General features: G+C 40.5%; 3 protein-coding genes and 1 pseudogene across 7 annotated transcripts; 3 read left to right on the top strand and 1 right to left on the bottom strand.

The window, feature by feature from the left end:
* Positions 1–32,203: 32,203 nt before the first annotated feature.
* LOC130884368 (60S ribosomal protein L22-like) lies at positions 32,204–52,095 on the top strand (annotated as a pseudogene).
* A 24,582-nt stretch (positions 52,096–76,677) lies between these two features.
* Snapc3 (small nuclear RNA activating complex polypeptide 3) lies at positions 76,678–104,389 on the top strand. The gene is made up of 10 exons (XM_057784095.1): positions 76,678–76,993; positions 77,663–77,740; positions 85,398–85,482; positions 93,530–93,634; positions 94,441–94,590; positions 99,292–99,374; positions 100,373–100,537; positions 102,045–102,152; positions 103,323–103,780; positions 104,259–104,389. Exons 1-9 carry the CDS (start codon positions 76,692–76,694, stop codon positions 103,468–103,470), a joined length of 1,224 nt encoding a protein of 407 aa, XP_057640078.1. The 5' UTR covers positions 76,678–76,691; the 3' UTR covers positions 103,471–103,780; positions 104,259–104,389.
* A 687-nt stretch (positions 104,390–105,076) lies between these two features.
* Positions 105,077–146,344, bottom strand: Psip1 (PC4 and SRSF1 interacting protein 1). 4 transcript variants are annotated; one of them, XM_057784090.1, is made up of 16 exons: positions 146,178–146,344; positions 145,623–145,832; positions 143,171–143,247; positions 129,581–129,719; positions 126,695–126,799; positions 125,198–125,260; positions 118,932–119,028; positions 117,836–117,911; positions 115,833–116,058; positions 114,399–114,517; positions 111,835–111,890; positions 111,082–111,152; positions 110,768–110,869; positions 110,451–110,664; positions 108,919–109,030; positions 105,077–107,331 (listed from the first exon to the last, which is right to left on the bottom strand). In XM_057784090.1, the coding sequence occupies exons 2-16, from the start codon at positions 145,692–145,694 to the stop codon at positions 107,271–107,273; spliced, it is 1,590 nt and encodes a 529-aa protein (XP_057640073.1). In that variant the 5' UTR covers positions 145,695–145,832; positions 146,178–146,344; the 3' UTR covers positions 105,077–107,270. The 4 variants fall into 4 exon arrangements, with proteins under 4 accessions (XP_057640073.1, XP_057640075.1, XP_057640076.1 ...); XM_057784092.1 differs by lacking the exons at positions 105,077–107,331; positions 108,919–109,030; positions 110,451–110,664; ... (1 more) ...; positions 111,082–111,152; positions 111,835–111,890 and adding an exon at positions 111,950–114,311 and having other exon boundaries at positions 146,178–146,340; XM_057784093.1 differs by lacking the exons at positions 105,077–107,331; positions 108,919–109,030; positions 110,451–110,664; ... (1 more) ...; positions 111,082–111,152; positions 111,835–111,890 and adding an exon at positions 111,957–113,296 and having other exon boundaries at positions 146,178–146,340.
* A 63,694-nt stretch (positions 146,345–210,038) lies between these two features.
* Ccdc171 (coiled-coil domain containing 171) lies at positions 210,039–549,126 on the top strand. Of its 2 annotated transcripts, none has more exons than XM_057784865.1 (25): positions 210,039–210,085; positions 216,861–216,996; positions 219,637–219,811; positions 229,860–230,050; positions 233,963–234,094; positions 249,503–249,649; positions 266,452–266,544; positions 268,627–268,787; positions 278,848–278,986; positions 306,502–306,604; positions 320,992–321,098; positions 322,973–323,038; positions 323,959–324,159; positions 327,231–327,398; positions 328,828–329,016; positions 344,693–345,197; positions 346,540–346,656; positions 357,429–357,655; positions 357,921–358,103; positions 360,900–361,085; positions 411,944–412,089; positions 414,508–414,562; positions 451,541–451,672; positions 485,499–485,651; positions 548,905–549,126. In XM_057784865.1, the coding sequence occupies exons 1-25, from the start codon at positions 210,039–210,041 to the stop codon at positions 549,124–549,126; spliced, it is 3,981 nt and encodes a 1,326-aa protein (XP_057640848.1). The 2 variants fall into 2 exon arrangements, with proteins under 2 accessions (XP_057640848.1, XP_057640847.1); XM_057784864.1 differs by having other exon boundaries at positions 322,949–323,038.
* The last annotated feature ends 27,590 nt before the right edge of the window (positions 549,127–576,716 follow it).

Below are 576,716 nucleotides of genomic sequence, written 5' to 3'. Positions count from 1 at the left end.
AATAGTCAAAAATTATGGTGAAAAGGAAAATGGGCACAGAAACATTACCCTGCTATCATAGTCAAAAAAGTTCACACGAAAAGAAAAAAAACCAAGCTCATACCTTCTGACTGAAGGGGGTGTGGAGGTTTGCACGGCCCCCACAAGCTTAGTCCCAGTCGGTGAACTGTTTACGAAGGATGAGGGGGTGTGGCCTTCATGGGGGAGGTGTGTCTCCAAGGTGGGGGATGCTACAGTTAAGGTTTCAAAAGCCTTGTACCAACCCCTGGGCACTCTCTGCCTCCTGCTTACTGTTTGCAGATGTGAGCTCTCAGCTGTTCCTGCCTCCATGGACTCTGACCCTCTAAAACTGTAAGCCCAATTAAACACTTTCTCTTACACATTGCCTTGCCGTGGGTGTGTCAGTAGAAAAATGGGTGTGTCAGTAGAAAAATGATTTCTTCAGGGAGGGATACAATTTGCCCTCCACCTTCATAAACTTGTAGCTGAGATACAGTCCTATAATAAAGGGCTATTGACTGATGAGAGAAAGGCATCAAGGTTATTCACATGCCCAGGAGAAAAGGCACTGAAGGCAGTGACCTGGAAGGCTGTCTTACATGGCGTGCATTCCAACAAAGGAGACACATTAGAGAAGTGACAGGACCCAGGAAGAGTCGTCCCAGACTTCAGAGGTGGGACACTGTGGAAAGGCAATCAATAAAGCTGTCGGCAGATCATCTGGTGCCCTTCTGTCTGAGCTGATGAGCAAACACCACAAAGCAAGATCTAGGTCTAGGCTTCAGGTAGGAAAAAGAAGGAGGAAGAGACAACAAGGCTCTTGGATATTGTGAGTCCTTGTCTTGTTTTTAGGCAAACAGGGAGAAGAGTTCTGCTTTTCTTTTATTATCTTCAGTTCAGCAATCCCTTATGTAGAAAATAAATATTTTTATTTTTAATGGTTATAAGTGCAAAAGCCTCTTCATAAAATACTAGCAAAGCAAGGCCAGCAACAAACTGAGATTGGTTCCATGAATACAAGGATGTTCAATCTATATGACACGAACACACTAGTAAGAACTGAGGTAAAACACATACCTGATTATCTCAATTAATACAGGAAAAATAATTATCAAAATCCAAGCCCTTTTTAAGATATAAAAATAAAACATCCACTAAACTATGAGTAGAAAAAAAACCATATTAAACAGTATCAAGGCCATATATGAAAAGACAATTATTAGAATTGCGACTGAAGCTTTTAGGGTACAAGTCTGAACTTTGGTTATCCCAACAAACTCATCATAAACTCGACAATTAAAAAGACACATACATAAATAATAGTGAAAAACAGAGAAAAGAGATTTACTCAATGTGGCCATATTAGAAAAAGGAACAAATAAAGAACTCCCATGACAGCCCCATGACATGTCCATCATCAGAACACTGGTGTGAGGTCTGGGTTTAAGTAGAAGAGCAGAGGCGTCCCCAGCTGGGCAGTTCTGGACACATGTGTTCCACCCACCATCTACTGACCATTGTCTCGGCTCCAATAAGCTGTCAGGAACGTGTGACGTCTGTCAGGGAGGAGAGTCCCTCCTTGGACTGGCACCAGGACTTCAGCATTTTCTTTTCCCCAGATGAGATTCCCGGAGAAAATTCAAGGCTTTGGGATCCAGTGCTTCATTGATCTAATGTCCTAAGTGTCTCTTTTAAACTATCTTCTTGCCTGCAGGCAGGGACATTACCAACCTTAATGTCAAAAGACTGAAATGCTTTCTCCTAAAGTCTAGAACAAGACAGGATGCTCTCTTTTACCATCTCTGCTCAATATTGTGCTAGAAATCCTAGCCAGGGCAATAAAAGAAAACATCATGGCACACAAATCAGAAAAGAACCATAGATGGCACATCAGACATGGAGGAAACCAAAGAAACCACCAAAGATCTAGACAGCTAGTAATCAAATTCAGTAAAATTATAAGATGTAAGATCAACACAGAAAAATGAGGTTTTCAAAAAACTGTGTTGTGTGTGTATTGCCTGCATGCATATATGTCTGTGTGCTGTGTGTGTGTCCAATGCCTGAGGAGGCTAGAAGAGGGTGTTAGACCCTTTGGGGCTGGAATTAAGAATTGTTATGTGGGAGGAGGGGAGGCCCTTGATGAACTGATAAGCATTTAAGACTTTGAGCCAGGTGGTGGTGGCGCAGGCCTTTAATCCCAGCACTCTGAAGGCAGAGACAGGGTGGTGACTATGAGTTGAAGGCCAGCCTTTTCTATAAAGCAGATCCAGGACGGTCAGCACTAATCAATGAAACCCTATCTCAAAAAAACAAACATCAACAAACAAAAAAGGTTATGAGTTTTGAAATACACCTATGGGAAAAGCTTGTAAAATGAAGGAACGGCTGTGGGAGCTGAACCCGAGTCTCCTGCTCTTAACTGCTAAGCTACCTCTCTAGCTAAAAAGCGGCTGTATCTTTATATGTTAGGAATGACCAATCAGAAAGGAAGTTATGAAAATAATTCTATTGTAACAACCGAAAAGGAAAAGCTACTTATATAACAAAATTAACAAGAAGGTGGAAGATTTGTACCCTAAAAACTACAAAAAGTTAGTGAAATTAATCTTTAAAGCTCTACATAAATGGAAAGGCAATCTTGTTTTTTATGATTTAGAAGACTCAACACATTAAGGTCTTAGATCTCCTGCACAGTAATTTACAGATTTAGCATAATCCCTACAAAAATCTCAATTATTTCTTTTGTAGAGCTGGAAAAGCTGACTAAAGTTCATATTCAATCATAAAGAAACCTGAACAACCAAAACAAATATTTGTTAAAAAGTTGGAGGATTTACATTTTTGGCTTTTTATATATATATTTGAGAGAGAGAGAGAGAGAGAGAGAGAGAGAGAGAGAGAGAGAGAGAGAGAGAGCTAGAGCCTCCAGTTTAAAAGTGGGAAGAGATTTGAATTGATAATTCTCCAAACATGCTATATAAGTAGCTAACAAGAATATGAGGGGAAGCCGGGCGGTGGTGGCGCACGCCTTTAATCCCAGCACTCGGGAGGCAGAAGCAGGCGGATCTCTGGGAGTTCGAGGCCAGCCTGGTCTACAAGAGCTAGTTCCAGGACAGGAACCAAAGCTACAGAGAAACCCTGTCTCAAAAAACCAAAAAAAAAAAAAAGAAATGAAATATTAGTCATTAGAGAAATTAAAGCTACAATAAAGTAGCATTTCACAACCACAAGAACCACTAAGTTTAGCTAAAAGGGAAGAAAGCATTGGTAATGGCACAGAAAAATTGTTGGTAGGAATGCAAAACCGTGTAGGCGCTGTGGGAAACAGGTGGGCAGTCCTTCAACAAGCTAAGCACAGGCTTTCTGTGAGTCGGTAACTTCCTCCTAGGCAGAGAACCCAAAGAACTGAAGCCAGGCGCTCAAGCAAACACAAATGTTCTCAGCAGCCCTGTTCAAAACTGTGGAACCAAGCCAATGTACTTCAGTGGCTGAGTGGATTAAAAATGTAATATATTCATACAATAGAAAATTATTCATTAACTTCAAAACATTAATGCACGCTACAGTATGCATGATCCCTGAAATAGTTACAGGGGGAAAGGCTTCCCAGGTGTGACCTGTGGGGAGGAGCATCCACACCCCTTTAAATAACCCCTCACCTAGGCTCTATAAGGAAGCCCAATAAACTCATTGGTTCCCAAGACGAACCGCGGTGGGATCATGCAGTGGTTTGTAATTGGGACCTTAAGAGATGGTCTTAAGGCATTGCTCATGTCTCTCCCTGAGAAGGAACTTTAGAGATAAATGTAGTCCTGTATTTCCAGAAAGACAACTGTTTACTGTTCATATTCAGTCATACTTACATGGGTGCCTAGTGGGGACTCTGCTTTCAAAACGCACTTGCTAACAGCTGAAAAGAGAGGGCTTAGTTCATTAGCAGTGTTAGGAGGAACTGACCCTCAGTTCAAGTCACAGCTATGGATGTGTTGATATCCATGAGTATTTCCAATTGCCAGGCGTCAAGCTGGTGCTTTTTCTTTTTATTATTTATTTATTTACTTACTTACTTACTCACTTATTTTCAAAATAAGGTTTCTCTGTGTAGCCCTGGCTGTCCTAGAATTCTCTCTGTAGACCAGACTGGCCTCAAAGTCAGATATCTGCCTGCCTCTGCCTCCCAAGTGCTGGGATTAAAGGCATGCACTACCACCACGGCCCAGCTCATGCTAATTCTTAAATACTCATGTTTTGTTTTGAGTATTTGATTGGCTTTCTGAGCACAGGCTGGCATGTTGACCCCTAGTGCTGGGATTTTAGACATCTCCAGTCAGTTTTCTCAGAGCTACTTTAGATCATCCTTGGCACTCTGTGCCAAATGTTCTGAGCACTGGGGACATAGCAATGCACAAATCGGAGAAAACGCTCAGTCCTCACAAAGTTTACACGCCACTGTGGGAGAAAGAAAAGCCAGGTAAGGCTGTAACTGAACATTTAGGAGGCTGAGACGGGGGGGGGGGGGGGGGGGGGGGATCAGAAGTTCAAGGTCAGAATGGGCTGCTTAGGGAGACCCAATCAGAAAATAAAACAACAAACCATTACTGATAATATGGTAGACCCAGATAGGCGCCAAGGAAAAGAGAGCAGGCTAAAGGTGTGGGCACTGTGTTGCCGGTCATACCTAAGGCCATCATGGGAGACAGGTCTTCCCGCAGCTCCCAGCTGCAGACTTAGGACTAGAAGGAAAGGAGGTGAGGGAAGCGAGCACCTGAAGTCACCATAAATGACCCCCCCAAAAGGAAGTCCTACAGTGAGTGAGTAGGGGCTTTTAGCTTGAAATCGGGTCCAACACAAGAACTTCACTAGTTCACAGAAACCAGAGTCCAGAGTGACCATGGCAGGTGGAGACTGGAGATAAGTCTAGAAAAGGGTAAAGGTAATAAGGGGGTGGAATCTGGCACCAGCCTCTGGTTCATCCCAGCCACGTGAGGCCAACTCCCAGCTGCTTAGCCGAGGTTGAAAGAAGCAAACTGCTGGAGAGCAGGGCAAAGAGCAGTTACTGTGAGTCCGGCCAAGTCAGCTAGTTAACTTCTGTTTTAATTGCATGCTCTTCCGAGAATGTGAAAAAGTCAGATCAAAGTCCTCAGAGGCTGTCTTCCTACCCACCGCCCGTGGGTTCCTCACACCCTGTTCTCTCTTCCCTCTTTGTTAAGTGGGAAACGGAAAACGAGATAGCATCTCTGAGACAAACAGTTGGCATCGAGAATCAAAAATAACATTGCATCTGCCTTTGACCCAATAATACCGCTTTGAAATCTCGCCTCTTAGAGATAAGCAAATACACAAGCAAACATACAAGTAAGAAATACAGGGCGAGGCTTGGTATGGTGACACAGGCCTGCAATCTCAGCTCAGGAGGCAAAGGCAGGGAAATCTGTTGTTTTACCAGTTACAGGGGACGAATTTTAAACCCCTAGTGGCCTGGCAGTCGTGGCCGTAGCCTGGAGGCAATTCTGTCCCCCAGACAGTGGCTCTGCTGCTGTCACTAAAGGTAATTTTAACTAAATCTCTGTAGTTCTAATAAAACTCAAGATTCAGCCTGGTCTACAAGAGCTAGTTCCAGGACAGGCTCCAAAACCACAGAGAAACCCTGTCTCGGGGAAAAAAAAAAAAAAAAAAACAAATAAAACTCAAGATTCAAAGGGTAGGGTGAAAACCTACAAGCTTAGAGAGTTAGCATGTGGCTAACTTTCTCTCTTTGCTGACTTCCTGGAAGCCACTCCCTTCCACATCCCCCAATTAAAAAAACCTACACTAAGCTTCTCTCTGGTACTTCCTGTCAACCAGTTGCTAACCCCGCCTCTCTGAACCCAGCTTAATTTTATTTAATTAATGCAAATGCAACACATCTTTTACATAGTTAACACACGCAGCACGAACAAATGTCACACATCTTTGCCTGGTTAAATAAATAGTCCACAGCAAGTTCCAGGCCAGCCAAGGTACATGGTGAGGCCCTGATCCCTCCTCTGTCCCACCCTCCAGTATGTCTGTGGCAGGGACGTTTTCCTGCTCCATCTGCTCATCCTAGCAGGTAAAGAAGAGAGAAACAAACAGACATTTGCAACAATGTGCCCTATATAAACAAGACAACACTCAATGGTGGGCAACTCAAAGGGTTGGTGAGGACCTGGGTTTAGACATCGTGTTAAGGAAAGAATGAGAGTTTATTGATACTCAAGTAATGGAGATCAAAGCCAGGGCCTTACACAGGCTAAGCTGACACATTAGAACTGAGTGCATCAACAGCTCCAAAACAGATAAATTTTTATTTATTTATTTAAGATTGTATTTATTTTTTTTTTAATATATACAGTGTTCTACTTGCATGTCCAACTACACGCCAGAAGACAGCATTACAGATGGTTGTGAGCCAACATGTGGGAGCTGGGAATTGAACTCAGGACCTCTGGAAGAGCAGCCAGTGCTCTTAACCTCTGAGCCATCCCTCTAGCCCCTATTTTTATTTACTTTGAGACAGTGCCTCTCTGTATAGACCAATGTAATTGAACCTTTTCTGTTCTACTGCCAGTTCCCCAAATAACTACATGAATCCTTCTGATTCATTATGAAAACCTGATAGATAGCTTAGGCTTGTTTCTAACTAGTTCTTATAACTTAAATTAACCCATATCTTTTAATCTACATTGTTTATGTGGCTCGATTACCTTTACTTTGTAAAGCCTATGATGCTTGCTCTATGTCCTTGGCATCACCTCGAGACTCCACCCTTCTTCTTCCTAGCATCCTCTGTGTCTGGAAATCCTGCCTAACTATTGGCCATTCAGCTCTTCATTAAATCAAAATGAGTGACACATCTTTGTAGGGGCCAAAGGCCCACCACCATTGTCTGGTGGTCAGAGAATCTGAGTGACTTTTTTTTTTTTTTTTTTTTTTTTTGGTTTTTCGAGACAGGGTTTCTCTGTGGTTTTGGAGCCTGTCCTGGAACTAGCTCTTGTAGACCAGGCTGGTCTCGAACTCGCAGAGATCCGCCTGCCTCTGCCTCCCAAGTGCTGGGATTAAAGGCGTGCGCCACCACCTCCCGGCCTGAGTGACTTATAAGGCGCAATTTGCACCTTCCACACAGGAGGGGATCGCCTGGCTTGAAGCAAAGCCGCCTTAACAGGTGCCAGGCTATGCTAATGTAGTTCTGCTCCTTCTATTGTAAATTATGAGGTCACCTAGGGAAGATAATAAAAGCTGTTTGAAAAATAAAGGCGGGTGATTTCAGGATTTAAATGATCACTGAAACTCCCTCCCCATACTGTCATGTGAATTGTGTCTTTATTCCCACACTTCCACGCTGGTATGAGAAATGTTTTATGTTGGGGCTGGATCCTGACACATCTTCACAGTGTACAAAAAGATTGTTGCACAACAGACCAGGCTGGGCCCCACTTCTCAGAGACATGCCCATATCTGCCTCCCTCTGCTGGACTCACCACCATGTGTCACCATGCTTGGGCTGTGATAGATAATCAAAGAAGTGACAAGGCAAAGACTGAACATCTAGGGAAACCGGTGTACTCTAAGAGCTATGTAACACAGTTTGTGCCAGCTCTGGGCTGAGGGTCTGCTTTGTCTCCAGCATTTACTCTCTGCCCTTCCTGGGTGAAGGTTGGAGGGGGAGGGGGCTTGATAAGTCTATGTCTTGAGGGAGAGTGAAAAATGTTTCTGATTTCTGCTTGTTTTCAGTTTTCCTCAGTTCCAAAGTGGTGTGCTTAGAGTGGAAACCTGCCACGCCTCAAAAGTTCCTTTACAGTGCCGTTTTTTTTGTTTTGTTTTGTTTTGTTTTTTTTGGTTTTTCGAGACAGGGTTTCTCTGTGGTTTTGGAGCCTGTCCTGGAACTAGCTCTGTAGACCAGGCTGGTCTCGAACTCACAAAGATCCACCTGCCTCTGCCTCCCAAGTGCTGGGATTAAAGGCGTGCGCCACCACCGCCCGGCTACAGTGCCGTTTTTAAAATGTTTCAGAATTGTCAGACAAGCAATGATTTAAAAATCTAATAAATTGCTCTGTTAAGGGGCTAGAGAGATGATTCAGTGGTTAAGAGTGATTGCTGTTCTGTTCTTGTCCAAGACCCGAGTTCAGTTCCCAGCACATGTTGGATGGCTCAATAACTCTGGTTCCAGGCAAGCTAGCGCCCTCTCTGGCCTCCACAGGCACCTACACTCACATGTACATGCCCACATACAGACATACACAAATACACATAATTTAAAACAAAGTTAAATTTTTTTTTTTTTTTTTTTTTTTTTTTTTTTTTGGTTTTTCGAGGCAGGGTTTCTCAGTAGCTTTGGAGCCTGTCCTGGAACTAGCTCTTGTAGACCAGGCTGGCCTCGAACTCACAGAGATCCGCCTTCCTCTGCCTCCCAAGTGCTGGGATTAAAGGTGTGCGCCACCACTGCCCGGCAAGTTAAATTTTCTTAAATGCTTTGTTGAAAGAGTTGTTATTGTTATTGAGGTCTGCACTGTTACAGCCTTATTGAGGGCAGCAATCTACCCAAATCACAAACTTTTAGAACACCACATCTGGGAATTCAGCCTATAAATATTCTTACATGTAGATGACATTGGACGTGGGCACTTGTGTCTCCCTTATGCTTCTTTGAACCAGCATTGCTATCTTGCTGGTTCCTGTATTAGTTTTTTTTATTTTAATTTATTTATTCCTTGTTTTTATATGTGCGAGTGTGTGCTTACATGAGTTCACATGAACTATGCACATGCCTAGTGCCCATGGAGGCCAGAAGAAGGTGTTAGATCCTCTGGAACTGGAATTACAGACAGTGTGAGCCACCATGTGGGTGCTGGGACCCAAACTCAGCTCCTCTGTAACAACAGCAAGTGCTCTTAACTGCTGAGCCATCTCTCTACACCCTTCTTTATTAGTTACATTTTAAGCATTCATTTACAACATGTTTACCCTGGAATCGTGTTCTAATTAACTGATTAAATTTCTGAAAACTGTGAAATTATAATTTACATAAAGAAATAATATGCTTGCCATTGAATCTTTCTGAATTGGTTACTCTCTTCATCTGTGTGGCAGAATAGCCAACGCACACAGCAACGTAAGGGGCAGAGTGATTTTCTGTGGGTCGTGTTTGTGGAGCTGTTAGTCCATACCCGTGGGCTCTGTTGGTTCTGGGCCCGTGGTGAGCCAGAACATCCCAGCAGCAGAGCCAGGTGGAGGAGGAGGCTGTTTACCTTAGGCTAGAGAGGAAGAAAGGAGGGAGGAGGGGCTGGGAATAATCCTCAAAGGAACACTCCCTCCCGACCCACTTCTCCACCTGGGTCTCATCCCCCCCCAAAGTCCCCACAAATGTCACCACTAGCTAGGGACCAGTCATTCAGCACATGAGTCTGTATAGAACATCTCATGTTCAGACTAGAGCATTTTACATGTATGTAAAACTATGTGTGTGCTTACAGAGGTCAAAAGAAGCATTTGAAATAATTTTTACCAAAATAGTAACAGTTGGTTGCTCCAAACAGTGGTTTTTAGAGTGGATTTTACTTTCTTCTTTGTGAATTCCTCTACAGTCTACATTATTTTATAATGAATATCATTTTTAAAATTAAAAAGCTAGAAAAAATAGAGCATTTACCTAACATGTACAAAAGGTCCAAGATTGATCTCCAGTGCAAAAAAGAAAATTGCTATGTAAAGTTTATCTTAGCCATAGCATTCTGCTGCTTACTGGGGCTGGAACATGGCCCTGTTGTTCAGTTGTCTTCAACAGCTTTGTCTCCTTCCCTGACCAAGCTTGACTGTACTGAAACTTGCTCTGTAGGCTATGCTGGCCTCAAATTCAGAGATTCCCTCAGCCTCTGCCTTCCAGAGCTGGGATTAGGGCCATGCACCACCACACCCAGCTCTAAGCTTTTCTTTAATTCCTTTTCACAAATTGGAAATTTAGCTGGGTGGGATCATGAGGTCATCATTCCCTCCATTCCATTTTCTTAATCTGTTTAACTCTTTGAATATAGAATCTAGTTCCATTCTACTTTCTGGTGCTCTTTTTCTCTTCAAATATTTTTCCTTGCTCAGCTTGCTCCTTTTCATTATATAGCTTCAGTAGAGTTAACATTAGTAATCACAAAACAGAGTCTATACTAGTCTGTTTTGAGATTTCTTTCTCTCTGCCAATGGAATTAATCCAAGACTCTTCACTTTAGCCTCAAGCAGACTCTTCAGACAAAGGCAAAAAAACAAAAACAAAAAACCAACCATTTTCTTCACCAAAGTATCACAAGGATGATCTTTAGGCAAAATACTAAAATTATTCTCTGTAACCTCTTGAGTAGGTGCCCCACAGTTCAAATAACTCTTGGCACCTCTGTCTTCCATGCTCCTACTAGTACAGCCCATTAAGCAGAGTTTAAAGCATTCAACTGCTTCCATAACCCAAAGTACCAAAGCCCAAATTCCTTTAAAGAAAAACTTGGTCAGGACTGTCACAGCAATATCCCAGTCCTTGGTACCAACTTCTATCTTAGTTAAAGTTTTTAAGAGACACCATGACAACAGCAACTTTTTCTTTTTTTCAAGACAGGGTTTCTCTGTGGCTTTGGAGCCTGTCCTGGAACTAGTTCTTGTAGACCAGGCTGGCCTTGAACTCACAGAGATCCACCTGCCTCTGCCTCCCAAGTGCTGGGATTAAAGGCATGCGCCACCACCACCCGGCTGTAACATTTTTTTAAAAAAAGAAAAACATTTAATTGGGGTGGTTCACTTAAGTTTCAGAGGTTCACTCTATTACCATCATAATAGGTCACGTGGCAATGTGCAGGCAGATGTGGTTCCTTTCTTCACTGATGCCCAATGGCGAGCTAAATACTTACAGTGTATGGGTTTGGGTTTTTGGTTCCTGAAATAGTGTCTCAGTATATATCCTCAGCTGTCGTACACCTGCTGTATGTCATCCTTGCCTCGTGCTCCTTCGCTCTCAGCCCAGATAAAACAGCGGAGTCACACCTACAGATATCTGGCTGATCAAACCGTTAATATGGTAGACAGTAGGCTCTGGTGTGGCTATAGAGGAAGGAGATGGAAATGTTGACCAAATGATGTAAAATTCCAGTCAGGAATAGGCAAGGGACATGTTGACCATAGTTAACAGTATACCTACTCCTGAAAAATGCCAAGAATACCTTAAGTGTTCTCATTCTCACCATGCAAATAACTATGTAAAGCAATGCATAGGTCAATTAGCTACACTTGGTTATTTACATGGTTCAAAATGTCACGTACAAGCCGAGCGACAGTAGCACACGCATTTAATCCCAGCACTTGGAAGGTGGAGGCAGGCAGATCTCTGAGTTCAAGGACAGCCTGGTCTACAGAGTGAGTTCTAGGATAGCCAGGGCTAAATCCTATCTCAAAAAAAAAAAAAAAAAATGTCATGTCCAGAACAATGACACTTCCACTTCTTTAAATACAGAAAAGGCTAAGGAGGTGGCTCAGTGGCACATCACTTGCACAGCCTTGCCTGAGACCTGGGTACATCCCCAACACCACACATACTCGCAGGGAAAGGACGGAACGGATGGTTCGTTGTTCTTGATACCAGTTACAGAAGAGAAGTTCTCTCTCTCTCTCTCTCTCTCTCTCTCTCTCTCTCTCTCACACACACACACACACACACACACACACATACACACAAGCACATACACACACACTTTGATTCACTTGCTCTAGCTCTCTCATTCTGCAGGAAGCTAGCTGCCATGTTGCTAGATCACTCAGCCCACAGAGATGCTAACTAACGGTGAAAACGGCTCCCAGCCAGCACCAGTGGAAACTGAAGCTGCCTGCCAACAGCTACACCAGCGACCCGCCAGGCCTGAAGATGTCAAGGACTGGAGCCAAAAGCTTAACAACAAGCTCGTGAGAGAACCATTTCTGAGCCAGACTCATAATTGCAGAAACTTTAAAAAAATCGGAGGGCTTTGTTGGTATTATTTTAAACCAAAAATAATGGTTCTAGAGGGGCAATGTTCAACTTCAGAGACTAAACAGGAAGAAAATTGAGTTTAAAGAAATTTTATTTGTTGCTTTTCTACCTCCTGAAAACAGATGGACAGACTCTTTAGACTCCTCTAGTAAGAGACTCGTTCTGAAGCAGACACCCAGAGTTACGCGCTCACCACACAGAACTCCCAGGTGCTGGAGAATCAAACTAGAGCCTTGTACACACTTAGCTAACACCCCACCCATGAGCTGCATGCCCAGCCCTGTGGGGACTCTCACATGTATGTGCATGTATGCACCTCAGGCCAGAAGAGAGCATGGAAATTATAAATTTAATAGCAAATTCACTCCAATCTTCTTTTCTATGAATGTCTGACACATCCTTTTGTAGCCCACAGCAGTCAGGTCCATGCTAAAATATTTTATAGATTTAGCTTTTACTTCTTGGCAGATATGTATGGTTCTGTGAGTATGCATGCTATGGCTTTATGGGTGCCCAAAGAGGCCAGAAAAGGGTGCTGGGTCCCCTGGTGCTGGAGTGAAAGGCAGTTGTGAGCTGCCCACCATGAGTGCAGGGAGCCAGCTCATCCTTTGGAAGAGCATCAAACACTCCTAACCACCGATGCAACCATCTCTCCAGCCATTCTCTTTGTGAAGCTTCTGCTATATTATATTATTGAAAGCTCTGTGTCTACCATGTCTGATCTCCCTACCCTGACTACATTGAAAACCCTGAAAAGTTTCTCTTGGGTCTGTCTTCCTGGTTTTAGCCAGCCGTTCTTCAACCCTCTAATGTAGCTGTGAGCATAACTCCATGCTGGACCTACTGACATAAGGATGGACAAGATACTGGGGTGGAGCTTAGAAAAGTCATAAAAATTGGCACACATGGGCCAGAGAGTCTGCTGAGCAGGTAAAGGTACTTGCTACCAAGCCGAATGACCTGCGTTCAGTCTCCAGGGACCCAGGGGTGAAACAGAGAACTGACTCCACACGTTGTTCTCTGATTTCCACGGGTGTTCCTGGCACATACATGCCCTCACACATACACACATATGCAACGATAGTGATATTTTATTCATATTTTATGAATAAAGCTTGCCTGAAAACCAGATGGTAAAACTAAGTCACTAGAGGCCAGGCAATGGTGTCACACACCTTTAATCCCAGGGTTTTAGAAGGCAGATGAATCTCAAGGCCACTCTGGGCTACACAGGATCAACACAGAAACAGATCCAGGTAGTGGTGGCTCACACCTTTAATCCCAGCACTAGGGAGCCACATGCCTTTAATCCCAGCACTAGAGGGGAATATAAAGTGGGTTGAGACAGGAACTCGCTCTTTTTCAACCCGAGGATTTCTTAGAGGTAAGAGCTCTCCAGTGACTTGACTGCTTTGCTTTTCTGATCTTCAGGTTGAACCCTAGTATCTGTCTTTGGGTTTTTATTATTTGTGCTACATACAAAGACAAACAAAATGTAATAAAAATGGAACACATGAGGCAGAGGCATTCTTTGTATCTTACAGTTTAAGAAGTGTTCCTTAAGGAAAAGAAAAATTAGGAATAAAACATTGAGAGTGACAAAGAATACTTAGAACATAAGTCACTACAGAGACTTGGCAGGGTGAAGACCCTTCCTGGCTTCTCCTCAGGCAGCTGGCAGAGAGGCATTATCATAAATGCACACTGCTTACAAGCTCTCCCCAGCCCCTGCCCCAGGCCATGGTTCCTACAATTCTCAGCACCTACCAGAGGCCTGATCAACTGAAGGTACCAGGCTATTTAAATGCTATTATTAGCTCTCTGTTGCTATGTCAAATACCTGTGTGTTGTGGAATATTAACTGGGCAAAGATGTGTTAGCATTTGTTTAAGCTTCAGAATATTACTTTAGCCGTGTAAAGGTGTGTTACATTTGTTTATGCTGCATTTATTTAATGATATAAGGCCATGTTGCATTTGTTTCACCTTGCTTGCCTAAGGTACCTGATTGGTCTAATAAAAAGCTGAACAGCCAATAGGTAGGCAGGAGAGAGATAAGCAGGATGGGTAGACAGAATAAATAGAAAGAGAAATCTGGGCCTGAAAAAAGAACATCTGAGAAGAGAGAGAAGAAAGAGCCAATGAGGAGAAAGAGGAGGACATGCCTGGGACAAAAATCCAGGCACCCACCAGCCAGCCAGTGATGCTAAGCTAGGCTGAGCATTCAAGACTAATAATAAGCCGGGCGATGGTGGCGCACGCCTTTAATCCCAGCACTTGGGAGGCAGAGGCAGGCGGATCTCTGTGAGTTCGAGACCAGCCTGGTCTACAGAGCTAGTTCCAGGACAGGCTCCAAAGCCACAGAGAAACCCTGTCTCGAAAGACCAAAAAAAAAAAAAAAAAAAAAAAAAAGACTAATAATAAGTTTCCTTGTCAGGATTTGGAAGCTGACTGGTGGCTTGAAGAAGAGGTGTGGTCCGCGTGAGAGAAGCAATTTAGGGAAGAGAAATTGTCAGCCCGTAGTCACTGACTCAATGGTAGAGTGCATGGGCTCTGCTCTCAGTCCCTGGTGCTCAAATAAGAAAAGATTTAAATAGTCACAAACTAGACTATGTCGCCTTTCTCTGTCAGTGGGGTTTCCCAGTCTACATAAAAACAAGTCTAAGAAGGCAGAGTCATTACTAGGTGCAGCTCCGGAAGAACCAAAACTGCCTGCCTCATTTTAGCCGTGAGGCAGAAAAGCAGAGCCAGGAAGGGACTGAGGACAAAACACAGCCCCCAAGGTCATGCCCTCAGCCACCTGCTCTGTTCACCCAGGTCTCACCTCCCAGTAACCCATCAAATTATAAAGCCACCATAAGTGAACACATCGACAAGGTGAGAGACGCTTTCAGTGCCCTTTTCAAAGCCACTTCTGGTTCTTGCTACATCCAGGAATTTCAAATCCAATCTGTAACACTTACTGACAGATTAACGCTAGCAGATGGAGGGCACTTGAAAGGCACGGCTTTGATTTAGTTAAGCCAGACTTCCCAGAGCAGTTAGCAGTGAGCGCTGGAGTTGGATAAAAGCTGCCATTGTACATAGTGAGAAGCAAGAGCCGAGACCATCCAGCTGCCGACATAAGCCCGTGTTCCTACGCACATCAGTTGAAATGTGTCTGTGTATCTCTTTCTGTCAAGTGCTGCCTGCCCCTGTTGCTAGGTGGTGCTCTCTGGTTCTGGGAGACACATGGCCTGTGAGTTCCCCTTTGCTCAAATAAAACTGCCGAATTTAATTTGTCTAAAGCGGTTTTGTTTTTGGTTCTGGGAATTAACCTAAGCACATGCTAAGCACACCCCTAATTCCAAAGGTCGTTTGGGTTGGTGTTTTTGTCTTATTTTGCTAAAGATGAAACCCAGGGTCTTGCTGCAGGCTAGTTAAGCATTCCACCACCGGGCTACATGGCCAGCCCTAAGGATTTAACATTAACAAGGTAAAACAAGAAAAAGGAAGTTGAGCCGGGCGGTGGTGGCGCACGCCTTTAATCCCAGCACTTGGGAGGCAGAGGCAGGCGGATCTCTGTGAGTTCGAGACCAGCCTGGTCTACAAGAGCTAGTTCCAGGACAGGCTCCAAAACCACAGAGAAACCCTGTCTCGAAAAAACCAAAAATAAAAAATAAAAAAAAAATAAAAAAAAAAAAAAAAAAAGAAAAAGGAAGTTGGGCTTTTTGTCCAGGTGGTAGCTCTGAACCCTCAGGATCCTCCCAGCCCTGGCTCTGAAGCAGTCACTCAACTGTCGTCTCCCTCCTGGTGACACGTTTTCTCTAATGTTTTACATTCACCTTTTCCAACACCTTTAATCTTTTCATCTTAATATCCTGTTTTCCTCTTATGAAAATGCTCTCTCGTGGCTTTTTCTCATTTTAGCCCTCTTTCCTATATATCCAAATATTTCCTCACTTCCATTTTGTTTTCTCTTGTCCACTGAACTACATCCCCAGCTCTTTGATGCCTATTTTTAAAGACCTTGCAGGAGCAGGCTCATCCATCAGATTCTGGATCATCAGACTCATCCATCCCACAGACTGCCAAAGGCAAACCCCGTTAGACTTGCCATAAACTGCAGGCATGACCACTCACTCGCGTAGAGAAAGTTGTTGTCTCTGAAGACTTCATCGCCATGGAGACAGAAGTTATGCTGCACTCTGTCCTGGACTTATTCCTCTTGTTCTTCCTCCCTCTAAACCTTCTCCAACCCCGCCCCCCCGCCCCTCCAAGTAGCCTTGAGCCTTTTCTCATTCTGTGTCATTTTCTCCCTGACTGATCTTGTCCACTACCCTGGTGAAAGACCCCCAGTGCTGGGGAGACCCTCACTCAAGTCTCGGGATAACACGACCCCCCCCCAGTAACTCACGAGAGACCATCCTTGTTGCAATCACACGAGGCTTTAATGATGAGATGAGATGGGAACCAGTGCACTGGGGCCGAGACTCATAACCCACGCAGGGGAAGAGTTCAACCCCGAGTGACCCGGAGAAGGAGTTTTTAAGGGAAGAAACCACAGCCCAGTAATCCAAAAGGGTTGCAGAAAAATCCAGTGATGGTCACAAGGAGGCAACTCCCTGCCTCTCAGGACCACTCCCAAGGTCATAATCAGCTAGTTCCTAAAACACAGTACAATGATAATCACAAGGGGGAAACTCTCTGTTTCTCAAGATTATTCTCAAGATTACAACCTAACTTTATCTTCAGCTAGTTCCTGAAACACAGTCACTGAACCAGCTAATGCTAGATGTTTGATTCTTCTCTTCCTGCTTTGGGGGGGGGGGTCTGGATTTATTCAGGTCTTTCACTGGCACACAGTCAATCTTTGCATAGACTTCTCAAGGTGACAGCTCCAACCAGCGACACGCCCTAACTGCTAATCTGTGTTCCCGTCTTCCAGACATTCAGCTACATTTAGCTTGGTGCTCACACCTCTCCCCATCCAACTGCAAGGAAACCTGGAGTCGTGATCACACCCACATTTGATCAATCACTGAACCCCGTGATCTCACCTGTAACACCTCTGTTCTCCATCTGTCCACGGTCTTTCTAGTACCACTACATACTGCTTTGTTTAGGTTGTTGGCAAGGGAATGGAGGCTGTTGGGTTTAGTTTGGTTTGGTTTTGACACATAGTCTCACCCTGTAGCCCTGGCTGGCCTGAAATTCTCTTTGTAGGTCAGACTGAACTCAGACTCATAGAAATCAGCCCACTTCTGCCTTTTGAGTGCTAGAATTGATGCTAGTGACACCACATCTGGCCAGCACATCTTTTTTCACTGGGATTTTAGCTGGCTTACTGACTCCAGGTCAATGCTTCACAAGGTATACTTCTCATTAAGGTACAATATAGCAGAAAGAAAGTAGCTAGGTTCTATTTTTTTTTTTTTTTTTTTTTTTTTTTTTTTTTTTTTTGGTTTTTCGAGACAGGGTTTCCCTGTGGTTTTGGAGCCTGTCCTGGAACTAGCTCTTGTAGACCAGGCTGGTCTCAAACTCACAGAGATCCGCCTGCCTCTGCCTCCCGAGTGCTAGGATTAAAGGCGTGCACCACCACCGCCCGGCAAGTAGCTAGGTTCTAATGTGAGTTCAAACAGAGCTTCAGCTCCCCTTCCTCATGAATTCTAGCAAATCATTTAAGATGACTAAATTTTAATGGCTTCCTGCAGACAATAGGGGTAATCACGACATAAGAGATGTGGTAAAAAGGGAAGTCAAGTGATCTATTTGGAATATCTGCCCATAATATTGCTGGGTAGGGCTCTCTTAACTTCTTCTGGTGAAACATGGCTCATGAATTCCCCTTTATACAATGGTATATATAAGTGCTTTGTACATTTATCTGTTATCATAGCTCTTACCAGAATTCTGTTCTAAAACTATAAGCTTTAGTCAGGCATGGTAACACAGACCTGAATCTTAGCTGTTGGGAAGCTAGTGTAGAATAATTGCTTAAGACCAGGACTTTGAGACTGGTCAAAGCAAAGTAACAAGACTCTGTCCCCAAAATAAAATGCAAAACACATATAGGGCAGGAAGATTGCTCTGTGAGGAAAGACAACAAGCCTCAGGAATGAGTTCAGTCTGCAGGCTCTGCATAGAAGGACAGAGTGGTTTGCCACAAGTTGTTCTCTGATCTCTATGAGCCCAAAATTAGACACACAATCATCAATCAATCTACCAATTAAAAGTAAGCATAAAAACATTTGTCCCTATGCTCTAACATTAGAATACGCTGTCCTCTTATACTTCGGGCTTATGGAAGACTTTATTTCCTAGCCAGCTTCCATTAAAGAGAGATGCAGATGAGTTCATTTCTCCCTCTTGATGATCAAGAAGGCCGTGTGTTCCAGATGGTATTTCTACAAGACAATGGAGGTCTTGGGTCCTTCTGAGTGGTCCTTGAGCAGAGTCCCACACCAAGTGTCAAGGGGCAGGTGTAAACAACTCAGATTCTAAAGTTGTTTTTAAATCCTTTCCTGCTTGTCAAACCTGGTGATGTGTTGTTGGCAGTTAGAATGAAAATGGCCCCATAGGCTCGTTGGGAGTGGTGCTATTAGGAGGCATGTTCTTGTTAAGGGAAGTATGTCACTTGGGGGTGGGCTTTGAGGTTTGAGAAGCTCAAACCAGGCCCAGAGTTGTTCTCTCTTCCTGTTACCTGCAGATCCAGATGTAGAATTCTCAGCAACATCTCTAGCACCATGTCTGCCTACATGCCATCATGCATCCCAGCATGAAAATAATAGACTAAGTCTCTGAATGCTTTCCTTTATAAGAAAGAGTTACTGGGACTGGAAAGATGGCTCAGATGTTAAGAGCACTGACTGCTCTTCCAGAGGTACTGAGTTCAAATCCCTGCAACCACATGGTGGGCTCACAACCATCTGTAATGAGATCTGGTGCCCTCTTGTGACCTGCAGGCATACATGGAGGCTGAACACTGTGTATATAATAAATAAACAAATCTTTAAAAAAAAAAAAAAGAAAGAGTTACTGTGGTCATTGTGTCTCTTCACAGCAATAGAACTCTAACTAAGACATGTTGTACACATGTAAAACCAAAAATAGACCAGCAGATCAAAAATTTCAAGTTGTAGCCGGGCAGTGGTGGCACACGCCTTTAATCCCAGCACTTGGGAGGCAGAGGCAGGCGGATCTCTGGGAGTTCGAGGCCAGCCTGGTCTACAAGAGCTAGTTCCAGGACAGGCACCAAAGCTACAGAGAAACCCTGTCTCGAAAAACCAAAAAAAAAAAAAAAAAAAAAAAAAAAATTTCAAGTTGTTTGGGGATCGAAGAAATGTCTATAATTTTGATTTGATTTTTAATACTATTACCTCAGTCTGTATTCCCTTACTAGTGATAAATACTCAAATAAGGCTAGCTTAAACAAGAGGAAAATTGATTAACCTCCATAAATTAAAAGTTTGAAGGTAGAACAAACCTTGGGCATGCTAGATGTAACAGTGTACGCTGAATATGAGGAGATCATCATTGCAATGGTTGATGTTTACAACCTGACAAACTCTAGAACTGTGTGGGCTATGGTTCTGGAGGGGCCTCTGGACACGCCTTTGGAGACTTATCTCGATTGTTCTGGTTGATGTGGAAAGACCCATCTTCCTGCAAGGCAGAACTCTTCCTTAAGCAAAGGATTCTAGACTGCACAAAGTGGAGAAGTTGAGCTGAGTGGTCGCATTCCTGCATCTGTTGAGCTGAACGGTCGCATTGCTGCATCTGGTGCTCTCTTCTGCTGCAGCCACAACATGACCAGCTGGTTCGAGCTCTTGCCTTGGCTTCCCTATGATGGACTATGCTTTGATCATCGAGCTAAAATAAGCCTTTTGACCCTTACATTGCGTTTTTTGAGGGGTGAGTATTTTATTGCAGCACCAGGGAAAGAAATTAAGGCATTCATATTATCAAGTGTGAGGGAAGTCTAAAAGGAAACAGATATAATGGTGATATGTCTGGTTTCCTTCTCTCATTGGAGAGAGAGAGTATGTGTGTGTATGTGTGTGTGTGTGTGTGTGTGTGTGTGTAGTGATATGAGCGGCAGGCCGCTTCCCGTCACCCGGTTCCTACATCGCTAGCTTTACCCAAAATAATTACACGGAACTGTATTCTTTTAAACACACTGCTTGGACCATTAGCTCTAGCCTCTTACTGGCTAATTCTCACATCTTGCTTAACTCATTTCTAATAATCTGTGTAGCACCACGACTTGGTGGCTTACCAGGAAGGATCTTAACCTGCTTCCATCTCAGAGAGGAGAGGCATGGCAACTGCCCTCACTGCCTTCTTCCCAGCATCCTGTTCTGGTTACTCCGCCTACCTAATTTTCTGTCCTATTAAAAGGCTAAGGCAGTTTCTTTATTTAACCAATGAAATCAACACAAAGCAGATGACTCTCCTCCATCATGTGTATGTGTGTGTGTGTAAGAGAGAGAGAGAGACAGACAGACAGAGAAAGAGAAAGAGACAGAGATAGAGACAGAGAATACACGTGCGTGCATGCACACACAAGAGCGCAAGTCTCTTTTGGTTTTGTTTACCTGTTTGCCTCATTTATCAAAGCCTTGGAGACCTGCTATGCTCTAGGATGGGGTAAAACTCTCACATTCACCAAGTGAATGATCCTCTTAAGAGTCTGACTTTGGCAGCCCCAGTGAAGCAGCAATGGCACAAAGATATGTATTGGGAGAGTCAACCCCTAGATATTTGTTCTGCCTCTTACTATGCACTTGAACTTCAGGAGAGGTGAATAGCAAGAGAAACCAAAACACAACCCTGTGCTTGGGCCCCTTCAGGACCCAAATGAAGGCATTTATAGATGGAATCAGTTCCCTGCTCTGGCTTGTGAGCTCCTCCGGGATTCAGAACTGTGTCATGATGTCCATGTTCACAGCCACACTGCATGGCGTGGAGTTAGAAGAGGAATCCACCTGTGTTTAGTTGCCCTAGCGGAGATAAGAAACTGGCATACAAGCGATGCAAAACCGATAACTTATTAATGAACACTCGCAGCACCAACCAAGAGCTTGAGATCTCAGAAGGAAAAGATCTTTACCAAGGAGGTAGCTTTCAGAGAAGAGCTGGACAGAGCTGGGGATAGGAATGAAAGGCAAAAGAAAGCTATGGACACAAGGCAAATCAGGATCCTTCCACTGGGATGGGTGAGTCAAGGAAAAGATGCTAAGCATAGTCAAATCTGGGGCCACACACCCTCTGTCTTACACTATCATACATTAGACATTTGTAGGTATGGTGTGGTAGTTTGAATGTAATTGGCCCCATAATTTCACAGAGAGTGGTACTATTAGGAGATGCGGTTTGTTGGAGTGGGTATAGCCATGCTGGAGAAATCGTGTCCCTGTGAGGGCAGACTTAGAGGTTTCCTATGCTCAGGATACTGCCTGGTGTCTCAGTTGATTGCCTGCAAGGACTCTCAGTTACTACTCCAGCACCATGTCTGCCTGCATGCCGCCATGTTCTCCATCATGGTGATAATGGGCAGAACCTCTGAAACTGTAAGTGAGCCAGCCCAGTCTTATATTTCCTTTATAAGAATTGCCATGGTCACAGCGTCTTTCACGGCAATAGAAATCTAACAAAGACAAAGGAGTTCAGAGAAGGTGGAAATTTGTAATTCTTTTTTTTTTTTTTTTTTTGGTTTTTGGAGACAGGGTTTCTCTGTGGCTTTGTAGCCCATCCTGGAACTAGCTCTGTAGACCAGGCTGGTCTCAAACTCACAGAGATCCGCCTGCCTCTGCCTCCCGAGTGCTGGGATTAAAGGCATGCGCCACCATCGCCCGGCCGAAATTTGTAATTCTTGATATTTCCAAAATGCTAAATGATTAGCATTCTCACTAGTCATTTGGAGGACTGATTTCTTTCCCTCGGCCTGATTTCTCTGTAGTTCCTGCTTGTACCACTGGTGTCTTCAGATCGCTCTTCATTTTGCTTTCACGGCTTCTGTCTTGTATGTGTGTGCATGCTAGGAGCTTCACTAGGTGCTGACAGGTGCCGTGGTGGCAGCTTATTCACAGACACTTGGGGACATGACAAAGGCTATACCCCTGGGGAAAGTCTCCTGGTCCCCTAGTAAACATTAACTGCTTTGTGAGCATCTTCCCCCTTGATAACAGAATGACAAAGGGCCCAAGGTTCCTGTAGGTCTTGGGTAGGTAACTGCAGCTGCTCTGAGTTTGAGGCTGCAATGTCTTTGTGATGCCCGGAAGCCAGTGTTCCTCAATACTCCATTGGTGTGGAATATTAGCTTAAGATGTATCATATTCATTTATGCTGTGGAATATTTGTTTAATGACGCAAAGATGTGTTGCATTCCTTTATGTTATGTTTGTTCAACTCTGTAAAGCAGTGTTACTTTGCCTGTCTAAAACACCTGATTGGTCTAATAAAGAGCTGAATGGCCAATAGCTAGGCAGAAGAGAGAAAAAGGTGGGGTGCCAGGCAGAGAGAATAAATAGGAGGAGAAATCTAGGGAGAGGGGCAAGGAGCGAGAAAGGGAGAAGGAGAGGAAGATGCTAGGGGCCAGTCACCCAGCTACATAGTCAGCCATGGAGTAAGAAGGAAAGAAAGATATATAGAATAAAAAAAAAAAAAAAAAAACTAAAAAACCCAGAGGCAAAATGCAGTCAAAGAGAAATGGGATAATTTAAGTTAGAAAAGATGACCAGAAGCAAGCCAAGGTAAGGCCGGACAATCTTAAGTAAGAAAAAGTCTCCATGTATTTATTTGGGAGTTGGGTGGCAGGTTCCCAAGAGTTAAAAAAAAGAACTAACTATACTGCATCCTTTCCACAGGTTCTGACACGCTTTCCATACGTCATCCTTGATGTTCCTGTGTCCTGGATGGAATAATACAGGTGTTTCATTCATGACTAAGCATTCAACAACAACTTGTCTTCAGAACTTAAATCAGTTACGCGTTCTTCATTTGCTAACACTCACTACCCAAAAAGCTTCTCTGATCAAATATGATAGCACCACTAACCTATGAACATAAACATAATTTGTAACAAAGTAGTTTGATAAACATTTCATGTTCATTTAGCAGTACATATCATGTACATTTAATAGTAACTCTCCCACTAAGACCTATGGTCTTTCCAGCCACGGACTATCGACCAAGCTCACAGAACCAGACACGAATTCCCTCCCGTGCAGCAGGCTTTAAGATTTATCTATTTATTTATATGTGTATGAGTGTTTTACCCACATTTGCATACGAGCACCATATGCAAACCTTGTTCTCTGCAGAGACCAGAAGAAGGTGTTGGATCTCCTGGAACTGGAGGCACTGAGAGTCATGAGCTGCCACATAGGTGCTGAGAACCAAATCCAGGTCCTCTGCAAAAGCAGCCAGTGCTCTGAACAACTGAGTCATCTCTCCAGGCCCTGCAGCAAGCTTTAATTCATTTTTGAAAGCAGCTGCTTCCTCCCGTAATCGTCATGTCTGAATGACGTTGCACCACCGGGTATATATCAGCAATAGATGAGCAACGCAACACTGTTGAAGACAACTCTCTTCCAGTTGCCTGTGTAGCATCTTCTGACATTATGAAAGCAAGCCAGCTTAGTGTACTTTAATTTCTCTATGCCCTGCAATGAAAGTATTTGGAGCCTTCAGCAACAGGGTCTTACGGTTCTGCTGACATGTATTGCTTTGTGGGCCACAGGAGTCTCCTTGGCTAACAACTCACGGGGAACCCTGAACTGGGATTTTCATGTAAATAAACGTGTGCCTTCTGGGAAGAACTTGATCCACCCATACAGAGTATCTCCATCCCGACTTCTATTGCTGCTGTGGTGTGTGTGTACAGCATAGCATGAGCACATGGATGCCAGAGGAGTCAGGAGTCGGGATCTTCTCACTTTTGCCTTGTTTCTTTGGGGCAAAGCCTCTTTGCTGAACCTGGATCTTGCATGTTCTCTCTCTCTTTTTGTTTTTTTTTTTTTGATTTTTCGAGACAGGGTTTCTCTGTGGCTTTGGAGCCTGTCCTGGAACTAGCTCTTGTAGACCAGGCTGGTCTCGAACTCACAGAGATTCACCTGCCTCTGCCTCCCAAGTGCTGGGATTAAAGGCGTGCGCCACCACCACCCGGCTGCATGTTCTCTTAAACTGGCAGTTTGGATGAGCCAATCCCCCTTCTGTTTCCACCTGCCTCAGCTCTGCGGCTGCAGAGTGTGCAGGTGCCCTGCTTGTTACTCAGGCTCTGGCATCTGACCTCTGCTACTCTTGCTTGGGCAGCAAGGGCTCTTACCCACCGAGCCATTCCTCCAGTCTGGCTTTTTTTGTTCCTGTACAAGCTCTATGCTAAGCTAATTCACCTCATGCCCTCCTACTCATTTTTTTCTTGTTCCTCCCCCTCCGATTGGTTTCCCTGTCTCTGTAGACAGCCTTACTTCTACCTTCAAGACATATTTTGTGTGTCTATATAAAACCTAAAAGCTGGGAGGCACAGTGGGAGAGAACGTGCAATTTTCTCTCTGCAGTTGGCTTTCTTTACTCACATGATTGTTCTCAGTTGCATCCACTTTTCTGCAAATGACATGGCTTCATTGTTCTTTAAGGCAAAAATGCATTGTGTGGGTGTAACACGTTTTCCTTAGCACGCCTTTGTTGTTGAATACTAAGGTTGCTTCCATAACTTAACAATTGTGTACCATGCTGCAATAAATATTGATGCATCATTGTCTCTGTGATGTGTCACTTTGAAGTCCTCTGAGAGATTATTAAGGAGTGACATAGCTGGGTCATATTGAAATCTATTGTTATTGTTAATGTTTTAAGAAACTTCCATCCTGACTTCCATAGTGGCTGGACTAGTTGACACTGCCTTGAACAGTGTATGATGATTTTCTTTTGTCCACATTTTTTTTTAAAGATTTTATTTATTATGCATACCGTGTTCTGTCTGCATGTACACCTGCAGGTCAGAAGAGGGCACCAGATCTCATGGATGGTTGTGAGCCACCATGTGGTTGCTGGGACTTGAACTCATGACCTCTGGAAGAGCAGTCACTGCTCTTAACCTCTGAGCCATCTCTCCAGCCCTTTTGTCCACATTTTTATCAGCATCTTCTGTTGTTTTCTTAATTATTGTCATTCGGACTGAAGTAAGACAGAATCTCAATACAGTTTTTATTTACATTTCTCTGATAGCTTTTTTCATATTTATGGTCATCTGTAGCTTATCTTTTTTTAATAGTTTAGTTTTATTTTTATGTGCATTGGTGTTTGCCTGTGTATATGTCTATGTGAAGGTGTCAGATTCCCTGAACCTGGAGTTACAGATAGTTGAGAGCTGTGGTGGTCGTTCTTATTCAAACCACCGCACAGAATTTAGGACAGTTTCTCCTGTCCTTCCTAGTGTTGGCCACACTGGAACAAAACCCCCTCCTGTTTCAACACCATTCTTTTATGCTGTCTGGATTCCTGTGGGCAAGTGGCCAAACTTGGTCTTCTAGGACAACTGGGCCTAGGAGTCTGGCTTAGGACACTTGTTGGTATGAAAAAATTAAAAATGCTGCAGAATCCCCGGCGGCAGTAGGCAGCAGAAATGCTGTAGGTCCCCAAGTGGTGGTAGCAGGCCATGTGGCGGCAGACAGCAGGCCCTGAGAGCAGCCAGTCCCAGGCAGAGATGGCTACCTGTCCCCAAGTGGTGGCTGGTCCCAGGCAGGGAGACACGTGGCGGGTGGGCAAGAGACAGAGACATGGATAGGCACGCCATGAAGAGTGAGGTTGAATATTTATTCAGGGGGTTATGGGGGGGAAGGGAGAAGAGGAGGGGTGGGAGAGGAGAGAGAGACAGAAGCGGGGAAGCAGAGAAGTGGGGAGAGAGGCAGAAGCAAAGCTGCCTCTCTGAGAGGAAGCTGGGAAAGAGAGCAAGCTCAGGCTGGAAGCTGAAGATCAGCCTGCCTCAGTGCATGGGGGAGGGAGTGGGCATGGCTTGTTTCTTAAAGAGATGGAACAATCATTACACTTGTAACAAAACTGGTTTTCCAAGAAAATCTCCCTTGACCTTCCTTAGCTTGGTTAAGACTATTCAATGGTTTTTCATAGCATCCTGTTCTTCCACGGTGTTTATCATAGATCATAGGTATATATTTATTTGTAGTTTTATTTGATTTATGAAACTATAAAAGCTTCATGAGGTAGAGACTAAACTTGTTTTGCTAAATAACCATATTTTGAATAATCAAGTCAACTTACTTAGTTAGCTCATCAGAATGCACTTACTAAACACACACAAGTCTTCTCAGAAGAACAAAAATTCAGAGAGCAAGAATCAGTGAGAAGCCAGGCATAGTGTTCCACGCTTTAATCCCAGCACTAAGGTGGAGCCAGGCAGATCTCTGTGAGTCCAGGCCAGCCTGGTCTACAGAGTAAGTTCCAATTAGCCAAGGCTACACAGTAAAACTTTGTCTCCAAAGAAAAAATGTATTTTCAGAAAATATATCTATATATGAAGAAAGAAAAACAAGAACAAAAGATTCTTAGTATGAGAAATTCTTTTCCTACCAACAGTTTAAATGACTGCATGCCTGCTGATTACTAAAGGATTGTATTACTAAAGGAGAAAATGCCTAAGGGCTGGATCTCAAGGCTGCATTTCTTCAGCTGAGGCTCCTCCCTCTGATGACTCTAGCTTGTGTCAAGTTGACACCCAAAACCACCCACTACAGCCTTACATAGACCAAGCTAGTCTTGAGCTTGCTGTGTGGCTAAAGGCTAGCCTTGGATTTCTGATCCTCTTGCTTCAGCCTCCTAATCATAAATTCAGGCATTTGCTACCACACCCAACTTCGGGGAATGAAGTTTTAAATTCTGTATTTGTGTGTGTGTGTGTGTGTGTGTGTGTGTGTGTGTGTGTGGTTTGGAGGGCAGGAGACTTAGGAGACTTGAAGGAATCAAGACTCTTTTTTTTTTTTTTTTGGTTTTTCGAGACAGGGTTTCTCTGTGGCTTTGGAGCCTGTCCTGGAACTAGCTCTGTAGACCAGGCTGGTCTCGAACTCACAGAGATTCACCTGCCTCTGCCTCCCAAGTGCTGGGATTAAAGGCGTGCGCCACCATCGCCCGACTGGAATCAAGACTCTTCTTCAACGTTGTGGATCCCAGGGATCAAGTTGGGTGACAAGTAACTTTACCCACCAACTCATCTCACCAGACCCAAAATGGAATTTTTAAAAGAAACTTCTTCCTTATATTTTCAATCTGTCTTTCCCTTGTCCTCAGGAGAGCTCTTATCTACCCCAAGTAGGTCAAAACAATACTTATATGCTGTGCTGTATAATCTCATCAGGTGTAAGGGTATCTTCTACCAATTCAATTACTTTTTAATTACTAATCGGTTAGAACACAGGAACTCTAAAACAAGAGACCCAAAGGACTCTAACAGCTCCCGGAATCCTGCACAGTGACAGGGAGGAGCCGAAGGAGATTCTTCATCTGTCTCTAACAGCTTCACTAACAGTGCAGTCTCCTGGCTTTCGTTTTGTCTTCCCTATAAAACTGTGACCTTCCCATGTGAAAGCTGGAAGGAAACATTGCCGGCCTCCTGGATCCATTTTCCTTCGCCAGCTTCTGTATCCTAACTTCTCTGGAGGGTAGGGTAACTGAGATGGCAAGCGCATGGACCTAAGCCTGGTAACAGCCATAGTTGTGGTGGAGGCCCACACAGTGAGAGGCAAACTTTATGAGACAGAGGGGCTCTAGCAGATGGCAATGATTTAGACTGGCGTGGAAACCAGCTTTGTAAAGTGCTGAAGCCATCAAGAGAGGCTGACAAAAAGACAAATCAAAGGAGTCTGTTTGGGTGTCTTAAGGGGAAATACAGCAGGATTTGTGTCAAGTCAGTCTCTAGGGGGAAACAGACAGAAGGACAAACCCTACGCTAGTGAGATCCTCAGAGGCATTGAAACCTGAGCAACAGTTCCCAGAAAACACCGATGATAAAGTGATGTAGGAGGAAAAGTGAGTCTGTCCTGGAGTGGGCAGGTATACCTCCAGAGTATGCAGGGTACACAGCAAGAAAGTAAACTAGGGGTGAAGATTGCTCAGCCATCCTGGAGACCTTCCGACATCCAGGTGTGGCCCCCGGACAGGGAAAGGCCGTGTTGCTGGCCTGGAATCTGTCAAAAGGTTCTGATATGGCTCCACAGTAAGCTAGACCAGGGCCCTGCTCTCCGTTAGGCCTGAGCTTGGTCTGTGTGATGTGGCCCCACTGGAACCAATGGGTGTGAAGAAGCTCACATCAACTCCATGGAGACAGCACCCTAGGATGAAGAAGCTAGACAGTGCACGGAAAATGACTGAAGTGTAAAGAGTCATAGTGGGTAGGGTGTTGCCCCCTGTACACACCATGGTACCCAACATTGTGCTTTGATGGCCACTGACAACGTGATGGGAAGTCTTCACTGAGTGCCAACCTTGCTAACATTTATTCTTAGCATCTCCTTAGTCAACTGGAAGTAACTTGGAGTAGACTGTCAGAGAGCTAGTGTGTGTTGTATTAGAAGGTTTCTTTGTATAATGCTAACCTTTGAGTGTCTTAATGATTGGTAAAAGCGTCAGGAAGAACCAAGCAAGCAGGAGGTGGAATGAAGGCCCCCCTCATGGGTGGGAAAGTACACTCCCTGGAGCCATGGGGTTGTTTGGGAGCCCAGGGAAGATGGTTTCCCTTTGAGTTGTTGGCCAGACATGCCCCTGAGCATGCACAAACCAAAAAAGTTTTGCCACTACTGTTAACTGCAAGGCAGAAGTAAATGGTAACTCCTCACTGCAGAAGGCCTTGCATACTCTAGTTACAGAACGTAAGAGTTCAGGTTGGAACTACGCTGGCAGCTCTCTTCTTGCTGACTGGACTTTAATGCTGGAAGGCACCACGTAGGCTTCTGGGGAAGAACTGGCTCCAGTGGGCTTAGCAGCATGCCAGGCCAGATGTGCCCACAAGTGGAATAGTGGTATGACTATTACGGTTTTACCAATGACTTTTGGATTCAATTTAAATCTGAACCCCATGAAGTAACACGTGATTATTGAAATTACCTGGAGCAAGTGAGAAGGAAACACAGAACACGCAACAAACCCGCTTAGGAGTTTATTAGAGAGGGAGTGTACAGGCCTGGGAAGTCAGTGTGCAGAGAGAGAGAGAGAGAGAGAGAGAGAGAGAGAGAGAGAGAGAGGAAGATGGAGCGTCCAGCTTTCAAAAGCTGCCTAGCGCATGTGCAAAGGGGGTTGACGTGACTACGTCATACACAGATGATGGGGCTTACACATGCGCGCAAGGGCTTAGCTGAGTCAAACGTGGATCACGTGGGGGGAGGGGCTTTAACATCCCCAGGGGCCACCACGAGGCACTTCTGCCCGGGGGTCCTGTCTGCACCTGCATGACCCCTAGAACCTGGAAGTATCTGTCTTATGTGGCTGAAATCATTACAATTATAGCACAAATTCTATTTGGTATTAATAATAAAAACCCAGAGTCAGATAAAGGGGTTAATTCTGAAGTTCAGAGAAGCAAAGTGCCCAGTCACTGGAGTTTTGTTGTTTTTTTTTTTTTTTACCTCTATCAATGCTCAGATCAAAGAAGCAATGCTGTCCTCAGATTGTCTCCTCAAACTTCATTCTCAGACTGCAACTGTCTCCACCAAACCTCATTCTGCACTGAGCTGCACTCCTTCTGCCTTATATTTCTCTATCTACCCAGCCTTATCACTCCTGTCTCCACCTCCCTAGTGCTGGACTCACCCTTGTGTGAGCTGTGTTTCTCTTTTTGACAGATTCAATCTTGTGTAGCCCAGGGTGGCCTTGAACTAACAGAGATCCATCTGCTTCTGTCTCCCCAAATTCTGGGATTAAAGGTGTGTGCCACCACTCCCTGGCCTCTAGTGGCTTACCTCTGCACTCTGATCTTCAGGCAAACTTATTTGTTAAAACACAAACAAAGCATCACTCCACATGATTGATACTATAGTAAAAATGTCAGGGGAGATCACAGTGTTGATGGACGTGTTGGAGAGTCGCTCCTAAGTACCACATGCTGTTGAGGACCAGCTTCAACAAAAGTACTTCTTACCAGGGTAGGGGCAAGGGAAGTGAATAAGTACAAGTGAAGAATATGAAGACACAAAAAATTAATAAGACAGAAACCATAGAAAGTGTCGGGAGGGCATTCCAGTGACTGAAACTCTGAATCCTGAAGTCACCTGGTTTTATTTTTCCACAGCTTTTATACCCAACATAAATGAGCGGGTGTGTGTGTGTGTGTGTGTGTGTGTGTGTGTGTGAAGGGAGAAGGTAACAAAGACTTTATTAACATGATAGAAAGGATAACTCACACAGTCAATCTTTTATCACCCTGAGACATCAAATCATTAGCATTCTGCTGTCTAGGTAGCAAAGCTGCTCTAGATCACACATCCTGAAGGCCACCCCTCCCCAGGTGACTTCATAGTTACCAAAGAAGGAGCAGTACATTTGCATATCCTGACCACCTGTCAGGATGGCATGGAGCTATCTTAATTTCAAAAAACAAAAAACAAAAAAAAAACAAGCAATCACATCTTGAGTTGGGACATCTACACTTATCAATCTCCAAACTCTCTGACTGTCAGACACGACAGAAATGCACCTGCATTTTTCGGCCTCCACAATATGCTGCCAGGGAAATCAGGTTTCCCTGCTTAGTCTCAGTTAAGAACTGACTCAGAAAGAAGCTTGAGAACAATTTTATTAGAGTTTTTTAAAAGCCCACAGGAAAGCTACAAATCCACAGTTGTCCAAATAAAAGAGATGAAGAAAAGGAAGAGAAAAGGCCATGTTATTGGAATTAAGCCAGGATGGTGGTCAACCACATAGGGAGTAGAGAGGATTCTGAGAAAATAAAAAAAGCCAGAGAAAGCATCCTTGGGCTCTAGCCAACCTATGAAAGAGACAGAAATGAAGGAGAAGGGCAAGTTAAGCTTTTCTGAGTAGTTCATGAGAGCAGGCAGGCTTAACTGCAAGGTGGCAGTTCCATTAACAGCTCCTCTGTGGGCATGGTTTCTGGGAAAGAAAGAACCTCTCTGAGCATGACTTAAAGTTAATCAGTCTTTCTGAGGGTGATGTAATGGATTATTAAAGATTGCTGCGGATCCCCGAGTAGCTTGCTGTGGGATCCCCAGTGGCAGCAGGCAGTGGGCAGGGGGTCCCTAGAGCAGCCAGTCCCATGCAGGGACAGTGCAAGAGACCACCACACTGCAGGTCTCTGAAGGTGGTTGGCCCCCAGCGGAGAGCCATGTGGCGTCAGCAGGTGAGAGGTGAGAGACAGACTGTTAGGTACACCATACAAAGTGAGGTTGGATATTTATTAGTGGTTATGGAAGGAAAGGGAGAAGGGGAGAAGAACAGAGAGGAAAAGAGAGAGAGAAAGAGAGAGAGAGGGAGAGAGAGAGAGAGAGGAAAAGAGAGAGACAGGAGGAGAGAGGGGGGAGAAAGAGGGAGAGAGAGAGAGAGAGAGAGAGAGAGAGAGAGAGAGAGAAAGGAGAGACCTAAGCTGCCTCTCTGAGAGAGAGAGAGACAGAAAAGAGAAAGAGGCTAAGGTTGGAAGCTGAAGATCAGCTTGCCTCAGTGGATGGGGGAGGGAGTGGGTGTGTGTTATCTCTTATAGAGACAGATCATTACAGGTGGGCTCTTGGCCAGGTGATTACCCTACCCAACTGTATTAACTCTTTAGGGAGGAGACATGGCATGTCTCTGAAGTATATTTATTCTTTTGAGAGGGAAATGGCTTTCCCTTAATGGGCCTCCAATACCACTGTAACAATAGGCCCTGTGGGGAAGTGGCACTATTCTCTTGTTAGATTGATATGGTATGCTTGTTAAATTGCTTTCTAAACATTTGTGTGTGTGTTTGTGTTTATAGATTATTGCTCTTGTTATCTTCTGTTGGTCATGACAGGGAAACTTCTTTCTTGCAATGAAAAATACACTACAAAGAGTCATAACTGCTCAGCATCCTAACAGAGACTATTGCTCTGCCACAGTGGCCCAGTACTCAGCCATGAATGAAATAACCAGACATCTATAGCAATAGCTCAGAGAACATTGTAGGAGACGTAAAGAATATAAGAGCCAGAGGAGCTCCCTTTCTGCCTCCTCTGCCGCCATGGCGCCCGTGAAAAAGCTTGTGGCGAAGGGGGGCAAAAAAAAGAAGCAGGTTTTGAAGTTCACCCTTGATTGCACCCACCCTGTAGAAGATGGGATCATGGATGCTGCTAATTTCGAGCAGTTCCTCCAGGAGAAAATCAAGGTGAATGGGCAAAGCTGGGAATCTTGGCGGAGGGGTTGTGACCATCGAACGGAGCAATAGCAAGATCACTGTCACTTCCGAGGTGCCTTTCTCCAAAAGGTATTTGAAATATCTCACCAAAAAATATTTGAAGAAGAACAATCTCCGAGACTGGTTGCGTGTTGTCGCCAACAGCAAAGAGAGCTATGAGCTGCGTTACTTCCAGATTAACCAGGATGAAGAGGAGGAGGAGGAGGAGGAGGAGGAGGAGGAGGAGGAGGAGGAGGATTAAGACACATTGGTCTGGAATGTTTTGTATTAATTCATAAATAAAATTTAGGATCAACAACAAAAAAAGAGCCAGAGGAAAGGATAGCACTGTGTAGGTATTTCCTCTGAAACATTCCCTACCAAAGGGAAACTCATACAACATACAAGGCCCAGAGAAGTCCTGAAACTTACATGACTCACAAGGTCCTTCTCCAACGTTATAAAAGCATTAAGTCATTGCTGAAGACTTTCTGGTCTGTCAACCTGCCTGCAAGTTGTGTAGGAGGTGCCAGGGAAGCAGCTGTTGTGAGTCACTCATTCTGGGGTGGGCTTTTCGGTGGGGCAGCCACCTTTGAGTCACCCATACTCCAGTAAGCAACTGCTCACCCACACTGCTGTTATTAGCCATAGTGAACTTACTATTTCTTTAAGCTAGACTTGGGTGAAATATGTGTTTTCAGTCTGTTGTTGGTGCAATAACCAAGGTGAACAGACGTTTGTTCAAATCTCCTCAGAAAAAGTCACACAACAAGAAGCCTCAGTTTCCCTTCCCTGTGACTTCTTCTCAGGGATCCCTGAGTAGCCTCGCAGGGCAGTTAGCTTTTTACTGAGCAAAAGATCTAAGAGAATGCAGAAGCAGGTGCCCTTTATTATCTGCCCTCAGACATCACACTATCTTCTCTACCTTGTTCTAGCCCATCATCTAGGATTACCTCTGACTATATATGGGTGGGGATCACCAAAGACGTGAAGTATGGGAGCCAGCCATGATAAGCTAAGTATGGGCAGGTCACCCAAAGGAAGTTCTTTACTTCCAACCATTATCACCTGCCAAAGTAGGACTCAGCCATCAATAAATTTAAATAGAGGCCTGAGTCTCAGTAGTTTACCCTGAAGCAATACCTGGCTGCAGGAAGAACCACAAACTGAGATTACACAAGCACCACCCAAAAATAGATCATCCAAAGGAAATGCCTAGCATTCCAACCACTGTAGATTGGACCACCTGCCAGAACTCACTCACCAGGACACCCCTAGACAAATGTCAGCCAATCAGGGGTCCTGAACCTCAGAAACCCCTCACCCCCACCTTTACTACTATAAAAACCCAATTCTAACTGAGCTCGGGACTCTCCATTTATTCCAATATGTTGGACATGCAGAAAGACAGAGTTTGCAAATTTGCATAAAATAAAGGTTCTTTGCTTTTACATACAGGACTTGGTCTCCTTGTTGGCTTTTGCGGGAACTTCGCGGATTTGGGCATAACATGAAGCATAAGAATCCTCTTAGAACTGGCTACTGGGTTCAATGTTTAAAAATTAAAAATAACTTGAAAGACAAATGAAATTTATTAAATGCAGATGCTCATAAGAGTGAATTTTTAAGCTGGGCATGGTATCATATACCTTTAATTTTAGCACTCAGGAAGTAGAGGTAGCCAGATCTCAATAAGGCCAAGGGGAGTTTGAGGTCTCCATGCTAATTTCTAAACCAGACAAGGCTACATAGTGAGACCATGTCTCCAAAAAAAAGAGGTAAATTATTATTATTATTATTATTATTAATTTAAATAGAAAACTTGAAATTTTCAATAAATGACTCAGTTGTAAAAAAATAGCCTACTTCCAACTAACCTACAAAACATCAATTGCTTAAGTAAAGCACATTTATAACTGACCATGAGAAAAATATTTTCATGCATCTTTTTTCTTCATACATGTCTTAACAATAAAACATAGTCAAAGATATTAGGAGGTTCCTTCATTATGAAAACATCATGGTGTACATGAACAGGATAAGACGGCCAGAGTATCTTATGTGACATGACTTTAAGGGACCACCATCATGTATGTGATCTGTTCCTAACTGGGAAGTCATCATGTGGTCATATATCCTTCCTCTGACTGCCTTCAAGTCTTGGAGCACATTTGCCTTCAGGGCTCAACGTTCTGAAAGCATCCTTGTGTGGCTGAATCAAGAAATCTATAGAAATAAGGTTTTACAGACTACAGAATGATGGTGCTGTGTGGTTTTCCTTCTTTACGTGAGGCAAGGCTGACATCAGTTAGGGGGAGGACGCTAGCTTTTGGAAGTCTTAGACTCTAATATTGCATACTAATACTGCTAAAGCCCCAGGCAGAGATTTTAGTCTTCCCAACTCTACTCGGCCAATTTAAAGCTAATACCATTGATTTCACCTGTGAGTTGCTGTAGCTGTGGTGTATCTGTGCTGGGCAAAATGCCAGAGAAAATGCCCCTTACTTATGGGAGCTGCCATTCTTTTTTTTTTTTTTTTTTTTTTTTTGGTTTTTTTCGACACAGGGTTTCTCTGTGGCTTTGGAGCCTGTCCTGGACTAGCTCTTGTAGACCAGGCTGGTCTCGAACTCACAGAGATTCACCTGCCTCTGCCTCCCAAGTGCTGGGATTAAAGGCATGTGCCACCACCGCCCGGCTGGGGGCTGCCATTCTTGTCAGCATAGACATGCCTCTTTCAGAACTTAGCAATAAGCCAGGCGGTGGTGGCGCACGCCTTTAATCCCAGCACTCGGGAGGCAGAGGCAGGCGGATCTCTGTGAGTTCGAGACCAGCCTGGTCTACAAGAGCTAGTTCCAGGACAGGCTCCAAAACCACAGAGAAACCCTGTCTCGAAAAACAAACAAACAAACAAAAACAAAAAAAGAACTTAGCAATACCACACCCCCATTTCTTACACTACCCCACCCATGCCCCACTCTCCCCCACATCTAGCATTACTTGGCTGAGCTCAGCATCTCCCTTTCACTTCCTTCTCTCTCTTCCCCCAGGAGCAAAATATCAAAAGCCTCTAGATTACACTTAGCTACCTATTTCTAAGGCAAGAGGCCTCTTCTCAAACACTATAACTTTGCTATTCTCTTAGTTCTCTACAAATTTAATACCCATGTAACACTTACTTAACTCTCAGTTACACAACCTACAAATTCACTTCCAAGACTATTTTGTGTACCAATAGGAAAGACTGTATCAAACCTAGCTGAGGACAATGCAGCAGAAACACAGTGCACCTGATCATTACAGGAACCATCCCTGAAGGAATCAGACATAAATAAGTCTATCCACTTGGTTTTAGATTTAAAAAAAAAATATTTTTTGAGACAGAGTTTCATGTAGCCCAAGACGGCCTTAAACTCCCTAGGTAGCTGAAGATATCCTTGTATTTCTGATTCTTCTGCCTTCACCTTTCAAGTGTTGGGATTACAAGTATGTGTCACCTTGCCAGTGGGGGGGGTGAATAAAATTGTGAACAGTGTTTATAATGTTTATCATTACTCCAATATATATTTAGGTATTGAATGAACATGATATTTCTAAAGGAATGATGTCATTTACCATCTTTTTAATCTTATTTATTATTAAAATACTTTTATGCATATATTTTTATGATCCTGTACATGCCTGGTGCCCATGGATGCTAGAAGAGTGTTTGGGATCCCCTGAGACTGGAGTTACGGAAGTTAGAAGCCACTATGAAGGTACTGAAAATTTAACTCAAATCCTCTGGAAGAGCAACAGTGTTCCCATCTACTGGGACATTGATGACCCATTTTGCCTCAGTCTTTGAAAAACAGCAACCAATACTTTGTTTTAAAAATGTTGCTGTGAACATCTTGCAACCCTACCTTTATTTCAAAAGGTTATTATAAACACCTGTTGTTATAGCTACCTTGTTGTTATGACTACCTTGTTATGTTCTGCTTCTAGAACCCCACTTATTTATCAATTCCCACATTTGAAAACCCCTATACTTCAGCTACAAAAACCCTTAACTCAGCCGGGCGGTGGTGGGGCACGCCTTTAATCCCAGCACTAGGGAGGCAGAGGCAGGCGGATCTCTGTGAGTTCGAGGCCAGCCTCGTCTACAAGAGCTAGTTCCAGGACAGGAACCAAAAAGCTACAGAGAAACCCTGTCTCGAAAAATCAAAAAAAAAAAAAAAACCTTAACTCCCTCATGTCCAATACTGACCCCTTGAGCCCTTCCTTAGGGAGAGACAGTCCATGTACACGAATAAAAAAAGCTGGCTTTAATAATTTGACCTTGATGCTTTGAATTGGCAATTTTTCTCCTTGGATCTTTGGGATTAACACCATCTCTCCAACCTCTTATTTATTTATTTATTTTGTAAATATTTATTTTAATGACGTGTATATGTGGAGGAGGGTATGTCCATGTATGAGTGTAGATGCTCTCAGAGTCCAGAAGAGGGTATCAGATACCCTGGAGTTGGGGTTGTGGGTGGTTAGGAGCTATCCCATGTGGGTACTAGGAACTGAGATGCAGTCCTCTAGAAGAGGAGATTGTAATCTTAATCACCAATGAAAGAGGTTTTTTTGGTGAAGAAGTATCTTGGCAACTGGGGCTAAGGAATGCCACAAAAATCACACCACACAACAGACCTGATACAAGAGATTATTGCGGGGGGGGGGGAGGATGCAAAATGGCGGCCTCTGAGCAGGCATGAAGACAGCAGCAGACAAGGTGGAGGAGGGCTGTGAGCATGTACATAGGGAAAACCAGGCAATGCAATGGTGGCAACATTGGTCGAAGCATGTCCCATTGGCAGGTGGTAATGGTGCCCAATGACGCTGAGTGGGGGGTGGGAAAGCACCTGGTTCAGGAATGTGTGTGGTTCTTAGTTGATTAACAACTAGGTCATCTTTCACCCACCCACCCCCAGTTTGTTTTTTTAACATGACACAACCTTCCTTTGTAGCCCGGATTGGCCTTGAACTCTTGGTAATCCTCTTGTCCCAGTCTCCCAAATGCTGGGATACTAAATGTACACTACCACTCTCTGCTCAAATCTACCCAGCTAGAATAGCTTCTTTGAGTGTTTTGAACCTTCCACTGACAACACAGTTGAGGCATATTTAAAGTATATTCACGAAATCTTAACCAAGAAACAGAATGCCACACATACAGAGCCCACACACATTTCTGTTCTCATCACATAGTGTGGTAGGGAGGGTTTAGAAAACAAAAAGCAGAACTATTACCATGCAGGGGTAGGAGACTGTTAGCTGACTCAGACTTAGTCACCCTCTGGGAATAATGACATCTCTGCTCATTTCATTGCAAGAGAAACTGTTTTCACAGTAAATTCAAGTCCTCAGTCATGATCACACACCACGGACCGTCTGTGGTGGCAGACGAGAGCGTGAAGCTGGATCCCTAATCCCACAGCTCTTACCAGCAAGAAGCAGAATGAAAGGGAGAGCCCCGCAGACCTTCTAACTCTGTCCTAGAGAACATTGCAAACCCAAAAAAAAAAAAAAAAAAAAGAGAGAGAGAGAGAGGAAGGAAGGAAGGAAGGAAAAAGAAAGACAGACAGACAGACAGACAGACAGACAGACAGACAGAAAGAAAGAAAGAAAGAAAGAAAGAAAGAAAGAAAGAAAGAAAGAAAGAAAGAAAGAAAGAAGATAAATTTCTGAGACATCTCCATACAGATATCCGAAGGGGCTGTATCAGCTTGCACTCCCACCAGCAATGCAGAAGTGTTCTCTTTACCCCACAACCTCTTCAGCATAAGTTGTCATCAGTGTTTTTGATCTTGGCCATTCTTAACAGGTGTAAGATGATATATCAGAGTTGTTTCGATTTGCATTTCTCTGATAACTAAGGATGTTGAGCATTTCCTTAAGTGTCTTTCAGCCATTTTAGATTCCTCTGTTGAGAGTTTTCTGTTTAGGTCTGTACTCCATTTTTTTATCGGGTTATTTCTTCTTTTGATGACCAATTTCTTGAGTTCTTTGTATATTTTGGAGATCAGCCCTCTGTCCTCCGATGTGGGGTTGGTGAAGATCTTTTCCCATTCTGTAGGCTGCCGTTTCATCTTGTTGAACATGTCCTTCATTTGTGGTAGATCTAGCTGTCTAGCGATAACTTCTTATTGCTTGGGTACTGACTACATGGGAAGAACCAGCCTGCCTCCAACTTATTGTAAAGACAAACCAGGTTTATTCCTGTGTGTGATTAAATTTCTGTTTCTCAGTGATTGGGCTATGCCCTGCCTATATCCTGTTAAGTTTCAAACCCAGAACAAAGGCTTGGTGCCTATTGAACATATCAAAGTGGACCTGACCACCAGGTTCTCCCAGCATCCCTCAGTCCCTACCCATTATAGGAAATTGATTACAGCATACCCCTTCCTCTGCACTGAACTCTCAGCCCAGGGGCTGTGCTGCCCCTCCCCACATAGCCCAGCTCCATCTGGTAATCTAGTCACGCTCACTCCAGACTCTCCCATAAATCCCTGCCTCTGACTGTGCTCTCACATATGTACAATAAACTTTCTTGGTGTGGGAGAATTGTCTGTATTCTGTCAATCATGTTTTAAATAAATGCTGATTGGCCAGGCAGGAAGTATAGGCAGGAAAACCAGACAGGAAGTAGAAATGATGCAATGAAAACAGGAGAATTCTGGGAAGGAGGAAGTTGATTCCTCCCACTCCTGCCCAGACCACCGAGGAAGCAGGATGTGACCTGTCAGCTGAAAAAGGTAATATAAGTCATAAGAGCTAATAAGTAGCCTGAGCTAATGGGCCAATCAGCTTATAACTTATGGAGACCTCTGTGTGATTTTCTTTGGGGCTTGCCGGCTGTGGGGTACCAGGCGGGACAGAAACCCCAATAAGCAGGCCCGGCCCTCATGTTACACTTTCTCCTCCACTGTATCTAGAAGCAGCCATGGCCTTTGCTTTTTATTTCTGTTTTTTGAGGACTCACACCCAAGGCTGACCTCTAAAACCCTACCTTAGCGGGAGGCAGCCTGTGTGCATGAATAAAAAGCTTGTTTTAATCATTAATTTTGGCCATGATGCTTTGAGTTGGTGGTTTTTCTCCTCTCATGTGTGGGATTAACACAGGCTCTACTGCATTTCCATGGCCCATCCTCATGGTCACTGTTTAACATGCCCTGACCATTCTACATTTTTATTCCTTTTGTAGCCATACTAGAAATTGGCTCAAATAATCTTTAGACAGAGGAGAATAAACATATAATTTAAAATAATCCTGTCAGGCCAAGCATAGTGGTGCATGCCTTTGATTCGAGTAAGATAGAGGCATATTGGGGGAGGCCGCTTGTTTGTTCCCAATTGCCCAGATGCTAAATAATCACTCAGAAACTATACTATTTGTAATACTGTTTGACCAATAGCTTAAACATTTTTCTAGCTTGCTCTTATATCCTAAACTAACCCATCTCCATTAATCTGTGCATCATCACAAGGTCATGGCCTACTGGCAAAGTTTCAGCATGTCTGTCTCCGGTGACAGCTACATGGCTTCTTCCTGACTCCGCCTACTCTCTATATATCTCTTTCAGCCTGGCTTTACTCTATTAAGCCATTAGCCAAAAGCAGCTTCTTTATTAGCCAATGGAAATAAAACAATGTTTACAGCATACATTACTTCCCACATCACCGGCAGGTGGATCTTTGTGTGTTTGAAACTAGCCTGGTCTACATAATGAGTTTCAGGCCAGCTAGGGTTACACAATAAGAGTCTGTCCCAAATAAATAAGCTAACAAACAGTGATTCTATGGTAGTCTGAATGGGAAATGTTCCCACAGGCTGGTGTATTTGAACACTCGCTTCTCCATGGGTGTCACTGTTTAGGGAGGATATGGAGCCTTTAGGAGACAGTGCCTTGATGGAGGAAGTACATCACTGAGGCCAGGCTTTGAAGGGATGTAGCCACTTTATATTCTTTCTGCTTCCTATGTTTGGTAAAAATGTGATTGGCTGGCTTCCTCTCCTGCCGCCATGCCATGCCTTCCCAACTATGATTGACTCTATATCCCTCTGGAACCATAAGCTAAAATAAACCCTCTCTTCCTAAAGTTGCTTTTGTTCATGGTGCCTTTCACAGAAGCAGAAGAGTAGCTAATAGAGTCTTTTTCCTTTCCCAAGGTTGTTGAAAGACAACATCAGTCAATAATCACTAATGTCCACATCAGTAGATCCTCCTCCATACTCAGCGTTAGAACAGCCCCATTCCAGAACCAGGTGTTCCCCATCCCCAGGACACTTTCAGTCATTACTAAAGGCCAATGTGACACATCAACATCATCGAGTGTTCTCTCACATGTTCCACACCACCTCATTGTAGCCTCTCCTCTCCTCTCTCTCTCTCTCTCTCTCTCTCTCTCTCTCTCTCTCTCTCTCTCTCTCTCTCTCATATCCCCACCCAGAAGCAGCCTTTCACCACCCCCTTGTAGTTGGAATTTTCTTTAGGCCATCAACCAGCTCCCAAATAAAGACATGGAGACTTATTTTTAATTATGAAAGCTTGGCCTAAGCTTAGGCTTGTCCCATTAACTCTTTTAACTTATTTAACCTGTTTCTATTCATCTATGTTTTGTCTTGGGGCTTTTTATCTTGATAGTTCTCTCTAGATGGTCAGAAAACGTGAAAACACTTGATAGCTCTCTCTAGACAATCAGAGGACCTGAAAACACTTGTCCCCGTGTGAATGTTACACATCTCTAGACATACAACAACACAGCTTCTAATGCTCCTGTAACTTCACTGGTGAGAGCTGCCACCAGATCTGTCCCACCCTTTGTTGTCTGTCCAAATGACTAAGAAAAACTCAACCTTGAGCCAAATAACGACAAGATGCTGACATGATATAAGTCACCACTTTGTCACCCTGACCACATAAGGAATCATCTGGGAAAGTCTTTCGAAATACTGTGCCCTGGATCCCTCTTGGTATGATTCATTTGTCTGAACTGAGCCAAGGCATTAATAATGCATAAACTCTACAGAGACTAACTCGTACCCAAGCTACAAATAACTGACTTGGCTATGTCCGTAACTGAGAAATCCAATGAGTAAACTTGTTAGTTGTTTTTACGCTTTGCTCTTTACTCTTTGGGGGACCCACCATCCAGCTCCTAAATAAATCACACACAGTCTTCTTATGAATGCCTGGCCTTAGCTTATTTCTAGCTAGCTTTTCTTAAATTATCCCATCTACCTTTTCCCTCTGGGCTTTTACCTTTCTCTATTTCTGTATATTTTTTTCTTTCTTTCTTTCTTTCTTTTTTTCTTTCTTTCTTTCTTCCTTTCTTTCTTATTCTGGCAGGGTGGCTGGGTGACAGGTCCCTCCTAAATAAATCACACACAGTCTTCTTATGAATGCCTGGCCTTAGCTTATTTCTAGCTAGCTTTTCTTAAATTATCCTATCTACCTTTTCCCTCTGGGCTTTTACCTTTCTCTATTTCTGTATATTTTTTTCTTTCTTTCTTTCTTTCTTTCTTCCTTTCTTCCTTTCTTTCTTGTCTGGCAGGGTGGCTGGGTGACAGGTCCCTTCTTTTCTCACTCGTCAATCTATTCTCCAAGATCTTCCATCCTATTTATTCTCTCTGCCTGCCAGCCCTGCCTATCCTTTCTCCTGCCTTGCTATTGGCTGGTCAGCTCTTCATTAGACCAATCAGGTGTTTTAGACAGGCAAAGTAACACAGCTTCACTGAGTTAAACAAATGCAACATAGAAGAATGTGAGATATCTTTGCATCATTAAACAAATATTCTGCAGCATAAATAAATGTAACACATCATAAAATAATATTCTGCAATATGCACTACATAGGAAAGGCTTTTGTTTTCAGGTCTTAACATGGTATGACTAGTATGAAGGCAGGCACAGGTAACCATAATTGACTGAAAAAAGTAAGAGTGAAAGCAAGAATTAGGAGCTGGAGATAGCAGCACATACCTGCTGCGTTAAACATGAAAGATCCCCCATAGGCTTATGGGTCTGAGCACGTAGTCTCCAGCTGGTGGCGCTGTTCTGAAGGTTGTGGAACCATTAAAAAATGAAGCCTTGCTGGAGAAAGAAATCATAGGAGAATGGGGGTAAGATTTGGTAACTTGGCCTTACTTCCTGTTCTCTCTCAGCTTCCTGACCACCCCACACTCCTACCATACCTCCTGCCATGAAGGACTATATTCCTCAAGGACTGTAAGCAAAAAAAAAAAAAAAAAAAAAAGCTTTTTTTTTTTTAAGTTTATTTCTTAGGATTTTCTCTCATAGCAACAGAAAAAAAATACACCTGTCTTCCAACTACTTGAGAAACTGAGGCAGAATGACAATGAGGTCATAGAAAGTTTGGGCTACATAGCAAGACCCGTCTCAAGAAGACAAGAGAAGAACCAAAGCTAAAACCAAACACTGAAGACACATGTTCAGTAAAAGTAGATGATAAAAGAAAAGCAGTTTGATCGGCTGTGTCTTAAGCACTGGTTCTTTAAACACTTGCAGTGTGGGAGAGAACAGAATGGTCAGAGGGTAGATTGTTAAAGTACTCATGGCATCAAAAGGCAGGGGCACGCTCAGCTAAAGTGAGCTCTGGCATGCAAAATTATTTCACCCAAAGGAAGTCAACAAGCTGCCATACTCCTGTCCAAGGTAAGAAGTATTCCAGGCCAGTGACATGGCTCAGGGGTAAAGGTGCTTCGGCACAAGCCTGAAGACCTGGATTCAGTCCCTGAAGCCCACAGTCAAAGGAAAGAACCAGCTCCAGAAAGTCGTCCTCTGATGGCCACCCGTGTGCCACGGCACACACAAAGCGCACACACACAACAAATGGATTTTTTAAAGGTGTATATATGTGTGTGTGTGTACTCTATTGACTACATGCCAGAAGAGGGTGCCAGATCCCACTACAGATGGTTGTGAGACACTATGTAGTTGCTGGGAATTGAACTCAAGACCTCTGGAAGAGCAGCCAATGCTCTTAACCACTGAGTCATCGCTCCAGCCCACAACTGGATATTTTTAAAGGGCTATTTCTAGAAAAACTGTGACCCAGCAAAGAGACTGTCTCTGAACATCTGGTCAGTTCTCTCTGGTCTGGTTGGTGTGTCGTCTGAGGAAGAATCTCAGATCTTTCACTGCTTCATGGAAGTATGCTGTCTGAGCAAGCTATTGTCTTCCTGGGGTGGGGGAGTGTGGCTGACAACCATAATAGAGAGAGGGTGGGATTGAGACAGTTGTTTATGGTCGGTTGGAGGCTCTGTAATGCTCTGAGAGAGAAAGGAATGTCGTGCCCCGTTTGGCAAGTTGATGATTATGCCAGGTAGTTTTATATAAACTTGATACAAGTGTGGTGATATTTTGTTTGTATTCTAACAAATAAAGTTTGCCTAAAGATCAGAGGGTGGAGCTAGCCATTAGTTAACCATAGAGGTCTGGAGTTCTGTACAGACAGAAGACAGGAAGTGATATGAGTGTGCAGAGACAAGAGCTCAGCCCTTTTTGGTCTAAGGATTTCATAGAGGTAAAACCTTTAGTCGCTGGCTGCTTTACTTCTCTGATCTTTCAGCTTTCACCCCCTAATATCTGACTCTGTGTTTTTATTATTAAGACCAAATAGGATTCGTGCTACACACAAGCTAAAGTCAAAGGAGGGCATAGCAATTAAAAAAATGCCTCTGTTGTCAAGAAACGGTGGCGCATGCCTTTAATACCAGCACTCAGGAGGCAGAGGCAGGGGAGTCTCTGAGTTTGAGGCAGCCTAGTCTGCAGAGTGAGTTTCAGGATAGCCAGGGCTACACAGAGAAACCCTGTCTTGAAAAACAAAGAAAGAAAGAAAGAAAGAAAGAAAGAAAGAGAGAGAGAGAGAGAGAGAGAGAGAGAGAGAGAATGTCTCTGGCTCTAGTCAAGCCTATTTTCTTAATTAGTGATTGATGGGGGAAGGCCCCAGCCCATGGTAGGTGGTACCCAGGTGGTACCCCTGGGATGGCTGTCCTGGTTCTATAAGAAAGCAAACTGACCAATCCAGAGGGAACAAGCCAGTAAGCAGCACCCCTCCATGAGTGCTGCATCAGCTTCTGCCTCCAGTCCTGCCCTGTTTGAGCTCCTGTCCCAGCTTCCTTTGATGGTGAACTGTGATGTGGAAGTGTAAGCCAAATAAACCCTTTCCTCTTCAGCTTGCTTTGGTCATGTTGTTTCATTACAGCAATGGAAACCCTAAACAGGACAATGATCTTCAGAGCAGTGTTTACAGGAGAGTGAGGTATGGCCCTGGAGAAATGCTAAGTGTCCCAAACTATGGGATTGACTTGGGCTATGAGAGAAGAGTGAGGAGGAGTCATTAGGATGAGAAAAATCCTTATATGGGTTGTGTGCAAGTGAGCAGCAAGAGCAGTGTGGAGAATAGAATGTCTCATCCCAAAAGTGGAAATCAGATCATGAGTAAATATTCAAGTGTCTTTAGACACAGGAGGGGCTAGGTTTTAGGGGTTGAGAGGTAAGGCTATCCATCTCCATAAAAAAGACTGAGTGTCCAGTTAAGAAGAAATGAGTCTAAAAGGAAAGGTGGGTATTGACCTACCTGCAACTGTGATATTTGTTCTAGGTTCATCCTGAGTGATGGCGGTGTCTGTGAGGGCTTCTGAGTCTGGACAGATGTAACATGAGGGACTGCTTGTTGGGGTTTCTGTCCCACCCGGTTTCCGCAATCAAGTTCCAAAGAAAATCACACAGAGTTCTATATTAATGATAAACTGATTGGTCCATGAGCTCAGGCTTCTTATTAACTCTTATAACTTATGTTAACCCATTATTCTTATCTATGTTAGCCACATGGCTCAGTACCTTTTTCAGCGGGTCAGGTCACATCCTGCTTCTTTGATGTCTGGACAGCACTGCGGAGGAATGGGCTTTCTCCTTCCCAGAATACTCCTGTTCTCATTGACCCACCTCTACTTCCTGTCTAGTTGTCCCGCCCATACTTCCTGTCTGGCTACTGGTCAATCAGCATTTATTTAAAGCATAATTGACAGAATATAGACAATTCTCCCGTACCAGACAGAAGCATAGTTGCTGGTTTGTTCTAAAAGTTTAGAGTCCTCGTTTGCTTTCTATTCTGTGATAAATGACTAGAAGAAACTGGTGTGGAGAAGGTTTATTTCAACTTAAAGCTTATAGTCCACCATGAAAGGAAGCCAGAGCAGAAACTCAAGGAAGGAACCTGGAGGCAGGATCTGAGTCACAGACCTTGGATGAATGCTGCTTGCTGACTTGCTGCTCAGACCACAGTGAGATGGGCTCTTCCACATCAATCATTTGTCAAAATATTCCACAGGCTTGCCAAGAGGCCAGTCTGATGGGAAATTTTCTTAACTGAGGTCCTTCTCCCAGATAACCCCAGCTTGTGTCAATTTGACAAAAAACTAACCAGCGCTGTTAGACATTGAGAATCCTGGCTCAGAGTTAGTGTTTGGAACAGCTGGCCTCCACCCACGAGTTTAAAAACATTCCAGTTCTCAATGTCCCTTAATGGTACATACTGGTTAGTGTCCCAGTAGAGTTCATGTGTCTGGACAAGGTTTGACCCAGGGTCCATTTTGACCACACTTAAAGCAAGGCTCTGGTGGCTTCCTGTTCAGCTGTCCTGGATGTGATTGTAATTAATTGGTATTTGACCTGATCTTTTTGTGCTTGCTGTCTAGTTAATAGTAAAGACTTTAAAGAGGTCCTTTTGAGGAGTTTAAAGGCCATCCTCCAGTTTAGGGAGCATTTTCCCTAGTGTCTCAGTAGGATTAGGCGATGCATGAGGTATGTAAACATAGATTTCCTGCCCTTGAATTCAGATCTAGATGATTATATTTGGAAAGCTCTATAAGATAGGCCATGAAGGCAAGTGGGGGTTTCATCGGCCCTCTTGGTGATTATTTTAGATCTTATCATAGTTTACTACCATAACTGAGGCCTTTTCCATACCCTGGAGCCCCAGGTGAGGAAGTGACATGCATACCGGATCTTCAGAGTTAGGCTGATAATTCTATCTAGGTTAGGTAGAGGGGACCACCTCATTACCAGCAGGGTGATAGTGGGAATCCTGGGAATGAAAAGAGTTTGAAAAAAACCAAAAAACATTGCCAAAGCCCAGATATGGGATTTGCTTCTTACAGTATAGCAGAGAAGGAAATACCAACATAAGTGTCCTGGAATGTTAGACTGTGAGAGTTTAAGATGTGCTGGAATTTCTTGGTGAATCAGGTAGGATACCAGAAGACCATAGACATTTATTGATTCAGGAAAAATGAGGCTGTGTGTGTGTGTGTGTGTGTGTGTGTGAACATGAATATCCCCTTGGACGCAGTAACTTGGAGGGCAGAAAGGTTCTAGAAACCTCAGAGGATTGGGTTTTAAGCCAATGGCCGAAGGGAAAAACAGTGTGAGAGAGAGGAAAGAGTTAGGAGGGTGTTGGAGCTGGGAGAGAGAGGAGGAATCTGGCTCTGTGATACCACGGAGGAAAAAGCATTCAGGTCATTTGCTTAGTGGGACCAAAGGAGCAGGGGAGAAGGATGAAAAAGCAGTAAAGGGGCAAGGATAAGTAACTGAAGGCAGCTTAAGGGACATAAGGAGGGAGGGAGCATTAAAGGTTAATCACCTAAAAGCCTCAGGTGGCCGAAGCCACTGTGGACAGGATGTGATGATATTACCTGTGGAATTTTCCGATAAGGAGACCCACACACCAAACCCGCTGGTATCTACCACTTCTAGGCTACAGGGGAGCTGACCTGTACGTGGAATCTTCCATCCACACAGTTTCCCCTTTTCTGTCCTATAAGACCCCAAAACCTCCATACCAGGTGAACACAATTGGTTGTTCTGTGCTGAGTCCATTAATCCTGCTCTAACAAGCATAGTCAGTGGGGCCAGAGTTGATCTTCCAGAAGAGAAGGTTATACCAAAAGTGCAGGTGTTTTACCTCCTAGCAGGATTTGGAAGGTGACTCAGTATTGACAGAGAGGGGAGTTGGTTGTAGATAAAACAGAAAACCCAAATATAAAGACTCTCAGACTCTCTCTCTCTCTCTCTCTCTCTCTCTCTCTCTCTCTCTCTCTCTGCCCTGCCTGCTCAGAGAATATCTGAACAAAGCAAAGAAAAGGCACCAAAAAGCACCAGCTCCACATTCTTGGCAACTATTGCAACTTCCTTCCCTGTTGCCGCCAGCAGCCCAAATCCCTGCCTAAGCCCTCAGTGTTTGACCATACTTGGGCACAAATCTATGTTGACACATCATTGCCCCTTGCCGACTATCTATATAATCTCCCTGCTTCAGTTGGGGGCGGGGTGCAGCTTTCCTGGCCTTGATCTCTGGAACTGGAGAACTCACCCTGGAGTTGCTTTGCTCTAATAAACCTTTGTTCTACTTTTTTTCAATTTGGCTTACTGCGTCAGCAGAGAAATTTACCATTGGAGAGCAGAAAACCTATTACCATCTATAACATTAACAAGCAGATTTAGAACATAGAAGCATATGGGAATATTAAAACCATGTCAGAAAAAACAAGGCTGAGAACTTGTCAAGCAAGATGTTTGAAAGATTAGTGAAAATTGGGAGTAGTGGTACACACCTTTAGTACCGGCCCTCAGGAGGCAGAGACAGGAATCTCTGAGTTCAAGGATAGCCAGGGATACACAGCCAGTTCCAGGACAGCCATGACTACATACTGAGAACCTGTCTTAAACAAACAAACAAACAAAAAAGTACTGGGATTGCTCAGTGGTTATAACCGCTGTCTGCTTTTCCAAAGAACCAAGGTTCTATCTATTCCTAGCCCCCACATGACAGCAAACAACGGTCTGAAACAAGCATCAGAAGGGGCTAAAATCCTCTTCTGGCCTCTAAGGGTATGAGCATGCATGTTCTGCACTGACACACATTCAGGCAAAACACCCAAGCATATAAAATAAAATAAATCTTTTTTTTTTAAAGTGCTAAAAAATAAATGAAAAGAAAGAGAAAGACATTTTGGAGCTGGAGAGTTGGCTCAGGCTGCCCTTACGGATGACCCAGGGTTGGGGCCCACACTCACACAGTGGCTCATAAGCATCTGTGACTCCAGTTCAGAGGAATCTGACCCCTTCTGACCTCCGAGGGCACCAGGAACTCACATGTTATACATCCATACATGAAGGTAGAGCCCTCATATACACAAAATAAGATACACAAGACTAATGAGGCCTGCGATGCTCTCACCTGTACTCCATACAGAGTACACCTTATCCTGTGAAGGCAGTGAGCACGCTGACCTATCATCTGAGCACAGGTGAGTACTTCAACAGACAGACAGGCAGAGAACTCCAAGCTGTCTGTGGGGCTTCAGCTCAACTCAGTCGCTAATGTTTGACACTCAGCCCAATCCTCATTTAGTATCAGTTCATCCCTGCATTTACCCATCCAGACCTAGTTGGGCACCTCACCTTTGTGGTCCTACGCCTCTTCCCCCAAGTCTTTCCCCAAGGGACTCTGTTTCTGTCTCACCCCTATGATGCCACAACTCAGCTCTGCTCAACCCCAGCAGCGCTGCAACTGGGATCCACACATCTCACCTGGTCATTCTCTTTGTATCCGTTTCAGTACTCTACGCATATATACATGCATAGATATAATTACAACGTAAAGTGTAATCTTTGGGAGCTAGTGTTGGTAGCACGAACTGGTATAAAATAATCCGTGTTCTGAAAGAAATTAAGGGACCACTTGGCAAACCACAGCCAAGGAAGCTGATATCGCCTGTGAATTTGTAAATTCTGTCACTGTAGAGAGCCACAAAAGTCTTCACCCATGTTTCTGACACAGTCTGCTCAAAACACTGAGGTGGGCCTTGAACTTCCCACCCTTGAGCCTCAGTTTCCCAAGGAGCTAGAATTATGCTCAAGTCCAGCCTTTGCCTAGCATGAGGTCCCAGGTTTCACCTCCAGCGCCATGGCCTATCAACCAATAGCTGGGATTCCAGGCCTGTGTCACCAGGCCTGGAAAATTTTTTTTTTTTTTTTTTTTTTTTTTTTTTTGTTTTTTTTGTTTTTTTGAGACAGGGTTTCTCTGTGGCTTTGGAGCCTGTCCTGGAACTAGCTCTGTAGACCAGGCTGGTCTCGAACTCACAGAGATCTGCCTGCCTCTGCCTCCCGAGTGCTGGGATTAAAGGCGTGCGCCACCACCGCCCGGCCTGGAAAATATTTTTAAACAAACTTTTTGATTGTGTAGTTTTTCTTTTGCTCTCTCTAACTTAGATTTTGTTTTCCCAGTTATTATAACCAAACAGAGTAGCCACTTAATTTACAAGACAATAAGAGTCCATTTGTTCCCAGTTGACCTAGGCTGCTCTTATGGGAACATATAATCCTGTAAATTCAAACAAACCACTGTGTTGTGCTTGAAACTCAGAATGCCTCTGCAGTGCCCTCTGCTAGGACCTTTCCCAGTCCAAAATTTGAATGTCAGGGTCCAATGAATTTAATGCTGTTCTCTCTCATTAACTTTTTAAAAATTAAAACAGCTCTTTCTTTCTTTCTTTCTTTTTTTTTTTTTCCCCTTCCTGGTTATCCCACAGTTACCTGGTTGAGTGCTACAGTCTCAAGCTTGTCTCATTTGGGTTTCTTGTTAGCTGAGGGCCGCTCTCCCACTCCCCCAACTTTAACTTTAACACATTATTAGCTGGTATTAGATTATCTGCCACTTTGGGCTGTTATTTCTTCTTTACCTTGCTAGCTGTATTTCTAATATTTCCAGGAAAAGCATTGGATGCATGGAATCTTTGCTGGCACAATCCAGGTTAAGTGGTTGTTTCCGTTTAATCTCAGGTTCTGTGCTTAGGTTGGACTGAAACTAAGAGACAGGAATTGACAAAAGAAGTGTGTTTATTTAGACTTTTGGTCAAACCTGGGGAGGGAAAGGTTCTCTGCTTCCCCCTGCCTTGCCTATGTAGCCCTGTTACAGTTTACAGAAAAGGTAAAACAATACCATGAATAACTGCGTATGAACTAACTTTAAGATAATTATCAGACTGAGATTAACCTTTTCCTGGGAGACAGTCCCTCTCTGGGGTTGGGACTTCGAGCTATTCTAACCCCCAAAGTCCTGGTCCCCGAATGCAAACATGGAGAGGTTTTAACACCTTTTCAGAGCCTTGTTACCCAGGAATGGTAAAAAACAACTGTCATTCCCTAAAGCACACATTTGTCACCTCTTTAGAGACCCCTGAGTCGGGACCTTGACATAGAATAGTATGTGCCTCTAAGGAAGGGGCCACCTCACAGATTACAGAAATGGGCTTAATGGGACACAGAAAGGACAATGTTGCCTACAGATCTGTAACAAAAAACAAACAAAACCAAAAATGACCACCCCAGGCATGAAAGAGTAAAGGAAGGAAGTCCTAACAAGATTTTTCACACCTCTGAAACTGTGAGCATTATTAGTCAGCACAGCCCTAGTGTCAATAATAAAGCAAGAAAGGTGATCAAGGAGCAGCCTAGATGTATCATTCTGAAAGGATGCTGGCACTGCCAAAGACATGGTGTGGGCACAGAGAGGCAGCAGGGATGCAACGCCCAAACTCCCTCCTCTCGCTCAATGAGAAGTTGTCAGAGCCCACACTGGCCAATTAAACCGGGAGCCAGCGAGCAAAGGAGCTTGAGTAAGAGAGCCCATGACAGTAGCCTCCGGGGAAGGAAACGGCTGTGAGGACAAAGAGCCAAGCCAAGCCGACACTGCGGCCGGGACTGCAGATCCTACTTCGCTTCCCCACTGAAGGCGGGGGGGGGGGGGGGGGGGGGGGGGGGGTCTCTGCCAGGCTCACTCTTACCCAACCCTCTCGGGGTTAGTCCTGCAATGGCAACTACTCCAAGAGAGGTCCACGCGCACATCCACCGTTTATTTAGCCACTGTTTACGTAGGATGTTGGCTACTCAACATTCTCCGGTGGTATTTCAGACGCTGTTGGGATAACGTTTACTATTCCCTAGGCACTTGGTACGAGGCTTTGTGCTAAGTGCCTGCCTGCCTGCTCCTTAAGCCTTACAAGAGCTCATCAAGGTGGCTATTAGCTTCTGTTAATTAAAGAGCATGATTGGAGGAGAACGGAGGAGAGAGAGCCAACCCGTAATAACTCAGCCTTATTGGGGCTCAAGCTGTCTCCTGTACCACTTCGCCCCTCAGGAAGGAGAGAACGGTATTTCTCTACCTATCATTTGCTTTTCCTTGAGCACACCTAACTCTTGCCTGGTTTTCCGCAGGAGCCAAGGTTGAACACCACAAACAACTGATCTTGGCTCTGAGATCCAAGATCTGCCCCCTGGGGCCCGCCTTACGTCAGGTGAGCAGAAGAAACCAAATCCTGTGTGTCCTCCTTAATTGCTAGCTCCTGCTTTTAGCTCGCTGGCTTTTTTATTTGGAGCCTGTGAAATAAGAACTGACCACCCTGTTTTCCCTGCGTGTGAGAGTTCTCTCAGGCATCAAGACAATCTGGAAGGTACCTCCCACGGGATGCGGCTGTCACATGGCATAGGCATAGCTGTTTAGCTCAGGAGAATTCCGAATGGTAATGCCCCGGTCCTGTCAGGAAACTGGCTTCCCTCTGCGTTTTTCTTTTCTTGGTCGTATTTTTAAAGGATATTGATCTGGGCCTGTGTGTTTAGCCCCTCGGGAGCCCTCCCAGGACAGCCCAGGCCTGAATGTGCCTATTTCTGCTTACAGAGATGCTCTCTTGGGGTTCCTCCCAGTGTAGAGCCACTAGTGTACCTAGTAACTCCTCTTGGATGTCTTTTCTGAGACAGTCTTTCGTATACCCAACTAGCCTCAAACTGCTGGTCCTCCTGCCTCTGCCTCCCCAGTGCTTGGATTGCGGGTGTGCATCACTGTGCCCAGCCTTTCTTTCTAGCGCATCTTACAGAATCTTACTCTGCGTATTAATAAGCAAAGATTCCTCTCTCCCTCTCTCCCTCTCTCCCTCCCTTCTTCTCTTCCTCCTTTCTTCCTTCCCAAAAAGCTATAAAGTACTTTAGTTAGCAGAAATGAAATCATTCCTTCTAGCAAAAGTGCAACCGTCTCTTCCCTAAAACTGGTTTTTCTAAGATTTAATTCATGTACTATGACATACAGCCATCTTAAATATATAGTTTGATAAGTTTGGCACTACATAATTCTGTAAAATTACAACCAAAATCAAGATATGGGACATTAGTCGTGTTAGGGTCTAAGAGAAGCCCCTCCAAGGAAAGACCAACAGCCACGTATGCAATAACAAGAGCCCTTTATTAATACCAATGTTGGGGTGGCACTTGGCGACCTCCAAAGAAGGTCACAAGCTCGTTTTCAGCAGAGTTAGGGGAATTCCAGAGAGGAGGGATTAATCTGGGCTGAGGGGTGGAGGAAAGATTAGTAGGGGGGCTGAATGGTGAGAAGTTGTAGTGCTTAGGGACCTCAGAAGCAGGGTAGGGAAAGCTACCTTTAGTTATCAGGAGACTGGGGTGTACCTAGTGAGCCAGAAAATGGGCTTTGGGGGCTTGCTGAGCCAGTAGAAGGGGTCGTGGGGTGCCTGCTGAGCTAACAGAGGCTGTGGGGCACCTGATGACTGTTTCTTCTAAGTTGTGGTTTTCCTGAGGACTGTCTGTTTAGCTCTGCCCGGTCTAGTGAACCGAAACTAAGGCCTGATCTCTATCAGGACTACTAAGAGAGCCTGTTGTCAGGAGCCTTGTCCCCCCAAAATTTACAGGAAGCACCGCCTTGAGGAGTTTTTGCAGAGGGCTTCACTTTCCAATTGTACTGAGAATAGTCTTATTGACCAAGCCTATCTCACACCCAAATTAACTGCTAATAGAGAGCTATCTGTTAGCAGAACCTGCCTCACATTCCAGACTATCTAGACAACTAGGTGGGTCAACTTGTGACTTCCTGACCAAGGAATCTTGACCTGACCTATCGTAACCTCTTGGACTACTTGACGGGCGTGGACCACGTGGCAAGACCCCGTGTCCCAGCCCCCCAAGCTCCTCATCCAGGGGCTATATAAGCTGCAACCATGACTCTGATAAACGGAGGCTTTGACAAATATGCTTAGCCTCCTTCCTTCTCACCAGCCTATGTCTTTCAGGTGGTGCCTCTCCGTGACCCTGGAATAACTGACCAGCCAGGCGGGTTACAAACCCTAGACAGAGTAACCCATCGAGGCGGTCTACAGCCTGTCTTGGCTCTGGTCTGCCTCCCCTCCCCGCCAGCCAACGAGCCCTCTAAGTTTGCCTGTCAGTTTCTCACCTGGCTTGAATCAGCAGGTGATACAATTACAGTGATCTTAAACAAGACAAGCACCTCGTCCACCCAAGGCTCAGGAAATATCACTGAAGAAGGGGCAGAGGACGTAAGGGCAAGAGGATGGGGATGTGTGCTGGTGTCTTTGCTGGGGTTGCTATGGTTGTGATGAGACCCACGACCAGAAACGACTTGAGGAGGAGAGGGTTTATTTTGCTTACCCTCTGCACCACCGTTCATCACTGAAGAAAGTTAAAAAAAAATCAGTTTAAGGCATTCAGAACATGCCAGGCACTCCTTTAATCCCAGCACTTGAGAGGCAGAGGAAGGTAAATCTCTAAATTCAAGACCAGCCTAGCCTACAGGGCAAGTTTCAGGACAGAGAAACCCTGTCTCAAAAAAAAAAAAAAAAGAAGGAAGGAAGGAAGGAAGGAAAAGGCAGAGGAAGAAGGAGAAGATGAAGGAGAAGAAGGAAGAAGAGGAAGAAGGAGGAGGAGGAGGAGGAGAAGGAGAAGGAGGAGAAGAGGAGGAAAAGGAGGAGGAGGAGAAGGAGGAGGAGGAGGAGGAGGAGGAAGAAACATAGGATAATCCTAATCCTAGCTTCCTATCATGGAATTTAAGATATTTAGGGCAACACTAGCTAGCTTCCTGTCATGGAATTCAGACATTGTGATCCAAACCTGTCTCCAAAATACTGCATCTCAGAGACCTAAACATAAAGTCAACCACACTAAACCTCATAGAAGAGGAAGTGGGAAGTACACTGTAACACACTGGCACAGGAGACCACTTCCTAAATATAATCCCAGTAGCACAGACACGGAGAGAAACAATAAATGGGACCTCCTCAAACTGAAAAGCTTTTGTAAAGCAAAGGACATGGTCAACAAGACAAAACAGCAGCCTACAGAATGGAAAAAGATCTTCACCAACCCCACATTGGACAGAGAGCAGATCTCCAAAATATACAAAGAACTCCAAGAAACTGGTCATCTAAAGAACAAATAATCCAATAAAAAATGGATACTCCTAAACAGAGAACTGTAAACAGAGGAATGTAAAATGGCTGAAAGACACTTAAGGAAATGATCAACATCCTTAGCCATCAGGGAAATGCCAATCAAAACAACTCTGAGATTCCATCTTACACCTGTAAGAATGGCCAAGATCAAAAGCACTGATGACAACTTATTCTGGAGAGGATGTAGGTTAAAGGGAACACTCCTCCATTGCTGGTGGGAGTGCAAACTGGGTATCAGTATGGCAATTTCTCAGAAAAATTAGGAAACAACCTACCTCAAGACCCAGCAATGCCACTTTTGGGTATATATTCAAAGGATGCCCAATCATGCTACAAGGGTATGTGCTCAACTATGCTCACAGCAGCATTGTTTGTCATAGCCAGAACCTGGAAACAACCTAAATGCCCCTCGCCTGAAGATGGATAAGGAAAATGTGGTACATTTACACAATGGAGTAATACACAGCAGGAAAAAAAAATGATATCTTGAAACTTACAGGCAAATGGATGGATCTAGAAAACATCATATTGAGTGAGGTAACCCAGGCTCAGAAAAACAATTATCATATGTACTCACTCATAAGTGGCTTTTAGACAATAAAGCAAAGAAAACCAGCCTACAAATCACAATCCCAGAGAACCTAGACAACAATGAGGACCCTAAGACAGACATACATGGATCTATTCTACATGGGAAATAGAAAAAGACAAGATCTCCTGAGTAAACTGGGAGCATGGGGACCATGGGAGAGGGTTGAAGGGGAGGGGAGAGGAAAGGAGGGGAGCAGAGAAAAATGTATAGCCCGATATAATTTTAAAAAATGACAAAAAAAACTGCATCTTCTCCCAAATCCTCCATTACACACACACACAAACACACACACACACACCCTGTATCCAACATTCCTATAACCTAGTAGAACTAGAATATTTTCCAATGTCTTTTCTCTGCTTCTGTATATTTTAACCACATTTTCCCCCTGCCCCATGCTAATTAGGAATTTCTATATCTTCCAGTAAGTCAGGCACAACTCTTGAAAAAGCTAATTCCTATTTTTACATAGCAGTGGAGCTGAGACGCCTGTGCTGAGAGAAGTAGGAACTGTGGAGACATCTTAGGGCAATTAAGAGGATAAAAAAGAAAGTCATTATGCAAATATGCATCTATTTAGTTATTCAGGCTTTATCAGAAGCACTGCTTAGAACAGAGCAGGAAACTGGAGTTGGGTTTTCCACCTGGCTGGAATTCCTTATAATTAGCTTCAGGCTTCTTAGCGGTCTTGCATCTTGTTTCTGACAGCAATGGCTGTTCTTACTACGCTGCCTTCATAGCGATGCCCTCTCTTCTGCTGGCTTCCTGTGCACACGATTCTCCACCCACTGATCTACTACTCTTCTCTTTGCCAGAAAGCAGATGCCCTTCTGGCTTCAGGAGAATTGCCAAGCCAACTTCTCCATGTTCTGTTCTCAAATACAACGGGGTGTGTGAGGGGGGAGATTAGAGAGATGGCTCAGAGGTTAAGAGCATTGCCTGCTCTTCCAGAGATCCTAAGTTCAATTCCCAGCAACCACATGGTGGCTCACAACCATCTGTAATGAGATCTGGCACTGTATCCTGGAAAGTGTATATATAGTAAATAAATAAATTTAAAAAAAATACAACAGAGCAGAGGAAAATAGAAACTTCCTGTAGTTACCTGATGTTTAGAGGGCTCTAAAAAAGCCATCTGAACAGTGATTTGCCCAGGAAATGTTTAGATTCCCTTTTTAAAAAATGTTTGTGTGCTTGCATGTTTGTGTGTCTGCATGTGTATGTGCTGGAGTGTGTGTATGTGCGCCACGTGCTTGCAGGAGCTCGTGAAAGTCAGAAGAGAATGTCGGCCTCCCCAAAACTGCAATACAAGTGGTTATGGGCCATCACGTGGATGCGGAGACCAACCAGAACCTAGGTCCCCCACAAGATCGTAAGCATGTTTTCTTCCATGTTGATTGACATGGGTATGTTCTCTTAGCACTAAAAGAACTGTTACCTTCATCTTTCTTCTTGACCCTTATCTTTGTATGGCTGATAGAAACAAAAGATCAAACACCAAAGCTAAAACCCCACAGGTCAGCATATAAGACATGGAGTCTGAGCCCTAGCTTGTCTTACACATGTCTGGAGCCTAACTCCTATTTACCTGGTGCTAGGCGGGAGGTTAGCTCTAAGAGGGACGAACAAATGTGCTGCCATAATAGAACAGTGGGTGAGCCGACTCAGAACCCCGAAACAAAGTGTAGACTAATGGTCAAAATACAGAGACTGAAATGATGTTTGAACATGGGTTCATCTAAAAAGACCCTCTGAGGGAAGAGCAGGTGGCTATATTCTGTCTTAGATAATCTCCTGATAGCTCAAATCCCAGCTGCGGTCCTTGAGCGGACTCCTTTGGAGGACTCGTTCTCCAGACTGTCTTTCTGTCTCTCCCCAGATCTCTGAGCCCCTTGCTTTGCCTATGATTGGCCTCTGTGTATGTGCTTCTGTACCCCACTATAGGGTCTTTCCTATCTTTCAAGACTAAATGTCTCCTGCAATATCTGTGCTAACCTAATTCAGGAGTTTGTTCATTTATTAAAAGAAAAAAAAATCTCAACACTTAGGAGGCAGAGGTAGGTAAATCTCTGAATTCAAGGCCAGCCTGGTCTGCAAATTAAGTTCCAGGAGAGCCAAGGCTACACAGAGAAACCCTGTCTCAAGAACCAAATAAATAAAAATAAACAACTAGATATCTGTGTTGTGGGATATTTTGATCACACTCTGAAACTCACAAGACCGGCAATAAAGTTTACATTGAATCAGAGGGCAGAGCTAGCTACTAGATGACCAAAATTAGCCACAGAGGTTTTAGAGAACCAAGGACATACAGAGAGACACAGGAAGTAGTAGGGTAGGGCATAGAAAGATTTTCAGCATTTTTTGGATGGAGGAAAAAGAGAGAGGAAGTCTCTGGCTTCTCTGCCAGTTCTCTGATCATTCAGGTTCTTACCTCAATATCTGATTCCCAAGTTTTTATTGATAAAGAATAATTAGATAAATGGTTCATCTGGCATTCAATGTGGGGCATGAGAGGATGAGGCAGCTCTTGGAGTGGCTGCTCCAGTTGGCTTTCCCTCCCTCCCCACAGGCCTCCACAGGAGTCAGGAGTTTTCCCACTGCAGCTTCTCTACAACAGCCTCCTGCTGCTGCCTGACCCCAGCCCCAAGTCACTGGTGGCTGGGCCCTGAATGTATAAATATTATCTCAAAATGTATAAGTTTAATATATGTATATTTAAGTTTTCTGTCATGATATTAATTAGTTAGAGTACTAACTAATCCTAGAAATAAGCTTCATCAAGCTTCCTATACATGATTTCAGCTTGAGTCTGAATCAGGTAACTAGGAATTAAGCTTGTGTATCCTATATATATTTGATAGACTGTGGTCCTTTAACATCTCTGAGATCTGCTGAATATGACATTTAAAATGTTTAAGTGTGCTGCAGTGAACTGTGACTATTCCTAACAGTGACCTTTGAAATCTCCTAAAGGATGATAGGGCCCACAATGACGGTATCACCTAAATTGGAGAAACACCATTAAATGAAACACATCACCCAAAGATCAATTTTGAACTACAAACTTCTCAGGACAATTCAAGGTGGTTAGCTGAGATGGTTCAGCCTCACAAACTACCCCAGCCAGGACTTCAGAGAAGCCCCATTCTTTTCTATCACACCAAGACTGGACAACAGCTAGCTCTCCTAAGACTTGACCATTATCTCAGTCTTCTCAAGGACCCCTAAAGATGCCATTGTCCCCAGACAACAGGAAATAATTTTAAGAACAGGATTCTGAGATGGACGGCTTTGGGTTGTTTGGTGGATTATGGATGCTTATCATCACGTGAGGGGTTAGTTGCAAGTTGTCACTGGTCATGGTCAGGAAGGAAACTGAACAAGGGAGATTAGATTCAGGGATCTCATTCTGAAAGAAAAAGGGGAGATATAGAAATGATAGAACAAAAAGGGTAGGTTGTTGAATCTACTTTAAAACTAAAACAGCAAGCTGGGTGGTGGTGGTGCACACCTTTAATCCCAGCACTCGGGAGGCAGAGACAGGTGGATCTCTGTGAGTTTGAGGCCAGCCTGGTCTACAAGAGCTCATTGCAGAACAGGCTTCAAAGCTACAGAGAAGCCTTGTCTCAAAAAAAAAAAAAAAAAAACCTAAAAACTACTAGTCTTAAATACTTTACATTGGTATGGATTTTTGTATATTGATACAAATATAAGGCTGTTTTTGTTATACTGTATATATGTTTCCACTCTTGTTTAAGATATTTTTGTATATTGATACAAATTTAAGGTTATTTTTGTTTTAACGTACTGTATATATGTTTCTACTCTTGTTTAAGGTATTGTACCTATACAGCTCATTTTAAAATGTAAGTAAAGTTCAAGTCCTTAAAAGCTATTATTACAAACTGTTTAAGATAAGTAAGAGATGTAGGTCCATTGTTAGTCATCTATAACAATCAAATTTTGTGGTCATGTTAGGTAGTTTTCAAGGTCAAACAGAGATATACTTTAGACAGATGGTCTACAAACACTTCAAAGGCCTACATAATATGCCATTTAAGATTTTTTAATAACATAAAGATTTGCATGACAGTGAGACATGTCTGCTCCTATCAGCACCAATTTACTTTTTAAAAAAAAAAAGGATGATGGAAAACAATGACCTCCATATGGAGTTTGTTTTCATTATGGCAAAGTTAGAAACTGCCCATGCCTTGACTGCTGACAGTAGGCTATCCAAACTGGACAAGCAAGACATAAAGAAAGTGACTGCCAAACTTTGTCAAGACAAGTTAGGTCAGTCCTTCAAACTTTCCTGCTTCATAGAAAAGTCTGTCAGATATTCTAGGCCTATGGGTTGAATATGGATACCCCAACATTGCAGAGGAAACTTGGATGACTGACCAGGCAAACAAATGTCTCTGTCATTTCTATAGTTTTGGAAGTTATTTGTTCTGTACTTCCTGCTTACTCAGATAATATTATATTGGATCTCTGATGGAGTTAAAGACAAAAAGTTATAATTACTGTTTTTCTTGTTAACAAAGTCAGAAAATAAACTCACAAAAGAGGTGTAAGTGTATATGATTGAGAAACATAAAATCTTAAATTATTTACTTAAAAACGTTTTGAAGTCTAAGATAGTTTTGGGTTGCTAATGCAAGATAGGATAGAAAATTAATTAGGCACAAAAACTTTGGACTTACCAAGATAGGATAGATAAAGGAGTATTTTCTCTGAATTTGCCAAATGCAAATGGATTGGGCATTGTGAATGTAATTCTTAACAGATAATTCTTCTTATTGTATATAAAGTAAATTTTATTTATCTAAATAAAAAGGGGAAATTGTGGGATATTTTGATCCCACTCTGACACTCCTGAGACTGTCAATAAAGTTTACTTTGAATCAGAGGGTGGAGCTAGCTACTAGCTGACCAAAATTAGTCATAGAGGTTTTGGAAGACCAAAGACATATAGAAAGCAACAGGAAGTAGTAGGATAGGGCTTAGAAATTTTCACGTTTTTTGGATTGAGGAAGGAGAGCAAGGAGATCTCTGGGTGCTTCTTCACCACTTCTCTGATCAATGAGGTTTACCCCAATATCTGACTTCTGAGTTTTTATTGCTAAAGAATAATTAGATAAATGCTTTATATCTGCTTCTTTTGAAAACTCTGAGGCCGGGCGGTGGTGGCGCACGCCTTTAATCCCAGCACTTGGGAGGCAGAGGCAGGCAGATCTCTGTGAGTTCGAGACCAGCCTGGTCTACAAGAGCTAGTTCCAGGACAGGCTCCAAAACCACAGAGAAACCCTGTCTCGAAAAACCAAAAAAAAAAAAAAGAAAACTCTGAGGTTAAAGCCTGACATCTTTAAAAAAATGTATTTTTATTTATATGTGTATGTGTGTGTGTGTGTGTGTGTATGTGTGTAGGTCAAGGGACAGCTTGTGGGAGTCAGTTCTCTCCTGCCTGTGGGCTCTAGGGATTGACTGCCTACATGGAACTGTTATTGCAGCTATTCCTTCAGACAGTGGCTGCTTTTTTTGAAAAATAATTTGATGTCTTTATCTTTTACTATTTCACATGTAGATAAAATGCTCACCCCCTCTCCCCCATGCCCCTCCCTTCCCCATCCTGGTCTCACTGACATCATTCTTCTTCCCAACAAGTCCGAATACTACTTTTTGTGGTTTGGTTTTGGTTTCTGTGATGCACCAGATTTAATTAGGATTGCTTACCTCAGGGTACATGGAGGTTGCTTATAGGACCATGGATGGGCCTTTGCCAAGGGACACACCATTGAGGAATATGATTCCTACTGCCCAGGCAGCAAGAATGTCCAGTAGCTGCCTAGAGATTGTGATTCACCCCCTCAACCATACTAGAATGTTGAAGGACCCTGTCTTATGCAGGACTTCTGCAGGTAATCAAAGCAGCTGTTGAGTTCAGATCATGTCCAGAAAACAGTTGTTCACAAGTGTGCTGTCTAGTTTATTTTATTTATTTTTTGTCAAGTTAACATAAGCTATAGTCATCTGAGAGGTGGGAAACTCATTTAAGAAAATATCCAGTCCCCAGAATATCTAAGCTGTAAGCAGGTAAGCCTATAGGGCATTTTCTTAATTGGTGATCAATGGGGGAGGGCCCAACCCATTGGGGATGGAGATACTACTGGACTGGTGGTCCTGGAATCTATAAGAACAAAAGTCTAGCAAGCCATGAGAAGCAAGCCAGTAACCAAGATCTTTCCTTGCTTAAGTTCCTGCCCTAACTACCCTCAGTGATGAACAGTGGTGCAGAGATGAGGAAGTGTAAGCAAAATAAACCCTCTCCTCCTCAAGTCGTTTCTGGTCGTGGGTCTCATCACAACCATAGCAACCCCAGCAAAGACACCAGCACACATCCCCATCCTCTTGCCCTTACGTCCTCTGCCCCTTCTTCAGTGATATTTCCTGAGCCTTGGGTGGACGAGGTGCTTGTCTTGTTTAAGATCACTGTAATTGTATCACCTGCTGATTCAAGCCAGGTGAGAAACTGAGAGGCAAACTTAGAGGGCTCATGGGTCCCTAGTCTCATTCACCTATGTTTAGTCTTTTATTTGATAAAAGAAGAGTTAGGGGCTGGGCAGTGGTGGTACACACCTTTAATCCCAGTGCTGGGGAGTCAGAGACAGGCAGAACACTGAGTTCAAGGTCAGCCTGGTCTACAGAGTGAGTTCCAGGACAGTCAGTGCGACACAGAGAAACCCTGTCTCAGGAGAGAAAAAAAAGAGTTAGGAAATCAAGAGCCAGATAACATTTCATAACCTTTGTGCCAGTACTCAGAATTCCTGACTCTATACTCTACATCGTGGTTGTAACACGATGGTTGGTTCCAATATCCACAATTAGGAAATCATAGGTTGTTTTTCGTTCCTCCCTCCGAGTTAAGGGCAAAGGTAAGATGAGAGAATCACAGGTACTGTAGTTATCCTGGAAGCAGGAATCTCTCCTCTTCTTCCTCGGGTCCTACTGCCAGGCTTCACATCCCCATCATCCAAATGTGCCATAGGGCCAGAAGGTGTCTTTGCTATGCCTCCTCCCATCAAAGGGCAGCTGCCGATCAACCTGTTGTGGTTCATATGGTGCTCACCACTAATCCTCCTGCTCAGGCTTCTCAAGCTGTTGCTTTTCAATGGAAAATCTGAGAGTGTAACACTTCCTGAAACCTCTCCTAACCCCCCATCCACCAAGCCCCACTTCTTCTAACCCTGTCCTCCCTCACACTGCTGCCCAGGAATTTCTCTGGCCTCTATTTCTGCAACCAATATCAGACAACTTCAGATAACATGCAAGAATGCTACTTAAACAGAATTATCTGGAGTGAGAGCTCCCCCTGTTGAGAGATCAGGACCAAGTTTTACAGGCTCTGGGAAAAAGCATGCACCACTGTACCTGGCTCACATCCTGTTTTTAAGAACCAACAATTTCAAGACATGGGATTTACATAGGGAGTCGCTATCTCACACAATAAAACAAACATCAATGGGACAATAAAATCCCCTGTGTGTTGTTGGAGGTTGCTTGTTTGTTTCCCAGCCACCCAGACTCCAGAAACAATCACACAGAAATCTGTATTAATTAAAACACTGCTTGGGCCATCACTTAGGCATAATACTAGTTAGCTCTTATTTCTTAAATTAAACTATTTCTATTAATCTGTGTATCGCCACGTGGCTGTGGCCTACTGGTAAAGTTCCATTTGGCATCCAGTGTCTGTCTCCTGCAGTGGCTCCATGGCTTCTCTATGACTCCACTTTCTTTCTCCCAGCATTTGGGTTAGTTTTCCCGCCTAGTTCTATTCTGCTCTGTCATAGGCCCAAGCATCTTCTTTATTCATTAACCACTAAAAGCAACACATATACAGAAGGACTTCCCACATCATCTCCCCTTTTCTGTCTAAATAAAAAGGAAAATTTTAACTTTAACATAGTAAAATTACATATAACAATACAGTTATCAAGTAAGAATTAAAGTTACAATATTTATGTCTATTTTATCTTTTATTATAACTAAGGAAAACTATAATTATAACTATTCTTCAACTCCATCAAAGACCATAGAAGGATATATTACCTAAGTAAATAGGAAGTGTCGCGCCCACCTTGGCCAGCAAGGAAGAAGCAACACCGGAGCTCTTCTTGCTAAGCAGTTTATTCAGGACTTTATTCACAGCTTCTTTCTCTCCCCCCGCCCCCCTCCCTCTCGCTGGGCAAACCTCTCCCAGCCCTTAAATAGGCACAGGCCGCCAACCCCAGATTGCCACCTGGGCACTGACCATAGGTCCACGCATATGCATGCAGCTGACAATCATTGTGTGATAATAGCTTAAGTCAGGCCTTAGCCATAAGGAGTTGATTATTATAGAGAGCACTCACTTTCGGGATCACGGAGGGCTGAAGCCAGTACCATCAGGTGCGGCTCCACCCAGCTCTCTACATATTGCCATCAGGTGTGGCTCCACACAGCTCTCTACAAGGAAGTGCATTGTAAGCAACTTCCAAAACTCCAGAGACATCTCCCTGCCTGGACACTCACCCAAAATTCTTCTGTAATATTGGGGCAACTAGTCTTCAGCCTATAGGTCCATAGTATCCAGCAGACTTTTCCATGAAGCAAGAAATTTGAAGATCTGTTTTGCCTTGTAATGGCAAAGTCCATCAGTTGCTTTCTTCTGTGTCCTGCAGAACATCTGGCAGATTCTTTTTGTTGTATCATGAAGCAGGAATCCTGAAGGACTATCTCACCTTTAGGCAAGTTCAGTTCATTTTTCTATTGGTCCTGCATGCCTAGTTCATACAGCATAAATAACATCAAACAGACCAGGCAAGAGCAGTTTCTTGTCCAAATGGTTAACAAATTCCATAATGAGCCTCTTCAATGTCCATCTTCCTCTTGAAGTAATTGGTGCTGCCAGGAACAAATGTGTCTTGTTGTCATGAAAAGTTCCAAGTTCTTAAAACATATAAATGGCATATCTTGTTAGTCTTTGGAAGATTTGAAGAATACCTAACTTATATCACTATATATCTAGAAAACCTAACAAACATGACTACCAGCTTGACTATTACAGATGATTATCTATTAACCTGTATTTCTTAATTATACATTACATTTTTAAATGAGCTGCACAAACACAATACCTTAATCAGAAGCAGAAATACATATACACAGTTTAACAAAATTGACCTGAAATTTGTATCAATAGACCAAGATCCTTACCAATATAAAGTATCCATCTCTGTAACATATCCCTCTTTAAATGCTGGTAACTGCCTAGCTTCTAGCCCCAGGCATATCCCTTTATTTCTCCTTCCTTGTCTTCTCTCTGGAGCCTATATTTCTCCTACTTATTCTCTCTGCCAACCAGTCCCACCTAGTCCTCTCCCACCTAGATTTTGGCCATTCAGCTTTTTTATTAGACCAATTAGGTGCCTCAGGCAGGCAAGGTGAAACAAATGTAACACATCTTCACTGAAAAGTGTCTGCATCACAATAAGCCTCTCTGCCCATGCAACCATCCAAATCTGACCAAATCAAACCAAATTAGAAAAAGCCCAGGTTTAATGGACACAAACACTCCCGGATGGCTTTCCAGCCCCCCAGAGAGTAGACAGGAAAGGAAGACTGGAAACCTCAGGTTTGTTCTCTGGGGGCAGTTTAAATACCCTGTGGGCGTGGTCTTGAGCATCTCTGGAGAGGGCTCATCATTTGGTGGGCTTTCTCAGAGGTGGAGTCTGGACTGAGGCAACTTCCAGGGGAGGGAGCTTGGGGTGGAGCTTCCACCCAAACATCACAGACTCTTTGGATATATGGACGCCAAGGGCTGAGGTGAGGCTTCCATCCAAACATTCCAGATTCTGGTTATATGGATGCTGGTTCATATCTGACTGCTTCCTGCTGGCATGGGGTGACATGGGGGAGGGGAGAGTTGGGCACTGGTGGGTTCACGCTCAGCAGGAGGTATGGGTGCAGAGGCATCCTGGCATCTGTTTCATGAGGGAGATGATAAGGCAGGTTGCTAGGAGATAAAAACAGATTGATAGTATCAGTCCTAAGAACAGGGCTAGCCATGGGAAGGGTGAAAGGACCAGAGAAGTGCCCAAGTTGTACAAGAGAGGCAAGGGTGAATGAGACACAAGAGCAGATTTCAGTTGCTGGGTTGGTGCACACTTGAGCCTGGAGAGGTGGTACCAAATGGTGAAGTCCCAGGAGCTGGTGCGGGTGCTGGCATTATCTGGAGGACCCCCTGTAAGTTGATCTTGGCCCAGCCAGCGGAGTGACCTATAAAATATGGTTGAAAATGGGTGGGGTCAAAACAGGCACTGGAGACTGATGGTTTTTAGCAGACCAGATTTCTTGATACAGCAGCAGAACTTCTCCCTGGAACATCCGAAGTAACATCTGAAACCTGTTACAACCTGGACTATGAAGCTTACGAAAGAGGCCCACCTGTCTGAATTTTTAGCAGTAAACTTAACTAATAAACTAATGAGCTACCGGTATCCTAAGACATCAGATACCATCAGACATATCTGAGAGGGATAAATAAATGAGCGGAATTGAGACAGCTTCTCCAGTTACCCAGGCAATACCAAGTCTCTCCGTAATCTTTGGTGAATACCAGACCTAGAAGCACTGCTTGCCTTTAACTGCTAAGCCCAGGAGGCCTGACAGACTTTCCTGTGGCGATAGGGTTCAGTCTACCTGTCTTGGCAGGATGAGACAATCGATCCCACAGTGTAGTCCAGTCCAAGCAGGGTCCAGGCAGCCGATGAGGTGAAAAGCAGCTTTTTGCTGTGTGCCGCTTCGCCATATTCAAAGGCAAGCCTGCAGGAGGAAGTGCTTCTGCAGCCATGCGTCTTCTTAGAAATACAGGTGTTAAGTATTTTCTTGGACCGACAAACCTCTCCACCAATGCAATAAGCCAATCAGACCAAATCAAACCAAATTAGAAGACACCCAGGTTTAATGGATGCCAGCGCTCCCGGGTGGCCCCCCGGGAAAACACAGAGATGGGAAAGGAGAACCGAAAAGAACACAGAAAACCGGGACACCATGTGTTCATTCCCTTGGGGGTAGTTTAAATAACCTGTGGGAGTGGTCTTGACCCTCCCTGGGGAGGGGTCACCGTTTGGCGGGCTTTCTTGGAGGTGGAGTCTGGACTGCAGCCACTCCCAGAGGAGGTGGCTTTGACCCCCAGCCAACATTCCAAAATGGATTCCAGGGGACTGGGGTGAAGCCCCCAACTAAACATTCCAGGCATTTTGGATGAAGGAGTGTCAGGGAGCTAAGGTGGCACTTCCGACCAAACAATAGTATGCTGCAGGAGCTGGCTTCAGGTTTCCACTTTGACCTCAACCAAAATGGTGGCTATGCACGTGTTTGTATTTTTCCGGAGCTGTTGTAATCTGGAGTTACAGATTTTACAGATTTTAAAACAACCACACATACACAGAGAGACATAAAACAAGCATACGCCGGCCACATTATTCACACATCTATATTAACAGACAGACAAACAGAACTTTTTCCAGGAAACTTTGACAGCTGGCCAACTTAAAAATCCTGCAGCAGGCTGTGGGAGCCAGGCAAACACAGGCGGTCCCACTGAAGGCCAGATTAGCAGGTGCTGTAAGGGAAAACAGAAACAAAGATGGACCACCTATGCAAGGGGAACAGATCCACCACAGGGAGAATCCCAGTGTGACCCGATCACATGGCAGGAATGAGAGACAGAAGTAGAGACACAAAGACAAACCACAAACACCGAGAGAAGCTGGGGGTTGGAGCGGGTGGGCAAGATCCCTGGTTCATTTCTGGATTTTGGCACCAAATTTTTTTTTTTTTTTTTTTTTTTTTTTTTTGGTTTTTCGAGACAGGGTTTCTCTGTGGCTTTGGAGCCTGTCCTAGAACTAGCTCTGTAGACCAGGCTGGTCTCAAACTCACAGAGATCCGCCTGCCTCTGCCTCCCGAGTACTGGGATTAAAGGCGTGCGCCACCATCGCCCGGCCGGCACCAAATGTTAAGTTTAAATCCCTGGTTAATGGGAATCTGCCACTGATGATAAATCAATCAAACCAAATTAATAAATCCAGGTTTATTCTGAGCACAGCATTCTTGGTTGGCCCCAGGGGAAGTTGAGGATACCATAAGGGGAAATCATGAGGTAAGGGCTTTTAATACCCTGGTGGGTGGAGTCACCAGTGGCTTTTTTGAGGGGTGGAGTAATGCCCCCTGGGGGTGGAGCCACTGATGGTGGGCTTTCTCAAGGGTGGAGTCTGGACTGAGGCAACTCTCGGGGGAGGGGACTTTGGTCTGCCCAAACACGCCAGACTCCTAGGATAGATGGATGTCAGGGTCTGGAGTGACACTTCCACCCAAAACATGTACATAGTTAACGAAGGCAGAAACAGATGTAACACACCTTCACATAGATAAAGTACTATTCCACAACACAAACAAATGTAACACATCTTTGCATAGTTAAAATAGTATTCCACAACAGGCATCGTATCCACCAGTGACTCCCATGCTCAGTGAGTGTCATTAGCCATCAGGGAAATGCAAAGTGCAATGAGATACTACTTCATACTTGCTAACACAGAGAGAATACATTTAGATGGTAACATGTTGGAAAGAATGTGGAAACTGGAACCCTCTTATGCCACTAAGAGGAATGTGTAACCATTCTAGAAAGCATTTGCCACCTTGATCCTATTAGGTCAGCTCCAGGAGGGACTAAAAAATGGGTTCCCCCCAAAAATAAGACAGAAAGAACAATAGATGATAGTGGCTGCTCCAGCTAGGCCAGCTAAATTCAAACTGGATCGGCTCACATTTAAATCAGGGACTTCCTTCTGTCAGGTCCAAAAGAAACTCAAGATACATAACCAACTATTAGTGTGCCTATTAGCACACCAAAGCGCATGCTGGCCTCCAGATGCTCTCCACATGCAAATGTCTGTTACAGAGTCCATGCTGGCATCCTGGTTCTTCTCACCCTACACCCTGCCCTCATGGGTCTCCCTTCCCCCTAACTTCTCATTCTTATATAAGCCTGCCATTTCTGCCTCATGCCTTCTTGGTTCTGTCTCTCTTGGCCCTGGTATGCCCAAATCGTGGAGTCCCCCAAAGGCCACCAAGAAGTTTGAATCCATATGCTAAAGCAAAGCTTGGTGTTCGACTCTCCGTGTGTTCAACACAGCTGTATGAACGGAGAGTGCCCAGCCCAAAAGGAGTAGGGATTTTATTCATAGTAGAAGTTTGGGATGAGGGTATTTTCAGGGTTCAAGACCCTAATTGGCTGGCATTTATCTAAGGGTGTCTTGATGAAAGGAAAGAGGTGTGTGCTGGGATCAAGGGCATCTGGTGATCTTATCTAATCTTATCTCCTGGTTGGGGTGTTTGGAATGTTAGGTACTTCAGCTTTGATGCTGGCCCATCCCTGGGTTGTGTCATTTATGGCTTTTCCTGGAACCACCAGCTGCTATCTGACAATAACTGGAAATTCAGGCCTACTCTCTTGACTGGTTTTTATCAAGTCTGTCATGCAGTTGTGTGGCTAAGATGCCCTGGGCTCCATAGGACCCCTTGTAATCTTTGCCCATAATCTCTTCTCTTCTTTTCTCATTCTCCCCTGTTACGGTAAAAATAAAATGCTGCAGTTCCCTGAGGAGCGTGGAGGCAGAAACTATGCAGGTCCCCGAGTGGCAGCAGTGGGCAGTGGGTCCCAAGACCATGGCAGGCCACGAAGCAGCCAGTCCCAAGCAGGGAGCCCCTAAGTGGCCCAGTGGGTCCTAAGCAGGGAGCCACATGGTGGGTGAGAGACCGAGACGGATAGGCAGGTCATGCAGAGTGAGGTCGGATATTTATTTAGTGGGTTATGGTAGGGAAGGGGAGAGGGAGGGATAAGGGGGACAAGGAAAGAAACACAGAGAGAGAAAGGGGGGGGAGGAGAGGAACCATGGCAGCAGCTATCTCTTTGGGAGAGACATGGAAAGGAAGGGAGCTCAGACTGGAAGTAGAAGGAAGATCCACCTGCCTCAGTGGTGGATGGGGGAGGCAAGTGGGCAGGGTTTGACTCTTAAAGGGACAGGACAGACCATTACATTCCCATCCCTTTTTATAATAAAAAGGTGGGAGGTTAGGCACAACATGTTAAAGAAATTGGGGCGATGGATTTTCAAGACTGCTTCCTGCTTATTTGTGGGCATCATCGGGGCGGGGGGAACCTGAGAAAGCTGGGTGCTGGGCACATTCTGGTGTAGCTGGTCTTTTTGTTCCTGTCTGGTGTTTGTGGTATGGAAATGTCTGGTGTCTCTTACACCTGTTTAAGATATTGGCAGAACAGAGGACAAAGTTAAGTTTAGGAAAAGAAATTAGGACCAGGGAATTGAGAGGGGTGTATCTATCTGACCTGTTTAAGACAGATTCTTTTTTTTTTTTTTTTTTTTTTTGAGACAGGGTTTCTCTGTGGTTTTGGAGCCTGTCCTGGAACTAGCTCTTGTAGACCAGGCTGGTCTCGAACTCACAGAGATCCGCCTGCCTCTGCCTCCCGAGTGCTGGGATTAAAGGCGTGCGCCACCACCGCCCGACAAGACAGATTCTTCAATTAGGCTCCCTATAACTCACAAGAATTTTTGGTTTGTGAAAACTTAAGTTTTAGACATCAGAATGACTGTGACAGTTTTTTTTTTTTTTTGCAAAATGAAAAGTATCTTTAAGACAATGAAGGGCAGCATGAGAAAGAATTTGATAGCATGCGCTTGTCCTCACACCTTTATAACTTGCAGCTACATGCCTTAATAACTTGTATTTTACTGAAATTTGGCGAGGTTGTCCTTTTAAACTGACAAAACCTCTCAGCTGTCAAACTACATCAGAGATCTTAAGAAGAAGGATAAAATTTTACTTGAGTTATTGATTAAAAAATGACAGAGAACTTACTTGGTTGGCACCTAGAGCCTCCATGGTTATTGAGGGTCATATTTGCTTTTTGCTGTTTAACACAGGGCCTGCCAGGCTCCAGAAGATCCTGTGGGCTAAGAAATCTGTAGGAAGACAAGCCTACTTTGACCTGAGCAGCTAGGCTGTTGATTCCAGTGATTCTGTCCACATCTGGAGATCTTCAGTTTCAGTGAAAGGTAGTTTTTCCCAGTGGTCAGTGCTTGGCAGTTGAAGCAAATTGCAGATGGACATTGTTCTTCTGTCTTTGGAGAAAACAGTGCTATTGCTAGGAGCCAACCTGTCTCTTTTTGTTATGAAAAGTTTTTAAATAATTAAGTATGTAAATGCCATATCCCCCAGATCTCTGAATAGTTGAAGGCTGTTTATCAGTATAGAATCTGCCTGGAGAGCTGGGTCCGAGCTTGACTGTACTGACTTTCAACTTAGCAGGTAAGATTTACACTCATAAAAAGACAGAAAGAAGAAAAATTGCTTGCAATAGAAGGTTAACAGCAGAACTGACAATAGTAGAGAAGAGCTTAATATATTTTTTTTTTGTTTGTTTTGTTTTGTTTTTTGGTTTTTCAAGACAGGGTTTCTCTGTGGTTTTGGAGCCTGTCCTGGAACTAGCTCTTGTAGACCAGGCTGGTCTCGAACTCACAAAGATCCGCCTGCCTCTGCCTCCCGAGTGCTGGGATTAAAGGGGTGCGCCACCACCGCCCGGCTCGCTTAATATATTTTAAATCAGGGTTGGATTAAATATCTTGTATTTTTGTAAGAGACTTAAAAGTACATACCAATTTAAAATATGAGACATATTGCTTTGTAGTCTGAAATGAGATACAATGGGCAGACAATTATAACATTTAACAGTAAATATCGGTGTATTTAAGCTACATGTATGCACACACACACACACAGTGAACAGGAATTGTGTGAAGTGGATGCTCTTGATAGGGCATGCCGCTACACAAAACACATGTAACAGTCAGCACCGGGAAACCAGGCAGGGAGAATACCTCAGTAAAGATGGCAGAACTTGGTCACCTGACCTGGGTCTCAGTTAAGATGGTGGTGAAGTCACCTGACCTCAGTTTAATATGGCAGCAGTCACATGTTGAATGGAAGAGAGACCTAGAGGTGTGATCCACCCTGTTGCCTAGCTGCCATGCCACAGCCACGGCGGGGAGCAAAGGCTGGAATTGAAAACAGCTGCCTCGTGGATCCAACCAATTTTGTCAGTAACGGTGGCAGGGACAGTTTGAGGACAAGCAGAGCTGGCGGGACACCAGCTGAGCATAGTTTGAGAGTTTATACCATAGCTGAAAACATGAAAACCCACAAAAAAACAGCACAGGGCCTATAGAAGAGTGTCCTCTCTCTATGGGTGGGGTGTTAAAGCCTGACTGGCTCTGGTCTGGGTGACTCAGAAGCGAGAGAGGCTAGTGGCCGCTCCGAGCAGTCTCTCACAGCAGGGACTTCTTACAGGTGGCCCAAAAGAAAAGAAAAAAAAAGAAAAGAAAAGAAAAAGAAAGGATAAAGAAAAATTCAAGGAATCCTGGGTCCCCAAATCCAATGCACAGCACAGAGTGTGCAGTGCTAGCATGGGAGGACTGACCCTGGGTCATCCAGTTATGTTTTTGGCTATGGAAAGCAACAAGAGATGAAAGTTAATGAAGGGCTCAACTGTAGCTGTGAAGGCTGTGGTTGGGGGCTGGAAGGGGAAATCTCACCACCAAAGCTGCTGGAGTGCATGGAGGTCAGCGTTCAGGCAGATAGAATGCAGAGCTGTTGTAAAGGAACCTGGTTCCAGAGCCCAGGGTTCCATGTGTCCTCAGCAGTCCTGCTCACAGGCAGGAGGGAACGTGGAGAGCCTGGCCGAGTCACAAGCACCAATGTTATGGTAATAGTAAAATGGTGCTGTTCCCCAAGTGGCTGCAGGAGGCAGTGGGCCCTAAGACCATGGTGGGCCATGAAGGCAGCTGTCCCAGGCAGGGAGCCACATGGCAGGTGAGAGACTGAGACTGATAGGCATGCCATGCCAGAGTGAGGTTATGGAAGGGAAGGGGAGAGGGAGGGGCAAAAAGGACAAGGAAAGAGAGAGAGAAAGAGGGTGAGAGGAGAGGAGCCACGGCAGCAGCTATCTCTCTGGGAGAGAGATGGAAAGGAAGGGAGCTCAGACTGGAAGGGGAAGGAAGATCCTCCTGCCTCGGCAGTGGAGGAGGAGAGAGTGGGCAGGGCTTGTCTCTTAAAGGGACAGGACAGACCATTACATCCTCATCTATCTTAGTTAGTATTTTGCTTATGCTGCCACATCACAGGTCATCACTGAAAGAAGTCAGGACAGGTATTCAAACAGAGCAGGAACCTGGAAGCAAAAGCTGATACAGAAGTCATGGAGAGTTGCTGCTTACTGACTTGCTCCCTTCCCTGATTAAGAAAATGTCCTACAGACTTTCCTACTGCCAGATCTTATGGAGGTATTTTCCTTGTAATGGTCTGTCCTGTCCTTTAAGAGACAAGGCCCTCCCACACCCTCCTCCCACCCCTGCTGAAGCAAGCAGATCTTCCTTCTGCTTCCAGCCTGAGTTTTTTCCTTTCCTTCTCTCTCCCAAAGAGGCAGCTTCTGCCTCTCTCCTTTCTCCCCACTTCTTCTCTCCCCCCTCTGCTTCTCCTCCCCGCCCCGCTCTTCTCCCTTCTCCCCTTCCCCCTTTCCCCCTCCATAACCCATTAAATAAATACCCACTTTCTCTGCATGGCACACCTCTGTCTCTCACCCGCCTCACAGTTCCCTACCTGGGACCTGCTGACCCTCGTGGCCCACGGGTCACTTGGGGAACCCAGTGGCCCACTGCCCGCTGCAGGCACTCAGGGACCTCTGCAGTGTTATATTTTTTATTTTTACCATAACATTCCCTATTGAGGGTCTCTCTTCTGATGACTCTAGCTTTTGTTAACTTGATATAAAAATAGCCAGTACATCCTCTCTCTCTGTCTCTCTCTCTCTGTCTCTCTCTCTGTCTCTGTCTCTGTCTCTCTCTCTCTCTCTCCTCATGGATCAGGCAGTCTGCTGTTTAGTCCTACTACTTTCTCTCCCTGCTCTGTATTCTTCAAGATTGTGGCCCAATAAGCCTCTCTGCTTATGCAATAATCCAAATCAGACCAAATTAAAACGAATTAGAAAAAGCCCAGGTTTAATGGATGCCAGCACTCCCAGGTGGCCTTTCAGGAGAACACAGACAGGGGAAAAGAGAACAGGGCAGACCACGTGTTCGTTCTCTGGGGGGCAGTTTAAATAGCCTGTGGGAATGGTCTTGACCTTCCCTGGGGAGGGGTCACTCTTTGGTGGACTTTTCGGAGGTGGAGTCTGGGCCGTAGCAACTCCAAGAAGAGGAGGCCTGGAATGGAGAGTTCCACTCAAACATTTTAGAATGGATGCCAGGGGGCTGGAGTGATGCTTCCAACCAACCAATTTCCCCTGATGCTCTAGGCATTTGTCTTTCTCTCCTGAAGCAGTCCATGTCCCAGCTTCTGCCATATTGCTCTTTGTCCATCCTCCACCTCTAACTCAAAAGGCGCAGCTTTCTTCTCTCTCTTTTCCACTTTATTCTTCTGGAAGCTGCTGAGACTTACAGTTTGCCTGCTCTGTTGTTGTTGTTTTCTTTATTAAGCTCTAACAAAACTATCCTCAAGCTTCTTTCTGGGTCCATTTTAATATTTATTTATTTATTTATTTATTTATTTATTCATTTATTTAATTTCAGACAGGATCCCACTATGTAGACCAGGCTAGCCTGAAACTCATAGAGATCCACCTGCTTCTGTCTGCCAAGTGCTGGGATTAAAGGCGTGTGCTACCAAGCCTTCCTTTTTTAAAAAGAATGCTTTTGTTAATGAGACTATGCATCCAAAGAAGGGACTCCAATTTCCCTGATAACACTGAAACTACTTTTGGGGTTCAAGACTACAGGAAAGTAGGGTCCTCCTCATGATAATCCTACATTATAATTATCATAAATACACTCCTAGCTATAGAGCCAGAAGTGACAGTGTGTTTGTGTGAAATCTTGTATACATCTCCTTCAGAACTTTGAAAAATATAGAAAAAAAAATCTCCCAATGACATTTCTTTCTTGTTTCTTGCTGTGTTTTGAGATTTATGTGTATGAGTATTTTTCCTTAACCATGTGTGTGCCTGGTGCCTTCAAAAGTCAAAAGAGGGCCGGGCGGTGGTGGCGCACGCCTTTAATCCCAGCACTTGGGAGGCAGAGGCAGGCGGATCTCTGTGAGTTCGAGACCAGCCTGGTCTACAGAGCTAGTTCCAGGACAGGCTCCAAAACCACAGAGAAACCCTGTCTCGAAAAACCAAAAAAAAAAAAAAAAAAAAAGTCAAAAGAGGACATTAGCATCAGAATCTTCTGGAACTGGAATTGCAGGGGATTGTGAGCTCAACATGGGTGCGAGGAACTGAACCAGGGTCTTCTGAAAGAGCAGCAAGTATTCTAAATGCTGAGCCATCTCTTTACCCCCTTGTTTTAATTGAACTTGTTTTCTATTACTTTTACTTGGCATTTCCTTTTTTTTAATGTGTCTGGATGTTATGCCTGTATGCATTATCTGTGCACTACTTGCATGCCTGGTGCTCAAGGAGGCCAGAAGAGGGCATCAGATACCCAGTAACTATAGTTACAGACAGTTGAGAGCTGCCTTGTGGGTGCTGGGACCTGAACCATCATTCTCTTGAAGAGCACCCAGAGCTCCTTAGCCACCTCTCCATACCTCCTTGTTGCTTTGGGGACAGGGTTTCATGTACACCAGGCTTGTTTCCAATTCCCTATAGGTGATCTTGAACTTCTGATCCTCCTGCCTCTACCCTGCAAGTGCTGAGCTTATGGGCATGTGCCATCACACTGGGTTTATGTGGTGTCGAGGACTGAGCCCACGGCTTCATGCATGTGAGCTAAATAGCCTATTCAGTTGAGCTACATCCCAGCCCATCCAAAGACAGTTTCAATACATAAAACCTGTAATATCTATGCACTGCAATTTAATTCAACCAAAAAAGGAATAAAGTAACAAAACTTGCTATAAAGTGGCACTGTTGTGCAATATTACAGAAACCAGTCACAAACGATCATATATATTTATATTAAATACAGATAATAAGCTGGGTGTGGTGGGAAACACCTTTAATTCCAGAATTCTGAAGGCAGAGGCAGGTGGATCCCTGTAAATTCAAGAATAGCCTGGTTTACATAGTGAGATCCTGTTTTCAAAAGCCCAGATACCAAAACTTTACAGACGCACAGTCTTTAAGTTGTTGGCTGAAATTGGAAGGATTGGGAGTCACAGTTAAATGCAACTAACTTTCTTTCTTTCTTTCTTTTTTTTTTTTTTTTTTTTTTTCGAGACAGGGTTTCTCTGTGGTTTTGGAGCCTGTCCTGGAACTAGCTCTTGTAAACCAGTCTGGTCTCGAACTCACAGAGATCCGCCTGCGTCTGCCTCCCAAGTGCTGGGATTAAAGGCGTGCACCACCACCGCCCGGCAACTAACTTTCTTTTTGTGAGTGATAAAATGCTCAAACTAATCGTTGCTCAACTGAATATCCTCACAGTCACGGAAAGAATAGCTTAACTGGGTGAATAATACAGTATGTCTCACATGACAACCATACAAGCCAGGGCTTGTACTGCACACCCTGTTTTGATCTTTGGAACACCTGAGAGATAGCAAAAGCTTATTGTGTATCTAAACCCACTGAGTTTCAAGCTACTTCCATTTGCTAGTTTATTCGTTAATCCCTATAACAGTCACATACGACCCTCTCTCTCCCTGGAAAAGTGGCAAGTTTTTAAAATAACACCATGGCTAAGAATGAACTGTGTGCGATGCAGAGCCGCGTTCCATGAGCGCATTATTCTGTATGTATACAGCAAGGCACACATACAAATGCACACGGGGCCTTTCGAAAGGTTCTGATCGAACCGGTCTCAGTGCCCCTGGTCCTTGCCCTCCAGGACTCTCTCGCTCTAGGACAGGGGAGTAGCAGCACAGCTCCCAACACCGGTGGACAAAAGTGCCCCCACAACCTAGGGCTGAGGAAAGTGATAGAGTCTTTAGGTAACTGTTGGTCTCAGCAATCCCTCAGCTCGGCCTGGCACACACCGAAAGCCGCCGCCCTCACACAAACCCAGAGAACAATACACCCAGCCCTGCCCCCAGCGACCGAGCCGCGCCCAGGCGGTGGCCGCGCCCTGCCGGGAAATGTAGTTTCTGAGGCCTGACTTGCGTAACTGTCCGCCGCCCGGGAGCCGCGCGCAACTACAAATCCCGTCACGCCCCGCGACACTCGCTCGTCAGATTTGCCGGAAGGGATCGCGGTTGACATGGCGGAGAACCCGCAGGGCGGCGGTGCGAGTTGTTCGCAGCACCCAGTCTCTAGTGCGAGCCACGGCAGCTTCCCAGAGTACGAGCTTCCGGAGCTGCACACCCGGGCGTTCCACGTGGGCGCCTTTGGGGAGCTGTGGCGCGGCCGGCTCGGGGCCCGGGATTTGTCGCTGAGCGAGCCGCAGGCAGTCGGGCAGCCTGCGGACCGAGGGGCGTCGGACAACAGCTTGGAGGATGCTGCGGTGGCCCGGGATCTGGGCTGCAGTCTGGAGGCGGCGGCAGAGCTGAGGGTCGTGTGCGGGTGAGTGCGCGGTCTCGGCGCTCAGCGTGGGTACGGCAGGGTGCAGCCTCGTCCCTGCGCTCCCCGGGGACTCTTCCGGGCGAGGGACAGTGGTTTAACCTTCATTCTCTCCCCCACCCCCACCCCCAAACCCTTTCCGGAAGGAGAAGAGGTGCCGGGGTCCAAAAGTACAGTTTATGAGGATAGATTCAGTAACGGGACACGGCAATTGCGTAAAAGACTTTGCTATTCTTTGATCTTGAAAACGCTTGTTGGAGTACCAGCGGTATATATCAGTGACATTTGGACAATGGAAGTGCGTGAGGCTGGAGAACACTTCATCAGAGCAGTGTTGAAGCCCGAATTAACCGTAGTCTCTAGTGGTAGTCGTTAATATGTTATTACTTAAATTTCTCCAAAATTACCTGGGGGTAGAAATATAAAACTTCTTTGTAATGGTTCTCCATTTGACAGTACTAACTCCTCAAATCCATCCTTTGAGTATAACGTCGGCACAAAAACCATTGTCTTGAATTCTGGCCTCCTTTGAGCCGCTCGCTGGATTTCATAAGACTTCTTAATTATTTAGTGATGTATTTAGGACAAGCTCTGACCCGCTGTTGAAAAATGCACAGCTGGTCATAAAATGTTGCTTTTCCTTTCTCCTCCTGACCCCTCCCTCTTTCTAAGCCTTGATAAACTGAGATGCCTCGAAGAAGATGAAGACCCAGAAGTCATCCCTGAGAACACTGATCTCGTGACTTTATGGTATGATTTTGTTTTGTCTTACGCTATGTGTTTTGGTGCTGGGGTGAAGCACAACCTATCACTAAACTACCGTGTTAGCCTTTGTGCTATTTATCTGAGCCTTTTTGGAATGGCCTTCTTTGGAAAGTGTAGTATTCACCACATTCCCACCACTTCAATTCAACCACTGAGTTTGGTGTCCCGGCTCATGACTGCAATTCCATCATTTAGGAAGCTGAGTCGGGAAGATGAATGCAAATTAGAGGCTAGCCTCGGTTACATAGTGAATTCAAGGACTGATTTTTGTTGTTTTTTAAACATTTGGACTCCCTTGCTTTAACCTTTTGAGTCTGGGGCACAGTTTTCCCACTGGTACATCAGTTTGTCGCTCCAAAAGTACCATTTTGCATAATCAGGGTGATTTTTTTTTTCTTGGTTTTTCAAGACAGTGTTTCTCTGTGTAGCTTTGGAACTTGTCCTGGAACTCACCCTGTAGCCCAGGCTGGCCTCAAACTTAGAGATCCTCCTGTCTCTCTGCCTCCTGAGTGCTGGGATTAAAGGCATGCGCCACCACTGACTGCCTGACAAGGGTGATATTTTTACATCTAAAATAAAACCTTATAAACACAAAACCTCTGATATACAATACATATTCAAATCCGTACTTATATTTAATATAGACTTAATCTGTTTAGATTTCGGAATGCAAGCTAAATAACTCAGGTAGTGTTTCTTGAAATACCCATGGTAAAGAGTCATTTGTAAGAAAGATGACATACACCTTTAATCCCAGGGAGGTGGAGGGAGGCAGGCAAATCCCTGTGAGTTTGAGGCCAGCCTGGTTTAGATAGTGAGTTCCAGGCCATCCATGGATATATGATGTCTCAAAAAAAGGAAAAAAAAAGAAAGAAAGGAAGGAGGGAGGGAGGGAGGGAGGAAGGAAGGAAGGAAAGAAGGAAGGAAGGAGCACCAGTTGTTCGTTTGTTTGGTTTTGGTTTTCAAGACGGATTCTCTGTAACAGGTCAAAGGTATGGACACCGCCGACAGGCTCACTAATTAATCTTAATAATCTTGTAAAATGGTCAACTTTTCAAAACAGCCTAAATCTATCTCTGTGTTTATCTTTTCCTAAAACTTTCTTCTGTCAATAACATAAAAATAAAAACAAAAATCTAGCAAGAGTGGCAGCTCACATTTGTAATCCCAATATTTGAGAGACAGAGGAATGAGGATTGCCAGAAAGTCAAGGTCAGCCTTGTTCCAGGCTATTTTAAGAACAGAAATCTAAAATTCCTTAATTATAAATTTTTGCCGCTCTGTTTCCCTTTCCTCCTCCTCCTCCTCCTCCTCCTCCTCCTCCTTTTTTCCTTTAGTTTTCTTGAGACAGGGTTTCTCTGTGTAGTTTTGGAGCCTGTCCTGGAACTTGTTCTGTAGACTAGGCCGGCGTTGAACTCACAGAGATCCTCCTGCCTCTGCCTCTCAAATGCTAGGACTAAAGGTGTGTGCCACACCACTTGGCCTGTATTCCTTTCTGATGAAGAAGCTTCTTGGCACACTCAGGCATTGGAGAGGGAAAGAAGACACATGTCAGAAATGGATTCTTGCTCTGTGCCATCCTCCTTGTCATAACAAGCTAAATAACTTGGCTTTAGTATTTAAGGGGTTTTTTTTTTCCTTTTTTAAAAGATGTATTCATTCTTATGCAGTGTCTTGCCTGTGTGAGGGTGCCAAATCCCCTGGAACTAGATGTACAGACAGTTGTGAGCTGCCATGTGGGTGCTGGGAATTGAATCTGGGTCTTCTGGAAGAGCAGCCAGTGCTTTTTAACTGCTAAGCCATTTCTCCACCTCTCAGTATTCAAATTTTTAACAACTTAAATCAAAGGGTTTTATTTTTATTATGTATTTATTTATTTTTGGTTTTTCGAAAAAAGGTTTCTCTGTAGCTTTGGTGCCTGTCCTGGAACTAGCTCTTGTAGACCAGGCTGGCCTCAAACTCACAGAGATCCACCTGCCTCTGCCTCTAAAGTGTTGGGATTAAAGGCGTGTACCACCACCACCAGGCAAAACAAAGGGTTTTAATTCATGAACTCAGAGAAGGAATTGTTAATACTAGATATGCTAATGGTAAAATTGTTTCCCAAAACATTTAACACCTTTATTGCATTTCACACATAACAATTTTAACTGCTGTATCTACCCATCCCCCTCGCTGGTATGGCCAAGCACTCTTTACTGCTCCAGCCATCTGGACCATTTAAAGGATTAAAAGAAACTGTAGAAGTTTTACAATAAAAAGAGAACCACAAAATTGGAAGGTCCATAACTCTCATCCTAAGACCCAAACCAGAAATGATATTTTTTTTTAAATATTTATTTATTTATTTGTTATGTATACAATAGTCTATCTGTGTGTATGCCTGCAGGCCAGAAGAGGGCATCAGACCTTATTACAGATGGTTGTGAGCCACCATGTGGTTGCTGGGAATTGAACTCAGGACCTTTGGAAGAGCAGGCAATGCTCTTAACCACTGAGCCATCTCTCCAGCCCCCCCAGAAATGATATTTTAAAATTAGATTTTGAGCCACCATTAGTGGCATTTCCCATCAAACCTGACAACTTTAGTTCAGTTCCTGGAATCCATATAGTGGAAGTAAGAGAATCTACTCTGGGCTGGAGAGATGGCTCAGAGGTTAAGTGTTCTTCTGAGGTCCTGAGTTCAATTCCCAGCAACCACATGGTGGCTCACAACCATCTGTGAAATCTGGTGCATTCTTCTGGCGGGCAGGCATACATGTAAACAGAACATTGTATACATAATAAATAAATTTAAAAAAAAAAAGAGAACCTACTCATAAATCCTCCTGTGACCTCCGTACATCTACCATAGCAAGAGCACACTTGCTTGCACACACACTAAACAAATAACTGTAAAAATAAAAATCAAACTTTAGACTGCTAGAATGACAGAAAAGCACCATTAAATTGGGCCTCTTCTAAACCAATCCCAAATATCACAGAAACACATTTAGGAAATGAGATTCCAAAGAGAACTTACTGCAGGAAATGACTGGTGATAGGTAATTTAAGGTAGATATAAGCGCAATAAACCTGGGACTCATCACAGACAGTGAGAAGAAACTGATAGAGTGCTTTTATGGCAGAAGCACAGTAAATACCAAAAGACAGCCTGTGACTTTGGAGAAAAGTATTTACTACAAAGAGCCAGGTATAGGACAAAATTACTCCATGGGAAAATGAGGGGAAGAGATATGAGCCAATAGTTTACATTTAAATTTTTAAGAATGGTGATGTGGGTATGTGGACCACAGTTACAACCCCTTCCAGTCCTGGCTGAAATGCTGAAGTGGAAGGGTCACTGCAAGTCCCAGGCAAGCTTAGACCACAAATTAGACCCTGTCTCAAAAGACCCCAGAACAAGATGCACTTGGTAGCAAACACTTGCAGAGTATGCGTAAGGCACTGGCTTTGACCTCCTGTTCCAAAGTCAAAACAAAACTGAAACACTGGTTTGCCCTGACTACCTTAGGGCATAACAGCAGCAAGGAGAATGTAACCACAACAATGAGGAGTCAAGAATGCCACACATTTTAGGTCTCACTAAGCTTTCCCATTCCCTCGCTTCCTACCACTGCCCTTGCAGACAGCCAACCTCTCTATACATGTTGTTTCCATTTATCTCCTTTAGCAGTCTGAGTTCAATTAGGAGGAGAAGCAGAACAGCCACTCTAATGGAGAAAGCTTAATCTAAAGAACTGTTAGCTTCAAAGCTGAGCGTAGTAGTATATGCTTGTAATATCAGCACTTAGGTGCAGGAGACAGGAAGATTACTCCAACTTTGAAACCAGCTGGACTATACGGAAAACTCTCCAGTTTAAAAAACAAAACAAGCAAAAAAAAAAAATGTTAAGAAAGATTGGAGAAATGGCATCTTGACAGAAACAATAACGGAAATATGAGTATATGGAAGAACGGATGTTAGGAATGTCCTATACTTCAGGCTGAGAGGATGCAGGAGGAGGGTCTTTCTTCCCCAAGAATAGGACCCTTGAGAGAGGGCCTGCCTGTGTTTCCTGGGGGGCAATGATGTTACTGTGGTGGAGCGCCACCCTGAGTGTGCCAGGGAAAGCGGCAAGGAAGACCTCCGGGCCTCGGTGCTGTGGACTGCAGTGCACTGTGGGAGCTGAGCATTGGTGTGGTGGAGGCCGTGTACACTTTAGGATGCTAGCTGGCACGTCTCTCATGGGCTACATACATACAGGGTTTCTCCATTGTTTTTTATTTACAGAGTTAATGAGTGCCAGCTGGCAAACGAAAAATATCTAAAACGTGAAGGTTCGTTCCTACAGAACAGGTAGAAACATGTCTATTTGTAGGTAAGAACCAATGGGCTGGACCCAGCTAACCTTTCTTCCAGGGTTACCATATGCTGTGTGGCTTTGCTGTCTTCATTCATTACTATGTCTCGGAAGTTACTGATTTCAATCTTCATTATAGCTTCATTATTTATTCTACCGTGTGGATTTCCCACAGTGTGTTAAATACTCTCCTACATATATGTATTTAAGATACTACAAATATTTTGCAGACTGGATGTGGTAGCTCACATCTGTAACCCTACACTTAGGAGGCTAGCAGACAGACTATGAATGAAAGGTTACCCTGGTCTAGTGAGACCCCACCAAAAAAACAGTAAATTAAGCAGGGCAGTGGTGGCGCACGCCTTTAATCCCAGCACTCAGGAGGCAGAGGCAGGCGGATCTCTGAGTTTGAGGTCAGCCTAGTCTACTGAAGAAGTTCCAGGACAACCAGTACCAGGGCTGTTACATAGAGAAACCCTGTCTTGAAAAACCAAAATAAATAAGTAAATAAAACTTAAAGAGTGAACAGCTACTGAAGAACAGCACTAATGACTGCCCTTTGGGTTACACTCACGCGCGTGCACACACACACAAAAATGTATGCCTGCGTATGAGTACAAAAGCCCAAAATAGGATACAAAAACTAGCAAATGTATGACAGCATTAAGGAGGACACAGAGAACTGGCTCAGAGCCGCATGCTGGTGGTGATGTACGGCTGAAGGAAGAACTACTCACCTGTTGGTACTTAACACAGACTGTAGTGTGGCAGCTTGGAAACTGATTGATTACTGGACTTGAACCGATAACCGGTGCCAGTCCTCAGAGCCATCCTTCTCACAGTGATGAGTCTTGTGGGTTTGGGGTTTGGAGTGTCCAAGTAGAAGACTTGAGAGCTGGCTCAGTCAGGAGGGTGCTTGCATGGCAACTGAATCGTATCCCTAGCCCCTGCTGTGGAAGAGGTAGTGCTGCACATCTAACCCTACAGCAGTGAGGCAGAGACATGGGGAGCCCAAGAACAGTACAACAGAAGTGGCTTAAGGGTTAAGAACATTGGCTGTTTTTCCAGAAGACCTGGGTTCAATTCCCAGCACCCACATGGTAGTGCACAAACATCTGTAATTCCATTTCCAGGAAATCTGATGTTCTCTTTTGGCTTCCAAGAGCACCAGACACTCAGGTGGTATACAGACTGACATGTAGGCAAAACATTCATATACATAAAATAATGATAATTAAAAAATAATAAGGGGAACCCAGATATGGTAATGTATGCCTTTAATTCTAGCACTGAGATGGTAGTTCAGGGCCATCATGGTGTACAAGTTCCAGGCTAGCAGGGCTATATAGTAAGATCCTATTACAATAAATAAGTAAATTAATTAAAATAAAATAAAGGAACATGATAAAGACATCCAATGTCAACCTTTGACCTCCATTTACACACACACACACATAAAAGTATATATGTAAACTTAGGTTTTTTTAATACATAACGGAGGCACAGAAAATATAGCTACTTGTCCATACATGGGTTAACAGACATACATTATTTTGCCTGTCTCAGCTAAAAGGTGTAGAAGCACTAACTCTAGTAATCAAAACACAATATCTAGATACTGGCTTCTAAATTTGTCTCCCAAGTTGGGCATGATGGTGTAATCTGTAATCCAATGATTGGAAGTTGGAGGCAAGAGAATCAGAGCTCAGGGTCCTCCCTTGCTTGATAGTGAGTTCAAGAACAGATCGGGCTACAAGAAACCTTGTTTAAAAATAAACAAAAAATTCCTCTCCGGTAAAGGAACTCGGGCTCCTAGAAGAGTTAATGCCAGGGTTTGCATAGGAAAAGTAGAGCATGAGTTTTGAATGTCCATGTTTCCAAAAACTAAGGAACACACACCTTCCTCCCCTACCAAAAATAATAAAAGATCAGAGCCTGTTGAATGTTTGGGGTTCCTCATAACCAAAGCTAGGACAATTTGAGCAACAAATAATATTAGATTTTTAACCCGTGGAATAAAATGAGTGTGAGTAGAGTTTGTACTAGCAGAAGTTAGCAAAGAAGCCAGGCGGTGGTGGTGCTCGCTCACCTTTAATCCCAGCATTTGGGAGACAGAAGCAGGCAGATCTCTGTGAGTTCAAGACCAGCCTGGTCTACTAGAGCTAGTTCTAGGACAAGATCCAAAGCTACAGAGAAACCCTGTCTTGAAAAACCTAAAAAAGAAAAACAAATGAGTGAAGAAAAGCCATGTTAGTTTGCAATAGAATTCCAGTGGGGGAAAATCATTAGGTATGTGCCACAGTAAATAATGTTGGGGGGGGGGGGAATGAGTGCATAAAGAAGCAGCATTGCATGGTCTCAAAGAACCTCTCTCCAAATCTCTACCTGTTGCACAGGAAATAAGTACTGTTCTGTGGGGCACTGAGCAAGCAGAATTGATGCGAGCATCATTAATAACGCTATATGTTAGTACCGGACTCTTGGACTGGGCTGCCCCAAGAATAGTGCCATCAGTCTTGCAACGTTCTTGACAAGATGCTGTTTATTCCAGTCCAAGGAAACTGTAGTCACCTAAATTAAAGGGCATTGTGTAAACTGACTCACTGACACTCTTCTGCAGTGTCAGAATCATGAAGATGAGGAGAGACTGAGAAACGAACAAGCATAAAGGGTGAAAGAAAAAACATCATGTAGGATCCTAGATAGGAGTCTGGAACAGGGGAGGAAAAAGCCAGCCCTAAATTAAAGGTTGCGTGCAATCTGGAAGCCATCAGTAGCTAATAGTCATTGTGCGGAGGTTAATTCCTGCTTGTGATTTTGTGATCCCAGAAGACACTGGAAGGAGGAAGCTGTGGAGAGAGACATAAGGGAAACAGTCTTGTGCTATTTTTGTGATTCAGTCTAAAAGTAGTGTAAAATATTAAGATTGGAGCTGGTTAGTGTGACTCAGTAGTACAGTGCTTGCATAGTATATGTGAAACTTTGGGTTTGATTCTTATCCCTGCTAAAACAACAGTAAAAAAAAGGCCTAGAGATTGCTCAGTGGTTAGAAACACTTACTGCTCCTCCAGAAAACCTGAGTTCAATTCCTGGTACCTACATAGGAGCTCACAAATCTGTAATTCCAGTTCCAAGGAATCTGATGTCCTCTTCTGTCCTCTGTGGGCACCAGGTACACATGTGCACAGACACACATGCATGCAAACACACAAATAAAATAAAAATCTTTTTTTAAAAGATATTTTAAATATTCAGGAAAGCATGTTGACTGTTTTGTTTTCATGTGTCCATGTCAGTGTTAGGAAGGGGCTCTTGGACTATCGAGAAGAGAACATCACAATAGATCGCGCCTGTAGACAAGAAACATTTGCTTATGAAATGGTAAGTCTCACCTTTCCACCCCTTTCTGCTCTGAGACAGTAAGCTGAGAATGTCACTGACTGTTAGTCACCAAGAGCTAATTAGAGCGCGTTCCCCATGGAGCTGAAAGGACCACACTTTGACTCTACCTCTCTGCCTGACTTCTGCTTTAGTTTGTTCTTACTGTCAGTATCCGGCCAAATTTATGCCTGTTTACCACTCTGTTCCTGGAACCTTTTGTTCTGCTCCTAATTTTACTTTAACCATATTTTTTTTGGAACGGGAGCAGATTCCTGTAGATGAGGTTAACCTTGAACTCTCAAAGATTAACCTGCCTCTATCTCCTAAGTGTGGTATTGAAGGCACGTACCAGCACGCTCAGCTTTTAAAACTATAGATTTAATCTATTGCTTCCTGTGTGAAACTCTAAGACAAAGTGAAAGTGACTGAGTTTGAGGTCAAGCCTGGTGTCTGTAGCAAGTTCTAGGCTAACCAAGACACACAGTAAGACCCTGTCTCAAAAAGCAATCAAAAAGTAACAAAGACTAGCCAGATGTGGTGGTTTACACTTTTAATCCCAGCATTTGGGAGGCAGAGGCAGGTGGATCTTTTAAGTTCGAGGCCAGCCTGGTCTACAGAGCAAGTTCCAGAACAGCAAGAGAAACCCTGTCTTGAAAATCCAAGTGGGGAGGGACATTCACAAAGATGTTCACTGATCATCACTTCCAGGACCAGACATTCTGTACCCGGTAAGAAATGACTTAGTCTCCTTTCGTTGGTAACCCTGGTCTGTCTGAAATTGCTAGTCTATGTACATATTCACATACGTGGAATTCCATGATAGTTTTCTTTCTGTATGGTTTAGCATAAAGTTTAAAGTTTCTTCCATGTTGTAGCATATGTTAGAACTTCATTTCTTTCTATGGCCAAATGAAATCTTTTGTTACATGGATGCACCACATTCTATTACTTAGTCCGCTGTTAGCTTTTAAGTTGTTCCCACCTTTTGTTTTTTTTTGTTGTTTGTTTTTTGTTTTTTTTTTTTTCCGAGACAGGGTTTCTCCGTAGCTTTTTGGTTCCTGTCCTGGAACTAGCTCTGTAGACCAGGCTGGCCTCGAACTCCCAGAGATCCGCCTGCCTCTGCCTCCCGAGTGCTGGGATTAAAGGCGTGCGCCACCACTGCCCGGCCCACCTTTTGGTTATTGTGAATAATACTGAAGTATAAGTAAGTGTTTGAGTTCTGTTTTCAGTTCTTTTCGTGATACAGCTGGGGTGGAGTTGCTAGGCACTATAGTGATTGCTTAAAATTTTATAGACATGTGATAATTCTGCATTAGTTCTATTGTCTCCCATAAAAAAGGTGCATTTTGTACCTACTAGTAATTCATGAATCTTAGTTTCTTCAGATCCTTTTCAATTCATACATTGTTTAGAATAACCACCTTAGTAGACACCTATCTTATTTTATAATTTTATTTTTGATTTGTCCTTTCCTAATGATTAATGATGGTAAGCATTTTTTATATAATTATTGGTATATTTTCTTTGAAAAACATCTATTCTAAACTCTAATTTCTTTTGTTTTTTGGGTTTTTTTGTTTGTTTTTTGGTTTTTTGAGACTGGATTTCTCTGTAGCTTTGGAGTCTGTACTTGAACTCACTCTGTAGATCAGGCTGACTTTGAACTCACAGAGTCTGTCTCTGCCTCCTGAGTGCTGGGATTAAAGGCACTTCGGTAGGATTTGCTGAAGGAGTGGAGACAGGGGGATCATGAGTTCAAGGCCAGCCTGGGCTATTCTAATTCTTTACCAATTAGAGTATATTGTCTTGTTAATGGATATTTTGAATGCTAGGCTTTAGCCTATTTATGATTTAAAAATATCTTCTCTCATTCTCTAGATTATCTTTTTCACTCTTCTGATGTTTTCAGGTTTTAAAACTTTGATTCATTTTGATTTTTTTTAACATTAAAAAGAAAGCTATTTTATGTTTGGGGATTATGCCTGCATGTAGGTCTGTACAGCACCCGTGTGTCTGGTGCCCATGGAGGCCAGAGAGGATGCTAAATCTTTTGGAACCATAGTTAAAGATGGTTGTGAACCCTATGTGGATACTGGAAACCAAACCCAGGTTCTCTTAAAAAAGAAATGCTCTTAACTGCTGAGCCGTCTTTCCAGCCCCATTTTGAATTAGTTTTAATATGTGATGTAAAATAAAGGCCAACTTCATTCTTTCATACATAGTAGTACAAACCAGCACACAGACTGCAGCCAGGTAGGGGTATGGTACAGAGCACCCTTGCCCCCTAAAAGCATAATTTTTAAATTGTTTGTCTGTGTTTGCTTTTATTTTGTTGAGACCTCAGGGTCTCAACTGTGTAGCTCTGGCTAGCCTGGAACTTACTATGTAGAGCGGGCTGGTCTTGAACTGAGAGATCTGCCCACCTCTGCCTTTGGTCCTGGGATCAAAGGTGTATGCTACTCCACTGGCACTCAAAATAATATAAAATTATAAATGTTACACAGAAGCTAGTCAAGGTTTCTCTAGCACTGGCTAATACAGAACATGATGAAGACACTTTAGAAACAAACCTCAGAAAAGGGTGACAGCCTCTCTCCCTCTCCTCCACTCCCTCCTTCCACTCCTTCTCTAATTTTTTTTTTTTTTTTTGATTTTCGAGACATGGTTTCTCCGTAGTCTAATTTCTTTCTAGGAAGCAGGAAACACTAAGTGGTCCCTTTCTGAGCAGTCAGGAAGTGAATAGAGATGGGTGGATTTGGTCTAGGCTGAGTGCTAGCCTGCAATGCCAGGCCAAGGCTCAGATCCCCAGTGCTAGGGATAGTATATCTCACTAGAATGCCATCTTGATTTGGTCACATATGATAAAAAAGATAAATGTTTAAGGTTGTCCTCCATGTACAGGCTTCTCTTAAGAGTATCCAGTATGCTGCCCTTCACTGTCTCCCTTGTGTACCTTTTCCTACGGTTGGCTTATAAGTGGGTTTTGTTTTAAATTCTGATTGTGTATATTTGTGTGCCCGAGTGGGAATTTATGAACATGCCTGCAGTGCCCATGGATGCCAGAAGAGGACTTTGGGTCCCCTGAAGCTAGATTCATGGGCAGTTCTAAGCTGCCCTACATGGGTGCTGTAACCCAAACTCAGGTCCTCTGCAACAGCAGTACATACTCTTAACCTCTGAATTGCCTCTTCAGCCCATTGGTTTGTTTTTTGAGAAGGGTCTCCCTGTATAGCCCAGGCTGGCTTCAGACTTTAAAACCTTCCTGTCCCAGTCATCCCTGTCCCCACATTGATGGGGTAACAGGCATAAACCACTGTGCGTGGCTGTACTATTGAATTTCTAAGATTGTCAAGCATTTGGAATTTTCAGTTTTCCTTATTATTGATTTCTAGGGTTATTGAATTGTGGTCAGAACTACTTTGTATGGTTTTAGTTCCTTTAAGTCTAGAATGGCTCATGTGCTCCTGAGAAGGCTACTGCTGGTTGCAGTCCTGCAATTTTTGTCTTTGTTTTTCGTGTTCAGTTCGTTCTTCCACTGCCTAATGAATTCCACTCCACACTGTCTGAGTTCATTCTTGTAAGAAAAATATCAAAGTCCAGAATCATTTGGTTCTTTTTTTTAAAAAATATTTATTTATTTATTATGTATACAATATTCTGTCTGTGTGTATGCCTGAAGGCCAGAAGAGGGCACCAGACCCCATTACAGATGGTTGTGAGCCACCATGTGGTTGCTGGGAATTGAACTCAGGACCTTTGGAAGAACAGGCAATGCTCTTAACCTCTGAGCCATCTCTCCAGCCCGCTTTTTTTAAAACTCTATCAGCTTTTTTTCGCATATATTTTAGGATCCTTTTGCTCTTTGTAATTATGTGTCTCACTACTGTATAGCACCTTTTTTTAAAAATATTTATTTATTATGTATACAATATTTTGTCTGTGTGTATGCCTGCAGACCAGAAGAGGGCACCAGACCCCATTATAGATGGTTGTGAGCCACCATGTGGTTGCTGGGAATTGAACTCGGGACCTTTGGGTAAGCAGACAATGCTCTTAACCTCTGAGCCATCTCTCCAGCCCCTTGTATAGCACCTTTTATCAACATATAATACCCTGTCTCATAATCTCTCTTAAACCTTGTTTAAGATTAAGAGAGACAGTAAAACAGCTTCCAACAGTTTTTTGGTTTTTCAAGGCAGGGTTTCTCTGTGACTTTGGAGCCTTCCCTGGAACTAGCTCTTGTAGACCAGGCTGGCCTCGAACTCACAGAGATCCAACTGTCTCTGCCTCTCAAGTGCTGGGATTAAAGGCGTGCGCCACCACAGCCTGATGCTTCCAACAGTTTTCTTTTTTTATGATTTGCATGGACTATCTTCTACCCTTTTACTTTCAACATGTTTCTATCGTAGTATCTAAAATGAGTCTCCTGTAAACAACATACAGCTGAATAAAGTTTTTGCAATCCAGTCTGTCAGCCTGCCCTTTCAATAGGAGCATCCATTTACAGGTACACTGGTTACTGGTAAAAAAAAAACAAAAAAAGGACTTCTAGCCGGGCAGTGGTGGCGCACACCTTTAATCCCAGCACTTGGGAGGTAGAAGCAGGTGGATCTCTGTGAGTTCGAGGCCAGCCTCACAGAGTTCCAGAACAGCCAGGGCTGTTATATAGAGAAACCCTGTCTCGAAGCAGGGAAAGAAAAGAGCTTCTGTTATTCAGGTCTTTGGTTGTCCTTTGTCCTCTGTTCTTTCACTCTTTCCTTACTTTAGATACTGATTTTTGTTGTATATAGTTTGATGCCCACCTCCCTCCTTTTCTGCCGTTATTGAAATACCTTGTCAGTGGTTACCGTGTGTGGCTCCAAGCCACCGCCTTTTCACTGCTGTGTACCTCAGCGTCTGCTCTTCCTTCATCGCTAATAGTTTTGGTAGATACAGAATTCTGGGTGACTGTTTTCTTTCGTGGTTTGAAGTGTGTCATCTGACTTGTTTCTTGTCTTTTCTGAAGAGAAATCTGCTGTTAAAACAGTTGAGGAACCTGATTTCCTGTAGTTAAGTAATTGGTTTCTGTTGGTTCACTGACCATATTTATGGCAGCTGGCTCAGCATCTTATTTTATTTGCTTTTATTCAATAGACTTTTATTTATATGTGAGTCATTAAAACATTTTTTCATTGTATTCAGAGAGATGCGTGAGACTGTTGGGCAGGAGGTACATACACCATGTCTATACACCTGCCACAGCATTCTGTGGTCAGAGGACAACTTAGAGGACTCAGTTCTCTTCTTCCCTGGAAGGGTTCCTAATATCAAGAACTCAGGTTGCCAGGCTTGGCAACAGACTCTTTACCTGCTGAGCCATCTGCTAGACCTCATTAATTACCTTTAATTTTTTCAAGATGCTGTGTAGCTCTGGCTGTCCTGGAAGTCACTTTGTAGAACATGCTGGGCAGAGAGATGCCAGAGAGAACGTACAGAATCTGCCTGCCTCTGCCTCTTGAGCGCTGGGTTTAAAGGTGTGGCTTCCTAATTTAACTCTTTAACTAGTAATTTCAATGATTGAGTTTCCTTGAGGTCAGTTAATATAAAATTCCTACTTTCCTGTAAATGAGCCATATTTTCCTGTTCCATGCCTGAGTTTTTGTTGAAAACTATACATTATTGTTATGCTCTTTCCAGACTGTTTTGCTATGTGCATAGTCATGCATAATTCTATTCAGTTACCTCTGTGTTTATCAGTGACCTAAATGTCTGGCTTCAAAAATTAAAAACAAACAAACAAAAAAAAAAACCTATAAGAAAGGTTACATAAATACTCCAATAGGTGGCTCTCCCAGGTACTGCCTACAGGGCCAGTCAAGACCAGCACACCAAAACACAACCCTACATTTTAAGGACAGGGTCTCTGCTTGTCTGCCCTGGCGCTGCCCTCCTGTTGTTTAGGAACTCAGCTGCTATCTCACATCTGCAGTGGGGTGGAGGGAATAGTGAGAAGTATTGGTTTGCATATACTGCTTAGTTGCAGAATACAATCAGCTTCTCCCTTCTTCAAACACTCCTGCATGTGGGAATCACTTTCCAGACTTCCAAAGTAATTTATTTCATTTTATCTTCTCAGCCTAATGGCTCCTTCTGTAGAGAGAACTTCCTACTCTGCATGATATCACTCCCACTTCTTAAAAACAAAAATATTTATTAGTTTATGTGTATGTTTGCATACCTGGATGTACAAATGTAACACCACATGGAGGGCAAAAGAGGGCATCAGATCCCCTGGAACTGCAGTTACAGGTGTTGTCTACCAGTGTGGATGCTGGAGCCTAAACCTGGGACCTCAGCAGAGCACTCACTGATCTTACCATCAAGCCATCTCCTCAGCCCTGATTCACACTAATTTTTTTTTTCTTTTGGTTTTTCAAGACAGGGTTTCTCTGTGGTTTTGGAGCCTGTCCTGGAACTAGCTCTTGTAGACCAGGCTGGCCTCGAACTTACAGAGATCCACCTGTCTTTGCCTCCCGAGTGCTGGGATTAAAGGCGTGCGCCACCACCGCGCAGCTGTTTTCACTAATTTTTTTTAATATTTATTTATTATGTATACAATGTTCTGTCTGTGTGTATGCCTGTAGGCCAGAAGAGGGCACCAGATCTCATTACAGATGGTTGTGAGTCACTATGTGGGTTGCTGGGAATTGAATTCAGGACCTCTGGAAGAGCAGTCAGTGCTCTTAACCTTCGAGCCATCTCTCCAGCCCATGTTCTCACTAATTTTTAAAACAAAACTGTTGTACTTTAGTGGCCCCTAACTATTAAGCACATATAAAACAATATGGTATATTAAAGATAATATATATTTGCAATCCTGAGTAGATTGCTGAACCTCAAGCTTTCTCTTAAAACTGATTTTAGGGAGCCCACCAAGGCCAGCTGGTCTGGGACTGAATAAGCATGGGTTGAAACTGGACTCTCTGAGCATGGCCGACAATGAAGGCTGATGAGAAGCCAAGGACAATGGCACTAGGTTTCGATCATAATACATGAACTGGCTTTGTGGGAGCTTAGCCTGTTTAGACACTCACCTTCCTGGACATAGATAGAAAACCTTCGTCTTCCTGCAGGGCAGGGAATTTGGACTGCTCTTCAGTATCGAGAGGGAGGGGGAATGGTGTGGGGGGAGGAGAAGAGGAGTGGGGATAGGGGGAGGGGAGTGGGGGGAGGTGGCAATATTTGGGAGGAGGAGAGGGAAATGGGAAACGGGGAGAAGGTGGAAATTTTAATTAAAAAAGAATAAAAATAAAAATAAAAAAATTTAAAGAAAACACAGTGTACATAAAAAACTGATTTTATAAGCATATTAAAGGCTGTAAACAAGGAGTAGTGATGAGAAATGCCTTTCAGAACAGCAATTGGCTAATATTCCTGTTTATCATTGGTTGTTAAGCATATAACACCAAATGTCTTCTTACATGTTTTATGTGCCCATTCCCAAAAAACAGTCTGTAAAAAGTATTCTGTTATTACAGTAGGTGAAGCTGAGCATAAGGAGACAAACCATTCCTCACTTGGAATTGGCCATCTGTTGTAATAAGGGGCGCATGGGCTGTGTCCCCGGCACCCAGCTGCCCGCATGGCTAGCTTATGCCCCCAAATAATTACACGGAAACTGTATTCTTTTAATCACTGCCTGGCCCATTAGTTCCAGCCTCTTATTGGCTAGCTCTTACATATTGATCTAACCCATTTCTAATATTCTGTATAGTACCACGAGCTGGCTTACCAGGGAGATCTTAACCTGTGTCTGTCTGGAGTGGGAGAATCATGGCGACTCCCTGACTCGGCTTCTTTCTCCCAGCATTCTGTCTGTTTACTCCACCCACCTAAGGGCTGGCCTATAAATGGGCCAAGGCAGTTTCTTTATTAAATGAAAGTAACTCCTCCATCAGCCATCAAACCCAAGGCTGACTGGAGCCCTCACTAGGGGTTCTGCATTGCATTGTCTCTTAGCTGAGTTACAGTGACTGATTTCAATCAAGGTCTTGTTTTCTTTCTTCAGGAATCTCATGCACTTGGGAAAAAACCTAAAAATCCAGAAGACATGATCGAAGAAGGGGAGCTCATCTTATCTGTGAACATCTTATACCCTGTTATATTTAATAAGGTCAGTAGTGAAACCTGGTTTTGTTTGAGTATTAGGGGTAGAACCTAGGCCCGCAAGCATACTTGGCAAGCACTTTACCATGGGGATACCACCAGTCCCTAAAAGGAACTTTAACAAGGTATTTAATTATTTGAGTTCTAACGCAGGTTTCAAAATAAATGTTAGCATATACAGTCTGACATCTTACTTTTTAGGACTGACAAGGTGTATTTGTTTTAATAAGAAATGTTCCCCTGGGTAGTGGTGGTACATGCCTTTAATCCCAGCACTTGGGAGGCAGAGGCAGGTGGATCCCTGTGAGTTCGAGGTTAGCCTGGTCTACAGAGTGAGTTCCAGGACAGGCTCCAAAGCTACAGAGAAACCCTGTCTCAAAAAAAAAAACAAACAAAAAATTATATCCAGCACCTTGTGCATGGTAGATATATACTTTACCACTAAGCCAACTTTGGTAGGTTGGTCTTCTAATTAATGGATATGAAATATACAAATACAGAAACTAAGAAAATACAGAGTGCCAACTTATGAATGTGATTTGTTTTCAGTACTATAAATCAAACTCAGAAGCTTGTGCATACTAGGCAAGTGATGACTACCGAACCTTGTCCAGTCTAACGGGGTAGGTTTAATAAAGATACCTTTAATCCCAGTACTCAGGTCACTCTCTGAGTTCAAGGACACCCAGGGCTACACAGAGAAAAACCCTGATTCAAGTGGGGGAAAGTAGTAACTTGATTTAGATGAGGTCTTGGTGGGATTTGTGGTTATCTGGATTTTATAATGAACACTTAATTATTGTTTGACTTCAGCACAAAGAACACAAGCCATACCAGACAGTGTTGGTACTGGGCAGTCAGAAGCTAACCGAACTGCGGGATTCAATTTGCTGTGTCAGCGACCTCCAGATTGGTGGAGAATTCAGTAGCACTCCAGACCAAGCCCCGGAGCATATCAGCAAAGTAAGGTGACCTTTCCCTTCCCCCTTAAAAGAAGAAAACAGTAAGCAAAGGAAACAGTAATTGCTGCAGCAGGGTCATGAGTGTTGATTGTCTCATTGTTCTTGTGACTGACTGAGGTGCCGCCATGTCTTCTTTTCCTTCCCTCCAGCCTTTTAGAGGCGGTATCTGTGTTCCTCGGTGCTCGCCATTTCCAGCTGGTCTGGGATGTCCTTACTTCTGAGCTAATACTGACCAGCTAGCTGTCTGGCCTCTTTTTTTCTTTTCTTTTTTCTTACAGTCAGACTTCACCATGGCTTCCTTTTTCATTTGTTTTTATTTAGTGCTAACGAAGCATTCTCCACTGAGTTACAACCCTGGCCTTATTGTTGCTTTGATTTTGTTCTTCATCCTTTCCTGTTTAAAATGCTGTAAGGTTTTCAGCCCACCTTAACTACCTCAAGGAAGAGTCTGGAGTTCGCTAAGAGCCTGTCATTTGCACTCCTTCACTGCTTGTAGGAGCAATAAGTACACAAGCCAATATCAGACAAGGAGATGTGGAAAGTTGATCTTTGCTGGCCTTTCCTGATAAGGGCACTCTTCATGAGACAGAAATGCCCCGAGTACCTCTTGGAGAGGAGCGAATTATCAGGTGGGCTGCCAAAAACATTTTCAGAAGTAAGGGAGGGCTTACCTAAACAATGACCTAATATCGCTGAATTCTCAAGACAAGAGATTCTGTTGCTTGGTGCCGCCTTGGCAGAGAAGCCAGGGTTGACTTGCCCGCTGAGGAGAGCATCTCTGCAGGCACATAAAATGACACCTGAGACAAGTCGGGTGAAGCTGGAACTTGGAGAAGGATCAAAAGTCAGTCTTTTCCCACCAGCCATGTACATTTTATTTCTTTGATTTTTGAGCTCCATGTTAGCATCCCATGTGGCTTCACATACTGAATTTGTGTGTCTGTCTTCCATGTGTTCCATTTTCCTGTTTTGAGTATCATGGTATGGCAGAAGCATTTTACCGTGCATCTGGGGGGTTTCACAGTCACATTTCCAGACTCGATTCCAGGCTTTGTGTCTATTACAGTGCCTAGTATATCCTGGTGCAGTTTCCATCTGTTTGCCCTATAAACCACCATCTTCTAGTGACTGACATGGAAATCAGCATCATAGCTCAGGCAGAGATTACACTGAATGTCTGTGGTTATGTTGAAGATGGTTTTAACATATGTAAACTCTTCCAAATTGTCCTGTCAGTGCTTGGGGAGATATCTGCCATGATAAAGAGAAACAAATGGAATTTTAAGGAAATGTTTTGTTTTTTTCTCAAGGAAGAAAGCACTGGTCTTTTGCAGGCTTTCTTAACCCAGCAGAAAAGGAAGGTATAAGTATAAATTAATTTAACATGAGTTGGGCATGGTGGTACACTCAGGAGGCAGAGGCAGGCAGATCTCTGTCAGTTCAAGGCCGGCCTGGTCTACATAGCAAATTCCAGAACAGTTGGGGCTACATGGAGATTTTTTTCTTTGAAAACAAGAGGGCAAAAAGAATTGATGTGAAAAATCTAAACTCACCTTCTGTAGCAATCTGTCACACTGGTCAGAGCTGTTTGAATCAGCTGTGCCGGTCATTCCTAGTCAGCAGGACTAGTCAGTTTATAGAATTTGCACCTTGGTGCTAAACCCTTCAGTTTTCTAAGCAGGAACTAAACAGTTTGTCTTATTACATTTTTAAAAATTTGTATGGGTGTTTTCCCTACATGTCTGTACCACATGTATGCAATGCCTGAGCGAGCCAGAAGAGGGCACTGGATCTAGAACCTGGAATTAGGGATGCTTGTATGCTCCCATGTGGGTTGTGAGCTGGTATGTGGGTGCTGGGGATGAAGCCCAGTTTCTCTGGAACAGCAATTGCTCAGAACCACTAACTATCCCTCTAAATACTGCCTTATTTAATGATATCTACAGCCATGCTGCCACATTCTTTCTGCTTTTGTCTACTAAATAATAGCCTGATCGTGTAGAAGTTATGTGCCCAGAATATGCTGGCCTTGGAAAGAAACAGCAGTCATGAGTTCAGCAAGCAGTGGTGGAGGCTGAAGTCAGATCCATGTTTTTCCCCTCCAAACCCCTGCTTCTAGCTGTGGATGGCTATCTGGTAATGAGGCCCTGAGAAACAGTGTGATTAAACTTCACCAGCAGGCTTCTAGCACAGGGCTTTATTTATCTGTTCAGAAATCTGCTTCATTTGTCTCTTCTTCTTCAGCGATGTTTTAGAATCCTATGAAGTTTAAAAGCATTTAGAAGGACAGATAACAATAAATGAGGTATTAACTGAACCTAGCATCTTTTTGTTGTTGTTACTGGGTTTTTGTTTTGGTTTTGGTTTGGTTTTTTTGAGATAGGGTCTCTCTGCATAGCATAGCCCTGGCTGTCCTGGAACTCATTCTGTAGACCAGGCTGACCTTGAATTCACAGAGATCCACCTGTTTTTGCCTCCCAAGTGGTGAGATTAAAGGTGTGTGCCATCATGGCTTGGCTCGAGCCTAACAATTTATGAGCCTTAAAAAAACTATTTCATTGACATTTGTATTTTGCAGTGTTGTTGGGGTTCTTTTCCCCTCATTTGTAAGGGTTCAAGCATATAATCAATACAGAGAATAGGTGAACCTCATGTGTTCATTACCTATGTTCAGTATTCTCAGCTTTTTCCCAAAATTATTCTGTGTTGTGTACACCAAAGAAAAGTGAAAATAAGTCCTCGGGTTGATGATTCGGTGGCTCCCCAGCGTGTGCCCCACTGGCAGTTGTGGACGAGGTGTGCAGGGCCTGAAGTTTGTGCAATGAGTCATTGCCAGTGTGCCAGAACTCGGATAAAATTCCAGTGTATTTAAGTCCCTATAACTTTAAAGTGGAAAAGAATTTGCTGATATTTGGGTTTTTTTTATTATAATTGTTTTTAGAATGGAACTGTATTTTTAAAACAAATGTGTAGACAGTGCTAGTATTTTCTGATCAAGTATCAAATATATTGTCTTCCTATGTGTCCTGCTGGCTTGGAACTCGTGGTTCTTCTACTCCGATTTCACTAGTGCTGGGATTAAATCTGTGTTACCTGTCTGTGCAGCGAGGAGAGGTTATTAACAGGTAACTTTTGGTGGAAGCCATTCTTGCTCTTTTAGAGTTCTCTTTGTAAATAAATAAGCAATAATGTGAGAAGGCATTAAGTTGCTCAAGTCACTTCTGAAGTTTTATTCAAGTGTTATATGATGAACAAAATTGTATGCATACCAAACTTTGTTTCCAAAATGAAACAAAATAGCTGGGCTATGGTGGCGCACGCCTTTAATCCCAGCACTTGGGAGGCAGAGGCAGGTGGATCTCTGTGAGTTCGAGACCAGCCTGGTCTACAAGAGCTAGTTCCAGGACAGGCTCCAAAACCACAGAGAAACCCTGTCTCGAAAAAACAACAACAACAACAACAAAAAAAAAAAAAAAAAAAAAAAAAAGAAGAAACAAAATAAAGGCACTATTCATTGTTTTAGGACATTAGTTGGCTGTTTGTTTTAAGGCAGGGTCTCACTGTGTAACATAGGCTGATCCAGAACTCACTATGTAGCCGAGGCTGGCGTCAAACTCACAGCAGTCCTCTGAATGATGGAATTATATGTCATTTAATCACAGCATTTATGAGGCAGTGGCAGGTGGATTTGAGTTCCAGGACAGCCAGGTGTATAGAGTGAGTTCCAGGACAGCAAGAGCTACAGAGAAACCTTGTCTCGAAAAAATAAAGAAAATTTTTACTTGTGTATGTTTGTAGGCAAGTTCTGTCCATGTGTGGAGGTCCACAGACCAACTGTGAGAATGGGTTTTCTTTCTACCTTGAGGGCCCAGGGATCAAACTTAGGTCCCTCAGGCTTGGCAGCAGTCACTTTACTTCCCAGGCCATCTCACTGGCCCTTGAAGCTTTATTTTATATTTTAGTTTACAGTTCTGAGTGCTTCAGAAGCATACATTGGACAGGTTTGTGTTGAAGCTGCCAGCCGGGACATTAGATACAGTGTACCCTGAGGATTCGGTGCCTGCTGTAGTGAGGATCATGGCCACCCCTTAGAGCCTCAGAATTGAGGCCATTTGTGCCTATTACTGTGTTACGTGGGGCAAGACTGATTAAGAACAGAAATCCTGGTAGTGTATGCCTTTAATCTCAGCACTCAGGAGGCAGGTCAGGTGGATCTCTGAATTGGAAGCCCGCCTGATCTACAGACTGATAGGACAGCCAAGATAATACAGAGAAATTCTGTTCCCAAAAAATAGACATCCATGCTCTAAGAGTTATTGAAAATAGGAAAGTTTTATATATAAAAGAACTGAAAAACAACTAAGAGATCTTTGTCGTTATTACCACCAAAGCTGTGACTGTCGAGTTTCTAGTTCTGATACAGAAATAATTGTCAGCTGCACCTAGGAAGTGAGCAGTGAGGCTGACTAGAATCAGTTTAGTTACCTTTCTTGAGTCTCACTATGATTAAAACAGCAAAAGGGTAAAATTGAAAAGAGCCTCTCTCTTGTGTGGGGTTTTATTGAGGAGTGACAGCTTATGGCAGCAGAGAGGGGCCCCAAACATGAGTTGCTGGGTATTCTTGTGATTTTATGGTGTACAGATTTTGAATACTTAAATTGTTACAACTGGATTTTATTAAATACCATCTGTTTTCTTGCAGGACCTATACAAATCAGCCTTTTTTTATTTTGAAGGAACCTTTTACAATGACAAAAGGTACCCAGAATGTAGAGACTTAAGCAGGTACTACTCCCAAAAATCTTCTCAAAGTCTTTGTGTTTTGTTTTCTGTTGATTGTCCTTTTGAGAAAGTCCTGGATGGCCTGAACCTAATGATCCTCCTGCCTCTGCTTCCCTAAGTGCTGACATTAAAAATGTGAACCAACACACCTAACTATACAGTGTTTCTGTATGTAACTCTGGCTGTCCTAGAACTCGCTCTGCAGACCAGGCTGGCCTCGAACTCAAGAGATCCATCTGCCTCTGCTTCCCAAATGCTAAGTAGGGTTAAATTCGTGCACTGCTGCCACCACCAGCTAGCACCTTAATTAGCACTTGAAACTAAGAAATAGTAACATTCTAATCTCAGTATATGCTAAATATGTAAAAACAACCAAAAACCCTGTTGTCAAAAATAAAGTGAGGACAAAATGTGGCATTGTTATACATTTTTTGTTTGTTCTACAAGTGGTACATATCCTAAAAACAGCATCCTAAAAAACTGGTCCTTACTGAGATGAAAAGGGCAGAAGTGACTCTAACTTTAAGGCCATCCTGGTCTACATAGTGAGTTCCAGGAGAGCCAGACTCTGTCTCAAAGCAACAAAAACCCAAGACTAAAGAAGAGCTGTTACTCAGACGGATAAAAAGTTCAGTATCTAATCCTCTCTACACCCCTACTCCCCTTAAACATTTCTCACTCTTGGAACTTAGGTGTATGCTTGTACCATGGCACAAGTTTGAGCAGAGGAAAACTGATAGGAGTTAATCTTCTCCTTCCGGTGGGGATCCTGGGGACTGAACCCAGGTCATCAGGTTTGGTGACCAATGCTGTTACCTACTAGTCCAAATTCACTGTTCTTTTAATCCAAGAATTCACAAACCACCATTATCTTCCCTTCTAGATGGCAACGATCCATTTAATAAGGAGGCCAAATTGTATGAAACATTGCAGGTATACTCTTTTCTTTCCTGTTCAAGTTTTAATAATAATGCTTTATCCTTATCTTTCCCCCAAAACAGAACTATTATAGAATGGTCAGAGTCCCATGATCGAGGATATGGAAAATTTCAGACCGCTAGAATGGAAGATTTCACATTTAATGACTTGAATATTAAACTTGGCTTTCCTTACTTATACTGTCACCAGGGAGACTGCGAACATGTTGTTGTTATTACAGACATAAGGTATGTGGCATCACTTGGAGAATATTTTATCTTAAAAAGTGCCATTAATTGGGGGTGGGGAGGAGGACACATGCTATTCAGCAAGAGTGTGAAGGTCAAGACAACTAGCAGGAAGTCTGTTGTCCTTCTACCATGTGCTTGGGGCCCTGGGAATTGGACTGAAGTCATCAAGCTCAGAAGCAAGCATGTTTACCTACTACTTTTCTGTCTCCTTACAAAAGGTTAAGTAGCTTTAAGAGAAATTCAGTGAATTAAAGAATTCTCCCTGTGGCTTGGCCTGGGAGCAGTAAGCATCTGCTTTCCATGCAGTGGGAAGCCGGCACACCCTGTTAATTTTTCTGAAAATCTAGTAGATGTGGCCTATTACCCCAGTACTTGGGAGGCAGAGACAAACAGATTTCTGTGAATTCCAGGTCAGCCAGAGCTATTTAATAAAAAGAAACTGTCTATAAATCAAAACTATGTATTAGAAAACCTATTAAAAAAAGTATTTATTGGAGCATTAAAATTCCATATTTTTAAGTATCTAAATTTAATTGAAATAGTGATTCTATAGTGGGAAGTTGAGTAAATTCCAAAAAAATGAATAGTTTAGAATTGAGGTGTTTGAAGAAATGGCTTGATGGATAAGACCAGTTCAAATATGAAAAGCCAGGATTGGCCTTGTACACCTGTAACTCTAGTGCTGTGGCGGGCAATGACAGAAGATCACTGGGGCTTCCTGCCTGCCAGCCTAGTTCTACTGAGAGGCCCTGTCTCAGGGCAGTAAGGCAGAGAGTAGTGGTGCAGAGTATCTCATGTCCTTTTCAGGTACCTACATGCACATAAGTACCATACAACACCCACAGGCTGCTCTTCCAGCACTCACAAGATGACCACAACCATCCATGTCAGGAACCCAGCAGAGCTGAGATTAAACCTAGTTTGTAAATTTTACAACTAATAGATCTTTAGGGTTTATGACTTACCCAGCACCATGCTGCTGGTTAGTGGCACTTACATTTTGTAGTTCTGACATTTAACATTAAAATCATAATTCATGTCATTCAAGGATCCAAATCTTTTATTTTTCATAATGAGAAAGTCATGTAGTAAGAGCCAGGTAATCTAAGCAAGGTATCACTGGGCAGCCTTGCTTATACTGTGTTCCACAAATAACAGTGTGGTGTTAGAATATGATGAAATACATAAAAAAATAATTACATGCAGACTAGACTGTCACAGCATGTTATCATAAAGGGAATTGAGAAATTGATTTCTGAAAAGCATGTTGGGCAAAGTGTCCAGCACAGGTGGCTATAGTCTTGCCCTATAGTAAGCTGGGCAAGACTTAGAACTAAGTTACATCCCCAGTAATGAGATTAGGTACAAGCTGTTTAATCCAAGGTAAGAAATCAGTTTACTGAAATCTTTTGTGAACAAAATATAGAAGGCTCAAACTATGTTCCTAATGTTGGGGAGCAGGTATAGCATTTGTGTTTCACATAATCTGCTTTCCTTGTGAAAGGCTTGCGCATCACGATGACTGCTTGGATAGAACACTTTATCCCCTTCTTACCAAGAAGCATTGGCTGTGGACCAGAAAATGTTTTGTTTGCAAGATGTATACAGCTAGGTGAGTGACAGCTTTCTTTCCTTTAAAGGTACTGGTTTTCACTTTCAGCACTTCAGATACCTGTTAATCAGAGCCAAAAATTTTGGCCTATTTAGGGAAACAGTTGAGAATTTAGTATCTTCAGTTTGCTTTGGATTCCCTATCAAAGTATTTTTCTAAAGGATCATTAGGAAAATAGAAATCAGTTACCAAAATGAAAATCCAGGGGTTGGTTTTTCAGAACATCAGAAAAAAATTAAACTAAAATGATAAATTTAAGAGAAGCTTAGAAACAGAAATTTCATGTGATCAGTGACACAGCATGAAATAATCTCAGGTGAACATTGTCCCTATACTGTGTATAGACCAAACTGTAATATTTTTATCTTCAACCTAGATTAAAATCCTTACACCCCCTAAACTAACCAATTTTGTTAAAATAAGAATGATGTAGAACATTATGGCCCCCGTGCAGGGATCATATGCAAATTCAAGTGTTTCTCTATTTTGATGGCAAAGTAAGGTAACCTATCATCTCCAATTATTTGATACATTGTAGAGTAACTAGAAGACATGGTCACTACGTGTAGAAACGCCATGCTCTATACTATTTGTACGTCTGCCTTGCTTTAAAATAAATATCTGCGTATGTGGGCACATATCTATAATCCCAGCACTCTGAAAGCCAGCCCGGATTACATAACTTAAGGAAGTCTTCTGGGGTCTCTAAAATGTAGATCTATTAATTTCCCAAGGTGATTATTAGAAAACAAGTGAGTTACTTAAAGGACAGGAGCTCTCGTAAATGTGTGTGCTGCTGATGGTTTGCATAAGCGGCAATCTTAAACAGTTCTGCAGCATTTCCTGGTGTATGTCCCTACTGTGTTGGTATAGCTTGTTGAAGCAGTAGTGAGAATGTTTTTTATGTATTGCTACAGAGCAGTGGTTCACAACCATCTGAAAACTATGATCCTTTAATAGTTTCTCATGATGTGGTGACCCCAACCATAAAATTTATTTTTGTTGATACTTCATAACTGTAATTTTCCTACTATTATGAATTATAATGTAAATATGTGATATGTAATCTCTGTTGAGAATTGCTGTTATAGGCCATAAGTCATAGAATATTAAAGCATAAAAAAAAAATCCCAGCTATAATATAACATATACTTTTTTTTTAAACTACAGATGGGTGACAAACAACGACACCTTTGCACCAGAGGATCCATGTTTCTTTTGTGATGTCTGTTTCAGAATGCTGCATTATGATTCTGAAGGCAACAAACTAGGGGAATTCCTTGCTTATCCTTATGTTGACCCAGGAACCTTTAATTAGTACCACCAATATATAATATACAAAGTTTAGTTAATATATTTCATACTTATTATTACAGTGGTTTTTTTTCTTGTGGCTTTTTACTTATGTTGTTTATGTTACTGAGATGTAGAAATACTTTTTTGTATTCTGAATATATAAACATTGTTGGAAACCAGCTTTTGATTCTTGTCTCTGACTCCTATGCATTCTTACCCGAATGGATTTTGCTAATGGTAGAATGCAGCTGACAATACATCAAGTCTAGTAGTCCTTTAAAGAAATCTGTGAAGGACATGAGAGCTACACCTCCTACTACGAAGCTTCCAAGGTAAAAGACCCTTCAAGTATCTGCAGTAAGGAGAAACTAAACGCAGAAAATTAGGAGTAGCTACAATTTCATTTTAGGCTCCTGTGGTATTTTTTAAGATAGACACTAGGCTACAATGAATCTAAAAAGATTTAGTTATGCCCATAGTATTATTTAAAGTGAAGCCTGTTTCTTGAAATCACAAATGTTTAAACTGTCATGGCTAAAGAAAATAGCGGATTTTACATTACCATGGCTCACTTAATCCTCATAATTTTGAGCATGTGAAAATCAGTAGGGAAAGTTTTCCAGCTTAGTGCCTCCATTTTTTGTCCCCTTGCTGTAAAATCGTAATGACATTTCTCATTCTAAGATACAGAAGAAAGAAAACTGCTAAACTATCAAAATATTTTGTGGAAACTTTTGGGGTAGAAAATAAACTTTGTAATATTATAAAATAGACATTTAACTTTAACTTTATTAACTTTCTCTGTCCTAGGTTTAACTTAAATTCACTGAATCTTCTCCAGATGGCTAAGAACAGATCAGTAAACCAGAGACCTACACATCTGTTTAAAGATTGTGAAGCATGTTTCATGGACTTAAATGCACAAATACAATTATGGCAACTGACATGGAGATGACAAGTGCCTATATGTGGTATGTCTAAAAGTATTCTTGTTTAGTGGTGTAGCCTCTCCAGGGCTAATTTACAATGTGCCCAAATTTCTTACTTTCCTGTATTGAATGATATTAACATTAAGTACACTGAGAATTCTACTTCACAATCATACACTAATAATGAATGAATGATTTACTCAATTCCTAGATTAATATGGCAATTCTCGTGGGTCTTGTTCATACTCTCCCAAAGTAAATTACAGGAAGTTAGTTATCCCTAATACATATGTAATGCCAATTATCCCATTTTAATAGACAAAGATGACAGATAACAGGTAATTACCATATGGAATCCTTATTTATTAAGAATGCTATTCTACTTTTTTTACCCACAGTTCACATACCTTCCATTTCTTTGATGGTAGAAATAAAGAAAGGCTCACCAGGTTACTGTAATTATCAATTATTTAGGTATCCCAACTAGTTCACATGAAAAGAATTTCAACTTTATAGTTATAAGTTGTAAAGCCCCTGACTTCAGTTTTTCTTTATGCCAGTATATCTTTTAAATACAACATAACAATTAAATTTCATGTGTCACTTTAAGGGCAGATATGAATGGCACAACCTTACCAGTGAAAATCCCTATAGATATACCTGCACAGACTGCTGAATAGAAAATAGCTGTTTCCTCAAGCATCTTGCTTATACTTCACAATTCTTTTAAGGATAATTACACCTTGTAATTTTATAGCAGGGCACTCATCACTAATATCTGTTGGTGAATCACACAACACAAATTTAAGCACATTTTGCTATTTGCAGTAGATAGTAGTCTATTCTCTGACCAATGGAATAAAGTTTGTTAGCTGAAGCCTTTGCTCTGCATACAGGAGTAAATGGCAGACTGCATCCCTGTCTGGCACTTTTTAATCAGGTCAGTGGATATAAACAGGAACATTTTTAGTGTGCCACATCACTGTCTGGGTAAAAATCCATCATGCTATAGAATTCCTAGCTAGAATAGCAAATATGGTCTAATGAGCTCTGGTGAATTGTTTGTACATACGGACTTGCAATCAGAATCTTTCATTAAGGTGGAATATGTAAAATTGATCCAAACAACTGGGAAAAACAACATCAAAATAGGTATCCATACATGCATATTACACATGCATACTATGCACAATGGGAGAGGTGGTAGGTTTAATGCAATTTTGTTCAGAGTTTTGAGAGTGATAGCTTGCCTGTTCCAAAGCACACATGGTGTCAAGCAGACACCTACCTAAGAAGGTACATGACTAGAAGAACGCTGCTAGCACTCTGAGTGGGACACTGTAGCTGACACCTGTGGTTAGTGAAGAACAGGAAGTCCACAGAGGCAAGTGACAGTGCTTTCCTGAGCTTACTACTGCATACCTCCCTCTATCCCCTAACAGGACCTCAGTGGGGCTAAGGACGACACTACTTCCTTAGGTGATCTAGAATTCTTTCAGTAGTTCTTCTCAATTAGCAGTAATAATAATTTACTAATAGAGTTTGGTAGAAAAAAATTTTAATTAAAACAAGTTTACACATTTGACACTTATGGCTTAACTAGAATAATTTTCATTCAAGCTAAAAATGTACTAAGGACAAAACAGAAGAGCGGTGTAGATAACGTACAGCATTTGCCCCAAACAGTAGTTCAATGAGAGCAAAAGTTCAATTACTGAATAATTCAAAGTCCTTTACATAAGTGAAAATAATTATGAGACATCAAGGTCATATATAAACATAACACACAAAACACTGCTATTAAGTCACTTTCCCATTAAAATTTCAAAGCATAGTGATGAACCTTTCTTCCTACTGGAAACCAATGATGACATGACTACTCAGAAGACCTTTGAAATGTTATTCCTTAACAGACTCTGATGGTCTCTTTGTGTGTATGGATTATCTACTTACTGTCTTGGAGCAACTGATGTTTCTACCTTTTATTTTTGTAATCTTGTGATGTTTGATGATACAGAAACTAAATACAAACCCCATTAGTTTTCTTATTTATTTACCACTTAATAAGCATCATGGACTGATTACAATTTAAAAACACACACATACCTCAATGAGCATGACCTTCTTAATGTGTGAGATTAAAAACAAACTAGTTTTAGGTTTTTGTGATTAGTAACTATAAAGGATTGTATATGAAGTTCCTCTATATACCCAATCAGTTCTCTTTAATTCTGACTCCACTGAATTCGCAGCCCTGAAACTAAATTACTTTCAAAAGTCATCAAATTTGTACCTTCTAGTTGGACATGTGTGTGTCACACAGACTACACATTATTAGGAAGAGACAAGCTAATGAAGCACAATAGACTGAGGTTATATTAACTTCTGATAAAAAAGGAGTGAGTACTTAGAAGTAACATTCATTTTATCAACCATAAAAATGCTCAACTTCTAAAAAACCCACAAACAGTGAAAAGACAGTCTGGTAAATCCAAGATTTGTAAAAACTATGCACAAAACCCACGTTATTTGGGAGAAGAACGATTTATACAAGTAGCAGTTTTAAAATGTAACTGGTCTACTACCAATTACATGTGCACACACACACACTAACCAAAATACACTAGTCATGTCTATAAAGCAGGTCAACCTTTCTAAGTAGGTTTCCCTCACACTTGAACTGGATGATGGAGCTGTTAATACTGCACACGGAAAATTAGCAATAAGTTTTACTTTTACACAAACATAAAGGGATATTTCTTTCCCCAAACTACTTAAACATCAAAACCTATACTTATAAAAAATTTAATCCTTTCAGTCAGCAGCCTAAGTATTTCAGATGAAGCCACTCACAACAGACTTCACATACTCATTACACCCCACGTCTGCCAATCTAGTTATCTAGTGGTGACTCCTTCAGAGATAGTTCAGCCTCTCTCTCTTCTCCGGGTGTTCTAAAATAAAGGGAAAAAAGAAAGCTGTCACAAGTATTGGGGTTTTCTCTTGAGTAAAAAGAGCTTTAATTCTAATTTTTAAAAAAATCACAAACACTTAACATATATGTTGCTAAACTAATACACAGTTCTGGTGAGGTAACCCAAGGAGGCATCCTAGATCTGGCACTAAATTTAAGATGAATTTTATTTAAACAGAATTTGTATCTGTGATGACAACATAAAATAAAAACTAGACAAATAACAGGTCCATAGGTACTTTACAAAGTACCTACTTAACATATCAAGGTTCAAAGAAAAATTGTTTTCTTTCAGAGTTCCTACTGAGATCCATTTTCCTGAGTAAATATAGGGGCAGTAATTATCTAACCTGTAATCCCAAACAGACTGTGTCTGGGTAACGGCTACAAGTTCAAGGCTGACCTGGACAATGTAGGGAGATCTGTCTCAATAAACCTTTTGGGGGTGTTGGGATGAGTCGCTATGTAGCCTTCTATTTGCTGGTGCTAGGGACTGAACTCAGCCTGCCTTACTACTTAACATCTACCCTTCTTCCTCTTGTCTTTTCCCTTAAATAAATGAGTAGTGCTCTTTCTGTATATTCCTCTGCACACCAGAAGCTGGCATCAGGTTTCATTATAGATGGTTGTGAGTAGCCATGTGGTTGCTTTCAGGAATTGAATTTGGGATCTTTATAAGAACAGCCAGTTCTCTTAACCACTAAGCCACTTCTTCAGTCCCTCCTGCTGTTTTGATTCACAACTTAGTAAGACTGATATAGTGGACCATCAAAGCACTCTAGAGGCAGACTTCTCTATGTGTTCAAGACTAGCCTAGTCTACACATCAACTTCCATGACAGCCAGGCAACACAACATACACAGTGAGACCTTGTCTAAAAGGGGTGTGTAGGGAAAGGAAGTATTAAACAAAAATCATTTTTTTCTTTTTAATCATTGGGCATTAGAGCTCAGTGATATAGTATTTCCCCAGCATATTTAGCTTTAGGAAGAATTACTGTGCTACAATCATGAACTGGGGCGGGGGGCGGAGGGGGGCTGCATACACCTTTAATTCCAGCACTTGGGAGACAAGAGGCAGGCATCTGAGCTCAAGGCCAGCCTGGTTTACAAAACGAGTTCCAGGATAGCAAAAGCTACAAAGAGAAGCCCTGTCTCCAAAACAAAACAAAAAAACTGTATAAGCCAAGCACAATGGTACAACTCTGTAGTCCCAACAACTGGGAAAGCCAAGGCAGGAGAATCTCTTAGAGCTCAGGAGTTTGAAGTCAGACTCAGCAAAAAAAGCAAGACACTTAAGACCCTTCAAGAAAATTTTTCTATTATTTTATGTATGGGCTTTCTTCCTGAACATATGTCTCTGTACCATGTGAGTGTCTGGTGCCAACAAGGCCAGGAAGGGTAGGGATCATCTGGAGCTGGAGTTAAGACAGTTCTGAGCTGTTTTATATATGGGTGCTGGGAATCAAACCAAGTCCTCTGAAGAGCAGCCGGTGCTCTTAACATTGGAGTCAACATCTCTCCAGCCTTAATTTCAAAAGGCCCATTACTTTTCTTACTGCCCTTACTTTTTCTTACTGCCAGCCTCATGGCTGTCTTTGCTTTCTTCGTTACTGTCACCATTATGTTGTGGGTGACTACTGTCTTGAGCGTCAGATCCTCCATTTAGGGTCTTTGAACCTTTAGAATACAAAAACTGTTAGCACATACAAAATAATACATTAAATTATCCTAGATGTTCAAGGTCAAAGTATGACCCTTATGTTCCTAACACTTCAACCTTTTGATGAATTTTAGGATTAGGTCTGATGTCATTTCAAAGAAGATGAAAAGATATACTAATAACTTGTATCATTCAAAGTCTAGAGTAGGTAAGGTACAATAAGAAACTTTTTTTTTTCAAGTGGACAGATGACTTGAATTACTAATCTCATCACATTACATCTGGAATACTGTAACTGGCAGAACTTTTTAGTCACTAGCATTCATGTAGCTTTTTTGGGGGGAATAATTAAATTTAGTATTTATAGTATTTTAGAGCATAAAGTACTCAAACTGATGTGACTGGGCATTTTTCTTGAAAACTTACTAATATTTAAGGGAATCTAATGAGCATAAAAGTTTTTTGGTTGTTGTTTTGTCTTAAAAGATTGGATTTTACCACAAGTATATGCCAGTTATGATGTTTTGTCATGGAACTGGAGGGCAGATAGTGGTGTTCTAGTCTTAGAATCCTCTGTAGGTAAATTTTGAACTACAATGTATTGTAGTTCTGAACTACATTATGTATGAAATTTATTTTTAAATATACTTGGGTGGGCAAAAGGCTACAAAGGACCACATTTACCACTCATTTACCTAATAATTTGGAGCCAGCAGTGTTTTAGATATCTTGACTATAAGACTCAATTTCATATGCATCTTAAACACATTGCCTCAAGACAATTTTATGCATTGGCACATCAAAACAAGGTGTGTCAGCCATCTATTCGGACAGTCTGTGACCGACTGTCAGCACCTATTCCTGACTCCATTTAGATGATACTGGTTACTATTTTCTTTTAACACAGTAAAATACCACTTATATCCACATATCCACACATAGCCACTTAACAATTTAAAGATATATTACTTAACACAGTGTACAACATGCTTAGGGTAACTAACACTGAAAACCTGTTGGCATTATCAGAAAGAAACAAGCAGCATCTTTGGCTCCAACTAGGATGCAGCAACTCTGGTTCTGTGCCTACTGTATACTGTATTTTTTGGCAAAAGCAAATGAGAGAAAATGGGTTGCTTCTCTAGAAGGCATCCTTTCCCCGAAACGAAACTGTCATTAACAATGGTTTTGTTACAAGTATTACTGCTCTAGTCCTTCAAAATACCCAACATAACATTTTTACCAGTTATGTTGTGTACAAGTACTGTGTCTGTGTTGAACATTTCAGCTGTTTCAAGGTCAATGAATATACAATGCAACCTCATTGCTGATACAGGTTTCAATAGCCACTTTTTCTAACACATGTAACAAAACCATTTACAAAAGCAGTGCTGGCAAGTAACAGAGAGGGAAACCCAGCATTAAGTTATTACATACCTGTTTGTTCCTTTTCTAGCTTTTTGTTTGGCCCTTTCTTCCCTTGATCTTTGGTTTTATTTGCTTCCTCATGCTGTCTTTGTTCAGCAAGAGATTTGTTCAGCACTTGGGTGATGACTGAATCTCCTTCACCAACCAAAAACATATTCTTAAACTTGTTATACAACATTGTAGACTTTTCCATGATAACTTGACTAACTTTGAACCGCCGTATCTGAGAAAACAATAGTCATGATTATCTTTCCTAATTGATTTACTTATACTTTCTTTAAAAATGAAGAACTGAGAAAAGATTTACAGGTCGTCAAACCACTTACTTTTTTCAATGTTGTGATCATCTCTGTGTGTTTCTGAGCTTGTTGCATTGTTACCTGAAGTGAAGCAAGTTCATCCAGTGCCTCAATGCATCTGTTCACATCCTTCATGACAAAACAGCAATTTCATAACTGTTAATTACCAAAGCATCTACATAATCTACTTCTGAAGATTTTTTTTAAAGCTCTTAAGATGATAGGCACAAAATGGCCAGGTTATTGTTCCCTTAATCTTTAAAAACTTACACACTTAAGTCATGTGAGAAAATATTTAAAGCTATTAAAGCAGTGCATTTTAAATGAGTTTAAACACTTACTAGATTATCAATTTTGAGTGAATTTTTAATTTCAGCATGTATCCTTTGAAGTCGAGAATCCATTGATGTTTCTATAAATTGAAATATGTGAAAAACAGTAAATAGTTTTTCCCCACATCATATCTCTGTACAGTCTAACAAATAAAAGAAATGGTGGTTACAAAGTTTTCTTAGTAGTCTTTAAGAAGCCCATTATAGACGAATAGTCTAAGAAGTTAGCTACTAAATTTAATATATGGTCTGGAGAAGAAACATACAGCATAAAAGCACAAAAATACCACTGAGCTGCATTTGTTTCTAAACTCCTGTCTCATATGATGACCTCCTACATGTCAGCTCTTAACTTGTTTTACCTCACTCATTTAACTGCAAGGTATTTATAAAATGGGTAAACCTCCAGTGCTTTAGCAGGGTTGCAAAACTGGCCCCAAATAAACATTAAAATACAAAGACATTAGCAAGTTCACTTTAATTGCTTAAAATGCAATTTAACATAGATTCCATCAGACTTAAAAAGGTATATTTGTAGAATATAAAAACATGGGATGGAACTGCAAAAAATACTCTTAAAAGTTTTTTAATCTGTTTACTTTGGTTTTTTAAGTCAGGGTCTCAGTTTGTATCCCTGGTTGCCCTGGAACTGTGGTTCTCCTGGCTATGCTTCCTTAAGTGATTACAGGAATGCGCCATCATACCCAGCTTATATAAACTTTCTATGTGTGATTTTGTATCTTAGAAAGTAAAATAACTAACCTCGCTTCTTCTCCACTTTCTTAACTTCTGGCTTCTTTCCTTCATCTTTATTCTGCCTATCAAATGTTAACACAAATATTTCAAAACACTGGAACTTTGTGACTTAGGTTAGCAGACGCCCATATTCCCCTATGTAAAGGTTTAAAAAAATGTTCCTTAAAAATAGTAAATCAGCCTACAACACAGGACACTGACTAGTTTCTAAAACTATGCAGTTCTACATCATTAGCATAAATACAGGCAAAACTCAAACATGCTAATTTAGTTTCCAGAGATAATCACAGTATGACTTTGACGCAGTCACACGGAAATGTGACACTAAAAACCCAATTTCACGATCACTGGCCAAACAAGCCACAATGGGAAGAGAACACCTATAAATGCTTAATGGATTTTTAGTCAACTTCTTTTCCTATAATTATTTTTTTAAAGCATATTATAAAGTAGACCAATTTAGTTGTTCCCCACATCTCCAAAGGGCAGGTAAATCAAAGGACGTTGAGATTAACTTCAATAGTGATTAGATCTGCTTTAAACTGATTGTATGGACTGTCTTTTAAAACTGGAGAGGGTGCCATTGTTATCAAGCTAAATGACATCCACTGTTATTCACAAACCATCTCATAAATGAAAACTAACCATGTTACTAATATTAACAAAAATAACCTTTTAAATTAGAAATTTTAATCTCTAGTACCTTGGCTTGGTGTTCAGGCCCTATTATGAACCAATTAAAATAGACAAGAACAAAAAAATACCTAAAAATCACATTTTTTTTAAAAAAAACTTTATTTTAAAATTTTGGTTACAGTTTCATTTTTTTTTTTTACTTAACAAGTCTAATGTTTAATCTCTCAGGATTAAAAAGAAAAAAACAAGGCTAAAGAATTTAACAACAAAAGAATGTCAAGGAAAGGGCACAACTGCCCCATTTTTCAAGAACGTAATAGCTATTCCAGTTTAACACCTAGCTTCAAAACAAGATGAGTTTTCATATTTTCTAAATGAAATAATGTACAACCACCGTCTTCTTCATCTATGTTTGTTATAACTTTCAAACACAAAGCTTCATTTTAAGCTTGGTTTAAAAAAAAAAAAAACAGGAATGATGGCCAACCTTAATATGTAGTGTGCACCTTACAGGATATTTTGTTAACAATCATGACACAGTTAAATAATGCCATTAATAATGAAGTCCTCAATTTAGAATCTGGAACATTTCTTCCATCAAGGGGGGGAGGGGAAATTCAGTCCAATGAGTCTGTCTCAAGATCTTCATCGCTTGTATGCTCCACTTGTATTCTCTTTTCAGTTACTGGATTAATGCTTTGAGCCCAAAATGAGATATATTTTTTTATTACTGTAGATTACATGTTGTTTGGCTGGGAATACAATACAATAAACTTTATTTTGCATAATGCATTTCACACAAGTTGCATCTGAAATGCTTTACAGAGCAAAACTGTCCAAGTACAAAGTTTTGTAATAACAGGAGAAGGAAAGAAAACACAAATATTAGAATTTGAGAAAGTTACATTGGAGGACATTCAAAAGAAACTGAAATACAAAAAGATATCTTGAGATTCTGAAGAAGGATTGGGCTAGATTTACTAAGCAAATTTATGCCTTAAGTCTGGGAGTTAAAAGCAACAACAGTCACAGTTATTCAGGGGAGAGAAAGGACAGGAGTAACGGCATTTACAGATGTGCCCACGGTCTGGCATTTTAATCACTTTTAAACTCAAGCAGCTAAACTGCTCTGTATCCTCCAAATAGCTACAGAATCAGAGACAATATATCTATAAAGATGTTCAGCTTGCAGATGCATCATAAAGGCAAAAGAAAATGGTTTTTAGTAGTTGCCACACTGTCTTACCTACAATGTTTTCAAATCAACTCACTAGTGAAAAAAGCCCAGTTTTCGACACTATAAAGTGTCAGTCTAAAAGAGTCTAATGATAACTAGGAAACAACTATATAATAAAGACATGAAGTCTAATTATCATAGCAATCACTATTCCTTGTTCTGATAAAATAATGGTATACAATAAAGGAGGAAGAAATTCCTCATGGAAAACGTCTATTGTTTCCATGTGTCAAAGTGTAATTCAAACACATCAAATGCAAGTCCTGCCAGCCTTTGTGTTTACTTTAATCGGCTTCCTGCTTTCCAACTGTGCTTTTGTTATTTTTACTAATTTTTATACAGGCCTGCTGGTGGTACGGCAAATACAAATATTTACTGCATTCTTTCTCCACCAATATTTCCATCATTCTGTGTTTCACATGTTATACAAATAAAGAGGAGAGAGTACTCTGTAAAGTGCTAACAATTCCTCACTGCACTTTCATGAAGTTAACAGAGAGCTCGAGGAGGACCTCAGTGCATTTCATCCTCCAACAAAGGAACAGCCTGAAACAGCACATACGCAACATTTTTCTAATATGGAAAGTTGCTTCAAAAGGTTTCATGAAGTCTGGAAAATGAGAGTGTACTTAAAATCTTTCATACTACTCTTTAAAAAAAAAAGCTTAAGATTTATAGAACTAAAAAGACTACTTACTGCTCAGTTTCCATTTGTTCCTCCTGCTTGCGCTTCCGCTCTGTGGCTTCCTTCTCATGTTGGCCTTTCAGCATATTCCTCCTGTGAGCGGTCTGGAAGTTTCTTCCACCCTTTCTCTTCTGTTTGAGAATTAGGATGGATTTAGTTTACTCCCGCTGACTGATTACAATCTTGGTAGATAGCAAGCAACCACCCAGCATGTGCTGGCTCTTCTCTATCTGTGGAAGTGAGCCTACTACCACCCTGTAGCAGTGAGCTTGTGACTGAAAGGATGCCGACCTATCTGCCTCCAATCATTTTAACTTCAACACTCTGAAGCTACTGAATTAACATTGTTGAATTTGAGCAGGGTATGGTAGCACTTGGGAGACAGAGGCAGGTGGGTCCCTGTGAGTTCAAGGCCAACCTGGTCTACAAAGCAAGTTATAAATCAGCCAAGGTTGAAGATCCAGGTTCAGACCCTATCTTCAAACCACTCCTTCCCCCGAAAATTAGAAACTTAGTTTCTAAAATATTCAGACAAATGAGATATTAAAGCCCATATAAACACTTCAGGGCTATTAAACAAAATTTCTATATTTTTCACAAAAGATATAGCATCCAAAAAAGAATTACATTTTATTAAAAGAATGTAAGCTAGGAAAAGCTTAAAATTTCGTGTATAAATACACCTCTTGTGTCTTTGTTGATCAGGGTCATCTATCTACAACCTCTGTTTACATAGCTGGTTTAAAATTTCTAAAAATTATAAGGGCAAGATAAATTCAAAGTTTCAAATAAGCTTTTTATATTAACTAATAGAATTCTATTAGAAAACATAAAGAGACCCATGTAAACTTATGCTCGCAGCATAAGAATTATGTGTATTAAAAAGCAAGAAAGATCTGTGAGTTTGAAGACAGCCTGGTCTACAGAGCAAGTCCAGGACAGCCGGGGCTACACAGAGAAACCCTGTCTCAACATGCCCATACTCCCACATACCTCCAACTCACATAACAGTCATTCAAAAAAATTAACCTGAGGTAAAAGACGCTAGGGAGATTGTTCATCAGTTAAGGTTCCTGGCATGCAAGCAAGAAGACCAGAATCTGTGTTCCCAAAACTAAAAATTCCAGATAATTGCAGTCTCATAGGCAAATACAAGTGACCTCCAGAGCAAACTGGCTAACCAAGATTAGGCACACGGGGAGCTTTGGGTTTGCTTGAGAAACACTTCTTCATGAGTCAGGTCAAGAGCAGCTGAGAGAGATTACCTATGTATATATGTATATATATGTATACTACACATGTATACTGCATAAATGGTAGGGAGGTCTTCTTAATGAGTCAGGTCAAGAGCGACTGAGAGAGATTACCTATGTATATATGTATATATATGTATACTACATATGTATACTGCGTAAATGGTAGGGAGGTCTGAATGTGATTTTCTACCTTTTCACCTTCTTGATCATCTTCGTCTTCTGAATCAGAGGTTGATGTAACCCCTGGTTTTGCTACATTTTTCCGTTTAGATTCAACTTCTTTCTTGCCCTCTTTCTTATCTGGTTCTTTTCTTGGCTTATCCTCTTCCTTTTGACCTTCTTCTTCCTTTTTAAGCTGCTTTTTAGGTTGTTTTTCCTCTGGTCCCTTTTTTTTACTTTTGTCTTCATCAATAACCCTATGTTAGAACACAAAAATAGAAGATGAACTTTTATGTACTCATTTATATTTTTCTTTTTTGAAAGACTTATTTGTATTTATTCATGTATATGTAATATCTGGAGGTAAGCACTCTTAACTGCTGAGTGATCTCTTCAGCCTTCATTTATACTCATTTACCAAACAAGTATTTCAAGGGAAAAATCACTGCAAATGTGTATGTAAAATAAAATCTAAAACATAAAAGACGATATATGCTATCCTATCATAAAATGAATTTCTACAACAAATATTACAAGATACAAAATTATGGTGGCACCACATCAATAAAAATGATCTTCCTCAGTTTTCCAAGTTGCTTTTAACATAATTCATTTGTTTTAATAGATTTTATTCTCCCAGAGGGCCCAAGTTCAATTTCCAGCACCCACATGGCAGCTCACAACTGTAACTCCAGCTCCAAGGAATCTGATAGCCTCACACAGAAATACACGCAGACAAAACACCAATATACATAAAAAATAAAGTTGTTCTAGAAATAGTCATTTGAAAGGACTAAAAAGCATATAATGTTAAATATCTGACCAGCTACTTTTTATTAAGCAAATAATCATAGGAAACATGAAAATCACACAGACTTCTTATGGAATAGTGACTGTAAACAAATTGCCACTGTTTTAACTGGAAAGTAAAAAATTACATATATTAAATATATGTAAGCCATTTCAACATGAGTTGCTCAAACTATTTAACAAGCATTTAAGAACCTTTAAAAATCAATTTTCTTTGCAATTTCAAGTACATTAACTGCTATTATTTCTATGTTTCTTTTTTTCTCTGAGACAGGGTTTCTCTGTGGCTTTGGAGCCTGTCCTGGAACTAGCTCTGTAGACCAGGCTGGTTTCGCACTCACAGAGATCCACCTGTCTTTGCCTCCTGAGTGCTGGGATTAAAGGCGTGCGCCACCATCGCCAGGCTATGTTTCATTTTTTAAAGAGACAAAAGTTTTTCTGTGTTACCCATGCTGGCTCCAAATGACAAATAGACAACCAAATATACAATCAATAATTTTTTTTTCTTTCTGAAAACAGTCTCTCTGTGTAGCCCTGGCTAGCCTTAAACTAAACTACCAGAGATCCACTTGTCTCTGCCTGCCAAGTGCTGGGATTAAAATCATGCGCCACAATGGTCCTGCTTAGTTAATCCATCCTTAATTGAGTTTTCTCTACAAAACCTTTAGATATAGTCATCACTTCCTAAATATTATATTCCTTTTTTTTCTCCAAAAAAGCCAAAGTGAAGAGGATTTATGAGAAAAGATGACAGACCGGAAAAAAAAAAACAAAAACAAAAAAAAAAAAAACACTTCTTTCTTTGGTAACTAAATATTTCCTATTGTAAGATTTTTACACTATTTTAAAGAATTTATTACACAGAACAGAAGCTCCTCTATGGACACACTACTTTAGCTATAATCTACCCAAACATTTCTTCAGCAATCTTCCCTGCCCAATTTGCCCTTTTAGTCTATATTACCAAAGTTTATGTTATCATAAAAAAAAGAAAAAGCTTTACTCAAACAACCAGATTTTCAATTAAGAAATCTTTCCTGTTCATACAAATTCTTCAGTCTCTACAATTTTCAGAAACAGAATAGCAATAGAAACATATAAGACAATAAAACTGTCAAAAACAAATTATTTTCTACTAATTTACGAAATACAAATGAATTTTATATTGAACTATAAATAATAAATAAAAATATAATATAATGAATTTTATATTAAAAAACTCACATGTCACTCTCCGAAGGACAGGGCTGTTTTACCACTTTAGGTCTGCCTCTTGGTTTTGGAATCTTGACTTCAGTAGCTAATTTTCATATAGAGAAAAAGATACAATTTCCATTTTAAATACAAAGCTTATGTTGAATATATATATTGCACAATATATAAAAGTATTCTTTAAGGGCTTAACTAGTCAGGCCATGCATCATGAAAGTGAAAATTTTATTAACAGTAAATTTCCATTTGTCCTCATTATATTTCACAAATCAAAAACTGGAAGGAGTGGAGGAAGGGGAAACTGCAGTCAATATATAATACATGAGAAGAGGATAAATTTAAAGATATATACATGTTTTTTTAAAAGAGCATTTTTCATTGCTGTTTTACCAAGTGTCACAAAACAGAGAAATATCACTCAACCAGAATTCCTATTTCTATCACAATAGTTTATGTATACTTTGCATACATCTTTGGAACTTTGTATGAGTATTGTCCATACTTTATTACCACTAGTCTGATCCACTGTAATACTACAAAACATATAAATAGATTTTAATGTCTTTCTTTCCCAATATGGCTTTTTCCCCTTAACAGCTTTCAGTGAGGATCCTATAATGATGTAGTAAAAAAGGCCCTGTTTTGTTTGATTTTTAGTGTTCTACTACTCTGTATTATTCCCAAATTGTTCGTGAACTACCAGAATGTAGTAATTTTAAAGTGAAAAAATAAGTCCACTATTCAAAGTAGTTATCTTAAGCTCACCAGATTCATCTGGTAGAAGAAGCCAAGTCACAATTATTTCAAACTTAATGGCTGTCTCCAAAATAAACCATTTCTATCTCCTTTGATATTGTTAAGCACATACAATGGTACTGCTATGAGACTGTATGTCCTATTGGCACCACAGATTGCCCGGCTTGTGTAAGTACGCAGTCCTTTCTAGTGATGAATTTCTCAGACCTCATCTATATCCATGGTTAAAGTGGTACATGACTCTTTCCATCAACCTCTGTTTATATTATTCCAAAACATTTGAGCCAGCAATGTTTTAATGGACTGGAATATCAACAACAAGCCAAAAAGTATTTAAGCATCAATGATCTACCTGCAGGCCGTCCTCTCTTAGGACTTGCTTTCAAGTTAGCAGAAGCTGTTGCTGCAGCCACCATTCCTGCTTCTTCAGTTTCCACTGGTTTTTCGGCCTGAATCACAAAAATTTAATTAACTTATTTAGCAAAGCCGTGCCAGTCTATAATAATAACATAAATATCAGAATAATTTCTGTATAATTTTATTACTTTTGAACAATCAGTTTAAGACTATCATCTCAGTTTTTTTCAATAACCTTTTTAATATTTCCCATTTGAAAAAATAAGGTTAACATTTTTAATATAATATGAGAACCAAAGTATAATGCAATTATGCCGTAACAAATATCATTGCTACTTTAATTCATTAACTTTACGAATATATACATATGCTTCATCTTCCAACTGAGATGGACATCTGAGGCTCTCCTATAAAAGTTACTTTTATTTTCCCATAGAAAGCTTTCCAAACTACAGGGCTGAAAAGTTAATTTGTCCCAATGAGACTCAGTTATTAATGACTTATATAAGGATAAGAACCACATATTAGGTAGAAATAAAAACATGAGGAAACAGATGGCAGTTATAATTGCAAAGGGAGGAACAAAACTAACACATTCAATTGAAGGATGTAAGGACATTCAAAAGCCACTTCAACTTTAGTCTTAACTGCTAGCCAAAGAGCAAAAATGTATCTAAACATGTAGAACCCAATTCAATTAATTAAAAAAAAAAACAATTTATTTACTTATGCTCCCAAGTAAGAAACAGCATTACCTTTACTTCTATTTGAAGGGAGTGGCAAAGAAATACAGCCCACACCAGCCTTAAAAGCTCTAATCCTCCTGCTTCAGCCTCCCAAGTACTTTTGATTTCAGGCATCTGCCTACAGGCCCAGCTCAATCTACCTTTTAATCAATGATGCCTAGGGATGATAAGAATATCCATCTCTAAGAGCAATGCATAATGTACACTCAGACTAGATTAAAACTGACCTAAAGTTACCCTTTGATTGTTCTCTGAATAAAAACAAAAACTCTGCGTTAAGAGCTAGGGTTAAGATCAAGTCAGATCTCTATGTATGAGGACAGCCTGATCTACAAAGCTACAAAGAGCTCCAGGACAGCCAGTGCTATCACACATAAAAAACCTGTCTCAAAAAAAACCAAACAGACAAACAAAAAAAACCAGAAAACAAAAAAAGAAAAAAAAGAGATCATGCTGCCTTATTCTAAATACGATCCTGCAACCACATGTTAAGGAACCAGGTAAGAGTAAAGCTATGCAGGTCTCAAAGGTTAAACTCTCCTACTGATGACTTTTAATAAGTCAAAGTTAGGTTCAAATAGATAGATCAGCTCTTCGGGGCAAAAAGAACTTATTCACTTACCCTTTCTGCAATTGGAAATAAGTCGAAAGCAAGTAAGAATTACAGGTACGATGGATCAATTGAGAAGATACCAATAGACAGTAAGTGACATATTCTTGAATAGTTAGACAGTAAAAAAAGATTAAGTCTAATACTAAACAAAGACCTACCATGGATACATGTTTATGACTATTAGTACAAAATCATCAAGTAAAAGCCATTACTCTAGAAAATATTTTGACCACAGAAAGGACTAATTTAGTTATTTAAAATATATGCATGAATATCTTTAAAGTTCACATTCTAACTAGATTTTATTTATAACTTTACTTATCTGGCTGAAACTTCTTTCAACTGTACTATCTTTTCTCTTTCCCAAAGTAATTCCACAGTCCTCGTGGATCCACCATTCATGTCTCCTTTTCAAGACCACTGCATCCTTGCCTTGCTACACCTGTTTCACAAATCCTAAACCAAGATTACTAAGCTGATAAGCCCTAGCAGGTAGGATGGGATAGGGGTACAAACATGAAATCATTTTCTGTATTTGAAGTTGGCATCTCAAATCTGTTGTTAATCCTATTAACTTCTACTACAAGCCCTGAATAGCTAACATAAACTTTTAGCCGTTTATATTGACCTAAACTCTTGATTTAAACTAAATGGGGGGAGAAGGGGAAAAAAGAGCTAGAGAGAATTTCCTTGAGCCAAAATGAACACATCTTTTCTTAAATCAATCCTTTCAAACCCTTTAACTACCAATTTTTCATAGTTTCGCTAAGAAAAATGGTAAGATTTTTACTGTTATTTCATATTAAATATTTCCCTTTATATATGCAAATCCCTGATGCATTATTACATTACTTCTGTCATTTCTTGAGATTTCAAAAATATATTACCATTAAACACTACCAATCTACTCCATCTCATTTCTGTCCTCAGCACTTACCTATATGAAACTGAAAGCTCCTGAATAGGCTAATTACCAAACACTATCTCACTGGATCCTTTGTACTAGGCACTATTGTTAACTTCCTTGTTCAAATTCTCTTCTCTGCTGCTTATAGACAACTTCTGGTGTTTCCTGATGTTTCTTCTAGTCACCATTTTGAAGAGGCACCTCCCCTCATCTCCATTACATCCCATCCCAATTCTGGTTTCTGCATCTACCCCAGTGAACAGTTTCTCTTCATCTCCTCTAACATCTTACCTTTCTACCAGTGCTTGTATCTTTTCCTTCTTTTGTACTATTATCACAGGTATCTTCACTGCAATTCCCATGAATTCTTTAGACCCCAATCCGACATGTCTATGTCCATATCTAGTATACGATCACTAAAGCAAACACCCTGGAGTCTTCCTACATTCTGCTCCATTCTACTTACCATTTATTTCATTCAGCTATCACTTAAACTTCCAAAAGTGTTCTAAATTCCTTCTCTCACTAACAAAATAAATAAGTAACTTGATATAAGGCCTGTGTCTTTGAAATTTAATGCTAACTCCTTAAAAGGCCTTTCTATGTCCTATTCATACTTGGCCACTGTTACAATCCTCACCTTAACCATTATAGGCAATTTAAACAAATACCTGGTACATATCAAAGTTACATGTGCGTTATGCTATAGTCTATTAGATATGTGAAGATACTGTCTTAAAGAGAACAATGCACATACCTCAACTTAGGGATACTTAATTATGATGGCATATAACTCAGCAGTGGACGTCTTGTCCAGAATGTGCAAGCACTGGTTGAGTCCCAGCACCACACGACAAAAACATTCACTAGACAGGGTTTTGGGGATTCATTCAGTGGTAGAGTTTCTGCTTATAGCATGTTGACAGCCCCAGGTTTGACCAACACAGAAAAAAAAAAAAAAGACTGAAATTGCTAACAAACCACCAATGCCTTCGGTAAGCCATACTGCTTTGCCAAATAACCTTACCTTGGTGCTGATGGCTACAACTTAATCAGCATGGTAGTTACTAAAGATAGGGTACCTGTGGCAATTTCATAAAATGATACAAAAAAACGCACAATGTCCCATCAACTGATGTATTCCATACACACAATGTTTCTTTGTACTATGCAGTGATTGTTTTAATACTATACCAACAGACTTCTTTCAAGATTGCAGTCAACTTTCCTCAAAATCTACTGCTGCTTTATCAGCCATTTATATAATATCCTAAATCCTTTAGTATCCTTTCAACACTTATAATATCTTCACCAGGGAGACTCTATCAAGAAATCACTCTCACTGCTCACCCACAGTGTTGATTTATTCACAGGTATGAAAATATTCTCACTGTAAGTTTGTACATTTCCATCACATCACAGCACCTGGACAACCAGGTGCACTGTCTCTGAACATCTTGAGGAAGGAGTCTTTTTCTCCTGAGCAGTAGGACTCTGGTGGGATTAAAACACTCAGCAAACCATGTTGTGAACAGCTGCCATCCAGAGTTTTTTGTTTCATTTATAACAAAGAGGCAGGGTTCATTTAGTTTAAGTCCTAAATTCCCTAGGGTTTTCAAAATGAGTTCCTATTTAAGTCACTAGTAGTTCCAGACCCTAATGATCAGCCTGCCTTCTGAGGTTTTGAATACAGACATTGACTATTGCTAGATGGCATTTCATTGAGTGTGTTCACATTCTTCAACTATCTTGTCTAGATCTAGGTAACATCATGAGCCCCTCCATCAGGACCTAATTCCTGCAGCTTTGCATTGTGGAGGCAGTTTCTTGCTATGTTCCTCATGAACCAACCCAGGATAGCTTCATCTGTGGATCTGTCCTTTTTTCACCTCCATCAGCCTTGCCTTGGATTACGCTTTGGCGTATAGCAACATTCCGTCTGGTTTGATCTTCTATTCTGGCCATTAACACTTTCTCTTTAGCAGCAGGGAATCTGTTGTAACTTTCTTATTCCAGGATCCACTTGAGCAGCACTTTGAATTTTGTATGAGAACTTTTCCTTTGTATTTGCATTCAGAACTTGGCTGACAGGTCCAAGAAGCTCAGTTTTCAGCCTACTTTATTTAACATGCTCTGCTTACTAAGGTTAATCATTTATAGCTTTTAGTTAAAGAGGCCTGCCTGTCACTTTTTCCACCTGAACACCTAGAGGCCTTCTTTAAACTGACTAATCTCAGTATTATTCTAAGACTGAGAATGGCCTATACGGGAGCAGTAAGAACATTTATCAGTTAAGGATGCTGTCTTATGTAAGCTATTTGTGGAACCTCAAAAAATTATCAAAGATCATTAGACCACTGTAACAGAAATAACAAAATCTATAAATAGAATTACCAAAACATGACACAAACTAAACACATTGTTTAAAAGACTAGATCAGCAGAAGTGCCACAAATCTTCAGTTTGTAAAATGCTGTGGGCCAAGCATGGTGGTGCAGGCATTGAAACTTAGCACTCAGGAAGCAAAGGTAGGCAGTTCTCTGTGAGTTTGAGGCCAACCTGGTCTACATAGTGAGTTCCAGGGCAGCCAGGGATACACAGAAAGATCCTACCTCAAAAATAAGTAAATAAATAAACAAATGGGAAAACAAAGCCTATATTATATTCCATAGTGCAATACAGAAAAGCTCAAGAAAACAAAGCATTCTGTATTTTTCTATTTTGATTTTAAAAAGAAAAAAACACCTCCCATTCACTGTGCGCTCAAGAAAACGAAGCATTCTGTATTTTTCTATTTTGATTTTAAAAAGAAAAAAAAAAAAAAACTCTCATTTATTCACTGTGCCAGTAATTTCCCTATCATCACACTGCCTTACAAAAGGGAGTCATGGGGCTGGAGAGATGGCTCAGTGGTTAAGAGCACTGACTGCTCTTCCAGAGGACCCGGGTTCAATTCCCAGCACCCACATAGCAGCTCACAACTGTCTGAAGATCCAGTTACAGGGGATCTGACACCTTCACACCAATGCACATAAAAAATAAAGTTAAAAAGAAAAAAACGGGCCAGGCGGTGGTGGCGCACGCCTTTAATCCCAGCACTCGGGAGGCAGGGGCAGGCACATCTCTGTGAGTTCGAGGCCAGCCTGGTCTACAGATCGAGTGCCAGGACAGGTTCCAGAGCTACGGAGAAACCCTGTCTCGAAAAAAACCAAAAAAGAAAAAGAAAAAAATGGGGGGGGGGGAGTCACATAACATTTAAAATGATTCCCCACAATTTCAGTTCAGAAAAACAATGTAGCTTTATAGCCATTTACCTCCAACTTTAAAGCCTATCAATAATAAAATATCATCACAAAGTCTTGAAATTCCTCTGTATGTGCCTGAATAGATAGAGGCCCCTCAGATGATCTGCTCCTTTAGTTGCCCATTGTTTAACACTGTAAAGTTATTAGTTACCACATGTACACCACAGGACAAAAAGCCACTCAACTGTTTTTTTACTTCATGAGACATTAAATTCTTGACCCATTCAAAGGTCTAGAATGTAATAACTAGGTCAAAGAAAGGTGTGAACAAAACGTCAAAACAAAAAGCCTATGGAGTACTCAGGCTGTACTGTCACTACCACTCTCATTGCACACAATAGTGAATAGCACAATGGACAACAGTAATGTTAGTACTGAGTTAGAATTTCACTATAAATATTTCACTGTATTAAATAATCAAGAATGTGATTATATACTTTTCATTTTACAGAGAAAATGTGGCAGAAATTGAAAGGAGAAAATTGGTTCACATTATTTCCTTTTGTCATTCACCTTAATGTGCCACAGCTTTATCACCAAAAGAAAAAAAAAATAGCTTTACTAGTAGCCAACTTACCCTTTAAAAATTAAAGGGCATAGGTCAAGTGTGTTAAGCTTTCCTTATCTCAATTCTTCCTCAGTTTAAGTAAAATTTCTTTTAAAATTCCTACAGTGTATTAAAGAAATTACCTTTCTCTTTCTTCCTCGCCTGGCAGCTTTTGGAGTGGTTATGTCAACTGCTTTAGACACATCCTAAAACACAAAACAAAAGCAGAACAAAACTAGCAAAACCACAGGTGAAATTGAACATGGTATACAAGATTATGTAAGAAATTTTCTTAAAATGAAAATATAATTCACTGAAAGTGCTGGATGAAGTCTCTTTTTAATCTGACCTTTGAAATTATGAGGTCTTACTTTATAGTAACAGCAACAATTAGTATCCTCAGGAAAAAAATTCTAGAATACCTATTTTCAGAGGTTTGAATAGTAATAGCCTCCAAAGGCTCGTATATTTGAATACTCATTCATCAAATGTAGCACTACTTGAGAAGGTGTCACTGAGGGTGGACTCTGAGGTCTCAGAAGCTCCTCCTGCTGCCTGCAGCTCTAGATGTAGAACTCTCAGCTATTTCTTAAGCACCATGCCCCCTGTGATGATGATAGGCTAAGCTTTTGAAACTGTAAGCAAGTCCCAATTAATGCCACCCCCTTTTTTGGTAAAAGATGCCTTGGTCGTGGTGTCTCTTCATAGCAACAGAACAATAACCATACAACAGACAGTTATATAATGTAACAGACAGCATATAATGGCTGAGTATCTCTATTCTGATAATGACATGGGTAGAAATAAAACAAGGCTTGCTTAAAATTTTTTTCATTTTAAATGTTTTTTAAGCACTTCCAGCCCATAATACATGGTTTGTTGTTATTTTGAAATTTATTTTCATTTTATGTGTATTGGTGTTTTTCCTGTATATATGTCTATGTGAGGGTGTTGGGTCTACAGGAACTAGAGTTACAGTTGTGAGCTGCCATGTAGGTGCTGAGAATTAAACCCAGGTCCTCTGGAAGAGCAGTCAGTGCTCTTAACCACTCAGCCCTATTTAAAAAAACAAACAAAAAAAACCCAAAAAAACTATCTCTAATAAGCACGAAACTATCTTAAAGTTATACCTGTTTCACATATAAAACCAATTTCAAATAAAAACATCCATCCAAAGGTTAAAGAGAAAGTGTAATGGTTAAAAACAATTACTGGTCTTACAGAAGACCCATGGTTGGTTCACAGAACATGGTGGCTCACAACCATTTTTAACTCCAGTTCCAGGGTACCCAATGCCCTCCACAGGCAACAGGAATGCATCAAGTGCTCAAATATCCATATAGGAAATTTAAAAAAATTTTAAAAACAGGCATATTAAAGATGCATAGCTATTTTACAAAACCAGATTTAATACTTGAGGAAATCAAGCTGCTTTCATTCACTTTTCAAATATTTTAAAGATTACTTCCTAATCTGCCAGTCACTCACTTTATAATTTCTTTCTTGCCGTAACTATAAAGTTCACAGGCAGTACTCCAGACACCCCAAGGCCTATCCCTCCTTGCAGTATACTCAATGTAACTACTATTCATAAATACATTTTCATTTCTTCTTAGACCAGAAAAAGATATAAAACATACTTCATTGCTGGCTTTTTCTTCATGATCAGTATCTTCCTTTGAAACACTAGTTTCTTTCTCCTCGACTTCAACATCAGATGATGCATTTGATTGTTTAGTTGGTGCCTGTGAGGAATAAATTATTAATTTCTAAAAAAAATGGTTTACCTAATTTGATTTTTTTCTATTCATGAAAAAAAAACCAAAAATTTGGGTCTACCCAAATTTCTGTAGCAAATGACATTAATATGTAGAACTTTAAAGCAGGGAGTGGTGCTACTATAACCCCAGCATTTTAGGTAGAGGGATGGTTACAAGTTTAAAAATACCCTAAGCTGCCGGGCGGTGGTGGCGCACGCCTTTAATCCCAGCACTCGGGAGGCAGAGGCAGGCGGATCTCTGGGAGTTCGAGGCCCGCCTGGTCTACAGGAACTAGTTCCAGGACAGGCTCCAAAGCTACAGAGAAACCCTGTCTCGAAAATCCAAAAAAAAAAAAAAAAAAAAAAAAAAAAAAAAAATACCCTAAGCTAAACAGCTAGGGATAAATCAAGCTGGGACATATAGTGACACCTTGCGTCCAAAATTTTTTAAACTATAAATTAAAATAATTGGTTTTGGCAAGACATAGTATACTCAGGAGAGTGAGGCAGGTGAATTCTACATTTGAGGCCATCGTGCATTAAATCAGCAAGTTGATCACACTCTAAGTAAGGACTATGGCAGTTACAAACACAGAAGCAATTACAGTATATGATGCTGGGTACCATAACACATACTAAGTAGATGGTAAGGGACTTAAGACCATCTAAGGAAGGATTGGCTTATCATGGAAAGGTATCAAAATTCTACAGAAGCTGGGCGGTGGTGGCGCACGCCTTTAATCCCAGCACTAGGCAGAGGCAGGCGGATCTCTGTGAGTTCGAGACCAGCCTGGTCTACAAGAGCTAGTTCCAGGACAGGCTCCAAAGCCACAGAGAAACCCTGTCTCAAAAAACAAAAACAAAAAAAACAAAACAAAACAACAAAAAAAAAATTCTACAGAATATCTAAAAATTTGTCAACGGCAAAGAAACTGTATGGCACATAGGAAATAAACACCAGATTTCTGATTTTTTTTTTTGTCCCCCACCCCATCCACAGGGCTTTTCTGTATGGCCTTGGCTGTCCTGGAAATCACTCTATCTATAGACCAGACTGACCTCAAATTCATAAATCTACCTGCCTCTGCTTCCTCCACCACACCAGACTCATCATCAGTTTTAAGAGTTGAATAAAGGGTCAGTTTAGGGTGATTCGTACTTTTTCCAGTTTTTGCCACCAAGTATCTTATTGATGAATGAGAAAGCGAATTGTTTCATAAACATCTCCTTTGGCCCTAGTATAAACAGTGGTTTTTGTTTTTCCTTCATAAGAAAAGTTTTCTGTGTAACCCTGGATGTCCTGAAACTCACCCTGTAGACCAGGTTGGCCTTGAACTCAGAGATCCACCTGCCTGTCTCTCAAGTGCTGGCATTAAAAACATGTGCCACCGTTGCCCAGCTACAATAGCTCACTTATCTTAGTTCCAGAGCTTTCGAATATTCAACAGTGCAGTTGGCAATATAGAAAAACATTATTGGGGCTGGAGAGATGGCTCAGAGGTTAAGAGCACTGGCTGCTCTTCCAGAGGTCCTGAGTTCAATTCCCAGCAACCACATGGTGGCTCACAACCATCTGTACTGAGATCTGGCGCCCTCCTCTGGTGTGCGGGCATACATCAGGGCAGAATGTTGTATACATAATAAATAAATAAATCTTAGAAAAACATTATTCAAGTAGCACTGGAGCCACAAGATGGTATAGTAGGTAACGGCACTTGCTCAGCAAGCCCAACACCAACCACGGTAAGAGCGGAAAGAGGACCAAATCCACAAAGTTGTACTCAAACCACTATGCACACACTGTAGCACATGCACACATTATGCGTACACCCATATAAACATACACAAACACAAAACCTGTATCTGTACCACGACAGGAAAAAAATGTAAGAGAAACATAATATTTCTGTTACAGAATAAAAACGGAACAAGTAATGGTGAATGCCTTTAAATACCAGTATTTGGAATGAAAAGGTGGGTGAAATCTCTTGAGTTTGAAGTTACCCTAATCTACAAAGAAGTTTCAGGACAGGCAAGGTTATACAGAGAAACCTCAAAAAAAGGAAAATGAAATAAACCAGGTATAAAACAAACCACTCTATAAAAATGTAATGTCACATATAAATCAAAAGCTCTGGGCAGGAGACTGTTTAGAACTAACAGATAGAATTTCCATTGGGGCGATAAGTGCTTCTGTTACATATTTAATTCATTAGGTCCATTCTAATATCATTCTATAAACCTATAAGAAAAGTAAAGAGCATATACTTTAAGTTTACTAAACAATTAAGTCAGTGAGATGGCTCAGCAGGTAAGGGATTGCGATGCTCATTGATTCAAGCCTGCTAACCTGAGTTCCATCCACAGAACCATGTAAAAGTGTATGGTACTTTACAAAGATGTAATTGACCTCCACACATGCACAACAGCATATGGCCCCACACATATCAAACATACAATAACAAACAAATAACATTTTAAAGCCCTGAATCTAACAAGACCTTAAAAATTATGGCTTTAAACTCAGTAAAAGTTTAGGTAAACTTTACTGTCAGTCAAGAAGAGCTAAGCAGCCAAGTGTCTCCAAGTTTTTGAGATCTAGGTAGCCATTCGATTAGTAACAATTTATACACAAAATGTCAAGGTTCAACCTAAAAAGAGCACAACAATCTGAAATTCGTAAAAGCTCTTCAATTAGTTATGTATTTTACAATGACAACATTTTTCCTCTAAGACTAAATAAATAAAATTTAATAGGATCACTCACCTGTTGACTTGAAAATTTCACTTTTGGATTGTTATCTATCTCCCATAATCCTTCATTAAAACCTTTTCGTTTATTTGGTTTGCCATACTTTTCCTTATTTTCGGAGTAAGGAAATATGTCCTTTGGTCCTAAAAAAGCACTGTAACAAAAAGGAAGATTAAGTACAAAGGAACCTCAATTAAATATGTATTAGGCTACTCGGTGACATGATTCAACAAACACTTTATATATGCAAACTAGTTTTTTGTATTTTGTTTTGTTTTTCAAGACAGAGTTTCTCTGTGTAGCCTAGCTCTCCTGGAATTCACATACTGAATAAACTCAAGATCTGCCTGCCTCTGCCTGCCAGTGCTGGGATTATGCGGGTACACCACCACTTCCACATCATACAAACTAGCTTTAAATCCTAGTGATCTCATTAGTACTGGTAGAGGAATTAATACAAATAGTCATATTTAATGCCAAACCCTATTTTTCCTTTGTAGTACTGATGATTGGTTGGAAGCTCTCTACCACCAAGCAATACCTCTAGCCTAGAAATACTTTAATAAAATTCACTATTTCCTAGATCCATAATTCTATTTTTAAGGTTGCACAAAAAAAGAAATATATTTAATACCACTGAGTTGTACACTTAAACATGGCTTACAAAGCACACCCTTTAATTCTAGCACTCATGAGGAAGGGGCAGGTGGATGAATCTTTCTGATTTTAAGGCCAGTTTGGTCTACAGAGTAAGCTCTAGTACACTCATGGTTACACAGAGAAACCCTGTCTAGAAAAACCAGACCAGCAGACAAAAAACAAAGGCTAAAGAACCAAGTGGAATGAGCTGAACAGAACACCAGACAGACCACCAGTCAGACAGTCAGCTCGGCCATGGGAACTAAGAAAATAAGTGTGCTGGCTTAAAGCACCAAGTTTATTAAAAAACAAAACAAGTTATTCAGAAATATAAAATGAACACATGTAATTATGTACATAAAATATGTATTCATATATTAAATGCATATTAACTGCCTCATCCATCAGCTGTGAATAATTTTTCTCACACACCTATGAAACCCCTAGGGAAAGAACTACATACAATGCCATTATCCTGAACTCACAGGAGGTCTTTAACTTATATTTTTGTACGTGTGGCTGTGTAAAGTATATGTGTGAGTGTATCGTGCGCAGGTAATTGCAAATTAGAGCCGGAGGACAACCCTGGGTGTCATAACCAGAAAATCATGGGCTTCCTTTGAGACAGTTACTCTTATTGGCCTGAAAAACTAGCAAGGAGGACAGCCTGGCCAAACCAAGGGCATTGAGGATCCTCTTGTCTCTGCCTCCCCAGCACTGGAACTGTAAGCAGCCCACCAACTGCTCACTATTTTTCTGAGGTCAAACTCCAGTCTCCATGCTTGTGAGTCAAACACTTTATATACTTAGCCATCCCATGGGGTTAGTTTTTAACTTCAGTAATTATGATCAATCAGCTTCTACATAACACAATATGTCACAACAACTGAATGAGTTCAGTCCTTCAAAGCAAAGTTCAAAGATTCAAGTTTAATTTCAAGATAGGCTGAAAGATATTTAGCCTCATAATTTTACCTGTGAACGTGAGTCAGTGCTCAGAGATGTCTCTCAGAAATTAGGGAGATTCAAGTGTAGAGAAAAGGAGAAAAAAAACAAAAACAAAAAAGGCTAAAATAGAAACTAGGAAGATGGTTCAGTGGGTCTGAGTTTGAATCCCCAGAACCCATATACAGTTAGATGCACTGGGATTAAAGGCATGTAACACCACAGCCTGGCTTTGAGTTTAATCTCAACACCACAAAAGAAAAACTAAACAGAAAAGGTGCAGCTTCAGTACTTCTGTTCTGATAACTTGTGTTCAACAAGCACATTGTTCTACCTTGACAAATGTCATACTCTTTAAGTTTGAATCAGCTTCTCACATTATCCTTAGGAAACTGTATTATATATTGTTATATTACATTTATATATTACATTATATTATAATGAAACAGGGTCTCACTGTATAACCTTGGATGCCTTGGAACACTATTCAGGCCAGGCTGGCCTTGAACTCATAGTACTCTAGAGTACTAAGATTAAAGTTGTGCACCACCCTGCACATGTGCAGTGTTCCTCCTGCATGTCTGCCTGCAGGCCAGAAGAGGGCACCAGATCTCATTATAGATGGTTGTGAGCCACCATGTGGTTGCTGGGAATAGAACTCAAGACCCCTGGAAGAGCAGCCAGTGCTTTTAACCTCTGAGCCACCTCAGCAGGCCCAGGGAATGCTTTTAATAGCTTTTTGCTGGCTTTACTTCTGTGACATGTTTATCCTTTCATTACTCACGTTTCCCTCTTCTGCTGACATTTGTTTCCATTGCTTCACTAACAACTTCAGGCTGGCCATCTAGTACCACTCCAATGTACAGATAGATCTATTCAAGGTTAGCACATTCAACTAACTTCTAGCATTATTACTGTTTCTTTGGTGCATTTTCTTTTTTGCTAGCTCTCTTTTATTAAAATGTCATGTAGGTGTTTATTATCAGGAAACAAAAGCAAATAACTTGTAAACTACTCATGATCTGATAAATACAGGATGACCCACCATTGTTGTTTTTCTCTAAACAAGATTTCTCTGTGTCCTGGAACTCAAAGATCCTTCTAGAATTAAAGTTGTGTGCTAGCACATCAAGAAACTTTCAAAGTGACCTGGTAATGATCAGTAATTCATATCTCAGGACTGGAGAGGTGGTTCAGAGGTTAACAGCACTGGCTGCTCTTCCAAAGGTTCTGAGTTCAATTCCCAGCAACTACATGATGGCTCACAACCATCTATAATGAGATCTGGTACCCTCTTCTGGTCTGCAGACAGAACACTGTGTACATAATAAATAAATCTTTTACATCTCAATTTATAGACTGCAAAACCAAGCAATCTTAGTTACTAGAGCAGAAATGAAATTTTACATGTTGTTGGGTATGTGAGTTATTTAAACTGTAGAAACTAAATTTGTGCATGCTAATGCTATACCAAGTTAAGGACAGCCTTTCTCTGCTGCCTAGGACGTTGAACTGCACTATTCTCACCTTAATAGAATTCTGCCTGATTACAAAATGTAATCAAGTTATATTTGGTCTCAATAAAAGCATGTCACTTACATAGAAATAGTTAAAAATTTACAACTTTTGGGCTGGAGAGATGGCTCAGAGGTTAAGAGCATTTCCTGCTCTTCCAAAGGTCCTGAGTTCCCAGCAACCACATGGTGGCTCACAACCATCTGTAATGAGGTCTAGTGCCCTCTTCTGGCCTGCCGGCATACACACAGACAGAACATTGTATACATAATAAATAAATAAATTAAAAAAAAAATTTACAACTTTTCATTCTACTTGATAGTGTTTAAATTTACATTTTGCAGGTTTCTAAAACTTCTATCCATCCTTTGAACCCTCCAAACCGAGACCTTTACAAACCTAAATAAGTAGCATACAATAACCATACAAAGGTTTTGAGATTTTTGTTTTATTAATTCCATGTATATGGGGAGGGTGAAGTATGCACATGAGTACAATACCCAGAGGTCAGAAGAGGATGTCAGATTTTTTGGAGTAGGAGTTGAATGCAGTTTTGAGCCATACACCATAGGTAATGGGAACTTGGGTCATCTATAAGAAGTTATGTTCTCTTAACCACTGATGCATGTCTCCAACACTACCTGCCCCACAAAAAAATTTCTGAGACTGGCTGGCCTGGCACTCTCTATGTATACCAGGCTGGCCTAGAAATCAGAGATCTGCCTGTCTCTGCTTCCCAAGTACTGGATTAAAGATGTGTCCCATCGCCGAGCACTGGTGGTGTGCGCCTTTAATCCCAGCACTCGGGAGGCAAAGGCAGGTGGATCTCTATGAATTCGAGGCCAGCCTGGTCTACAAGAGCTAGTTCCAGGACAGGCTCCAAAGCTGCAGAGAAACCCTGTTTCAAAAAACCAAAAAAAAGAAAAAGAAAAAAAAGAAAAACACCTTAAGGCACTGTTGGCAGATTGGCCTCAGAGTCGCTCTGTCAGTGTTGCCCTCTGTCCTCCAGCTCACTCTAACTTCAGTGTTGGCTTTGATGTCGAGTGTTGAAGCACTGTTGTAGAACTGATGGCTGCTCTCCATCAGGCTGTGTAGGATGCACACAGCCCTGTGATCAGGACTGCACTTCCTGTGGTCTAACCATCTGCATAGTTTCAGTTGGGAAAAAAAATCGTACTACTGTGATGACCCAAAACTAAAGCTGCTAAAAACCACAGAACAGACAAGGACCAAGTTGAGTGCAGCCCCTTTGCCCTTCTGCAATCCTGCTGAAGCACGGCATCTGAGAGAGAGGAAGAGTTAGGACGACGGGAACACCTTCTCTTTTTGCAATTGACTGTTGCAGGGAACTTCCAGCATTATTGTATAGCTCTGGGACACCTCGTTCCTGAGCCTGAGAGCACGCTGGGACTTATTTAAAACCGGGTGAAGTAAGTGCTCTTTCCAGGTGAAAACTTTTCATTTTGATTTGAAGGCAGAGGAAAGATTGCTCTTTTCATAACTGTGTTCAGCTAATGACATTTGATAATCAGACAGCATTGTCACTAAGCAGTTTAGGTTGTATAATTGTAAACACCAGTGCCTCAGTCACGGTAAAGATGTCTTCAGATGAATGGCTCATATTTTGGTGCAGTGTTTGATGTTCACAACAAAATGTTATTTTTTTTTAAAAATTAAAAAAAAAAAAAAAAAGATGTGTCCCATCATGCCTGGCCCAAGATCTTTTGCTTTGTTTTCATTCTTTGGGATAGGGCTTCTCTGTGTAGCTCTGGCTGTCCTGGAACTCTGTAGACCAGGCTGGCCTCGAACTGTCAGACTTCAATTGCTAGGATTAAAGGTATGTGCCACCACCTCCCAGCCTAAGATCTTTTTTAATTCACACATAAAAGTCACAGCATCACTAGTCAATCATAGAAATATAAATAAAAACAATTTATAGCTGGGATGTAGCTCTGTTGGTACAGAGCTTCTCTAGAATGTAGGAAATCCTAGGTTCACTCCCAGCACCACAAAATCCATCTAAGGTACAGTAACAAAGGCCTATTAATCCAGCACTCTAAAGGTAGAGCAGGAGAATCTGTTTAAAGTTATCCTCAGTGCTGTGGGATAATCCTTCTGTACACTGTGAATATGTATTATTGGTTGATGATAAAGCTGATTTGGCCTATAACAAGGCAGAATAAGGCTAGGCAGGAAAGCCAAACTAAAAACAAAGAGGAAGAAGGGAGGATTTAGAAAGAGATGCAAGCAAGCTGACAGAGGAATAAGACATGTTGGAAAACAGGTAAAGCCACAAGCCATGTGGGAAATGGGTTCTAAGTTTAAGCTGTAAGAGCTGGTTAAGTAATAAGCCTGAGCTACAGGATTTTGTAGTTAATAAGTTTTTGTGTGATTATTTGGGGCTGGGCAGAGGGAAAGAAGAACTTTGCCTCTGTTTATACCTCGGCTATGTGGTATAAACATACCTTCATGACGTACATAACCTGTCTCAAAAGAAAAGGCAAAAACTAAAATGAAGAATTTGAAATATTTGTACTTTAAAGTTCTGCAAGAAGTCCGACAATTTCTCAGATGATTAAACATTTAAGCCGTCATTTGAACCAAGAATTTGTTTCTAGTGAGGTAAAAACATATGTCCATACACAATGAATGACTGTACATAGTTTAGTAGAAAGCTTGCCTAGGATATGCAAAGCCCTGGGCTACATCCCAGCATCATCAAAAGAATAATTGCCTATTAGTGCTTATTATCAACATTATTTATAATACCCAGCAGTGGGAAACCACAGATGTCTATCAAGTCATAAATATAACATGGTAAAATCAGAAAATGAAATATTAGCTGGCAGTAAATAAGGGAAGCATTATCACATACTTAAGTATTAATCTTGAAACACTATATTAAATTAAAAATTAATAGTGACTAAAGACCTCATTAAATTGTTTCATTTACTCAGGAAAGTAGTTTAAGAGTTGTGTCAGCCACAGCAAAGACTGGATGGAGAAACAGAAGGTACCTGTTATATCTTTTGAAACAGTAATAATCTAAAATCTAACGTTTTGGAAATGTAAAAACTACGAAATTTATAGACTTAAATGGGTGAACTGTATGAAACAAATTATCTCAATAAAGCTTCTATAATTTTTTTTCCGAGAAAAAAAAAAGAAAACAGGCATGGTGGCACACACTTGTAATACTGTACTCAGGAATTGGGAGACAAGAGCATCAGAAATTCAAGATCATCACTGCCTGTACATCAAGATCAAAACCAGGTCGGGTGAACATGAAAACTGTCTCAGTTTTTATGTTTTGAGAGAATACTATATCCTACAAAAATAACACATAATTTTATCAATTACACTATTCTCCGTTAAAAATCACTTCAATACATCATACATACAGCTACAATGAACAATTTGTTGACAAAGATTTTTTTCCCTGAATGTTACACCAAAATTAGTTCATATTACTTTTATTATTAAAAAATGCTGCTATAATGCAGCCCATTGGAGTATAATCTTTGCACCTACCTAATTCTAAAATGAGTTGAGTCAAAGGATTATCTTGAAAATCCTAATGCAGGAAAAACAAAACAGAGCGATTCCCTCCCTGGGGATGAAACCTCACGGATTAGTAAATGGTATCCAGATTAGTTTGTAGATATTATTACTAATTCCCAAGAGACATCTTGTGTGGTGACAGCTGACTCACTGTTCAGAAAACATTCAAAGGTTAAATCCCAGCACGCTGGGGCGCTGGAGGCAGAGCAGGAGGATGTCTGTGAGCTTCAGGCCATCCTGGTCTGTCCTGGTTCAGGACAGTGAGGCTGGCTCTAAAGAAAGACCTTGCCTCAAAGAAAAAATCAAACAAACAAACAAAAAAACAAACCCACAAAATCAGCTGTAACGTGAAAGGTTGGAGGCGGAGGACAATCGGCTCAATGTTTGCCTCCAACACAAGCCCTGGAGTTCAATCTCTAGCGCCACATCAAATGTAATTTGTTATCTCAACATAAGGAAGGAAGAGACGGAAGGATCAGAAGTCCTACTCGGCTGCATAGCAAGTTCAAGGTCATCCTGAAATACAAGAGACCTCTTTCAAAAAGTAAATCTAAGAGGCTAGGGAGACTGATACATAGTTTAGAGGACTGGCTCTACCACAGATTTTGAGTCTCAGCATCCGGAGAGTGGCTCACAAGTCCAGTCCCAAAAGATCCAATGCCCTTTCTGGCTGCTAGAGGCAGACAGACAGGCATGCAGACAAAACATCCAAACGTGGGGCTGGAAAGATGGCTCAGTGGTTAAGAGCACTGCTTGTTCTTCCAGAGGACCCGAGTTCAATTCCAGCACCCACATGCAGCTCACAACTATATGTAACTCCAGCTCCAAGGATCTGATACCTTCACAGCAACACATAGTTAAATAAATTAAAAAATAAAAAATAAAAACATCCAAACACACAAAATAACCTTTTTAAAAAACTTTAAGGATTTTATACTATATAACAGCATTTAATTTTTTAGATAAGAAATGATTCATTAGACAATCAATACACAAGTATTAAACTGGGCACTCAAGTATTAATCCCAGCACTCAAGAGGCAGAGGCAGAGCCGGGCGGTGGTGGCGCACGCCTTTAATCCCAGCACTCGGGAGGCAGAGGCAGGCCTATCTCTGTGAGTTCGAGACCAGCCTGGTCTACAAGAGCTAGTTCCAGGACAGGCTCCAAAACCACAGAGAAACCCTGTCTCGAAAAACCAAAAAAAAAAAAAAAAAAAAAGAGGCAGTAAGATCTCTGTGAGTTCAAGGCCAGCCTGATCTACAAAGCAAGTTTCAAGATAGCCAGGTCTGTTAGAGAAATCCTGTATCAAAAAAAAGGGGGGAGTGGGGAGATAAATATAACTAAACTATAAAATGTGTTAATATTAATTTATAAATCCAAGAAAATTAGACTTATTCTCAAAAGCTTGTCAAACCTTTACAATATACATGTGTGTGTCTAAGCGTGTCTACGCTTGGGGTACGTGCACACACTCATGAAGACGCCAGGCAGTCTTCTTCGCTCGCCCTTCATCTTATTTCTCACTAAATCCAGAGCTCAGAGATTTGGCTATCTATATGGGCTGGCCAACTGTCTCTGTACCCCAGGGCTAGTTACAGAAGCACACCACTACTCAGATTTTACATGGATACTGGGAATCTGAACTCAGGTCTTCATGTTTATGCCATACTTTACTGACAGCCCGAAACAATACAATTTTTAAATACTTATTGTTTAGCACTTGCCAAAACATTATTACATATCCATGCCTTTTCATGTAGCACCCCAAAAGCCCATGATAGATTCTATTATTCTTAGTCTACAAATCAGGAAAAGACCTGCTCAACAAGCAAATGGCTGATTTCTAGTAAGTCTGTATTTAGTATTGTCCAGTATGTTAACGGAAAATTCATAAACAGAGGATTTTAACACAAGAGTTGTCCTTTATCAAATACTGAACTGATAGTACATGGTAGCCCCTTAAGTAATAGAGCTGTTCAGGCTCTTCAATTGTAGTCAAAGCCAAGGAAACAAAACCCATCCAACATTTCAACAGAGAATATAAACAGGTCCAACTGAGCAAGATCTGACTGACTTTAATATCTGAAAACATAACCTTTCCAGAAAAAAGCAGGAACACCCTTAAGCAAGACGAAACAAGGCAGTGAAAGACACCACGTGGGCTGGTTGGAGCCTTGGCTCAGTGACTGAAGTGCTGCTACACAAGCCTGCGAACACTGATTCAGGTCCCCAGAATGCACATCAAGGCATAAACAGAAAACTGACCCCAAAGTCATCCTCTTTGTGCCCTCCTCCAACACTCGCCCTGCACTAACATACTATAAACTCCCCTGGGCTGGAGAGATGGCTCAGAGATTAAGAGAACTGGCTGTTCTTCCAGAAGTCCTGAGTTCAATTCCCAGCAACCACAGGGTAGCTAGCAACAACCATCTAGAATGAGATCTAGTGCCCTCTTCTGGCAAAACATTGTATGGATAATAAATAAATAATATTTTTGCTTCATTATTGTCTGTATTTTGTTTTGTTTTAACTGAGAGAGTAAGGAGGTGGGAGGACCTAGGAGGAGTTTGGGGCAGTATTAAAAAAAATTTTTTAACTAAAATAATGTGGTTAGAGAGCTAAACAAAGGTTAATTCATACAGAGTTTTATAACCAGGACTTATTGCTAGTTAGTCATTTAAGTTATTGGTAATATTAATAGGGAGTTAGTGAAGATTTTTGGACCAGAAAACGGCATGATCTGATTGAAACATAGATAACTTTGATTTTATGTTTTATGTGTATGTATGTATGTATGTATGTGTATAGATAGATAGATAGATAGATAGATAGATAGATAGATAGATAGATAGATAGATAGATAGATAGAACACCTATGTAAAAACACTAATTATAGCCGGGCGGTGGTGGCGCACGCCTTTAATCCCAGCACTTGGGAGGCAGAGGCAGGTGGATCTCTGTGAGTTCGAGACCAGCCTGGTCTACAAGAGCTAGTTCCAGGACAGGCTCCAAAACCACAGAGAAATCCTGTCTCGAAAAACCAAAAAAAAAAAAAAAAACAAAAAAACACTAATTATAAGAATCCTAGATTACAGCATGAACTTGAGCTTTAACAGAAGTCAATCAGGATTTGTGGGAAAAGGGAGGGATTATCTGGTATGAGATCAAAGTTAACACCTAGACCAGTGGTTCTCCATCTGTGGGTTGCATCAGATATCCTGCATATCAGATATTTATGTTACAATGCACAACAGTAGAAAAATTACAGTTATGAAGTAGCAATAAAATAATTTTATGGTTGGGGGTCACCACAACATTAAGGAACTATATTACAGGATCACATCAGGAAGGTTGAGAAGTACTATCTAGACTTCTGAGTCTGATAATCCAAAATTTTTTTGACTGGGTCCATATCAGAACCAATCAGTAAAAATCAGTTTTGACTAAGGTAAGTCTAAGATACCATGCATGGTTAGTATACCTTAAGAGGTCAAGGTCTAATATTTAAAACTTGACTACAAAAACAGATATATAAATGACATAAAAAGATTAAGGAGAATCAGATGTGTCTATGTTAAGGACAGAATATAGTAACCAATGGACTCTAAATGCACACAAAAAAAACTTTAAGGCCAGGAATGATGGTGCACAATTTTAATCCTAGCAATCCAGAAACAAAGGAAGGTCAATCTGTGAATTCAAACATAGCCTAGTTTACATAGCAAGTTCCAGGCCAATCAGAGCTATTTCAGAAACAAATCAGTTATGAGTTGTACATTTCTCCTGAATTTCTACTTGCTTTTCTATATTATTCCTTCCCCATTTCTCTAACTTCTTATTACAATATACTTCCATCTTGGAAAAATCTAAATTTCAAATAAATAATTACCCTCCCAAATTTGGGGAACAGAAAAGACTATCATACCTAGTTCATCATTAATCTTTTAAAAATTGTTTTAAAAAGTTAAATAACCAGAACATGGATATAGCAACTATTTTTCCAAAGGTAAATGGTATGTATAGCCACTGTAGATTAAAATACTATAAATCTATTTTGGAAAAAAAAATATTATTAACTTGCCAGGCGGAGGTGGTGGGTGCCTTTAATCCCAGCACTAAGGAGGCTCTCTTTCTGAGTTTGAGGCCAGACTGGTCTACAGAGCAAGTTTCAGAACAGCCAGGGCTACACATAGAAACCTTGTCTTGAGCCCCTCCCCCCCCCAAAGTCTTTCAAATCTTTAACTATATCCTAGTTTCTTTCATATTAATTCATTTTCCTCATTCACAATCTTTATTGGTATAGTACTGGGGAGTTAACCTACAATCTCATGCGTTATAGGCAAGCACTTTACCAATAAATTGAAATCTCAGCTCAAATTTTTTTAAATTTTTTATTTTTATTTTATGCACATTGGTATTTTACCTATATATGTGTCCTGTGTTAAGGTGTCAGATCCCTTGGAATGGGAATTATAGTTATCAGCTGCCATTTGGGTGCTGGGAATTGAACTCTGTAAGAACACTCAGTGCTCTTAACTGCTGAGCCATCTCTCCAGCCCCAACACTAACCATCTTAATTCCAAATTAACCAAATAAGTTGCATATTTAATGTAATTGTTGAACTTCAAGTATATAAAAATCAAGCTAGGATATAATAGCTCAGTGGTAGAGCCCTGTGTATTATCCTCAGCACTGCAAAAGAAATAAAAATCTAAACTATTTGCAATATCAAAGTTCTGTTTTTAAATGATAGGTAAAAGACAGTCTTTTTTCTTCTACATTTAAAGTACTGGAGGGCTGAGGTTGTGGCTCTAAATGAGAACACACAATTAGTGCAGGTAAGGGCCAGGCCCTAAGAGCATTTTTTCCAACTACAGTTCCAAGTGATACTGGCACCGCAGAGCTTGCACCACTCCACACCGTGCACATCCCTATTTTGATACACAGTGCAATTTAACCTTTTAAAGACCTTTTCCCTACTGAATTTACTACAAGGTCTCTAAATTGTAGAACATTACCCTGGAATCACAAATTAAGCATTTCTTAAAAGTTGTTTTCTCATATACAAAACATATGTGAACCTAAGTCAAACTAAATATTGTGAAGGCTATTCCAATTCTAGATCCAAAACTTTGTTTTTAAAAAATTATTTATGGGCTGAGCACTAGTAATGTGTGCTTTGATCCTAGGCACTTAGGAAGCAGAGGCCAGTGGATCTCTGAGTCCGAGGTCTACAGAGCAAGTTACAGGACAGCCAAACAAAGTTACACAGAAAAACACTGCCTCAGCTGGGTAGTGATAGCGCATGCCTTTAATCCCAGCACTTGAGAGGCAGAGATAGGCAGATCTCTGAGTATGAGGCCAGGCTGGTCTACAAGAGCTAGTTCCAGGACAGGCTCCAAAACTATGGAGAAACTCTGTCTCGGAAAACCAAAAAAGAAAAACACTGTCTCAAAAAACAAACAAACAAAAAAAACCCAACATGATTCCTCCTACTAGCCTGCCTTGTTCAGCCTTGATATGAGCTATGTGCCTCTTCTTATAACTTGGTATGTGATGTATGGTTGATATCCCTGGGAGGCCTGTCTTTCCTGAAGGAAAATGGAGAAGTAGATCTGGGGGTGAGAGACTGGGAGGAGAAAAAAGAAGGGAAAGAGTGGTTGGGATGTAATATATGAGAGAAAAGGAAAAAAAACAATACATAGTGATAATCAAGGTGTCAATAATTTTCATGTCAAGTAAACTAGCCTATCCTATAGATTACATTAAGTTCAATTCAGGTAGATTACACAGTGCACATAAGGCTAATCAATTATAGGTATCTAAGAAAATAAGCTTTGGCAATAAGTTGAAATAGTGGTTATAAGGAACAAACAGTTCAACATTCAGCTGTATAGAAGAATACCAATTTCCTTCACCAGCTAGCCATACATACACCTGGGACAGGAGTCAGAATAAAAACTCACACAGGGCACTGTCTCGCTTCCCTCTTTTCTTCATGGCATCTGTGTGGCTAAGAGGACAAGACCTAACACAGCGCCAGGCTGTCCTGATTTTACTTACAAAGAATACTCAAAGCCTTGCTACTATTTTCATCCTGGGATCACTGAGAGGGTAACTTCTTACACACAGCATCTATTCCGTTTTTTTTTTGTTTTGTTTTGTTTTGTTTTTTTAAGTTTTTCGAGACAGGGTTTCTCTGTGGTTTTGGAGCCTGTCCTGGAACTAGCTCTTGTAGACCAGGCTGGTCTCGAACTCACAGAGATCCACCTGCCTCTGCCTCCCAAGTGCTGGGATTAAAGACGTGCGCCACCACCGCCCGGCCTTCCGTTATTTTTTTCTAACTCTGAAAACTTCATACATTACATAGCATATTCTGATCACATCCACTCCTCATTCCCTGTGTCCAACGTTCCTTTTAGTTTTTCCCAAGATGTACCGTCCTTAATCTCTACCTTCAAACAAGGCTGCCCAGTCAGGCATGGTGGCACATTTACATCCCAGAACTTAAGGGGCAGAGGCGACGGATCTCTTTTGAGTTCAATGCCAACCTTGTCTATATAGTGAGTTCTTAGCCATGGATACATAGTTATAGTCTGTCTCAAACAAACAACAATGTTCCAGTAATGAACAAAAAAATAAATTTAAAAAAAGTAAAGGAAACTTTAAAGATCACTTTTAAGCTTTCCATCTCAGTCCAGATATGGTGGCATTTTATCCCCAAACATGGGAGGCAGACACAGGTTCATCTTTGTGAGTTCAAGATAGCCTGGTCTACACGGAACACCAGAGGCCAGCCAGGACTACATAATGAGACCCTGTCCTTAAAAAACGTTTTCTACTTCACTGTCACTTCCCCTTGAATTTTGAAATCTCTACTTGCTTTACATTCTATGCCTAACCTCTGCAACATTGTCATTTGAGCTTAATACTAACAGGACTTACGTCTCATGGGTTCCAAAAAAGAAAATTGGTAGTTTGTTTGTGGGTGGTTTCACAGCTCCATCAGGAACTTCATCTACCTAAAAGAAAGATCAGAAAAGGTAAAGCTTTCTTAAATCTTACACACCCTGCCACACACGTATGAACTCATAGAATAAGACACCCCAAATGGATCTGATACAAAATTGACTCATTTTACAAATCCATTCAAATAAGTTCTAAAGGCAAGATTATTTTTCCCAGAACTCATTTGGTGGTAAAACCTGTACTGACACCAAAGTCCTTTTTTTCCATACATTTAACAGTTTTATCCTTGTTTGAAAAAATACTAAGGTTATCATGTGCTTACTAAATCATCCCAGCAGCAAATCTTTTGTTTTGTTTTCTGAGACAGAGTACCTAGGATCAGAACATGATAGATAATACTTAAAAGAATTTTGATTAGATAAACTCAAAATCATTTAAAAAATGAACTGTGATGTTTTGAAATCGTAATTATTTTTCATACAAATTGTTTTTATTTCTTTTTCCAGACAGTTTCTCTATGTAGCCCTGACTATCTTTGAAGTGAGAAATCCACCTGCCTCTGCCTCCCAAGTGATAAGTTTAAAGGCTATGCCTGCCACCACTGTCAGGCCCAGCAGCAAATCTTAAAGCAGTGTACCACAATTAGCTTTCTAAAATCCTCAATTACTTAATTTTCAGAACACATCTGACACCAAGCATTTCATACAGGAGTCTCCACCTGCTGTGCAATCCTGCAGGAGGGCTCTACAAACAGTAAGTAATGTGAGGCTAGAGAAATGGTTCTGTGGTTAAGAGTACTTGCAACTCTTCCAAAGATCCAGTTCAGCTCCTAACACCCGTGCCAAGCCCCCTACAACCACTTCTTCTAGGGTCCATCACCCTCTTCTGGCCTCCTCAGGTACTCGCATACATATAACACACAAACTTACACACCGAAATAATTAAAAAAAAAAAAAAAAAAGTAATATAAAAGAAGACCGAAACAAAAGCTTAAAGCACTATTTTCCCATGTTTGAATAACAGTAAGGGTCAGAACTCCAGGTCTGTGGTGAAGCATGACTTTAATCCAGGACAGCCAGAGTTGTTAAACAGAGAAACCCTGTCTCAAATGACAAACCAACTGACAAGCAAGCAAACAAACAAATCAAAAAACAAATTGAGCTGCTTCTAAGAAAAAGAAAATGGGGGGGGGGGGTTGATAAAAACATCCTATTACAATCCAAATGAACTCCTTAGCTGGAGTGATGGCTCAACCGTTAAGAGTACTTGCTGATCTTCCAGAGTATCCAAGTTCAATTCCTAGTATCCACACAGCAGCTCTGAGCTGTCTGAAACTTCAGTTTCAGGGATCAAACAACCTTTTGCACACAGCACAAGTCATGGAAGTGGTGTACAAATATATACGAAGGCAAAACATCCATAAACAAAGATTTCTAAAATAATTAATTTTTCAACTGGCAGTGATGGCGCACACCTTTAATTCCAGCTCTTGGGAGGCAGAGGCAGGCAGATCTACGAGTTCAAGATCAGCTGGGCCTTTAGAGCAAGTTCCAGGACAAAGAGAGCTACAGGAAGAAGTACTGTCTTGGAAGAAACAAGTTAATTTAGAGTGAGTTCCAGAACTGCCAGGGCTGCACAGAGAAACTTTGTCTCAAAAAACAAAAAAAAAAAAAAAATGAACTGTATGAAGAATAATTACAATTTCAGAACATCAGTTTATTTTCTAAAAAATTTTGAGTTTATCTAATCAAAATTCTTTATCATGTTCTAATCCTAGGCACCATTATAAACTAGAAAAAAAAAATCAACACTTTTTCTCTGAAAATGGAGCTTGGGTTTTCATGTCACATCTTGAGTCCTTAAGACTTCTCAGGTTTCCTTAACCCGGGGTCCCGTCTACACCCTCCCCCTTGCCTGTGGGGAACAAAAAAACAAAAACAACTTCAAGGTCATAAGACAAGGAATGTGAATTTAAAAGGCCCAAGTGCATCACCAACTGCAAATCCTATATTAAACATGTCTAAATCTAGTTTAATCACATCTGACATACAAGGGTTTGTAGTTTGCATATTTTGTTGACGATTTGTATTTTATTCAAAATTCCAAGATTTAAGGAAATGTCATTTTTAAACATAAAGATCATACTTGTTGATTTCGCCTACAATGGAACATTAGCTGAATGTCATCTCTAAATATTTCCTATAAAGAACACCTGTCAGACTCAAAAGCAAGCCACAGGGAAAGCGCGGGTGTGCAGAAAAGCCGACAATTTTACAATTGCACGGGAAGAGTACTGAAAAAAACCTAAAATGAAAGGATCCAAGTAACGGTAAAGGGAAGCGAGGGAGAGGAAGCGGAGAAGAAACGATGGGAAGTAGGCCTCTGGAAAGGTTGCCGCACCGCTCCACCGGGGCTACAAATCACTTACTCGAGCTGGCCAATGAGGATAACCTTTCATCTTGGCGAAGATGAGGTCTCCAGGTTTGAAATCGCGAGTCATGTTGGAGGGGCGACGCCGGGAGTCCCAAGACCAGAAGGGGGAGCAGCGCAGCCGCTATCGGGAGATGCGAGCGCGGACACGAGCTGGGACTGGCGGGCCCGCGGGCGGGGGAGGATGCCTCGGGGTGTCCCGACGAGCCTGCGAGGGACAGCAGGGAGGGCGGTTAAAGCGCAAACCCCAGGGAGGGGCCGCGGGGAGGCGGGCAGGGGGAAGGGAGGCCGCGGAGGGGGAGGGGGAAGCCGCCTGCGCGCCTCCTCGGAGCGCGGCCTCGGTCCCGAGCAGCGTCCGGGCCTGTGGCCGCCGCCACCTGAGGCAGCATCACCGCCCGCCACCCGGCCGCCCGCCTCCCCACCCCATCGCTGCCAGGGCTTTTCCCACGGGCCGCAGCCCACGAGGGAGGGGCGCGGCGGGAGAGGGGAGGGAGGCAGCTAGCGCGGCCGCCCGCTTCCCACCCGCGCCGAGCGGGGGCGGGGCGGCCCTCACCTGCCGGGCAGCGACGCTGGGGCTGCGGGGCGCGCTGGCCGCCTGTGCCCACGTCCACGCCGGCCACCTGCGCCACCAGCTGCCGCAGAGGCGTCTCAACGGCTCCGAGCTGCAACCGCCACCGCCGCCGCCGCCGCCGCCGTCGTCGTCGCTGCGCCGCTCCCGCGCGGCTCCCGCTCGGCGCCCGCTAGCGCTGGGCCGTACCAACTGCTCGCCCAGATGGGGGTGGCGCTGCGGCTGGCGAGGGTCGTGGCTCGGAAGCGGAGCTCTTGGAGACGCTAGGGCCCACAGGTGCCTCTGCTTACAAGTAACAGCAGCCAGGGGCCGTGGGACCGGAGGGAGGGGAAGGGCCTCCAGGGAGACGGGCCGGAGCTGATTGTCTCCCACCCCCGCGGCTGGCACAGTGGTCGCGCCCGGCCCGCCCCTGCTGGCTGCTCTATGTGTGTGTATTTGTATGTGTACTGTATGTAAAAGGCGGGGAGGGAGGAAACGATTGTTGTGAACCCCGTTTGGGGGCGGATATTCGGGCCTGTAGCCCATGGCTACATGTTTAAGAAAAACTGGCAGTCCAAGGTGATTGTTCTCGCATCCTCCTCCAAGGTGGGGGTACTGTAATGCTCCTGCGCGGTTTACATCATCCAAAAAAAAAAAAAAAAAAAAGAGGAGCTGTGCAAAAACCCAGAGATCAAATTGGGCTATGAAGCAGTTGCAGGGTGTGCACCTTGTAGGCCTGTTCAACATCGCAGAATGGGCTTTGCAGTCTTCGTTTCCTTGGGACTGTAACATGAGAAAGCCCTATTTCATTTCTTTAACATTTCAACCACGGAGAACCGTTAAGAAAAATGCAATCCCAGTGGATGCAAAACGTGAAAGGTACAAAACAATGACACTGAAAGCGCAGTTAGCTTGTTAGGATATGGATTTGGGCCCAAACTAAATTTAAAATTTTATTTCCTTAAAAGAGTGGTGGCTAATAGGTGGTACAAGAGAGAAGTCTTACTAATACCTACATATTTCATCTCTTAAAGATTTTTAAAGGTGATGTTATTTTTGATCCTTTAGCCAATGCATGTTTTTAATATTTTGTAACATACCCAGCTTGCTGATGTGGATTGACACTTCATGATTTTTACTGTACCAGAACTGTCTAATTTTTCTTATCCATTAACACCCTGGTTTTCAACAAATGTGGTACAATAGAAGACATTTAAGTATTAAAAAAAAGAATCTTTTCTTTCATCCTTCATTGATTCTCCCCAAAATGCTGTTTATAATGAAGCACTGTTTGATATTGAAAATACCTCCATTAACAAGATCAGATATTTCCTATATAAGACAAGCTAGAAACATTAAGGACATGAAAAATATTAAAACGTGTAAGTATTTATGCTTATCTAATACTGCTTTAAATAAAGACTCGCAGCTGAGAATAAATTCGAAAAGGCTTTGTTTGAATAGCAAAAATTGTGGGATTTTATTTTTTTTAAAGGAATATTCCATGCCTTTAAAAGGAAATAAGGCATCCAAATGTTAAATTACTGCAAGGAGGCAACTGTAGAGCTGCATTAGTCAGAGGGTTCCGTGTGGAGCTAAAAGAAATATCGGGAAGTCGGGCGGTGGTGGCGCATGCCTTTAATCCCAGCACTCGGGAGGCAGAAGCAGGCGGATCTCTGTGAGTTCGAGACCAGCCTGGTCTACAGAGCTAGTTCCAGGACAGGCTCCAAAGCCACAGAGAAACCCTGTCTTGAAAAACCAAAAAAAAAGAAAGAAAGAAAGGAAGGAAGGAAGGAAGGAAGGAAGGAAGGAAGGAAGGAAGGAAGGAAGGAAGGGAAATATTGGTGGCATGTCTTCAAGTTTACCGTTCTAAACTTGTGTTTAGGGGACTATCCAAAGTTGCACAACAAGAGGGAGGTAAAACTGATTCTTTAAAACTGGATTATTGCCAGGTGGTGGTGGCACCCACCTCTAGTCCCAGCTCTGTGGAGGCAGAAGCAGGTGGAGCTCTGTGAGTTCAAGGCCAGCCAGGTCTAAAGAGCTAAATCCAGAAGACAGCCAGAGTTAGACAGGGAAAACATGGCTTGAAAGAAAACAACAACAACACAAAGCTGGATTACTGATGTCTCGATGTAGATGTGAGCAGAAACAGACCTTGTCATATGTCACTGTTGATTAAGAAGGGAAGAAAAAAAGAAGAAAGCACAACAAAGCGATTATCAAAACAACTGTCAGGTGTGGGTGTAAATCATGGACCTGGAAAGAGAAGGAAAAAGGTCTGATCCTAAGTAACAAGTATCAAAGCACCACCTAGCCCTTGTCCTCAATGCTACAGGGCCTTGAAACTGCAATTGTGCTCAGGCCCAGCAGCCTGGGCTTCACCTGAGGGCTTGCTAGCAGTTTCACCACCCCATCTACTAATCTGCATCTTAACCGGAGCCCCAGGTTTTTTTGTTTTGTTTTGTTTCTTCACCTGAGGACTAGATAGCAGTTCAACCTCCCTGATCTACTAATCTGCATTTTTAACAAGATCCCCAGGTTTGGTTTTTTGTTGTTGTTGTTGTTTTGTTTTGTTGTTGGGTTTTTGTTTTGGGTTTTTTTGTTTGTTTTTTTATTGTGGTAGAGGCACTGTCTATGGAGACCAGGGGCCACCATGTTCAAGCAGGTTTCCTCCTTCCACTATGTGGGTCCCAAGATTAAGCTCGGGTTTTCCAGGTTTGGCAACAGGGGCCCTTACCTACTGAGTCACCTTGCTGCCCCCTTCCATCCTTGGTGACCTTTATGAATATTCAAGTTGCAGAGAAAGTTTACAATCCATTGGAAGTCCCCACAGTGGTGATGGCTATAATCCACACAGCAGTAAAACCCAGGCTGGAGGATGAGAAATTAGAGACCAACCTGTAGGCAAAGCCTTTCTGAAAGAGACACACACAGAGAAAGAGAGACTTTCAGATGAATGTGTATATTGCTTTTAAAAGATACCTTTGTGTTAGTGCTAATGGCCATGCCAACAAGTAAAGGAGGTGGTTATTGCGAGTAGGGATAATCAGGAATTAAAAAAAAAACAATGAAAAGGGACATGCACTTGATGTACGAGTGTTGAACCAGTATGATACTTAGACTCATTAGCTGCACGTTTTGGCAATTTTAGCTAGCAGTAGTCTGAACACAACAGGCGACACCTTTTAAACAACAAATCAAAGCAAAACAGGTGGTGGTTTAAACCTCCAGAGAACAAAGGGCCATAATCCCTGGCAACAACGGTTCTGAATTTAAGTGGGAGGGGAAAAGAGGGGGGGAAAGGGAAAAAGGAGGAGGGGAGGTAGGAATGGAAATGGCTGGGTGTGTGAAAGCCTCTGGCCGAGCTTTGCTCCTCCCACCACAGGAGAAAGAGTACACTTCCCAAAACTGTAACCAGCTAGCCCAAGAGAGCAACAAATCTCAGTGTGTCTGGACAAAGCACAAGCTCCATCTTCCCATTCTGCAGATGAGAAAGCAGGCTCCTAGAAGGTGAGCAACTCGCCCAAGCACACTCGCCGTCAAGGGCCCGAACCAACTTCCAGACTTTGTGCTCTCTGGTCTGCGCCGTTTGTAATTTCACAAGCGCTCTAGGTTGTGCAGGAAGGCTGGAGGTTGCAGAAGGCTGAGAATGGCTCATAATTAGAGAAAGATGCTGGAAGTAGACGCAGCCCGGTTCCCTTAGCCCAGCTTCAATTCCCTAACAATCTCCCCCGACCCCACCCACCCACCCCAGGGCCCAGATGGTCCCATCTACCAGCTCTTCCGTTTAACTCTTTCTGGGCCTAAAAAACTCAATCCAAAAACCACACCTAACTATCATCTTCTAATGCCTCACTTTCTTATTACAATCTTCCTAGTTTTTAAACTACTTAGAACCAACTATCCTCATAGGTGCCTGTATTTTGCAGGTACTCAACATTTTTTTTTTTCCAAGACGGAGTTACTGAATGAACAGTAATGGGAGCTCACTGACTCCGGACTGACAGCGGCAGAACCAGCATAGGACCAAACTAGGCCCTCTAAATGTAGGTGACAGTTGCATAGCTGGGGCAGTCTCTGGGGCCGCTGGCAGCGGGACCAGGATTTATCCCTAGTGCTTGTACTGGCTTTTTGGAGCCCATTCTCTTTGAAGGGATACCTTGCTCAGCCAAGATATAGAGAGGAGGGCCTTGGTCCTGCTTCAAAGTGATGTGCTAGGATAGACTTCGTTGACTCCCATGGGAAGCCTTACCCTCTCTAAGGCATGGATGGGGAATGGGGGGGGGAGGTGGGGGGAGCAGAAGGGGAAGGAGTGGGAACTGGGATTGGTATGTAAAATGAAAAAAGATTGTTTTTAAAAAATTAATTAATTTAAAAAGAAAAGAACAGACAGAGGATAAGCCCTGTCTCAACGCTAATTCTTGAGGCTAAGAAAACAGGTCAGAAGAGACATGAGTGTGCCTTGTGCTCCTCAGGAAGCTGAGCTGGAACAGTGGTGCTCAGCCTGTGGGTAGAATGGGTCACACATCAGACATTTACATTAATATTCATAACGGGGCTGGAGAGATGGCTCAGCAGTTACGCACACTTGTAGTGCTGGGCAGTGGTGGCGCACGCCTTTAATCCCAGCATTTAGGAGGCAGAGGAAGGCAGATCTCTGTGAGTTCGAGGCCAGCCTGGTCTACAAGAGCTAGTTCTGGGACAGGCTCCAAAGCTACAGAGAAAAAAAAAACAAAAAAAACAAGAGCACTAATTGCTCTTCCAGAGGACCTAGCACCCACATTGCAGCTCACAACTGTCTGTAACTCCAGTTCCAGGGGATCTGGATCATGCATAGTCATGTATGCAGGGAAAATGCATACATAAAATACAAACAAATAAATTAAAAAGAAGATTCATAAGAGTAGCAAAATTACAGTTATAATGTAGCAACGAAATAAATGTTGGGGGTCACAACAACACGAAAACCGGATGAAAGGGTCGCAACGTGAGGAAGGTTGAGGACCACTGGGTCAAAGGATTGCAAGTTGGAGGCCGGCTTTTACCCAGCAGGCAAGAGGCCTGGATCAATCCTCAGGGCTGGAAATAAAAAAACTAAATGAAGATATTCATATTTGATTTATGATTTTTATATACTTTAAGGTTGACTTTAAAAGCAGTAATTCTTTTTCTCTACAACTCATTTAATATGACTGGACAGATGGCTCTGTGATAAGAATGCTTGCTGTTCTCCCAGAAGACCTGAGTCCATGTCCCTGCACTCACATGACAGACACATACATACAAACTACACACATACACACTTTTTCAAAAATAAAATAAGATCTAAAATATATTTAATAGAAGCTTTTCTTTCTAAATGAAATTTGATGCTTATTACAAAAATATTCCTTCATACTTTCCCACAATTCTGACTTTCATATAGTCTTGCTAACCAACCTTACACTTAATAGTAATTTCTGATCTGTTTTATTATTTTTTATTTTATTTATTTATTTTTTTTGGTTTTTCGAGACAGGGTTTCTCTGTGGTTTTGGAGCCTGTCCTGGAACTAGCTCTTGTAGACCAGGCTGGTCTCGAACTCACAGAGATCCGCCTGCCTCTGCCTCCTGAGTGCTGGGATTAAAGGCGTGCGCCACCATCGCCCGGCTTGATCTGTTTTATTATTATTGATCCCAAAGATGCAAGAAGATAGACCACCAACTCAAATCATCATGGCCAAATTAATTAAAGCAAGCTCTTTGTTTGTTTGGCTTTTGGTTTTGGGTTGTTTTGTTTTGTTTTTTTCTAGATAGGGTTTCTCTGTAGTCCTGGCTCCCGGCTGTCCTGGAACTGTTTATGTATGTGGACCAGGCTAGCCTCAAACACACAAAAATATGCCTACCTCTGCTTCCTGAGTGCTGGTGATTTAAGGAGTGTGCCATCCCTGGCTGGTTTGGAATTTGCACTCACTTTTTTTCTAATATTTATTTATTTATTATGTATATAATATTCTGTCTTTGTATATGCCTGCAGGCCAGAAGAGGGCACCAGACCCCATTACAGATGGTTGTGAGCCACCATGTGGTTGTGGGGAATTGAACTCAGGACCTCTGGAAGGGCAAGCAATGCTCTTAACCGCTGAGCCATCTCTCTAGCCCCTGCTCTTACTTTTTAAATGAAAATATATCTGACTTGTTATCATGTTTTCCACAGTGATTAGCAGAAAATTTTGGCTTAGCGGGGCGGTAGTGGCACATGCCTTTAATCCTAGCACTCAGGAGGTAGAGGCAGGTGGATCGCTGTGAGTTCAAGGCCAGCCTGGTCTCTCTGAACTATCCAGAACAGGCTCCAAAACTACAGAGAAACCCTGTGTAGAAAAACCAACCCCCCCCCCAAAAAAAAGAAAGAAAAGAAAAGAAAAAAGAATTTTGGCTTAAATATATCTATTTTTAAGATTTATTAACCTAGAATAACATGAAAATTAGGAGCTTTTGAAAAATTGAGTTAATGTACAGATTGGAAAATGCAAAGTAGTTGATTTTTTTAATTTTCCATGTATATTCATTACTCTGCTGGGACTGAGGGGTAGCTCCATAGACAAAGTCCTTGCTGTGCAAATGAGAAGAACATGATTTCAACCCCAGAACCCACAGAAGAAAAAGCCAGCAAGGATGGCACATGGGTGTGTTGCCAGTGCTGGGAGGGAACAGAGCATCCCTGGGACTAGCCTAGCCTATTTAGAGAAAAGGCCAGCAAGAGAATTTGTCTCCAAAAATAAGGTGCATATAACTAGGCAGTGGTGGCACACACCTTTATCCCAACACCTGAGAGCCAGAGGCAGAGGGATCTCTGCATTCAAAGTCAACCTGTTCTACAGACCAATCTGAATTCAAGGTCAGCCTGTTCTACAGAGAGAGTTCCAGGACAGCCAGGACTACATAGAGAAACCCTGTCTCTAACAAAACAAAAAATAAAAATAAATAATATAATATAATATAACATAAAAAAAATAAAGTACATGGTTCCTAAGGAATGACACTCAGGGCTGACCCCTGCACATCCATACACATGCATGTGCCCCCCCCCACACACACAGAATCATGCTTCTTCAATTTACATTAGTATAGTTTTTTCTCTTTTCCTGTCCTTTTCTTCCCTCCTGATCCCCTTCCTTCCTTTCTCTCTTCCTATTTTACAGGTCCACTCCTCCTGCTAGACATGTGCCAAGGCCAAATGGCAGAGAGCTTTCCAGTTATGCCAGCCCATGTACCAGCTCTGAGGACACCAAGCTAGGATACCAACTGGGCAAGGACTGGCAGGTTGACTTCACCCACATGCCCACTTATAAAAAGCTCCATTATCTCTTGTTGACACCTTTACAGGATGGATGGAGGCGTTTCCCATCTCCAGGGAAACAGCAGAAGTGATGGTGCAGTTACTCCTGGAACACATCATCCCCAATTTGGCATGCCATGCCCCCACAAGCTCCTGGGACATCAGCGCTGGTACCACATCTCCAGGCTCAAGTGGGCACCTATCCAGGATAAATGGTCTGTCCTACAACTGGGACCCTCTACCTTCCGGTTTTTCAAAATGTCCCAATGAAGAGCATATCTGCTCTTGTGTCTTGCTCGTTCATCTTTGTCATTCAACCTCGCCTCTTATGTACAACCAGGGCATGTCTCCACTTCATTCTTCCCAGCAATCTCCACTCTTCCCATGGCTAGCCTCATTCATAGGGCTATGATAATAACCCCCCCCCCCTTTTTTTTCTTTCTTCTCCTAGCAACTTACCTTCTCTGCTTCCTCAAGAAACAGGTTCCTGGGCTGGAGAGATGGATGGCTCAGAGGTTAAGAGCATTGCCTGCTCTTCCAAAGGTCCTGAGTTCAATTCCCAGCAACCACATGGTGGCTCACAACCATCTGTAATGAGGTCTGGTGCCCTCTTCTGGCCTGCAGGCATACATACAGACAGAAATCGTATTAAATATTTGAAAAAAAAGAAAAAAGAAACAGATTCCTGAGGCCTCTAGGATGGCAGTTAACTGAATGCTTCTTCATCTATACCTCCTTTTGAGCGTGAGTCCACTGACTTCCGACTCCCCGTCCCCATGTTGTCAGGAAGTAAGCAGACTTGAACCATCACCCATTTATCCAAGAAGGTCGGGGTACTATGCTGGAAACTCTGGCCTGGCTCTGCTCCTCCCTCTTCAGACCCTGCCCACTCAGAAAGATTGCCTAAAGTCCAGGCTCCTCCCCTGAAGCTCAAGACCTCACCTACAGGGGAGTTAAGCCCTGGTTTTTGGACCTGCACTGTGATTTCTCTTCTGCTCACTTTTACTGGAATTGCTTTGCTCAGATTAAACCTGGTCTTTTAACTTGGTTTGATCTGGCTTACTGTGTCGTCAGAGAAACTTTCCAGGATCCAAAAATACCTGTCACTTCCCTCCTATCTTTCTTCTTTCTTCCTTTTCTATTTTTTGAGACAAGGTCTCAGGTAGCCAAGGTTGACCTTGCCTTCCGTGAGCAGCTGACTGCTGTGCCTCTTGCCTCAGTCTCCAGGATTACAGGTGCACACCGCCACATACATACAACTTCATCTGTGTAGCTTTTTAAACATATTCTGTAAACATTTGTTTGGGGATTTTTTGTTTTGTTTGTTTTGCTTTAATTTGGCCTGAAGTGGTGGCACACACCTTTAATACCAGCAGCGGGGAGGCAGAGGCAGGAAGACCTCTGTGAATTCATGGCTTTGTTTGTTTGTTTGTTTTATTTACTTATTTGTTTTTTAATATGTATGAGTGTTTTGCCTGCGTGTGTGTGTACTACCTGTGTACTTGGTGCCCATGAAGATCAGAAGAGAGTTTCAGGTCCCGGAACAGGAGTTACAGATGTTGTAAACTACCACGTGGATGCTAGGATCCAAACTTGAGTTCTCTGCAGGAGCAACAACTGTTCTTAACCACCAAGACATCTTGCCAGCCCCACTGGATGGGTTTTTAAATCTGCATTTGTATCTATGATAATAAAGTATAGATTTTTCCTCTTGTTTTTTAACTAGCATGCTATTATTACAAAAAGCGAATTTTATGCCATTTTCACATATGCAAACACACACTGATCCTGTTTACCCCATACTTCTCTCTCATCCCACTTTAACCCCTCTACATTCAAATGGGTTTTGTGTGTGAGTGTGTGGATGGTATATATACGTGTTCATGAGGGAGGGTACATATGCATGTGTGTATGATTGTGAAGGCCGGAGATCAACTTCAGATGTCTTTCTCTATTGCTCTCCGTGTGTGTGTCTGTGTGTGTGTGTGTGTGTGTGTGCATGTGCGCACGTCATGGAATGTTAACAGAGAGGGGGCAAGACATTCAGGAGGACAGGTATATGCCACAAGTCATAGAAATGGGTTAATTTAAGTCATAAGAGCTAGGGGACAAGCTGGTTGGTGGTGGCGCACGCCTTTAATCCCAGCACTTGGGAGGCAGAGGCAGGTGGATTTCTGTGAGTTCAAGGCCAGCCTGGTGTACAAGAGCTAGTTCCAGGACAGGCTCCAAAGCCACAGAAAAACCCTGTTTCGAGAAACAAACAAACAAACAACAACAACAAAAAAAGCTAGAGGACAAGCCTAAGCTATCGGTTAAGCTTTCGTAATTAATAATAAGTCTCTGTGTCATTACTGGGGACCCAACAGTCCCAACCAAAATGCCTGATTCCATGTGAATCCCACAATCAAACTCAGGTTATTTATCATCAGGCTTGGCAGCAAGCATCTCTTACATTGAGGCATCTTACTGCCCTCCACCTTGTCTTTTGAGACAGGGTTCTCAATGAACATGGAGCTCTCCAACTAGGCTGGCTAGCCAATGAACTCCAGGGATCTTCTGGTCTTGTCTTCCCAGCACTGGGATTCCAGATTCAACGCACCCACCCTTGTTTTGTTTTCTTTTACATGTGTGCTAGGGGTCTAAATTAAAATCCTTGTGTTTGTATAGCAAGGACTTTATCAACTGAGCCATTTCCCCAGTTCTTCAGATGGATTTTTATAATACCTAGTTATGCATAGCTAATTAAATAATGTTGTAGTTTGAATGTGACTGACCTCCATAGTTTCAGATAATGCTTAGTCACCAGGGACTCTTTGAAAAGATTACAAGGATTAGGAGGTGTGGCCTTGATGGAGGAAGTGTGTCACTGTGGGTGGCCTTTGAGGTATCAAATGCCCACACCAGACTCAGTCCCTCTGTCTCTCTGTCTTTCTCTCTTTCCCCACCCCTTCGTGGATCAGGATGTAGCTCTCAGCTACTGCTCCAGTACTCTGTGGGCTGCTATGTTCCCTGCCATGAAGATAATAGACTAACCCTCTGAAAATGTAAGCCAGCCCCGAGTTAAATGCTTTCCTTCCTAAAGCTGCCATTGTCATGATGTTTCTTCACAGCAGTATAGCAGTGACTAAGCCATATAACATGCATAACAGATTTTGATAAAGTATTCACCATCAAAGTTCTATTCAAGCTACTTCTCTTAAGCAGATGCATCGTAACCAAGGACTAATATTTAATGACTGTAAACAGAAGCTGTACTTTCATTTCTCAGCCTCCCAGACCTGAATAATCACACAAACTATATTAATTATAACACTGTTTGGCCAATGGCTCAGGCATATTTCTAGCTAGCTCTTACATCTTAAATCAACCCATTTCTATGATTTTCTATTTTACCATGAGGCTCATGGTTTGTTAACCTCATATCTTGCTTCTTGGGCAGCTACCTAGCATCTTCCTGACTCTGCCTTCTTTCTCTCTGCATTTAGTTATATTCTACCCTGCCATAGGCTAAATAAAGCAGCTTCTTTATTAACCAATGGTAATAAAACATATTTATAGCATACAGAGAGGAATTCCACATCAAATGGTTGTATTGAAATATTCACTTACAGTCTTTCATTTGTACCCGTCATTAGACAAGGACAGTGGGAGGCTGGTGAGATGGCCAAGCAGTTAAGAGCATTTGCTCTTTTCCAGAGTACCCAAGTTTTATTCCAGCATTTGGGTGGCTCTTAAGTGTCTATAACTCCAGCTCCAGGGAATCTAATGTCTTCTGGCTTCTGCAGATACCTACACATATATGTTAGACACAGAGAAACATACATAAACCTTAAAACAAAAATCATTAAAAAAACTTTCATACATATATATTTAATTAAAGGGGAATATATACATATATATGATTCAGTTTGGCAGTTAGCATATATTTACATTTTTAACACGTTAGAAATGTTTTAACATGTTACAGGATTAAAGTAATCTAAAAGTTAGCTAGAAAAATGTTATAATAAGTTTGAAGTATATTACTATTTCAGAATACATTTCGTTTGACAGAATCACATTTTTATCCTAAATTTGAACTGACATATTTGGAAATAGGAATTTTGGAAGCTTCCCAGATATGTGTTAAAACCGTAGTTTGCTAAGTGAGTGAGAAGTCAAAGGTTTGTGTGGAAAGAACACCGAGTGGCTGGAGATGTCCTAGGTTCAATCCCCAGCACCCACATGGCAGCCCACCACTGTTTGTAGCCCTAGTCCCGGAGGATCCAATGCCCTCCTCTGACCTCTGCAGGCACAAGGCATGCATGTGCAAAATGCTCATTACACATAAAACCACTGAAAATTATTTCTTTGAGAGGAATGAGGAGACACTCAGACAGTCTGTATTTCTTGTCAGTGCTGTGTCTGTTTTGCTCATATGAGAGTCTTTCTTACCCTTTTTATATAATTTGAGAGATAGATGAGACAGAACTGGGCCATTGCTGTTCTGTTAAGCAATAAGTGTTTATAAGGAAAATAGAAAAATCACAAGTAAAGATCCAATTAATGCCATAAGCTTGAATTTCACAAACTTTTTATTTTTGGGGACAGGGTCTCATGTAACCCATATTGGCTTGTTCAAACTTGGTACGTAGCCAAGGATGACCTTGAACTTCTGATCCTCCTGCCTCTACTTCCCAAGTGCTAGGATTATAGGCCTTAAACAGGACAGTAGTTTTTTTTTTTGTTGTTTTTTTTGTTTTTGTTTTTCAAGACAGGGTTTCTCTGTGGTTTTGGAGCCTGTCCTGGAACTAGCTCTCATAGACCAGGCTGGTCTCGAGCTCCCAGAGATCCGCCTGCCTCTGCCTCCCGAGTGCTGGGATTAAAGGCGTGCGCCACCACCACCCGGCTAGGACAGTAGTTTTTATGTTGTATTCAAACAGGAAATTGAGTCCAGGGCTTCCTCTGCCTTCTATGCAGGAGCTCCACCAACTGAGCAACATTCCCAGTTCTCCAAACTTAATAACGAATATCTGGAGGCAGGTATGATGGTCTCTATTCGCAATCCCAGCCCCGACGAGACTGGAGCACAAGGACCATGAGCTATAGCCTGGCCTGGGTTATAGGGAGACAAACAGAGCACAAAACCATAACTAAAAGGTTACTCTGAGTCCAATAATACTGACTCCAGGAAATCGAGTCCCACCGTCAGGTTCCCTTCTTCCTTCTAGAAGTTCACAAGAACACAGAAGCCTTCGCATCTTCAGGTCAAAAGTATAGACGATTCAAATATAATAAATTATCCTGATTGGTGGTGGTAGCACATGCCGTTAGTCCCAGCACTCTGGGAGGCAGAGGCAGGAGGATCTCAATGTCAGCCTTATCTACAAAGTGAGTTCCAGGACAACCAGAGCTGTTATACAGATACACAGAGAAAACCTGTCTCGAAAAGTCAATCAATCAATCAATAAAAAAATCCTATTGCTTTCCAACTGAGCTCTATTAACACACAGCTGACCATGCTTTGAGTATTTGTATTTGTGCATGTGTGTCTACGTACCCATGAATGCAGGTGTCTACGAAGACCAAAGCCTGGAGCTGGAGTTATAGGCCATTGTGAGCAGCCTGATGTGGGTGCTTGGGAACTGAATTTGGGTCCTCTGCAAGAGCAGTACTCATTCCTAACTCCTGAGCTATCTCTCCAGACACCTGTTTGATCTTAGTTTCTGACAAGGGGGCAGGACTCAGATTTTCCCCCATACCATCTCCATCTGAGGTCAGCCGAAACATAACATTGGCAATTCTTTTTTCTTAAGGCTCAATATGCACTTAGTGCACAGAAGAAAAAAAAGGAATGGAGAAAGGGAAAATGAAATAATAAAGAATACTATACTCCGGTTTGTGGGGAACCAAGTTGCTACTTTCTAACTGAGAATGTATTCTTAGTCCGCAACAAAATTCTGGAACAAAGTAGTACTCTCCACGACAGGGGAAACTTCCCGCCCGCTGCAGTAACGCATCATCAGTTGTATCTTCGTCCTCCGTTTCAACTGAGTAGGCGTGTCTGTTTCATTGATTGGCTGTCCATCAGACAGGACTCTGAGCTGCCTGGTTCACTAACCCTGTCGTTCACAATAGGCTGTCATTGCTTTACTAAGTGGTTCAAGCCGCTTGGATCTTAAATTACACCACAGAAATATCCTGCCCCGCTCGCTTCAAAATAATATGTTGTTCTCAGTCTCCACTCCTCCCTTGGGTTTCCCGTGGACCAAGTGTCTCCTCAGTTGCATCTTAAAGAGCTTGGAGGTCCTGATTGATGGATTATAGCCCCACCAGGAGGTGAGAGGAGGAAGCATCTTTAACGTTTTTAATTTCTTAGTTATTTTAAAATTTTATTATGAAAAATGTTGCAAATAAAGAAACATCACACACCGACTTTAGAAATCTTTAAAGGAATTTTTTTTTTTTTTTTTTTTTTTTTTTTTTTTTTTTTTGGTTTTGGTTTTTCGAGACAGGGTTTCTCTGTGGCTTTGGAGCCTGTCCTGGAACTAGCTCTTGTAGACCAGGCTGGTCTCGAACTCACAGAGATCCGCCTGCCTCTGCCTCCCGAGTGCTGGGTGCTGGGATTAAAGGCGTGTGCCACCATCGCCCGGCTAAAGGAATGGTTTAATTAAGTGAAATGTTCAACAACTCTGATTGCTGGTTGAGAGTATTGGATTCTAGTTTTTTTTTTTTTTTTTTTTTTTTTTTGGTTTTTCGAGACAGGGTTTCTCTGTGGCTTTGGAGCCTGTCCTGGAACTAGCTCTGTAGACCAGGCTGGTCTCAAACTCACAGAGATCCGCCTGCCTCTGCCTCCCGAGTGCTGGGATTAAAGGCGTTCGCCACCACCGCCCGGCCTGGATTCTAGTTTTATAGTTTGAGACAGCCTCACTAAATTGCTCAGGCTGGTCACAAATCCTCTCTTATATCCCACACGGGCCTTGAATTTGTGATCCTCCTGCTTCAGTCTCCTGGGATTATATGGCTGGGCCAAACTGAGCCCATCTTCCTGCTTACATTTTTAAGATGCAGGGTTTCTCTGTGTAGTCCTGGCGGTTCTGGAATTTGCTCTGTAGACCAGCCTTCAAACTCAGAGATCTGCCTGCCTCTGCCAAGTGCTGAGATTAAAGACATATATCACCATGCCCGGCTTTCCTGCTTATTTTTGATAAACATTTGCATGATATGATTTTTTTCAGTCACTTATTTTTTTAATTTATTTAATACGTATATTGCTTGACCATATTCCTCACCCCTGTATCACTCTTATTTTAAACTAACCTGTTTATATAGTTGAGGTGTTTTTAGAGACACACTGTAATTGCTGTATATCCATGATGCTCCTCTCTGTCCTTTAGTCAGTGTGTGTAAAGGGATTGTATCTAATGTCATCAATGATTTGTTAGGACTTCATTCTGGAATTCTGCTTTCTCTTCTCTGTTCTCCTTTGTTTCCATTATCTGCTTTTTCCTGCCTTCCTGCAGGTTGTTTCTCTATTAGGATTACAATTTAGTTTGTCCTTGTGCAGTTGAGTCTCTGAGGCTGGCACAGCCGCCGCAGTTAGAAGGTTGGTGGCCTGTGTTTGATCCCTGGAACTCATGTAGTTGAAGGAAAGAACCACCCCTCACAGACTGTCCTCTGAATTCCACACACGGTGGTGCTTGTGTGCACACACATGCACACGCGCACACACACACACATACACACACAAATACATACATACATACAATTGTAAGAAAAGGGGCTACTTCTAATTTTTTAATTTATTATTATTTCATAATACTACAGTGTGTATTTGGAGATCAGAGGACAATTTTGTGGGTTAAGTTCTTTCCTTCCACTTTTTTTTTTTTTTTTTGGTTTTTTGAATTAGGGTTTCTTTGTGTAGCTCTGGTTGTACTGTAACTAGCTCTGTAGCCCAGGCTGACCTTGAACTCGGAGATCCTCCTGCCTCTGCCTCTCGAGAGCTGGGATTGAGCCATCAAGTTCAGTGCCATTCTTCACATCTTAACCATAATGTTCAATTCTATTTTACTCCGTGAGGGTAGGAACTCAGTCTTCTTTATGCTTATATTCCAAGGATAAAATAGCTAACACATAAAAGGCCTTTGAAGCTAAGGTCCATAATCTTGATGTATTCGTTATCTTCCTCTTTTTTCTTCCTTCCTTCTTCCTTCCTTCCTTCCTTCCTTCCTTCCTTCCTTCCTTCCTTCCTTCCTTGCCTTGCCTTCTTTTCTTGGCTTTTTAAGACAGGGTTTCTCTGTGTAACAGTTCCGGCTGTCCTAGAACTCTCTTTGTAAGCCAGGTTGGCCTCGAACTCATGGAGATCTACCTGCCTCTGCCTCCCAAGTTCTGGGATTAAAGGTGTGCATCACCATTACCCAGCTTTCTTTTTTCTTCTTTCTCTCTCTCTCTCTCTCTCTCTCTCTCTCTCTCTCTCTCTCTCTCTTTCTTTCTTTCTTGTTTGTTTGTCTATGTAGTGTTTGCTGTCCTGGAACTCATTCTGTGAACCAGGCTGGCCTCAAACTCTGAGATCTCCCTGCCTCTACCTCCTGATTAAAGGCGCGTGCCACCACACATGGATTAGTAATTTTTTTTATTACCATGATAAGTGTGTTAGGGAGATGAATTAATGAGTCAGAGTGTTTACTGAGCAAACATGAAGACTTGAGTTCCAATCCCCATCACCCACATAAAAAATCCAGGCATGGCTTGTGTGTGCCTGTAACCTCAGTGCTGGGTAGTAGAGACAGATCCCAGGAGCTAGATAGCTGGCCAGGCAGCCTAGTAAAATGGCAAAGCATGATGGTGTAGGACAGTTAATATCCCTCTCTGGCCTCTGTATGCATACACCCTCCCTTGTGCGCACATACGCATACACATATACACACACGTACATATACATACACACACACATACACATATAAATACACACATACATACACACATATACACACATACATACACATATATACACACACATACACACATACATACACATATATACACACACATATATACACACACGATTACACACACTCACATACACACACATACATACACATACACACACAGACATACATGAAAAATGTAAAAAAATAAACAAAACCCCCAGAACAAACAAACAAACAAACAAACATGTCCGAAGCAACCTCCAAGGAAGGAAGGGTTTACTCTGGCTCACAGTTCAAGAGTCCAGTCTGTCGTGCAGGCAAATAAGGATGGCAGGAGAATGAGGTCAGATTGCAACCATAATTAGGGAGTTAGTGAAGAATGCTTGAAGCACAATTAATAAAAACTCAAAGACAGATATTGGGGTTCAACCTGAAGACCAGAAAGGAAAGCAGTTAGCCTCTGGCTCTTACCTTAACCTCAGTCCAAAAATGGCGATCCTGCCTCCAGGAAACCTCAGAATGAGACTGAGACTGAGAACTGTCTCTTCCTCTTTTATAATCCTCCTAGTTCTGGAATTAAGGGCGTGCACCACTACTGCCTGGTTTCTATGACAAGCTAGTGTGGCTGCTGGGATTAAAGGTGTGTGTCTTGCTGCCTGGTCTGTAAGGCTGATCAGTGCGGCTGTTCTGGGATTAAAGGTGTGTGTCAACACTGCCTGGTCTTTAAGGCTGGCCAGTGCAGCTGTTTTACTCTCTGATCCTCAAGTTTCATTTATTAAAGTAGAAATGAAATGCCACCATAAATGCTGGTGCTCAACTCGCTTCTTTCTTCCTGTTCAGTCCAGGATCCTGGAAATGGTGCTGCCTATCCACATTTGGTTAGGTATTCCCACCTCAGTTGGCTCAGAAAGTCTAGAAATTCCCCAACAGATGTGCTTAAAGGCCTGTCTCCTGGGTGACTCTAGAGCCTGTCAAGTTCACAGTCAGCGCTAACTGCCACACTAGCTACTCAAGATGGTGACAGAGGAGGATCATAAATTCAAAGCTCATCTGGGCAACTGAAGGCACAAGTCATAAACAATCCCACACCAGTTTGGAATTGTGATTAATAGGGTGGTATTTATTTAAAGGGGAATAAACTTACAGATCACGGTCCCAGACAACAGCCCTCTGCGCACGCAATTGGGAAGAAGTCTAGTCGCCGGAACCGGAGCAGGAAGTAAAGAGAGAGAGGAGGGAAGTGGCCGCTTTTTTTAAAGGGAAAGATACCACGCCCCAATGGGCTGGTATCTTGGTGGCTATTGGCTGGAGGAGCGGAAGGACCTCCCGCAACACCTCCCCCTTTTATTTAAGTAAGAGAGTTCTAAACCTACTATGAAATTATATACAATAAGTACAAATATCCTATTCTAACTAGCTTAGGTCTTATATAATAAATAGCTTGGCTAAGTCATGAGTCGAAAGTAACTACATTTATATAGTCTTCAACCCCATCGAAGATCTGAGAAGGGAAATAATGTTACCTGAGTAATTAGGAAGTGCAATCAAACAACTTCTAAAACATGCAACAAATCACAGAGACAACTAGCTACCTGGGCAATCACCCAAGGTCACGTTTGCAGCGTTGAAGCAACCAACTTTGGCTAAGGCCTAACATAACTGACACACCATTTTCAAAGGCAAGAAACTTGTCAAAACTATCTTACCCTGTCTTGGCAGGATATGACAGTCCTGTTTTTTCCATTCACAGATACTCTGTATTTCTGTCAGTGGTTGAGGTATGGGCATTTCTTTACCCAAAGGCCAGTTCAGCCAAGAAGAAAGGCTCCGGGTGGAGTGTCTTTGGTGCTCAACATTCTCTCGGGAATAGAGCGGTGTTGCCAGGAGCAATTGTGTCTCACTACCACAAAACTCTGAGTTAGATTAAAGGCCATTTTCTACAGCTCTTTGAAGAGGTTGAAGATTATCTATCTATACTGAGTATAATCTCTATGTATCTAAAGAACCTGATTAGTCTAATTATAAATGACAAACTTAGAATACTATTGATCTATATAATTCTCAATACCTATCTAACTTAAAGACTAAGACAATAAATAACTGTGAAACAAATGAGGACAATGACCTCCAAATATAAGCAATGTACAAATACACATTGCAGTATGGTAAATATATATCAATACACAAGCAATATGTAAATATCTTAATCAGAGGTAGAAATGTACACTGCAATATGGTAAATATATACAATATATATCAATACAATATATGTCAATACATAAAAAATGTTTTTAAACAGAGGTAGAAACATGCATGCATACAATAGTCAATATAATTTCACTTTGTATCAATATATAAGAATCGATACCAATACATTTGTCTCAAAACAATAACTCACAAGTACCAACAAGTACCAATCTATTATCCCTCTTTTTTTTTTTTCAAATGATCCCTGAGCTTATTATAAAATTCCTTCCCCAACCCTCAACCATATACCAATTTATAATCAACCCCTAAATGATGTCCCTAAACCCAAGGACAAACTTTACTGGGAGAGGGGGCGTCGTCCTCTAGAGTTACTTCCAGCTGTCATGGGGGCGACGTTCTTTCTGGGGGATCCTGTGAAAGTAAAATGATGGTTAAATTTCAAGATCGATGTCTTTTAAAATTGCAAATAGTCTCTGAGTATTTTGTGCAGGTCTGGCCAGAATGTTGTATAAGAGGTGCACCATTTCAGCTAACCAAGTTGGGATCGTCTTGTGCAGCTGGTACCCAAAACAGGTCTTGTAGTAGCGCTATCGGTATCATGACGTCATATCAACCAGGTGGAGTCGTTGTTATGGGGCCCCATCTTCTTCCTGGAAACTTTAAATGTCACTTCAGGAAAAACTCATTGTTCATTGTGAAAAACTTAAACATCAATCATATAGACATACACACACACACATACACACACACACACATATATATTCAATGAAAGGAATGATAGATATATTCAATGAAAAGTATGATAGATATGAAGAAAAGCAAAGATGTTTTCTAAACTCATATTTCTTTCTGTCCCCTATCATGGCTCTTGACATGAGACAGAAACTCCAGAAACTCTGGGTTTTTCTCTTACCAACAGGCTTGGAATTGGAGAGGGACTGAGCCAGAGTCCAACTTCAAAACCAGCTCTATAAATTTAGAAATATGGTTTAGTATATTTTACTTACACAACTTATTCAGTTTTCTTAATAGTTCCTATTGGGCAAGTATTTTTCCATCTGTCAGTATCCAAACATCCAGGATCCCTTGAATTTTTCAAAGATGAGTGTTTTCCTGTGGAGATAAGAACAGAACCCTGTCCCCATTCTATATGTTTTTCTTACCACCTGTAGGAATATCATCATTGTGGATGAGTTGTCATTTCTCCTTTCCAAGAGGTTTCTCCTCTTCAAATCGAACCTTTATTAATTTTGATGGTATCCACAATTTTTCTTCTCCTGTGGAAACAAGAGCAAAACCCCTTCCCCAACGTAGCACATCTCCTGGCTTCCATTGAGAGGTCAGCACATCTTTGAAATAAATTGGTTGATTTAGTTCAGCAGACTTTTCCATTATCCAATGTCTTTCTGCTGCTGTCGTTCCTTTCTCATTAGCGTTAAGAAAATTCAAGGTCAATAAAGCATTATGTAATCTATTTCTGGGGGTATTTTCGGTCCCTTTCTGTTTGTTCAGCATATCCTTTATAGTACGATTTGATCTTTCTATAACTGCCTGACCTGTGGGATTATGTGGTATACCTGTAATGTGTTTTATATTATAATAAGCAAAAAAGCGTTTCATTTTCTTAGATACATATGCTGGACCATTGTCTGTCTTTATTTGTGCAGGTATTCCCATGATGGCCATAACTTCCAATAGATGTGTGATTACTGAATCAGCCTTTTCTGAGCTCAGGGCAGTAGCCCATTGAAAACCTGAATACGTGTCTATGGTGTGGTGTACATATTTTAATTTACCAAATTCCATAAAGTGGAACACATCCATCTGCCAGATTTCATTTCTCTTAGTACCCTTTGGGTTACTCCCTGCAGGCAACGGTGTTTGATTATAGAAGGAACAAGTAGGACATCTCTTTATAATGTCCTTAGCTTGTTGCCATGTAATGGAAAATTCTTTCTTTAGGCCTTTACTATTGACATGATGCTTCTTATGAAATTCTGAGGCCTGCAACACGCTTCCAATCAATAATTGATCAATCTCAGCGTTGCCTTGTGCTAGAGGACCAGGCAGACCTGTATGGGACCGGATGTGTGTTATGTACATCGGACAAAGCCTGTTCCTGATTATGTCTTGTACCTGGATAAACAATGAAGTCAACTCTGTGTCATCTGGTATAAATTCAGCAGTTTCAATATGCAAGATAACTCTTTCTGCATATTGTGAATCTGTAACTATATTAAGAGGTTCTTTAAAATCCCTTAGCACCATAAGAATGGCATATAATTCTGCCTTCTGGACAGAATTATAAGGGCTTTGTTCCACCTTACTCAATTCATCTGACTTATAACCTGCTTTCCCTGATTTATTTGCATCAGTATAGAATGTACGGGCTCCAGTTATTGGAGCATCACGTACAATTCTAGGAAGAATCCAAGAAGTTCTCTTTATTAGGTTAAGTCTACCACTTTTGGGATAGTTGCTATTAATTTCTCCCAAAAAATTAGCACAAGCTCTTTGCCATGGTTCATTGTCTTCCCATAACTTTTTTATTTCTTCAGTAGTAAAAGGCACTATAATTTCTGCTGGGTCTATACCTGCTAGTTGACGAAGTCTCAGTTTACCCTTTATAATTAATTCAGAGACTTTTTCCACATAAGTTTTTAATTTTTTACTTGGTTTATTAGGTATAAATATCCACTCTAAAATAATATCTTCCCTCTGCATTAGAATCCCTGTAGGAGAAATTCTGGAAGGCAATATGACTAGGATGCAGCTAAGATTTGGGTTCACCCTATCCACATGTGCCTCCTGTAATTTTTCCTCAATCATTGTCAGTTCCTTTTCTGCTTCAGCTGTCAGTTTTCTTGGACTATTCAAATCTTTATCACCATCTAAGGTTTTGTTTAAATGAACTATTAGATCAGGTGTTATCCCAACAGCTGGTCGTAGACTGGAAATGTCTCCTAACAATCTTTGGAAATCATTAAGAGTCTTTAACCTGTCTCGCCTAATTTGTGCCTTTTGCGTTTTAATTTTCTCTAACCCTATTCTGTAACCTAGGTAATTAATAGAATTTCCTCTTTGAATCTTTTCAGGGGCAATTTGTAATCCCCACCTAGGCAAGACTTTCTTTACTTCTTCAAACATCCTTTCTAAAGTATCTTTATTTGAATCAGATAACAAGATGTCATCCATGTAATGGTAAATTATGGACTTGGGGAATTGTTTACGAATTATTTCCAATGGCTTACTTACAAAATATTGGCACAATGTAGGACTATTGAGCATACCCTGTGGGAGGACAGTCCATTGATATCTCCTATTAGGCTGAGAATTATTATAAGTAGGCACTGTGAAGGCAAATTTTTCTCTATCCTTTTCTTGTAACGGTATGGTGAAAAAACAATCTTTCAAATCAATAACTATAAGAGGCCATCCTTTTGGTAATAGAGAAGGCAAAGGAATTCCAGATTGTAGTGGGCCCATAGGTTGAATTACCTTGTTGACAGCTCTTAAATCTGTCACCATTCTCCATTTACCGGATTTCTTTTTTACAACAAACACAGGAGAATTCCAAGGGCTGGTTGATTCTTCAATATGGTGAGCATCTAGTTGCTCTTGCACCAGCTGTTCCAATGCCTGTAATTTATCTTCAGCTAGAGGCCACTGTTTGATCCATATTGGCTTCTCAGTTAGCCATTTTAAAGGTAGGGCTGTTGGTACCTCTAAAGGTTTGGTATTTGCTGTATGTTCTTGTACAGCCTGAATGGCTGGTGACCTTTTCCCATAATATCTCATCATGTCCTTCCCAGAATTATGAGTTCCTGGAACTACAGGAATGTTAATCTGGGTATTCCATTGCTGTAGCAGGTCGCGGCCCCATAAATTTATTGCGATATTGGCAATATATGGCCTTAGTCTTCCTATTTGCCCTTCAGGCCCTATGCATTCAACCCATCTTGTGCTTTGTTTTACACGAGATAGGGTTCCAATTCCCAGGAACTGAACATCTACCTCTTGAAGAGGCCAATTCGGATGCCAAGATTCTGGAGTAATAATACTTACATCCGCACCTGTGTCCAATAAGCCTTCAATAAAAGTGCCATTTATACAGACTCTTAGCTTTGGTCTTTGATCATTAATAGAAGTCTGCCAAAATATACGTTTACTCTGTCCTACTGGGTTTTTTGACTCATCCTCCATGCGTAATTCATCATTTAGACCAGTAATATTTTTTACAGCAGAAATTGGAGCTTTTAATTTTCTTGGTGAGGCACGTTCTCTACTGTGACTGGGAATGACTGGGCCACTGTTGGCTTGGGGGCCTGCGAGAGGCCCCTCAAGGAGTTTCCCGACTGTATCGGGTTGCCTTGTCTGTCTGTTGTTGACCTGCATTCGTTGGACCAGTGTCGGCCTTTACCACATCTCCTACATATACCTGAAGGCCGAGGTCTCCTATTTTTGTCATTCCCAGAAGGGATATTATTCCTAGAAATCCTTTGCCTGCAATCCCTTTTCAGATGTCCTAATTTACCACAATTAAAACACCTGGCAGTTTGATGTCTCCTCATTGCTTTGGAAATCGCTTCTCCTACCCAAGATTCATCATTATAGCTAAACGTCTCAACATTCATTGTATGCTGAATCCATTCATCCATAGGTGCTGATCTAAACTTTAAAGGCCCAATTATCTTTTTGCATTCTATGTTTGCATTCTCAAAAGCTAGAGATTCAAGAAGTAGTCGTCTAGCTTCTGGGTCTGTTACCCCTATGTCCAGAGCCTTAATTAATCTTTGCAAAAAGTCAATAAAGGGTTCTCTCTGTCCCTGCCTAATTCTGGTATATGATTCAACCCTTTTTGCTGGATCTTGTAGCCTATTCCAAGCATTTAAAGCTGCTTGGTGACATAAACACAGTACTTCATCATCATAAAGAGCTTGGACCTGTGGGTCAGCATATTCTCCTACACCAAGAATTTGATCTTGGGAAACCTCCACACCTTTTGCTCTTCCTTGCTGTTCCATATGTTTGGATTCTTCTCTGAAATAGATTCCAAACATCAAGGAAGGTCCATTATCTAAAACTGCAGACACTAACTGATGGAAATCGTGGGGGGTAGCTCTAGCATTAGAAGCCCAAGTCCTTATCATTTCCTTAACATATGCAGAGTGCAAGCCAAAGGTAACTATAGCTTGCTTAATTTCTTTTAGATCATTCATTGCTATTGGCATCCATCTAGCTTCTCTGACTCCCTTTGAGCCTTTAGAAGTTGACGCTTTGTCAGAATGAATTACAGGGTATGTCGCTAAAACCCTGGGTAAGCCAGATCTAATAGCTGGTGGTGGCATTGTATCCTGTCCTTGTGCCTTCTTACTCTGTTCACCAGCTCCAATAATTTCTTCAATCATTTCAAGTCTTTTTATCATTGTCTCTCTTAAATCCTGAATCTCCTGAGCTACATGTGTTTCTAGTGATTTCACTGAGGTATCAATTTTTTGGTCCCCATTCTGCACCTGTGATTTCAAAGCTTTTGAATCCTGAATCTCCTGACCTGTATTAGTTTCTGGTAAAGATTGCATGGTTCTTAGGAGTGCCATAATTTTCCTAAATAATAGAATATTCAAAAGAATACTGAAACCTAGTAACCAGTAAATTAAGTTATCTCCATAGTCGTATAAACCTTGCATGAAAAAACCCATTGTTTTGGTAGTCAAAATAGTAAAATTCATGTTGGAAACGAAAACTGCCATATTACCTATTATCCAGCAGGTGGCGCTGTTCCCAAGTCGCGACGAAAACGGGGTCCTGTTTCAGTGTCCGCCTAGTATTTGTTAAAAACTGGGAAATGCAAGTTGCTCAACAAAGTAAATGTAATTAAATCAATTCCGTACACGGAACCATAAACCCAGAATCCAGGGGTAGAGAAGAGTAACCCGGAAGCTGTGTATGCCTCCACGTGACAGAGTCGTCCCAAGGGGTTGCAGCTTTCCGCAACCGGTAACCGCGTGCTCTGGTTCGCTCCGCTTAAGAGCTGTGCTTGCAAGGGAGATTTGAAAACGATTCAGAAAAGAGCAAACCACGTGGGCAGAGACTACGCGGTCCTGTGGAATTTAAATCCACGTAGCGAGGCAAACGATAGGCTGCGTGGGGACTTGAAGTCAATCTGAAGTGTCTAAAGGGAAAATATAAAGAACTGCAGCAAGAAAAGCCACTGCGTGATGATTTATGTTAAACTGCTGGCTCCACGCACAAGGCACAGGCCGCAAGGCACAGGCCGCAAGGCACAGGCCGCGGCCGAACTGGCGGCCAGCAGCCGAGCGGGGGAAGGAGGGGTCCTAAAACCAAACGTTGGGTGCCAGATGAAGGCGCAAGTCATAAACAATCCCACACCAGTTTGGAATTGTGATTAATAGGGTGGTATTTATTTAAAGGGGAATAAACTTACAGATCACGGTCCCAGACAACAGCCCTCTGCGCACGCAATTGGGAAGAAGTCTAGTCGCCGGAACCGGAGCAGGAAGTAAAGAGAGAGAGGAGGGAAGTGGCCGCTTTTTTTAAAGGGAAAGATACCACGCCCCAATGGGCTGGTATCTTGGTGGCTATTGGCTGGAGGAGCGGAAGGACCTCCCGCAACAGGCAACAGTGTGAGTTCAAGGCCACCATGGTCCATTTAGTGAGATCCTGCCTAAAAATTAAAGTCACAAAGGCCATTAAGATGTTTTAGCAGGTACAGGTCACCAAAGCTAAAGACCTGAGTTCAATCCACAGAATCCACACTGTAGAAGGAGAGGGTCAACTTCTCTGACCTCTACATGAACTTCATGGTACATACACACTCCAAATAAATAAATGTAGAATAATGAAAATAACAAAAAGTCAGGTATGGCGGCACACACCTTTAATCCGGCACTTGGGAGCCAGGGGCAGGCAGATTGCTGTGAGTTCAAGGCCAGTTGGTCTACAGAGTGAGTTCCAGGCTGCAAGGGCTAAACAGTGAGACTTTGTCTCAACAGATAGATAATTAAATATATAAGATTTAAACGGTTTTAAAAGAATGTGAGAATGTGTGTGGTTCATGCTTGCCTAGCATATACAAGGCCTTTTGTTCAATATGTAGTACAGGAAGGAAGGAAGGAAGGAAGGAAGGAAGGAAGGAAGGAAGGAAGGAAGGAAGGAAGACAAATCAGTCTTTTGTAGCTACTTCACGTCATTACTTTCTTAAGCAGCCTTCTTTTCTCTATATAGCCAGTGCATCATCCTAGGACTAGAGACTAGTGACATGGCCTAGGTTATACTATTGGTTCTTTCTTTTGGTTTTGCATTGCAGTGCTCTGCTCTCCACCGAGACATATGCTAGCCCATGCATCATTCGTTCAATTATCTTCGTCCAGTGCTTGTCTTCATACCATTATCTCCTGAAAGTTCTTCAGTTACTCTCTGTTCCCTCCCTCCCTCTCTCCCTCCCTCCTTCCCTCTCTCCCTCCCTTCCTTCCTCCTCCCTCCCTCCGTCTGTCAAGCCCATACCCTGGAATTGTAAGAAAAACAAATCCTTTCTTCCCTAAGATATCTTTTGTTTTGTTGTTTGTCACAGCAGCCTAAGGGAGACTAGGACACTATCTCAGTCACTGTTACGTTGCTGTCAAGAGATAACTTGATCAAGTCATTTTTTAAATGAAAAACAAAGCATTTAATTGAGGACTTACAGTTTCAGAGGTTATCATCATAGCAGAGAGCATGTTGTTAGGTAGGCATAGTGCTGTGGAGTAGTTAAGAGCTATATCCTGATCTGAAGAGAGAGAGAGAGAGAGAGAGAGAGAGAGAGAGAGAGAGAGAGAGAGAGAGAGAATGAATATCTGGGCTTGGCATGGGCTTTTGAAAACTCAAAGTCCACTCCTGGTGAAATACTTCCTTCAACAAGGCTACACCTTCAAATCCTTCTAATCCTATCAAAGACTTCCACGCCCTAGTGACTAAGCATTCAAATATATGAGCCTATGAGAGCCAATCTTATTCAAACCACTACATTCCACTTCCTGGCCCCCATAGGCTTATAGCTTTATTATAATGCAAAAATGCATTCAGTCCTCATACCACAATCTCAACACTGTTTAAAAATCCAAAGTCTCTTCTGAGACTTAGGACAATCTTTTAATTGTAGCCCTCTGTAAAATCAAAATCAAAAAGCAGATAACATACTTCCAACAATGACACAGGATATATGGTAGTTCCAAAAGGGAGGAAAGGGAACATTGTAATGGTCTGTCCTGTCTCTTTAAGAGACAAGTCATGCCCACTCTCCCCCAACAGTCTCTTGAAGAGGCAGCTTCTGTCTCTCCCTTCTCTCTCTCTCTCTCTCTCTCTCTCTCTCTCTCTCTCTCTCTCTCTCTCTCTCTTTCTGCTTCTCTGCTCTCCTCCCCTTCTCCACTTCCCTTCCAGAACCTACTAAATAAATGTCCAACCTAACTTGCATTGTGTGCCTATCCATCTGTCTCTCGCATGCAGTGTGATTCCCTGCCCAGGATCAGTCACCTTCGGAGACCTGTGGGAACTGCACTGTCCCTGCCTGGGACTGGCTGCTCTCAGAACCTGCTGTTCGCTGCCTGCTGCCCCTAATTCATTACAAGCATAGTGAAGAAATATTGGACCAAAGTAAGACTCAAAACCAGGTGGGCAAACTCCAAGATCTGCATCTCCAGCCTGATGTCAAAGCACTCTTCAGATCTCCAACTCCTTTTAGCTTTGTTGACAACACACTTCTCTCTCTTGTGCTGGTTTTATATCCAATCTGTAGCTTTTCTCAGCAGGTATTCTATAACTCTGGCATCTCCAATATCTAAGGATCTTCAAAGCACTCCAAGCTTCACCTTCACAGCTTCATAGAATGGCCTCTCTGGACCTCTGTGGAAGGACATCCCTGACATATGCCTGGCTTCAGCAGCTTTCCTTTGCCATAAAGGGAGATTCCACAACCACTTACTTGTATACTTGACAATCAATGTGGTTGAAGCTGTCAAGTTCTGCTGTTTGCTAGGGCTAAAACTTGGTCCCTTCTGCTCAATCACATTTGCATTAGCTTTTGGTTGTTTATGATTCCCTTTACTGCTTAAGCTCTCCTTTAATTCCTTTTCACAAAGTGGAGGCTTCACTGGGTAGGGTCCTTCACTGACGACACCACTCCCTTTATTCCAGTTAGCATCAGGCCTTTCTTAAAACTTTTTATCTCCTTGATAAAAAGGAGGCTCTAGCACGACATTTCCCAGTGTTCCTTTTCTCTTCGACCTGGACATTTTTTTTTTTTCGAGACAGGGTTTCTCTGTGGTTTTGGAGCCTGTCCTGGAACTAGCTCTTGTAGACCAGGCTGGTCTCGAACTCACAGAGATCCGCCTGCCTCTGCCTCCCGAGTGCTGGGATTAAAGGCGTGCGCCACCACCGCCCGACTCGACCTGGACATTTTATTTCTCTTGCCTTGCTTGCTCTTTTCATTGTAGGTCTGCATAAGAGTGACTACTAATAGCCACACAACACGGTCGATATTAGGCTGTCTTGAAATCTCTCTGCCAGTGATGTTACTTGAAAACCCTTCAATTTAGCCTTAGTCAGATTTTTAGGACAAGGCCAAAAAGCAACCACAGTCTTTGTCAAAATACCACATACTGATGGCCACACACTAATATTATTTCTTCCTGAAACTTCTTGAGCTGGACCACATCAGCCTAGGCATTGTTGTGCCCAGTCCGTGGAGACCCCAAAAGACCACCATGGAGACTGACTCACTGAAATCAAAAAGCAAAGTTTATTATGTGCACAATACAAGCCTCATCAAAGCAACTGGCACAGCAGTAGCAAGAGGAGGTACCCCACCCTTCTAGAGGTTATTTAAAGGCAAAGACCAGGAAAGTTACAATAGCAGGGTATGGCGTAATGGGTTCAATCCTGATTGGCTCATGTCTAGGGACTTTTCAGAAATTTTATTTTCGAACCTCACCTGTTGCTTGTCCAGTTTTTTTTATTAGCTGACCTTTGGGTGGGGACATTCTATGGTTATCTGTACTTTCCAGATGACTACCCTGTTACTTTTGCCTCTAGCCATTTCTGAGGACTGGAATGTTTACAGGACGGGAAATAGCTTATACAAGACACAAAATGGAGGCAGATAACAAAATGGAGGAACTTTGGTTCTTCAACCATCACTGTCTTCCATGTTCCTACTAGGAAGGCCCAGTAAACCCCATTTAAAATATTCAACTGCTCAGTCCAGTGCTCCAATGTGGGTCTCTGTCTCTATCCATCCGTCGCCAGATGAAGGTTCTATGGTGACATGCAAGATATTCATCAGTATGGCTATAGGATAGGGCCATTTCAGGTTCCCTCTCCTCAGTTGCACAAGGAACTAACTGGGGACATCTCCCTGGACCCCTGCAAGCCCCTCTAGAGTCAAGTCTCTTGCCAACCCTAAGATGGCTCCCTTAATTAGGATATATACTTCCCTGCTCCCATACCCACCCTTCCTTTATCCCAACCATCCCATTCCCCCAAGCTCCCCCCATCCTCCCCTTCTCACTTTTCTCTTCCCATTTCCCCTTACCCCCATCCCACCCCACCCCCAAGTTCCCAATTTTTGCCTTGCAATCTTGTCTACTTCCCATATCCAGGAGGATGACTATATGTTTTTCTTTGGGTTCACCTTCTTATTTAGCTTATCTAGGATCACAAATTACAGGCTCAATGTCCTTTATTTATGGCTAGAAACCAATTATGAGTGAGTACATCCCATGTTCATCTTTTTGGGTCTGGGTTACCTCACTCAGGATAGTGGTTTTTTTTTTTTGTTTTTTTTTTTGTTTTTTTTTTTTTTGGTTTTTCGAAGGATAGTGTTTTCTATTTCCATCCATTTGCATGCAAAATTCAAGATGTCATTGTTTTTACTGCTGAGTAGTACTCTAATATGTATATATGAGGAGCAGAAGGAGGAAGAACATGAGCAAGGAGTCAGGACCGCAAGGAGTGCACCCACCCACTGTGACAGTGGGGCTGATCTATTGGGAGCTCACCAAGGCCAGCTGGACTGGAACTGAAAAAAGCATGGGATAAAACCAGACTCTGAACATGGCGGACAATGAGGGCTGATGAGAAGCCAAGGACAATGGCACTGGGTTTTGATCCTACTGCATGAACTGGCTTTGTGGGAGCCTAGCCGGTTTGGATGCTCACCTTCCTGAACCTAGATGGTGGGGGGAGGACCTTGGACTTCCCACAGGGCAGGGAACCCTGACTGCTCTTCAGACTGGAAAGGGAGGGGGAGAGGAGTGGGAGGAGGGGGAGGGAAATGGGAGGCGGGGAGGAGGCAGAAATTTCTTCAAGAAAAAAATATATTCAACTACTTTTCTAGTCCCAAGTCTCAAAGTCTTCCATATTCCTCCCAACAACAGCATGGTCAGGCCTATCAAAGCAGACACCTGGTATCTTAGTGAGGGTTTTTATTGCTGTGAAAAGACACCATGACCACAGCAACGCTTATAAAGGAAAACTTTTTTTTTTTTTTTTTTTTTTTTTTTTTTTTTTGGTTTTTCGAGACAGGGTTTCTCTGTGGTTTTGGAGCCTGTCCTGGAACTAGCTTGTAGACCAGGCTGGTCTCGAACTCACAGAGATCCGCCTGCCTCTGCCTCCTGAGTGCTGGGATTAAAGGCGTGCGCCACCACCGCCCGGCTATAAATGAAAACTTTTAATTGGGGTGGCTCATTTACAGTTTCAGAGGTTCAGTCCATCATCATCATGACAGGGAGCATGGCCGTGTGCAGGCAGATGTGGTGCTGGAGCTGAGAGAGTGCTACATCTTGCAGGCAACAGGAAGTCAACTGGCTGACTGGGCAGTCTCCTGAACACAGGAATCCTCAAAGCCTACCCCACAGTGCCACACTTCCTCTAACAAGGCCATACCCACTCCAACAAGGCCACATCTCCTAATAGTGCTACTCATTATGAGATTATGGGGGCCAATTACATTCAAACTACCACACCTAGTGAAGTTGAACATTTTTCCTACATTTACTGGTCATGTGTATTTCATCCTTTTTTTTTTAAAAAAAAAAAAAGATTTATTTATTCTATATATAGTGTCTTGCCAGCATGTATGCCTTCACACCAAAAGAGGAAACCAGATCTCATTATAGATGGTCGTGAGCCACCTTGTTGCTGGGAATTGAACTCAGGATCTCTGGAAGAGTAGTTAATGCTCTTAACCTCTGAGTCATCCCTCTAGCGCCCTATGTTTTATCTTTTGAGGATTCTGTTAATTTTATTAGCCCATTTATTGGCTAGGCTGTTTGATTTTTTTGTTTGTTTGTTTGTTTCATTTTGTTTTTTGAGACAAGGTTTTTCTGTGTCTCCCTGACTGTCCTGGCACTTGCTCTGTAGGCCAGTCTGAACTTGAACTCACAGAGATCTGCCTGCCTCTGCCTGCCAAGTGCTGGGATGAAAGGAGTGTGCCACCACCCCAGTGTCACTTGTTTGATTCTTCTTATTTTTTTTAATTTTAAAAGTACATGTAGCCAGGCCGTGGTAGCAAAGGCCTTTTATCCCAGCACTTGGGAGACAGAAGCAGGCAGATCTTTGAGTTAGAGGACAGCCTGGTCTCAGAGTGAGTTCAAGGACAGCTTGGACTATGTGGAGAAACCTTGTCTCAAAACACCAAACCAAGAAAAAAAAACTGTATTTCTCCAATACATATTTTAGGCATTTTTTTTCTGTCCAGCAATACATACAGCTAAGATTTACTCTCAGACAAGGTAAGCTACAAAAAGGACTCATAAAAACCAACCTGTAAAGAAGGCTCTGAGACCAGACCAGTTGCCTTATTGGTTCACCAAGTTGCACTTTGGTGGTACCAGTCCTTTGGTCTGTCATGGGCTCCCTGTCTGGGGTGAGTAGGTGTGTGGGTAGCTCCTCTGAAAAAGTTTTTTTACACAACAGTTCCCTCAGAACTGGAGTTACAGGCAGTTGTGAGCAGACATGTGGATGTTAGGAACTGAACTCAGGTCCTCTGCAGAAACAGCAAGGGTTCTTGATCTCATCAGCCCCAAGTTATGAACTAGGGGCAAAGAATGCAAGAAGCCTAATGAAGAATGAGGATCTATAGATCAGAGTGAATTCAAAGCCTTTCAAAACAACCAATAAGAAATAAAATAAAAACTAAAACCATGCAGACCAAATCATCAGTCTCTGGGTCCAAGCACACAGATCTGACTTCATGAGTCTTGGATGAGAACTTCTGATTCATGTAGACGTCTTGATCTGACCAGTGGAGGTAGGATCTGTTTACTCCTTAGTTTGTGGTTCTGGTTAGGAAGATTTTCCAGTAATTTGAGGATGACTAAGTCTCGTTAGTTGGGAAAAAATAATTCTAAGCACCAACATTCTAACATTTTCTGGAGTATTAGTGTTAAAAGTAACTGGTGTGGGTCTTTTCTGTGAAAGTCACAGACAATTTACCTTGGAAATCTCTTCTTTAATATGAAAAACATTGGAACATTATCAGAATTAGATACTGCCATCCCCTTAAACCAGAGTAACATTACAGATGGTTGTAAGCTACTCTGTGGGTACTGGGAACCAAACGGGTTCTCTGCAAGAATAATGAATGCTCTTAACCACTGAGCCACGTCTCTAGCCCTAGGATTTTCTTGATGTTAGAAATAAATTGATGTGAGGCTGGGAGGTGGTGGTGTGTGCTTTTAATCCCAGCACTCGGGTGGCAGAGGCAGATGGATCTCTGTGATTTCAAGGCCAGCCTGGTCTACAAGAGCTAATTCCAGGACAGCCAGAGCCATTTGTTACACAGAGAAATCTTGTCTTAAAAACAAACAAACAAACAAACAAAAAACAACAAAAAACCTCAAAACCCAACTGATGTAGGTGGGTCTTCTTTCTATGTGTTTCTTTCATTGGTTAATTAATAAAGAAACTGCTTGGCCTAATAGGTCAGAACATAGGTGGGTGGAGTAGACAGAACAGAATGCTGGGAAGAAGGGAAGTGAGGCAGTCACCATGCTTCTCCTACCCAAGATGGACGGTGGTTAGAATCTTCCCGGTAAGCCACCACTTCATGGTGGTACACAGATTATTAGAAATGGGTTAATCAAGATGTGAGAGTTAGCCAATAAGAGGCCAGGCAGTGTTTAAATGAATATAATTTGTGTGTTGTTATTTCGGGTGTAAAGCTAGCCATGCGGGAGCCGGGCAGGACGAAGAGCAGGCCTGCCTGCAGCTCCTTCAACACCCAACAAAAAGCAAAAGTAAATTGGTAGGTAAGGTTAATACTCTGCAGTTATTCTGGAGTGTGTGTGAACAGAGAGGAGACCCTGAGACTTCAATGGTTGTACTAGGTGTATTACAATGGTCCTTGATTGACAAAGAGGTGACAACTTAACCTAGAAATAGGATCCTTTCAAAGAAAACTTTGTACCAGTTGTTTGTACATAAATAAAAATATAGTTCTATACTGTGTTATTGAGAGATTACTCAGGGGAAAAAAAGAGTATTTTTATTTATTCATATTTTCTTTTTCAGATAAGGTCTCACTATGCTGCTCAGGATAACCTTCAACTAACTCCTAGACTCAAGCAAACCCCTTGCCTTAGCTTCCAGAAGTAGCTAGCCCTTCATGAATATCCCTGGGCCTGCCTATATCTCCCCTGCTTCCCCTTTTTTGAGTCAGGTTCTCACTATGTAGTTCTGGTTGACCAGGAACTTGTTACGTAGAGCAGGCTGGCCTCAAACTCACAAGAGATCCACTACTCTTTCTCTTCCTCGTGATGGGATTAAAGGTGTGCACTACCATTGCAGGCAAACATCCATTTTAGGATAGGGAAAATTTAATAGAAAGGATTATTAACTAAGTAGGAGGTGGATAAATACTAAGAGAGGTAAATGGGGATGTGGAATGATGTACAAGTAGCAGGTGTGGAAGATAATTACTTCCTCTAGAGTTAGGACTAAGGACTTCTGAGGGAACCTAGGAAGAAGGAGCTACCTCACCCTACAACTGGGCCTGAGAATTCTAGAAAGGGAACATGTCTGCTACATACACAACCATACATCCTACCAGTGGTGAAGAAACATGATTTAGGTAACTGTAAAAGTGGGTTGCCACTGCTGTAAGAAGAAACAAGCAGTGTTAAACTACAGAAATGGCCATCAGTTGGAGATGGACTGGATCCGGCAAAAAGTAGCCTCAAAGGGAGGGAGGTTAGCTGGAAGACACACCTGGGGCTCCTGAGTCAGTCTCCTGCTCTGAAGAATTAAAGTAGCACTACTGGGAATAGAAGTGTATACCTTTAATTGGGAGCCAGAGGGAGGCAGATCACTGTGAGTTCAAGACCAGCTTGGTCTACATAGTGAGTTCCAGGACAGTCAGAGCTACATAATGGGAGCCTGTTTGGGGAGAAAAAAAGTAGAGGAATGGGGCTGGAGAGATAGCTCAGTAGTTAAAAGCATGTATTGTTCTTCCATGAGGACCCAAATTCAATTCCTGGCACCTACATTAGGTGGCTCACAACTGCCTAAACTCCAGTTCTAGGGGTTCTGAACCTTTTTGTCTTTGTGGGTATCCCTACATACCTCTCTCTCTCTCTCTCTCTCTCTCTCTCTTTCTCTCTCTCTCTCTCTCTCTCTCTCTCTCTCTCTCTCACACACACACACACACACAAACACACACAACTAAAAATAAAATATTAGAAAAAGAGGGCTATCCCCCCCAAAATGTGGAGTACAGTAGAGGAAGACACTGATATCAGCCTCTGCCTTCCATGTGCACGTACCTGCACACACATATGCATAAATACGCACACGCATCTACACACACACACACACACACACAAACTGTCTTTGTCTGTAGGCTATTTCATCTAAAGGCAAGAGATACTGGGTGCATTCCAGATAGAATATGGGCTGAGTATATATATATGGTTTAATCTCCAGTTCCCAAACAAACATTAATAATCATAAATTGTAAATATCACATATAACAATCATTGGTAACAATTGTTAGTTTCTCAACTTAAAAAAAAAATCTTGCCACCAGGCGGTGGTGGTGGCTCACACCTTTAAACCCGGCACTGGGGTTGCAGAGGCAGGCAGATCTCTGTGAGTTCGAGGCCAGCCTGGTCTACAAGAGCTAGTTCCAGGACAGGCTCCATAGCTATAAAAAAAAACCCTGTCTTGAAATGCCAAAAGTCTAGAGAGAGTTTGTAAATTTGTTTGAAGAAAAATACAAATTCTCATTTTTAAAAGAGCTACTGTTCCAGAGGACCTAGGTTCAACTCCCAGCACCTACAAGGCAGCTCACAACCATTTCTAACTCTAGTCCCAGGGATCTGATGCCCTCTTCTGTCCTCCATGGGCACTGCATGAACACAGAGCATAGACATACATGTAGACAAAACACCCATACAGATAAAGCGAAAAAAAAAAAAGAAAAAAACAAATAGAAAATTATATAATTATATATAACCCTTAAATTTTGCTTTTACCTTTTTTGAATTTACACCACTCTATATATGCATTGACATAGCCACAAATGTGAAAATATGGCAAAAAATGATTAAACTAAGACTTTAAAATATATTTAACTAGCCAGGCATTGGTGGCACATGGCCTTTAATCCCAGCATTTGGGAGGCAGAGACAGATGGATCTCAGCGAGCTCGAGCTCAGCCTGGTCTACAAAGTAAGATTCAGGACAGCCAGGACTGATACACAGAGAAACCCTATTTTGAAAAACAAAAGTATATTAATCCCAGCACTTGGGAGGCAGAGGCAGGCGGATCTCTGTGAGTTCGAGACCAGCCTGGTCTACAGAGCTAGTTCCAGGACAGGCTCCAAAGTCACAGAGAAACCCTGTCTCGAAAAACCAAAAAAAAAAAAAAAAAAAGTATATATATAAATGTGGAGTGTAGTATATATATATATGTGTGCATTTAACATATATTTATATATATATATATATAAAACTTTACTAGTTTCTTAAATTGGACAGAATGTGTGTGTATGTCTATATCGATATACATATATATATATATTGTTATTTAACTTAATATCTTTATAAACTTCAACAATAATTTTACAAGGCAAACAGGTATACCATATTTATTTAATTGTGTATCATTCTATTTCTTTTCTTTTTGGGGTGGGTTTGAGACAGGGTTTCTCTGTGTAGCCCTGGCTGTCCTGAAACTTGCTCTGTAGATCAGGCTGACCTCAAACTCAGAGATCCTCCTGACTCTGCTTCCTGAGTGCTGGGATTAAGAAGGCAGCGCTGCCCAGGATCCTATTTCTGTTTAATGACTCTTATCAATACAAATTTTGGCCAAAGTGATTGACTTTGAGAAATTAAAAGGTAGATAGTCAAGAACTATCTTGCTAAATTTTTGATTAGGCATATATTTGAGGATAACAGAATGATAAATATGAATATATAGACTCAGATTCACTTACATATATAATCATTACAAAGTATTTGCATATTTCATTGCTCTACATGTTGCTATAGTTATCCATTATATAAAAATAAAGTCCAAGCTTAACTTTAAACCATATTTAGTAATTAATGTTCATTTTGGTTTGGTTTTGGTGCTGGCGATTGGATCTTTAGCCATGCACATGCTGGACAAGTGCTCTACCGCTCAGCCAGGTCCATGGCCCCAGTTTTCTTTCAATATTAAAGTCTTAGAGTTTACTGAACATCAGGAACTTGTAATTTAAATCAGTCCCATTGTGCCTTAATCATTTGCAAGATTATAGAACTTCATGATACTAAGTTATCTTTAAAAAGTGTTTCTGCACACATGTGTGTGCACACGTGTATGCCCTGCCACATATGTGGAGATCAGGGAGTCGGTTCTCTTCTTCCCTCATATGTGTCCTGGTTGAACTCAGGTTGTCAGGCTTGGAGCAAGAGTTTTTACCAGCCGAGCCATTTCACTGCCTTGGAACCTTTAAAGGCACCGTCGCTTGTGCCAACGTCTCTGAGGATAGCTTTTGTTCATTTTTTTTTTCTTTTTTGGTTTTTCGAGACAGGGTTTCTCTGTGGCTTTGGAGCCTGTCCTGGAACTAGCTCTGTAGACCAGGCTGGTCTCGAACTCACAGAGATCCGCCTGCCTCTGCCTCCCGAGTGCTGGGATTAAAGGCGTGCGCCACCATTGCCCGGCTCATTTTTTTTTCTTGCACAATCAAGGTTTTATTATTGGTTAGAAACACATTGCAGCAGTGACATTAGAGAACCCCTCTCCACTCTGCAGTACAGAAATATAGTTTTCCAAGAGTCACTCTGGTGGAGTCTCAACAGTTTTCCACTCAACTTCTTTTCTGCAAACTTCCTTTTTTTTTTGGTTTTTCGAGACAGGGTTTCTCTGTGACTTTGGAGACTGTCCTGGAACTAGCTCTTGTAGACCAGGCTGGCCTCGAACTCCCAGAGATCCGCCTGCCACTGCCTCCCGAGTGCTGGGATTAAAGGCATGAGCCACCACTGCCCGGTTAGTACTGATGTTTTTGTTGTCGCTGTTTATGGTGTTCCTCATGTACGTGTTGTACTCGACTGTGTCCTGGCTCATTTCATCCACCCGGTCCAGCAGCAACTGGAGATTTTTCCCCAAATGGTTGCTGCCAACAAGACTGAGCAATTCGTGTTTTTTGTTTGTCTTCTGACACAATATCTCTCTACATAGTCCTGGCTGTCCTGGAACTCACTCTGTAGACTGGGGTGGCCTCAAACTTACAAAGATCCACTTACCTCTGCCTCCCAAGTTCTGAGATTAAAGAGGCATGCACACTACACCTGGCTATAATTATTTGTACGGTTAAAAATTAAGTTCTCAGGCATGGTAAGGTTTTTAATTTTTCCTAGTAATAGTTATGATTCATTCTTCCAGTTATATAAATGTGACATTTTTAGATGCATTAAACTCCACTAGTCTTCACATAAATGTAAATTAAAAGAACATTATAAAATGATATATTACCTTTTGTCCAGCAAATTGTAATTTTTAATACTGCAAAACACAGTGCTGGCTAAAGTAGCAGGAAATAGACACTCTTATACAATTCCACGCTGGCGCATCCTTCCTGGAAGGCAATCTAGTATGGAGAAGTTATTACAATATACCGTCAAATGCTTCTCATCACAGAAATGGTTGATCAAACAAATTTAAGTATCTTACTTTTGCTGCAGTAATAAAGTCTATCAACTTTAGTGTCTCAAAATGGAGAATTAGAGGCACGGATTCCTAAGGTTTCAAAGCTTGAGCTAAATACTAGGGAAGGCCCTAAAAGTCAGAGAAATGCCGGGGATGGCCCGCAGAGATCACAGCTTCCTGTAGGTTCAGTTCCCTCCAAATCTTTCTCCCTCGCTTTTGAGATACGCTCTTGACACATGGTCAAGGCTGGATTGGAACTCATTTTGTAGCCCAGGCTAACCTTCAACTTGCCACCTTTTCATTGCATACTCTGGAGTGCAGGGACAATAGGTCCATGATACCATCCATGCCTTGCTCTTTCATTTCTTTTTATTTGAATATCATCAGTTCATGTATCCATTCACCCAGTGAAGGGTATCTTACTGACTTCCAAGTTTTAGCAATTTTGAAGGAAGCTTATGTGTTGGAGTCAGGGTTTCTCTGTGTTGCTTTGGAGCCTGTCCTGGAACTAACTCTTGTAGACCAGGCTGGCCTCGAACTCACAAAGATTCGCCTGTCTCTGCCTCCCAAGTGCTGGGATTAAAGGCGTGTGCCACCACTGCCCGGCAAGGGTATGTTTAGTCTTACAAAACAAATAAACAAAATGAGTAAACTGTCTTTTGAAGTGGCTGTACCATCCTGTTTACTACAAGGAGTGACAATTCCTCCCTCCCTCCCTCCCTCCCTCCCTCCCTCCCTCCCTCCCTCCCTCCCTCCCTCCCTCCCTCGGTTCCCTCCTCCAGCAAGGAAGACACAACACTGGAGCTCTTCTTGTTAAGCAGTTTATTCAGGACTTTATTCACAACTTCTTTTTCTTTCCTTTTCTCTCTCTCTCTGGGCAAACCTCTCCCAGCCCTTAAATAGGCACGGGCCACCAACCCCGGATTGCCACCTGGGCACTGTCCATAGGTCCACGTGTATGCAAGCAGCTGACGATCATTGCGTGATAATAGCATAAGTCAGGCCTTAGCCATAAGGAGTTGATTATTACAGAGAGCACTCGCTTTCGGGATCGCGGAGGGCGGAAGTCAGCACCATCAGGTGCGGCTTCACACAGCTCTCTACAGTTCCCCATTTTTGTTTTGCAAAGCAACAGGCAAGAGTAGAGGTCTGATCTGTTAAAAATGGAACATGTGCTAGTGTCTGTCCAGGTGTCATCCACCCAGAGAACACTAAACCTGTCTGGTGTCTTTTTACAGAGGTGGGAGTTAGACACCAACCCACATGCAATCAGACTTGCTCTTCTTGAGGTCGACTTCTCTGACCAAGTGCAGTGCACAAGCCTCGCATCCTGTGCTCAAATAAGGATAACCAAGGACTGTCCTGCTTCAATGGCCGTGAAGGCCCAAATGATCATAATTGCATTGTGATGCTGTGAAACCCTTATGTGACAAATGCACCATAGGCATACCAGGGAGGCAAGCACCATTAAGCCTGTTAGGGCTCCTACTCCCACCCACTCCTTCAGATGATCCATGGCTATGATGATCCAGGTCAGGGCAAACTGGTATCGACTTGGGAAAGGCGGACAGAATCCCCCACCGCAGCTTCGCCATCACTTTCTCCGTTGAGCGGGTGAGGAACAGGCACAGAATCCTTTTCTGCCTCCGTCTGCACTTGCACCTTCCTCACCAGGCGTTCTGGCACCCAAATAGGGTCCAACTGATCCTGTGTAAAAACACAAACAGCACCTCGTGCCCATGCCAGCATGGGATCGGGTCCATGCCAGACCCCTGTTAAAGCATCCTTCCAGGTCACCATTCCTTTTGAAGGACTGGACGGACACGAATGCCTGTCTGTGGCAGACTGAATGGCTATTCTTAGGGGTTTGCTCATGGCCTATTCCCCCTCTTTGTTTTTGAAGTATCATAATAGGCCAGGAGGCAGGCAAAGAGGATAGCAATGGCAGCCCGCGTTGCACCGGTCCCATTGATGTGGGAGTGATCTCTTTCTAATCTGTTGCTTTCATTGGTTAATTAATAAAGAAACTGCCTAGACCCATTTGATAGGCCAACCCTTAGGTGGGTGGAGTAAACAGACAGAATGCTGGGAGAAAGAAGCCGAGTCAGGAGTCGCCATGATTCTCCCACTCCAGACAGACGCAGGTTAAGATCTTTCCTGGTAAGCCAGCTCGTGGTACTACACAGAATATTAGAAATGGGTTAGATCAATATGTAAGAGCTAGCCAATAAGAGGCTGGAACTAATGGGCCAGGCAGTGATTAAAAGAATACAGTTTCCGTGTAATTATTTCGGGGCATAAGCTAGCCATGTGGGCGGCTGGGTGCCGGGGACACAACCCTGTCGCTCCTATTTCAACAGAGTGGCACCCAACGTGCTAATGAACTCCACGTAAAACCTGAGAGGGCTTGAAAAGGAGAGAGAGAGAGAGAGAAGAGAGAGAGAGAGAATTTAAGACAGCTTTTTGCTGTTTGTGGGTTGCGTGCGGCAAAGAAATTGTCCTGACTCAGCAGCAGGAAAAAATTGGCTGTTTTAAAATGCCGGCTTTCTGGGCTGTGACGCCATGCGATCTCTGTTTGGCTCCTGCTGGAGACAGAGCTTTTGAATGGAGCATTTGGAATAAAGTGCTACGTCTTGCTTGATGGCAATGTGGACTGCTGTGTGCCTGGAACTGTGTGTGGCTCAGGGGCACCAAATGGCTCTGAGGCAGGAGCAGCTCAGCTCAGCCATGCTGAACTGTGCTGGTCTCAGGCAGGAACTACCGTAATTACTGTAATAACAGCTCAGTTACGGTTTAGACTGGGCAGGACACAGGCGGTACCATATTACCCCTACATGGTGCAACTTAAGTTTTTAAGAACTGCTTAACATTTTAAGAAATGCTCCTGGATAGTAAAAAAATTACAGATTCACAATAGAACTGATTCAGACACTGTTGGATGAATGTATGTAGGCTTGAGAGAGAAAAAAATATATAAAGAATAAAGTTAATGTCTTAAAAAAAGGGTAAAGTCTTTAAAGAGACAGAGTACAGATAGTTATAGATTAAAAGAAATAAAGAAAAATAAGCCACGTAAAAATGGAAAATTCGCAGAGACTCTGGATTCTTTGTATTATTGTGTTTTCTTTAAAATTTTTGACTGTGAAGGAGCTAAGTGCAGAGAGACATTTCATTATATGGGCTGCCAAGGTAAACCAGAATGGATACAAGGGTATTATGATTTCAGAATATGGGTCTAAGGATATGATGCTTTGGAGAGGGTCTTCTTTTGTTTTCACAGAGGATGAGACTGTGGATTGCGTCTATCCCGATATGGTATGATAGACCACGCCCTCCTGAAAGGTTGCTGTGAACACCTTCAAAAAATTACTTCACTCAACTGCCGACTGAGATGACCCTGACACACAGGTTACACCATGAAAGATCTGAATACAGCGCCCCCATTCAGCAGGAAGCAGTTTGGAGAAAAAACTGCGCCCATGTTCCCAAATATTGTTTATAAATGTTCTTTTACATTTAAAGGGGGATATGATATAGATATGAATAATTTGCATTGGTGTGGATTTGAAGGTCAATTTTGTTATATGTATATGCATATTTCTAATCTTGATTAAGGTATTGTGATTGTATAGTTCATTTAAAAATGTAATGTATATAGGTTGTTAATGGATAATCATCGATAATAGTAAAGCTTGTAGTCATGTTAGTTAGATTTTCTAGATATGCATAGATATATTTCAGATAGGCATTCTTCATATCTTTCAAAGGCTACAGAATATGGCATTTAAGTGTTTTAATAACTTAGGGCTTTTCATGACAATGAGACACGTCTGCTCCTGGCAGCACCAATCTACTTCAAGAGGAAGATGGGCACTGAAGAGGCTCCTTAAGGAGTTTGATAGCCATTTGGGCAAGAAACTGCTCTTGCCTGAACTGTTGCATAAACTGGACACAGAGAACCCGCAGAAAGAGAACTGCTGAACTTGCCTAAAGGTGAGATGGTCTTTCGGGGTTCCTGACTCATAAAAGAATCTGCAAGACATTCTGCAGGACACAGCAGATAGTGACTGAACTGCTTTAGAATTTCCTGCTTCATGGAAATGTCTGCTGGATACTATGGGCCTGAAGGTCAAAGATGGATGCCCCAACGGTACAGAGGAACTTTGGGTGACTGTACAGGCAGCGAGATGTCTCTGTCATTTCTAGAGTTTTGGATTTCTTGTTTACTTAGGTAATATTATATCCTTCTGGAGTCTTTGATGGAGTTGAAGAATGGTTAGTTATAGTTTTTCTTAGTTATGATAAAAGATAAAGTAGATATAAATATTGTAACTGTAATTATTGCTTGATAACTGTTTTGTTATATGTAATTTTACTATGTTAAAATGAAAACCTTTTTTGTTTAAACAGAAAAAGGGGAAATGATGTGGGAGTGATCTCTTTCTAATCTGTTGCTTTCATTGGTTAATTAATAAAGAAACTGCCTAGACCCATTTGATAGGCCAACCCTTAGGTGGGTGGAGTAAACAGACAGAATGCTGGGAGAAAGAAGCCGAGTCAGGAATCGCCATGATTCTCCCACTCCAGACAGACGCAGGTTAAGATCTTTCCTGGTAAGCCAGCTCGTGGTACTACACAGAATATTAGAAATGGGTTAGATCAATATGTAAGAGCTAGCCAATAAGAGGCTGGAACTAATGGGCCAGGCAGTGATTAAAAGAATACAGTTTCCGTGTAATTATTTCGGGGCATAAGCTAGCCATGCGGGCGGCCGGGTGCCGGGGACACAACCCTGTCGCTCCTATTACAACATCCCATGACTTGCATTTGCTTGTTAACAGCTCGCAAATCATGTAATAGGCGCCACTTTCCCGATTTTTTCCTGATTACAAAGATAGGTGTGTTCCAGGGGGAAATGGATGGTTTAATATGGCCCAGAGTTAACTGTTCCATTATTAAATCATTGACAGCCATGAGCTTCTCAGAAGAAAGAGGCCACTGACGAACCCACACTGGCTCCTCTGTTTTCCAAGTAATGGGAATTCCTTCCCCAGCGGCCCCTAAGAAAAACCCATCCCTTGTCTGGGTTTTCTTAGTTCTGCCACTATTGGATCTTTTCGTCCTTGTAAATACCTTCCCAATCCAAATTTCGGATGGCAGCCCATATTCTTCATAATGGTTTGAGCCTTTTCTGAATATTCATTACTTAATTTAAAACCCATAGATTTCATGAGATCTCTTCCCCATAATGATACTGGGAGTTCAAGAACATAAGGTTGAATTACTCCGGAGTGGCCCTCTGTATCCTGCCAATTTAATAAGTTAGCACTAATATTAGGGGCACCTGCATATCCTAATCCTTGTAAGGTGTGTGATGAGGTCTGTATAGGCCATCCTCGTGGCCAATCTTTTGATTGGCTATGATACCTTTATCCGCCCCTGTATCCAAAAGGCCTGTGATCTTGACTCCATTAACAGTTAATTGTAAAATAGGCCTTTGGTCCAAATCTAAGGATTAAAATGTTAAGTCTGTACCTGATGAACCAAATCCCTTATCTCCTCTTTCAATGTCTTTAGCTGGATGTTTGTCATATAGACTAGGCAAAATAACAATTTGAGCTATCCTATCACCTGGAGAAATTGCGGTAATGCCTTTAGGCGACTCAACCATGATTTTAACAATGCCTGTATAGTCTGGATCAATTATCCCAGGATGAACTCGTAAGCCTCTTAAGGTGGTAGATGATCTTCCTATCAATAGACCCACCGTGCCAGGCTGAAGGGGGCCCTGAAAGTCAGAGTCTACAGTTTGGACCCCCATTTGAGGTGTCAATACAAGTCTGGTAGCGGCACAGAGGTCCAATCCTGCTGAACCTGCAGTAGCTCGCCGCGGTCCTTGGGGTGTCTGAAGGTTGGCCACTGCTCGTGACTCCCTTCTCTGCTCTGATCTTCCATTGCCCCATATATTTGGGGGCCCTGAGGCCGGGGGCCCCACTGTCCGTTTTTTGGCATAGTAACATTTACTAGGGGTTGTCCATTAATATCTTTTACTGACCTATACCCAATCGCCCAATGCCTTCCTTTTTTACATCTGGGGCATAGTCCTGGAATTGGGCGTTGACCATTTCCAGCTTCCTGGGCATGTCCCTGCTGAGTGCTTCCTCCTTGAGGGCAGTTACGCCTTATATGGCTTGCCTTGCCACAATGAAAGCAAGTTCTCGTATCGTTCCCGTTTTTACTTAGCTGGAGTACAGCAGCAGCTAGCCCAGAATTGGCTAACGGGCCTCCTAGCTCTCTACATGCTCTCATCCAATATTCCAACCCAACCCTCTGTTCTTGTAAGGCATGATAGCTGCCCTGCATTCTTTAGTACATTGTTCATATGCTAACTGCTTGACTAATGGCATAGCGGTGTCAGGATCACCAAATATCTTTCCTGCCGCTTCCACCAGTCTAGCCACAAAATCGGAAAAAGGCTCTGTATGTCCTTGGATAATCTTCGTTAGATTACCCCTTACTTCCCGTCTATTTGGCAGATGCTTCCAGGCTCGAGTAGCAAGATTGTTAATTTGCTCATACACCTGAGGAGGATATCCATTTTGCTGATTGGCAAATCTACCTTGTCCGAGTAGCATATCCGTATCCCAGACTGCTTGATCTCCTCCAGCTGCCAAATTTATCGCAGCTTGGCCATTGGCAAATTCAATTAAAGAAGCTTTCCAATCCAAATATTGTCCAGGGGATAAGCAAGCCTTTGCAAGATTCATCCAATCAGCTGGGGTCATAGCGTATCTATGTAAAGCCTCCACCTGAGCCACCGTAAAAGAGGCTGAAACGCCGTAGGTCCGGACAGACTCGGCCAATGTTTTTATAACCTTGAAATCTAACAGCTCATGATATCTGTTACCTTGTTGATCTTGAAATACTGGGAAAGCAGTCATCATTCTAACTCCTTTCTGGGTCATCATTTCCGCCCTGACCTCCTTCCATACTTCAGGACTGAAAGAAATCCCTCCTTCTCCCTTGACCTCAGGATACATACAGAGGGGGCCCGAAGGAGTTACACTCCTCCTCGTACTTTCGAGTTGTTTTTGCTTCTGTTTCTCCCTTTCTCTCCTCTTGATCTTTATCCTGTCTAGAGTTTTACGGACAGATTCTAGGGGGACCACATAAAAGCCCTCCTCTTCCTCATCGTCATCATCATCAGACTCTGAGTGAGTGGAAATATCCGAGTCCTCCAGTTCTGACAGACTAGGATATAATCCTGTTTTTCCTTTTCCTGGGTCCTTTTTCCTCGTACCTTTACCTGACCCAGTGTCAAGCATAGCTTTTCCAGAGGCTGCTCTCTCAGATCTTTTCTCCTGTTGGGTCTTTAAGGCGGCCTGGCTATTCTCTATTGCTTCACTATACCTTTGGTCTTTCAAGCAACGCCACACTAGCCTCCAGACTGATCTGACTCCTTTCTTAAGAGCCAAAAAAATTGGGTGCGAAGGTGAAGCGCCCATCTGAACAAATATTAGATTCACACAATTTCACTTTTAACCCGTCCACTCTTGTCACAGCTCTACTTTTACCCTGCTCTCCCTTTTTCTACCGGTGAGAGCAGAAAACCCGCTTTTGTCCTCTTACCTGAGGATTTATCGGTGCACCCCCTGACTGCAGCAAGTTCTGGGCTCCACGGAGAGAGGTTTGGAGGTTCCCTGTACGGGCCACCACCTGTCGCGGTTCCCTTGTCCAGCAAGGAAGACGCAACACCGGAGCTCTTCTTGCTAAGCAGCTTATTCAGGACTTTATTCACAACTTCTTTTTCTTTCCTTTTCTTTCTTTCTCTCTCTCTCTCTCTCTCTCTCTCCCCCCCCCCCCCCCGGGCAAACCTCTCCCAGCCCTTAAATAGGCACTGGCCGCCAACCCCGGATTGCCACCTGGGCACTGTCCATAGGTCCACGTGTATGCAAGCAGCTGACGATCATTGCGTGATAATAGCATAAGTCAGGCCTTAGCCATAAGGAGTTGATTATTACAGAGAGCACTCGCTTTCGGGATCGCTGAGGGCGGAAGCCAGCACCATCAGGTGCGGCTTCACACAGCTCTCTACACCTCCCCTTCTTTCTTCTTTTCTTTATTGAGACAGGGTCTTATTGTGTAGCCCTGGCTGTTTTGGAACTTACTATGTAGAATCGGCTGGTCTTGAACTCACAAAGACCCACCTACCTCTGCCTCCAAAGCACCGAGTTGGTAGTGTTCTGGATTTTTTTGTTACCTTGATAGGTGTGTAACGATTTTTTCTCATTTGAGACATGATGTAGAATGTCTTTTCATATAATTTTGTCTATATATCTTCTTAGGTGAGGTCCTATCAAAACCACTGCCATGAAAATATTTTTATATTTTTTTATCACATTTTTATATATTTATACCACACATCATGGAGGCGAGAAGAGGGTGTCAGACCCTTTGGATCTGGAGTTATGGATGTTTGTGAGCCATCATTTGAACGCTAGGAACCGAATCCCAGTCCTCTGCAAGAGCAGCACATGATCTTATCCACTGAGCACTAGCTCCAGCCCACTCGGTTCCATTTTAAAATCTTTCCCCACAAACTTTCTTATTACTGAGTTTTAAGATTTCTTTGTATATTTGGGGATATTAGAGTGATTTGGCCTTCGGTAGTTATCCTCATTTTAAAAACTACTAGCCACTATCAAAACCAATGGTAAAGATATCTGCATTTGAAGCAGCTGATTACCAGCTGCTGCTATAAAACGTGCGGCCAAAGGAAACTTATGGAAGAAGGAGTTCGGCATAAGATTCCAGGGGCAGAAGAGCCCATCGTGTCTTGGGAATCATGGTAACAAGTGGGAGGCATGGTGGAAGGATCTGGAGGCTGAGACTTCATGTCCCTAACAGCAAGCACAGAGCAGAGAGCCTACTGGAAGTTAGACGAGGCTTTAAGTCTTTTAATCCCACTCACAGTGGGCTACTTCCTTCAAGGCCTCACCTCCTGAGAATCCCCAGATAGTGCCATCAGCTTGGAACCAGGTATTCAAATATGAAAGCCTCTCATTTAAGCCACCAGAGCACTTTTTTTTTTTAAGATTTATTTATTTATTTATTATGTGTACAGTGTTCTGCCTGTGTGCATACCTGCACCCCAGAAGAGGGCACCAGATCTCATTACAGATGGTTGTGAGCCACCATGTGGTTGCTGGGAATTGAACTCAGGACCTCCGGAAGAACAGTCCAGTTCTTAACCGCTGAGCCATCTCTCCAGCCCCCCAGAGCACTTTTGAAAAATTGGAATATGCTGGGTGTGGTGAAATAGTTCTTTAATCCGGCACTCAGGATGCAGAGGCAGACCGATCTCTGAGTTCCGGGCAAGCCTGGTTTTCAGCATGACAACCAGGGCTATGAAAAGAGATCTTGTATAAAAAGAAAGAAAGAAAGAAAGAAAGAAAGAAAGAAAGAAAGAAAGAAAGAAAGAAAGGAAGAAAGAAAGAAAGGAAAGAGAGAAAAAGAAAGGATTGGAATAAATGCAAAGCTACTTAGTATAGAACTTGGCACCTAGTGTATGCCTTATAACGTTATCTGCACTTAAAGCTTTTGTATTAAACCATGAATTTTAAGACATCTTAGAAGTCTATGTTTACATTTTATCAGTTATCCCCAGTTGTATGTTTTCCGTTGCCAGTAAGAATGAGGAAGGCATCTTACACCTGAAAGAATGGCCAAGATCAAAAACACTGATGACAACTTATGCTGGAGAGGATGTGGGGAAAAGGGAACACTTCTACATTGCTGGCGGGAATGCAAGCTAGCACAACCACTTTGGATGTCAGTGTGGCAATTTCTCAGAAAATTAGGAAACAACCTTCCTCAAGACCCAGTAATACCACTTTTGGGTATATATTCAAAGGATGCTCAATCATGCCACAAGGATATGTGCTCAACTATGTCCATAGCAGCTTTGTTTGTCATAGCCAGAAGTTGGAAACAAGCTAAATGCCCCTCAACCAAAGAATGGATAAGGAAAATGTGGTACATTTACACAATGGAGTACTACACAGCAGAAAAAAATAACGACATCTTGAATTTTGCGGGAAAATGAATGGAGCTAGAAAACATTATTTTGAGTGAGGTAACCCAGACAATTATCACATGTACTCACTCACAGGTGGTTTTTAAACACAAAGCAAAGAAAACCAGCCTACAAACCACAATCCCAGAGAATTTAGACAACAATGCAGACACTAAGAGAGACTTACATAATTATAATCTACATGGGAAGTAGAAAGTAGAAAAAGATAAGATCTCCTGAGTAAATTGGGAGCATGGGGAGCTCGGGGAAGGGCTGAAGGGGGAGGGGAGTGGTAGGGAGGGGAGCAGAGAAAAATGTAGAGCTCAATAAATAGCAATAAAAGAAAGGAAAAAAAAAGAATGAGGAAGGTTTGTTGTATCCAGGAGGTAGCAGTGCTGGAGAGGCAGCAGGAGGCTACTGACATAGAAGTTTGAGTTTTCTCCTGTAAGCAGTGCGATGACACTAGAATGAAAGAAGAGAACAGCATAGTCAGAGCGAGGCTTCAGAAAGGTTTCTGTTATAGCATCTGGAAGGGACAAAGGGCCAGAGCCACGGAGAGCAACAATTATGCCAAGGCTTTTCGGTTCTCTGACTTGATACCAAACACCACCATAATGAAGCACCTGGTGCCTGCGCCTTCAGGGGGAGGTTATGGAGAGGTCAAGGGGAGGCAAATCAGCTGCAGCTTAGCCCTGAGGCTCACACATGTACAGCTTGCTGTAATACTCCCCCGGGCCACCACAACACACATGTGCCTCCAGGCCTCCTTTTGATTTTTCTTTTTTTTGGATCCTTTCCTCTTTTAGTTGTCAGTTTAAAAATGCCCTACATGTTAATTGCTGAGTGCACAGGAGAAGGGCATGACCGACCGGCTGTGAGTGAATGGGTAAGAAGAAACAGGGACCAGACACAAGTGTTCAGTAGCGGGCATAGAAAGAAGGAAGACAGAAGGCAAACAGAAGGCAGAATTCTTGGGTGTAGGAATTGAGATCTTGAAGGCAAAGAAGAAAAGAAGACATATGGGCTTTTTGCCAGCGAGTTTAAGCTTTATGAACAGGCAGAAGAAAAGTTTGGGCAACTCATGATAAGCCGAAAAAGTAAAATTTTAGATATTTTGATGTCTATACTGCCAGCAGAGACTGGCATTGTGGCACAAGTCTGTAGTTGCAACAGCTGGGAGACTAAGACAGCGTGGTCACCAGGCCATCATGGGCTGTGCAGTGAGACCCTGCCTACAAAGAAAACAGACCTAAGAACCACCACCACAAAAGACTGCCAGACACTAAAGCGGAACTGTTGAGTAAGAGTGAAAAATTCAAACTCAGATATAAATAATCAAATTTCAGTACCTAGGGTTGACTTGGGCAGGACTGAGTATGCTTAGCAGAGGGACCAAGCGATGGCTGAGGGCAGGCTTTGCCAGGAGTGCAATGGTGAGAGCTGAGAGGTGCTGGGGAGAAATTCGAGGAAGCTTAGCAAAGCCAAGGGGTCTGGGATCTGGTAATGAGGTCATTACTGAGGTGGTTATCTGCTCTGAGAGAGCGCTGGGGTGACTCTAATTGTCTCTCAAAAGGATTGGTAGAAAGAGGAGAAGGGGATGAAATGACAAGGGCGAACAACAGGGAAGTGGGTCGGAGCAGCCTTTAACCAAACAAGAGACAACAGAAAACGGAGCTGTAACCACCAGAGAAAAACAGAAACTCTCTAAGGATTCTGAGGTGATCGGGTTTATTATATAGTCACTATAATCTTCATTACTTTTGTTAAAGCCTCCTGCATTTTTGTTTTAACTTGCTGTTACTTTACCTTCCCACACTAGACTTGAAATTCTCCACAAATTACTTCCATGCACTCAAGGTTGTTAACAGTTCTTTTCTCTGATCCCATTGCACTTGTACTTTATGCCATATATTTCTTTTTTTAAGATTTACTTGTTTATTATTATGAATACAGTATTCTGCCTACAGGCCAGAAGAAGGCACCAGAACTCATTATAGAGTGCTGGGAATTGAACTCAAGACCTTTGGGAGAGCAGAAAGTGCCCTTAACCTCTGAGCCATCTCTCCTGCCCCCATATCATGTATTTCTATCACTTAGCTCCATGCTGGGTACATGCACTCTAGTCTATAAATGCTAAAAACCAAGTAAGTTAAGTTTACAAGGCTTCAAGTTACCCAGTTTTCCTTAAAAAAATGCACAGTGTAAAATACATTTAACATTTATTCCTGCAATGTAATACTCCCTTCTTTGACGATACAAAGACAAGACATGACAAATTGATGTGTGGCTCATTTTTTGTAACCCCAGTGCTCCAGAGGATGAGGCAGGGGGATCCAGAATTTGGGACCTGATTGGGCTACAAACACTCCAAGCCAAACCAACAAAACCAAACAGAACAAACAACAACAACAACAACAACAACAAAAACCCTCTTAACAAAAACCTTTCAAATAATAAAACTAAACCATACACTTTTTTTTTTAAAAAAAACCTCTAATATTATTTATCATAATTCTCCATTTGATTCCTAAGCAGAGTGGTCTACTTTTGTTTCCTTCAGGTGTTTTTTGAAGCAGTTATCTTTTCTGGCTAGTTTTAAGAAGCAAGGAAGATGCCGGGCGGTGGTGGCGCACGCCTTTAATCCCAGCACTTGGAAGGCAGAGGCAGGCTGATCTCTGTGAGTTCGAGGCCAGCCTCGGCTACAAGAGCTAGTTCCAGGACAGGCTCCAAAGCTACAGAGAAACCCTGTCTCGAAAAACCAAAAAAAAAAAAAAAAAAAAAAGCAAGGAAGACCTTTTAAAAACTGAATGGCTGACCTCAAACCAATTAAAGTTTCTCAGCAGCACAAGAGAAACAAAATCAGTTTTAATCTATTTACTTTTAGGACTGTTGGATTTTCAAAACAAGAGCAGGTGAAGACGACCCCAACACCTGATTCAGGCTGATTACGACCAACCAGGGACAAGTTTAGCATAAAAGGCTCATTTTGTATGAACACTTGTGGAGGCAGAGGTGGTAAGGATAAAAGCCTTTCATCAAAATCCCGCCAATTTGCATTGTTCTTTGGGGAATAGGCTTTCAAAAAGCCAAGGAACAAAAGAGGATTTGCTTTCCCAATCCCCTGAAGCGGCTACAGGGAGAACCAAAGCTCTTTATAAATTGTGGGAGAGGAGGGGGAGGGGCTGATATCTAGCAGGGATGGATTACACGGGAAGGCTCCGAGGCCTTATTTGCCAATGAATCCGGTTCCACAATATTTATAATCAAAGACGCTCAACAGCATCAGAGCATCGACCTACATTTTTCCCACCCAAGCCGAGATACAAAGGGGGTGGGAGGAAAAGACAGATTTTGTGCAAGCGGAGGGCGCTGGGGAGAGCTCGCCACCTGTGCCTAAGCCTGGGCAGATTCTCCCTGGGGACCCTGGCATCCGCCCGGTCCCAGGGGGGTTCCCAGACCCTGAAAGAGCTCGAAAGCCAGGTTACAGATCAGGAACGGGTTGGTATTCTTTGGTAGGCAAGGAAAAGGAATTAGAAGATGGAAATTTTTTTTTTTTTTTTTTGGTTTTTCGAGACAGGGTTTCTCTGTGGTTTTGGAGCCTGTCCTGGAACTAGCTCTGTAGACCAGGCTGAACTTGAACTCACAGATTCGCCTGCCTCTGCCTCCCGAGTGCTGGGATTAAAGGCGTGCGCCACCAACGCCCGGCCTAGAAGATGGAAATTTGCACGTTCGTCTGTTCCGGCAGATGTGAGACAAGGAGAAGGCATCATAGCAAACGAGGGGCCGGAGCGCGTACTGGGCGAAACGCGCTCCCGAGCCTCTTGTGCTGTCTGCGCACGCGCAGGCTCGTCCGCCCAGCGCGGGAGCGCGCGCAATTTCGCGGGCCGGCCCCTGCTGCGCGAGCCCGCGTTCTCTTGCGTCTCCCGGAGCTGCGACTCGGGCGGCGGGACGCCGGGGACGCGGTGACAAGGGGCGGGCCTGCCGGGGCGGGGCCAGGGAGGCGGAGAAAGTCGCCGCCGCCCGGAGCCCAGTCGCGTGTTCCCGGCCCCCGGAAGTGGCCGTTGTAAACTTCACCTCGCAGACTTTCTCCATCCCGGTCCTAGAGTCCATCGGCTTCCCCTCAGTTGTCACTCCTCCTCCTGAGGGCTGCCTGGCCTTCCGCCCTAGACCTGAAGCGGCCCGGGGCTTCGTGGGTGTGCAGGCTGGACCACGCCAGCCCGAGGTAACCGCGGACTGTGCCCGGGGCCGGGAGGTGCTGAGAGGAGCCTGGGCTCTCAGGGAGGACCGGCCTTGGGGATGCTCGCTGGTGCGGACACGCCTCCCGCTCAGCGCCGACGCTCTCCGCCACGCGGAGGCAGATAGAGGAGCATCCTCCCCGCTACCTGGAGGACCGATGGGGATCAGAGTCCTCGGAGCTCCTTAGGATTAGTACCTAAGAATCACAACTTATTTCGCGTCCTACCTCCTTTTCTTTTAGATGCTAGCCACACTTTGATAACCAAACAGTGAGTTGTGTCAGATAGCTTTCTGCAACTTCTGCCTACCCACCAGGATGCTAAGAAAAGTCAGCTGTGAGTTTTCAGAGCTGAAATTTGTGTAGAAGTGCCTTTTTTTTTTTGTTTAAGCCTTACGATATTCATCTCAGGCAAATATATAACGTACTAGCGTCGATATCAAACACTTTCTAAGGCTTTCCACAGCGATGCTTTACCCTTCTCATAATGTTGGAGAAAAGAAGTTATCGTTTTGTTGTTTGCATTTTCAACAGTGCTTAGTAACGACCAAACTTTGGGAGAGCCGGAAATGAACGTGCTTCTCAGAGAACGGGAGAGGAATGAAGCCAGTGCAACCTGATAATAAGAAAAGTGAAGGCAGTTGTAGCCTGGAGCTTTCTGTGTCAGTCCTGGCTCAGCCGTTTATTAACTGTCTTAAATCACCTAACCGCTTGGACCTTAGGGTCTTTATGTCGGATAAGCAGAAGGGGCTTAGTCTCAGGTTCCATGAATTTTTTTTTTTTTTTTTTTTTTTGTTGATCTGTTTCAGTCCTTTTTGTCTTCGTCTTGCTCTATGGAAAGACCCACATATCTCCTTTAGTTCTTTTTTTTTTTTTTTCACGTGTGGGATGGAAGGTGGTTGAGAGTGAACAAGAAGCATAGGCATGAAATGTTCTGCTCCTGAGCTGTGCACCAGCTCTTAAGTTCCTCCTTCCTAAGTAAAGTAACTGCTAACACTCCCTACACAGGTGTTGTGACAAATGGACACAGAACTGCAAAAACCACACACACACACATACACACAAACCCACAACCCGGACTTAGTGTTAGGGAATATAAACCATTTACTCTCGACTTGAAAAAGGACTGAATGGTTTGAGAACACATTGTTGGATCAAGGGGGAAAAGTACTATTTGGTAAGACACTCAAATGAGGAAGATAGTGAGATAGGGTTGTGAACACAGGTGCTAAGTTCATTTTATCTTTAAGCAAGAGAGGAAAGGGTGGAGGGGCTGGCTTTGGTGTTTGATGAAAACTGCTGCCTGTTGTTGCCTTAGTGTTCATCAGTTGAAGATGGAGGAAGGAAGGAGAGATTAGGCTGGGTGCTCAGGGAGGCAGAGACTCTTCTAGACGAGCTAATAACTTGGAGGCTGTGGGGCCGTTTGCTTTGTAGAGTGTCATTAGAAGTCATCTAGTGTGAGAATGGATTTTAGTTCTTTAGTGAATATCTTTGTACAAATTACTCAACCTCTGGGAAACTCAGGTTTCTCGTTTGTGAGATGTGCAGATAGTCTCAAGAGTATCGGGCGAATGAGATCAAGTGTGCTTAGCTGTGTATGTGGCACCTAGGAAGTGTTGCATTCTAGGGTGTGACTCTTCAACCCCCCTCCTCTGGTTGAGAGGTGCATACACTGTGAAAGGACAGCTGAAGGATTTAGATGTTGGTAGGAAAACTTGTGCCAGAAATGGTTCTTAACATCTAAAGGAGACTCTTCTTTCCTTTAGGATGGCCAGAGAATTGACCCCTTGGCCTCGACTGCTCACTTGCCTATTTGAAAATGAATTCTTATTTTTAAAAATTATATATAAATATAAATAATTATAATGTTTGTATTTCTATGCCATATTATTTATTTTTAAAATTCTTATTAAACTGTATCTATAACAGTTATATATTTTGGCAGAAATATCCAGAGTAGTTCAAATCTACAAACAAGAGAAGAGTGATGTATTTGTGTGGTATCATTTAAGGTCCATTGATAAGAATCTTGCCTTTGTCTACCGGTGCTTCAGGATGGCCTAGTTGCAGCCGAAGCCTGTGAAGATGCTGTCTGGGTTGAGAATCTGCTGCAGGTTGGCGTCCTTTGTGTGGAGAATGCTATGACTTCTTGTTAGTCTGTTAGAAGAGACCTCATTTTAGGTTTAAAAAATGATGAGTTTATTTATGTTCTTGTGCTGGCGGTCTAATCTGCTCTCATACTTGTTAAGCATGTGTCCTATGACTGAGATACCACCTCTGCCCCAAGTTGATGTGTTTACAAATTGAGATATAAGTCACATAACACAGATTTTACCATTTAAAAGTATACATTTCAGTGGTTTTCATGAATTCCATATATAGAGTAACCATTACCACTATTTAACTCCAGAGCACTTCTGGTATCCGCAAAAAGAAATGTAATGACAGATAAAATCCCCTGTCCTCTCCCCTACAATAACCTACTTTCTGTGGAGTTGCTTCTTCTAAACATGTCAGAGTAATGAGATCAAAGCTATCTCATCTTTTTGTGCCTGGCCTTTTCACTTAGCACAATGTTTTCAAAGTTTATTCATATTTTTACATATATTAACTTCTGTCCAATTGTTTAATATATATTTATTTACTTATTGATTAGAGGATGGACAGCTAATATTTATACTTTCTTGTGGATATGAATTATATTTCTGTGAATATTCTTGTGCAAATTTTTCTTCTTGTTTATGGTTGGGTGTTTTGTTGTTGTTTGTTTTGAGACAGTGTTTCTCTGGATAGCCTTGGCTGTCCTGGAACTCGATCTTTTGACCAGGCTGGCCTCACACTCAGAGATCTATCTGCCTCTACCTCCTGAGTGTTGGGATTAAAGTCATGGACCATCACCTTCTGACTGAAATGACAACTTTTATTAAAGAAATCAAGGTTTAATTTTTGCTGGTCTGTTTCAGTTTGCTTCTAATGGTGTTATTACCTCCTGGACCACTGACAGGCAGTGTGCACACTCTGGAGTATTTTCTGTATTCTGTGTCCAAATCAATATTATTGCCACCGTACTTGTTGGACACCAGTTTTGGCCATTATAGATAGCATAATACTCTATTTCAGATTTTCTCAAGGTGGGGAGTTGGCAAGGATGATTAATTTTCCTTTGCCCTGTCATCTTCAATCTGCTTGTTCCCTAGCATGTTATTTCTTCCTTCCTTCCTTCCTTCCTTCCTTCCTTCCTTCCTTCCTTCCTTCCTTCCTTCCTTCCTTCCTTCCTTCCTTCCTTCCTTCCTTCGAGACATGGTTTCTTCGTGTAGCCCTGGCTGCTCTGGAACTGGTTTTGTAGACCAGGCTGGGCTTGAACTTTGAGTTCTACCTGCCTCTGCCTCCTAACTGCTGGGATTAAAAGTATGTGTCACCACCAGCCAGCTCCTATCTGTCTGTCTGTCTGTGTCTATCTGTCTGTATATCTGTCTATCTTCCTTTCTTCCATTTTTTAAGATTTATTGATTTATTTATTATGTATACAGTGTTCTGCCTGCATGTGTCCTTGCAGGCCAAGAGAAGGCACTATGAACCGCCATGTGGTTCCTGGGAATTGAACTCGGAACCTCTGGAAGAGCGGTCAGTGTTCTTAACCTCTGAACAATCTCTTCAGCCCGTCTTCCTTCCTTCCTTCCTTCCTTCCTTCCTTCCTTCCTTCCTTCCTTCCTTCCTTCCTTCCTTCCTTCCTTATCTCTCCTTTCTTTCATGTTATCCCTAATTGACCGACCTTCCCTCCTTCGTTCTTTCCTTTTAAATTTTATTTTTATAACGTATATATGGGTGCTTTGTAAGTATGTCTGTACACCATGTGCATGCAATGCAGTACCATCAGAGTCCAGAAGAGGGCTTAGGATTTCCTAAACTGACTATATGGATGGTTGTAAGCTGCCACTTGCCATGGGGGTGCTAGGAATTTAACTGGGATCTCTGGAAGCAGCCAGTACTTCTTAATGGCTGAGCCATCTCTCCAGTCTCCTCTTTAAAAAATGTAATTTTGTTTTTTATTATTATTATGTTAATATCTTTATATATGTGTGTATGTATATATATTCTAAAGTTTGATCATTTTTCTCGATATATTTTTATTTTAAATTAATGTGTATGCATGTATATGTTGGTGGAGCGGCGGGGTGCTTTTTGTCACCCGGCTAGCTTTACCCGAAATAATTATACAGAAACTGTATTCTTTTTTTTTTTTTTTTGGTTTTTTGAGACAGGGTTTCTCTGTAGCTTTGGAGCCTGTCCTGGAACTAGCTCTGTAGACCAGACTGGTCTCGAACTCACAGAGATCCACCTGCCTCTGCCTTCCAAGTGCTGGGATTAAAGGCGTGCACCACCACCACCTGGCGGAAACTGTATTCTTTTTTTTTTTGGTTTTTCGTTTTAAACACTGTTTGGCCCATTAGTTTTAGCCCCTTATTGGCTAGCTCTAACATATTGATCTAACCCATTTTTAATATTCTGTGTAGCACCACGAGCTGCTGGCTTACCAGGGAGGATCTTAACCTGTGTCTGTGTCCGGCGGGAGAATCTTGGCGACTCACTGACTCGGCTTTTTTCTCCCAGCATTCTATTCAGTCAACTCCGCCTACCTAATTTTCTGTCCTATCAGGGGCAAGCAGTTTTCTTTATTAATTAACCAATAAAAGCAATAGATAAATACAAGACCCACTTCTATCATGTATATTTATGTGTGAGTACATGTGTGTGAGTGCATGTTCCCTCGGGTAGATCAGAGCCATCAGAGTTGGACTGACAGGTAGTTGTGAGATGCCTGATATGATGTGGTTGCTGGAAACTGACTTTGTATCCTCTGCAAGAGCAGTGTGTGCTCTTAACCACTGAGCCATCTCTCCAATCCCCATTTTTCCTGCTTTTTATTTCTCTTTTGTAGCATTTTTATTCAATTAGTTTTTATGTTCCCTCCAGTTTAATCTTCATGACGTAAGTTAGTTTTTCTTTTATTTCTAATTCTCTCTCTCTCTCTCTCTCTCTCTCTCTCTCTCTCTCTCTCTCTCTCTCTCTCTCTCTCTCTTTCTGATTCTTATCACTGCACCATTTATATGTAGCCCTGGGTGGCCTAGAACTTACTGTGTAGACCATGCTGTCCCAAAATTCACAGAGATCCATTTGTCTCTGCCTTTCAGGTGCTGAGCTTTAAGCAGGTGCCATCTGTCATCTGTATCATCTCACTTTTGAGTATTTCTATTTCCCTTTCCCTTCTTCCCTCTCCTCCCTCCCTTCATTCCTTCCTTCTTCTCTTCTTTAGTTCTTTCCTTTCTTTTCTCTCTCTCTCTCTCTCTCTCTCTCTCTCTCTCTCTCTCTCTCTCTCTCTCTCTCTCTCTCTCTCTCTCTCATACAGGGTCTCACTGTCTGTCCCTGCTGACCTGGGATGTGCTGGGTAGAGGATGGCCTAGAACTTAGAGAGATCCCCAGAAATCAACCTGTCTCTGATACTACATCCGGCACTTTTGAGTCTCTCTGTCTCTCTCTCTTTCTTCCACTCCCCTCCCCAGTCAAGGTATCTCTGTGTATCCTGGCTGCCCTGGACCGCTCACTGAAGACTGTACTGAGATTGCATGCTTCTCCCTAGTGCTGGGATTAAAAGCATACTCCATCACACTCCTTGCCTCTTTCTCGTCTGTACCTTTTCCTGATGTTTTTAAGTTATTTTGGAGCAGTTATACTTTCATTAGTCTTGCTATATATTTCTTTCATACTTTTTTTTTTTTTTTTGGCTTTTTCGAGACAGGGTTTCTCTGTGGCTTTGGAGCCTGTCCTGGAACTAACTCTTGTAGACCAGGCTGGTCTCGAACTCACAGAGATCCGCCTGCCTCTGCCTCCCGAGTGCTGGGATTAAAGGCGTGCGCCACCACCATCCGGCTTTCTTTCATACTTTTATATAGGGTATTGTTTTTCCTTTACTTGGCAACCATACCCCTTTTCTTTTGTTTAATTTTTATGGGAGATAGATAGACTTACAACTTGAGAGTAAGCCAAGGCTCAGGTAAGCTCTAACTTCATAAAGTTGTTTCTTTCTGTATATTAATGCTATGGGAGCTTGCTTTTTGAGATGTCTTTGTTTCCTCCTCCAGTTTTGTTGGGCCATCTTCCTTCCCTACCCTTCTCTTCTCTTCCCTTCCCCCCTTCCCATCTCCTCCCCTCCCTTCCATTTCTCTCCCCACCCACCCCTGTCTGTGGCTAGATTCCAGCCACAGAAACTTTCCTTCAGTCCAGGAAGGTCCTTAAGAGGCCTGTTTTTGAGAGTTCGTCAGGCTACAGCAGCTCTTTCATGACCGTTTACCATGTGTGTTTCAAGTGCCCACTGTGAGAGTGGACAAAGCTCCCCCTCTTTGATCTGCTGCTCTCAGATATACCTGTAATAATATCTGCTTTCTCCCCAGGGTTCTGTCAGATGTCCTCGTCCCTATGTGCTAAGGACTCTCACTGCTTCTCTATAGATGTCTTGTCATCTAAAGACTCTCACTGCTTCTCTATAGATGTCTTGGCTGATGGTGTTTTACTAAGTGCTGTCTATGATTGATTGGATTCTCTCACTAGTTGCCCTCATTTTACAGATTCCCTTATTTGAATTAATAAGGAAATTTTGCTATAGAAAAAACAAGAAGCCAAGCATGATGACTCACACCTGTGATCCCAGCACTTGGGAGGTGGGGAGAAGGGGGCAGGAAGATAGGAGTGGAAGGCCAGCCTGTGCTTAATGAGACTTTGTCTCACAGCAAGCAAACAAACAAAACCAACCAACCAGCCTGGTGTGCTTTTAGTCCTGGCATTTAGGAAGCAGAGGCAGGCAGATCTCTAAGTTTGAGGACAACATGGTCTACATATTGAAATCTAGATCAGCTAGGGCTACAAAGTGACATCCTGACTCAAACAACAAAATCAATCAACCAACCAAACTGAAAACAAAAACAACAAGCCAATGAAATAGAAATTAAGAACCTTAATTCTAGATACTTGTAGCCAGAGGTAGTTTGAGAATCCATTCTCCTATTATATTCTTTTCTTGTGCTATTCAACTTGAAAAACTCTTACCTGTCCTATGAGCATTTTTAAGCTGTCAATATTAGTTTTATATTGTTATAAACAAGTTACTACAAACCCAGTGTTTTAAACTGCGCACACTTTGAACATCACTTTATTAATTTTCTGGCTTCTTTTGAGACTGCATTTTGTTATGTAGCTCATGCAGGTCTAGAATTTGGGAACCTCCTATTTTAGCCTCCCAAGTGTGGGGATTCAGGTGCCTCCCACCACAGCTGGCCAGCAGCACACATCTGTTATTACAGTCTGTATGATTTACTAGTCCTGGTACAGTGTAGCTGAGCCCTCTGCTTGGGGATTTAGAAGGTGCTTACTTGACTATATTTTTACCTATAGGCAGCCTGGGTAGAATCTGCCCCTTTCCTCGGGCCCCTAACAGGGTTTATTTATTTATTTTGTAAATTTTATGCTTGAGGGATCTAGTGCTAGCTGTTGGGTGAAGGCCATGAAACTGCTTGCACTTCGCTGTGGCCCTGCTTTTAGGGTAGTTCATAGCATGGTAATTTGCTTTTTTGAAGGTGGTAAGCTTTGGGGGCTGTAGAGATGGCTTAACCAGTTAAGAGCACTGACTGTTCTTCCAGAGAACCTGGGTTCAATTCCCAGCACCCACATGACAGCTCACTCACAGCTGTCTGTAACTTCAGTTCCAGGAGACCTGACACCCTCACACTGATGCACATGAAATAAAAAGGTGGAAAGCCTTTTTTTTTTTTTTGCGTGCTGGGGTTGAAGAAAGGGTTCTTCATGTTTTGTGCAAGTGCTGTGCCGACGAGCTATCCTGTCACTCCACAGTCTTACAGTCATAGCAGTATCATCCTGTCACCTTTGCCACAGAAGGAAGTCCCAGGTCAGGTCAGGTGCAGGATGATATGGGGCCAGCTGCTTACCACATCATCTGTCTGAGTGATCTGATCTGGGGATTGAAGGAACTCTGTGGGGCTCTATACAAGCCTATGTCTAGAAGACTTTTGATTTGAAGATGTTAGGTGTCTAAATACATAGAAAAAAGGAATTTTTTTCTATTTGTTTTTATTGAAACAATCTCAAAAAATTTGATCAATTATTTCTTTCTCCAATTTTCTTCCCAAGACAAAGACAAATAAAGTAAGAATAAACACTTTTAAGGTTGTTACTATTTCTATGGCTGGAGAGATGGCTCAGAGGTTAAAAACATTTGATGCTTTTCTGGAGGACCTGAGTTCAATTCCAGCACCCACACGATGGCTCACAACCACATTTAACTCTGGTTCCAAGGGATTTGACTCTCTCTGCTGGCCTCTGAGGAGACCAGGCACATATGTGGTACACGTACATATAATGCAAGCAAAACACTCATATACTAAAAATGAATAAATAAAAATAAAAAATTTAAAAATTATTTTTGGTGTGTGTGTGCTGGTGATTCACGATCCCCCTGCTTGCTAAGCTAGTCCCTACCACAGTCCTGCATCTCCATTTCTTCTAAAATTCTTCCCCCAGAGGGGAAAATGGAGATGTTTTCATGCCTTCGGACTATGTGTGTATACATGCATGTGTGTGGAGATTGTGTATGTATATTTGACCCCCCCTCCCAGAAATGAGAACCTTTGCTGGATTGTAGATGGCTCAGTGATTAAGAGCACTGGTTGCTCTTGCAAAGAACCCAGATTTGAGTTCCGCATCCACTTGATGTGACAGCTGTTTGTAACTCCAGTCCCAAGGACTCTCAAACACTCTTATGACCTCCACTCCACCAGTCATGCACATGGGGCACACAACATACTCTCAGGCAAAGCACTCAGATGCATACAATACTAAAATCAAGACCAAAAGAAAACAAAATCCTTTGTTATGTGTGTCAGTGATCTCTGGACATTACACTGAGGACAGAACAGTATTTTTGCTAGATTCCAACTTTTCTTACAAACATTCTGAAGGAGGCTTGTTTGGGCCTAATCTTTGGGAGCATCTTGGTAGTATGAAAAACATTTGTGACTCCAATCCAAAAACAAACAAACAGACAAATACCGTGGCTGAGTGCCAGCGTCACCTTCCCCACGTTCCCTTAATGGGTGACTGACACTGTCTTGGGCAAGTCATTTGGCTTCTCTGCCCCAGCTTACCTTCCTTAATGGAGACAAGGGCAACAAAGGTGGGGTAAGAGCATTAATAGCTCCGCGTTCTGAGTCATTGGTGTTGCCGGAAGAACTTGGGCTTCAGAATTTTAGTTATGACTGGGGATTTGGTCCTTCTACTTTCTTCAAGATAATTTCTACTCTGTCTTTTGTCCTTTGAAAACCTGGGCAGCCCTTTCATCACAGTGTCGTAGGGAGCAGAGTTCTTGTTAGTCAGACTGTAGTTCTGGATGCTGCGGTGGGTCCGCATAGATGAGCGACAGTAAGTACTGTTTGTCGCCACTCTTGTTAAGTTTGGTTACTTAGGTCACCAGAGAAATCAGATTTTTCTTTTCTGGACTTGGCTAAAATTCCATCCTGTTATCCTTGGACAAAATTATTCTTTCAGCTACATGAGTCACTGTTGTTGGAATCATTATTTCTCAGCCCTAGGATTCGTGTTGGCCTTCGTCTATTTGAATAGCTTCCTTTCATGGTTTCTTCTAGAGCTTGGTTAATGGAGCAAAGGCTGAATATGTTGACAGTGTTTCTCCTCTTGTTTTCATCTTTTGGGTACCTTTGTACACACACAATATCATTAAATAATTATTTTATTACATCTTTTTCCCAGACCAAATTACTCAGCTATTCCCTTTTATTGGGATCATTAAGCTTTTCCAGGTTCCATGACCCAGTAATAAAAACCGATAGTGGCTGAGCCCTGGGTGTGCTGTGTGTAGGATTTAGAGCCTGCCAAAGTTAACTCTCTTTTGGGCAGAAGGAGGATTTTCAAAAAGTCTTGTCTTTCCTAAGGCCATATACTTGTGCTGGTTGGATCCTGCTTCAGGTCTCTGAGTTTAAAGTTCAGTTTTTCTTAAGACATTGGATTTTAGGGACTATAAGGAGGTATTTGTGGGATATTGATATTTGCATTAGTGCTATTTTAGAGTGTTTACCCAGAGATACTTTAGCATTGTAGTAAAGTAACTTGATTTACATGATTGACTCTGTGTGATTCGGAATATCTCCTGTAGAAGAGGGTTCTAGAAGGTCAGCCGGAGTAAGCGACACTTTTCTTTCCTGCTACCTCTTTGGAGGAAATGGTTAAATTATGGCATTAATTTATGAAGGAAGACATCTTATACAGATTGATAAGAAATGTTTGACAGCAGGGTTAGTTTTTTGTTTTGCTTATTAGTGGCACAGACTTGCTGAGAGAAACTTATTTCTTTGGTTGAAGATAACAGTGTAGTTTTCCTTCCTAGAACTTTTTTATTTGCTTCTTTTTTGAGATAGGGTTTCTCTGTGTAGCCATGACTGTCCTGGAACTTAATTTGTAGACCAGCCTGGCCTCAGACTCGAGATCCGCCTACTTATGTCTCCTGAGTGCTGGGATTAAAGGCGTGCCCTACCACTGCCTACATTTTCCTAGGACTTATTAAAACACCAAATTTCTGAATTGTATGTTTGATTGAATTATTAACTATTATGTTTTATTTCTTTTGAGTCTTTGAATAAAAAATATGAAATTGAGAAGCAAATTATTATGAGATCTTTTGTTTGGGAGTATTTTGGTATCTTTATTGACAACATTGTGTTAAAATATCTCATTTATTTAGACTGAATTCTGTGTCCCAAAGGTTGGTACTAAATATATTCCTTTACAAGTGCAAGAATAATTTGTCAGATGTAGGGCCCGGGTTTACCCTTGTTCCTGGGGTTCATCTTGAGGACAGTTTCTGGTCAGCTAACTAAAGCATTCTGTTTGTTCCTGTGCTCCCCCTGCCCCACCTGGTGATTAGCTGTAGGGCATTGACTCCATCGTTGGTATGGTAATTTCCCACCTGCCTGGGCGGAAATCCATGTGCAGCAGCTAGGTATATAAGGATTTCCCCAAGGTTGAATAAATGGCATTCGGCTGATCTCCTTTCGAATGACCCAGGTCTCTTTGTGTGTTCTTTCAATCTCCAGGCCCTTGCCCAACTCGCCTACGGTACAGTGGCACGCAAACTGTACCGAGGGTGTAACACAGAATTGGGTGTTACAGTCAGGGGGCTAGAGAGATGGCTCAATGGTAAAGAACACTGACTGCTCTTCCAGAGGACCCAGGTTCAATTCCCAGCACCCACATGGCAGCTTACAACTGTCTGAAGATTCAGTTGCAGGGGATCTGACACCTTCATACCAATGCACATAAAGTTAAATAAACCATAAAAAATATTAAAAGTAATTTGTCAGTTTTATTTTTATTTAAGCAGCTAAAGTAGATTAAAAGTTAACTACTATGGTTTTCTAAAACTTTTTTTTTTAACATTATGCCTTTTTTTGGCTTCTAATTTTTTTTCAAATAAAAAGTCCTATAGCATTATTATCATTGTTATTTTTTGAGACTGAATGTCATTTATCCCAGGTTGGCCTCCACCTTACTAAGATGAGGATGACATTGAGTTGGTCCCCCTGCCTCCCTCAGGTGCTGGGTTTATAGGTATGTGTACCACACCCAGCTGTGTGTTATAAATTTTTGGATTGCCTATCTTCTATATAACTTAAAAATTAACAAGTGGTCTATAGATCAAAATAAAGCTTACTTTCCCAGGATTCAAATATAAAATTGCTGTTGTATTGTTTATTAACAGGCTTTAGTCCATTTAACCTGTAAGTCACAGACATCAGCATAAAGAAGAATATCATTAAGAAACTGTGGGGTATTGTGGAAAATTGGAAGACTTACCATGAGTTTAAACACTTCAAGTAATGCCACTACTGGGGATACCCAAAGGTAAGCCTCCGGTCTCTTTCTTTACTTGGAAAATGCTTTTGATTGCAAGAACCAGGGAGAACTAAGTGGGTGGTGAAGGAGTCTTGTAGGACGGTGAAGGAAGTAGGTTTCTTGGACTGAAAGAGCAGCAGCTCCTTCAGGTATAGCACTGACTCTCAGGACCCCTTGTGTTCCTTTGTTAACTTGGATCATAAATGTCTGTGCCTCTGAACCTTTCCTCCTGCTGGAGATTTGCTTATTCTCTACGATTCTGTAAAAGGGAGCTGTGGACTGTGTTCCTGCTGCCCAGCTCTTGGTTGCCTGGCTAGCTTATGCCCTGAAATAATTACACGGAAACTATATTCTTTTAAACACTGCCTGGCCCATTAGTTCTAGTCTCTTATTTGCTAATTCTCACATCTTGATTAACTCATCTCTAATAATGTATGTAGCACCACGAGGTGGTGACTTACCGAAAGATCTTAACTGGCATCCATCTTGGAGAGGAGAGCTATGGCAACTGCCTGGAGAGGAGAGGCATGGCGTCTGTGTCAGATGGGAGAATCATGGCGACTGACCTCACTGCCTTCTTCCCATTCTGTTCTGTCTATTCCACCTATCTAATTTTCTGACCTATCAAAGGCCAAGGCAGTTTCTTTATTAACCAATGAAAGTAACATATAAACAAATGACCCTCCTCCATCACGATTCCAGTTTTCTCCCCCATGTTTCTGTCTGTTTACGTTTGTCTGGCCATTACCTGCTTGCCATAACTTCTGTGACTGTGTCCTTGTATCCTTGCTGCATCTCTGACTCTGCCTGAGTGCTCTGTTAGTTTTAGCCCCCCTTGCCAACTTCGTTTCCTTGGTGTCTTTGAGTGCATTTCAAGAAGATGTGTTTCATTGATATTGTTTCTCTTTTTTATTTTTGTGCCAGGTGTTTCTTTCTGTCCTTTGTAAGATGCTTAATTTATTCCATTGCCTTTGAGGGATGGGGTCCACAATACAAAATGAACCATTTTAGGTGTGATTTTTTTTTTAAGTGCATTTTTCAAGAAAAGTTCAGTAATCAAAATTATCCTTGTCTAGTTTGTGTTGCTTGTATTCTTAGCACTCAGGACACAGAGGTGGGTAAATTTTTATGAGTTCAGGCAGTCTATTATATAGAACAATTTTCGAATTTCAAGGACCTTGTCTCAAATAAACAAAAAACAGAACAAGAAACTAAGTGTTTAGAACTTCTATAGTCAAGGAACAGACTCATCTCTGCTGAATCTAAAAATAGAACATTTGGCATTATAGTCTGTCAGTTGCCTGAAGTAAACGATATATTCTGTAACAGAATCAAAAAGGTTTCCTGTGGATAATTCTTCTTCTTCTTCTTCTTTTTTTTTTTTTTTTTTTTTTTTTTTTTTGGTTTTTCGAGACAGGGTTTCTCTGTAGCTTTGGAACCTGTCCTGGAACTAGCTCTGTAGACCAGGCTGGTCTCGAACTCACAGAGATCCGCCTGCCTCTGCCTCCCAAGTGCTGGGATTAAAGGCATGCGCCACCACCACCACCCGGCTTCTTCTTTTGTTTTTTCAAGATAGGGTTTCCCTGTGTAGCTCTGGCTGTCCTGGAACTCACTTTCTAGTAGACCAGGCTGGCCTCAGCCTCAGACACATCTGCCTTTGCTTCCCGAGTGCTGGGATTAAAAGTGTGCACCACCACCACACAGCTGAAACTGTGGATAAATTTTTATACTTAATTTGAGAAGGATTGATAAGACTATATATATATGTATATGTAATCTTACCTCTTAGAGTTGACCGTGGATAATTCAGTAAATATTTGTCCAGGGCCTTTCTTATGAAGTAGCAGTATGTTATATAAGTACATACTTTAGAATTATAATAATATTTTACATTATTTATTATGCTTTTTCAGTTTAGAAATAAAACATCAGAAGACATCCATAATATATATGTTTTACATTTTTACTTATTGAATCTCTGTCTCCTGTCTCTGTGTGTGTAAGACCAGAAGAAGTTGTCACCCATTTGAATTGGAGCTGTAGGCACTGAGAGCTTCCTAATGTCAGAGCTGGGACTCAGACTCAGGTCTTTGGAAGAGCAGCATGTACTGTATCTTCAGCCTCCCCCACCCCATGCTTTTAATGGAGAAATCTTTACTCTGAATTCTAGATTCTGAATAGAGTTATTTCAACTCTACCACTGACCTTCTTTCTGTATCTATAACTTTGTCATTCTCAATAATTCCTGTCAATGGAACCATGCCTCTTTTTATGTTTGGCTTCTTTGGGCTTGTTCTTGAGATTTATTATATTGTGGCATGTATAGGTCTTTGTTTCTTTTTTTTTTTAGCCATAAAAGCATTTATTGAAGGGGAGAAAGGGACAGAGAGAGAGAGAGAGAGAGAGAAAAGAGAAGAGAAGAGATAAAGGAAAGAGAGAGAGAGAGACCGTCTTTGTTTCTTTTTACTGCTGAATAATATTCCATTCCTTTGTATGGACTTATTACATTTAGTTACTCATTCACAAGTCACCAGGAATTAATGTAGTTTTTCCTTTTGGCTGTTAGGAGCAGCGCTGCTGTAAACATCATGTGTGAGTGTTTGTGCTGGCATGTTTTTCTGTTTCTCTTTTCAGGCAGGTTCACAGAGCAGCCTTGTTGCATCATGTAGCAAATTTATGCTAAACTTTTTAAGAAGCCACCAAATTTAGTGATTGGATAATTTTGCAGTCATGACAGCAGTATTTGAAGGATTTAATTCCTTTATATCCTTGTCAGCACTTTAAATATTACTTAATTTTTGTTTCTTTCAGACAGGTTTCAGGATTTCTCTGTATAACAGTTCAGGCTGTCCTGGACCTTGCTTTGTACATGAGGCCGGCTTTGAAATTCACAGCGATCCATCTGCCTCTGCCTCCTGAGTGCTGTGATTAAAGCCGTGTGCCACCACTGCCTGGCAAAAAAATTACTTAATTTTTAAATAGTAATTCTTTTTTTTTTTTTTTTTTTTTTGGTTTTTCGAGACAGGGTTTCTCTGTGGTTTTGGAGCCTGTTCCTGGAACTAGCTCTGTAGACCAGGATGGTCTCGAACTCACAGAGATCCGCCTGCCTCTTAAATAGTAATTCTTTAAATTTAATTCTCATAAATGTAAAATTATACATTATTATGGGTTTAATTTGAATATTTTCGACAATCAGTGATGCTCAGCAATTTTACATGTGCCTTTTGGTCATTTGCATGTCTTCTTGAGTAAAATGTCTTTTTTGCTTTTTTTTTTTTTTCAGAGCAGGGTTTCTCTGTGTAGCCTCGGCTGTCTTGGAACTTGCTCTGTAGACAAGGCTGGCTTTGCACTCAGAGATCTATCTGCTTCTGCCTCCGGAGTGGTTAGGGTGTATATTTATTGTTTTGCATATGGATAGCCAGTCGCTTCAGAACATTTCTTGTTAATACTGTTTTTTCTCATTGGACTGTATTTGCTTGACCATAAAAATACAGACTTTTTAGGAGTCTCAATTCTGATAATTCGTCAGTTAATGTTTTGTGATATTAGACTCTGCACACACAGGTATGCCAAGTGGTCAAGCACCCACTTAAGTTTTCTTTTTAAAACACGTTGTCTGGCCAGGTGGTGGTGGCGCACACCTTTAATCCCAGCACTCGGGAGGCAGAGGCAGGCGGATCTCTGTGAGTTTGAGACCAGCCTGGTCTACAAGAGCTAGTTCCAGGACAGGCTCCAAAGCCACAGAGAAACCCTGTCTCGAAAAAACAAAACAAAAAAAAAAGTTGTCTGTTCTTAATTAAATACTACCTTGTCTTGATTATTGAAATGTGTCAATTTCTTATTGCTGACAAGTTTTTGAAACCCTGTCTCGAAAAAACAAAACAAAAAAAAAAGTTGTCTGTTCTTAATTAAATACTACCTTGTCTTGATTATTGAAATGTGTCAATTTCTTATTGCTGACAAGTTTTTGAGAGAAATTTTAGAAAGAGGTTTATTTGGACTGGACAGTTTGGGGAGTGTACGTCCCTGGTTAGCTTCCTCCACTGCATTGCAGCATCAGGAACATGTGCTGAGGGGATGCTTACCTTGTGGGGCTGGGGATCAGAGAGGGAAGAGGGCAGGACCGGAGTAAATAGGGAGAGTATACTCCTCAGAGACATTCCTCAGGTGTGCTACCTCCTCTGAGAGGCCCCACCTTTTAAGGTTTCTGCCACTTCCTCTGACAGCCGAGGAACAAGCCTTTCATTCAGCACAGGAGGCCATGGAGACTTTTCCATTCAGTCCACAGTTTTGAAAGTCAGAAGTAAAGTTCTCTCATGTGTTCATCAGGATGGTGCTGTCGGTTTTGAATCCTTTGCCTTTCCATAATACACTTTAGGATCAGCTTGTCAATTTTTACAAAAGGACATTCTGGGATTTGCTTAAAGATTGATTGTATTTTATCTGTAGATAGAATTACCATTTTTTTTTTTTTTTTGATTTTTCGAGACAGGGTTTCTCTGTGGCTTTGGAGCCTGTCCTGGAACTACTCTGTAGAACAGGCTGGTCTCGAACTCACAGAGATCCGCCTGCCTCTGCCTCCGGAGTGCTGGGGTTAAAGGCGTGCGCCACCATCGCCCGGCTAGAATTACCATTTTAATAACACTGCGTTTTCTAAATACAAATATGATTGTGGGAGGTCTTTTCATTAATTTGTGTCTTTAACGTCAGTAACTTTTTTTTTTTTTTTTTTTTTGGATTTTCGAGACAGGGTTTCTCTGTAGCTTTTGGTTCCTGTCCTGGAACTAGCTCTTCTAGACCAGGCTGGCCTCGAACTCACAGAGATCCGCCTGCCTCTGCCTCCTGAGTGCTGGGATTAAAGGCGTGCGCCACCGCCCGGCTCTGATCTTGTATTTTTATAACCTTGCTGAAATTGATTTTTAGTTTTTTTCTTGTTATTTGTTTTCTTAGGTTTTTTTTTATTTTTTTTTTTTATAAAAATATATACAGCTTTAATAGGGAAATAGACTTACAGGACCACAGGTTCCTGCGGAGAACAGGAAAAGCAGAGAAAAGGGCAGGATTTTTTTTTTTATAAAATCATATCTTTTGTAGTAAAAAACAGATTTCCAGTCCAGTACGCATCTCTGTTTCTCCCTTCATTCACCATTTAAGAATGTTAAGTAAATCTTTGAATGCCTTGTTAACAGCAATTGTCTTAGCTCTGTTCTCTTTAGGGAACCCTTTTCGTCTTTTTTTTTTTTTTTTTTTTTTTTTTTTTTTGGTCTTTCGAGACAGGGTTTCTCTGTGGTTTTGGAGCCTGTCCTGGAACTAGCTCTTGTAGACCAGGCTGGTCTCGAACTCACAGAGATCCGCCTGCCTCTGCCTCCCGAGTGCTGGGATTAAAGGCGTGCGCCACCACCACCCGGCCTGACCCTTTTCGTCTTTAACCATTGCATATGCTAGAAGCATAGGTATTTGTAGATGGTCTTTATCAAGTTGCTCCTCAGCTTGGTCTGGTGGTGTACAGGCCTGTAATCTTGGCTGCTGAGCAGGCTGAGGTATGATGATCACAAGATCAAGGCCTACCTTGTCTACAGAGTGAGTTTAAGGCCACCTTGGCAACTTGGCGGGACCCTGGCTCTAAATAAAAAGTAAGAAGAAGGCCTGGATATAGCCTTGTGGTAGAGCACTTGTGTAGCGTGCATGAAGCCCTGAGGCCAATCTCTAATATTGTGGAATTTCTTCTCTGTTTTTCTTTGTTAATCTAGGAAAGTTTATCAGCCTAGTCTTTTCAGTGAGCTCAATATTGGTTTTGCTGATTTTTTCTCTTCTGTTTTAGTGGTATTGAAAGAAGTTGAAGTTGTATGTACACATTGTTGAGTCCACTTTTTCTCCAGGGCTACTGCTGTTGGAGAGACAGGGCTAATTTCTTTGAGACAAATCTTTTTCTTAATTCCTAGAAACCTTCACATTTAGCTCTTTGAGATAGTTTTCTTTTTCATCTGAATGATTTGACATTTTATTTTTAATGTTAGTCTTTGATTTTCCAGTTTTAGTTTTTGCCTATTGACTTCCTACCACAGATAATCAAGAAAATGTCCACAGATTTGCTTACAGGCCTGATGGAAAATTTTCTCAATTGGGGTTCTCCTTCCCTGAGAGCTCTAGCTTGTGTCAGGTCGATAAGAACTCAACAAAGACAAAGTGAACAACCGATACCCTCTAGAGTCCTATGCTTTAAGCTGTGACTTTTGACATGTCAGCTGCTTGCCTCACTGCTTGCTTTGAATCGTTAGGTACATCAGTTATCTACCTGCTTGTTCTATTGCTGTGACGTCTTCTCTGCCTGTGCTCTCTATCTGGGAGCTCTTTCCTGTTATAGTTATTACTGTTGATTTTCAGGAGAGTATCATGCTTTAGTTTGCCATTTTAAAGTAAGAATGTGTATTCTGTCATTTATACTTTTTCTCTTTGTAATGTGTGTTACGTTTACAGTGATTGAAATATATTAAAAAAGAAAGAAGTCTCTCTCTTCCAAAAGTACCCAGTGTTTGATGGATACAAAGCTTGAAAAATATAGTGTGTTTTCAGTGGACAGTATTTTGTTACTAGTAAGATACCACTTTGCATTGTTACCCGAGTTTTACAGTGGACACATTTTACTAAGTTGTGAATTTATTATCCTAGGACTTTATCATATTCTGTTATTTTCAAATTCTGTTTTTAAAATAAGCTATGAGAAATGCTGTTAGAATATTTTTATTGCACGAGAATTAGATTTTGTTACTACCTTGTTTTGTAGGTTGAAAAATGCCTCATTGGATATAAAGCAAATGCTTAAAAATGAAACTGAGTCAGATATCACCGCCGATCTCAGAAAGAAACTCCATCGGGCTAAGAAGGAGAAGGTAGACATGACAGCCAAGCACAACGCAGAGGTAGGATTCATTTTCCTCCCGTGTAATGTTAGGAGTCGAGTTTCAGCCAGGCATGGTGGAACATACCTTTAGTTCCACATTGGGGAGGCAGAGGCAGGTGAATTTCCGCGTTCGAGACTAGCTTGCTCTACAGAGGGTTACACAGCCAGGGTTACACGGAGAACCCTGTCGTGAACCCTCCCGCAACGTCTTCCCCAAAGTTGGGTTTCAGTTTTTTGTTTCATCTCACATTAGAAACTACATGTGACCTTTGTCACTGTGTCATTCTAGTGCTTCAAAGGAAGCTGCAGTAATTACACCCTTTCATACAGCAGAATTGTATAGGAACATCCAAGTTGAACGTTATTATATTGACTTGTTTGTTATTTTAAGTGTATTTTAATTAATTAAAATATTTTACTTTGCCGAGTGTGGTGGTGCACGCCTTTAACTACAGTACTTGGGAGGCAGATCTCAGTGAGTTTGAGGCTAGCATGGTCTACAGAGCAAGTTCCAGGACAGCCAGCACTGTTACACAGAGAAACCCTGTCTCAGAAAAAACAAAAATATTTTACTTTTTGTGTGTGGAAGTGCATGTGCCATGCACTCATGTGGAGGTCAGAGGATAACTTGTGGTACCTTGTTATGCTGGATAGTTTTATGTCAGTTTGACACCAGCTAGAGTTATCCGAAAGTGAGAAAATGCCTCCATGAGATCCAGTTGTAGGGTATTTTCTTAGTTAATGATTGATGGGGGAGGGTCCAGCCCATTGTGGGTTGTTCCATCCACAGAACAAGAGCAGGCTAAGCAAGCCATGGAGAGCAAGCTAGTGAGCAACAGTCCTTCATGGTCTCTGCACCAGCTCCTGCCCCCGGGTTCCTGCCCTGTGTGAGTTGCTGTCCTGACTTCCTTCAGTGATGATCAGTGCTATGGAAGTGTGAGCCAAATAAACCATTTTGTCCTCGCCGTGCCTTTGGTCATGGGTCTCATCACAGCAATAGGAACTCCAGTCTAAGACACCTGGGGGCCAGGGACTAAAATGAGGTCAGGCTTGACAGCAGGGTAAGCCATCCTGATGACCGGACGTATTTTAATTAAAAGAATTGTCGTGGCCAAATGTGTTATTTGATGGATGTGATTGATGACTAAAGAATTTATAAATTAGAAAAATACTATTTTGAGAGAGCTCTTGTTATGTAACAAAGCTTCCTCAAACTCAGTCCTTCTACTGCAGCTTCCCAAGTGCTGTGATCTTATGTGTGTACTACTTTTGTATTTATGTGTGTACTATCTTATGTGTGTACTGCTGTGCAGGCTTAAATCATACACATTTTTGAAGTTATAATGTAGATTCCTTTAGGGTATGAATCATGGGACAGTTTTTTCCTAGATAAGTACATTGTGTATAGAATTTTTATTAGTATAATTCAGAAATCATCTTGGTTTTTTATATTCTGACATCTTATTAGTGTGTATGTATTGTGTAGGTACATATGTATATTTAGAATAGTTTTCTTTCCCTTCTAAGAGAATTCATAAACGTATGTTTATGCCTTTTGTGCCCTTACTCTTCTTCCTGTATTTAAGTTTTATTTTCTTTTTGTGTGTGTATGTGGTGCAGGAATGAAACTTACCTAATGATAGGCAATTTCTCTGCTAGTTTGTTTGTTTTGTTTTTTCAAGACAGGGTTTCTCTGTTAGCTTTGGAGCCTGTCCTGGTACTCGCTTTGTAGACCAGGCTGGCCTCAAACTCACAGAGATCCACCTGCCTCTGCCTCCTGAGTGCTGGGATTAAAGGTGTGTGCCACCACTGCCTGGCTTTTTTACTTTTTTAAAGCACAGAACTTTACTTACATTTTTTGCTTAAATATTTAGCATTTTATTATTTTGTAATTGAAAAATTTTTCCATACACTGTATTCTGATCACTTCCCCTCCCCAACTCCTCCCAGATCCTTCACTTCTCCTGCCCCACCTAACTCAAGTTTCTTTTTTTCCTTTCTTTAAAAACCAAATACATATCACTTTTACTTTCCTTCAAACTATCATAAAATTTTGTGATAAGTATTTTGAAAATCCCTGGTTGTGGTTTTCTTTATCGATGTAATAAGCCAAGTATAGCCTAGTTAATAAGACCAGGTTTAATACACAGAGCAAAGCAACTCCCAGGTGTCTCTCAGGAAGGCAGGAGAGAAATGACGTGGCAGGTCCAGGGACCAGGTCTTAAATAACCCGTAGGCTTGGTCCCGAGCATCTCACGGGGAGGAGCTGCCACTTCCCAGGCTTTCTGAAGGTGGGGACATGACAGAAGAGGGCACAAATACCATTCTCTAACTGGTTGTGAGCCACCATGTGGTTGCTGGGAATTGAACTCAGGACCTCTGGAAGAGCAGCCAGTGCTCTTAACCTCTGAGCCATCTCTTCAGCCCCAGGTATGCTTTTGTTATTCAAATGTGCTTTCTTTTCCTTTTGTTTCTTTAGAAAGGCTTTTCCTCTAAAGGAGCCTACCAGGCACTCATGATTAACATTTCCTAGTGTTTGAGAATTCCAATAGACGCAGAATGAGGTTTTGCTAAGAAATGTAAATGCCTGTGTATGTAATCGAATCGCCTTGGAGACATGCTTTAGTGCTAGTTCATGAGCTGAGGAATCTGTTTTTAGCTGTCAAGCTACGAGAGCCATATTGCCAGGCTGCGGTCTGAGGTGGAAAAAGGAGAAGCACTGCGGCAGCGTCTGGAGTACGACCTGGCTGTGGCTAGGAAGGAGGCTGGTCTGGGGAACCGGGCAGCAGAAGAGAGACTGGCTGAGGCACAGAGGATCCAGGAGAAACTCTGCGGTAAGGCAGCACCTCCTCTCCCTGTTTAGAGCATCCTTGCTCACTGTTGCATATCCATAATGGATCTCATGTAGGGTTTTCACTCATGGGACTATGTTTAAATTCTTTTGTTTCCACATTTGGATTTAACCCAGAGTATCATGCATAATAAGCAAACACTTTGTCACTGAATTGGGTTTTCAGTCCTACATTAATTTTTAGAGACATTTTTTGGCATTAGGGGAAGAATGGTATGTATTCCATGATGATTCAGACTTGCTGCGTAGCTGAAGATGACTTTGAAATTGGACTATTCCTTCCTTCCTTCCTTCCTTCCTTCCTTCCTTCCTTCCTTCCTTCCTTCCTTCCTTCCTTCCTTCCTTCCTTCCTTCCTTTTTTTGTTTTTGTTCTTTGAGACAGGGTTCTCTGTGTAACAGCCCTGGCTGTCCTGGAATTTACAGAGATTTACCTGCTTCTTCCTCCCTAGTGCTGGGATTAAAGGTGTGAGCCACCACTGCCCAGCTTTGGGTTCTTTCTTGATTTCACCAGCTAAGCGCGAGGTTACAGACATGCTCCACTGCTGATTGAACACAAGGCTCTGAATATTGGTCAGGTACTCTACCAGTTGAACTGTTTATTCAGTTAATATTTTTATGTTGTATGAATGGAAAAAAAAGTGCAAAATGCTGTTTTTAGAATACTTGTTCTTCAAGCAACATGCAAAATCACAAAGTATGTGTGTGTGTGTTCTATATATACTCGAGGCCCCTTCATAACATATAATTTGAGTCAGAATTTCTAGCCTGTGTTCCAGAAACAATGCAGGTGATTTGTTGATTGCATAGGTTTCTGGGTCACTGCATTAGATTATATGCCTCAAAAAGAAAAAGGCACCAAATTTAACACCTCAAATCTTCTGTTATGTAGGTTTACTTATAAATAAACTATTATTTAAGTATATATAAATGTATATAAATTCACTTAAATTGTCATATAACTCAAAGCTCAACCACCTGAGCTTTGGATTCACTGGCACCTAGAAGGTTATTCAACAGAATCTCAGACAGCCCCAACCACACTTATTAGAGGAAAAGATGAATAGAAGAGGTAAGATTACACGCTACACCACAAAGAGAAACATAATACCAGTAAAACCTAAAGACCCTACAAAAGCAAGACCTGAACAACCAAATATGGATGAACAGAAGAAAATGATCTAAAAAATAACCTCAAGAGAATGTTTGAAATTCTTAAAGATGAAATGAGAAATTACCTTAAAGAAATGGAGGAAAAAACATACAAAGAATTAGAAGATATCAGCAAATCACTTAAAGAAAACCAAGAAAAAGAACTCAAACATATAAAAGAAACTATTCAGGACTTGAAAACTGAAATAGAAAAAATAAAGAAAACACAAGCTGAAGGAATTATAGAAACAGAAATCATGAGAAAAAGATCAGGAACCACAAATGCAAATATGAACAATAGAATACAAGAAATGGAAGAGACAATTTCAAGCACTGAAGATAAAACAGAGGAAATAGATTCATCAGTTAAAGAAAACATTAAATCTAACAAAAGCTTAACCCAAAATATCCATGAAATATGGGACAACATAAAAAGGCCAAATCTTGGCCGGGCAGTGGTGGCGCACGCCTTTAATCCCAGCACTCGGGAGGCAGAGGCAGGCGGATCTCTGGGAGTTCGAGTCCAGCCTGGTCTGCAAGAGCTAGTTCCAGGACAGGAACCAAAAGCTACGGAGAAACCCTGTCTCGAAAATCCAAAAAAAAAAAAAAAAAGACCAAATCTTAGAATAATAGGTGTAGAAGATGGAGAAGAAATTCAACTCAAAGGCACAGAAAATTTATTTAACAAAATCATAGAAGAAAATATTTTCTACCTAAAGAAAGATATGCTTATGAAAATACAGGAAACTTACAGAACACCAAATAGACTGGATCCAAATAAAAAAAGTCCTCTCGCCACATAATAATCAAAACACTAAACATATAGAGTAAAGAAAGAATATTAAGAACTGCAAAGGAAAAAGGCCAAGTAACATATAAAGGTAGACCTATCACAATTACACCTGACTTCTCAGTGGAGACAGTGAAAGCCAGAAGGTTATGGTCAAGCATTATGCAGACATTAAGAGACCACGGATGCCAGCCCAGACTACTATACCCAGCAAAACTGTCGATCACCATAGCATGACAAAACAAGATATTCCATGACAAATCTAGATTTCACCAATACCTAGCCACAAACCCAGCCCTATACAAAATACTAGGAGGAAAATTCCAACCCAAGGATGATGGCTACACCAACAAAAACACAGACAATTGGTGATTTTATTACAGCAAATCCTGAAGAAGAAAAAATTGCACAAGGGCTGGGGAGATGGCTCAGTGGTTAAGAGCATTGCCTGCTCTTCCAAAGGTCCTGAGTTCAATTCCCGGCATGTGAACCACATGGTGGCTCACAACCATCTGTAATGAGGTTTTGTGCTCTCTTCTGGCCTGCAGACATACACACAGACAGACTATTGTATGCATAATGAATTAATAAATATTTAAAAAAAGAAAAAAAATGCACAAATTAACATCACCAAAAATCCCAAAAGAAACAAAACACAGATTAACATCACCATCAATGAAAACTAAATTAACAGGTGATAGCAACCATTGGTCATTAATATCCCTTAATGTGAATGGACTCAACTCACCCATAAAAAGGCACAGGCTAACAGATACAGATTGGATACGAAAACAGAATCATTCCTCTTCTGCATACAAGAAATGCATCTCAACCTCAAAGACAGACATCGTCTCAGAGTAAAAGGTTGGGAAAAATATACCAGTCAAATGGACCTAAGAAACAAACGGGTATAGCTATCCTAATATCTAACAAAATAGACTTCAAGCTAAAATCAGTCAAAAGAGACAAAGAAGGACATTTCATATTAGTCACAGGAAAAATCCATCAAGAGGAAATCTCAATATGGAACATCTATGTCCCAAATACAAGGGCACCCTCATATGTCAAAGAAACACTTCTAAACCTTAAATCATATATTAAATCTTACACACTAATAGTGGGAGACTTCGACACTCCCCTCTCACCATGGGACAGGTGAATCAGACAAAAAATGAACAGAGATAAGAGAACTAACAGATGTTATGACTCAAATGGACTTAACAGACATCTATAGAATATTCCATCCAAACAGAAAAGAATATACCTTCTCAGCACCTCATGGAACCTTCTCAAAAATTGACCACATACTCGATAACAAAACAAACCTCAACAAATACAAACAATTAGACTAACCCAATGTATCTTATCAGATCACCATGCTTTAAAACTAGAAATCAACAGCAATACCAATCCAGAAAACCCACAAACACATGGAAATTAAACAATGCTCACCCGAATCATCAATGGATCAAGGAAGAAATAAAGGGGTAAATTAAAGACTTCCTAAAATTCAATGAAAATGACCACACAACATACCCAAATTTATGGGACACTGATGTGGAAGTGTCATATCAATCTGTTGATTTCATTGGTTAAGTAATAAAGAAACTGCTTGGCATGACTCTCGAACAGCAAAAAAGTGTGAATCAATGTAACAACTTACACACTTCGTAAACGTAGTGTGATTATTCCTATATGTATCCATTTATTTCTCATAGGTTAAAACATAGGTGGGTGGAGTAAACAGAATAGAATGCTGGGAGGAAGAGGAAGTGACCTCAGATGCAAGGCAGCTCCTCTGAGAGACAGACGCCATGCTCTCCTCTCTAGAGCAGATGCGATGAAGCTCTGACCCAGGATGGACGTAGGCTAGAATCTTCCCGGTAAGCACACCTTGGAGTGCTACACACATGAACAGAAATGGGCCAAGCAGTGTTTAAATGAATAGAGTTTGTGTGTCATTATTTTGGGGCATAAGCTAGCCAGGCAGCCATGAGCCGGGCTGTGGGAAGAGGCCCACAGCCCCCACTACAGGACACAATGAAAGCAAGTTCATAGCAATAAATGCCTACATAAAGGAGCTGGAAAAAATCCCACACTAGTGAATTAACAGAACATTTGAAAACTTTAGAACAAAAAGAAGCAAACTTACCTAAGAGAACTAGACGGCAGGAAATAATCAAATTGAGAGCTAAAATCAACAAAATAGAAACAAAGAAAGCAATACAAAGAATCAATGAGACAAAGACTTGGTTCTTCGAGAAAATCAACAAAATAGACAAATCTTTATCCAAACTAACCAAAAGGCAGAGAGAGAATATCCAAATTAACAAAATCAGAAATGAAAAGGGGGACATAACAACAGACACGGAGGAAATACAGAGGATCACCAGGTCATATTTTGAAAACCTGTACTCCACAAAATTGGAAAACTTAAAGGAAATGGACAACTTTCTGGAAAAATATCAGTTACCAAAATTAAATCAAGACCAGATAAGCAAATTAAACAGACCTATAACTGCTGAAGAAATAGAAACAGGCATCAAAAGTCTCCCAACCAAAAAAAGTTCAGGACCAGATGGTTTCAGCTCAGAATTCTACAAGACTTTCAAAGAGGAACTAACACCAATACTCCTCAAATTATTCCACACAATAGAAACAGAGGGAACATTGCCAAACTCTTTTTTTTAAAAATATTTATTTATTATGTATACAATATTCTGTCTGTATGCCTGAAGGCCAGAAGAGGGCGCCAGACCTCTTTACAGATGGTTATGAGCCACCATGTGGTTGCTGGGAATTGAACTCAGGACCTTTGGAAGAGCAGGCAATGCTCTTAACCACTGAGCCATCTCTCCAGTCCCTGCCAAACTCTTTTTATAAGGCTACAATTACCCTGATACCCAAACCACAGAAAGACAATACTAAGACAGAGAATTACAGACCAATCTCATTCATGAACATTGATGCAAAAATACTAAATAAAATACTAGCAAATCAGCCGGGTGGTGGTGGCGCACGCCTTTAATCCCAGCACTTGGGAGGCAGAGACAGGCGGAAGTTCAAGGCCAGCCTGGTCTACAAGAGCTAGTTCCAGGACAGGAACCAAAGCTACAGAGAAACCCTGTCTCGAAAAACCAAAAAAAAAAAAAAAAAAAAAAAAAAAAAAAATAAAAAAAATAAAAAAAATACTAGCAAATCGAATCCAAGAACACATCAGAACCATCATCCACCATGACCAAGTCGGCTTCATCCCACAGATGCAGGGATAGTTCAACATACAAAAATCTGTCAATGTAATCCACCATATAAACAAACTGAAAAATAAAAACCACATGATCATTTCATTAGATACCGAAAAAGCATTTGGCAAAATACAGCACCCCTTCATGATAAAGGTCTTGGAAAGAGCAGGGATATAAGGAACATACCTAAACATAATTAAGGCAATATATAGCAAGCAAACAGCCAACATCAAACTAATTGGAGAGAAATCAGGAAACACTGAAATCAGGAACAAGACAAGGTTGTCCACTCTCTCCATGTCTATTCAATATAGTTCTCTCTTTTTTTTTTTTTTTTTCCCCGAGACAGGGTTTCTCTGTGGCTTTGGAGCCTGTCCTGGAACTAGCTCTGTAGACCAGGCTGGTCTCGAACTCACAGAGATTCACCTGCCTCTGCCTCCCAAGTGCTGGGATTAAAGGCGTGCGCCACCATCACCCGGCTTCAATATAGTTCTTGAGGTCCTAACTTGAGCAATAAGATGCTAAAGGGTGATCAAGAGGATACAAATTGGAAAAGAAGAAGTCAAACTCTCACTGTTTGCTGATGATATGATAGTTTACATAAGTGATCCCAAAAATTCTACCAAGGAACTTCTGCAACTCATAAACACTTTCAGCAATGTAGCAGGATACAAGATTAACTAAAAAAAAAATCAGTAGCCCCTCTTGTACACAGATGATACAAGGGCTAGGGGAGAAATCAGAGAATCAACACCCTTCACAATAGCCACAAATAGCATAAAATATCTCAGAGTAACTCTAACTAGACAAGTGAAAGACTTGTATGACAAGAACTTTAAATCTTTGAAGAAAGAAATTGAAGAAGACACCAGAAAGTGGAAAGACCTCCCATACTCTTGGGTAGGAAGAATTAATATAGTAAAAATGGCAGTCTTACCAAAAGCAATCTACAGATTCACCACAATGCCCATCAAAATCCCAGAAAAATTCTTCAAAGACCTCGAAAGAATGGTACTCAACTTCATTTGGAAAAGCAAAAAACCCAGGATAGCCAAAACAATCCTGTGCAATAAAAGAACTTCTGGAGGCATCACAATCCCTGACTTCAAAATCTACTACAGATCTACAGTACTGAAAACAGCCTGGTACTGGCATAAGAACAGACAGGAGGACCAATGGAACTGAATAGAAGACCCAGATATCAATCCACACATTTTGAACACTTGATATTTGATAAAGAAGCAACAAATATCAAATGGAAAAAAGAAAGCATATTTAACAAATGGTGCTGGCATAACTGAATATCAACATGTAGAAGAATGAAAATAGACCCATATCTATCACCATGCACTAAGCTCAAGTCCAAATGGATCAAAGACCTCAATATAAAGCCAGCCACACAGAACCTTATAGAAGAGAAATTGGGAAATACACTTGAATGCATTGGTACAGGGTACCACTTCCTAAATATAACCCCAGCAGTACAGACACTGAAACAATTAAGAAATGGGACCTCCTGAAACTGAAAAGCTTCCGTAAAGCAAAGGGCACGGTCAGCAAGACAAAATGACAGCCTACAGAATGGGAAAAGATCTTCACCAACCTCAAATCAGACAGAGGTCTGATCTCCAAAATATACAAAGAACTCAAGTAATTGGACACCAAAAGATCACACAATCCAATAAAAAATGGAGTACAGACGTAAACAGAGAACTCTCAACAGAGGAATCTAAAATGTCTCAAAGACACTTAAGGAAATGTTCAACATCCTTAGTCATCAGAGAAATACAAATCAAAACAACTCTGAGATTCTATCTTACACCTGTAAGAATGGCCAAGATCAAAAACACTGATGACAACTTATGCTGGAGAGGTTGAAAAGGGAACACTTCTGCACTGCTGGTGGGAATGCAACTCCTTTGGATGTCAGTGTGGTGATTTCTCAGAAAATTAGGAAACAACCTTCCTTAAGACCCAGTAATACCACTTTTGGGTATATATCCAAAGGATGCTCAATCATACCACAAGGACATGTGCTCAACTATGTTCATAGCAGCTTTGTTTGTCATAGCTAGAACCTGGAAACAACCTAAATGCCCCTCGACGAAAGAATGGATAACGAAAATGTGGTACATTTACACAATGGGGTACTACACAACAGAAAAAAATAATGACATCTTGAATTTTGCGGGAAAATGGATGGAGCTAGAAAACATTATTTTGATTGAGGTAACCCAGACACAGAAAGACAATTATCACATGTACTTACTCCTAGGTGTTTTTTAAACATAAAGCAAAGAAAGCCAACCTACAAACCGTAATCCCAGAGAATTTAGACAACAGTGAGGACACTAAGAGAGACTTACATAGATATAATTTACATGGGAGGTAGAAAGTATAAAAAGAGAAGATCTCCTGAGTAAATTGGGAACATGGGGACCTTGGGGGAGGGTTGTAATGGAGAGGGGAGAGGCAGGGAGGGGAGCAGAGAAAAATGTAGAACTCAATAAATAGCAATAAAAAATAAAAAAAAATCTGAAAAAATTAAATAAATAAACAAATAAATAAAGAGCATATATTCCATAAAGAATCAGGAGCTACAAAAAGGGAAAAACTTAAAAATTAAAAAATGAAGTAGAAACGAAAAGCATTAGGAGAATTATTTGAGATGAAAATGAAAGAAATTCCTAGTAATTAATGTGCAGAAGGCAGAGTGGAAAATAGAGAAGAGGTGAGAAAATTAAGGACATTCCAAATAATGGATCATAGAGATGGTGGTGGAAGAGAAGGCCGGTTGACGGTTGACGGTCGCTGAGGTCACACCTGCTGACTACAGGGTGTGAATTGCCAGACTGAACACACCACTGAATGTCACCACCGAAGGCCCAGGAAGCAGCGTAAAGTTTCAGAGCAAGATTTTAAAGCGTTGAAAGAAGTAGGAACGAAGTAGGCTGACTGTAGAGTGCCAAGTGTCAGACTTCGAAACACTGACTGCTGCACCATGGAAAGGTGCTATGGAAGCACTTCTATATATTTATTTTACAGTTTTGAGTTTTCCATCTTTTATATGATTCATGCAAAACAGAAAGAAATAGAATTTTAAAATTCATGCTACTAATATAATTAGCATTTTTGTCTAACATGTATATTTATAAAGTACTTCATTTTATCTCCACTAAAACTTAATGAGGAAGTGTTTTCATTTCTGCTGTGGTCAGGGAATTGGAGAGATTTGATCAGGAGTTAGTTGGTTCTTATAGAGAACCCAGATTTGGTTCCCAATTATATATAAATCCAATTAGAGGGAATCTGATGTCTTCTTCTAACCTCCAAGGGCTTCAGACACATGTGATGTATAGACATGCTGACAGAAAACTCATAAATAAAAAAAACTTAGAAAAAAATAGCTCTAAATGTCATTTTTTAAATTTTTTTTTAAATTTTTATTTTATTTTTTTATTTTTTTTTGAGATTGGGTTTCTCTGTAGCTTTGGAGACTGTCCTGGAACTAGCTCTTGTAACTCTTGGCCTCAAACTCACAGAGGTCCGCCTGTCTCCGCCTCCTGAGTGCAGTGCTGGGCTTAAAAGTATGCGCCACTACCACCCAGCAATGTCAAGATTTTTTTTTTTTTTGGATTTTTGAGACAGGGTCAAGATCTTTTAAAAGATCAGTATGGGGCTGGAGGGATGGCTCAGTAAAAGCCCTTATTACTTAAGCATGAAGGCTGGAGTTCAGATACCCAGAACTGACATAGAAAGTCAGCCATGGCCACACATACACATACACATGATCCTGAGGATCATGCTGTAAATAAAGTCAGCTCCAGCGCGGTGAGGGGCAGGGCCAGGAGGACCGGTTAGGTTTGCCAACTGACTGCAGTCTAGCCGAGGCTTAGTGAGAGGCCCTGTTGTAGAGAAACATGATGGAGAGTGGTAGAGCACGACAGCTGACATCTGGTCCTGGCCTTCGCAGTGCTATTATATACCACACACTCATACATACACAAGTGCACATATACACAACAAGACCGTCCTAGTTAGGGCCTTGTTCAAAAAAGGAAAAAAACACACATTTAGTTTGTTTTCTTTTAAAAAATGTATTATTGCATAGAAGTGTGTGTGTGTGTGCACGCGCACACATGTGCAATGGGGTACATGGGGAGGTCAGAGGATAACCTTTCCAAAGTTTATTCTTTTCTTCCATTGTAGAATCTGGGAATCACACAAAAATCACTGCACAAAGGATTTCACCCACTGAGATATTTCTAGTTCCAGATTCACACACACACATATATATGTACACACAGACACACACATATATGTGCATATACATGTGTGTATATATATATACAAACATATACACATATGTATATATGTCTGTCTTTAAGTTTTTCTTTCTTTCTTTCTCTCTCTCTCTCTCTCTTTCTTTTTTTTTTTTTTTTTTTTTTTTTTTTTTGAGACAGGGTCTCTATATAGCCCTGGCTGTCCTGGAACTTACTCTGTAGATCAGACTGGGCTCCAACTTAAGAAATCTGCCTGCCTCTGCTTCTAGAGTGCTGGGATTAAAGACATGCACCACTACACTCAGCCAGATTTTTTTTTTTTTTTTGAAAAGAGGAAAAAGCGCTAGGCAACATGAGCATGCCTTTAAGACCCTGCCATATTGACTCATAGCAAAATCACTTCCATCTGAGGGCAGGAAGAGAGTGAAAAATCAGTATAGCACTACAGCGACTGTGGCTTTTTCTAGAGTTTGCTGAAGGGAGAAATATTTGTCTAGGTTCTTCTTAGACTCTTAATGAATTAATTTGTGGTTATAAATATATTAATTCTATCATTTTTAATAGCTCAGAATTCAGAACTTCAAGGAAAGGTAAATGAAATTGAGAGAACATTTCAGACTTCCCAAGAGAAATGGAAAGAAGAATGCAGAAAATTTGAACATGATTTGGAGGAAAGAGACAATATAATTCAAAATTGCAATCAAGAATACGAGTTACTTATGCAGGAAAAGAACAGGCTACAAAAAACTCTACAGGTAAAATACTTCACCTAAGTGAAAGTTTCTCTGTATAATACCCACCGCAACCCACTGAGGTGGATAGTACATCAGACTACCCTTGGACTCCCTCCCTCCCTCCCTCCCTCCCTCCCTCCCTCCCTCCCTCCCTCCCTCCCTCCCTTTTAGAGGCGTTTTCACAGATCTCCTGGGTTGTGCTTCAGCATTGTTTTAAGATGTATACTGTTTATTTTGTGAAAAGCATTTGAGATCTCTGATCCTGGTAAGTTCTTGTCTCAACTGTCTGAGGCCTTGGGTTTGATCCACATCACAAATAAATGGCAGAAACAACAGAAATTAAACAAAAGGTAACAATGATAGCCAAAAGGAGAGCAGCCACTGTTTCTTTGGAATACTGTGACAATTAAGAAACATACCCTTTTTCTTCTATCAACATTAAAATGTAGATTTAAAAAATGTCGCTTCTAGGGCTGGAGAGATGGCTCAGAGGTTAAGAGCATTGCCTGCTCTTCCAAAGGTCCTGAGTTCAATTCCCACAGCAACCACATGGTGGCTCACAACCATCTGTAATGAGGTCTGGTGCCTTCTTCTGGCCAGCAGGCATACACACAGAATATTGTATACATAATAAATATTTAAAAAAAAAAATGTTGCTTCTAGTTGGGTGGTGGTGGCGCTTGAGGTCTGTGAATTTGAGGCCAGCCTGGACTACAGAGCAAGTTCCAGGACAGCCAGGGCTACAAAGAGAAACCCTGTCTCCAGAAACCAAAACAAAATAAAAGTGGGTTCTAAACTTCAGTTTGAATATGAAATAAATACAGAAAATTATGTGTTTTATAATGCCTTATGTAGAGCACAGTCTATGATGAATAATGAAATATAAAACATTTAGTTTTTACTAAGACTATATTAGTTTTGGTCCCCCCCCCCCCGTTTTTTTTACACTCCCTACAGTACAAGTGGGCTGGGGTTTAAGTTGACAAGCAACTTAGACAGTAGATATTGAATTGAATATATGTGCCATGATTTTGAAGTAGCTCTTTAATTTTTTTCTTCCCCCAAGACAGGGTTTCTCTGTGTAGCCCTGGCTGTCCTGGAACTCACTCTGTAGACCAGAATGGCTTCAAACTCGTAGAGATCATCTGCCTCTGCCTCCTAAATGCTGGAATTAAAGGCGTGCACCACCACATTCTGGTATAATAGTTTAAACTTTTTAAAAAAGAAAAGAAAAATATAAAAATGCTCCATAGTTACCTCAAGTATCCATTATTTTTATGTGCTGTTGCATTCTTGCATGGTCTCAGGAACTTGATCTGACTGGGGAGGTATGAGAATTAAGAAAGGGAAGACCCAAGGACACAGAAAAGCTGGTATTGGGTTTTCTGGGCCCTCTGATGGAGAAGCCCCAGCATCCTGGAAGCTCAGTGTACTTATTGCAGCTAAACAAGGAGGTGGGGTTACTGCATGTGGATAAATGTGGAGGCAATCAGGAAGGCAGGGTTAGCCCATCTTCACAGGCGCAGTCTCTGCAGGAGAGCAGTCTTAGGTCATACACATCTGGGGAGAAAGCTATGGTGGAAGTTTTCTGTACACACTGTCAACATGGCACTTGTACCCATGGAAGGCTTTGCCATCCTTCTGAGCCTCACCTGGGATAGGCATTGGTCCCTGAGACGGCTGTGCCTGTGTCAGACAACATACACTCACTCAGGCTTTTCTTGCTCCTTTTATTGGATTTTCACTAAAAAATTATTTTACCACAACATTTAGTAAATGTAAAAGTTTTGGCCGGGTGGTAGTGGTGCATGCCTTTAATCCCAGGACTCAGGAGGCAGAGGCAGGCAGATGTCTGTGAGTTCAAGGCCAGCCTGGAGTACAAGAACTAGTTCCAGGATAGGCTCCAAAGTTACAGCAAAACCTTGTCTTGAGAAACCAAAAAAACAAAACAAAAACAAACAAACAAACAAAGTTTTGTCCTAAGTGTCCCCAGACAGTGTCAACTGATTTATTTTTCTCCCTGTCAATAATCCTGGCTTGTTTCTTGGTAACCACTGCATTGCTATGTCCTGGTGTTTGAATGATGGATGTGTCGGTGTGCTCAGTCTGTGAGTCCTTAGGTGGACATGTGTTATTTTGCCTGAATAAAATGTCACACTAGGAAGAAAGAAGGGTTGATGGTGGCAGCATTCATTGCATCAATTAGCTTTCTCTTTAAGGTATGAAATCTGGTATGATCTTTTCCACTACTTTGTATATCTCTGCTTTGAGTTTAGTCTGTTGTGTTTGAGCTCCCTCACACTGAGATGGATAGAGGAGTTTGGGGTTGAATAGGAGTCACTTTTTGGTCCTAGGGGTCGGGAAGCCTCAGGCTCTTGAGGCTTTCTGCTGGTGAAAGTTAAGAGGTAATATGTATAAATCAGATCCTTGTGGACAGGCCCCTTTTTCCTCGTAGAAACCTAGACCTTTTCTCCTCAACCTGTAGACTAGAAAATTGATCTTCACAGAAACCTGTATTTTTTTTATTAAGGATTTGGACCTAATTAGATCTCATAAATGTAGTATACTTGGGGGCTGGAGAGATGGCTCAGCGGTTAAGAGCATTGTCTGCTCTTCCAAAGGTCCTGAGTTCAATTCCCAGCAACCACATGGTGGCTCACAACCATCTGTAATGAGGTCTGGTGCCCTCTTCTGGCCTTCAGGCATACATGCAGACAGAATATTGTATACATAATAAATAAATAATTTAAAAAAAATGTAGTATACTTAGGAAAATTAAAAAGGAAAAGCCTTTGAAACTACTCTTTATCTGTAGAACTAGAAATTAGTTATAGTCTGAACTGAGAATTTATATTTTCAAAGTTTTAAGTTTTAGAAATATTCTTTTTTTTTTGAGGGGGGGTTGAGACAAGGTTTCTTTGTGTAGTGGTGGCTATTCTGGAACTGGCTCTGCAGATCAGGCTGGCCTCGAACTATTTATTTATTTATTTATTTATTTATTTATTTATTTATTTTTGAGACAAGATTTCTCTGTAGATTTTGTGGCTTTTCTGGAACTAGTTCTTGTAGACCAGGCTGGCCTTGAACTCACTGAGATCACCTGCCTCTGCCTCCCGAGTGCTGGGATTAAAGGTATGCGCCACCACCACCTGGTTGGCCTCGAACTCTTAAGAGATCTGCCTGCCTCTGATTCCCAAGTGCTGGGATTAAAGGTGTGTGCCACTATGACCTGGCATCATTTAGGAATATTCTTACTCTGACTTATTGAACAATACCCTTTATACTTTTTTTGAAAAAAAAAACAGATTTTCATATAAATTTTAGGGATAATACAGTTTTGATAGAAAGATATATTTTGATTTATACTTGCTGAAAGAACCCCAGTCTCAACCCCTTAGAGTTATTTTCATTTTCCACAATAAGCACTGGTCACATTATTGACTCTTTGTTATGAGGGATAATACAATTTATTCACAGGTAAACATGTCCATACTAACTGGAATTCATTTTTTTTTTCATTTTGTCCCAACCCCTCATGTTGAATTTATTTATTTCAGATTTATATTTTGATAATCAAGGTGATAGTTTTATTAAGATTTTAAGCATGAATTATTAATTTTTGAGAGCCAGTCCTTGGCTGGCTTTGAATTCTCAGTATAGACAAGGATTACTATGAACTTCTGATTATTCCTCCTCCACCTCCCAAACCCTGAGATTATAGGTATGTACCACCATGCCTGGTGTTGCAAACTGGGGATTGAATCCAGGTCTTGAGGCATGCTAAGCATGCCAACCCCAAGATTTTAACACAGATTAAGAGTTTTTTAACAGCCTGTTAAAAGGGAGAGCCCCTTATACATTTAAACTAGGTTTAAAAGATAAAAGGTAACCTTTATTGATGTAATAGTAAAGTAAGATTTTATTCACGTAAAGGAAGCGCTGGAAAAGCATCAGCAAGAGAAGAATGAGATGGAGTCTCACATCAGGGAGACTGCATTGGAAGACTTTAGATTACAAGCAGAACAGTGGGAAGCAGAACGAAGAGAGTTACAGCTTATAGTACAGGTATTTTAAAAATAATTAGTCTCTAAAATGTGTTTTTGATGCTTATGATACTAAAATTTTATTAATAGGATAATTTACTAGCTCCCTCAGGTGAAAAATAATTCTAAATCTTTGATTTCTGGAAGGCCATGTTTCACTTGTAGTGACATGACAGTAGGGAAGCTGTTGCAAATAGGGATCATGATTATTACAGCTGGATAGCTTCATTGCAGGGTCCTTAGTTTTGAGATAGGGTCTCATGTAGACCAAGCTGGACTTAAACTTGTTGTATATCTCTTGTTATTCCTGAATTTCTCCTGGTTCTCCTGTGTCCACCTCCTGAGTGCTGGGATTTTCAGCATGAGGCATCATGCTTACCAAAAGTAGGTGTTTTTTAAAAATATACTTTTATTAGGATATATTAAGCATACAAAATAATTTTTGGGGGGAGCGGTTTCGAGACAGGATTTCTGTGTGTAATAGTCCTGGCTGTCCTGGAACTCTCTTTGTAGGCCAGGCTGACCTCAAACTCAGAGATCCATCTGGCTCCACCTTTCAAGTGCTAGGATTAAAGGCTTGCACCATGGCTGGATCAGTAATGGGCTTGTTATTATGACATTTTCATACATGAGTATAGTGTATTTGATCATCTGCATTCTTATTACCCTCGTTGCTCCCCTTTACTTCTCATCCATTTCTTCTTCCCAACAGTTCCCTTTCTACTTTCCTGTTTTTTTGGGGGTTGCCCACAGGAGCATGGATGGGGATTAGTGCAGGAGTGTGGGCAGCTCAGCAGTGGCTATACCACAGAAGACAATGTCTATTCTTCCCCTACAACCATGAACTGCCTATAGATGCTTAGAGAGGGGTGGGTCCTCACCAGGACCTCCTCCTAGCATCCACTAACTGCCTAAAATTCTTAGGGATGGGTGTGGCCTCAAGAGCCTCTTCCCCTCTCCATGTCAGTTTGCTCACAGGTGAAATCTTGCGCAGGTCTTGTACAAGTAAGGACAGCTGCTGAAACTTGAGAGTGTGAAGGCTGTGGTAGCCTGGAGGACAGTTCCACAGCCCTCCTCAGTCTGCCAGGGCTTATGTTCTTTCTCTCTTCGTGTTCCATGCACCTTGGAGTGGGTGATAAGTTCCACTTAGGGCTGAGCACTTGACAGTCACTTGTTCTTTTTCTTTTTGAAGGATTTAATCTATGGGCATAAATGTAAATATTTAGGGTGTTTTGTTTTATTTTATTTTGTTTTGAGGCCAGGTCTTGCTATATTATGTAACTCTGGCTGTCCTGGAACTCACTGTTTGGCTGTCCTGCCTCTGCCTCCTAAGTGCTGGGATTAAAGACATGCATAATTACACTCAGTTGTAAACATAAATATTGAGAAAGGAATTTTTTGATTACTAAAATTTTATCATAAAGAGCTTTCAACTTAAAAAAATATCTGAGTTCAAGGCCAGCCTGATCTCCAGGATGGCCAGGGCTAACCGAGAAACCCTGTTTCCAAAACCAAACAAACAAACACCATCCAGTGAGATGAGCCAGACCCAAAGCTTATACGTGCCAGTGAATTTATATACAGTTAGAATGGCTGTTCTGAAGCTGTGGTGCTTCATATTACATTTTACACTTTACTATCAGTTATGTTTTTACACACACACACACACACAGACACACACAGACACAGACACACACACACACCCCTATCTTGAAAAATTCATGACAGAGTTAAATTGAAAATAGAAATAGTTATACGGGCCAGACAATGGTGGTGCATGCCTTTAATCCCAGCATTCAGAAGGCAGAGGCAGGTTGTCTCTGTAAGTTTGAAGCCAGCCTGGTCTACAGAACTAGTTCCAGGATAGCTGGGAGGAGGAGGAGGAGGAGGAGGAGGAGGAGGAGGAGGAGGAGGAGGAGGAGGAGGAGGAGGAGGAAGAAGAAGAAGAAGAAGAAGAAGAAGAAGAAGAAGAAGAAGAAGAAGAAGAAGAAGAAGAAGAAGAAGAAGACGATGACTCAGGTGTCCTTTATAGTAGGAAGTTTGACAGGCATATTGTGTATTTAGCCATATAACCGCTGTAGTTTCCCCATTTGATGTGGGATTTCCCTCTGTGTGCTATAATTACCATTGATAAATAAAGGAACTACTTTGGGCTTATAGCAGAGCTATAGGGGAACAGAGCTAGGTGGGGAAATTTAAGCTGAATGCTGAGAGAGAGAAGGCGGAGTCAGAGAGAGGCCACATAGCCCTGTTGGAGACAGACATCAGAACTTTAGCTGGCAAGCCACAGCCATGTGGTGATACACAGATTAATAGAAATGGGTTAAATTAATATGTAAGAGTTAGCCAATAAGAACTTAGAGCTAATGGGCCAAGCAGTGATTTAATTAATACAGTTTCTGTGTGATTATTTTGGGGCTAAGAAGCCAGGAACAAACTAGTGGCCTCCTTTCTACACCCATTAGTGCTTGTGTTCTTTCTACCCATTGTCTCTGAACAAGATTTACAATACCAGATGTGAGTTCTTTCCTGTGGAACAGGCTTCAAATCCAATCAGAAAGTGGTTGATGACCTTTATAAAAAGTCATGCCATTATTGTACCAATGGGCATATTTTGCCTGGCAACCTGGCCATATAGTATGAAGGGTCTGAATCTGAGAAAGACCATTGTTGACACCTCTCCTCCAGCAGTTTGAAGTGGTGCCTTTGGGCACTATAGGCAGTAGCTACCAGGGAGGAAGCTTCTAGCTCAGCTTCAACTTGATTTTTCTATAACCTGCAAAGCATGTGGTGTCTTCAGGACTAGTTGTCTTATGCTTTTGTAGTTAATGTTCCCATTGCTGCAATGAAACACCGTGACCAAAAGGCAAGTTAGAAAGGGAAGAGGCTTATTTAGTTCATTATAGTTCATCATTGAAGGAAGCTAGTGCAGGAACTCAAAACAGGGCAGAAACCTGGAGGGGTGCTGCTTACTGGCTTGATCACCCTGCTTTCTTATAGAATCTAGGACCAACAGCCTAGGGGTGGTACTGCCCTCGATGAGCTGGGCCCTTCCCATCAGTCACTAATTAAGAAAGTGCCCTATAGGCTTGCATGCAGCCGTCTTATGGAGGAACTTTCTCAGTTGAGGCTCCTTCCTCTCTGATGACAATAGCTTGTGTCAAGTTGATGTACAACTATCCAGCACACATGTAGTTCTGGTGGGTAACCAGTACTAGTGGCAAGAGCCAGTATTGTTTTGGGGACTTCAGTGTCCCTGGCCAACAACTTGTAGGGAGGTAGCCAGCCGCTGACTCTGCAATTTTCGTTTAATAACTGTGGCTTGGAGAGTGGCTTTATCCACCCATACAGGGTGCCTCCCTTCAACACTCCTCCCCCATTTAAATTATTTTGTAATAAGTTCACAAAGTAGCAGATTCTTTTATACATATTTAGTTTTGGTTGGCTCTCCACCCTCCCCCCAGTTTCCTGACCCATTGCTTAAACCTTTCCACCCTCAGTGTTTCTCTCCCCTTTCATGTCACGTGTGTTCTGTACTCCACTGGCGTCTCCCGTTTTCCTCCTCTTGTGGGTTTTCCTAGTTCCCGGGCCTCTGTACACCTCCACATATCTAACAATCGGAAGCTAAGGCTGTATGTGAGAGAAGATTGTTAACGTTGTTGTTTGTCTTTTTTGTTTGTTTGTTTGTTTTTTAAGACAGGTTTTCTCTGTGTAGCTTTGGAACCTGTTCTGGAACTTGCTCTGTAGCCCAGGCTGGACTTTAACTCACAGAGATCCACCTGTCTCTGCCTTCTAAGTACTGGGATTAAAGGTGTGCTCTACCACTGCCTGTCCGCTGTTTGTCTTTTTAAGTCCAGGTTACCTGAATTAATACAATATTTCCAATTCCATCCATTTTCGTACAGGTTTTATAATTTATAATTATCTTTTTTTTAACTGCGGAGTAAACTTTGTGTATATGTACCGCAGTCTCATTATCTAATCATCAGTTGATCACTTCTAGGCTGATTGTATTTCCTTGCTGCTGTGTGTAACTATATGGATGTGCTAGTACCTTAAGGCAGTTATAGTTTGTATTTTTCTTCATACTTTTAACTCAGGTTGCTCTTGAATTTACAGAGATCTTATCTTCTGCTTCCAGAATTCTGGAATTAAAGGCATGCATGTACCACCATGGTGTAGTTTTTATGATGAATAGAATCATACAATCTACAAATAAGGAGGCTGGGACTGTATTCCTTTCATTTGCTTCTCTTCTATTTATGTAGCTAAGACTTCTAATAGCATATTAAATAAAATTATTGTTCTTAATTTTGGCGGAAATCCTCTGAGTTTGATTTGATTTAGTATAATGTTAACAATAGATTTGTCATATACAACTTTTATTATATTGGTATATATTCCTTCTATATCCAGTTTCTTTAGTGCTTGTTTAAACAAAGAAAAAAATTTTAACATTTATTGATTTTGTGTGTGTGTGTGTGTGTGTGTGTGTGTGAGAGAGAGAGAGAGAGAGAGAGAGAGAGAGAGAGAGAGAGAGAGAGCACAACTTGAATGAGTCAAACCCCTGTACTGTAGAGATTCTCCAGTCAAACTTGGACCTTTACACTTGGTGGGAAGTCCTATTACTTGTGGATCCATTCACTGGCCCACTTTGGAGCTTTTTATCATAAATAGATGCCATGTTTTGTCAAAAACCATTTCTGCTTCCATTAAGATGATCATGTCATTTCTGTCCTTGAGCCCATTTATGTGATGTATTACATTCATTGATTTGCACGTGGGATTTTCCCTGGCCTGAGCTTCACAGGTCTCGTGTGTGTTGTCATAACTACTGTGAGCTCGTATGTACAGCTGTCCTGCTGCTGTGTCTGGAGACTACTTTTTACCTGTAGTTTTCCTTTGCCTCTGGCCTTTACCGGGTTTCCTCATCCTCTTTTGCAATGATCCTGAGCCTTCAGAGTTACCTTCATTGCTGCTATATTCACAGTGCTCATGAAATGGAAGTAGTCTAGATGTTCATCATCTGATGAATGAATAATGAAAATGTGTTATATTTACGTGACAGAATATTATTCAGCTGTTAGGAAAAACACAGTTTTGGCAATTGAATGGGGCTGTAAGCAGTTATTCTGAGTGGGGTAATCCAGACCCAGAAAGACAAACATGATACTTTCTCTCATTACTGAATGCTAGCTGTGACTCTTCAGATATCTATACTTCATTTGGAAAATGGTCAGAACAGTAAGGGGCTCTGGAGAGGGGCGTTTCAGATACAGGAGATACAATACAGTGTTATAAAGGGTGAAAGAGGGTAATGATGGGGCTGGAGTGATGTCTCAGAGGTTACGAGCACTGGCTGCTCTTACAGAGTATGTGGGTCCAAGTCCCAGCATCTGTATGGTAACTCACAACTGTCTGTAACTCCAGTTTTAGGAAATCCAATGCTCTCTACTGGCTTCTGAGGACTCTACATGCATGTGGTACACAGACATCCATTCAAGCAAACACCCATATACATAAGATAAAAATAAAACCACAAAAGATTTGTAGGAGGTTAATGGAGCAGAAGAGTTGAATTGGGTTTGGGGATCAGAAGGCAAGGTAGAGGAGGGAATTCAGGGTAGAATAATTACACTAAAGGCCTTTCCAGAAAGTCATGTGGAAGCCTACTGCTGTAGAAGCTTCCTAAGATACACATGCACAAAAAGACAGTCGGAATGGAGTTGCCGTCCAGCAGTCTGACAGTGCTAGACACCACGTGTGAGCAGGTGAAAAGCCCAGTGCCTGGATGCAGCTGTGGGCCAGTGATGTTCCCTTCAGCCCTCATAGACCCTTACGTTACTGGCTGTTGCTATTGCTGCTGGTCATGCTCCATAACTTGACAGCTGTATTGTTGAAGACAGCACAGACTTGGAGAAGTCAGACTCACTGGGAGGCTGCATCCCCACTGGCTCGCTTTCATAGCGTAGTGCTGGAAGGTACTATGCATGCTGCCAGAGGAGGAGAACCTTCATCCCAGCACTTGGGAGGCAGAGGCTGCTGGATCTCTGGGAGTTCCAGGACAACCTGGCCTACAAGAGCTGGTTCCAGGAGCCAGAGCTTCAAAAAGAAACCCTGTCTTAAAAAATCTAAAAGGAATAATAAAAAAATGGCTCATCAAGACATGCCCTTTGGTATAATAGTGGCTGCAAACGTGAGAGTAACCAATCACTTTTGATTGGATTTAAGTCTCCATATACAAAATGAAATCCATATCTTCTTCTAAAAGAACTTATTGCTATTCTGCTGCTAATAGAAATAGTATTAAACTGAGTCCTAATGGTTTATTGTTTTACCTGTACATTAGTACACCCATTAACTCTCATCTTAGAAATGTCTGTCTGTAGTAGATGGTGTAGACACCACAGCTGGTCTAGATGCGAGAAAAAGACAGATGATCAGCCTTAAATAGTGTACGGATTTATGTTAGTTATGATGCAATGTACAGTTTATCAATTTTTTGATTTATTTTTCTTTAATTTTTCTATGCAAATGGCCCCTTATGACTATGAATTTTTTTTTTGTTTTTGTTTTTTGTTTTTTTGAGACAGGGTTTCTCTGTGGTTTTGGAGCCTGTCCTGGAACTAGCTCTTGTAGACCAGGCTGGTCTCAAACTCACAGAGATCCGCCTGCCTCTGCCTCCCAAGTGCTGGGATTAAAGGCGTGCGCCACCACGCCCGGCTGACTATGAATCTTTTAAAATTTATTTCTAGTTATGGGGGGAGGGCAGGTATCTGCAGACGCCAGAGGTGTGGAACCCTCTGCAGCTGGAGTTGCAGGTGGTTCTGGGCCTCCTGATGTGAGTGCTGAAAAAATCTAGCGGGTCTGGAAGAGCAGGCATGCTCCTCAGAGCTGAGCCGTTTCTTCAGTCTCCACAGTGTGCAGTTTACAATGCAGGAACAAACTGCTTTTCTTCTGATCCTTTCAGGAGAAGCTTCATACCAGATTCGTGCGATACATAACCACACGGATGTGTTTTCTAAGCTAGAAAGAGCACGTTTGCTCTGATACTTTCTAAATGCACTTGTACCAGTTTAATTAAAATTCCTCAGGATTGGAGCTATAGTTTGGGTTCTGCGAAGGGTTGTTTACATAAGTACATATAAAGAATCATAGTTTTTGGTGTGTGTTTGTAGAAGAAGTGGAAAGAAAACAAGTTTATTTTCTGACAGCACAATGTGGTTTCTTGTGATGGTAAATGTCAGTTAAAAAAAAAAGCCGTTTTAAAAAAACATTTTAAGTTCAACATCTCCCTCTAGTGGACAGACAGAAGAACATCCCAACTCTCTAGTGTCTGAATTCCACAGCACAGTTATCACTCTTGCTTTTCCAATGCAAGAACTGAGGTCACTTTCCGTTTGATTAGAACATAAATTCTAAGACAAAAATTAAAGTTAAGTATGTTTCAATGGAGGAAAGTTATTCTGTATCTTACAATACATACCAGACTTAGATTATATTAGTAAAGCCATACACTTAACAGCTAATACCTAATCTAAGCAGCCTGTACCAGTGATGTAGCTAGCACCTACCATGTACTTCATCTTAGTGTTTGCTGTTCTCAATTCAGATGTAGAAATGAAATACAGTTTTATATCACTGAAGACCATTTTGAATCCTTCTCCAACTTATTCCATGGCAGAGCCCCCATTGTGAACTTGACCTTGAATGCTGTCTATATACTTTGATAAGCTTTTACTTAGTTTTTTTTTTAGAATTTTATGTCTTTAACATATATAAGTGGGATATAATACAATATGTATATTTGTCCAGCTTGTCTTTTTGTTGTTTGCTTTTTGAGATTTAGACAAGTTAATGTAATAGTTCTAATTCACTCAGTTTGATTGCTGTATAATTTTATTCTGTATTTATTATAATTAATTTAGTCTTTGCCTGCATGAGAATTAAGTTCTTTCCAAATTTAAATCATTACAGTGATTCTATGTATGAAATATTGTAGGTTTGTGTTTACACGCATAAAATTATTAGCACTTTTGTGTAGCTGTTTCCTGACTGAGGAAGGAGTGGAGTTCAAAGCTCAGGAAGCACAGGCGATGACAGAACTCACAGGAACCCTCCCACAGACTTAGGCACAGGGAACAGTTGCTGTCTTTGGAGGAGCTGCCCGCAAGTTGGGCAGGGGGCTCCAGAGATGCTTTTGAGAACTGGTACCCATGCTGCTGCCTGGAAGTCACCCATCCTCCGGATCATCAAGCTAGATGTGTGGGGAATGCTGCTTTGGTCTGTCCCATGCCCTGTTGGCATAGTCACATCTCCCAGGAGCATCTCCCAGCAGACATGGGAAGTGATTCCGGGGCCGTGGAACGTAGTGCTGGAGCCTGGTGTGGTGCCGCATGGCCACAATCCCAGCTGTGCCTCCTCGCCATGGGAGGGCCAGGGTTTCAAGACCCTGTCTCAAAAACCAAACCAAACCAAGTAAAGAGCAGTAGTGGCAGTCTTCACAGAACTGAAAAAGAAAAAAAATCCTTTAACTTTTTATGGCGCCACCATGAAATCCTTAATAGTCAATCAATCGTATAGCAAAGCTGAAGGAACATAGTACTACTCAGCTTTTAAATTAGCTATTGAGTTGTACTTGTCAAACCAGCATGAATTTGCCTAGAAACAGACAGAACAATGAAAGAGAGTGCTTAAAAGAAGGCCCTGCGTCTACACCCATCTGACTTTGACAAAGGTGCCAAGATTTTTTTTTCCCCCAGTCTTTTCAATAGATGGGATATTGGATGCTCTGCTCAGAGGAATGAGGCAAGATCATTTTATAGCAGCTACAGCTCAAAATGGAATGAAGACGTAAAGGATTCAGACCTAAAGCTGTCAAACTGTTGGAGCAGGGGAAATGCTTGAGGATGACAAACCAAGCAAAGCATTTTATCTCATGCCCTTAAGGGGCAGGAAAACAAAGATGATCAGTGGTGTTGCATCGGGAAGGACGCAGTGCAGCTCAAGAAATGTCTTGACATTTGCTTAGTAATTTCTGTGAGAAGTGTTTATTAATACTTGAAAAGCCAGTTTAATATGGAGATGACATGTCTGGTGGTTTGAAAGAAAGTGGCCACCAAAGGAAGTGGCACTGTTAGGAGCTGTATGGCTTCCTTGGAGGAAGTGTGTCACTATGGCAGCAGGCAGTCTCTTGTACTCTAGTTCCTCCCAGTGAGACAGACCATTTCCTGTTTGCCTGCCACCTTGTTACACAGTGATGGTAATGGACTAACTCTCTGAAAAATGTGAGCCACCCTCATTAAATGTTTTTTCCTTTATAATTAGAGTTGCTGGAGTCATGGTGTCTCTTCACAGCAATAGAAACCCTAACTAAGACAGCATTCATACCACCCCTGCAGATAACTCTTGGCGAGCAGTGACAGGACCTCACTGGCTACCCAGTGAAGCTGGACTATTTGAAACAAAATGTCCACTATTAAAATATTTTTTTATTTATTATGTATACAATATTCTGTCTGTATGCCTGCAGGCCAGAAGAGGGCACCAGACCCCTTTTACAGATGGTTGTGAGCCACCATGTGGTTGCTGGGAATTGAACTCAGGACCTTTGGAAGAGCAGGCAATGCTCTTAACCTCTGAGCCATCTCTCCAGCCCTCTTAAAATATTTTTTAAATTTATTTTTATTTTAAGTGTGTGACTGCTTTACCTACATGCATGTCTGTGCACTACATTTAGGCTTGGTGCCTGTTGACTGTTGTCCACAGGGGCCAGAGGAGGGCTTCTCTTTGTTGTTTGTTTCTAGTATCAGAAAATTCCTTTGGCATTTTTCTTTCACAAATTGGAGGCTTAGTTGGGTGGGATCTGTCCTCAAGAGGACTCTTCCTTTTATTCCAGTTGAGATTTGTCCCCCCAACAATGGCACTAATCTTCTTAACAATTGGAGTGTCTTTTAGCACAAAACTTAGCTGTAAAACTTGCTAATGTTCTTTTCCTCTGCAGATTCATTTTGTATTTCTTTTTGCCTCATTTTTCACTGTAGATCTGTAGAAGAATGATTACTCATAACCATGGGACAGAGTTAATATTAGGATGTCTTGACATTTCCAGCAAAGAAATCAGAATATTACTTTTACAATTAACAACAGGCAAGTTCTTAGGACAAAGACAGAAAGTGGCTATCCCCCTTCCCCCCCAAAAGCATTCACAATAGAGCTTGCCTCCATAGTCCATATTACTGTCAGTACTGTCTTTTAAGCCCATTAAGTATTACTTAAAGCATTCAACTGCTTTTTAGTCCAAAGTACCAAAGTCTTTCACATTCTTCCAAAAAAAAAAACCCAAAAAAACACATGGTCAGCTTCTTTATGACTCCACCACACTCCGAGTACCAACTGCTGTCTTAATTTGGTTTCTGTTGCTGTGATAAAACACCATGATCAAAGCTACAAACTTATAGAAGGAAGAGTTTATTTTGAGGTACGGCACCAGGAGACAAGAGTTCATCATCATGGCTGGAAGTGTGGCAGCAGGAAGGCAGGGTAGTGGGAATATCTGAGAGCTCATATCTTAAACTGCTAGCAGGAAACAGATAAACACAATGAAACAGTACTTGGCTTTTAAAACCTCAGTGACATAATTCCTCTAGTGAGGCTCTATTTCCTAAACTCACCCAAACATCACCACCAACTGGGGACCAAGTGTTCAGACACCTGAGTCTGGAAGGGACAGTCTCATTCAAACTACCACTCCCTGTAGCACAAATAATAAAAGCCCAGAGACAGATATTGGTGTTCAACCTGAAGATCAGAAAAGCAAAAGCGGCCAAGCCACTAGAGAACTCTTATTTCTTTAAAATCTTCAGACTGAAAGAGAGCAAGTCACTATCTCATCTCGCCTTATATTCCTCTCTAGTGGGGTTAAAGGCACGCACCACCACCGCCTGGCCTCTCTAGCTAACTAGTGTGGCTGCTGGGATTAAAGGTGTGTGTCACTACTGCCTGGCCTGTATGGCTGATCAGTGTGGCTGTTTTGTGTTCTTTTCTTCAGGCAAGCTTTATTAAAATACAAATATCACTACAGTTCTGTTGGCTCCCCACACTTGAAATAATCACACGGAAACCATTTTATTTGAAATACTGTTTGGTCAATAGCTTAAGCGTATTTCTGACTAACTCGTATCTTAAATTAACCCATCTCCACTAATCTGTGTATCGCCACAGGGCTGTGGCTTACCAGGTAAAGTTCTGGCTCGTCTGTTCCCGGTGGTGGCTACATGGCTTCTCTTCAACTCCGCCTTCTTTCTTTTAGCATTCAGTTTAGTTTTTCCTGCCTAGCTATGTTCTACCTTGCTATAGGCCAAAGCGGATTCTTTACTCATTAACCAATAACAACACATAGACAGAAGGACCTCCTATACCACAGTTCCCCTGAAAACTCATGTTTAAATGGAATCTAGGCATGTTTGTGGCATAACACATGTACCAAGGTCAGATGACAACGTTCCCCACTATTGTACCTGCTGTGCTGTGTGCTCCAGCCTGCCTAGCTCATGAGCTTCTGACGCTTGTCCAGTCTCCTCCTCACCTTAGGAGTGTGCACCACCACAGCCAGCTGTTTTCTCTTTTTAAACCTGTGTTCCAGGGATGGTTCCCAGGTCATCAACTTTACACAGTGCTGTGACCTGTTGACCATCTCATTGGCACTGTCTTTAGCTGTAGTAGTCTGTCAACTTATCATTTATCCTGTTTATATCCAACTCCTTTGTTTTCTGTCCTCATCAAAGATGCAAGTAAAGCACCTAATTGCTTTTTCCTGCACTTTAGTATCTGGCTTAAATCATTGTTTCTGTTACTATTTTTTTGTTTTTTTGAGACAGGGTTTCTCTGTGGTTTTGGAGCCTGTCCTGGAACTAGCTCTTGTAGACCAGGCTGGTCTCGAACTCACAGAGATCCGCCTGCCTCTGCCTCCCAAGTGCTGGGATTAAAGGTGTGCGCCACCACCGCCCGGCCTGTTTCTGTTACTATTATCAGCTTTCTTTTTCTCTGAGTGGCAGTGAGGATTTTAGGTTAAAGAGAAGACTAGTAAAAAGATACCCACGAAACAAAGAAAAAAATGATGGGAAAAACAGAACCAAAAACTTATAATGTAGATACACACACACTACACGCCAAGCCATATGACCCCTTTGAAGCTTATAACTCATTAACAGAAAAAAACAAACAAACCAAAACCATAATTGAATTGTTGAAGTACTAAAGAAAGAACTCAAAATCCTGCGTTAAGAAAGTGATTAGTGTGGGCTGTTCATGGTGTTGCATGCTTTCAATCCTGGCCCTTGGGAGGCAGAGGCAGGTGGATCTCTGAATTCAAAGGGCAGCCAGAGCTACATAGGGAAACCCTGTCTCAAAAAGCAAAAAAACAAACAAAAATGATTTCAAAGAGGTTTCAAAAAGCAGAAGATCATGATAAGAAAGTCAGTTTGGGACCTTGAAAGAGAACATGGAGCTGGGCAGTGGTGGTGCATGCCGTTAATCATAGCACTCAGGAGGCAGAGGCCGAGGCAGGTGGATCTCTTTGAGTTCAAGGCCAGCCTGGTCTACAGAGCAAGTTCCAGGACAGGCTCCAAAGCTACAGAGAAACCCTGTCTCAAAAAAAAAAAAAAAAAAAAAAGTAAGGAAAAAAAGCAATGTGGATGAAATATTTGATACTATGGAAAAGGAATTTAGCAAGGAAACTGAGATTCTGAAGAAAAAAAAAGGTGGAAGACTGATAAATCAAGTAACATACATTTAAAGGATTATTTTATCATTCATTGAAGTTTCTAATTTCTAATATTTCTGATTTTTTTCCTCTCCAAAATCTTAATTTTCAGATGGGGGTGGAGCTCATTTGGTAGAGTGTTTGTCTGCCATGCATAAAGCCCTGGGTTTGTCACCCCCACCTGATCCCAGCATCACATAGAGGGGTGAATGGTGGTGCATTCCCATAATCGCAGAACTCAGGATTAGATTAGATCAAGTAAAAGATAAAAAATCAGGTGCTGAACACAGATTCCAGGGAACCTAGCTCCCTCTTCTGGCCCCCACAGGCACTGCATGCACATGGTGCAGAGGTGTTCTTGCAGGCAAAACACCCATGTACATACAATAAATAATAGAGTACAAATAAAGGTTAAAAAGTTCAGGAAAATACAATATGTTTTTTGGTTTTTTTTTTTTTTGGTTTTTTGAGACAGGGTTTCTCTGTAGCTTTGGAGCCTGTCCTGGAACTAGCTCTTGTAGACCAGGCTGGTCTCGAACTCCCAGAGATCCGCCTGCCTCTGCCTCCCGAGTGCTGGGATTAAAGGCGTGCGCCACCACCGCCCGGCAGGAAAATACAATATGTTATATGGAACTATAAAGAGTTCTTCTCTGGGAGTGGGAGAGGGAACCAGTGGGAGGACAAGAGAAGGCACTGGATGTTGGTTGTGGTCAAAGTCCATGAAAACCTGACCGTGAAACCCATTGTTTGGCACAATGAATGTATGCTAATAAAAGGGCACAAAAAGTGACTTTGAGTTAATGTTCTTGTCAGTAACTGCTTGAAGGAGTGGTACTGATGCAGGTAATAATAGTTGTATATTTATATAGTGCTTAATGTTCTTAAAGCTGTTTTTTTACATGTGAAAGGTACTTTCCAAACAGTTTTCAGTAGCAAATTATACTTGGATTCTGATAATGTTTTATGAGTGACCAGGAATTTTTAGAAGTGTGTATATGCTTGTATGGAAAGTGATGTTCCAGGGAGTAGCTTTGGAGGCCCTTATGGATCCCTTCATTGTGTCCCCTTCCGTTTGTTTCCTGGTCACCCTAGAAAGGGGAACCTCAACTGCATTTTCCCCAGGATTTGAAACAACGTATAAGAAGGTGGAGATAGCAGGGCTTTGTTGAGGCCCTTTAAGGGAAAATGCCCTACCTCTGGTCCTGGGTGAACACATGCTGTTTTGATCTGTTGCAAACATTGAAATATTAGATCCATTTTCTCCTTCCTTAAGTGGTAATATAGGTGGTCCTGCCAATCACCTATCTGGGAAACCACCCAACAGGAAAACTGATACACCTGAAGACATGCTGGGGAGATGGGAAGAATAAATTGAGTTCTAACTCAAAAAAGGCATAGTTTTCCTTCTTTCTATCTCCTTTTCTTTAGAATAATGATCGAAAGCCTAAGCATGCTTCCCCCATCCTCTGGGTTTGTTACTGTCTCTTTGAAGCCCCCAGTCCCCTTCCTCCATGCAGCTGCTTGCCAGTCTGCACTGCTGGAAATGCTGGCTTTCGTGAACCCTAACTTAAAAAAGGAATGGCTTTTTTTCTTCTGTATCTCTGCTTTCCCAGCAGCTGCTGAGATTTATAACCTGCCTGCCCTGTTTTCTCAAACTCTAGTAAAATGTCCTTGAGCTTCTGAGTCTCTTTTTAAGTGATTTTATTAAGGAAAATTAAAAGGAAAAAAACCAAAAAAGGGAACTTGGATTTGCTAGGTAACAGTGGTACTTAACATTCTTTGATAGAGAACTGTAATTGAAATTCTGTATCTAGGTTCTGTTTCAAGTGACCAGGGATTCTTGGAGGCCCCCCTGCTCTGTGTTTGTGTCCATGTATGTTGGTGGAGAAAGAGGGATCTTTTAAAGCAGTGTTTCTCAACCTCGCTGATGCTACAACCCTTTAATACAGTTCCTCATGTTGTAGTAACCCCCAACCATGAAATTATTTCATTGCTACTTCATAAGTATAATCTTGATATTGTTAAGAATCATAATGTAAATATCTCTGTTGTTGTTGTAGTCTTAGGTGACCTCTGTGAAAGCATTGTTTGTGCCAAAGGGGTCGCAGCCCACAGGCTGAGAACCACTGTTTCAAAGCCTTGCAGTGAGAATGAGGATCCTAGGTTATTCCAGATTAGTTATTTTGAAAATTGAAGAGGAAATGAAACAGAGCCATCTAGTGGTTATAATGTTAAGAGCACTAAGCAACAGTTAAGTACTGTGAGCTCGCATTGATGTTTCTCAAGGGTCATTATTAACTGTCCAAGCTAATCAGCTCTTATCACAAAGGGACATATCCACTTGTCTTCCTAAATACTTATGCGTGTTAATGACAGGAGAAAGGACATATGACAGCTGAACCACAACATTGTTGCAGAGACCCCAGAGGTCATTTCAGTGTCCTGTACATAATTTTAGCTGTAGTATTTACTGATCACACTTATTAAATTATAAAAGTCACACGTAAATTCTGAAACACTGTGAAAAAAGGCCACAGTGTGTCCTGCCTCTACAGGTTAACCTGCCGTTATAACTGACACACAGATTTTCCTCAGTGCTGTCTGTATAATGACTTTTAGTTATCAATGGCTTATAAACTGTTGAATCAAAAGTGAATTATTTTCCAGGAGCAAGATAATGCTGTGCAAAATATGCAGAAAAAAGTGGAACAGTTAGAAGCAGAACATACGGACTGCTCCGACCTTCTGCGGAGACAAACGAGTGAGCTTGAATTTAGCACTCAAAGGGAAGAACGCCTGAGAAAAGAATTTGAGGTACGGCTTATCAGTGTTTATAGCAGCTGTTTGTTATTCATGCAGTGACTTCACGTTAGAGGACATTGTAAGTCAGGAAAACTGGGGACAACTTCTGTTGTATAGTTGACTTCTTTGAAATTTTTTAAAAAAATTTATTGTGTATACGGTATTCTGCCTACATGCCAAAAGAGGGCACAAGATTAAGTTATAGATGGTTGTGAGCCACCATGTGGTTGCTGGGAATTTAGCTCAGGACCTCAGAAGAACACTTAACCTCTGAGCCATCTCTCCTGCCTCCTTGAAAAAAAATGTTTTTCCCTTTTTTTCCTTTCTTTTTATTGATTTTTATTGAGCTTTACATTTTTCTGTGTTCTTTCTCTCTCTCCCCTCTCTCCTTCAGCCCTCCCCCGGGGTTTCCATGCTCCCAATTTACTCAGGAGATCTTGTCTTTTTATACTTTCTGCTTCCTATGTAGATTAGATCTATCTCTTTTTTAGTGTCCTCATTGTTGTCTAAGTTCTCTGGGATTATGGTTTGTAGGCTGGTTTTCTTTGCTTTTTGTTTTTTTTTTTTTTTTTGTTTTTTTTTTTTTTAGATTTATTTATTAATTATGTACACAGCATCTGCCTGCATGTATCCCTGCAGGCCAGAAGAGGGCACCAGATCTCATCATAGATGGTTGTGAGCCACCATGTGGTTGCTGGGAATTGAACTCAGGACCTCTGGTAGAACAATCAGTGCTCTTAACCTCTGAGCCATCTTTCAGCCCCCACTTTGCTTTATGTTTAAAAAACACCTATGAGTGAGTACATGTGATAATTGTCTTTCTGTGTCTGGGTTACCTCACTCAAAATAATGTTTTCTAACTCCATCCATTTTTTCTGCGAAATTCAAGATGTCATGGTGTTTTTCTGCTGTGTATCATCCATTGTATAAATGCACCACATTTTCCTTATCGAAGGGCATTTAGATTGTTTTCAGGTTCTGGCTATGACAAACAAAGCTGCTATGAACATAGTTGAGCACATGCCCTTGTGGCACAATTGAGCATTTTTTGAATATATACCCAAAAGTGGTATTACTGGATCTTGAGGAAGGTTGTTTCCTAATTTTCTGAGAAATCACCACACTGACATCCAAAGGGATTGTAAACCAACTGGCATTCCCACTAGCAATGCAGAAGTGTTCCCTTTTCCCCACAACCTCTCCAGCATAAGTTGTCATCAGTGTTTTTGATCTTGGCCATTCTTACAGATATAAGGTGGAATCTCAGAGTTGTTTTTTTGATTTGCATTTCTCTGATGACTAAGGATGTTGAACATTTCCTTAAGTATTTTTCAGCCATTTTAGATTCCTCTGTTGAGAGTTCTCTGTATAGGTCTGTACTCTATTTTTTTTTTTTTTTTTTTTTGGTTTTTTTCGAGACAGGGTTTCTCTGTGGTTTTGGAGCCTGTCCTGGAACTAGCTCTTGTAGACCAGGCTGGTCTCGAACTCACAGAGATCCGCCTGCCTCTGCCTCCCAAGTGCTGGGATTAAAGGCGTGCGCCACCACCGCCCGGCTCTATTTTTTTTTTTTTTTATTGGATTATGAGTTCTTTGTATATTTTGGAGATCAGATCTATGTCTGATGTGGGGTTAGTTAAGATCTTTCCCATTCTGTAGGCTCTCGTTTTGTCTTGTTGACCATGTCCTTTGCTTTACAGAGCTTTTCAGTTTCAGGAGGTCCCATTTATTAATTGTTTCTCTCAGTGTCTGTGCTGCTGGGGTTATATTTAGGAAGTGGTCTCCAGTGCCAATGCGTTCAAGTGTACTTCCCACTTTCTCTTCTATAAGGTTCAATGTGGCTGGCTTTATGTTGAGGTCTTTGATCCATTTGGACTTGAGTTTTGTGCATGGTAATAGATAATGGACCTATTTTCTTTTTTTAAAGACTTATTTATTATTCATACAATGTTCTGTTAACATATATACACCAGAAGAGGCACCAGATCTCATTATAGATGGTTGTGAGCCACCATGTGGTTGCTGGGAATTGAACTCAGGACCTCTGGAAGAGCAGCTAGTGCTCTTAACCACGGAACCATCTCTCCAGCCCTAATGGATCTATTTTCATTCTTCTACATGTTGATATCCAGTTATGCCAGCACCACTTGTTAAATATGCTTTCTTTTTCCATTTGATATTTTTTGCTTCTTTGTCAAAAATCAGGTGTTGGAAGATGTGTGGATTGATATCTGAGTCTTCTATTCAGTTCCATCTTTGAAAAATTTTATATCCTAGTAAAATATTTTCCTTTTCACCCTAATTAAAAACTATAGTTATTAAATTTTTATTTATTTATTTACTTATTTGTGTGTGTGTGTGTAGTTGCATGCTTGCCGTGACACGTGTATAGCTATCAGAAGAGAGCATGCAGGGGGTTAGTTCTCTTCTTCCATCATCTGGGCTCTGGGGCATTAGACTCAGGTTGTCAGGCTTGGCAGCAAGCACCTTTACCTGCTGAGCTCCCTCACACCTGCGATATTTTTAAATTTACCTATTTATTTTAGATACAGGATTTCATGCTTTAAACCAGGCTGGCTTAGAACTAACTGTGTAGCCAGTAGATTTTGAAGTCATGACAGTCCACTTACCTCAGCCTTCTGTGTTTTGAGATTATAGGTGTGTGCAACAGACCCTGGCATCAGTGCAATGAAGATTTTGGCTTGAGCAAATAACTGGCATTTCCATTTACTGAATGGGAGAGGTTAAGATTGGCATGCCTGTTAAGTATCTGGGTGGAGAGATCAGGCAGCCAGTTGACTAGACAGGCTGGGACTTCTGGAAACTTTACTCTGGGGGATGTGGAAATGCCACACAAGTTTTATTTGGAGATTTCAAATGTTGCAGTCCAAGACTTTGCATTTCTATAATTTCTCCTAAGAGCCAGCTCTTAATTTCTAGGTTGGTTGTCATAAAATGCAAGAAGGAAATGCAGCAGGGTGTCATACTTTGTGTGGTCTTGCCTCTGACTTAAGTCTGCACATTTCTTTCTTTTTCTTTGCTGTGTATTTCCGTGTCTAGCCTCTGATTAGGTTTCTTCTTCAGCATATGAATCTCCAGTACGTGTGATGGTTAGGAAGGGGCAGTTGTTTTTGGTAGGACTAGATGCATAGAGCTCTAACTTTTCATCTTGCTGATTAAAAAATGAGATTTAATTTGTGTATCATAAGTTTACCCATTTGAAGTGTACAAATTACTGGTCTCTTGTATATTCATAATACTGTGCAATTATCACAGTTCACCACCCTGGTGTGAAACTTCATCCTCATTACCATCACTGTCCTGTTTCTCCATCCCTTGCGACTGTTAATCCGCTTCCTTTCCCTGTGGACTTACCTCCTCTAGATAGTTAATGCGTGTACAGTTGCAATATTTGCTCTTTTGTGGTTGACTTTTTCACTTAGGTTAATGTGTGTAGTGTTTAGACATGCTATAACATGTATCATTTTTTTTGTTCCTTCTTATGACTGAATGGTATTTTTTCTTACATCTTCTATATGTATATATTAGTTGATGGACATTTGTATTATTTCCACATTTTGGCTAATAGTAACAATGTTGTAATAAAATTTATGTCTAAGTTTTATAAGGGTATGTCATCAATTATCTTGGGTTTATAACTAAGGATGGAATTGCTGGGCATGATAGTTGACCTTAGTGATTGACTTGACTGGGTTAAGGGATACCTAGGACTGTGAATTGTGTGCTTGTGGGAACATTTCAAGGGAGGATTGGAACATGGGGCAAGGACTGGGGAAAGGACCTACTCTGAATGGAGTGGTGTCTTGAAATGTCCGGCTGCTTAGGTGAGGAAGGCACATCAGAGAAAGACAGCACCTGGGCCTTCAAGCCCTTTTTCTAAGTGTCTGTGTCTATCACTTCTGTGCCACACTGACTGCACACCCCATTTTCTTTGTCCTTTAAACAGGGATTCAAAAAGGCGCCTCTCTAAGGAGCTGACTGGCTTTCGGCACTGGATCGGGAGTGCTGAGGTGCCAATTCTTTGCCTTCCTAGTATGTAGGTGGCCATCATAACCGAGTTCCTATTGTTTAAACCAACCCAATAAGTTCCTTTTATGGCCTACATGTATCCTGTTGGTTGTGTTCCTCTGGGGAATCCTGGTAATTACCAGATCACATGGTAATTTCCTGGCAATGAGCAGCTGTCAGATTGCTATGTACTGTTTCATATTCCCAACAATCAGCGCACTGACTGCTCCCCTTTCTCCATATTTCCAGCTAGTCTTCAAATGAAAAACACCATAGCAGCTGTAAAATCCTGTTCACTTTTTATGAGGTTAAATACTATGCCGTGCACTTACTGGTCATTTGTGTATCCTTTTTGGAGAAATATATGTCCAGTCCCATTTTCCAGTTCTCGAGTGGGCTGTTTGTACAACACTAATAAAAGATGTATACACTGGCTGGGCAGTGGTGGTGCACACCTGTAATCGAGCACTCAGGAGGCAGAGACAGGTGGATCTTTGTGAGTTTGAGGCTAGACTGGTCTATACAGTGAGTTCTAGGACAGCCAAGTTACACAGAGAAACCCTGTCCAAAAACAAACAAACAATCAAATAAAAGTTTAAAGTGAGGAAACTGGGTGTGTAATATCTAGGAATTCTCCTTGGTAATATGAAGTATGAACTCTGTAAAGATGGTTACATGCTTACCAGAAATGGAGTAATTTTTACATGGTTAAAGAATGTGTTTAAAGAATCAGATTATATTCTAAGTAGCACTTTAAATATTTTTTCACAGTGTTAAATATCTTTCTGGCTAATAAAAGTTGTATGAAAGCCGGGTGGTGGTGGCGCACGCCTTTAATCCCAGCACTCGGGAGGCAGAGGCAGGCGGATCTCTGTGAGTTCGAGACCAGCCTGATCTACAGAGCTAGTTCCAGGACAGGATCCAAAGCCATAGAGAAACCCTGTCTCAAAAAACCAAAAAAAAAAAAAAAAGTTGTATGATGATATTTTATATACTTTAAAAATCCATGTAGTTATATATGGCTTGTTGAAAAAGTTGGTATAGAGTCAATGCTTTGAATATTAGAATAAAACCATTTAGATGTCAGGAGTCTATCAAATCCTGCACTTACCTTTAAAAACATTTTAATTACTTTTAGTTGTGAAACAGCATTAGGTAATAGTGGGTTTCTTTTCATTGCTTATTTAATTATTAATTTAGTCCTTAAAATGGTTTATTTTATGTGTATGTCTGTTTGTGCACGTGTATATATGTATAGCACATGCATACCTTGTGTTCTTGGAGGTCAGAAGTGGGCATTGGATCCCTTAGTACTAGAGTTAGTGATGTTTGTGTGTCACACGTGGGTGCTGGAAACTGAACCAGTGTCTTCAACAAGACCACACATGCTTTTAACTACTGAGCTATCTCTTCAGCCCTGCATTTAATTAGTTGTCTTAGTTTAGTTTATTAATTTATTTATTTTTGTGTGTGTATGTGTAGGTGTGCATGTGCCAAAGCACATATGTAGAGGTTAGATGCCAACCTGCAGGAATTGGTTCTCTTTTTCTTCCATATACACCCTGGGGTTTATACGCTGGTCATTATTCTCGTCAGCAGAGTCTCCCTGCTAAGCTCTCCTATCAGCCTTGTTGCTAATTTTAAGTAAACCAGTTTTGACTTATTGGGGAATAAGTCAATTTTATGTTTAATGTTTATACTTTAAGATGTATCTATGAGTAATTGGCTTTGTGGGAGCTTAGCCTGTTTGGACGCTCACCTTTCTGGACGTAGATAGAAGGACCTTGGTCTTCCCGCAGGGCAGGGAATTTGGACTGCTCTTCAGTATCGAGAGGGAGGGGGAATGGAGTGTGGGGAGGAGAAGAGGAGTGGGGATGGGGGAGGGAAGTGGGGGGAGGGCAATATTTGGGAGGAGGGGAGGGAAATGGGAAATGGGGAGCAGGTGGAAATTTTAATTAAAAAAGAATAAAAATAAATAAATAAGTAAAAAAAAAAAAAAAAAAACATTCCTGTAGGGAAATGTTAGGAGGAGAATGTGACCAGAAGGTACTTAAGATTTGGATTTACATGATTCACATGTGCATTCTGTAATATCTCTTCTATCAAAGCCAATTCTCTCTCAGTTTTAGCAGAGAGTTTCCTGGGACTATTTAAGTCCTTGCCACCATCTAAGGTTTTGTTTAAATTAATCAGTTAATCAGGTTTTATCCCAAAAGTGGGCCATAGATAGGAAATGGCTTTTAACAATAGTTGAAAGTCATTAAGAGTCTGTAATTGATCTCTCATAATTTGCACCTTCTGGGGTCTAATTTTTTTTGTACATCTATTTTATAGCCTAAATAATCAATATAATTTCCTCTTTGTATTTTTTTAGGAGAAAATATAATCCCCAACAAGGCAAAGCTTTCTTTATTTTTTCAAACATTGACATTCTTCAAATATTGACATTTAAATGAGATAATAAAATGTTATTCATAAAAAAAAAATTTTTTTCTCCTGTAAAGTATTTAGTTGCTGTGATATCAGTTGAATTCTGCTAAAGGTCTAAAATTATTTTAGGTTAATTTTGATTTTTTAATTTCTTAAAAATTTGAATTAATTGCTTTTATGTGTGTATACATGTATGTCATGTATATGCATGTGTGTTTTGTTCTCATGTATGTCCATGTACTACATGTATGTCTGGTACCTGCAGAAGCCACAAGAGGGCCTTGAATTCCCTGGAACTAAAGTTACAGATGACTGTGAATTGCCACATAGATACTAGGAATTGAACCCAGATCCTGTAGAAGAGCAGCCAGTGCTCTTAACCAGCTAATTTTAGACTGATATGTGGCTGTTCTTAGTGATGTGGTATAGTTTTTTGTTCCTATAATACAATACATGGAAGAAGCAACTCCAGGGAGGAGGTATTTATTTGGTCTTAGGGTTTGCCAAGACAGTTCCCCATGGCAGGGGAGCATCGGGAGCTGCTCCTAACTGTTGTGGAGTTTGAGGTAGCTTGTTGCCACATTGGCAGTCAGGAAGGAAGTGGCCTTGGCTGAAAGGGCTGTGCTATACCACACAAAGCTTCCCTAGAAATCCACTTCCATTAGCAAGGTCCTACCTCTTAGAGCTCCCACAGCCTCCCAGGGCAGTGCGACCAGCTGGGAGCAATGCCTCCCTCCCTCCCTCCCTCCCTCCCTCCCTCCCTCCCTCCCTCCCTCCCTCCTTCTTCCTCCCTCCTTCCCTCCTTCTTTTTCTTATTTCTTTTTCCTTTTCTTTCACATTTATTCACCTCTGTGGTGTGTGTATGTGTGTCACTGTACTTACCACTGTGAGCATGTGGGGGTCAGAGAGCAACTTGTAGGAGTCAGTTCTTTCCTTCTAGCATGTGGGTTCCAGGGACTGAACACTTTTGCTTATGAAGTCATCTCACTTGTCCTACATTTTTTATTTTTATTCTATTTATAAAGCCTGGATCATTTACTCATCTGTTAGTTTTGTATTTAGATGCCTTGAAATTTTGTTTTATTTTGAAATGAATACATTTAGCTGTTTGCCCAGATTATGACATAATGAACAAGAAGTTAAATTTCCAGATAAAATTCTTGCTAGTCTTATATTCAACTTTGTAGACTATTACCAGTAATTCTAGTTACTTAAATAATTATAAGTTGTTGACCGAGGTTTCTGTCCCACCAGGTCCCACATCTGTTTAGTCCCAAATAAACACACAGAGGTCTACATTAATTATAAACTGGTTGGTCTAGTAGCTCAGCTTCTTATTAACTAATTCTTACATCCCACATCCTAACCTATTATTCTTGTCTGTGTTAGCCAAGTGGCTAACGTACCTTTCATTGGCGAGGCATTCTCATCTTGCTTCCTCTGCTTTTGGGTGATGGCTGCAGACTGACCTTTCCTCTTCCCAGAACTCTCCTGTTCTTGTCGCCCCACCTCTACTTCCTGCCTGGCTACTGGCCAATCAGCATTTTATTAAACAAGTACAAGAAACAAATTTATACAAGGTAAAACCATTGTCCCACAGCAGTAAGTGATATTAAAAAGAATTATAGCAAAATCTATGATAAAGAAGAAATTTTCTAATAATTCAATAAAAACATTTTAAATATCAGTAGTATCAAGCTAAAGCATCTAATATAAAGGATAGTTAGCGTAGTAAATGGTTCAAATTTTGGTGAATCTTTAAAGTTAAGTTAACTAATAAATTATTTTTTTGGTGAATATTTTCTAACAGTTACACTGTATGAAGGCAGTCTCTTATGTACCTGGGTAAAAAACTGCTTAGATATCTGTATACACAACATATTTATAAAATGTGATACCATTGTGTGGCTTTGTCATTATAACATGGATCAATGGTTTCTTAGATTTAAAAAAACAAGCTCCCTGTCCAATTTTACAAATGCAGTGCTATATTTTGTGGAACCAAGGAAAACATGAACTGGAAAAAGAATATCTGTGGCTTTTGTAAAGCTCTTTATAATAAGGAGAGTTTGTTATCATGGGAAATAAGTCTTAATGCAATAAAAAAAGAGACAAGAGAAGATGCAAACCTAATTCAGCGAGAACGGAGGAGTCTGCTGCGGGTTGTGTGGGGAGATTGAAAATAAATGCCGCCTTGCTCCTGTCAGTCATGTCCTGTTCAGGAGCACAGAGGCAGGGAGGTAGCCGTAGAAACTAAATGCCTGCTCCTCTTGAGGGAAAAGGGGAATACCCGTGAAGGCGGCCTCTAAGTCCATTTTTTTAAAAGCCTTCATGCATTTGTAGGGCATTATTTTTAAGGGCTTGTTTGTGCTGATTGCCAACTATAAAGTAGGTAAATGACAACGAACTTGGATTGTATGTTCATATGTACAAGTATACATTTAAACATTATATGTCATGTTCCTAATGGACTTTGAAGTTAGAAATAAGTAACAAAATTGTAAAATACTTATTTTTGAAGAAAAGGTAAAGGCAACTAAACATTTTGGTTACATTTGTTTATTTGTTCATCATTTGTTTATATGTCTGTGTCCTCACATGTCCATGCGCTGTGGTATACATGTGGTGTTCATCATTTGTTTATGTGTGTGTCCTCACATGTCCGTGCGCTGTGGTATACATGTGGTATTCATCATTTGTTTATGTGTGTGTCCTCACATGTCCATGCACTGTGGTATACATGTGGTGTTCATCATTTGTTTATAGGTGTGTCCTCACATGTCCATGCGCTGTGGTATACATGTGGTGTTCATCATTTATATGTGTGTGTCCTCACATGTCTGTGTGCTGTGGTATACATGTGGTGTTCATCATTTGTGTGTGTCCTCACATGTCCGTGTGCTGTGGTATACATGTGGTGTTCATCATTTATATGTGTGTGTCCTCACATGTCTGTGTGCTGTGGTATACATGTGGTGTTCATCATTTGTTTATATGTGTGTGTCCTCACATGTCCGTGCGCTGTGGTATACATGTGGTGTTCATCATTTGTTTATGGGTGTGTCCTCACATGTCCATGCGCTGTGGTATACATGTGGTGTTCATCATTTATATGTGTGTGTCCTCACATGTCTGTGCGCTGTGGTATACATGTGGTATTCATCATTTGTTTATATGTGTGTGTCCTCACATGTCCATGCGCTGTGGTATACATGTGGTGTTCATCATTTGTTTATATGTGTGTGTCCTCACATGTCCGTGCACTGTGGTATACATGTGGTGTTCATCATTTGTTTATGTGTGTGTCCTCACATGTCTGTGCGCTGTGGTATACATGTGGTGTTCATCATTTATATGTGTGTGTGTCCTCACATGTCCGTGCACTGTGGTATACATGTGGTGTTCATCATTTATATGTGTGTGTCCTCACATGTCCGTGCACTGTGGTATACATGTGGTGTTCATCATTTATATGTGTGTGTCCTCACATGTCCGTGCGCTGTGGTATATATGTGGTGTTCATCATTTGTTTGTGTGTGTCCTCACATGTCCGTGCGCTGTGGTATACATGTGGAGCAGAGGACGACTGACAGGAGTTTGTTCTGTCCTCTGCTTTAGGGTCCTGGGGTCACACTTAGCTCTGTAGGTTTGGCAGCAAACAAGGGCAGTTTTAGAAGAAGTTAAGGTAGTAATTCCACACTAAGCAGTAGCTGTGATCCACAGATTTTATTTATAATATTCCCATTTTTGTTATCTGATTTCTTGTTACTAATAATATGAATGAAATGCTTGTTGTGCAAACTGAGAAACCCACAAAAAAGGCAGGCGTGGCTGTGGTTCATGCATACTTGTTGTCTAGGAACTGGGGAGACAGAGACAAGAGGGTCCCTGGGACTTGCTGGCCATCCACCCTAACTGAATGGGCAAACCATAGGTCCCAGCGAGAGATTCTGTTTGAAACAATGAAACAAGGTGGTTGGTTCCCAAGGAATAGCACCATGATTCTCCTCTGGCCTCCACATACATGTTCATACACATGCACGTGTATCCCCACACATGTACCCTCCCAAACAAATATGCATTTATATGTGAATACATGTACACAAGAGTCCACATTAATGGTCAGACTAATTAAATAATACTACCTTTAAGACAGTTGACAGTAAAGCAATTGAACAATGACAATAAATAGTAAAGAACTCATTCTTAGTTGTGTCCCCACAATATATGGCTCTGGGTAAATGGTGTGGTACAGTACTTCTGTCTTTAAAATAACTGGAAATGTTGACATTTGGGAGATCTTTTTTTGATAGTAAGAATAAATTGGAGGTCTTTGGGTGTTTGCTTTTTATAAGTTCTTGAATTTATAAGTATGTTTTTGTGTGTGTACATGCGTGTTTGTGTACTGTAGTACACATATGGAGGTCAGAGGGCAACTTTTTGGAGTCAGTTCTCTCCACCATGTGACTCCCAGGGATCTAACTCAGGTTTGGTGGCAAGTACCGTTACCTGTTGAGCCATCTCACAAGCCTGAAACCTTCAGTTTAAAGGCTCAAAGTTTAGCTGGTTGTGGTATTACACGCTTTTAATTCCAGCACTCAGGAGGCAGAGGTAGGCGCATCTCTGTTAGTTGAAGGGCAGTCAGGCTATACAGTGAGACCTTGTCTCAAACCCAAAACAAAACAAAACAAAAGCTTAAATTTAGTGACTGTTTTTCCTCTTCTGGGCAGTTGAGGAATAATATTGTGGTTAAATGTTAACAAATGTATAATAAAATTATTCTTGGCCTTTAAAATATAACAAAATAAAATGGATTATTGAAGACTCATTATAGAATTAATCAGTTTGTGATGATTCAGTTCCTTAGAATCACCCTTAGCAGATGGATTATTACCATATTGGTTATGAGGTTGTCCAATAACAGGAATTACTGGATAATAAAATCTGGAAAAATAATTATCACTTTCCATTTACATGAGTTATTGATATTTTGTGGCAACCGCAAATATCTGGAACACAATCCAGACTATCTATCTATCTATCTATCTATCTATCTATCTATCTATCTATCTATCTATCTATCTATCTATCTATCTATCTACCACTATGGATCAGTGTCTAATTAATAGGTAGTTGGGTGAGATTGCTTCCTCAGTTTTCTTTCTTGCTGTTTGTTTTATGGTATTTATATTTATATTATGTAGTGCACAGAAAAATTTCCTTGACTAATTCCTTTTAGTCCACATACAGCCTCCTAAGGTAAATATATTGTATTTGCGGAGAAAAGTTGTCTAGTTCAGACTTTGAGCACATTCTCTGGCACACATTTTCAAAGCTGTCATGAAACTTTAGGAATAAGCCCATGTGAGCTGAAGAACAGACGTAGTGTGGGGAACATTCGGGTGTGTTTGCTTAGTTCTGCTGCTCATGCCTCTTAGTGATAAGTGGTTTGCTCCCAGGGCTGGGCAGGAGGCAGCCTTCTAGACATGGTTCTATTTGAGGATTCAACACTCACTTTCTTAAGGGCAGTAGGTTATCTGATTATGTTTACTTCTTGTTTTTTTTTTTAAATATTTATTTATTATGTATACAATATTCTGTCTGTGTGTATGCCTACAGGCCAGAAGAGGGCACCAGACCCATTACAGATGGTTGTGAGCCACCATGTGGTTGCTGGGAATTGAACTCAGGACCTTTGGAAGAGCAGTCAATGCTCTTAACCTCTGAGCCATCTCTCCAGGCCCTCTGATTATGTTTAGTATGATCTAGTGAGATACAAATCAGATAAAAACAGCTATATTTATCCATAGTATTTACCAAACAAAATCTCTCCACATGTATTTTGTCATAAAGAACATGTCAATTATCAAATAAATAGCAGGATATGTATTAAACAAAGAACTACATGCTTGGGCTGGCAAGATGGCTCAGCAAGTTCAGGCATCTACTACTAAGCCTGGTGACCCGAGTCAGATTCCCAGAGTCCACATGGGTGGAAAGAGAGAACCAACTCATGCAAGTTGTCTTCTGACCTCTGCATGTACACATCACCCCAATAAATAAATGTAAAAAGTTTGATTTTCTGTGATATGTAGAAGCCTGTTGTTTTCAGTGTTAGTAAACATACGGATTATTATAACATTTTATTACTGGACAAGTTATATGTAGTTAAATTTAAGAATCTGGATTGAATTTGAACTTTAATCACAATTATGTTTTTTTCTGCCAGTAATTTTGTGATTATGTTAGAATAAAATATCAATGACACATTTAATGACTTATACTAGCGTTCTTTGGAATTACAGGATGTGTGTGTGTGTGTGTGTGTGTGTGTGTAAATGTGTGAGAGAATTTCAGGTTGGTGTTACTGTAGTACCCTCTGCTGGATTTAAGAGTTAATTCATGGGCTGGAGAGATGGCTCAGTGGTTAAGAGCATTGCCTGCTCTTCCAAAGGTCCTGAGTTCAATTCCCAGCAACCACATGGTGGCTCACAACCATCTGTAAAGAGGTCTGGCGCCCTCTTCTGGCCTTCAGGCATACACACAGACAGAATATTGTATACATAATAAATAAATAAATATTAAAAAAAAAGAGTTAATTCATCAGACTGGAAGATGTAAAAAAAAAAATAAATGAAGGCATTTATTTAATTGTGCCTATCAAAAAAAATCCACTCTTGGGAGGTGTTTGTTTCATACTCGATAATTTTTTATTGCCTTGCTGATTTGTTGATAGCTGTTTCAATAATAAACAACATGTTAATTTTTTTTGGGGGGGGACATTTTGTTCCAGAAAGGAAGGTATGAAAACAAAGGTTTATCTCCAACTTATTACTTCAGCCTATTTGCACTTTGTTCTGCCCTGGAGACTAGAACTTTGGTCCTGATGTTTTTGAGTGGGAACAGATCATTAATTAGTTACTGAATTATACATTTAATAAATAAAATATTTTGTTGATTCTTTTATCAGAATTATGGAATATTATGTACTTCAATAAAATATGAGACTAAAATAATGACTCCATTGGTTAAATTACTTGCTCTTGACTCAGCCCTGGGAAATGAAACAGTCAGATCTCTGGGGCTCTCTGGCTACCCAGGTTAGCTTTCTAGGTGAGTTCGAGACTCAAAGGAAGCTCTGTCTCCATCCTCCCTCCAAAAACTCAAACCCAAATCAGGCCAGAAAACATGAATGGTGTTTGAGAATTAACAGCCAAGGTTGTTCTGGTCTCCTCACACAAGGGCATTCATGTATTTGTGCATGCACCCCCCCCCTGAAAAAAAACAGGAGCAACATTTTGATAAATAAACTTGCTTGGCCGGGCGGTGGTGGCGCACGCCTTTAATCCCAGCACTCGGGAGGCAGAGGCAGGCGGATCTCTGGGAGTTCGAGGCCAGCCTGGTCTACAAGAGCTAGTTCTGGCACGGGCACCAAAGCTACAGAGAAACCCTGTCTCGAAAAACCAAAAAAAAGGCCGGGCAGTGGTGGCGCACGCCTTTAATCCCAGCACTCGGGAGGCAGAGGCAGGCGGATCTCTGTGAGTTCGAGACCAGCCTGGTCTACAGAGCTAGTTCCAGGACAGGCTCCAAAGCCACAGAGAAACCCTGTCTCGAAAAACCAAAAAAAAAAAAAAAAAAAAAACCAAAAAAATAAAATAAACTTGCTTATATACTTTTGGCAACTGAGAAAAGGACTTAGACATTACTACACCGATTGAATTTCTTTGTCTTATTAGTTTTTAAAATCTTATTCCCAACACCCATAGATTATTTCCTTGTGAATGGCTAGCCTCCTGATCTACAGAATCTAAGATGAACAATATCATGTATCGACAGAGTCAACTTCATCTTATAGGTTTACATGATTTTGAAGGAGATTTATTTATTTATGTCTGTACTTTATGTGCATGGATGTTTTGTCTGCTTGTACACTTGCAGGTCAGAAGAGGGGCATCAGATCACCTGGGACTACTGATATAGATGGTTGTGAACTGCCATGTGGGTGCTGGGAGTTGAATTCAGGACCTCTCGAAAAGCAGCTAGTGCTCTTAACTGCTGAGCCCCTACATAAATATTTTATCAGTATAGATATTTCCAGATTATTACTTATTATAGTCTGTACTATGTGTAAGAATTTCTCAGCTATACTATACACTGTGATTTGTACCCATAACTCCTGGAGTCCATTGTTCTGAGAATGTAAAGTCAGAATTTAAAAGGAACTGTTTTTCATCAATGGGAAGCAGAAGTTGAGTCATTGTTATATCTTTTCATTATTTTAGTTGTGTTTAGGTGTGTGCGCACACACATATATGTGTGTGTATGTGCATGCTCATATTCGATTGAGAATGGTTCCAATAGGCTCATATATTTGAACGTTTGGCTCCCAGTTGGTAGACTGTTTGGGAAAGATTAGGAGGTGTGGCCTTGTTGGAGAAGGTGTGTCACTGGGGGTGGGCTTTGAGATTTCAAAAGTGTGTGCCAGGACCAGTCTCTCTCTGTTTCTATCTTGTAGATTAGAAGTAAATTCTTTTTTTTTTTGTTTTGTTTTTTTTTTTGTTTTTTTTTTTTGTTTTTCAAGACAGGGTTTCTCTGTGGTTTTGGAGCCTGTCCTGGAACTAGCTCTTGTAGACCAGGCTGGTCTCGAACTCACAGAGATCCGCCTGCCTCTGCCTCCCGAGTGCTGGGATTAAAGGTGTGTGCCACCATCGTCCGGCTTAGAAGTAAATTCTTAACTACTGTTTCAATGCCATGCCTATCTGCCTGCTGCCATGCTCCCTGCCATGATGATCGTGGACCAATTCTCTGAATATGTACACAAACCTCCAATTAAATGCTTTCAGAGTTCAATTCCTAAGACCCACATGGTAGTTCACAACGGCCTGTGGCTCCAGTTCCAGGGGAACCCCATACCCCATCTTGACCTTCTCACCATCAGGCACACAAATAGTGCACATATTTACAGGCAGGCAAAACAGTTGTGCATGTAAACTTAAGATACCTGGTCAGACATGGTGGAAAATGTAGTGGTATATTTGTGTTTTAATAAAAAATCTTCCCTGAGGACCAGTGGCAAAACTAAAGCCACTATAGGTCAGGCAATGGTGCTATACACTTTTAATCCCAAGATTTGGGAGAGACAGAGTCAGATGGATCTCTGTGAGTTCAAGGCCATCCTGGGCTACACAAGCAGAAATAAATCCAGATGGTGGTTGGCTATACTTTTAGTACTCCTGGTACTAGGGAGTTATACACCTTAATCCCATCACTAGAGGGAATATAGAATAAGAGGAGAGAGAAGCTGTCTGGCTATTTTACTGTTGCTCAGCTTTGGTAGAGGTAAGACTTCTCTAGTGGCTTGGCTGCCTTGCTTTTCTGGTTTTCGGGTTGAACCTCAATCTCTGTCTCTTTGTTCTTATTATTCATGCTACATTTGGTGCCTAACATGGAGCTCGAACCAATGACCCTGATATTAAGAATCTCATGCTCTACTGACTGAGATTAAATGCCTTTAATCTTAGCACTCAGAAGGCCAAGTTAGGTGTAAGTTTGTGGCCAATCTGCTTTACATGGTGAGTTCCAGGACAGCCAGGGTTAACAGAGAGATCCTATCTCAAAACAAAACAAAACAGCAAGTACAATAACAATAACATAAAACAAAAGACATGCACCTAGGTCCCCTCCTATACATAATTTAAAGTAATAAAAAGAAATCTTAAATAACTATTGAAAGGACTGGGCATGGTAGACATGTATTTAATCCCAGCACTTGGGAAAGCTGGGGCTGGCACATATCTGTGAGTTCCAGTCCAGCTATGGCTACACTCTGAGACTGTCTCAAGGTTGTAAAATGTACATTAAGCAAGTGGCTCAGTGTACGAAAGTGCCTTGTGAGTTGTGTGCTTGTGAAACACAGAATGATGATCTCTCAGCAGAATGACTTCTTGATATGAAGGCACTGAGGGTGTGTCTAGAAAGGACCATGCAACATAGGGGACATGTAAGGCTATACTTTACACTTTGACAGCTTCCATGGAAGTGTGTGCCAGAAGTCAGTTACATCCTAATTAATTACATAGAAACTTTACCTCAGTAAGAATAGAAAAGGAAAAGAGACAAGGCTTTGGAGCATTCCTTTCGGACATTGCTTTCACACTCCCCACCTGCAAAGTATGAGACATGGGGCTAGACAGGTGTAGTGGGATATACCTGTATTCGGACTTGGGATGCTGAAGCAGGAGGATCATGGGTTCTAGGCCATCCTGGCTACACAGCATAAGTCATCTAAAGTCACAATTCTGTGGTTAGTGTTCTCTATATACTTTTAATGCCAGTGTTTAAACTTGACTTGTTTTTAGGCAACTACTCTAAGAGTGAGGAAGTTAGAAGAGAACATTGAAGCAGAAAGAGCGGCACATTTGGAATCAAAATTTAATTCTGAAATTATTCAGGTAAGATGTAAACATATTTTTTGGCATGAATTTTCTCTGGTTGTAACCACTAGGAAACTAAGGTGTGGTTGAGAATGGTAACACAATGCTGTCGCTGTATTTTGGGTAAGGGTACAATTTTGGATACGCTATTAGAGGAGATATTGGCACTCTAGCCTCAGGCCAGAGCACCACCACTGTCTGCCCTTGTCTCATCTGTGGGGGCATTTGTACTGCAATAGAAGAGTACAATGTTAGTGACAGAGACTCAATGACTTACGTCAATATTAGTCGGCTTTCTGTGACTATAATGGAATATGTGAGACAACCTAACCCAATAACTGTAACTTGAAAGAGATAAGGTTTTATTTGGCTCTTGCTTCTTAAGTCCATGATTGAGTGGTTCTGCTTCTTTGGTTCTCTGGTGAAGCACCTCATCATGGTGGAGTATGGAGTACACTCTCCTCTGACCTCGTGAGCCAGGAAGCAGAGCAAGAGAGAGCAGGGTCCCACCATCTACTTGAGGCCATGTTCTTGTCCATGTGAGGGTTAGCCACACAATCCCACCTCCCAATGGTCTGTGGTATGGCCTAATAGTGCTGTTCAGGGCACTAGGCTTTTGACACTTGGATTCAAGAGCCAACTGCAACATTTTGAAAAACGTGAGCTATCACCACTTGACACTTTGCAGAGAGTATTTAGTTCCTCCCTTGTCTGCTTATTCTTGTTCTTTCACCATTTTTCAGGGTTTGGCACCCTGGGAACACTGGTCTGGACTTTGCTATCTTCAGGATGTATGAGCAATACATTATTCTGTAGCATCCAGCAGACTCTCCTTAAAGTGGTATATAGCTATTTAAGAGCTATAAATCATTGGTTTGAGAGAATGCACTTGTGTGTTTATTCTGTTGTTGGCATCAATTTTAAGATGTTGATTATGCAAAATTTCATATATATGCAAAAGCTGACAAATTATTAAAATCAACTCATAGTACACCCATCACCCAGCTTTAAACCTACCTCAAGCCAATTGTGTTTGTATTTCTCCCCTACACTGTCCTGTTTCCAGATTGTATTAAGGAAATACAAGTTATCAAGTCATATCACCATGAATATTTTAGTCAGATAGTGTTGTTTGACTATAACAACACTTCTACAGTAAAAAATTTCCGGGGTGAAGGGATCTGTTTAAGCTTTTTTCTTTTTAAATTTAAAATTGCTCATGTTGGTGTATGTGTGTGTGTGTCTGAGCATGCACACATGCATGCACGTGCCAAAACACACATGAAGGTCAGAGAAGACAGCTTGTGGGAGTTGATAGTATCCTTCTACCAGGTGGGTCCTGGTGATTGAATTTGTGTCATTAGGTTAGGTGACAAGTGCCTTTACCTACTGAGCCATCTTGCTAGCCCATGTTTATGCTTATAATAATATTCATGTCATAATGTTTCCTTTAGTTTTCAAAAACCACTTATAATATTTTATAAAAGAAATGTGAATTCATTAGAAGATAAAGATTAAACACATTGGTAGGCTGGATAATACTGTGTTAGTTTATGCTTTTCATATCTCAGTTCTTCATTCTTCTATATTTTTCCCATCAAATGCATTAAAAAAGAGACTAAGTTTTTGCTTATTTTCTTTTTTGACTTTTATGCATTAGTATTTTATTTTCGAGATTGTAATTTAATTACATTTCTCCTTTCCCCTTTTCCTTTCCAAACCTCCCATATACCTCTCCCCAATCTCTGAATTTATGGCCTCTGTTTTCATTAATTGTTATTGTGTGTGTGTGTGTGTGTGTGTGTGTGTGTATATATATATATATATATATATATATATATATATTCATATTCCTCGGTATAACCTGTTGAGTCCATATAATGTTGCTTGTATGTATGTTGGCACAGGCCAACAGGATTTGCTGAATGAGGCAGAGGCAGGAGGATTTGAGGCCAGCTTGTTTATTTTCTTTTTAAACCAAAACATAAAGAAAGGAATATTTAGATAAATGACAATCTGTGGCTGATAAAATAGTCTATTCAATTTAAGATGGAAACACATTTCTTAGCTTTTTAAAACTACTTCTCTGTCATCTGGTAGTTACGGATCCGAGACCTTGAAGGAGCTTTACAAGTAGAAAAAGCCAGCCAAGCAGAGGCTGTTGCTGATCTGGAAATGATCAAGAATGAATTTAAAGAAGTCGAAAGTGCATATGAGCGAGAAAAGCATAATGCACAAGAAAGCTTTACAAAACTGAATTTGTAAGTATCTTTTGGTAAAATTCTAAATCTGTGTGAAGATTTTAGGATTGCTGAGTTTGAATATGTAGTACTTTATATACTAATATAAAGCTGCTATCTGTGGTAGACCAGAGAGCATAGGTCTTTGTAAGACATATGCAAATGCCCTTGTAGGCAAATATGGGGATACTCTTTTGCTGTAAAGTTTCTAAGCAGTTCCAGAAGCATATTTATACACTAGTAAGTAAAAATATCAATGCATTTGCCCTTCTAAAATTAATATAGCCATGTCTTAAACACCTTAATTTATAAGCCACATGGGGAGATAATGCTCAGGATTTTTTGAAGTGCAGAAATAATAGTAGTAGCAGTAATTACGACTAGTGGGAAATGTGCATTATGGTTCATTATGTACATGGCCACCAAATAATTAATTTAACTAATTTAACATTCTATGAGGTAGCTACCTTTTATTTATCCTGTTTTTTTCTGCGTGTGACATGAGTGTGCATATGTTTGTGTCTGTGCACCTGTGTGTGTGCCTTTGGAAGCTGGAGGTTGACGTAGAGTGTCTTCCTCAGTTGCTCTCCAAGTCATCATTATGACTGTTTGAGCCTAAGTCTCTCACTGGACCTGGGGCTCCACCATTCAGCTAGACTGGTTGGTCAGTGATCTCCAGAGATCCACCTGTCTCTATTCCCCGAGAGCTGGAGTTACAGATCTCAACTCAGGCCTTTACGCTTGTGTGGCATGCACGTCACTGACTAAACTTTCTCCTTGTCTTAGTTAGTGTTCTGTTGCTGTGGAGAGACACTGTGACCACGGCAACTCTTACAAAGGAAACATTTAGTTGGGGCTGGCGTACAGTTTCAGAGCTCTAGTCCATTTTCATCATGGTGAGAAGCATGGCAGCATGCAGGCAGACATGGTGCTGGAGAAGGAGCGCAGAGTTCTACATACTGATTTACAGGCAATAGGAGAGGCTGTCTGGGCCTAGCTAGAGCTTGTGAGACCTCAAAGCTTGCCTCCACAGTGACACACTTCCTCCAACAAGGCCACACCCCCTAATAGTGCCACTCCCTATGGGCCAAGCATTTAAACATATGAGTCTATGAGGGTATTCCTCTCAAACCCCCACTCTCCTTTACCTTTTTCAGGGGAGTTTTGAGACAGGGGTTTCTTTGTGTACCCTGGCTGTCCTGGAATTTGCCCGTCAGACACCTCTTAAAGATGATTGGTTAACAAAGCTTCCCCCATCACCAACCCAATACAACTATATACAATAGGAACAGATATCTCGAAAAACCAAAAAAAAAAATTATAACCAACATAAACAATATTAAGCAAGGAATACATGACAAATGTTTTAATAAACATTCTATTCCAAAGAGTCTCAGCTAAATCATAAGAGGAAGATAACTATGACTATGTAATCTTCATCCCCATCATAGACCTGAGAAGGGAGATATCGCTTGAGTAGGCAGGAAGTGCAGTCAAGCAGCTTCCAAAGTGAGCAGTATATGATGGAGACAATTGGTTACCTGAGCAATCACCCAAAGTCTCATGTGCAATGTTGAAGCAACCAACTTTGGCTAAGGCCTAGCATAACTGACAGACCATTTTTAGAGGCATGGAATTTTTCAGAACTGTCTTACTCTGTCTTGACAAGGTTTGACAGTCTTTTTCTCGTATCCTGCTTGTCCTGTCTGGACATTGTACATTTTGTCAGTGGTTGATGGGCAGTTCCTTGCCCAAAGGCCAGTTTTGCCAAGAAGAAAACATGCTCCAAATGGAGTGTCTTTGGTACTCAACATTCTCTCAGGAATAGATTGGTGCTGTCAGGAGCAATCATGTCTCATGTCAACAGAGCCCTAAGTTATTTAAATGCCATATTCTACAGATCCTTGAAGTGGTTGAAGATTACCTATCTAGGCAGAATATCTCTATGTATCTAAAGAACCTAATCAATATGATTATATGTATTACAATAATATTTAATGCCTGTAAAACTTAAAGACTAAAACTTCATGTCATAATATTAAATAATCTGTAAACAGATGTGCAGCAAATAAGAACAGTGACCTCAAAAAGTAAACAGTGTACAAGTATCTTGATCAGAAGAATAATATATAATGCAATATGAAAATATATCCTAAAAGTTGTATCAATATACAAAACGTCCTAAACAGAGATAGAAACATGCACATATACAATCTGACAGAATAACTTTGCATAGGTGTAAAAATATTGTAAACAGAAATAACAAATATAATTTTAACTTGTACAAATTATACAAATATACAAATATATAAAATTATACAAAAACTATACAAATTATACAAATATATAAAATTATACAAAAACTATACTGATATAAATTATCCATAAATAATAGCTCACAAATATTCACTGTTTCCCACTATTATTATCTTTTTTTTTTTAACCTACATAGTTTCCATTCCAACCCTCTACCTTATATAATCAACCCCTAAACAGTGTTCCCAACCCTGAGGACAAACTTTTTTGGGAGAGGGGATGTTGTCCTCTAGAATTGCTTCCAGCTGTCATGGGGATGATGTTCTCTTTATGGGATCCTGCAAAAGTAAAGTGATGGTTAAGTTTCAAAATTACTGTCTACCATAGTTGCAAATGATTTCTGAGCAGTCGATAGGGTTTTTTCCAAAGTTTTTATTTGGAGTTCTGGCCAGAATGTCATGAGAAGGTGCACCATTTCAGCAGCTGGTACCCAAAAACCAGTTTTATAGCAGCATCACGATGTCATCTCAACCAGATAGAGTTGTTTCTGTGGGGTCCCATCTTCTTCCTGGAAACCTCAAAGATTACTACAGGGAAAGGATCTGTAGAAAACTTTATTGTTCATCATGGAAAACTAAACATTATTCATAGAGACATACATTCAATAAAGAATATGATATAGACAAAATAGAAATGGAGAAAGTAAGATTTTTCCTAAAGTCTTCCTTCTGTCCAATACCAGATGGCTCTCCATATGAGACAGAAACTCTGAATGTTCTTTTTAACAACACACTTGGGTTTAGAGAAGTACAGAGTCATTGTTCAACTCCAAAACCAGCTCTATATATTCATAAATATATATATTTAAATGTAGGTAGGAAACTAAGAATTTCTTCCCAGAGGGTGAGAATGAGGTAGTAAAGTCAAGGGGGGGGGGTGTCATTTTCCTTTTGGGACCAATATGGTCCCAGATAGCTGCAAGCCTGGCCTTCACCCTCACCTCCTGGTGAGGTAGGTGCTTTCCTCTTTCATGAACTGCTCTCTCACACGAGGCAGGGAAGTGGAGAGTTGCAGGCCGTCCAGTCATTTATTGGGCTTGGCATCAAATGCTTTAGTATGCTGCCCTAGAAATTAGTCTGGATCCTGAAGTAGGACGTTGTTTGCCGTGTTCTTGAGTGAAGAGCCCTGGCAGTCCTAGCAAGCTAGGTCTAGTTGCTCAGCGCAGTAGGAGTGGTCCCAGTCAAGATGTGGGCCTGCCCGTTACCATTGCCTTGACTCCAGTCTTTCCTGCTAGGTAGTCTGACAAGTAATCAAAGCTAAGTGAAATTGCTTCCTGAGAGATAGGTTTCTGCTTTGGTTAGCATCAGGCTTCATCCTTTTCCTTCTAGAGTGAGATTCTTGGAGAAATTCTGATTTCTTGGGGTTGATTTTCTCAACAATCTGTAGTCAGTTAAAGGGTCACAACTGGACTATGTCTTTAAACAATTTTTAAGGTTTATTTATTCTATTTTATGTTGTATAAGTATTTTGTATATGTGTATGTACAGCCCATATAAGACTGGTGTGCAGAGAAGTCCGAAGAAGCTGTTGGATTCCCAGGAACTGGGATTACAGGTAGTTGTGAGCTACCATGTGGGTACTGGGAACTGAACTCAGTTCTGTGCAGTAGCTGTGAGTGATCATAACTACTGAGCTGTAGACAGATTTTTCTTTGGGCCTCCAGCTCACTAAAAATGATACCGAGACTTACTAATTATGAAAGATTGGCCTATAGCTTGAGTTTATCCCTTAGCTCTTATAACTTAAATTAGCCTATTTCTATTCATTTATATGTTGCCTCACGACTCGTGACTTTTCCCTCTCCTGCATGTCTCGCTCCCTTTGCATCTGACTGGCAACTCCTCCTCTCTTCTTCCCACAGCTCTCCGACCCCAGAAGTCCCTCCTAACTTGTTCCTGCTTAGTTAGTGGCCTTTCAGCTCTTTATGAAACAGTCACAGTGACACATCTTCACACAGTGTAAAGGATATTCCACAACACGGAGCCATCTTTCCAGGCTCTGAGCTGTCTATTTAGAATATCTTCATTTCTGCCGGGATGGAATACAAAGAAGGAGAGAGTAGGATTTGATAAAGGGAGTGGGAAAGCAAAGGGGAGGAACAAGAAGCTTTCTGATGGACCCAAAATAGAGAGTTTTTGTGACGTTTCCATGCTGTGTGTTACTGTACTTTCCTCATCTCACCTCCTTCTGTAACCTTCCCATGTCTTCTTTCATGATGGCCCCTTCCTCCACTCAATAGTCTCTGTTTTCATGTTGTGTGGGTGTTTGAGTGTGTGCATGTGCACTGCACACGTGTATTTATGTATATATTTAAATCTATTCCCCAGATGAGTGTAAATGTGGTATTTGACTTTCTTCTTTCTACTATTCTCTCTTGTGAATGACACTTTTTAAAAAATATTTTATTTTATGAATGTTTTTCCTGCATGTATGCATGTACATGCCTGGTGTTCTCAGAGACTAGAAGAGGGTATCAGATCTTCTGGGACTGGAGTTGTAGACAGTTGTGAGCTACCAGGAGAGTTCTGGGAGTTGAACCTGGGTATACATCATCTTCTGTGTTGAGCTATCTCTCCAGCCCCCGAACCACACTTTCAGTTTATAGCTCTGAGAATAAGGAATTTTAGGGCAGGATATGAAAGACTGATGTAACAACAGCTAATAATGAAGCTATAAAGTAAATGGTACCAGAATATTAGTAGTGGTTGAGTAGTTTTGTTCTTATTTAGGAATTAAACTTGGATTTTCATGAGTGATGAAGGAGGGCTTTCTAGGGTGTAATGGGAGAAGCCAAACGCTTGGTGGCTAGATTCTGGCCACCTGGGTCTGGTTCTGCAGCTTCAGGACAGTGTCCTCATGGTTGTGAAAAGTGGTCACATGACAGATTGCGGTGCCCAGGGCATAGTGGCTGATGGGTATTGGTAAGGAGAAGGTGCAGTGGCCAGAGAGCTCCTGGCAGGATCAAATAAGCTCCAGGCCCAGAGCTCCCATGGTGAAGGCTGCCCAGACGGAGCCCACGAGTGCCAGTGCCCAAGGTCACTCTTCACCTCACATTGTCGCTGTCACTGGACAGGGCCGTTAAAGTTGCTTGTTGCCAGGATTTCACTGGGTGGCAGGAGCAGATATGTACGACACATCTGCATTTCAGAATTAGAGTTCTAACGCACAGTGTCTTAGACGTGATGTTCTGCTATGAAATTGTTTGAGGTGGAGCAAACCGCATTTATGTCACTACATTTTCTTAGCTGTAAAGTTACTTTAAATCTAAAACTTACAGGAAAAGCTTTTTAATGATTTTGGATTATAGAGCTTTCAGATGTAGTTTGATCTTAATTAGTTATGTAATTGATTATTGGACAGTAGTAGGGAAAAGATTGTGATAAGCCTCAAATCCAGTCTACATTGAAATATAATTTAAAATGACTTTAAAGATAGGATATTGAATCGACTGCAGATAATTTTTATTTTTTGTGTTCCTCAATAATTAGGAGCTTCTTTATTTTTCTAAATGTGTTTCTGAATAAAAACAGTGTTATGGTTTAGTGGCACCGTTATTTATGTTCTTGCTACAATACAGCCTGAAGAAATGTTACTTGTTTTAAGGAACATGTTATTGACAAACTGTTAGTGGAAGTTAAAGTAATCAGACTCCAGTAAGGAAGCATCCTGTCTATAGGCTTCCTTCCCGTCTGTTCTTCCCCAGCCGTCTGCTTTGTAAGTCCTGACTCTCCCGGGATCCATACCCAGGAGCTCCCTAACCTGTGCCTTTCTTTCCTTAGGCTGGCTGTGGCTGTTAGAAGTGGAGAAACTAGCTTTATATCACATTGCTAACAGAAGGGAATCACACCTCATTTTAGTGATCTTAGAGTTTTACATTTTTAAAATATGTATTGTTTTTATTTTATGTGTGTGTGTGCTTGCCTTCATGTGTGTGTCTGCACCATGTGCACTTAGTGCCTGAGGAGGCTAGAAGAGATGTCAGTTCTCAGGAACTAGAGTTTTATGTAGGGAGTGGACAGCTACGGTGTGGGTGCTGGGAACTGAACCCAGGTCCTCTACCAGAGCAACAAGTCCTCTTAACTGCAGAGCCATCTCTCCAGCACCAACCCTAGGTTTTGAATTTTAAAAATGGCACAAATTGTACATAAATTTAATGTTGTATGTGTTGAATAATAGTTATTTTGACTAAAATGCTAATTTTTATCAAGTTAACACTTGTTCATAGTTTAAAGAGTAAACAGCACTGCCAACATGATGAGACACAGCAGCGTGACGCCTTTGCCTTTGGCTCCCAGTTCCCTTCATGTATGGCAGCTGCTTAGTTTTTACTGCTGTTGCTTTGATGTTAACTTTATGTTTAGTTTAAAAAGATTGTCTTTTATTGTAAAAGGATTATATTTTTAAGTGTGTATGTGTATGGGGGCGGAGAACGAGTGAGTGCATGTGGATGGAGGGCAGAAGTTGATGCTGGATCCTTAGGAGCTGCTGCACTTAGATAGTTTGGAGTCACCCAGAGTGGGCACTGGGAATGGAACTCGTTTTTTTGGAAGTACTCTTAATTGCCGAGCCATCTCTCCAGTCCCCAACTTTAGATTTAAAATTGCATGTATGTTTTGCTATGCTTTTGTTCCTACCTTTAAATATTATAAGGTAACCTCTGCTGATTGAGCTCTCCTGCCTGCTTCTGTCACACAATATTTACCTGTTCCTTCCTGCTTCTATTCCCCCAGAGTGATAATCTGAGTGCAGCATCCTTTTTCCTACACTATTTTCTTGGTAACTTGTCTTTGTTTCTTTATGGCAGTCTTATTAGATGTTTTGCTGTTTATTTTACCATGTGCTTTGCTTGTGTTCTCTCCAGATGCCTACAATAGTACTTGGTTATAAAGCAGCAGTAGTGAGAGCAGCTGAATCAGCAAATAAGGCACAAATGTAGTTCCTTATTACCCCATGAATGGGTTTAGCTCGTGATTAAATAACTCTCTTATTTTCCTTTCAAAACAGGGTTTTTCTCTTTAGTCTGGGGTGTCCTGAGCTTACTGGTAGACCAGACAGGCCTTAAACTCAGAGATCTGCCTGCCTCTGCTTTCTGAGTGCTGTGATTAAAGGCGAGTGCCACCACTGCCTGGATGATTAAACAACTCTAACACATACTCATAATGAGTCTGTCTGATTAACCAATCACTGAAGTATTCTTTTTTATTTTTTATTTTAATTTATTATTTGAGGCAAGGTCTCTCTATGAAGCTTTCATTGGTCTGCAACTCACTATGTAGACTAGGTTTTCCTGGATTTTGTTCTGTTTTTTTGAGATAGGGTTTCTTTGTGTAATAGAGTCCTAGCTGTCCTGGAACTCGCTTTGTAGACCAGGCTGGCCTCAAACTCACAGAGATCCACCTGCCTCTGCCTCCCAAGTCTGGGATTAAAGGTGTGTGTCACCATGCCCAGCTGTCTGGCTATTTTGAATTTAACTTAATTTTTGTACTTTTTACTTGTGTGTGTCTGTGTGAGTGGATATCATGTGTATGTGGATGCCTGTGGAGGCCAGAAGAGGGTGTCAGAGAGTTACAGATGGTTATGAGCCGCTGATGTCAGGAGCTCTAGGGCCAGACTAAAGAGCAGCAAGCACTCTTCATACTGAGCCATCTCTCCAGCCTCTTCAAGTCTAGTAGTCTGAAATTCTGTCCTCTTGTGTTTTTTCTAAAGTATCCCTCTGGGGCCTTTCTGTCTCTATCTGACTTTTCAGATTTCTTGATGTACTCAGGACCTGTCTTTAACATCCTCCTTGGAATTCCTCTGACTTCTTCCATTGTGAGCCCCTTGATTTCTAATCTCATGCTGCTTGTCATTTGATTTGCTGCATTGCAAATTAGCTTCTTGGAAAGCTTATATATCAGGGAGAGTTTACAGGCACATTCTGAAAATCACTTTTGGTCTTCACGCCTTTTTGTAAGTCAGCTGGCTATTCAGTTCAAGTGTTAGGCAAGTGTGACATCTGATTCTTGATCTTTTGTTTGTGATCTATGGTTTCCTCTGGAAACTCAGTGTCTGCATCTGAAATCAGAGACAGATGATATTTTACTTTGTTTATAGAGACTCACTTTGTAATGCATGATGAAATAATAATACGGATGACTTTTGTACTCTATGGACACTCCTCTCTTGATCCAGAACTCTCAAGATGCCAGGCCTCCTGTGAGCTGTTTCAGCCTGGAATTCCTAAAGCACAATACTCATGAGCTGCCTTTCTGTGATGTCCACACGAGAACATACACAGCTCCATGTGATGGCGCTCATGGAATCTCAGCACTTGGGAGGCTGTAGAGGAGTCTGGCAGAGTTTAAGCCAGCATAGTACATTTACAAAAAGAGAGTTCCAGGCCAGTGTGAGATACATGACGAACCTCTTAGAACACAAAACCAAACTAGTGTAAACACAGTTTAATGCCAGCCTGAATTACATTTAAATAATAACACACATTGTATTGTAAAGAAATTTATATATCCTTGTCAGAACACAGTCCAAGAATGGAGTCATGTGAAAATTCAGAATGTTTGTGAGAAAACTGAAGGAAAAAGACAAGAGTCTTGTGACCTCAGTTCCTTCAAAACACAGAATCGTGTTTAGAATGTGTTATTGTGCTCCACCCAGTTTGGGGGATAGGAGTGAGCTTGCTTCAGCTGTGGTTATTCATGTGCCTCAGTGGAAAAACATGTTTTTGTCATGTACAGCTTGTCCTTGTCATTGCATACTTCATTCAGGTGATTCTTCTTAACTCTAGAGTACAAATTGTCTGATGCTCTGAATAAATCTGGCTATTACGTGAGACTTTTGTCCACCTCATTTTTAGTCCCCCTCTCCCAGGTTCACGTCTCCAATGAGAGCAGTAAACATATCCTCAAAGTAAATGAACATTTTGATTTTTTTTTTTTTGTTTTTGAATCTTCCTTACGCCAAATCAATTCTATTAGAAGGGATACAAATATTTGTTTCATTTCTGATGTATGTTAATAACCTTATCACTCATTTTAAGATAATTTTCTTGGGGGCTCAGTCAGTAAGATCACATGCTCTGTAGTCACGAGAGACTGAGTTTGAATCCTCATCACCCATGTCTGAAGTCAGTGATAACGAGCTTCGGGTCAGTAAGAGACGGTCTCAAGGAGAACACTTGATACCCTGCTGTTGCCTCTTTGTGTGTGTCTGTGTGCACAGGTGTGTTCACTTGCACACTCAAGAGCTTACAACCCCACCCCATGAACTTTTATCAGTTTTGAGGCAATTTCTGAACTGACTTAATTGAGACGGGTAGATTTTGTTCATCAAAAATAATAGTGGCTGGGTGGTGGTGGCGCACGCCTTTAATCCCAGCACTCGGGAGGCAGAGGCAGGCGGATCTCTGTGAGTTTGAGACCAGCCTGGTCTACAAGCTAGTTCCAGGACAGGCTCCAAAACAACAGAGAAACCCTGTCTCGAAAAACCAAAAAAAAAAAAAAATAATAATAATAATGGTGATATCCCAACAATACCATTCCATTCTCTTTTTTGTATTACCTTGGACACAGTTCAGATACCTACTCTCAAAGGAGAACTGTTATTCGCTTAAAGTCTTTCATTTAAGAATGCATAAACCTTTTCATTTGAAAAAAGGAAAATGGGCATTAAAAAGCCTTTTGGCATGTAGACATGATATATAGAACATTGCCTACTTGTATGAAAGAGAAGTACATTTGAAAAACCTGCTCTGACATTTTTAACTTTTCAGATTAGAAAGAGAGTATTTCTCCAAAAACAAGAAACTAAATGAAGAGATCGAAGAACAGAAGAAAGTAATTATAGATCTTTCAAAGAGACTCCAATATAATGAAAAAAGTTGCAGTGAGTTACAAGAGGAACTTGTGATGGTAAGGTTAAAGATAGAAACCCTATGGCAATGGCTTTATTGGGCCATATTTGATGTGTAGCAAGTTTATCCCCCACCGTATATCATGAGATAATAGTGTGAAAGTAATTTTAGTGACATCGTTCAAAGTTTCAAGCTGGAAGTTCCAATTGCATCAAATATATACATAATTCTCTAACTTGGAACAGTTGGGAAAAACCAACCGAATTAATAGTTCTCAATCATAGAATGTTTAAAAATGATTTTATGATTTTACTTAGGTGGAAGATAATCAGGATTTGTAAGTAATAGATCTAATAATTTTATTGACTTCATTTTCTAATCATTTTGTAATAAACATTACATTTCATAAATATCTAATCAAATTAACTGTTGTGAGTGAGCTAGCTATCATGTATTTTTTTTCCTAAAATATTGATATTTTCTTGTGGATCATCTTTTGTTTGAAAGGTACCAGCATCTCCCTGTTGCATCAGAACACACCCAGCTTCTTGTCATGTAATCTGGGGGCTCTTCATTCTGGGTTCGTGTTAGCTGTCTGGCTGCCTTTCATCTGTCAGAATTCTGGCTTTTTAACATATTACGATTATATTATATACTCTTGTTGACTGAAATGCTCTTTGTTGTCCATTTACAAATGCTTGCCCATCCTGTAAAGTGGTGGGAACCACAGCAGGGAAGAAAGCATAGTTTGTAGTCACACCGCACGTCCTCCAGTCTTGTCATCGTGCACACTTCCTCAGAGACTTGGCTACTTCCCTTTCAGTTGTGTCAAATGGCTCTTGAAGATTCACACTGAGGAGAATGAAAGTTATTTTTCTTTCCTAAAAAGGTAATGAAAGGGTTATATTAAGAATCAGTGACCAACTCAGTGCTTCCAAGAAGAAAGGTAGTTATGGAATTAAATTAAAACTCTTTAGTATTTAAAAATTATTTTTGAGATTTAAAAAAATGTGTTTTGTGTGCATGAATTTTGACTTGAACATATGTTTGTGTGCCACATGCACACAGTGTCTAAGGAGGACAGAAAAGGGTGTTGGTTCCCTGGAACTGAACTACAGACAGTTGTGAGCTATCACATGGGTGCTGGGAATTGAGCTTAGGACCTCCAGAAGAACAGGCAGTGCTCTCAATCTCTGACCCAGTTTTCTAGGTCCTCTTCAGTATTTTCAAATGTTCCTACATTGTATATAGTCCCTATTCATCATAAGATGGCCAGTACCTCAGATTCAGGGGCCAATCCTGTTTGCTGTGCACGGATCATTTGTCATCTGAATGTAGGTTTAGTAAAGGGTAGACCTTCCTATTTAGTGTATATTCACGGATATGTGTAACATATATGCCATAGACTCTTCTGTTTCCCCCACAGCTTATATTTAAACTTCTGCATTCTAGGCAAGCACTCTACCACTGAGCTGTTTTGTGCGTGTCCTAGTTCTTAACTCTTAGTTCAAAGGGATGAATTGGTAAAGAAAAATACCCTAGGGTGGCCGAGCTTACTAAACATTCTTCTCAGTAGTTTGGAAAGTGGGTCAGAGTGTAAGAGTGCAGAGTTCAGACGTTATCACTCCAAAAGTTGCACAAGTTTTCCTAGTCCTAGCCTAGAGCTTAAAAAAGTAGATTTTAAAAAAAGCAAGACTAACTTAATTCACTACAGAGTTTATGGGTGTTTTGTGATCAGAAAATGTACTTGGTTGCAAGAGTTTTAATTTTAGTTTGACTTTTGCATGTTGATGGCTAGTCTAAGGCAAGTTTCAGCTCACCAGAAACTTTTATTTGCTTGGCATTCTTTCTATTAACCTGATTATTTTGGTGGTGTTGAAAATTGTAGACTAATTGTTTTGCTCTCTCTCTCTCTCTCTTTCTCTCTCTCTCTCTCTCTCTCTCTCTTTCTTTCTTCTTTTTTTTTTTTTGGTTTTTGGTTTTTCGAGACAAGGTTTCTCTGTTTCTCTGGAGCCAGTCCTGGAACTAGCTCTTATAGGCCAGTCTGGCCTCGAACTCACAGAGATCTGCCTGCCTCTGCCTCCCAAGTGCTGGGATTAAAGGTGTGCACTATCACTGCCCAGCCCTGACTAATTGTTTCTTTAAAGCTTGATAGGTCACAAAAAGCAGTTGCAGATCTAATGAGAAATGTTTAAAAAATTATTGGGTTGTAACCAAAGTGATGTAACGTTTATATGTCAAAGTAATGAAGTTTTCCATTTCGTTTATCTCTGAAATTCTTTGTATCTTACTGTTATTTTAAGTTAGCACACAGTGACAGGGTTTCTAAGTTATGTTTTTCTATTCTGTAATTAAATACTTTAACAAATGTGACTTAAGGGAGAAGAGGTTTACTTTGCTGTGTGGAAAGATAAAGTCCTTGATGATGAAGGAATCATGGCAGAGGGGCATGAGGGAATTAGTCATTTTCATCTGTAGTCAAGAAGCAGGGTGATGACTGCCTGGGCGAGCTCTGTTTACACAGCCCAGGGAATGGCACACCATAGTGGGTTCTTTAACTGAGCCTGATCCCTCGTAGTCATGTCCAGAAGCTCTTCTTATCAAGGTGACAATTGAGATCCACTGGCATAATTTCGTTTTGGCATTTTCATACACACACATATATATATATGTGTCATATTGTCTTTTTCACACATGTCTTATTTTTTTATCTCTCTGCTTTTTTCTTTCCTATTGTTATTTGTCTTTCAACTTTAATTGTTGTTGTTTGTTTCTGTACTCCTGAGGCTTGAAACCTGAGCCTCCTGCATGGTAGGCAAGAGCCATACCACTGAGTTTCTATCCCAACCCTGAGGCCCTTTGTGTTTTCTGTTTTTTAAAAGTGTCCTTTTATTATTATTAATGTTGTGTGTGCATCATGTGTATGTGGGTGTGTGTGGAGGTCAAAGACAGCCTTCAGATGTTGGTTCTCTCCTTCCTTTGTGGTCCCGGGCAATCAAACTCAGGCTGGAGCAGCAGGTACTTTTACTGCTGACCCTGTTTGAAGTTCCTGCTATTTCCTTACCTGACTGTATTAGGAAATTTAAATAGCAGTTAGTGAAAAGTTATTGAATGAAAATAGTATTGCTAGTAAGTATATTTTTCTTTCTATAAAGTTATTAATTTATTGCTTTTCCTAAATTTTGTTGTCATGTTCTTTTTTTTTTTGTGTGGTTTTTTTTTATTAATTAATTTATTTAATTATTAAAGATTTCTGCCTCTTCCCCGCCACCACCTCCCATTCCCTCCCCCTCCCCCAATCAAGTCTTCCTTCCTCCTCAGCCCAAAGAGCAAGCAGGTTTCTCTGCCCTGTGGGAGGTCCAAGGACCACCCACCTCCATCCAGGTCTATTAAGGTGAGCATCCAAACTACCTGGGCTCCCACAAAGCCATTACGTGCAATAGGATCAAGAACCCATTGCCATTGTTCTTCAGTTCTCAGTAGTCCTCATTGTCCATTATGTTCAGCGAGACCGGTTTTGTCCCATGCTTTTTCAGTCCCCGGCCAGCTGGCCTTGGTGAGTTCCCGATAGATCATCCCCATTGCCTCAGTGTGTGGGTGCACCCCTCGCCGTCCTGAGTTCCTTGCTCGTGCTCACTCTCCTTCTGCTCCTCCTTTGGATCGTGAGACTTCAGTCCAGTGCTCCAATGTTGGTCTCTGTCTCTGTCTTCTTTCATCGCCTGATGAAGGTTAATATTCAGGGGGATGCTTATATGTTTTTCTTTGGGTTCACCTTCTTATTTAGCTTCTCTAGAGTCACGAATTATAGTCTCAATGTCCTTTATTTATGGCTAGAAACCAAATATGAGTGAGTACATCCCATGTTCCTCTTTTTGGGTCTGGCTTACCTCACTCAGGATAGTGTTTTCAATTTCCGTCCATTTGTATGCAAAATTCAAGAAGTCATTGTTTTTTACTGCTGAGTAGTACTCTAATATGTATATATTCCATACTTTCTTCATCCATTCTTCCATTGAAGGACATCTAGGTTGTTTCCAGGTTCTGGCAATTACAAACAATGCTGCTATGAACATAGTTGAGCATATACTTTTGTTGTATGTTTGGGCATCTCTTGGGTATATTCCCAATAGTGGTATTGCTGGGTCGAGAGGTAGGTTGAACCCGACTTTCCTGAGAAACCGCCACACTGCTTTCCAAAGTGGTTGCACAAGTTTGCATTCCCACCAGCAATGGAAGAGAGTGCCCCTTTCTCCACAACCTCTCCAGCAGAGGCTATCATTGGTGTTTTTGATTTTAGCCAGTCTGACCGGTGTAAGATGGTATCTTAATGTTGTCTTGATTTGCATTTCCCTGATTGCTAAGGAAGTTGAGCACGATCTTAAGTGTCTTTTGGCCATTTGAACTTCTTCTGTTGAAAAGTCTCTGTTCAGCTCAGTGCCCCATTTTATAATTGGATTGATTAAACTTTTACGGTCTAATTTCTTGAGTTCTTTGTATATTTTGGATATCAGACCTTTGTCAGTTGCGGGGTTGGTGAAGATCTTCTCCCAGTCAGTGGGTTGCCTTTCTGTCTTAGTGACAGTGTCCTTTGCTTTACAGAAGCTTCTCAGTCTCAGGAGGTCCCATTTATTCAATGATGTCCTTAGTGTTTGTGCTGCTGGGGTTATACGTAGGAAGTGTTCTCCTGTGCCCATGTGTTGTAGAGTACTTCCCACTTTCTCTTCTATCAGGTTCAGTGTGTTTGGACTGATATTGAGGTCTTTAATCCATTTGGACTTGAGTTTTGTGCATGGTGATATATATGGATCTATTTTCATTCTTCTACAGATTGACTTCCAGTTCTGCCAGCACAATTTGTTGAAGATGCTCTCTTTTTTCCATTGTATACTTTTAGCTCCTTTATCGAAAATCAGGTGTTCATAGGTTTGTGGGCTAAAGTCAGGGTCTTCTATTCTATTCCATTGGTCGACTTCTCTGTTTTTATGCCAGTACCAAGCCGTTTTCAGTACTGTAGCTCTGTAATAGAGTTTGAAGTCAGGGATGGTAATGCCTCCAGACGATCCTTTATTGTATAAGATTGTTTTGGCTATCCTGGGTTTTTTGTTTTTCCATATAAAGTTTATTATTGTCTTCTCCAGATCTGTGAAGAATTTTGATGGGATTTTGATGGGGATTGCGTTGAATCTATAGATTGCTTTTGGTAGAATTGCCATTTTTACTATGTTGATCCTCCCAATCCAAGAGCAAGGGAGGTCCTTCCATTTTCTGGTGTCCTCTTCAATTTCTTTCTTCAAAGACTTAAAGTTCTTGCCAAATAGATCTTTCACTTCCTTGGTCAGAGTTACCCCAAGGTATTTTATGCTATTTGTGGCTATCGTGAAAGGTGATGCTTCTCTGATTTCCCTCTCTGCTTCCTTATCCTTAGTGTATAGGAAGGCAACTGATTTTTTGGAGTTGATTTTGTATCCTGCCACATTACCAAAGGTGTTTATCAGCTGTAGGAGTTCTTTGGTAGAGTTTTTGGGATCGCTTATGTATACTATCATATCATCTGCAAATAACGAAAGCTTAACTTCTTCCTTTCCAATATGGATCCCCTTGATCCCCTTATGTTGTCTTATTGCTATTGCTAGAACTTCAAGCACTATATTGAAGAGGTATGGAGAGAGTGGACATCCTTGTCGTGTTCCTGATTTTAGTGGGATGGCTTTGAGTTTTTCTCCATTTAATTTAATGTTAGCTGTCGGCTTGCTGTAAATAGCTTTTATTATATTTAGATATGACCCTTGTATCCCTGATCTCTCCAAGACCTTTATCATAAAGGAGTGTTGAATTTTGTCGAATGCTTTTTCAGCATCTAATGAAATGATCATATGGTTTTTTTCTTTCAGTTTATTTATATGGTTGATTACATTGATAGATTTGCGTATGTTGAACCAGCCCTGCATCTCTGGAATGAAGCCTACTTGATCATAATGGATAACTTTTCTAATGTGTTCTTGGATTCGGTTTGCCAGTATTTTATTGAGAATTTTTGCGTCGATGTTCATGAGTGAGATAGGCCTGTAATTCTCTTTCTTGGTTGGGTCTTTGTGTGGTTTTGGTATCAGGGTAACTGTAGCTTCATAAAAGGAATTTGGCAATGACTCTTCTGTTTCTATATTGTGAAATACATTAAGAAGTATAGGTATTAGCTCTTCTTGGAAGTTCTGGTAGAATTCTGCATTGAAACCATCTGGCCCTGGGCTTTTTTTGGAAGGGAGATTTCTGATAACTGTTTCTAATTCTTCGCGACTAACAGGTCTATTTAGATCGTTCACCTGGTCTTGGTTTAGGTTTGGTATATGGTACTTATCTAAAAAAGTGTCCATTTCTTTTGCATTTTCCAGTTTTGTGGCATACAGGCTTTTGTAGTAAGATCTAATGAGTCTCTGAATTTCCTCTGTGTCTGTGGTTATGTCCCCCTTTTCATTTCTGATCTTATTTATTTGCGTGTTCTCTCTCTGTCGTTTAATTAGTTTGGATAGGGGTTTGTCAATCTTGTTGATTTTCTCCAAGAACCAACTTTTTGTTTCATTGATTCTTTGGACTGTTTTCTGTGTTTCTATTTTGTTGATTTCTGCCCTCAGTTTGATTATTTCCAGTCTTCTACTCCTCCTGGGCGCGTCTGCTTCTTTTTTTTCTAGAGCTTTCAGGTGTGCTGTTAAGTCCCCAATGTATGCTTTCTCCGTTTTCTTTAAGTGGGCACTTAGTGCTATGAACTTTCCTCTTAGCACTGCTTTCATCGTGTCCCATAGGTTTGAGTATGTTGTCTCTTTGTTTTCATTAAATTCAAGGAAGACTTTAATTTCTTTCTTAATTTCTTCCTTGACCCAGGTGTGGTTCAGTAGTTGACTGTTCAGTTTCCATGAGTTTGTCAGCTTTCTGGGGGTAGCATTGTTGGTGGCTTCTAACTTTAATCCGTGGTGATCTGATAAGACACAGGTGGACACTGATATTTTTTTGTATCTGTGGAGGTTTCCTTTGTTTCCAAGTATGTGGTCAATTTTCGAGAAGGTTCCATGAGCTGCAGAGAAGAAGGTGTATTCTTTCCTATTTGGGTGGAGTGTTCTATAGATATCTGTTAAGTCCATTTGATTCATTACCTCCAACAATTCTCTTAATTCTCTATTAGTTTTCTGTCTGATTGACCTGTCCATTGGTGAGAGAGGTGTGTTGAAGTCTCCTACTACTAGTGTGTGTGATTTGATGTCTGCCTTGAGTTTTAGCAATATTTCTTTTACATAAGTGGGTGCTTTTATATTAGGAGCATAGATATTCAGGATTGAGACTTCATCCTGCTGAATCGTTCCTGTTATGAGTATAAAGTGTCCCTGTCGATCTCTTCTGATTGATTTTAGTTTGAAGTCAGTTTTGTTAGAAATTAGTATGGCCACACCTGCTTTTTTCTTAGGACCATTTGCTTGAAAAACCTTTTCCCAACCCTTTACTCTGAGTAGATGCCTGTCTTTGTGGTTGAGATGAGTTTCTTGCAAACAGCAGACTGTTGGATCCTGTTTTCGTATCCAATCTCTTAGCCTGTGCCTTTTTATTGGTGAATTGAGACCATTAATATTAAGTGATATTAATGACCAGTGGTTGTTAACTCCGGTTATTCTTACTGCTTTTGGTAGAAGAGTTTGTGTGTCTCCCTTCTTTGAGTTGTGCTGTTGAAGGGTTGCTAGATGCCTGGGTTATTGTAGGCAGTGTTGGCAATGTTGGATTCCTTGGGTTGTGATTTTCCTTCTATTACTTTCTGTAGGGCTGGATTTGTGGCAACGTATTGTTTAAATTTGTTCTTATCCTGGAAAGTCTTGTTTTCTCCATTGATAGTGAACGATAGCTTGGCTGGGTATAGTAGTTTGGGTTTGCATCCATGGTCTCTTAGTTTCTGTAGTACCTCTATCCAGGACCTTCTGGCTTTCATGGTTTCCATAGAGAAGTCAGGTGTAAGTCTGATCGGTTTACCTTTATAAGTTACTTGGCCTTTTTCCTTTGCAGCTCTTAATATTCTTTCTTTAATCTGTATATTTTGTGTTTTGATTATTATATGGCGAGGGGACGTTTTTTTTTGATCCAGTCTGTTTGGTGTTCTGTATGCTTCTTGAATATTGAAAGGAATATCTTTCTTTATGTTGGGGAAGTTTTCTTCCATAATTTTGTTAAAAATGTTTTCTGGACCTTTGAGCTGTGCCTCTTCTCCTTCTATCCCTGTTATTCTTAGGTTTGGTCTTTTTATTGTGTCCCATATTTCCTGAATGTTTTGTGATGAGAATTTGTTGGTTTTGGTGTTTTCTTTGATCAGTCCGTTTATTTTCTCTATGTTGTCTTCAGAATCTGAGATTCTTTCTTCTATCTCTTGTATTCTATTGATTATGCTTGTTTCTGTAGTCTCTGCTCGTTGACCTATATTTGCCATATCCAGCTGGTCCTCAGTTTGTGTTTTCTTCCTTGCTTCCATTTCAGTTTTCAATTCTTGGACTGTTTCCATTACCTGTTTGATCGTTTTTTCTTGGCTTCCCAGGGTATCATTTACGTATTTACTCATTTCTTCAAACTTTTTGTTATACTTCTCATCCATTTCTATGAGGGCGTTTTTTACATGTTGTTTAAGGGACTCTATTGCTTTCAAAAAGTCAGTTTTTTCCTCTTCTCCTGTGTTAGGGTGTTCAAGTCCTTGTGTTGTAAGATCATTGGGTTCTGGTGTTTTCATGTTGTTTTTCAGATTGTTGGGTGAATTCTTGCCTTGGCGTCTGCCCATCTCCTCTTACCGATGCTATCTATTGGGTTTGATTTAATTGTAGCGGGGCAATCTGCTCTCAGTGCAGGCTTCACTGTTTCTTGCCCGCACTATCCTGCATCCAGTGCTTCCGCCGCCTAGGCCTGCCTGCCGGTGCTTCCGCCGCCTAGGCCTGCCTGCCGGGCCTGACTGCCGGTGCTTCCGCCCCCCGGCCTGCCCGCACGCCGGTGCCTCTGCCGCCCGGACTTGCCTGCGTGCTGGTGCCCCCGCCACCCGGGCCTGCCCGCGCGCCGGTGCTTCCGCCGCCCAGGCCTGCCTGCCGGTGCCTCCGCCTCCCGGGCCTGCCTGCGCGCCGGTGCTTCCGCCACCTAGACCTGCCTGCCGGTGCCTCCGCCACCCGGGCCTGCCTGACGGTGCCTCCGCCGCCCGGAACTGTCTGTGCGCCGGTGCTTCCGCCGCCCAGGCCTGCCTGCCGGTGCCTCCGCCTCCCGGGCCTGCCTGCGCGCCGGTGCTTCCGCCGCCTAGGCCTGCCTGCCAGTGCCTCCGCCGCCCGGAACTGTCTGTGCGCTGGTGCTTCCACCGCCTAGGTCTGCCTGCCGGTGCCTCCGCCACCCGGGCCTGCCTGCCGGTGCCTCCGCCGCCCGGAACTGTCTCTGTTGTCATGTTCTTTTGATTTTCTTATTCATCTGTCATTGCCTTTAGTAAATCTTGATACTTTGATAATAAGGGAAAAGACAGGAAGCAGAAAACTAATGGATTGAATTAATTTTCTTTATATTATTTGTTTTTCTTTTTACTTTTTAAAGATTTATTTTGTATGTATACAGTGTTCTGCCTGCATGTATGTCTTCATGCCAGAAGAGGGCACTAAATCTCATTATAGATGGTTGGGAGCCACCATGTGGTTGCTGGGAATTGAACTCAGGACTTTTGGAAGAGCAGCCAGTGCCCTTAACCTCTGAGCCATCTCTACAGCTCTCTTATTTGTTTTTCTTAACAAAATTTATTTTCACAGTTTAACATACATACACACACACACACACACACACACACACACACACACTCCCACCCTTCCATATTCTCCTCCCATTGCCATGGACCCCATTCTCCCTAAAGGTCCTTTCCGAAGTCCTTTCCATGTCTTTTATTAAATTTGTGACCCAGGCAATTTAACCAGGGCTTTCCACATGAGTGTGAAACTATTCTTTGGAACAGTGAACTCAGCAGTGGCTACACAACTTAAAAGACAGTTACTTTCTCTCTCTTCCAACATTTCTAAGTAGCCAATAGCTCCCTGGGGAGGAATAGGGCTCCAGGAACCTTTCCTTCCTCTGTGTGACTGGCTGTCGACAGGCCTAGGAGTCTATCTATGTTAAGATAAATGCACTCGCTCTGAGTTCATGATTGTGATGGCCGAGTCATCATGCCTACAGGATAGCATTTCATGGCTCTTCTGCTCACCACCCAGCTTTCATTTCTTTCTGCTCTCTCTTCTATAATGTTCTCTGAGCCACAGAGGGGGTGAGGTGAGCATTCTCTTTAGGGTTGGACACTCAACAGTCCCTTGTTCTTAGCATTTTGACCAGATTTTGTGTTTACAGCCATCCACTGCAATAAGAAACTTCCCAATCACAGCCAAGAACAAAACAGGTATTTAGAAGATTGCTTGACACCTTATCAATTCAATAAAACAATAGTAGTAAGTTTCAGTCAGGACCTATGGCCTTCCCAGACATTAATTTTTGACCAGATTTATGGAAGAAGGCATGAATTCTTTCCTCTGGGTTGGACCTCAGATCCAATCAGAGGACAGTTGGTTACCTCTTATCCCAGTTAGTCTTAACTATCAACTTGATACAACCTAGATGCACCAGAGAAGGAATCTATCAGCAGGATTACCCTGATTAGATTGACCTGGGACCTATCTGTCGTGATTGTCTTGGTTGTTGATTGATGTAGGAAGACCCAGTCCACTGTGGGCAACACTGTTTCCCGGGAAGGTGTTCTTGGCTGTGTAAGAAAGCTACCTAGGGGTGAGTAAGCTCGCTAGCAGACAGCATCCCTCCCCAGTTTCCACTTAAGTTCCTGTTCTAACTTCGCTCAGTGATGGAGAGTAACCAACAATCTGAAAAAACCCTTTCCTCTCTTATATTACTTTTGGTCTAGAGTATTTCATGACCACAACAGACATGAAACTAGAACATACCCATAAGTCAAGCTACTATTGTATCAGTGGGCACATCTGGGTAAAACTGTTGATGAGTATTCCCCCTTTAGCCTTCACTGCACATTCTGGAACTATGCATAAAAGCCAGCAGGGAGAGAGCTCTAGTTTAGTTCCATATTGGTTTTTCTATGTCCTATAACCAGTGTGTGGTGTCGTCAGCATTAGGGTATTCCCGTCTAGTTCTGTGGGCAATCAAGAGCAGATGCAACAGCCTGTGCTGTTCTGGGGCCTCTAAGCCCCTCCTGAACAACGGCTAATAGGGAGCCATCCCACGCCTGCCCTGGGATTTTCACTCCATCACTCATGGCTTGTGGGATTGGCACTACCCATCCATGTAGGGTACATATGTTTTTGTTTTCTCTGTTTCTTATTATGGTAAAATATATGAATATAAAGTTATCTTTTTAGTGCAAAGTTAACTAAATATTTTACATACTCATTTATTGATTTTGTTCTTAAAAAACCAAGGCAAGGTGTTTAGTAACACAGGCCATGTTGATGAACTCTGGTTTCGCTGACTTTGCCTTCAGTAAGGTGGAAGGGAAACCAAAGGTGATTCCTGACGTCAGTCTCAGGCCTCCATATGGACGGATGTGTACACACATGCAAACCACTCCAAAATAGGAAAATAGAAATAAAATAACAAGTTAAAAGATTAAAGCCACAAAGCATAAATTTTGTAGTGTTATATCTTAAAACTCTGGTTTCTGCTTTGAATGAATACTTTTCTTTATGAAGAGAATTTGACTAATGAAGAAACTTTTACCTTTTCCTTTATTCATTTTGGGAACAAAATTGTTTTCATGGTGGTGTGTAATCTTTCTGACATTTATTTTAAGCATAGGTGTTTGGTATTTGACAGGATATAGAAGGGTAACATAAAGTATGCATGGCTAGTTCTCTCTTCATGCCAACAGTATGTTTCTAGTTGAGGTCCTGTTAAGGACCATTTTTCAAGCCTGGTCTTAATTTTCTCTGCTGCATTGGAAGAGAAAAATTAAAATCGCTTTCCTCGTTGGTTTTCCAGTGAAGCCCTGATACTATTAGTAAGACACAAGGGCTTCAAGCAGTCTTGAGACAGAAATAACACTGTGTAATCTGGCCCAGCATAGTAAGACTTAGGTCTAAAAGAGACTCTGTATGCCCTAGTTCAGGACATACAAAATGTTAGCAAACCGCCCTCAAAGCGATTGCTCCTCTGGTTCAAGACATATAATACAAATATAGAATGTAAGTTTGGAAAAGTCCAAACTGGGTAAATACCCCTCCCCCCCCACTTTTTTTGAGTCAGGGCTTCACTATGTAGTTCTGATTGGTGTGCAGTTGCTATGTAGACCAGTCTGGCCTCAAAGTCACAGAGATTGGCCTGCCTCTCAAGTGCTGGGGTCAAAGGTGTGCACCCTTTGCCCAGCCTTTCTTGGAGTTTTAAAAACTTTATTTAACAGATAGTCAGGTGAGTTTAAATGACAGTGAAATTCCATTCTTCTTCCGGTTACTAATTATTGGCCTATGGTGATTTTTAATGTCATAGAATCGAGTTTCAACACAAGACACTTAAAAAGTGAAGAAAATTAGTTTGATATTCACCTGACCATACGACATGAATCTTTTTTTTTCTTGCTGATTTTTTTATTAATTAATTAATTTAATTATTAAAGATTTCTGCCTCTTCCCCGCCACCACCTCCCGTTCCCTCCCCCTCCCCCAATCAAGTCTTCCTTCCTCCTCCGCCCAAAGAGCAAGCAGGTTTCTCTGCCCTGTGGGAGGTCCAAGGACCACCCACCTCCATCCAGGTCTATTAAGGTGAGCATCCAAACTACCTGGGCTCCCACAAAGCCATTACATGCAATAGGATCAAGAACCCATTGCCATTGTTCTTCAGTTCTCAGTAGTCCTCATTGTCCATTATGTTCAGCGAGACCGGTTTTGTCCCATGCTTTTTCAGTCCCCGGCCAGCTGGCCTTGGTGAGTTCCCGATAGATCATCCCCATTGCCTCAGTGTGTGGGTGCACCCCTCGCCGTCCTGAGTTCCTTGCTCGTGCTCACTCTCCTTCTGCTCCTCCTTTGGATCGTGAGACTTCAGTCCAGTGCTCCAATGTTGGTCTCTGTCTCTGTCTTCTTTCATCGCCTGATGAAGGTTAATATTCAGGGGGATGCTTATATGTTTTTCTTTGGGTTCACCTTCTTATTTAGCTTCTCTAGAGTCACGAATTATAGTCTCAATGTCCTTTATTTATGGCTAGAAACCAAATATGAGTGAGTACATCCCATGTTCCTCTTTTTGGGTCTGGCTTACCTCACTCAGGATAGTGTTTTCAATTTCCGTCCATTTGTATGCAAAATTCAAGAAGTCATTGTTTTTTACTGCTGAGTAGTACTCTAATATGTATATATTCCATACTTTCTTCATCCATTCTTCCATTGAAGGACATCTAGGTTGTTTCCAGGTTCTGGCAATTACAAACAATGCTGCTATGAACATAGTTGAGCATATACTTTTGTTGTATGTTTGGGCATCTCTTGGGTATATTCCCAATAGTGGTATTGCTGGGTCGAGAGGTAGGTTGAACCCGACTTTCCTGAGAAACCGCCACACTGCTTTCCAAAGTGGTTGCACAAGTTTGCATTCCCACCAGCAATGGAAGAGAGTGCCCCTTTCTCCACAACCTCTCCAGCAGAGGCTATCATTGGTGTTTTTGATTTTAGCCAGTCTGACCGGTGTAAGATGGTATCTTAATGTTGTCTTGATTTGCATTTCCCTGATTGCTAAGGAAGTTGAGCACGATCTTAAGTGTCTTTTGGCCATTTGAACTTCTTCTGTTGAAAAGTCTCTGTTCAGCTCAGTGCCCCATTTTATAATTGGATTGATTAAACTTTTACGGTCTAATTTCTTGAGTTCTTTGTATATTTTGGATATCAGACCTTTGTCAGTTGCGGGGTTGGTGAAGATCTTCTCCCAGTCAGTGGGTTGCCTTTCTGTCTTAGTGACAGTGTCCTTTGCTTTACAGAAGCTTCTCAGTCTCAGGAGGTCCCATTTATTCAATGATGTCCTTAGTGTTTGTGCTGCTGGGGTTATACGTAGGAAGTGTTCTCCTGTGCCCATGTGTTGTAGAGTACTTCCCACTTTCTCTTCTATCAGGTTCAGTGTGTTTGGACTGATATTGAGGTCTTTAATCCATTTGGACTTGAGTTTTGTGCATGGTGATATATATGGATCTATTTTCATTCTTCTACAGATTGACTTCCAGTTCTGCCAGCACAATTTGTTGAAGATGCTCTCTTTTTTCCATTGTATACTTTTAGCTCCTTTATCGAAAATCAGGTGTTCATAGGTTTGTGGGCTAAAGTCAGGGTCTTCTATTCTATTCCATTGGTCGACTTCTCTGTTTTTATGCCAGTACCAAGCCGTTTTCAGTACTGTAGCTCTGTAATAGAGTTTGAAGTCAGGGATGGTAATGCCTCCAGACGATCCTTTATTGTATAAGATTGTTTTGGCTATCCTGGGTTTTTTGTTTTTCCATATAAAGTTTATTATTGTCTTCTCCAGATCTGTGAAGAATTTTGATGGGATTTTGATGGGGATTGCGTTGAATCTATAGATTGCTTTTGGTAGAATTGCCATTTTTACTATGTTGATCCTCCCAATCCAAGAGCAAGGGAGGTCCTTCCATTTTCTGGTGTCCTCTTCAATTTCTTTCTTCAAAGACTTAAAGTTCTTGCCAAATAGATCTTTCACTTCCTTGGTCAGAGTTACCCCAAGGTATTTTATGCTATTTGTGGCTATCGTGAAAGGTGATGCTTCTCTGATTTCCCTCTCTGCTTCCTTATCCTTAGTGTATAGGAAGGCAACTGATTTTTTGGAGTTGATTTTGTATCCTGCCACATTACCAAAGGTGTTTATCAGCTGTAGGAGTTCTTTGGTAGAGTTTTTGGGATCGCTTATGTATACTATCATATCATCTGCAAATAACGAAAGCTTAACTTCTTCCTTTCCAATATGGATCCCCTTGATCCCCTTATGTTGTCTTATTGCTATTGCTAGAACTTCAAGCACTATATTGAAGAGGTATGGAGAGAGTGGACATCCTTGTCGTGTTCCTGATTTTAGTGGGATGGCTTTGAGTTTTTCTCCATTTAATTTAATGTTAGCTGTCGGCTTGCTGTAAATAGCTTTTATTATATTTAGATATGACCCTTGTATCCCTGATCTCTCCAAGACCTTTATCATAAAGGAGTGTTGAATTTTGTCGAATGCTTTTTCAGCATCTAATGAAATGATCATATGGTTTTTTTCTTTCAGTTTATTTATATGGTTGATTACATTGATAGATTTGCGTATGTTGAACCAGCCCTGCATCTCTGGAATGAAGCCTACTTGATCATAATGGATAACTTTTCTAATGTGTTCTTGGATTCGGTTTGCCAGTATTTTATTGAGAATTTTTGCGTCGATGTTCATGAGTGAGATAGGCCTGTAATTCTCTTTCTTGGTTGGGTCTTTGTGTGGTTTTGGTATCAGGGTAACTGTAGCTTCATAAAAGGAATTTGGCAATGACTCTTCTGTTTCTATATTGTGAAATACATTAAGAAGTATAGGTATTAGCTCTTCTTGGAAGTTCTGGTAGAATTCTGCATTGAAACCATCTGGCCCTGGGCTTTTTTTGGAAGGGAGATTTCTGATAACTGTTTCTAATTCTTCGCGACTAACAGGTCTATTTAGATCGTTCACCTGGTCTTGGTTTAGGTTTGGTATATGGTACTTATCTAAAAAAGTGTCCATTTCTTTTGCATTTTCCAGTTTTGTGGCATACAGGCTTTTGTAGTAAGATCTAATGAGTCTCTGAATTTCCTCTGTGTCTGTGGTTATGTCCCCCTTTTCATTTCTGATCTTATTTATTTGCGTGTTCTCTCTCTGTCGTTTAATTAGTTTGGATAGGGGTTTGTCAATCTTGTTGATTTTCTCCAAGAACCAACTTTTTGTTTCATTGATTCTTTGGACTGTTTTCTGTGTTTCTATTTTGTTGATTTCTGCCCTCAGTTTGATTATTTCCAGTCTTCTACTCCTCCTGGGCGCGTCTGCTTCTTTTTTTTCTAGAGCTTTCAGGTGTGCTGTTAAGTCCCCAATGTATGCTTTCTCCGTTTTCTTTAAGTGGGCACTTAGTGCTATGAACTTTCCTCTTAGCACTGCTTTCATCGTGTCCCATAGGTTTGAGTATGTTGTCTCTTTGTTTTCATTAAATTCAAGGAAGACTTTAATTTCTTTCTTAATTTCTTCCTTGACCCAGGTGTGGTTCAGTAGTTGACTGTTCAGTTTCCATGAGTTTGTCAGCTTTCTGGGGGTAGCATTGTTGGTGGCTTCTAACTTTAATCCGTGGTGATCTGATAAGACACAGGTGGACACTGATATTTTTTTGTATCTGTGGAGGTTTCCTTTGTTTCCAAGTATGTGGTCAATTTTCGAGAAGGTTCCATGAGCTGCAGAGAAGAAGGTGTATTCTTTCCTATTTGGGTGGAGTGTTCTATAGATGTCTGTTAAGTCCATTTGATTCATTACCTCCAACAATTCTCTTAATTCTCTATTAGTTTTCTGTCTGATTGACCTGTCCATTGGTGAGAGAGGTGTGTTGAAGTCTCCTACTACTAGTGTGTGTGATTTGATGTTTGCCTTGAGTTTTAGCAATATTTCTTTTACATAAGTGGGTGCTTTTATATTAGGGGCATAGATATTCAGGATTGAGACTTCATCCTGCTGAATCGTTCCTGTTATGAGTATAAAGTGTCCCTGTCGATCTCTTCTGATTGATTTTAGTTTGAAGTCAGTTTTGTTAGAAATTAGTATGGCCACACCTGCTTTTTTCTTAGGACCATTTGCTTGAAAAACCTTTTCCCAACCCTTTACTCTGAGTAGATGCCTGTCTTTGTGGTTGAGATGAGTTTCTTGCAAACAGCAGACTGTTGGATCCTGTTTTCGTATCCAATCTCTTAGCCTGTGCCTTTTTATTGGTGAATTGAGACCATTAATATTAAGTGATATTAATGACCAGTGGTTGTTAACTCCGGTTATTCTTACTGCTTTTGGTAGAAGAGTTTGTGTGTCTCCCTTCTTTGAGTTGTGCTGTTGAAGGGTCGCTAGATGCCTGGGTTATTGTAGGCAGTGATGGCAATGTTGGATTCCTTGGGTTGTGATTTTCCTTCTATTACTTTCTGTAGGGCTGGATTTGTGGCAACGTATTGTTTAAATTTGTTCTTATCCTGGAAAGTCTTGTTTTCTCCATTGATAGTGAACGATAGCTTGGCTGGGTATAGTAGTTTGGGTTTGCATCCATGGTCTCTTAGTTTCTGTAGTACCTCTATCCAGGACCTTCTGGCTTTCATGGTTTCCATAGAGAAGTCAGGTGTAAGTCTGATCGGTTTACCTTTATAAGTTACTTGGCCTTTTTCCTTTGCAGCTCTTAATATTCTTTCTTTAATCTGTATATTTTGTGTTTTGATTATTATATGGCGAGGGGACGTTTTTTTTTGATCCAGTCTGTTTGGTGTTCTGTATGCTTCTTGAATATTGAAAGGAATATCTTTCTTTATGTTGGGGAAGTTTTCTTCCATAATTTTGTTAAAAATGTTTTCTGGACCTTTGAGCTGTGCCTCTTCTCCTTCTATCCCTGTTATTCTTAGGTTTGGTCTTTTTATTGTGTCCCATATTTCCTGAATGTTTTGTGATGAGAATTTGTTGGTTTTGGTGTTTTCTTTGATCAGTCCGTTTATTTTCTCTATGTTGTCTTCAGAATCTGAGATTCTTTCTTCTATCTCTTGTATTCTATTGATTATGCTTGTTTCTGTAGTCTCTGCTCGTTGACCTATATTTGCCATATCCAGCTGGTCCTCAGTTTGTGTTTTCTTCCTTGCTTCCATTTCAGTTTTCAATTCTTGGACTGTTTCCATTACCTGTTTGATCGTTTTTTCTTGGCTTCCCAGGGTATCATTTACGTATTTACTCATTTCTTCAAACTTTTTGTTATACTTCTCATCCATTTCTATGAGGGCGTTTTTTACATGTTGTTTAAGGGACTCTATTGCTTTCAAAAAGTCAGTTTTTTCCTCTTCTCCTGTGATAGGGTGTTCAAGTCCTTGTGTTGTAAGATCATTGGGTTCTGGTGTTTTCATGTTGTTTTTCAGATTGTTGGGTGAATTCTTGCCTTGGCGTCTGCCCATCTCCTCTTACCGATGCTATCTATTGGGTTTGATTTAATTGTAGCGGGGCAATCTGTTCTCAGTGCAGGCTTCACTGTTTCTTGCCCGCACTATCCTGTATCCAGTGCCTCCACCGCCCGGGCCTGCCTGCCGGTGCCTCCGCCGCCCGGAACTGTCTGTGCGCCGGTGTTTCCGCCGCCTAGGCCTGCCTGCCGGTGCCTCCGCCACCTGGGACGACATGAATCTTGAAAGAATTTTCCTAGAAAATATTTTGATTAGGACCCCTGTTGGGTAGCTCTCAACCTGATGTCACACCAGGTCCAATGGCTCCTGTGCCCTCTGCTGGACTCTCGTGTGCATCATACCTGCCCTCACATATGCATACTAAACATGCAAATGAACACATAAACAAAAAACCCAGAAAACTTACATTTTTAAATTAAAAAAATCTAGCTTTCAATTGTAAAATCTGATAATTGAACAATGGTTTAATCAGCTACGAATAAAACTACATTTCTAGTAGAAGCTGCTTAGCAATTGTGCATATTAAAACCATCCTGGAGGTGCAGTAGCTGCAGCAGGTCTGCCAGAGAAAGCTGATTTTGATTCTCTCTTCTTTTGAAACAGGGGAGCTTTCATTTTCAAATCGCTATTATTGTGACTTGCCTGGTGCTTTCTTCAATGAAATTTTCTTAAGTTCATCATTTCTTGAGATTTGTTTTCCTGCCACTCAGTAATATTTAGCTAGAGCTCTAGGAGAGATCATATATTGAAAAGGGAATTCTAGTTCTCATGAGGTTTTGCTGAAAAGAATGTTTTATTCCCTGAAGAACCTATGATTGAAAAGTCATGTGAACACCGTCTATGCTTTGGAGACTTAACTTATCGCATAATAATAATGACTGCTCTCATTACATAGAATGCTGGAGGTGCTCTTTGATTGTCATGCTTTGTGGTAAAGTTAATGTTCTTTGATATTTTTGCTTCAGATGTCCTGTTGAATTTTGTAGAGAGCATTTTCCTGATTCTGTTGAACACGTTCAAAAGTAATGGATTAATGAATATTTTATTATAAAATTTAATAAAAATTATTGTTTGCTATTTTTCACCAAGGAAAATAGTGTTAATACCATGAGCACAGTTTTAGCTCATGTAAATATCACTGTTTCTCTTAATGACCTCAGTATTTAACACTGTTAAGGAGTGTTTATCAAGTGTATATGTATGTATATTTAGGCAATTATTATATGGGGCTGGATTGATTAATAAATTTAAAAGTAAGCAAAATATGAAAATATAATTCTTAGTTTTAGCCTTAGGAAAAAATGGTGATAATATGTAGGGGAGATAGTTAGATAGATAGGTGGGTAGATTGAAAAAGAGAGAGACAGAGACAGAGAGACAGATTGATTTTAATTCATATGAAGGCCCTGTAATGACTTGTGCATGAAGTATCCCTTAAAAGGTTTGAAATATTAAAGTATTGGTCCCCAGGTGGTATATCCAATCATTGAGCTGTAATAGAATCATGACAGCTCTGACTTAATTAGCAGACCAATCTGTTGATAGACTCATAATTTGATGGCATTATTGGGAAGTAGTAGAAACTTTTGAAGCAAGGCCCTGTTAGGGGAAGTAGGTCACAAGGGTATGTCCTTTGGGGAACAGGATTATGTCTTGTCCTAGATCCCTCTGTGTATTCTGTGCTTGCCTATGACTAAGAGGCGAGCATTTTCCTTTGACAAGTGCTAGAGACTAAGTATTCAAATATATGAGTCTATGGGATCATTCTCATTCCAACAACCACACCGCATGAGAGAGAACGTGCACTGTGTATTTCTGAGTCTGGGTCACCTTGTTTAATAGAATAGTTTTCAGATCCATCTATTTCCTGCAAATTTCATAGTGTTTCTTTTTCTAGAGTTACTATTTTTTAAGTGTGTGTGTGTGTGTATGTGTGTGTAGTGTTCATAGAGGCCAGAGGTAACAGATTCGTGTACAACTGAAAGTACAGGGAGTTGGGAGCTGAGTGTGGCCAGAGCCTGAACTCTGGTCCTCTGGAAGAAAAGTATGTGCTCTTAACCATTGAGCCCTCTCTCCAGCCTCCAATTTCATTTTTCCCTCCAGCTGGGTGTATATACAGTCTTCAGTAACCACCCCCGTGCTGATGGGCCTCTAGGCTGCTCTTATTTCTTTGCTGTTGTGAATAGTACAGTACTGAACGTGGATGTGCAAATCTCTCTGTGGGAGGTTGTAGTCCTTTGGGTGTGTGCATAGGAGAGGTATGGCAGCAGCATCTGATATTTCTGGCTTTGTTTTTTCAAGAAACCTTCATATCTACTTTCCTGATGGCTGCACCAGCTTACATACTAACCAGCAGTACAAGGTTTCCTTTGTGGTATATCTTTGTCAGCCATGTCGTCAGTTTTCTTGATGATAGTCATTCTGACAGGGGGAGATGAAAGCTCAAAGTAGTTTTTAAAAAGTTGTTTATTCCTTGACTCTGCCTCCTGTGGTGGGCATGGGAGCTGACCCTCCCCTTTACCAACTGCAGCACTCAGGAAGTAGACCCTGTGTCTCACCTGGGCAGCACAGCAGAACTGACCCTGTTGACTGGTACGGCTGAACTGGCCCCTAAAGGAGCATGGGAGGTCTGGTCATGCCCCTCATTTGCCATGTGGTGGTGTGGGCCGGGGAGAGATACCCCATCAACCCCTCGCTGCCTGTGGTGGGTGGGAGAGCTGCCCCTCACCAGCTGCAGCTCTCGAGCTGACCCTGATGGTGCAGGTGTGGGAGCGCTGACCCTGAGGGTGTGAAAGCAGCAGAACTGGCCCCTGCCCCTTGCTTATTGCCACAAGGGATGGACTAGTCAGGGCAGTGCTGGAGAGCTCACCCGGGTGGTGGTGAGGACTGGAGGGAACTGGCAGGGCTCACCCACTCTGCAACTACCCAGGCCCAGAACCAGGGTTATGAGTTGGCCCATCCATGATTTGCAGGAGCATGGGAAGGGGCCAGTCTCCACGAGTCAGGACAACAACAGGAGATCCGAGAGGAGTTCCAGTGAGGGCCCAGCATCCATAGTGTAGCAGAAACCAGAGACCTCAAACCAGACCAGTCACTCTTCCCAATGAACACTTGCAAGTGAAGATGTAAGGACAAAAGGGTTTACTGCGTGACTCACTGCGTCACACTGCAGCTTCCATGACAAGAGGTTTTCTTTTCTTTTTCTTTTTTTTCTCTTAAATTTTATTTTCTTTGGGGGGGCAGCAAGGGCAGAGGGCGGATTTGAAGACTGGGGATATGAATGGAATCAAGATGCATGATGCCAAAGACACAAAGAGTAAATAAAAGAAAGTTAAAAAATTATTTCTCTACCTATTTTGAAAGATTTGCCTGCATATATGTTTGTGTACCACTTACTCGTGTGCCTGGTGCCTGTGGAGGCCAGAAGAGGGCGTTTAATCCTCTGGGGCTAGAGTTACAGATGATCCTGAGCTGCCATTTGGGGGCATAAATGGAACCTGGGTCTTCTGGAAGAGCAGCCAGTGCTCTTAACTGCTTAACTCTTAACTCTCCAGCCCTTTCAAGTAGTTTTTTTTTTAAGTATTTTTAAAAAATATTTCTTGGATTCAAGGTTTTTAAAGCTGAGGGAAACTCCTCAGGCTGCTAAAGATTAACCAAATGAAACTATGTCAGTGCCCCCTCCCAGCTCTCCTGGGGGTTTATGCTGAGATCAGTCTTCAAGCATTGCTGGTGAATCCTGGGATTAGGAAAGATCGTATTGAGTGAGGTTAACCCAGACACAGAAAGACAAACATCTCACATTCTCTCTCATCTGAGGTACCTAGCTCCAAATCTTCAGATGTGAGTGTAGTCCTCTCCCCTCATCAAGGAAACTGCTCTTTGCAACAGATGGAGACTTAGAGAAAGCACACCAGTCAAAACACAGAGTTGTGGAGCCCAACCCTGACTGTCGCAGCTACAACATAGCTCCTGCGCCTAGGCTCAGGGGTCATTTTAGAAGAGGGTGGAAGAATGGTAAGAACCGGAGGGCCAGGGCGTTTTCAGTGAGGCTGCAGATCTGAGGAATGCCAGAAATTACACTTCTTAGCATGGTTGCCTAAACATGAGCTGAACCAGTCGTCTTGCTAATGTGGATGGGGAAAGCTCAGGAGGCCTCCACCCTATAGAAAGAACTACAGAGGGCTGAGAGAAGGAGGAGTCTCCGAGGAAGAGCACTCTGATTAAGGCTAGCCAGTGCCAATGGTGAGTCCTGAAGACACACTTGTAGCGTTATACAGACTGAGCAGATGTATTTATATATTTGGGAACACACACACATCATGTAACAACAGTTAAAAAAATAGGCTATGAATTTGAAAGAGGTCAATGAGGGGCTTATGAGAAAGTTTGGAAAGAGGACAGGAAAGGAGGAAATGTGGTAACAGTTCCTGTACCTCAATGTAGTTTTATTATGCTTTTCTCTGAAGGTTGAGGGTATTAAATACTTCAAAAATATTTGTTGGCCTTTTGTGTTTCTTCTGTTGAGAACTTTCTGTTCATGACCACATTTATTTTGAATTCAGAGATCTACCTGCCACTACCTCCACAGCGCTGGGGTTAAAATCTTGATCCACTTGATATTTAATTTTTTTGCAGGAAAGAACACATTTTGGAGACAGATTAAACTGAATTTTAATGCCATCCCCATGTCAAAGCAGCTGTGTGACCTGTAGTGATTATTCCTGTGATCTGATTGCTCATTTGTAAAATAACCCTAACAATTTTTATCACACGGAAGTTTTGTTGAGTGTCAAATACGTGTCAGTATAATGGAGGCTAAAATATAGTACACACAACAATCACATGGGACTGGAGTGATAGCAACCAGAGTGGACTTTGGAATAAAAATGTTGCTATTGGTAAATAGGCAATGATACATCTCCCCCACACACACCCACCCACACACACACAGAGTGACATAGCTCCAAAGTATGTGGACCAAAGTCTGACCTGACTGAATGTGGAAACAGCATTGTATTTGCAGTCCCAAGTACACTACTTTCAGTAGTGAGTGGCCCAAATAGGAATAATACCAGCAGTGTAAAGACTCAACAGTACCATAAACAAATTTGACCTTATAGATATCTGTGGAACCACTTCCATCAGTGGTACAGCACACTCTTCAAGTATAGGTAAAACTTGTGTGTACACACTGTAGCCTAGGCTATGTGAGAAGTCAGTAAACTTGAAAGAATTAAAATGATAGAGACTCATCTAAGGATATAGCTCAGTGATAGGAAGCTTACCTAACATGTACAAGTGCGGTTCAGTCCCAACTACTGCCTAAAGAAAAAAGGAAAAACTATATGAAGCCTCTGAATATAATAGAATTAAATTAGAAATCAATGTTAGAAGACATATAGGGAAAATTAGCAAATATAAGAATATTAGTGAATACACTTCAAGTAGCTAGTAGATTAAAAAGAAATCAAAGGAATTAGGAAATGCTTTGAAAACATACCAAACTTCATAGGATGGTAGTGTGCAAAAGAGGGGTGTTCAAGAAGAAATATTCTCAAAGCAGGAACTAACATCCTACTTTAGAGACTTGAACCAAACCTCAGACCAGTAGAGAAAGAAAGAAAGAAAAGGAAAGAAAGAGAGGCAGGCAGATCTTGAGTTCGAGGCCAGCCTGGTCCATACAATGAGTTCCAGGACTGCCAGGGCGACACAGAGGAATGCTATCAAAAGACAACAAACAAACAAGGCAAAACAATACAAAAAAGGAACTCAACCAAAAGTTGGTTATATGAAAATATAGCTAAAATAACGGTAGTTGGATATAGTCATTAAGAAAATAAAAAGAGATCAAATTATTAAACCACAGAGAAAATATAAATAAATAAAAATAATTATAAGATAATACCCCGAACATCTGTTTTCTAATGAGTTAGATAATTTAGTTAAAATAGACATTTTTCTGGGAAGATAGAAACTACCAAAATAAGTTAAAAAGAGATAGAAAATCAAGTAAGATGTTTACATTTTTAATTAGAAAAAGATCCTAAAAAGGAAAAGCACAGGCTCGATTGCTTTATTGATAAATCCTAACCATTTAAGAAGAATTAATACAAACTCTTTAAGGAACCAGAGAGAAAAGACTTTACATTTCATTCTGTGGTCAGTGATACCACACTGTAACAAACTCAGGCACAGGCACGAGAAAGCTGCATATAGTGTCCTTCTGAAAATGGCTGGTAAAATTCTCAGCATGACACCAGCAAATAGAAGGTTTAGCAGGACGGGGAAAAAAAAAAAAAGCATTGTACTGTATCTAGTGGGATTTCTCCTTGAAATGTAAGTCCAACGATTTACTCTAACTAGGTACTTCCATACCACACAAAAGAGGTCATTTCTTGGTGCTAAGTATATATTGGTGAGGACAAAAATAATCCCCTGTTCCCGAGACTTCTTTGAGTTCCTCACGTTGTAAACAGTGTTCTTGTGATAGGTGCTGTGAAGGTCAGTCAAGGAAGCTGGCGTAGGCGGGGATTTGAAGGCTGCTTTTCTGAAGTGGCAATTGAGCAAAGCTCTGAATACAGAACTATTGCTTGTCATGTACAGTAGTCCAGTCCTAGTTATTATGATGCTGTGTATTGAACCCAGGACCTTGAGTACACTAGGCAGGTGCTATACATCCCTAATCCTCAGTACTTCCCTAGAAGCTGTGGTTAGTGGTTTTAGTTATTTGAGGCTGACTATAGTTCACAAATATTGATTGGGAAATTGTAGAAATGAAGAATTCTCGAGTTTGAATGAAGTCATCTGAATGACGATTTCTTACATTGTCCAATCAAGGACACAATGGAACAGCCATGCTCTATGTACACTATCTGCCTGTTAACCATTTGTGCCACTCCCACTGACCAGGTGGACTCATCCTAATATCACAGACTCTTGTATTTAGGTAACCCTTATTTCATTTAATATAACTTCCCAAGCACAAAAGTAGTGATACTGACAATTTAGACAGGCTACAAAAAGCTTCAGACTGCAACCCTTTAAGTAAAAAATGGAGGTGGAGTAAGATATTTGCGAGAAGAGGGCCATATTGATACGATTTTTATAACAGTACCTCTTATTATGATTGTTCTACTTTAGCTATTACTATAAACCTCTTGCTATGCCTAATTTATAAATAAAGGTATGTATGTACAGAAAAATATAGTATCCCTTTGGCTCAGTGCTGTCTGCTTCCAGGCATCCTCTGGAACCTTGGCACAGTTCCCTTGTGACCAGAGGGGTGTTGTGTTCTGAGATGTGGCTTAGTCCCATCGTGTCCATCCTGTTTGTTCTGTTTATGTGAGCATTCTTTCACTAGTAGTGACCTCATCAGGTTTTTTTTTATATTTATTTATTTATTATGTATACAATATTCTGTCTGTGTGTATGTCTGCAGTCCAGAAGAGGGCACCAGACCTCATTACAGATGGTTGTGAGCCACCATGTGGTTGCCGGGGATTGAACTCAGGACCTTTGGAAGAGCAGGCAGTGCTCTTAACCACTGAGCCATCTCTCCAGCCCCACCTCATCAGGTTTTAAGCAGACTTACATTTCCTTACACTAAAAACAACCACTCTTCTTTGACACCTTCTACTTTCCAGCCGTTTTTCTTTGTCTTTCCTTTTTATCACAAAAGAGATTTCTGAAGTTTCTGTTTCCATTTATTCATCTTATACTTGATTAGGGAAAAAATATCAGACTTATCCTTTCTCCAACCTACTTCAGTCTGGGTTACAGCTGTGCTGGAGCTGGAGACATTTCTTTAAAGTTGATAGTGACCTCCATGCCCAGCGGATCCTTCTTAGTCCTCATTTACTTGGCCTTTCTGCAGCACTGAACATAATCGACAATTCTCCTTGAAACTTCCTTTTCATGATATTATGCTGTCCCGTTTCCCCCTTCTCTTGTTCTTTTTAGTTGGTAGAGAAGCTGGAGCTCCTGAAGACTGTGTGTGCTCTTCTTCCTTTCCATCAAACACTCTAAAGGTGAATGTCAGACAGTGCCTGTAAGTGATTCCCAGACTTGCCCTGGCTTCGCAGGAGTGTGTTCAGTTGCCTCTCATAGCTCTCTACGTTACTTGCTTTCTGCTCATTTTTACATATTCATTTAATGCCTGTTACTTACCAGGCATCGTGTTCGTACTAGGGATGAATTCTGTCTCCTTTGTGGAATTTGAGTAAGCAGTGATTTCTTCCCTCTTCCCGCTAACAGTGAACCAATATGCAAGGAAGCTAGAGAACAACAGTAGCCTGAATGGCCTTGACCTCCATTATTCCCTGCCTCTCCTTTCAGTTTGAATCCTCAGGCCTAATCTTGACTCCTCCTTTTATTGGAGGAGTCTAGTGAGTACCATGTAACCTAGTGTGTGTCCTAAGGCTGGGTGTTCCTTCATTCCCCTTTCACTGCTCATGCCATCACTTGACTTCTGCATTAGATTTATTGGTCTTGACTGCATTTACTCTTGACTGTCTTCTGACAGCTTGCCATGTGACTGGAAGCAGGGTCTTTACATTTTCTGTCTCAGTTTAGAAATAGTATTTATTCATTTGTTCTGTGTATATGCACATGCATGTATGTGTGCACACTAACCCATGCACATGCAGGTGGAGGTCAAAGGTCAACACTGTGTGAGATCCTCTATTGTTCTCCATCTTATCTTTTGAGATGGTCTCTTAGTGAACCCAAAGCTTGTGGGCTTGTGTAGACTAGTGACTGTGGGTTCCTAGGATCTTCCTGTCTCTGCTTCCCCAGTGCTGAGGTCGCAGGTATGTGCCATCATACCTGGCTTCTGCAGGGGTTCTAGGGATCTGTACTCAGGCTGCATGCTTGTGCCGTGACCGCTTTCCCCATTAAGCCATCTTTATAGACTCCTGTTTCAGTTTTATTATCATAAAATTCTTATCTCTTGTCATGGCATTGTTTTATGTTATGTATAAAGTACTTAGGTTATTCTTTGTTTTCTTTTTGAGACAGGATTTCTCTTTTTTAATAGCCTTGCTATCCTAGAACTGGGATTATAGACAGGCTGACCTCGAACTCATGGAGATCCTCTTGCCTTTACAGTGCTTATGAAGTACTTAAGAAGTATGAGGTACTAAGTTCTCAGTGAATTATTTTCCTAGACTTTGTACAGTTGCACATTTGGCCAAGGAAAAATATGATAAGACAGAATTTATTAGTAATTAGTAATGGATTTGAATTGGGCAATTATTAGCTTGTTGAGACTTAATTATGCTGTATAAATTCACAATAAAATCTGCAGCTACTACAATATGTAACCTTATTATGTATGCTTTTCTTCCTTAATTAAAAGGCTAAGAAGCACCAGGCCTTCCTAGTAGAGACATGTGAAAATAACGTAAAAGAATTGGAATCGGTCTTGGACAGCTTTATTCTGTCAGCCCAGTGGACATCAGGTTAGTTGAAGGTATAAAATGACAGATGCATCTGTCAATGGTCCAAAGTCACCGCAGTTTGGGAATTCTGCAGATGCCTCTCGTAGTCCCTCATCTCCACATGCTTTGATTTGATGACATGATAGGAGCAGTTCTCACAGCAGTCTCTTGGCCTGGCTGGCTGGGAGAGGGTGACGGAGTGTGGACCTGCTGTTGTCCTCTCAGAACTTGATTTACAAGTGTTGAAGTCTGTGTGCTTGGACAGACAAGGGCTCACTTGCTGTGTTCTGAATCCAACTGAGAGAAGAGTCCTTACAGTATACCTGCAAGGGGAACAGATGTTTCCATCAAACCGAGCCAAGTTCCGAAGCAACCTTCAGCAACTTAAAGGTCATGCATTCAAAAGGTTATGTAGGACACAGGCTGTAGCAGTGCGTGTTCTATACTGTTGCTTTCTGAGCCAGTTCTCACATGTACATGTATGTGCTTTGGCGATAATAGTGCTCAGCTAAAATACTTTTGCTTTAGTATTCATTCACTCTCACATAACTAAGAACTAATAATATTAACTAGAAATACTTTTGGAACTAGCTAATACACTCTGTTTACAATATCTGCTTTCTTAATTTTTTTGTGGTTTTTGCATCATAAATGCTTACAGTAGCTCTAACTTGAAACTTTTACTTCCCCCCGTTTTCTTTTGTCTCAGTCAATTTAGTTGTTTTTATGATGTGACTATAGTCTTTTAAAAAGGACATAAAATTAAATTCTCATATATTTACTTATATATACTATTTAAGGCAATCTATATCTATCTATCTATACATACACACACACATCCATCAAAAGTGATTTAGGAAGGAGTTCTTTAGGAAATGGAATCTTACAGAAGTTTGTTGTCCTTGGCTTTAGCTTATGACCTGTGGGTCTCTCAGCTGGCGAACTATTAGACATTTAGTATGTGCTGTCCTTTTTCAGTTTGCTTTTATTTTTCATGCTTTTAGCTGTGATTTTTGTTAAGTTCACACATAACTTTTCATTCTTAAATTTTAGCAACGATTTAAAATAAAGGATTATGGGGGTTGGAAAGATGGTTCAGAGACCAAGAGCCCTGACTGCTCTTCCAGAGGACTTAGTTTAGTTCCCAGCACCCACATGGTGACTAACACATACAGAAAAACACATACAAATAAAATAAATAAATCTTGAAAGAATTAAAGTGTTACACATTGTACATGTACAGCATGTGCACACTTGCCATAGCATGTCAGTGGAAGTCGGAGGACAGCTTGTGAAATTTTGTTTCTCTTTCTACCATGTGGGTCCCGGGATAGAGCTCAGGCGTTAGACTTGGTGGCAGGTGCTTTTATTGCAGAGCCATCTTACTGCCCCCAGTAGCTATGTTCTTAAACTTCTAGTTTCTATATACATGCATATACTGTATATTACAGGAGATACATGCCAGAGGAGGCCTGTGGCTGGATTAGGAATTGGCACAGAGGCACTGTGGTTTGGACAGTTTGTCCTGTGGGTCCATTCTCCTCTGTGCATGCTTTGCCTTGTGCTGTGTGAGGCTGGCCTCATCATTTGGGCACCTTTGCCTTCTGCCTTTTTATTAAGTGTGGACAGTAGGTACTAATAGTGGATTCAAGGGGTGGGAGAAGAAAGCAGTCAGGATATTATTTCTTCTCGCCATCTGTTCTGGTGCACCCTTGAAGTAGCTTCTCCTTCCATTGCTGCACCTTGTACCTGCACCCTGTTTAGCAGGTGAAGCTCTTGGTAGACGGTAGTGACAGTGAGCCTTCCACTTGACCATTTAGGCTTAGGTGGAGAGTTGGTTTTCAACTTGTCTGTTTCGTTACGTGTCATGCTTGCCTCCATTTCTGTCAGTCATCTCTTTAATAGACTGTCTTCTGGTGAGCTGTCGTGACTCACATACCTATTCGGGATCTGTTTCATTCCTGTACTCTTATTCTTATTTGGGTTCTGTTTCTGCTTATACTAGCTCAGGTTGGATTACTATTGTTTATTTTTTAAGGTCTGCTTTTTTTTTTTCAAGACAGGGTTTCTCTGTGTAGTCTTGGCTATCCTGGAACTCTCTCTGTAGATCAGACTGGCTTCACACTCATAAAGATCCACTTGCCACTGCTTCCCAAGTACTGGGATTAAAGGTGTGTACCACCACAGCATGGCAGTTTTTAATTTAAATATCTAGCATTAAAATGAAGTAGTTGCTTATTAGATATTGAGATGTTCTCAATAATTGCTGTCAAATATTAAGTAATTCTGTTAATATTTTACAAAGAATATGACCCATTAAAATATTCTATACTATTTTGAGGACTTATCTGTCACATCCCTACAAACTATTTATCTCTAGGTATATGAACCTCTGAGAGAAAGTCTATTCAGATAAAAACATACTTTCTCACCTTGTGATGGTGGCACGTGCTTAGAGCATATAACAAATGGTTATCAGTTAGTTGGGATGAGTTCCCAGAGTTCCTTTGCTTGTTACTGTAAGTGGGCAGTGGTTCTACTTCCTTTATCTCCTCAATGTTTCTTTAAATGTAATACCCTGGATTTCAGGGAAAGTAATCTGTAGTTGAGATATAGAGATGAGGTTATATAGTTTGTCTAAAACTTGCTCTTTCAAATGAGATGATTAGGCCAGTGAGAAGTACTTGCTTCGGAAGCCTTGGGACCTCAGTTCAATCCCTGAAATCCACATTGGAAGAAGAGGTTCCCAGCTGTCCTGTGATCTGTACACATGCGCTGTGGCCCGTGTGTGTCTCCTACAATAATAATAAATAGAAAAATGAAATGATTGAAAATTATTTTTATGAATTAATCTTAGTTGAGAACTGACAGTGTTTTAGTTTTGTTCTATTAGGATATGTTCTGAAGTGAGTATAAGCCACGAGTTTGTTTTCAGGTAGCAAACAGTGTTGAGTTAGCCCAGGGATGTGTAGGAGTTTATGTACACAGAGGGTTACCTTTATTTTCTCATCACTGTGGCAGTCCCAGCTCTTTCCTGAGGTCTCCAGTGTTTCTCTGACCAGGTGCCTCTCTCTGTGCTCTGTCTGTCTTTTTCAGTCTGCTTTCTTGACTGACAGGGTGACGAGTGAGAGACCCAAGCTGTAAACTTTCCCTTAAAAGATAAGTGAGTTTTAGGACTCTTAACCTATGGCATCATAAGTCTGGTCAATAATAATCCATTGTGTATTTGAAATTTGTAAAGAGATTTGATCTTAAGTGTCCTCACTGCCCTCCCTGTCTGCAAAATAGTTTTTATATGTAATGATGGATGTGCTAATTAACTTGATTGTGAGAATCACTTCACAGTGTGAACACACAACAAATCATTGTATAACCTGAACTCACAGTCAGTTATTCTTCAATAAGGCCAGAATATAACAACAACAACAGCAACTTATTAGAGCATGGATTTTCTTTGCTCTAAATTGCGCAGGCTTTGCATTTCCTGTAGAAGCCAAAGTGCTAGCAATGATCAGCTTCTGTCCTTTCTTATCCACTGACCTCACTTCTAATCTGCCTGCCGGTGTTCAGGTCTCCTACAGCTCTTGAACACACCAAGCATTCTTTTACCTCAGCAATCTTTATGATGGTCATTCTTTCTAGATGTAGGGTTTGGATATTATTTTTGTTTTGGTGGAGTATAACTGCATAGCTCTTTCCTACTGTTCTTAAGGCTGAGTTCTAGTGTCCATTAAACTTACCCACTGCATGTTCGCATGTGTTCTGCCTCACACCACTCTCCTTTCTCATTAGACATTTTTGAGCCAGAGCACCCATTACTGCCACACATTTCTGACACACTGTTTAGTGCATTTCTTCATACCTAAGTCATCTCTTGTTCACTAATGTATAGGGCAGTGTGTGCCACAAAGTAGTCACTCAACAGCTAATGGCTATGAGTAAAAGCATGAATGAATTAAAGTAATGTTGAAGTCTGTTTGACTTTTGTTATTGTTTTGAGGCAGGGTCTCATTATGTAGCCCTGGGTGGCTTGGAACTTGCCATGTAGAACAGGCTGGCCTTGAACTCACAGAGATCTGCCTTCCTCTGCCTTTCAAGTGCAGAGATAAAAGGTGTATGCCACCATACTCTGTTTTACCTCTTAACTTCCGTAATTATCAATGTAGTTATTTATGAAGTCTTTCTAAATTATAGCAGTCTCTGGGAGCCTTTGGTAAATAGTCTCTAGGAAGATTGACCTCGAGAAGTTGTGCAGTTCTTGAGGCATCGTAGAGATTTCTCTGTAATTACTTTGTTAGACAAGGCAACCTCTCTTACGTAAGCGGGCACTCTGCTTTCTGTCTGCCCCTGATACTGAAGTAGAGCCGCTGAAGTCCTGTTGTTTTCCCCAGGGGAGGGTTGTCGAAGGAGCTGCGGGCTGCTTCCTGCCACCCAGCTCCCGGCCGCCTGGCTAGCTCATGCCCCAAAATAACAACACACAAACTGTATTCATATAAACACTACTTGGCCCATTAGCTCTAGCCCTTACTGGCTAATTCTCATATCCCGATCAACCCATCTCTAATAATCTGTATAGCACCAGCCTTACTGGGAAAGATTCAGCATGTCTGACCTGGCGGCTTGCTTCATCGCGTCTGCCTCTGAGAGGAGCTGCCCTGCATCTGAGCTCACTTCCTCTTCTTTCCAGCATTCTGCTCTGTTTACTCCACCCACCTATGTTCTAACCTATGAGGCCAAGCAATTTCTTTATTGATTAACCAATGACCTTCCTCCATCAGAGGATGAAGGACGGGGGGGGGGGTCGTCTTCTGCTTTGAGCCCATGCAGTCTTCTGCCTCAAAGACAACACGTCTTGTAATACAGTGTTTGCTGCGCTTTAGAGCTGGCAGACATTTGAATGTGATTGTTTCTTCACTAGACTTTGTGGTTCAGTCTTCAATCCTCAGTGTGGTAGATGTTTCCTAAAGGCTTTCTTTTAGCTTTTCCTTCCTTGAGGAAATAATTTGCAATACTGTAAAAATACTTTTTTTTCCTTCTACTTGGAGAGACTAAAGAACCTATGAAAACAATAGCACAGGGGTACTGGAGACATGGTTCAGTGGTTAAGAGTGCTGTCTGCTCTTCCAGAGGATCAGGGTTTGATTTGTAACAAGCACGTGGCTGTGTATAGTGGTTTGGAGCTCCAGTTCCTCGGGATCTGATGCCCTCTTGTGGCTTCTGTTGGCACTGTAGTCATGAAATACATGTACATTCATGCACACAAACGGCATTAAAATAAATAGCCACAGAGTCGGAGGCTTTTAGGTATATAAATGTCACCTAAGAATTGATTGGGCAGTCTGAGGGAGTGCTTTTAGGAAAATCAAAAAGACAAACTGGACTATTTCTTTTCTCTCCCTTGACTTCTTTCTTTCATATAAGAATATTTTCCAGCCATAGTGCCATTTTAGAATTTTGGTTATTTTGTAAAGACGGTTGGACGTGTAGCCAGAGACTGAGGGTGGCTACAGGAGCCGTACTCCAGTTCCCATTCATGCTGTCTGCTGATGTTTTCTCTCTTTTATTCTCCCAATTTGCTTGAGGATTCCAAACCGATTCTCAGTCATTCATAAGGCTCATGATTTAGTTCATGAAGTTCTGTGGAGTGACTTTCCTAATCAGCATTCAGTACTATATCAAATCTGTGTCAACAGAGGAAATGTATTATATAACTATGTGACAACATATGTTATTAACTTTTCCTAATGCAAAGACTGCCAAAAACATCCGAATCTTTTGTTTTAGATACTTGGATCTTGGTTAGAGGCCAACATTAGAAGTCATTTCTCTGATTGTCTCTTCACAGTGTGTTAGAGATAGAGACTGGTTGCAATAAAATAGTTGTAGGGATTTGACTCTATAATTGCTCTTCATTTTTAACAGTCTCCTATATTCTTGTCTCCTTCTCTGGATTTCTGGGATTTCTTTATTATCTACCACTTCTCCCCATTTTTACTTCACAGTCACAGTGATTTGAATGAGAAATGTCCCCAGAGGCTCATGTATTTGAAAACTTGGTGGTTCTGTTTGCAGAGGTCATGTAACCTGTAGGTGGTAGAGTTTTGCTGGAAGAAGTACATCGCTAGGGCGGGCTTTGAGGCTTTATAGTCTAGCCCCACTTCCTGTTCTCTGTGGTCCTGGCGTGGATGAAAATGTGACTGGCCAGCTTCCTGCTTACCCTGCCCTGCTGTCACATTGCCTTGCTTTCTTCCCAGTAGGACAGCCTCTGCCTTTTTTAAAAAAAATTTATTGATTTTTATTGAGCTCTACATTTTTCTCTGCTCCCCTCCCTACCTTTTCCCTCCCCTTCAACCCTATCCCAAGGTCCCCATGCTCCCAATTTACTCAGAAGATCTAGAAAGCTTCTCTTTTAAGCTAAAGTCAAACCCTTTCTTCTTACATTGGTTTTATTACAAGAGAAGAGTAACTAGTACAATAGTTATACTTAAACGTCATAGGATTTCTCAGAAAAAATTTTGATTCTTGTTCATTGTAAAGTTTTAAAATACACTATTCTCCCTTTTTTGTTACTTTACCATAGATGTAAATTATTTAATTAAAGTGAGTCATTTTTTATTTCATTTTGATTTTTGTTAACTTTGGTTTCTTTTAAATTGTAGAGCTTATAGTTCTCCTAATGTGTATATCAATATATACATATATAATATACTTATATATATATTAATACTATATATACTTATGAATATTGTCTCCATCTTTTCTTACTCTCTTCCCATCTACAGTATCTTATAATTTTCCTTCCACATCGATTAACTCTTTGTTTGTGTTTTGAACTTAGTCTCACTGTGTAGTTCTGGCTGGCCTGAATCTCTCTGTGTAGGCCAGTTTGGCCTTCTGCTCACAGAGATCTGCTTCCTTCTCCCAAGTGATGGGATTAATGACATGCGCTGCCAAGTCTGACACCATTAACATTTATAACACATGAATTTAGCAGTAAGCTCTCTGTGATATTTTCTGTGTCCTTCTTACTACTAATTTCCCCCGATAATAAGTGCCAGCTTCTCTGGTACAGAAAGAACTCGCTTTGTTTTGTTGTGTTTTCATAATGGAGACTAGGTGGCAGTGTGATTGGCAGTGCTGATGGAACCAGGGTTTCATTCTGTAAGCATTCTTTCTTGAGAATTAAGAATTAAAGCATCCAAGCCCATAGCCTGGGAAGGGAAACAGATTCTTTATTTTTCTAATTCCTAGACAGGGTTTTTGTGTAGCCCTGGCTGTCCTGGAACTTGATCTGTAGATCAGGCTGGCCTCAGAGATCACCTGCCTCTGCCTCCCGAGTGCTGGTATTAAAAGCATGTGCCACCACCACCCAGCTAGATCCTTTACTCCTGCCTCATGAAGTGTAATAGTGAGGGAAGCCACTGTCATTTCTAACATTTGATTTCAGGACCCATGGATCCTGACAGTAAGACAGGTAACACCATGTATTGATTGATGGTTCAAAATATACTTCTTCCTGGAAGGTATTAACACCGTATAAAAACTGCTGTCATCTGCCAGATACCATGAGTTTTCAAAATTTGAATAATTTGTGTGTGTGTGTGTGTGACAGATACTTTAGAGTTATGACAAATAGCAAGAACAATGAATTCTATGAAAACCAATATTTTCTCATTTCTTACATGATAAAATGACTTCTCTGCTTTTGAAGTAATGCTGTTTGGAATTACTGTAGTGAATAAGGTGCTTTGTAAATTTACAGATGTGATTGTAGTGGCTTGAAAGAAAATGGCCCCCAAAGGGAGTAGCACTAATGGCTTTATTGGAGTAGGTGTGGCCCTGTTGGAGAGATTGTGGGAGTGGGCTTTGAGGTTTTCTATGCTCAAGCTACACCCCATGAGACAGAACACCTCCTGTTGTCTATAGATCAAGATGTAGGACTCTTGGCTCCCTCTCCAGCATCATGTCTGCCTGCAGGCTGCCATCTTCCACCGTGATGATAATGGACTAAACCTCTAAATTGTAAGCCACCCAATTAAATGTTTTCCTTTGTAAGAGTTGCTGTGGTTATGGTGTCTCTTCACAGCAATAGAAACCCTAACAAAGACAGTGATTTCATCAGAAACATTTTAGTCAGGGAAGGAAAATTTATGCATATGTATCTTAGTAAGAATAAAGCACTGTCCACTTCATGGTGGAAATGCCTCAACATAATTATGTTGCACTCCAGTAGTTGGTGATTTACCCAATTAATGCTGTCCTGTGATAGACCCACTGTTTGTTTTTGCTGTTGACAGTTTGGCAATCCAGTGAGCCTCGGTGAATTGAAGTGCCTATTGCTGAGGTAGATGACTGCTTCCATTCTTGCTGCCATGACTCCTTGGTTCAATTGAGTATGGGCACAGGTGTCAGGGGAAAGATGATGCCTTATATCCATAGAATGCTTCATTTTTTCTTTGTGATTATTGTTTGCTACTGAAGTTGAGCTGGATACACAGTCTGTTTGGAGAAGGCTGTCCACATATTCTTCCTTTGCAACCCTGTTACCAATATTTTTGTTCTTTTCTAGCCTCTGACTATTCAGCAAAGATCTTAGGTACTGCTCATAAATTGACATATTTTTACATCTCTGACCCTCTTACTGTAGGAAAAGAATAGTCAAGCCTTTACAATATGTTCTGCCCACATTGAAGACTTCTTTCATTTTTATTTTTTAGAGCCATTCTTGAGTGGGGTTATAGTGTCCTTGTAGCTGTCTATTTTTGACTGGTGTCAGCATAGCATACCAAAAATACATTTGAAGTTTATTTTTTTCCCAGTTGGCCATCTGGAAAGGGGAACTTTCCAAACCTCCAGGGTATGGTTATGGTTTAATAGAGAGTACACAGTATAATAACAGTAATAATAATAATAGGATTATCCTATAGGGTCTGTATTACTTGCCCATGCAACTAACTTATGCTTTTAGGATGGGGCCAAGCCCAGTCTTGTATGTACCACTTTCACTTGATGACCAAATAAAATTTATAGGTTGGTGAAGCAGTCACCAACTGTCTTAGGAAGGTCCATATCGGGTAATATGACATATTGGTGGCCTTGCCTTCATTTCCTGCTGACCAGTAGCAAGTCCAAAGTTACCTCTTAAGAGGAGAATAGCAATCTTTAGAGAATGGACTGCTTTGCTCCAAAATTCTAAAAGTTCCCTCTTTGCTTACCAGACTAGTCAGAACTATCAACTTTGTGAAAACTAAGTAGAACATATGGTACCTTCTTGAATGGGAAGTTGGTCAGTATTTATATAGACTACGTTATAATACAGAGCTAGAAATGATGTATTTGTAAGGTAGAGAAATGAGGATTTCTTATTGTCCTGTCAGCTGAAGGAAATTGGTTACTTAATTCCAGCTGCTGGGAAATCTGTTGCTTACACTACGTATTTTTTACTTGCTTGTTTGTTTGTTTGAGACAGAGCTTCTCTGTGTAGCCCTGGCTGTCTTGGAACTTACTTTGTAGATCAGGTTGGCCTCGAAACTCAGAGAGATCTGCCTGCCTCTACCCCCGCAGAATGCTAGGATTAAAGGTGTGCATCACCACAGTCCTGCTTATTCCATGTCTTAGTTAAGGTTTTCTATTACTGTGAATAGACACCTTGACCATCGCAACTCTTGCAAATAAAACATTTATTTGGGATGGCTTGCTTACAGTTTCAGAAGTTCAGTCCATTATCATCATGACAGGGAGCATGGCCGTGGCAGGCAGATGTGGTGCTGGAGCTGAGAGAATGCTACATCTTGCAGGCAACAGGAAGTCATCTGACTGTCACACTGAAGGAAGCTTGAACAAAAGAGACCTCAAAGCCCGCCCCTACAGTGACACACTTTTTCCAACAAGGCCTTACCTGCTAATAGTGCCATTCCCTTTGGGGGCCATTTTCTTCCAAACCTCACACTCTACACTAAAACCATACTTTACTGCAGCTGCAAAAATTGGCATACTCATACTGGGTCCATACTGTTTCCTCAGATCTGCTTGTATGCTGTGCCAGTTCACACATGCCAGTTGAATGCTGATGTGTTAGGAACCACTACTTTATTTTCTAGGCTTTCTGGAAGCACTGATTTTTGACATTGCCCCCACCCCGAAAGATGGTGTCATTTTTCATTTGTAGTTTAGTAGATAAAAGTTCTAGTTACTCCTACTAGACTTCCCGCTTGACTGTCCTCTGTAACACCATCCAAAGTTCAGGATGTACATTGTCACTGCTGCTGCCTTTTTCTTGTCTAGCTTTGCCCAGCTGCTCCCCAGCCCCCCAAGAACATCCCAGTGAGCAGCTCATTTTCATGCAGCCATCCCTGCAGCTTTGGGAGGTTCACAGTTCTATACCATAAAGCAGAGTGTGAGAGCCTAGGTTGGCTTCTGTGTGCAGAGACATGTACACAGAAGAGGGAGGGAGAAAGTCAGGTTACTTTGAATCGAAGTTTATAAGGTGTTCCTGATGTAGCCATTTATTTATTTATTTATTTATTTATTTATTTATTTATTTATTCAATTTTATTTTATGTGCATTGGTGTGCCGGTATCGATTCCTGTTGAACTGGAGTTGCAGACAGTTGTAAGCTGCCATGCGGATGGTGGGACTTGAACCCAGCTTCTCTGGAAGAGCGGCCAGTGCTCTTAACTGCTGAGCCACTTCTCCAGCCCCTATTTATTTGTTATTTTTAAGTGTATGTTTGCTGTTTATTTCTATAAAAGCTGGTATTAAGTTATTCACAGAGATCTTAAACTTATTTTTCCTACTTACTGAATTAATAGTGAATGTCAAGTCCGTATGGACAAATAACTTATTGTAAGAGGTACTTAATTTTTCTATGTTTATCTGTATGATATAATTTACTCAGTAATTTTACATAATGTAGCTATTATTTTTAATTTTGAATTTCACTTTTGAAAAGCTGCTGGGTAGTGGTGATGTATGCCTTTAATCTCAACACTTGGGACGTAGAGGTAGGCATATCTCTATGAGTTCAAGGCCAGCCTGGTCTACAAGAGCTAGTTCCAGGACAGGCTCCAAAACATCAGTGAAACCCTGTCTCAAAACAAACAAACAAACAAACAAACAAACAAACAAACAAACAAACAAAAAAACAAAAAGCCTCCAGTAATTACCACTGTTGTAATATTTTTTTCTGAGTTTTTGAACCTCTGAGTAATTTTAATTGTATATCAAGTTTTGGGCCATGGTGATTAGAATACCTGGTTAGATCAGCTTAGTCAGTAAGAACCTTTGCCTGAGAAACTTTTTGTTCCCTTCCGTTCCCTTTCTTCCCCTCCTCTCCCCTCCTTTTCTCTCCCCATCCCTCCCCTCTCCTCCCCTCCTCTTCCCTTCTCCTCCCCTTACCCTTCCCTCCTCTTCCATTTCCTCCTCTTACCCTCCCCTCCTTTTATCTCCCCTTACCCTCCCCTCCCTTTCCCTCCCCTTACCTTTTCTCCCCTTCCCCTCCCCTCTTTTCCCTCTACTTCCTCTTCCCTTCTCCTCCCCTTACCCTTCTCTTCCCTTTTCTTTCTTCTCCTCCCCTCCCCTTCCTTTCTCTCCCTCCCCTTCCCTTTCCTCCCCTTACCCTCCCCTCCTTTTCCCTCCCCTTCCCTTTTCTTCCCTCCCCTCCCCTTCCTCTTCTCACCATCTTTCCTCCCCTTCCCTCTCTTCTCTTCCACCTACCCTCTCCTTTTCTCTTCCGTTCTTATAAGTGTTTTGTCATATTAAAGGTAATTGTTTGCTTTATAAGAGATATTGGTAGAAAAATAAAGAATAATTATACTTCAAGGAAACTTTATTGTATGAACATTTTTTAGGCAAGAAAATTTACTTTTATATAATATATAAATGTGTACATAAGTCAGTAAGGAGAGGGCATATTGACCTGTAAATATTCATATTCTGATAATTTTATTCTTCTGAATTTCTGAGTTACTCATTCTTTCACTAAAAACTAGAAGATTTTCTGTCTGGTTTTGAATAATTTATTTACAGCTTACTTTGTGCAGTGGCAAAGTTATACAATTTTAAATCTTGTTTAAGGAAACAGTTTAAAAATATATTCAGTAAGATTGTCAATCAGGGCTGCTGCAGGTGATCGTGTTGATGTCTGTGATCCATGTTACTGCCAGAGACTCTGTTGATGTCCGTGAGTCATGCTGCTTCCAGCTGCTATGGGCAGGGAGACATCTTTTGGAGTGGTGTTGATGACTGCAGACTCATAACTGAGAATGGGCGCTATTGAAGGCTGCTGTGACAAACCTTTCCCTACTTCCTGAAAAAGGAAAGAAAAGCCTAGACATGAAAGTACTGAAGAGAATCCTTAAAATTGTGATAAAGACATGAGGTGTGGTTCTTCACAGTTGATGGCTCTGGTGGACGGGGGGAAGGACTCAGTTTTATTTAGGAACCAGCCAGTATGAGTTAGAGCCTGCCAATGAGTATATGGGCAACCCAAATTGGACTTGGTGTATTTTTCCTGTTTTTGGGGTGGGGGGAAGAGAGTGGGGATGTACAAGGGTGGGAGGGTAGACTGGGAGGAATGGGAATCGAGTGTGATTGGGTGCATTGTACAAAATTCCCAAATAATTAACAAAACTGTTATGTTGGGGAAAATTTTAATAAATCATCGTTCCAACTCAGAGTCATTCTTATAAATGTCATTTCCTCTGTTATTGTGGCTCAGAGCTTGGGTGTGTTTTCTGTTTAGAAAAGGTATTGCTCTCGTATTGCTTTTGTTTTTTAGTTGAATATTTTAGTTTTACTTAAGACTATCTAACTTGTATCTGTACTGTAGTATTTAAATATACCTTGATAATGTCTTAACTTTAATTATCTCCGAATTAAAGCCATAAATATCAGCAATGTTCTAAGATGAATAAAGTTGATTTGTTATTGATAGAGAACTTTCTCCTGTCTTCTCTTCACTCTTCTTTCCTGTCCCTCATGAGTTCCTGCTGTTGAGCACTTGGAAAATGGATGAATGAAGCCATATTGTTGTGCATTTGCCCCTCTCCTTCTTATTTACTGTATATACTGTATGAGCAGACGCTGCACGGACCTTACCCTCTTCTGCATGTCCAATGCCCCAGACTAACACCCATTGGGAATTTAGTTAATTACTTGTGTGAATAAATGAACCATAAAACATGAACTTTAAATGCTTCTTTTATTTATTTTTTGCTTTTAGAGACAAGGCTTCTATTTAGTCCTGGCTAGCCTAGAACTCACTTTGTATACTGGGCTGGCCTCCAACTCAAAGAAATCTGTCTACCTATCTCCTGAGTGCTACAATTAAAGACATTTCCAGCTCACCAATGCTTCTTTAAAAATTGTTCTTTTTTTTTTTTTTTTTGGTTTTTCGAGACAGGGTTTCTCTGTGGTTTTGGAGCCTGTCCTGGAACTAGCTCTTGTAGACCAGGCTGGTCTCGAACTCACAGAGATCCGCCTGCCTCTGCCTCCCAAGTGCTGGGATTAAAGGCGTGCGCCACCACCGCCCGGCCTAAAAATTGTTCTTTATCGAAAATGTTTTTTATATAGTGAAATATTTGTATTATAAAATATAATGGAGAAAAATTATAAGAGGACTTGAAAAATACTTCTTGCATGAATATTTTTAAACTAAATTTTATACTTGTTTTTTAAAATTTAAAGAATGGTAAATAAAAATCAGCTTAATGCAGTATTTGAAGCTCACCTTTTCATTCTTTTGGCATCATATTTGGAAATACACTTGAGCATGTAACCTTGATTGGTCCCACTCATATGACTTATGTCACAACTACATTAAAGGAGTTTGAGGGTATAATATGGAAATAGTCATGTTTTTATAATGAATATCAGCCATCATGTTTTATTCAAAACATGGTGTGGGCTATGTGGTTAGTAACATTTTTATTGTTTACTTTGAATTTCATTTTAAAAATTGTAGGTACTAAAGAGTATTTCTAAGATGATATATTCTTGGTTCAAAAGTTATTGTTTAAGCAAAATATCTTATAAAATGCCTGACTGAATAGAAATATGACAGTAAATATATGTAATTCCTTTAAACGATGCTAGTATAGATGATTTAATTGTTGGATAGTAGGTACATATAAACCCTGACTTTGCTTAGGAGATACAGGACAAGATACGTGTCTTAATAAGGTAGAAATAAATTTGAATTCAATAGATCATAAGATTTAATTTGACCATTCATTTAGAAACAGTGTCAGTATTTGACTGTTTAGCCATGTACTTGGAGAATAAATTTCTGTTCAATGTTTCATGTCTTTTTGGCTTTCTTACTAATTGTAACGTCTCTGTTACTGTTTGCTTAGCTTCTGTGCCGTGTGACTTTAAGGGTGTGTTTTCATCCCCCGTTTTTCTCCAGGCATCCACAAGGACAAAGATAAGCCTCCCAGCTTCTCTGTCGTCCTTGAGACTTTGAGGCGGACCTTGACAGATTACCAGAACAAGTTGGAAGAGGCGGCTAATGAGGTAACACGTGGACTGTTTGGCTCCACACACGGCCTTCGGGCAGTACCAGTGTGCAGCCTTTGCTTGTTACAAAGGTCAAAGAGATTGGGGCTGTGGAATTGACAGCTTCACAGATACAGAAATAATAACCCGCTTGTCACTGTTGTTGCTTCCAGTGTGGCCTAAAGTAGACTCTCACTCCCATTTCCTCATTCTTCAGCCACAGTGAGCGGGCCTGCCACTTCCTGGCCTGTGCAACATATTTGTGCAAGTAATTTAAGTGAAATGAACTCCATTTAAATGTCAGCATGTTTATGATCTGCGGGGAACTAGTAGAAAATTTCGGTTTAATGAAGATTTTTAAGTGTTTGTAGACCACGGAAATCTTTTCATTTTAATTTTTATGTGCATTGCTGCTTTGCCTGCATGGATGTCTTTATGATGGTGTGGGATCCCCTGGAAGTGGAGTTACAGACAGCTGTGAGCTGCCATGTAGGTGCTGGGAATTGAACCCAGATCCTTTGGGAGAGCAGCTGGTACTCTTAACCACTGAGCCATGTCTCTAGTCCCAAATCTCAGAAATCTTAGTAAAAAAGGGGAATTAATTTTTGTGCTCTAAAGGGAGTTAAGTGTTATTAGAAGTTTTTCAAAACAAGTGTCTGTTTGATGTAGACTGGAATCTTTTAATTTGCAGATTAAAAAGGCTCATGCTTCTGTTTGTCATCTCATTTGTATTGTCTAATGTGTGAGTTAATAATTTTCTTGGGTATTAAAATATTTTATGAATTCATGCTTTAAAAATTGAAGAGTTTGTCTAGTTATATCTTGTCAAATTAGCATATGTAGTAATTATATTAGTTAGCAAAACAACAGATTTTTGTGCAGCCATAGACAAGCCAATGGCTTAGAGTTTATCTCTTTGTTTTATGTTATTCAAAACCTGCAAATCCACTTTGTGTATTATATTGGTAGAGGCTTACTTTGGGTATGCAGGGTGGACAAAGGATAAGTTTGTTCTTTAAACACTTTGTATAATTGTTTAGAAGGAAAAGTGACCATTAAAATAATTAAATCTTTGAAGATCAGACATTACTAAGTCTTTCCTAGAGAGACAAGACAACCTGGATTGTTAGTAGTTTTGAAGTTCTTCTGAGGCCTAGGCCTGGAAGCTGCCGAGTAACTAGGAACATATTACCCACAGCGAATTGTTATTTGGGAGGATGAATGTCACATGATCCTCAGCACAGTTGCAAAGCCGACTCAGCAGGCTTTGGCTTTGTAATGTGCTTTGTTGTGAACCAGTGCCAGAGACAGCAGTGGGGAGACCAAGGAGGTGGCCACAAAGAAAGCAGAAAGAGCAGCCTGACAGAAAGAAGAATGAACTGTCAAAGGCAATAAATCACAGGGAGTGCAGGACCAACTGATGACCTGCCACAGCCTTCCCAGTAGGACTGCCTGTGACGGCCCGAAGCTGTCATACGGAGTGAGCGACCAGCGGATACCCTCTTGATGTAAAGCAAAACACTCTCCTGCTTGCTCTCTCTTCTTTCCTTATAGATGCCACTGCTTCTGGCATTTGGTCCAGTAGGATTTTGAGAATAAAGTTATGTTTACAGTAAGAATGAATCCTGTATTTAGATAGCAAGCACAGTAAGGCCATCCCTGGCGTTTTAAGGCTGAATGCTTTCTTTTCAGCCAGGTGAGCCTGTGACAGAAACTGCATAGCCTTTAGCCAAAAGAAGTGTTGCTCCTAAGACTCAATCACTGTTGAAATATTTATGCCTAAGTAATTGCATAGCAAGCATTTGAAAGTTAGCTTTTGGGTCACTCCTTCTTGAAGAAATGTCAAAAAGCTGTTTTTCTCTCATCAGCTAAGCAACATAAATGATGCCAAGGAAAAGACATCCAATGAACTTGATTCCACCAAACAAAAGATTGAGTTTCAAACTAAAAATGTAAAGGTATTGCAACTTAAGTTGACCTTTTCCCTTTGTTAAGAGACAAATATATTATGAAGGGATTATTTTAGACATACCTGAAAATAAAGCTTCTATTTTTAAGGCAGTTTTGAATTTTGAATATTAAATTCTTTGTTGATCAAACTGTTTTGGTTAAAGGAACAATTAATTTCTCTGATATAATTATAATATTACAGACTAAAATGCTTTGAGACTTAGTGTCCTGCTTTAGATAAGTATTAAGCACATTTTGCATGAGCACATCTGTCTGTAGAGTCAGTTTGGTCACTTTTGGGTGGATCCATTGTTTTAAGTACAGCATGTCTGGCTAACGGGTGAGGCCCAGTTGGCTAAGATTCAAGCAGATAGTTGATTTTATTTTCTGTGTTAGTTTTAGCTACAATGTTGCAGAATGTGAGTTTCTTAATATTCATTGGGGTTTTATAGTGTTGTTGTTGAAACTGAATCTGTAATGGAGGCCATTTGATAGCATACCTTAGAATTTTACATCTCATTCTTGAAATTTCTATTAGTCTTTGGAATGCCATTGGAGAGTTAATGTCCTTATAGTAAATATAAAAAGATTTATGGTTTTCCATGTTGTTTAAGTGTTATTAAAATTGTTTTTTAAAAATTACCTTTTTAAAATAACAAGTTAAAGAGAAAACTTCCTTTAAATAACTTTTTGGAATAAACAGTTTTAATAAAATTTATATGCTTGAACACTACAAATTTTCTAATTTTTGAATGAAAACATTCTACTTAGAAAATAAATTCAGTGAAGTACTGTAAATGTTTAGCATCGTAAGCAAATGGTGATTTTTTTATACTAATGTTTTGAAGGTTTTCATCAAGTATTTGCTCTTTGCATGCTTCTCACCTTCTGCCATTCCTACAGTCTCTTTATGTGGTATTTCTGACAGGAACTTCAGGAGAAGCTGACTGAGGTCCACAAGGAGCTCAGTCATTTGCGCACCAAGTGTGCAGACCGAGAGGCCCTGATAAGCACACTGAAGGTGGAGCTGCAGAATGTGCTGCACTGCTGGGAGAAGGAGAAGGCGCGAGCCGCCCAGTCTGAGAACGAGCTGCAGAAACTGTCCCAGACTTTTCGTAAGGACACCGAGGTATCACCCAGACAGAAGGGGGACAGGGAGGCCGTTCACTGACCGTAGCCCTGTGACTACGGCCATTGCACGCACCAGTGACTGGTGTTACTCATATTTGATTTAATTTAAAAAATGTTCTGAGTGTCACACTTTGATATGCCCCTCACAGCTGCAAAATCACTTACGCTGTTCCTCTTCCTTGTCCTAATTTGTGGGAAAAAAGAGGTAACCTAGTTCAACCCTTCTGTCACGTGGACATCAACTTTCTTCCCCTGCTTGGACCTGTCCTATCTCAGACTGTGTTGTCAAGGTTGGCCTCTTTGCCAGTAACATCATTTCCATTGGAGTGATTCTACAGTGTGTTGATGGGAAGAATAGTTTTTGGAACCAAATAGGTTTGGACATGGATCCTGTTTTTCTGTTTACGCAGAGCCTGCCTGGGGACAAGCCATGTAGGTTTTGTCACCCCACATCTCATTTTCCTTAATTGTAAAACAGGAATAACAACTCCATACTGTCTCCTTATTCTTTATAGTTATGATATACTAATAAAAACTGAGAAAAAGGAAAGTTTCACAAAATTAAAACTGTAAGTTGGATGCTCTGAATAGTTGTCTATCCATTTATAATTATTAGTAACTTACTAAAATTATTTTGGGATTTATTTGTTTTTATTTTATGCCTATGGATGCTTTGCCTGCACGTATGTCTGCGCACCTCGTGGATGCCTGGTGCCCACAGAGGCCAGCAGAGGATACTGGAGCTCCTGGACCTGGAGTTACAGGCATTTGTGAGCCTCCATGTGGGTGCTGGGAATTGGACATTGATGCTCTGCAAGAGCAGTCAGTGCTCTTTATTGCTGGACTGTCTCTCAAGTCTTATTCATGATTCATTCTGAAAACGTCATGACAAAATTTTCATATTCTTTACGAACCAGTTTTGTCTATAATTTTCTTTTACTTCTGGGATATAGAGCTCTTATAGTTGATAGATTTGTTTATCTAAATTCTTACATATTGTATTATTTCAACAAATACAAACTCCAATGCCAAGAGAGTAAAAAGGAAACATTCTTTCCACACTCATATCTGGGATTTCTATTGTGTCCACATGAAGGGATTGGAATTGTCCTACACAGCAGACAATGGTTAAAGTAAAGGAAACCAGAAGCCAGACTGCATTGTGACGTCAGTGTCTAGAGTGCTGTGGTTGGGTTCAACATGTGTCAATTGACTTTAGATCTTGTGATGATCTTTTCACACCAAATGGACGACTTCCATCCCTGCTTTGTCACAGCCCAAGCCAAAAGGTCTTGGTGATGACACAATGAGTTATCCTTGTGGGGGAGCTTCTGCGAGCAGAGCTGAGATCTTAGTAAAAATGTGGAGGACAATGATTTTAGTGCCTGAATGTTACACTTGTATGAGTATACTCAATCAGATTTTTATACACTTCAGACCACTTAAAAGTGTACAAGTTATTTTTAACTGCTTTTAAAGGAACAATGAACAGTACATTTGTAGCAGCAGTTTGTACTTTTTTTTCTTTCTTTTTTCTTTGAGACAGGGTTTCTCTCTACAGAGCCCTGGCTGTCCTGGAATTCATTGTGTAGACCTGCTGGCCTCAAAGTCAGAGATACCTTCCTGCCTCTGCCTCCCAAGTGCTGGGATAAAAGGTGTGCACTCAGCAGTTTTTTATTTATTGATCAATTTCTGGTATGATTATATTCATTTACTTTTTACTTTTCATTTATTGATCCATTTCTGGTATAATTATATTCATTTACTTTTTACTTTTGATTTTTAAGTTTCTGTATTTGAGAAAACGAGGCAGTATACTCGTGAATTACTGTCATTTACTTTGAAATGCTCAGGAAAACAATTGCTGCAATTTCCAATAACAAAACAAAGTCTTTCATATACCATATTTAGTTTTTTTTAAATCAATGTTTTAATTTCCATTTTTTCCCAATTTTCCTTCAAGTTTTTTGTCCTCCCGATGTATGAAGACATTTTGAGGGAGCTGATTCTGTCTAATAAAATGTACCTTTTGCAGTTTCACAATTGCTTCATCTTTTGGGTTTCATGTTTTTTAGATGAAGAGGGCTGTCTGTCATCTTAGTGACTAAATCCTCCAGTTGTGCTCATGAGGAGTAAGGGTTCTACTGGATTCTAGAGCACAGTAAATACCTCTAGGCCATTCAGCAGGGGATAGTTAGTGATTGTAATTGTGCTCATGAGGAGTAAGGGTTATACTGGATTCTAGAGCACAGTAAATATCTCTAGGCCATTCAGCAGGGGATAGTTAGTGATTGTAATGACAATATGCTTTTAAAGGGTTTTTCAAACCTATTTCTAATTGGACAGTTTTGAAAGTGTGTTTTAGTCAGCCTGTCCACTTTAAATTGCTCTACTACTTTGTGATATGTAAACACCAACAGATGCCTAGTGTGCCGAATACAATATAAACCTCTGAGTGGGGAAACAAAGGAGCCCTTCTTCCATAGCTTTCATATCACTGTGTGCTTGGCCTGAGGGGGTCGGGATAGATTTCCTATAAGTGGTGAGCAGAGCTGGCTCTCCAGGGAAGGAAGGAAGCTGCATGGTTGTAGACAAGTGGACAGACACCGCTGCAGTGTGCCTTTCAGTAGTGCAGAGCAGCACTCGCGTCTCAGTGCCGTTTTATCACTTAACATCTGCTTTATAAATATAAGTAGGGAATTTTAAAATTACTCTGTTGGCTTCAAATTAAAGATTCTTGTAAAAAAATTAACCCAGATACCTTGTATTATGAATTTTAAAACTTAGACCTAAACAGGTGCTCACATCCAAGCAGTAACAAGCTGGATCACATCTAATTACAGTTGTGTTTTGAGTGTCTGAGAACTCTAAGCAGTTTATAGTGGACATTAGTATTTTATCTAATGCTTTGTTCTGAATGTGAGTAAATGGCCATCTAAATGATTATAGCTGAAAATAGCTTAGGCATTTTCCTTCTAGATGATGAAAAATTGCTTTCTTATTTGTATTGTGTATTTTACTTCCTACGGTGTTTATTTTCAGGAGTTAACGAGTCCTTTTTTCTTGCAGGAGAAACTAACCTTCCTTCACACCTTGTATCAGCACTTGGTAGCAGGCTGTGTGCTCATAAAGCAACCAGAAGGCATGCTGGATAAATTTTCTTGGTCTGAGCTCTGTGCAGTCTTGCAGGAGAATGTTGATGCCCTCATTGCAGACCTCAACAGGGCTAATGAGAAGGTAGCTGTCCTCAGGCACCAGATACCTCTATTAAATTCAGTGACATTTGTCCACATCACAGTATCATTAAGAGAGGCTGACATTCATCTTATTTCAAAAAGAATTTGAATGTTAATAATTCAGTACCATTAATTATGGCTTGTCTACAACTCAGTTTGATGCCATTGCTGTGGGCATGTAAATGTGACTGAAGTCTGTATGAAGTCTCTAAGCTCCACTTTCTGTGCAGGACATGCTAATACTACTAGCCAGTATTAGCCACAGGGACCTAATTAAGAGAAAATAAATTAATCTTACTGATGAAGCAATTCAAAGAACTTAGTCATTTACATTAATAAACCAACTCTTTATGTTAGCATAAGATAGAAACAGGATGTAGTTATTAAAAAACATCATCTTAAAAGTCTTTGCTTAGGAAATATGAAGTATTGTTTTAAAAGTACCTAGAACATTTAAATTATATTTTGGCTTGTTTCTTCAAATGTCACAAACTGAGAAAACAATCCATATTTTAGAATGGGAAATGTATATTTTGTAATTAAAACAGTAGACTTTATGGTCACTTTACCATTCTATAAACCTAGGAATTCAGTCTTTTCCAAACAGAAAATAGCTCTGCTTTTGCTGTAGAAAGTTAAGAGGTGTAGTAGGTCATGTGCGTTACTATTTAAGGTACCATTACTTACCCTGGGCCTGTTGAACGGATCAGAACTGTGTTTATGACAAACTGTGGTGCAATGTTTAGGTCTCAGGTACAGTGACATTCGCTGATAAAGGACCAGAAGAGAAGAAATAGTTCTGTGAGTTTAAAAAATATATATTGTACTAATGAAATGGCTCAGCTTCAGGGGTGAGATCTTGTATTATTGAGCATTTTATCTTGAGTGTATTAACAGTACAACCAAAGGCATTGTGAAATGGGGCTAGGAAACGTGGGAATAAACTGAAGAACAGGTGCTGTCTGTGACTGTGTGTCAGTGCCAGTGGTTAAGACAGACTGATAATTAAATATGTGCTTTGCCTCTCTGAGATGGTGTTTTTAATAGACAGTCATAGCTTCAAAGCATCAACTGACATGCACACACATTTTAGAAGAAAACTGGATGTAATGGTCTGTGTTATATGTAAACTGTTTGCTCATTTGTAAATCCCACTTAAATATTTTCTTTCTCACTGAAGACATCCCAATATTAGAAAGAGGAAAAATAAGAATTCATTGTTTAGGTATGAAAATGATACCAGTCCTTTTTTTTTTTTTTGCTAAACTGTCTGATTTGCCCCCCTCCCCCATAATTTATGGTTCTTACTTTATTAACATCTTTAACTTAAAATATTTCTATGTAAATATTCTATGTAGTTAGAATATAGGTGTTTTCTTGATCCACAGATTGATGCCGTGTCTCATTCTGTACTTCTTTTCCATTTATAGATAAGTCATCTGGAGTATATTTGTAAAAACAAGTCTGATACAATGAGAGAGCTTCAACAGACCCAGGAAGACACCTTCAACAAAGTGGCAGAGCAGATCAAGGCCCAAGAGAGCTGTTGGCACAAACAAAAGAAGGAGCTGGAATTCCAGTATTCTGAACTTCTCCTGGAGGTGCAGAGGAGGGCACAGGTACGCTACTCTCCGGAGAGCTGGATAGTATATGGGAGGAGCCAGCTGAATCGGACTGAAACACTCTTGGAAATTTGCAAAGAATTAATAAAAGTATTATAAAAAATACCTGCACTGTTTAACCATTCCACCCCCCCCCCCATGCTTTTTAGACAGAGTCTCATTATGTAGCCCTGGCCAGCTTGAAATTCAGAGATCTGTTTACTCTGCCTCCCACATGCTGGGATTAAAGGTGTGCACCATCATGCTTCAAATGTTCTCTTTTTGTATCATTTCTAACCTTTTTGAAGATCTCATAGAACCTGTTTATGTTCATGCAAACACTCATTAATCATGCTACTTCTTATAGGCAGGGATGATAGTTACCAATATATAAATGGCAATAATTTGTATATAGAAAATATGTTTAACTACCCAAATCTTTTGTTCCCAATTAAACCTAGCATAGAAGATAAAATATGTATCACAGTCATTTTGCAATAGGACCTGCAACTGTAATTCTAGTTCTCATATAACGACGTTAGGTGTCGCCTGTTTCGTTGACATGACAGAATACCTTGTCTGTTTCTGTTTGTGCCACAAGGGTCGCCTTTACTTGAGTTTGAAGATAATTTTTTTGTTGTTTAAAACCCCTATCTTTTCAGTTAAATGAAGAAATCTTTTATTAATTTTTCAATAAAGCATTAGGAGGTCTGGTAACATATTGCAGTGTAAATATTCTTTTACGGAGTTAATTCCATTTTGGGGGCTTCATTCAGTTGAACTATCACTTAAACTTATATGTGGTTAAAATGGGTTATTCTGACTTAGAGGTCGAATGTGAAATTTTTTTTTATTTTATTTATTTATTTATTTATTTATTTTTTGGTTTTTCGAGACAGGGTTTCTCTGTGGCTTTAGAGCCTGTCCTGGAACTAGCTCTTGTAGACCAGGCTGGTCTCGAACTCACAGAGATCCGCCTACCTCTGCCTCCCAAGTGCTGGGATTAAAGGCGTGCGCCACCACCGCCCGGCCGTGAAATTTTTTTTGAGCTCATGAATTGGGAGTTTACTCGCAAGTTGGTAGGCTTTGGGGAAGTGCTAGAGTCCCTTGCATTCCAACCTAGCAGATGCAGTTTCTGTTGGCTATGATGGCATTACTGGGAGGTGACAAGCAATAGGAGGCTGATCCAGGTGGTAGGAAGTAGCGCCGGGCCCCGCCCATTCTCCCTGTTTCTGCCCTCTTCCTGCTGCAAATCATAGAGCTGTTGTTTATTAGTGACAGAGCCCCAGGATCACGGCCCGAGTAAAGCTTTCCTCAGCGATGGCGTCATAATGGTGAGAATCTCATATCTACTAATATGAGCGGTAGATTTACAGTTGTAAAATCATTCCGAGGTGTAAGCTTTGATTAAGAATAGAAAATCATAGCCCTATGTGAGGTTCGGTATTTCTGTGTGGATTTGAATTAGTCAATAAATGTATTTCTTGAAAACAGCCGTTTGTTCATTATATTCAGGTACTGATATGATGTAGTTTATATTTTCAAACCGAAGTAAAAGGTCCAGTTCAGTGTAGGGTGCTCACAAGTGTATAGCTTGATCCCCCACCCCTGAGACAGACTTGTCTTTATGTATCACAGATTCACAATCTTCCTGCATCAGCCTTCCTAGTGCTGGTATACAAGTGTGTGCCTCTCAGCATGGCCAATTTGGTGTTTTGGTTTATGTAAACATTCATATAATCTTACTCTATCAAGGCTTCAAACATTTCCATCGTCAGAATATTCTGTACCCCTGCCAGTCAATTTTCACTTTTCATGGGCAGTTGTTGTCCTGACCCTCATTACTCATCAGTGACATAAGGTTTTGAATTTTTTATGAATGGAATCATTCAGTATTTATTCATTGGGAATTGACTTATTTCATGCAATGTTGATATTGAATATAATATTAGTTATGTTGTTATTTATCAGTAGTTTGTTATTTTTATGCTTTAATAGTATTCCATTTCATAGCCACATCACAATTTGATTGATGGGTAGGTGGATATTTGGTTTATTTCCAGTTTGGGGCTATCATAAATTAACTTTATGTGAAAACTATTGTATAAGTGTTTTGTGAATGTATGGTTTCATTTTTCTTGGCTGCAAAGAGTGCATTTGTCAGGTCATACTTAGTTGTATGAAGAAACTGTATGAGGATTTTTCCAAAATGGTAATATCACTTTATGTTCTCACAGAAACCAAACATTTTTTTTTCTGTTTTGGTTCTTTGTTTTTGTTATAGTAATCTTCCATTACCCCAAGGCAGTGAAGATAATAAGCCCTTATTATTATTTTCTAGGAGTTTCATGGTTTTAGTTTTTATATCTGTATGGTCAGTCATAATTAACACCTGTGTGCTGCCCAATAGGAGCTCAGGTTAATTTTCCCCTACATTTATTGTTCTTATGTAATTTATGGCAGTATTTCCTGGCTTCACTGTACAGTCTTAGGAGTTGGGCATACTTAGGACACACCGGAGGCACAGACTTGGTGGCCATCTGTATAGCCATGCCCTTGCCATGGTACCCTGCAGTGCACCAGTGAGGTATGCAGACAGCCAGACCACACCTTTCACTTAGAAAGACACCTCCATGTCTTATGCATATCAGCAGGTAATCACTTTTCATTCTGGGGTGCTATTCCATTTTTTGACTATACAATTGCTTTCTTATCTCTGGACACTTGCTAATGGGCCTTTGGTTCCTTATTTTTTTTTTAACAGTTGTGGTTAATATTTATGAAAATGTTTTCTTTAATATATTCCTTAGGCTTCATTTCTCTTGTATAAATATGTGGGAGTCTGATGAAAGAGGAAAGCAGCTCAAACTTCCTCTCCTCCCTTTCACCTCTCTTTCCCTCTTCCTCTCCTTTCCCCTCCCTCCCCTTCTCTTTTCTCTCCTCTTCTCTCTATCCCTTCCTATACCCTCCCCTTTTCACTTTTCTTCCCCCTGTCCTCTTTGGTTCTGTCTGTCTTTCCCTCCCTCCCTCCCTCCCTCCCTCCCTCCCTCCCTCCCTCCTTCCCTCCCTCCCTCCCTCCTTCCCTTGGCTCCTCCCTCTGTTTTACTGAATCCAGGAACTTGTACCTGGTAGGAAGCACTTTTACTACTAAGCTGTATTCCCATCCCTGTGCACATCCCCATCCCTGTGCACATCCCCATCCCTATGCACATCCCCATCCCTGTGCACATTCCCATCCCTGTGCACATCCCCATCCCTGTGCACATTCCCATCCCTGTGCACATCCCCGGCCCTATGCACATCCCCATCCCTGTGCATATCCCCATCCCTGTGCAATCCCCATCCCTGTGCACATCCCCAGCCCCTGTGCACATTCCCATCCCTGTGCACATCCCTAGCCCTGTGCATATCTTTTGTCCATTATTTATTTATTTTCAAGACAGGTCTCACTATTTAGCTCATGCTGTCCTGGAACTCACTCTGTAGACCAGACTGGCCTCTAACTCACAGAGATCCTCCTCCTGATGCCTCCCAAATGCTAGGATTAAAGGCACATGCTATTATTATTCCTGGCTTATTTTATTTATTTTATACTGCGACAAGGTTTCCTTGTAGTCCAGGCTGACCTTGAACTTACTGTGTGTCCTAGGCTGATCCTGAACTCATGGCAACCCTCTTGTCTCACTCTCCCAAGAGCGGAGATCCTGAGTCACATACTTGGCTTGGGTTCTTTTCTTAGTCTTTATTTTTGAAGTTTTGCACACATTTAAAATTTGTCATTTGTCAGAAATATGTTTACAAATATTTTCTCCTGTCCAATTAGCAACACCTAATTTACAGAAGAAACATTTTAATTTTTTCTCATAGTGTTGAATGCAAGTCTTACACATCCCAGCTAAGTACTAGTCTATCAGCTGAGCTACACCCCAGAAGCTTTTGTGTTTGATAAAGTTTCTGTTTTTAATATTCTGTCTTAAAGATTGTTTTTGGTGTTGTGGATAAAAATTCTTGAAGTGCATAATCAGAATTTTCCCTTAGTTTTTCCTTTTAGTCACTTTGCCTTCTAAGTTTTGTAAAATTCGAGCTAATTTTTGTAGAAGTGTGAGGTATGGGTTGAGGTTGGATTTTGAGGCTGGCTTTTTTGGATATGGTTCTTCAATCGAAAAGACAATACTTTCTCTTTCCTCTCTGTCTCTCTGTCTCTGTTTCTCTCCCTCCTTCCCTCCCTCCCTCCCCCCTCCCTCCAGGTCTCACAGTGAGCTGCCTGGAATTCCCTACAAAGGAATTGGCTTGGACCAGGTTGGCTTGAACTTGCAGAAATCATCTTGCCTCTGCCTTCTAAATGCCGCAGTTGAAGTTGGGTCACCTTATATGGCCAATAAAGACTACACTTTCTATGTTGAACTGCTTTTGTACCTTTGCAAGGTCTGAGATTACTATATTTATACATCCCGTGCTTTATTTCACTCACCCCTTGTTTTCCATGCTACACTAATTTAGTTCCAATAGCTAGCAGTTTCTTTTTTTTTTTTTTTGGTTTTTTTTTTGGTTTTTCGAGACAGGGTTTCTCTGTGGTTTTGGAGCCTGTCCTGGAACTAACTCTTGTAGACCAGGCTGGTCTCGAACTCACAGAGATCCGCCTGCCTCTGCCTCCCAAGTGCTGGGATTAAAGGCGTGCGCCACCACCGCCCGGCCTAGCAGTTTCTTAAACTCACTTGATTCCATATGTGTAGGATGGCGTAGCAGATCACTGAAAAATTAAATTAAATATTTATTTATTTGGTTTTTTTTTTTTTTTTTTTGTGTATTGTCCACAGAGTATTGTAATCAGAGGACAAATTGCAAGTGTTGGTTCTCTCTTTCCACTACGTGGGTCCCAGGGATTGAACTCCGGTTGTCAGGCTTGGTGACAGGTGCCCTCACTTACTGAGCCATCACACAGGATTGCAGTTTACTTTTGGAAGTGACGGCTTATGTCATCACAAATGCTGACAGCAAGCAGTTTTTAGGAGAAGACATGAAGACTTTTCTCTAAAAGAATTTGTTACACTTAGGTTTTGTGCATACGTCTGTAAATTAAAACTCTTATTTCATTATTTATAAAAATAATTTAGTATTATGTATTGGCTGTATTATGTTCATGTTTGCAACTTCATGAAGTACAATCGGGTATGCAGGGATAATTCATTTTGGCTTCATATTGAGTTCAGAACTGTTACGATACATGTTACCTGATCTATGGATTTTATTTTAGAAAATTTTGTTGGAATCAATTGTATGGAGTTGGTTATCGTAAGAGCTAAATGTAAATAAGATATTTTATTTGATGTCACTCTGTTAATTTTCCAAGATTATGCTCAATAAGAACATGGGTGAGCATAGCCATTTTCTAGGATTGTGGGTGGTAGGGATTGGTGATGTCAGATGGAAATAATCATTAGTAGAGGGGATTTGTAGGAAACAAAATACTTATTTATGGTTTTGTTTAATGTCTAGTTTTTATAAATGAGTGGTTAGTGAATAAACAATATTGTAATTTCAATTGTTTTTATTTGAAGAAAGTAATAGTGATGTATAAATATCATTATATAAATGAAACCTGTAGAGCTGGTTTCAAAAATAAAACGAGTTTTGGTATCCTAGCATGTTTTTAGTTTTAGGTGATTTATGCTAGCTGAGTGGTAGGAGAGTTCTTGAGTTTAAATATATCTGAAGCATCCCACAATACATCTTAAGTGTCTGTTCTGCTGAGACATCTGGGTAACTCCATCCATGGACTAACTTTGTAATCTTAGTGTTTATGTTCTTTTTTCCTTTTTATCTGAAAATAATTAAATTAGTGGACCAAGAACGTCCATTCTAGAAGTAAGGATTTTTCATTTTCTGTTGAGCCATAGTAACACTTGATGCAATGTTTATTTCAGAGTTAAACTTTGACATTTCTGTAAACTCACATGACTTTAAAATGGAGAAGGAAGTGGGACTGGTGAGATGACTCAGTGGGTAAGAATGCATGTCTGCTGCCAAGCCTGAGTTGGATCCTCAGGACCCTCTTGCTCTACCTACCGCCCTACACACACACACACATACACACACACTAAGATGTACAAAATAAACAAAATATTAAAATAAAATTGAGTAAATAGTGAAAAAATTGGGGTTTGTGGTTCTACATTGCACTTTAAAGTAACTTATTTATTTATGTATATTTTTAATATACGAATTCCACTTCATCTTTGAATATTTTTTAGAATTATAGAGAAAATATTTTAATAGCTAATCATCCTTTTATGACTAAGTTTCTAAAGTGAATTCAATAGCAAGAGAGGGGAAAAATACAATGTAGGAGAGCTGAAGAGAAGGCTCAGCTGAAGAGCACTGGGAAGAAACTCTCTTCCTAGGGGTCCTGAGTTCACTTCGCAGGTACCACCAGGGCACTTACAAACGTCTATAATGGGATCTGATGCCCTCTTCTGCATGCAGGCACACACACACACACAGTTTGTTGGTATGGTTGGAGGGATGTTCCTGAAGGTGTATGTGATGGCATGATGCACTGTGTTCATGCTTGGGGAAGGACCGAGTCATGAGTGGGCACCGCTAATGGATGCTTGGAAGTCTTTTCAGCATACTTGTTTTTTAATGATAGTGCTGCTGGGTTTATATAATACTTGTTAGACTTGTTTTTAGTGCTTTTGCATGCCTTTGCGAGCTTCCTCCCCCAGACAACCACAACCATATGAGATAGGTAGGTCATTTAAGCATCATTTCTATCTCACACGAGGAAAGTAGTTTGGAAACTGTTAGCACCTTATTTGTGTAGGAAGGAAGTTCTGGGAACAGGATTAAAATGTAGGTAACCAATGTAAATCATTGAGGACAAGGCATTTAGAAGTAAGGTGTAAGGTGAGACATATGGACTGGTTTAATGCATTGTCATCCTTAGCTTCTAGTCCTTTTATAGTATCCTGTAGCATGGTTTCTTTTAGAAATACATGGGAGTTTTATATGTAAAACAATGTCTGAAAAATATCTATCTAATGAAATATCAGTTCTTTATTCTCTGATTCACATCACTGAATGATTTTGGCAGCTAATAATCAAGCATGATAATATATGAAGAAGTTAAAATAATCCACATTGTTACCTACCCACACCAGTGGTAGTTCTCTTAATTCATGTTTTCCTTAGTTCATTTTCCTGAGAAAGAAAAGATTTAGTATAACGCATTATATTTTAAAGTTACTGTTGTAGGTAAAGAATCAATGTAGTTTAATATAATTTAGTTAAAAATAATAAAAAATACTTTTCATTATATACTGTGTATACGGACACTGCGTTTGTTGTGGAGGCATTAAATAGAAAGGTATAATGCATAGCTCATTTTTTAACAAACAGAAAATTTATTTGGAGAGGCACCTGAACAATTGTATAGTATAAGGTTTGTTACAATATGTTAATTACCCAGGGAATGCTGTCAATTTGTAAGAGGAGGTCAGAGTTTGAGAAGGAGAGGAGTCTCCTCTTCATAGAGGAGAAAGCCGAGCCATTCCCATCTGTAGGTCTGACAGGGGAGGAGTGGAATCGTGGAATCAGTTAGAACTGAGAGGGAGTACTGCTGACTTTTTGAATACTGTTTATCTTTTAATAAAACTTCAACAAAGCAAGCATATTTCGTATCAATACACTGACTCTGTCTAATGAAAAGGAGAATCTCTCTCTGTCTCTCTCTGTCTCTCTCTGTCTCTCTCTCTCTGTCTCTCACACACACACACACACACACACACACACACACACACACACACACACATTCCCCCACCCCAGGAAGACAGGAAGATCTGGTTAAGCTAAAGGGACTTCTATAATTGGTATTGCATTAGAAATAAAAGCATAAACTTAAATATATTTCCTTTCTTGGCACATATGTTTGGCACGCTAAATTATGTAATGATAATATTTTTAATTATTAGTTAAATTATTAATCCTTATGGAGTTTGAGGGATTATGTATATACATGCAAACATACAGTGTAATTTTGATACAGATAATAGAATTGCTAAATCATTCAGTAATTCTGTTTAGCTTGTTGAGTAGCAGCCAAACTATCATTGAAAGTGTCTGTACCATTTCAGCCCCAGCATCGCTGTATGAGAGACATTTTGTTCTAGAAGAGGCGTATGTATATCATACGTTTGTGTTTGCCATTTTTTCAATATTGTCATTGCATAAAAGGCAAGATAAGTAATTTATACGAGATGTTCTGACTGAAGTCCTTGGTTTCTGAAGCTAGTTTGTGATTTGTGCTATCATAAGGAACAGCATAACCTGATTAAGACCAGTCTGTTTCCTGGACTTCTGGCCCAGCATTTCAAAGCTTGCAGGGTTCTATAAGCTAAGCAGGCAGCCCTGAAGGCCCATGTTTCAGGAGGCACATTCCCACAGGGAAGAAGGTGTCCTTTTTCCAGATTTTGGACTGACTTTTGAATTTATCAGTGAGAAAAGGAAAAATAGTCACGATACATAATAGTTTTGTTATGTTAAAGATGTTTGGGTAAAAGCTATGCATCCTGTATTTTGAGTTATTAAAAGTTCAAGATAAGAATGGTTTTCTGGAAGACTTTGAGATTGTTGTTATTATATTATTATTTTAAATTAAACACCCTAAGGTAGAGTAGGCTATTTCAGTATGAGTAATGCTTTTGCCTCATGTGAAACTGATGTGTGTTGTGTTTGTTTTAAAAATATTGGCCTTTAATATCCTTGGGTGGAGAACACTGGCTTTTCTTTAAGGGCAGATTTGCTGTATAGCTGATTCTAGCCTGACCATCAAACAGGCTTTGTTCTTCAAGAGAACTTTGTAGTAAATAATGTATATCTCAGAGTCCCCATGGAAAGTCCGAATCGATTTAAAATAGAATTTTGATTTGTAAGTTCTAAAATATATCTGGAAATTACCTTATTTTTACTAGATTTTTCTTCCCTCTTCTTTACATTGTAAAGCTTTTCTCATCAATTAGGCCTTTATTCAGTTGCTGTTCTGGACAAAACTGTGCTAAGCCCAGGGATGGATAATTTTTTATAAAGAGCTACTTAAGCCACTTGGTGTTTGTTAGCTACCTGCAGAGTGTAGAGCACTGTGACAGACGGCATAGTAAGCGATCCTTGTCCTCTAGGAACAGTCAGTCAAAGTCCTGGGGACGAGGGGATACAGACACATGAGTCAGTAGGTGACAGTGTGGCGCTGAGTGCCTAAGTGCTCCTTCAGCTCAGGGAAAGTCTAGACCAGTATGGGTGGCAGTGATAGCAAACCATGTCACAAGAGACGGCTGAAACGGGCCGTGAAGATGTTCTGATGGCGTGAGGGGAGATGGGAGGGAGCTGGAGAACATTTGAAACCGTGCAGCCGTCAGGCTCATGGAAAGGAGGACCAAGCTCTCCATTTTCGTTAGCTGGAGGACGGCTTCCCCCGGGGAAGGCTTGTGACTTGAGGGGAAAGTCTAGGAATACTCCAGATGGGAAGGCTGCACGCTAAGATAGGTGAGCCCAGCCCAAGGACTTGGGCTTAGTTTCATTAGAGTGAGCCTAACTCAGACGTGCAGTTGTGTGCTGTGCAGGAGTTTGGGATTTGTCATGTGCTAAGTAAGATGAACTAAGTTTTTTAACTTTTTAAAAACTTTTTAGCTGTTTTGTTGGTATACAATGTTTCTTTTTTGTTTCTTTTTTTTTTGGTGAAACTCACAAGGTAGCTCTTTTTATTTAGAAGTGTGTACAGACATGCTGAGCTTTCATAATGGCTCTTTCTTTTCCTTCCTTCCTTCCTTCCTTCCTTCCTTCCTTCCTTCCTTCCTTCCTTCCTTCCTTCCTTCCTTCCTTCCTTCCTCCTTCCTTCCTTCTTCCTTCTTCTTCCTCTCTCTTTTACTTTTTTTTTCTTTCGAAGACATGGTTTCTCTGTGTAGTCCTGGCTGTTCTAGAACTCACTCTGTAGACCAGGCTGGCCTTGAACTCAAGAGATCACCTACCTCTGCCTCCTGAGTGCTGGGATTAAGGCATGTGTCACCCACCAAGGCAGCATTTTCACATATACACGTATGTCATTATATTTTGTCCCTGTTCATTCCTGAATCCTTTTTTCCTTTTTTTTTGTTGATAAGTAGTAGTTTTTATTTAAATTTTTTAAAATTTTACATATTAGCCCCAGTTCCTCCTCTCTTTCCTTCCCTTCTCTTGTCCCTCATCTTCCCCTGTCCCACCCCCCATCCACTCCTCAGAGGAGCTAAGTCTTCTCTTGGGAAGTCAACAAAGTCTGGCATACCAAGTTGAGGCAGAACCAAGCCCTTCCCCCTGTATCAAGGCTAAGCAAGGTATCCCACCATAGGGAATGGGCTTTAAAAAGCCAGTTCTTGCACTCAGGATAAGTCTTGGTCCCAGTGCCAGCCCTCCCCCCTCAACAGATCAAGCCACATAACTGTCACCCACATTCAGACAGCTTAATCCTGAACCTTTTCTTTAATGAGCCTGCCTAATTTTTAGCTCTTCAGCAATCCATTTGATTTATGTCAGTGGCAATAATGTTTTAAACATTTGAAATAAATAATAAAATTAGCACATATCTTTCCCCAGATTATTTGTTTTGTTGGAGACAGATTAAAAGCCTGAGATCCAGGACTCACTTTGTTTCTTCTTGTGTGGCTGCTGCTGATCAGCCTCTTGTATGCTTGTAGACCTTCTCAGTGTCTTCCCCTTTTGTCTTCCTTGAACTCTTGGTGAGAATCTAGAGTTAACCTTTAGGACTTGCTTCTCTAACTGCATGCCGTGCCAATCTTCTGTAGCTTAGCAGTTTTTATTAACCTTTCTGATTCTCATGTTCACTTACTCAGCGTAGCAATATTCTGGGATTTCATGACCTCATACAGCTTTCCTGGCGTATGAAATTCTTAGCTCACAACACAAGTCTCCCACCATGTTTTCGCACTGCTCGGATCCCTCCATTCCCTTTTCTCTAGGCAATTTGTAATCTCATAGAGCATGGTGTCTTACTTTCTGGCTGTTGTTCCAAATCTTACTCTTCTGATTCATCCAGTTATACCCAGTGTGTCACTGGAGATTGCTTCCCATATGAGGCTATGAACATGGAAGCAGTCCCTGTGGGCACTGCTACTCAGATATTCTTGTATGTTTTAAATAGCCATTCCTCTGGGGCACGACCTACTTTGCTAATGGTATTTATGTGGAGCCATGGGACATAGTTCAGTTACACTGGTAGAATAATGCTGCCAGAGATTGACCCTCAGTGGAGATGTCGGTGGGGACAAGATACAATATCTGTATTTTCTCATTCCTTCATTGTTTACCATTTCTTCCAGAAGCATGACTGGTCCAGGCTTTGGAAAATAAAGATTGGAGTAAATAAAAACAATTTAAATGTACTACAGAAGAGAGGAAACTATTTCTTTCCTTCCTTCTAGTGTTGGTACACATTTAATGTTTACTTTTTTATTTTACTCTTTGACAGTTTCATACATTGCTACAACACATTTGGTCAGTTTTCTCTCCCCTTTGCCCCCTTTCATTTCCCCTTCTTTTTTGATAAACGTCCTGCTCTCCTTCCTTCCTTCCTTCCTTCCTTCCTTCCTTCCTTCCTTCCTTCCTTCCTTCCTTCCTTCCTTCCTTTGTCCCTCCCTTCCTCCCTTCTTTTTTTTTTTTTCTTATTCTTAATAAGTGTAAATTGAGGCTGCTTGTGTAATCATAGGTGGGGATGTTATTTACTAGAGCAACTTACCAGTTGCTATAATACTAAAGAAAATGACTTCCCTTCCACCAGCATCCATTGAACTGCCAGTAGCTTCTCAGGTAGAGGTGGGGCTTCCCAAGAGACTCCTCTGCTTGCATTGGGATTTTGACCTTGTGTAGTTCTTGTGCTGGGGACTGTACCTCCTGTGAGTCCATGAGTGTGGTGGCCACACAGTGTCGAGAAGATGGTGTTTCATGGCACTCCTCCACAGCGTCTGGCTCTTCCATTTATTTCTGCTACCTCTTCTGAAATGTTCGTCGGGCTTTGGTGGGGGGACATTATAGGAATTAATACTCAACAGCCACTTAGTGTCAGCACCTTTATCAGTTACAAGTCTGTGCGTTAACTGTTGACCACAGCAAGCCGAATATTCGTAACTAAGACCGAGCTCAGTGCTGATCTATGGGTATAAACATAAAATTTGGAAGGCAGTTGATGCCATGTCCATTTAGCAAAACAACAGCAGTAGCTGTTTCCCATGCCTCAACCTCCCCACCTGCCCTGCTCAGGGCCTGTGATGGCCCAGTCTTTTTGGCTTTTGACCATATTTGCAATACTGGGCATGAATTCACTTCAGTGGACTGGGGCCTCAAATATAAGCAAGAAATGGTTGGCTACCCCCACAACAGTCTTGTACCTGTTGCATCTGCAGATGTATCTTGCCTAGCAGTTTGTTATTACAGCTTGCAGGGTTCACAGCTGGGGAAGACTACTGATGTCTTTTCTCTCCTGGCAGCCGCAGCCCGTACAGCACCTTCTGAGACCAGGAAAGCTAGCCAGCAGGGGAACCTTCCATTTCAGTTCCACTAGGATTTTTTGATGCCCTGCAACCAGTGTCTAGTGCCTTTAGTAAGAGTGTTGCTAGTTGTGGTGGAAAAACAAAGGTAATAGGTTATATTTTTGTAGGTGCCCTTGGAGCCTCTTACTAATGTCTCATCAGGAAGCAGCCCATATTTGGCACCATGACTTCTGGAAGCAACGTTGTTCATCTGTGCAAGGAGCTTCCTTTCAGAGGTTTTAGAAGTTGGCTTGTAGTAGTAAGAGTAAGGTTCTCACATGGCCTTTTCATGCATTCTTAGTTTTTTTCTAACCATCCCTCTATCCCTTCTCTCCTGTCCCTTAAATCCCACCCCTGCCCAAATCATTCTGCCCCCAATATTGCCCACCTCCATTACTGCCCACCAATATTGCCCACCTCCATTACTGCCCACCAATATTGCCCACCAATATTGCCCACCTCCATACTGCCCCCAATATTCCCCACCTCCATTACTGCCCCCATACTGTCCACCTTCATTACTGCCCCCAATACTGTCCACCTCCATTACTGCCCCCAATATTGCCCACCTCCATTACTGCCCACCAATATTGCCCACCAATATTGCCCACCTCCATACTGCCCCCAATATTCCCCACCTCCATTACTGCCCCCAATACTGCCCACCTCCATTACTGCCCCCAATATTGCCCACCTCCATTACTGCCCACCAATATTGCCCACCTCCATTACTGCCCCCAATACTGTCCACCTCCATTACTGCCCCCAATACTGTCCACCTCCATTACTGCCACCAATATTGCCCACCTCCATTACTGCCCCCAATATTGCCCACCTCCATTACTGCCCCCAATATTGCCCACCTCCATTACTGCCCACCAATATTGCCCACCAATATTGCCCACCTCCATACTGCCCCCAATATTCCCCACCTCCATTACTGCCCCCAATACTGCCCACCTCCATTACTGCCCCCAATATTGCCCACCTCCATTACTGCCCACCAATATTGCCCACCTCCATTACTGCCCCCAATACTGTCCACCTCCATTACTGCCCCCAATACTGTCCACCTCCATTACTGCCCCCAATATTGCCCACCTCCATTACTGCCCCCAATATTGCCCACCTCCATTACTGCCCCCAATATTGCCCACCTCCATTACTGCCCACCAATATTGCCCGCCTCCATTACTGCCCACCTCAACTATCGTCTTGTGCTCTCGCTCCTAACAAACACTCAAACCTAACACTCCTAAAGTAGGATCGGCCTGTGAGAGAGACTAACATGGTATTGATATTTCTGGGCTTTGGTTACCTTACTTGATATACAATTTCCAGTTCCATTCAATAGGAAATCCATTTCTAAAATTCAACTTTTCCTTTCCTGAAGGGAAGGCATGCAAATAAACTAAATCCTTTTAGCAGTGATTTCTATAATGCTTCCCTTTCCCGTTCACTGCTCGCGTGTGCCTCTGAATGTCCCCTCTTACTTTCTGTATTTGGAAAACTATCTCCTAGGATTTATTTTCATGGGTTGTCATGTCTGCTAGCTTGAAACTATTTTGCTGTTGCCTACCAGCACTGCCCATGATAGCCTTTGACACCACATCTTGCACTGTGGCTGAGCGTGTGCATGACTTGCCTTAGATGTTGATATCTTTTGAGGCTCTCCTGCCAATGTGAATTTTACAAGTGCCTTTTGTTCTTCTGGGTGTTCACTGGGCAACTCTTGAATAAGACATCATATACCTCTCCCAAAGATCAACTTTAAATTTTTCACATAGTACAGTTTAAACCAGTAGTACAAAGAGAAATAGTTCCTTTAATGTCCCGAAGGAGTCTCATTATGAAGACAGAACTTGACTTTGCCACGCCGATACTGGGGATACTATTTCTCTGTTTCTAAATGACTATAATGCTAGAATTGAACTCCCCTACTTTCCTATTCAAGAGAAAGGTTCACGGCTGTGTCATGATGGTTCACTAGGAAAATAAAAATCTAACTGCAGCTCTTAAATCACGGTTGTTTGCGAGGTTAGACTAAATTATTAAAGGGTTGCTGTTGTCTAGCCCCCTTATTAACGGTGTAGATTTAATTTTTTCCTTTTGCATAACTCACTCCCCTTTTTCCTTTAATTGTCATATCCTTCCAAAAGCTTGTCAGCATCATTTCGTCAGGTGCCCCTGGTGCTCTGACAACCTGGTGTATATCTAATATGCATTGCACCATAATGATGATTGATTGCTCTGTTTTCATAGTATATTAACCTTTGTGAGTAGTCTGTAATATTTACTGAGTGATGAATGAATAGTAGAGTGCAATCTATTAGTTTAGAACCCTTCTCCTTTGCCTCCACAGACCATAATGATTGCATGGAAGAGCTCATAGATAGCCAGTTTATTTCTAGTTACTAAAATGTTGTTCTTCCTGTTAATGTTTATTTTTGATTTCAAGTTACAATTTGAATTCTAGGATGTTAATCAGAGAAAGAGGATTAGAGAGCTGCTGAGGCCCAGCTCACCTAGTCCTTCCCTCCTGCTCTGGAGCTGCTGTGTGGTGCTCTGCTTGGGAAGTTAGGAGCTGAAACAAGAGGCTCTATTCAGCGTCAGTCCCTGGTAGTCAGAAAGGGCGACTGTTAATCGATCACTGTTTCTTACATCGCTAATCTAGCTCATTGCTTATTTTGGCAACAGTAATAGCGTTTACTATACCCCCCCCCCTAGTTTTCAGTGCTGTTTCTATTTAAGAGGAAATAGTAATTATTGAGGAGTGGAAAGGAGAAATTAGGCCCAGAAAGCATATTTATTTCCCTTCCCACATATGTATATTCATATGCAAGTACACAGGAAATTCATGAAATACCCGCAAATTTATGTGAGATAGCTGATGTAAAGCTGCTGCTGTAAGAGATTTTCAGTCAATGTGCATGTTCAGACCTCAGCTGTCTGGGTCACTGCTGCCACTGGATATTTTATAACACAGATCTTTGGAAGGAAACTAGTAGTTTGAGCTAAACTATATTTCCTTGTATTAACAAAAACTAGTAAAATGCTTCTTTGTTCCAAGATTATATATATATAGATATATATTATTAATATATATTATTTGACTTTTCTTATAGAAATTTCAAGAAATTGCTGAAAAAAACATGGAAAAATTGAACCGTATTGAGAACTCACATGAACAACTGGTTCTTGAGAATTCACATTTCAAAAATGCGTTGGCCAAGACTCAGAGGGAACAGACATGCTTGTTGGCGGCGTGTGCGCTGATGGCTGGTGCATTGTATCCTCTCTATAGCAGGTCATGTGCCTTATCCACACAGAGAGACTTTCTCCAGGAGCAAGTCAACAGCTTGGAATTGTTCAAACTGGAAATTAGAACGCTAGCCCAGGCGCTGGCAGCAGTAGACGAAAAGAAACAAGAAGAAGCCAAACCAAAGAAAAAACCGTTCAAAGGACTGACTCGTGTATTCCGGAAAGGTGCGATTGCAATTTTGGCAGCAAACAGACTCAAGATACTGGGCCAATCCTGTGCCTCTCTTTTTACCTGGATGGAAAGCTGTAAGGAAGGCATAGGCATGCTGGTGTGTACAGGAGAGCCCAAAGACAAGCACAAATTTCCAAGTAAGATAGTTTGTGCTTTAAAAAATCTAAGTTATATGTAAGTGAAATATAATATGTGTGTGCTTATCTATTATACAAACCTTCAAAGAATTAATCATATAGCGTAGTCCAGTTCCTCTTCACATGTGTATGTATATAAATGTTTAATTTATAAAAATTAGCCTTGAGTTTTTGTAAACTGATATTATGAAGCAACTATGTATAACTTCATATTGTCTAGATTTATTTGTATTATCTTTTTAAAACATTATAGTGGAACGTTTATACCTCACGTTTTCAATTGTGACAATCCAAAACAGACACTTAAAAGTTATCCATGCTTTCAGTATAAAATAAGAATAAAATGATGAGAGAGTTAAGAATATCTTGAAGAGTTGTTTAAAAGTGAGGCAAATATAAATTTTCAGCTGATATTTCTTGGGAATGTTTTACTATTTTTGAGAAGACAAATTTAGTTGTTTACTTTTTAAAATTTATGCCTGGGGATCAACCCTATTTTCTTTCTTTCTTTTTTAAAATTTATTTATTTATTACGTATACAATGTTCTGTCTGTGTGTATGCCTGTAGGTCAGAAGAGGGCATCAGACCTCATTACAGATGGTTGTAAGCACCATGTGGTTGCTGGGATTTGAACTCAGGACCTTTGGAAGGGCAGGCAGTGCTCTTAACCGCTGAGCCATCTCTCCAACCCTGCCCCTAAGGCTACTTTCATGGAACAAGTGCTCTGCCATTGTGTCCTCAACCCTCATGCAATGCCGGGTTCTCTGGCAGAAAGGGCCAGGGCAGAGCCAGACCTCGGGACTTTTACCTGGTTCTGAGTTCCGAGTCTGTCAAAGCAGGATCTCGTTTAATTGCATCAGGCATGAACTTATATAGGCTGAGATAAGGGGTGGGAAACCTGGGGATGGGTCGAGGTGGAGCAAGGAACAAGGGCCAATAATATCTGCACGTTAGCAGTGGCTGGTAGAGGCGTGCCTAGGTTGGGTAGCCAGAGACAGGTCTCCAAATTTGAGCTAGGCTCAGGAAGTTGCACTAGGCCTCACCAAACTCAAGTTAGGCTTAGGAAGTTACACTGGGCCTCATGCCCAGGCCTCATGAGGCCCAACAATGCAACTGCTAAGAATCAGGCCATTGTAATACAACCAAAACTAAAAGAATTGTCTGTCTTCTTTGATGCTTGTTATTTAATGTTGCGTTAGTCAGATGTAACTAGATTTTCTAACTAGAGAACACTAGGCATACAAAGGCTGATTTACTTAAGTAGCTGAACACTGCTATGAAATTTAAATGTGGATTTTAATAACTTGTAGCATTTCATAATGGTTTCTTCCGTTTCTGCAGAGCATCAAAGGGAGCAGTTACGTTGTTTACAAGCCCTTACTTGGTTCACCAGTTCTGACCTTCTTGTTGCCATTGTCAGTTCTATGACTGAGCTGCAGGAAGTCATTAATAAAACAGGTATGATCATTTTTTATGTCCATGCAAAGTATACTTAAAACAAATGCCTAGAAATCCCTTATGGTACAAATTTTAATAAATTGTCTTGGAGGAAAATACATCTGTTTTTTATTTAGCCACAGAGAGATTGTTAAATCTGTGTCTAATGATACAGTAAATAAAGGGAAATTTGATGACAAACTTTGTCTTTATTTGTAAAGGAAATTGAATAGCATTTTGGGGTGAATGTGTCTACCCCATTCTTCCCCTTTGTGATCTGTTTTTCCTATGAAAAGCACACCATTAGTTTTTTCTTTTCTTTATTTTTTATTTTAACTTTTAAAATGTGTGCGGATGTTTTGCCTCCATGTATATATCTGTGCACCTTGTGTGTTTCTGGTGCCAGCAGGGTCCAGAACAGGGTGTTGGATACTCTGGAACTGAAGTCATGGACAGTTGTGAGCTACCATGTGAGTGCTGGGAGTCGATCCAGGGTCCTTGGAAAGAGCTGCCAGTACTCTTAACCCCTGAACCATCTCACCAGCCCAAAGTTTCCTCTTTTGTTACTTGGTTTTGGTTTTCTGGCCATAAGTTTCAGAAGCTTGAGCAATAATAGCTGAGCCCATGGAAAATGCCACGTCTAATTTGGTGATATATGCATTTTTAAAATTTGTTTGATTTCCTGTGTATGTTTGATTTCCTGTATATGTTTGATTTCCTGTGTATGTTTATGTGCATGTGTGTGTCAGGAGGGTGTAATGATGACTGTTTTTTCTAAGCTGTAAGAGATGTTGCCATGTTCTGGGTAAGCTGAACCCTAGATCAGTCTAGTCATTATGATGCATTAGCAGTAACAGTGTGTCCTGACCTATTAAGACTTCCCTGCTTAGGGAAGTGTAAGCACAGGAACATGATAATGTGAGATATGATTTAAATTTTAAAGATAGGTCAATGTAAATGAGAATCATTTCATTAAAATTTCAGGTATTTAAACATAGGCTCCTCTCTCAGGAAACTTAACGATTCTCAGATTATTTTTAAGTGTGGCCACTGATGTTGGTAATCCGTGAGCATATTTAATGCTTTAGTGAACATTAACGTGCTGGGTTTGAAGTAGAAATAAAATTTAAATTTTAATTATTTAAAAAGATTAAATTAAGACATAATAAATATTATACACACATTTATAATTTTAGATAAATATAAAATAGTATGATTTCTTCAGACTGTTTCAAACAAAATTAAGAATTTTGGTTTTGTAGATTCAAAGCATCAACTAGTTTTTTTAAAAAGACATAATGATAATGTTTGGATTTAGTGTAATAAATAGATATTTTAAAGTTAATTTTTAAGAAGTTATTCAGTGAGTTTCACTATGGTGATTTCATGCATATGTGGAATTATGCTTTGTTATTATTCCTCTCTTTCACTGTCTTTCATAACTCTTCCCATACCGTATTTTGCTGGTCCCCCTTCTTCTATTATGATTTCATTTTTCTTTGCAATTAAAAATAATTTCATTTTGTGTATGTTCCTCATTTTCTTTTTCTAGTCATCTGTTGACTGTGTAAGCTTGTTTAACTTTGCATGTATAGTGAGTAGTGTAGCAGTGAAATGGATGTGTAAGTGTCTCTCTGGTGTGGCTCCATCACCCAGTCGTCCTGTTTTTAGTTGTTTGAGAGTCTCCACACTGAATTCCCTAGTGACTGCATCAGTTTATAATCCCAGCAACGCAGAGGGTTTCCCCTGCGTCCCTCCAGGATTTGTTGTCATCTGCTTTCTTAGAGATAGTCCCTGTGCTCTGGCTGACATGGACTCTCAGACTGGTTTTAATTCACATTCCCTTGATGGCTAAAGACAATGACTATATTTTCTAGTCATTACTGGCCGTTTGTGTTTCTCTGTTTGAGGACTGTCTATTCAGATTGTCAATGCATTTATTAACTAGATACTTTTTTGGTGGTTAGTTTTACAGTTCCTTATACATTCTAGATATTAACATACTGTCTGTTTATGGTTGACAAAGACTGTTTTCAGGTCTGTGAGCTGTCTATTCTGGTGATTATTTTCTTTGCTGAGCAGTAGCTTTTTATTTGTTAGTAACCCAGTTGATCAGTTCTTAAAATGATTTCTTTTGCTACTGGAATACTTTTTAGAAAACCCTTCCTTTTGTTTAGATATGGACGTATTTTGCCAGGATTTCTCTCTACTACTTTCTAAGCTTCAAGTCTTACATTAATGTTTTTGATCCATTTATTATGTGCAAGGTGAAAGATATGAATCTTAGTTTTATTCTTCCACATGTGGAATTCACTTCCCTCAGTTCCATTTGTTGAAAGAGTGAAAAACTTGTAGAAAACTCAGGTGGCTCGGCCTCTGTGGGTTTACATCTATGTGGGTTTGTATGCAGGTCTTCTATTCCAGGTCAGCACCATGCTGTTTTGTTACTGCATCTCTGTAGTGTAGTTTGGATTAGGTATTGTATTGCCTCTAGTATTGCCTTTTCTGTGTAGGAGTGTTTTGGCTATTCTTGATCTTCTGTGTTTCCATATAAAATTTAAAGTTGCGTATTACAGATTAGTAAAGAATATAATTGGATGTTTGGTGCATTTTGCTTCCTGGCTTGCATGGCACAAACGGCTTTACTCTACTAGGACCTTCTTGGTATGATGCAATAACACTTCTGAAACTGAGATAATCAAACCTTTTCTTTACTTTAGTTATTTGTTAGGTGTTTTCATTACAGTGGCAGGAAAACTAATGCAGGATAATAGAAGAGTCTCTCCAAACATAATAAAGATTAACATATTTTTAAATCATTTTTATTCTTAAGTGTATTCAAATAGATACAGAAGATATACTAGAAAAAAGGAAACATTTTCAGAGAGTTAAAGGTAAATGGTTTTCATGGAATAACAAGGGTAATAAATGTAATTAAAGTTTTGACAACTTATAAGGCTTATAATGAAATGCATATATTTAAGTTTTTGCATTTTAATTTATTTTATATGTATTGGTGTTTTGCCTGTATGTATGTGTAAAATGAGCCAGAGCGTTGGTTTCCCGGCTGCCTAGACCAGAATAATCACACAGAAACTATATTAATTACAACCCTGTGGTGGCCAATAGCTTAGGTGTATTCCTAGCTAGCTCTTAGATCTTAAATTAACCCATTTCTATTAATCTGTGTACCATTGCGAGGCTGTGGCCTACTGGTTCTGGTGTCTTTCTCCTTTGGCAGCTACATGGAGTCTCTCTGACTGCCTTCTCTCTCTCTCTCTTTCTCTCTCTCTGAATTTTCCGCCTGACTTTAGTCTGCTAAGCCATTGGCCAAAACAGCTTTATTCATTAATCAATAAAAGCAACACATACGCAGGGCATCCCACATATATGTTTGTGCTTCATGTGTGTGAAGTGCCTGTGAAAGTCATAAGAGAGCATCAGATCCCCTAAATCTGAAGTTATAGACAGTTGTGATCCCCATATGGGCTCTGGGAATCAAACCTGGGACCTCTAGAAGAGCATTTAGTTGTCAGCATCCATGTTGGGCAGCTCAGAACTCCAGTTTCAGGGGATCCAATGCCCTTGCTGGTCTTGGTAGGCACCAACACATGCAGAAATACCCGTATGCCTAGTTAAAAAGAAAATACATAAACTTTACACAAAGAATTTACTGAGATAGGGACATCTTATTTAATATTTACCCCTATAAGTGGGATTAAATTATAGTTTTCTCTTACCACCACCTTTACCATGAAAATAGTGTAAAAATTAATAAAAATATGCCCACATATCTTTGTACACTTAAGGTACAGATTATTAGTTTTGTAGTCTAAAATTGGACTTTACCGTAAGGGAGGTAGCATTTTAGATGCAAAGAAGACTTCTGATACCAGACATGTGGTATTGGATAAATTATTTACAGTTATGTGCTGTGTGCTTTGGTGCTGCATGCCTGCCTTCTCAGTTTCTGAGGAAGTTAAAGTAGGATGATCACAAATTCAAAACTAGCCTTGACTACAGAGTGAGTTCAAGGCCATCCTGGTCTACTTAGTGATGCTTTGTAAATAAAACGTTAAAAAATTCTGTGTTTGAACTCAGAGGCTCCTAACATACATGGAGGCTTAGGTTCAATCCCCAGTAAGAAAAAGACACAACAGAAAAAAGGAAATTGTGTCAGTTTCTGTATGTGTAAAATAAGGATTGTTATATTACCTTTCTTATAAGTACTTTAGCAGACTGAGTAAATTTATGAAGTACTTGTTATAGTCTTTATTTTTCTTTGCTTCAGAAAATATTTTATTTATCATTAGTACATTAATAAATAATAGAGAAATTTATAAAAACTTATAGTAAAATTTATTGGTTTAAAATTTCAAGGAAGTTTTCAGGTTACATGCAGTTTTAACTCTTATTTTTAAAGTTTTATTTATTTTACTTTATGTTTATGAATGTTTTGTCTACATGTATGTAGGATACTCTATGTGTGCTGGTGCCTGAGAAGTTAGAGGGCTTCTTGGCCCTTGGTATTAGAGTTACAGATGGTTGTGAGCCACAGTGGGTGCTGGGAACAGAACCCAGGTCCTCTGCAAGAGCAACAAGTATTCCTAACTGCTGAGCCATCTCTCCAGCCCCAGTTTCAACACTTTAAAATATAGCGCTGGGGCCAGGGAGGTGGCTCAGTGGGTAAAGCACTTGCCATGCAAGCATGAGGTCTGGAGTTTGGATCCCCAACACGCATGTAAAGGCCGAGTGGACATGATGGCCTGCTGTAACACCAGTACTTGAGAGGCAAAGACAGGGCATCCCTGGAGCAAGTGTGCTAGCTAGACTACCAAGTCAGATGACTCCTACATGTGTGGACACACATGCATGCATATAAACATGCAACCATATACACATGCCATATATATGTGGAAAGGAGAACTGGTTTTATTTTGATTACTATGTAAAGATGAAGAGGAAAATTTCTTTTTCTAATAAAATCATACTTTATTTGGGGCTGCCACAGATCTTCTTTCTTTGTAATTTATGGAAGACCCACTTAAAGCACAGTAGTAAAACTGATTATTTTCTCTCTTCTAAGTAATAGGAAGTTTAGAGAGCTATAAAAATTTAGACTGTATTTCTACTCTGCCGTCCTTATTATCATCTTCACATTGGTGCCTGCCCACTCTGCAGGTTGTGTTTGCTTAGGAAGGGAATAGAGAAAGGCAAAATATGAAAGCATTCATATACTGCTGGAAGGAATAACAGTGATGAGCTGCTTTGGAACGGAGTTTTGTGGTTTCTTAAAATGTTAGGATTGAACTGTATTATAAGCTAGTAATTCCACTACTATTTATAGATTTAAGAGAAATGAAGCCATGTGTCTAAAAATATGAGCATAAATGCACATAGCACTAATGATAATAAACAAAATGTGAATGCAAATTGAACTATCCCAGCCAATGAGTGGATAGACACACAAATGAAATTTATTAGGCCACAAGAAACAAAGCCCTTGTATATGCTGCAACAAGGAAGTCCCCTGACATCATTGGTCAAAGACGCCATTTGCTGTAGGTCACACATATTACTCCGTAATTTGAAGTGTGCAGAGTAGGAAAATTGAAAGACAGAAAGAAGACTACTGAAACCACTCAGGAATATTTATTTTAATGCTTATATACTTTCTAATGTGTTGTTTAGACTCTCCATACCTCCTCTCTCTTCTTTCTCTTCCTTTTTCTTTTCAGTGCTAGGATCAAACCCAGGGTCTTGTGCGTGTGAGGTAGGCACTCTGCCACTGAGCCACTTCCCCTGCTGTGCCTCCCCTTTTAATATCTTGCTGAAAGTGGAGCTACTTTAAACATCAGGACTGTATACTGGCACCATCACTGTGACTGCTTTCTGTCCACCTCAGGAAATCTGTGCTCATGTATGCCAGCATCAAGCAGTACTTTTTAGCATATTAAGTAACTGCATTGATCACGTTTATTCTTAGGTTAAAGAAAATTCAATTAGTGATTATTTTTAAAAGTTAGGCTTTTAGAATGAATTATGAATTATATGTAATCTATCTTCTAGGAGAGAGATTGTGCTCTTGACTGAACATTGGCTAAGAATTTGGCATCTGAGTGTGTGCTGTCGTGTGCTATTTATGTGACTCTGCCCCCTTTCAGCCTTAACATTCTCATGTGCACATTCTGACTGTGCTGTTCAGCCTTAACATTCTCATGTGCACATTCTGACTGTGCTGTTCAGCCTTAACATTCTCATGTGCACATTCTGACTGTGCTGTTCAGCCTTAACATTCTCATGTGCACATTCTGACTGTGCTGGATACTTTCATAGCAGCTTGATACAAACTAAAGTTGTCTGAGAGGAGAGAGACCCAGCTAAGAAAATGGCTCTGTAAGATCAGGCTTTGGGCAAGTCTATAGGTAGGGCATTGTCTTAAATTAGTGATTGATTTGGGAAAGTCCGACCCATTGTGGGGGTGTTCCATCCCTGGGCTGGTGGTTCTGGGTTCTATAAGAAAGCAGGCTAAGGCCGGGCGGTGGTGGTGCACGCCTTTAATCCCAGCACTCGGGAGGCAGAGGCAGGCGGATCTCTGGGAGTTCGAGGCCAGCCTGGTCTACCAGAGCTAGTTCCAGGACGGGCACCAAAACTACAGAGAAACCCTGTCTCGAAAAACCAAAAAAAAAAAAAAGCAGGCTAAGCAAATTATGTGAGCAAGCCAGTAACCAGCATCTCTCCATGACTTCTGCATCAGCTCCTGCTTCCAGGTTCCTGCTCTGTGTGAATTCTTGTCCTCACTGTTTTTGATGATGAACTGTTATATGGAACCGTGAACAAAATTAACCCTTTCTTTCCCAAGTTGCTTTTGATCCTGGTGTTTCATCTCAATAGTAACCCTAACTAAGACATTGGCTAATATGTTCATTAGAGAAAAAAGTAACTTGTTTGAACATATCTTCTGAATATGTAAATGTCCATTGTTTTATCTCTTTCTTGTATACTGATATATACATATATGTGTATATACAGATACATATATGTATATATATATATGTGTGTGTGTGTGTGTGTGTATGTGTGTGTGTGTGTATTGTTTTTTGAGACAGGGTTTTTCTGTAACAGCCCTGGCTGTCGTGGAACTAGCTCTTGTAGACCAGGCTGGCCTTGAACTCACAGAGATCCACCTGCCTCTGCCTCCTGAGTGCTGAGATTGAAGGCGTGTGCCACCACTGTCTGGCACATATTGATATCTTAATGGAACTAACATTGCTTTTTTTTTTCTTCACAGAACTGGAAGTTTAATAATGATAGTTTGAAGTCACATTTTAGAAAGTACTTACAGTGTTTGGCCACTGCTTTTATAAACTTTGATGGTGTATTCATAGGCACTGGGCAGAGACCCCGGTTTCCATTTTGCCTCTATAAGAACTGGACAGGTGGCAACCTTTTTGCTTTTGCGGTAGTGTTTGCCCACTTGAGATAAATTACCTCTTCTAGATATCCAAATGGCGTGCCTGCAAGAGATCATTTACCTCAAACAGGGGAGTACGCTGCTTTCATTGAAGGGCTGAGATATCAATCATTACGGGAATAGAATGTAGGTAGCTCAACGTTTTGGTATGACTGGGCTAAACTAAAAATTTAAATGTAGAAACAAATGCATTTTATTTGATTTCTAAGTTTATTTCTGAGTATATCCAAGGGCAACTGGACACAGGTAGAATGTCGGTGCGTTTTATTACTTACCTTCTCAGTAATGAAATCTTAGCTGTCTTGAAGGTAGCTGACTCAAGCTCAGCCTTGCTAGTAAGTTGCTATGCAACTTGCCTCCTATTGCATGCTGCAGTAAACTTTGCAGAAGTCCTATCTACAAAGGGCCAACTCAGAAGCCTAATTATGTTCATGTCAAGACCGAAGTTTCATATTTGGAAGGTCAAACCAGTGAGAAATTGTTTTTCTGTTAATAAGAAGTTTTTGCTGTATATTAGAAAGTCAAGACCTTAGCCAGGCCTGGTTGTACATGCCAGCAGCTTTGAAGCACAAGTGGGAGGATGAATCCAGGGCAAGCCTGGCCTACACAGTGAGTTCTAGCTCAGCCTGGGCTGCACTGTGAGGCCTTAGTTAAAAGACAATGTTAAATTAGTAACGCTACTAGCATTACCAACATTATTCCCCACTGATACTTTTATGCACTTTATTGTTAATTCACTATTACTCTTTGCTTAAAGGGGGCTTCTCATGCTTTCTGAGTTGAAACGCTCCATTTTAATTAGAAAAACACGTCATAGACTCCAGTTGCATTTTTAGTAGCAATAGACTCTGTAATGCTTTCTAAAGACTTCTAGGTTTATTACACGCAGCATCAGATACATGTCACTGTTGTGTGTATTTTGTTATGACAGATAAAGATCAAGCTGCCGTGCTTGCTGCAGCTGAAGGACAGGACTCCCGCAGTAAGTCCTTGTCCCTCCGGGAGCCCTCCAACCTTCAGGACTAGAACTGCTGGGCCAGTGGGCTGCTTAGGAATCCGTTTTGAAGATTTATTTGTTGATGTGAAAGCATGCCTGTTCTATGGGGAAAAGGAACTGTGCAGCTTGTGATCTGCTTCTTTATAAAGGTCACATTGTTTAAGTTGGGAAAATGGCTAGCAAATTCTATTAACGTAAAGAAAAAATTGTTTTTAACAGGTATAAATTTTAAAATAGTGGAGACATGTAAACATGAGGATTTTTAGTGGCTCTTGGTCTCTGTCATGCAGATAAATATGTAATTCTGACCCTACAGTATCTCTTCCTCTTTCATTATAAAATTGTGTTCCATATGGTAAAATGTGAGCTCTATTATAAAAGTGCCTCTTAAAACATAAATTATTTATTGCTCTGACTGTAGCTCATGATGGTTAGCACTCAGGGACTTGGAATGTGTCTTTTCCTAACTTTTTAAAAATTCAGAAGAATGCCTAGTGGAATAGTATTGCCATTTAATTTTCTCTTTCTTAGTGGTTGGTGTCTACCAAACATATTTCAGGGATATAGTAAATAATAACAACAAAAAGAAAACAAGAAAGCACTATGTATTATAATTTAATTGTAGTTGAATTTTATTTTAAAGCTCTTTTTATTGGAAATGTTATTACTTTTGTGTTACTTAAAAATTTAAAATCAGATTTTATATTTGTGCATGAAAGTTAATATTACTTTCTCTTGCTATTTTTGAATGCATTGTTGAGTTCAGTATTGTTGCATCTGCTATGGAAGTAAAATGGAATGTGATTAATCCAATAAATATATAAAAATATCCACATATGCTAGCCTGGGATAGTGAAGATAGGGCAGCTGGAAATGAAAGAAGACAAATGAAAAAATACAGTACAACTAGAGACACAGAGAATACATATATTTGATATCAAAATGATATGCTGGCTATTAGAAGAAAATTAAATTTTACTATTCTTTCATTGAGCAGTGAATTATTTACTATAATTTTAGTTATTTACTTAACTGTTTTAAATTATGTGTTGAATGTCATCTAAGTGTGCTAGTAATTTTTTTGTCATTCATTACTTACTAAATGTCTCATTATTAACAATTATGCATTTTAATTAAATTTTGTATGACTTTGTCCATGACATTCTTTGAGAGTATGTTTATATTGAGTGTCATATAGAATGAAAATATATCATATTATATTCTCAAAAGTTGCACACTAACAACTAATAAATTTATATAGAATATTATACTTTTATCAAATTGGCGATTTTAAGTGTAACTCGGATGCAGTGTGATTTCCAAACCTTGACTGCTATGTGGCATATAAAATTGATCCTTCCATTTATATATTGAGGAATAGAAGAAATAGAATACAGTTCAAATTTTAGAATACAGAGTGTCTGTAAGGTAGAATGCAGAGTATTGGTGAGGCAGTTCTTAATGCCATTGGAAATCATTGATTGCCCTTGGTCAGTGTTGCTCTTTAGTTTTGACCTGTACATAATCTCACAATTAACACAATACAATTTGATTTGGTAATATTGCCCTTATGACAGAAAGGCAAAATTTAGATTAACTCCAGTAGTAGAGAGTCGGAATGTAGTATGTACACCACTAGATTTGGGTTTGAAGACTCCGGTGCTGGTCATCTCACACGGATAAGACAAGGAATGGCAGATCAGGACCTGCTTTGAATAGGAAAATGAAATTACATAACTTTTATGAAGGTATAAATACGCCTATTAACTGTATCTGGAATATCAGTTAGTAGGGAGAATAGTGACAGTTTTGTTTATCACCATTAGGCACAGTTATTAATTACAGACCTAAGGAGCTGGTAGTAAGCAAGATGTGTAGCAAACATAAGGACCCTCAAGTCCATTAGACACAGGTTCGGCACTGAAATGCCACCAGGAAATACGTAATTATAGTTGTAGGCTTTTACCTCTCCTGAATAAAGAAAATTGTGTGATTTTTTTTGTCTGAGAATATAAGAATTATGGGGCTAAGGTCATAAGCAGTCATAATTATGAATAGAAATCAAATTATGGGAAGTTTTAGAAAAGGAAAGGGAAGGTGAATTTCTAGAGCGATGCTGTTCCATGCGAAGGTCAGATTCGAAGTTCAGGAGGTTCTCTGTAGTGAGCCAAGCTTGTGCTCAGCTTTTCATAGTAAAGGTCGATGGGGACGTGGCTATAAAGGCATGAGAACTACATACCTGAAAAATTCTATTGTGATCACTAACAATGTATAATTAACATGAGGCAACTCATATATTGTGCTTTTTTTTTTCCTTTGAAGATCCAAATTCCAGAATCTGTGGACATTTACTCATAGGTGCAGCCAAGAGTTCTTTTGCAAAACTAATGGATAAAATTAGTTTGGCAATGGAAAGTATACCTCTGCATAGCAGCCGGAGCATAACATATGTAGAGAAAGATTCCCTGGTTCAGAGGCTGGCCCGTGGACTTCACAAAGTGAACACGCTGGCCCTGAAGTATGGTTTGCGCAGCCATATGCCTATTATGGTATGTGCTATTTCATTCAGTAGTGACTTTAGGATTTGTGGGCTAGAAAGTGTATTAGCCTATTTATAGTTTAAATCAATTTATGTGAGTAATAAATATTTTAATAAAATAAAGCTTCTTTAATAAGCTTACTTGGTTTAGAGATAGCTAGTATTATTTTTTGCATTATTAATGTTTGAGTTCAACTTAGCAAAATGCTCATTGGTATTGATTTACTAGTAGATCTGTAGCTGATGTTTGTAAATGTACTCTTATTTAACGACAGAAAAGTACTGCATCATTACAAAAGCAAATATTTGGATTTACGCAAAGGCTGCATGCAGCTGAAGTTGAGCGCCGCTCACTGCGCCTAGAGGTTACAGAATACAAACGGACTCTGAGTGAAATGAAAAAGGAGCTTGACAAATCACAGAATCTGCAGATGCAATTAAATGAATTTAAGCACTCTGTAAGTAGATCTGGCATAGTAAACCATGGCTATGTGATACCTCTTTCTATATGATTTCCTTAACAGTGTTTGTTTGGTTAATAGAAGTAATTCAAAGTCCCTTCAATAGGATTGCTTTGTTTTAAAAGTTTCTGTTATTTATTTTCTAGTTTTATTTTTTTATAGAGAATAGATTTTTTTCATACAATATCTTTGAATAGTTTCCCTTACACCAACTCTTCTCAGATCTTCCCTGTTTCTCCTCCCACCCAATTCTTGACCCTTCTTTCGCTCTTTCATTAGGAAACAAACCATCTAAAAAATAACAATCAAAACAAACCAGAATAGGACAAAACAAACAAGCATGTAGGGAAAAAAATGAGCCAAAGAAAAAGTACAAGAAATACGTATAGACACAAGAGACACATGTTTTCACTCACAGGAATCCCTTAAAAACACAAAACCAGAAACTAAACTATAATATAAATATCCAAAGGACCTGTAAGGTTATAAACAAAGAGCCTCCATCTACTGCTGGGCATGGAAACTGCTATCTATCTATCTATCTATCTATCTATCTATCTATCTATCTATCTATCTATCTATCTATCTGTAATCTATCTATCTGTAATCTATCTATCTGTAATCTATCTATCTATCTATCTATCTATCTATCTATCTATCTATCTGTAATCTATCTATCTATCTATCTATCTATCTATCTATCTATCTATCTATCATCTATCTATCTATCTATCTATCTGTAATCTATCTATCTGTAATCTATCTATCTATCTATCTATCTATCTATCTATCTATCTATCTATCTATCTATCTGTTCTGGGAATCAGCCTCAAGTTGTTATTCAGGCTTGCATGACAACAGCTACTTTGCCCTGCAGACCTGTCTTGTTTTTCCCAGAATGCCATTTTAAAGCATATATTTTTATTTTAGTTAAGACTTGTGTTTGTTCGCCTGCTACAGGCATGTGGCTAACAAAGCTAGCAGCCCTAAAAGGTGTGTGATGAAATGTGGCCATAGGGTAGGATGCTTTTCCTTAGAGAACTTCCCTTTAGAATGCTTTCTATCGGGAAGCCTGCTGTTTGTGTAGTGGACAAAAATCTCCTCGCTTATATTTTGAATAATTTTCATTCTTATGCTTTATACACTATTATAATTTGAATGCTAATATTAGATTATTTAGTGATATTTTAGTATTATGTGGTCATGCTATAAATTTATCTTCAAATTTAATTCAAGCAAAGCTTTCTCTTTCTGTGAGTTGCATCATTTCTGGGCCTTGGAGAAAATATTTTTGTCTTATTTCTTAGAAAATTGGGAGATTGAAGAGCTTCATAAGATAGCAATAGTTTTATGTTTTCTAGATATACACAGTAAGATTTTCATTCTGCCATTCCTAGATTTTTTTTTTTTTTAAGGATTCAAATCAGCTGCATTATGTTTGTGATGAATTACATGAATCCCCTTCCAATCCACGCTGACGGGGGCAAGCTGACATTTAGATGACTACATGTGCAGGTAGAACCGTGAAGGGAGCCATGCATCTCCCTAGTTCCACATGTACTTCATGGAATGCACCTTTTGTGAAACATTTTTCCTTGTGCACTTGAAGATGACAGTGTCAGGTGTCTTCTAACTGTGTTTTACTCACTCAAGTGCCTCGAAGAAGGGATATTCAAGTGATCTGACCTAGACCCCATGAGCCTTTATGGGAGGCTGGGCTTGTGGAGAGCTCTCGTTAGTCTTTCAGGGCTGTGCCCTGCCCTCCAAGTAGTCACCGCATTGTAAGTCATCTTTTATATGACGGTGTAGCGTTTCATTAGCAGGTGTTCACATATGAATATCGTTCATTCTTTTCTGTGTTGAGTGAGAAAGCTAAGTGAGTTCTCAACTCGGTACAGCTATTTCCACGCAAGATGTATGTAGGCAAGAGAGTAAGGCAAATTTTGATAATTACAGTTGTTCTGGGAAAACAAGACACGGTAGCCTGAGAGTGTGAGTGTGGGTAGGAACTGCTAGAGAAGACATGGGGTCAGAGAGATCCATACAGTAGCATAATGAACATAGACTTAGATAATCATTCCAATACTTATGGTCATTTGAATATTTTTTCATAGTCATAATCTTTACAAAAAGCTTTTTTTTTTTTTTTTTTTTTTTTTAATTTGGAAATTGGGTGTGGTGGTACATGCCTTGAATCCCAACACTCAGGAAGTAGAGGCAGTCACAGATCTCTGTGACTTTGAGGCCAACCTGGTGCTGCAGAGCAAGTTCCAGGACAGCTAGGGCTACATAGAGAAACCCTGGCCCAAATAAACCAAAGCAAACCAAACTTTATTTGGAATTTCAAGTGTTTTCTAGGATTTTGTTTGACAAAAGATAACTTTTAAAGTATGATTATTATACTTTAAAAACAAAAGTGATAGTTTATTTTGATTTTTTCTGAGCAAAACAAATTTTATGTTTTGTTTTATAATAAGTTCTTAGAAATGTTTGCCATTACATTGTTTTTCAAATTTCTATTAATGTATAGTATCTGTGAGTGTATGACATGTGTCCAGGTACCTGTGAAGGCCAGAAGAGGGCATGGTGTCCCCTGGATGCTAGTTGTGAGCCCATCCCCTTGTGGGTGCTTGAAACTGAATTCTGTTCTGGAAGAGCAGTTGGTGCTCTTAAGCACAGAGCCGAGTCTCCAGCCCCATGCTATGTTCTTTATGTCACCAAATACTGCTCTGAAGAAGAAATAGTACAGCAATACAATTGGCTTGCAACTGATTTTTCCTCTTCTTCTTAAAGAAATTGATCACCCATGAGAAGTTTGAAAGTGCATGTGAAGAACTAAATAATGCATTACTTCGGGAACAGCAGGCTCAAATGCTGTTGAATGAACAGGCCCAGCAACTACAGGAGTTGAATTATAGACTTGAGTTGCACTCCAGCGAGGAAGCTGACAAAAACCAGACTCTTGGAGAAGCTGTTAAGGTATAACTAATCTCTTGTATAATGAGTTATTTGTTGTTTGTATGGATCCTGGTCTGCTTGTCATGTCATGCATAGTTCCTGATATAGGGAATAGATCCAAAGGTGTAAAATCTTTTTCCATAAATGGTTTGTAAGGATGGTGTGAGGTGTCATTCTGTCCTCACCTTGAGCCTTCATGTACATGTATGGAAGATGTAAAGTGGGCTTTATGACTGGTTGAAAACAACATAAGTATTTTTCCAGTAATAATTTTTTAAAATGTGTTTTTTATTGAAATAGTTTTCATATAATATATTCTTATCGTTTCCCTTCCTCCAACTCCTCCCAAATCCTCACCATCTATCCACCTACCTACCAACTACATGCCCTTTCTTTCTCTCCCTCACCGTCTACTCACCTACCTAACAACTACATACTCTTTCTTTCTCTCTCTCTTACCATCTACCCACCTACCTACCAACTACATACCCTTTCTTTCTCTCTCTCTCTCTCTCTCTCTCTCTCTCTCTCTCTCTCTCTCTCTCTCTCTCTGTCTCACCATCTACCACCTACCTACCAACTACATACCCTTTCTTTCTCTCTCTCTTTAGAAAACAAAGGCAAACAAAAGCTAAACTAGAATAAAAAAGAAAAAAAGCATAAGAAATTCACACACACAGAGTTTTTGTGGGCTTGTTGCTGCTGCTTGTTGTGCTATCCCTGTTTTCTGGGGGGCAAGGGATGAGCAGATGCAGAGGCATAGACACAGGTGCTCTTTATTGTAAAAAGCGGGGGTGGGGGTGGGGAGGTGGGGGCGTGGGGAATGGAAGGGTACGGGGTTAGGGGGGTTAGGGAAATTAAGCTGCCATAGGAACAATTCTGGTTGGTCCTTTTGAAACTGGAGGTCACTGCTGGTGTGTTGTGATTAGCTAGGAGCATATGTCATTAGTTGCCATGGTTTTGGTCTGCTGACAGGTCGTCTTGGCCAATTTTGCATACTCACTGTGAATTTGTATGTGCTTGCTTGTGCTTGTGTGATTGCCCTGCCTTAACACACACACACACACACACACACACACACACACACACACACACACACACACCCTGTATAAACAAAAATTTAGAAATTGTTATATACAAGCAAAAGATCAGTAAGATAAAATGCCCAAACAAAGCTGTATGAGACAAAACATCTATAAAATTCTATTGAGTTCATTTTGTGTTGGCCATCTACTGCTGGGCATGAGACTGCTCTTAGGTGCGGTTAATTGTGAGATTAAAAGTGAGATTCCATGCATTGTCAGGCATGGGTTTTATCTCGTAGAATAGACCTTAAACCTAAGCAAAGAGTAGTTGGTTACTACTATAATTCTTGTGTCACTATTGCACCAGCATATGGTGCAGGCAGGTCACTCTTGTAGATTTTAGGGTTGGTAGCTGGGTTGCTGGTACCTTTCTCCTCTGGTAGCATTCCGAGCACCTTCCAGTACCATGAACACTAGTCAGTAGGGTTGGAGGCTCTAGGTAGGCACCAACTCATCTTCTCTGTTTAATGAGATAAACGATGTTGTCTTTAGCAATAGGGTTTATCATCAGTTTGTGGAGAATAACCCATAGCCTTGGAAATAACTTGAGAGGTTTGGGCTTTCCATACAGCCCCTTTGGCCAATGGCTCAACTAGATATAACCCATTCCTGACACTAGAGATTTTACTTGTTGGTGAAAGATTTCTATTTAGGGTTTTGTCTCCACCATTATTTGGTGATATCATTTAGATTTCTTTCATATATGTATATAATTTGAGAAGTGTCTACAGTAGTCGGTTTTCATATGACCCCTCAAATGGCTCTCAATATTAGTTGCCCCTCCCCATATTCCCTCTCTTACCTTTCTGTCCATCTCCCCATTTAATCCCCTCTTATGATTCTCCAGTCTCTCCATAACTACATGTTTTATTTCTTCTTCCTTGGGAGATACCCTAGACTCTTACGCTGTACCTAACCTCTGTGGTCCCATGGATTGTAGCATGCCTACCAAAAGTTTAAGAACTAACATCCACATATAAGAGAATACATAAAATACTTGAATTTTGGGGGTATAGGTTACTTCTCTCAGGAAGAGTTTTTCCTTTGATTTGGGATTCTTGTCCTTTGTCTATTCCCGTTTTTCTTAGATTTGGTCTTTTCATAGTGTTCCAGATTTTCTAGATAGTTTGTGCCTGGATTTAACACGTTCTTTGACTGAGGTTTTCACTTCTTCTACCTTGTCTCCATTCCTGAGATTCTTCCATGCCTATAATCTGTTTGTTTGACTTTCTAAATTTTTCATTTCCAGTTTTATTTTTGTTTGGGTTTCTCATTGATTTTATTTCTTTATTACATTCTTCTTTTATGTTATGAATTGTTTTTATTATTTTATTTTACTGCTGTGTTTTCACACACTTCATTAAGGGATTTATCCTATCTTTTTCAAGACCTTTGTAGTTGGACTTTTCCTTCCCTCCTGCTAGTTCCCAAATAACCAACATGGAGACTTAATATTAACTATAAATACTTGGCTGATAGCTTAGGCTTGTTACTAATTAGTTCTTACAACCTAAATTAGCCCATATTTTCTATCTAAATTCTACCACATGACTCATGCCTTGTTACCTCATTTTCTACACATCCTGCTCCCTCTACATCTGGCTGGCAACTCCCAAGACTCTGGCTTTCATCCCAGCATCCGCCTAATCTGGCTCTCCCACCTATTCTCTTCTTGCCCAGCCATAGCCCAGTTAGATCTTTATTAATCAATGAGAGTGATACATATTTACAGTGTACAAAAATTGTTCTACAGCAGTCCTTGAACATATTTGTGATTGTTGTTTTGAAGTCCTTGTTTGCACTTCAGTTGTTATTACACTTCTCAGGACCTACTCGTTAGTAGGGTTACTGGTTTCTGGTGGAGGCATATTGTCTTGGCTGTTAAGTTTTGTGTATTTTGTGCTGGTGTCTAGTCATCTGGAGTTGGGATGACTGAGGTGATTATATGAGTTGGTGTCTGGTCTTGTCTTTGGTGAGTGGGTGTTCTGTTCCTTAGTTTGCTCTCACGGGATCTTAGAAAAGCCTGGTGGCTGTGGCTTGCCTGGTAGAGAATGCTTCTTCAGGTTGGCGAGTAGCAGAGAGGGATAGAGGTGGGCCAGGAGAAAAGGCTGCGAGGGGCTTCGGGAAAGCACTTGGGGATCCTGTCCCCACCAAGAGGCAGGGTCTCCAGGGAACTAGAGATGCGGTGGGAGGAGAGCCTCCTTCAAATCCATTGCAGTGAGACTAATCTGGGGATTCAGGGATGAAAGGGCCAAGGGAGTAGGGCTGTACCAAGAGTGAGAGTTGGAGTCTCCAGTGGGAAGACTCGCGGTGGGAGTCTCCAGTGGGTAGACTCGCGGTGGGAGTCTCCAGTGGGTAGACTCGCGGTGGGAGTCTCCAGTGGGAAGACTCGCGGTGGGAGTCTCCAGTGGGAAGACTCGCGGTGGGAGTCTCCAGTGGGTAGACTCGCGGTGGGAGTCTCCAGTGGGTAGACTCGCGGTGGGAGTCTCCAGTGGGTAGACTCGCGGTGGGAGTCTCCAGTGGGTAGACTCGCGGTGGGAGTCTCCAGTGGGTAGACTCGCGGTGGGAGTCTCCAGTGGGAAGACTCGCGGTGGGAGTCTCCAGTGGGAAGACTCGCGGTGGGAGTCTCCAGTGGGAAGACTCGCGGTGGGAGTCTCCAGTGGGTAGACTCGCGGTGGGAGTCTCCAGTGGGTAGACTCGCGGTGGGAGTCTCCAGTGGGTAGACTCGCGGTGGGAGGCACCGCAGCTGCCAGTGGATTGGTAAGGACTGAGGGTGAGAATGGAGGACAGGAAGGGGGTGTGATTCACCTGCTCGAGTCCCAGCCTGTCGTGACCTTTGGAGGTCCAGGAAGATAGTGTTTCTGGGCATTAGGGGCTGACTCAAAGCTCTGGGAATGGACTAGAGGGGAGGGCTGAGAGGGTCCATAGGAAGGAGCAAAGCTGGGTGCCTTCCAAGGTCTGGCAGAGTCCTCAATAGTAATTTTTTTAAAAATTGGATTCCTTTGAATATATTTAATATTTAGCTTTTTTCCTTTTTGAATGACAAATCTTATATGCTTACAGTTGGAAAGATTGTGTCGTGTGACAAAACTTTCCCTGGGGAGATGCAATACATAAGCCTACTTACTCCAGGTAGAGAACCCATGAATCAGACCAAAGTATGGATACCACCAAAGTTCAACTTGGTGAACCAATGAGTTTTTTAAGGATTATTTTCAGTAATGTGGGTTGGGGTTACTTAAACAGGAGGAGAAAGAACTCACAGGCAGCTGCATCACCAAGGCCCACCCTAGCACGAGAGATGGCTCACTAAGCTCAGAACCTGGAGTGTACTGCAGAGTCCAAGGCAGCTCAGAACCTGGAGTGTACTGCAGAGTCCTAGGCAGCTCAGCAGGTTGCAGTGGCCTTTCTAAGTGACTTTGTCTAAACCTCTTTCAGGCACCTGGTCTGGTTTCAACATCTGCTTTGCAGCTTTTTCTTTTCCAAGAGTCTTCTTGGCAGCTTGGTTTGATTGAGACTTCTCTTCTGCTTGTCTTTTCTGAGAGTGACTTTCAGCAGCTTTATTGCTTACCCTTGGTAGGAGAGGCCTCGTGAACCTGGTCAGTTTCTGGGACTTCCTGAAGCTAATTTGAGTTGTGTATCTCTGATGGAAACTTTTTAAACATATCTATTATTCACATCATTTAACATCCACTCTTTTAGTAATTTTGAAATACACACTGTTTTTCACTATAGTCACTGAAGAATAGAGTACCAGAATTTATTCTTAATGTGTAGCTATGACTTTGTACCATTTAACCAGCATTCCCCCTTATCCAGACTCTGTTAACCACTGAATGTATGTGTTCTGTATTAACCTAATTTATTATTAATAAATTTATATTTATTCCATATTCTTCCTCATCTTCATTCATTTCCTCAAAGTAGTATAAAATGAGTACCCTGGTATCTAAATCTTTATATACATATCTGTGATTTCTTAATTAGGATTAACTCCTAGATGAGGAATTACTTGGTCAAAAGCCACAAACCATTTTATTTTTGAGATAAGAGTCATGCCGTAGAGTCCAAATTGACCTTGAAGTCATGATCCCTGTGTGTTAGCCCTCCAAGTGCTGAGATTACAGGCATATGCCACCACACCTGGCTTCCCACAGACATTGTTGAAGTGCATATTTTATCAGTTGGCTCACAGCAAGTTTTTAATGAATTTCATTAGCTCTTAGATGTTTGAAAACTGTACATTTGCCCAACCTGGCAGTTTCTATTTACAGAATTTTTGCTAACTTAATACACATGTTTGTTATTTTAATTTATATTTCTTTGATTATTAATTCAGCATTTTTACAAGCATATTGATCATTAAATATTTTTGTGCTTCATGTCCTATAAATAGATAATATAATTAACAGGGTCATACGGGAGTCTTTCTGTAAATGCTGGCACTTGTGTTTAGATTTCATATCTTCCAGATGATAGAGTTGCTTGAGTTAGTTTCTTTAAAATATGAGTAGCTTAAATGTTGTTGTCAGGAGCGGAAAATTGTTTAATTACTATCTCTTAATTAGAACTAGCAGGTGGTAATGTAAAAATGTTCTCTTGTGGGAGGTAGCATGGTTCAGTGGAAGGAAAAACTGGCCTTGGAACAAGGATTCTCTAATTCAAATCCCACTCCTGTCACTTGAGCAAATTACTTAACCTTTCTCAGCCTTGCTTTCTTCTGCAGAGATAGGGATAATGATACCCAAGTTACAGGATTTTCATGAGACTAAATTAAGATACTATTTGAAAGCAATTATATGCTTGATAAATATTCTTCTGTGGTTTTCATAAGACTTTAAAACAATAAGATTTATAGGTTTCTATTTATAAAATAAAACACATCCATGAACAGAAGATACAGAAAATAGAGAAGAATAAAAAGGCTGCCTGTGATTTATTATCTGAAAATAGTCACATTTTAGGGATTTCTTTATATTTACTTATTTATTGATTAATTTCGTGTGTGTGTGTGTGTTTATGTGTGCATCTCATATGGTGGAAGGAGAGAATGACTCCCACAAGTTGTCCTCTGACCTACACACATTTATGATGTGGCATGTGTAGGTATGCACACACACAATAAATACATGTAAAAGAACAAGGAAACTTGCCTTTGGTTTTTAGTTTATAATCATTACTGAGTTAAGGGAGCTTTATTTATTGATTATACATATTTAAAAATAATATGAATTGATATTGGATATTGAAAAATATATTCTAAGCTCCCATTGAGATAATTATATTGTTTTTCTTTCTTACTATATTATGCTATGTTAGATTATATCGGGTATTGGCCTGTGAGTGAGCTAAGGATTTTTTGGCATATATGGTGAACAAGTAAACATAAAACAAAAGAATAAGTAATAAAGCCTGTACCTGGCATGATCACACATGGAGTAGTGTCTTAGTTCTTTCTTTGGCTGCTCTAACAGCACACCATAGACTTGGTAATTCATACAAACAGAAATGTACTTTTCCCAGTTCTGGAGGGTGCAAGAATAGCAGCAGGGTTCTGGCGTCTGTCGAAGGCTTTTCCACATCGTCCTGCCGCAGACAGCAGAGTGCAAGACGACTTGGGTATTGAGAAAGGGAAGGTAGCTAAACTTACCCCCATTTTTTTTAAAACAAATCATAAGGAAATTTATTTTTAAATCATTTTTGGTAAACATGTAATTGTATCATTTATTAAAGATGAACACAAAATCATCATGCTAATGAAATAATAGCCTTATTTTTCCATGAAGAATTAATTTTTGGCTGATTATATGATATTGCAAGATACAGAATATGTTCAAGACTTTTCAGAGTCTATCAATCTATTTTTTAAATATTTTTTATTGAGCTATGTATTTTTCTCCGCTCCCCTCCCTATCTCTCCCCTCCCCTTCCACCTTCTCCCTTAGTTCCCATGCTCCCAATTTACTCAAAAGATCTTGTCTTTTTATACTTACAATGTAGATTAGATCCATATATGTCTCTCTTAGGGTCCTCATTATTGTCTAGGTTCTCTGTGATTGTGAATTGTAGGCTGGTTTTCTTTGCTTCATAAAAGCCACTTATGAGTGAGTACATATGATATTTGTCTTTATGGCTCTGGGTTACCTCACTCAGTATGATATTTTCTAGATCCATCCATTGCCCCATAAATTTCAAGATGTCATTATTCTTTTTTGCTGTGTAGTACTCCATTGTGTAAATGTACCACATTTTTCTTTTCCATTCTTTGGTTGAGGGGCATTTCGGTTGTTTCTAGGTTCTGGCTATGAAAAACAATACTGCTATGAACATAGTTGAGCATATGTCCTTGTGGTATGATTGAGCATCCTTTGGGTATATACTCAAAAGTGGTATTGCTGGGTCTTGAGGTAGGTTGTTTCCTAATTTTCTGAGAAATTGCCATACTGATATCCAAAGGGGCTGTACCACTTTGCACTCCCACCAGCAATGGAGGAGTGTTTCCTTTACCCTACATCCTCTCCAGCATAAGTTGTCATCAGTGTTTTTTATCTTGACCATTCTTATAGGTGTTAGATGTAATCTCAGAGTATTTATTTATTTATTTAATTTTTTTTGTTGTTGAAAAAATTTCCGCCTCCTCCCCGCATCCCATTTCCCTCCCCCTCCTCCCACTTCTCTCCCCCTCTCCCTACTCCCCTCCCCCTCTCCCCCTTCTCCCACTCCATTCCCCCTCCTTCTTGAGTCTGAAGAGCAGTCCGGATTCCCTGCCCTGTGGGAAGGTCAAGGTCCTCCCCCTCCATCCAGGTCCAGGAAGGTGAGCATCCAAACAGGCTAGGCTCCCACAAAGCCAGTACATGCAGTAGGATCGAAACCTAGTCCCATTGTCCTTGGCTTCTCATGAGCCTTCATTGTCCACCATGTTCGGAGAGTCTGTTTTTATCCCATGCTTATTCAGTCCCAGTCCAGCTGGCCTTGGTGAACTCCCATTAGATCAGCCCTACTGTCACAGTGGGTGGGTGCACCCCTCGCGGTCCTGACTTCCTTGCTCATGTTCTCCCTCCTTCTGCTCCTCATTTGGACCTTGGGAGCTCAGTCTGATGCTCCAATGTGGGTCTCTGTCTCTATCTCTATCCATCGCCAGATGAAGGTTCTAAGGTGATATACAAGATATTCATCAGTATGGTTATAGGATTGGGTCATTTCAGGTTCCCTTTCCTCAGTTGCCCAAGGTACCAGCTGGGGACATCTCCATGGACACCTGCGAGCCCCTCTAGAGTCAAGTCTCTTGCCAACCCTAAGATGGCTCCCTTAATTAGCATATATACTTCCCTGCTCCCATATCTACTCTTCCTTTATCCCAACCATTCCATTTCCCCAAACTCCCCCCATCCTCCCCTTCTCACTTTTCTCACTCCATTTCCCCTTACCCCCATCCCACCCCACCCCCAAATTCCCAGTTTTTGCCTGGCAATCTTGTCTACTTCCCATATCCAGGTGGATGACTATATGTTTTTCTTTGGGTTCACCTTCTTATTTAGCTTCTCTAGGATCATAAATTATAGGCTCAATGTCCTTTATTTATGGCTAGAAACCAATTATGAGTGAGTACATGCCATGTTCATCTTTTTGGGTCTGGGTTACCTCACTCAGGATAGTGTTTTCTATTTCCATCCATTTGCTTGCAAAATTCACTATGTCATTGTTTTTTACTGCTGAGTAGTACTCTAATATGTATATATTCCAGAGTTGTTTTGATTTTCATTTCTCTGATGGCTAAGGATGTTGAGCATTTCCTTAAGTATCTTTCAGCCATTTTAGATTCCTCTGTTGAGAGTTATCTGTTTAGGTCTGTACCCCATTTTTTTTAGTTGGATTATTTGTTCTTTTGATGACCAGTTTCTTGAGTTCTTTGTATATTTTGAAGATCAGACCTCTGTCAGATGTGGGGTTAGTGAAATTTTTTCCCATTCTGTAGACTGTCGTTTTGTCTTGTTGACCATGTCCTTTGCTTACAGAAGCTTTTCAGTTTCAGGAGGTCCCGTTTATTAATTGTTTCTCTCAGTGTCTGTGGTACTGGGGTTATATTTAGGAAGTGGTCTCCTGTGCCAATGAATTCAAATGTACTTCCCACTTTCTCTTCTATGAGGTTAAGTGTGATTGGCTTTAAATTGAGGTCTTTGATCCATTTGGACTTGAGTTTTGTGCATGGTGATAGATATGGATCTATTTTCCTCCCTCTACATGTTTATATCCAGTTATGCCAGCACCATTTATTGAATATGCTTTCTTTTTTCCATTTTATACTTTTTGCTTATTTGTCAAAAATCATGTGTTTGTAGGTGTGTGGATTGATATCTGAGTCTTTGATTCAGATCCTCCTGTCTGTTTTTATGCCAATACCAGGCTGTTTTCAGTACTGTAGCTCTGTAGTAGAGTTTGAAGTCGGGGATTGTGATCCCTCCAGAAGTTCCTTTATTGTACAGAATTGTTTTGGCTATACAGGGTTTTTACTTTTCCATATGAAGCTGATCATTGTTCTTTTGAGGTCTGTGAAGAATTTTGCTGGGATTTTGATGGGCATTGTATTGAATTTGTAGATTGCTTTTGGTAAGATTGTCATTTTTACTATGTTAATTCTACCTACCCAAGAACATGGGAGATCTTTTTATTTTCTGGTGTCTTCTTTAATTTCTTCCTTCAAAGATTTAAAGTTCTTGTCATACAGGTTGTCATACACTTGTTTGGTTAGAGTTACTTCGAGATATTTTATGCTATTTGTGGCTATTGTGAAGGATGATATTTCTCTGATTTCTTTCTCAGTTCATTTATCATCTGTGTAAAGGGGGGCTACTGATTTCTTTTTTCTTTTTTTGGTTTTTCGAGACAGGGTTTCTCTGTGGTTTTGGAGCCTGTCCTGGAACTAGCTCTTGTAGACCAGGCTGGTCTCGAACTCACAGAGATCCGCCTGCCTCTGCCTCCCGAGTGCTGGGATTAAAGGCGTGCACCACCACCGCCCAGCTGTGGCTACTGATTTCTTTGAGCTAATCTTGTATCCTGCTACCTTACTGAAAGTGTTTATGAATTGTAGAATTTCCTTGGTAGAAATTTTGGGATCACTTATGTAAACTATAGTATCATCAACAAATAGTGAGAGTCTGACTTCTGATTTGTATCCCTTGATCTCCTTTTGGTGTCTTATTGCTCTAGCTAGAATCTCAAGAATTATATTGAATAGATATGGAGAGAGTGGAGAACCCTGTCTTGTTCCTGATATCAGTGGGATCGCTTTGAGTTTCTCTCCATTTTGTTTGACATTGGCTGTTGGCTTGCTGTATATTGCATTTATTATGTTTAGGTATGTTTCTTGTATCAATGTTCTCTCCAAAACCTTTATCATGAAAGGATGTTGTATTTTGTCGAAGGCTTTTTTTGGCATCTAATGAGATGATCATGTGTTTTTTTTTTCCAGTTTGTTTATATGGAGGATTACATTGACAGATTTTCATATGTTGAACCATCCCTGCATCTCATGGTGGATGATTTTTCTGATGTGTTCTTAAATTCAGTTTGCCAGTATTTTATTGAGTATTTTGCATCAATATTCATGAGTGAGAATGGTTCATAACTTAAGAGAACATTTACTTGCATGAAGCTGGACGTCAGAGAGGGCTACTGTGAGATGGGTACTAGATAATATGTCTACTGGATACACAGGAACGCGGGAGCTGTTCCTGGAGAGTGGATAAAAGTATGTTAGTTACTGAAGAACAGAGACCCCAGTCTCTTCACACATGAATATAGAATCTTAGTATATATCCCTGTTATGATTCAAGGGCAGTTTGGCTGAGAAATTACCTTGAACATGGTCTAGTTTTTTCAGAATCAATATTCTTATAGGAAGAACTTGAAAATCATTCAGCAAGGATGTTACTGCAGGATAGAGAACACCAAAGTCTTTGGGGGGGGGAATTCAGCATTACAGTTCATATTATTTCACATCAACTAAGAAAATTTGTACCTTAGGTGGTACGAATAAAAAATGTACTGAAGTGTCAGGGGCCATGACAGATACAGCAGGTGATAACCTACCAGATGAGTGATTCTCTGGTAGGGTGCCCCACTTGTAAAGGCTGTGGAAACCAGCTGCTCCTGTCTGTAATTTTTTCTCATGAGTCACTTTATTTCTTTCCTAAGAATTTCATTTCCTCCCTAAGAATAGCTTTGGGTGTTTTCCAACTGCTTGTATGTTTATCTCATGAAAATATTCCATCTACTATACACATGTATTTGTGGGTAGTCAGGAAAATGAATTTTCATTTGACTGTATAATTTATTTTAATGTATAGAGTATATACTGGGGCATGCTTCATAACTGGATCTATTTGTCCCACAAGGACGCTTGATTCTTAAAAGCCTGCCTTGTTCTTTTGCTCAGACCAACTGTACACAATTAGATCACTTTCACTTCAGAGCAAGTTCAAACTAGAGTAAAGGCTTTTTGTAAATAGATCGTAATTTTGGAATCTTACAGCAATGCACAAGGTCAGAGCCGCAGATGTCCAACTAAGGTTACTAAGCAAAGCCTGCCAATTCTTTACTTGCCAGTCTTCTAACAAAAGACCTATGTCTCAAGCTTTATCTCACTGGGTACTGTATACCCTGCCTTGTGGTCATGGACTTAGTCCTGTAACATCAGACCTTTGTGTTGCCATGGTAAACGACTTTATTGCTTGCTCTAGGAATGTGCTTTTGACCAATGAGAGACAGCTCTTGTATTTTTTTTTATCTCTTCAAGGTTCCTGGGAAGAGGGAGTTTTGAGGTTAGGAGAAAAAGAAGCTGGGAGGAGTTGGAGGTAGGGAAGGAGAATTGTGATAGAAGCAGGACAATGAAGAAACTGGAATGAAGAAGCACGGAATGAGACATTCATTTCTTGCCCTTACATACCTAGCCCTTGCTTGCTATAGAGTCCTCTCTGAACCCTGACGAGACATTGAGGCTGGACCTCAAAGGCCCCGTTATTGAAGTCAAGTCTTTAAATGTTTTTAAATGTAACAATAATCTTCTTATGTTAATTAATTATCAGGTAGGAAAATAAAGACTGTTGACCTTCACTGATACTTTTGCTTTTACGTGGCTGGTGTCGTTCTTGGACTTAGTTCATCTGAATATCCATTTCACTGTCCCCAAATGAGTTGATTTACTTTGTAAATTATAATTTGATGATATAATTCTTTGGTTTAATGTATATATGATATTGTATAATATGTTAAAAATAAATGGACAATAAGTGAAATACTGAAAGGATTGGGATATAAGAGTAAGTAAAGCTATAAATGGCAGCTCATGAAATGACAATAGTTTTTAGCAAAAGTAGGAACAGTGCAGAAGACTGAGTATCATCATAGCATTTTCCTGAAATGGCACTACTTATATGAAATGCAGGTTCTCCATTTTTCCCTCTAAAAAGTTTGAGGTCAAGAATGACTGGATAATCATTCAGTGGCACATGCCTATCATCTCAGAATTCAGGAAACTGAAGAATAAGGTTATTAATTCAAAGCTAGCCTGAATTACACAGTGAAGCCTTGTTCCCACTACCCTTCTTCCAAAGACTGAATAATTTAGGTTTAGAATAGCTATATTTATATAGATTTATTTCTTCCTAAAAAGTTAGGCATTTATTATTAAATTCTTATAATTTTCAATTTAGCTGTAACATAGTAAATGCTTAATAGGAATAGAGGAAGGAGTAGAAACACAGGTCTAAGACACAGATGTAGTGCCATTTCATTTGTATTTTTTCATTTGTATTTTAATAAATAAAACTTTCCTGAAGATCAGAAAAGTAAAACATCCACACTGGCCAGCCTTACAAACAAGGCAGCAATGACACATACCTTTAATTCCAGTGGCCACAATGACACACATCTTTAATCCCATTAGCCATACTAACTTGCCATAGAAACCAGGTGGTAGTGGTGCTTGCCCTTAATCCAAGAACTAGAGAGGATTATAAAATGGGAGGAGACAGCTCTCAGTCTCATTCTGAGGTCTTCTGGAGGCAGGATCACCATTTTTGGATTGAGGTCAAGGTGAGTGGCTGCTGCTTTGCTTTTCTGATATTCAGGTTGACTTTAGTTATTAAAATACAAATGAAATGCCACTACGCAAGACAACATTTTCAATAAAATCATAGAAGAAAATAGATTTCCTAATCTAATTAAAGAGTTGCCCATCAAGGACTCTTGTGTAACTTTTAATATCCGTTCTTTATTTTGTACATTTAGTATTATGATCATTATGTGTCATGGGAGTTTCTTTTCTGATTCTATCTATTTGGTGTTCAATTAAATAGAAACAAAACAAACAATAAAAATCAGTACAAACAAACAATAAAACAGAATTGGTTCTTTGAGAAGATCAGCAAGATTGGCAAACCTTTAGCAGGTTAACCAAAAGACACAGAGAAGATCCAAATCAATAGAACTGGATATAAAAAGGGAAACTTTAAAACAGATATTGGTGAAATCTAGAGAATCAAAAGATCAAACTTTAAAAATCTGTACTCTACCCAATTGCAAACCCTAAAAGAAATGGACAAATTTTCCAATATATGACCTGTCACAGTTAAATCAAGATGGAATAAACATTTAAACAGACCAATAACTCTAGTGAAATTGAGCTATAATTGAAAATCTCCTTTTCTGCTCAAAAAGCTCAGGATCAGATGGATTCTGTGCAGCGTTCTATTAGACCTTCTAAGAATCAATTCCATTACTCCTCAAATTATTCTAAAAAGTAGAAACAGAAGGAATATTGCCCAACTTATTTTATGAGGTCAGGGTTACCCTGATACCTAACTCATATAAAGACCCAACAAAGAAAGAGAATTACAGACAAATTTCCTTTATGAACATAGGTGAAAGACTTCTCAATAAAATGCTTGCAAACTGAAGCCAAGAACACATAAAAAAGCTCATCCACCACCATCAAGTAGGCTTTATCACAGAGATGTAGAGATGGTTCAGTATACATAAATTGATAAATGTGTTCCACAATATAAAAAAAAACTGAAAGAGAAAAACCACATGATCATCTTATTAGATTCAGAAAAGGTCTTTGACAAAGTCCAACGTGACTTCCATGATAAAAGTTCTAGGGAGACATATCTCAGTATACTAAAGGCAACTTACAACTCATAGCCAATATCAACCTAAACAGAAAGAAGCTTGAGAAATTCAAAACGTTTTCCCAAAAGTCAGGACCAAGACAAGAGTGACCGATCTTTCCATACTTATTCAAGATAGTACTTTAAGTCTTAGAGCAAGCAATAAGACAACCGGAGGAGATCAAGGAGATACAAATAGGAAAGGAAGATGTCAAGTATCTTTATTTGCAAATGATATGATTGCACACATATATGACACTAAAAGCTCCACAAGGAAACTTCTAAAGCTGATAAACACTTTCAGCCAAGGAGCATGATACAAAATTAACACCCAGATCAGTAGCCTTCCCATATACAAATGCAAATGTACTGAGAAAGCAATTAGGAAAACAGTGCCTTTCACAGTAGCCTCAAATAATACCTTAGGACAATCCTACTTAGGTGAAAGACCAAACACATGATGTATGGGCAACACTAACTGGACTCAATATGTGTTATAAACACATACATGTATATTCGCATATATACATGTAACAATAAGTATAGAAGAAGAGAACATAAATTTCCGAGTAGGTGGTGGGCAGGGTATGGGAAGAATTGGAGAAGGGAGAGGGAAGGATAGAAATAATGTTAATATAGTTAATATATAATCATATATTAAATTCTCAAACAATTAGGAAAACATGGTATTTATACTGATGTTTGTATCAGTTAAAAGAACAAAGTCATGATGTTTGTAGGACAGTGGATGCAACTCAAGATAATCATTAAGTGAATTAAATCAGTCTTGGAAAGACAAATATTACTTATTATTTCTCACTTGTGGCTCTTAGATTTTATACATACATACCACACACACAGACACACATGCATACACACACATGGAATTAGAAATGAAACTGCACATAGAAACAAAGGAGAAATAGTAGGGAAGAGAAAAAAGAGGGTAAGAGAATACGCATCCTGAAGTGCTTTATATACTCCTGTGAGTATATAAATATCTTTATCCTTCTGTAACCCAGTATCGTGTACAATGGAATATGCTAATCACAAGAAAAATATATGAAACAATTTAAGAATCTTTTAATGGACACACCCAGAATATAATTAAAATAACATCTGTTATATAATTCATTTTCACAGAATAAGGATTATTAACATCATTACTTAATTTAAAAGTTTTATCATTTTTACTTTAAACCCTTATGTTTTTATCTTCCTATATATGGAAGGATTTGGAGGGAAGAAAGGTAAGGAGAAAATGTTCTAATTATATTATATTATAATCTCAAAAATAAAAAAAAAAACTTTTGATGCAGTTAGTAAGATGGTCATGACTTTAATCCTAGCACTGGGGTGGGAAGTGGGGAGTAGAGTCAGGTAGAACTCCAGCCTGCTTTACATGATACTATCTCAAACAAAACAGTCACTTCTTATGCACATCACTAGTTTATCTGTAGTTCTGTCTTTGACTGTATTGTTGACGGTATACTCAATAAGAACTCTTAAGCAGAAAGTTGCTGAGTTACAGATACCGGTATTTCTAAGTTTGCTGCTTTTATTCTAAAGCATCGGATAGTGTTTTTTTCAGGTCCAATATTTTTCTTCACATGACTGAGAACACCCATCTAATTCCATACTTATTAGCATTAGGTATTATTATTATAATACTGGAAACAGTATGTTTTTGCTCATATATTTTTATGTAGTTTTCTATTTTAGGGTATTTTTTTGAAAAGAGAACTAATGCCATTGAGGATGTTCACTCAGATCAACACAGTACAAAGACTTTACATTATTTTAGTTGACAGTCACAACACACTCAGTTGAGTATTATAGCTACATAAGTGAAAAAATTAATTTCAGAGAACAGGACAGTATGCAAGATGAAGTTGCTGCATGTAGAACTTAAACACTTCAGCCGTGTTGCTTGACAGATTCTCTTTCAGCTCTTCATACCTTTAGGGGTTTTTGTGCTGGAAAGTTATAATTCTGATTTGCGATTCTAAGAGATCTTCATAGTTTACATTTGGAAAGAATCCACTTATTTAAAGGGAAACTTGATAAACATAATATATTCTTTTTTAAAATTGTATTTAATTTATCGGGAGGTAGTGGCATATGCCTTTAATCCCAGCACTTAGGGATACAGAGGTAGGTATATCTCTGTGAGTTTGAGGCCAGCCTGGTCTACAGAGTGAGATCCAGGACAGCCAGAGATACACAGAGAAACCCTGTCTCAAAAAACAATACAAAACAATACAAAACAAAAATTCACGTTTTTTAAAATTTCTTTTACATACCAACCATTTCCCCTTCCCTGTTCTCCTCCCGTTCACTCCTCCTACTTCCCAGCTATGCCCCTCATCCACTCCTCCTCTGTCTCCATTCAGAAAGGGGCAGGCCTCCTCCTATGGGCTTGTACAGAGCACGGGACATAAGTGAAGGCAGGACCAAGCTCCTCCCCCTGCATCAAGGCTGGACTAATCCAGTTTGGGGAACAGGTTCCCAAAAGCCAGCTAAGCACAGGCTAGGGACAGGTTATGATCTCATTGCTAGGAGCCTTACAAACAGACCAAGCTAGACAACTGTTACACATCATGCAGAGGGCCTAGGTTAGTTCCATGCAGACTCTTAACTGTTAGTCCTCAGTCCATGTGCTCCCAGGAGCTATGGTCAACTGTCTCTTTGAGTTCCCTTGTCATGACCTTGACCCCTTCCACCGTTCCCCACCGGCTCATATAATCCCACCTCCCTTTCTTCAGAACTCCCAGAACTCAGCCCAGTGCTTGGCTATGGATCTTTGCATCTGCTTCCATCAGTTACTGGATAAAGGCTCTCTGGTAACAATTAGGACAGTCACCAATCTGATTACATGGGAAGGACAGTTCAGGTACCCTCTCCACTATTGCTAGGAGTCTTAGCTGGGGTCATCCTTGTGGATTCCTGGGCATTTCCCTGGCACAAGGTTTCTCTCTAACTCCAAAATGAGCCCCCCAATCACATAATATATTATTGCATGTTATAGAAATATTTGCTTGATAGAATAAGGTTTTTTTTTTTTTTTTTTTTTTTTTTTTTTTTTTTTTTGAGACAGGATCTCTCTGTAGCTTTGGAGCTGTCCTGGAACTAGCTCTTATAGACCAGGCTGGTCTCCAACTCACAGAGATCCAGCTGCTTCTGCCTCCTGAGTGCTGGGATTAAAGGTATGTGTATTAATGAGGAGCGGCGGGCTGCGTTCCCACTGTCCGACTCCCGGCTAGCTTTACACCTGAATAATTACACAAAAACTGTATTCGTTTAAACACTGCCTGGCCTATTAGTTCTAGCCTATTATTGGCTAACTCTAAGATTTTTGGAGGGCTGGTATAAGAAATCAACCAGCTTCATGCATAAAATTTGCTTTGTTATGTAATAAAAAGTAAATCTTAATTACAGAAAAAGAAAAAAGTCTGTAATATTCACAATTTTATCTAAACCTCAACTAAAACAGGCTCTGAATATTCAAGTGGGGCCACAAACTTAGAGTGACCAACCAAAGACTGGTTCAACTTGAGATTCATGCCACGAGAGGGAGCCCACACCTGACACTACGTAGTGAGCCAAAACCCAGAGGCTAGCCAGTTCACAGACCTAGGACGGAACCAAACATGACCAGAAAAAAAGTCAATGAAATGATTCCTAATGACATTCTGCTGCACTTGTAGACCAGGGCCTACCTAGTATAATCATCATCAGAGCAGCTGCATCCAACAACGGAGGGGAGTAGATGCAAAGACCCACAGCCAAATATTAGGCACAGTTCAGGGAAAGCCTGGGAAGAGATGGAAGAAAGAGTGCAGAATCCAGAAGGGTCCAGGACACCACATGAAAACATCCCACAGAATCAACTAACCTGGGTGCACAGGGGCTCACAGAGACTGAACCAACAATCAGGGAGCCTGCATGGGTCTGACCTAGGTCCTCCGGATATGTTATGGTTGTGTAGCTTGGTCTTCTTGTGGGACTTTTAATGATGGGAACGGGCTATCTCTGGCTCTTATGTCTGCTTTTGGGACCCTTTTCCTCCTAGTGGGTTGCCTTGTCCAACCTTAATATGAGAGAATGTCCCTAGTCTTATTGTAACTTGATGTCCCTGAGAGGCCTTCTCTGAAGGAAAGCAAGGGTCTGAGGGGAGAGGAGAGGTGGTGGAGAGGGCCTGGCAAGAGAGAAGGGAGGAGATACTGGGGTTGGAATAATGTATGAGAGAATTATATACACACACACACACACACACATGCATATATGTATATTAGAAGTGACGAATAGAAAACTGGACAAAGAAGCTGGACAAGTGGGTTAGTTAAAAGCACTTTGTGCTCTTGTAGCAGACCTGAGTTTATTTCCCAGAATCCGTATGGTGGCTTACCATTATCCATAACTCCAGTTAAAAATATTTTCCTTGCAGGGTGATGGTGACAAACGCCTGATGTAGGAGGGTCTTCTTTCTATGTGTTGCTTTCATTGGTTAAATAAAGAGACTGCCTTGGCCTTTTGATAGGACAGCAACTTAGATAGGCAGAGTAGACAGAACAGAATGCTGGGAGGAAGAAGGCAGTGTGGCAGATGCCATGGCTCTCTGGTCCGAGATGGACGCTGCTTAGACTCATGCCAGTAAGCCACCCACAAGTGGCAATACAGATTATTAGAAATGGCTGAAAACTACACTTATTCTGAGTATAAGGATATGTTTTAGAATTCAGTTAGGAGTTTTGTTGGTCTTGTAAAATGGCTGTAGTAGATTTTCTTCCAAGATCCATGACCTCAGTCACGCTGAGTAGTTGGCTATATTTCTAGTACTGGAGATGACTTGCCTCCTGTTGAGTGTGTCTTAAGTACAATTAGATCACTGTTGACTATAACAAAGATATGCATACCACTACTTCACCTTTGTGGGTATCTTGTCATGCTGGTCATTGTCATAATCCATTGGCAGCATAGTTTGATAGGACCGTTGGCTGCTTCCCTTCCTTGACTTAGTTCTCTCTGGAACTCTGAAAGCTGTACTGCAGGAAGGAAGCTTTCAGCTTAGATCCAGCTTGGACGTTCTGAGTCCTGTGTCCAAAGTGTGTGGTGTTTTCAGCAATAGGAGATGACCTTCAACCTCTGAAAGGCAAGCAAGGACAACAACAAAATCCTGTATTGTTTTGGGAGTCACTTGGACTACTGTAAAGAATTTGCGTTGAGGTTCCTCATGCTTGGTACTGGGGGGAGATGTTAGTCTGTGGTCTAATGGGGATATTTCAGCCCAAGTGGCATAATTTCATTAAAAATATTTATGTTTACACACACACACACACACACACACACACACACACATATATATTTTTTTTGTGTGTGGTTTTCCGAGACAGGGTTTTTCTGTGGCTTTGGAGCCTGTCCTGGAACTAGCTCTGTAGACCAGGCTGGTCTCGAACTCACAGAAATCCGCCTGCCTCTGCCTCCCGAGTGCTGGGATTAAAGGCGTGCGCCACCATCGCCCGGCTACACATATATTTTATGTGAAATTTTACAAAATGGTAGAATCACATGATCCCTTGAGGCTTTATGAAATGCCTTTGGTATTGTATTTTTTTCTCTCCTTACCTATTTCCTTCTGTACTGACCTCCTTCTCCCTCTGCAGTTAGGGACTCCCCTTATTTTTTCCCATTTCACCTTTTTTCATCGTGGAATCTGCTAGTCCTCTCTTTAGTGCCCCTCATAGTCACAGTGTACTTTCCTCTTTTCTTTTGTAACCAGCACAGGAGAGGTTTGAAGAAGGGTCATGGGCATGGGAGGTGCTGGAGGGACGACCGTGAGGGAGGAAATGATGCAATTATATTTTAATTAAAAAATTCAATAAAAAGAGCAATTTCTTCTAATATGCCTTTTCTCTGATGCTATTTCCTCTGAGTGGTCAAATCATTGCCAGGATTCCCGCGTGGTGCAGAATACTGTTCAGAGAGCATCGTCATGTGCGTGGCTTTGAGAGTTCAGGCTCACTGGTGCTACAGCTTTTCTTTTTCCTAGGATACTCAGACTTAAGTAATAGTGATCTGTTTTTTTTTTGCAAATTTTATCTTTTATTGAGCTCTACATTTTTCTCTGTTCCCCTCCCCGCCTCTACCCTCCCTTTCAACCCTCTCCCAAGGTCCCCATGCTCCCAATTTACTCAGGAGAAGTGATCTGTTTATTATTCTTAGAGAAGTAATATTAATTAAATAAATTGAGTAAATTTGATTTTTTTCTCTGTTCCACTTAACTCTCTCAAAATTATTCTTTTGGTATGAATTAAATTGACTGTTTATTCCCCCTCTATAACTGAATTTCAGAGAATACTTTTCTTGTTTATGATATTATGATTCAGCTTCCAGTGTGTCATGCTTTTAGAATTCAGATTACTAAAGCTTTTTCCTTTAAAAATGCCAATTATATGATTGATAACTAAAAACATAAAGAGTAAAGAGACCTGGCAGTAGGCTGGCCAGTCATCCTACCATGAATTCAGAGAGAATCTATTTGATGATGTAAAGGCAAGGTGGCTATCATCCCTATGGATAATTACCTCACATACAATAAATATAAGTTATAACTGGTATCATGGTATAAGTATAAAATGTTCCCTAAAGGTGCATATGGCCTTCTGTGGGTCTTTTATGTCTTTACGTTTGCATATTTAGTTCTTTTTTTAAGATTTGTAAAATCTGAATTTCTCTTTTAATTTCTACTGAGATGTTTTATATTTGTTGCCATCTTTTAATCTAGTGTTATTTTATATAGCATTTTTAAAAAGTTGGTTTCAATTGGGTGGTGGTGGCGCACGCCTTTAATCCCAGCACTCGGGAGGCAGAGGCAGGCGGATCTCTGTGAGTTCGAGACCAGCCTGGTCTACAAGAGCTAGTTCCAGGACAGGCTCCAAAGCCCCAGAGAAACCCTGTTTTGAAAAGCAAAAACAACACAAAACAAAAAAAAGTTGGTTTCTTTTTAAGTTGCAGTCTGCCACTCTGTGTTTAACAAACAATAGAGAAATACTTGCATTCTTCTTAGTTCCCTGAATACCCCCTTTTTTTATTTTTATTAAAAATTTCTGCCTCCTCCCCGCCTCTCATTCCCCCCCCCCACTACCCTCCCCCTCCCTCTCCAGTCCGAAGAGCAGTCAGGGTTCCCTGCCCTGTGGGAAGTCCAAGATCCTCCCCCCTCCATCCAGGTCTAGGAAGATGAGCATCCAAACAGGCTAGGCTCCCACAAAGCTAGTACGTGCAGTAGGATCAAAACCCAGTGCCATTGTTCTTGGCTTCTCAGCAGCCCTCATTGTCATCCATGTTCAGAGATTCCGGTTTTATCCCATGCTTTTTCAGCTGGCCTTGGTGAGCTCCCATTAGATCAGCCCAACTGTCACAGTGGGTGGGTGCACCCCTCGTGGTCCTGACTTCCCTGCTCATGTTCTCCCTCCTTCTGATCCTCATTTGGACCTTGGGAGCTCAGTCTGGTGCTCCAATGTGGGTCTCTGTCTCTATCTCCATCCATCGCCAGATGAACGTTCTAAGGTGATATGCAAGATATTCATCAGTATGGCTATAGGATAGGGCCATTTCCAGGCTCCCTCTCCTCAGCTGCCCAAGGAACTAGCTGGGGACATCTCCCTGGACACCTGGGAGCCCTTCTAGAGTCAAGTCTCTTGCCAACCCTAAGATGGCTCCCTTAATTAGGATATATACTTCTCTGCTCCCGTATCCACCCTTCCTTTATCCCAACAATCCCATTTTCCCAAGCTCCCCCCATCCTTCCCTTTTCACTTTTCTCTCCCCATCTCCCCTTCCCTACATCCCACCCCACCCCCAAGTTCCCAATTTTTGCCCAGCAATCTTGTCTACTTCCAATATCCAGGAGGATAACTTTGGGTTCACCTTCTTATTTAGCTTCTCTAGGATCACAAATTATAGGCTCAATGTCCTTTATTTATGGCTAGAAACCAATTATGAGTGAGTACATCCCATGTTCCTCTTTTTGGGTCTGGGTTTCTTCACTCAGGATAGGGTTTTCTATTTCCATCCATTTGCATGCAAAATTCAAGATGTCATTGTTTTTTACCACTGAGTAGTGTCATCTTTCTCATTTGTTTCTATTGATCTTTTTCTTTCATGTTGGATGGTATGGAGATTATATTCTGAAAAAAAAAAAAAGGCAACAAGCACAGCAGCATTTGTGGTCCCACAAGAGCTTTCAGAACTTTGTAACTTCCTTTCATGACACAGAGCCATTTTCCTTTCTTTGAATTTTTGTGTGTTAATGAAATAAGACAGCATGACTTTTGAGAATTATCTAAAAAGCTTAATTCATATTCTCACTATTTGATCTCTTTCCCCCTTTTCCATTCCTCTCCTTCCCTTTCTTTTTCTTCCCTCATCTTTTTCTTTTTTCTTTTTTGGAATATAGCTATAATTCTCTGAGATTTTTTTGAATCACATGCACAATGCATGTGTTCAGCTAATAGCTGACTTAAGGTCTAATGCAACAAATTACCAACAGCATCCAGATGTGTGAAGGAGCCTTCGGATGACTGTACGTTCTGGCCTTCAGCCAAGCTGCACAGGGAACGGAGCATCGCAGTCTCTGTGTGCTGGGTCGTGTTCTGGTGGATAGAATGTACAGAGCCCCAGCAAACACTAGTTTGGCACCGTTACACTTTGGAGTAATTTGTTATGTAGTTCTAGTAACTGGAACAAAGACTTTCATCAAATTTGTTGAAAACTTTGTTTGGCTTTCACATTTAAGAATGAAGGGATGGAAAGCTAATTAAGGGTCCTTTGTATGTGGGCAAGTCTTGGTGACTGATGGTTTGCTCTAGAGCAAATGGGCTGTGAGTTTGCTTGTAAGCTGTAGGTGACCCCTAACGAATGTGCAAGTCTCCTCCCTGGAGCTGACATTCAGAGCTAGTTGCTTATTTATTCCTGGGAGAAGTCTTCAGTTTTTTTTTTTTTTTTGGTTCTTGTTTGTTTTATGGAGTAAAGCTACCCTCGACCCCCACAAATTCGTGTGTTTACAGGGGATTCTCTATGACTGGGGGATGACAGATAGGTGGCTGAGTACATTCTGAGTACAGCTTTTCCATTCATTTTTGTTTCTTGTACCTTGATTCACTCCTGTATTATGCTGTATTTTTGTCTTCGCACTTTTCTAGATGCAAAGTTTTCTCTTTCTGTATAAGTCTTCAGCATGTACTCCAATTTGAAGACAGTTTTTCTGCTTCTGATATAGAGTTTGGCACAAAGAGGTAGTGTCCCCTTCCACTTAAACTGGACTCCAGACCGTCTTAAAATAGTTTCTGAATTACAGATATTTGTTTATTTAGTTTAAAATTTTATTATTATTATTATTATTGTTTGTGTGTGTGCATGTATGCCATGCTATGTGTGCCCATGGAAGCCAGACGAGGGCATCAGATCTGTGTGACTTTTCATTTTAATTTGGGATGATCATAAATTTGAATGAGGAGATACATAGTTGGTTATTGTAATAAAATGTGAAAACAGTACTAAGTGTCCTGAGGGTATGAAAAAAGGATATATTTGGAAGGCCTGAGGATAAAGAGGAAGTGAAGAAAACAGGACTGAGAGAAATCTTACAGGTGCTAAGAATTGATGGAGACTGCTCAGGAATGTCTTATAACCAGAGATTATAAGTAGTGGGTTTGAATTTATTGGAAAGTTGTTAAAATGTTTCTGTTTATTATATAGTTTTATTTTATATGTAGAAACTCTAAAAGAAGATTAGTTTTCAAAAGAAAGACTTTAAAAGCACAGCTGTTCCTGAACTCGGAGAAACAAACATTTGCATATGTAAGTGGGATGCAGAAGTGGGGAGAGCTAGAGAAGCCCAAATAGTATTTGTAAAATAATAAAAAATAATTTGTAAAATAAAAAACTAAGGTTGCTGGTGGTTACATTTAAAAACAAAATTTCTTTTAAAATCACAGAGCAGGTGAGAGAATTAGTGTTTTTCACTAAACATGGATCCTAAGGAGTTTACATGTGAACTTTCTTCTCTTGATTGGCATCCAGAAGAAACTGGGAACTGTACCCTGCTATTCAGAGCATTGGCTCTACAAGGGGAATTGTGGGACTAAAGATGAGATTTCATTTGACAAACAACGGGAACTTTTCTGTTTACAAGTGTCTGCTTTTCTGATGGATACCTCAAATATATTATCCCTCTCAGTATTCATGTGAGCAGATCATGCAGGCAAATAATTTTCTTTTATAGGCTAGGAAGATAAGTGAGACAGGGCTGTTAGTAGTTTGACCAAGTTCCCTCTGCTCGTCAACATTAGAACAGGGATGTGTATTCCGAAGTGTGCACTCTGCAATGCCTACTCTGTTTCTTACATGTCATGGGAGAATGGAAAGTGAAAGGAGCAGAGAGACATTTTTTCTGTTGAGAACTTACCCAGGAAGAAATCGTGATCACCTGAAGGAGCCCTGTGGTCCAGTGCATTTTGAGGAAACTAAGCACGCAGCTGTTCCTGCAGTGAGGTGCACCCTGAAGTGATCTGACGTGGTGAGAGGGAGGACGAGAAGAGGTGAAGATTTGGGCTTGGATACAGGGATAGGAAAATTACATCCTTCAGTAAGGTCTGAAACATTAAAGTATAACGTGCTGTAAGTCTGTCTGTCGTATGTTTTCTCTGATGACTGTAACATTTGCTTCAAAAGGCTCTATAAAAGAGATTCATGTGATGTGTGTTGTACTGATAGCAAACAGGAAAGAAAGAAGCAGACTGCTGAATGAGTGAGGCTAAAACACCCGTGGAGGTCGCCAGGGGCGGCACTTGACCCTGTTTGCCTTGGCCGAGGGCTGCCATCTCTTCCCTTACTGCACATTATTGCCCAGTGCTTCTCAAGCAGGGGCAGGACTCAGGGAGAGGGCTTGCTGGAAGGCTGTTGGACAGTTTTTACGTTTATAAGTTACCAAGACATCAGTAGAAGATCGAGTTTAAGCTAAAATTCTTACAAGAAAGTGTCTTTGTTGTTCTAAGGGGCAAGACATGAAAGACTCAGTAGATCTAGGCTACCTGTTGAGATTTACTTTAGCCTTAAGCTCGCCAGATATACTGGACCAACAAAGGGTTTGCAAACAGCCTCTGCAGCATCGCATGGTATTTCAGTGAGAAAAGCAAAAGGTGGTTTTTTTTTTTGTCCCTGAGTTCCTTGTTTCTGTTTACTGCCTATTAAAGAAAAGCATACTAAAAAAGAGCCTCTCCCCCAACAAACAAAAACTGCACGCAGCGTGTGAACCAGGCCTTTCGGTTTGGCGGATTGTAAAGATCTCACTGAAAGAAAGCTCAGGTGCCGGAATTATACACTCATCCAATGCCATTCTCTTTCTCATGGGCACAGTGCACACAGGCTTTGACCACAGTTTCAGTTTTTTTCTTTGAAGTTTGTATTCTCTGCTCATTACTAGGGATTAACACATGAAACCACTGTTGCTATTGTGTATGTTTACAGTTTGTACAGGGTAGATATCAAACTCTGTTTAAGAATTTTATAGAATCTTGAGTACTTAGAAATTGAACAGAGATCCTGTAGAGGAAATCCGTTAACATTTAGAATTCATTATATTCTAAGTGAGTTTTTTCCCATTGTTTCAGTTTGCTGTTTTCTACCTCTGCCTTAGGCTTTATCTTAATAGTTTAAAAATTAAAACACTTAAAATATACTTTATGTATAGTAATACAGCTTACATATTAAGTGATACTATAATAGAATTATTTAGTATAGTTTTAAACAGAAGGAAAAAGGGAAATATTTTACTTTTTTAAGTTGAAAAATCTAAACTGTATTTGACAAGTATTTTTAGTAACACTGAAGGCTAAATGTAAACAAAATTGGAAGATGCTGTAGAAGGAGAGAGTCCCGCCAGGAATGCTGTAGTGTCTGAGGATTAGAAGCTACTTGGCATTTTCCTTAATCTTTTATTTCTATTAACTTACAAAACCTGGAACTGGAGGCTTAGTGGTATTATTTCTACATTGTAATTATACTAATAAACATCTTTGGCCGTGACCTTGGAATCTATAGTGCAGAAGAAAAAAGATTTATTGACTTACACTTTGGAAGAAAAATGGGATTCTTATATAAATAGTTGCATGTTACACACACACACACACACACACACACACACACACACACACACACAGAGTTGCATACAGTGTATTCTAGTTAGATTTGAGCCCTGTCTTCAGATTTTCTCTCAGAAATAGGAAAGGTTCTTATGAAATCCTGATTTCTGAGAGATCTTTGTTATATTATTGAGTCAACTACAAGTAACCACTTTACCTTGCAACGTGCAAAAGCAATCAATAGGCCTACCAAACTGCCTTTAAAAATGTTTGAAATTATACTTTCCTGGTATTCTGAATATCAATGTATAGGACTTCTCTGACTGGCTTGTCTACGCTTGCATTCTTCTCTTCCTCCTCTTCCTGGGTTTTTGTTTCACTATTAAAGTCCTTATAGTTAGAGGCATTGGAGTATTTGGGCTTTGCTTTCTTCTTTGTCCCCAGCCTGGACCTCTCATGTTTGCCCTTGCTTTCTGTAGAGAAGTTCCGTATTCCTTAGGGCATCTGTAGCCAGCCTTCCCCAGGATCTAGAAGTTCTAGAGAAGTTCTGTGTTCCTTAGGGCAGCTGTAGCCAGCCTTACCTAGAATCTGGAAGCTCTATAGAGAGGCTCTGTGGTCCTTATGGCATCTCTAGAAGGTCTTCCACTTTGTAAACTTTTGAGTGTGAAAGGTAAATATGTCAAATAGGTCTGTGTTTTCTACTTCTCAGTTCTCTTCTTCAGTTTGACTGACTTAGTTGTGGCTGGAATTTGACCTCTGAGTGCCAGCTGTATTTTAATAAAGTTATATTTTAGTTGGAATTATATATTTCTGTCTGAACATCAGTTTTTAAGTTTCTGCAAATGGTATTTTACCTTATTGCCACATATAATCTGTAAGATTGAATTTAATTTTTATCTTTATTTTCTTTAAAAAATTTCTGGTGACTAATAGAACTGATGATATGCTAAAATATTTTATTTATCATGAATATGTAATCTTAACAACTTCCATTATCTTCCTTTGCTTAGTGGTTTGTTTTGTCTTTAGCTGTAGTGGAGGCTCTTTGTAAACTTAAAACTTTGAGGTTTTCTCAGGAAATTCGGGATCCACCTACCCCTAGACCCAGCAATACCACTCTTGGGAATATACCCAAGAGATGCCCTATCATACAACAAAAGTATATGCTCAACTATGTTCATAGCAGCATTGTTTTTAATAGCCAGAACCTGGAAACAACCTAGATGCCCTTCAATGGAAGAATGGATGAAGAAAGTATGGAATATATACATATTTGAGTACTACTCAGCAGTAAAAAACAATGACTTCTTGAATTTTGCATGCAAATGTACGGAAGTAGAAAACACTATCCTGAGTGAGGTAAGCCAGACCCAAAAAGAGGAAGATGGGATGTACTCACTCATAATTGGTTTCTAGCCATAAATAAAGGACATTGAACCTATAATTCGTGATCCTAGAGAAGCTAAATAAGAAGGTGAACCCAAAGAAAAACATATAGTCATCCTCCTGGATATTAACCTTCATCAGGCGATGAAAGAAGACAGAGACAGAGACCCACATTGGAGCACTGGACTGAAATCCCAGGGTCCAAATCAGGAGCAGAAGGAGAGAGAGCACGAACAAGGAACTCAGGACCGCGAGGGGTGCACCCACACACTGAGACAATGGGGATGTTCTATCGGGAACCAAGGTCAGCTGGACTGGGTCTGAAAGAGCATGGGATAAAACCGGACTTGCTGAACATAGCGGACAATGAGGACTGCTGAGAAGTCAACAACAATGGCACTGGGTTTTTTATCCTACTGCACGTACTGACTTTGTGGGAGCCTAGGCGGTTTGGATGCTCACCTTACTAGACCTGGATGGAGGTGGGTGGTCCTTGGACTTCCCACAGGGCAGGGAACCCTGACTGCTCTTAGGGCTGGTGAGGGAGGGGGACTTGATTGGGGGAGGGGGAGGAAAATGGGAGGCGGTGGCGGAGAGGAGGCAGAAATCTTTAATAAATAAATAAATTAAAAAACAAAACAAAACAAAACAAAACAAAAATAAACCTTTGAGGCCAAGGCTTCAGCGACCACGTAAATTCTTATTTATGTGACATCTGTTCTTAATACCACATACAAATAGCTAAGATACATTTTCTAGGATTTAATTATGCTAAGTAGTTTTTAGGTAATACCTCATTTAATCCTTAAAATAATTTTAGAACAAATAGTATCACTTATAGTTTTGGATGAAAAATCTAAACACAAGCTCAGGTCACAGAGCTAGGAAGGTAATAATAGTTTTCTTTGTTATAAAATTATTTCTTTTGAATGAACTCGAATAATATGGTTTAATTTAAATAGTTTGTTGATTATGAAGATATTTTCATGTTTTAAATTTTTATTTACTTAGTTTATATGTGTAGGTGTTTTGTCTTTTGTCTGCATACATGTCGGTGTACCTGGTACCCAGAGAGGTCAGAAGAGGGTATTGGAGCCCCTGGGACTGGAGTTTCAGACATTTGGCTGTGAGCCACCATATGGGTGGGTACTGGACTCAAACCGCGGTCCACTGCAAGAGTAGTGTTCTTAATCCCTGAGCCATCTTTAAAGCCCTTATCTTGGTGTTTCTAATTTTAAATTAGAAACCACTACATTATAAGTTAATGGGTTAATAACAATTTAATCATTATTTGAATATAATTGTCTTAGTTCTCATTAATTTAAGACTCAGCAATTTTTGTTGTGCCTATTTATTTATTTATTTATTTATTTATTTATTTATTTATTTTTGAGATAGTCTCACTTTGAAGACCAGACTGGCCTGGAATTTGCTATACAAATTGGCCTTGAATTTGAGGGGATCCTTCTGTCCCCTCCTCTTGAGTGCTAGAATTACAAGTCTAAGCCACTATGCCCAGCCTCTGTGATAGTTTTGTTTCAGAAATACTTCATTTAATTGAAGTCCATTATTGTAACTCTAGAACATCGCATTTTTAATGGAATTGGTATAAATTTAAGTATCCCAGATTCTTGAGTAATTATCCAATTATATGTTCATAATTCCAACATGATTAAATGACAATGTTTAATTCATCTTAGAAGTAATTTTATCCCTGTTTAGAAATATATAGTCTAAATAATTATACTTCTCTGTGTCTAGGAAAAACTTAATTAAACCCTCAGGTTTTATTTGGAAGTTTGGGCACACTGCTCCATGGTCTCACTCCTTGAGAATCTGCTTGAATAACCTTAGCAAGCTCTAACTGCACTATTTGAAGTTTTTGGTAGTTATGTAGTGAATATGACTTTTCAACACTTTCAACTTTGAACACTGGAAAGAATTATTAATCTCTTTTATTCCAGAAAATACCATGCATATGTAGAGAATTTTCCAAAAAATTATATTAAAAAAGTATAGAGTAGAGGCTGTGATAAAAATTATGTAATTTTTACTAAACTGCTGTGTAGTTGAAAACTCTTAAGTGATTTTTCATTAACATTGTTATAATGTCACTATATATATATGAAAGTTGAGCTTGGCAAAATTGTATTTAATGTACTTTCAGTTACATAAAGTTTACACATGTTATACTGAAAATACTAGGAAGAAAGGAGTGCCTCTATGATAATTTTGGTGTATGCATCTCATTTTAAATGCATGCATTTACATAGTGCAACGTGTATATCATACATGTGTTTAAAATGTAATATTATGCTTTATACTCATGCTATAATTTTAAGAAGGCAAAGAAAGAAAAATTTCCTATATGTGCTTTCTATTTATATCTTTATGGATAAACAACTACTTTAAAATATTATTGCATGTATTAAATATGTTATGAGAGATTTGGAAAAACATGCTCTTTATGAATTATAGCTGGACAGATAAATTTTGACTAGTTGTCTTCATAGTCAATGTTTTTATGTAAAATAGCAGTATGATTGTATATATATTTGTACTACCTTGTCTCAAGTGACTTACTACAAGTTTGTTTCTCTGTGTAACCTCGGCTGTCTTGGAACTCTCTTTGTAGATCAGGCTGGCCTCCCTTTTCCCCTTGAGTGCTGGGATTAAAGGTGTGCCCCATCACTACCTGGCAGATTTTATTATTCAATTAAAACTCTTTTTTCCTTCCCTTCCCTTCCCTTCCCTTCCCTTCCCTTCCCTTCCCTTCCCTTCCCTTCCCTTCCCTTCCCTTCCCTTCCCTTCCCTTCCCTTCCCTTCCCTTCCCTTCCCTTCCCTTCCCTTCCCTTCCCTTCCCTTCCTTTCCTTCTTTCTTTCTTCCATCCTTTCTTTTTTCTTTTTGTTTTGTTTTTTCGAGACAGGTTTCTCTGTAGCTTCAGAGCCTGTCCTTGTACTAGCTCTTGTGGACCAGGCTGGCCTCGAACTCCCGAGATCTGCCTGCCTCTGCATCCTGAGTTCTGGGATTAAAGGTGTGCGCCACCATTGCCCGACTTCATTTCCTTTCTTGATGATTCATTATTAGATCAGTCTAGAAACTGATTTTCTAAAATTTCCAGATTTTTCTTTTTGGGGGAGACATAAGTTTCAGAATTGCCAAGTGTGGAAATATGTCAGGGAGCTTTGTATGACGTCAGTGTTGCTAACCTACTCTGCATTTCAGTGGCCTACGATGATGCGTATTCCTTTGTACACCATAACCAGCTGCAGTTTCCACTCTGTAGGTATCATCGATAAGGCAGTTTTAAACTGGGGCAAGTTAGTTTTGTGGTAAAAATTTCTGTACAGTGACACTGCTGTTTTGTGTCTTGGAATCGACACTTTACTTTTAGCTACATTTCAATCAACAAAGCAAGAACTGCTCACACTTCTGATTTTAGCAGGACACACAACATGCAGGTTTTTCTTTTCAGACAAGGTACAGCCATTTTAAACTTGAAATCAGTGGGACAAAAGCATGCATGCACCTCTCAGGGAGGTGAGCAAATAATTTGATTAACAACACAATCATTGAAATAACCATTTTCTTCTTGGTAATGCGTACAAAACCAAATATATTTTCTATTCAGCCAAACTGACCGAATTTGATCAAACTTTACATTTTAATATCTAGGTTCTCTACTTTTTATATAGGGTTGAAAACGGTTATCTTAGGAATCTGTATGTCTAGTGACAATTTTTCTGTAAAACGTTTCTTAGCATTTAAAAATTAATTGGTGTTATTTATAAGTAAATCTGAGTATGTGTGCCCAAGGTTAGATACATTTCAGTTAGCATTTTCTGGGTTCCAGAAGCCGTGTTGCTGACATTTCAAGGAATCACCGCTAGATGGTGACCTCGCTTATTTAGAAGGCTAGAACGGTGGTTTTCTTCAGGTGAATGGGTTGATAACAGAGGGATCAGAAATATGAAACAAACTAATTTTATTTTAAGTTTTTAATGATTCAAATGGTACCATTTACTGAGTATGTAAATACACATGCACACAAACATACAGACCCAATCTGAGCAATCCTTTCGATTTTGTTATACTGTTAAAGTGTTTTCTTTTTCTTTTCTTTTTTTTTTTGTGGTGACTTATTTAATAGTTTAATATAAGCAAAGAGATGTTGTTTATGAATATCACAAAATTCGGCTGAACAGAATAGGAGGAGAAATATTAGAGGAGGTGATCTTTGGAGATATGGAAGTAGGGGCGCAAGATCTGAAATATCACAATTCACTCAGGTCAGCAGTTCAATGTTTGTAATCTGTTTTCATTTCAAGTATTTACAGTGTTTTCTTAGAATAAATGAAGCATGGCTGGGTGGTGGTAGTGCGCACCTTTAATCTCAGTACTCAGGAGGCAGAGGCAGGCAGAACTTTGTGAGTTCGAGGCCAGCCTGGTCTACAGAGCTAGTTCCAGGACACTCAGGGCTACACTGATAAACCCTGTCTCGGGAAAAAAAAAGAAGAAGCATGCACACAATACACATCCTTGCATGTACACACCTGCACATATCTCCTTCATATATACACATGCACAGACATGCATGCATACACTCATACACACACACAAGTTCATACATATCCACACTCCCACACGTGCACAATTTCGCACACCAAATGTACATTCATTCATACACACACTCTCCCTCTACCTTCCGCCTCTCTTCCTCTCCCCCTTTCTCTCTCTCACATACATAGACCTTATTTTTCAAGTATTGCTCTCTGAACAAATGCAGGTGTTTTCCTGAGCACTGTTTCTGCAGATACTGCAATAAGGTTTAGATCTATTCCTAGTACATTGTTTTCTTGGGATGGCAGGTGAATTTTCTCACTGTTATTGAAACCAGGATTATTTTAGGTGTGAGCCTTCACTTTCTTTCCCTCTTTCCCTCCCTCCATCCATCCCTGCCTCCTCTGCTTTTGGTGCTGAGCATTGAACCCAGGGCCTTGTGCATGCTAAGCATGCATTGTACTACTGATTGTCCCTCAGCTCTCCTCCTATAACTAGTGGGGATAAAGAGGGAAAGTGGAATTATACATTTCACTCAGGACTGTTAAAACAACTTCAACGATTTCTTTCACACAGTAGGAAACAGTATAGACCCATCAAGGTAGATCGTCTCAGAAAACAGAGTTAAATTGTCTGCCTGCAGTTTTGGCTTCTAAAGTAATATATTCTTTTCATCATGTATTAGTGCTTTGACTCAGGCCTTAAGGCCTTCATTTAATTTAAACAAACTTCAGGATCTTGTATTATTAGTAGACACAGAATATATAGCTGGTGTGCTACATGTGTGGAAAGTGAATATTAAGTACAGTCCAACTGGATCATTAGAGTGAATTTTGGGGACATACTCTTTAGCTTATTAAGGAAATGGTTTATTTCAAAATATGTATTTAAAAGACTCCTTCAAACTTTAGTGTATCTATGAATCTTTTCCCTCAAAGGAAAAATCCTATTTAACGTTGCTTAGAGTTCTAGCAAAGAGTCAGATGATCTGTTGTAGTGGTCCAGCACGATCTCTGGTGTTTACTGCCATTTGGCAGTTACAGTTTGCACGTGTGATCCCAAGACAGCGTGGGGAATTCTGCTTCACAGCCTGGAACCCTTCTGCAGCTTTCCATGCCTCTTGAGACAGCAGTTGGCACATTTGGACTTTGAACAGAATCTTACACAAAGCTCACAGAAAATGTTAAAACAAATCTGGCTGAAAGGACAAGGGATGGGAGCCTACAAACTCAGCATCCATATCAAAGCCTCCTCTCCCCCTCCAAGTATCCTTATGCAGTCCCACAAAGTGTTGTGAACAGTTATGTGCACGGAAAAGTCCAATTTCCCTGTCACGTCTGATCTTTGTGCCGATTTTCCTCATTCTTCAGACTGTCCAGCAGTGCCCTGTTCCCTGTGGGTTTCAGTGGACGTGCCACTTTATTCTGGCGAGGTCGCTCTTTACACCACTGGGCACTTAGCTCTGATGCCATCTGCTTTTAAACCTCTCTGGTTTTTCCTGATGTCTAGGAAGAATTTATTATTAGTTTTTATTAGTTTGTAAGTATATATTCATTTATACATTAGATGGTTCTAGACTCAGTGACTCAGTTTCCACATTTGTAAAGTGAGATGGTAGTAGTCTTCTCATGGAGTTACTGTGAGTACTAACCGCACTAATGTCTGGAACAAAATAGGAATTCAGAAAACAGTCTGTTATTATTGTTCTTTATGGCTTTGACAGGTAGAGAAATATAATATAGGTATGATAGATGAATAAAACTACATTATAGTCATATCCAACATATAAGTTAGGTTTTCAGGTAAGTGTATAAAACAAAACCTACACAAACAAAAGTATGTGATAATTGCTTATGGAAACTTTACAGGGAATAACTGAAGCTGTTAATGGAAAAATGATAGTTATTTCATTTTGGGGGATATCCCTTTTATTATACCCAAGTAGGCAAACTGTTTATATTGCTTTTAACCTTTTCAAAATGTCTCCTGTTTAGAGGGTTAAGATTCAAATGTAAAACACCCAGGCTTTCTGCATCTCTTCTCTTCAGTGTTGCCGTGTGTGGGCATCTATTCTTTTCAGTGTGGCCGTGTGTGGGCATCTATTCTCTGCAGTGTTACCGTGTGTGACCATCTCTTAGAGAAGTGTTGCTGAGCAGTGTTGCTGTGTGTGGGCATCTTTAGCTAGACATCAAGAGACCAGTTTGTGTTCAGGGGTTATATTGGACGAAGTATGTGATGAGTATAAAGTGTCTTCCATCTCTTCTGATTCATTTTAGTTTGAAGTTTATTTTGTTAGATATTAGGATAGCTACACCCGCTTGTTCCTTAGGTCCTCTGAGGAGCATGTTGGGGGGTGTGGAACTAGTAATACCCTGTAATGTTTTGGGACTTTCTTGGACAGAAAGTTTGCTGTAAGATTCTGTTTTCCTAGGAATGTAGAAGCTACACCCATAAAATCTCACCAGCATGACTGCCTAGCCCTAAATTGAATGAGAACACCAGTAGACATGCTGTTGTATATGTAGGAAAGCTCGCAAGACTTCAGTTCTGCTTGAAAACTACAGGCAACTAAAGAATTCTAAGAGCAGAAGAAATAGTGTTCTTACCGGCATACCACTGGGTTACCCAGGACCAAATGGTCAGCCCTGAAAACATATACAAGTAGCATTACACAGGCTAGGCAGGCTCTATTTATGTATTTAGGAACATGCCCACATGCACGCACACACAGACACTTAATGAAAAAAGAGGCCATGAATTTAAAAGAGAACAAGGAATGATATATGGAAGGGTTTAGAGGGAGGAAAGGAAGGGGGAAATATATAATTTAACCTCAAAACTAAGTAGATTGAAAATGTGTGCCGCAACAGAGTGCCATATTAACCAATTTTCCATTACCATGACAAAATACTTGAGCTTAGACAGCCTACTCAGGTAGATTCCAAGCTCCGTCAATGGTCTTGGTCCTAGTGCTTGGGTCTCTGGCAGCATAGTACACCATGACAGGAACTTGTAGCGAAGGAATCCCTTTCACCTACTGGTGGCTGAGAAGTAAAGAATGACGAGCAGGACCTGGGCTTCCGTGTCCCCTTTGGATACATTCCTCCAGGAATCTTACTGTTCTGTATGTCTCGTTTCCTAAGGGTTTCACCAACTACCACTAGTGCCACAACCAAGCCTGTAGCACACGGGCCTTTCAGGAGCGCTGATCCACATCACAGACAGAGTTAGAGTTGTTTGTCTTTTTATTTGCAAATATTTATTTTTTATCCATTAAATAATGCAATTTGAATAAGACACAGAGGTCAACCATATGGCAGACAAGCAGCCTCGTGATGGAGAGGGGAGCTTTATAGAAAGAGTGAAAAAGAGCCCAAAGTACCTGTCTGAGGTTGTTGTTCTTTGTTTGTTTTGTCAACTTGACCCAGCTAAAGTCATTTAGGAAGAGGAGCCTTAACTGAGAAAATGCCTTCATCATATTGCCTGTAGGCATTTCTGTGGGACATTTTCTTAATGATTAATGTGGGTGGGCCCAGTCCATTGTAGGTGGTGCCAACCCTGGGTAGGTGCATAAGAAAGCAGGTTGAAATGATAGCTTATGCTGGAGAGGATATGGAGTAAGGGGAACATTATTCCATTTTTGGTGGGAATGCAAACTGGTACAATCACTCTAGAATTCAGTGTGGCCCTAAGCAATAGAGGACAGGGTGTCCGAACTGGCTGTGCCCTCAGTTGAAGAGTAGGAGGAATGAGAATATGAGCAAAGTGGTCAAGACCATGATGGGTTCACCCACTGAAACAGCTGACCTGAGCTAATGGGAGCTCACCAACTCCAGATGTACAGGGAAGGAACCAGGGGAGGACTAGTCCCTCTGAATGTGGGTAACAGTTGTATGGCTGGGGCAGACTGAGGGGCCACGGGCAGTGTCTACCTACTACTGCTTGTACTGGCTTTTTGTGTACCTATTCTCTTTGGATGGATTCTCTTGCTCAGCCTAGATATAGTAGGGAGGACCTTGGATCTTCCCCAAAGCGGTGTGCCTTACCCTCTCTGAGGAGTGGATTGGGGGGTGGGTAAGGAGGTAGGTGGAGGGAATGAGGCGAGGGGAAGTAGTGAGAACTTGGATTGGTATGTAAAATGGAAAAATATAGTTTCTTTTTTAAAAAAATGAAAAAGATTAAAAAAGAAAAAGCAGGTTGAGCAAGCTATGAGGAGCAAGCCAGTAAATAGCATCCATTCATGACCTCTGCTTCAGTTCCAGCCTCAGGTTCCTGCTTTGAGTTTCTGCCCTGATTTCCCTCAGTAGACTGTGACTTGGGATAAGTAAGTCAGATAAACTCTCTGCCACCCAGGTTCTGTATCACTGCAATAGAAATCTAACTAAGACAGTACCAGTGAAAGCATTTGTAGTCTCTGACCAATATCCAAAAAAAAAAAAAAAAAAAGAAGAAAAAGGTGAGTTACACCTTTTCTTTTAGCATGGCTTACGGCGAGCCTGCTCTCCTGTCTCCTGTGGTGTGTTCCCTTGGCCAAGTGACTGGCAAGCCTTAATGGATTAATTCTTAAGGGTCACAGCGGAGTCTTAAGTTATGTATTTTTTTTTTTGTCATTTGATGTCAAAAGGCTATAACTAAATAATGTTAAACCTCTTACTAGACTTCATTTCAGCATGATAGAAAGTAGCCTTCTAGGTGCTGGAGAGATGGCTCAGTGGTTAAGAACACTGGCTGCTTTTCCAGAAGACCTGGGTTCAATTCCTAGCACCCACATGGAAGCTCACCACAGTCTGTAACTCCAACTCCAGTTTTGACACCTTCACACAGATAACACATTCAGGCAAAACACCAATATACATAAAATTAAGTTAAAAAAATAAGCTTTCTAGACAGGTTGGAAGGCTTTACTGATTTTGAGGAATTTGGTAAGAAGTGAAATACTCTCTTTTCATATTTATTGCATTTTTCCAGCTTAAGGATTTTATAGAAAGCATGGAGATGGTTCCTAATGTCATTGTAGTACTGGAAGGAAAAAGGTTTAGTTGAAAAGGACTCACATTTGACATAAAACTATACCACTTATATGACTGAGTCAGGCATATTACTTCTTTGATTCTTAGATTCCTCTTGTGTAAGGTAGAAATTAGCATATTTTCTACTTTCCTAGACTGTGAGTAATCAAATGAGTTGATGTCCTCAGAGTGCCTGGATGATAAAGTTGATGACTCTGGTGAGGATAGCAATGATGATGCTACGATGGATGATGATGTTTGTGACATTCTTTTTTGTTGAAGTCATGTTTTCTCCCAGGATTGTGTGTGGGGGGTATTAATAGTAATATAATGGCAAAACTTTATTTAACCTTAGGACAGACATTGTTCCAAGCATGCTGCAAGAGAGGACCACATTCCTTCATATGAAATAGAATACTCAGTGTAGTGAGTTTTGATTCCTAAACTAAGGGTTCTTCTAAAATTAAGAACTCAACAATTAATGCATAAAAATTCATTCTCAGATTTTTTTAAATAATGAACTTTATTCAACTATTATTTATTTTTGAAGCAGTTTTAAAACAGACTTCAATCAGATTGATTTAAGCATGCAGGCTGGAAGAAAGAGGCATTTAGGGAAGAAAGTAAGACATACTTGAGAGTCTGGCTTTTCCAAAGAAACTTGCCTTTAATGATTTTCTTTCATCTTCTTCCTCCTGCTTCTCCTTCTTTTAAAGAAAGGTCTTTCTCTGTAATCATGGTGGCATGAGTTCACGTGGAAGTACTGCTAGCACAGCCATTAGCATTATGCCTTTGATTTAAAATTAGCTAATGTATAACTTATTTGAGTTAAATTATTATAATCATTTATATTCTATAGTAAAATGAAAAATGAGAGTAAGGATGTAAAAATTATTAAAAGGCATATTTACCTTATTTGGCTATATGACCAAAAATTATTGAAGTTGATTCTTTCAACAATAATTTCTTTTAATTTCAATGTTTAGAACTTAGTTACATAGCCTTTTGTAGAAGACTACTCATATTTCAAAAATTCTTGGAGCTGGAGAGATGGTTCAATGATTACCAGGGTGTCCTGCTCTTGCAGAGGAAGGGCTGGTGGGGTTCACAGCCACATTTAACTCCGGCTCCAGGGGATCCGATGTCCTCTTCTTACCTCTGGAAGTGCCCACACTCACATGCCCAAAACCTGTTCTCTCTGCTTTGTGTAATTACATGTATACATAATTAAAAATAAAATCCTTAAAAATTATTCTTGTGGTGTTATTTCAGGAAATTCTCAGTTTTAGAGCAGCACCTGTATTCTAAATATCAGTTTCTTACGGCTTGATTCACAGCTGACCCAGTCTCAATATTCCCAAGGAGTTGAATATTTCTGGGTGTTTTGACTCCCTCACCATTTTGTTTTCTGAGTCAGGGTCTCTCTGTGGCCCACACTGGTGTAGTGTGAATTCTAATTGGTCTTAATAATAAAAATCTGGAGTCAGATATAGGGGTAAATGCTGAAAGGTCAGAGAAGCAGAGCAGCCAGCCACTAGTTCTTTTTTTTTTAATTTTTTATTTATTTTATTCTTTTTTAATTAAAATTTCCGCCTCCTCCCCGTTTCCCATTTCCCTCCCCCTCCTCCCATGCATTGCCCCCTCCCCCCACTCCCCTCCCCGTCTCCCCACCTCCCCACTCCTCTCCCCCTCCCCGCACTCCATTCCCCCTTCCCCTCGAGTCTGAAGAGCAGTCCAAATTCCCTGCCCTGCAGGAAGTCCAGGGTCCTCCCACTTCTATCTAGGTTCAGGAAGGTGAGCATCCAAACAGGCTAGGCTCCCACAAAGCCAGTTCATGTATTAGGATCGAAACCTAGTGCCATTGTCCTTGGCTTCTCATCAGCCTTCGTTGTCCGCCATGTTCAGAGAGTCCGGTTTCATCCCATGCTTATTCAGTCCCAGTCCAGTTGGCCTTGGTGAGCTCGCAATAGATCAGTTCCACTGTCACAGTGGGTGGGTGCACCCCTCGTGGTCCTGACTTCCTTGCTCATGCTCTCCAAATGAGCAGCCACTAGTTCTTATCTCTATTCTCTATCAAATCCTCAGACCAAAGGGGTGATCCTGTCCCTACAAATCCTCAGACTGAATAACTTTGAGCTCCTGTCTCCTCCCGCCTTATATTCCTCTCTCTGCCCAACCATATCCCTTTCTGTCTCTACCTCCCTAGAGCTGGGAATAAAGGTGTGAGCCACCACTTCTTGGCTCTGTTTCTCTTTTAGACTGATTCAATCACGTGTATCCCAGGGTGGCCTTGAACTCACAGAAATCTGTCTGACTCTGTTTCTCGAGTGCTGGGATTAAAGGTGTGTGCCACCACTGCCTGGCCTCTGTGGCTAACTAGTGTGGTTAGCTCTGTACTCCAATGTTCAGGTAAGCTTTATTTGTTAAAACACAAACAAAATATCACAACACTGGCCTTGAATTTATGATTCTGCTGTTTTCCACATCCCAAATGTGGGGTGCAGGTGTAAGTGCCATGCCTGGCTCTAGTGTCTTCAGTAGTGTAAAGATTTGGAGCCTGCTGAGAAGTCTGTAGTTGGTAAAGTCTAGCAGAAGAGCAATGTACATTCTATCCTCTTACATATCCTAGGCGGTAGGAACAAGCAGAGATCACGGAAGAGCTAATTTTGGTGTAGCAACAGCATGATGATTGTCACGTGTGGGTAGTTTCCAAGTGTTCTTTGAAAATAACATGTATGGGAGACACGAAAACATGCCATGTCATGGTGAATGTAGTTAGCTACCTTTTATCTGTTTTGTTCCTTTGAGTGTTTTTTTCCCAGTTCAGAGGGCTTATGGATCTTTTGGCTCTACTGTTTTGACATGTAAAATAGGTTTTACCCATTTTCTTCCAGCTCTCACTATCATCTACCTCTTCTAACTTGTCCCACAGTTCTGCGGCTTGCACAGAGGCCTAGGACAAGCAGCAGTCAGTGCGTTTTGAACACTCTTTGAGGCTTTTCATTGTACTATTGAAAACTTTCATGTTTACCGAGAAGGATTTGTTTTTTCTTACTTTATATTTGAACAGAATTTAGAAATCTGTTATCAAAGAATGACACGAGAATGTACCAATAACCATAAGATATCTTACAACAGTGTTAGAGCATACTTTGAAATTTGAGGGGGGAATTTTCATTGCTTATTTGTTCTGTTATTTTGTTGTTTTTCATCTAACATATGGACTTTTTATAAAAACACTTCTATAAAGATTATTATTATTATTATTCTGTGGATTATAGCCTGATTATCCTTTGCTCTACATCTGTTATCCACTTATGAGTGAGTACATACCATGTTTGTATTTCTGGGTCTTGGTTACCTCATCCAGGATGATTTTTTTTTCTAACTCCGTTCATTTGGCAACAAATTTTATGATGTCATTTTTTTTTCAGCTGAGTAACAATCCATTGTCTAAATGTACCATATTTTCTTTATCCACTCTTCATATGAGGGGCATCTAAGTTGTTTGCAGGTTCTGGTTATTACGAATAGTGCTGCTATGAACATAGTTGAGCAAGTTTCCTTGTAGTATGATTGAGCATCCTTTGGTATACGCCCAAGAGGTATAGCTGGGTCTTCAGGTAGATTGATTACCATTTTTCTAAGAAACTGCCTTATCAGTTTCCAAAGTGGGTATACAAGTTTGCACTCCTACCAGAAGTGGAGGAGTGTACTTCTTACTCCACTCCAACATAAGCTGTCATCAGTGTTTTTGATCTTAGCCATTCTGACAGGTATAAGATGGTATATCAGAGTCATTTTGATTTGCATTTCCCTAATGGCTAAGGATGTTGATCAATTTATGAAGTTAACTCAGCCATTTGAGATTCTTCTGTTGAGAATTCTCTGTTTAGATTTGTACCCCATTTTTAAATTGGATTATTTGGTATTTTGATATCTAGTGTTGTTGCACAAGGAGGGGTCCCTTTGTTCTGGCTGCCTGACTAGCTTACACCTGAAATAATCACACAGAAGCTGTATTCATTTAAACACTGCCTTGCCCATTAGCTCTAACTTCTTATTGGCTAACTCTTACATATTAGTTTAACCCATCTCCATTAATGTGTATCACCACATAACTGTGGCTTACTGGCAAGATTCTAACCAGCATCCGTCTCAGGCAGGAGAACCATGGCATCTTCCACCCTGCCCTTCTTTCCAGCATTTAATTCTGTCTACTCCGCCTACCTAAGTTCTGCCCTATCAAAAGGCCAAGGCAGTTTCTTTATTCAACCAATGAAAGTAACACCTAAACACAAGGACCTCCTACACCATAGTGTCTTGAGTTCTTTATATATTTTGGAGATCAGCCTTCTGCCAGATGTGGGGTTGATGAAGATATTTTCTCATTCCTTAGGCTTCCATTTTGTTTTATTGACTGAGTCTTTTGCCTTAAAGAAGGTTTTCAGTTTTCTGGAGGTTCCATTTATTAATTGTCGATCTCAGTGTCTGTGCTACTGGTGTTATATTCAGGAAGTGATCTCCTGTGCCAATGCATTCATTCAAGGATACTTTCTGCTTTCTCTTCTACCAGGGTCAGTGTAACTGGACTTACGTTGAGGTCTTTAAACTACTTGGACTTGAGTTTTGTTCAGGGCAATAGATATAGATTATTTGCATTCTATGCCAGCATCCAGTTATGCCAGCACCATATGTTGAAGAGGCTTTCTTTTTTCCATTGTATAATTTTGTCTTCTTTGTCAAGAATCAGGTGTTCATAGGTGTGTGGGTTTATGTCAGGGTCTTTGATTCAGTTCCATTTGTCCACCTATCTGTTTTGTGCCAACACTAAGCTGTTTTTGTTGCTGTAGCTCTACAACAGAGTTTGAATTCAGGGATGGTGATACTTCTGGAAGTTCCTTTATTATACAGGATTGTTTTAGGTATTCTGGGTTTTTTGTTTTTCCATATGAAGTTGAGTATTGTTCTTTCAGGGTCTGTGAAGAATTGTGTTGGGATTTTGCTGGGGATTGCTTTGAATCTGTAGATCACTTTTGGCAATCTTACCAAATATACTATGTTAATCCTATGTAGCCATGAACATGGGAGATATTTCCATTTCCTGATATCTTCAGTTTCTTTCTTCAAAGACTTAAAAATTTTTGTCATATATATCTTTCACTTGTTTGGTTAGAGTTACCCCAAGATATTTTATATTGTTTGTAAAGGATGTTGTTTCTCTGATTTTTTTATTGATCCATTTATCATTTGTATATAGGAGGACTACTGATTTTTTGAGTTAATCTTGTATCCCACCACGTTGCTGAAGGTTTTTATCAGCTCTAGGAATTTGCTGCTAGTGTTTTTTGGGGTCACTTATGTATACCATCAGACCATCTGCAAATAGCAAAAGTTTGACTTCTTCCTTTCCAATTTATATCCCTTAGATCTCCTTTTATTGTCTTATTGCTCTAGCTAGAATTTTGAGTACTATATTGAATAGATACAGAGAGAGTAGATAGCCTTGCCTTGTTCCTGATTTTAATGGAATTGCTTTGAGTCTCTCTTCATTAAAATTCATGTTAGCTGTTGACTTGCTATATATTGCCTTTTATTATGTTTAGGTATATTCCTGTATATCTGATATCTCCAAGGCCTTTATCATGTGGATTTCGTCAAAGGCTTTTCAGCATCTAATGAGATTATCATGTGACTTTTTTCTTTCAGTTTATTCATGTGGTAGATTACATTGACAAATTTTCGTATGCTGAACCAACCCTGTATCTCTGGGATGAAACATTCTTGATCATGGTGGATGATTTTTTGATGTGTTCTTCGATTCAGTTTGCCAGTATTTTATTAAGTATTTTTGTATCCGTATTCATGAGGGAGATTGGTCTGTAATTCTCTTTCTTTGCTACATCTTTCTGTGGTTTGGGTATTAGGGTAACTGTGGTCTAATAAAAAGAATTTGGCTGTGTTCCTTCTGTTTCAATTGTGTGGAACAATTTGAGAAGTATTTGAATTAGCTCTTCTTTGAGATTCTGGTAGAATTCTGCACTGAAACCATTTGGCCCTGGGCTTCTTTGGGTTGAGAAACTTTTAATTAGTGCTTCTATTTCCTTAGGGGTTATAGGTCTATTTAAATTGTTTATCTGGTCTTTATTTAATTTCGGTATGTAATACCTATCAAGAAAATTTTCTATTTCTTTTACATTTCCAATTTTATGGAGTACAGGGTTTTGAAGCATGACCTAATGATTCTCTGAATTTCCTCAGTGTCTGTTGTTATGTCCCCCTTTTCATTTCTGATTTTGTTAATTTGGATGTTCTCTCTCTGTCTTTTGATTAGTTTGGAAAATGGTTTGTTTATCTTGTTGACTTTCTTAAAGAACCAACTCTTCGTTTCATTGATTCTTTGTATCTTTGTTTCTATTTTGTTGGTTTCAGCCCCCAATTTGATTATTGCCTGTCATTTACTCCTCCTGGGTGAGTTTCTTTCTTTTTTGCTTCTTTTTGTTCTAGCACTTTCAAGTGTGTTGTTAAGTTGCTAGTGTGAGACTTCTCCAAATTCTTCCTTCCTTCCTTCCTTCCTTCCTTCCTTCCTTCCTTCCTTCCTTCCTTCCTTCCTTCCTTCCTTCCTTCCTTCCTTTCTTCCTTCCTTCCTTCTTTCTCTTCTTCCTCTTTCTCCTCATCCTCATCCTCTTCTCCTCTTTCTCCTCTTCCTTCTCCTCCTTCTTCTCTTCCTCCTCCACCTCCTCTTTCACCTCCTTCTCCTCTGCCTCCACCACCTCCTCTTCCTTCTTCTTCACAGGGTTTCACTCTGTAACAGTCCTGACTGTCTTGGAACTTGCTTTGTAGACCAGGCTGGCCTTGAACTCACAGAGATCCACCTGACTTTACCTCCCAAGTGCACCACCACTGCCCAGCAAGAGTTCTCCATATTCTTTATGTAGGCATTTAGTGCTATGAACGTTCCTCTTAGCTTTGCTTTCATAGCATCCCATAAGTTTAGGTATGTTAATATGTTCATTTTATTGAAATCTAGGAAGTGAAATTTATATTGCCTATGTTTTCATAGGTGCAGCTAACTTTCTTGGGTTAGAGTTTTCCTTCTAGTACTTTCTGTGGGACTGGATTTGTGGTAGGTATTGCTTAAATCTAGTAATGTCATGAAATATATTGTTTGCTCCATCTATGGTGATTGAAAGCTTTGCTGGATATAGTAGTCTGTGTAGACATAAGTTTCTGTCTCATCTGGTCCCACAGCTATTCAATCACAAAGAAACACACAGAGGCTTATATTAATTATAACTGTTTAGCCTATTAGCTCAGGATTATTATTAACTAGCTCTTACAACTTAAATAACTCATAGTTCTTGTATATGTTTAGCCGTGTGTAATTATGCAATCGCTCAGCTCAGAGACTGTTGACTTAATTGTAGACTATCGTGAGTTTTAGCTTTACCCCTGTTTGCCCTGCAGTGAACTTGATGATTTTATCATTTAAACATTAAACCTTCTGTGAGCTTGCAGTTTGATTTACCAGTAGCCACTTAAATTAATTCTTCATTAATATAATTTTTTAGTTGTAACCTTCTAGCTGGCTGAAGATGACATTATTTCCTTTTCTAATTTTAAAATGTTTGCTCGTTTATTGTTAGCTAGGAGTGTCTGTTCAGAAGTCACAGTTAGGTAACAGTAAGTGTATTACTGTAATCACCCTTATCCTTACTGCTTGCAGTGCTGGGGTTCATACCCATAACCCTGCGCATGAGGGGCTACTCAGTCGAGTCTCAGCACTGCAAACTTAGTTCTAAAAGTTGTTACATTTCCCCCTGACCTCAGAAACATAGTCTTAAAGGTTCTTTTCTTGCTTTCACTTTGAATGACTGACTTTTTATGCCATATTGAATAGCCATTAGCTTTTAGTCTGGAGGAATGTGGATCCAAAGGTAGTCCCCATTAGACGAAAGGAAAATCTATACAGCCGTAGCTCCTGGGGCTTAGTTTTCCTAGTGGCCTAATGGCCTACAGCACAAGACTGTGCCCTCATGAGACAACACTAGATGAATCCCTTGGTGCACAGAAATATTCATTAGAGAGATGTATACATCATACAGATAGCTGTAATTTTTATAAAGTACAACTATTAATTAAATACTCTGATTTACGAAATCCATTTTATGGTATTTTTTATTGTTGTTTTCTTTCAAGACAGAGTTTCTTTGTGTGATCCGGGGTAACCTGGAACTCACTCTGTAGATCAGGCTGGCCTTGAACTTAAAGATCTGCCTGCCTCTGCCTCCTGAGAGCTGGCATTAAAGCTGTGTGCCACTATTGTCCAAATGAATTTTTAAGTTTTAAAATCATTTACTAAAATTATACCACTTATATAGTTTATGTAGCTTTAAATTAGTTTGTTGAAATAATTATGCATATTATACTTAAAAAAGATAAGTATTTTAAAAAAGAAGGAATATAAAAAAGACTTACATTGGTGGTGGCTGCAAAACTCTGTGAACATATCAACCCCCATAAATTGTACAAATAATTAATTGAGTTACACTTGAGTTATATTGCTTTATATTTGTTTTCACTACACAAAATGAGTTATTAGGGCAAAGCAATATAATTTCAATTTATAGTAATAATTAAAGAAATGTCCTTCAATGGAAGAATGGATGAAGAAAGTATGGAATATATACATATTAGAGTACTACTCAGCAGTAAAAAACAATGACTTCTTGAATTTTGCATACAAATGGACGGAAATAGAAAACACTATCCTGAGTTAGGTAAGCCAGACCCAAAAAGAGGAACATGGGATGTACTCACTCATATTTGGTTTCTAGCCATAAATAAAGGACATTGAGACTATAATTCGTGATTCTAGAGAAGCTAAATAAGAAGGTGAACCCAAAGAAAAACATATAAGCATCCCCCTGAATATTAACCTTCATCAGGCGATGAAAGAAGACAGAGACAGAGACAGAGACCAACATTGGAGCACTGGACTGAAGTCTCACGATCCAAAGGAGGAGCAGAAGGAGAGTGAGCACGAGCAAGGAACTCAGGACCGCGAGGGGTGCACCCACACACTGAGGCAATGGGGATGTTCTATCGGGAACTCACCAAGGCCAGCTGGCCGAGGTCTGAAAAAGCATGGGACAAAACCGGTCTCGCTGAACATAATGGACAATGAGGACTACTGAGAACTGAAGAACAATGGCAATGGGTTCTTGATCCTATTGCACGTAATGGCTTTGTGGGAGCCTAGGTAGTTTGGATGCTCACCTTAATAGACCTGGATGGAGGTGGGTGGTCCTTGGACCTCCCACAGGGCAGAGAAACCTGCTTGCTCTTTGGGCTGAGGAGGAAGGAAGACTTGATTGGGGGAGGGGGAGGGAATGGGAGGTGGTGGCGGGGAAGAGGCAGAAATCTTTAATAATTAAATAAATTAATTAATAATAAAAAAGAAATTATTAGCATTAATTATTAATTTAAATAAACATTTAAAGATTTAGAAATACAAAATCATAAATGGCTTAAAATAATTTTTATTCTTATTCAGTAGTAACATGTTATTACAGAAACCTCAGAAGCCCTAAGTAAAAATATGTAAAAATATATGGAGTGCTTAATATCCCAGCCATATCCCTAAGCTTTTCTGTATTATTTCTTTTCTTTGTGTGCATTCTGTACTTTGCTAGCTCTTATTACTAGTAAATAACTTTTTGTTACCAGTTAAGGGAAGTAGTCAGGTGTAGCTACACTTGTAAGGCTAGTTCACTGTAAGCATTTGCTTTTCCCTCCTGGATCATGAGAGGTAGACATGAAGGTGAGTAGGAACTGAAAAGAAACACCATAAAGATATGTGATAGATGGGATATACTTTTAAAATTTTTCTTTCAAGCATTTTTGGATTTAAAACGAAAAGTAGAATCTTTGACACCTGAGTTCTTGGGTCAGCAGAATACTTTTACCTTTTAAAAGACTCTTATTACAATATGTAGCATTAACTTTCTAACAGCTCAAATTGTTCACAACACCATTGAAAGATAAGTTCAGTATCGGGCTTTGAGTTTTATTTCCTTTTCTTTTTTTGTAAATATTAAGACCTGAGTACAAAATGAGGGCTGTATTGTGGATTAAGTGAAGTATCTCAAGGCTGTGCTGCTCTGATAACTGAACCTGGAGTGACCTTTCTCAGACACAATTACAGAGCTGTATGTTTTTCCTTTAATTTCATCAGGGGTTTAATTAGTATACAAATAAAACTTCCCTTATCTTCCTTTCTACCTAATTGGCTTGTCTTCGCTTATATATGAAGTATGTGAAAGTGGGCTGTAATTAGGGTGACCGTGTTAACCTTTTTTCCTCAAATGTACTGTTGCCTAAAGGCCTCAAGGCCTGAAAACAGCGCTTTGGATTATTGCTTTGCAATCACTATGGCTGTCCCACAGGTTTTCTCATGAGCAGAAGGGCTTTGGGTGCTGCAGGTTCCCACTGCTTAACAGGATCTTCATTCTTCTCCCCACTAAATGTTTATTGATTATCTCGCTGTTCCAGGCTCAGCCTCCAACAACTTAATATCAGGTGACAGTCGGGAGAGTTCTCCAAGTAATTAGAGTTGAGCATTGGGGGAACAATTAGGAGCAGAGTTATTAAACTTGATTTATCCTATTCTCTCCTGAACAGTTTCTTGGATATCAGAACATCACACTTTCACAATCTACCCTGGTTGAGAAATTAGTGGCTAACCTGCTGCTTATCATTGTTGCCTTGCTGCCCAGAGGCACACCCTCTTGGTTCAGTCACTCAGCTGCAAATATTAGAGTCCATAAAATTTATTGTGGGTTTTAATTAGGTGAATCTGAACAAGAGAAAAGCACAACTAAAAATTTATAAGTAGGGTTTGTATTTTACTTATGACTTTATATGTAAGTATATGGAATATATATATATATATAATTAGTTTTAACTGAATTTCAGATTTTTTTAAAAAGTATTCCAATTTTTTATCAGAAAGGTTAATGTTAAGAAGACATACTTTTGACACACTTTTTATAATTTTGTGTTTGATATTTATAGATTCTTTGGCTAGGCCCCTAACTCTTTAAAACAATAATCCTGTGTCTAAAAGTCAAACAAGCGTGCTCTATTTTTTTTTTTTAAAGTTTTATGTTTTTATTTTCACATTCAAGGATCTATGTAACTTTGTGTTTCCTTTCTATACCCCTGTGATGGTGTAAGCTCTTAGAGGGGTCTGGTGGCCTCTCATCGCTCTTCCGAGGTGAACTTGAGATAACAGCCATGATTCAGTCTGGCTGTGTGAAAGCTCTGAGGCTGTCTTCTGTCTTCTGTGAATGTATAACATAGATTGCTGAATGGATGATTGTGGTATGAAAATGAAGCAAACGGATGAGCTCAGATCTGGCAAGCAAGACTGGAAATAGTACGGTAAAGCTGGGTAGCCCCTTCACAAGTAGGCACTGCAGTCTTAAGACTGAGCAAGGCAGCTTTAATGGATTAGCACACACTCACCATCTGAAAGAAAAGTTAAAGCTTTATGCTAACTGCTGGTAGAAAAGTAACTTGGGAAATGTTATCAGAAATGCTAAGTTTAAATAGTTTTTTTTAAACAAAGAATTTGTTGATAGTTCAATCAATACCTTTAAGTATCTTAACAAAATTACTACAATTGGAATGGTTTAAAAAATATGTTCTTTGTTGTCTTTAAACATTGTTTGAATATTTCCTTGGTGAATAATTCTTTTAAAATATTTAAGATAATTTAATTTTTAACATCAAAAATAAAGGCACAGCTTCTGTAGTAGCATATGATGTTTTAATACATGTATATGTTATATAATGCTTAAGTCAGATCAAACACATCAGTCTTTCAAGTACTTATCATTTCTTTGTGGGGGAAATATTCAACCCATTTTTTAGCTTTTAAAAATATACACTATATTGCTGTTACCTATGATCACCTCATTGCACAATAGCCCACTGAATTGTCTGTAAATATCATACAGTACCAATTGATCAACTCTGGAGTGTTCTTAAAGTTCTATTAATATTAAAGTCTGAAAATAAATTTAAGTATCTAATGAATAACCATGGTTGTATTATTACTTATATTTCGATGCTTGTATGTGTAGTAGTTACTTTACTGAAAGTCAAATACTGAATTTAAAAGCCTGCAGCATTTTTAAACACCTGATTTGACGGGATTGCTTTACATTTTCTATCATTTGGGATGAATTGCTTTAGCTCACATAAGTGGCTTGGGTTTATACAATGCTTGTAACTACATTAAGAAGAGAGTTTTAAACATGAAAGTGAGTGTTGCTTCTTCATGGGGGTTGTGAAACACAGCTGTGTATATTTGTGTGGCTGAACTAGCAAAAGGAATAAAGAAGAAGTGTATACAGTCAGTTGCTTGGCTGACTATTCCACAAATTTAATCGTAAAAACTGTTCAATAAGCTTATTTTAGAAATTTTAGAAGGTAAGGGGTGTGAAGATTTTTGGTGTTCAAGGGATCATTTGACTCATATACTATTTTACAACCTAAAATTTAAACTGTGGTCTAGAAAATACTTCTTTTTTTTGGGGGGGGGGTTCGAGACAGGGTTTCTCTGTGGTTTTGGAGCCTGTCCTGGAACTAGCTCTGTAGACCAGGCTGGTCTCGAACTCACAGAGATCCGCCTGCCTCTGCCTCCCGAGTGCTGGGATTAAAGGCGTGCGCCACCACCGCCCGGCTAGAAAATACTTCTTAAAATTGTTTCTTATTCTAATACTTTTTCCTTTAACCCTTTAAAAGAGCTGTACAATTGCATGCTGGAATTCCTATGCTAAGTTGGTATTTAAAGAACTGTGAACCCACAGTTTGTATTTCTGTGTAAGGAAACATTATGAATGCCAGTGTTAGGTGTCTTGTTAGTTAGAACATGCTGATCATTCCTATGTAGTTATCCTTGTTGTGGAAGGTATTTGTTAGGAAGCAAGTAAGCGTTATTTCCGAGTCCCATTTCTCTACTGAAATGTGTAGAACAGTCTGTCACAGAGAGTGTTAAAAAAATGTGAGCCCACCATTTCCTCTGGTGTTCTGATTCCCTTCCTTCAACCATACACTCTTGGGGGAGGCATGCGATCTTAGTTATGTCTAGAGTTAAATAGAATCTAACCTTCATGTGCTTTGTCCCATCAATTCTTTATTTTTCATCATTAAAAGCAAGCACTTATGGCTTAAGATTTCTGTAATAAGAAATTTTTGGTAATAGTACGTTTTGTTTGTTTTACTTTGCACAGTAATGTAGAGTTGCATTTTGTAGCCAAATATTTCTTAAAACAGTATAGTTCTCGTTTCTAATTAGCAAGTATGTAAAAATTTTGCAGAAACTTTGTTAAACCTTGATGTGTAATGACCCAGCTCTCCTTCTCCGTCAGGCTGCGTTCTTCTCTGTCTAATAGCCTGTGGCATAAATTGGAGCTAATTATCAGGACTGACAAGTAACTCTGTCTCCTGTCTGCTCGCAGAGTCTCTCCGAGGCAAAGATGGAGCTGAGAAGGAAAGATCAATCTCTGCGCCAGCTCAATAGACATCTTACCCAGCTGGAGCAGGACAAGCGTCGACTGGAGGAGAGCATCCATGATGCAGAGAGTGCCCTCCGCATGGCAGCCAAGTGAGCATCTGGACCACGGGGAGATCACTTAAAACAGACAAAAGATCAATTCTTACTTTCATGCTCTGGGTTTTAGCCCTGGATAATACAGTGCTAGAAAACGAAAGTGCAGCTGTCTGTCTTTGAAATTCTCTGATATGCCCTCAAAAAGAAAACTCTGAACACACTAAGTGTATATTTTATAGAGAAGCCTCAGAAAGCATGAGCTTCTACATAGCCTCAGATTGTGCATATCTGGTGCTCAGTGTGGCATTGCACGTTTGAAATCAAATCATGTTTTCATTAATGCAGAACATAAAATTGTTTAGTTAAAAGTTTCAGATAGTTATGATGTTCTATTATTTCTTCCTTATTATTTCTGTTCCACTGGCTCCATCCCTGATTTTTCTTTGTAGAGTCTACTGATATTACAGGTAATATTTCCATAAAGAGATATATTGATATACAATCAACATGTGTATCACAGCCTTAAAATGCAGCTAAAACAGGTTGATATGGGAATCCACTTAAGCTTACATAGGTATATGCTGCAGTATATTTAATAGAAAAACAATTTCAATGCGAACGGCTACGTAAATGTAGAGAAGGTTTTCCCTTTCACCATTTAACAAGTGGACATGCATACATTTCGAAGTTCAATAGTTCTCTTGAGCTTTTTGTTTGTTCCCTATAACAAGGTTTATGGACTACCTTAAGACAGGCTAGTGTTCAAACAGCATAATGAAAAGAGTTAAAGAAACATGTGATTCTAATTGATTCAGTGTGTTTGAAAATTTTAATTCATGAAAATATAAAAATATTAGTTTGAATCTTTTGAGACAGACTTCTGTTAGATGCAAACTGTGAGTTGTGAATATACTCTATAAATTGCAGGATAGAGCTCGTGGATCACGGCGTAGGCGTCTCCGGTCCTGGAACAGCAGTAACTATTACTTCCAGGTCGATGGCATCACTTCCGCAGGATGAGGGGACGAATTCCAGAGTACAAATATTGCCTTGCTTGAATAACCACAATAGTTTTTTTTTTTTTAAATTTACACAGCTATATGACATTGTAGCTCCATAGTAAATGTATATCATTTTTAAGTCTAACTCAGATTGGTTGCCATTTTCTCTATCTCCTTGCATTAAGTGAAGAAAGATGAGGTAGTTAACCCTGAGTCTCACAGCAGACTGAGGGTCTTCGATGTGTGAAAACGCTGTAAAACCTCTGGATTTCTGCTGTGTTTTTACAGTGCTGCACTTAACTCAGGACTCAGATGACTGTGGCTTGTTTCTATGGGCATCGATCTTATATAACTGAAGGACACCGATTAAAAATTGGGTGTCACTGTATTATTTACACTTTCCACTCACATGTTACTATTAAATCTAGTCTTTAAAATTTCCACTCAGAGTTCTTTTTTATTTCATTGTGAAAGCAGGATTAAATACACAGGCTAAGAAATGAACTTGTTACTGCACCAGTGTTGTTGTGTCGGAGAGGGTTTAATTTAATTACAGCAGCATGAAAGGACTGTGAGGATAAGCAATAGCATTTTACAGGGCATCACCACTGACAGTGTTTTGCTACTAAGATGATTTAAAGAATGTCTTGCTTTTTCAGAAAATTTTAAATTGTGAATAATGAATAATGTAATCATGGTTTCCTTATCTTTCCCATTCTCTTAACTTATGGTCTCTTCCCCCAGTTTAGGACAAGTAGCATAAGCGAGCATTAGAGTTAAGTGTAAATATACCAGTGGCTGTGGTTACTTATTATACCCTTTTCACATGTGTTTGGTGTGTGTGCGTGCGTGTGTGTGTGTGTGTGGCACTTGTGACAGCCATAGGTCGACATGGAGTCTCTTCTGTGATTGCTCTCCACTCTGCTTATTGAAACAAGGTCTCTTACTGAGCCTGGAGCTCACCAGTTTCTTCTAGTTATGCTAGCCAGTTTGCTCCAGGAAACTGGGATTGGTATTTTTTTTTTTTTTTAAAAAATAAAACAAAAAGAAGCTTTCTACATTTATTTATTTATTTATTTATTTATTTATTTATTTATTTATTTATTTATTCATTCATGTTCTCTCTCTCTCTCTCTCTCTCTCTCCCTTTCTCTCTTCCTCTCTTTCTCTCCCTCTCTCTCTCTTTGTGTGTGTGTGCATGCATACGTGTGCACACACACACACTAACATGGTGCATTTATGGAGGCCTAGGATTATAGACTGGCTGTCATGGCTTCCCACTGTATGCTGGGGGATCTGGTTCTTGTCACATTTGCCAGCAAGCACGTCATTCACCAGGCCATCTCCCCAGCATCAAGTTCTATGCGTTTAAAGGGAGATCAAAGACAGCTAGTAATAGTGACTAAAATGTAAACAGATGTAAGAAGACTTGGGTTATACTCACACTTACTCTTTTCTTTCTTTTTTTTAGAGATAAAGAATGTGTTGCTAATCACATGAGAACAGTAGAAAACATGCTTCATAAGGTATTATGATTTTTTAAACTCATTCAATTTGTTCTATGATTATTCTGGTCATTATTTCTATTAACTGCAAAGTAGTTTAATTATTTTTGACTATCTTTTAACGTAAATTAGCAAAAACATACTTTGGAAGTGATTATGGACTCTATTGTCATCTGTTTTCTAGAACTCATTATAGGTACATGGTGAGACCATGAAAATTATGGTTTCTCCGAATTGGTTGAAATGCGCAGAAGTTATGTGTGGTCTTTACTGAGTGGCCCATAGGTCACTACCATTCTCCCCTAACAAAATCCTGACTGCTGTCAAACAACTGTGCATATATGTATACATATAGAGATAGGATATATTTTGTCAATAGTTGTGTATCTTAGCTGGGTAATAAAGTTATTCAAATGGAAGGTTCTTATGTGAACATATTCTTAAAATGAAAACCCATTTAATAACTCTTATTTTCAGGTGATTATTTTTATATTATAAACCATGACTTAATATGTAGCAATTAGCAGCATAAATGTGTTACATTAGTAAAAAGTTGTTAGCTATACATTCATTGTACAAGAACTTTAAGCTAGAGGGAAAGATAAAGCAGTATGTGGGGCCCCTGCAGTAGGACCTTGAACGACCCTAGTACATGAACTGAATTGTGGAATCCACTCTCTGTGGAGGGATACCTTGCTCAGCCTAGGCATGGGGTTTGGGGTTGGGAGGGCCTTGGTCCTACCTCAGTGAGGTGATGGGACAGACTTAGTTGTCTAAGTCTGTTGGCCTTACCCTCTCTGAGGAGTGGATGGAGGTAGGTGGGGGGAAGGAGGTGGAGAGTGGGTGGACAGGAGGGAGGGGGAACTGAGGTTGGTGTGTTAAAAAACCCCTAAAACTGAAAGATTTTTTTGCATTTATCATTTATTTATTTATTTACCGTGTGTGTGTGTGTGTGTGTGTGTGTGTATGTTTATATGCGCACAGTAACATAGTGCACTTATGGAGACCTAGAACACAACTTGCGGAAGTTATTTCTTTCATTCCACCATGTGGATTCTGAAGACTGAACTTGGGCCATCAGGCTTGGTGACAAGTGCTTCTGTCCACTGAGTTATGTTGGCAGCCCCTCATTATTTAAAAGTAGTGGTTTTTACATATTTATGTTATTGTCTAACTGACAATTTTTTGGAATGAAGATATCTAATACTTTTAAGATGTGTGGAAGTAATGAATGACTACAAGAATTTTAATACCCTAAAATTATTACTCTTTAAAAATCCTTCTCTCATGTATTGCATCCCAACCTCCTTCTGTTCCCCTTAAAAACAACAACAACAGCAACAAAAGAAGGCAGGGTCCTAGGCACAAATCCTCATAGCACGGCCGCACATCACAACCCACTAGGAGGAATAGGTTCTCAAGAGCAGGCAAAAGAGTCAGAGACAGTCTGCACCCCCTTGATGGGGCCCCACAAGAGACAGTCTGCACCCCTTGATGGGGCCCCACAAGAGACAGTCTGCACCCCTTGATGGGGCCCCACAAGAGCACCAAGCTACTCAGCCGAAACATGTGCAGTGGATCCATGCAGGCTCCATATTTGTCCCTTCATAAAACTAATGCTTTTAAAGAAATGAAATAACAGTGAACTAGCCTGGGTGGTGGTGCACACCTTTAATCCCAGCACTCAGGAAGCAGAGACAGGTGGATCTCTGTGAGCTCAAGGCCAGCCTAGTCTACAGAGGAGTTCCAGGATAGCCAGTGCTGCACAGAGAAACCCTGTCTGGAAAACAACACAACAAAACAAAACAAAAAAAGAAAAAGGAAAAATAATGAACTAATATTTAATGCATTTTAACACTTAAAAAATCACCATACCTCTGTATCTGAAGTTTGAAAATGATAGTTTTAAATCAATAAAAACATTCTGGAAAAGTCTAGTAGTTTGAGTTCTATTTTCATTTAGGATTCTTTAAACCATGGTTTCCATCCTTCCCCAGAAAGTTTAGCCAGTAGTATAGTTTAATATTCAAACCAAGTATGTGTGTACTTCAGAAGTTTAGATTTTCAACAAAATATATCTTTGATATTATTTGTATCTGCTGTGTCTTAGGATGGAAATGTCATGTATATAGCATACTCCTTATATAGTTAACATTGAATATGAAATCTAATTGTTCAGCTCTCCAGATGGAAGAGAAATGTTAGATTAACGAGTCCAATTTATGTGGATGTCAAGGAAAAGCCATTGTATGTGAAGTACAAATATTAGACCCTGTCCTTATGAAAATAACAAATATCTATTTGAATATAACAAGACTAAAGGTAATAGGACAGCCATAGTCACACAGTTCTTTAGTTTTTTTTTTTTTTTTTTTGTCAAATGAAAGAATGTTTGCAGCACTGGCCTGATGCCTCCTACTTCAGATGTAGTGGATAACTGTTTGTTGTATGGCTTTGACAATGAATGTGGTGGTGTTTAACTTATCAGTTCCTTTTCAAGCTTGAAGTAAAAATTTAGGAAAGGCTATTGATAATTAGGGATAATTATTTTGTGTGTGTGCGTGCGTGTGAAGTCTGGAGGAGAAGGATTGGGTGGCAAGAGGGTCTTGAAGCTCTCAGGGTGGCAGCCATACCTGTTCATGCATGGGTATTATTCTGGTGTTTTTGGAGACTGTGTGGTATAACTTTATTTACTGCTTTTAACACATAGCTTAAGGGTATCAGTTATTATAGAATAAAGCTAACTGTAAGTTGATGGAATGAATTTAAATATTACTTATAATAAAGAATTTGTTTTCTTTTACACATTTCTGCATTTTTAAATATTTTAATGATCTTTGCTAATTCCTAAGCTTGACATACTCCATTAAACTTTTCAGAATCTAAAACCTATATTGTATTAAGCAATTATCTAGCTACTATTTTTTAATCCCACTTGGGAATGGTGCTTGTATTTAATAAGAAAAATTAATCACTTTTCTTTAAAAGCATATGCGGGGCCAGCAAGTTGACTGAGAATGTAGAAGTGCTTGCTGCTCAAGCTGGATGGAGGGAGAGAACTGATTCCTGGAAGTTGTCCTCTGACCTCCATCATCACCACCGCCCCTCCCCCACACCGTACACACATATACAAATATACATATGCACAGACACATACACTAGGAACATAATTTTTAACTTAAATGAAAAGAGGAAGAAGCATGTACACAGTTGGTTTTTGATACTCAACAGTTTTAACTAAGCAAAAGATTTCCTGTGTCTGTGTCTGTGTGTGTGCGCACATGTGTCATGTGTATATACATGCATGTGGAGGCCAGAGTTTGGTATCAGGTGTTTTTCTTATTCTCTGTCCACTTTATTCTTTGAAACAGGGTCTCTCACTCAATTGGAGCTCACTGATTCAGCTAACCTGACTGCCAGTGAACTCCAGGGATCTGGCTGATCTATAATCCCCATGGTTATTTTTATATGTGCACCATCGACCCTAGCCTTCCATGTCAGTGTGGTGGTCTGCACCCAGGTACCTGTGCTTGCATAACAAACACTTCCCTTACTGCACTCTTTTCCCTAGCCATCCTTCTCAGATCTTCGTGGAAAAAAAAATATGTCTGTGCTAAACTTGTGGAGACTTTTGCTGTCATTATCAAACAGCACAGATAACAACCATAGTACAACTTGTATAGCATTTTCAGTGTTCTAGGTATGTCACCTAGAGATGATTAAAAAAGCATGGGAGGAAGTAAATGAACACTCTTTGGTAGACTGTACGGTTAACATGCATGAAGCTTGAGTTAAGTACTGAGCAGCAACAACAGAAATAATACAAAACATATGGGAAGGTAATTTAAGTTACGTAACCACACCACATCATTCTGTGATGGGGAATTGTTCTCCTTGGATTTTATGTATTTAGTAGGCCAAATGTCTCATTCTGGAGTCAGTATTATGACAGAGACAACCAGTTTTTTCCAAAAAATAATTTTGATTATTATAAAACATACATTTATTGGTTGGAGAGATGGCTCAGCAGTTAACAGTGCTCTGCTAGAAGACCTGAGTTTGATTCCTTGCACCTGCATCAGGTGGTTGGCAAGTGCCTGTCCCTCCAGCTCCAGGGGATTTTGATGCTTCTGGCCCCTGAAGGCATGGGCTCTCATGTGTACATACCCACTTGCAATAATATGATTAAAAATGATAAAATTAAATTTATATATGTATTAATGCCTTTTTTTAAAATAGGGTTTGCTTCATAGTACATGTTGGACTCTTGCTCACCACTTTCCTGCCTCAGTTTCCCAATTGTTGAGAGGGTTTGTATGCCTGGTGATGTGAGTTTATGATGGCGGTCAAAAGTTAATTTTTTATTGATATTCTTAGGGAATCAATTTCAGGTTTAGGGGTTAAGAAAAAGGAAAACAAGAAGGAGTCATTACAGTGTTTCATCATATACATTTTAAGAAGTATTCTTTTCTCTGTTGAGTTGAATTCCTAGCTGGCTGTATATTTTGGAAAATCTATATCTATTGAGCTTTTCTTCTGCAAAAAGTTAATCATTTTAACCATTTAAAATGCATAATGTATAATTTAGGTGCTATAAAGATGGCTCAGTATTTAAAATCCCTTGCTGCTCTTACAGAGAGGATCTGAGTTTGGTCTTTAGTGCCCTTACTAGGCAGCTCACAGCATCCATAACTGCAGCTTTATGGAATCCAACACAGACACACACACAGATAGCCATAACACATAAACCTTACATTGCTTAGTCTCGTGATTTCAATATATCCACACTATTGTACAATGCTCATATTAGCTAATTGTACAACAGTTAAATCACCCCGAAATAAATTCTGTGTACACTAAGCAATTATTTCTTGTGTATCCTTCATCTGCTTTCAACAAACACTCATCTTATTTTCTGTCTCTTTGGATTTTATGTTCTAGATAGTTGAAATAAATACAACATATGGGCTTTATTATCTATCTTTTTTCATTTGGCATGTTTTGCTCAAATTTCAGCCATTTGGGGTGTGCATTAATGGTTCCATTCTTTTTGTGAGAGAATATTATTCCATTATATTGGTATATCACATTTCCACAGTGCCTGACTAACTTACATTCCTGCCAGCAGTTTAAATGGTTCCTCCCTTTCACTCTCCCATTCTTCTCAGTATGTAATATTTGTCATGATAATAGGCGTTCTTACTGGAGTAAGATAAAATCTCAATTAATTTTGATTTCTGTTTTCTTTATTTCTAAAGATGTTGAATATTTTTCCATGTATTTATTGGTCTTGTGTATTTCTGGTGAGAACTGTAAGTTCAACTCACTTGCCTACTTACTGATTAAATTATTTGTTCTTTTGCTGTTTAATTTCTGAGTTGAGCTCTTTGTATGTTCTGCATATTAAACTGTTGCCAGATATATAGCTGGCAGAGATTTTGCCCCATTCTGTAGTCTGTCTTTTCACTCAGTTATTTCTGTTGCTGTGCATAAGCGTTTGCAATTTCATACTATGTATTTTGATGATATTCTCTTTCCTCTCTTAACTCCTCCCAGATCTTCCCCCGTCTACCATCAGCTTTATGTTCCTTCACTCTCAAACAAACTACAGAACCACAGCCAAAAGAAAAAAAACTCCACCAAACCAAATGAAACCAAACCAAACCAGCTGGCCAGCCAGCCAGCCAACTAACCAACCTAGACCAGGATGGAGGGGGGAGGACCTTGGACTTCCCACAGGGCAGGGAACCTTGACTGCTTTGTGGATTGGAGAGGGAAGGGGAGGGGGGTGGGGGAGGGAGAGGGAAATGGGAGGAGGGGAGGAGGTGGAAATTTTTAAGTAAAAATAAATAAAAAAAAGTAAAAAAAAAAAAAAACCCCAAAAAACCATGGAGACAATTTTGTGTTGGTCAACTACTCCTGAGGATGAAGCCTGCCTTGGAGTGTGCCTAGTGCTATCCCATTGGAGAAAACTGATTTTTCCCTCTTTTAGGGATATAAACTGCAGACAGCATCTTGGCTATAGGTGGAACTCTGTGCCCATTTCTTTTCTTCATGCTGAGATTTTGTATGGCTTGAATTGTGCAGATCCTGGGCATGCTATCACAGTCTCTGTGAGTTCTTATGTGCACCTGTAGCAGACTTTCTTGGACTGCCAGCCACCTAATCATGACATGGGGACTTCTTATTAATTATAAATGCTCGGCCTTAACTTAGGCTTGTTTCTAGCTATTTTTTTTTTTAAATTTTAACTTAAACTAATCCATTTCTATTCATTATGTGCTGTCCTGAGGTTTGTTTATCTCATCTCCGTACTGTTCCTTCTGTTCTGCTTCTGCTATGACTGGCTGACTGGCTCCCCGTTTTTTCTCTGCCCGCCAGCCCACCTAGCCCTCCTCTGCCTAGCTATTGACCATTCAGCTTTTTATTAGACCAATTAGTTGCCATAGGCAGGCAAGGTAAAACAGCAGCACATCTTTACATAGTTAAGCAAATATTTTATTCTACAACATACATCAGCCTTGTTGTCTCTGTAAAACACAATTTCCTTGGAGTTATCCACCACCTCTGGTTCTTACAATTTTTTTTCCTTTTTATTTATTTTTTATTCTTTTTTAATTAAAATTTCCACCTGCTCCCCGTTTCCCATTTCCCTCCCCTCCTCCCAAATATTGCCCCCTCCCCCCACTCCCTTCCCCCTATCCCCACTCCTCTTCTCCTCCCCCCACACCATTCCCCCTCCCTCTCGATACTGAAGAGCAGTCCAAATTCTCTGCCCTGCGGGAAGGCGAAGGTCTTCTATCTACGTCCAGGAAGGTGAGCGTCTAAACAGGCTAAGCTCCCACAAAGCCAGTTCATGTATTAGGATCGAAGCCTAGTGCCATTGTCCTTGGCTTCTCATCTGCCTTCATTGTCCGCCATGCTCAGAGAGTCCAGAATCAACCCATGCTTATTCAGTCCCAGACCAGCTGGCCTTGGTGGGCTCCCAATAGATCAGTTCCACTGTCACAGTGGGTGGGTGCAACCCTCGTGGTCCTGATTTCCTTGCTCATCTTCTCCCTCCTTCTGCTCCTCATTTGGACCTTAAGAGCTCAGACCGTTGCTCCAAATTGAGACTCTGTCTCTACCTCGATCCATCGCCAGATGAAGGTTCTAAGGTGATATGCAAGATATTCATCAGTATAGGATAGGGTCATTTCAGGTTCCCTCTCCTTAGTTGCCCAAGGTACCAGCTGGGAACATATTCCTGGACACCTGCGAACCCCTCAAGAGTCAAGTCTCTTGCCAACCCTAAGATGGCTCCCTTAGATAGGATATATACTTCGCAGCTCCCGTATCCTCCCTTCCTATATCCCAACCATCCCAGTCCCCCGAGCTCCTCCCATCCTCCCCTTCTCATATTTCTCATCCTATTTCCCCTTTGCCCCATGCCATCTCACCCGCAAGTTCCCAGTTTTTGCCCTGCAATCTTGTCTACTTCCCCTCTCCATGCGGATGACTATATGATTTTCTTTGGGTTCACTTTCTTATTTAACTTCTCTAGGATCACAAATTATATGCTTAATGTCTTTTATTTATGGCTAGAAACCGATTATGAGTGAGTACATCCCATGTTCCACTTTTTGGGTCTGGGATACCTCACTCAGGATAGTGTTTTCTATTTCCATCCATTTGCACTCAAAATTCGAGAAGTCATTGTTTTTTACTGCTGAGTAGTACTCTAATATGTATATATTCCACAATTTCTTCATCCATTCCTCCATTGAAGGGCATCTAGGTTGTTTCCAGGTTTTGGCTATTACAAACAATGCTGCTATGAACATAGTTGAACAGATACTTTTGTCATTTGATGGGGTATCTCTTGGGTATATTCCCAATAGTGGTATTACTGGATCATGGGGTAGGTTGATCCCAAATTTCCTGAGAAATCGCCACACTGATTTCCAAAGTGGTTGCACAAGTTTGCATTCCCACCAGCAATGAATGAGTGTGCCTCTTTCTCCACAACCTCGCCAGCAAAGGCTATCATTGGTGTTTTTGATTTTAGCCATTCTGACAGGTGTAAGATGGTATCTCAAAGTTGTTTTAATTTGCATTTCACTTATTGCTAAGGAGGTTGAGCATGACCTTAAGTGTCTTTTGGCCATTTGAATTTCTTCTGTTGAGAATTCTCTGTTCAGATCAGTGCCCCATTTTTTTATTGGGTTCATTAGCATTTTAAAGTCTAGTTTCTTGAGTTCTTTATATATTTTGGAGATCAGACCTTTGTCTGTTGCAGGGTTGGTGAAGATCTTCTCCCAGTCAGTGGGTTGCCTTTTTGTCTTAGTGACAGTGTCCTTTGCTTTACAGAAGCTACTCAGTTTCAGGAGGTCCCATTTATTCAATGTTGTCCTTAATGTCTGTGCTGCTGGGGATAAACGTAGGAAGTGATCTTCTGTACCCATATGTTGTAGAGTACTTCCCACTTTTTCTTCCATCAGGTTCAGTGTGTTCAGACTAATATTGAGGTCTTTAATCCATTTGGACTTGAGTTTTGTGCATGGTGATAGATATGGATCTATTTTCATTCTTCTACACGTTGACAACCAGTTTTGCCAGCACCATTTGTTGAAGATGCTCTCTTTTTTCCATTGAATACTTTTAGCTCCTTTATCAAAAATTAGGTGTTCTTAAGTTTGTGGGTTAAAATCAGGGTCTTCTACTCGGTTCCATTGATCGACTTCTCTGTTTTTATGCCAATACCAAGCTGTTTTCAATACTGAGGCTCTGTAATAGAGTTTGAGGTCAGGGATGGTAATGCCTCCAGACGATCCTTTATTATATAAGATTGTTTTGGCTATCCTGGGTTTTTTGTTTCTCCATATAAAGTTGATTATTGTCCTCTCAAGATCTGTGAAGAACTTTGATGGGATTTTAATGGGGATTGCATTGAATCTATAAATTGCCCTTGGTAGAATTGCCATTTTTACTATGTTGATCCTCCCAATCCAAGAGCAAGGGAGATCCTTCCATTTTCTGGTATCCTCCTCAATTTCTTTCTTCATTGACTTAAAGTTCTTGTCAAACAGATCCTTTACTTCCTTGGTTAGAGTTACCCCAAGATATTTTATGCTATTTGTGGCTATCGTGAAGGGTGATGCTTCTCTGATTTCCATCTCTGCTTCCTTATCCTTTGTGTACAGGAGGGCAACTGATTTTTTGGAATTGATCTTGTATCCTGCAACGCTACTAAAGGTGTTTATCAGCTGAAGGAGTTCTTTGCTGGAGTTTTTGGGGTCGCTTATGTACACTATCATATCGTCTGCAAATAATGAAAGTTTAACTTCTTCCTTTCCAATTTGAATCCCTTTGATCCCCTTATGTTGTCTTATTGCTACTGCTAGAATTTCAAGCACTATATTAAAGAGGTATGGAGAGAGTGGACAACCTTGTCGTGTTCCTGATTTTAGTGGAATAGCTTTGAGTTTCTCTCCATTTAATTTGATGTTAGCTGACGGCTTGCTATAAATAGCTTTTATTATATTTAGGAATGACCCTTGTATTCCTAATCTCTCTAAGACCTTTATCATAAAGGGATGTTGAATTTTGTCAAAAATTTTTCCGCATCTAATGAAATAATCATATGGTTTTTTTCTTTCAGATTATCCACCACCTCTGGTTCTTACAATTTTTTTTTTTTGCCTTCTCTTCTGCATAGATCTTGAGACTTGATGGGAGGGGGTTGATAAAGATATTCCACTTAGAGCCTAACCTCCCTGGTGAAGCCTGAGCATTGTCCTGACCGATAGGTGGAGGAGTATGCCATTAGGAGTTAGTTTATTGCAGTGTTCCTTCAGCAGAGTAATAGGTAGGCTTTCCCCTAGGGATGATGATCTATCTAATTGAAGGTCTTGGCCTCATTAATATGTCAGGCATGGGCTCTGTCTCATGGAGTGGGTCTTATATCCAATTAAAAAGTGATTGCTTATTCCCATAACCTTTGTGCCACTATTGCAGCACTATTTCTCTTGCAGGCAGGTCATACTTGTAGGTCACAGGGTTTGCAGCTGTGTGAGATTGATGACTTCTTTTCTCAGCTGGTAACGTGTATAGTAACATCACTGTAAATGTTAGTCAGTAGGAGTAAAGCTTTTTGTTGGGCACGGTTCATGTTCAATGACATAAGTTTGTGGTCTCCTCAGCAATAGAATTGTGCCATCAGGTTGTGGTAACCAGTAGCACTGGCGTGTAATGTTCTGGGGTTGCAGCTCTGGAAACCCTCTGGCCAATGACTCAAGAATATGTAACCCATCCTAGACCTGGAGGCTTTGCTTAGTGTATGGTGCCCAGTTGGGTCATTGTCTCCCTCATTATATTGTAACTCCACACACCACACACACACACACACACACACACACACACACACACCTCCATATGCCCTCCTTTATCCAGTCCTTCCTTGACCCCTCCCACCTATTCTTGTTTCCACTTTATCTCTTTATAACACTATTTTCTGTCTCTCCATTTTTCAAAAATCCCCTCCTTTCCCTGGTCCCTTACCAGGTACCTAGCCTGTGTGGATATTCTAAATGAAGCACATGTATCTAAGGCTTAAATTAAAACTAACATGCATAAGAGAAAACATGCAGTGATTGTTTTTCTGGTTAACTTACTCAGGATAACTGTTTATAGCTCCAACCATTTACCTGAAAATTTCGTGTTTCTTAACAGCTCTGTTGTGTAAATGCACATTTTTATTATTCATTCATCAGTTGATGAACATCTAGGCTGTTCTCAATATCTGGCTCTTATGAATAGAGCAGCAAATTCCTCTGTAGGAAGACAGAGAATCCTTTACCCAGGAGTGATATGGCTGGATCTTGTAGTAGATCTGTTTTTACCTTTTTGTGGAACCCCTGCGTTTGTTTTCTGTAGAGGCTGTGTGAGTTTATACTCCCACCAGCAATGAGTAAGTGTTCTCATATCCCTGGATCTTTGCTAGCATATGCTGTCATTTGTTTTATTAATCTTAGTCATTCTGACTGGGGTAAGATGAAATCTCCAGGTAGTTTTAATTTGCATTTTCTTGATTTCTTGGCTAAGGATGTTGAACATTTTTAAAAAGTTTTTCTCGGCCATTTGTGGTTTGAGAACTCTGTGCTTACATGTATAGCCTATTCTTTGAATTGAGTTATTTGTTTTCTTAATGTTCAGTTCAGTGTATGTGCATACATATATATTCAGTTGATAAAAATACACATATACATATATTTTTTAAAATTTAATTTTTTATTTTATAAGAAAACATTTCTCTGTGTATCCCTGGCCTTCCTGGAATTTGCTTTGTAGACCAGCCTACTTGAACTCAGAGATCTGCTGCTCTTATTTCCTGAGGCCTGGGATTAAAGACATACAAGACCACTTCCTGCCTCAGTTTTTAAGTTCTTTGATACTCTTGATATTAACCCTCTGTCTTACACACACACACTTACACTTATGGGATAAACATGTGAGACAGAGGGTTAGTGTGTGTGTGTGTGTGTGTGTGTGTGTATATATATGTATATATATATATGATAAATATTCCCCCCCCCCATTTTTAGGCTTCTGCTTTTTTCAAATGATGTCCTTTGTTATACAGAAGCCTCTCAGTTTCATGAGGTCCCATTATTAGTTGCTGGTCTTAGTGCCTGTGCTATTGGTGTCCTGTTCAGATAGTCCTTTCCTGTACCAATGAATTCAGTACTGGTTCTTACTTTCTCTTTCCTCAGATTCAGGGTGTTTGATCATATGTCGAGGTTCTTGATACATTTGGAATTGAGTTTTGTACAGACACACTTTCATTATTCTAAATATACACAAGCTTTTAAATTTCATGATAACCTCTTTATCAGTTCTTGCTCTTATTTCCCAATCTGTGGTATTGTATTTATTGTCTATGCTTAGATTTTGAAGTTTTTTCTGAATGTTTTTTTTTCTACTAGTTTCAGATCTTAAAAGATTTTGGCTCACTTTGGATTAATTTTATACAAGGTGAGAGACAAGGATTGGTTTATTCTTTTACATGTAGTTTTTCTAGCACAAGGTTTTAAGGGACTTTTAGTGACGATGTGTGTTTTGGCACCATTGCTGAGAATCAGATGCTTGTAGCTATATGAGCTATTTCATGTCTTTTATCCTAGTTACTTGATCTATGGGCCTGTATTTGTCCCAATAATATACTGTTTTTTATTACTGTGGCTCTGTGGTATATTTAGAAATAAGTTATTATGATGCCCCCATGTTTAGCCTTTAGGCTCAAGATTGCTTTGACCATTGGCAGGTCATTTTTTGTTTCAATTTAATTTTAGGATTGCTTTTTTATATACCTATAAAAGGTTGTTCTTGTAATTTTGATGAAAATTATGTTGAATTTGTAGATCTCTTTTGGTAATAAGGCAACTTGCATAATATTAGTTCTTCTCCATGTATATGGGTTATTGTGTTGCATAGTTTTATGTCAACTTGATACAAGCTGAAGTCACCAAAGAGGGAACCTCAATTAAGAAAATGCCTACCTAAGGTTAGGGCTATAGGAAAACCTGTAGAACATTTTCTCAACTAGTGATTGATGGAGGAAGGCCCAGCTTGTTGTGGGTGGTAATCCTGGGTTCTATAAGAAAGCAGGATGAGCAATCCATGTGGAGCAAACCAGTAAGCAGCACCCCTCCACGACCTCTGTATCAGCTCTTGTCTCCAGGATCCTACCCACCCTGTTTGAGTTCCTGTCCTGACTTCCTTCCATGATGAATAGTGGTATTGAAGTTTAAGCCAAATGAACCTTTTCATCCCCAACTTGCTTTTGGTCATGGTTTTCATCACAGCAATAGCAACGCTAACTATGACAGATGTCTTGTTCAGCTTTTTCTTAACAAGGTTTTAAAGTTTTCATTGAAGAATTATTTCACCATCTTGGTTAGGTTCATTTCCAGTTAGCTTCTTGCCTAATTGATCTTACTAAGACTTCAAATTCCATCAGTCTAGACTAAAAATTCCAGGGTGATGACTAACTCATCTAGTGAAAGACAAGAGACCCCAAGAACCTAAAAGGCTCTCTTTTGCTTTCTCCAGGTTTGTTCAAGGTTTCATTGTAAAAGTTTGCACAATGGACTATTACTCAGCAGTAGAAAACAATGATATCTTGAAATTTGCAGGCAAATGGATAGAGCTAGAAAAAAAAACATCCTGAGTGAGGTTACCCAGACCCAGAAGGGCAAACACAATATGTACTCACTCATAAGTAGATATTAGATGTCAAGCAAAATATAACCAGGCTACAATTCACAATCCCAGAGAAGCTAGGTGAAGAGGAGGACCCTAAGAGGGACACACAGTAGTAGAAAGGGTGTCTGAACTGGCCTTCCCTATAAACAGATTAGTGACTGCCCTAATTGTCATCATAGAACCTACATCCAGTCACTGAAGGAAGCAGATGTAGAGATCTACAGCCAAGCACTGGACTGAGCTCCTGTTGAAGAGAGGGAGGCGGGATCATATGTGCCTGGGAGGGGTGGGTCACGATCATAACTGGGAAAACCACAGAGACAGCTGACCTGAGCTGGGGGTGGTGCTCATGGACTCTGGACTGACAGCTGGGGGTCCTGCTGCATGGGACTGAACTAAGCCCTCTGAATGTGGATGACATTTATGTGGCTTGCTCTGTTGGGGGGGTGGCAATGGGACCAGGACATATCTTGGGTACATGAACTGACTGAGCCCATTCCCTGCTCAGCCTTGATACTGGGGCGGGGCGGGGGAGAGAACTCGGTCCTGTCTCAACTTGGTATACGGACTTTGTTGACTCCTAGCGGGGGGCCTTTCCTTCTCTGGAGTAAATGGGGGAATGTGGGAATGGTGGGAGAAGGGGCGTGAGAGGGAACTGGGGCTAGTATGTAAAATTAAAAATTTTTAAATTAAAAAAAAAATAGAAAAGAAAATTCTAAGCTGGTTTCCTGCTACTGCTCCGGTGAGTAGCTAAGAAGTGTAGAGCCCCTTCTCTGGCATCCCAGTAATCTACAGAGTGCCATCTCAGTGCTAGCCGGTGCACGTGTGGATCTGCCTAGGACCTTGATTTACATGGGGAAAAGTCGGTAAGAATGTTCCTTCATGGCCTCTGCTTTAGTTCTTGCCTTCAGATTTCTGCTTTGAGTTCCTGCCCTGATTTCCTTTCATCAAGACTCTTCTTCACTTTATTTTCTCTTTATCTTCTATCAAGTTCAGTGTATTTAGTTTTATGTTGAGGTCTTTGATCCACTTGGACTTGAGTTTTGTGCAGGGTGATAAATATGGATCTATTTGGATTCTTCTACATTCAGCCATCCAGTTTGACCAGCACCATTTGTTGAAGATGCTCTCTCTCTCTCTCTCTCTTTTTTTTTTTTTTTTTTTAAATTCAGTGTGTATTTCTGGCTTCTGTATACATTAAAAAAAATCAGGTGTCTATAAGTGTATGAATTTGTGTCCAAGTCTTCAGTTTGATTCTATTGGCAATGTCTATTTTTTTGTGCCAACATCATACTGTTTTCATTACTATAGTTCTGTAAGTCGAGGCTGGAGATGACAACACCTTCAGCAGTTCTCTTATTATTCACGACTGTTTTAGCTCTCCTGGGTTTTTATATTTCTATATGAAGCTGAGGACTGTCCTTTCAAGATATGTCAAGAGTTGTGTTGGAATTTTGAGGGGGTTGCATTGAATCTGTAGATTGCTTTTGGTACAATGGCCATTTTTACTATATTAATCCTATTGATACATGAGCATGGGGTGGAATCTTCACATCTTATGATACCATCTTCAGTTTCTTACTTCAAAGACAAAGTTTTTTTTTATTATAATTAAAAGTCTTTCATTGGCTTGGTTAAAGTTACCCCAAGATATTATATATTTTTGAGGCTTTTGTGAAAGATGTTGTTTCCCTGATTTTTTCTCAGTCTATCTGTCATTTGTATATAGGGGGACTACTGATTTTTGTGAGTTAATTTGCATCCTGCTACTTTGCTGAAAGTGTTTATCAGCTGCAAGAGTTTCCTAGTGCAATTTTGGGGTCATTTATGTATGCTATCCTATCATTTGCAAATAATAATACTTTGATGTCTTCATTTCCAATTTATATCCTCTGATCTCATTCTGTTGTCGGGGTTTCTGTCCCTTCTAGTCCCCACAATCATTAAATCCCAAAGAAATCACACAGAGGTCTACATTAGTTATAAACTGATTGGCCTCGTAGCTCAGGCTTCTTATTAACTATTACAACTTATATTAGCCCAAATGGCTCAGTACCTTGTTCAGTGAGGCAGTCACATCTTGCTTCTTCTCTGGCTGCGTCAGAGTGCCAGAAACTTTCTTGATTGATTTTCATGATTCTCAAATGACTCTTAACTTGTCAAACTGACAGTGACCAGGACAATTGTCACCTTGTCATCTTGACACACAGACACATAACTGTTAAACCATAATCTTTCCTCTCTTGTTCATTCCTACACTCTCAATATTAACACCTCTTACAGTCTTTAAAGATCCAAACACATTGAACCATCTACACTCTCAAAAGTACGAAGCCTTTCTAAACTACCCACAGCTTCTCAAAGGTCTCCAAAGTCTCTGTAATATTCCAGAGCCTTAATGCAGGTTCCTGTGAAATAAAAATGAGCTACCTGCATTCTTACTCAGAGAAAAAACAGAGTGTGGTCACAATCTAAACAATGCAAATCCAGAATTCATCAGCATTTAAGGTTCAGCGCTTGACGTCTGGGACCCACTTGTGATCCTCTGGGCTCCAGTGGGCTCCATTTCTCCAACTCTGCTGTTTGGAGCACACAGCTGCTATCCTCAGTCTCAGGCTGACTCCACTGCACAGCTGCTGTTGTACTTGGTGGTCATTACATAGTTATCTCCAGAATGCTGGGCTCACCCCTACCTTTACCAGCAGCTTCTGGGCTCTTTCAGGGACTCTGATCCTGTTACTTGGTACCAAGCCTCAGCTTCTCCTCATGACCCCTTCAATCCTGTGACTTGTACTGCATCTGAGGCTACACCTTCACTAAAGGGCTCTTCTGTCCCTCTCACATGCCAAGCCTCAACTGCTCTCTATAACCCCTTCATGTCTTCAGACCCAGCCTCCTGTGAAACTATTACACATCACCAAGTTTGGCTATCAGAATGTGGTACAACCTTGGCCCCTTATGGACCATAGCCTATGTGTGCTGACCATAAGAGAGGGACCACAGCCTCTGTGTGCTTGCCCTAGGAGAACACACCCAGAAGATTTCACTCAGTGTCACTGGTCTCATGTTAATCACCATTAATTTCTCAGCTCCAGTTACTCAGCATCGATTGTCTCAGCAAAGCAAAGGTTTCACTTCAGTGGTTTTGATTTCTTATTAATCACAGCTTATTATTCAGCCTCAGCCAGCCAGAACCACAGTCTTTTTTCTTTTATTTTGAGTTATATATCTTCATTCCTTGAGATTATAATATATTATAATATATAATATAATATTATAATTTCCCCCTTCCTTTTCTTTATTCCAACCCTTATATTCCACCTCGCTCACTTTCAAATTCATGATCTGTTTTTCTTTAATTTATGTATGCTTGTAACCTGCTCAGTTTGCATAATGTTACTTGCATGTATATTTACAGAGATGACCATTTGGCAAACCACTTTGTGTGCTCTTCCCTAGGGCAGACGGTCTCTCCTCAGCATTCTTTTCCCCGTCCACATTAGCATGACTGTTGGTGTCCTCGTTCAGCTTAGCATAGGCAGCCATGTAGGTGAGACTTTACAAGTGTCGCTTCTCTGACATTTCTGAGAGACAGGATCTCACAGTGAATTTTCTCTTTCCCTCGCTCTGACAATTAGTTGTGCAATGATCTCTGAGCCTTAGCTGTAGGGGTTGTGTTGTAGATGTAACCATTGGGAGTGGGCTACACAACTCTGCACTTTGGTCAGTTGTGGTTTTCTGCAATGCTCTCTGTTTCAAAGAGAAGTTTCCTTGATGAGGGGCGAGGTATAGGGATAACTACTGTCTGTGGGCATAGGGATAAGTGTATAGTTATATACACTTATATATACAGAGTATAGTTAGGGATTGTGCTGGTTTAATAAAGCTGTGGTTGCAGGTTCTCCTCCAAGATCCGTGACTTCACTAGCCCTGGGTTGCTGGCTAGGTTTCCAGTACCAGGCACAATTTCTCTCTTGATGAATGGACTTAAGTTCAATTAGAGAGTTGTTGGTCAGCACCAAGACTGCATGCCACTCTTACACCTTTAGGGTTATTATGACATGCCTTGTCCTGTGCTTCATAAGGCTTCGTATAGCTGGGCACTGCTCATTACGTCCCTCCTTGAGAAGTTTCTGTGCTGCCTTCTGCTACCATGAAAGGTTGTCCTTAGGGAAGAGGCTTTTAGATCAGGCTCAGCCCAGATCCCAGAACCATAGCGTCTTAAAACAAAATGCCAAGTGGCCTTGATAGAGTCTTTAAGGGACTTTCATTCATCCCTCTGAAACTTCACAAGCCCAGTCTCCATCATCTGTATTGCTCTCAATATTCTTATCTTCCAAGCTTCCACTGAGCTCTGAACGCTTGATGGCTTCTCCAGCCCAAAGATTGTCATGACAGTCTTCATCAAAACATGGTTAGGTCTGTCACGGCAATACTTCATAGTCTGGTTCCAACTTCTTTCTTAGTTACCTTTCTATTACTGTGATAAAGACCATGACCACAAAAGCAACTTGGGGAGGAAAGAGTTTATTTCAGCTAATATGCCCCAGTTGTAGTCCATCATAAAGGAAAGTAAGGGAAAGAACTCAAGGCTGGAACCTGGAGGCAGAAATTGAAGGATACACCATGGAGGGACATTTCTTACTGGCTTGCTCCTCATGGCTTGTTTGGCTTGTTTTCTTACACAGCTTGGGAGCAACTGCCCAGGATTGGTACTGCCTACATTAGGGTGTTTACAGTAGAGTGGACCTTCCAAGACAGGTCGTTCCATATTAATCATTAATCAATAGAATGCCCTAGAGACTTGTCCATAGGCCAGTCTGGTGAAGGGCATTTTCTCAGTTGAGGCTTTCTCTTTTCAAATGACTCTAGCTTATGTCAAGTTGACAGAAGTCTAACCAGGATAAACTGGTTAGTCAGTATTCTACTGTCAGTCTCTATGAATCTACACTGCTTCGGACACCTCACACTGTGGAATGCTATGTGGTGTATGTCATGTTGTAGTAGCTTACTGAAGTGACTGGAATGTATTCAAAGCGTATCTGCATTATTACATACTGCACGGCAAGCTTCTTTTTAAAGCCTGAATGATATTCTGTTGTGTGTATGTGACATTTTCTTTTTCATTAATCTGTTGATACAATTTTTGGTTGCTTGCACAGCTTGACTATTGTAAATCGTGCTAAAATGAACATGGGAGTGTAAATATTTCTTAGAGATTCTGATTCCCATTCTTTTGATAAATGCCCTGAAGTGGGGCTGTTGAATCATGTAGATACTGTGTTTTTACTTTTTGAGACAAACTATTACTATTTTCTCCAGTAGCAAGCAGATGTGGTATGTCAGTGCTTCCATTAAACACTCTCCTCATCAGTGACACTGATGCCTCTTCAGATGCCGCTGCTCGTGCTAGTATCTCTTCAGATCCTTGACTGACTTTTTTAATAATTTATTTCATTTTTTTTAAAAGAAGAAAACAATCTATTGTAGAATATGGCATCTAAATAAATTAGGGCTCTGTTTACGTGAGACATGATTGCTCCTAGAAGCACTGATTTATTTCTGAGAGAATGTTGAGCACCGAAGACACTCCACTTGGAGCTTGTTTTCTTCTTGGCAGGGCTGGCCTTTGAGCAAGAAACTCCCCATGCCTTAAACACTGACAAAATGCACAGTGTCCGGACAGGACAAGCAGGATATAAGAAAAAGACTGTTAAACCTTGCCAAGACAGGGCAAGGCAGTTCTGAAAATTCTCCTGCCTCTGAAAATTGTCTGTCGGTTACTCTAGGCCTTAGCTAAAGTTGATTGCTCCGACATTGCAAATGAAACTTTGGGTGATTGTACAGGTAGCTGGTTGTCTATCATTTTTGCATATTTTGAAAGTTGCTTGATTGCACTGCCTGCCTACTCAAGTAATATTATCTTCTTTCTTAGGCCTTTGATGGGATTGAAGACTAGATAGTCATTGTTACTTTCCCTTCATGACTTGGCCAAGCTATTTCTAATACAAGAATTAGATTCCTTAGGATAGGATAATTATTGAAACATTTTGTCATATATTTCTTGCTTGATATCTTAAACAAGATACTTGATATTTGTTCTTATTGTATATAGTTTTGTTTTGTATTGGATTTGGAACTCTCTTATTTAAACAAAAGTGGGTGGTGCTGTAGGAACTCCTTCAGCCAGTAGCCTTTAAGGTACCAGCCCACTTGGTTGTGGCCTCTTGTACTATAAATGCCTAGTGCTCACTCTCTCTTCTGGGCTGCTAGATTCAGTTCCTGTTCCTTCTGTAAGGTCTGTGATCTGTGAGTCTGCTCCTACATAAATAACGCTTTATTATACTCAATTCTGAGCTAATGTGGGATTATTTTGTAATTTACATCATCAAACTTACTTTTTCATTTTACGTACCAATCCCAGTTCCTAAAAAGGCAGTATAAGTAGTAGGGATAAATCCTGGTGCCACTGCCAGTGGCCCCAAAGTCTGCCCCAGCCATACAACTGTCACCTACATTCAGGGGGGGGCTACTTTGGTCCTATGCTGGTTCCTTCCCTGTCTGGCTGAAGCTCGCTCTTATTATCTCAGATAAAGTGAAACAGTGGATGTCCCCATCATGGTCTTGACCTCTTTGCTCATATTCTTATTTCCCCCACTCTTCAACTGGATTTTGGGAGCTCAGCTCCACAGTGGGTCTCTGCTTCTGTTTCCATCAGTTTCTGGATAAAGGTTCTATGGTGATATTATATTCATCAATCTGACAACAGGACAAGGCCAGTTTGGGCACCTTCTCCTCTGTTACTTAGGGTCTTAGCTGGGGTCATCCTTGTGGATTCCTGGGAATTTCTCTAGTGCCAGGTTTCTTGGTAGTGCCATAATGGCTCCCTCAATCAAAATATCTCTTTCCTTGCTCTCATCTTTGTCCTTCCTCCATCTCATCTATCCCGTTCCCTCAAGTTATCTTCCCCCCCTTTCTTTCCTCCTGTTCCTCTTTTACCCTCCCTTCTCCCTCACCATGCTCCCAATTTTTTCAGGTGATCGTATCTATTTTCCCTTTCCAGGTGGATCTATGTATGTTTTTCTTTGGATTCATCTTGTTACTTAGCTTCTCTAGGATCATGGACTATAGGCTTTTATTCTTTGCTTTATAGCTAATATCCACTTATGAGTGAGTACAAAGCATGTTAATCTTTATGATTAACATGGGTTACCTCACTCAGGATGTTTTTTTCTAGTTTGATCCACTTGCATGCAAATTTCAAGATGTCATTGCTTTTTACTGCTGTGTAGTACTCCATTGTGTAAATGTACCACATTATCCATTCTTCGGTTGAGGGGCATCTAGGTTGTTTCCAGGTTCTGGCAATTACAAATAATGCTATTGTGAACATAGTTGAACAAATGTCCTTATAGTATGATTGAGTATCCTTTGGGTATATGTCCAAGGGTGGTATTGCTGGGTCCTGAGGTAGGTTGATTCCCAATTTTTTGAGAAATTGCCATACAGATTTCAAGAGTGGTTGTACAAGTTTACATTCCCACCAGCAATGGAGGAGTGTTTCCCTTTCTCCATATTCTCTCCAACATAAGCTGTCATTGGTGTTTTTGATATTAGCCATTGTGACTGGTGTAAGATGGAATCTCAGAGTTGTTTTGATTTGCATTTCCCTGATGGCTAAGAATGTTGAACATTTCCTTAAGTGTCTTTCGGCCATTTGATATTCTTCTGTTTAGTTCTGTACCCCATTTTTAAAATTGGAATATTTGGAATTTGGATGTCTAATTTCTTGAGTTCTTTATGTATTTGGAGATCAGTCCTCTGTCTGATGTGGGGTTGGCAAAGATCATTTCCCTTTTTTGTCTTATTGACTGTGTCCTTTGCCTTACAAAAGCTTCTCAGTTTCAGGAGGTCCCATTTATTTGTTGTTGCTCTCAGTGTCTGTGCTACTGGTGTTATATTTAGGAATGGTCTCCTGTGCCCATGCATCGAAGGATACTTCCCACTTTCTCTTTTATCAGGTTCAGTGTGGTCAGATTTATATTGAGAGCTTTAATCCATTTGGACTTGAGTTTTGTGCATGGGGATAGATATGGATCTATTTTCATTCTTCTTTATGTTGATACTCAGTTATGCCAGCACTATTTGTTAAAGATGCTTTCTTTTTTTATTGTATAATTTTAGCTATTTTTAAAATAAAAAATCAGGTGTTCATAGTTGTGTGGATTAATATCTGGGTCTTCGATTCAATTACATTAGTGAACCTGTCTGCTTTTATGCCAATACCAAGCTGTTTTCATTACTGTAGCTCTGTAATAGAACTTGATGTCAGGATCGTAATGCCTCTGGAAGTTCCTTTATTGTACAGGATTGCTTTGGCTATCCTGGATTTTTTTGTTTTTCCATATGAAGTTGGGTATTGTTTTTTCAAGATCTGTAAAGAATTGTGTTGAGATTTTGATGGGGATTATGTTGAATCTACAGATTGCTTTTGGTAGGATTACCGTTTTTATTATGCTGATCTTAACTATTCAAGAGCATGGGAGATCTTTCAATTTTCTGGTATCTTCTTCAATTTCTTTCTTCAAATACTTAGTATTCTTATTGAACAGGTCTTTTACTTCTTTTGATAGTGTTACCCCAAGGTATTTTATGTTATTTGTGGCTATTGTGAAGGGTGATATTTCTTTGATTTCTTTTTTAGCTTCTTTATCATTTGTATGTAGAAGTGCTACTGATTTTTTTTGTAGGGGTGACCTTGTATCCTGCCATATTACTGAAGGTATTTATTAGTTGTAGGAGTTCCCTGGTAGAGTTTTTGGGGTCACTTATGTATACTATCATGTCATCTTCAAATAGCGAAAGTTTGACTTCTTCCTTTTGAATTTGAATCTCTTGTTCTCCTTTTTGTTTTCTTCTTTCTTTAGTCAGAACTTCAAGAACTATATTGAATAGATATGGAGAGAGTTGGCAGTCTTGTCTTGTCCAGATTTTAGTGGAATCACTTTGAGTTTCTCTCCATTTAATTTGATGTTGGCTGTTGGCTTGCTGTATATTGCTTTTATTATGTTTAGATATGTTCCTTGTGTCCCTGATCTTTCCAAGACCTTTATCATGAAAGTGTGTTGGATTTTGTTGAATGCTTTTTAAGCATCTAATGAGATAATCAGATGTTTTTTTCTTTCAGTTTATTTATATGATGGATTTTATTGACAGATGAACCATCCCTGCATCTCTGGGATGAAATTGACTTGATCATGGTGGATGATGTTCTTACATCCGTTTTTCCAGTATTTTATTGAGTATTTTTGCATCTATGTTCATGAGTGAGATTGGTCTGTAATTCTCTTTCTTGGTTGAGTCTTTGTGTGGTTACGGTATCAGGGTAACTAGCCCCATAGAAAGATTTTGGCAATGTTCCTTCTGTTTCTGTGATGTGAAACTTTTTGAGGAGTATAGATATTAGCTCTTCTTTGGCATTCTGGTAGAATTCTGCACTGAAACCATCTGTCCCTGAGATTTTTGTTTTATTTTTGTTTTTGGTTGGGAGGTTTTTGATGACTGTTCTATTGTCTTGTAGGTTATAGATCTATTTAAATTGTTCACCTGGCCTTGATTTAATTTTGGTATGTGGTACCTATCTAGGAAATTGTCCATTTATTTTACATTTTCCAATTTTGTGGAGTACAGGTTTTTTGTAGTATGACCTAATGGTTTTCTGGATTTCCTCAGTGTCTGTTGTTATGTCCCCCTTTTCATTTCTGATTTTGTTAATTTGGATGTTCTCTCTCTTCCTTTTGATTAGTTTCGATAAGGGTTTGTCTATCTTGTTGATTTTCTCAAAGAACGAGCTCTTTGTTCCATTGATTCTTTGTATTGTTCTCTTTGTTTCTATTTTATTGATTTCAGTCCTCAATTTGATTATTGCCTGTCATCTACTTTTCCTGGGTGAGTCTGCTTCTTTTTGTCCTAAAGCTTTCAGGTGTGCTGTTGAGTTGCTAGTGTGAGATTTCTTAACTTTCTTTATGTAGGCACTTGGTGCTATGAACTTCTATTAGCACTGCTTTCATAGTGTCCCATAGGTTTGGGTACACTGTGGCTCCATTTTTGTTGAATTCTAGGAAGTCTTTAATTTCTTTCTTTATTTCTTCCCTGACCCCAGGTTGATTAAACTGAGCATTGTTCAATTTCCATGAGTTTGTAGGCTTTCTGCAATTAGTGTTGTTGTTAAATTGTAACTTTAAACCATGGTGATCCGATAAAATACAGAGGGTTACTCCAAATTTATTGTACCTATTGAGGTTTGCTTTGTTACTGAGTATGTGATCAAATTTAGAGAAGATTCCATGAGGTGCTGAGAAGAAGGTATATTGTTTTGTGTTTGGGTGGAATGTTTTGTAGATGTCTGTTAAGCCCATTTGAGTCATGACATCTGTTGGTTCTCTTATTTCTCTATTAAGTTTCTGTCTGGTAGACCTGTCCATTGGGGAGAGTGGGTGTTGAAGTCTCCTACTATCAGTGTGTGGGGTTTCATGTGCGATTTAAGTTTTAGTAATGTTTCTTGTACATATGTGGGTGTTCTTGTATTTGGGGCATAGATGTTCAGGATTGAGACTTCATCTTGATGGATTTTTCCTGTGATGAGTATAAAGTGTCCTTCTCCATCTCTTCTAATTGATTTTAGTTTGAAGTCCATTTTGTTGGATATTAGGATAGCTACACCTGCTTGTTTCTTAGGTCCATTTGTTTGGAAAATCTTTTCCCTTTGCTATGAGGTAATGTCTGTCTTTGAGGTTGAAGTGTGTTTCTTGTATACAGCAGAAGGATAGATCGTGCTTTCATACCATTCTCTTAGCCTGTGTCTTTTTATAGGTGATTTGAGTCAATTGATATTAAGAGCTATTAATAACTTGTGATTGTTAAGTCCTGTTATTTTTTTTTCAGTGGTAATGTTCATGTGTTTCCCTTCTTTGGGGTTTGCTGCCATGAGTTCTCTAATGCTTGTGTTTTTGTGGATGTAGTTAGCTTACTTGGGTTGGAATTTCCCTTCTAGTACTTTCTGTAGGGCTGGATTTGTGAATAGGTATTGGTTAAATCTGGTTCTTTTATGAAATATTTTGTTTTGTCTGTTTATGGTGATTTAAAGTTTTGCTGGGAATAGTAGTCTGGGCTTGCATCCATGGTCTCTTAGTATCTGTAGCACATCTGTCCAGGACCTTTTGGCTTTCATGGTTTCCACGAGAAGTCAGGTGTAATTCTGATAGGTTTGTTTTTTACATGTTACTTGACCTTTTTCCTTTGCAGTTCTTAATATTCTTTCTTTTTTCTGTATGTTTTGTATGTTGATTAGTATATGGTGAGGGGACTGGTTTTTTTTTTTTTTGTGGTCCAGTCTATTTGGTGTTCTTTAAGCTTCTTGTACCTTCATAGGGATATTCTTTTTTAGGTTGGAAAAGTTTTCTTCTGTGTTCTTGTTAAATATACTTTCTGTGCCTTTGAGCTGAAATTCTTCTTCTATCCCTATTATTCTTAGGTTTGGTCTTTTCATAGTGTCCCAGATTTTCTGTATGTTTTGTGTTAAGAATTTGTTGAATTTAATGTTTTCTTTGACCAATGAATCTATTTCCTCTATAGTATCTTCAACACCTGAGATTCTGTCTCCATCTCTTATATTCTCTTGGTTATGCTTGCCTCTGTTGTTCCCATTCTTTTATCCAGACTTCCCATATCCAGAATTTCCTTGGTTTGTGTTTTCTTTATTGCTTCTATTTTAGTCTTCTAGTCTTGAACTGTTTAAACTGTTTGCTTCACCTGTTTTTTTTTCTTGGTTTTCTTTGGGAGATTTATTGAGTTCTTCCAATTTTTTTTGTCTTTTCCTCTATTTCTTTAAAGGAATTTAATTTCCTTTTTAAAGGTCTCCATCATCCTCATAAAGTTATGTTTAAAATCATTTTCTTCTGCTTCTTCTGGGTTAGGATGCTCAAGTCTTCCTGCTGTATTACCACTGGGTTCTGTTGTTATATTGCTTTTTAGGTTGTTGAATGTTTTCTTGCATTGGTGCCTACCCATCTCTTCCTCTGATTGGTGCAGGCAGTGTCTTTGCCTCTTGGTCCAATCCTTGCAGTGGCTGTCTGTGTCTTTGAGCACTGTGCTTGGTCTGTTCTGCACTATTACTGTCTGTGTTCCAGAGAGGCACTGAGATCTCTCTTGGCCTGCTCTCTTGGCCTATTCTCTAGGTCTGTTGTCTTGGTCCACTCTGTGCAGTCACAGCTTGTACTTCTAAGTTCCCCTCTTGGTCCTCTCTGTGTAGTTGCAGCTGTGTTTCAGTGTTCCTCTGAGGTTGTGGGAGGGAGGGGTGATAGGAGGGTTTGTGGGCAGAGTGGGATTTGTAGCTTGCAGAGTCTGATGGATGAGGTGAGGGTGGCTGGAGCCGCCTACCTACAGGAAACTGGCTTTCTGACTGGCTAGAAGAAGCTAAGGCGGGTGGGGGAGGGGTCTGGGTTTGCCCCAGTATGGAGGGCCTAGAGAGTAGTGGGATGTCCTGCTGGGTGGATGGTCACTCACCTCTTTGTCCTTGGTCCTCTCTGTGTAGTAGCAGGCTGTGTTTCTCATTGGCTTACTTCTAAATTAGCTTCTAAGGTAGTTTTTTTTTTTTTTTTTGCCATCAAGTTATTTGTATTTTGGAAATTAGCCCCTTAACAGATTTCAGGTTTGTAAATATTTTTACAAGCCATAGAATGCTTTTTTATTCTGTTAATTATTCTTTTAGTATAATATATTTGAGAAGAATATGTTTCTGCTGTTGTTTGGGAATGTTATGCTTGTGTCTGTTTGGTCAGTTTGTCTATTGTGCTGTTTTTATTTGCTGTTTCTTTGGTAACTGTCTGTTGTAAGTGAAGTATTGCAGTCTCTTATTGTATTGGTATTTTTCCTTTAGCTTTGTCAGTGTTTGTTTTATAATTACTTTGATATTAAAGGTATATGTACATATACATACATACATGCTTTTACATATACATATAATCTTGGATGATTAGACTGATATTATTTTTTGTGTTATCTCTTTTGATCATTCAACTTATAGTCTATTTTATACAGTATAGTTATTTACATTATTTGTTTACCATTTGTATAATTTTTAATATTTCTTCATGTTTACCCTGTGTACGAGCTTAAATCTAAAGTGGGTCTCTTGTAAATAGTATAAGTTGTGTAATTAATAACTGATCGGGAGTTTTAATTCATTTGCATTTGAATTAATTACTGATAAGAAAAGATTTGTTATGTTGTTAATTATTTTTTGTGAGTAATTAATTTCTTGTTCCTCTCTTGTTCTTTTCCTTTTTTTGTTTTTTGTTATGGACATTTTTTTGTGGGTGTTGTATTAGTTACTTTCCTATTGTTGTGATAAAACACAAAGGCCTAGGTAATTTATAAAAGAATGTGTTTTAATTTGGCTTATGGTTCCAGAGGGTTGGTCCATGATGACAGAGCAAAGACATGGTGGCATGAACAGCTGAGAGCTCACGTCTTGAACCATAAGCAGAAGGCAGAGATGGCTGCCTTTTGAAGTCTTTTGAAACTTCAAAGGCAGGCCGGGCGGTGGTGGCACACGCCTTTAATCCCAGCACTTGGGAGGCAGAGGCAGGCGGATCTCTGTGAGTTCGAGACCAGCCTGGTCTACAGAGCTAGTTCCAGGACAGGCTCCAAAACCACAGAGAAACTCTGTCTCGAAAAACCAAAAAAAAAAAAAAAGAAAAAGAAACTTCAAAGGCAATCCCCAGAGACACATCTCCTCCAATAAGGCTGTACTTCCTGATTATTCTCAAACTGTTCCACCAACTGATGATCAAGTATTCAAACACAAGTCGATGAGGGCCATTCTCAATCAAATTAACACAGATATTTTGTTTGTGGTTACTATTGAACTTATATATACTTATAATCCAATAATAACTTTATTTATATACAAAAATTCTAGACATTTATTTTCCTCTCTCCATTTCATATTATTAATGTTAGGAGTTAAGTAACATTTCTTTGTTACAGTTATTTTAAATAAATTTTCTTTAATATTTTACATTCAATTTAAAAGTTATTTATTTAATAACACTAGAATCAAATATGGTGCTTTTTATTTGATTATATATATTTTTTTGCTTGTGAACTTTATATTCTCCTGAGCTATTATAATGTTCTTTTAAAAATAACTAAAATTTTATTTTAGATTTTCTTATTTTATATGCATGAGTATTTTACCTGCATGTATGTATATGAGCATGCCTACTAATATTTGTGAGCCACCATGTGAGTGCTGGGAATCAAACCCATATTCTTTGTTAAAACAGCAAGTGATTTTAACTGCTGAGCCTTCTCTCTAGCTTGTTTTCTTTTGTTTCTACTTAGAAGCACTTGTTGTAAGTGAAGTCTAGTATGTAAGTAAGTGTGATAAACTCCCTGAGCTTTTATTTATGGGGGGGGGGTCTTTGTGTATTTATGATTTTTTTTTTTTTTTTTCGAGACAGGGTTTCTCTGTGGCTTTGGAGCCTGTCCTGGAACTAGCTCTGTAGACCAGGCTGGTCTCGAACTCACAGAGATCCGCCTGCCTCTGCCTCCCAAGTGCTGGGATTAAAGGCGTCCGCCATCATCGCCGGGCTGTATTTATGATTTTCAAATGACATTTTTGTCAATATTCTGGGTTAGCATTTTGAAGATATTATTCTGCTTCCTCATGACCTGCAAGGTTCTGGATGAGGAATGTGCTGCTAGTTTAACAGACATTTCTATGTTTATGATAAGTCATCTTTCTCTTGGTGTTTCTAACATTCTCTCTGACTTTGGATGTTTAGTTTTAGTGTGCTTTGTTGTGGATTTATTTGCTCTCCTTTTTGTCAGATGTTGCCTCCCTTAGTCAGGATGTCTCTTTCCTCCTACAGACTTGTGAAGTTGTCTACTGTTATACCTTTAAAATATTTCTTCTTTGTTTTTGATAATTTTATACTGGTACACAGTCAAATATGATCATCACTGTCTCTAACTATTATATCTTCAAACAAAGTTTCAGACTTTCCTGGCACTTTTTCTGCCTAGTCTCTTTCTTGAGCCCACATCTCTGTCTGTCTCTCTGTCTGTCTCTGCCCCTGTCTCTCTCTGTCTCATACATGTGTGCGCACACGTGTACACACACACACACACGATAGTGTTCCATAAGTCCTGTAGTTATCTTCATTCTTGTTCATATTTTCTTCTTCTCAGCTTCTTGTGAGCCCATCTGTTGCATCTAATTCACTCATCATGGCATCTCTCTCAACATTGAAGCACAGATAATCCCAGCATTCATTGATAAATACACATCTACAAGATGTGGTCTTGCAAATTATACAGTTATTCAAATGTAGGGCTTACTAAGAAAACCCAGGGTTTCCCTGAAGGTTTGTTAGAAGATTAATGTGTGAGTTGGTTGGTGGGTCCTTCCTTCATTTTCATGAAGAGAATGAAAAGTACATATGAATGTAGTTCATAGAACACAAACAGTCAGATATGTTCAGTTTAATATCACACGCAAGGACAGTGTAAGAGAAAGGCCTCAATGGAGTCAGTCTTAAGAGCTGTGTGTCTGAATAGAGAGTTCTGTTAGGAGGCTGTGCTGTTAGGCTGGATGAGTGCTGTATAGACAAGGATCAGGCTATGTGGTATCACAACAAAAGGTGCAAAACTTAGCAAAATGGCACATTGGGATTAAAATGTCTGGGAGTGATGGTCTGTGTGATGGGGGCCATTTAATGAAGGTCTCCACCTTTAAGAGGGAAAGTGAGTTTCACTTTTGCAGTACTTAGTTTAAGGTAATGTGGAATAACCAGCAGGACATGTGTTTTTGAACCTTAGGGGAAATCAGTGCTTGATAAAGGTTTAAGATTGATTAGCATAATATTCTGGCAGAGAAGGAAGGTGGGAGAGCAACTGCCAGGAGAACACACCATTGTGGATAAATGAGAGGCTAGAAAACACACTCTGAGAGATTAATTATGCCACTGGAGCTGGAAGTCATTGAGGGATGAAATTCTGTCTCCTGATTTCTATATCCTCAGCATCCATCACGATCCTGGTACTTAACAGATGTTTGCTGAATGAGTCAAACTTTACCATCATCGAGTCTCTAAACATAACAAAAGCTATCTCCACATTCCGCTGTAAGTCTTGACGGTACTGCCATCTATTTTGTTTATTTGATTGCTAAAAATGCCATCTGTGTTTACCTTGCCTAGTCAATAGCTACTGGAGAAAGTCAGTGGTTAGTGTACATCTAGGAAAGAGAAGTGCTAACTGACATATAGGTAATGACCAATTTGACTATGCTGAAGTAAAAAGACACTCACTTCTATTTAGAGAATGCTGGAGAATAAGAGGGAGCAAGTCCAGATATGACTGAAGAAGACATCACATAGCCAGGCCTTTGTAGTGATATTTCATTTACATTTTAATAAGTAAAGCTTGCCTGAAGTTTAGAGAGTGAAACAGCCACACTGGCCAGCCTCACAGACCAGGCTGCAATAGTACACACCTTTAATCCCAGTAGCCATACTAGTTTACCATAGAAAGAGGGCCTGGCACGCCTTTAATCCCAGTGGAGCCCGTCTTTAATCCCAATGCTAGAGAGGATTATAAAATGGGAGGAGACAGCTCCCAGTCTCAGTCTCTTCATGAGATTCCTGAAAGCAGAATCACCATTTCAGACTGAGGCTGAGTTAAGAGCCAGTGGCTGACTGTTTTGCTTTTTGGGTCTTCAGGTTGAACCCCATTTTCTCTTTCGGAGTTTTTATTAATTGTGCTTTATGCCTTTAAATGTGATTGTATAATCTTTTCATTAACGTGTTGACCAGGATATATTATGATGCGTGACTATCTTTTGACTTGTCTGCCAATGAATTAAAAGGAGTGAAAGATTATGAGATCATTTTTTTTCCTTATGGAACTGATTGTATTTTAAAAGTTGTCTTTAAAAAGCCAGTAATTAGTGTCTTGTCAATGATTGTCTACACATTGTTTGTGATCTTTGAACTCCCTAGCCTCATTTTTTTTTACCTGTTTCACATCTGAAGGTCAAACGGCACATAGGTATTAGCACAGCCAGCTTGACATCGACAACCCTGTCCATATAGCCTTCTTGTGTGTTGTCATTTACGTTGTTCAGTGTCATTTTGAACTAACAGGACTGGAAATGGCGCACCAGCACAGGAGAGATTTAGAACCCTGACAGCCAAGGCTAAGACAGTACAGAGGGCCATGTGCACATGCTCAGTGGCTTTCAGTTTAGAGAAATCTATGGCTTGTGTCTCATTGAAACAATTTATTTTGAGAAAGAATTTCATTTTGGAGGACTTTAACAATTTGTAAACATATTTGTCTGTTCTCAAGTTTGGGTTTTTATGGTTTTTTTTTTTTTTCTAACCTAAGGCCATGGTAATGTAATCTATTTGTGGGAGCATTATATGGCAGCCTAAAGATTTTCTTGATGTCTAGTGCCCGTATAAAATATGAATGATTAAATCACCTGACTTTCCATCTTGATAATTTGATCTGAATGTTCAGTTTTTCAGATCTTTAAGTGGGACGCAGCCAACTTGCGGTGGTTGTGATGGGATGTAGTTGTCCAGGGTGATGGTTGTGATGGGATATAGCTGTCCAGTATGGTGGTTGTGATGGGATGTAGCTGTCCAGTGTGGTGGTTGAGCTGGGATGTAGCTGTCCAGTGCGGTGGTTGTGATGGGATTTAGCTGTTCAGTGTGGTGGTTGAGCTAGGATGTAGCTGTCCAGTGCGGTGGTTGTGATGGGATGTAGCTGTCCAGTGCGGTGGTTGTGATGGGATGTAGCTGTCCAGTGTGGTGGTTGTGATGGGATGTAGCTGTCCAGTGCAGTGGTTGATCTGGGATGTAGCTGTCCAGTGCAGTGGTTGATCTGGGATGTAGCTGTCCAGTGCGGTGGTTGAGCTGGGATGTAGCTGTCCAGTGCGGTGGTTGAGCTGGGATGTAGCTGTCCAGGGTGGTGGTTGTGATGGGATGTAGCTGTCCAGTAGGATGGTTGTGGTGATGACCTTGCCTCTTTCCTGGTGACAGCCGTTTGAAAGCTGCAGGTCAAGACTAGTTTCTCACTTCCTGCTTTGCCAATTGTGAAAGTCCATGCTTGCTACAGTGACTCTGCTGAGGGATTTCCAAGATCTCTTAAATGGGTGGGGTCAGGGGACTGTTTACTTTCTGAGACATCATAGTGTTGTGATTGTCCCACAAAACTTAGGCCTAGTCAAAGTTGTGGTAGACCTTGTGAAACTTGGAAACAATTATAAATAGTATTCTTAGTTCATAAAATTCATTATTGAAACGAACCATAAAGTGTTTTTGAGATGGCACTCTGTGTTGGTGACATAAGACTGACTCAATAGACAGCATTTATAGATCTCTGGTAAAAATAATTTTGTAATATTTTATAGGGAAAAATACTGTATTTTCACTTTGCACCTCTAGGGTAGATGGTAGACTTTTCCTGAAAAATACTATATAGTAAATTTTTTAGATTATGTGGCTTATATGTGTCTCAACCACTCAAGCTGCTTTTGTAGGCAGAGACAAAGTGTATCTAATGCTAACACATGGGTGAGGTTGTGTACCAGTAAAACCTCATTTACAGTAAAGGATGTGTTTGGTACCTGAGCTATAATGTGCTCCTATACACTGCTCTCTAGTATTTAACTGGAAAAGTAGTAAACCACTGTTGTTTGTAGGAGGAACAGTAAAAGGGAGAAGGGAGAGAAAGCAGTGTGGATCAGCAGAAGTGGAAGGCTACTCAAGGCAGCAGATTAAAGGCAGGCTGGAGGAGAGTGGATTATGGGCATGGGTGCTACAAATACAGACTGGAGCTGTCTGCGTTTGTATTGGAATTCTTGTAGTAAAAGATTTATTTTGAAGCAATGTTGGCCGTAATAAGTAAAGTTTTAGGAAGATTTTAAGTATGATATAAAGCCCTAAAATTAGTTGCTTTTATCAGGCGTTCAGGATGCAGAGTGTCTGTAAACATCTTCTTATGTGTGGTAAAAGTCTATTTCACTTCTTATTTACAAATCTCTTTATACTTTAAAAGTATAAAGTACTTCCACAAGTTCTAATTATATATTTTATAAGTAGATATAATACTGTAATAGTATATATGTAAAAATTATATATAATTATTCCATTATTGATCTTGTGTCAGAATCTCCAAACAGTCTAAATATCTTTAATTTTTAAAATGTTTTTCCTGTCTTGTACTGGTTTTCTATGGCTGTGATAATGCATCATGAACAAAAGCAACTTGGGGAGGAAAGAGTTTATTTGACTTACAGAATCTAGGTCACAGTCCATCAAGGAAAGCCAAGACAGGAATCTAGAGGCAGGAACTGAAGCAGAGGCCATGGAGGAACACTTTTACTGGCTTGCTTCTTCTGACTTGCTCAATTTATTTTCTTACTCACACCAGAACCACCTTGCCTAGGGGCTAGCACCACCCACAATTGACTGGGCCCTCCCACATCAATCATTGATGAAGAAAATATTCCACAAGCTTGCCTATAATCAGATTTTTTTTTTAGAAATTCTATTATTTATTGTATTAAAGAAGATAAAATCTAATAATAATGGCTTTGCATTGTTTTCAGAAAACATCAGAGACATATATTTTGTTTCCAAAACAGAAAATTACAATTTAATCTGAGCTCATTATTTCAATATAAAATCTTTTTTTTTCTTGCTGATTTTTTTTATTAATTAATTAATTTAATTATTAAAGATTTCTGCCTCTTCCCCGCCACCACCTCCCATTCCCTCCCCCTCCCCCAATCAAGTCTTCCTTCCTCCTCAGCCCAAAGAGCAAGCAGGTTTCTCTGCCCTGTGGGAGGTCCAAGGACCACCCACCTCCATCCAGGTCTATTAAGGTGAGCATCCAAACTACCTGGGCTCCCACAAAGCCATTACATGCAATAGGATCAAGAACCCATCCATCCGTTTTTTAGACAGGGTTTCTTTGTGTAGCCCTGGCTGTCATGGAACTCTCTCTGTAGTCTAGGCTGACCTTGAACTCACAGAGATCTACCTGCCCCAACCTCACAAGTACTGGGATTAAAGGTATCACTGCCTGGTTTGAAATTATAATTTAATCCATGAACATGTGACTGATTTTTAAATCCCAATTTATATTAAAATAGGAACTTCAAAAAGTGAGCTCCTACTGGGTGGTGGTGGCACACAACTTTAATCTTAGCACTCCGGAGGCAGAGGCAGGTTGATGTGAGTTCGAGGCCAACCTAGTCTACAGGGCTAGTTCCATAATAGCCAGGGCTGTTTCACAGAGAAACCCTGTGTCGAAAAAAAATCAATAAAGAAAACACCTCTCCCCCAAAAAGAAAAATTAACTCCTTTTAGAAAAAATAGCTGTATTTTTCTAATTTTGTTCATAAATTTTTAGTAGTTATGAGTTTGTTTTAGGCTCTCTTTCTGGAAAAGAGTAATTCTGCATTCGGTGGGCAATGTTTCTAGGAAATGCCAAGGTCTCTCCTTTGAAAATGTCTCTTAGTTACTTGGTGTTGAGCCTTTTTGTTCCCTCGGGCGCAGATGCCAAGCCCTGAGATTCCTCTCTGCCATTCAGTCAGTTCCTCGTGTCTCCGGAAGTTCGCACAGCCTCTGACTGTTCTCGCTAGCCTCTCCTTCTCACCCCGAGTCTTCTCTCCCTTCCGCCCTTCACGCACCTCCTTTCCAGCATTGCAGTTCTCTCCCCTGTCCTGGTGTCAGTTACCCATACCCTCTCAGCTTGATGGTTTTACTCTCCTTATCCATTAAGATAAAAGAAATCCTACACAATCCTTTTTCAAGATTTTTCTAAAAACTTCTCCTACAGCTATTTAAAGAACATTTTTAGACACCTTTCAAAGTTTCTGTATAATTTAAAAGTGGAGGAAAAATCTCTCAGAATTTTAGTGGAAGTACTTGTGATGTGGTATCTGTGATTTGTCCTGGCTCTCTCAGTAGCACCGCCAACTTTCAACAGAGTCTTTTTTGCCTAATTAGGAGTATTTCACATGAAAATAGGCCAGGCATGATAGCACAGTGCTTGTAGGCCCTCAGGATTGGTAGAGCTTAGTCCTGAAAGGCCAAGATGGGGAACTGAAAGTACCCACATTTTAAATGCCAAGAGCCTCAGCTTCTGCCCCAAGGCTTTATTAGCGAATGTAAGATATGACTCTCCGCTCGCTGCATGCCAAACCTTCATGGGTGCAGGCTAGTGACCGATGCCACTTGGGTTAAAGATAACCCCATGCTTGCACTGCAGCGGGTTGCATCTGCATTGCATGGTTCCCCCTCTTTGCCCATATTAGCAATCTGCTTTTGTACTTTGACATCTAGGAAATCCCTAGTGAATTTTGTCACAGAAAAAAGAGAATCATCAATATCGCAGTTAAACTTGACTTTCAAAGCTAATAGTATCTCATTTGGGGGCTCAAATTTAATAAATTTTCTTTGATTCTGGGTGAGTTTTTAAACATCAAACAATGAATTGGCCAGGGTGCAGTAAAATATTTAGATCTATTGACTGTGGTTCAGAAGGGTAGAAGGCAAAACACTAGTGGTTTGATGTTGATAAATTCTCAGTACCTTAATCCACATTAATGTTTTCTTTTATCTGAGTGATCACTGGTGACAAAAAAGGAAGAGGAAAAAGTGTGTATACTGAAGAAACATACAACCTTGAGCAGCTCTATTTGTAAAATGTAGTTTATTTTGTCCTCCTAAGCAAGTTCAGTGCATTTTCATCAGGAAAGAAGACTGTTGTTGGAGATAAACCACACATTGTGAATTAGAACTCCAGAGAGCATTTAATAGCCACTCTTCTGTGCGACATACCGCCCCCCTGCTGTGTTCGCAGCATTCCCTTGGACATTCACTCATTGATAGAAAATCTCGGGACTGGCTTGGGAAACAAGGATTCTTATTTTCATCCATATATTAGCATGGACAATTAAAGATGTCTTTGTCTGTTTATGGGTGTTTTCTGGTTTAAGAAAAAAACCTACAGAATATGACAGCCTGTGAGATATTTATATTTCTCATCTAACTGATTTATATGGTAATAAATAATTCTAACAGTTTTACAAGTTGCCCAAGTAGAATAGAAAAATGGAGAGTTTATTTATTTCATTGATTGATTGATTGAATTAGGCTATCTCTGTATAGTCCAGGCTGACCTCCAGCTTGATATGTAGTCCAGGCTGACCCAGAACTTGTGATTCTCTTGCCTCAGCCTCTGTGTGCCAAGAATACAGGCATGAACTACAATGTTATAGCTGAGGCTGCTCAAATAAAATAAGATATATAAATGTATTCATTTTGGCAGTTAACCTTATTTTTTACACTTCACACCATACTTGATGCATGTTTCTGCATAAAAAAACTGTAATATGGCTGTTAGATTGTGTGTGTGTACATGTGTGTGTGTATGTGATAGAGAGAGATATATTTGAGATGTTTGTGTGTGCACATGTGCGTGCAGAGGTAGCACATGTGTACACAGGAGTATGGAAGCCAGAGATTGATGTCAGTGTCTTCCTCCCCATTTTGGGGGATAGGATCTGTCGCTGACCCTGGAGCTCTGGATTGTTTGAACCAGGTGGCCAGAGAACCCCAGGACCACACCTGTCCCTACCTCCAACCTATGCCTGGTTTTTACATGGATGCTGGGGAGCTCTTTAGTCACTGAGCCGTCTCCCCAAATCATATAAGGTAGTTTTATAGTATTTGTTAAATATAGGATAGCAAATAAAAAACATTCAAAGACCTACCCAAGAACACCAAAAGGTAGAAAATGTGTCTGTATAATGAAAACTCATCTTACTCAGCTGACTGATTAAAAGTGAGAACTTTAACTGAAATGCAAACTAGACTGTAGAATTCCTAAGACTAAATACTGGGGTTTCTTTGTATTACTTATGTGTGTGCTGGTTTGTCCAGAAGGTGGCAGTGTGATATCAACTGCCTACGGGGCCTCTGAATTAGAGCTCCATCTGGACACGCCTGTGTCCTTACCTTCCTGAATCTTAAACTACAGTACAAATGCTACTGCTTTAGTTCCAGTTATCTCGCTTAGAGGTTTTGTGACCAAGCTGGTTTCTATATGTTTATTGTTAAGACTTAAGTTTAATTAAGCCCTACAATTTTATAAGTCTGAGAGGGCTAAACAAACATCTTACTTGTACATTTTTAAGTATCCTTTTGTGTTGAGTGTATTTGTTCTTATCCCAGAGTATGCATAGTGAAGTTTTTCTTTTAAAACCCAGTACCTAGTAACTGTTATGTATAACACACATGATCTAACATCAGCTAAACACGCTTTTAGGAAAGTGATAACAGGGGATTGCAGCTTGCTTTTGATTTTGTTACCCCCCCCCCTTCCGAGTGGAATGGTGAAAGAATAATTCAAAGCGTCTTGATCAGAAGGCTCCTGCGCCTCTTCTCCCTCTTCATTTCAAGCAGAAGGATGCTTTTTCTTCTTAACATTCTCCCCCAGCACTCTGAATTAGAGATTTATTTGCAACGAAAAATCAATTAGTCCTAAATTTATTCATGGATTTCAGGTCCAGCGATCAATGCAAGTCCACTCAGTGGGCTCAAGGGGACCCAGTTCATCCCAGTTAATGTGTCTGAAGGGGAATTACCATTGATGCTGTTTTTTTCCCTTTAGGTCAGAGATCAGATCTCGCTGTCACGGACTGCAGCAAGTAGGAATGACTTCACCCTGCAGCTACCCAAACTGCACCTGGAGACCTTTGCAATGGAGGGGCTCAAGGGTGGGCCAGAGGTTGTAGCATGCCAGGTTAGAGTCTAAATAACATTTTTTGCTACTGAAATGTATAGAAAAATAAATTGTACAAATTGGAAGAGAATGAAAGCCTCAAACTATTGTGAATAATTTAGATGAGATGCAAATAAATGTTTTCTATCATATAGTATAAAAACATATTTCTTTAAAGCCACAGACGGCCTATTAGAACAATGTAGAAAAGCATGTCACAAAGAAAAGTATGTGCTTATGTCTAAGTGCAATATTAAAGGACCACTTTCCTATCAGTGGAAGATGGTAAGAGATGAGGCTGCTGTCTTTTCAAGCTGATCGCTATTTGTTGCTTTTGTTGTTTTAAAATAAGTTATTTCACATAAAAATCTTCAGGAGAGCTATCTGGAAAAATTCCATGCTAATTCTAAAGTGTATCCACCTTTTAATTTCAGAAAAACTTAGAGTCTGATTGTATTTTGCATTAAAGAGTTCTTTACCTTTTAATATTTAGCATTATTGAGCATTGCACTACAGTGCACAAACCAGGCCATTTCATTAAAACTCAAAATATCAATTCTTGAAACCTTGGGTAACTTTAAACTTAATTCAGGAACTTATTGTCAAAATCATTCATTTTCAAATGCTGTGGCTGTCCTGTCCTAGCATGATTGCATTTTTTGTGATCATATTCCTTAAGGTTTATATTACATTGTCAGTTGGAAAAGACAAAATTCAGCACATGCTCTATTTTTCCTTTAGAGCCTAAAGCCTTCATTTGGAAATATTTATCAGTATTATGTGAGTTATAGGAAGCCTGATATTACAAAGGAGATTAACAGCTCTCTTGATTGCCCAATATATTTAAAAGCAAAATGGTTTTCTTTTTTAAACTCACTATTAGCATTAAGCAAAATGGTTTTCTTTTTTAAACTCACTATTAGCATTTAGAAGTTTAGTTTTAATTTTGGACAAATATTAGTTTGTATGGTCTGTGTTAACTTTTGCATCTAACTGGTTATTAGAGTCCAGGTCATCCTCGGCAAACAAAAATGTTCGTTGCTTCTTTATCTAAAAATTTAATTTTATAACTAGGCATAAAACATTTCTACTTTTTATAGGCTTTATCATTATTTAGTACAAGGTTAAATGTGTGCTTTAAATTTGATTATCAATATTTACAAATTTATTATAGACTTGAATACAATATGAGCTGAAATTTTTTTTAGTAAATGTAAATGTATTTGGCTATCTTGATTTGCTCTCACAGGCTTAGTTCTTGTCAAAATTCACAAATAAAGATTTCCCCTGAACTAGATCTTATTGATTTAAAGGAAACTTATTCTAGGAATGCTATTTTGAGGGTAAAAGCATTAATTTTCTATGGTTCTGATATATAGGAATAGCCAAAAAGAAATGCAAGGGATTTATAGTTTAACTCTTCTAACAGTTGTACATGTTAATACATACCAAATGCTCAGGTAAGTTTTCATATGCTATCCACAGGACACTTGTGATTTATTAATATCAGGTAGTTAGAAAGTTGGGAAGGCAATAAAATTTATGCTGCTGCTGCTGACAGCTTCTGTTTCAGTTCCGTGTCCAGACATTGTCAACCCATTCAGTTTTCTAATGTGACTGCCGGACTAGTGGCAGTGTCTTCATTTTAAAAGTGGGGAACAACAACCGTAGCAGGCAGTTCTCCTCAGATCGAAGTCTGGTAGATGGCAGAACAAATTTAAGTCTCAAAGTAGGAGACTGTGAAGCTGAAGTGCCCAGCCTGACACTGAGGGCTTAAACAGCCTGTGTAAGTGATGATAGTAAACCTTGGAAACATATTTTTATTCCATTTAGAAGATATTAATTATACATTTGTGTAGGTTATGGTTTATTGTATATTGTAGACAAATTTGCAGGTACAATTTTCCATCCAATAGCAAAATAAAATTTAGAATATACTTTTCAACTTTCTACAGGATAATGTGTGTGTTCATTATAACTACTTGTTTTTAGGAATTCAGTATTTAAAACTTTTTAATTGGCACATAGTAATTGTGTGTGTTTAGGAGCACAGTATTTTCATGCATATGTGCACTCTGTAGCAGTAGGTGATAATCGAATAGAGGGAGTTAGGGGCACGTCTTCACTTCAGACGTTATTATTGGTGTCAGGAGCATTCAGAATCCTTTCTTCTATAATTTGGAACTACATAGCAAACGGCTCGAAACCACACCCACTGCACTGTGCCGCGGAACTCTGGCACCCGCCCTCCTAGCCTCTCAGCTTCCCCTGAAAGCATCTCATTAACGTCCACACATGAATGAGAACATGGAGCTTTGGGTGTCTGTGCCCAGCTTGCTTCATTGACCGTAATGGTTTTCAAGTTCATCTGTGTCACCAGGACATTAATCCGTTCTACTTATGGGTATTATTATTGCCAAGACATTACTTTATATTGATTAATAATATTCCAACATGTATATGTCTACACTGTTAATCCACTCATATGTTATGTACCCTCGGATCGACTCCATGTCTTTACTTGTGACTACCGCTAGGAAAGAGTGAGAATACAGGCGTGTTCTCAGGTGCTCATGTGGAGCGCTAGCCGTCTGTCCCAGTGCCTCTATTTTCAAAGTGAATTGTTCCCATTTTACAGGCCGGTGTTAACAGCGAGTGAGGTAGTGGATGTAGAGTGGCAGGAGGAAGCCTCGAGAGGGTGAGGGAACAATGGGCTCACTCCACTGCTGCCAGGGGTTTATCTGTTCTCTTTCTAGGATGGTAATTCGGTCCCTTTCCTTCATTGTTTCTTCAGAAGCTTAAGTACTTTATCAAGTACAGCCCACTTTAACTTCCTGTTTACTTTTCCAGGGAGGTCATACGCTCAGTGAAACCTCTTGTCTAAGTGCCTATGGCAAGTTTAAAACTGTGTTTTAATATTCCAATTAATAGCCTTTCAAGCTGTCACTGTAATGCCAAGAAAAATTAAACTGCCCAGACCAAAGCTTTAACTAAAATGGCCAGTGTGAATACAGAGGACTTCGTAATAAAAGCCATGCTGCTCAGACTTTGTAAAGATAGTACCTGACTTTTACCATCCAAAGTATGTTTTTAAAGTAATTTTGATCTGTAATGCTATTAGTATCTAGCAAATATTGACAAGTGACCAATAAATATTTGTATTCACTAGCATTCAGTGATAAGAAGCAGCCCGGCAGTAAACACTGGAGTAGCCCACTCATGACGTGTTTGCTGTGTGCAGCAGACCCTCCAGGCCCACTCAGAGTCTGCGGATTCAGTTTCACTTTTACTACTCTCTGTCCTAGCCTGATGCCCAGAAGCAATCGGTTCACTGAGATGATGTAAGATATTAACAGACCGGACATCTAATGACTGGGGTAACCAGGGCATTCTGCTCTTAACTGTGGCTCTTTACTTTTTGCAAAGCATGGGTCACTAGATTGTGTTTGTATTTTAAGATGACAGAGAGAAAGAATGAAACTAGGGTTTTTCTATAAAATACAATTTCATTCAGGTAGAAAATAGAAATCCAGAAGAGGATTAGCTAAATATGACTTGTCTATTTTAGCCTCTTCTTTTCCAAAAACAAGAGTAGCAGTTCCCAGCTCAACATTGATGTGATGGTTAAATGGGCTCATCTGCTCCAACTACAGGGTAGTAACAGACATGCTGTAAATACTGAGATTTTGTCAGAGCTCCACAGCTTCCAGAGGTCGGGAATTAGCCTTGTTCCTGACTGCAGCCTGAGAGCTCTGAGCAGAGGGGGCTCACAGTACACATGGGTGAAGGATTTCAAAAGCCACACTAGGCTTTTGTCACAGCTCTGCATGTTTCTAAGGGACTTGGTGCTCATTTCTTACTTCTAGCTGAGAATCTTCCAATCTGTTGAGTAAAAGTGTTTTAAGACTTGGTGCATAATAAACTCTACCTCTGGAAACGTAGTATATTTTATAAATATGTGTTTAAGAGTACTTCATTAGAGAGCCTTCATTTGAAACCACTTACTTACAACGACTTTAAACAACACAGGCTTTCCTGTGGATGCAGTGAGCCTTGCTCACTGTTTTTGTTCTATGCTCTGATCGTGACTTTTGGGGTACCATCATTTTTACATTTATAGTCGTTATTAGATCTATCGATTTCTTTGAGCTATTTTTGTATTGCTATTGATAAGTTATAAATAATTTTCTGGAGGAAATATTTTAACTTTTCATTTGAAAAAGGTGAAGTAAATAGTATCCGTACCTAAACCATCTGAGAATAAAAACACCAGCAATCATCTGTAGCAGACTTCTCCACACGCTTCCTTGGAACACTTAGTGCTACAGCCTTCTAATTGCTCTGCCAGAAACTTCTACATTCTTGGCATTCTTAGAAATTAAGAGATGTTAGACGATTTCATTTATAAGACTGTACTATCTTGATATTTTCCTCTTCATGTCATCCCATCTGCATACATGAATTTTCAGAGAACTATTATCTTTTTAAACATGAAAACGAGCCACTTTCAGTGAAAATCTTGTTAAATATAACAAGCATTACTTTTTAAAATAAAAGTATATCTGATTAAAAATGTTATTACTCTGGCTCATTAGTTTTATAACATATAGTGTATTATTATGACAGTATTGTATTCCTTGGCATATGGTGACATTTGTCTCAAAAATGTAACTTGTCAGAAAACTTGCTAACATTAAAAATTGGATATTTTTAAAAGATATGAAAGCTGTACATAATTGACAAAAAAATCATACCCCCAGTGAGTCTTAAAGGAAATTAAGATCATCTAAAATTTGGCATCCAGACAGCCAGAGCTAACCTTTGCATATCTTTCTTGTTATTTTTAGCCATAACTACAAGCTCATAACCAGGTATTATTATTTATAATGTATTTCCATATTTAAATAATAACTAGGCCATACATATTGTTTTGTAAGTATTGTCTTTAACCCAGTAATACATGGTTATCTTTTTTTTGGGGGGGTGTATCAGTTTTACAGGATAACATGCTGCCCTTTCTCCTTTAGTTTCTCTGTTTTATTTCCAATGATGTGTCATGATAAGGTATTTTTTTTTACCTCCATTGATGAAATGTCGTCATGGACACCGATAGCCAGAAACTGTCTGGTAAAAGCTGCTAAGTTTGTGCTTTAAGAAAAATTTAATGCATGTGATATTTCACATCTCACTCGCTGTATGTGTTGTTGTTTGGGTCAGAAGTTTGACCACCCCCACCCCATCGGGACCTTTCACCTCTCCTTCTGGAAGGAAGAGAAGTGACACATGAGGGTAGAGAATGGGACTGCAAGAGCTTCTGTGGCAGTTCTGCAGACTCTCCCAGGCCCATGTTTGCGGGGCATGCACACACTGAATTGTGTCGTCCGCGGCAACAGTGGGTATCAGCGGCCTGAGCTAACACTAAACTAACTTTTAAATGGGTATGATTTACAAAGTAATCTTTCTAAATTTTCAATTTTATTTTTTAAGCAAGACATACTTAGGAAGGAAGTAAAGCCTTGGTAGTGTGGGTATTAAAGGGAATTTGCAGAGGCTGTGTTCCTCCGCTGTGGAGCTGACTCAAGCCTTCCTTCTGAACACAGGTTGCAGGTAGCAGGGATTTTCATTTGTACACCTACTGTCCTTCCCATAGGACAAAGCTTTATCCTTATTTGGAAAGAATAAACATGGAGTATCATTCTCTGGGTGTCAACAGTGCAACTGGGCTTTGGTCCCACAGTCACCATTTCCCAGAGCTCTTAGCGCTTCCCTCTTCCAGCACATCAGTGTTTTCTTCTGTGAAATGGAGTCCCATGGTGCATTTTGGGATGACTGTGAGGAGCATATGGCACATTTGAAATAGTTTTTTCTTAATATTTGGTTCATGTTCCTGGGTCAGGTATAAGATACATTGGTATCTAGCTATGACTAAGATGCTCTTGCCAGATGTAAGCAAACAAACCAGACTCTGCAGAAGCTGGAAACTGTGAGGCTGCAGGTTTCTGTTTATCACCGAATGTGCTAAAACATCATGTTAATTAGGATGGTAGCTTCTTAACAGATGACATTTGGAAAGGATAAAATTGTTGCATTTTTAAGGAAGAAGGCATCAAGGTAGGGAATCAGAATAATGGGGCTGACGTCCATCAGTATCCCCGAGCTTCCACTCCTACCTCTGGAAGGGCGATGGAGCCTGTCTTGCTTTGGCTCACAGGACTGTGCAAAGGCCAATGAGACAATGTGCATGTGAAGGTGTTTTCCACATCAGGAAGGGCTGTGTGAGCAGCGGCTTTGTTGGAGTGGGCTGTGAAGATCAGAAATAGTGACCTAAGTGCACTGAGGAATATTTTAGTGATTTGACTCTTACCAGTTTTTGATGGAGGATGTGTACATCTGCCTTCAGAAGAATAAAATGCTAAGAACTGCAGGGTTTCATTCCAGTGTAGTTTAAAATCATTGCCAAGGTGGAGGTGGAGGATGCTCACCACATACTTCTGTCTTAATTACTATTACTCTTTTTGTATTTTCCTTTAAACCCTCTTTGTTACTGTGATGCGCATTATTTACATATTTTTGTTTGGACTTTACATTCCAACTCTGTGGAAGTGTGGCGATATTTGTCTATGTGTAAAATATTTGATAGGCACTTATCAAAAAAGACAAGTGACAAAAAAAACCAGAGAGTACAGATTTTTTATGTTACACTTTTCAGTTGTAGGTGGCCCCGATAGAAAAAGTGATGTAGGATGCAATTATTGTCATTAATGCACAAAGGCAAAAGCTAAATCCTAAACTTGATCTTTTCTCTTTTTTCTCATTTTTGAAGCCAGTTTTAAGCACAAGCGTAACCTTGCTAGCTATCACCTTTTGTGGCTTATTATCAAGAGACTGGAGCCTGTGAGCACTTGAACTTTCAAGTGCTACAGCCAGAATTGCTATTCATGTTATCTTCCTGTTTGATGGACTGCCTAGGTGAAGACCTGAGCGGGAAGGGTTATCTGCAAATTGAGTGAGTTTATTATGGCTTAGTGATTTGCTGATTGATTTCATTTGCTGTCAGTTAAGGCTCTTTTAATGTCAGTTTTCTTTGCATAATGCCTTGAAATAAAGACTGATGAAGTTCTTCAGATTGATGGCGCTTATATAAACTGACCCTGATTTGCCCTATTCTCCATGACAATTTAAGTGACGGTAGTTAGAGGAAGATACAGCAATGAATATGCAACTTAAGGATTAAGGGAGGTGCAGTAAAGCATTCAGTCTAAAACTCTATACAAAAGTCATTTCCTTTGTGATTCCACAGATGCCTTACATTTCTGAAGTAGTTTAGCACTCTTAAATATATTTTAACATGTTATTGTGTATATATACGCACACACACATATATATACATACATACATATAAATACATTCATACATATATATATATGTGTGTGTGTGTGTGTGTGTGTGTGTATGTATTTGAATTGAAGAGGAAAACTTATGTGGTCCTGAGTCCTCTCATATTGGTAAATCTCTTTACTTGCTAAACGTGGAGTTGCCAGAATCATAGCTTAAATAATTATTTTGAACTCATACATGCGAAAGAATAAAATTGGAGCTGAGAGCTCAGTTACTAAAGCCCTTGTAAGAAGATCCCAAGTTTGATTTTCTTTCCTACATAAAACAGTTGGGCTTGAATATACATACTTGTTTTTTTATTAATTAATTTTTTCATTTATTTTACATACCGACCACAGTTTTCTCTCCCACCTCTCCTCCTGTTCCCTCTACCCTAGCTTCCCACCTACCCCCTCCCCATCCTTTCCTCCTATGTCTCCATTCAGAAAGGGTCAGACCTGCTATGGGCATAAACACATCAAGTTGGGACAGGACCAAGCTCCTCCCCCTGGCATGTAGGCTGGGCAAGGCAACCCAGCAGCTTGTAATCATAGCACTGGGGAGACAGAAGCAAATGGATCCCCACAAATGCACACATGTAAAAAGAGTAAAGAATAAAATGGACCTTTATCTTATGCCATAAGCAAAACCAACTCAAAATGTTTTCGTACATTCAACTTTAAAACTCTTAGAAGAAAAGTTGTAGTAAAAAAAAGGAGTAAAGCTCGTTGATATTAGTTCAGGTAGTTACATTTTGAGGATGTACCAAAATCATAGACAACAACAGTAAAAATAAATACGTGGGACTTTATTAAAGAAAAAGGATTCCTAGGGGCTGGAGAGATGATGCAATGGTTAAGAGCATTTACTGCTCTTGAAGAGGACATGAGTTCAGTTCCCAACACCCACATGGCAACTCACAGCTGCCTGTAACTCCAGTTACAGGGGATCTGAATCCCTTTTCTGACCTTCACAGGCACACACCTGGTGCACATACATGCATGCATGCATGCATCCATAGAAGCATCAAAACACACACACACAATATATATATATATATATATATATATATATATATATATATATATATATATATACACACACACACACACACACATATATATGGGATAAATCTTTTAAAAAACTTGCTCTTTGATGTATTTTAATCATATATACTCTCATTTCTTCCCTCCACCCCTGCACACAGTTGTTATATAACTAACATGTGGCTGATTCCTGAGACCATTGTTTCTTCTACAGCCTTCTTGTGTCTGTCTCTGTGCTGTGATGAATACTTGAAATGATTTTCAATGAGAGCAGGTGTATTTTGGGTAGATGTTGGTAGATTGCTTGCCTAGCAAGTACAAAGCTTCAAGTTCTGTATCTAGTACCATATAAATCCGGTTAAGTGGCACAGGCACCCAGGAGTTGGATACAGGAGAATTAGCAGTTTGAGGTCATCTTTGACTACTCATTGTGTTCAAGGCCAGCTAGAGATACATGAAACCCTGTCTCAAAAATTTTGTCTCTCTTTTAGTGGTAAGATTCTTCATTATGTTCCGGTATTGTAAGCCCTGATTCATCCATCATAAAGCATTCTGTTAGGTATATCACCTAAATGTGTTTAGAATCCATTGGTCACAGTTGTTTAGAACTAGCTTTCACTAGAGGTTGTAACATTCTGATAGTGAAATTCTAACATTTCTTGTATTTATTAGCTAGACTTCTTCTAGGGAGGACTTTGTCCCCTCATCTTTCTTGTTACCCTGAGATGACAGAAATATTGAATTATAAAGTAAATAAATCTTTAAAAAATTTCTGCAAAGAAAACCTATCACCAAAATGAAAAGGCAATGTGTGCAATGGGAAAGAAATTTACAAACCTGTATATGATAAGATATTAATGTTCAAAATGCACAAGAAACTTATAGAACTGTGTAGCACAAAACCTGGTGACCCAATTTAATAATGTTCAAAAAACTTGAATGGACATTTTCCCAGAGAACACATACTGTGGCTAATAAATGTATGAAAAATTGTTCAGTGTCACTAATCAGGGGATTAATAAAAACAGCACCATAATGACCCATTCCTTACAACTTTAAAGATGACTATTATCAAAAAGTCAAAATTGATTAGGAATAGAAGGAACACATCTCAACAGAATAAAGACAATATGCTATAAACCAGGAACCAACATTAAGCAAAATGGGGGGGGGACCTCAAAATATTTTCATTAAATCAGGAAGAAGACAAAGATGTCTAGTTTTCACAGTCATACTCAATAGGGTCTGGAAGTCTTAGATACATCAGTAGGACAAGAGATGGAAACAGGGATGCAGATAGGAAAGGAAGAAATCAAAGTATCTTTATATGTAGATGATATGGTTCAGTATCACAAGAGATCCAAAAGGCTTCACTGGAAAACACTTAGGAGAAACAATTTCAACAAAGTGTCACAATAGAAAGTTAACATAAAAAATAATCTAATAGCCTCCCCAAATACCATTAATGTGCATACCGAGGAGGAAATCAGGGGAAAAAAAATCTTGTTCAAAATGCCTCGAAAATTTCTTGGAATGTAACCAAGGCAGGGAAAAGACCTCATACTGAAAGATTTAAAATGCTGAAGAAACTGAAGACACCAGAAGATGGAAAGGCCTCCATGTTCATGGACCAGAAGCACTGTGGAAATGCTTGCCTTGCAAATGCAGCCTCCAGATTCCGTCTCCATCAAAGTTGCAATGCCATTGCTGGGTGTAATGCCACACCTATAATCCCCATGTTTGGGAGGAAGAGGTAGGTGGATCTCTGTGATTTCAAGAGTGGTTTACATAGTGAGTTTCAAGGCAGTGAGGGACTACATAGTGAGACCCTGTATCAAGAAAAAAAAAAGGTTAAAAAATGCTGGAGGGATTAATCAGTGGTTAAGAATGCTTGCTGCTGGACCAAAGGACCTGAGTTCAGTTCCTAGTACCCATGTTGGGTGGCTTATCACCATCTGTAATTCCAGTTCCAGGGGATCTGAGACCTCTGTCTTCATGTACACAAACCCACATGCACACAAACACACGCCTACGTATAGTTAATAATAATAATAACCAGTCTTTCAGATGTCAGTGCTATTTCTTTAGAGAAATAGAAAAAGATTGGTCTTTAAAATTCATATGGAAGTGCAAAAGACCCTGGATAGCCGGGCGGTGGTGGCGCACGCCTTTAATCCCAGCACTCGGGAGGCAGAGGCAGGCAGATCTTCGTGAGTTCGAGGCCAGCCTGGTCTACAAGAGCTAGTTCCAGGACAGGCTCCAAAACCACAGAGACACCCTGTCTCGATAAGCCAAAAAAAAAAAAAAGCCCTGGATAGACAAATAAATCTTAAAGAAAAAAGTCATGCTGGATATCTGACTTCAAGTTATACTAAAGAACAAGCTATAAGAGCAAAAACAGCATGGTATTGGCACAAAAATAGTTGCGTAGATCATTGAATTGAGTAAAGAAACTGCCTGTAAGCCCATACAACTATAGCCACTTGAATTTTAACCAAGGTGCCCAACCCACACATTGGATAAAAGATAGCCTCTTCAATCAATAGTTCTGAGAAAACTGACTGTCCATGTGCAAATTAATGACAGTACATCCATATCTGTTACTCTATACAAGAAATCATGTTGTAATATGAGCGGCGGGGCTGCGTCCCCGGCACCCAGCCGCCCGCATGGCTTATGCCCCAAAATAATTACACGGAAACTGTATTCTTTTAATCACTTAATCACTGCCTGGCCCATTAGCTACAGCCTCTTATTGGCTAGCTCTTACATATTGATCTAACCCATTTCTAATATTCTGTGTAGCACCATGAGCTGGCTTACCAGGAAAGATCTTAACCTGCGTCTGTCTGGAGTGGGAGAATCATGGCGACTCCTGACTCAGCTTCTTTCTCCCAGCATTCTCTTCTGTTTACTCCACCCTCCTAAGGGTTGGCTATCAAATGGGCCTAGGCAGTTTCTTTATTAATTAACCAATGAAAGCAACAGATTAATACAAGACCCACCTCCATCATTTCCCCTTTTTCTGTTTAAACAAAACAGAAAGGCTTTCACTTTAACATAGTAAGATTACATATAGCAAAACAGTTATCAAGCAAGAATTACAGTTATAATATTTATATCTATTTTATCTTTTATCATAACTAAGGAAAACTATAACTATAACTAACCATTCTTCAACTCCATCAAAGACTCCAGAAGGATATAATATTACCTAAGCAAACAAGAGATCCCAAACTCTAGAAATGACAGAGACATCTCACTGCCTGGACAGTCACCCAAAGTTCTTTTGTACTGTTGGGGCATCCATCTTCAGCCTTCAGGCCCATAGTATCCAGCAGACATTTTCATCAAGCAGGAGATTCCAAAGACAGTTTAGTCACTTTTTGCTGTGTCCTGCAGAATGTCTCACAGACTCTTTTATGAGTCAGGAACCCTGAAAAACCATCTCACCTTTAGGCAAGTTCAGCAGTCCTCTTTCTGCGGGTTCTCTGTGTCCAGTTTATGCAACAGTCCAGGCAAGAGCAGTTTCTTGCCCAAATGGCTATCAAATTCCTTAAGGAGCCTCTTCAGTGCCCATCTTCTTCTTGAAGTAGATTGGTGCTGCCAGGAGCAGACGTGTCTCATTATCATGAAAAGCCCTAAGTTATTAAAATATTTTAAATGCCATATTCTGCAGTCTTTGAAAGATATGAAGAATGTCTATCTAACTGAAATATATCTCTATATATCTAGAAAATCTAACTAACATGACTACAAGCTTGACTATTGATGATTATCCATTAATCTATATTTCTTAATTATACATTACATTTTTAAATGAACTACACAATCACAATACCTTAATCAAGATCAGAAATACATATACACATAACAAAATTGACCTTATAATCCATACCAATGCAAATTATTTATATCTATATCATATCCCCCTTTAAATGTAAAAGAACATTTATAAACCATATTTGGGAACATGGGCACAGTTTTTTCTCTCCAAACTGCTTCCTGCTGAATGGGGGCGTCGTTAATTAGGTCTTTCATGGTATAACCTGTGTGCCAGGGTCATCTCAGTTGGCAGTTGAGTGAAGTAATTTTTTGAAGGTGTTCACAGCAACCTTTCAGGAGGGCGTGGTCTATCATACCATATTGGTATAGACGCAATCCACAGAGCCTCATCCTCTGTGAAAACAAAAGAAGACCCTCTCCAAAGCATCATATCCTTTGACCCATATTCTGAAACCATAATACCCTTATATCCATTCTGGTTTAGCTTGGCAGCCCATATAATGAAATGTCTCTCTGTACTTAGCTCCTTTACAGTCAAAAATTTTAAAGAAAACACAATAATACAAAGAATCCAAACTCTCTGTGAATTTTCCATTTTTACGTGGCTTATTTTTCTTTATTTCTTTTAATCTATAACTATCTGTACTCTGTCTCTTTAAAGACTTTACCCTTTTTTTAAAACATTAACTTTATTTTTTATATATATATATTTTTGTCTCTCTCAAGCCTACGTACATTCATCCAACAGTGTCTGAATCAGTTGTATTGTGAATCTGTAATTTTTTTACTATCCAGGAGCATTTCTTAAAATGTTAAGCATTTTTTAAAAAATTAAGTTGCACCATGTACAGATAATACGGTACCGCCTGTGTCCTGCTCAGTTCAAACCTTAACTGCGCTGTTATTATGGTAATTACGGTAGTTCCTGCCTGAGACCAGCACAGTTCAGCATGGCGGAGCTGAGCCGCTCCTGCCTCAGAGCCATTTGGTGCCCCTGAGCCACACACAGTTCCAGGCACACAGCAGTCCACATTGCCATCAAGCAAGCCGTAGCACTTTACTCCAAATGCTCCATTCAAAAGCTCTGTCTCCCGCAGGAGCCAGACAGAGATCGCAATGGCGGCACAGCCCAGAAAGCCGGCATTTTAAAACAGACAGTTTTTTCCTGTTGCTGAGTCAGGACAATTTCTTTGCCGCACGCAACCCACAAACAGCAAAAAGCTGTCTTAAATTCTCTCTGTGTCCTTTTTAAGCCCTCTCAGGTTTTATGTGGAGTTCATTAGCACGTTGGGTGCCACTCTGTTGTAATATGAGTGGCGGGGCTGCGTCCCCGGCACCCAGCCGCCCGCATGGCTTATGCCCCAAAATAATTACACGGAAACTGTATTCTTTTAATCACTTAATCACTGCCTGGCCCATTAGCTACAGCCTCTTATTGGCTAGCTCTTACATATTGATCTAACCAATTTCTAATATTCTGTGTAGCACCATGAGCTGGCTTACCAGGAAAGATCTTAACCTGCGTCTGTCTGGAGTGGGAGAATCATGGCGACTCCTGACTCAGCTTCTTTCTCCCAGCATTCTCTTCTGTTTACTCCACCCTCCTAAGGGTTGGCTATCAAATGGGCCTAGGCAGTTTCTTTATTAATTAACCAATGAAAGCAACAGATTAATACAAGACCCACCTCCATCAAAATCAGCTCCAGATGTATCAACAATCTTGATGTGAGAGCTGGAACTGTTAGGAAAAATTCTTGACTAGGACTGGCGTGGGAAGTCCTTTATGTGTGTTGCTTTTTTTGGTTACTGAATAAAGAATCTGTCTTGGTCTGTGATAGGGTAGAGTAGAGTTTGGCAGGGAAAACTAAACAGAATTCTGGGAGAAAGAAGGCGGCAGAGTCAAGGAGATGCCATGGAGCTGCCATAAGGTGGTAGCTGGAACCTTGCTGGTAGGCCACAAACCTTGTGGTAAAATATAAAATAACAGGAATGGGTTAAATTGATATGTAAGAGCTTGATAGGAATATTCTAGAGTCATTGACCAAGCAGTGTTTTAAATAATATAGTTTCTGTGTGATTATTTTGGGTCTGAGATGCTGGGAACGAACAAGTGACCTCCTACTACATAGTATATTCTGCATAGTACTATGGTTGCTAGGAAATAATGCCTGCAACTGACAAATGGGACCTCATGAAATTTAAAAAGCTTCTACACAGCAAAAGAGTTGATTGAATGAAAAGACCCTGAATAATGGAAGAAAATATTTTCTAGTTACATACCAACCACTTAGAAACTAAACAACAACAACAAAAAACAAAACCACTCAGTAAGTTGGCTGACGAAGTGAACAGTGCCCAAAAGATGAAATACAAATACCACGAATGTTCATTTGCAATCAGAGAAATGCAAGTTTAAACTAAAGTTAAGATTTCACCTTGCAAGAGTCAGAATTGCAGTCATGAGGAAACAGGCCCCAGACACTGGGGAGATAAGTTGTGAAATGCAAGCCAAGCTTATGGGAAAAGCCAGGCATGGCAGCACCCACTTGTAATTCCATTGGTGGAGAAAAAAGAGGGTCCCTCGGGCTAAGTGCACAGTGGGCCTAGCAGTTTCTGAGCTCTAGGTCAATAGAGCCACTGCCTCAAAACTGTTCATTTGAAGTGACCCAAGGCTGAACTCTGGCTTCTACATGTGTGTGCACACACATGAGCTTATCCACAGGCACACACACATAATTCATTTAATTTAAAAGTAAAAAAAAAATATTTCTAGTAAGTTTTCTTAATAACTTCCTTTAAAAAAAACAGTACTCACAGTTGAAGAACTAAACAGTACTAGACAGTGAAGCCTTTTAGTTTTAGACAGCGGGAATTTGGTATGAATAAGCCTGGGCCAAAGTTTAGATGACTCATGCTCTCTACCTATTTCGCACCTCTCCTTGTCCTCCGTCCCACCCTCAGGGTCTGAGCTGGAGTACAGGACAGGAAAACACTCTGCTCAGCTCTGAAGTGAGGTAGATGAGGTGGCTGTGGAGACTTGTAGAATGTGCTTCTTGCTGCACCCCATGCCTTTTTGGGGACTCACCTGAACTTGCCCCTTCTAGTCACTGGGGAAAGAGAGGCACTAGTGTGGGAAGCAGGTGCCGTGTAGCTCAGGATCTTCTTTAACTAGTGATCATCCTGTCTTAGTCTCCCAAATCTGGGATTTCAGGCATGTCCCCCGGGCTGTTTTGAAGGAGTACTCCTTTAATTCGTTTGGTTGTATTAGTACATTAATTAGCAGTTAGGCACATTTCTTTATATATTTTTGCTATTTATTTTGAGTAGCATTAAAAAATGTTTTTCACTTATTCTGTACAGTGTATCTTGATCATATTCCTTCCTCTCCAACTCCTCCCTCATTTTCCCTCACCTCCCTACCACCCATCATCGTATTCTCATCCTGTGTTTCTTGGTCACTCTTAGTCCTTGTTAAAAAAAGAAAACACAGCACACCAAGTCCAGTTTGTGTTTCCCAACTGCTACTGGGCCCTATGTCCGCACCTGAGTGTGGTTGATTGACCAGGGGTCACTCTGTTGAAGAATACTGACTTTCCTTCTCCCATCAGCAACCAAATGCTGACAGTTCCTCATCTAGGGGTGGGGGATTCATGCCCAGCTTCCCTCCTCTCCTCTGTGCAGGGATTTTTGTCTGGCTTGAGCTTGGCCTTGTGCATGCTGTCACAGCCACTGTGTGTTCATAAATGCATTTACTCTATTGTGCCTGGAAGGCACTATTTCTTTGAAGCCATCCACTACCTCTGGCTTGTAACAATCTTTCTGCCCCCTCTTCCACTTAGATCCCCAAGCCTTGAGGGGAGGGGTATCTATTTAGGACTGAGTATTCTGATATTTCTTTTTTTGGCATATTGACCAATGTGGAATTCTGTGTTAACTACCTTCTATTGCAAGAAGAGGCTTCTTTGATGAGTGTTGAGTGTTCACTAATCTGTGAATTTAAAAGTAAGTCATTAGGAGTCACTACTATGTTCATTTAGCAGAATAACAGTAGTAGGTTCCCCCCTAGGGCCTTTGACTTATTTATCCAACAGGCTCATGGACACATTGACGGTGTTGGGTTGCAAGCCTTAAATGCAATAAAAAAGTGATTGGTCACACCCATAACATTTATGCCACTATTGCACTAGTGACTATATCTTACCAAACAGAATTCATAGCTGGGTGAGATTGATGATTGCTTTTCTCCTTTGGTAGTGTTCATAGCACCTTCCAGACAATAAAAGCTAGACAATATGGATGAAACTTCAATTCAGTACAAGCTAGATATATCCATGTTCTGAGACTCAGTTATAAGTAGAGGAGAGTGTATGGGAAGAGATAAGTAATATTAAAGGCCTTCTGAACAAACCTCATGGAAACTGCTGTAGAAGTTGTGTGTGTGTGTGTGTGTGTGTGTGTGCGTGCACACACGTGTACACTCTTGTATGTGTGTGTGTGCAGTTTCAGTGGACTTACCCTTTAAAGGGGAAGGGACAATACCCCAACTATATGCCACATTCTACCAAAAAAACCTCTGTACCAGAAATGGGTTACCTCTTTTTGAGTTGCTGGCCTGTGGGGCCCCATAGATCTCTCAAATATTATGAGCTTTTGACAGTATTATTGGTTACAGTCCAGAACTTGATGGTAAGACCATATTTGTTGATATATAGCAAACACATTTAAAACTATGTAAATATTATACCAGATATTTAATCATGAATTATGAAATGGTTTATTGCAATTTTTCTTAATATATGAATTTGCATATACTCCACCAAAACATATTCCTGTAAGATGATTGTGCATATCAAGTACAGATGATATATTTTAAGAGAAGACTTATTTTCATCACTCAGGCCTACAACCTCAAATTAAAAATTATAAATGTCAGACACTCTCAAAACTATATAGGCAAAATATCTGAATAATTACACTGAATAAAATGTGATGATAAAGATTCTTGAATTAGTCCTTTTTAGATTTTACTCCAAAACTAATGCTGGCCCGGTGTCCAAGCTTTTATTGAGAATGGGCCCTATCTCCTGATGATGATCTTATTTACTATGTGATGTATTTTCATGTTCCCAAACTCTGAGAAGTCTTGAATGATGGAGTACACTGGCTGTAAGGACTTTGGATGAGGAATCATAGGAAGGGAACTTGGGCTCCAAAATAGACTCCACATGGTGACACACATTATTGCTTCAACCTCCACTGAACTACAGTGGTTTTGTTGATAATGTAAACTGTTCCATCCCATGCATCATGAGCTTACGTGGGATTTTACATCAGTCTTACTGTGTTTTTCTTTCACAGTGTACAGAAAGTAAATGTGTTGCTTTAGTTGGGGATCAGAAATACCTTAGAACCAATATATCCTCATACCCAAATGGTCATGTGTTAATTTATTTCTAAATAGCTAAAAGAAAGAATTTTGAAGTTTAAAGGAGTCTAGGTAAGGAGTTTATTTCAGACCTTGGATGACTCAAAGGTAGCTGCATCAGTGAAAAGCCCACCCCAGCATGAATGGCAAATCACAAAAGCTGTATCCTTGAAGGCAACATGATTGTTTGGAGAGTCCTTCACCCCCAGCAGCCGTCACTGCCTAAATAACCTTGAGGAAGGGCCTATCAAGCCTTGTAAGTTTTAGGAACTTCGTGAGCATTATAAGTTTTATTTACTTCTTGACTCAGTCTCCCCACTTTCTCTAAAGGAGAAGTGTCTATGCTTTCTGGCCTCTTTATTTTATATGTCTGCCTTCACCCCAAATCTTCATGAGCCTCCATTGTTCCATTAACATCTTGCTTCACAATTAACTGAAGAAACCTCTAATGACCTAGGGAACGCCTCCCCTCTCCTCTTGTCCCTGTTGCTCTCACCCTCCCTGATTTACTTTCCTGCAGAGCAATTCTGTTATTGTCTGTCTCACAAGCATGCCAGGTTAGCAAGGCTTTGGCTGACTTAAAGCACTTTATTTTTAGCACCTAGAACATAATGGATACTCGAAGATTGTGTATAGATAGAGATTACCCATGCTGTCACAGAAAACAGGCTGTGTTTGGGTTTGTGTGTGCTTTATTTAGTGTAATCTGGGAGCGTCCTTGTGAGTGAGTCATGTAAATCACCCCACACAGGTGTCTGTTACTTAGTAAGAGTGGAAGAACAAGATATATGATCTCCAAGGAGCAGACTTTTAGTTGTCAAAAGCTTGTGTGGCATTTCTCTTTATCATCACTATGTGTTACGATTTTGACATTGAAACAGGTTTAACTACCTGAATTCCAGATCACACCATTACAATGGAATAAAACTTCTCTTATATACTTTTTTTTTTTTTGAGGCAGGGTTTCTCTGTAGCTTTGGAGCCTGTCCTGGAACTAGCTCTTGTAGATCAGGCTGGCCTCGAACTCACAGAGGTCCGCCTGCCTCTGCCTCCTGAGTGCTGGGATTAAAGGTGTGCACCACCACCACCTGGTTCTCTTACATACTTTACACGGTGTGCCTTATCCATATGCTAGTGAAATCCCAAACAACTTTAATAATCTCCATTGTAAAATGTCTGATTCTGTCAAAGTGTGGCAGTTCCTTAAAAATAGTGACTATAATAATTTCAAGAGCTAACATAATAAAGTTAGGTTTCTTCATTATACATCACAGTTCTGTGTCACCCACTAGCTACATCATTCTCAACTTATCACGTTCTATTTGCAACACATTAATAAGCTCACTGGCAACATATACCTTATCTATATAATAAGCATTTTGTAGATACCTAAAGTTTGAAGTTCCCAAAGCAAGGTAATTTCTTATGATTGTTGTCTTGCGGCTGTAGCTCCTATTGATCTGGCAGTATCTTCTGAGAAACACACAACTCTGAATTTTCCAAGATTATTATGTTTTTCATTGCTTCGTGTCTATATACAGTGGTTTCCAGTAGGAACTTTACCCCCAATCTTCAATTATTCTTCAGTTCCTCTCTGTACTCATGTAGGAATTCAACATGTGAATTCTTTTCTATATGTCATTATCCCTTTAGTACTCCATTATGTTAACCTCCAAAATAATAAGAGCAGTAACCACCATCAGTCTAGCATCTGCACTTAGCCTTAAAATTGGCTTTGATTCAATTCTGATTGAAAAATAACATATTTGAAAAGGGGTTTGTTTTATTTTTGGCACATAAGTTGTATATGCCATGGTTGAGTAGAAGTCAAAAAAATTTAGGGTCTAAACAGGATAAAAAGAAAACATCATTCTAAAAAAAAATCTGCTTTGAAAGTATTCTGCAACTCTGCTGAACATGGTTCCCCACGAGGCCCTTCTCAGACCTGAAAAGCTACTATATTTACATCCTTCAAAGAGGGTACCAGTAGAATCTTGAGTGATGAGATACGTCACGTCTGCTGCCATTTCAAATGCCAAAAGAGGAAATGAACTTGGATTCATGATTCACTTTCACATATATGTGTGTATATATGTGTATTTATGTTTGTACATATGTATATATGTAGAAACTAAGCAAAATGCAGTTGAAATGATACTAGTTCATATGGATGGGGTGGCTCAACTTATAACCCTGGTTCTGGGCCTGGGTAGTTGCAGGGTTGGTTAGTCCGCTAGCTCTCCCTTGCCCCCACCACCAGGGTGAGTTCTCCAGCACTGTGCTGGATAGTTTATCCCTTGCAGCAGTGAGCCAGGGGCAGGGCCAGGTCTCCTGCTTTTATGCCCTCAGGGTTGGCTCTCCTATACTTAAACATAAGGGCCAAGACTACTGTGTTGCCCAGGCAAGGTTGCCCAGTAGTGAGGGGCTACTCTCCTGAGTCCTGAAGCTGGTGAAGGGCAGGAACATTTCTCCCACTTCTATGACCTCGGGACCAGCTCTCCCACCAGCCATAGTTGGGAGGGGCAGGCACGAGGGCATCTCTTCTCTGCTTACACTACCATATGGAAGCGGAGGGGTGGGGGCCAGATCTCCCACACTCACTTTCTTGGACTTGTTTACCTGTGCCCCCATTAGTAGAATCAACCTACTGTGCTGCCCAGATGAGGTGCAGGGCCCACTTTTTGAAGTGTTGCAGCTGGTAAGGAGGAGGGTCAGTTCCCTTGCCCACCACAGGGGGCAGAGGGAAGGGGAGAGGGCATCTTCTCTTCACTCTCACTACCTCCTGGAATATGACGGAGGTGTGGCCGTCTATTCCATCCTCACACCCTTAGGGCGAGCTCACCCATACCTCCCTAACAGGGTCGCTCTACTTGATGTTGCCCGGGTGAGGAGCAGGGTCCGATTTCCTGAGTCTGCACCTGGTAAGCTCCATTATCTGTTGCAGGCAGTGAGGGGTAAGGGTGTCGACTCTCCCCATCCATACCCCCACATGACAGATGCATAGGTGGAGACATCTTTCCCATGCTCACAACTTTGGGGCTGTTGAGGTGCAGGGCCTGTTCTCCCAAGGGGAAGCTCACCTGCTCTTATGACCTCAGGGCCTGCATTCCTACCTGCCTCAGGTATATAGGGGTGGGGTGTGGGGAGGGCATCTCTCCCCTGTCCTTGCCACCATATGGCAAATAAGGGGTTGGACCAGATCTTCCACACTCACTTTCTCGGGTTGGCTCACCCCTGGCTACCATCAACAGGGTCAGCTCTGCTGTGCTGTGTTGCCCAGATGAGGTACAGGGCTCACTTTCCTGAGTGTTGCAGCTGATAAAGGGGAGGGTCAACTACCTCACCAGCTAGCTAGAGGTTGTAGGTGTGAGTTGGGGAGGGCATCCTTTCCTTGCCTTCATTACTATACTGCAGATGATGGAAGTAGTACCAGCTATGTATTTCTATTTTTGACTCATTCAAGGTGTCAACAAATTTGATATTAAGTTATGTTACCATCGTGAGACTGTCTTCCTTAGGGATTGTATCATAAATACTGTCTATTTTCAGTGAAAAGTTTTGTTGCAGCAAATAACTATGGATTAGAGTTTAGATGTTTCTTTAGAAAGAATTTATTTTACTATTTATAAAAATATACTTAAAATATCTTACCTCTGTCTAATACTGATACTCCTCAGAAAAATTTAATCTTTGATGATCTAATACACTAATTTTCCTAATTTGATATAGTTATTGCCATAGCTAATATTTACTTGAGTGTATGTATAGCATTTACTTGTAAGCATAGTATAGTTAATATCTTTTAATGTATTAATTGTCATTTAATTTACATAAATTCTTTAAAACAAAGTAATTATTTTGTGGAAAATAATTATATTTAATACATGTAGTGTATTTGGCATATTTGTTTTACCTGATGCCTTTTAGAACACAGAATGAAAAATATTTATAAATTTTGGTGAAATGTTAGAGTTTTTTGTTTCCCAGTTACTCAACAGTGTGACGAAATGTTCAATTTTAGGATATTTTTCACTGATTTTTCTCTTATCATCAGGACTCTAGTGATTACATTTTCTCTGATGCTCAATTTTGAAGTTTGACTGCTACATAATCTGGAGGAAGCACATAATACAGGAAACACTTTCCTTAAAATGAAAACATGGTGTCCTGGATAGCTTTTTGTCAAGTTGATACAAGTTTCAGTTATCTGGGGAAAAGAACATTTTTTTTGGTTAATAATTGATATGCAAGGGCCCTGCACACTGAGTGTGGCACCATCCCTGGGCAAGTGGACCTGGATGGTATAAGAAGGCAGGCTGAGCAAGCCACAAGAAGGAAGCCAGTAAGCAGCCTTCTTCCACGGCTTCCACTTAGTTTCTGCTTCCAGGTTCCTGCCTTCATCCTCTATCCTGACATCCCTCAGTTATAGACTATGGCCTGAGAATTCTGAGATTAACTAAATCCTTTCCTCCCCAAGTAATTTTTGGTCGTGCTGTTTATCACGGCAGTGGAAAAGTAACAGAGGGGTATTTTGCATGTTTGGCTTCTCTCATCTTGCTAGTGTCAGTTGTTAATACTACATTTTATCTCTAAAACAATTTTTAGAGATGTTTTAGAAATGTTCTCCTGTTTCTAAAATAGCTATGCGAACCCCTCTGAGGTACAGACTCTATTGTATCTGCTAAGTGCCTGGGGTGAAGGGTGATGTAGGACACTCAGGTCCTGGGCATGCTGTATGTGGTCTCGTGCTCTGTCTTTTCCAAGTATGAAACAGTGGTGACTCAATATGGAAATAGAGTGTGTAGTGAGACTGTCAGCTTCAGAGGACTGGTCAGGGTCATGAGATGCTTGTTCCTGATGTGGGATTTCCTCTGTATGCTGTGAGTACCATTGATAAATAAAGGAACTGCTTTGGACCTATTGCAGAGCTATAGGGGAAGAGAGATAGGTGGGGAAAACTAAGCTGAATGCTGGGAGAAAGGAGGGAGAGTCAGAGAGAAGCCATGGAGCCCCACCAGAGACTGACACCAGAACTTTAGCTGGTGAGTGACAGCCATGTGGCAATACACAGATTAATAGAAATGGGTTAAATTAATATGTAAGAGTTAGCCAATAAGAAGCTAGAGCTAATGGGCAAAGTAGTGTTTTAAATAATATGATTTCTGTGTGATTATTTTGGTTCTGGGTAGCTGGGATGAACAAGCAGCCTCTACCTACAAACTGCCATGCCAACGTGGTGGGCTAAATTCATGTAAAACCTAAGAGGACTTGGAAAGGAATTCTTGACACTAAAAAACAAAGCTTAGCTGCATTTATTTTCCCCAGTGGGCTTTGCTTGCTGGTGGCACACTCTGGCTCCTTTAAGAGAGCTTTTCCTGATTCAGTGGTAGCAGGAAAAAAAGCAGCAGTTTTGATATGCCTGCTTTCTGGGCCATGCTGACTCTTTCTGTAGATCCTGCTATGGAGCACTTCAGTGGGGTTTGTGGGCCCAGGTGCTTGTATGCCCCCTTGGGAAAGTATCTGAAATCATGCCCGAAGCTCAGTGCTCCCTGCCTGGGCAGGCGGCGGGATTAGGACTGCTAGGAGTGCATAAGCAGGAGAGCATGTCAGATTCCTGCCACCATACACAGAGATATTTCCATGCAGCGCAATGCTCTGCATGGCATATTTAGCTATTACTCAGATAAAAAGGGTTTAGGTGTCGCATGCTCATTCTCAGAGTTAAAGTGCTGAGCACAGCTCCTACCCACCAGAGCTGGCAGTAATGGTACCTCAACCATTTTGAAAGTGGAGAAAGGTAGAGCTAGCACCAGAGCTGCTGCAACCAAGCTGCTCACCATTTTAAAAGCTCTTCAAGACAGTAAAGAATTTCAGATACACAATGGGACAGATTCAGATATAAAAGACCTCTACATGAGTTGCAGTGTTAGATAAATGTACATAGGCTTGGGAGAGAGAAAAAAAAAAGGGATATAGACAGTTATAAAAAGAAGTAAATGGTTTTAAAAAAATGTAAAATTTTTAAAGAGATAGTGTACAGACAGTCATAGATTAAAGGAGTAAAGATAATAAAATAAATATTAAAAAGTAATAGAGAAAGAATAATAAGCCATGTAACAATGGAAAATTTATAGAGAGTCTGGATTGTGTATATTATTGTGTTTTCTTTGAATTTTTTGACTGTGAAGGAGCTAAGTATAGAGAGGCATTTAATTTTATTGGCTGCTAAACTAAACCAGCATGCATATTATAAAGGTATTTTGACTTCAGAATTTGGGTGTAAGGATATGTTGCTTTGGAAAAGAGGTTCTTCTTTTGTTTCCACAGAGGAGGAGAACCTGTGGATTCATTCCAGGCTAATGTGGTTTGATGCACCAAGATCTCCTGAAAGGTCACCATGAACATCCCCCAAAAATTACATTGCCCAATAAACAGCAGGAAAATGTATGGACAGAACTATGCCCATATTTCCAAATATTATCTATAACTATTTGTTTTTATTTAAAGGGGAATATGCTATAGAGATTTGCTTTGGTATGGATCTTGCTCTATTGATACAAATTTAAGATCAATTTTGTTATGTTTGTATACGTATTTCTGCACTTGATTAAAGTATTGTGTTTATGTAGCTCACTTAAAAATGTAATGTATATCTAAGAAATATAGGTTAATAGATAATCATCTATAACAGTCAAGCTTGTAGTCACGTTGGTTAGATTTTCTAGATGAAAAGATATGTATTTCAGATGGATAGGCATTCTTCAAACCTTTCAAAGACTACAGAGTATGTCATTTAAAATGTTTAAGAATTTAGGACTTTTCATGACAATGAAACACATCTGTTCCTGCTAGCACCAGTCTACTTCAAATGAAAGATGGGCATTGAAGAGGCTCCTTATAGAGTTGGTTAGCCATTTGAGCAAGAAACTGCTCTTTCCTGGACTGCTTAGTGAACTGGACATGCAGGACCCGCAGAAAAATGACTGCTAAACTTGCCTAAAGGTGAGAGATGGTTCCTACTTCATCAAAGAGTCTGCTAGACATTCTGAAGGACACAGAAGAAAGTGACTGACAAACTGCCAATAGAGGCAGAACTGTCTTTGAAATTTTTTGCTTTGTGGAAAAGTCTGCTGGATACTTTGGGCCTGTAGGCTAAAGATGGATAACCTAATTGTTCTTCTCTGCTTTTGTCTTGTCTTGTTCTTCGTCTTGTTAGTCTTCTTAGCCGCGAAAGGAAGATGCAAGACACAACAAAACCCACGTGGCGCGCGAGGTTTATTTCTTGCATGCAGGAGAGAAGGGGAAAAAGAGAGCGAACAGACGGTGGTTCAGCCTTTTAAAGGGTCCCCCACGTGCGTGCGTGCGTGCCTCAAACGCCACGTTCTGTGCCTGTGCAGCCTTTGCGTGGAACGCTAGTGGCTCCTGGGAAATGTAGTTCCCCAGGCGAGCTACGCTCAGGGGCCTTCTGGGGAATAACACTAATGGTACAGAAGAACTTTGGGTGACTGTCCAGGCAGTGAGATGTTTCTGTCATTTCTAGAGTTTTGTAAGTGTATTTCCTGTATACTTAGATAATATTATATCCTTCTGTAGTCTTTGATGGAGTTGAAGAATTTATAGTCATAGTTTTCCTTAGTTATGATAAAAGATAAAGTAGATATAAATATTGTAACTGTAATTCTTGCTAGATATATGTTTTGTTATATGTATTTTTCCTATTTTAAAGTTAAAACCTTCCTTTTTATTTAAACAGAAAAGGGAGGGTGATGTGTGATTTCCCTCTGTATGCTGAGATTACAATTGATGAATAAAGGAACTGCTTTGGACTTATAGAAGAGCTATAGGGGAACAGAGCTAGGTGGGGGAAACTAAGCTGAATGCTAGGAAAAAGGAGGTGAAGTGTCAGAGAGAAGCCATGGAGCCCCGCCAGAGACAGATGCCAGAACATTATCCAGTAAGCAACAGCCGCATGGCAATACACAGATTAATAGAAATGGCTTAAATAAATATGTAAGAGTTAGCCAATAAGAAGCTAGAGATAATGGGCCAAGCAGTGTTTTAAATGATATGGTTTCTATGTAATTATTTTGGTTCTGGGTGGCTGGGACAGACAGGCAGCCTCTACCTACATGCTCCTTGTTCCCTCCACCCCTGGTTAATTTGGATTATTATTTTTGTCTTATGCCAATGGGGCACCTTTGTCTTTGTCAAGGAACTTACTGTTCACTGGCATCCTGTGCTATATTTTTTTGGTTCGTTTGAGATCTTGGGTCAAACCGAAAACCCTATGCAAGTTGGAGGAACTGTCTTTTAAGGCCTTAAATGTTTTATGTTTGTAAAATGAGATTTGTAGGATCTCATATTATCTATTCATTTTACATCTGAGAATTCAGGAAATACTTTCTACAAATTTAGGAAGCAGGATTGCTTTTAAAATATTGAACTGGGCCTCTGCTGGAGCAGGCCCACGTAAGTGACCTCCTCAAGACCAGACCCAAGTGAGTCACCTCTGCAGGACCAGGCCTGAGACAATGACCTCGATGGAACCAGGCCCAGGCCGGTGACCTCTGCAGCAGCAGGGTCAAGCTAGGGATATCCGCAGGAGCAGGCCCAAGCCAGCAGCCTCCATGGGAACAGGCCCAAACAACCTCTAGGATTGCAGAATAACCTCTGGGAGTGCCAAGCAACCTCTGGGAATGCTGAGTGACCTCTGGGGTGACTGGAACTGTGGCCCCCACTCCACCACGAGGAGCAAACTGAGCCACTGGTACCTGGAAGAGTGATCATCAGAGACACGGCCTCAGTTACAAAAATTGGAGGAAAAGATGGGTAGACAAGGTAAGAACATACTCAACACCACAAAGAGCAACACAACACCAACAAAAACTAGTGACTGTAAAACAGCAAGACTTGAACATGATACAGATGAAACAGAAGAAAATGACCAAAAAAATAACTTTAGGAAAATGTTTGAGGCCCTTGAAATGAAAAATTCTCCCAAAGAAATGGAGGAAAAGACAAACAAAAAATTGGAACAAATCAACACGTCTCTTAAAGAAAGTCAAGAAAAAGCAACCAAACAGGTGAAAGAAAGAATTCAACTTGAAAACTGAAATAGAGACCATAATGCAAACAGAATTCGAGGGAATTCTGGGAAGGGAAAATATGGGAAAATGATCTGCAAGCATAAACAGCAGAATACAAGAGATGAAAGAGAGAATCTCAAGTATCTCAGGTGCTGAAGATACAATAGAGGAAATAATTCATTGGTCAAAGAAAATGTTAAATCTAACAAAAGCTTAACACAAAATATCCAGAAAATATGGGACACCATGAAAGGACCAAACCTAAGAAAAGTATGGGTAGAAGAAGAAGTCCAACTCAAAAGCACAGAAAATATATTCAGCAAAATCATAGAAGAAAACTTTCACAACCTAAAGAAAGATATGTATGTGAAAATAAAAGAAGCTTACAGAACACTAAATAGAACATATAGAATAAAGAAAAAATTGTAAGAGTTGCAAAGTAAAAAGGCCAAGTAACATATAAGGCAGATCTACCAGAATTACACCTGACTTCTCAATGGAAACAATGAAAACCAGAAGGTCCTGATGAAGCATTATGCAGACATTAAGAGACCACAGATGCCATCCCAGACTACTATACCCAGCAAAACTTTCAATCATCATAGACGGACAAAACAAGATATTCCATGACAGAACCATATTTAACCAATACCTAGCCATAAACTCAGTCCTGTACAAAGTACTAGAAAGAAAACTATAACTCAAGTAAGTTGGCTATATCCACAAAAACACAGACAATAGATGATCTCACAACAGCAAATCCTAAAAAATGGAAAAGCACGCACAATAACATCACCAATAGTAAAAACTAAAATAACAGGAACTAGCAATCACTGGCCATTAATATACCTTAGTATAAATGGGCTCAACTCACCTATAAAAAGACACAGGTTAACAGATTGGATATGAAAACAGAATCTATCCTTCTGCTGCATATAGGAAACACAGCTCAACCTCAAGGACAGACATTGCCTCAGAATAAAGGGGAAAAGTTTTTCCAATCAAGTGGACCCAAGCTGTTGTAGCTATCCTAATATCTAACAAAATCGACTTCAAACTAAAATCAATCAAAAGAGATTTTTTTTTAAAAAAAAGGACATTTCATATTAGTCACAGAAAAAAAATCCATCAAGAGGAAATCTCAATACTGAACTTCTATGCCCCCAATACAAGGGCACTCTCATGTGTAAAAGAAATACTACTAAAGCTTAAATCACAAATGAAACCCCACACATTAAGAGTGGGAGACATTAACACCCCACTTTCACCACTGTACAGATCTGTCAGACAGAAACTTAACAGAGAAGTAAGGGAACTAACAGATGTTATGACTCAAATGGACTTAACAGACATCTATAGAACATTCCATCCAAACATAAAAGAATATATCTTCATCTCAGCACCTCATGGAAGCTTTTCAAAAACTGACTACATACTAGGCACAAAGCAAACATCAACAGATAAAAAAAAATTGGAATAACCCCATGTTTCTTATCAGATCACCGTGGCTTAAAATTAGAATTCAACACCAACACTAAGTTCAGAAATCCCTAAACACATGACAATTAAACAATGCTCACCTGAATCACCAATGAGTCAAGGAAGAAATAAAGAAATCAAAGACTTCCTAAAATTCAATGAAAATGACCACATAACATACCCAAATTTATGGGATACAATAAAAGTAGTGTTAAGATGAAATGCCTACATGAAGAAACTGGAAAAATACCACACTAGTGAGTTAAAGGAATACACAAAAACTTTAGAACAAAAAGAAGCAAACTTACCCAAGAGGACTAGACGACAGGAAATAATCAAATTGAGAACTGAAATCAGAAAAATAGAAACAAAGAAAACAATATAAAGAATCAATGAGACAAAGAGTTGGCTCTTTGAGAAAATTGATAAAATAGACAAACCTTTATTCAAACTGAAAGGCAGAGAGAGAATATTCAATTAACAAAATCAGAAACAAAAAAAAAAGACATAAGAACAGACATGGAGGAAATCCAAAGAATCATCAGGTCATACTTTGAAAACCTGTACTCCACAAAATTGGAAAACTTAAAGGAAATGGACAATTTTCTGAGTAAATATCACTTACCAAAATTAAATCAAGATCAGATAAGCAAATTAAGTAGACCTATAACTGCTAAAGAAATAGGAACAGTCATCAAAAGTCTCCCAACCAAGCAAAGCGCGGGACCTGTGGTTTCAGTGTGGAATTTTACAGGATTCTCAAACAAGAACTAATACCAATGCTCTTCAAATTGTTCCACACAATAGAAACAGAAGGAACATTGCCAAACTCTCTTTATGAGACTGCAATTACCCTGATACCCAAACCACACAAAGACATTACTAAGAAAGAGAATTACAGACCAGTCTCACTCATGAACATTGATGCAAAAATACTCAGTAAAATACTGGCAAACTGAACCCAAGAACACATCAGAACCATCATCCACCATGATCAAGTTGGCTTCATCCCACAGATGCAGGGATAGTTCAACATAGGAAAATTTGTCAATGTAATCCACCATATAAACAAACTGAAAAAAAAAAAACTCCTCATGATCATCTCATTAGATACTGAAAATGCCTTTGACAAAATACAATATCCCTTCATGATAAAGGTCTTGGAGAGAATAGGGATACAAGGAGCATACCTAACCATAATAAAGGTAATATACAGCAAGCTAACAGCCAACATCAAACTAAATGGAGAGAAACTCAAAGCGATTTCACTTAAATCAGGAACAAGACAGGGTTGTCCACTCTCTCCATCTCTATTCAATATAGTAGTTGAGGTTCTAGGTAGAGCAATAAGACAACAAAAAAAGATCAAGGGGATACAAATCAGAAAAGAAGTCAAATTCTCACTATTTGCTGATGATATGATAATTTATATAAGTGACCTCAAAAGTTCCTCCAAGGAACTTTTACAACTCATAAACACCTTCAGTGGTGTAGCAGGATACAAGATTAACTAGAAAAAAAAATCTTTTACACATATGATAAATGGGCTGAGAAAGAAATCAGAGAAGCATCACCCTTCACAATAGCCACAAATAGCATAAAATATCATGGAGTAACTCTAACCAAACAAGTGGAAGACTTGTATGACAAGAACTTTAAATCTTTGAAGAAAGAAATTGAAGAAGATACCAGAAAATAAAAAGATCGCCCATGCTCTTGGGTAGGTAGAATTAACATAGTAAATGTGGCAATCTTACCAAAAGAAATCTACTGATTCAATGCATTGCCCATCAAAATCCCAGCAAAATTCTTCACAGACCTCAAAAGAACGGTACTCAATTTCATATAGAAAAACAGAAAAAAAAAATCCTCAGGATAACCAAAACAACCCTGTACAATAAAAACAAAACAAAAAAAACAACCAACCAAACAAACAAACAAAACCCAAACAACAAAATAACAACTTCTGGAGGTTTCACAATCCCTGACTTCAAACTCTACTACAGAGCTACAATACTGAAAACAGCCTGGTATTGGCTGAAAGACACTTTAGGAAATGCTCAACATCCTTAGTCATCAGAGAAATGCAAATCAAAACAACTCTGAGATGCCATTTTATACCTGTATGAATGGCCAAGATAAAAAACCCTGATGATAGCTTATGTTGGAGAGGATGTAGCGTAAAGGGAAAACTCCTCTATTGCTGGTGGGAATGTAAACTGGTACAGTCTCTTTGGAAATAAGTATGGTGTTTTCTCAGAAAATTAGGAAACTACCTACCTCAAGACCCAGCAATACCACTTTTGGGCATATACCCAAAGGATGTTCAGTCATACCACAAGGACACCCAATCATACCACAAGAACACATGGCCAGCTATGTTCATAGCAGCATTATAGTTGTCATAGTTGTCATAGCCAGAAGCTGGAAACAACCTAAATGCCCCTCAACAGAATAATGGATAAAGAAGATGTGGTACATTTACACATTGGAGTACTACACAGCAGAAAAAGAACAATGGCATGTTGAAATTTGAGGGCAAATGGATGGATCCAGAAAACATCATATTGAGTGAGGTAACCAGACCCAGAAAGACAAATATAATATGTATTCACTTATGAGTGGATTTTAGACATAAATCAAAGAAAAACCAGCCTACAATTCATAATCCTAGAGAACCTCAACAACAAAACATCCTAAGAAAGACATACATGAATCTAATGTACATGGGAATTAGAAACCGACAACATCTCCCGAGTAAACTGGGAGCATGGCGATTGTGGGAGAGGGTAGAAGAGGATTGTGGAGGAAGGGAGGGGAGTGGAGAAAAATATATAGCTCAATAAAAATAATACAAAATATGAAAAAATGTTGAACTGTTTCATCTCAAAATATTAAAGGTTGTAACTTTTGTGACAACATTGAAATGATAATATAAGAGCATTTTACTGATTGAAAATAATTCTCATTTTCATTAAGTTATATGAATGTTTACAGTCATTTATACATTTATATCCTTATATAGCAAGAATATATTCATATGTACTTGCATTTATATGTGTGTATACACACATATGTGAATCACCTACCAGAGGTTGTGTCATTAGGATTTCAGTGCAGAAGTTAAAATAGAACAATAGTATTACAGTGAGGTTCAGGAGTTTATTATTTTAGAAGCATGTCTTATAAGAGATATAATACAGTACAATACAATACAATACAATTAGAGGTGTAGGGGAACAGCTTTGCTTTATATGTTCCCTGGTTTCAATCTCATTGCCATATTGCTCACTTGGTAATATCCTTCTGCTTTACCCTGAAAAATTAAAGACAGTATTTGTCCTATCTTATTACTATAAAGAGATGTAATAATAGTTGTTGATTGTAGTAAATAACTAATAAACATTATGTATTTTAGTTGTATGGATCTCACAATAGTTTTGGATGTAGAGAGTAAAGTTTCTTTTATTCCTATTTTATATAGCAAGGGAGGAGATAAAGGCCCTGGAGATTGTATCATATTTTCTGAGAACACAGTGCTATGTATGTAACAGAGCAAGAACTGGGTGAATTTGGAGAAGAGAATGAACTTAGAACAACGAAGAGAGATTGGACATAGAAAGAAACAGATGTAATTGGATGTTTTTGCCACCTTGGTGACAAATGCAAACCTTATGCACTCTACTGCTGAAGTATCCAGCCTCATTTCTGTCTGAGTTTTACAGACTTTTGGCATCTCAGGAAATACCCGTTATTATTAGATATAAACTTACTTTAAAATGACTCAAGGTGGGGTAGGCTAGGACACACGAGATCTTCCCACACCCCAGGTGGTATCATGATTTACTGTTCAGCAGAGAATTTACATTTAGGTAGCCTGTTTTATATCTATAGCTATGCTTTTTTCCCTTCCAGCTTGAGAAAAATGTGATTAATACTTTATCCATTAGGTTGGATATTAAAATGATATTTTCCAAATACCTTTATTCCTTTCTATAAGGTAATTTATACAAATAGGTAGGTTGCAGTTCTTCATTTCTTCTAATTTCTAGTTAATGCATGCTTCAGAGGTTGTTACTTCGCCCATTTGCTCAAATACTCTATGAACTACACTCTGGGATACAAACTTGTAGACATTGAGCCTGGCCTCACAGACTGCTTGTCTGACATACAAGAAAAACATGTAACGTACTAAATATCTCCAGTGAATGCGACTACCAAAGCTGGTGTGAGCAGCCCACGGGGAGTGAGGACAGACACTAAGAACAGTTTTGAGGCTTTGTAGATGGTTCTTGAAAGAGCTGCTGTCTCAGAAGGATGTTTGAGGGCAAATAGGAATTTATTAGGGGAAACCTCCGAATTTTCTAGTAACTAGCCTACTTCTGCTTTTCAGACACTGAACACTATTTCTTACTTGTTCACTAAATTATTCTCCACATGCATTCAGAATTGCTAAAATAAATACCTGGTCTCTCAAGGCCTTTTCAGTTTAGCCCATCAGACTGAATGTAATTTGCACATTCTTAGACTCTATCGCTCAATGCGTGATATGTCTATAGTAGGAACATTTCCTTCATAAATGCTATAGTATTGTTTTTGAACATATCTTTGAAGTGTTTGAATTAATGTTGATGTACTTAAAGCATTTTGTAAGATTAGTTGAAGGGGGTACAATAGAATCCCTTTGGGTTAAAATTCACTGAAGGTTTCTTTTATAAGGAAAAGTATATAGAATATGGTTAAACCATGTTGCAGAGCTTAGCAAATCCCCAGTCTGCACTATTTAGGGAAGATGGTAAGATAGCCAGCAGCTGCTTGTATTGTTATTACTATGCAGATTGTATCTGAGGATGCCTCTGTGTTATATGGTGGACAGAGGACACTTTTCTCTCAATATAGGATTCAGCAGTTACTCACAGGATTATTTGAAGTCTTTGTTTCAAAACATTTGTTAGGTAGATTAGAAGTTTTACTAACTCAGCTCATTATGAAATATTAATATGTTATTCATATACCCATGTGTTGTCTCTTATAAGATTGAAATTTAGGTCAAATTACAACCTGAATCTAATTTTAGTACAGAAAGTAAGTGTGCCATATTTAAAACCTGTGTTCTGAATTTTAAGCACAATAGATCACAGTACATCTGATTTAAATAAAGCCTCTGAAATAAAGACTCAATTGTCTTTTCCCAAAACTTTCTATCTCTCTGTATATGTGCGCATCCCTGTGTGCAAGTACGTGTGTGCATGTGGAGGTGTATGTGTGCATGTGCACATGTTGAGCCAGTCTTGTTCCTTAGGGGCCATTCACCTTGTTATTTGAGACAGTGTTAAGGTAGCCTGCTGGCTAGTGATCCCCATGAATCCTCCCATGTCCCCCCAAACTGAAGTTGTAAATGTGCAACACCATCCCTAACTTTTTGCATGGGTGCTGGGGGTTGAACTCTGCTTCTTACTCTCCTGCAGCAAGCGCTTTCCCCACAGAGCTATCTCTCCATCCCGTTCCTAGGCTTTCTCAGTGACTATTTTCAATATAAAAAAGGTGTTTATTTGTTAATTGTAATGATTTTGCTTTCAAATAACAGACATTATGTTTTGGAGACAACTTCATTTGGATTGTAAGTGACATTATTTTTGTTTCTCAAGGCCATGATTAAAAGTTTCATGGATGTCTACCAGCTTGCAAGCGCTAGAATCTCCACATTAGAGAAGGAAATGACATCGCACCGAAATCACATCGCAACTCTGAAATCCGAGCTCCACACAGCTTGTCTGAGAGAGAATGAAAGTTTACAATCAGTAAGTTCTGACCAAAATGGTTTTGTCTTCTTTGGGTCTTTGGTCCCATGTATATTTCTGTTTTTATTGCTCCTAAGATCATTTGGCTATATCTGTGTGTGAGTGTTTGTGTATGTAATTTAGGATAAGTGATCAGTCATATACATAAAATTAGTATGGAGGAACAGTAGAGAGGGGAAAAAAGCAATTAATTTTTCCACTGTATCCTGTCCGGAGATATGCATATTGCTATCACTCTCAGGCACTACAGCAGGGCTCCTTTGTTTGGCATTGCACTGACAGTTGGGTTTGGTAGTATGCATAGTTACAGCTTATAACTGTCTGAAGATTCAGTGTGTCCCATTAAGACAGAATATTATTAATTATGCGTATAACCAAAATGGTAATTAGAACATGTGATTATTCTCTGTAGAAAACGAGACTTATTCATAATACATGCCTATCTAAAGATGCATGTTGTGATTCATCTGTATGATTAAAATTCCGCTTCAGCACTCATTGTATGTCTTAAAATTTTAGCAGTGATGAAATTTGGGCTAATTTAAAACTAAAAGTAAAAAATTCTGCTTTTGGGATGTGCATTTGGGGAATTTTATAAAATGAATATATTTGTGATGTACTGAGATGTAACAAATGCTCAGAGGGTTGTTAGTAATTGGAGTGGATGTTTTCCTGTTTGGGTTTGGTTATAATGTGTGGGGTGACTTCTAAGTAAAAACCACAGTTTTTAGACTCAGCTGTAGACCTCTTATAAAGGATGCCATTTAGCAGCACAGGAGTTACCCTGGCTGACCTTAGTGGGTGAGAACTGTGGTTCGGCTCTGCTTTCTTTCCCGTTTCAGTTCCACTGCCAGCATTTCAGTGACACCTTTGGGACTGTGGTGTTTGGATTTGCATACACTTGTGAGCTGTCATGTGGGTGCTGGGAATTGAACCCTGGTCCTCTGGAAGAGCAGCCAGTGCTCTTAACAACCCAGCCATTGGGACTGTGGTGTTTGGAACCGCAGTCACCAACCAACCCCTCCCTCCTTGTCCCAATCTTCTCTGCCTCTCCCTGCCCCACTCTCCCTTTCTTGCTGCACTGTTTTTGCCATAGCTCCTGTCATCCCCTGACCCATGGGGTATTTTATGCATGTGCTTACAGTCTGTTTGCTCCCTGACCTCCGCTGAACCCCGGATAAGCTCTGTGAATACAAGCACGTTTGAGGTGCTCTTCACTGCCGCAACGACACCTGGGCCAAGAGCAGTCTGGCTACAGCTGATATCTAGTGTTTATAAAGACAAATATTAGGAATTTATCTAATATATCAAAAGCCAGTTACTTGGGACCTAGAGTGTCAGTTCAATTTTATATGCCTTTATTAGATTCTTAATGAGAGTTTAATGATACTTTGACCTCTACTAAGATAAATTAAGATGAAAGAGGGAACACTGCACATTTGAACATCTGAATTTACATATTGACCTTTCTCCATGTTTGTTCTCTTCTCTCATTTGTTAGTACTGTATTGTACTGGTTAGCTCTGGTAACTAGTTGGGCTGTACCAATTCTTATTACTTGCTACTATCAGTCACATAAAACGAATTGCTTGCATTTTAAGAAAGGCAAAACTCGGTGAACAGAAATTGTTTCTCGAATTGTTATTTTTTTTAAAAATTTCTTTTTTGATGAAATTGTACTCAGCCTCATACCCGAACTGCCTGTCAGGTCTGCAAACACTGTCCTCACCTTGCATGGGAGATGCGCTCCTTCTCGCTGTGGTTCTCAAGCAGGGAACACATGCACCGTGCATCCTCCTCCTGGTGATGTGACATCATCCTGGAGAGTTCGGTGTCTCCACGTATGTGTGCTCTTTTGTTTATGTCCTTTGTTGAGCAGCACTTTTTCCAAAATGTCAAGGCATTTGCACGTGCTCTTTCTAATCTGAACCTCTTAAAACTTTGAGGGAGGGGGTAGAGCAAACCTTAGACTTTATCTTATATGGATGAGAGGCAATAGTGTTTGCTGGGTTAAGAGCATGCATGAGCTTTGAGATGTGTATCCATTTGGAATTCTACTAAGTATACATTACAAAAATTAACATAATCTTTTATAACATAAAATTATAGTTATAAATTATAACCCACTTAGTAAGTGCATTTCTGTTACTTTTGAAAATGCAGTATTTTTATTGTACAGGGTCTTATTTTTACAGTAAGAAATCTAGACATAGGTGGTTATTTTTGCTAGTTTAGTGGTTCATTTTATAAGTACAATGCCTTCACTGCTTCCTTGTTGTCCTTAGGTGTAGTAATCAGCTTTAGGATTCTAAGTCACATCCACGTTAGAAGGACAGGTTGCCTCAGCAACATCTGGTACATAGGTTCTAGTTCTGTCTTGCTAACAGTAGGGTTTGGATCTCAGAATTTTCTACTGAAAATGAGGGTGGTGATACTGCTTCCTGACACAGATATTGGAAAGTTGACTGAGTTGTTCAAATACTTTGGACTTGGCCATATACTTAGTGAGTAGATGGGTGGTGTGTGTGTGTGTGTGTGTGTGTGTCTGTGTGTGTGTGCACATGTGTGTGTGTGTGTGTGCTGTTAGTTTAGTCACCTTTATCCAGGTAGCAGATTGATTGCATCACCTCAGGAAGGTTATTTGCTAGCACTTTCTGTGGCACATTTTGTTCTGCTTTGTACTGTAGCTTGAGTGTGTACTTTTCCGTCGACGAGCACATCAGTGTATACCAAAAACTGAACTCCTTGATGCTTCTGAGGCCTGTCTTCCTCTAGTTTTTCATTAACTCATTCTTAAAATTCAGTCAAAAAATGCCCGAGGATAAAACTTGGAAAATTCGACTTATAAAGGAGGATGTGAAAGAAAAGCCAAAAGTAAACCCTGGGGACAACATGTTGCAAGAAGACTCTGTAGTCAGTAGTGGCATTGCTTTGGAAGCCCAGCAGGACAGAGGTTGAAATATCCTTTAGGTCTGACCTGTGGCAGCCACTGGTTACCTTGACAAAAGCTCTTCAGGTAAGATGTGGGTGGGTATGTGGGAACTGATCCTTTCCAAACCATAGTGAGTTTACATTTCTTCAAATATTTAGCAGCTGGATGTGAGACAGAGGCAGTATATTCTGAGGGTCCGGAGAGTCCTAAGGTAGGAGTGATTCCTGTGGTCTATTGTCTTAAGACCCCTAAATATAGACTTTCAAAATTCTGTCCAATACACTATACTTTTTCATTTCAGTTCATAGCATGTCTTTTCCCAATCTTTTTCTTTGTACCTGATGATGTTTTATATTTACTGTAAGTTTCTTGTAGAAAGGAATGTGTAGTAGGAGCTGCGGGCTGTGTTCCTGCCGCCCCAGCTCCTGGTCTCCTGGTTAGCTTATGCCCCGAAATAACAACACACAAACTGTATTCTTTTAAACACTGTTTGGCCCATTGTATCTAGCCTCTTCTTGGCTAACTCTCGCACCTGGACTAGCCCATTTCTAATAATGTGTGTAGCACCCCAAGGTGCGCTTACCGGGAAGATTCTAGCCTACGTCCATCCTGGGTTGGAGCTTCATCGCATCTGCCCCAGAGAGGAGAGCTATCGAGTCTGAGCTCACTTCCTCTTCCTCCCAGCATTCTGTTCTGTTTACTCCATCCACCTATGTTCTAACCTATGAGGGCCAAGCATTTTCTTTATTTTTTAACCAATGACCTTCCTCCATCAGGAATGTTGATTTTCCTTTATGTATTTTTACTCTCTGGTTTTTAGTTAAGTAATTAGGGCATTTATAATTAATAGGTTGCTGATAGGCTTGCGAGAGGCCAAGGACAATGGCACGGGGTTTTGATCCTACTTCATGTTCTGGCTTTGTGGGAGCCTAGACAGTTTGGATGTTCACCTTCCTAGACCTGGATGGAGGGGGGAGGACCTTGGACTTTCCACAGGGCAGGGAACCCTGACTGCTCTTGGGACTGGAGAGGGAGGAGAAGAGGAGTTGGGGGGGGAGAGGGGCGGGAGAAGAGGGAGGGAAATGGGAGGCGGGGAGGAAGCGGAAATAAAAAAAATGTTGGTTTTCTTTGCTTTATGTCTAAAAGCCACTTATGAGTGAGTGCATATGATATTTGTCTTTCTGGGTCTGGGCTACCTCACTCAATATGATGTTTTCTAGATCCATCCATTTGCCTGCAAATTTCAAGATGTCATTATTTTTTTCTGCTGTGTAGTACTCCATTGTGTAAATGTACCACATTTTCCTTATCCATTCTTCAGTCGAGGAACATTTAAGACAAAGAGCACATGTACTCACTCATAAGTGGCTTTTAGATATAAAGCAAAGAAAACCAGCCTACAATTCACAGTCCCAGAGAAGCTAGACAACAATGAGGACCCTAAGAGAGACTTACATGGTTGTAATCTACATGGGAAGTAGAAACAGACAAGAGCTCCTGAGTAAATAGGGAGCATGGGGACCATGGGAGTGGGCAGAAGGAGAGGGGAGAGGAGGGGAGGGGAGCAGGGAAACATGTATAGCTCAATAAAATCAATAAAAAGGGGAAAATGTTGATTTCTTTTGTGTTCTCTTTATGTTTTCTCTTTGATTATTTGAATTTATTTCAGCATTCCATTTTAGTTTGTCTACTGGCTTTTTATATATCTCTATTATTTTAGTGATCTATAGGTATATACATATCTAATTATCTTAATGTTGTTATTAACACCATCAAGAAAGGCATAAAACCTTACAAGGAAGTCCTTATGACCCATCAAGGATCATTACAGAAAACCACACCAATCAAAAAGCTGAATTGTGAAGCTCAGTTCTAATGGATACAGCTACAAAACATTTCCTCATCTTAAGCTCAGGGAACGTTTTGGAAGAGGGGCTAAAAGATTGGAAGAGCCAGAGAGAATCATGGAATTAGCTGTGAGACTGTGTCCCCTAGTAATGTCATACACTACAAGCCATAAAGTCTCACCAACCAACTGACGGCCCTAATGTGAGCTAACCAAGGACAACTACAATAGACAGGCCACAGTGGATGGGGAATGAGAACTACAGGCAACTAAGGAATGCTGAGAGCAGGAAAACTTTTCTAAGGAAGAGTACACCAACTAGTTACCCAATACCAATGATTAGCCCATTTCGCCCTGAAAACGTACATATAAGTAAATTTGCCTAGACTGAGCAGGCTTATTTAGGAGTTTATATTTATAATCTTAGCCATAAATGCATGCAACAACAATTAATGAAAAAAGAGTTAATGAATTTGAAAGAGAAATTAGGAGGGGAATATGAAAAGATTTAGAGAGAGGGATGAAGAGTGGGAGAAATAATGTGATTGTATTATAATCTCAGAAATAAAAATCCTTACTAGGATGTAAGTTATTTGTTTTCTCATGATTATATCATAACTGACATATATATTATATATACTTTCAAAATTCTGTTCAATACACTATACTTTTTCATTTCAGTGTATACACACACACACACATACATACATACACACATTGAAAGGGCCTTCAGATATTTTTATTTTAACAGCTAGGCATAATTCTCTTAGTATTTGTTTTAGAGATTAAATATTTTAATGGATTTTCTTATTTCTCTTTCATTTTACAATATTTTTATTTAACTTTATTTGTAGAAAATGTTTTCATTGAATATGACATTCCATATTGACAGTAGTCTCCCCACACTGTAAATGTTTTCTCCTACGTATTTCTGGTGTGACCTCTCCAGTCATCAAGTGATTGTCTCCTACATCTGCTATCTCATCTTTTCTCTGCTTTCATTCCAGATTTTCCTGTCAGTTTTTCCTAGTTTGATTTTAACATGCCAATGCATATTAGTTAGTTATTAGGTTTCTGAGGGGTAGTGAGTGGAGTTTGTCCTATTCAGTGAGTTTCTTGAATCTCTACATTTATATCTTTCCCTAGATGTGGGAGGTCTTCCACCATTAGTTCTCAGAATCTCTGCAGGACCAAGTTGGTGCAAAACTCTATTCAAGGTTTCTTTTTCCCTCTCTTTTTCCATTATTTTCTTTCTTGGTTGTTTGAATTGGATGGATTCTGTGAATTCACAGAAGTTCACTATATATTTCCTCTGTCATATCTGCTGTGAACACATATAATAAAAATTTAATTTCAGTGTTATATGTTTTCTACTTCTAAATTTTCAATTTGTTCTTTTATAATTTTCTCTGCTGAAAAACTGTGTGCTTTCATTCATTTCAATAGTGTCAGTAACTACTTTAGACTTTGTTTTATAATTTTACTGGTTAATCCTTTTTGGGAGGACAGTGTACTTATTGTCTTCTTGTACTTTTAGTTGTGACCCTGCCTTTAATGGCAGAGCTGTCTTTCCAGTCCTATTGTCTTTTCTAGGAATGTGACAAAATTTCTTTATTTTGCTGTGTTGTGTAAGTTTAGATTATTTCTTGAACATTTTCACATTGTATGGTTTGAATTATAATTCTTATTATAATCATTAGAATACTGATATTCTTCCAATTTATCATAGATTTTATTGGTTTTCTTGATGAGAACTGGTAAGTCTGTTTTTGCTCACTTTGTTTGCTCTGGTAGGCATTCTGGAGTTTTCCTTGTCTTTCTGGTCTCATGGGTGATTGCACTTCTCCTAGCCTTACAATTTAGGTCTTACTAGGTGAGTTGCTTAACCAAGAAAAGATAAATGGAAGTGATATGTATTTTCCTTATGCAAGTACTCAGTAATTCCTACATGAGCCGTGTATGCTCAATTTTAAAAATATTTTTTTTATTTTTGAGATGTAATATAATTACCCCATTTCTCCCTCCTCTTTTCCTATTCCGTATTCTTTTTCTTGCTCTTTTACAACTCATGTCTTTTCATTAGTATATGTATATATGTATATTTCTAAATATAATATATATATATATTACTTTAAAATACACAAATACAACCTACTCAGACTGTGTAATGTTACTTGTCTGTGTGGGTAACTGGCTGGTGTGTTCTTCTTTGGGGAATACTGTTTCTGCCACTCTCAGCATTGCTTAGTTGACTGTACTTTGTGTAGGGTGAAGCCTCACAGACTTTCTCCATCCACTTTGGCATGTCTATTGTCCTTGTTCAGTTCATATTAGGCAGTCATATTGATGAGACTTTATGCATTTCGCTTCTGACATTCCTAGGAGACACAGTCTCAGAAAATTTCCTGTCCCTCTGGCTCTTAGAATCTTCCTCTGTGATCCAAACTTTAGATGCAGTAGTTTTATTGCAGATGTATCAGTTGGGACTGGGCTCCATGACTTAATTTGTTAACTGTGGTTTTCTGTAACGGTCTCTATCTGATATTTCAGAGAGAAGTTTCTTTCTTTTTTCTCTTTTCCCTTCCTTCCTTCCTTCCTTCCTTCCTTCCTTCCTTCCTTCCTTCCTTCCTTCCTTCCTTCTTTCTTTTCTTTTCTTTTCTTTTCTTGCATGGTTTCTCTGTGTAACATCTCTAATTGTCTTGGAACTTGCCTTGTAGACCAGGATGACTTGAAACACACAGAGATTTGCTTGCCTCTGCCTCCTGGGTGCTGGGATAAAAGGCTAGCGTTTTATCTATCTATGCTGCCATATAGTTGCTGAGAGTGAGGCTTCCCTTAGTGTAGTGATGAGGCAAACAGGCCTGGTTTTCGTCCCACCCGGCTCCCGCATGGCGAGCTTAGCCCAAGAATAATTACACAGAAACTGTATTCATTTAAACACTGCCTGGCCCATTAATTTCATCCTTTTATTGGCTAACCCTCACATCTTGACTAACCCATATCTAATAATCTGTATGCCACCACAAGGTTGTGGCTTACCAGCATGAGTCTAGCCAGCGTCAGTCTCAGGAAGGGGAATCATGGCGTTTGACTCACTCCCTTCTTCCCAGCATTCTGTTCTGTCTTCTCCACCCACCTATGTTCTGACCTATCAGGCAAGCAGTTTCTTTATTAATTAACCAATGAAAGCAAAACATAGATAAAAGACCCACCTTCATCACCTTAGAACAAAGTGGGGAAAGAGAGAAAGGGAAGTGGAGATGGTCCTCTACCCCAAGCTTTCAGTACCCCATTTAGTAAGCTGGCCAGATGTAGCTCCATGTAAGGGAGCAAGAACAAACAAAAAGAAGCAGGAGATCCAGAGTTCTGTGGGGGCACACCTTGCTCTCCTCTCTAAGCTCTGCTTACTTTCCTTTGCTTTCCAGAGCCTTTAGTGGGTCCTTCTAGTATTTCCCCAAGATACTTAAGTTGTAACAAATTCAAGAGTTAGGCTTTATGGGTTACTTTATCTTAGGGGACAGCATGTTGTGCACTAGAAATAATGGTGACAAGTGTCTCATCATTCAAATTTCTCTGTTTTTTGGGTAAGATCTTTAACTTCAGTGAGCTGCTGCTATTTGTTCCTTATCTAATAGCTGGGAACATTAATGCCTGCTGACATAGGTGTTTCAAACATCAGAGAAATAGAGTTAGTACTTTGTACCACCTTGTATGGAAAGCACTGACTGTATGCATGGTCTCCATCAGAATTCAAGCACTGCTGTGTCTGTTATGTATAGATCATTTTTATATCTTATTTTCCGGATGAGCATCATTTGAAGCATGTGGATTAAGGTGGATAAGACATGATCTCTGCCTTTGTGGTTTCCTGTTCTTTCCTGGGAACATAACTAACACAAAAATAGGCATAGAAAGTCCATGGGAACACAGGTGAGGGAGAGGTCATTCTGCCTAACATTGTCAGAGGTATTGAGAAGGTCAGAAATGTCTGTGAGAGTCTCTGTAATGATTTGATAGCTTGTTAAAAGGAAAGAGAAACCCAAATATGTTTTTTTTTTTCAGTGAGGGGTGAGCTTTCTATATAATGATTTGTTTAATTAATGATATCATCAATTTGAAATTTGAATAATATAATATTATTCAAATTGTATTGTTTGTATTGATTACATACTCTCTGTTTAAAAAACCTCACTGCACTCAAGCAGCTGTATACAATAGGATCCCGAACTGCCCCATCTCCATGTGTTTCCACTCTGTTCTCACACAATAAGATCCCCTTTTACTTTATAATCCGATTTGATTATGCTTCTAATCATCATGTCCTTGATGCCTGTGTTTGGTCTCTCTAGTGTTTATTTTGGTCATTTCAGAATCCTGTTAACTAGTTCTGTCTTCCAGCGCACACCTCACACGTCAGCACCAGGTTCTCCCAGAGCCCACATACAAAACTTTCCAATAATGGAGGCCTGTTTATGTATCCTGGCACTGTTATTTGTTATTCGTACAGATACTCTGAGAATCAGTTTTGATGTTTTTAATATTTAGATGGAAGTACCTCCACTGTAATGTTGTTGAAAGAGTAAAATAAAGACAATGTCTGGCATACTAGTAGGTGCACAATAAATACTGATTCTCTTGCCCACATACAACCATATTTTATCAGTTATGCATTTACTTCAGTTGAGCTTTGAAATATGTCAATTATGAGGAGATGTTTCTTATGTATAGATCATACTCTACTCTGCCTGGTACAGAGTGCACATTCAGAATCCCATTCCATGCTCAGGTAGAACTCACCTGGGTCTCTGATTCTTTGGTGCCTTCCTGAGACTGCGGCGTGGAGCGTGCAGCTTGCTGGTGCACTACACTACAGGGAGAGAGGAGGATGAGACAGCTGTCAGCAGAACTACACTCTGAGGAGATGGAGAATGCAGCCGGAGCTGGGGAACTGAATTCAGGTGTCGGGTTGAAGGAGCTGCCCCAGGAAGATGTGGGGAGCTTATGAGAGCTGAACCTGGAGGATGCGGGGAGCTTCTGAGAGCCGAACCTGGAGGATGGGAGGACTTGAAGGAGCTGACCCTGGAAGACGGGAGGGGCTTCTGAGAGCCTAACCTGGAGGATGCGGGAGCTTGTAAGAGCAGACACTGCGGGATGTGGGGTGGGAAGCTCAGTGGTCCGTGAGCAGTGATAGACTCCACTTTTAAGAACTACCTGGACTAGGAATTTGGACTGCTCTTCAGTATCGAGAGGGAGGGGGAGTGGACTAGGGGGAGGAGAAGAGGAGTGGGGATAGGGGGAGGGGAGCGGGGGGAGGGGGCAATATGTGGGAGGAGGGGGAGGGAAATGGGAAACGGGGAGCAGTTGGAAATTTTAATTAAAAAAGAATAAAAAAAATGAGAAAAGAAAAAAAAAAAACTACCTGGACTAAGTTCTCTCTGGTAGCTGTTAAAAAGCACCACCTTCCTTTGCTTTAGTTCTCTTTCCCGCTCTAAACTTATTTTTCTCCTATTTGTCTTCCAAATTCACCCACATTTTATGCAAGGCAACACTCATTTTACATTTTGCTAAATACTGCCTGCTTTCTAAGTGAGCCAATTGAACTCTCTATGTGTTTATCATAAGCTCCAGCCTTGGCCTTTGGGTACTAATAGAACTAAATAAGGGAAGCATAAAATACCCATGGTGTCAGCTTGGCCAACACCAAACTTTTTTATTTTAATTTTTTTATTTAAAAGTTTTTATTCCACTTTACATACCAATCAAAGTCCCCCCTTCCTCCGCTACCCAAGGTCCCCCCTACCTTTTCCCCTCCCCATACCTCATCCACTCCTCAGAAAGGGTAAGGCCTCCCATAAGGAGTCAACAAAATCTGGCATATTAAGTTGAAGCAGGATTAAGCTCCTTCCCCCCATCAAGGCTGAGCAAGGTGTCCCTCCATAGGGAATGGGCTCCAAAGACTCAGTTCATGCACTAGGGAAAAATCCTGGTCCCACTGCCAGTGGCTCCACAGACTGCTAAGCCACAGAACTGTCATGGTAAAATCCTGTCTTGAACAAAATGACAAGATAAAAACTTTATATGCTTCATAAAAAAAGAAATGCTGATCTATTTGAATTAATATTAATTGGAGGAGCCTTCCTTTTATAGTAGCTGTCCAATACCTACTTACTGTTCATCATGTCCTAGGCACAAACCACAGGTCCCCTGAGCTTACCATACATTTTCCTGATGAATCCCCATCACACTGCGTGTCATGGTCTTCCTTGATGAACGCATGCTCGACTGGAATAATTTACATATTACTCTGTCTATGGTAAAATAAAATTGGGTACTTCTCTTTTGTATTACTCTTCATAAAAAGGGACAAAATTCCGAGAGTGTTTGTGTCCAAGCAGAACATTACTTTGACATATCATCTAAATAATTTACACTTTGTTGAGTGTTTTATGGCTCTTGCCTTTGTACACATAAAGTGACCAGCATAGTATCTTTTACTCACATGATGGGGCTCAGGAAATGCTTGTTGATAACCATTTAAAAAACAAATCAATGTGAAATGTGCCTCAGTCCTCCAATAGCTGGGCATGTGAGAGGATTACTTCAGGTAGAAATTAATTTACACAGATCAACTTCATTCTTAAAAGGCGCTTCATTCTTAAAAGTGTGTTGTGGGGGCTAGGGAGATGTCTCCGCAGTTAAAAGCACTTGTTGCTCTCCAAGAGGACTCAGCTGTAGTTCCTGCCATCCACATCAAATGTCTCACAACTATCTATAGCTTCAGTTTTGGGAGATGATCCAGTGTCCTTTTCCGGACTCTCTGGTACCAGGCGCGAGAAACAGACTCATTCATTTACATACTCAGGAATCCCATAAATGCATTAAACTGGAAGCCATAATGAATATAGAAAGGACCTATAGGGTAAAAAAAAAAAGAGAGACTAAAAAGATAAATAAAATAAAAATAATAAAATAAAAAAATTGAAAAAAGGAAAAACCTTGACATGACATTATGAGACAAGGACCCTCCAAAGTTGCTGTTGGCACCCATTGCTAGGCGTGCACCCCACCCTTTAGAGCAGTTTGTTTCCTCAGTGAGACTCCCCTGGAGGAGACTAAGTTTTCATTTGTAAGTGGTTCAGTTGGAGATTGCTTGGGTAGGGATGGGGACGTGTGTCCACCTCTTTCAGCTCTAAAACCCCATTTGCCACAGACCTGTGCAGGCCCTGTGCATGCTGCCTTTGTGTCTGTGAGTTCACCTTTGCCCCGTTCGTGTTGATGTAGAGGACCTTGTTTCTAGGTGTTCTCCATCCCTTCTGACTCTTGTCTTCCTGCCTCCTCTCCCATGGGGGCTCCCTGAGCCCTGAGACATAACAAGTGATTTAAAATTGTATTTCCTTGGACACTTACCTCCTATCGTAGAAAAAATTCACTAAAAGTGGATCAAAGTCCTGAGTATAAGATTCACAATGAGAAAATTCATAAAACCCATGATTTAAATCCTCAAGTATTTAGATTTGATAATTGATTCATAGATATAACTGCAAAAGGGTGAGAGTCAGGAGAAACTCATGTGGACAGAATTCTTCAAAATTAAAATGCTTTTATGAGTGAAAAGACAAAGCCAACACAGAATAAATATAACAAATAGACTGGGGGAAAATATATATAGTTAGGTATCTAGTTAAGGTATGGTATAGAGAATATAAGAGCCCCTTAACTCAATACATAAATGATAACCTAATTTCTTTCTTTCTTTCTGTCTTTCTTTCTTTCTTTCTTTCCTTCCTTCCTTCCTTCCTTCCTTCCTTCCTTCCTTCCTTCCTTCCTTCCTTCCTTCCTTCCTTCTTTCTTTCTTTCTTTCTTTCTTTCTTTCTTTCTTTCTTTCTTTCTTTCTTTCTTTCTTTTGGTTTTTCGAGACAGGGTTTCCCTGTGGTTTTGGAGCCTGTCCTGGAACTAGCTCTTGTAGACCAGGCTGGTCTCGAACTCACAGAGATCCGCCTGCCTCTGCCTCCCGAGTGCTGGGATTAAAGGCATGCGCCACCACCGCCCGGCTAATTTTAAAGCTAGACAAAGGATTGTCCTAGCCGCTTTTCTAAAGAACATATTCAACAAACACTTAGGAGATACTTGACGTCACTTGATGACTCCTCAGTAAATTAAATTTGAGGTTTCCATTTGACACAGCAAGTTCCTCCTCGGTTCAGAAGAATCCAAAGCAGTTCTTCAAACAAAATACTTCTGCATAACAGCAGGTGTCTGTAGCCAAGGGGGTTTGCTCAATGGATGTCAGTTGCGGAAGTGATAAAAATATACATTGTGTCTAGACAGAGGTATATCCTTTAACCACAAGTTTCAAAGCATTTAAATTACATTTAAAAATCCATGAATATGAGTATTTGCATGATTGTATGTATGTACACTGTGCATGCGTCCAGTGGCCATGGAGGCCAGAAGAGGGTGTTAGGTCCTTTAGAACTGGAGTTGTGAACAAGCAGTTGTGCACTGTTGTGTGGGTGCTTGGACCTGGACCTAGGCTCTCTTCAGGAGCGGCAAGTGCTCTTACTGCCAGACCATCTCTTCAGTCCCCAGGGGCCTTGAAATTTTGATTCATGGTGCAGTATGCGTAAAAAAACAAGGCTCACCAGGAGAGTCCACTTAGTCTTCCCTACGGCACACCTGTATGATTCTATTTGTAAGAAATGTCCCAGATTGGCAAATCCATGTTGACAGAATCAGATGAATGGTTGGCAGTCACCATAGGAGGCAATGGAGGTGTTTACTGAGGGAGTACGGGTCCCCTTGGGATGAGGAAGCTTTCTGGAAGGAGATGGCTGTACAGAATTGCGGGTGCACTTGGCGATTTAAAATTAAGAAGATGGTAAATTCTATGTTGCATTTGCTTTACCACATTAAATTTTATTTTTTTACGTGAAGTTTTTTGACTGGTGTGGGATTCTTCTTACACAGGATGGCTAAGTGTTACACTGGGAAGTAACATGACACAGAGAAACAGGAAGTTGGGTTCTAGAGAAAACTCGCCTATTGACTCACAGAGCTTTGGGAAGCAAACCATGCGGTCTCCATGGTCTTCATTTTCTTGGCTATAGAATGAAGAGTTTTAATGAAAAGAAATCTGAATTCCTGCAAAACTCTAAAATCTTTTTATTTGAGTTATAAATAGCAATTTAGAATTCTGAATTCTGTGCTTTATGTTGTTCCTGCTTCAACTTACATCAATAAAATGAATATGTTTCTAAATTTGATTATATCCAGCACCAAGAAACCATTCACAAAAGCATACTAGGCATATAAACCCCAGAATATAACTTATAACTAGGTAGTCAAAAAGTCCCCAAAGTAATTGGAAAATGGATTAGTATACTTGTAAGAAATATTTCCTTTTTAATGCACAGTTTTTTTGATATTTAATATGTCAGGAATGTGAACTTTTAACTTGTCAAACTATTGTAACATATTTGAAAATTATAGTAATTTGATTAAAATGTTGCCTATAAGGCAAGAGGTTTAGTTAATGGAATCCATATGTAATTAAAATGCAGAACTAAATGTAATCAGACTCCAGTGACTAGTGCCTTCATATTGATAGTTTTACAATGGCCTCTGGGGTTGAAAGTTGAAATGTTACAGAATACAACAGTGCTGTAGAAAACAAGCTGGCTATTTAATTGTGTTAATGTTGCCAATGCACTCACTTAATGATATGTGACTATGGCATTCTGGATCATCATCGTGTTAGTACTGTCTTCTGTTGGCAGGTGGTAGACGCACATGGCTGCTAGGCCACTGGAAGAGCATAGCGCTGCAGTATAGACAGATCAAGATGAGGGTCCCTGCGGCGAGCCAACCCGCACTCCTTCTTAATAACAGAGTTGCTTAATTTGGGTGAATTCACTTGAATCATATGAATGTAATAGACGCAACACTATGCACCAACCCACAAAAAAGTTAATTTTTTCCCCCTGAACTTAAAAAAAAAAAGATTTTCTCTGGACGATTTTAAGAGTCGACATCCTGTGCTCGAGTTCTCTAATCATCAGCAGCACAATTTACAGTCAGAACACACAGAGAGCCGGTTCAGCCCAGCTCATCTGTTGATTTTGGCAGCAGCCCTTAATCTTACTGTGTACAGCTGCTACTTAAGAGCGGGGGACTCGGCAGAGAGTCAGGGAGGGGGCTGCAAGGCTGGTCAAGGCAGGAGCATACAGACCTGCTTCATCTCAATGGTCTTTCCTATTTTACTGCCCTCCACCCTTTTTAACCCAAAATTAAATACGGACCTCTCCTGAGCCGCTGCGCCCCAGGCAGAAGAAATTGTAATGTCTGGCTTCCAGAAACTGGCCCGTCAAAATGTGCTTCTGATTAGGTGGCTTAATTACAGCTGTGCAAACACTGTTGATTTAGGCCGCAAGATTCCAGGGCATGTCAGCTGCTATTAGCTAACCTTGGACCGAGTCCACCGTTTTAAAACCCTGTACCACTAACGTCACCTTGCTTGACAACTTTTTATTTAAGTGGAAAAGTTGCCAAAACCAGTACATTTTAATCAATGTATTGTTCAACACACAATTTCATTTGTTTGACCATTAATGACTTTATCAAGAATAAGAAGGCTCTGTTTGTTCAAAACAGTAAGTTTTGAGTAGTATTTTTGAAGGGCCAACTGACACAAGAATTACTTTTAATTCCTTTAATTCAGTTTTATTTTAAATCTAACATGTTGGTTTAGCCACCCAACTTTATTACACCTAAATTTTCCTGACAGTTTCATTTGCTGTTAGGAAATAAAATTGCATTTTTTCAACATGGGAAATAATGGCTAGTTTTTAAACTGTTATGTTTGAATCTTCCCTTTCCCGAAGCTTGTTCAGGCCTAAACTTGGTTTACTTTTGGAAGGAAATGAACCTCATTAAATAGTTTTTAATATTTTAATATTGCCTGTGTTTTTTCTGTGGTGGGAAGGCTGATTAGACTTGTCCATTTCCACCTGCAGGGGAAGTAAGAGTTGTAATTATTTGATGACTCCAATACTTTGGACTTTTGAATACAATTGCCGCAGATACTGTGAATACCTATATATTTTAGGTAGTTATAATTCTGTACAATACTGGATGCGTAAACTTACTCTTATATGACATGAAAGGCAATATGACAGTTTAAAAATTTTCCAGCAGTTGAAAAGAACTTTAAAACATGATAGGCAGGTGGACAACAAATGTCAAAGGCATAATTCTTATAATAATTTTGTGGACTTAAAAATTCAGTTTATGCCAAACTGAAAACTTGAGAGAGACCCAAATGCTTTCTTTAAAATGAGACCCCCATTAAATTAATTGATGTCTGTGATCAAGGAGTATCTTTCTTGCTGATCAGACTCATTGAATGATTAGTGAGCTAACTCAGCATTTGTTCAAGTTGAATTAAGAGTTCACACATAAGTAGTTCATCATAGGAGCAGACATGTGTGTAGATAAGTGGATTTGTGTACTGAGGGCTCCTGATTCAAAATAGGTTTGAAATCTGTATTCCTGTAAGTATCCAGTAATAACCAATAACATCTTCAGAATTCCAAATTTTTATGGAGACATGCTTTACAGCTGCTCTTCTTTCATCTACTATTTGAGTGAATCTTCATGTCAGACTTATAAAATACTATCTGTCCATCTCTAGATGAAGGAACGCAGGCCCAGAGCGGGGATGCAGTGTGTCTGAGATGAGAGTCTGGGTTGGAGCTACTGACTGCATAAACCTATACCCTAAAGATGTAAATTCTTTGTGGAAAAAAGAATTCCAGGTGACACAGTAGTGGAAATATATTAAGAAGGACCAGGTTCACATCAACCACTAAGGGACAGGTACATTTTAGATCGAAGAAAAGTTTTATAGTTTTCTTTGTAAAAAAAACTAACTTTTTAATTTCAGTATAAAGCGGTTGTGTCTAAAGAGTGTCAGATTCTCTAGGTCTACAGGTATGATCTTTTACCTAGAACAAAAGGACTTCCTCCTTTCCTTTTGAAGCTGCTTTCATGCACAAAGAATTCAAGGTGTTTTCTTCCATGGTAGAAAGGTTTGAAGTTTCTGTCTTGCGTTTGTTCTTATGATTCTGTGTTAGCTGAGAAATTGTGAAGAAATAGCAGTCTTCATTTTCCAGAACTTTGGCTTAGGGCATGCTTTGATAGGTGCTGCCTTTGGCTTATTTTGTGGCTACCCTCTGTTCTCAGTGGTTGCCTGACACAAATTGGGACTATACGCTTCAAGAAGATGAGGGGCCAATGAAGATTAGAAGACTTTATTTTTGTAGTCTTCCTCATTTTATTTCTGTTGAAGTCTAGTTGAAACTAATGAATTTGGTTGAAAATGTGTCATATAGATTTATGCAGTATAGATTTTATATTCCCATAATAAAATGGTTATTTTGATACAGCCTTGCTGATCCTAACTGGTGTCTTATGATTCATTTTGAAAAGGCATCTTATTAAGTAGCATTGAGTATAGATCCTTGTGATTAAAATTATATATATATATACACATCTCCTAACTGGTTATGCCTTTTCTTGATAATATAACATTTTTCTTTAAGGAAATACAAGAACAAAAGGGTTTTGAAGAATGAATACATTTCTACCTATATAGATGTTTCACTCATCATCTTGTGATTGTACAATAATTTGTCTATGAATCAATCTTTATTGAAATACCATGCTTTCACATGTTTGTGTGTTTTCATACATATTTCCTATGATGAATCCACTCACCCCATTACAGGTGCTATGGGAGAGCATTCTTTTATGTTAGTACACCTGGTACAGGATGTGAGGAGTCATTTACTAACAGTTACACTACAGATTCCAATTTGTGTGTACAGTATATAGTTCTCATCCTACTTGGAAATGTAGATGACAGAGGCAAAGTTTTGTGGCTGTGCTCGTCACCCTTTCTCTGTGGATCCAGAATTTCCCTGCTAGCCAGGCCACCTCCTTTGTCAAACAATTACTAAAAATCGTATTTCAACAGCCTTCCCATTTTCTTTAAGAGGAGGAGACAGAAAAGGAGAGAACTTGCTGATGTGAATGTATTGACTTGTCCGCCTTAGATCAGGGTTTGGGTATCTTATTCAATGTGTGTGTGTGTGCGCGCGCGAGGGCGTGTGCACGCGCACACACACACTTGCACACACACACTATTTTTTTTTCAAGACAGGGTTTTTCCCTGTAGCTTTGGGACCTGTGCTGGAACTAGCTCTTGTAGACCAGGCTGGCCTTGAACTCTAGTTCCTGAGTGCTGGGATTAAAGACACGCACCTAGAGGATAGTAAATTGTACATAATTTATTTCTGTAATTGAGGAGAGTACTGTATGCTTAACAAGACCACCTGATTGACATGAAATCATTTAACAATGTAATGATAATGAGTTAATATTTATTAAATTAATAAATGTTTGCTGACAAGCATCTTAATATTTATTTGGGGATCACATAGAAGAATTGAGATGTATTTCTGATGATATTTATGTGCATTTGTATATAAAAATTCAATGCCTCTGTTATTAAACTGTGTAATTCCCAGTCCCACGCCTTTGGAAGTTCTAGTCTGGTCCCAGGGCTGTGATTGGTCATGAAAGGATGATGTGAGCATTTTTAAGCCTTTTCCTGTGGTAATCTAAGTTTCTGGAATCAGCTCACCACCTTCCATGTCTTCCAGATCTGTTTCTCATTCAGTTCAGACTTCATATCTAGGACCTGATAAAGACCATGGCCTCTATACCTTGCTCAGCTTTGTCTCTACTGAGCATAGGGTCTGCAAGTTAAGTATTCTGCACCCATGCTGTGCCTGATTCCCATTACTGAGTGGATTATAGAATCAACGAATTCTGCTTCCTTTTGAAGGGCTCTTTAGAGCTCTTTCTCTTCCTATCTTTTATGCAAGAAAGCTAGTTGTGTTCACACATGGATTGAATACAAAGAGATGTATTGAGTTGCTGATTTGATGGAATTTATAATCTAGTCAGTGAGTCAGGACAGAAACATAATGCAATAAAGTGATAAATGCTCATGGGGCTTAAATATGATTTATTTGTACTGGACTGATTAGGTAATAGTTTTTGAGCACTTCAGCTTTATTTTGAAGCAAGGATAGGGTTAGAGAACAAGAAATTTCAGGCAGGGAAACCTATGTGAGCAGACAGCATATTGGTTTATAAGAAACTAAAGCTAAATTGTGAGTTCTCTTTCAGTGTTGTTATTTTAACCTATTTTTGCGGTTCTTTATAGTTTTCTATATATACTCATTCTTTTTTGTGAGAGGTATTATTTATGATGTTAGGAAAGCAAGGTTATTTTTTTTCAGCCTCATCCTGTTTAGTAAGCCAAGAGCTGAGACTGTTAGCTCTTTGCGAACCTCCATGGCTCCTTTTTCCTTCTACCAGGTCACGTACAGTTTTCCATTGAAGTTACTTCCTACCTGTCCAATGACCAAGGGAGATTATTTTCAAAAGAAAAGTATAATCTATGAATATGAAACAAAGCAGAACTTGTTGATACCTTACATACTTACATATGTATGTAGTTTTCAAACCAGAGGCGTGGTGAAGGGCTGGAAGGGAAAGAGGAGGAGAATTAGCTAACATTTATCTGGTACTTTCCTTGTATGAGACACTGTCATGGCCTTATATATTTTAACATATTCAATACTTACAACATTCCTATACAGCTGTATTACTCTGAGGTATGGCCATTATCCCAGAACAATAGGTGATGAAGTAAGGATGTGAACACTGGTTGTCTAATTAAGTAGCTCGTTCATGGTGGCTAGTTATGTGGACTCTGCATTCTGTGTGGTCCTGGTTTGACCTCTTTGGCCTGGTTTGGCCTATTCAGGAATGCTTCAGCTTCTTCATATGTTGAGAATGAAGGTACCAATAGCACCTCCCTCTGGGCTGTGTGATGGTTAATTGAAAAGGATGCTTGTAATGTCCTTGCTATAACATTAACATTTTTTTCATTCTGCTCTGACCAGTTGAGGATAGAATCACTATTACTTGTTCTTAAAGTAGGGGTTTCTAATAGCCTTAAAGAAATTCTTGTCTTGGAGGAAAATATTGTTTCCTTGGATTAGATTGTATGAAGTAGAATGCTTTTGATTGTACTTTCTGTTTGTCTAAATACTTAGTTAGGCTTTAAAATATGCTACTTTATTACTGACTCATTGATAAGAAGTAATGCTCTATTATATTAATATTTTCCCCGAATATAAAATTTTTGTTTTATAGGTTGTACAATTAGCATTTTACTACATTAATACAATCCATCACAATAAAATGAAGTACATGCAAAACCTGAAAACATGATCCTAAGAAATCAAACTATTCTGAGCTCTGGTAGAAGCAGCAGATTGCTGTGACTTCTCAGTTGTGTATGTTACAGACATTCTGAAGTATTAACATTCATAGACATCAATCTGCAGAGTTGTTGTGGAATTTTTGGATGGAAGTTTATGTCATAATATCATTTAGTATATATTTAGGTCATCCCAATTGATTTCTGGATATTTGCTTTATTATGAATGTAAGATAGTCAGCAAATGGAAACGAAGGGGAAACATATCACTTTATGATGTAAACATAAAATATTTGATCTATTTGTTTGGTAGTATTTAAATATCAAATGACGTTTACTAACAATGGTCTTTAAATGTAGTAAGGAGCTGCTTATTTGTCCCGGCTGCCCAGAACCGAAATAATCACACAGAAACTATATTAATTAAATCACTGCTTGACCTATTAGCTCTAGCTTCTTATTGGCTAACTCTTATATATTAATTTAACCCATTTCTATTAATTTGTGTATCACCATGTGCTTGTGGCTTACTGGATAAAGTTCCGGCGTCTTCTCTGGCAGGGCTACATGACTTCTCTCTGACTCTGCCTTCTTTCTCCCAGCATTCAGTTTTGTTTTTTCCACCTATCTAACTTCTGCCCTGCTATAGGTCCAAAATATAATTTCTTTATTCATTAATGGTAATCATAGCATACAGAGGGAAATCCCATATCATCTCAAAGCTAACTTAACTTAAAAAGTTTTAAGGTTGTGCTAGACTAGTCTATATATTGTTATCTAAAATAGTCAAGTAAAATTTGAAAGATGCTGCCTTGGTTTCTTTTCCTGTTGCTGTGTTAAAACACTCTGACAAAAGCCACTCAAGTCAGGCAGCTGCAGCTTGAAGCAGCTGGCCAAGCAAAAGAAATAGATTAATTTCCTGAGGTGTATCGTTGGCCTTTCTTCCCCATCTCTATCGTGTGATTAAAATACAATTGAACTATTTTGAGTGTAATCTTAGATTTATTCATAGTATAAATTCTTACCTCTGTCTACCTCTGTATCTCTTTTTCTTTTGTAAAACTGAGACACTATACTCATTAACCATCTGGCAATTAAAAAAAAATTTAAAAATCACTCTCCATCTCCAAACTTCTGCTACCATTTTACTCAATGCCATCATTGTTTTGACTGCTTTATGTATCTCCTATAAAATATAACTTTTAGTAGATTTTTAGTACAATGACCTCAGAGTTAATTTTATATAATGTTGTAGTCATAATTTCCTTTCTTTTTGACTATTTCACTGTATTATTATTTTGTAAATTATTTTTTTATTTTTATGTGTATGGAAGTTTTACCTTTATGTATGTGTTTGTATTACAAGCATATAACATCCTCAAAGTCCAGGATAAGGAGTCTTATCCCCTTGGACTAGAGTTACAGATGGCTGCGGTCACTAGAAATTGAACCTGTATCCTCTGGAAGTGCAGCCAGAGCTCTTAACCACTGAGACATCTCTCCAGTCCAGTCCCCAAATAGTGCAATTCCTTGTTGTTTTTAAGAAAGTGTCTCATTTATGTAGCTTTGGCTGACCTTGAACTCACAATATACACAGACCCCTGAGTTATGGAATTAAAGCTGTACACCAACAGGCCCAGCCTATTTCCCTGTATTATATACTGCAGTTTACTTATTAATTCATTTGTCAATAGATTTGAGTTACTTTCTAGTTTTAGTTACTATGAATAATACTGCTAAATAACATGGGTGTCCACATTTTTTTTTTTTTTTTAGATTTGCTTTCAGTTGTTCTGTGTGTTAACTCTGAAGTGAAATTGCAGGATGTTACAGTAATTTTGTTATATTTTTTAAGGAATTGGCATGTGATTTTCCATGGTGGTTGTATGGTTTTATAGCTCTATAATCATTGCACAAAATCTCCAGTGTTGCTGCATCTTTACCAGCCTGCTTAGCTTTGTTTCTTTGATAGTTGCTACTGATAGGAGCAACGTCACACATCACTGGGGTTTGGCTTTTCATCCCAGTGTTTTTGTGATGTTTGTTGTCTTTTCATGTGCTGATCAACTTTAAGCAGTCTTTGGACGATGTTCCCCCAACGTCCTTGCTCAGTTTTGAACTTAGATTTTGCTGCTGAGTTCCAGAACTCAGTATCTATGTGGATTTTAATCTCCTAGCAGGTGTACAGTTTACTGTGAGTTGTTGCTTTCCCCTGCTGAAGAATCTTTTTAAGTTATTATCACCTATTAGTCTGTTTTTTTTTCTTTTTACTTATATCTTTGGAATCACACTCAGAAAATCTTTGCCAAAATCTATTTGCCATAGAACTTTGTCCTGAGCCACCCTCTGAGAGCGTTATAGCTTTTGGCTTTACCTATGGGTGGTCTTTTACCCATTTTTACTTTATTTTGATATATGGTATTTAGTAAGGCTCTAATTTCAGTTTTTCTGCATGCAACAAGTTTCTCTAGAACTATTGTTGAAAATAGTATGTTCCCCCCACCTGTAATGGTCCTGACACAGTGTCAAAAAATGGTATTTTACATCATGTAAACAACAAAACATGCCAGGCAATGGTGGCACATGCCTTTAATCCCAGTGTTTGGGAGGCAGAAACAGATGGATATCGGTGAATTTGAGATCATCCTGGTCAACAGAACAAGTTCCAGGACAGCCAGGACTGTTATACAGAGAAACCTTATCTTGAAATCAAATCAAAACAAAACAAACCACATTTATAGACGAAAATTATAGCTTGGATACCTTGAATGTGCCTCATTGTAGATGTACTTTTTGGGGGGGCCACCAACTCACACACACAAAAAACTGACACAAAGACTTATTATTAGTTACAAAAACTTGACCTATAGCATAGGCTTGTCCCACTAGCTCTTATAACTTAAGACATAGTTATTACTATTTCTATTAATTTACATGCTGCCATGACCTGTGACTTTTATCTCTCCTCCTGTATGTCTGTTCCCTCTGCCTCCACTGGTGACTCTGCCTTTCTATTTCCCAAGCTCTGTCTGTTCAGCAGCCTCTGCTATTCCTCCTGAATAACTACTGGTCATTTAGCTTTTTATTAAACCAATCACAGTGATATATCTTCATACAGTATAAAGGAATATTCCACAACATTTCCCCATTTTTGTCTAAAAAAAGGAATTACTCTAACACAGTAAAACTATATACAATAAGAATAACTATCAGGTAAGAATTATACTTACAATATCCAGTCCATTTGTATTTAGCAAAATTGGAGAAAGTACCATGTTATCTATCTTATTTTGGTGAGTCAAAAATTTTGTACCTAATTTACTTTTTATCATAGCTTGTAATAGCAACTTAAAATATTTTTTTATACTTTAAACACAACTTAAGCTTTTGTCTTTCACCCTTTTACACTTATATCCTTTTGTAAGTCTTTTTTTAAAAATCTGGTAACAAAGAAAACTATAGCTATCTCATTTTAAACTCCATTGGAGACCAGAGAATAATAAAATATTACTTGAATAAGCAGAAAGTTCAGAACAAGCAACTTACAAAACTATAGAGATGATAGAGACATCTGCCTGCCTGGACAATCACCCCAAGATTCCTCTGTACTATTGAGACACCTATCTTTAACCTATATGCTTAGAATATCTGACATACATTTTTCATAAAACAGGAATTTTGAAGGATTATCTTACCTTGTCTTGGCAAAGTTCAACATTGCTGTCTTTTGGTGTCTTGCTTTTCCATTTTGTATAGCACACTGTCAATAGTTGAAGTAAGGGTGGGTTCTTGCCCAAATGGCTAACTTTTGCCAAAAAGAAGCAAACTCCATATGGAGACTCTTCGATGTCCATCATCTTTTTATAAAGTACATTGGTGCTATAAGGAGCAGATGTATCTCATTGTTATGAAGAGCCTTATGTTATTAAAACAACTTAAATGCCTCATTTCTAGATTTTTTAATTGTTTGAAGACCATCTATATATTTAAAATATGTCTCTGTTTGACCTTGAAAAAATACCTAACATGACCGTTTGTTTGTATTTCTTGAATATCTTAAATAAAGGATAAAACTTTGCATAACCTTTTTAAATGACCTGCATAGGTACAATACTTTAAACCAAAGTAGAAACATAAATACAGTATAATAAGATAACCTTAAATTTGTATCAATACACAAAAATTCATACTAATGTAAACTATCGGAGACCAGTGGTTATCTAAAAGTAGACTCAACAATCCACCCTTTATCCCACCATTTTTATACTGCATCCCACATTTTTCCTTCAGAAAGAGATCCCTCAATCTAATCTCCTTTGTTCCTTTGTTTAGTTTTTTTTCCTGACCATAACCAGTAACAATTTGTAATCAACCCTTCTCAACAATGACAAACATTTATAACCCATTAAATGGCCACAAACTTTCCACCCCACTTCTTGGAATTTTGGGAGTTGTATTCTCTAGATTGTTTTCTGTTTTGGGGGATCCTGGCATCTTTAGGAGACCCTGAAAAAATTAAGATAATGGCAAAATCCTGGGGTAGCTATCTGTTGTCCAGTCTCTGTGTGGTAGGATAATGTAAGATTTATCTGAAATTCTGGCTGGAATAGCCTATGGGGTGGATTATCTATCTTGTCCAGCAGTCTTAAAGCTGTTCTAGATGCAGAACTCTGAGATAACTGTAGCAGAGTCACTCTGAGGGGCTGGACCACCTAGTTTCATTGGTGCCTGATCCCTTTGCTCTGAAAACACAAAAAACTTTTAAAGGTAATATACATATCTGCATTAACACAATTATGGAATATTCTATGTGCACAAATAAGTTAAAATGATTTTTTTTGTTCTATGTCTGAGCAGGTAAAAGGCTGTATAGCCAAACTGTATTATAAATCTCCGTTCATGCCAGTATGAAAGAATAGAATGTAAAAATAAATCATGAAGACTCTGTAGCCAACAAGAGTTATCATGTCTCATCTCATTTCTGAGCTTTTCTCATGCAGAGGGATCAACTTACACATCACCTATCCTGTAGTCTTTCTTTGCTTCCTCAACCATGTCTGTAGCCAAGATACTCATGAGGTCTCCTCTAGTCAAATCTGATCTCTATTAACCTTGAATGAATTCTCAACTTTTTTTTCTCCTTTGGAACCAAAGGATAACCTCTTCCCCAATGCCATGTATTTTTTGACTTACATTTTGAAATTCAGACATTTTAAAAATTTATAGGTTTGTTTAATTTAGCAGCTTTTATAATCCAATGTCTCTTAGCATTGATTATTTGTTCATTAGCAATAAAAAATTTAATATTTCCTGTGTTTATGTCTTATCTTTTTATATTATTTTATTCTCTCTTTAAAGACTTTGTGATATATTCATAAACTTTATTTTTTCTTTGTCTGTCTATAGCCACTTTCATTTTTTAAAATGCCTATGCATATTTTTTAAATCCACTGTAACCTGTTTAGAGATTTTCCCCCCATCTAGATCTGTCTTTACTAAGCATTTGCAGCATTCTCTAATCTCTCGAGACATATTTTAAACTTCTGTGTGACTCAACTCAACATGTTTGTGACTGGCTCCAGCTGGTAGGCAACTGCCGGTAGCCATGTCTCTGTACACTGCCAAGCCAACCCAAGAGACCATGGTCACCAGGAAGCTGTGTGTGACTCCATGTTCTGGACTTCGTTTTTAAGGCTTGAGAAAGCCTTATGTGGTTATATGTGGTCCCATGTTGGGTGCCATGTGTAGATGAACTTTTCTTTGGGCCACCAGCTCACACACACACACAAAATCCACATGGAGACTTGATTGTTATTATAAAAGCTCAGCCTATAGCCTAGGCTTGTCCCACTAGTTCTTGTAACTTAAATTAAGCCATTTATATTAATCTACTCTAATATATATATATATATATATATATATATATATATATATATATATATATAATGCCATGTGACTTGTGGCTTTTACCTCTCCCCCTACATGCTTATTCTCTCTGACTCTGCTGGCAACTCTACATTTTTTCTTCCTGTTGCTCTGTCTGTCCAGAAGTTCCTGCTATAGCTTCTGTATAGCAACTGGTCATTTAGCTTTCTATTAAACAAATCACAATGGCTCATCTTTACACAGTATAAAGGAATATTCCACAACAACTCAACAACTCTTACTAATTTTAAGATTCGCTGTCTTCTCATGATCTTGGGAATAGTCACTCTGAATGCATCCAGCTTTACATTTGTTGAGCTTTTTGTATTTATCAAATTGAGGTCATTTGTAGTTATCATTTTTTTCTAGATATTCTCTCTCCCTCACTTTCCCTTGGGACTCCCACAGTCTTGGTCCCTTGACTTAATCCCTCAAGTCCCTTTAAGCTTGTTTCCCTTTCTTCCATCCTTTCCTCTTTATGCTCTTGGGGAGCAGTGGTTTCTAATCTCCCACCTTCAGTCTTTCTTTAAGTTGATTTTTATTGAGCTCTACATTTTTCTCTGCTCCACTCCCTGCCTCTCTCCCACTTTCAATCCTCCCCCAAAGTCCCATGGTCCCAATTTACTCAGGAGATCTTGTCTTTTTCTACTTCCCATGTAGATTAGATCTATGTTTATCTCTCTTAGGGTCTTGACTTTTCTGTCTGTTCTGATTTTAAGATTTTCTCTTGAATAGCTGTCATGGATTCCTTTTATTTTTTTATTACTGTATTCTTCAGCTTCTTCTTCTTTAGTTTCTTGTAGATTTTTCTCTTTATTGATACTTCTGTTTTGTTCAGAAATCATTTTCTTTGTTTTCTCATGCCAACCATTAGTTCTTTGAGCATCATCAGGACAGTTGTTTGAAAGTCTTATATCATGACCAAGTAGGTTTCATCCTAGAGATACAGTGTTGGTTCAACATATGAAAATCTGTAAATGTCATCTGCCATATAAACAAACAGAAAAAACCCACATGATCATTTTATTAGATGCTGAAAAGCCTTTTTCAAAATCCAACACCCCTTCATGATAAAGGTCTTAGAGAGATCAGGAATGCAAGGACATATCTAAGCATATTAAAAGTAATATACAGTAAGCCAACAGTCAACTCCAAATTAAACGGAGAGAAACATAAAGCAATTCCACTAAAATCAGGAACAAGACAAGGCTGTCCACTCTCTTCATATCTATTCAATATAGTACTTGAAGTTCTAGCTAGGGCAATAAGACAACAAAAGGAGATCAAGGGGATATAAATTGGAAAGGAAGAAACAAACTTTCACTATTTGCAGATGATATTATTATATACATAAGTGACCTGAAAAATTCTACCAGGGAACTCCTACAGCTTATAAGCATCTTCAGTAATGTGACAGGATACAAGATTAATTTAAAAAAAATCAATTGCCCTTTTATATACAAATGAAAAATGGGTTGAGAAAGAAATCAGAGAAGTAACACCCTTTACAATAGCCACAAATAATGTAAAATATATTGGGGTAACTCTAACCATACAGGTGAAAGACCAATATGTAACTGGAGATTTCTTTCCTGCCCACCAGTTTCAGAATAACCGCTCTAAGGCTTAATAATAATTACAAACTCTTTGGCCTATAAGCTCACTCTTATTACTAGCTAACTCTACATTTAAATTAACCTATTTCTAATAATCTGTTATCGCCACCTGACCATGACTTACCAGTAATACTCAAGCATCTTCTCCTGTGACTGTTGGCATCTCCTTCAATTCTGCTTTCTTTTCCCCTGTATTCAGTTTAGCTATATTCTACTCTGCCATAGGCCAAAGTAGCTTTATTTATCAACCAATAAAAGCAGCATATATTTGTAGCATACAGAAGGGCATCTTACATCACCCATATGACAAGAACTTTAAAGAAAGAAATTGGAGAAGATATCAGAAAATGGAAAGATTCCCATGCTCATGATAAGTAAAATTAACATAGTAAAAATGGCAATCTTGCCGTAAATGATGTACCGATTTAATGCAATACCCATCAAAATCCCAACAAAATTCTTCACAGACCTCAAAAGAACAATACTCAACTTCATTTGGAGAAACAAACAAACAAACAAACAAAAACCCAGGATAGCTAAAACAATCCTGTATGATAAAGGAACTTCCATAGGCATCACCATCCCTGACTTCAAGCTTTATAATAGAGATTTAGTAGTAAAAACAGCTTGGTATTGGCATAAAAACAGACACATGGATCAATGGAATCAAATCAAAGTCCCCGACTTAAATTCACATACTTATGAATACCTGATTTTTGCCAAAGAAGCCAAAATTATACTATGGGGAAAATAAGGCATCCTCAACAAATGGTGCTGGCATAAGTGAATATTGATTGATATGTAGAAGATTACAAATAGATCCGTACCTCTCTCTCTGCACAAAACTCAAGACCAAATGGCCCAGAGACCTCCACATAAATCTAGTTACAGTGAGCCCCATAGAAGAGAAAACGGGAAGAACCATTGAATACATTGACACAAGATAGTACTTCCTGAATATAACACCAGTAGCACAAACACTGAGATCAAGATTGAAAATTAATAAATGGGACCTCCTGAAAAGCTCTTTAAGGCAAAAGACCCTGTCAATAAGACAAAATGGTAGCCTACAGAGTAAGAACAGATCCTTACCAACCCTACATCTGGCAGAGGGCTAATCTCCAAAATATATAAAAAAACTCATCAAAATACCAAATAATCCAACTAAAAAGTGGGGGTATAGGTCTAAACAGAGAATTCTCAACAGATAAATCTCAATTGGTCTAAAGACACTTAAAGAATTATTCTTAGTCATCAGGGAAATGCAAATCAAAATGACTCTGTTCTGTCATCTTATACCTTTCAAAATGGCTAAGATCAAAAAAATTGATGACAGCTTATGTTGGTGAAAATGTGGAGTAAGGGGAACACTCCTCCACTGCTGATGGGAGTGCAAACTAGTCACTTTGGAAATTGGTGTAGTGATTTCTTAGAAAATTGGGAATCAATCTAACTCAAGACACGGCTATACCAAATTTGGGCATATACTCAAAGGATGTGCAATGTGATACCTTGTGATACCACAAGGACACTTGCTCAACTATGTTCATAACAGCGTTATTCATAATAGCCAAAACTTGGAAACAACTAAAGAATGGATAAGGAAAATGTGGTATATTTGCATTTAGAAAGACAAGCATGATATGTACTCACTCATAGGTGGTTATTAGAAGTAAAGTATAGGACATCCAACCTACAACCCATGGCCCCAGATAGTCTAGATAACAAGGGGGCCTCCTTCAGCCAATAGCCTTTGAGAAGCTAGACCAGGTTGAGGCATGGCTTTGGGTACCAAAAGCCATGGTTCTGCCCTGCTCGACCCTCTCTTCCCATGCTCCACACTTGGAGGTTGGACCCCTATTCCTGTTCTGTGAGTTTTCCCATTTAATAAAGAAAAACCTTAGGATACCCTATTTGGAGCTAGTGTGAGATTTTTTTAATTCATGTTCCCCTTACCTGATGTGTTCTGCTTTATATGGCAGTCCACACTTACTGGAACCCTCCCCACACTTGCTGCACTCCCAGCTCACCACCCAGGCATGTTTCTTGTCTGCCCATGGCCCATCTGCCGCTGTAGGAACCTGACTTTCCTCACCCATGGCTCATCACCCACTTGCCACTGCTTCTCCAGCTGGTGATCCCTGTGGTGTTAATTCTGCTGGTAGTGCACAGTTCCCAGCTGACAGAAAGCTTTGGGCTTCCTTCATATTTTGTTTCCCAACTCTCAAATTACTTTAATTGTCCTAATAACGGCTCATAATTTGTTAAACAAAGTATCTAAGTAGGCGACACTGGGTGTAACCAGAGCGAATGATACCAGAGAAGCAAGTGGGAGCTCTGAGTCCTTCTGCCACGTGTCTGCAACTGCGACACCTGCTGGCCAATAAAGATTATTACACCTACTTCAATTCAGTGTAATTGCCTATAGCAGGTAAGATTTGAAAATTATGTGATGACTAACAATATTACCATTCAGGAATTTAATAACCATTTTGCAAATACTATGTATGGTATTCTTCAAGGCTTATGTGATTTTCCCTTTATATCCATTTATTTGATTTTGGGACTTAGTTTTGATTTTTATATTATATCTTTAAGAAAATGGTTTGATAGCAGAGCCAAGAATGAAACACTTTTAGAAATGATTCAGTCTTTACAGACTAATAATGAACAGCTAGATGAAAAATTAATACTATTGATAAAAATAACATTGATTTGACAGACAAAGTCCAATATATGTCTAAGGGTGCTGAAAATTATCTAAAAGAATTCATACTGTTAAATTTGACAATCAGAATTGGTTGAAAAGTTATGGTAAGTTAACAGATAGGCTATATCTCCAGGAATGTAATATGCATGCTATCAAAATTATGTCCAAGGATGAGACATTATTGTTACTTGACAAATTTCATACCTTGGAATCATATGTACAGAATAAGAACCAGAAGCTAAACGAATCAATGAGGGCACTAGAACAGCACATAGGACTGGAGATTCAGACTTTACAAAAGGCAGTGGTAAAAAGATTAGAAACGATTGTGGAAGTTATGACAAGAACTGCTTCTCCAGCAAGTCAGGGAAGGTACAAGAACAGGATTTAGCCTCTCCAGTACAGGTCAAAATCAGGAATGACCTACCCAGAGTTTTAACTGCTTATCTGGTAATCTTATCTGAGAAGCCATCTGGTACAAAGTACTAAGGTAGTCAAAGAATATAAATGGCAACCTATAGGTATGAGTGATCTAACTTAAGCAAGCAATAGTATCTTATTCTTTACGCTCACCATTTGTTAGGAGGAATAGTGAAACTGTGGGCTCCAAGCAATAAGACTACCCCATACAATTGGCTTCAAGTAGTCTCAGCAGTCCTAGAATATGGACCCCAGTTGCTATGAAAATACTATTGGTGAGAAGATGCAAAAATTTTAGAAAAACAGGGGAAAGCAAAAGGATTTGAGAGTTCTCAAAATCAAATCCTTGGTGAGGGCTATTACTCTGTTCCTCAGGACCAGGCTCTCTATGATGAACACACCTTGTTCCTATGCAGCACAGCAGCTTGAAATGCTTGCAACAGGATTCAGAAATCAGGAAAGAGAAATGAATCATATACCAGTGTTAAACAGTGCCAGAGAGAACCCTTTAGTGACTTTTTTTTTTTTACAAAGATTAACTGAGGCTGTACAAGAAGGAGTAACAGACCCAGAAGCTAGATTGTACTTATTGAATCTCTGGCTTTTGAAAATCCCAACTCAGAATGCAAAAAGATACTTAGGCCTTTAAAAATCAGATCAGCAACAATAGATGAATGAACCTTACATACGATGAATTTTGAGAAATTTGACTATAGTACTGAGGCTTGGGTAGGAGAAGAAATCTCCAGTGGTATGAGGAGGCACCAAAATGCCAAATGTTTTAATTGAGGTAGAATAGTACATTTGAGGAGGGACTGTAGGCAAGGAAATCCTAGTAATAATGTCTCCTCTGGGAATGGCAAGAATAAATGGTCTCAATCATCTGTAATATGTAGGAGATGTGGCAAAGGCTGACATTGGACCAATGAATATAGATCAAAGAAAGTCAGACAGGGCAACCTGATACCATCAGGAAACTCCTTGGGGGAGTCTCTGGCAGGTCCCCATGTCAAAAGTGGTCCAATTATTCCCAGTCACTGTGGAGAATATGTCTCACCAGGAAAATTAAACAACCCAGTGCCTATCGTAAAAAAAAAAAATTCTGTTCTGAATGTTCATGGAATAGACATAGAGGATGAATCAAAAACTCCAGTAGGAAATAGGAAACGTTTATTTTGACAGACTTCTATAAATGATCAAATACCAAAGCTAAGAGTGCAAGTAAATAACATTGTAATTGAAAGATAGGCTGTGACTATCATTACTCTAGAATCTTGGCATCTGAATTGGTCTCTTCAAGAGACAGATGTCCAATTCCTAAGAACTGGAACCCTATCTCAAATGAAACAAAGCATGAGATGGGTTGAATGCATAGGACTAGAAGAACAGAGAGGAAGGCTGAGGCCATATGTAGCTAATATTGCAGTGAATATATGGGGTTGTGACTGGTTGCAGCAATGGAATATCCAGATTAACATTCCTGAAGTCCCCAAAACTCATGTTTCTGGGAAGGATATTATAATGTACTGCACATAAAGGTCACCAGCCATTCAGGCTGTACAAGAACACATAGCAACTAGCAAATCTTCAGAGGTACTAACAGCCCTGCCTTTAAAATGGTTAACTGAGAAACCAGTATGGGTTAAACAATCACCTTTAACAGAAGATAAACTTCAGGCTTTAGAACGGCTGGTACAGGAGCAACTAGATGCCCATCATATTGAAGAATCAACCAGCTTTTGGAATTCTCCTGTATTTGTTGTTAAAAAAAATCTGGAAAATGGAGAATGGTGACAGATCTAAGAGCAATCAACAATGTTATTCAACCTATAGGCTCTCTACAGTCTGGTATTTCTCTTCTTTCTCTATTACCAAAAGGATGGTCTTTAATAGTTACTGATTTAAAAGATTGTTTCTTCACTATACCTTTAGAAGAAGAGGACAGAGAAAAATTTGTCTACACAGTGCCTACTTATAATAATTCTTAGCCTATTAGGAGATAACAGTGGACCTTCTCCCTGAGAGAATGCTCAATAGCCTCACGCTGTGCCAATACTTTGTAAGTCAGCCATTGGAAATAATATGTAAGCAATTTCCTAAGTCTATAATTTACTATTACATTGATGACATTTTGCTATCTGATTCAAATGCAGATACTTTAGAAAGGATGTTTGAAAAAGTCAGGAAAGTTTTGCCTAAACAGGGATTAAACAAATTTCTCTCGAAAAATTACAGAGAGGAGATTCTGTCAATTACTTAGATTATAAAATAGGTTTACAGAAAATTAGAATACAAAAGGCTCAAATTAGTAGAGTCTGATTGTGGACTCTTAATGACTTTTAAAGATTGTTAGGAGACATTTCCAGTCTACGATACGCTGTTGGGATAACACCTGATCTAATAATTGATTTAAACAAAACCTTAAATGGTGACAAAGACTTAAATAGTTATAGGGAATTAACATCTGAAGCTGAGAAAGAATTAACAGTTGTTGAAGAGAAATTTCAGGAGGATCATGGTGATAAGGTGGATCCAGATCTTAATTGCATTCTAGTCATATTGCCTTCCAGAGTTTTCCCTATGGGAATTTTAATGCAGAGGGAAGCTATCCTCTTAGAATGGATCTTTTTGCCACATAAACCAAATAAAAAATTAAAAATATATATGGAAAGGTCTCTGAATTAATTATTAAAAGGAAAATTGAGACTTTGTTAACTAGCAGGTATAGATCCAGCAGAGATGATAGTGCCTTTTACTACTGATGAAGTTAAAATATTATGGGAAGACAATGAATCCTGGAAAAGAGCTTGTGCTAATTTTTTAGAGAGATTAAGAGCAATTATCTCAAAACAATAGATTTAACCTTATAAAGAGAACTTCTTGGATTCTTCCTTGAATTGTACATGATGCTCCAATAACTAGAACATTTTATAAATAAAATAAATAAAGCTGAACATTTTATACTAATGCAAATAAATCAGGAAAGGCAGGTTACAAATCAGAAGGATTAAGTAGGATAGAACAAAGCCCTTATAATTCTGTCTAAAAGGCAGAACTATATGCTATTTTCCTGGTACTACAGGATTTAAAGAACCTCCTAAAATCATTAACCTAGTTAATGATTTGCAATATGCAGAAAGAGTTTTCTTGATATTAAAACTACTGAATTTATGACAGATGATACAGAATTGACTTCATTATTCATTCAGGTTCCATATATAATCAGGAATAGGCTTTGTTTCATATATGTAACATACATCCAATCCCAAACAGGACTTCCTGGTTCTCTAGCACAAGGTAATACAGAAATTGATTGATTATTGATTGTAAGTGTGCTGACAGCCTCAGAATTTCATAAAAAAATCATCTCAATAGTAAAGGTTTAAAGAAAGAGTTTTCTATTACATGGCAACAGGCTAAGGAGATTATAAAGAGATGTCCTACTTATTCTTCCTATAATCAAATACTGTTACCTGCAGGGAGTAACCCAAATGATACTCAAAGGAATGAAATCTGGCAGATAGATGTGTTCCACTTTACAGAATTTGGAAAATTAAAATATATACACCACACCATTGACACTTATTCAGGTTTTCAATGGGCACCTGCCTTGAGCTCAGAAATGGCTGATTCAGTAATTACACATTTATTTGAAGTTATAGGTATTATGGGTATACCTGCACAAATAAAGACAGATAATTATTTAGCATATGTCTCTAAGAAAAATAAAAGTTTTTTTCTTATTATAATATAAAGCATATTATAGGTATATCAAATAATCTTACAGGTCAGGCAGTTATAGAAAGATCAAATTGAACTACATAGGATATGTTAAACAAACAGAAAGGGATGGAAAATACCCCCAGAAATAGATTGTATGATACTTTATTAACCTTAATAAATTTTTTAATGCTAATGAGAAAGGAACAGTGCCAGCTGAGAGACACTTGATAATAGAAAAAACCTCTGAATTAAATCAGGTGGTATATTTTAAGGATGTGTTGACCTCAGAATGAAAACCAGGAGCTGTGCTACATTGGGGAAGGGGCTTCTCTCTTGTTTCCACAGGAGAAGAAAAGCTATGGATACCATCAAAATTAATAAAGATTTGATTTGAAAAGTAGAAACCTCTTGAGATAGAGAAATGATAGCTCATCCTCAGAGGTGACAATCATACAGGTGGTAAAGAAACCTTATGAGGGTTAGGACAGGGTTCTGTTCTTGTCTTTGCAAGAAAATACACATCCTCAAAAAGTCAAGAGACCCTGGACATTTAGATGCCTAAAGAAGAAAAAATAACTATTCAGAAAGGATCACCAAACAAAAAAGAATATGACTTATGAGGACAGGTCATCTGAGAGTTAAAAATTCATTATATGTATATATGTATCTGTCTGTCTGTCTGCTTGTCTGTCTGAGTGTCTGTCTGACTTTGGAGTTGGACAATGGCTATTATTCTCTAAATCCAAGCATTTGTTAAAAGAAAAAGATCAGAGTTTCTGTCTCATGTCAGGAGCCATCTAGTATGGGACAGAAATAAAGATTTTAGGAAAAATTTTACTTTTCTCCATACCTATTTTGTCTATATTGTATCTTTCATTGAATATATGTCTATATGAATAATGTTTATGTTTTCCACAATGAACAGTAGATTTTCCTGCAGTAATCTTTGAAGTTTTCAGGTATAAGATGGGACCCCACAACAATGACTCCACCTGGTTGATATGATGTCATGATGCTGATAGCGCTACTATGAGACTGGATTTTGGGTACCAGCTGGTCAAGATGGTTCCAACTTGGTTCGCTGAAATGGTGCCCCTTTTTACAATGTTCTGGCCAGAACTCCAAATATGAACTTCAGACAAAACCCTATCTACTACTCAGAGACCATTTACAATTATATCAGACAGTAATCTTGAAACTTAACCATCATTTTAGTTTTACAGGATCCCATAGAATGAACTTTGCCCCCATGACAGCTGGAAATAATTCTAGAAGATGATGGCCCTTCTCCAAACAAAGTTTGTCCTCAGGTTGAAATACATCATTTAGGGGTTAATTATTAATTGTATAGGGTTGGGAGTTGGAGTAGAAATTATGTAGGTTTAGAGATCTCTTTGGGGAAAAAAATGGGAAAATTGAATGGAAAAATAGGTAGAGTAGTGTGAGCTCACTCACACTGATAATAATAATAGTAATAGAGTGAATATTTGTGAGCTATTATTGATAGATATTTACAGTGGTATAGATTTATATATTCTCATATATTGATATAAATTCAAAGTATATTTGTTATATTGAATATGCTCCTATTTCTGTTTCCAATATTTATACACCTATGCAAATTATTTTGTCAGATTGTATGCATACATGTTTCTACTTCTGTTTAAGACATTTTATATATAGATACAATTTTTAGGATATATTTATCTTATTGCATTAAACATTTCTATCTCTGATCAAGGTACTTATACATTGTTTACATTTTGAGGTCATTGACATCATTTGCTGCACAGATTTTTAAAGATTGTTTAATATTCTAATATGAAGTCTTTGTCTTTAAGTTATGCTGTAACATGAGGGCCTACTTGTTGCGGTTTTTGTCCTGCCCGATTTCTACAGCTGGTAAGCCCTAAAGAAAATCACACAGAGGTCTACATAAGTTATAAATTGATTGGCCCATTAGCTCAGGATTCTTATTAACTCTTGTAACTTATATTAACCCATTACTCTTTTTTTTATTATTTTTATTCTTTTTTAATTAAAATTTCCACCTGCTCCCCGTTTCCCATTTCCCTCCCCTCCTCCCAAATATTGCCCCCTCCCCCGAGTCCCCTCTCCCTATCCCCACTCCTATTCTCCTCCCCCCACACCATTCCCCCTCCCTCTCGATATTGAAGAGCAGTCCAAATTCTCTGCCCTGCGGGAAGACGAAGGTCTTCTATCTATGTCCAGGAAGGTGAGCATCTAAACAGGCTAAGCACCCACAAAGCCAGTTCATGTATTAGGATCGAAACCTAGTGCCATTGTCCTTGGCTTCTCATCAGCCTTCATTGTCCGCCATGCTCAGAGAGTCCAGTTTCAACCCATGCTTATTCAGTCCCAGACCAGCTGGCCTTGGTGGGCTCACAATAAATCAGTTCCACTGTCACCGTGGGTGGGTGCATCCCTCGTGGTCCTGGTTTCCTTGCTCATGTTCTCCCTCCTTCTGCTCCTCATTTGGACCTTAAGAGCTCAGACCGTTGCTCCAAATTGAGACTCTGTCTCTACCTCGATCCATCGCCAGATGAAGGTTCTAAGGTGATATGCAAGATATTCATCAGTATAGGATAGGGTCATTTCAGGTTCCCTCTCCTTAGTTGCCCAAGGTACCAGCTGGGGACATCTCCCTGGACACCTGCTAACCCCTCTAGAGTCAAGTTTCTTGCCAACCCTAGGATGGCTCTCTTAGTTAGGATATATACTTCGCTGCTCCCGTATCCTCCCTTCCTATATCCCAACCATCCCAATCCCCCGAGCTCCTCCCATCCTCCCCTTCTCATGTTTCTCATCCCATTTCCCCTTTGCCCCTTGCCACCTCACCCGCAAGTTCCCAGTTTTTGCCCTGCAATCTTGTCTACTTCCCCTCTCCAGACGGATGACTATATGATTTTCTTTGGGTTCACTTTCTTATTTAGCTTCTCTAGGATCACAAATTATATGCTCAATGTCCTTTATTTATGGCTAGAAACCGATTATGAGTGAGTACATCCCATGTTCCTCTTTTTGGGTCTGGGATACCTCACTCAGGATAGTGTTTTCTATTTCCATCCATTTGCACGCAAAATTCGAGAAGTCATTGTTTTTTACCGCTGAGTAGTACTCTAATATGTATATATTCCACACTTTCTTCATCCATTTCTCCATTGAAGGGCATCTAGGTTGTTTCCAGGTTTTGGCTATTACAAACAATGCTGCTATGAACATAGTTGAACAGATACTTTTGTCATTTGACGGGGCATCTCTTGGGTATATTCCCAATAGTGGTATTACTGGATCTTGGGGTAGGTTGATTTCCAATTTCCTGAGAAATCGCCACACTGATTTCCAAAGTGGTTGCACAAGTTTGCATTCCCACCAGCAATGAATGAGTGTGCCCCTTTCTCCACAACCTCTCCAGCAAAGGCTATCATTGCTGTTTTTGATTTTAGCCATTCTGACAGGTGTAAGATGGTATCTCAAAGTTGTTTTAATTTGCATTTCCCTTATCGCTAAGGAGGTTGAGCATGACCTTAAGTGTCTTTTGGCCATTTGAATTTCTTCTGTTGAGAATTCTCTGTTCAGATCAGTGCCCCATTTTTTTATTGGGTTCATTAGCATTTTAAAGTCTAGTTTCTTGAGTTCTTTATATATTTTGGAGATCAGACCTTTGTCTGTTGCAGGGTTGGTGAAGATCTTCTCCCAGTCAGTGGGTTGCCTTTTTGTCTTAGTGACAGTGTCCTTTGCTTTACAGAAGCTACTCAGTTTCAGGAGGTCCCATTTATTCAATGTTGTCCTTAATGTCTGTGCTGCTGGGGATAAACATAGGAAGTGATCTCCTGTACCCATATGTTGTAGAGTACTTCCCACTTTTTCTTCTATCAGGTTCAGTGTGTTCAGACTAATATTGAGGTCTTTAATCCATTTGGACTTGAGTTTTGTGCATGGCGATAGATATGGATCTATTTTCATTCTTCTACACGTTGACAACCAGTTCTGCCAGCACCATTTGTTGAAGATGCTCTCTTTTTTCCATTGAATACTTTTAGCTCCTTTATCAAAAATTAGGTGTTCATATGTTTGTGGGTTAAAATCAGGGTCTTCTACTCGGTTCCATTGATCGACTTCTCTGTTTTTATGCCAATACCAAGCTGTTTTCAATACTGAGGCTCTATAATAGAGTTTGAGGTCAGGGATGGTAATGCCTCCAGACGATCCTTTATTATATAAGATTGTTTTGGCTATCCTGGGTTTTTTGTTTCTCCATATAAAGTTGATTATTGTCCTCTCAAGATCTGTGAAGAATTTTGATGGGATTTTAATGGGGATTGCATTGAATCTATAAATTGCCCTTGGTAGAATTGCCATTTTTACTATGTTGATCCTCCCAATCCAAGAGCAAGGGAGATCCTTCCATTTTCTGGTATCCTCCTCAATTTCTTTCTTCATAGATTTAAAGTTCTTGTCAAACAGATCCTTTACTTCCTTGGTTAGAGTTACCCCAAGATATTTTATGCTATTTATGGCTATCGTGAAGGGTGATGCTTCTCTGATTTCCATCTCTGCTTCCTTATCCTTTGTGTATAGGAGGGCAAATGATTTTTTGGAATTGATCTTGTATCCTGCAACGCTACTAAAGGTGTTTATCAGCTGAAGGAGTTCTTTGCTGGAGTTTTTGGGGTCGCTTATGTACACTATCATATCGTCTGCAAATAATGAAAGTTTAACTTCTTTCTTTCCAATTTGAATCCCTTTGATCCCCTTATGTTGTCTTATTGCTATTGCTAGAATTTCAAGCACTATATTAAAGAGGTATGGAGAGAGTGGACAACCTTGTCGTGTTCCTGATTTTAGTGGAATAGCTTTGAGTTTCTCTCCATTTAATTTGATATTAGCTGACGGCTTGCTATAAATAGCTTTTATTATATTTAGGAACGACCCTTGTATTCCTTATCTCTCTAAGACCTTTATCATAAAGGGATGTTGAATTTTGTCAAATGCTTTTTCCGCATCTAATGAAATGATCATATGGTTTTTTTCTTTCAGATTATTTATATGATGGATTACATTGATAGATTTTCGTATGTTGAACCAGCCCTGCATCTCTGGGATGAAGCCTACTTGATCATAATGGATAATTTTTCTAATGTGTTCTTGGATTCGGTTTGCCAGTATTTTATTGAGTATTTTTGCATCGATGTTCATGTGTGAGATTGGCCTGTAGTTCTCTTTCTTGGTTGTGTCTTTGTGTGGTTTTGGTATCAGAGTAACTTCAGCTTCATAAAAGGAATTTGGCAATGACTTCTCTGTTTCAATATTGTGAAATACATTAAGGAGTATAGGTATTAGGTCTTCTTGGAAGTTCTGGTAGAATTCTGCATTGAAGCCGTCTGGACCTGGGCTTTTTTTGGTGGGGAGGTTTTTTATAACAACTTCTAATTCTTCGCGACTAACAGGTCTATTAAATTGTTCACCTGGTCCTGGTTTAACTTTGGTATATGGTACTTATCTAAAAAAGTGTCCATTTCTTTTACATTTTCCAATTTTGTGGCATACAGGTTTTTGTAGTAAGATCTAATGATTCTCTGAATTTTGTCTGTGTCTGTGGTTATGTCTCCCTTTTCATTTCTGCTTTTGTTAATTTGCGTATTCTCTCTCCGCCGTTTGATTAGTTTGGAAAGGGGTTTATCAATCTTATTGATTTTCTCCAAGAACCAGATTTTTGTTTCATTGATTCTTTGGATTGTTTTCTGTGTTTCTATTTTGTTGATTTCAGCCCTCAATTTGATTATTTCCAGTCTTCTACTTCTCCTAGGTGAGTCTGCTTCTTTTTTTTTCTAAAGCTTTCAGGTGGGCTATTAAGTCTCCAATGTGTGCTTTCTCCGTTTTCTTTAAGTGGGCACTTAATGCTATGAACTTTCCTCTTAGTACTGCTTTCATAGTGTCCCATAGGTTTGAGTATGTTGAGTCTTCGTTTTCATTGAATTCAAGAAAGACTTTAATTTCTTTCTTTATTTCTTCCTTGATCCAGGTGTGGTTCAGTAGTTGACTGTCCAGTTTCCATGCGTTCATAGGCTTTCTGGGGATAGCCTTGTTGTTGAATTCTAACTTTAATCCATGGTGATCTGATAAGACACAGGTAGTTACCGATATTTTTTTGTAACTGTGTAAGTTTGCTTTGTTACCGAGTATGTGGTCTATTTTCGAGTAGGTTCCATGAGCTGCAGAGAAGAAGGTATATTCTTTCTTATTTGAGTGGAATGTTCTATAGATGTCTGTTAAGTCCATTTGATTCATTACCTCCCTTAATCCTCTTATTTCTCTGTTAGGTTTCTGTCTGATTGACCTGTCCATTGGTGAGAGAGGAGTGTTGAAATCTCCTACTATTAGTGTGTGTGGTTTGATGACTGCCTTGAGTTTTAGTAACGTTTCTTTTACATAAGTGGGTGCTTTTATATTAGGGGCATATATATTCAGGATTGAGACTTCATCCTGGTGAATTGTTCCTGTTATGAGTAAAAAATGTCCCTCTCCATCTCTTTTGATTGATTTTAGTTTGAAGTCAACTTTCTTAGAAATTAGTATGGCCACACCTGCTTGTTTCTTAGGTCCGTTTGCTTGATAAACCTTTTCCCAGCCCTTTACTCTGAGTAGATGTCTGTCTTTGTGGTTGAGGTGTGTTTCTTGTAAGCAGCAGAATGTTGGATCCTGTTTTCGAATCCAATCTCTTAGCCTGTGCCTCTTTATAAGTGAGTTGAGTCCATTGATATTAAGTGATATTAATGACCAATGGTTGTTAACTCCGGTCATTTTTCCTTTCTCTCTTTCTTTCTTTTGGTAGTAGAGTTTGTGTGTTTTCCTTCTTCAAGTTGTGCTGGTGAAGGGTCATTAGATGTCTGAGTTATTGTGGGCATTGTTGGACTCCTTGGTTTGTGATTTTCCTTCTATTACTTTCTGTAGGGCTGGATTTGTGGCTACGTATTGTTTAAATTTGTTTTTATCCTGGAAAATTTTGTTTTCTCCATTTATAGTGAACGAAAGCTTGGCTGGGTATAGTAGTCTGGGCTTGCATCCATGGTCTCTTAGTTTCTGCATCACATCTATCCAGGACCTTCTGGCTTTCATGGTTTCCATAGAGAAATCAGGTGTAAGTCTGATAGGTTTACCTTTATAGGTAACTTGGCCTTTTTCCTTTGCAGCTCTTAATATTCTTTCTTTATTCTGTATGTTTTGTGTTTTGATTATTATATGACGAGGACATGTTTTTTTTTTGATCTAGTCGATTCGGTGTTCTGTATGCTTCTTGGACCTTCAAAGGAATATCTTTCTTAAGGTTGGGAAAGTTTTCTTCTATAATTTTATTAAATATATTTTCTGGACCATTGAGCTGTACTTCTTCTCCTTCTTCTATCCCTATTATTCTTAGGTTTGGTCTTTTTATTGTGTCCCAGATTTCCTGAATGTTTTGTGATGAGAATTTGTTGGTTATGCTGTTTTCTTTGATCAGAGAGTTTATTTTCTCTATGGTATCTTCAGTGTCTGAGATTCTTTCTTCTGTCTCTTGTAATCTGTTGGTGGTACTTGTCTCTGTAGTTCCTGTTCATTTATCCAAATTTTCCATCTCCATCCTTCCCTCGGTTTGTGTTTTCTTTATTACTTCCACTTCATTCTTCAAGTCTTGAACTGTTTCCCTTACCTGTTTGATTACTTTTTCTTGTTTCTCTTGGTTTTCTTGGGTATCTTTGAGATATTTATTCATTTCCTCTACCTTTTTGTTTGTAATCTCTAATTGATTATGGCAGTTTTTCACCTCCTGTTTAAGGTCCTCTATTATTTTCATATAATTCACTTTTGAGTCGAATTCTTCTAATTCTTCTGGATTAGGGTGTACACTTCTCATTTCGGGATTCCTGGATTCTGGTGATGTCACGTTGCTTTTCAAGTTGTTGGGGGAATTCTTGCATTGGCGCCTGCCCATCTTTTCCTTCAAATGGAGCCAGGAGAGGCCTGGTGTCTTGGACCAGTCTTTGCTGTGACTAACTCTCTGGGTGTATCTCCTCAGTGTAGGGGCAGGAACCGTTCCCTTGCAGGTGAACTCCTCAACACCAAAACAGGGATGCCTGGTATTCCAATGACCCGCGGAAAGAAGGCCAAATGCAAGGTGTAGGGCGGGGTCGCGTAGGACACAGGTGACACTGCAGTACAAGCTGGAGGTGCCTGCGCTCCCTTTCGGGGGTTTGCTGAGGCCTGCCCGCTAGGCAGGCACTCACCGCTCTGGTTGGGTAGCCTTAGTGTAGGGGGGTTTGTGCTCTCTACCGGGACAGTCCGCCCCAGGCTTAGTACACACTCACCCGTCCAGATGGAACTTCTCAGCACCTACACAGGGACTCCTGGTAGCCCCAGTGAGCCAGGGACCAAGGGAAGTAGGGGGCAGGCAGAGCAGGTCCAGGAGAGCACAGCAGACACTGCAGCCCCAGCAGCAGGGGCCCGCGTTCCCTGACGGGGACCTTGAGGCCTGCCCTCTAGTCAGGCACTCACTGCTCTGTAACCCATTACTCTTATTTATGTTAGCCACATGGCTCAGTACCTTTTTCAGTGGGGCAGGTCACATCCTGCTTCTTCGGTGTCTGGATAGGACTGGGGAGGGAGCTTCCTCCTTCCCAGAATACTCCTGTTCTCATTGCTCTACCTCTACTTCCTGCCTGGTTGTCCTGCCTATACTTTCTGCCTGGCTACTGGCCAATCAGTGTTTATTTAAAACATAATTGACAGAATACAATTGTCCCACACCATTATATAGGTATTAAATATTATAGCTCAATAGTTATTGATGTTTGTCATACTTATAGTTAGACTTATCAGGTTTTTTTAGATACATAAAGATTGTAGTCTGCATAGATAGATAATCTTCAACCACTTCAAAGAACTATAGAACATGGCATTTAAATAAATTATGGTTCTGTTGACATGAGACACAATTGCTCCTGGCAGCACCAAACTATTCCCAAGAGAATGTTGAGCACTGAAGACACTCCACTTGGAGCTTGTTTTCTTCTTGGCCTTTGGGCAAGGAACTGCCCATGCCTTGACCACTGACAAAATGCACAGTGTCTGGAATGGACGAGCAAGATACAAGAGAAAGTACTGCCAAGTCTTGCCAAGACAGGGTGAGACAGTTTTGAAAATTTTTCTGACCTCTGAAAATGGTCTGTCGGTTACTCTAGGCCTTAGCCAAAGTTGGTTGCTTCAGCATTGCAAATGAGACTTTGGGTGATTGCCTAGGTAGCCAGTTGTCTCTGTCATCTACTGCACATTTTGGAAGCTGTTTGGTTGACTTTCCTGCCTACTAAAGTAATATTATCTCCCTTCTCAGGCCTTTGATGGTGTTGAAGATTAGATAGCCATAGTTACTGTCCTCTTATGATCTAGTCAAGCCATTTCTAATAAAAGACTTAGACTTCTTAGGTTAGAATAATTATTGAAACATTTAGCATGTTGTTTGCTTGATATTGTTTATACTAATTTTTATATTTGATATCTGTTCTTACTGTATATAGTTTTGTATTGGGTTTAGAACTCTCTTGTTTAGACAAAAGGGGGAGGTGATGGGGAGTCTCCTTCAGCCAATGGTCTTTGAAAGGCTGGTCCAGGTTGAAGCATGACTTTGGGTACCAAGAAAACCAGTGTTCTTGCCCACTTGCCCCCCCTTCACACGCTTCACACCTGGATGTTGGACCCCCATTCCTATTCCTTGAGTTTTCCCTTTTAATAAAGAAAAAAAGGAGCTATTGTAGGATTTGAAGCTAGTGCAGGAATATTTAATTTGCATTCCCCCCACCTGATGCATTCTGCTTCAGAAGGATGCATGGATTTCCTGGGAGAGGGGAAGTAGAAAAGATCTGGGTAAACTTGAGGCACGGATGGAGGGACAGGAACTAGAGGGAGCAGCTTGTACAGACTGGGTGCTATAGGTGGGTTGGAGGCAGGATGGAGGGTAAGAGTAGCAAAAGAGATGTCTTGATGGGGAAACATTTGGGGTTAGGATGAAACCTGGTGCCAGGGAAACACCCAGGAATCCAGGAGGATGAACCCAACTAAGAGAGGGTTCTGGCCACCTACTGTAAGCAGATGGTGACTTCCCTAATTGCCTCTGCCTGATGGAAACAGAGGCAGAGATCTACAGACAAGTACTGTGCTGAGTCTTGTGGAAGAAAGGGAGGAGGGATTATATGAGCCAGGGATGTCATAATAGAGGAACCCACAGAGACAGCAGACCTGAGCTTGTGAGAGCTCATGGACCAGCGCTGGACTAACAGTCAGGGAGTCTGAATGGGACTGATCTAGGCCCTCTGCATGTGTCTGACAATCGTGTAGCTTTATCTCTTAGTAAATCTTCTAACAGTGGAAGCAGTATCTGTCTCTGGTGCTTAGCTGGCTTTTGGTAACCTGTTCCCCATGCTGGAATGCCTGGCCCCACCTAGACTTGAGGGAAGGAGCTTGGTCCTGCCTCAGTTTAATGTGCCATGCTTTGTGCAAGCCCATGGAAGGCCTGCCCCTTTCTGAGTGGAGATGGAAGAGGGGCAGATGGGGAGTGGGGTAGATGGGAAAGGGGAGTGAACTGGAGGAGAGGAGGGAGGGGAAACTGGTTGGTATGTAAAATAAATGAAAAAAGGTTATTTAAATAAAAAAAATTTAAAAAACTTTAAAACATTTTTGTCTTACACACCTTCCATCAATTTCCTCTTAATTTGCTTTTTTTCTTTGAATGGGCCATTTATTCTTGATTCTTTAGATTTCTGGTGATTTGTTGGCGTTATTGTATACTGGTCGTTTGCATTTAACAGTGTAGACTCTGGAAATCAAACCCCACACCCTTTCTTGGGGTTTTCTGGACTTTGTTTTGCTTTTGCTTTTTATGGTTGTGGTTGTTGTTGTGACTGTCTCTAGTGCCAGGCGTCACCGTGAGGTGAGGTATAGACTAATTTTCTCTAATGCTTCCTGACTGAACCTGTATACCATATATGAAGAAGGCTTTGAATATTGTAGCCTTACTGTCTGGCTTTGGGAAAGAATAAAGACTGGAGAGGGAGTAGATGCCCACTTGACAGCCTCTGGTTGTCACTTCAGCGGCGGGGGGGCGGTGGAAGGCACACAGCGACAAATCCCTTCCTCTGCACTGCTGTCGTGGGCCCTGATGCTTGAACGGGCTCTGTGCTCTATCGCCACTCAAGCTGCTGTACGCTGCTCCTCGAACTTGTGCACAGGATTGGCCACGAGGACTGGCGAGACGAATGGACAGCTGCTTAGTAAGTGCTGAGGCAGGCCAAGATGAAGCGAAGCAGTCCAAGCTCCCCTGGAGGCCGACAGCCTGGAGGAGTCCAGAGGTCCAAATAGTCTTGTTCTGCCAGGGCAGTCATTGTGTAGATGGTCCTTGGTGCTTTCACCAGTGGTGCCTTTCCAGAATCCTCCAAGTCCTTATTTTTGAGCACCACATTATGCCATCGGCAGAATGAATTGATATACCTTTACTCATGGGTCTGATGGCTTTGTGTGCGAGTGTGTGTGTGTGTGTGTGTGTGAGTGAGAGAGAGAGAGATCACAGACACATTTGTACTTCTTTAAAAATTATTTTAGATTTATTTTATGTGTATGAGTCTTTTGCTTGCATATAAATATACACACATATATACATATGTGCATACATACATACATACACACATACACATATCTATCTATCTATCTATCTATCTATCTATCTATCTATCTATCTATCTATCTATCTATCTATCTATCTGACACACCACATGTATTCCTGGTGCTCCCAGAGGTTCGAAGATAGTGTTGGATCCTTTGTAACTAGAATTACAGATGGTTTCTCACTACCTCATGAATGCTAGTGACCAAGCCCAAGCTCTGCAAGAACAGCAAGTGCTCTTAACCAGTGAGCCATCTTTCTGGCACTGTAGATGCCAGATTATATTATAATTAACAAATTATATAAGTGCTGCTAACTAATGCAAGTCACAAGTGTAATTATCTGTGTGAGGGTACTGAAAGAGGTCTGGCGATGAACCGGATTCTAGATTCAGACGGGTGGTTCCTAAGTTACCCACCTCTGCACTCGCATGGCTTCCCACCTTCAGTTTAACGTGAGCTGTGCTCAGCACATGCTAGTTTTATGCAGAGGAAGATTTCACTGTGAGGAGACACCACGGGAACACAGCTGCTTGAAGACCTGATTCTAAGAGCTCCAGAAGTCTGCGCACACTCACTCAGACTGGTGAGTTATCGCTGAACCACTTAGCCTGGCACTGAGTTATCTCTTCTGGGGTTACCTCTGCTGGCGGAGGCTACAACTCCCTATTCTTTAATTAGATTTTCACCTGTGATTATGGATAGACTATTTGGAATTGAAATCACAAGCCTGCCTGAATCTCTACAGGGATCTGCATTTGAATGTCAATAATAAAAGCCCCGTCTTAAAACCATAACCCTTTGTGCTGTCTTCATCGTGTAGCTTTATGAATATAGGTCTACAAAGGCCGTAGAATTTATGTTTCTTTCCTTTATTTTCAGTGTAACATTTATTCTTTTCATAATCTTCAGATTCTCCCTAAATGAAAACTGATGATATACTTAGGTCTGAACATAGAGGGAGATGAAAGAAAATACATGAACAACTCAGATCATTTTTCAAAATAGTACAAAAATTCTACATCTTAGCCAGAAACATTTGAAAGTACAATACATTTCATCCAAAAATGCTTTGAGTAGCTTAACAACATTTTCCAGAAAAATTATTGATATTCATTCAGTTTTCATCATAGAGGCCTATTTTAGAGCCACTTAATGTATTGTTGTAATATTTCCTAGATTTCCTGTCCAGTTCAATCCATGAAATGACTAAATTGTGTCATCCTCGTTCTGAGCACACAGGCAAGAAGAAAAGTCGTTAAACATTTTGCTGGGCGTGAGCAGTTCGAGGGCAGGCAGACACCACGCACCCCGACCACCTATTATGAAGCTCTTCGCTGCTGTGGCAAGTGAAAGGGAGTTAATTGGGTGAGGCTGTGGAGCATGTTAGGGGCCTGGGAAAGGGTTTCCGTCTGACAGCTGGATGTCAGCCAAAGCCAGTCAAGTGGAGCTGAGAGACAGAGACCTGTCACGAAGTTCCCGCTGACTGGAACACAGTTAGGAAGCTGAAATACGGTTTCGGCTCACTTTCTCCCTCATTGAATCCAAGCACCTTCAAAGATTTTCCACTGTGGATGTCAACTCTTGTTCTCCAAGCTGTTTCTCTCTAACTGTCCTGCATTCAAATGATCGAACAAAAGATGCTAATGTTTAGCAAAGTGAATGTAAATTCCTTCTTTTCCCCCTTTCTACCCAAGCAGATAGACATCCACCTCAAAGGAAACTTTGAAGGTTTACATCAAACCGTTACATCACCTCCAGATTTAGCTCCTAACGGGATCTTCTTCGAGAGGAGGTGAAAATGGGCAATTAAAGCAGCGGGAGTGCCATGCATTCCCTGCCTCAGGATGTCCCGTCACGTGACCTGAGAATGGACACGATGAGAGTCGGTGGCGACTGCCCATTCTAGGCTTCCTCCCCTCGCTTCTCTGAGAGGTCTAGGCAAAGCGCCGTGTAGCAGCTACCAAAGGTCTAAACAATGAACAGACGGGAAGAGTGAGGAAGCTGTAGACGCTTCAAAAGGAGGGGCTGAAGGAAACGGGAATTAAAGAAAATAAAGTCAGAGTACAAATAAAAATGTTTTCAGAAAGCGTCTGGTATCAAAACTGTTCTTTCCATTGGAGTTCATTTATTCATTCACTCAGCTAATGGTAGGCAGGCTTGCAGAGGACCCACTGTGTGTCTGCACTGCACAGGGCCCTGGAAAACAGAAACAAACAGACCCGCCCACACCTGTGTTCCTGAAGGAATGGTCACCAAGTCAGTGCCGTCCACTAGAACACACCGCGTCTGAGTGGTTGGGAAACGGCTTGTTTGAGAAGGAAAATGAGCTTCAGTTTTAATTTGAGTTCTGATGAATGTGTAACCACTGGCATGTGGTCACCGTATTAAATGGTGGGGTCTAAACAAGCGGAGGGTCGGTAGGATAAAAGGAGAGGCCCCTCACCCTAGCGCAAGGCCATGGATGGCAGAGAAATGTTGCTGCAAAGGGGAGAGCAGACATGAATCTTGAAAACTGATAGGAGTTAGGCCAACAGAGAAGCCTCTTCCTAAGCCGAGAGCAGGGGAAAGCAGGGCAAGCTTTGGGATCCTCACTCTGCTGAGCAGAGGTGACGGTCTGGGGGAGGCTACCTCACTACAACAGCGTATGCTGCTGAAAGTTTCCCCAGAGAGGTGAAACTGAAGATCGCACAGGCCCAAGCCCCCAGGCTGCTTCAGCGGATTAAAGCATACTGCTGAAAGCGAAAGGAGGCTCTAAGGAGCAAGCAGGGGCAGTCACAGCAGCTGCTTTTTTAGCTAAGCGATGTTCGGATGACCTACCTCTCGCTACTGTACCAACTCGCTCCATTCTGAAGGTTAGGAGGACCAGGGATAAAGTTTGAAAAGGAGGTTCCGAGAATCACTTACACAGACATAGTTTCCAAGAGAGACTCAGGGGTGGTGTTTGCCACATAAGCTGTTGAGTGGCTCTGGTCTTAACTGCAGTTCTGGGGCCAGTTTTAGAATCTCTACCTTATGCAGTCTTTCCATCACTCGCTACAGAGTAGTATGTCCTATAAGCTACTTATTTATTCTTATCAGATGGATTCTGTCTGTGTCTTTTTTTTTTTTCTGTCTGTGTCTTGAAAATTACTTGCTGATTTGTTATCTGTGCTTAATACTTCTTAGGCGTTTCATTTATCGCGTTTTATTGCTCATCTTTAATAGTAAATTTAAGTATTCTCAAGTAATTAGTGGATATACAATAAAGAAGAGATAAGGTGGGAAACAGTCTGAAAAAAAATGACTTGTTTAAAAAATTAAAAATGCATTCAAGACACTGGGGATGTAGTTTGGTTGGTGAGTGCCTTCCCAGAATGCACAAGGCCCTGGATGCAGCCCCAGGCACTTCAGTGAACAAATACATTAAGAATGGGGAAAGCGAGGCAGTTGGAAGAACTGCTGAAAAATTCCAGTTAAGAGTTTTGAGGTCCGTTTGAAATTATTGTCTAGGGGACACCTTATTCTGACTCCAAACTCCATTTCAAACACGTGCAGACCTTCCTAACAAACTGATGGGCGGTAGTTAATTTGGAAGAAAGCCCTAGCAGTTTATGAGCAACTACTGGCATTATTGTTTTGCACACAGCCAGAGAAAAAGATGGGCAGTGGAGAGAGTGACCTCTGTGTAGCTCTAGGAACTGGCACTGGTCTTTCAGTGAAGGAGCTGGCGGCTGAGAATGTTTTGAGTCAGAATCTGCTAACACCGGGTTCCAGACAGAGTGGCCTGACCACAGTTCTCAGAAGACTGAGAGGTGATTGTGAGATAGGGCCAGTCTGGGTGGTGACATCACCTGTGTGGCCCAGGGAGCCTGCTAGGACATCCGAGGCAGGACGTGACGTGGGGATCGCAGATCTAGGAGTGGCAGATGGTGGTGCTCTGGATCGGGACTGCACCAGGGTTCACAGGTTTGTGTGAGTAGGTCAGAGAACGGGGCAACCTGGCTCATTCCCGAACCTTCTCAGTGCGCAAAGCTGGGGATCTTTTGGCTGCATTGCTGTTTAAAGCTTGCAGGAGGAAGAGAGCAGTCGTGTCGTTGCATAGTTAGTTACTTTGGCAAATTGTGACTCAAGGAGAGCTAGTTCAAGTGTACAGCTTAATTAAGGATTAGAAATTCATTCTGAAAATAGGGAACGTTTTCGTGAGTAGGTCACTGCTGCATCTTCATAGCTGGAAAGGCTATCTGATACTTTGTAGGCACTTTCTGCATAGCAAAGGAAACATTTAACAAAGCACAGAGAAAGCCCACAGATTGCAACTAAGTCGTACATCCAAGGAGGGCTCATGTCCAAAACATACTAGGAACTCAAAGAACTGAATAGAAAACAATCCTGGTGTCTGGAGAGACTGGTTAGCTGGTGCCAGTGCTTGCTTCTCCTGTAAAGGACCTGAGTTCAGTTCCCAGTGCCCACTTCAAGGAGCTCACAACCGCCTATAACTCCAGCTCCGGGGGAACCCACACCTCTGGCTTCCTCTGGCACCTGTACTCACGTGTGCATGCATGCGTGCACACATGCAAACACCCATCCACACCTTTTAAAAAGATCTTAAAGAAAACAACCATATTTAAAACTATGCTATGATGAGATACCATGACAATGGCAATTCTTATGAAAGAAAACATTTAATTGGGGCTGGCTTACAATTCCAGAGGTTTAGTCCATTATCCTCATGGTGGGAAGCGTGGCAGCAAGCAGACAGACATGGTGCTAGAGAGGGAGCTGAGAGTTCTACATCTGGATTAGCAGGCAGCAGGAAGAGCAAGTGAGCCACTGGGCCTGGTTTGAACTTCTGAAACCTCAGAGGCCACCCACTATGACACACTTCCTCCAACAAGACCACACCTTCTAATAGTGCCATTCCCTATGAGCCTATGGGGGCCATTTTCATTCAAACCACAATCTTAGAATGGTTCTAATATTTTAAATTGTAGAAAAAAGTCAAAGAAATATTTCATGAATCATAAAAATGATTGAAATTTAAATTTCAGTGCCCGTAAACAAAATTTTATTGGGATATAATTATGATAATTTATTTACATATTTTCTGTGACACATTTTAGGTATTGTAGAAATGTATAGCTGACAAATATTACCTGTCAGATATTATCTGGTCCATTGTAGAAAATGTTTGCTGACCCATGTTCAGCCCTAAGCATTTGCCTGTGTGACCTGAAGGTATAAAGCTGTAGGTCTGTACTGCACTGTGCCCTCATAGGTGAGGGTAGCGCTCGAGCTGTGCCTCTGGGGTTGAATATTGGATCGCTTCTGGGCTTTGTCTTCCCTTACTAGAAGGAACTGAATCATTGTGGAGCTGTTCAGTCACAGTGTTCAGGACAGGTGCCCAGTCATGGTCACCGTGGTCCATCACTGTGCCTTCCTCTTCACCATGCTTTCTCTAACACTCAGTACCATCATTTTTAAAGTTCACTTTTCATTAGCATGAAATATCTCATTTATTTCCCATTCTTAACTGCTGATAAGGATGCATTATTTCCTCCAATTTATTTGTTAGTCACCTATATTTCCAATTTTGTGAACTCAGTTCACAACCTTGGCTAATGAGTCAAATAATTTTAAACATAAGAAATCATGGAGAAATATAAAAATTTAGTGCTTTTTTATGATTCACATTCCAAAGTTAATTTTTTAATGTTTCATTTTTAGCAAAAAGCTGTTCATGCATGAATGTACTTTGTTTCTTAAATGAAAACACACATATACATATTATTGTATACCATATATGTACACACATGCATATGCATGCATGTGTGTGTGTGTGCACAGACATACACGTAATGCACACAGACCTGAGTTACCATGGATGTACTTAGGGTTTTGTTTTTTTTTTTTTTTTTACCATCTTTCCTCACCAACATTTGTCAGTAGAAATTGTACTTCTGTTTGGATTTGATTTCCTGGAATAGCCACATGCCCTAGGATGTTTTTCTGTGGTGTTGAGTGGCAGCAATGAGCTGTATTTCCCATCAGCCTTATAGGCACAGGAGTAAACAGCTGCACCAGTGTGCTTTGTTGTCAACTGTGCTTGATAGATGTGTTAAAATGCATGGTCACCGTATGTTGTGTGTATGGGGTGTGATCTACTATGAGTCAAGGAGCTTCTGTGCATATATATGTATGTGAATTTACATATAAATTCTCATTTGAGCTTTTTTTACATGAAGATATTCCTATATAAGAATTTAAATATTTGCCTCAGATTTTAAACATATTATATTATTTGAATATGTCATATATCAATTAAATGGACGTCTACTGATGGAGACTTTAATTTTCTTCTTGGAGGTTTTACATGAATTGACCAATGATTAATTCATTTTGAGACCTGATCTTTCTATGTATCTTAGCCTGATCTCAAGTTTGCAAGCCTCCTGTCTCAACCTACAAAGTACTGGGATTACAGGCCATGGTGCTTGACTTTTTTTTTTTTTTTTTTTTTTGGGTGATTTGTATGAGGTGCTCATAAAAGAAATGCCTTGTGGCAGAAATGGTGAGTATGTATCCAGGGTGATCATCTGAGTGGTTTCCATCTGATGGATGGAATATGTTTCTCCTTGGCATATTTGTGTTATGTTTGTTTAATCATAGTGAAACTTTACCTTTCCATATATTCACTGGCTATTGTGTCCTCCTACCCCAACCAAACAGGCTATTTGTGCCTGGGACAGAGCCTACCGGACCTTCCTCCTCTGCGCTTTTCTTTCTTAGTAATAGAGTTTCTGAATATTACCTGTGACGTTCAAGGGGAAAATAAGCTACATTACCTAGACACCACCCACCCCAAATAAACTAAATTAGCCATATGACCTGAACTCCAGCGAGTGAGATGTAACTAAAAATGCTAGTTTTAAGGGGTTGGGGACGTGTTCAAGTTGGTAAAGTGCTTGCCTTTAAGACATGAGGATGCAGATACAGCAGCCAGTTCTTCAGCAGTTTTTGCAAGGAGCATACAGTGTACTGGTGAGAAGGGCTTCTTAAACTTTTCCCAACCATGACCACTTTTCCCCCCAAGCAGCTCTTCTGCAACCCTGGATAAATAGGTGTATAAACTAAGTATTCAAAGCAAACATTTGCTGCTATAAATCAAAGAGATTACTTCGAAAATGATTCTTTGGTATATATACCATTTTACTATCCATTGAAATAAATTTTTATTCTAATAGAATGGATGCTTATTTATTTTTACATAAAGAATTAAACAGTGGCTAAATATTTCATGTTTCAGGACATAGAGCATCTGTAATACTTTTCAGAGTTGACTGATACTTTGGTTTTATAATGGTCAGTACTGAGAATGCCATTTTGTATGAATGTATACATGACAGAAGTAAGTTTAGGGCCATTTCAGAAACTTATGGAAATTCTCTCCTAAACCAAAGTTAATATTAATTTTTTTTTAAAAAAAAATAAATTCAAGGCCGGTCAGTGGTGGCGCATGCCTTTAATCCCAGGACTGGGGAGGCAGAGGCAGGCGGATCTCTGGGAGTTCGAGGCCAGCCTGGTCTACAAGAGCTAGTTCCGGGACAGGCACCAAAACTACAGAGAAACGCTATCTCACAAAACCAAAATAAATAAATAAATAAATAAATAAATAAATAAATAAATAAATTCAAGTCAGCAACTTCCTTTTAAAAATATTTGTATTTGTGTGGGTGTTTTACCTGACCATATGCAAGCAGTGCCAGCGGGGGCCAAAAGAGGGCATCAGATTCTCTGGGACTAGTGCTGCAGACAGTTGTTAGTTACCGTCTGGGTGCTGGGGCTGGAACCTAGATCCTCTGGAAGAAGAGCCAGTGATCTGAACTGTTGAGCCATCTCTCCAGTTCCTCAAACCAAGAGAACGTTGTGGAGTGATTCTTCTGTGCACTATGGATATGCATTACTCTCATTGGTTAATAAAAAAAGCTGACTGGCCTATAGCAAGGCAAGATTAAGTTAGGCAGAACAACCAAACTGAGGATACTGGGGTGAAGAGGAGCTGAGTTGGAGAGTTGCCGGCAGATGCAGAGAGAGCAAGATGAGTACTGAGGGAAGGTACCAAGCATAGATAAGAAATATGGGTTAATTGAAGTGTAAGAGTTAGCTAGTAACAAGCCTGAGCTGTTGGCTGAGCATTTACAATTTATATTGAGTCTCCAAGTCAGTTATTTGGGAAGTGGCCACAGTACAGGAAAACTCCGCCTACACAAACTTATCATCAAATATTCTAACAAAACATAATTTGAAGGTGCACTAATACACGTCTGATTTTGGAATAAGTTTTGGTGATTTTGTGTTAAGAAATCTCTTATTGTTGACAGCTTTTTATATAGCTTCCACATTCAGTTATAGGGTTGCAGCCCACAGTTTAAGAAGTGAGCTGTAAACCACCAAGATAGGAATGGCCTGGATTCTACTTTGTGTAGACTTTCTGTTATAGCTGACTGCTGTTATAATAAATATACTTCATTGGTTTATCTTCCAATTAGATTTTTCTTTTAACTGCATAAGTCTTGTAAATTAGGACAATCACTCCTGTGATTAGCATGTGTATTACACATATCTAAAAACCAGTTCACCCAAGGATTTCCTCCATTGTATTCTTGTGTTTGTTCGGTTCTTGTTCTTTTTGTATATTTGATCATATGAATATATTTACATTTTGAATTCTCTCTGAGTTGTTTGGAAATACAGGTTTCTAAGACAGGAAAAAGGTGATTTTTTTTTCCTGCCCATTTCTGGAGCTCTCCACTCAGGTATGTAGGAAATAAGAAGTCAGGAACAAGCAGAGTGTGGGATGAGAAGGGAAGTGGGAGAAGAAAAAACAAAAACTGTCCAGGAAAGTTCTTCCCTTCCTTTTCCAGCTCTTACCACATCAGGAAATTTAAACATCCAAGAGCAGACAATGGAGCTGTTATCTTGTCAGGTACAAGACATCTTTAAAATAATTTAAAATTAAGTTAAATGTTCTGGGGTAATTCACAGCTTCAGCTCCGAATCTCACATTGGGACCTAACAACAGCTTAAAGTCCTGGTAAAAAGGCTGGGACTTTCGCTCCATGTCAGTGCTGTGTAGCTCGTTTATCTCCTGTGCCGCGGTGGCTACTCAGAGCCTAGATTGTGCTACAACCATGCTTCCCAAAATACAGCATCCATTTCTGCCTCCAGCACAACGAATGCATTTGTGTTGCCCAGTCACCAAGACTTCTGAACCTTTACCATATAAAATGGCTGTGATGTGAGATAAGCCCGAGACAGTCTCTGCTTTGGGTGGCATGAGAGGGCAGTGGTTGATGTTTGAGCGATTGAACCAGATCAGGATTCACAGCTCTCTCTGCTACAGCAAGCAGTAACCTGTGGCAACATAATTCTAACCCCTTGAGCCTTAGTTTCTTCAACAGTAAGATATGGGGACTCATGGGATTTTTCTCTTTGAGTTATGAGAATGTATGCAATGGCTACCAAGCTGAGCCTACCATGATGCCTGATATACAAACTAATAGATGTTAGCTATGAAAATAGACTGGAGTCAGGCGGTGGTGATGCACATTCCTTTAATCCTAATACTAGGGAGGCAGAGACAGGCAGATCTCTGTAAGTTCAAGGTCAACCTGGTCTACAGAGTGAGTTTCAGGTCAGCCAGGACTGTTTCACAGAGAAACCCTCTCAGGAAAAACAAACCAACCAAATAAATAAAAAAATAAATAAATAAAAAAAACATATCATTTACTGTCACTAAGAGCAGAAAAGAGAAGTCAAACACAAATTATTGCATTTTTGTGGATTTTATTTCATTTATTTTATTTCAGATAAATGCTCAAATAGGGTAAGTAATATGTCAAAGATCACATATTTACTAAATAACAGAATGAAATAGGAATCTGAGAAGGCTTAGCTTCCAAACTCATTTCTTTCTGCTGTGCTGTGGGACTTCTATGTGAGATATACTCTGTTATGCATAAAATAATCAAATATCAACGCGAGACCCAAACTATAAAGTGATAATATTGATGGTTTGTTCACTTAGTCGCTCATCAATCAGGAGCCTTATTTAGTCTTAGCTAAGCGGCTATGCTAGAGATACAAAGTCATGGTTTATCTCGCCATATGGTGTGCTCATGGTTCTAAGGGAAAACCAAAAATATACAAATAATTATAAATGCTTACAAGGAAATATGAATTGTGATTTGATGTTTGTCATCAGTGTAGTTGGGAAAAGGTAGGGAGAGGTTCTGGAAAGCCCTTACCGGAGAAAGAAGCTCTGACCAGAGAGTTTGAAGGGTGGAGAAGTCACCCGCAAGGAAGACGTGGATGGAGCAGGGCTGAGTGTGTACTGTGGAGTACATTCTGGCACAAACTGGATTCACAGCGCCAGCAGAAATGTCGATGAGGCTGGACAGGGGAGCAGAAAGCTCAGAAATTGCACAGCAAAGGTCCTGGTTGTGGGGAAGCATAGAAACACAGAGTCATTAATCCATCAAATTTCCATGTCAGGAAAGCTGTTGCGGCTGAATTGAGACATAGACCTGGGAGCTGGGTTCTGCTGGAGGACAAAATTATGTGACAAGTGTGTAGGTGTCTCTGCCAGGTTTCCGATTTCCTCTTTATTTTTATGATTGACCTTTCTAAATCTCTAGGTATGTGGGGCCTTTAGGATGTTTGTTGACCATAGAGAGTTCTTTCTAAAGCTCCACTGCCTCCTTCCCTATTCCGTCATCAGTAAGCTCGAGTCAAGCTAGTCTGTGCTAAGGGTTAGCAACCTAGAGGGAGAAGGATGTATAAACCGTAGATAAGGTTTGGAATATCGTACTGGAAGTTAGACTTAGTAGCTAAATGAAATAAGTATTTTAGTGTAATAACAGATGTATGTGTGAGTGCATGTATAAATGTGTGTGTGCTTGAAGGTGGATGTCTATGTACGTGTTTGTGTCCCAGGGTGGTGAATTTTCCACGGGACAAAACAATTTCCTGCCTCATTTCCAGTTCTGGTTGTGTAACTGTGGTGTCCCATGACTCCAGCTCGTGAAACTGGAAAGCAGGGAGGTGGAACATGATGCACAAATATTTCTGGGGGAAAGAAAATTTTGTTATGCTAAGTATTGAGAGTCTAGCGCTAGGACACATTAGGAATCCGAGTGGAAATGGTGAGTCTCATTGTCACTCCCTCTGTGGGGGCTTTGGTTTTGCCATCAATATAAATGCTGCTATTGCACTCTGTGTGAAAGCAGCCAGCAGCATACGGGCTTGAAATGCCAGCTTGGAGATTACGGTAACAAAAGTATACTACAGAATTTAACCGAATGGAGTTTTGGTTTACACAAAAGCTGCGGACAGTATGCATTCCTTCTGCCTCAGAATCAGTGCCAAATGGGACATCTCCTTCCCATGGCTCAGGGACCATCGCTACAGAAGGGGGTGGAAAGATCGTTAGAGTCAGAGGTCAGGGAGGAGAAAACCATGTCTTCTGGACATGACAAGACCATTGCCCTCAGGAACGCACAGAAGCCCGCAAGATCAAGCCAGGCAGCATGGAGCGGGCAAGGGGCTCAGAAGAGCTGTAGACAGTGATGGCTTCTGTGGGAGGGAAAGTCAAGTTTCTTTTTTCTTTTTCTCCGTTCCTTTTTTTTTTTTTTCCCCCAAGACAGGGTTTAGGATAGCCCTGGCTGTCCTAAACTCACTCTGCGGACCAGGCTGGCCTTGAGATCCGCCTGCCCGGGCCTCCAAGTGATGGGATTAAAGGAGTGTACTGCCTCTGCCCGGCTAGAGTCAGTTTTCTTTAAGGTTTGACTCTTGGTAGGTTGACCATGCTTTAGTGGATGGGTATGCTCCATGCCCAGAAATATGAGTCAATGGGTATTAAATTTAAAGAAAAAGAGCAGACATAAAGTTAGGGGGTGGGTAGGGAGGTGGGGGTAGACCTGGTCGGAGTTAAGGGGGAGCAGGAGTGAAGATGAGCAAAATACATTGTATGAAATTCTCAAAGAATCAAAAAAAAATTTAAAGAAAGAATATATATCTAATCCAAGAGGAGTTCCACAGTGTAGCAGAAGTCAGTGGTCTCATGGCAGTGAACACTTATAAATAAAGATGCACGGACAAAAGGGTCTACCGTAAGACTCAATGGTCCACACTATAGCTTCCATGCTGAGATTCTTTTACAATGTATTTTTGTTGTTGTTTGGTTTGGTTTTTGCTTTTGCTTTTAATTTTTGTTTTGAGGGGGCAGATCACAGGGGCAGAGAGTAGAAGCGAAAAGATGGGGCGGTGAAAGGAATCGGGATGCATGATGTGAAATCCACAAAGAGTCATAAAAAGTTAATAAGAATATACATCTAAAGTAGAATGGTCTATCATGGTCTATCTTACCTCTCTTAATCTTAGTATTAAAACCGTAAGTATTATATCTAGAAATCCCGAGTTTTAAAGTCAGCGTCACACAGAAGTTAGATGCCAGTATGTTATCATACAGCAGCACACATGGGGCTGTAGCTGACTTGCAGTATTTCAGAGTTGAGGAGTCCGACCCTTATTTTATAGGCAAAGGATTCAAGACTTTGGAAGGCTAGCTTACTGCCTCAATGGCTGATTCAGTTATAGCAGAACTGGGCAGCGTGCTGCAGTCTGCTAACCTGTACTGGGTGCTTAGCATGATCTGCATGTGAGTGAATCATGCTTCTCCTCATCTCTTTAACCATAAGTCCTAGAAACACACCTGGATCATGGGTGCTGCGCTGGAGACAGCAGCCTGCGCTAGCTGTTTAGAAGCCTCGGCTTTGATTTATAGACAACTTGTTGTGTGATTATTTTATTATTAGATGAATGCTTTATTTCTTGTTTGGAAACATTCTTAGAAAATCATAATTTTAAAAAATGGCTACTGGGTGTATTCAATTACTGCATTTCACAAATTTTTTAAGTGGAGAAATTTAGTAGGTGCATCTATATTGTGAGTGTGTATTTACCTGATCAGTTGAAACAACTCTAATAGAATCATTTATAGCTCATTGCAGAAATAAAAGCGCTTCCATGATTCACATGACACCTAGCTCTTATTTCAGGGAACCAATTTCTTCTTTAAAAATTGCCCAAATTTAGAGTTATATGAGACGACCAGAACTCTAAACAGTTTATGAAGAAGTCTAAACGGCCACAGGCTTCTCAGACTTAGGGTGTAAGATCAGATAATGATATTAACTCTTACTGATCTCTGCTACAAAGTTATTTTACTATCCTTACCTCTTTGTTACATTAAAAAAGCATTTTCATAGGTCTTTTGATATTATTTGCAACAAGAAAAATACTTAATATTTAATTGTTATTTAAACATCAAATTTTCAGATCAAACTTTCACTAGATATTGTGCTGGCTCTTTTGAGGCTATGTACTTAAAATCAAATTTTACCTCATTTCATGAGAACAACTTGCTAAGCAGTGTAGCAAGTGATTCTAGTAGCAGGAGCAGCCATTTGTTTTTATTTACACAAATATAAGCCTGGCTGCTGGCGAGAGGCCGTTGAGGAATAAAATCTTTAAGGAAATTTGTATTCTCTCTTTTTTCTCACTGCTGTCTTCTCTCTCTCTTCCCTTCCTTCTTCCCTCTTTCTCTCCCTCCTTCCCCTTTTCCTCTTTTCTTCCGTCCATCCCCCCCCTTTTCTCCAAGGCATTTTCAATGTTTTCTGTGTTAAGAACATAAAGTCTGGAGAAATGTACAAAAGTTGAGAGTGACTTAAAATAGTATGGAAATACTACACACAGCTTTTCAGGGTCATTTAGTAAAAACACTCTATCAAATGAAAGGGTGTTTTTACACATGCACAAAATTAGACACATAAAGAGGAGGGCAGGAGCAGGCAAACCCTAGCCTTGTGTAGATACCTAGACCTGCACAGTCTTCAGACTGCAGCGCTTGGTGGAGCTCTTCCCTGAAGGGCGGCTTTCTGGTTCCTCAGGTACTAGACTGGAGGACTCACAGGAGTAAAAGGGAGGTTTCAAGTGCAGCAAATTTCTGGAAGCTGCATGCATCTCTGCTACTGGCAAACAGTAGAACATGAAGAAACCCCAGGAGGAGATCAGATCCCCTGATCTGATTCTGTTTGTCCTTTCACAAATAGATTTCTTAGACCAGAACCTGAAACATAAAGATGTAAACTCATTCTAAAACGAAAAGAAAAACAACAACAAGAAGAAAAACCCCACCTAAAATAGTGTTATCATATGACCCCCACCCCGGGCTGTGCCGCTTCTGTATATTTACCCAGACTGCTTGAAGTCAATGCTGAAGGGATGTCTGCGTGCAGTGTTTATTGCAGCAGCTTTTTACAAGTCAGGTTATGCAATCACCCCGTGTCCTCCAGTCAGTGAGTAGACAAATCTGAAGTATCTGCACAATGGAATACCACCTAGACTTAGTAAGAATCCTGTCATGTGTGACAGCACTGGTAGGCGTGAAAGACGCCTACCCCAGGACCTGATTTCTCCGTTATGTGTAAGGGACACCATTGAGAATCTGCTGAATTCACAGGGCAGAGAGTCAAAGGGTGATTGCCATCAAGGGAGGTGGACTGGAGAGAGAACAGCCAAAAGGTTCCGAGTCTTAGAACGAGCAGCAAAAGTGTGATGAGTTAGAGTTTGTACCTTGATGACTGGAGCTCACACTTCAGCTAACAATAAAAGGGAGATGTTCTCAAAACAGAGCACCCAGTACCTGATATAATCACTCTGCATTACATTCAAATTGCAGTTTCACTGTGTGAGTCGCAGCAGTACACATTACTGTAACTTACCAACATTGTAAAATTCTGAAAGACTTAAAAACAAAACTTGAAGCTTCGCCCAAACGCACCGAAAACCCCTATCATAAGGAAGCTAAAGAAAGCGAGGAAGAGAGTCCATCCCCACTGTCCTCTGCTCCTTCAGCATTCTGCCAACATTTCCTCTGCCTAGGTCTGCAGAGGAAAACTTAGGAGGTGGCCTAGAGCACTTCCAGCTGCAAGCCCAGTTGGGTAGTGAGGCCACCACCTTACACAGCCAGCCGAAGTTCTGAATGTGGCTCTGTAACAGAAAACCTGGAGGGTGAGGCTGTCCGTGGTGCCTCTTCTGCCCGCGGTGCCCCCTCTGCCTGCGGTGCCTCCTCTGCCTGGTGCCCCCTCTGCCTGGTGCCCCCTCTGCCTGGTGTCCCCTCTGCCTCTGCTCAGGTTTTAGCCTGAGGTACCCAGGCCCGGAACAAGAGCTCTGAGTGAGCCGTAGCTCTGCTGTCCAGGACTGGTGCTTGCTTTTGGGAGTTCTTTTCCTTCCATGGGACCCACTAAACCCCATGCTTCATGGAGATAGCTGAGTAGCCACTGTGGGCACTTTTTTTTTTTTTTATTAACTTCCAGCATAAAAAGAGATGATTTCCATCAGCTGTCTGCTTGCGGTGGAGTATCAAGAATCAAAAGAACAGAGATCAAAGAAAATTGCTGAACTAGGTGTTAGATGCAGACATCGATTTTTTCCAGTTGTACTTTTAAAAAAATCCACAAAAATGGTAACACATACAACAGTAGAATTTCTAATATGTTCCTAACGCCAGCAGTGGTTTCTTCCTTGTCTCCACATGCAGAAATAGTTTTGTATAACATGACATAGTGAGTCGGACTCTTGTATCTTATGTTATTTTATTATAAAAACTCAATCCAAAAGAGGGGTGTTTTAAAAGCTCTGTAAACTGGAATGTTTTTAGTGGGCACTCATAACTGACCCTATTACCTCACCAGCATTCATTTGCTGAGAATCTGGAAAATTCTGATTAAAAATTAATCATTATTTTCTTATATGTGTAGATATTTTAAAATAGCACCTGCTTCATGTTTAAGGCTTCAGTCACATTAATATTAACTCCTATTTACTGGTATTTTGTTTCTTAAGCCTTAAATTGTAGCTTTATCAAATGTTAAATTTGTTTTCAAATATTTTATGGGTATATAGCAGTTTTAAAGTTTGATTTTTGATTCTACCTATGTTTTATATGTTTATATATGAGAAATTGATTTCATAGTATAATCTGTATGTTATAAATGATTCCCAGATGTTTAAAACAGTCTTCATCAAAACAGGTTGTATTGTCATACTGTTAATGAAGGTATAACATAAGTCCTCACTAGACTCTATTCATAGTGCATTGTTTTCTAGAAATCACTGGGATGCACTTATTTTTCTTTGTGTTATACCTGTGAGTTAAATCATTAAAAGTAATTTAGAAATGAACACCATGGATCATTTCCTAAGCAGTCCATACAGCACATTATAAACTAATGGAAGAAACTCTACTAGGGGTTGGCTCTGTGTATGACCAAAGAATTGAAGCTGAACTGAAAAATGCCTGGTTGCATTGACTTCTTGCTATAAAACTTATACAAAGTTCTGCTGTTCCTCCATTTCCTGAAACACCTGGGACATAGGATGTTATGGGATATTTATACACTGGGTGAAGATACATTGCTGTGATTGGTGTAATAAAGAGCAGAATAGCCAATAGCTAAGTAGAAAGAGGTTAGGTGGGACTTTCGGGAACAGAGAGGTCTCTGGGAAGGAGAGAGGTGGGAGATGCTGGTGAGACTCTGAAGAAGTCAGACATAAGATACAGAGCAGAAGTAACCAAGCCATGTGGCACAACGTTTATTAAGAGAAGCAGATTAATCTGAGTTATAAGTGCTAGTTTCGGACAAACCTAAACGAAGGCCCAACTTTCATGATTAACGATAAGTCTCTGTGTTATTTGGGGGTTGGTGATCTAAAGATAGTCCAACAAGGAAGCATCCTATTGCTTGCTGCAATAGGATGAGTTGATTCAGTCACAGTTGGAAATTGCTTCCTTTATGTACATTACTTAGTGGCAAGCTCCGTCTGCTTTACACCTCCAGCCTTGTCCACTTCCTCGTTTGTCTTTGTAGCGTCTACTTAAGAGTTTACAATTCATTGTGCTTCTTTCTTCCCACAGACAGGATCCCGAGACCATTCCAACCTCTCCATTCCTCCAAGAGCTGCCCTTCCTGGGGACACAGTTGGGGACTTTCTTCCACTACAAGCGGAACTTGATACACCTTACACCTTTCTAAAGGAGACATTCATAAATACAGCACCCCATTCTCTAACATCTTCTCAGTCATCCTCTGCGGCGATTCCTGCTAATGCCAAAAGACCATCTCAGATTGGATTATGACTTTATGAAATAAAAAATGGAGGAAGAGTTAATGGTACAATTAAAATTGTTTTGAAGGGGGATTTTCTTTTCAGTTGAGTTTTGTTTAATACAAGCGAGGGTGGGCTTTAAAAAATTGTGTGGTATCTTGATGTGCGCAGGAATCTCTGTCTCCTCAAATAATGAAATAACCCACTTTTTCCTCCCTAAGTTTTATTTATTATCACAGTTGCTCATTTTTATGTAACATATTTTTAAATGTTAAAGAATGACACATTTTGGGTAATTTCCCTCAGACTTAAAAAAATCAATAAGCCATTTTAGTCTCTATCTATCAAAGTTGTTTCATACTTGTCTATTTTAAAGCCAGACTGCAGTACTTTAATAGGATTGAGAGAGCTATTTGAAATGTATGCCAATGATTCCTGTCATTTCATGGCAGCGCTGCCATGGTTCACTGAGCCCCTCTTCTCTCTTGTCAGCTCGGCTGAAGACAAGCATTTAGTTGCAAACTTTAAGCAGGTTGTGCAAAACAGAAATGATGTGAGCGCTTCTGCTCCCGCACACTAATGTCACTCCTGGTCAATGTGAGAAGGTCAGCTTGCTCCTTGTAAAGCTACATGATACCACTTGCCCATTTGAACAAGTTAAGTTAACTGCCGAATCTGGTCCCTGTAGGCACTGAAAACCTTGTCCTTTTATCAAGTCTGTGTTTGAAAGGAAGGAAGAGCGGCTCTGCTGGGAAGGGTTCCGTGGTCCGCCTAGGCACTTCCTAAGGACAGTTCCCACGCCACTGTAGCAGGTGATATATTTAGTATAAGCTGAAAAACTTCAAGGTAACGGCCGTTTTGACCTTCAGAATAGACTCCGTTTTTTGTTTTTGTTGTTGGTAAGACCCAAGAGTGACGACCGTCTTTGATGCTGACAGAATTTAAAACAAGGCCATTGCCCTGCATTTTCTGCCTTGTAGCACACAAAAGTAAAATTGTATGTCAGGCCGAGATGTCGGGGAGCTGACAAGATGCCCCAGTGACATTTCAGCTAGAAAGAGCAAGTGTCTTGCAACCAAGTGGTCAAATATCAAATAATAGGTCAAGCAGGAAGGAGCTGAGTTCTAACCACAAAGAGGTTTCTGGTAACTTACTTGACAAGCTTTTGGGCTCTCTGTGGCTTGACAAAGGGATGTTCTGTAGGGTATCGCTAGACAGACTGTTCTTTATCGCCGTCAGAAGATCGGGCATTGACATTGATTAAACTCTTTAACCCTTAAAGGTTAACTCCTTGCAGTTTGCATCATGGTAAGCGAAGAACAAAAGAATACTTGTAATGTGTGTTTGTTTTTATATTTGTCATTTAACTCCCCAGTGACATTAACTTCTAATGTGACTGTAGTTTTTGACAAAGACGTTTAATATAAAAATCTATATTTGATATTATCTTTCATTATAGAATTTTTTTTCATTACGGATACATTAAAAAATAGCAGTTTGTATTGTGAAACCCATATTGTGTTTTGTTACATTTGGCCTTGGGAAATAAAACCTGTATTCTGTCCACTGTGCATCCGAATCGCCCCAGTGATGTCTGCTGTCTGAGGTCAAACAGCGCCCTTGCTGTCATACTGTGTCGAGCTATTTCTTAAAATGCCGGGCCAGGATAGTTAGCTTTGTATAAATCTCTAGAAAGCTTTTTACGAGGAGTAAAATTCTATTTTTAACCAAATTGCTCTTAATTCTTTTTATTTAATTTTTTTAAAAATTTTTTGGAACTCTCCTTGTGTTCTGAATAAATTTACCTGGGTGAAATATCCAGACAAAGGATGTACTGCTGTTTTCATGAAGGGTGTAGACTAATTTCTCACATTTCAAGGGGCTTCCTTCTGCCATCCCTGCAGTGTGGAGGCTGCTCGGCACGGATGTTCCCATACAGGCTTGCAGTTCACATGTTCTCGCTGGACTGTCAGCCCTCTCACAAGGAGGGCACCGCTACCCCATGTAGCATGTGTGTGTCGTCTACTTCCAGATCCTCGCAGTTCAGAGGGATGAGTGGTGTTTGTAAAATATGCCCTGCACAGACCTTACTCTGCTTACTTTAATTTCACAGTATGAATGGGAAAACTCAAAAAATAAAATCATGTAGCTGTGTGTGCTCTTACAGACAGATTATGCACCGAGAATTCTGAGCTATCAACTAAAAAAAAAAAAAGATTATTAAATCAAACGGAAGCAGGCCACATTTATAAGCAACTGGATGGTAACCGCCATAGGAGCCGAAGGATGGGCCTCCTGAGCGGGCGTTAGTATTCATGGGCAAGTGCAGTAATATTTATACCATACGCTTTCCTCCCAGAAGTCAGGCGCAGCAGGAGGAGGAGAGTTAATGACATGTCCTATGGAGATCTGAGGAACTCTAGACTGCTCTGAGCACCTCAGTGACCAATTGCTGCATATTTGAGATCTGTATCTCCACGGCCAGGACAGTTGCTCTTCAGCTTCTCCAGCTCTTTAAGCGTGATGCATGGACTTGGCGTCTCTCAGGAGAGCGACTTCAAATACTTCTGTAGGGAGGGGAGTTTTGCTTTACATTTCAGGATGTGGATTTTCTGTCTAACTTTCTGTGATCTAGGAAAGCACCTGCATCGCTTATCACTATCTGGGGGATGCTAAAAGCTATTGTTCGGACAGCCAAACCATGTGGACTTAACGAGGGTTTGTCAGCGTTTTTTTTTTTTTTTTTTTTTTGATTTTGGGTTTTTGGTCTTTCATGACAGGGTTTTTCTCTAACTTTGGGGCCAGTCCTGGAACTCACTGTTGTAGACTAAGCTGGCCTCGAACTCACAGAGATCCTCCCGCCTCTGCCTCCCGAGTGCTGGGATTAAAGGCGTGCACCACCACCGCCCGGAACTCTTGGTGGATTTTTAATGCTACTTTATTTCCAGGTCTGAATCCATTCCAGACAGTGGTGGGTTGATCCTATTTCACACACAGGTTTTATAGACAAGTTTCCAAACGTAGCAGTCGAAAGGTAATTTTTATTCAGCCACATAAAAAAAGTAGTGCTATCAAAACAAACAGCTGAGATTTGTATCACATCTTATTCATGCACAACAGAATATCTAAAATGATGGCACTTTGCTACCTAGTAACAGGTATAACAGGAAGTAAATATGCCGGGGACTTAATTCCAAAGCCCACAGCATTTCCACCTTGTCAGGCCTGCCTTCCAGCAATATTGGATGCTTTTTAAAGATAAAATTTTTAAATTTTCTTGTCCAGTTAGTAGTATTTTTTTAAAGTATGTTATTGTTTGAAATCTAGAGTGCGAGTGTACTAGTTTGAAATCTGGTGTGTGTGTGCGTACATGTGTGCATGTGTATACATATTGAAGGAAACAGCAGACAGGCTTCACGAGCTTCCAGCTATCCAGACAGGTCCAGTCCGGGAACGTGGAGAACTAGGGGCCTATAAAATAGCCAAGTTGACCACTAGCTTTATGGCCCTTCCCATACTAAAGCGACAAAGTTACTTTCATTTTATCAGTGGCTTGGTCTTTTGTCTTTCTGGGATGTTTGGCTCTCTGACCACACCAGAAAGGAAACTCAATGATTCCAGTCATCCCATAGATGAACACTAACATCCCTCCTGCCCGTTATAGCATGGGTGTGACTGCATCGATCATACCATAGATGAACACTATATCCCATCCCCCATTTCAATGCGGCTATGACTGCATGTGATTGTCCCATAGATGGGCACTAACACCCCCTCCCCGTTACAGCATGGGTGTGACCGCATTCATCATCCCACAGATGAGCACTGACACCCCTCCCCGCCCTTAGGATGTTGGTTTAGCTGCATATGCACGCAGTGGGTGTGCAGGCTAGAGGTCAACCCGAGGTGTCACCCCTCAAGAGCCATACCCTCTGTTTTATTCCTCAGTAGGACCCGAGGCATGGTCATGAGACTAGGTTGGTTGACCAGTAAGCCCCAGGAGTCTTTCCTGTCCCCACCTCCCCAGCTGTAGGAGTCCAAGCGTGTGCCACCATGTCCAATTTCTTACTTGGGTGTTAAGGAACAAAACACAGGTCTTCAGGCTTTCATGGTAAGCCCTTCAGCAGCTGAGCTGTCTTCCCCATCCCTGTTCCAGGCAAGGTCTCTTGCCTGTTGATCAGCTGTAACAACCTGCATGCATACTAATCAATCAATAGTACATGTACAGCTGGGAACTGAAAGATCGGTGAGGTTTGTACCTAATTTTGAAAGGAACTCACACCCTTACTATGTTGCCCAGTGTGTCTAGCTTGGCCCGGTAGACTGCATACTGTCAGCAATAGGCCTTCATAAACGATGGGTAAGCATCTTGAGAAAACTATTCCATCCATTGAATATGGCTGATCAAGAAAGTATTTACTGTATAACTACTAGGGTATACCCATTAGATTTTTTTTTCTGGTAAACTGAATATTGGCCCCAAAGATAGCCATTTTAATCTCTGGAACATGTGAATATTGCCTCACATGGCCAAAGGGTGTAGGCATTGCTCTGTATTTTCCGGATGGGACCCAGGCACAGTACAAAGTGCCTTTTAGGAAAGAGAGGTTGAGGTGGGCTCGGCTGTGGAGAGTCTCGAGGAGGCCGCATGATGACGGAGGCAGAGACAGATGGAGCTGCTTTGGAGACAGAGAAGAGCCAGGTTCGAGGAACCCACAGTTCAGAAATTGAAAAGTCCAACTACCCTAACTGTGCTCACAACTTGAGTTTCCACTTATTTATTTATTTGGCTTGCATTCCATGTGCTGGGCTTTTGCATCAGATGAACAGCAGCTGCCTGTATTGGGTCATCATACAGTCACACTCTGCTGCCCTCATACTGGCTAATTCTCCAGTTAACCGGGGGTTCTAGTATGCATTCGAATGTCTGTCAGTCATAACGACACCCCACTCTGAATGTATTTCGCTTATCTTAAGGGTCTATTTTTAAATGATTTGTTATTTACCTGATCTCATTTTGTTGGCATATTTTTATAGTGTTCTTAGAATTTCAGCCCTGAAAGAATTTATATTAAATGCTGTTTAACATGAAGGTTTGAAGTTTACAAGTCCCCTTTTCTGGCAGGATATCCCCTCCCCCGCTCGCTGTGTACTCATGAGGGCAACATATGTCTGGTCATTTATCAAAGCATTTGTTACAAATGAAGTTAATTAGTTTTAATGATTTCCCTCAGTTATGAAATTTTCTAAAATTTTCATTATTGTAATACTTGAAATCCTTTTCTCTTTCTCCAGCAAAACAATATTCTCTCTCTCCTCTCTCTCTCTCTCTCTCTCTCTCTCTCTCTCTCTCTCTCTCTCTCTCTCTCTCTAGTTAGGGAGAACAAGTAAAGCCTTTCTAACTAATATGGCTGTGCTCAAAATTGTGAAAGCTAAAAGATTGATGTTTTAAATGTAAAGTGTTAAGTATTTCAAGCACAGAAAAGCAAAGAGAAAGAAGCAAGGAAAAACACAAGTCTCTGCTTCAGTAAGGAGCACGCCTCGTCCTCATGGCTGGGCGGCACGTGTGTCCACTGAGCAGTAGCAACGTCATTGGATGGCTCTCTTCCGCTGTGCGGTGATCGACACGCCTAAACGCCAGACATCCTATGACTCCGCCATTGGCTGCTTACATACGTTTAAAGCACCCCCTGCATCATGACCTATTATAGATGCTTAACCACATTTTACTCCACTGGTCTTCCTAAGTGTATCTTATATACAAGTTCCACTTCCATCGGCACCGTCATAGGTGGATTTGTTCTTCATTTTACAGTGCTAATTGATAGCGCATGCTATGAGTTGCCGAATCTCTGGATACAGTCTAGGAAGGACATGCAACAGTTTCTCTCTTTCAATCGTCTTGCGTGTAGATGTGTTGGATCCTTAGGCACACGTGTTCAAAGCACTGGCCTTAATGTTAGTCATACAGCAGACGCGTAGAAGCTTTGAACACCACTGGCTTCTTGTTATCTGAAGATAGTCTTCCCGTGGTTTAATGGATTTTATTGTCTTTTACTGCACATGATACCAGAGAGGTGCGTTGTTGACAGAGCTCATCGCCAGAACTACCTGTCTGCGGGGAGACAGAATCTCAGAATCCATAGTCTTCTGGAAGAAGCCCCGAGGAAGTCCAGCTACTGGACTTCTGGACATCCAGACAGCTGTTCCTGTGTGTCAGGTTCATCTGTGTAGAAAGTGAGTGTGGCTTCAGCTTGCACAGAACTTTACACCCTACAGCATCACAGGCACCCACTGATTGGGCCCATCCACTTTGCAACAGTTCAAACAGGAGTTTAGACAACTATATTAATGCGTGTGCGTATCTGTTTAAAATTACAGATATATTGAGATCTAATCCACATAAAATTTTGTTTTGAAGTATTCAACTCATAGTTTTTGGAATATTTATAAAATACTTATAAAAATATGCCTCTACAACCACCAATTACAGAGCATTTTCATGGCCCCTAAAAGAAACTTCATGGCCACGGCCATCACTTCCCACTTTCTATTGTCATATTCCCCATGACCAAACTTCAGCTCCTCTTTCTATGGATTGGCTTTATTTTGTGTGTTTACAACTCTTGCCTTTTATATTTAGCTTCTTTCATTTCTTCTTTTTTTTTTTTTTTTTTATGAGTTTTTGAAACAGGTTCTCTACCTGTTCCTGGCTGACTTGGAACTCACTCTGTAGAACAGACTAGCTTCAAATTCAGAGACCTGCCTGCCTCTGCCTCTTTTCTTGATAAGTATTTAAAGGTGTGTGCCACCATGCAGCTTCTCTTTTCCTTTTCAATGTTTCTCTTTCTGTAAAGCTTATAAAAAGTTTATTTTTATTGTAGCACACCTCAGTGTTTCGATCCCTCTTAGTGGAGCTCATATTCCGCTGTATGAGTGTACTACGCTTTGGTCACCCAGTCATCAGGTGGCTGACATTTTGAAGGGCTGTCATTCCTAATATGCACACTTCTTTAACTAGCTCTTGTGTGGGCATGTTTTCATTTTTTCTAAGCTATGAACCGATGGAATCTGCAATATCATACGCTAATTCAAGGGTTTTAAGGATTTTAAAGGTAGTTTCCCAAAACTTTCCATTTTGACCCATGAAGTCTTGCCATTCTGATTTCTCCATGTCCTTGGTAGTGCTGAGGTCATCTGTTGGATCGTAGCTATGCTAGTAGGTGTGAATAGGTAGCCCGTGGCTTTGATTGAATTGTATTGATGAACGATGATAGTGAGCTTCTGGTCTGTTTTGTTGGAGAGATCTTGCTCTGCAGGCCGGACTGGCCTCCAGGTGCTGCCGCCGCAGGAGCATAACCACCAGCAAGCAGCCAAGGTTGCTGAGCACGTGCATACTATCATTGGGGATTTGTATAGATTTTTGGTGGATATATGTCTGTCTATTCAAGTGCTTTTTTTGTTTGAAAGCAGTATGGCATTTTACTCTCCAGCTGTAGGAATTCCCTAAATATTCTAGGCATAATACTCTTGTCACATAGATTTTTTTAAAAATATTTTTACCTGTTCTACATGAATTTATCTTTTGAAGCATCAAGATTAAAATGTTCATTGAAGTCTAACTTAGGAATATTTTTCTTTTTTCATTTATGATTTTGGTATCCAGAGTCACGGAAATATTTCTTAACCCCAGGTCCCAAGGATTAACTCTGCTGTGTCCTTTAAGGGTTGACATGTTTAACTCTTCTATCTCAGTCACAGTTCATTTGGCTTAGCTTTTCTCTACTGTATGAAGAGGTCTGATTTCATTCTTTCTACCTTCCCTGACTACTGTCTGTTAGCAAGCCAGTTTTTCCTCATTAGGTTGTCTTGGCACACTTCTAAAACTCAACTGCCTCTAAGTTTGGGGCTTGTTTCTTTACTGACAGTTGTATGTTATTGCTCTGCATGTCTTCTCTTAGCTGGTACACACCGGCTTGATAGCTGTAGGTCTGAAATGTGTTTTAAATAAGTAGTGTAAGTTCTCTAGAGTTCTGTTTTTGTTCTCAAGATGGTTTTGGTTACTGTGGAGTGCTGCTGGCCATGTCAGAGAAGCCGCGTGTGGCAACTGACGTTTGGAGGATGGCCCACTAGAAAGCACAGCTCTGACGGGTGAATCTCAGCTAGGCAAGGCTCCTGAAGGCTTTGGTTCCAGACTGGCTTTTGCTGCTTCTGTACCACTACATATTTGCCATTGCTGTTTTCCTCTGGTGCCTGGCATGGAGTGTGTGTGTGTGTGTGTCGGGGGGATCCCTAATGACTTTAATGGTGTGATTATCTCATGGAAATTACTCATTCTACTGGGCATTTTAATCTCTGGATTATTATGAAGATGATTTTCTCTTAAACTGTACTGTTTAACTGAAGCAATGATTTTATACAATAATAGTGTCAGTTTAAATAGAATTTTGATGACGGAGGGTTTTCATAAATATAATAAGGGCTTATGTTAGAAGTTAGTTTAGAGGGAAAATTAATATAGGTAAAAGCAAAATATGGTGTTGCTCCTGCCCCTGATAAAGCAGGGGCTGCAAAGGATGGAAAATAAAAACAAGCTGAGACTCATGAGTTTCTTCTGAGGAGCTGTGTAGACTGTGGCTTAGATTAATGATTAAGGAAACAGTTGTGTCCCCGAAGCTAAGTGAACTCAAGCCCCTTTAATCTTAATGTTGAGAGATGTGCTCGCAGGTCTCAGTGTGCAGAATTTCAGCAGGTTTTGTAGCAGGCTTTCTCTTTGGGCTGCCAACCAGCTCCCAAATCAAGACATGGGGACTTCTTACTAGTTATGAATGCTCGGCCTTGTCTTAGGCTTGCCCCACTAGCTCTTATAACTTAATTTAACCAGTTTCTTTTCAATTATGTTTTTGCCTTGGGCCTTTTTATCTTTCTTTTTCTGTATGTCCTACTCCATGTCTGTCTGGCTGGTGGCTGGCCCTGAGCATCTCCCTCTCATTTTCCGTTATTCTTTCTTCTTTCTTTCTTCTCTCTTGAGCCTAGATTCTTACCTGTTCTTTCTGCCTGCCAGACCCAACTGTCCCTTTGCTGCCATTCATCTTTTTATTAGACCAATCAGGTGCCGGAAGAGGCAGGAAGCAACTGGCAGCTGTTCCCTGTTCTCTGATTTTTCAGGTTTTTACCTCGGTATCGGATTCCCAATTCTTTATTGATAAAGATTGATTAGATTAATGCCTCATCTGGCATCCAACTTTGGGGGCATGAATTCAACTGGCCTCCAAACACCCTGAGTGTTAACCCCTCACCACCAGCCAGCTCTGCCTTTGGGCATCTCTGTGCTCTCATTTCCCGCCAGTCACAATGGCAGCTTTTGCATGTTCCACCATGTCCCCCTTCCAGACAGCTGGCTCTTTGACTCCTTTTCCCCACGGGTTGTGGGCTTTCTCTGGCTCCCCTCCTCAGGTTGCTGACATACACTCAGTGGCAGCTGTCCTCAGTCAGGCTGTGCACTGCCTGTGTCCTCTGACAAGATGTGCTACACAGGAGCAGCCAGCCTCACACTTCACTGGCATCAGCAGATTTGGTAAGACAACTAGAAATTCTTAAAAGGGGGAATTAGTTTAAAAAAAGATAAAAGGATTTTCACACACACACACACAAACAGAAAACAACATTATGATAGAGGGAGTATGGTTTCACAATGGATGGTTTGAATGTGGAACAATTAAATGAAGAGATAATTAACTTAGCTGGGATTTATGTAATGTCAATTATAATCATTAGTCATTTGGCAATTCTTGGTTTATTTCTAAAAAAGTTATTGCTATCAGTGCCAAGATACAGGCCTGAGAATATACATAATGCAGTTTATGCAGAGAATAAACATAATGCAGTTTCAATTGATAAATTACAAGCCTTAGAAAAACTTATTAAAACAGATAATAGAGATATTCAAACAAAAACAGAGAAATTTATAGGAGAACTAACCTCACCATTACATCACAAAATTAGAGAGGAACAGCCCAAGGTTATAAAAAAAATTATGCTATCACTATCCAGGAACAACCACCAAATATCAAGCTCCCGCCAAATGATAAGAAATCATCCAAAGATTGGATTTGGACTACAAACTCCTGAGGACAATTTCAAGATGGTTAATTGAGATGGTCCAGTCTCACAGACTACTCTGTCCAGGACTGGAGATAAGCCCTATGCTTTCTCATTACACAGAGACTGGACAACAAATGATCCAGCTAGCTCTTCCAGGACTTGATAATTATTCCAATTTTTTAGGGTTCCCTAAAGATGCCATCACCTCTCCAGACAAAACGAAATAATTTTAAGAACATGATGTTGACAATTCAAAGAGATAGGATGGGTGGTTTTAGGTCATTCTTGGGTTATAGATATTCGTCATTGTTTAAGGGGATTGGTTAAGTTATTGTTATTGTTAATGGTCAGGAAAAAGCTAAACAAAGGAGGTTAGATTCAGAGATCTTATTCTGAAAAGAAAAAGGGGAGGGGACATAGAAATGATAAGTTAAAAAAGGAGATTATTGAACCTACCATTAAACCAAAAAAAGCAACTACTAGTCTTAAATATTTCACATTGGTATGAATTTTTGTATATTGATACAAATTTGGGGTTATTTTTGTTATTACTCTTATTTAAGATATTTCTGTATATTGATAGGAATTTAAGGTTATTTTTGTTAGAACCTGCTGTACATACTTTTCTACTCTTGTTCAAGGTATTATACTTATATAGTTCATTTAATAATGTAATGTAAATTTCTAGTCCTTGAAAGTTATTATTTCAAACTATTTAGGATAATAAAGAAATGCGGGTTAGTAGATAGTGACCTATTACGATCCAACTCGTAATCATGTGAGGTATGTTTTCAAAGTCAAATAGAGATATATTTTAGATAGACAAGTGGTCTTCAAACACTTCAGAGATCCACAAAATAGGGCATTTAAGATGTTTTAATGTCATATGATTTTTATGACATTGAGGCATGTCTGCATTACCATTTTACTTCAGAGAAGAAGATGGACATTGAAGACACTCCATATGGAGTTAGTCACTGGGCAAGAAAATGCCCTTACCTCAATTGCTGACAGTTACTGTCCAAACTGAACAAGCAGGACACAAAAGAGAGTGACTGTCAAACTTCGCCAAGACAAGGTTGCACAGTCCTTCAAAAATCCTGCTTCACAGAAAAGTCTGTCAGATATTCTGTGCCTGTAAGCCAAAGAAGGATGCCCCAATGTTACAAGGGACTCTTGATGAGCATCCAGGCAGCTGGCTGTTTCTCTCATTTCTTAATATTGGAAGTTGTTTGTTCTGCACTTCCTGCTTCTCATGTAATATTATATCCTTCTTGAGACTCTGATGGAGTTGAAGACTAGATAGTTGCAGTTATAATTTTCTTTATTACAAAATTCATAAAAGAAACTCATAAAAAGTGTAAAGTATATATAAGGTTGAGAGAAATAAACTGATAGTTTTGGGTTGGTAATACAAGTAAGGATAGAAAATGAATTGGGTACAACACTTTGAACTCACCAAGATAGGTAGATAATGGAACATTTTTTCTCTGAATTTGTCAAATGCAAATGGACTAGATATTGTTAATGTAGTTCTTGGCTGTACATATTTGTATATAGTTATTATACTGATTGTAAATAGTTTTGCTATGTTAGTTAAAACCTTTGGTTTTTGTTTAGAGAAAAGGAAGAAACTGTTGTGTGATGTTTTGATTGTATTCTGATAAATAAAGCTTGTTTGGAGTCAGAGGCAGAGCTAGCCACTAGCTGACTATAGAGGTTTGGAGGACTGTAGACAGAGAGGAGACAGGGAGTAGTACTTGGGGCTGAGGGAGGAACTTGACTGTTTTGGGTGGAGAAATGGAAGAGGCTGGAAACAACTGGAGGCTGCTTCCCATTCTCTGATCTCTCAGGTTTTTTATCCCATATTGAATTTCAGTTCTTTATTGATAAAGATTAATTAGATTAGTGCTTCAGTCTCGTCTCCTCCTTTGTTCTTTCATCTCTCTCAAGCCTAGATTCCCCCTACAACTTATTCTCTCTTCCTACCAGACCCACCTATCCCTTTCCTGCCTATCTATCTATTGGAATTCAGCTTTTTTATAAGACCAATCATGTGCCTTAAACAGGCAAGGTAAAATAGCAACACATCTTTACACAATTAAGCAATGCAGCATAAACAAAACGAACACATTGTTGCCTAGGTTAATAATTGCAGAATAAACAAATGTAACACACCTTTATTTATTTAAAATAATATTCCACAGCAAGGTTTGCCCCATATTACCCCAAAATCTAGTCATTTCTCTCAGTATCCTCCACCACATCCTTCTGGAGAACTGTTGTCTTAAGTACACTTTTACCATTTGAACCAAAGTGTGGCTGTCTTTGTCTTTCCCTTTCTTTAGAGCTTATTTAATTTTTATCGATTTTTTTCTTTTCCATGTTCAGGTATAATTCTTACTTGTTAAACTTATTCTAAGAATTCTTTTTGAAGCTACTGTAAATGAATTCAATTTTTTGTTTTGGATTGTTTATAGCTAGCACAAATAGCCAACTGCATGATTTCTATGTTTTGTCCTATGCCTTTTAACCTTGCTGAGTATTTAAAAAATCCTTGCAGGTTTTTAAGGTGTGGGTTGTTGTGTTTTTTCCTGTTTACTGGGTGATACCATCTGGGAGACAGATTCTGCCTGATTTATTCCTTTGAGTCCAAATACCTATTATTTCTTCTTGCCAAACTTCTTTGACTATAACATCTAGCATAGTGTAGAATGGTAGTGGCTAGATGGGACATGCCTTTCCTGCCCCTGATCCTAGCTGGTTTGTTGGAAGCATACAATTAGTATTATACTAATTATACAATTAATATTATGAAGTATTATTATGTATTATAGGTATTTTATATATTATAAGTATTATTAGTATTATCAAGTATTATGGGGTTTCATATATTACTTTTATGAAGTAGATGATACCCTGTTCATAGTTATTGAGTGTTTTTAACATTGAAATGTGTTCATTTTTTTCCACATGCTTTTTCTCTATATTTTGAGAGATCCTGTAATTTTCTCCCTCTATTGATATGTGTTGTTAGCATTCGGGCATTATGCTGGGCTGCTATTAGGGTCCTCAACTGTAGCCACTCCGAGCACTCCTTGTGCGCATGCACCGATTAGCACCGAGGCATTTATAAAGGCCAGTGCTAAGGGTATTGACAGGTATGTTATCGAGCCGCTGGGGCTATGTAGACCTTTCCCTGTGTGCATGCACCGTACCCCTTATAAAAATCAGGCCCCTTTCATGTCTTTCTTTTTCTCCCACTGCTCCTAAATCAGAGGCTGCTCTCTACTTCCCTTCCCCTTTCCCCAATAATCCTCCCGCGTGAGTTCTGTTGTATGGTGTAACTTTCCTCCCTGCCACCACCATGGGCCAAACAACACCACTGGTTCCGCGAGACTCAGACTTGCTATCCTTGCGGCTCCTCCCACCCACAGGAAGTTTGAGGCCCGCCGGGATCCAGCTCCCAGTCTGCCTATGACAGGCTTACTTTTCACCTGATGGATCATCGCTGGGCCCTCCACCCAACACCAGCACAATTGGTAAGTTTCCCTTCTCCCGTCAGGGTAATCGCTTCTCTGGATCGGTCAGAGTGACTGTCGAGCATCTGGCACCCTCTGGTGTTAGAAGCGGAGGAACCACCAACCACAGTCTTCAAGGCTACAGCTGACCCCCTTCGCCAACTTCTGGCAATTTCTCATGAGTGAGGCCTACTCTCTTGAGCATGGTTTTTACGCTTTGGCCCCTCCAAGCCCTGGAATCTCTCTTGGTCTCAGAGCCCTTGGCTCCTGTTCTTTGTGTGATGATGAACAGTCTGTGCCTCCCTGAATTCCTGGGACACTAGTCATTGCGGACCATTGGATCTTATTCTCTGTCTCACTCATAGGAACCGTGTCATCCCCATACCTCCCAGCTCCCCACTGGGATGTCTATTGGAAACCCTCACACCTCTGCACTTAGCACCCAACTTAAGGGTTTCTACACTTGACTGCCTTTGCGGTCAGATATAGTCCAGATATCCATTAGATCATCAATCAAAATGGCTGTCTACCTGCCACCTGGATCCCAGTATTATATGGGCCCTTTGCAATTTTTGCCAGTGATTGGGCAGTTGGAAAGAGGAACCTTAGTTCCAAACCTTCCCTCTGTCTTTCCTGTCCCCCAATTCCGCTCCTCCTAGCTATGAACTCTGAACTAGGGGAACCTCCACTACTCGGAAACCTGCTAATGAACCTCCATTCTATTGACCTCAACACTGCTCCTCCTTCATCTCCTCGGCCCTCTCCATCTCTCCAGTAACAGGCCGTTCTAACCATCCAGCTCTGGTACCCACTTTAACTCCCCCTTACTCGCTTCCATTCTGCTATGGGACCCTCTTCATCTGTCTCTACCCAGCCCAATCTGGCCACAGTTCTCCCTTTGTGAGAGGTTACCCAGGGTGGTTGGACTGGTTAAGGTGCATGCCACCTTTTCATTAAGTGAACTCTCCCAAATATAAGAAAAAACTGTGATCTTATATGTCTAGCTTTACTTCTTTCACTAAAGAATTCCAAAATATAACTCAATCATATATCCTCACCTTCATCTATCTATCTATCTATCTATCTATCTATCTATCTATCTATCTATCTATCTATCTATCATCTATCTATCTATCATCTATCTATCTATCTATCTATCTATCTATCTATCTATCTATCTATCATCTATCTATCTATCATCTATCTATCTATCTATCTATCTATCTATCTATCTCTATCATTTATTATCTATCATCTATCTATCTATCTATCTATCTATCTATCTATCTATCTATCTATCTATCTATTCATCCTAGCCAACAACCTACTTCCCGAGGAATGCAGGCAAAGTTTGGGAGCAGGCTAGAGCACATACAAAAATTCACAAAACTAACACAGCAAAACCAATAGGGGCAGAGTTGGTCCCCGACTAGGATCCCCATGGTACTATAATACCCCAGGGGTCAAAGGGAGAACTGTGGCCAGGTCAGGCTGGGTAGAAAATGATGAAGAGGGCCCCATAGGGGAGCAGGAGTAACAGGGGGAGTGAAAGTGGGTGCCAGCATAGCTGGTTAGAATGGCCTGTTACTGCAGAGGAGGAGGGGGCTGAAGGAGCGGAAGGAGGAGCAGGTGTGTGTTGAGGGTGATGGAGATGGGTTTACAGCCTGCCTTCTGGTGGGTCTCTGTAGGTGTCCTTAAACCAGTTAACTATGAATAGCTTCAAGAAATTGTCCAGGACAAACAGGAAAACACATCTCAGCTCCCAGAAGGCCTCACAAAGGCCCTTTTATAGTATACCAACCTAGACCCTGAAAACCCAGAGGGCAGACAACTCCTCGTGACTATTTCTTTTCCCAAAACTTCTCCAACATTAGGGCTAAGCTTAAACATCTGGAGAGAGGACCCCTAACCTCACAGGCAGAAGTCTTACCATGGGAGAGATGAGAATGCCCATGAACAGAAATACCAATGCTGGCCAAGGCGTTCAACCAGCTTTGGAGACTTCCAAGGCTCCCTTGCTTCCTAGGACTTGAGGTCCCTGATTCAAATGCAGTCAGGAGGGTCACTGGGACTGGGCCTTCCCTAATCTCTCCGACCACCTAGGCCATGTCCAAGTTCAAGGTGCCACCAAAAGGGATGTTGGGTTGTTGACTGTCCCTGTGTCCCCCATGGCATGGGGACATCAACACAGACCCCAACACTACATCTCCCAGACCTAACCTGCCCCTTCTCTCTCTAGGTAACAGAAAACAGGGATTTGCCCTTGGGATCCTGGGCCACCAATTGGGACCTTCCTTTGCTCCTGTAGCATACCTATCAAAGAATTAGACCTTACCACCTAGGGATGAGCACCCTGCATGTGCACTTTAGAGGTGTTGAGCTTCTCATTCATAAATCAGAAACTTACCTTTGGGTCACCCACCACTATCTTCTGCTCTCACAACCTCTCCAAACTCTATCTCCTGCCGGGTTCTTTCTCTCCAGGTGGCACTAATAGAAGATGCCACACTTACTTTCCAATCTTGCCCACCCATCCATATCTCAAATTCTTCCCTGACCAAACCCCATCTCATTCTTGCTTTGAAACACCATAGGAACTACTGCCCCATCCCTCACACATACAGATGGGCGTATTGCCTCAGGTCATCTATACCTGGTGCACAGATGGCAGCTCCTTTTTACATGAGGCTATGCCATCCTGTCAGACACTGAGGTAACCGGGGCACAGGCCCTCCCTGCGCACACCACTAATAAACAGGCTCTCACGGGTGTCCTCCAGTTAGCGAAGGGCACTCCCTAAATGTTTACACAGACTCCAAATATGCTTTTCTTTTCCTCTGCTGCCCCGCTCTGCTGTCTGGAAGGAGCACGGGCTACTTACAGCAAAAGGAGGACCCACAACCAACTCAGGTCAAATTAAGGCCATGCTAAAAGCGTCCCATCTGCCCACAACCATAGGGATTGTCCACTGCTGGTCCCGCAAGGCTGACGACTCCATCGTCTCTAGGGGTAACAACCAAGCTGACGAGGCAGCTAGAGCTGCAGCCTTCCAAGGCTCAGATTGAGCTCACCCGCCACAGGGAATCTTGTACGACAACTCACACCCTCACTGTCAGCCCCGACACCTGACACCTGTCCTGTCTACACCGGCTCTTTTATCCTAATAGCCAGGCTCTGGCTCACTTTGTCAAGGCCCACCTGCAGCCCACCCCTGAGGACTTGCCTTTCTTAAGGATTATTACTGACTTTTGTAATAACTGTCAAATGTCAGACCTCCAACTCCAGATACCACGGCCCTCCTTTTCCTACCCACTGGGCCAGAGGCTTCCTACTGGGGAACTGACTGGCAACTTGACATCATCCACAGTCAGCTGATTTAGATACCTCTTGGTCTTAGAGGGTACATTCTTGGGATGGGTAGAGGCATTCCCAACCACTAACAGAAGGGCTCAGAAAGACTCTTACCTCCTCCTCCTTCTCCTCTTCTTCTTCTTCCTCCTCCTCCTCTGGGAGCTCATTCCCTGATTTGGAATCCCTGCCTACCTCAAGACAAACAATAGTCCTGAATTCTCTTCCCAGATTTCCCAAAATTTATCTAAAACCCTCAACATTGCTTGGCATTTTCATATTCCATATCACCCCCAGTCCTCAGGAAAGACAGAACGAACTAACTGCTCCTTAAAAAACACCCTTGTTAAAATGACACAGTAACTTCACCTCAGTTGGGTAAAGTTCCTGCCTGCTCCTCACTCTTCTTAGGCCCTGGGCTCCCCCGAAGTGACCCCTTACCATCTTGCCATTTGAACTCGTGTATGGACGGCTGGTTCGAACGCCTGGTCTCTCAGCCAAACCCTCACCTCTCCATGATCACCTGCTCCCTCCCTTTCTCTGTCATTTCCACCCTTTCGTATGAAACTTACTGACCACTCCCTACCCCGACCGTGTGCCAATCCCTGTCCATCTCCACTCAGCATCAGGGATACCTACACTATCTCGTCTGCTTCCCTCTCAGTGAAGACTTCCTTTCCCCCAGGGTCTGATACCATTGCCAAGTACTTTGTCCACAACATTTTTCAAGTGATACAAGGTCTCTGGCACTTGTCAAGGTTTACCATTCTGTTTGTACAGGCTTCCTGCAACAATGCCATGGATGATATTCACGAGTGATAGTCATATTGTTATATTGATTTCTAAAATAATTAGTTCCTACCATCTGCTTTGGACTTAACTTTGCTCCTCGGAAGCCCAGATCTGGCGAGTGGTGATATCATGAAGTATTTACATCTTGATCACAAGATGTGGTATGATGTCGGAAGCTGCTGTGCAGGATGTTGTGGTAGAAGTTGTCAACATTTCACCCAGTGGTGAACCCTGTGAATGGCAATAATGGCCAGCTCGCCAAGACATACAGTAATAAGGAACATGCTTGTTATGGGGGGAACCAGCCACTTTCTGATAGGATCTAAGGCTTACATCTTAGGCAGGTGCTCACGGCTAGGACTGTATGTAACCTTGGCCAAGAACCCTGAGCTGGTGAAATCATAGACCTGAGAGAAGAATCTGTTACTATACTTTGCTAGAGGGACACAGTATCAAACTATCTTCTCTGTAAGTCTCCTCATATCTCTAGATTAGTGCAGCTCTCATCCCTTCTCAGAGATGCTTGTTTTTGAAGTGCATGATAATTAACACAGAGACTCTGGATGCAGAAAATAAGTGACAGTGGAGTGATTACCCTTAAACGGGACATCTTTCTATCACATGCCTTTCTTCTTGGCTCAGGGAACATCAAGGAGGGAGAAGGATTGTGAGCAGAGGCAGGGAGGGCTGGTGAAACAGTGTCTTTCAGAGATGACAGGATTGTTGCGCTCTCATCTGCTCCCAGCAGCCAGAGATGCCTGTCCATGAACTGCATGAGACTGAGGACACCAACATTCAGCACAGAGGAGGCATGGGCTTATGAGGCCTCATCTTGAAGTGAGGGACTCTTAGCAGTTGCTGAGAGTGGGGGAGTCGGTGGATAGCCCTACACTCCCCCACATGGTCATAAGCATTGGACCCATTGGGTTGTATAAGAAAATAAAAAGAAAGCTAGGAAGGGTGTGGAGGGAGATTGGTGAGGAGTTGGAGAGGAATGCGAGAAGTAGATGTGATCAGAGCACACTGTACATGTGTGTGAAATTCTCCAAGGGAAAGACCTTATAGGTTGAAATACGAAGCGCTTAGAGGGAAGGAGGGAGGGAGGTAGGGAGGGAAGGAGGGAAGGCCAGGTGAATTACAAAGCTGAGGCCTTCATGGTATGACTAGTAACTTGATAGGGAGCGGAGGAAAGAGAAAGCAACTCCTCTACTATAGTCTGGAGCTGGAATGTTCTTAAAGTCCATGTATTCAAGGCATTGTTGCCAGCTTGCTGCTCTTTTGGAAGTGGTGGTGTCTTTAAGAGACAAGTTCTAGTGGGGAGCCTCTAGGTCACTGGGAAATGTCATTGAAGGACACTGTGGAACCCCCAGTCCCTCTCTTCTCTTTTTTCTTCATTTCACAGCCATAAGTTGACAGTTTTGTTTCCCAATGTGTCCTTCCCATGAGTTCTCGCTGCAGGCCCATCTGATGGTTTTGAATGGCACCCATTGGCTCATAATACTTCATCCCCAGTTGGTGGAACTGTTTGGGAAGGATCAGGAGGCGTTGCCTTGTAGCAGAAGGTGCCCCCAGAGCCTTACTTTGTGGTTTCAAAGACTCACACCATTACCAGGGTTCTCTCTGCCTCCTGCTTGTCAATCAAGATGTGATGGAGCTCTCAGCTTACTGTTTACGCATCTGTCCCATGTTTTTACTCCACCATCCTAGGCTCTAACCCTCAGGAACCATAGGCCCATTAGACTTTCTTCTCTAAGTTTCCCTGGTCACCGGGTCTTATCACAACAATAGAGAAGAAACCAATACACTAACCTGACATGGATGGGCACCTCTGTGAGGCGTAGTAAACCCCTTTCTTGAGTGTGCCATGTCAGCTGTTTCCAGACCAGCAGACTCTCTGTGCCATGAAGGAACAGGGAGAGGGAACCTGTGTGCAAATCAGTTAAAGAGCCCCCTCCCCGCCCTTGCCTTAGGAACCATCCTAACTAGGAACCTGCTTCTGCTTCTCCCACCATCTAAACTCCCAGACACAAGTGTGCGAAGCAGAAAGTGCCCGCCAGACAGCTCTTTGTGAATACGTCGAAACTTTCTGAAAGAGTGTCCTGACATCAGGGAGTGGGGTGACCACAGGTAGGATGGTGTTTCTAGAGTAAAGAAGCAGACGGCTTTAGGAGCTGAAAGGCCTAAGCAGCGGCAGCCATTCTCTGTGAAGAGAGATGCCCAGCTTATTTTAAAGTAGGCCAGAAACCTGGGAGACTCCCACGGCTTCAGAAGTATCTCACCATCTTCTCTCCCGGCCTCTCCCTTCCCCACCCCCTCCTCTGTCTCTGTCTGTCTCCTTTCCAGATACTCTCAGCATGACTCCCTAAAGGGATAGATTAAATGATTGGGGTTATTTGAAAAAAGTGTCTGAAGCTGTCCTTCGAGCCAGAAGGAATTGTACTATAAAGCAGAATAATTTGAAAGGGAGGAGTTTGCCTTTTTAAAAAGCTGAACAATAGAAAGTCTCAAATTCTTCTAATAAGCGAAAAGGTTTTTACTTCTGCTCGAGACTCTAAGAACTTCTGGTGAAGTTCATCTTGTAGCTGTAGTTTATCCGGGAACCAGGCGCATGCAGACTGCTAAGAAGACCCTGACTCCTCATGTATGCTTCCTCTCCGGGAGCCATGAATACCCATGCGTGAGTCACACAAATGTGTTATGGTCATAGTTCAGCATGGAACAACACAGTCTTCGTGCACTTCTGAGGACTTATCAACAGTAAGTAAGTTCATGCTTTGTGTTTATTGCTCGGGGTTAGAGGTATGAGAATCTCGAAGCAAGTTTGCTCAGCAGCTGTGTGACCTTCGGCTTGTTATTTAACCTCCTGGGCCTCTCAAGAGAAGGGGGACAATGAGACCTTCTTTGTGGAGCTCTTGGGAGCATCCTGTAAGAATATTAAGTGCACAGCAGAACGGCACACAGTAGTCGCTGTCCCAGTGAGGCTGATGTGGTTAGGAGGTGGTAATCCCACTCACAAGTCTCTGGGTAGAATAGGGGACTATGGCGCACAGCCCAGGTCTGGATGGAGCAAAGGGGCTGTTTCTTGAAATGTGGCCCCCTCCGGTTTCTGGGGCTCTGTGTCTGCTCCTTGCTGCCACCTTCTGTACCTCTACACTTCCCTCCCTGCTGACTGCCTCCCTCAACTCCAGTTCCACCTGGTCCAGGGCATGGCTGCTTGTGACTTCAGCTTTAGAGCCTAAAGAATTTAGTGTAACGACTCACATCATGTGGCCCTCTTCTCTATAATCCCTGTGTCTAGAGAAAAAGGACCCTGCTGGCTGTTTGCTGCAGCAGACACAGGAGGGGAGACTGAGGTGGACTCTGAGAGGTGGAAATAGGGCATCTGATCGGACTCACTTAGGACTCACGGATTCTGCACCTACATCTCACCTACCCATCACTTCTTGCCCTTAACCGCATTCCTTAACCATGGTCTTACTTCTGCTTCTTGGAAGAGTTGGGGCTCCTGTGCCTGATGCTGGGGGCCCTCCCATGCCCGATCCTGGTGACCCTCCCATGTCTGATCCCGGTGACCTTCCCATGCCTGATGCTGGCGACCTTCCCACTCTGACAGGTCCTTATCCTAATCCTTTTACATTTTTCTTCTTTCTCTGTAATAAAAAAGTACCTTTTAAGGCCATATTTTCCTGTTTTCTGGTTCTCCTGTCCCTTGTTAAAATCAACCACAGAGTATGGGAATCTACTTTTTTTCTCTTAGGTTTAGTTTTGTAGAAACATCTGTCTTTTATTTTACATAAACATGATATTCTCACTATTTTACTTCACTTTCTAGACTCCACTGAGTGCTCTCAGACCAGGAAATGTGAATGCTGTCTTTATCATGTGCTCAGTTTGCAGAGTGGGGATTGATTCTCTGAAGCATACACAATATATAGAAATGTCCTGAGTGTCTTCTTGTGGTATCTTCAACCATGCTTCCAAAGACTCATAAGCAGTTGTTCCTGGGGAGCAATTTGTTTCTAATATTGCTTGAGAACTCTCTTGAAGTGTTGCCAGAGACCTGGATAAGGTGGCGTAATAGCCTCTGCTGTAGGGTAGCTGTGACCGTCTGTATGAGAATGGCCTGTAAGAACTATATTGTGCCCCTTACTCCACAACCTCTCCAGCAAAGGCTATCATTGGTGTTTTTGATTTTAGCCATTCTGACAGGTGTAAGATGGTATCTCAAAGTTGTTTTAATTTGCATTTCCCTTATTGCTAAGGAGGTTGAACATGACCTTAAGTGTCTTTTGGACATTTGAATTTCTTCTGTTGAGAATTCTCTGTTCAGTTCAGTGCCCCATTTTTTAATTGGGTTAATTATCATTTTAAAGTCTAGTTTTTTGAGTTCTTTATATATTTTGGAGATCAGACCTTTGTCTGTTGCAGGGTTGGTGAAGATCTTATCCCAGTCAGTGGGTTGCCTTTTTGTCTTAGTGACAGTGTCCTTTGCTTTACAGAAGCTTCTCAGTTTCAGGAGGACCCATTTATTCAATGTTGTCCTTAATGTCTGTGCTGCTGGGGATATACGTAGGAAGTGATCTCCTGTACCCATATGTTGTAGAGTACTTCCCACTTTTTCTTCTATTAGGTTCAGTGTGTTCAGACTGATATTGAGGTCTTTAATCCATTTGGACTTGAGTTTTGTGCATGGCGATAGATATGGATCTATTTTCATTCTTCCACAGGTTGACAACCAGTTCTGCCAGCACCATTTGTTGAAGATGCTCTCTTTCTTCCATTGAATACTTTGAGCTCCTTTATCAAAAATCAGGTGTTCATAGGTTTGTGGGTTAAAATCAGGGTCTTCTACTCGGTTCCATTGATCGACTTCTCTGTTTTTATGCCAATACCAAGCTGTTTTCAATACTGAAGCTCTGTAATAGAGTTTGAAGTCAGGGATGGTAATGCCTCCAGACAATCCTTTATTATATAAGATTGTTTTGGCTATCCTGGTGGGAATGCAAACTTGTGCAACCACTTTGGAAATCAGTGTGGCGATTTCTCAGGAAATTTAGGATCAACCTACCCCAAGATCCAGTAATACCACTCTTGGGAATATACCCAAGAGATGCCCTATCATATGACAAAAGTATCTGTTCAACTATGTTCATAGCAGCATTGTTTGTAATAGCCAGAACCTGGAAACAACCTAGATGCCCTTCAATGGAAGAATGGATGAAGAAAGTGTGGAATATATACATATTAGAGTACTACTCAGCGGTAAAAAACAATGACTTCTCGAATTTTGCATGCAAATGGATGGAAATAGAAAACACTATCCTGAGTGAGGTATCCCAGACCCAAAAAGAGGAACATGGGATGTACTCACTCATAATTGGTTTCTAGCCATAAATAAAGGACATTGAGCATATAATTTGTGATCCTAGAGAAGCTCAATAAGAAAGTGAACCCAAAGAAAAACGTATAGTCATCCGCCTGGATAGGGGAAGTAGACAAGATTGCCGGGCAAAATCTGGGAACTTGCGGGTGAGGTGGCGTGGGGCTAAGGGGAAATGGGGTGAGAAATGTGAGACGGGGAGGATGGGGGAACTTGGGGGAATGGGATGGTTGGGATATAGGAAGGGTGGATACGGGAGCAGAGAAATATATATCCTAATTAAGGGAGCCATCTTAGGGTTGGCAAGAGACTTGACTCTAGAGGGGCTCGCAGGTGTCCAGGGAGATGTCCCCAGCTAGTACCTTGGGCAACTGAGGAGAGGGAACCTGAAATGACCCTATCCTATACTGATGAATATCTTTTTTTTTTTTTTTTTGGTTTTTCGAGACAGGGTTTCTCTGTGGTTTTGGAGCCTGTCCTGGAACTAGCTCTGTAGATCAGGCTGCTGATGAATATCTTGCATATCACCTTAGAACCTTCATCTGGCGATGGATGGAGATAGAGACAGAGACCCAATTTGGAGCAACGGACTGAGCTCTTAAGGTCCAAATGAGGAGCAGAAGGAGGGAGAACATGAGCAAGGAAGTCAGGACCACGAGGGGTGCACCCACCCACTGTGACAGTGGAACTGATCTATTGGGAGCCCACCAAGGCCAGCTGGACTGGGACTGAATAAGCATGGGTTGAAACCGGACTCTCTGAACATGGCGGACAATGAAGGCTGATGAGAAGCCAAGGACAATGGCACTAGGTTTCGATCCTAATACATAAACTGGCTTTGTGGGAGCCTAGCCTGTTTGGATGCTCTCCTTCCTGGACCTAGATAGAAGTGGGAGGACCTTGGTCTTCCCGCAGGGCAGGGAATTTGGACTGCTCTTCAGTATTGAGAGGGAGGGGGAATGGAGTGGGGAGAGGAGAGGAGGGGTGGGGATAGGGGGAGGGGAGTGGGGGGAGGGGGGCAATATGTGGGAGGAGGGGGAGGGAAATGGGAAATGGGGAGCAGGTGGAAATTTTAATTAAAAAAGAATAAAATTAAAAAAAATAAAAAAGAACTATATTGTGTTTATTCACTCGGGAAGCAAGGGCCTGGGTGTCTGTGGGGAGGAGGGCTGTGGCATCCGCACATGTCTGTCTGGCTTTTGAAAAGTAAGTATTCTGGTGTCTTTTGTCTTCAACTCAAAGATAAGGAGGAAGTTTGAAGTTAGGAAACCAGAAATTCATCTTCGAAAGCATTCTGTCACCCAGAACAACTGCGGCAGCGTAAACAGACTTTCTAATACAACACCAAGTGGACCAGGGCCTCTGCAGCCTCGGCATGAAACAGACCAAAGTATAGTTCTGCGTCAAATGAAACTGGCCGTTTTGGACTGACATGGTTCATGAGAAAGAAGACAGTTCCAGTACTCAGGAAGTTAGCATCTGCGAGATAAAGTCCAGCTTCCTGTCTTTGGACAGGACCTAGGATGAGGGCAACTTTGTGCAAGCATTAGTTCCTCCAATATTGCACAAGTATTGTGTTTCTGGAAAATGTGTGTACGCGCGCACAGACGTGTGTATGTGTGTGTATTAGTGGGTCCTTTTCCTCTCCGTCCACCCCATTCTCCTATTCCTGGTTGCCACAAGATTAACAGTCAAAGGGTGAAATGATTGTTAACTGGGGCCTCTGAGGCCCAGAACTGAACTCAGCCTTTCTCCCCATCCTGTCTCAGGTGCTTCAGTTTAGGAAGAAGGTGACAGTCACATCCGCTCAGTGGAGAGCTTTAAGAATCACAACTAAACTGACAGAATCTTGTAGTTTTGTATTTGATGTAAAAGAGGCTAAAAAAATCTGTTCTACTTAGAAACTCTCCTCAGATTTCCATAGGTCTGAATTCAGCCACACAGCACAATGGGTCCGTCTGCTTTAACCACCACCACGACAAATTTTACTGAGCTTAAAGTCACCATGGACATTTAAAAAGAACAATTTCTATTCCAGAACCAAGCCTGATTTAAGCACTTTTATAAACAGAGGTTGAATCATTTGAATACTTATATACAATGTAAATATCCATATTTAGAGACAATAGAAAAACTATTATCAATAATAAACTACCAAGCGTTTGCCTCCATCATGTTTTAGGCATTTCTAATTTTTTGAAATGAACGCATATGCTCATACGTTTGGATTAAATTAGGGGCAGGCTGTATGGTGGATACGGAGAGCTTCCAGGCAGTGGGACTCCTTCACTGTGTGCCACTTGGACACAGTTTTTCTTGACTAATGCAGCACAGTGAATAAAAAGATGACTTTTTTAAAATTTCTGGTCACACGCATTCTTTTTCTTCCTGAGTCCCACGTGGTGCAGTCACACGTTAATACAGCTGACTAACTAATGGCCTCTTTCCACCGTTCGGTTCCCTTTCTCTAGTCTTGAGAATGCAATGCTGTCAGCATGGTTTGCAGTGCGGGGAAACCCATCCTTCCTTTGGGTTCTGAGCCCTTCCTTTAGCCTTGCAACAAGGCTCTGTGCAAAAAATCCATTATTCAGGTTTCCTCGTAAGTCCCAGAAATGGCCTAGCATGATCTTCCTTTACTAATGAAGTTATCACAGAGACCTGGAGCAATGAAGAGGCTTGCCTGAGCTAGGCAGCGAAGAGTGGAAGGGTCTCCTGACTCTTCAGCCTTTGCTATCATAGAAAACACTGACAGTTTGGAAAGAAACAAACTATTCTGTGTTTGCAGCATACTAGATGGATGACCCAGAGATAATTCAGCACTTAGATGAAAGAAAAGAGAAAACCTATGAGCCTGCTGCATTGGAAAAATTTACAGTGTCATGAAACTCTTGGATGCTTTGAGTTTTGTGTGGAGCTCTTGATGACGTTGGCTAGACTCGTTAACTGATGCCAAATTCCAGCACATTCTGTTTCTTCTTGCTATTGTCTGGTTGTAGACTCTGTCCTCTGTTGAAAGACACACCGGGAGCAAGTGATGACCAAGAAAGGAAAACTTTGTGAAAGAAAGAAAGCAGCAACTCAAGAACCTGCTGATGCTGAAGAATTGAAAGGAGCTGATAATAGCAATTAATGATTGTGAAATCTTTGCTTCTTTGCTGTGTGTCTCAAAACCAGTTCTAAAACAGGAAGATTAAAATACATATCGATTTGCTGATGGGCCAAAGGTAAGGTTTAAAAGCAAAGAATTGACTAATATGTATTGCGTTAATTAAACCCTTCTCTGGGATGTGAATAAACACGGTTGATAATAGTAACTGTGAGTTCTTGAATTGATTCTGCATCGAGTCAACTTCAAAGATGCAGGGCCACATCTGTCTGCAGTCACCTTCAGAAAGGCTATCTGGCTGCAGAGAGATGCAGAAGACACAGCTCTCCCTGCGGCTGACCTCCTTACTTATGTGCTCAGGGCTGCTGGTGGAGTAGCAGCAGACTTTGAAGTATAAAGCCTTCTTTCGGTTCCATGCTAGTTAAAACTGCCGCGCTCTTATGAAGTCCGAGAGCTCTGATGGGAAAGAGTTTATATCAAGAGGATGGAACCAACCAGATTGCTTCAGACACATGCCATCTTGTTTCTATGGGGACCACTGAACGTGTGGACCACCTTGTTACACTTTGGACAGAGCACCAAGAATGAAGTGGCCCCTGAAGAACATCTGACCGACATGTCCACGTGACTGTTTCCATTCTGTTATTTATTTCAGTTGTTTTTCACATGTGGCTGATGAACAAGGGTTCTATAAGGATCCCATGGGATGGAAAATGTGATAATTAAGAGATATTATGGGACTTTAGCGTATTTCAAATTGGAGGGGAAAGATGTATTGCTTAATACATGACACTAGAATTACCGTCAGCTAGTTGGCAAAGGATAAAACCCCACTGTTTATGTTGAAATAAATCCCCCAAAGTCAAGATTAAATACTTAAAATGAAGAGTATGCTAGGAATATACAGATGTTTGCTTTGTTGTAATGCTGGTACAGATAAGGCCTTTTAAAACTATTTTTAAAGATTTTTTTTTTGTGTGTGTGGAGGGGGTGTGTGTGTGCCAGCCACATTTGTGCAGGTGCCTGAGGAGACAGAAGACAGGATCCGATTCGCTAGAGCTAGAGATACAGGGAGTTATGAGTCACCCCAGGTGGGTACTAGGAACTGAACCGGGTCCTCTGGCGACCAACTAGTGCTGAGCCATCTCTCCAGCCCACACAAGGCCTTTAAAAGAGTCTAAACCTAAAATCTATAACAGAAAACACTAGTAAATGTTAATGTTTTATAATGATAAGTCTTTTGGCTTTATATTTTAAAAAAATACAATAACAGTGTCCAAAGATGACTGGTGAAGAGAAATATTGGTACCACACATACCTGAAAATGAGTAATTTCTTTAATATTTCAAGACAGAGACTCACTGTGCTGC

The sequence above is a fragment of the Chionomys nivalis genome, chromosome 11 (assembly GCF_950005125.1).
Source record: "Chionomys nivalis chromosome 11, mChiNiv1.1, whole genome shotgun sequence".
Classification (NCBI taxonomy): Eukaryota; Metazoa; Chordata; class Mammalia; order Rodentia; family Cricetidae; genus Chionomys; species Chionomys nivalis.
This window is presented reverse-complemented; position numbering and strand designations above follow the sequence as displayed.

Bases quoted from the DNA above. Each gene is read 5' to 3' on its own strand.
- Snapc3 (XM_057784095.1), top strand. From the start codon at position 76,692: ATGGCGGAGAACCCGCAGGGCGGCGGTGCGAGTTGTTCGCAGCACCCA. The intron at 76,994-77,662 runs GTGAGTGCGCGG...CCTCTTTCTAAG, and splicing joins GAGCTGAGGGTCGTGTGCGG to CCTTGATAAACTGAGATGCC. The intron at 93,635-94,440 runs GTCAGTAGTGAA...GTTTGACTTCAG, and splicing joins ACCCTGTTATATTTAATAAG to CACAAAGAACACAAGCCATA.
- Psip1 (XM_057784090.1), bottom strand. From the start codon at position 145,694: ATGACTCGCGATTTCAAACCTGGAGACCTCATCTTCGCCAAGATGAAA. The intron at 114,518-115,832 runs GTAGAAAATCAC...ATTCTCAAACAG, and splicing joins ATGATCAAGAAGGTGAAAAG to AAGAGAAAGGGTGGAAGAAA. The intron at 110,870-111,081 runs GTAAGTGTTTAA...TTTGTCATGAAG, and splicing joins CACTCAAAATTGATAATCTA to GATGTGAACAGATGCATTGA.
- Ccdc171 (XM_057784864.1), top strand. From the start codon at position 210,039: ATGAGTTTAAACACTTCAAGTAATGCCACTACTGGGGATACCCAAAG. The intron at 266,545-268,626 runs GTAAGATGTAAA...GTCATCTGGTAG, and splicing joins TTAATTCTGAAATTATTCAG to TTACGGATCCGAGACCTTGA. The intron at 329,017-344,692 runs GTACGCTACTCT...CTTTTCTTATAG, and splicing joins AGGTGCAGAGGAGGGCACAG to AAATTTCAAGAAATTGCTGA.